Genomic DNA, 576,716 nt, shown 5'->3' with positions numbered 1-576,716 from the left:
GCTATCGACCTCCTGAGATCCCTCACTGTTGGGCAGTCAACCATTCTGAATGCCATCCAGGGTGTCGAGAGGCATTTGCAACAAACAAATGCATACCTGGAGGGCATTCATTCTGGTGTAGCGGCCCAACAGAGAGCATTTCAGGCTCTGGCCTCAGCACTGATGGCAGCCATTGTCACTGTGTCCAGCCTCCCCCCTCCAACTTCCACTACCGAGAACCAATCCCCTCTACCTCACCCTATCCCAAGCACACCTTCAGATCAGCATACACCCAAATCAACACACAAAAGTGGCTCAGGCAAACATAAGCACCACACTTCATCTCACAGGCACTCACACAAGCACCATACCCATGCAAACACACCAACATCCACTGCCTCCACTGTGTCTCCCTCCTCCTCATCATCCACCTCTCTCCCAGTAGCGTCTCCACTCACACCTGCATGCACTAAATCTTCATCCACTACATCTTCATCCACTACATCCATCACCAGCATGCCCATCACAACACACCCCTCACGAGCAGTCACCACCCCCACAACCATGAACCCTGTGTCCTCTCCCAGTGTGTCTGTGACCCCTCCTCCCAAAGTACACAAATGCAAGCACCCACCCAACAGCCATCCACCTCCCAACAGCATCCAGCCCCTGCACCTTCACCCAAACTCAGCAGACATACACCTCCTACAACCACTCCCTCTTCCTCCACTCCCAAACCCTCTCCATCTTCCTGTCCCAGTGTGTCTAAAAACCTTTTCCTGGCAAACTTTGCCCTCTTCCCTACACCTCCCTCCCCCCTCCTTCCCCTCAGGCCAGGGTGTCAAGATCCCAGGCCAGCACCTCAGCCACCAAGTTGGCGTCCGCTGTGGTACCTGCAAGTCCCAGGGGATCAAAGGGGGCACCCATCATGTCTGCCAGTGTGCCACCGACCCTTGCAAAGGACCAACCCATTCCGCCACCTGCCAAGGTGAAGAAGGGGCCAGCATGCAGCACGGCCAAGAAGCACGACCCACCCAGCAAGGCCTCCTATGAAACTGAAGCTGCCAGTGCCAAGGTCCCAGCAGCGTCTGCCAAGGTGGAGAAGGGGAAGAAAACCCAAGACAAGGCACTTCAGGCCTTGGAGCCTCCAGGTGAGGGACTGGTGCCCACCATCAGTACCGACAGCCCCGCAACCTATACCACGGAAAGCACTGCCACCTGCACCCCCGCTGCCACAACAACTGTCAGCAGCATCATCCCCAGTGGGCAGCTGTCCGAGGCTGCAGGAAACGGCCTGGTGTCTCCCTCCACCACTACCAGCACCTGTACCACGGCCAGCACCGGCAGCATCTCTGCCGCAGACACTGCGGCAAGCACCACCACCTGCACCACCATCTGCACTGCCACATGCCCAGCCGGTGCCACTACATCTGTCAGCAGCAGCATCCCCAGTGGGCAGCCCTCTGGGTATGCAGGAGGCGGCCTGGACCCTCCCCCCACCACTTGAAACACCACCACCAGCACTACCAGCAGTTTGCAGCCTTAGTCGCCGCAGGATGGAGTCTGGCTCTGCCTCCATGGAGTATCATGCTACCTGTTCCCTGCACATCTTGTGCCTCAGACACCCAGGTGAGGGAATGGGAACTGCCACACCCCAGGTGCAGCAGCACTGGGCACAAGGCCCCTCCAGAACCAGTGGAGAAATGCATCCACTCACCCTATCCTTGGCAGGATGAAGCAGACTGGGCACAAGGCCCCCTCCAGAACCAGTGGAGATATGCATCTACTATCACTTTCCTTGGCAGGATGAAGCAGACTGGGCACAAGGCTCCCTCCAGAACCAGTGGAGAAATGCATCCACTCACCCTATCCTTGGCAGGATGAAGCAGACTGGGCACAAGGCCCCCTCCAGAACCAGTGGAGATATGCATCCACTATCACTTTCCTTGGCAGGATGAAGCAGACTGGGCACAAGGCCCCCACCAGAACCAGTAGAGAAATGCATCCACTCACCCTATCCTTGGCAGGATGAAGCAGACTGGGCACAAGGCCCCCTCCAGAACCAGTGGAGATATGCATCTACTATCACTTTCCTTGGCAGGATGAAGCAGACTGGGCACAAGGCTCCCTCCAGAACCAGTGGAGAAATGCATCCACTCACCCTATCCTTGGCAGGATGAAGCAGACTGGGCACAAGGCCCCCTCCAGAACCAGTGGAGATATGCATCCACTATCACTTTCCTTGGCAGGATGAAGCAGACTGGGCACAAGGCCCCCTCCAGAATCAGTGGAGATATGCATCCACTATCATTTACCTTGGCAGGATGAAGCAGACTGGGCACAAGGCCCCCTCCAGAACCGGTGGGCAAACCCACCACTTGAGAGACTGTGGATTTGCACTCCCCAGGAGCAAGCAGTGGGCAACCCACCCACTAGAGAGACTGTGGCTTTGCACTCCTCAGGACCAAGCTGTGGGCAAACCACCCACTGGAGAGACTGTGGCTGTGCACTCCCCAGGACCAAGCAGTGGGCAAACCACCCACTTGGGAGACTGTGGCTTTGCACTCCCCATGACCAAGCAGTGGGCAACCCACCCACTGGAGAGACTTGAGATACTGTGGCTTTGCACTCCCCAGGACCAAGCAGTGGGCAAACCACCCACTTGAGAGACTGTGGCTTTGCACTCCCCAGGAGCAAGCAGTGGCCAAACCACCCACTTGAGAGACTGTGGCTTTCAACTCCCCAGGACATTGCTGTGGGCATGTTGCCCCCTCCAGGAGCAGTGGCGTAGTGCCATCTTCCAGCTGAGGTGCCCCCCCATCCACATCCCCCTGAGGTGCCTGTGTGTTTTCGACCTGATGCCCCTGCAGTGTTCTCTCCGTTTTGAGGCAGGAGTCAAGTGTGGGCTTTGCCCATTATTTTTTTGCCCACTGGGCCATAAACATTTGCAAAGGACAGTGAATGGCCTTCTGTACATATTGTACATATTTGTATACTGTTTCTTCCAATCGTTAACTTTATCTGCATATTTCAAAATATCACTATTTGCACTCAATTCCTTTTGTCCTTGCGTTCTTCCAGGGGGTTACGGGGTGTAAATGTACTGTTGCTGCATGTGTTTATGTGTATGGTGTTGTGGATGAGGGTCGGGGTGGGGCTGTTGCGTGTTGCATGTGTGTCACTCTCTTTTTCCTCCCCCCTCCCCTGGTGCTAAGTGCAGTACTCACCATGGTCGCCGCCATCTTTGGCATTCTTCGTGTATTAGCAGATACACCAGCATCGGCAGGACCTGTAGCTCAGGCTCCATGGTGTCCTGGTTCTTCGTTGAGTTTCGAAAGGTGAGTGGTTTCCCTTCAGAATAGTTTCTGCCGTGCCTTTGATGGAGTGGTACCACCCCTGAAAAGCTGGCAGATTGGCGGTTTGTGATAAGGTGAGCGGTACATTGTCTTCCGCATGTCTGTTGGTGGTGACCTCCGCAGTGTTTGTTGCTACTGCCGTGGCGGTCAGAGTGTAAAGGAGCTGTCTATGATGTCGGTTTCCGCAGTGGTCGTGATCCCATTTTTTTTACCGCCGGCCTTTTGGCGGTATTACCACCGCTTTAACACCGACCGCCAGGGTTGTAATGAGGGCCTATATGTCTAACCATCTAAGTTAAGGGGGCTGACATATAGCCAAACCTTGGATGGTTCAACTATGCTCCACCCACATATAAAATGGGTGGGAGAGGACCATAGTCTTGGCCGGGAGAGAACTCTGTTGCTGATGTGAAGGAGTTTCCTCTCTGCCAAGATATAAATCTGGCCCTATTTCACAAACCATAAACCATCCACAATCCTGCTTTCTCTTCTACTACTCGTTGACTAAATGCTTGTTTTTGTAGAGCATTCCCCTGATTTTTCACCAGGTTCAGGCTATAAAATAACCATATACATGCATTCGTTGTTCTATGACAAATGTTAGGTTTGTGTTGGGTTCCTTGCCCACCACCCTATGCCTCGCCTCGGTTACCGAATGTAGGTCTGCCGCTGTTTTAACATATCTTATTATAAAAATGAACCGTCCATCTCAAACCTAACAGTGATTTGACATATGGAGGAAGGAGCAACTTTATGCAGTATGATTACTATTTCTACAGCCAACCGAGACTCTAGCAGGCGCCTTTATTAAAAACGTTTTAAGTGACTTGGTGAAAACTAAGCACATTTCTATTTTTTTCAGAAACCATAAAAATGAAAAGCCATGTGTAAAATTATCCCGCCAAAGGTCAAGAGCCAAAGAACATTAATGATGCAAAAGCTTTGAGCGGAGGCGACATTCTTATGTTATCTTGCTCATTAAAAATACCATTACAGGAATGCCAGGAGTATGGTGCACCTTTCCGTAACCTACACTTCACTCTATTACGGTATTATTATTAGCACTGCGGTTCAAGGAATCAGTTGCTTGATAATTATCCTTTTCTAGAGTAGTTCTAACAATGAAGCATTGCTCATTAAAACATGGAGTGTGTGCTAGAGAACGGACATTGTTCAAATCAATTGTCTTTGGTGGTAAAATCATGTTTTCATTTCATGAATTCCTTAGTCCCTTGTCATCTGGTGGTTTGTTGCTTCTCTGGTCCAGGGCATCAGCTTTATTAACACATGGCCTCACAACATAAACATCTTTTATTGCGCCTGTCACTATCATTCCTCATTGCATAGTGCAGTAAACAATAGGCATTGCTTTCTCATAATCTGTTACTATCATACTTGTAAACATTTATTTCATTGTCAAACCTATTATTTTTACATTACACGAACGCTGGCAGTGGACACTTATTTCATAAAGCAACACTCATCTAAAACATTCTAATACTTTCTATTTGTGGAGTCACCTGACGCACTCGTTTTCAGAGTTCAAGTCAATGAGCTGGTTGAAATACGCATAAAGGCACAAATGCTATTTCTATGAAAATGCTTTGAAAACTTACATCTGTTTCCTGCCAGCGCCTTAGGAATAAGCCCAACCCACTTTCCCTGGTAATGGCCAACCATCCTCCCATAGCTAAACTGTCCTCAAGTCAGCTCCTGTGATGGTCTTTCACCTACTGCTCTACTCCAGGGCCATATGCCGCCTACCCACTCCTGTCAGTCTAAATTCCCACCAACTCTGCAACATTAGTTGATCTCTCTTTTTGGCCCAATCATGTGATCCTCTTTGTGCGTATCATTCCACAAGGAACAACATCAGTCCTCCTGCACCAACCCTACTCCTATTACTCCCTGTCTGCTATTTTTCTCTTCATGTTGCCACCAACGGACATTTCTACAGGGTGTACTTATGTTTGTTCTAGCCCCGGCTATTTTCTTTTGACCTATCTGCCTGACCTGCTCTAGTGACCCTCTAGGTGCTCTGAATCTCACCTGCTCCTCTGACCCTCTTTTTTGCTGCCAATCCACCCATTTTGGCCTTATTATGCATTTTTTTCCCAATCCTTCAATCGTCTTTGTGCTTCTCTGTCTGGTCTGGTCCCATGCTCCATTCTAGTCATACCAGACTTGCTCCTGTGGGCACCCTTTTATTTTTCCAAACTTTGCATTTCCCATTTATTAGCCTCACTGTTAGAAATGGGGTCTTTGGTTTGCAGTCAAGTTACCCCCTGTCCAATCAAGGACCCTCACTCTAGTCAGAGTAAAGGAGAATCACCCTGAGTTAACCCCCACTCACCCCCTTGGTAGCTTGGCACAAGAAGACAGGCTTAACTTCAGAGTCTAGGTGTACAGTATTTTTACCAACACACACAGTAACTCAGTGAAAACACTACAAACTGACACGACACAGGCTTAGAAAAATAGGTAATATTTATCTAAACAAAACAAGACCAAAACAACAAAATCCACCAGACACAAGTCACGTTATGAATTAAAAAGCAAAAAGAGTCTTAAATACTTAGAAAACAGTGCTAATGCAGTTAGCATGAAAAAGTACCTGGGTCGCGTCAAAATAACACCGCACGGGCGAGTGTGCATTGGAAAAGACCAGCGATGCGTCAATTTCTCACTCGCAAGCGTGACCGTGCATCGTTCCTCCTCCTGTCGGGTCGGCGCGCGTCATTTTTCAGGCACCACAAGTCCGGTCAGGCTTTGCGTTGTTTTTCCGCACCCAGCGAGGTTTGCGTCAAAAATCCTATCGCAGGGAACCAGGAAAACCGCACTATGTCAGTTGTGACATTATCAGCCTCCGTCAGCGGGTGTTGCGTGTCATTTCTCCAGCTGCATGTGTCAATCTTCCAGCCGCGATGCAGATGGAATGTAGATTTCATCAGCGAAGCCAGTGGCACGTCATTTCTCAGCTGTGTCTCAGAAGGTGCGTCGAAAGTTTCCCCACACCGAGATATGTGTGTAGATTTTCAGCCTTGGTCTGTCAGCTTCACCTTTTAAGGGCCCAAGAACTGGATAGGGCACCACTTGGCAGGCCAGGAGTCTCAGCAGAGAGTCCAGGTGCTGTCAGGGGAAGTCTTTGATGACCCTGAGACTTCAACAGCAGGAGGCGAGCTCAGGACAAGCCCTTGGAGATTTATTTACAAGCAGGAATGCCTAACAAAGTCCAGTCTTTGTCCCCTTGCACAGGCAGAAGCAGCAACTGCAGGATAGCTCCACAAAGCACAGTCACAGACAGGGCAGCACTTCTCCTCACCTCTTCAGCTCTTCCCCTTGGCAGAAGTTCCTCTTGATGTCCAGAAGTGATCTAAGTTTTCAGAGGTTTGGGTGCTCTTCTTATACCCATTTTGGCCTTTGAAGTAGGCCTACTTCAAAGGAAAGTCTCTCTTGTTTGTGAGATCCTGCCTTGCCCAGGCCAGGCCCCAGACACACACCAACGGTTTAGAGACTGCATTGCATGAAGGCAGGCACAGCCCTTTCAGGTGTAAGTGACCACTCCTCCCCTCTCGCCTAGCACAAATGGCTCATCAGGATATGCAGGCTACACCCCAGCTCCCTTTGTGTCACTGTCTAGAGAGAGGTGCAAACAGCCCAACTGTCAAACTAACCCAGACAGGAAATCCACACACAGGCAAAGTCACAGAATGGTTTAGGCAAGAAAATGCCTACTTTTTAAAAGTGTCATTTTCAAACACACAATCTCAAAACCAACTTTATTAAAAGATGTATTTTTAAATTGTGAGTTCAGGGACCCCAAACTCCACATGTCCATCTGCTCCCAAAGGGAATCTACACTTTAAGAATATTTAAAGGTAGCCCCCATATTAACCTATGAGAGAGATAGGCCTTGCAACAGCGAAAAAACTATTTGGCAGTATTTCACTGTCAGGACATATAAAACATATTAGTATATGTACTACCTTAAACGTACCCTGCCCATGGGGCTACCTAGGGCCTACCTTAGGGGTGTCTTACATGTAAGAAAAGGGAAGGTTGAGGCCTGGCAAGTGGGTACACTTGCCAAGTCGACTTGGCAGTTTAAAACTGCACACGCAGACACTGCAGTGGCAGGTCTGAGACATGTTTACAGGGCTACTAATGTGGGTGGCACAACCAGTGCTGCAGGCCCACTAGTAGCATTTGATTTACAGGCCCTGGGCACCTCTAGTGCACTGTACTAGGGACTTACCAGTAAATCAAGTATGCCAATCATGGAAATACAATTACACATATATTTTACATAGGAGCACTTGCACTTTATCACTGGATAGCAGTGGTATAGTGCCCAGAGTAACAGAAACAGCAAAAACATAGTCCAGCACACATCTACAACCTGGGAAACAGAGGCAAAAAGTTAGGGGAGACCACACGAAGGATGCCAAGTCTAACACTTACTAAATGAGAATGCACAACGTGTAAACTATCCTCCCTCTTCTTGTCCACCCCTAATAAAGGCTGCTTGGGGTTTGCAACTTACAATCATAAAGGTTTTTTTTATTGTTGTAAATAACCTTACGCTTACCAGCATACTCAGATTTAGGGCTAAGGCATCTGTTCATTAGAAATAACGTACAAATATCAATAGCAAATTGATTTTTGAGGTTATGGAGGAGGAGTAAAATGTATATTTAGAACTTTCCATATGAAGTTTGCATTACATAAGTAAAAGCTCTTCTGGATTTATGCTTGAATGGGTTTTAATTTCTGCCTCCTGCATATCGAAATAAGTAATTACCATTACAGTCTTTATTACAGTCTTTGTTACAGTCGTTTCATTATATTAAAATCCACTCCTAATAGTAATGGCTGAAGTATGTGAATCATTCTAGTTCAAAATGAATCCAATTTTTTTTAATTCACTTTAGGGCCACAACATTGTGTGATAGGTGGTTTTCGTCCAACCATATTTTAGCTGTTGGAATCTCTCATTTATCCTGTTTACCCATTGTTGTTTGAACCAAATTAAGATCCTATGTTATACTCATATTCATCATTACTCCCCTGTTGTTAGAGCGGGTTGAATTTTTAACTGTGTGTGTTATCCATCTATGTTTTCATAGATGGGTTTGTTTTTACAAAAGGTGTGCTTCTCATAATAAAACTATATCTGGTTTGCTGTTTTGAATAAGACGTTTGTGTGATAGTTTTACTTGCTTTGCCCCAGTTTAATTTCCTCAATGCCTATGATGGAACCCCATTCCTTGGGCCCAGGGGATAGAGTTCCCATTAAACTAGGGTTAGTGCTTGCATTGGATCTAGGGATTATGGTTCTCATTGGATCCAGGGGTAAGAGCTCACAATAAACCTTGGGGTTAGGGTTCTCATTGCACTTGCAGGTTAAGTCTTCCATTGGACCCAAGTCACCTAACAACTAGGGCCTCCCCTCCTATTTAACCTGTGAAAAAGTTTAAAATGTAATGATGTCCCTCGCAGCACAAAAGTGATAGGAATGTTTACATTTTATGAAAGCAAAAGAGTGGAAAAACTAACATAGAAAGCTGCACTGACACGCAATTTAAATGTGCAATTTTTTGTATTTCAGTGTTCGACTTAGTTGCCTTTTGAATTAAATCACACTAGAAGGAGAAGACTGTTGTTAAAATGTAATTTAGACCTTAGACTAACAGTGCACATAGAGACGTTATTGATTGATGAAAGATTAATGAGTTTTAAAATGTGTGCAATGTAAGAAAAATTAATTTCTCTGTTGTACGTAAAGAAATGCCGTAATAAAGCTTTTCCATTTCTGATGAAATAATATTAATGTTGAATTTATAATTATGCATAGTACATGTGTTTTACTAAAACATATTAATTAAATGCATTATTGTGATTTTGTGTTAGCATAAGTGAGGCCTGCAGAGCTTGCATTTTGCAGTCATGTAAACATGTTGGGTTAATATTTTTTCATAATGTGAAGACTTCTTCCAGATTTCGTTCCTGTGAGAAAACCAGGCTGATTGCAGAGGCCCCTTAACATTTTTTGTCTCAATTTTTCACTTTTTCCGGGTGTTTTCCTGACTCTGATGGTGCCCTGGGTACTGATAACTAGTCCCAGGGTCTGTGCTCTGTATAAAATGAGTATGCAATTTAGGCTAATTTTAATTGGCTACATTAACCTACCTATAAGCCCCTGGTATATGGTAGGGCATGTAGCCTTACGGACCCCTGCATAGGTAGTGCACCCATAGGTGCACTGCTGAGGTGCCCAGTGTCATTTTAAAGGCAGGCCTGCCTTGCTGGCAGCTTTTAAACTAAAGTTATATGCAAATTCGACTAAAAGTACTTCAAAATTCTTTATCTACCTTATTTTTACACACATCACCTCTAAGGTGTGCCCTATCTAGGGTTGTGTGCCATGTAACCATAAAGAGGAGGCTTATAAAAATTGTTTTATACGCCCTGGTGAGGTAAAATAGCCAAATTTGTTTTTTCCTCACTGTAGTGAAGGGCCTCCGTAGGCTAAAATGGGGAGACTTTATTTTAATAAACAAAGTCCCCATAAGTGACAGATACCTTGAGTTTGGTATCAAATTAATTGTTCTAATAAACCCCACAACTTGCCATTGTTGGATTTAATATAACTAGTTCAGGTAAAGAGTTTTAAAACTTCCTGAAAGTTGCCATCTTCAGCTCTGTAGTGCCCTTCACTGATTGGCCAGCCTCTGGCAGTCTTGCCTGGCTGCCTTAATGAGGTGTGAAGTGGCCTGGGCTGAACACAAAGGATGTGCCTGGGGGAGGAGATCTGCCTAGCAGATGGTGAAACAGGATGAGGGGAGAACAGCCAAACTGGTCTTCAAAGGCAGGGAAGAACATTTGGAGCAGCTCAATACATCCCTCACTTCCTGCAAACCCAGACAATTCGGTGACCTCTTGATTAGATAAGGAGAGGACAGGAAAGAGGTGTGTTTAGGACTTTTGGCCACACCAGTGGGTGGGCTCAGCCAGATCTAACCTCCAAAGATCACTTTCAGCCATGATGGATTTTTGAAGAATATTGCTCCCTGGGATTGATTTTTGCACACTTCCCAGGAAGTGGTCATCAAAGGGGGAAGGAGCCTGCCTGTGACTGGACAACCAGGACCCCCATGCTTCCTGCCCCAGGAGCAAAAATAAATATGGCAGAGGTGCACCCACACCTCAGATCCCTACAAGGAACAAGGCAAAGAAGAAAAGGACTGCCCTGCTGGACCCCTGACCTGCACCTGGACACTAAACTCTGAAGGACTGCACCAGCTGCACACTTGGGCTTCCGGTGACAAGCCTTTTTTGGCTATTTGGGTAGTTCATGCTGAGGCCCTCATAATTTTTTGTCCACATAAGCTACCCACGCCAAATTTGCTTCCTTTTCATTTAAAATCTTAGGTTTTCTAGAGGTACCCAGAGTTTGTGGGTTCCCCTGGAGGAGACCAAGAAATTAGCCAAAATACAGCTAAAATTTTGTTTTTTTCAGAAAAATTGCAAAAAAGGGCTGCAGAAGAAAGCATGTGTTTTTTCCCCTAAAAATGGCATCAACAAAGGGTTTGCGGAGCTTAAATCACCATCTTGCCAGTTTTCAGGAACAGGCAGAAATTAATCAGAAAACCACATTTATCAACACAATTCTGGCATTTTACTGGACGTACTCAATTTTTACTATTTTTTGTGTGCTTTTAGCCTCCTTCCAGTCAGTGACAGAAATGGGTGTGAAGCCAATGCTGGATCACAGACAGCTAAACAGTTCTGGGAAGTAGACAAAATTCCAAATTTAGCAAGGGTAATTTGTTTAGCCCCTTCAAGGTTTTCCTACAGAAAGTAACAGCTAAAATAAAAAGAAAATATTAAAATTGAGGTGAAAAAAGAGCCATTTCTGTGTAAATTTTCTTCTGTAACTTATTCCAGCTATGACAGAATTTTGAAAGCAATATACCGTTACGTTTGCTGGACTTTTCTTGTTGCGGGGATAAATACGGCTTGTAGGTTAGGTACCCAGAGTCAATAAATGAGCTACGCTGTGCAAAGGGTGTTCATTGTACATCAGGTATACAGCAATTAATTTGGTCAAATATAAAGAGTGAGAAATAGGTTTTAAGGAAACCTTTGTACTTCCAAAATGGGCACAAGATAAGGTGTTGAGAAGCAGTGGTTATTTGCACGTCTCTGGATTCTGGGGTCCCCATACTAGCATGTGAATTACAGGGCATTTCTCAAATAGACTTCTTTCTTACACACTGTCTAACATTTGAAAGGAAAAAATTTAGAAAAGACAAGGGGCAATAACACTTGTTCTTCTATTCTGTGTTCCCCCAAGACTCACAATAAAAATGGTACCTCACTTGTGTGCCCGTGACAGGGAACGCCCCAAAACGCAACATGGACACATCACATTTTTACATTGAAATCTGACGTGGTTTTTGGAAAGTGCTTAGGTGTGGATTTTGGCCTCTAGCTCACCCGGCAACTAGAGAAACTTAGCAAACCTGTGCATTTTTTAAAACTAGACACCTAGGGAGGGGAACCCAGGATGGGGTAACTTGTGGGGCTTCCACCAGGTTCTGTTACACAGAATCATTTGCAAGCCTCAAAATGTGGCAAAAATCACCTTTTCCTCAAATTTCGGTGATGCAAAGTTCTGGAATCTGAGGGGAGTCACAAACTTCCTTCCACCCAGCATTTCTGCGAGTCTCCCAATAAAAATGGTACCTCACTTGTGTGGGTAGGCCTAGTGCCCGCAATAGGAAATGCTCCAAAACACAACATGGACACATCACATTTTCCCAAATAAAACTGACCTGTTTTTTGCAAAGTGCCTAGCTGTCGATTTTGGCCCCTAGCTCAGCCGGCACCTAGAAAAACCTACCAAACCTGTGCATTTTTAAAAACTAGACACCTAAGGGATCACAGGATGGAGTAACTTGTGGTGCTCTCACCAGGTTCTGTTACCCAGAATCATTTGAAAACCTTAACATTTGGCAAACAAAAATTCTCACATTTTGGTGATGGAAAGTTTTGGAATATGAGAGGAGCCACAAATTATCTTCCATCCAGCATTCCCCTAAGTCTCCCAATAAAATGGTACCTCACTTGTGTGGATAGGCTTAGTGCCCGCAACAGGAAATGCCCCAAAACACAACGTGGACACATCACATTTTCCCAAAGAAAACAGACGTTTTTTACAAAGTGCCTAGCTGTGGATTTTGGCCTCTAGCTCAGCTGGCACCTAGGGAATCCTAGCAAACCTATACAATCAGAAAAATAGACACCTAAGGGAATTCAGAATGGGGTGGCATGAGGGGTTCTCACTGAGTTCTGTCACCCAGAATCCTTTGCAAACCTGAAAATGTGGCCAAAAAAACACTTTTTCCTCACATTTTGGTGGTACAAAGTTCTGGAATCTGAGGGGAGCCACAAACTTCCTTCCACCCAGCGTTTCCCCAAGTCTCCCAGTAAAAATTGTACCTCACTTGTGTGGGTAGGCCTAGTCCCCGCAACAGGAACTTCCCCAAAACACAACGTGGACACATCACTTTTTCCCACGGAAAACTGACATGTTTTTTGCAAATTGCCTAGCTATGTATTTTGGCCTCTAGCTCAACTGGCACGGAGGAAACCTACCATACACAGACATTTTTCAAAACTAGACACCTAGGGTAATCCAGAATGGGGTGACTTGTGGGCCTCTCACATGATTCTATTACCCAGAATCCTTTCGAACCTCAAAATATGGCAAAACAAACATTTTTTTCTCACATTTCGGAGATGGAAATTTCTGGGATCTGAGGGGAGCCGCAAACTTCCTTCTACCCAGCATTTCTGCGAGTCTCCCAATAAAAATGGTACCTCACTTGTGTGGGTAGGCCTAGTGCCCGCAATAGGAAATGCTCCAAAACACAACATGGACTATTCACATTTTCCCAAAGAAAACAGATGTTTTTTACAAAGTGCCTAGCTGTGGATTTTTGCCTCTAGCTCAGCTGGCACCTAGGGAAACCTAGCAAACCTGTACAATCAGAAAAATAGACACCTAAGGGAATTCAGAATGGGGTGGCATGAGGGGTTCTCACTGAGTTCTGTCACCCAGAATCCTTTGCAAACCTGAAAATGTGGCCAAAAAAACACTTTTTCCTCACATTTTGGTGGTACAAAGTTCTGGAATCTGAGGGGAGCCACAAACTTCCTTCCACCCAGCGTTTCCCCAAGTCTCCCAGTAAAAATTGTACCTCACTTGTGTGGGTAGGCCTAGTCCCCGCAACAGGAACTTCCCCAAAACACAACGTGGACACATCACTTTTTCCCACGGAAAACGGACATGTTTTTTGCAAATTGCCTAGCTATGTATTTTGGCCTCTAGCTCAACTGGCACGGAGGAAACCTACCATACACAGACATTTTTCAAAACTAGACACCTAGGGTAATCCAGAATGAGGTGACTTGTGGGCCTCTCACATGATTCTATTACCCAGAATCCTTTCGAACCTCAAAATATGGCAAAACAAACATTTTTTTCTCACATCCACAAACTTCCTTCTACCCAGCATTTCTGCGAGTCTCCCAATAAAAATGGTACCTCACTTGTGTGGGTAGGCCTAGTGCCCGCAATAGGAAATGCTCCAAAACACAACATGGACACATCACATTTTCCCAAATAAAACTGACCTGTTTTTTGCAAAGTGCCTAGCTGTCGATTTTGGCCCCTAGCTCAGCCGGCACCTAGAAAAACCTACCAAACCTGTGCATTTTTTAAAACTAGACACCTAAGGGATCACAGGATGGAGTAACTTGTGGTGCTCTCACCAGGTTCTGTTACCCAGAATCATTTGAAAACCTTAACATTTGGCAAACAAAAATTCTCACATTTTGGTGATGGAAAGTTTTGGAATATGAGAGGAGCCACAAATTATCTTCCATCCAGCATTCCCCTAAGTCTCCCAATAAAATGGTACCTCACTTGTGTGGATAGGCTTAGTGCCCGCAACAGGAAATGCCCCAAAACACAACGTGGACACATCACATTTTCCCAAAGAAAACAGACGTTTTTTACAAAGTGCCTAGCTGTGGATTTTGGCCTCTAGCTCAGCTGGCACCTAGGGAATCCTAGCAAACCTATACAATCAGAAAAATAGACACCTAAGGGAATTCAGAATGGGGTGGCATGAGGGGTTCTCACTGAGTTCTGTCACCCAGAATCCTTTGCAAACCTGAAAATGTGGCCAAAAAAAACACTTTTTCCTCACATTTTGGTGGTACAAAGTTCTGGAATCTGAGGGGAGCCACAAACTTCCTTCCACCCAGCGTTTCCCCAAGTCTCCCAGTAAAAATTGTACCTCACTTGTGTGGGTAGGCCTAGTCCCCGCAACAGGAACTTCCCCAAAACACAACGTGGACACATCACTTTTTCCCACGGAAAACTGACATGTTTTTTGCAAATTGCCTAGCTATGTATTTTGGCCTCTAGCTCAACTGGCACGGAGGAAACCTACCATACACAGACATTTTTCAAAACTAGACACCTAGGGTAATCCAGAATGGGGTGACTTGTGGGCCTCTCACATGATTCTATTACCCAGAATCCTTTCGAACCTCAAAATATGGCAAAACAAACATTTTTTTCTCACATTTCGGAGATGGAAATTTCTGGGATCTGAGGGGAGCCGCAAACTTCCTTCTACCCAGCATTTCTGCGAGTCTCCCAATAAAAATGGTACCTCACTTGTGTGGGTAGGCCTAGTGCCCGCAATAGGAAATGCTCCAAAACACAACATGGACTATTCACATTTTCCCAAAGAAAACAGATGTTTTTTACAAAGTGCCTAGCTGTGGATTTTTGCCTCTAGCTCAGCTGGCACCTAGGGAAACCTAGCAAACCTGTACAATCAGAAAAATAGACACCTAAGGGAATTCAGAATGGGGTGGCATGAGGGGTTCTCACTGAGTTCTGTCACCCAGAATCCTTTGCAAACCTGAAAATGTGGCCAAAAAAACACTTTTTCCTCACATTTTGGTGGTACAAAGTTCTGGAATCTGAGGGGAGCCACAAACTTCCTTCCACCCAGCGTTTCCCCAAGTCTCCCAGTAAAAATTGTACCTCACTTGTGTGGGTAGGCCTAGTCCCCGCAACAGGAACTTCCCCAAAACACAACGTGGACACATCACTTTTTCCCACGGAAAACGGACATGTTTTTTGCAAATTGCCTAGCTATGTATTTTGGCCTCTAGCTCAACTGGCACGGAGGAAACCTACCATACACAGACATTTTTCAAAACTAGACACCTAGGGTAATCCAGAATGGGGTGACTTGTGGGCCTCTCACATGATTCTATTACCCAGAATCCTTTCGAACCTCAAAATATGGCAAAACAAACATTTTTTTCTCACATCCACAAACTTCCTTCTACCCAGCATTTCTGCGAGTCTCCCAATAAAAATGGTACCTCACTTGTGTGGGTAGGCCTAGTGCCCGCAATAGGAAATGCTCCAAAACACAACATGGACACATCACATTTTCCCAAATAAAACTGACCTGTTTTTTGCAAAGTGCCTAGCTGTCGATTTTGGCCCCTAGCTCAGCAGGCACCTAGAAAAACCTACCAAACCTGTGCATTTTTTAAAACTAGACACCTAAGGGATCACAGGATGGAGTAACTTGTGGTGCTCTCACCAGGTTCTGTTACCCAGAATCATTTGAAAACCTTAACATTTGGCAAACAAAAATTCTCACATTTTGGTGATGGAAAGTTTTGGAATATGAGAGGAGCCACAAATTATCTTCCATCCAGCATTCCCCTAAGTCTCCCAATAAAATGGTACCTCACTTGTGTGGATAGGCTTAGTGCCCGCAACAGGAAATGCCCCAAAACACAACGTGGACACATCACATTTTCCCAAAGAAAACAGATGTTTTTTACAAAGTGCCTAGCTGTGGATTTTTGCCTCTAGCTCAGCTGGCACCTATGGAAACCTAGCAAACCTGTACAATCAGAAAAATAGACACCTAAGGGAATTCAGAATGGGGTGGCATGAGGGGTTCTCACTGAGTTCTGTCACCCAGAATCCTTTGCAAACCTGAAAATGTGGCCAAAAAAACACTTTTTCCTCACATTTTGGTGGTACAAAGTTCTGGAATCTGAGGGGAGCCACAAACTTCCTTCCACCCACCGTTTCCCCAAGTCTCCCAGTAAAAATTGTACCTCACTTGTGTGGGTAGGCCTAGTCCCCGCAACAGGAACTTCCCCAAAACACAACGTGGACACATCACTTTTTCCCACGGAAAACGGACATGTTTTTTGCAAATTGCCTAGCTATGTATTTTGGCCTCTAGCTCAACTGGCACGGAGGAAACCTACCATACACAGACATTTTTCAAAACTAGACACCTAGGGTAATCCAGAATGGGGTGACTTGTGGGCCTCTCACATGATTCTATTACCCAGAATCCTTTCGAACCTCAAAATATGGCAAAACAAACATTTTTTTCTCACATTTCGGAGATGGAAATTTCTGGGATCTGAGGGGAGCCACAAACTTCCTTCTACCCAGCGTTCCCCCAGGTCTCCCGATAGCAATGGTACCTCACTTGTGTGGATAGGCCTAGTGCCCTCGACAGGAAATGCCCCAAAACACAACATGGACACATCACATTTTCCCAAAGAAAATGGACATGTTTTTTACAAAGTGCCTAGCTGTGGATTTTGGCCTCTAGTTAAGCCAGCACCCAGGGAAACCTAACAAAGGTATACATTTTAGAAAACTAGACACCTAAGGGAATTCAGAATAGGGTGACTTGAGGGGTTCTCACTGAGTTCTGTCACCCAGAATGCTTTGCAAACCTCAAAATGTTGCAAAGAAAGCACTTTCTCCTCACATTTCGGTGCTACAAAGTTCTGGAATCTGAGGGGAGCCACAAAATACCTTCCACTCAGCATTTCCTCAAGTCTCCCAGTAAAAATGGTACCTCACTGGTGTGGGTAGGCCTAGTGCCCACAACAGGAAATGCCCCAAAACACAACATGGACGCATCACATTTTCCCAAAGAAAACGGACATGTATTTTTGCAAAGTGCCTAGCTATGTATTTTGGCCTCTAGCTCAACCGGCACGTAGGAAACCTACCATACACAGACATTTTTCAAAACTAGACACCTAAGGTAATCCAAAATGGGGTGACATGTGGGGCTCTCACCAGGTTCTATTATCCAGAAAGCTTTGCAAACCTTGAAATTTGGCAAAAAAATGCTTTTTCGTCTCATTTCGGTGATGGAAAGTTCTGGAACCTGAGGCGAGCCACAAACTTCCTTCTACCAAGTGTTTCCCCAGGTCTCTCTATAAAAATGGTACCTCACTTGTGTGGGTAGGCCTGGTGCCCGTGACAGGAAATGCCCCAAAACACAACGTGGACACATCAAAATGATCTATTACAAAACGACCTGTTTTTGAAGGAGGGGCACCTGCATTTTTGGTCCCAGGTGTGGCAGTCAGCTAGGGAAACCTACCACACCTAGACATTTTTTGAACTAGACACCCGGGGGAGTCCAGGGAGGTGTTGCTTGTGTGGATCCTCCAATATTTTCTTACACAGACTCCTCTGCAAACCTCAAATTTAACTAACAAAATCACATTTTCAAACTTTTTCTTTACAGGATCACCAGAACTTTTCTACCACCCAATGTTCCCCACGGTCTGTCAATAAAAACTATACCTCACTTAACATTCACATTTTGAATAGAAATGCCCTTCGGTTATGCTAAAAAGACCCCTCACCTAGTTGGTGTCATGCCTCATCATCAGTGTCCCACCCGAGACACCTAGCATGTCACGGGTGTGCTTCGATGCATGATTACAGCAGAGCAGGTTTTTAAAATTTTAAATTTTACACACATATTGGTTGGATTTGGCATGAGGGTGAGTGATGGTTCAATAGATCACATTTTATTAACAAGAGATTTTACAAAAATTAAATGTACTGTTAATAAGTGAAAGGCCAAAAAACTGAACCAATGACTCACAGCTGCCAAGCCATGTCAAGGCACCAACCACTTTACAGTCCATTCACACACCTTTCATACATGACATGCACAAGACCATTCACACGGCCAGCCATGGGCCCAGCACATTACAACACTTACATCAACAGACAGCACCATTCAAGGGTCCATCACTTTCATATGCCCACATGCCTGACACAGCAATCCCGCCTGCTGACGGAGTTTGTGGACTGGCATTTGGCTAGCAGTGTCACTATTTATTCCACCAGCCAAGCAAACACAAAAGCTCTAACTAAATACATGACAGTAATGCCAACCGTGAAACTGAACAAAAAATATAAAAACAATATAGAACAGGTCGTTTACCCTCACAGTAGTTCCTAATAATTATTTTGGGTATGGTAACTTCTGAAACAGCCGGCCACACACAGCCCAGGCTTAGAAGGACAATCGGGGCAGCACATACGAGTCTCCCTCCCGATACCTCTTCGGGCACAGACTCTACATTTCTTAGTGGTAACGTTTTTTTGAGGAGTAGCAGGAATGTGATCAGAAAAGTGGTGATCTTTCATTCTAGCCAGATCCTCTACTACTGCTTCTCTAGGAACTCCTGCCTGTTCCACCACAACAAGGCTGTCTATCACTGACTCCTGAAATTTAACAATGTGTCATCCTTGACTCAGAGGAACAATCCTTGAACACAATAAAATCATTAAAAGTTGCTAAATGGAACAAATATATAGCAACATTTTATACCAAATGTAAGACATACGAAAACAGTGTAAGGTTCCAGCCTCTGATCTACTCTATCGACACCATACATGTGCTTATCATAGTACAAAATGCATGCAGGTTTGCGCACTTTGGCAACCTGTCACAGGGGAAGTACTCTGATCATTCATGGTAGTTAGCATGTAGACATCCCTCCTGTCTGCAAATTGCACAGCTAGCAGCTCATGATTATGCATGGCACTGCACTGTCCTCTCTCAAGAGTTTTACACACAAGCCCCCTTGGATAGCCTTTCCGATTAAAGCGGATTGTGCCACAAGCAACAGTGTCCACCCTGAACAATTGCACTCCAGTGTAGAAGTTATCTATGTACAAATGGTGATATTTGTTAAACAGTGGTCTAGCAAGTTCCCACACAATTTTCTCACTAACTCCAAAAGTGGACAGACAACCCGGGGTATCAATACTGGAATCCCTACCAGTGTAAACCCAGACATTATAAACATATTCTGTACTACTTTCAGACAGCACATACATCTTAATTCTATACCGTGCCCTCTTGCTAGGAATGTACTGCCTAAAAAACAATCGGCCCTTGAACAGTACCAAAGACCCATCTACAGATATTTCTTTCCCTGGAACATAGGCCTCTGAAAAACGATCTACAAAATGATCAAGGACAGACCTAATCTTAAAAGGACTGTCAGAATCAGGGTGATCTCGTGGCAAGGCTAAAGCATTGTCAACAAAATGCAGCATCCAAAGAAGAAGCAAATACCGATTATGGATCATGGTTGCAGGAAATATAGCCATTGCCATCAAGAGACTAGTAGACCAATAAGAAGCCAGTGACGGCTTCCTTATCAACCCCATCAAAAAAGTCAAACCCAAGAACTCTTTCATCTCTTCCAGATTTGTAGGAATCCACTGGGCAGCTCTAGACTGTGGCCTAAGTCTGGCACTGTTGTCCCTCAAATACTGCTCAGCATACAAATTAGTCTGCTCAACAATCTCTTCCAAAAATACATCGTCCATAAACAACTGAAAGAAATTAATAGACAAAAAGTTTTCCATATTGACTCTACACCCCGGGAGACCAGTAAAGGCAGGCAACTCAGGCAGCTCCATATTTGGGGCAACCCAGAGTTCAGGTCTTCCAATGGGAAACCTTTCAGCACCAGGGTGCTGCACTATTGTCACATCAGTGTCCTCCTCTAAAACAGGCCTTCCAAATGCACTGAGAGTGGCTTCCTCATCAGAAGATTCCTCTTGGACAGAAAATTCACAGCCAGAATTTCGCACTTCCTCCTCTGCCTCAGATGCAAAGTCAGTCTCATAATCATGGTCAGAAGATGACTCAAAAAGCATACCAACAACCTGCTGAGCTGTCACCCTGCAGCTAGCCATGATCCTTTCTAAGAAAAGTAACTTGACAAATGCGCCAACAACAACCAACACTGAATAAAATAAGAAATAATCAAAGTGTGGCTTTATTACAAAGAGTTATGTACTCAAAAACTATACCACTCGCTTCCCTGAAAAAGCTAGACTCACTAGCACCTACTCTGCACAGACACAGCAAACCACCAATGATATCCCACTAAAAAGTAAATTAGACATAAGTCAACACAAATATCATTGTGCACAAATCGAAGGACAATTTCACACACAATCCTGCATTCAGTACACCACTTACAAAAATGTGATTCATGCATGGCAACAATACTCATTTGAGGTAAAAAAAAAAAAATTTTTAACCTAAAACATGCAATTGCGCAACCTGCAGGTCAACCACTGCCAAAACCACAGGGAGTCACAGCAAAGGAAGAAAGTTTTGAATTAGAACAAAAAGGAGAAATAAACTGTTATAATCACAAATGCAAATACTTCACCAGTTGACAAACACCCCACCACCAAACATTTAGACATTTTCCCTGGTGTCTAGTAGTTTCTGCCCTCCTCAGGGGCAGATGGGCCTAAAAAAACTAGGCCAATCTGCAAATGTTATGTGCTCCCTTTGGCGGGGCAACCCTTGCCCAAAGGGCTGCTGACCCACACAAAAAAAAACATAAACAAAAACTATCCCTGGCACCTTAGTGGCTTCTGCCCCCAAGGATGGGCCTAAAGAAAATAGGGTAATCCATCCCCAAGGGGCAGAAATGGACAACTGTCAAAGTGGTCCTTCTGGGGGGGCAACCCTTGCCCAAGGAGCCACACCCCACACAAAAACACATAAAACAAAATAATCATTGGTGTCTTCATGGCCTCTGCCCCTTTGGGGACAGATAAGCGTAAAAAGAAATAGGCCGATCTGCCCTCAAGGGGGCAGAAATGGCCATCAGTTGTGTGCCCCCTTTGGGGAGCGATCTTGCCCAAGGGGTCACCCCCCCCACACAAAACATACACACACACAATCCCTGGTGCCCAAGTGGCTTCTGCCCCCCTTGGAAGCAGATGGGCCTACAAAAATAGGATGATCTGTCCCCATGGAGGGGCAGAAAGGGCTGACAGTTCTGTGCCCCCTTTGGGGGTGACCCTTGCCCAAGAGGCTGCCCCACACACCAAAATAAAAACATAAAACAAAATAATCCCTGTTGTCTTTGTGGCTTCTGCCCACCTTGGGGGGAGATGGGCCTAAAATAAAATAGGCCGACTTGCCACCACGGGGGCAGAAATGGCCATCAGTGATTTTCCCCTTGGGGGGGTGACCCTTTCCCAAGGGGTCGCCCCCCACACAAAACACACACACACAAGATCTGTGGTGCCTAAGTGGCATCTGTACCCCTTGGAGGCAGATGGGCCTAAAAAACAATAGGCCGATCTGACCCCAAGGGGAGCAGAAATGGCCAACCTTTCTGTGCCCTCTTTGGAGGGCAGCGCTTGCCCAAGGGGCCGCCCCAACACAAAAAAACTAAGAGAATAAATCCCTGGCATCAATATCGGCCTAAAAATAATAGGCTGATCTGCTCCCAAGGGAAGTGTAAAACATATTGCCCCCTCCAAAGGGGTGCAGCCCTTGCCATAGGGGCCGTTCCCTGTGACATGAAATTGACCCAAAACAAATCCCTGGCGTCTAGTCAGCATTCCTCCTGCAAAAAGACATTGAGGGAAAGGAAAGGCCTTTCCTTTCCCCCGATGCCTCTATCAAAGGAAACCCCCATCCATCCCTCTCCCCGGCCGGAGGAGAAACTTACCTGTTTGCTCCTCGACATGCTGGAAGCAAATGGCTTCCAGCGTGTCCGGCTGCCTCTATTGATGTCAGCGCTGACATCATTAGATGCCCAGAGGAGGGGCTTAGGGTGGTAGGGGAAGCACTTCCCCTGTCATCCCGTCCGACAGGAGGGGGTGGGAGGCACAGGGGGAGCGCTAGCACTCCCCCCCCCCATGGGCCGGTGCAGGACAAGCTGGTCTCGTCCTCGGCACACGCAACACTGGCCAAGGGCAAGACCAGCTCCTCCACGGCAGCCAAGGGGTTAATTTATTGAGACCTAACTGGACCTAAATGGAGGTTGATGGCCTATTGATAGTTGTAGGTACTTACCTGCCCTTACCAATGGTCCACTTTCCAACAGTTCCCATGAGAAGCAAAGTTCTCTTGAAATGGACCCATTTGTTCAAACGTGGAAAGATGTATTCTATTGTCCTTAAAAACATTACACTGCAGGAACATGGACTGAGTTTGTAAACATTTGTTTCAAACCTGTTTGGAGTCACATGGAAGAGAGATGTTCTTATGATAGACCTGGGAAGAAATTGGATTGTTTTAAATAGGATTTGTAATGTTATTTCTCATTGGATGATGTTTATTCACTGTGACATGAACTGATACCTTTGGCAAATCAAAATGTTTTGTGAAGTTTAAATTGTTGATGGACATTCAAGCTTTGCTGAGTCTGAAGCATTCCTGAGCAGTTCCCACAGTTACTAGCAGCTTGCAGAGAGCTCCTGATGCTTGCAGATGCCTCTCTGATTTTTATGTCTTGCTGATGAAGATTCCCTGAACGCTGTACCTTGGAGAGGTATCTTCATCTCTGCCATTGGCCCTTACCCTTGAATGCCCCTTTTAGACTTAGAATTCATTTTATTTCTCCCTTCAGAAGACTCGTGACTGAACTTCTGACATGCTCCCAGTTCCTGTTTTTACTTATCTTTTGTTAAATTCAGCTAGTGACCTGCAGTCTGAGATTATCTTTTTTCAAAATATGCTTGCCCTTTTTATGCTTTTTGTATTTTGCCCGAATGTGTTTCTCCCTACACATCTATTTCCCTGATTTGGTTAGCTCTAGGATTGACCTGTACCCAGCCAAAGATTATTGACTCTGCTAAATTTGAATTGACCCATGATTGTAAATTCTGAGGAACATGTTATATCACTGTCTCAAATATTTGTATTAATGTTTGCTTTATTCTTCTTGAATGCTTAGTTATATTAATGTGAGTTCACCTGAATCTATTTCAACTCCTCTGGCAACCCTTTGTGTTTATGTACCCCTACAACTTATTTTCTTTTGCATTGTCTTCATGACTTTGAGCTTGTGTTTGAAATAAATGTTTAATTTTATTTCTGATTAGAGTTTTCCTTCTGGGGCCACATTGGTCATAGTGTCCAACTTTTTTGGGGTGATGTTGATTCTACTACAATACTTACTGGGTCAAAAGGTCTAACAACGAGCATTTGATTCCTGGAAAGGATGAAAAATGCTGTCACACCTACAACATTTTTATTCACATACCAGTTTTTGTTTTTAGGAAATATACCATCCCCAAGCATCATCTTCAGATCTTTATCACGTAGTCACATGTACAAACGCCTCTTGTAGAAAACTGGATTATTAGTTTTGTGGCCTGCACAAGTAAAAGGTCCACAATTCCCCTTACTGGGAACCAAGCACCCCACTTTAGTGCGTGGCTCTCTCAGTGTAGTGAGGCAGAGCAGTGCAAAGCCTAATCAGGGGAGATGGTGTAGACTAATAATCACCGTTCACTGGCATGCAATAATAACACTTAATAAGTGATTGTCCAGTCAGTAATTTTTCTTCAGAAAAAGGAGAAGTACATTTATTAAACACACACTACTAAATACCATACAGTACTTTACAAATATATACATTGACAGATGGAACATACCATAGATGGCATTGTGTAATCAATGGTGACCCCCGTAGAGGGTTCACCCAAACATATTAAGTGTTTTTTCTCATTATGTTCTGTTATACCCATCTTACTTTTGCATAAGGTATTGTCATTATTGCGATAGTGATGAACCAATAAAACATGTGCAATCATTATGATGACCTAATAACACATTTATCAGGAAAAAACCTTGTATTTGTGTATCCTTTCATGTATTTGACATAAAACTGTAATTGTAAAAAAAATGCTAGAAGGAATCACATTGAAAAGTATTGCATTACAACCATAAAATCAGGCATTAGGCAGGGAATTTCATAGTAGCGGCTCTCCCACTGTGTTAGGGAGAGCCGCGCTTCATGAATTTTCTTTTTCTCTCTTTTTGTAGTGGCCTTGTGCCGTGTTTCTGTTTTCGGGGGGAGGGTGCCCGTTCCCACTCAGGGCCCCCCTGGACAAGTCCCTTGTTGGAGGGTAGCTCGGAGATCCCATCCCTACCTGCCCTCTCCGGCTTCCCGGGCCAGTAGCACTCCCATGTGCTGCCATGAGAGCCGGAAACTGTAGTCTTATCTACCCGCTCCTGCGGGCAGACGTGCACAGTGTGGCTGGCCTCCTCCTCCCCCAAGTTATGGCACGGGAGTTAGGTGACCTAGCCTAATGTGGGAGGGCAGTGGCACTCCCACCTCTCCTTCCTTGTCATGGGGACCAGCAATGGGGTCCCGGGCCTCTTCTGCCTTCTGCAAGGGGATGGTGATGGAGCTCCCCGTCCCTCCATCTTTCTGAGGAAGTCCAACGGTGCTTCCCCACACAGATGAGCACTAAGGGGTACTGGGATGTGGTCCTGGCCCCCTTCAAGCAAGAATCCACCCAGAGGATGAGGTCCCCAGGTGAGAGGGAGGAACGGGAAGGGGGCCCCATGCACTTCCTCTCCCCATCAATAAACCACACAGCCTCTTCACGTCGTCCCCCTGTCCTTGGTGCCACCCTGGGGGAATATCACAGACCAAGCAGCAGAGCTCCATGCACTCCTTAAAGTGAAAGGTCAAAGGTCACCAAACTTCCAGGTACGATATTTCAGGCCCGTTAGGCTGATTTGAATGATGCTGGTTTTACTCCTGGTAGTGAGCTTCATCCACTAGGAGCAGTTGCAGCAACCCTTCTCACCTCTCAAAAGGTGCAGTCCCCAAAAAGCTGGTTTTTTTGGTCCCCTGCACCAGCTATCTTCTTGATCTTGTCTTCTCAGTGCATAAAGGTCCAGGGTTTTCCCCCAACTGGTCCTCAGGGGCTTCAAGGGGGCCAGTCCCACTGGCCCTTAGGGAGACCCACTGTTCCTGGGGTCAACTAGGCAGGGTCTTTGGTCCTGAGTGGGAGTCAAGGGGTTCCTCCTTCCAGTTCCCCATGGCAGTCTGAGGATCCAGCAGCAAAATGTGTAAAAAGTCCACAGGCAAGAGAGAGACTATCCCTTGTGCAAGAGTTTTAAAAGGGGAGAGGAAGGTTCCAGAAGACAGATACCCCTGGCCAATCCTGGGCCACCCCTGTCCCAACCCTTTTGTACAGCATGCTGAGACAGTCCAAAATGGTGTCATCCAGGGGCCACTGTTCACATCAGCTCCTGGGGTCTCAGCTCCACCCCTTGCTGACATCACTGCCAGGGACTTGTATACTAGAATTTCAAAGTGAGTCTCTTGTTGGGTTGCCTCCAGTTGTCTGAGCACTCTCCTTTGTTCTGTGGGCTTGGGCAGGCCCATCCCTGGTACAGTGTGATAGCTGGGTGAGTAATGCAGATCATTCCGCCCCACCCCGTTCCTCCTGATGAGCTGGGAGAAGTACTGCTAATTACTCCTTTTAAGTGGGGTGGCCTTTGTTCCTGCTGCTGGAGAAATGTAATTAACTGGGCACAGCAGAGTGACACAAGGCCAGGGCTCTGATCCTCAGCTGCGCCAGGGAAATATGGAAACTCTAGATGGCCCCTAAGATGTCCAGTTATCATTTTGGAAGTTACATATGTGTTGTTCTTGCACAAATTACACTCAGATTCAAGATTTAAATTGTTTCTGTAGGTCACGCAGAAGTGAAACTGCACTTTAAGGCAGTTTCCACCCTATATTTATGTATAATAGGGTGCTACTATAGATAAAACCATAAGGCACACTGACTTTCCCTATTAGTGTACTCTACCCTCATAAGGCCTATACCAGGTGAATACCTACTCCTGCAAAATCCCCATTGTGCCAGCCGACCTGTGCACGACAGTAGTCTCCCACACTCAGCCCACAAAGGTGCACATGTGTGCACACGTGTTCATGTGTAACCAGGCAAGTGGCCCTTACCCTTGATGCATCGCAGTGGCCTGATTTTAAAAGGCAGATACTGACAGTAAATATGTGCAGTCTGTTTGCCATGAGAATACTGTGGGTGAGACCCACCCACAGTAAAAAGTCCAAAAAAGGGAGATCATAAAAAGCAAAAAATCAATACAGTACAATTAATAATTTCAAATCACAAAAAACAATCAGCGGCTCTTTCTTTTCTGTACAGGTTAACAAACTATAGAATTCCCTCCCATCAAAAATAAGAGCCACTTACAACCTTATGCAATTTAGAATAATGGTTAAGAGCTGATGTTAAGCTCGCACCCATAAAAACCTCAGATTCCATGTTGAAGAAAAGGAAGTTTAATGAAGACAAACCACCACCGGCATGCACCGGGGTGATTTCTGCAACTGCATGAAATACAATGTAACATTCAGCAATCTAAATGAATTCCACAGTACACTGATGCTTAAGATGAGTTAAATAGATAACAGAGAAAAGAGACTATGGACAACTAATGAAAAAAGGATAACAGATCAGGACAGGCTACCCTCCCTATCATATAAAAAAGAAAATCAGAAAGTAGAGAAAAGAGAAGAATCAGTTGGAGGCCACAATAGTACAAGTACCATAAAGCCTATCCACAAGTGAGTTCAGTGTTCCATATAGTCCTGCAACCATGTAGGTTTCCTTTTCAGTCTTTTTCAGTAGGGTGCTTTTGCTGGGAATAATGTAAGGAGTACTGGGTCCAAAAGTATTCCTTGATCATTGTATCTTCACCCCACTACTGCAAACAGGGTCTGTTACACAAAAACTGATATGAAGAATGGGAAAAGGTGTGAGGGTGCACAGAACTGTCCACATCTTGACTCTCGCACTTAGACAACTTGGACATAATCCACTTATCTCTTGTGTCTACAACCACCACATTACTTCTACAATGCAAAAAGGCACATATACTGTGACCAGCCCTTATTCCCTCAGCCAGGTTTCTTCACTGAAACCACATCATTCACCGTCCATATTTCCTTCTGTGCACACTCTAATACTGCAAATATGACTAGTATCTCCACTTGCACACATTCTAATTGGGAACAGCACTGTTCTTCCGACAGCTCAGCCAAGAAGGGCTGAGGATTCCCATTCTGCCTTTCAAGCACAGAAGTGGGGACAACTTAGTCGCAATCTTAGGAGTAATGAGATGCACCCATCAAATTTCTTGTAAGACTTCCTTGAGAGGTGCCCTCAGATCCACAGCTCTCTAAACACAATATTCCACTACTCTATTCATCGTTTTAGTAAGGCCATTTGCTTGAGGTATATAAAGAGTTGTTTGCTGGTGGATATTGGACAAACTTTTCAGGAAATCCTCATTTCCTGTGAAACAAACTAGATTCTACTATCTGTAAAAATATATATGGGCACTCCTTTGCAGGCAAACACACCCCTCAAAAACTCTAGGACAGCTTTCGTGCACACAGTGTTCACAAAGTTGCTGAAAACCCATTTGGATGTGTGATTAAATAATAGGAATACGTATCGTGAAGCAGAAAACAGTAACTAAAATGGGATCATGATATTAAGACCCATCATTAACAACAGTTCCACTAGCACCACCAATGGTGACAGTGGAGCAGAATGAATAGAACAAGCTTTGACATTACCGAACCAAAGCCAATGGTCTCTCACCACATCATCCACTTTCTGATCCACACCTAGCCAGCAATTACCTTCTTTCACTCTAACCTTAGCACATTTCCTGCCAAGGTGTCCTTCATGATACTGGTTCATGATATTTTCCCTCACACCCTCAGTGGAATTACACTGTTCATAATATTCAGAATTCACATGAGAGATGCCTTTCCTTAATCACTAAGGGGCATCTTTAAGAGCCCTTAGCGCCACCGGAGGTTCACTTTCCGTGATGCGCCGGTGTCGTTAAGCACTGCTCCATATCTACAAGGAGGTTTAATGCCACTTTTTTTATGGCGTTATGCCTCCTTGTAAATATGGGCCCCTCTAACTCATTTTTTTGCATCAGATGGGCGTGCAATGGGTCTTGCGACGTTACACCGCAACACCCACTGCGCTTTTGACTCTTTATGGGTTGTTGGAAACCTGAAATAAACCACCAAAAAATAATGCCACACCTGGGGTGGCGTTAACATGACAAAAGGAGGAGGAATGCTTTTATTCCTCCTCATATTTTGCTTTTAATATGTGAGCTGCATTCTGCAGCACACATAGAAGAAGTGAAATGCCATGGATGATTGTTTACGTGCAGGAAGGGACACCTTCCTGCACATAACCAATCATTTAAAATGACGCTTTGGTACTTCTATCTATGCTGCATTTTGCAACACACAGAAAAGTGCCAAATTGCCATTATAGATTGTTTTTGTGCAGGAAAGGAGACCTTCCTGCACATAAACAATCGATCCCCTCAACGCAGGCACCCTTGCACTATGGTGCAAGGATGCCTGCATCGAAGATAGGCAGCTTAATTCAGTGCCAGTGCAAGGGGAAATGCAGCAGTGCACTGAATTCCTTTAAATACGGCACACCTCTGCATTTCTAAAGTGGCACAGCGTGGTGCTACTTGTTTTGGCGCAGAACCGTGCTGCGCCACTTAAACATAAATCTGGGCCTGTCTTTTTGGCCTCTGTGAGGATTTTAGTTTTTCTTTTGGCAGTATCCAAGATAGAGAACATTAGAGTAAAGTTAAGAATTTCCTGAAATATATTCTGTGCACTTTTGAATTTCCTGGTGTAGCTGCCATTGATCAAGTTTAGGGAAAATGTTTTATAGGAGATTCCCTTTGTAGACGTGGGCTTCGGCCTCCACTTGTTCTGTAATTCTAACAATTTATTGTTGGACTGTGTTGACAGGCTTGATTCTCCAAAACAGTTTGGGCATAGATCTGAACTTGATTTACAATTGCAGTTTATTCCATACTACCTAGCCTTTTTTGATATGATGAACCGATTATGAAATTTACTTGGATGAAGAAACTTGGGAGCTCAGTGTATATTAATCTTATTACTATTTGAGGACAAAAATAGGCCTATTTGTTCAGAAATGCAAATACAGCAATTTCCTACAAATACAAAAGAGATTACAGTTGAAAATTATAATAAACCTGAAGAATTAACCTCTTCTGAGGCATGGAAGGAACACAAATGATTAGAGCCCAGTATTCATTAAAGAATCAAGTGACAATATCTCTGCCTCCATAATTGATAAGATACAGAGAGCATTGTAAAGAGGTTTTTTGATTGTGTTGTGGAAGGGCTCCTAAATACAAGGATCAGTCTCTCTGTCACTTTCATCTTTACCCCAAGCTCCTTGACGCCTTCTCCCTGGTATTGTATTCCAGTTATTCGAAATGCATTCAACATTTTCCATAGAAGGGAATGAGGTAGTAGGCCACAGATTTCCATGACCACTATTTAAGCTCTGCTACTTCCACGGGTAATCACTGCATTTTACCCCCTATCAATAGTAGGAAGTTTTACATTTAGATTTTCTTTCTTGTGCCCTACGCTGATAACGTGGTCACTTAAATGTATTTTACGAAGCTTCATGTAAAGCCATTATAGAGCGTGCTCATTTAAGAGGGTCACTTTGTTAGCAGCATTTTACTGGTAGAAGAAACTCCAAGGTTAAACATGTAATCAGTGTTGTGGGGTTGAACCGGTTTAACAATTACCACCACCTTAATGAGAAAAAACTTTATCTCTTGAGAGAAGTGCTTCTGAAGGAGATCCACCAAGTGGAATAGATCTGAACCACACCTACCTTTATGTACTGATCTTCACATCACATTTAAAATGTTGGCATTTCTGGGATAATCAATGCTGGTAGTATTCTCTCTCTTTTGGCCTATCCTAGTTACTTGGTGCTTTACTATGCTTATGAAGCTAATACTGGGCAATTTGAGAGGGATGTCTGAATGTTACTCTCGCTAGACTCTAGACTTCTTGGTGATCAGATCTGAACATATCAGTGTGTATTGATATTTTCACAGCACTAACCTAACTGGGTAGCAATGGACTTTTGTACATTATGAGGAGAGGCATAGGGAGATGATACAAGATTATACACACCAATTTGGGATTTACCTCTTGGATTGCAGAGTTACAACACACACAGTTATGATTGTATTTCACATATTTGCATAATTTTGAGACACATGCATGGAGATGAAGTTATCTGCCCAGAATTACACTGTTTTCAGTCATGTGACGAGGCCAGGATTCAGTCCTAGATTTCTTGGCTTCAGAGTAAGCAGCTTAGCCACTATAATGTTTGCAGAACATAGGCTTTGAAATAAATTGAAGGAAATCCTCAGTAATCCCATATCACCATAGTTTCTATTTTTATTAGACTGCCAGAAGGCAATATTTCATCTTCAATGTCCAAATTACATTCCTTCAGACAGGAGCTGAGGAGACTTCTTCACTTTGATCTCTGTGACTTCATGGTGTTGCCAAAGTAATCTGACAGTCTCTTTTATCCCAACTGTGATATCTGGCCTTTTGCATTAAAGGGCATTTACTTCCTAAGAAATGGTTTTCCTCATTAATCTCTTATTTATGTACACATGGAATACATTTACTGATGGTTTATTCTAATGGGGCCTTGGAAGGATCATATCATTTTCTCCAATTTTGCAGATCAGTTTTAGAAACAGATTTCAGTCTGAGTGGGTGGGAGTCTCAGTCTGGCCAGTATTCAATTGAAGGTAAACGGTCTGAGGTGGAGAAAAATTAGTTTTAAGTACCAAGGGGCATATCTATACTTTTTCACGCAAAAACTGAGCTAACGCAGTTTTGCGTGAAAAAGTATACCACCGGCTAACTCCGGCGGTGTGTCATATTTATGGAATGACGGTAGCCAGCGGTAAGGCCATGCTAGTGACATAAAAAAGACGCTAGCCGTGTGGGGGAGGCGTAGGGAGAACAGAAGACCGTGCGTCAAAGGATGACGCTAGTATGGGCAGAGGCATAAAAAATGCCTCTAACCAGACTAGAGTAATTTTTGTACGTAAACCCACCCACCCATGGACATGACTCCTGTCTTAGTGAAGACAGGAGTCATGCCCACCACCCCAATGGCCATGCCCAGGGGACATATCTCCCCAGGGCATGGCCATTAGGCCCAGTGCCATGTAGGGGGGCCCAAGTGAGGCCCCCCCATGGCACTTTGAAAGAAAAAAAAACAATACTTACCTGTACTGACCTTACTTACCTGGGATGGGGTCCCCCCCCATCCTCTGGCGCCCCTCTGGTGTGGGTGGAGGTGTCCCTGGTGCTAGGGAAGGGCACTTCTGGGCCCATTCAATGGTCTCTGACCATGGAAATAGGCCCAGGGGTCTCCTAACGCCTGCCCTGACCCAGGCTTTCAATAATGGCACAAAGGAAGCTTAGCACCATTATTTAAGGCCCCCTTCCCCCGTGCATCATTTTAGCACAGGGGATAAATATGGCGCTAAGGCCTTATCGTCATTTTTTGAACGGGAACGCCTACCTTGCATCTCATTGATGCAAGGTAGTTTCCCGCAAGCAACAAATTACGTTAATTCCAAAACAACTTTGGCATTAGTTAGGTCTAGTGCCAAAGTATACGTTTTGAGTTAGGTTTGGGCCGAATTTGCGTTAAAAAAAAAAGACTCAAATTCGACACAAAGCAAGTATAAATATGGGCGTAAGAGTCACTGCAGGTTTCTAGGCAATTTACTATCATGTATATGAAAGAGTTAAATGTCCGATTTGTCTCCGCATGGTCAACTTTGCTACTGAAAGATAATCATCTTGAGGATACCAATTCAAATACCTTGGTAGAACTGAGGCAAGGCCACTGTCATTCCTGTGTACCTTAATCTGAAAATGTTCTAGTAGTTTTGCTAGAGGACTGGAATTAAATGAGGTATGTTTTGAAGTTCTACTTAATTCTTTAAATGTTTCAATGCATTTAAAGTTTGACTGAGAGCATGTTCCAGGGCCCAACCCATTATCATTCAAGTCTGTGACTGCCAAGTGAAGTCAAATTAGATAGAATCTAAAATAATTTGTGTTCACAGGCTGAGTGCAAAGGCTGTAGTGAGGTAGTATTATGGGGAAGAGAGGTTGCGGTCTTGATGTGAGGTGTCGCTGAGCTCTCACAAGTTCAACACAATCTGACCCACAAAGGTAAACTGGTTTCTGTGGCAAATCCATACTTCACACTTGCCTCAGAGAAATACATTTATGGTATAAGGTCAACAAATAGACAAACAAAACAGCTATGAAATAAAGAGATTGAAAAGGTCTAAAGCAAAGTCATCTAAAACACCAAAACGTTAATGAGAAATGTCACAAAAAATAAGGTTTAAACTAAATTTAGGGATATATAGCTATAAAAAGTTATTAGGAGAACATAAAGAGGTCCATAATCACTGAAAAAACGTCTTTAATGTTATTCTATGGTAAATGCAAAAGATGCTTGTAAAGTGTTGTCTAGGTAGCTGGCCTGCCACATAGGTATGCTGTGAGGTGGACCTGCAAGTGTATACAACTGTGTCTAAATTGATGGCAGGTGTTACTCAACATTTTTAATTTCAGACATGAAAAATAATCTGAAGGTCAAAGACTTTCATTGTATCATGCCTCAAAGCAATAGCAGGAAAACGTACCAGAAGCTTGAATATGTAGGGTTCCTTTAAAAAAAAAACAGACCAGAAATAAACATGGAGGTTGCACTTTTTTCAAGTACGCTTGACAGGTTGTCCAGTACCTCCAGCCTTAATATTTTTTTTTTACTTCCAAGCATGTGTACAAGCTTACGTAGCACTGCTATCTTTATGAAAATTCCTGAAATTTTGGGCATTTGCTCCACATATTAGTCTACCCTCCCAGTTTCAAATGGGTTCCCACAGCTTGGATTCAAGATTCACAGAACCTGTACAGTTCCAAAAGGCTCTTTGGAATATGTCAAAACATGCAACAGCTTCTTCTATTGCAAGACCTTCTGCACCCTTTCCTAGTTGCAGCAAAGCTCCATCATGGCAAGCTCGCATTCTGGCTGGACATTGACCTCCATTAGATCAAGAAGATACTGGTGCCACCTGTCCTCCAGCTAATTTTATGGCATCAGTTCAAGGCTGAGCTGGAGATGACTCTATTGAGTTTTATGGCAGACAGCTATATAATTCTCAGTGCATCTAGCAGAGAAGTCGTCTTTCTTCTTCCCAGTCTCCTTGGTGTAGTTCAAGCATGGTATGTTAAAAGTTTGTCAGTCAGTTATTGGTATTGAGGACAAGCCAAGCCTCATAAAATCCCAATGATCCCCACTTTTAGTTTTGCATTTAACTGAAGTGCTTTCTTTCTCTTGGAATTGATTTGTGGCTTCAAACCTCCCCTTACACCAAAATTCAATAATGGCAAATCCCATCACATGTTGTGGAGCCTTCTTATGTCTGTCAACTCCATTTGTGCAGCTGCCAGTTCAGCCACTGGTCTTCAATGGAAATCTCCTTCCCTGTGGTACTGCTTTGTCCAAACTTCCTGTACATGCCTAGCCTCACTGAGTCTGAAGAGATCTAAAGGTGGACATTTCTATAGAGACCTATTCAAACACGATATTACATTTAATAGCTTCCATTTTCTCTTCATTACTGCAATGTCAGGTTGTACTGCGGTTGCTAATTTCTGGTCTGTTTTGTTGAACCCTGTTAATTTTGTGTTATGTTGGTATGTTGCTTTGTCCATGAAATTGTTTTATGTTCTGTTTTATACTTTTATATTCAATGGGTTTGCAGCCAAATCATATAAACAAATAAAAAAGACAAACTATCCCTTCCCTCCCCTTGCATTGTTCAGTCCATACTACAGAGGCATATGCATCGATTATGCACCCGAACCCAAAACATCCTGGGGATGTGGGGATTCACATCTGAGATCATCCTTGGGGCCTAGCTCACCAAATAGGAAGAATCTGAACGGCCTTCTGACACCTTGGATGCATTAGGCTCTTGTGATCCAAAGCAAAGTGTCTCAGGATTAGTCCCTGGATCATCATTGAGACCACATTGGTGCTTTGCAGGACATGAGCTAGCTTTTCCATTTTTTTGTATCCCAAGGTTGATTTCACCAGTCATGGATAAACAGTAAAGAAGGGTGCTCCCCTTTGAGACAAGATCACCTGTTTAGCTGCCAGAAGAAACAAGTTGGCCAATGATGGAGACGCTTTTCGTCTCCACATAAGGCATTCACCATCCAATCCAAGACTATACTGTCTGGGTCCTCAGGAATACATATCACCGGTAGACCTCCATCCAAAACATTGGAAAAAGAAGGTAAAACCATAAAAAGTGAGAAATAGTACCCTCCAGGATACATGCCTTCCACCACTGGGCTGATGGCTTGCTATCTATTTTATGGAATTGATGCGGAGTCCAGTGCCATCAAAGGAGAATTTTCCCTGTAGGTTTTCACCCTTGGGTGTGTGAGATAGCCTGTATGTGTTAGGTAGTATTGATTTCCGTTGCTCGCAGAGTGGGATGTGCTTACTTCTCCCCCCCATTTAAATTGAAATCTCCCCATTTCAAGAGCCACTCCATTCAACAGTAGTTTATATATGCTAGAATTAGGTGACTAGCCTCAGGCACTCTTCGAAGCATTTTTGCAAACTGAATTGCAGGTGTAATTGTTGCAGCTTTAATTGGGGGAGAAGGCCTAATGTTCAACTTGCACATCTATAAACATAGATGCCCTCCACAATCCATAGTCAATCTTCATTTAATCAAAGGTATTGATTATCCTTCTATCAAATAAAGCTGATGTATTTATGCACCTCGTTTTTTCCACTGATGGAAGTCATACTATTCCGTCCGGGGCTAAAATTCTGGTGCCCAGTAGTGGTGTGTAGGGTGACGAGAAGCTGGTCAGGCCATATTTCACATCTGTTCCATACAATTGTTGCTCATGTCACTGAGGACTGCTGCATCTTGCTGGGCCTCAACTCTGGTGTCAGCTAAGGGACCTCACAGAGTGGCCTGTTAGTTAGGGAATGGTCTAAATAGCATACATTTTCCTAGGTCTCCACCTTACACCATTCTGAAAGGTTTCACGGGCAGGCTGCCTGAAAATACAACTGAGGGTTCAGGATCCTCAGTCTTGCTGTTTTCTGCCCAATACTTATCCCTAGATTGCCCCCCCTTCCTTTGTTAATTTTGAGCAAATACTCATGAGCTACAATATATATTTATTTGTGATGTCTCTGGAGAGTTATGGCGTGGAAGACAAATAGGATTTTGAGTAGAAGTGATATCTTGACGTTTGCTATCTGCCCAAGCTAGGAAAGTGATTGACTATGCCAGTGCTGCAAGTCATTCTGTATGCTTTTCATCAAGTGTAGAATTGGATTTTAATATTTTAGGGACCAAAGCCATTCATTAGATCCCTAAGTATTGTATAATGGAGGTACTCCAAGCAAAGAGATTCTTTTGTGTAAGTTGGGCCCTCTTTAGACAGACAGACAGACTTGGAGTGCTTCTAACTTCTGCAAGTTCAAATTGTGAACCCAGCCACCATGCCAAAGAACCACATCTCTCTATATAATGATCTGAGGGTACATGATAGGTCCAGTATGATACTAATACATCATCTACATAGAAACCCATATTGAAGTTGTCTGGCCCTATCCTTACTTTCATAAAGTCCATGGTATTGCAGATCATACTTGCTAAATTAAGATAAAGTGGGAAGATAGGTGGCAGCGCTTTCTTGTCCCCCTCTCAAGTCCAACCTTTTGTGAGTCACTGCATTTAACTCAGATCTTTTGTATAGCTCCCTGTATCCTGATGGTGCTATGCTGAGAAAGTCAAAACTTGTAGCCAACTGTGCACACCTGAAAAAAGTCCAGACCACGCTACTGAAAGCCTTCTTGGCATCCAGTGATAGATACATGACACTTTTCTTTTTTTGCCTGACAACATCCATAAAGATGTACCACTTTCTTCATGTTATCCCAACTTGTTGCTGGGGAATGAAGCCTGCTCAGAGTACATGGACCAAATAAGGTAACACATCCATCATGCAGAAGGCTAGAACTTTAACAAAAATGTCACATCTTTGTTGAGCATAGTTATGAGGATGTATGAACTGCGCTCCTCGTGATATTTTCCTGTGTTCAGTAGAATGGATGTATTAACCTTCCTCATCAAGGGGGGGTCACCTCCTCTGTATCAGTAAATATGTTTAAGAGCTCAATGATTAAGCTAATCATGCTTGGCCAGAAAGCCTTTTAAAATGCAGGACTGAAGCCTTCTGGGTCCTTGACTCTGTAACATTTAAGTCCTTTAACTATCTATATAATTTCCTATGCAGTTATCGAGCTTTCAAGTTGGCCTTTTTCATCATTTTCTATAGTCCTGTCCTCTAGATGTTTCTATCAATTCCTCAACATTAGTAGGATCCCTAAAGAATCATTTCTGATAGTACTGCTGGAATATTATAAGTTTATCCTAATCACTGTGTTGTTTACCCCATCAGAGCTACTGTATAGGATTGAATATTCATTTTCCTAAGCTTGGCTGCCAGTAACTTTCCCATCTTTGTTCCTCCCCTCTTAGATATTTTGGTTTAATTTTGACAAGGAATATTCAGCTTTATTCAAGTCTCACCTGACACTTAACAGTCATGAATTTACACCATAACTTTTGTGACAAAAACTTTTTGTGCTGCGAATTTGAGGACCTGGAGTTACTGCCCTTTGATCTGGCCATCTCCAGTATGCAGGTCCCTTGCATGACGGCTGTGAGCACATTCCAGACTGTGGAGATCACACATGTAATTTTGGTGTTAAAGCTAAGAACTCTGAAATTTGGATACAGGTGGCTTTCCTGGTCACCGGATCCCTTGCCTGCTATTCTTTCAAGGACTCTCAAGGTGCGTTCCGTTCCTCACTTCAGGGAGCAGGAAATCAGCTTTATGTTCATAAATTGCCAGAGTCTCATGAAAGGTGTCCAACATATCCACAAGCCTCTGCTTGGATATGCCGCAGGGTTTATGGGTGAGGAGAGGTGTGTGTGTAATCACCTCTGTGGAATGTTGTGACTTCCATACGTCAATCAGGGTTAGCTCCATTAGCCAACTAAAGCCCTCAGCAGGGGTGGCTCCTCCATAAGAAAGGAGGAGTGATGCCCCCCCCATGCAAGCAGCGGCAGCTGCAAACCTTTCCCACAAAAATGATAATAAACTTTGTTTATGCTGTGCTGTGCACTCCCCTTCAACGCGCATATGTGTTTAGCTGGCCGTCTCTGGCTGGCCAAACACACGTGCACAGGGCTCTCTCCAGCACAGTTGCTGGGCTGGAGAGAGCCTGCACAGGCTCCCAGTCTGCCTGGGTGCGCCCTGGCTGGGCACTCCCAGCCAGTCCTGAAGGAGAGGAGCAGCGCAGTGGTGAAGGTGGCAGTGGTGGCACAGGTAAGTGTTTTAAAAAAATATTTTTAATTTAATCCTCCCCTCCCCTCCCCTGCCACGCGCCACCCCACCCCTTCAGCGTCACAAGAGCAACGACTAGCCCTCAGCTGAGACTTTTGCCATTTACCCCAGTTCTGACTTGAGCAGTGTTTTCACTTTAGATATGTCAACACATGCTGTACAATGTTCAGCTAAAAGCACCATATGTCTTTCTAAGAGTCTGCAATATGCAACCAATTATCACTAACTGTAAATGGGAAAAGAACGCTGCTTCAGTTCTTTAACTTATTAAGACATCAGTCACCTTAAAACTGTTGCACAGACTGTGTCTTAAAGCAGCACTTGCAGTGCTCACTTAGTGATATGCCCCAGGGACTCCAATCCCTCCACAACTGGCTGACAAGAGTAGTCATGTGTACAAAGTCAAACACCGATCCAGGAACAATGTCAGCTAGCACAAAGTGGCAAACTTTTTCAGAGAAGGGGACAACTGAGAAGTCTAGGTAATACAATATGTTGTGCTAAGTTAGAAAGGAAAGAATACCAAATACAGAGGTGGCTGGTGTCTGTTGAAAATGGTGAGGCAAACATAGGTTACATTTTTCCCCCAGTATTTACATAGCATGATCTCCATCTCTCACATTATGGGAGTCCTTACCATGAGCACTTGTTACATTTACATGTGCTCATGTTAAGCAATCAATCAATCATCAGTGATTTGTAAAGCATAGTATGGATTGTAGTTTCTTGGTGATGCTGCCATTGAGTGAGTTGCTGTAGTCCATTTTGCTAGTGACAAGTGCGTGGGTGACTGTCTTCCTTGTGTTGGAGGGTATCCACTTGAAAATGTTTTGCAGGAATCGGAGAGTGTGGAAGCATGATGATGAGACGGCATTAACTTGGCGGGTCATGGATAGAGCAGAGTCCAGGATGATGCCCAGATTGCGTACGTGATCCATGGGGGTGGGGAGTTTCCCAGTGCGGTGGGCCACCAGAAGTCATTCCAGGTGGAGGGAGTAGAGCCGATTATGAGGATCTCTGTCTTGTCCAAGTTGAGTTTGAGGCAGCTAGCTTCCATCCAGGTGGCAACTGCTCTCATTCCATTGTGGAAATTTCTCTTGGCCTTTTCAGAGTCCTCGGACAGAGAGAGGATCAGTTGGTTATCATTGGCTTAGGAGACTATGTTTAGCCCATGTTATTTGATGCTTTTGGCAAGAGGGGCCATGTAGATGTTGAAAAGTGTCGGGCTGAGTGAAGATCTTTGGGGCACTCCGCAGCATGTGTCTTTGGGTTCTGACGTGAACAGCAGTAGTCTGACTCTCTGTGTTCTTCCAGTGAGTAAAGACCTGATCTAATCCAGTGCTTTATCTGAGATGCCAGCATTGTGTAGTCTGGTGCAGAGGGTGGAGTGTGAGATGGTATCCCACACAGCAGAGCAGTCGAGGAGGATGGCTGTGCCTCTGTGATCTAGTATGATGTGTATGTCATCAGTGGCTGCTACGAGTGATGCTTCATTGCTGTGGTTGCTTCTGAATCCGGACTGGGATGGGTCCAGTATTTGGTGTCCCGAGGAATTTGGTGAGTTGCTGGTTGACAGCCTTTTCCGTTACTTTGGCTGGGAAAGGGAGCAGAGAGATGGGTCTATAGTTTTTGAGCTCCCTTGGGTTGGCGTTGGGTTTCTTGAGCAGCAGGTTGATTTCAGCGTGTTTCCAGTCCGATGGGAAGGTGGCGGTCTTGAGGGAACCCTAGTTCGGCAGAGCTCCAGTGCTATGGTGGCGCTGGCCAGGTTAACGATATGATGAGGACACAGATCCTAAGGTGCTTCAGAGTGGATGAAGGTCATGAGTCTTTGGGTGTCCTCTTTGGTGATGGGGATCCAGGAGTTCAGGATCTGGTGAGGTGCTGGGTCTGTGGTGGTGGGCGGTGCGGGTGGGTTTTGGTTCCTGAAGCTTCATAAATGTCCTTGATTTTTCAATGAAATAAGGTGGCGAGGTTGTTGCAGAAGTCTTGGGGGGTGGATGAGGTGTGTGTCTCAGGGTTTGTGAACTCTTCAATATTGGCAAAGAGCTTGTTACTGTTGTGAGCGCTGGTGCTGAGGTGTCCGTGAATGGTGGCTTTTTTGGCAGCTCTGATGTTCTAGTGGTGCATGGTGACTGCATTCTTGTAAGCTGTGCGGTCTTTGGTTGATTTGCTGTTCCTCCATTTCCATTCCAGTCATCTGAAGGAGCATTTGGATTCTTGTAGGTCTGCCGTAAATCTTTTAGGTGTTTTGCTCTGTCGGTTTCCTGCTGGTTTCCTTAGGGGGGCTACGTTCTTGGCGCATTCTGAAAGCCATCAGTCTAGATTGTGTGCGACTTCATATGTGTCTGCTGCATCCGGTAGGAAGGAGTAGTTGAGAGCTTTGGTGAGTTGTGCTTCTGTAACTTTGTCCCAGCATCTGCCGAGGGGGTGGGGTCACAGTGGTGTGCAGTGTTCTTAGTGAAGGTAAAGTGGACGCACTTGTGGTCGGTCCAATGGTGTTCAAAGGTGTGAGAGATGGTGATGTCGTTCCCTGCTGAGAAGACAGGGTTGAGAATGTTCCCAGCACTGTGGGTAGTGTCCTTGATGAGTTGTTTGAGGCTGAGTGTTCTGAGGTTGCCCAGGAGGTTTGTGGTTTTGGGGTCATTGTGGGTATCAAGGTGGAAGTTGATGTCGCCGAGTAGGAGGAGGTAAGTGCTCCAAGAAATGGAGTTTGAGCTATGTAAAAACCGGGAGGAGAGGGGAACAATAGATGTGTAGCGGTTGCATGATGCTTCTAATGGCCTTGTGACATTAAAAATGACAATTTTTTTATGTCACAAGGCCATTAAAAGCATGCGTCTGCTGCATATTTTTATTGTTTTTTTCCCAATTTTTTTACGTAGTGCCTCTCATAAATGGGAAGCACTTAACAGGAGCACTACATACATTTAACTCTGTAAATGTAAATAGTGCTCATGTTAAGCGCTCCCATACTGTGAGAAATCTAGTTTGTGCTATGTAATATTGCACCTCAGCCAGTGGAAGCAGTGCTCTCATGCTGTTTACATTAGTTAACAGCATAAGAGCACTGCAAGGATTGATTGGGACAGAGGAACACAGTGCTCCATCGGAGACCGATGGGGCTGTTTGTCTGGTTCCCCATCTCCCAAACGCCGATGACAGGGAAAGCCTGAACTACAAATGTCAGACTGGCTGCAAGCAAAATACCGACCAACGTGACATGCGTAGTTCGATAAACAGCCCCAGCTGGCCATAGCATCTAAACCATGCATCCAGCATTACACCTTCTGTCTGCCAGCATAATGTATGCAGTATTCTTGCTGGAAGGCAGGGGTTCAATGCCCTCTTGCCCTCATAGAGGAACCGCCCCTGAGGGGAGTACTTACTCTGATGTAGTATTATTTATTAACGTTTAACGGTTAGCAGCCATTTCATGGAAGCACTCAATCTTTCTTATCACCAATAAGAATTGGTATGGTGAGCAAAGTAGAGCTTGAGGTAACAAACAGTACTACGAATCAACATGATGCAAACAATTGCAACAAACGTATTGGCTAAAATGTAGCATGTCCGGTTGGGGCCTTTCCGTTGTTTGTTACTATTTGTGATGGTTTACAACCTCCTTGTGCCTTTCGAATTGAAAGCCTTCATTCCAATAACACCAAAATAACGACAGTAAACGAGGGAAACAAAGTGTTACTTCTTTTGAGCTTTTTTAAAGAGTTTTTTTCATTGTAGCACTGTTTTAGTCTTTTAAATTTTTTTGGTTACTAAAAAGTGGAAGGGAAAACCAATAGAATTAAATATACACACGCACTCCATCAAAAATATGGAAATATTTTACAGTCACCCATATTTTCTCCAGTTTAAACCATTCATTCTATCAATACTCAGATCATAATTAACACATTAAACAAAGTGTAATGTGTTTTTCTGGCTTTTTTAATTTTTTTTCATTTTCAGAGTTTTGGCCTCCGAAAAAGAATGGTCCTCATTGAAAAGCTGCTTAATACTGGACAACCTCGCTGCATCCTTACAAGTTCTCCTAAGTGGTCATGTGAAGCTGTTGCTGTCTCTTTGGACTGGAAGCCTAGGACTAGTACCCACACACCACAAGACGTTTCCTAACATTGGTTCTGGTCTATGTAAGTACATCAACCTGGCTTTTGGAGTGTAATGCCAAGGACAACCCCTCTCTCTGTCATACTTTGATTCCTGCTTCAGGATGCCATTCTCTGGAAAATTAGTTGTGCACAGTGACTGGTCAGCACAATGTTTTTCACTCTCTCTGATCTAGAGTACTCTCTGCAGATTACTGTTTCCATTTTCATGACAAAGCTATTCAGGAACTGAAAACTGACTGATGGCAAGGAAGTGAATTGCATTGAAGGGCGTTTCCTCCTTTAAAATGAAAAGAGGCTTAGCCCTTCCCCGGACCCCTAACCTCAATGCTCCATCCGGCCTGGTGTTGTTGGGTCTGAGAATGGCCTTCACTCTTAGCCTTTAACATTTGTCTCCACTGCCATCTCATTCTGGTGATACTCCCCCTGCCCTACCCACAAGAGAGTCCACATCACAAAAATATAGCAGTGCAAGTGCTGATGTAACGCCAATTTCACTTTTGGCCTGACTGTTTTCTAACATAGTTGAAGAGCTGAGGCACCAGTATTTTATCTCCTTAGACAGTGGTAGAGTTGCTTTAGTTTTCAAGGAATGATTTGCTTTATGCTGGTCATGTGGCAACATATTCTGACAATTCTAACATATTTACAGAACAACAGGACACAACACAATTACATAACACAAAGCAAAATAAAACTAGAAATAAGAAATATCAGGACAACTGTCCACCACATCACCATAACAATTAAATGCAGAAGTCAGTCATTACCCCAATAAATCTGCTATCATAATACAGAGAAGAAAGATGTCCGCACCAAGAACTATGTTATTTACCTCTACATTCATATAGTAGTCCAGACTCCAGAAGAATGATGGCCACTTTAGCACCATCCTCTTCTGTCTGATTCAGGATAAACCAGAGTTGTTCTTAGACATCTCCCGATTCATGACAGCAGGAGAGCAGATTCATGTCATCTTCCACCAAACTAGAGTGCTGCCCTCAATGTGATAACCATGAAATCCCCATTACTCCCTGCCTCTGGTCCCAGTTCCCAATTAGCACAGTGATGCTCCACTCCAACAAAATAAAAATCATCCACAAAACAAAAAAAAAGAGAAAATTAAAATCATGTAATTGAAAAAAGAAAATAAAGATCAGTTACAAAAAGTCAAAATAGTGAATACAAATGCTACACTTAGAATATCGTCAGCATTAGAAATATAGCACGACAAGAAATACAGATGAAAGCTAAAAAGATAAAAAGGCGAAACCCAAACTTAGTGGAATAGGCAAAAACGTGCACAAAAAGAACAAGCATTGGCAAATCCAACAGGTCTTGCCTATGCAAGAGCTATTGGCTTTGACACTGTGTTTTGTCATGTTGTACACCAGTGTAGCTGCTGTCCAACACTGCTAACAGTTATTTGCATGGGGTGTCAGAGTAGAGTGGGGGAGAAGAGTGTCGTAGAGTGGATTTGATTGAGTGTCACAAGGTGGAGTGTGGTGGAGTGGGATGGATTCGATTGGAATGGAGTAGGGTGGGCTTGATTGGAGTGGGGTGATTTGGATTGGATTCACTGCTTTGGAGTGGTGTGAACTGGACTGGAGTGGAGTGGATTGGATTGGAGTGGGGTGGACTGAATTGGAGTGGGGTGGGCTGGATGGAATGGATTGGAGTGGGGTGCACTGAACTGGGGTGGGGCGGATTGGGATAGAGTGGGGTGGACTGGAGTAGACTGGGGTGGATTGGGGTAAGTGGAGTGGATTGGGGTGTTGTGGGCTGCAGTGGGATTGACTGGATTGCAGTGGGGTTGGGTGGATTGGCGTGGGGTGTGTTATGTTGAATTAGAGCAGGGTGTATTTGAGCTGGGTGGATGGAAATTGGATGGATTGTGCTGGGTGGGGTGGATTGGATTGGAGTTGGGTGGATTGGATTGGAGTGGGCAGATCAGACTGGAGTGGGTTGGGATAGATGGATTGGATTGGAGTGGGGTGGCCTGAACTGGGATGGGGTGGATTGCACTCAGAATGGGGTGGATTGGAGTAGAGTGCGGTTGATTGAAGTGAGTGTGGTGGATTGGAGTGGGGTATATTGGAGTGTGGTGAAGTGGGGTGGATTGGATTTAAGTGGGGTGAACTGAAATGGCATGGGTGGTGTGGATTGGATTGGGTTGTGGTGGGTTGCAGTTGGATGGACTGGACTGCAGTGGGGTGGGTAGAGTGAGGTGGACTAGATTGGAGTGGGGTGTGTTGGATTGGATTGGGTGGAATGGAATGAAGTGGATTGGAGTGAGGTGGATTGCATTAAGATGGGGTGGGTGGATAGATTGGAGTGGGTGGACTGAACTTGGGTGGGGTGAATTGGGATGGGTGGATCGTAGTGGGGTGGATTGGATTGGCTGGGTGGATGGGATTAGGGTAGAATGAAGTGGAGCGGGGTGGACTGGGATGCAGTTGGGTGGACTGGATTAGGGTAGAGTGGGAGGCTTGGAGAAGATTGGGGTGGATTGGAGTATAGAGGGGTCTATTGGTGTGGGGTGGACTGGAGGAGGTGGATTGGATGGAGTGGGGTGGATTGGACTGGAGCAGCGTGGCAAGGGGTGAATTGAATTAGAGTGGGGTGGACTGGAGTGCGGTGGATCGGAGTGGGGTGGATCAGATTGGGGTGAATCAAATTGGGGTGGATCAGGCTGGGGTGGGGTGGATTGGAGTGAAGTGGATTAGGGTGAAATGGATTTGGTGGGGTGGATTTATTAGAGGTGGATGAATTGGATTGGCTGAGGTGGATTGGATTGTGGTGGGGTGGGGTGGATTGGACTGGACTGGGTTGGGGTGGGTGCGGTGAGGTGCATTGCATTGGATTCGATTCGATTCGATTCGATTCGATTCGATTCGATTGGGGTGGGTGGATTGAAGTGGGGTGGGTGGGGTGAATTGGAGTGGAGGGGAGGGGATTGGGGTGAATTGGATTGGAGTGGGGTGGATTGGAGTGAAGCTGATTGGACCGATGTGAGGTGGATTAAATGGAGAGGAGTTGAGTGATATAGAGTATAGTATAGTGCCCATTTAGAGTAAAATGGCATGCAATTGAAGTTGGCACTACACAGAGCTTTATAGGGCAGACAATTATACCGGACCCAACCAGCGAAATCAAGCTTGCCCTCAATGAATTGTGAAATGGAATCAAAAGTCAGCTTCGCAGTGGTGTTTTAATCTGGCTAGCTAATACAAAACTTTCTAATCTGTGGTATCACATTTTTCGATAATATTCTGTCACAGTTTCAGGCCTCTTGATTTAGCTGCCCTCAAAAGCATTTGCTGATGCATCAAGGGGAACCAATAGCCTTACTGAATCTGTGAATTTATTTTAATGATTGAGTTGGGGAAATTACACCAAGAGTTTTCGGGCAACTTCGGTATTTTCAAGAAACTTGCTAACTGCAACCCTGCCTCAATGAGCATTTTCGGTAAATAGAAAGAACTCAATGCAACATCGACTGCTGTAGCGTGATATAGCCAACCTAAGCATGAAGCCAGATTTAAGCATGTTAGTCTCCCATCTTCAATATGTTAACCGCGATCATAACATTTGAGAAAATAAAGATAAATAAAGGGCGGACTGGCATTTTAATAACCACAACCTATCTCACTATTGATAAGGGAAGATGCTGGCATTTGGTCAAAATGGAAGATGCCTTTTTGAGAGTGGTCATGTAGTTCAATTTCTAAACCTCCGAAAAATCAAGTGTAACAAAGATTCCTAAATACCTCATAGGAAAAGTATCTAAATAATGCTCTTGCATCTCTCTAGGCAATGTTTCAGGAAGACAACGGAACAACAAAGTTTCGGTTTTAGCTCGGTTGATTTTATAACCCTTGATATCTGAAAAGGGCTGGATTTTTTTCTAGAGTGTTTAGAACATTTTGGGGGGTTCCTGCTAAATAAAGCATGATGTAATCTGCAAATAGTTTACATTTTGGGGCACCCTCCAAAGGTGGCACAATTGCCGGGTCGTTTCTGATGGCAGATGCCAAAGATTCCACAAAGAAAAAAGGAACAGCAACATCGGGCATCCCTGGTGTGTGCCCCTTTGTATGGGGATTAAGCCAGTTATCTGCGAATTAATCATAATCTTAGCCTCAGCTTTAGTATATAAATTGTGCAGCAGCCCAATTAGCTTGGCAGGGAAGCCAAAGCGTGATAGAACCGTAAACAGGACCCCCAACTGGACACGATCAGATGCATTTTTGGCGTCCAGCATCATTATAGCAGCTTTAATATTATTAACAGAAAAGTAATGAATAGCTTGAACAAGAAAGTTTGTGTTTCCAGAAATAGATCTTTCTGTCAAGAACCTGTTTTGGTCCCCATTTACCACTGAAGCGGCTGCAGGAGCAATTAGTAATGCCACAATTTTGGCAGAAAGTTTATAGTCTGCGTTGAGCAGACTGATCGGCTGATAGGAGCCTGGGAGCTCAGGTGGCTCATCCTTCTTTAAGAAGCTCACTATAACTGCTTCAGTAGTCTTTTGGAATTTTGTTCACATTAAAAAATTCATCAAACAGGGTAAGCAGAGGATCTACTATTTGAACGGCAAATATCTTGTAAAATTCTGACAGTATACCGTCACTGCCACATGCTTTGGCATTAGGAAGGTTTTTAATGACTTTCAACAGTTCCATAAGTATTAGGATCGACTATACTTTTCTGCAATGCCTATCTACCTAAGACTGGAACTCTAACCAGATTAAGAAATGCATTGAGTAGATCAGGTGGGAGTTTTTTCTATATGAATAGATATTGGCATAATGTTCTAAAAATACTCTGTCTATTTGCTCGCTATCAGTTATTAGGATATGTTGGGCCTGGACCTTTTTGCAGGGTCATCCCCAAACTTTTTCCCTCCTTCCTCCTATTTTTCCTGACCTGTTTTTGTTGACTTTAGAACTCTGAGCACTTTACCACTGCTAACCAGTGCTAAAGTGCACACGCTCTCTGTGTAAATTGTACTGTTGATTGGTTTATCCATGATTGGCATATTTGATTTACTAGTAAGTCCCTAGTAAAGAGCACCAGAGGTGCCCAGGGCCTGGAAATCAAATGCTACTAGAGGGCCTGCAGCACTGGTTGTGCCACCCACATATGTAGCCCTGTACTCATGTCTCAGACCTGCCACTGCAGTGTCTGTGTGGGCAGTTTTAAACTGTAAATTCGACTTGGCAAGTGTACCCACTTGCCAGGCCTAATCCTTCTCTTTTCCTACACGTAAGACACCCCTAAGGTAGGCCCTAGGTAGCCCCATGGGCAGGGTGCAGTGTATGGTTAAGGTAGGACATGTACTAATATGTTTTATATGTCCTGACAGGGAAATACTGCCAAATTTGGTTTTCACTCTTGCAAGGCCTCTCTCTTTCATAGGTTAACCTGGAGGCTGCTTTTAAACATGATTAAAGCATAGATTCGCTTTGGGAGCAGATAGACATGGAGTTTGGGACCTCTGAACTCACAATTTAAAAATACATCTTTTAGTAAAAGTGATTTTGAGATTGTGTGTTTGAAAATGCCACTTTTAGAAACTGGTCATTTTCTTGCTTAAACCATGTTTGTGACTCTGCCTGTTTGTGGATTCCCTGTCTGGGTTAGTTTGACATTTGAGCTGTTTGCACCTCTCTCCAGACAGTGACACAAAGGGGGCTGGGGTGTAGCCTGCATATTCTGATGAGCCATCTGTGCTAGGAGGGAGAGGAGGAGTGGTCACTCGCACCTTAAAGGGCTGTACCTGCCCTCACACAATGCAGACTCCAACCCTCTGGTGTGTGTCTGAGGCCTTGCCTCGGCAAGGCAGGATTTCACAAACAAGAGAGACTTTTCTTTGAAGTAAGCCTACTTCAAAAGCCAAAATGGGTATAAGAAGAGGACCCAAAACCACAGACTTTAGACATTTCTTGGGGTAGACACTGTACCTCACAGACACTTCTGGACAAGAAACCTGCTGGTGAAGAATCCCAGAACCAGACCTGCCAAGAGGAACTGCCTGGCTGCCCAAAGGACTAACTGCGACTGTTTTTCTGAAAGGGACTGCTGCCTTGCTGTTGCCCTGCTGCTCTCTGGTTGTGTTGAGAAGTGCTCTCCAAGGGCTTGGATAGAGCTTGCCTCCTGTTCCCTGAAGTCTTAGGACCAAAAAGACTTCACTCCTGCAACTGGACTCCTTGTGCAGTGAAAATTTGACGCACAGCCTGCTAAAAATGACTCACAGCCTGCCCCGCGGTGAGAAATTCACTGCACGCCAAACCGGAATGACGCAGCCCAACTTCGCAAGAAGAACATCGACACAGCGCCAGCGTAGCGACCGGAACTTCAATAAATGGCCCACCGGATCGATGCACAGCTGACCTGGGATGAAGCAGCCTGAATTCCAGAGAGGAACTAACGCAGCGCCTGCCCTGCAGGAGTAATTTCCAGGCAACACCCACTGGATCGACGCAGCACTTGTGACTTTGCTCCCCAAGCCCAGGATTCCACGCACCATCCCTTAGGCACCAGACAACCCAGCAACCTGAAGAGGAACCAAGTCTGCGCACAGGAAATCGATGCAAAGTCTTCCCCTGCGTGGAAAATACCTACGCAAGCCGGTGTGCGAAGGGACAAAACTGACGCACACCTTCCCGTTTTCCACGCATCGCCTCCTCTGCAGCCCCTTGCAGAGATTTTGAACGCAAACCAAGTACTTTGTGCTTGCAAGAGACCTTTATTGTTTTTAAGAGACAGTTATTTGTTTTTCAAAGACTTAAGACACTTTATATCACTTTTACAGTGATATCTCAACAATTACTTATTGCATTTTAATCGTTTTTGACCTGCATCTTATCAAATAAATATTATATGTTTTGGTAAACACTGTGTGGTGTATTTTTGTGGTGCTATATGGTGTTACTGTATGATTTATTGCACAAATACTTTACACATTGCCTCTTAAGTTAAGCCTGACTGCTCAGTGCCAAGCTACCAGAGGGTGGGCACAACGAGAGCAGTCATATGTAGTCTCTTGTATCAGATTGAAGTCCCATCAAATTAGAACTAGTCCTGTTAAAGGTGATAAAAGATCGTAAAGATCCTGCAAAGTTGTCACCTTATCTTCTATGGGACCATAAAAACTAAATAAATGGATTGTTGTATAGTTAGTTCTTACTAACACTAAGATCCATTGGGCTTTCGGATTCTGCACTACCTACATCACTTTGCCTGTAAACTTTTGAGTGAATAAAATAGCGACCCCAGTAACTGCTGCATTTGCAAATGCAAAAATAGCCTGTGACATATAGTTTGGGGAAGCCGGCTGTTTAACATTAACTTTAAGATGCATTTCTTGAAAAAAATTATTTGCGCCCCTGCAGATCTAAGCCACAGCAAAATAGATCTATGTTTGATTGAATTATTAATGCCATTCACATTGCATGAAATGATCCTATGTTTATTCTCTGTTAAACCTTGATTAATCATACTGATCTTATCACATCTGGCCCCCACTCATTAACCCCAGCATAGAAGTCAAGGGTCCTCGTTGCCAATATTGCCCGACTCTCTTCCTTCCACTGTGTATAAGTGTCTTTTAACCTCGATAGAGCATTAATTATACTGTATAGTATCTCCTGATTATCTTTATTATCCGCTTGCACCTCCCCACCAAGGGCTCCTCGCACCCCCTTCAAACCTCCCACTCTCTTTGCCCCAGAGGCCCTCCTTGCTCAGAACCTCTAGGAGAGCTAGCCACCCACTTCCTCCATGCATTTCCACCAACCTCCACCCCTCACCCCCACCAGCCCCATCCCCTTGATAATGGGGCATTGGCAGGGTGCTAAAGCAGGTCTGTAGAAAAAAGTGAATTGGAGGACGCCCATCTACCAGTCTAGTTTTCCTGGCCAATCTACGAACTGAAAAATGTGTGCATGACCTTTGTGTAGGACTTTTAGTTTCAACTGCTGAACTATTCCTGCAGATGCCCCATAAGTTTTAAAAATGTTGATCATGCCCTTCAGCTCCTTGCAATGTTGTGCCACCATAATAGACCTGTCAGAGAAAACGCTGAATGAGAAATCATCGGCTGTGTAATATACCCTATTTTTGATTGCACAGGATAATATTTGTTCTTTGACCCTAAAATCTCCAAAATTGACTAGAAATTAGGATTTTGGTTTGGTGATACTTTTTGCACTCGAGTGATGGTGAGGTCTGCTGCTTTCGGAGCCATGTTGGGGTAGACATACTTATTTATAAGTTTGGTTACTATTGCTGTAATTGTGGTCCCAGTTCCTCAACCTTCTGGGATACCAATGAACTACAAGTTAATCTGACAAGATCAGTTCTCAAGATCATTGAGTTTGCACTTCAAATCAAGAAAGTTCAAACTGCAGTTTTCAAGATGTTGAGTCCATCTTTAGCTTGAAACCTTCGCAGTCTGAGATTCTTTGGTCCGCCTGGGATACCCAGGCACTTTAAAGCTGCATATTAGGATTAAGTTGAATGAGTTATTCGCCAGTTTCATTATGGGCTTCTTACTGGGAGATCTTCAGATCACAAATTTTGGCCAGTATCTGATGCAGAAGAGTTTTGACTGAAAGTGGGTTTGCCGAAGGTGAGGTTATGTTTTGCTGCATTAGCTCTGAAACCTTAGGGGAAGAGGAGACCCTTGAAAGAACAGTAATTTCTCCATCCTCCTTCTGAACCAGATCTGGAGTATCACTGTTTCTCCCCTCTGCAACTGTGCCTGGTCTTCCCACTGACTGGTCTTCATAAGCCTGTGAGTCCTTCATGTTAGAGTTACTGTTAGTGATGGTATATATGGGATAGAATATTACGACCCTTAATACAGCTTCTCCATCGGCAGGAATGCCATCAGTGGTGGAGCTGTCTGACGCTAGCCACTGCTTGAAGGCCACTACAGTCTGATAATTTATGTCAGTCATCTTTGTCAGTCGCGTTACCTCCATATCTGCAGACAGAAGGTTGGGCTTCTCCTCCTGGAGTCCGCCATATTTCTGAGGCAGACATTGTGGGTTTCCTGTTGACTGTATCCCGCAGTAATGCTGGTATTCTAATTGGGTGGATATTATCTGTCGCAGGTTGTACACCTTCTGATAATTGTACAAACATCCCTGCACTGGCTGAACAGACCAGACTAGCCATGCTTTTTCACCCAAGGAGTAATTTGAGGCTATTTGATGCATTTTGTTCCCGATGTTTAGAGACCTTGGAAGATTTACTGGCAACACAGGCTCACAGCAAAATGTCCCAAGAGAGTCATCCCTGCTTGCTTCTTCTGTCTGTGAGCCGATTCATTGGTACCCGCCGTGAGAGTTTGGATAAGCTAGTTTGGCTAGGCAGGCAAGAGAACGCAGCTCAGGCAACCACAAGCCACATCCACAACTATGCGGACCACCTATGTGGCTTTCCTTGCTTGCCGCTACTTGAAGGAACCCCAATTGGGCCCTCCAGACTGCTTCAGTTATTGCCGTATAGTGGCTGGGATCTTATGCCGGCTACTTATATTCCAAAGACATACTCCTGGGCCATCCTGTTATATGGTTGATTATGAAGGCCCCATCTCTTGTTCCTGTTATTTCTGGGCCTGGGCAGTATTTGGAGTGCTTGCTGTGGGCCCCTTAGACCTTCACAGATTGTGAGACTCAGGGCACGGACACAGATTATGACTTTTTGTAATACTTAACAATTGTCTCTGTCCAGTCAACAGAGCCAATTTAAAACTACAGTGTGTGCTGTGTTTCTCTGTAATACTCATAAAGCCTGTTGCACTCGTCCAAGATACTGAAGTACGCATCATGAATCACCACCTGATCTATCAGCCAGCCATGCTGGGGCACAGTCTTTATTTGCGTGGTACAGCAAGGCGTGTGCGATATGCCTTGATAGCAGGAAATGCCATCGCTACCTTTTGCATCGCTGGAGCTTCTCAAGCGAACCACCTTACTGCTTGCTGTACTTCCAGGGGGGTGTTTGCTGTTCGTTGATGTGCTTTCCACTTTTCAGCTGTATGTGGTGTACCAGCTAATTGGGCCCGGAGGTGTAACATTGCAGCTGCGGCCTCAGAAAGCTTGCATTCACCTAGTAATGGAAAAATATAGCTGGGTCACTATTCCGAAGCTGGATCCAGTTGCTCAGGGGCCCAGCCAATGCTCGTTGCAACTGTTGCTTGCTGCCATCTTGGAGCGCCCTCCGCTTCCTCCGGAGACCAGACCTAGTCACAGGGCATGACGGGAGCACCATTGACCACTGTGAAAGGTTTTCCAGTTTCTGGTTTTCAGTGAGCTGGCAGCTTTGAGCAGCTATGCAGGTCTTTTTATTGTACTTCTTATGATTGTTGCCAATTTAGCTGGTTCCTGCACTGAGCTGTCCAACCTGATATGTTGTTTAAATGTTTTAATGTCCAAAGTACTGTAGGCCTATGGGAGTTCGGGTTAACACTTTGTAAGTTAGTTCTATGGGGTCTACTTTCAATATATAAATTAAGAAATGTACTCACTTTCAGCTCATTTAGAAGGGGTTTGCATACATAAGATGGGCCGTTATTATTTTAGCAGCGTGAGGTTAACATTTTCACGTTGATTGTTGAATACGCAATATGACTAAAATATTAATATTAGAACTTTAAAATCACACTTGACATTTATCACATCTTTCTACGTTATCGTTCAGCTAAATTGAATTTGCAGACACTCAATCCTATCAAGCTGTGCTAAAAACAAACCATCAAACTGCGACTATGAAATGTCAACACCACTTTGTTGCTGAAATGAAGGGATAATAAGATTATATTGCAGCTGGATTCCACAACCATCTATTCCACTAATTTTGATTGTGTTTACCTCCATGCAACAAAAACAGCCTCCATAAAAACAATATAAACAGGGCGGTATTAAGGGATTGGCATTGCAAAATCAGATTATCAAGATGGTTGTTTAATCATTCTCGCTTGTTTTTTAATGCAAACTCCAACAACATACATAGGTGACTGCAAAAGAGTTGTTTTCCAATTAGTTCCCTGACACACCAATTTCATACTTACATCTCCATCAAAACCAACAAAGATTCAGCTGTGCTTCTTACAATGCAAATTACAATAGAGGGAACTCCCACATCTCGTGGCATTTTATATGGTTTTTACTCATATTTATAGAGACAAGCGAGGTGGAATTTTTTAAATAAGGCAAATTGGCACAAAAAGCAGATTGCCCAAAATGTTCGTGCTTTATTTTACCAAGGATGGAGTTCTAAAGCCACGTTCATGATTTCTTGCCTTTTACATTTTGAATATGTTATGTCGATAAACTAGATCCAATCCATTCTTATTCAACAGAATTGAGAAAATGTAAAAGTTTGCTTAGCCTTGAAAACTGAATACAAAAATCAAATGTTAAAGTTTCTTCCAAGTATCATTGCAAGTATTTAATAAACAGTTATCACTGACACAAAGACAGTTCAGCAGCAATAGGCCATCTCAAGTTTGACTGAGAGGGTAAGTCATAGGTGCGAGTTAAGGGAGAAGCCAGAAATTGAAAATACCTACCACTGTGAACCAAAACTCTAATAGCACCAAACGAGAGAAACAAGTGAGACCGACCCCCAGAAGAGTCCCTTGTCTCTTTCATCCATGATTCTATTAATTCTTTCTCTCACACCTCCGTCCACACGCTGATATTGTATTGTATTGTATTGTATTGTATTGTATTGTAATCGTATTTATATAGTGCTTACTACCCCTGACGAGGCGTCGAAGCGCTATATATATATATCCACTATTTTACCTTAACATTCGGTCATCCATTCATTCTTTCATTGTTTAGTCTTTTCCCATTCCCATCGGACATTCCACTCATACATCCGTTCATGTATCATCATCTATGCATGCATCATTCCATCCAGCCACCTATACACCCATCCTTTGACATACCCAACATAGCCACACATCCATACCCTCGGATTTCCTTTTACTCTGCTATCCTTTCACCTGTCCACCTATTTATCCACTCTCTCATTCTTTCATCCACTCATTCATCTACCCATTCATCTACTTATTCATTCATCCACCCAGTCTTCATCCTCCGTATCACACTTCTTATCTTTCTTTCGCTCTTTCTCCCACTCAATATCCCGTTCTCCCGTCCCTTTTTTATCTACCCATATTTTGTCCTTCCTTGCTGCCATGTGTTGTCCTATTGACACTGGTATTATTTAAAGAGTAAATTATGAGCCTTTGTTTGCCTAGCTGCATACATAAAGTCCCATGAAGAGGCTAATCCTAGCTGCAGTCTTTAAAGGCCTATCATATAAACATTTCCAATATTTGCTCAGCAATATAAATAAAATGTGTCCTTAATCCCATATGATTGACACAAAGTCTACGTTCAACACCCCATAGTATGGCAAAGTCTCACATTGGACTGTATTTGAAATGTTAAGCATACCCATTTTATTCGGAATTGATGTATTCATTTGCAACTGAAGGGCATTAAAGAAAGAGTATGGAATCGGTAAAAAGGAGACTGCGGTGAGAAATTATGTGAAATTCACATAAAACTGGTACCTGTGCATGTGATGGGTAAACGTATAGCGGGTTGATGTCAAGATGTCGAAGAAGCGAGTGTGGGGAATTATCTATTATCTGTTAAGCTCTAAAACTATTATTTCCATTCCGGTACCTCCTGTACCTAAATTTAGGCCGAGTCAATACTTACAGGTGTAAAACAATAGTCTGTTTATAAAAATGGTGGCAAATGCTAGCAATGTTTTTATGCCTGAATTATCGATTAGGGCAAAAGTTGTTGAATAATATAGGTAAACATTTTTGTCCAGGTTATTACCCCCATGGTAATAATCTTGTGCTGTTAATGGAGAGCACAGACTGCGAATGAGCATAATTTTTATAATTTCTGATCGGATAATAATTATTACTTTTGCAAAAAAAAAAAAACAGGTGTGTAGGAAACTAGATTGTTATGCTATGAAACGCTAAGAAAAGTTCATGTGGTACACATTGGTTAACACAAAAATATAGTTAAAAAAATAATTTAAAAGTCCCATACCAATTTCGTTAAGAGGCCTTGGAGGACCATCCACGTCCAATTTAGCACACCTATATAAAACCTGTCGGTCACACCAGTCAAAAGAATTGGAGGAGTGGTAGCTAGGGACCCTTTACAGCTGCTTTGTAATGGAATGTCAGGATATTTTTATGGTTTATCCTACTCAACGTTTTATCATTATTATATGTGGGGAGTCAGAATCTTCATTTGGACAACAATGCTGAAAGCATTGTCAAGCATGGCTCTGCGAGGTTAAAAACATTTTCCAAGCGGTGTACTAACTCTAACTTCTGCATCAAAAGCAATTACATGGACACCCTGAAAAATGCAGTCAGTAGGTGGCGCCGTTTTCAGGCAGATGTAGTATCTCTGTTCCTATAGGTGTAATTTTCCAAAATTAGGCAAAGTTCAGTAATCTCTTCCACAGTGCTTGAAAATTCTGCAGATCGTTTGGGGATTATTCATTGACACCAGACCACTGATCCAGGTTGAGGGAAGGTCCTCACAAACCCATCTTTAAGTTCACTGTACAGGAGGCCTTTGGAATCGTGCACTTGGCAAGCATGTTTAAAGAAACATGAGGTGTCAACTGAGAAACTAGGTTTGACCCATACCGGATTTCTGCCATTGAAAATGAAATAAAACTTTTACTAAAACTATATAAAGTTCAGGCAGATTTTGTGATAATTTATAACAGCATAAAATGAGTTTAGATTAACAAATCCGATGTTTCAATTGGTTTTGTGAGAGTTATTTATCTCATTATGTATTTTATTTATTTAGTTTCAATGACTCAAAGTTGGGTCTAAAACATGACGACATTCAAATAGTAGACAGAGACAAACCCTAAAGCCATTACAACTAAAAATCATGACCTTAAAACATCCATCTCTAATCAATAAAGCGAAGCCCAATTTTTACAACCATTTCTAAGGCAGAAATGCACGTTATAAGCACTTTTGAAAATATAAAATGCAAATATAAACAATAACATTCAATAACAAATATATAAAGCTCAAATGTATCACTGAGTAGATACAATTAAAAGTGCAAATTCATCTTCTTTCATTTGCCTTAATGGCTGACATGCATCATCTCTATATGCCAGTCTGGATTGATTCTGGTCCTCTTATGAAGCATTGCGTCCCGCAATCCAGGATTTAAAAATAGAGGCAAGTGGGTCATAGAGTGTCTAGATCAAAGAAACTTCCTGGGCAACAAGTGCAGTTTAGTTTTAATACCAAGCTCCGAAGCGTACACCGAAGTCAAATCATAATATATTTTTTCATATATATATATATATATATATACATATATATATATATATATATATATATATATATATGCTTTTGAAGCATTGGGTTTCTACATAACAATACGAAACAAACTGTGTACCGGTGCTCATAAGTCATGCTACATCTAATGAAATGAAGTTTCAGTTTGTGATAAGTACAGTCTCCAAAATGTTCCTGTAATTGTGTAAAAAGTCCAACATAAACAGCAACACTTGCCTCAGGAAGAGGAAAGGAAAAGCCAGTCCCTCTGTGGCAGGCACTGTTTAGCTGGATGTATTATGGAACAACGTATGCGCCAACCACGCATGCCTGAACAATGTGGTCGGAACAATGACTGTATTTTCTCCACGAATGCCTTTACCACGCATGCCTTTACAATGATTTTTCATTATAAAGGCATGCCTAGTAAAAAAGGCACGTGTGGATTTCGCATGCCACCCCACCCGCCCTATAAACACAACTACCCAACCCCCCACCGCCCTAAAAACACAACTAACCCGACCCCCACCCTAAAAACAACCGTCCCCACATAAAAACTGCCCCATCCATATAAAGAAAATTACCCTGACCCCCCCAACCCCACGCCAAAAATTAAACTACCCCAAAGCCCCTGAACCGTCCCAAAAAAAAACTACCCAACCACCCCTAAAAACTACCCTGATACCCCCACCCACTCACCCTGAACCCTACATCCTACCCCACCCACTGTAAAAAACAACCTACCCCACCCCAAAAATAAAACTACCCCACCCCTAAAAACAAAATTACTCTGACTCCCCACCCACCCCTAAAAACATGACCCCCAACCTGCCCTAAATACAAAATTACATCGACCCCCCCACCCCACCCCTAAAAACCTACCAGCCCTAAATACAAAATTACCCCACCCCCATCCGTAAAAACAGAATTACCCCAACCTCCCCACTCCTACCCTAATAACCATAGTACCCCAACCCCCCACCCTAAAAACAAAACTACTCCAACACTCCACCCTTGTCCCTTAAAAAAAATAACCCAACTAAAACCTACCCCCAACCCTCATACAGCCCCACTTACATGACCGAGTCCTATCCCAACCCCCACCCCACCCCTAAAAACAAAATTGCCCGACCCCCCAACCTGCCCCAGAAAACCCGAACCCCCACCTGCCCTAAATACAAAATTACCCTGACCCCTCACCCCGCCCCTAAAAACCCGTCCCCCACCCACCCTAAAACAAAATTACACCAACCCCCTCCCCCACCCCTAAAAATAAAATGACCCCAAACCCTCACCCCGCTCTAAAAACAAAACTACTCTGAAAACTACCCCCAGCCCCACTTACCTGACCATGTCCTCTCCCAGTGCTAACTCCCTCTTTCTCTGCCTTAACCACCCATGTGCCTTCTTCAGCACATTCGTGGTTAAGACAGAGAAAAAGGGAGTCATTAAAGCAAGCATGGTTCTGCTTGCTTTAACAACATTGTTGTGGTTCTGGTGTTGTTGTTCCGGACGTTTCCTTGTGTAGCCTGCATGCTTGTAGCGGGTGTCGCCTTCCTCGTTCTGCACTGTGGTGTCTGCTTTTCCTGCCACCTACCTCTTGCCACATCTACTCGTAGGCAAGTGCCATTGCAGTTGCCACAGTTCAGGGGAGCACCACCTGACCTGCTTTTCCTGTTGGTTGCCGCATGTGTTACTGACGTTGCCCCATCCCACACTGCAGCTTCAATACAGCTCTCGGTTTTCAGGCAGGCTTCTCTACATGCTTCTGCTGGGCTTCGCGCTCAGGTTAAGGAGAGCAGTTCTGCTTTTCACCTTATGCTTAAGAACAGTATAGATCTAATCCCGGCTAAAATGTGTGACATAATGCCCAGAACATAGGGTATTTGACAAGTCCCCTATGTGCTAACTGCCGCCGATGTCAAGAACGGGGTCACTAACGGAGGGGACAATCAGTAGGACCTAAAGGGTTAAATGTAAGTGATGAAAATATCTCATTAAATATACCTTTAATGAATTTACATCAATCTATTGTTGACAGACATGCTATCACTTGTTTCAATGTTTTGGATGTACCAGTCAGTGGGTACAGTTGTCACAGAGACCAAATTTAGACAACAAAACAAATACCTAACAGCAGTACCACTGTTGCTCATTGATCACAATAAAAGAGAGAATAATTCAGTCTATTTAATAGTCATTTTCATTTTGGGGCAAAGAATGGCTCATTCTCTTTTTCCTCTTCTTAACTAGTTGCAAAAAACACCACTTATATTACACACTAACATAGAATTTGAACTATATAATGGTTAAAAGAGATGTTTTTGCAGAGAGGACTAAGGTGGCTTGGATACAAAAATGTTTGTCTAAATATGCACAGAAAAGCTCAAACATCACCAGGCCTCCACAGATTGTACCTCCCAGAATTTCTCTCCAAGCTGGTGGTATGGTGCCTTCTGATTATGCCACTGTTAGATAAAATCCTGATCAGCCTCAGGATTTTGTACAGAACTTCTTCATGTGCTGGCTCATACCTAGGACACAATAATTCCTAAGTACTTCTATCCTTTTCTTTGGATTGTTCTTCCACAGAACCTCCAGGAGACTCCAGGGACACATAATTCAATATGCAAACTGCTGTGTTTGTCCCTTTCTCTTTGGCCCTTCTCCTAACCTTGATTCCAATGCTAATGGGTGTTACTGCTACGTCCAATCTTGGTCCCATTGCAAGTAGGCTTATCTTGTGCTCCTTCCCATGGACCGCAGAGCAACTTTAACTTTAACCCTCAATCAACACACTCTCCAACATACTTTACCATTGCTACCTCCGACCTGGTTATGCCTTCACAGTCTCTTGATATTGCTCAAGAATAGCTGGTCTCAAGACTTCACAATCCAACCATCACACTGTTACAGAACTTGCGGGTCCTAACTCAAAGTCTCTTAAGATAACAATGGAATTTCAGGATCCTGCAAGACCAGGTGCCCATTTTGGGTGTTTTTCTATACAAGCCATGCCCATGATGCAGCCTGTGGTTGTTTTCCATCCTGTCATTGAGAGAAGACCTATCAGTACTTTCTGCTGCAGTCCAGCCTCCTCCAGCATTGCAGAAGCCTGCTCAAATTGGTGCTCAGTGGCCTTGCTGATATTCTCAATCAGCTTGATATAAAACAAAAAAAACAGACCATAGGTAACTTAATTTGGACCAAGGCATCTGGAAACTGTGGAACAGAACCAAATGATAGTGAACAATTACGTGAATGCATGTTGTTAATTACCCAATATAAAGTATGGCTTTGATCACAATTGGTAGATTGGTAGAATCTCTTTGGGAAGAACCATTCATGACTTTCATTGCTTGGTGTTATTAAGAATAGTGCAACTCAATAAAACAGCACCAAGCAAAGAACCCAGAAATGCCTGGTAAAAAATAATGATTCTTGTGAACTGCATACCATAAAGATAGTTGTGAATGAACAACTAGGACTCTGGTCATCATATTTGAAATTGCTTGACTCAATACAGTAGGATCCAAAGTCAAAAGATCTGTACCTGTCTATTGACCAATGAACAAATTGCAGTAGTGATACATTGTTAATTGTGTTTTCACCACAGAGCAATACATGTTTACAGAGGCAAAACACAGTACAAGACAGTAGCACTTCCTGGTGGATTATCTCCCCCTGCCTTGTCCCCAACATCGTTATCAACGCTGATTATAAGACACGTAAAGTGTTTAACAGGACACCTCAGACAGTAGCCAAACAGAAGCTCCAATGGTCTTAAATTCAATCCCAAATCAGTGTCTCACTGTGGGCAAAAACAGTCATGGTAAGAGCTAATTACATTTCTTCCTTAAGGAAGTGTTCAGCCTATGAATATTGCCTTTTAGGGTCTTTCTGAATCTCTCCAAAAGGAGCTAAAGTAGTGGATGGCTCAGGCCACATCACCATGGAGTTTGCTCTTTGTTCGAAACTCTATCTTTGGGAGAACAAACTCAAGCAAAAATACTCAGGTTAGCAGGGACCACTGCTGGTGCAGTGGACACTCTTAGAGCTATAGCCTCAGAATATTAGGGCTGTCTCTCCTTGGAAAATGACCAACCTGTAATCAAGGTTTCATCCTCTTTCTAAGTCCTCTCTGTTTGGGTTGTCTGGGACATTGTTCCAGGAACAGCACCCATATCTCCAGTGAAAAGCTAATCTGGTCCAACTAGCCAATAAAGTCAACTGAGACAGACCAAACAATCCACTCTGGGTCTGCTTAAACCTTCCACCCATTCACAGGGATCCAGTTAATTTCCTAGCAGCCAGTTGACACATAGGGCAGGGATGACAGCTACAGTGACCACCCGAGCCAAGAAAAACATCACAATAGGATGTAACCAGACCTAACTGTGCACATCTATTATTCAGTGGAATGTGTTTTATATATACTGAAGAGATAGCAATTTCCCTCCCATCTTGCTCATGCTCGCTTCTCTATTTCACTGTAGTCTGGTCATTCAATTAATACAGGAAGCCTAATGCACATACCTTACACTATTGGGAACAGCCTTAGACACAACCTCTCAATCAACTTCCAGTCCAGCAATGGAAACTAGAGAAATAACAGCCTTACTGCCCCGTTTTGTTGAGAATTGCTGTTTGTAAAGCCTACTGCACTCTTCCCTTCCAGGATTGGTACTTATAACTTTGAGCAGGATGTCCACATTTAGGGACAGAAGGGAAGAACTTGGACATGATCTATTCTCACCGAATGAGCCATCGAGTAATAAGGATAGTAATAATTTGGAAGTGGGATTGAAGGGGAAATTCCAAATGTTGGAAAGGCTAAAGAAGCAGGAACTAGCTAGGTTGTGGGATGGGTTCACATTGAAAACATATTTGGATAACCACAGAATCCCAAGGGGATTAAGGATCCTGTTATATCCCCACATTTGAGAACCTTGATGCAGAGTCATTGAAGTAGTGGGAGGATAACTTATGGGGGCGTCTGTGACAATTATGAAGATACTAATTAGACACGCACATGAGAAGGTCACAAAATGACAGGCAGCAATTGAAGCAATTAAGAAAGAGATTGAGAAAAGTTACCAGAAGGAGGTCATTAAAAATAATTATGAGATTCTGGATCAAGTTATTGAAGATCATCAAATATATCTATGGGATAAGAAACTTAAGAACATTAGGAGAGATTAAATAGATTATAAGGAGGGGAGAATATATACATTTAAAAAGAAATGTGACACTATAAACATACAGGGTGAGGGTAAGAGAGGACTGGATGAAGCCTTGGAAATTGTGTCAATAAGCAGTGGCTCTCGTACTTCAGTGGAGAGTATTTCCTCTGGAGGGAGCAGTTTAGGTATCTCTACCCTACAAGGCCAATCGGCCTTTCTGGTTGAGATGGAGAGGTTAAGATTGGGTAACAAACAGCCAAAAAAGGAACCCAAAACTGAGAAGTGTGGGAGGAGCTGGAAGAAAGGCAAAGGTCGTAATAGATTCTGGCATGCGGACACATTCCAAAAAGAACTAGCACCATCTAGAACTATTGAGAAGGGGATGTGTGAAAATAAAATAACATGTAGTGATTTAGGGGTTGTTAAAAGGTGTTAGTGAATCTGTTTTAATTCACCTGTCTGTTAAAATTAAAGAATTACTTTCATATTAATCCCACATGTGGTATGCCTCATGTTGTACACTCCCTCCACTGGAACACACGGTATCTGATCTTTGTGATTTACAATTGCTGCTTTCTATTATGGATGAGGAACCCATTCCTTTAGAGAGGTTGGCAGATGCTTCAGACATTGTGGAGAACTTGAATATCAGTAGTGAACTTAAAGAACGTTTTAAATTTGTCACTTCAGGTACACATCAAACATTGAGCTATTTCAGGAAAGGGCGACAAAAGAAATTTATAAGTTATATGACATGAGGAGAGGGAGCCATTGTGTGGATTACGGAACAATGACTCAATTGTGGTAAGGGAGGCTGACAAAAGTGGAAACGTGGTGGTTATGAATGGGATGGATTTATACAGGAAATTGACAGGCAACAGTCGGATGACAACTGTTATAGATTAATGTTGTATGATCTGATTAAAGTGACCAAACTTATAAATATCAAATTGGGTGACTGGTTGGAGAAATGTTCAATTTTAGATGAGGAATTTACACATCTGACAGTTAAGAACTGCCGGATCCCATGAATATATATATATATATATATATATGTATATATATATATATATATATATATCCTCCCAAAGATTAATAAGGGGGGGGGGCTTCCCTCCTGGTTGACCCATTATTTTACGGGTAGTTTCTCCTACTGAACGAATTTTGCAATATGTAGATAAGTTCAGCCCTTGGTTTGTAATTTACCATTGTACATCCAGGACAGCAAGAATATTTCGAATACATTTGAGGATACCATTTGGTCTGAGGACCTCATGTTTGTAACATTTGATGTTACTAGCCTCTATACTTGTATACAAAGACATCCTGGCATGCAGGCAGTTGAGTCTTTCTGAAGTACTAGAACTGGTGATTGGGCTTGAGCATAATGGCATGATCATTGTGATGATTGATATTATTTTGACAAAGAATGTCATCCTACACAATGGGCGATGGTTCCATCAAATATAAGGGATGGCGATGGGCTCCAGGTTTGCTCCCTTGTATGCCAGCCTTTTCATGGATTGGTGGGAGAGGGAGCATGCCTAGGGTAGGAGTGCCTCCCTCTGCACTGACAATATAGTCTGCTGGAGGAGGTACACTGAAGATGTCATCATGTTTTGGAAGGGATCTACTGAGCAGTTGATTATTTTGATTATCTCAATGATAACCTATACAATGCCAAACTAACCATGACCCATGACAAGGTGGGGATAAACGTTTTGGATCTTAAATTCTGTGCCAGATATGAATGGGTATATAGTAATGGCATCATGGGCCACAAAGACGTGATTGTCGAAAATTAATACTTTTTTTTTTGTATGTAATGATTGTAATATCTGCAAAGGAGGCAGAATTAGGATCACACATTTTTGTTACAATACGGGACACACCCATGATATACGGCACCACATCACGTGTAAAACCAAATTTGTAACATACTGTTCTGCTTTCCTACTCTTATCTCATAACCGAGCTTACAGAACCTCTCTGGAATGCACTTCTGAGTTTAAAGAAGATATTTATTGTTATTATTTCTTTACCGCAAGGTTCTTGAGAGACGAAATTAGTAGATTGGAAGCACACATTCAAAAGTAGTCGCAGCAATGAAAGCAAAATATATCAAAGTACTTCTCAGTTGCAATGTACACAGCAAATATATGTGATTATATTATAGCACAACTTCAAAGCAAAGCATAAAAGTCCAAATTCATCACCGTATGGGCAAGGCTTTAGGGCCTATGTTCAGCTTCGTCTTTCTGGCGTCTGCAAGTTGATGACTCCGGTCAACTGCAAGAAAGAGATTTTCTACCCAAACGGGAGACAGGCAACTGACGTCTCCGTTCCTGTCTGAAGTCAAGCAGATTCCATCTACCCCTGCTGTAGCCCAGAGTCATCCTTAAAAGCAAACTCAGTGTGAGAACCGAAGAAACTTGGAGAGTGGCCAATTCTCCCGAGCTCACTCGTTCTCAGACTGGATTGCGAGGTAAACACAAAATCTACGTGCTCTTATCAGCTAAGGTCTGGTGTGAAAAACACTGCTTGGTCTACCATGTGGAAAAACACAGCTTGGAAAAAACACAGCTCATCTGCAATGTCTCAACTGCAATGTCTAACCCCTCATTAAAGCCAATAGGCAGCTAACCTAAATATCAAATGTAATGTCTCATGCCATGTCAAAGCCAATAGGCAGCTAAACTGAATACAGAATGTAATGGCTAATGCCATGTCAAAGCCAATAGGCAGCTAAACTGAACAAAACATATAATGGGCTACTGGTGAACATTGAGCAACTAATATGCGCAGTGTTGAAACACAAAGTCATTGGTCAAACACAATTAACAACATCACACATACCTTATAGGCTGTGAATGAGACATAGGGGGTCATTCCGACCCTGGCGGTCCATGACCGCCATGGCGGAGGGCGGCGGAAGCACCGCCAACAGGCTGGCGGTGCTTCCTGGGCTATTCTGACCGCGGCGGTAAAGCCGCAGTCAGAAAAGGGGAACCGGCGGTTTCCTGCCGGTTTTCCCCTGGCCCAGGGAATCCGCCATGGCGGCACTGCTTGCAGCACCGCCATGGGGATTCCGACCCCCTTCCCGCCAGCCTGTTTATGGCGGTGTCCACCGCCAGAACCAGGATGGCGGGAACGGGTGCTGTGGGGCCCCTGGGGGCCCCTGCAATGCCCATGCCACTGGCATGGGCAGTGCAGGGGCCCCCTAACAGGGCCCCACAAAGATTTTCACTGTCTGCTTTGCAGACAGTGAAAATCGCAACGGGTGCCACTGCACCCGTCGCACCCCTGCAACTCCGCCGGCTCCATTCGGAGACGACTTCCTCGTTGCAGGGGCTTTCCCGCTGGGCCGGCGGATGGCCTTTTGGCAGTCGCCCGCCGGCCCAGCAGGAAAGTTGGAATGGCCGGTGCGGTCATTCGGCGGTAACCGAATGGCGGGCGGCGACTGCCGCCCGCCGCGGTCAGAATGACCGCCATAATTTATTAATTGAAGCTTTGCATCAAGGAACATATTTGGGCCATCAGAAACGATGATAGGAGGTATTCTCTGACCTCCCATATGGTGGAACGACATGCAGGGAACGAGGAACTGTGGTTCCATGGCATTGAGCATGTCCACTTGACCCCTGGAGATAGGGATAGGGAATTATAATTAAGACGCAATGAGGCGGGATGGATTCGCTGCTTACATAGCACTGAGATGGACCACAATACTGATGATGAGTTTCATTACTTTTTATGATTATAATATATGTGTCCAATAGTGACTTTGATGACAGGTGGCACTATGTAGCATGGATATGGGCCACAATACTGATGATGAGATTGATCAACCTCCCATGATTACATTGCAGGAGGTACTTTTGGTTGTTAAAAGCATGTGACACTAATAATGGGTAATGGCTCACAATGATGACAGATTTGGATATTTGATATTGGTTTATTGAATATGATGATAGGTGTCTGCTACACGATTTCCTTATTAATAGTGGGCACTTGTGGAGACACACCAAGAGGACAAATGGGTGTGTGTTGAAAGGCACCAGGGAAATGGGAACAACTGCGGGTGTGATGATTACTCACATTGTAATTTATCCTCTTGGCGAAGCATCTAAATGGATTTCATAACTGATGAGATCCTTTGGGGATTATGGAATATGGGTTTGTATTATGAATGGTGAGTGGGTGCCCTTGTAAGTGCCACATTTTTTGGTAATGGAGACAATTTTTTGCAGGTATAGAATTCAAATTGCCTTTTGGAATATATGGTGCATTTAAGGAAGTTTCATACTATTAGTGTATTACAATACACAGCTTGGACAGACTTGTCCCTTGGGTAAATATATAGTGAATGATGGTTCAGTGATATCAGCAAAGACATCAGCTTGAGATGGATGTGGAATTAACACAGATCTGTGGGCTATATTTTTTAGTTTGAGAACTGGGACCCTGGGTGCGTGTTGAAATACCTAGAAAGGGAAAGTGAAGTATATCTCACATTATTTGTTATAACAACAGGAGTTCAGTCCTGTCGGGTGAGATAATGACATAATTATTGGATAGGTTGATACCAGTTGTAATATTTTTGGAAAAAGGAGCCCAGGTGATTGGTAATGTGACGATGCTCAAGTACGATTTTAAAACAACTATTCCGGTGCTTTGCAAGAGGACTCATTTGTTATCAAAGGAGTAGTTACCTTTAACCCCCTGGGTGCCCGAAACATGCTGGACTTGCCCTCGGCCACAGTTGCCCGGTGCCGTGGACAAGACCAGCTCTTCCTGCTATGGGCCCTCAGGGGAGCGCTGATGACCTGGCCTACCCCTCCCAGTACGGATCGGAGGAGATATGCAAAAGCATTTCTCCTCTGATCATGTGGAGGGGGCGAGAGAAGCATGAAAGGAGAGGAAAGGCCTTTCCTCTCTTTTCATGTCTCTCTCAGCATTTCTGCTGCCCAATCGCGATGCAATCTGGCAGAAGAAATGCCCAGTAGACACAAGGGAATTTTTCAAATTAATTTAAGTCAATTTTTGCCCCCCCGGGGGCAGATCGGCCTATTATAATTAGGCTGATCTGCCCCCAGGAAGAGCAGAAACCCCTAGATACCAGGGATATTTTTCTTATTTTTATTTTGGGGGGTTTTCTATGTGGGGAGCAAACACCTAGGCAAGGGTCGCTCCGCTGAGGGGCAAATTGTTTTTTATTAGGCCAATCTGCCCCCAAGGTGGGCAGAAACCACTAGACACCAGGAATTTTTCATATATATATATATATATTATACATATATATAGGGAGCAGCCCTTAGGCAAGTGCAGGTATAAAGAGAAAACAGGTGGAGGATGCCACAGCGCTCGCACATCAACACAGGTTTCAGATTAATGTCTTTATGAAGAAAAATACAATTATCGAAGTCCAGTGGGTGCCAACCAGCCGGGCACCTCCCACAAAAGGTGTCCAAAATCGCTGACTGCAGAGTAGTCAGTGATAACATCAAGTAAATGAACAGAAAGCCAGGGCACACCAAAGCAAATTCCGAGTGGTTGATCCAAGTGGTCAATCAATAAGAGTCAGGATCCAAGAAGTCAGTAGCAGCCGGATGTAGGAAGTTGGCTCTTTATGTACTATTTCAAAGTAAGAAATAGCATGCACAGATTCCAAGGGTTCCCCTTAGAGGTAAGATAGTGGCAAAAAGAGATAATTCTAATGCTCTATTTTGTGGTAGTGTGGTCGAGCAGTAGGCTTATCAGAGGGTAGTGTTAAGCATTTGTTGTACACACACAGGCAATAAATAAGGAACACACACTCAATGACAATTCCAGGCCAATAGGTTTTTGTATAGAAAAATATATTTTCTTAGTTTATTTTAAGAACCATAGGTTCAAGATTTACAAGTAATACTTCAAATGAAAGGTATTTCACTTAGGTACTTTAGGAACTTTGAATTAGCAAAATAGCATGTACAGTTTTCACAAAAATGACAATAAGCTATTTTAAAACTAGAGACACTGCAATTTTCAACAGTTCCTGGGGGAGGTAAGTGTTTGTTAGTTTTGCAGGTAAGTAAACCACCTACAGGGTTCAAAGTTGGGTCCAAGGTAGCCCACCGTTGGGGGTTCAGGGCAACCCCAAAGTTACCACACCAGCAACTCAGGGCCGGTCAGGTGCAGAGGTCAAAGTGGTGCTCAAAACACATAGGCTTCAATGGAGAAGGGGGTGCCCCGGTTCCAGTCTGCCAGCAGGTAAGTACCCCCGTCTTCGGAGGGCAGACCGGGGGGTTTTGTAGGGCACCGGGGGGGACACAAGTCAGCACAAAAAGTACACCCTCAGTGGCACGGGGCGGCCAGGTGCAGTGTGCAAACAGGCGTCGGGTTTGCAATACGTTTCAATGGGAGACCCAGGGGTCTCTTCAGCGAAGCAGGCAGGCAAGGGGGGGGCTCCTCGGGGTAGCCACCACCTGGACAAGGGAGAGGGCCACCTGGGGGTCGCTTCTGCACTGGAGGTCGGATCCTTAAGGTCCTGGGGGCTACGGGTGCAGTGTCTTTACCAGGCGTCAGGTTTCTTGAAGCAGGCAGTCGCGGTCAGGGGAGCCTCTGGATTCCCTCTGCAGGTGTCGCTGGGGAGGGGTCAGGGGGGTCAACTCTGGCTACTCACAGGGTTGCAGTCGCCGGGGAGTCCTCAATGTAGTGTTGTTTCCCCGCAGGTCGAGCTGGGGGCGTCGGGTGCAGAGTGCAAAGTCTCACGCTTCCGGCGGGAAACGTGTGGTCTTTAAAAGTTGCTTCTTTGTTGCAAAGTTGCAGTCTTTGTGGAACAGGGCCGCTGTCCTCGCGAGTTTCTTGGTCCTTTTAGATGCAGGGTAGTCCTCTGAGGCTTCAGAGGTCGCTGGACCCTGTGGAACGCGTCGCTGTTGCAGTTTTTTTTTAAGTGGGGTGACAGGCCGGTAGAGCTGGGGCCAAAGCAGTTGGTGTCTCCGTCTTCTCTTCAGGGCTTTCAGGTCAGCAGTCCTTCTTCGTCTTCAGGTTGCAGGAATCTAGTTTACTAGGTTCTGGGTTGCCCCTAAATATTGAATTTAGGGGTGTGTTTAGGTCTGGGAGGGCAGTAGCCAATGGCTACTAGCCCTGAGGGTGGCTACACCCTCTTTGTGCCTCCTCCCTGAGGGGAGGGGGGCACATCCCTATTCCTATTGGGGGAATCCTCCAAAATCAAGATGGAGGATTTCTAAAGGCAGGGGTCACCTCAGCTCAGGACACCTTAGGGGCTGTCCTGACTGGTGGGTGACTCCTCCTTGTTTTTCTCATTATCTCCCCTGGACTTGCCGCCAAAAGTGGGGGCTGTGTCCAGGGGGCGGGCATCTCCACTAGCTTGAGTGCCCTGGGGCATTGTAACACGAAGCCTGAGCCTTTGAGGCTCACTGCTAGGTGTTACAGTTTCTGCAGGGGGGAGGTGTGAAGCACCTCCACCCAGAGCAGGCTTTTGTTTCTGTCCTCAGAGAGCACAAAGGCCCTCACCACATGGGGTCAGAAACTCGTCTCTCAGCAGCAGGCTGGCACAGACCAGTCAGTCCTGCACTGAACAATTGGGTAAAATACAGGGGGCATCTCTAAGATGCCCTCTGTGTGCATTTTGTAATAAATCCAACACTGGCATCAGTGTGGGTTTATTATTCTGAGAGCTTTGATACCAAACTTCCCAGTATTCAGTGTAGCCATTATGGAGCTGTGGAGGTTGTTTTTGACAGCCACCCAGACCATATACTCTTATGGCTACCCTGCACTTACAATGTCTAAGGTTTTGCTTAGACACTTTAGGGGCATAGTGCTCATGCACCTATGCCCTCACCTGTGGTATAGTGCACCCTGCCTTAGGGCTGTGAGGCCTGCTAGAGGGGTGACTTACCTATGCCATAGGCAGTGTGAGGTTAGCATGGCACGCTGAGGGGAGTGCCATGTCGACTTAGTCGTTTTCTCCCCACCAGCACACACAAGCTGGCAAGCAGTGTGTCTGTGCTGAGTGAGGGGTCCCTAGGGTGGCATAAGACATGCTGCAGCCCTTAGAGACCTTCCCTGGCATCAGTGCCCTTGGTACCAGGGGTACCAGTTACAAGGGACTTACCTGGGTGCCAGGGTTGTGCCAATTGTGGAGACAATGGTACATTTTAGGTGAAAGAACACTGGTGCTGGGGCCTGGTTAGCAGGGTCCCAGCACACTTCTCAGTCAAGTCAGCATCAGTATCAGGCAAAAAGTGGGGGGTAATTGCAACAGGGAGCCATTTCCTTACACAAGTCCCCCCCAGCCCACAGGCCAGGAGATTCAGCCAAAGCTGGGAGAGTCTTCCTAGTCTGTCAGGAGAGGAAGAGTAAAGGAAATAGGCTGGTTTGTTGCAGGGCCTACTCTGCCTTACATCCTCCTGTTCAGGTCATTCCCTCTGGGGAACTGACTAACTTCCACAGTGATAGGACCTAGTCTGAATTGCCTTTTGTCTGTGCCTTTAATGTCTTCACCCATTCTCTCTATTTTGGGGTTAGAGGTATCTACCTCTGCTAATCTTGTCTTAGCCAGGGTCACCCCTAGCTTACCCAAAGAGGTTACACAGAGCTGTAGTAACCCCACCATGACCAACAGGGTCAGGGGGCCTAACATACTATTTGGCATGGGGTCAGACCACCATGCCAAGGATAGTGCAGCCATAAAGGCTAACACCCAGCATAGGCCACTGACAGCTGTCAGTGCCCAGAACCACACATTTAGCTCTTCACCTGCAAGGGAAGGAGCTAAGTTACAGGCTTCTTTGCGTTCAGGGTGCCTGTCTGCTGTGTAAGAGTGGGGGGTTACTACATCTTGTAGTAATCACCCTTCTTCCACTCTTTCTTCTGTTAACTGAGGAGCCACCCACTCAGGTTTAACAGTTGCCTGACTAGCCAGGACTTCTTGTGGGTCAGGTAGGACTTTATCAGTGCCATTTTTGGAGTTCTCCCCTACTGGAGCAGAATCTCCTTGGCTTGCTGGAACCTTGGCTAAAGGTTGTCCACCTTTCCTACACTGTTTTATTTTCTTTTTCTTCTGGGGCCTACTTGCAGTTACTGCAGGGGTAGCACCTCCAGAATCCTTGGGAGAGGACTGGCACGGGACCAGGTACTCTCTTGGGCTCTGACTAACCTCTGGGTAGTAATTTCCAAGGAGACAATCAAGGGGGAGGTCTGTACTGACTACCACCCTTCTCCAGCTAAAAGTCCCACCCACTTCTATGGGCACAAAAGCCACAGGCCTATCAGTGACCCTGTCTGGGCTAACTCTTACTCTGGCAGTCTCACCTGGGATGTACTGGTTGGAGAACACCAGCCTGTCATGCACAATAGTGTGACTGGCACAAGTGTCTCTCAGGGCAGTGGCTGGGATTCCATTCACTAGTAGGTGGTGGAAGTGTCAACTTCCCTCTGGAATCTCCAACTCACTTGTTGGGCCCTTTTTCCAGTTGAAGGCTATGAAGACCTCCTCATCTGAGGAGTCGTCCCCAATGGCTACACTGGTCACCCCTGGGATTTTGCTAGGGGGTTTGTTTTTGGAGCAAGAAATGTCCTTGGTGTGGTGCCCTGTCTGTCTACAATTTTGGCACCATACCTTAGTGGCATTCCAGTTCTTACCCTGGTACCCACCTTTGTTTTGGGTTGTGTCTTGGGGCCCACCCACCTGGTCTGGTTTTTGGGGGCCTACAGAGGACTCTTTCTCTTTGTTTCTATTGTCACCCACTTTCTCCTGGGGAGGCTTTGTAACCCCTTTCTTTTGGTCACCCCCAGTGGAAGTTTTGGTTACCCTAGTCTTGACCCAGAGGTCTGCCTTCTTTCCCAAATCTTGAGGAGAAATTGGACCTAGGTCTACCAGATACCGATGCAACTTTTCATTGAAGCAGTTACTTAAAATGTGTTCTTTCATAAACAAATTATAAAGCCCAACATAGTCATGCACTTCATTTCCAGTTACCCAACCATCCAGTGTTTTCACTGAGTAGTCTACAAAATCAACCCAGGTCTAGCTCAAGGATTTTTGAGCCCCACTGAACCTAATCCTGTACTCCTCAGTGGAGAATCCAAAGCCCTCAATCAGGGTAGCCTTCATGAGGTCATAAGATTCTACATCTTTACCAGAGAGTGGTAGGAGTCTATCCCTACACTTTCCAGTGAACATTTCCCAAAGGAGAGCACCACAGTGAGATCTGTTTATTTTTCTGGTTGCACAAGCCCTCTCAAAAGCTGTGAACCATTTGGTGATGTCATCACCATCTTCATATTTTGTTACAATCCCTTTGGGGATTTTTAGGATTTCAGTATTCTCTCTGACCCTATTTAAGTTGCTGCCACCATTGATGGGTCCTAAGCCCATCTCTTGTCTTTCCCTTTCTATGGCTAGGATCTGTTTTTCCAAAGCCAATCTTCTGGCCTTCCTGGCTAACAGGAGGTAATCTTCATTGAGGCTGTCCTCAATGCTTCCAGAGTTGCTGGACTCTCCTGTGAGAGAAGCAGCATCTCTGACTATCACTCTTGGAGTCAGGGTTGGAGGAAACCTGGTCTCCCTATCTAGGACTGGAGGGGGGAATTTCTCCTCCACATCACTAGCTTCCCCCTCTGTGAGGGCATCATCAGAGGGGTTGTTTTTAGTAAACTCTGCCAAGAGCTCCTGGAGCTGTACTTTGGTAGGGTTTGAACCAGTTTTTATCTTTTTTATTTTGCAGAGAGACCTTAACTCTGACATCCTAAGATGCAGGTAAGGGGTGAGGTTGAGTTCCATCACTGCAGTAGACATTATGGGGGTCATAACGACCCTGGCGGTTGACTACCGCCAGGGCCGGGGACCGCGGATGCACCACCAACAGGCTGGCGGTGCATCCATGGGCATTACCGCCGCGGTCAGAAACGGGAAACCGGCGGTGTCCCGCCGGTTTCCCTTCTGCCCTAGGGAATCCTCCATGGCGGCGCTGCAGACAGCGCCGCCATGGGGATTCCGACCCCCTTACCGGCAGCCTGGTTCTGGCGGTTTTGACCGCCAGAACCTGGCTGGCGGTAACGGGTGTCGTGGGGCCCCTGGGGGCCCCTGCAGTGCCCATGCCAATGGCATGGGCACTGCAGGGGCCCCCTAACAGGGCCCCACCAAGATTTTCAGTGTCTGCCAAGCAGACACTGAAAATCGCGACGGGTGCAACTGCACCCGTCGCACCCCTTCCACTCCGCCGGCTCCATTCGGAGCCGGCATCCTCATGGAAGGGGGTTTCCCGCTGGGCTGGCGGGCGGCCTGCTGGCGGTCGCCCGCCAGCCCAGCGGGAAACTCAGAATTACCGCGGCGGTCTTTTGACCGCGCAGTGGTATTCTGACGGCGGGACTTTGGCGGGCGGCCTCCGCCGCCCGCCAAAGTCAGAATTACCCCCTATGTTTCTAAAAGTTGGAATACTTTTTAAGAATCTAAAACTATCCCTAGAACGTAATTCAAACTTTTACAAAACTTTTAAACTCTAAAAGAAATGCTAACAGGGACTAACACAAGGCCCTAGCAGGACTTTTAAAAATTTAGAAAAATAGCTCAAATTTCAAAAATCAGTTTCTAATGACAATTTTTAGAATTTAGTTGTGTGATCAGGTATTGGCTGAGTAGTCCAGCAAATGCAAAGTCTTGTACCCCACCGCTGATCCACCAATGTAGGAAGTTGGCTCTGTATGTACTATTTCAAAGTAAGAAATAGCATGCACAGAGTCCAAGGGTTCCCCTTAGAGGTGAGATAGTGGCAAAAAGAGATAATTCTAATGCTCTATTTTGTGGTAGTGTGGTCGAGCAGTAGGCTTATCAGAGGGTAGTGTTAAGCATTTGTTGTACACACACAGGCAATAAATGAGGAACACACACTCAAAGACAATTCCAGGCCAATAGGTTTTTGTATAGAAAAATATATTTTCTTAGTTTATTTTAAGAACCACAGGTTCAAGATTTACAAGCAATACTTCAAATGAAAGGTATTTCACTTAGGTACTTTATGAACTTTGAATTAACAAAATAGCATGTACAATTTTCACAAAAATGGCAATAAGCTATTTTAAAACTAGACACTGCAATTTTCAACAGTTCCTGGGGGAGGTAAGTGTTTGTTAGTTTTGCAAGTAAGTAAACCACCTACAGGGTTCAAAGTTGGGTCCAAGGTAGCCCACCGTTGGGGGTTCAGGGCAACTCCAAAGTTACCACACCAGCAGCTCAGGTATGGTCAGGTGCAGAGGTCAAAATGGTGCCCAAAACACATAGGCTTCAATGGAGAAGGGGGTGCCCCGGTTCCAGTCTGCCAGCAGGTAAGTACCCCCGTCTTCGGAGGGCAGACCGGGGGGTTTTGTAGGGCACCGGGGGGGACACAAGTCAGCACAAAAAGTACACCCTCAGTGGCACGGGGCGGCCAGGTGCAGAGTGCAAACAGGCGTCAGGTTTGCAATAGGTTTCAATGGGAGACCCAGGGGTCTCTTCAGCGAAGCAGGCAGGCAAGGGGGGGGCTCCTCGGGGTAGCCACCACCTGGACAAGGGAGAGGGCCACCTGGGGGTCGCTTCTGCACTGGAGGTCGGATCCTTAAGATCCTGGGGGCTGCGGGTGCAGTGTCTTTACCAGGCGTCAGGTTTCTTGAAGCAGGCAGTCGCGGTCAGGGGAGCCTCTGGATTCCCTCTGCAGGTGTCGCTGGGCGGGGGGTCAGGGGGATCAACTCTGGCTACTCACAGGGTCGCAGTCGCCGGGGAGTCCTCCCTGTAGTGTTGTTTCCCCGCAGGTCGAGCTGGGGGCGTCGGGTGCAGAGTGCAAAGTCTCACGCTTCCGGTGGGAAACGTGTGGTCTTTAAAAGTTGCTTCTTTGTTGCAAAGATGTTTCTTCTTTGGAGCAGAGCCGCTGTCCTTGGGAGTTCTTGGTCCTTTTAGATGCAGGGTAGTCCTCTGAGGCTTCAGAGGTCGCTGGACCCTGTGGAACGCGTCGCTGTTGCAGTTTTTCTTGAAGTGGGGTGACAGGCCGGTATAGCTGGGGCCAAAGCAGTTGGTGTCTCCATCTTCTCTTTAGGGCTTCAGGTCAGCAGTCCTTCTTCGTCTTCAGGTTGCAGGAATCTAGTTTACTAGGTTCTGGGTTGCCCCTAAATATTGAATTTAGGGGTGTGTTTAGGTCTGGGAGGGCAGTAGCCAATGGCTACTAGCCCTGAGGGTGGCTACACCCTCTTTGTGCCTCCTCCCTGAGGGGAGGGGGGCACATCCCTATTCCTATTGGGGGAATCCTCCAAAATCAAGATGGAGGATTTCTAAAGGCAGGGGTCACCTCAGCTCAGGACACCTTAGGGGCTGTCCTGACTGGTGGGTGACTCCTCCTTGTTTTGCTCATTATCTCCCCTAGACTTGCCACCAAAAGTGGGGGCTGTGTCCAAGGGGCAGGCATCTCCATTAGCTGGAGTGCCCTGGGGCATTGTAACACGAAGCCTGAGCCTTTGAGGCTCACTGCTAGGTGTTACAGTTTCTGCAGGGGGGAGGTGTGAAGCACCTCCACCCAGAGCAGGCTTTTGTTTCTGTCCTCAGAGAGCACAAAGGCCCTCACCACATGGGGTCAGAAACTCGTCTCTGAGCAGCAGGCTGGCACAGACCAGTGAGTCCTGCACTGAACAATTGGGTAAAATACAGGGGGCATCTCTAAGATGCCCTCTGTGTGCATTTTGTAATAAATCCAACACTGGCATCAGTGTGGGTTTATTATTCTGAGAAGTTTGATACCAAACTTCCCAGTATTCAGTGTAGCCAGTATGGAGCTGTGGAGTTCATTTTTGACAGACTCCCAGACCATATACTCTTATGGCTACCCTGCACTTACAATGTCTAAGGTTTTGCTTAGACACTGTAGGGGCATAGTGCTCATGCACCTATGCCCTCACCTGTGGTATAGTGCACCCTGCCTTTGGGCTGTAAGGCCTGCTAGAAGGGTGACTTACCTATGCCATAGGCAGTGTGAGGTTGGCATGGCACGCTGAGGGGAGTGCCATGTCGACTTAGTCGTTTTCTCCCCACAAGCACACACAAGCTGGCAAGCAGTGTGTCTGTGCTGAGTGAGGGGTCCCTAGGGTGGCATAAGACATGCTGCAGCCCTTAGAGACCTTCCCTGGCATCAGGGCCCTTGGTACCAGGGGTACCACTTACAAGGGACTTACCTGGGTGCCAGGGTTGTGCCAGTTGTGGAGACAATGGTGACCCTGTCACCAGGAAGGTCGCTCCCCCCATCTGCCACGCAGCCCCCTGTGGGTTGAACCTCCGTTGCTGCTTTTGCCGCCTGACTACTCGCTCCCTTTTTTTCTGTACCCCTGCGCTTGGCTTCTGTGCCACTTCGTTTTTTCATTCTGTGCCCCTGTGTTTTGCTTTCTGTACCCCTGTGTTCTGTTGTCCCTCTCCCGCCGTCTTTTCCCACCGTTTTTCCCCGGGTTTTCCTGGGTTTTTCCCTCGCCGCTGAGCCCCTGCTGCCCCGCCCCCTTCACTCCCATTGGCCGCCCCGCTCCCACCTCCCAGCTGCTCCTCCCTCTGCCCTCATATGGAGGCCGCGAAACGGTGGTAGAGAGCGACCTTTGACCCTGTCACCAGGCAGGTCGCTCCCCCATCTGCCACGCAGCCCCCTGTGGGTTGAACCACCGTTGCCGCTTTTGCCGCCTGACTACTCGCTCCCTTTTTTTCTGTACCCCTGCGCTTGGCTTCTGTGCCACTTCGTTTTTTCATTCTGTGCCCCTGTGTTTTGTTTCTGTACCCCTGTACTCTGTTGTCCTTCTCCCGCTGTCTTTTCCCGCCGTTTTTTTCCCCGGGTTTTCCCCGGGGTTTTTCCCGGGTTTTTCCCTCGCCGCTGAGCCCCTGCTGCCCCGCCCCCTTCACTCCCATTGGCCGCCCCGTTCCCACCTCCCAGCTGCTCCTCCCTCCCTCTGCCCTCATATGGAGGCCGTGAAGCGGGCGCTCGCAGCGGGCGCACAGCTGGCACGCTGAAGGCGCACCTAAGGCAAGCCCGTCTGCACCCGTCCGCGCCTGGACCGCACCCAGCACCAGAACCCCTGGAACCCGCACCCCCTGCAACGCCAGACTGCACTACGACGCAAGCACCCTCCACGCACTCAACACCAGACGAGACCACCCCTGCTACCGGGCCACCCCGAAATGCACCCAGGGGCCTTTCACCTGCCGGAACTGCAGATTCACCAGCATCCAGCCCTCCACACCACCAGCCAGAGAACCCAACCACCTCCGCTGCATGCTCCTCAACACGCGCTCCGCTCGCAAGCACGCCATCGAACTTTGGGACCTCCTAGACTCCACCGCCCCGACGTCGCCTTCCTGACGGAGACCTGGCTGAACGCCACCTCAGCACCAGACATCGCCATAGCCATCCCACAGGGCTACAAGATCTCCCGCAGAGACCGCACCAACGGAGTGGGAGGAGGAATCGCCATCATCCACAAAGACTCCATCAAAATCTCAACGAACACCGATGACACCCTCACCACCGCCGATCACATGCACTTCCAGATCCACACCGACCCCACAGAGGAACTCTCATCTACAGACCTCCCGGACCCCGCCCACAGTTCAGTGACACCATCGCCGACCTCATCAGCACCCACGCCCTCGCTTCCTCGGACTACATCCTCCTCGGGGACCTGAACTTCCACCTCGAGAACAACAACAACGCCAACTCCACCGCCCTGATCGACAACCTCGCCAACCTCGGACTCAAACAGCTCATAACGACACCTACTCACGCCGCTGGACACAAGCTCGACCCCATCTTCTCCGCAAGCCCCCACGTCTCCTTCAACCACACCATCGAACCACACTGGACCGACCATAGATGCGTCCACTTCACCTTCGGAAAACCCACCACACAGCACCGCACCCAACAGCTACCACGCCGCTGCTGGGGCAAGGTCACCGAGGACCAACTGACTACCCCCTCGCCCTGAGACCACCCACCGACCCAGACACCGCTGCGACCAACCTCACACAGTGGATCAACGACTGCGTCAACACCCTCGCCCCTCTCAAGACCTCTACAACCAACCACACCAACAAGAATGCCGCCTGGTTCACCGAGGACCTCCGGATCTCCAAGCACACCTGTCGGAAGCTGGAGAAGAAATGGCTCCACGACCGAACACCAGACAACCACACAGCCCTCAAGAGCGCCACCCTCAGACACCACCAACTCATCAGGACCGCCAAGAAGACCGCCTTCAAGGACCACCTAGACAACAACGCACACAACACCAAAGAGCTCTTCGGCATCGTGAAAGAACTCTCCAACCCCAGCTCCATCACCAACGACATCCCGCCATCTCAAGACCTGTGCGACTCCCTGGCCACCTTCTTCCACCGCAAGATCACCGACATCCATGACAGCTTCAACCCTGACCCCCCCCGCACCCACCACCGAGTCCACCACCCCTGCGACTACCACTCGCACCAGTCGCCTGACCGTCTGGTCCAGCGTCAGCGACGAAGACACCATCAAAACCATGAACTCCATCCACTCCGGATCCCCATCAGACCCCTGCCCTCACCACGTCTTCAACAAAGCCAGCGCAGCCATCGCGCCCCACCTTTGGAAAATAATCAACTGTTCCTTCGAGACAGCAACTTTCACAGAAAGCTGGAAGCACGCCGAGATTAACGCCCTTCTGAAGAAGCCCAAGGCGGACCTCAAGAACTTCCGGCCCATCTCCCTGCTCCCTTTCCCCGCAAAAGTGACCGAGAAGATTGTCAACAAACAGCTGACCCGCTACCTCGAAGTTAACAACATCCTGGACCCTTCCCAATTCGGTTTTCGCAGTAACCACAGCACCGAGACCGCCCTCAACGACATCCGGACCCTGATGGACAAAGGAGAAACAGCCGCCCTCATCCTGCTGGACCTATCAGCAGCCTTTGACACGGTCTGCCACCGCACCCTATCAGCACGCCTCCATGATGCCGGTATCCAAGAGAAGGATCTGGCCTGGACCACATCCTTCCTCTCTGGCAGAACCCAGAGCGTCCGCCTCCCACCCTTCCGCTCCAAAACCACCGAGATCATCTGCGGCGTCCCACAGGGATCCTCCCTCAGCCCAACACTGTTCAATATCTACATGGCCCCCCTCACCCACGTCGCACGACAACACAACCTCAACGTCATCTCCTACGCTGACGACACCCAACTGATCATATCCCTCACCGAAGATCCCCACACCGCCAAAGCTAACCTCCACCGAGGAATGAAGGCCGTAGCCGACTGGATGAAGGACAGCAGACTGAAGCTGAACTCAGACAAGACGGAGGTCCTCATTCTCGGACCCACCCCATCAGCCTGGGACGACTCTTGGTGACCCACGTCACTAGGCACAGCCCCGGAACCCACGGACCACGCACACAACCTGGGGGTCATCCTTGACTCCACTCTCTCCATGACCAGGCAAGTCAACGCCGTCTCCGCGTCCTGCTTCAACACCCTCCGTATGCTCCGCAGGATCTTCAAATGGATCCCCTTCGACACGAGAAAAACCATTACCCAGGCCCTCATCACCAACAGACTCGACTACGGGAACGCCCTCTACTCAGGAACTACAAAAAAGCTCCTGAGACGACTCCAACGCATCAAGAACACCTCGGCCCGACTCATCCTCGATGTCCCCCGCCGCAGCCACATCACACTCAACCTGAGAGGCCTGCACTGGCTCCCCATCAACAAAAGGATCACCTTCAAGCTCCTGATCCACGCACACAAAGCACTGCACAACACAGGACCCACCTACCTCAACAACCGACTCAGCTTCCACACCCCCACCCGAAGCATCCGCTCAGCCAACCTCGCCCTCGCCACAGTCCCCCGCATCCGAAAAACCACTGGCGGCGGCAGATCCTTCTCCTACCTCGCCGCCAAGACCTGGAACACTCTCCCCACCATCCTACGACAGACCCAGGGCCTGCTGGCCTTCAGAAGACTCCTCAAGGCCTGGCTCTTCGACCAGTAGCACCCCCCTCCCCCAGCGCCTTCAGACCCTCGTGGGTACGCAGCAAGCTTTACAAATGCAGTGATTGATTGATTGATTGATTGATTGATTTTAGGTGAAAGAACACTGGTGCTGGGGCCTGGTTAGCAGGGTCCCAGCACACTTCTCAGTCAAGTCAGCATCAGTATCAGGCAAAAAGTGGGGGGTAATTGCAACAGGGAGCCATTTCCTTACACCGGACATTTATTAATGCGTGCACCGGTGTGGTCAGTATTCAGGTCAATGACCACATGTAAAACAAATAATCCAACACAAACAGCCAACAGCCGACAAGTGTTTAGTCTCCTAGACTTTGTCAAGGCTTCAGAAAATGAGTATAGAGAGTGGAAGTTCCATGAAAAGCGTATTATGATACCGTTCTCCAAATAGATTATTATAAACTGGTAGGATGAAGGAAAAAGCTGGCCATGATAAGCCCGAGTGCAACAAGTGGATCCGTGCACGAGGCGTCGGAAAGCTTTCTGGGTAACAGAACCTGGTGAGAATCCCACAAGTCACCCCATCCTGGATTCCCCTAGGTGTGTAGTTTTCAGAAATGCACAGGCTTCATAGCTTTCCCCAGATGCCGGCTGAGCTAGAGGCTAAAATCCACAGCTAGGCACTTTGCAAAAAACAGCTCTATTTTGTTTGGGAATATGTGATGTGTCCATGATGTGTGTATGGTGCATTTCATGTTGGGGTCACTAGACCTATCCACACAGGTGAGGTTCAATTTTTATCAGGAGACTTGGAGGAACGCTGGGTGGAAGGAAATTTGTGTCTCCTCTCAGATTTCAGAACTTTCTGTCACCGAAATGTGAGGAAAAGGTGTTTTTTTGGCCAGCTTTGAAAGTTGCAAAGGATTCTGAGTAACAGAACCTGTTGGGAGCCCCACAAGTCACCCTATCCTGGATTCCTCTAGGTGTCTAGTTTTAAAAAATGTACAGGTTTGGTAGGTTTCCCTAGGTGCCGGCTCAGCTAGATGCCAAAATCCACAGCTAAGCACTTTGCAAAAAACAGGTCAGATTTCAATGTAAAAATGTGATGTGTCCATGTTGCATTTCCTGTTGCGGCCATTAGTCCTACCCACGCAAGTGAGGTACCATTTTTATCAGGAGACTTGGGGGGAGGGCAGAATAGTAGAACAAGTGTTATTGCCCCTTGTCTTTCTCTACTTTTTATCCTTCTAAATGTAAGACAGTGTGTAAAAAAGAGGTCTATGTGAGAAATGCCGTGTAATTCACATGCTAGTATGGGGACCCCAGAATTCAGAGATGTGCAAATAACCACTGCTTATCAACACCTTGGGGGTCATTCTGACCCTGGCGGTAAAAAGCGCCAGGGCCAACGACCGCGGGAGCACCGCCAACAGGCTGGCGGTGCTCCCATGGGCATTCTGACCGCTGCGGTACAGCCGCGGTCAGAAACGGAAAACCGGCGGTGTACCGCCGGTTTCCTGCTGCCCTGGGGAATCCTCCATGGCGGCGCAGCAAGGGATTCCGAGCCCCATACCGCCATCCTGTTCCTGGCGGTTTTGGCCGCCAGGAAGAGAATGGCGGAATGGGGTGTCGTGGGGCCCCTGCAGTGCCCATGCCAATGGCAAGGGCACTGCAGGGGCCCCCATACCAGGGCCCCACAAAGATTTTCAGTGTCTGCCATGCAGACACTGAAAATCGCGACGGGTGCAACTGCACCCGTCGCACCCCTTCCACTCCGCCGGCTCCATTCGGAGCCGGCATCCTCATGGAAGGGTGTTTCCCGCTGGGCTGGCGGGCGGCCTTCTGGCAGTCGCCCGCCAGCCCAGCGGGAAACCCAGAATACCCGCGGCGGCCTTTTGACCGCTCAGCGGTATTCTGGCAGGCCCCGCCAGGCCGGCGGCTACCGCCGCCGGCCAGGGACAGAATGAGGCCCCTTATCTTGTGCCCATTTTGGAAATTCAAAGGTTTCCTTAAAAAGTTTCAGTCTTTATATTTCACCAAATGAATTGCTGTATACCCGGTATACAATGAAAAGTCCATTCCAAGGTGCAGCTCATTTACTGGCTCTGGGTATCTGAACCTATGAGTCCTATATATCCCTGCAACCAGAGGAGTCCTGCAGACGTAACGGTATATTTCGTTAAAAAATCTGACATCGCAAGAAAAAGTTACAGAGTAATACGTGGAGAAAACTGGCTGTTTTTTTAGCTCAAATTCAATATTTTTTTTATTTCAGCTGTTATTTTCTGTAGGAAAACCTTGTAGGATCTATACAAATGATCACATGCTAAATTCAGAAATGTTTAGCTTTCCAGAATCCAGCATTGGTTTCACACCCATTTCTGTCACTAACTGGAAGGAGGCTAAAAGCAAAAAAAATAGTAAAAATGGGGTATGTCCCAGTAAAATGCCAAAATATAGGCCCATATTTATACTTTTTTAGCGCCGCATATGCGTCATCTTTTGACGCAAAAGCAGTGCAAACTTACAAAATATAATTGTATTTTGAAAGTTTGCACTGCTTTTGCATCAAAAAGTGATGCAAATGCGGCGCACAAAAAGTATAAATATGGGCCATAGTTTTTTGATTCAAGTCTGCCCGTTCCTGATAGCTGGGAAGATGGTGATTTTAGCCCTGCAAACCCTTGGTTTTTCATGGAAAAAACCACAAGCCTTCTTCTGTAGCCCTTTTTTCACATTTTGTTTTTAAAAATGAAATTTTCACTGTATTTTGGCTAATTTCTTGGTCTCCTTCAGGGGAACCCACAAACTCTAGGTACCTCTAGAATCCCTAGGATGCTGGAAAAAAAGGATGCAAATTTGGCGTGGGTAGCTTATGTGAACCAAAAGTTATGAGGACCTAAGCACAAACTGCCCCAAATAGCCAGAAAAAAGGCCTGGCACCTGAGGGGGGAAAGGCCTGGCAGCGAAGGGGTTCAAAGTGAGGTGTTGGAAGTAGAGGTCATGTGACCGTGAGACGTTGCATAAATATGGCAGGTGTTGGTGATTACCTTTTTCAGCTCACCACTCTTCGAAACACGCGGTTGTGAGATTATGGCACTGGGTGATGGGAGGACACATATCACGTTAAGGAAATGGGCAGCGATAGTTGGTTTTGGTGCACACAGTCTTTAATGCCATTTTTCAGATCGGGTTAAGAGCAATTAACATTAAGTGGTGAATAAGATCACTGTGCCAAACCGGATGTAACTGGTGTATGGTGGTTTTGGCATACAGGTATTCAGTGGGAATTCAATGCTGTATCATGGCGACTGCTATATCCTCTAAAGAAGGAGTCACAGTATATGACCCAGTTGAAATAATGGAAATTTGTAGTTATAAGAATGTTCGCCACAGTATTTGACTCTAATTAGTATGTGATATCCTTTTGGAAAATGCATGGAAAGTGATAGTTGTTGTGTGTGGTGCATTATTTTGAAAGGATGTACTGTTTACTTATGGGTGTCCACCGGTGTGGCCTAGTGGACTAACTATGTCTAATAAACACAGCACACCTCTTAAATATATGAATTGGTGGCATATACGGAATACTGAGGAATTGATTTTGTATATTACAAGTGCACGGGCTGTCAGACTGGAGTTTTGATTTATCAGTGGTATGTACAAGTTGTGAAATTGGGTATCACAGGGAAGACAGATTGGGATGGTCACATTTAATTTGGTGAATGTAGTGGGGGAGATCAATCCCACTTGGAGGGAGGACTGATGATATGAACTCTGAACTGGAAGCAATATCAGCAAGGTTACTAATTGCCTGACGTAAATATTAGGTTGGACATAGATGACCATTTGATGCTATTTAGTAGGACCAATGATAACATTCAGTGAGGGTATGTGTATGATAAAAATATGATGGTGTTATAAGATAAGAAAGGAGAAGTGGGATTAAATTCAGTGCCTGAACAATATGGATGAGTGGGTGGTGTTTATTTCACACCCACAGGGTTCCAAGTATGCGATTGTACTATATGTAAATATGTGTTGTTTTTAATTTGGGGGTAGTGATCGTCTCTTCTGTTCTTGTGTGTCTCATTGTCATTATGTGAAATGGTGTGTGTAATATAATGCAGGATATTTTATATTCTGTATATTTTTATTGCAGTCCTGAAGAAGTTCAAATGAAAGGAACAAAACGCGTTGGCTGTGCTGCTTTGTATCCCTGGTGACAATAAATAAGCCTTGAATATACATTTTGGACTTGGACTCAAAATTGAGAGAAATATATTATATGGGTGCAGAAACAGTTACATTTATTAGAAATAACAGCAAGTCTAACTTTCCACACTAGGCCACATCATGCCACCTACCCCAAATGTCCTACCACAAAGGGTTGTGCATTGTGGTGGAGGTGGTGTCTGACTTGAGTCCACACTACAGCCAATCAAAATGTAGGTCCAACATTCAGGAGGTATTAGATGGATTCTTCTCTCCTTGGTACCCTCTTCCTTCTTCTGTATTTGGAGTAGTTTCAGCGCTACTCTAATTTGGTGGTACTTTTGCAAAATCTTTTATATTTGTCTAGTTCCACCATGACCGGTTCTTTTGTGGTAAACAGAATACTCCTGAACAAAATATGTTTAATGAGTTGATTCCAAAGGAAAGATGACATCCTCAGTCCTTTAAGCAACCTCTCCAAAGTCATTGCCAGTGAGTGTTCCTCTTTTAATAGTTACAGGGGGCACAAAATCTCATGTCTTTCTATACTATAACATATCTAAGTACAACCTCTTCAGAAAAGAAGGCTTCCCAGCTATTCTTTTTACTAGACTATGATAGTCTCCATCTTCATTCTGCTGATCACCTGTGTGGTGCAAAGTCACCAGAACACATACTGCCACGCTCTCTATATAGTACAGGAGATGAGAGATGGTGAAAGTTTTCATTCTTAGGTTGTTCTTGCTCCACCTCTTCCTCTTCCACAAGAGATATCAGTATACACAGCTTGGTAAATCATCATGAATAAAACAAAAATCAAACCTGATCCTGCGTCTTCTGTCTTTTTGTGTCTGTGATGGAGGGCTTTTTTTGCTACTCTACTCTCCAGTTGCCTGCTGCGCATCACCATTGACATGCATTGGGAGAAGTGTGGGAATCAGGATCAATGCAGTGGTGATCTTAGCACACCAGAAGATGACATCATTGTCACTTCCACCCCAGTTTCCAACAAGAGGCAGGGCCAAAAAGTATTTGGCCATCACCGACCAGAATACAGGAGTTGTTGTTACTGTCACTTTGGGTACATGATGGCAGTGTCTACCGCTTATACATTGTATCAGCTACCTCTCATCATAATCTCCCTTTCCTGGGGAAGGTGTGGGTTTAGGGCTTGTGAGACAGGACTCTGCCAGACTTAAAATCCCAGAAAAGCACATATTTGCACACCATGTTTATGAGTGGCTACTGCCCCTCTTTTTAGTTATAGATGAAAAGGTGTTCAACTAGCACCTGTCGCCATGTCATGGTGTGCACAAGATGCTGCTATTGTTTCAGGGAGGATATCACACTTCTCACCCCTTGTGACAACCACCTCTCACTACCCCACAACATGACAACTGTGTGCTTCTGTTCTGTGGAGCAGGTATGGCATGATTTCAAGTTCCAGGATACTACAATTATGACCCCTTGTCCTGTCTCCAGCTCACACCTGTACAAAGATAGGGGCACGGCCAAAAGAGGTTAATCCTTTCTGGGCTGTACACAGCACAGTTGTGGGACTGGTTCAGCCAAGGTTGGCTGGGATTAATTTAAGCATTCCATTGATCACTTTTTTTTGTATACTTAGTGTGATGCTGTTAAGTGTGGTGGGTATATCCAGATGTAGGTCTTGTGTACATTGTGCCACTGGAATCAAGCTATACCTGAATGATGAGCCCAAACAAGGTCAAAACTGATGATGTGTTGCTTATGTTCTGATTCAGGGAGGACTTAGCCTAGCAGTTTGGAGTGGACTGTTCCCACTGGAGCGGGGTTCAACACTGATTTGCATATGCCTGGGTCCAAACTGAGATGGCATGGTGTGTTAAATAATGAAGTACTGGGATATAATCCCAAGTAATTACCAGTGGCTGAGATTAATTCAAGCATTCCATCCATTACTTTTTTGTATTCATAGGTGTGGCACCGTAAGTGGGGCAGGGACGGCCAGACTTGGGTCCCTTGAACATTGTGCCACTGGAACCAAGCTTCACCCAGCTGATTAGCCCTAATAAGGTCAAAACTGAACCTGGGTTGCTTGTCTAGTTAGGCACTTTGCACTGGACTGTTCCCACTGGAGCAGGATCAAGATTGACTTGCATATGGCTTGGTCCAAACAGAGATATCATGGTGTTCAAAATAACAATGGGCTGGGATGTGGCCCTGAGTAATTACCAGTGGCTGACATTGATTCAAGCATTACACCCATCACTTTTTTGGATACTTTAGCATGATGTCCTAGCTGGGATAAGCATGCCCAAACATGGTGCCCATGCACACTGTCTTACTGGAACCAAGCAATACCTGGCTGATGAGCCCTAAGAAGAGTATACTTGTATTACTGTTCATGGAGGAACTGGCATGGCAGTTTTGGTTGGACTGTTCCCACAAAAGCAGGGACAACCCTGATTTGCATGTGGCAGGGTCCAACCTGAGGTGACATAGTGTGCAAAATAATGATGGATTGGAATGCTGCCCCAAAAAATTACCAATGGATGAGATGAATGCAAGTATTCAATTGATCACTTTTTATGGACTTCAAGGTAACTGGAGCTAAAATTGTTAAATCACCATCTCATAGTAAGGGAGCCAAACCCTAAATGCTCTTAAAATCAATCGACTCGGTCTGAATGAATCCTCCCCTTTAGCAGAAGTACAACCTGTTCTGCTTTGGTACTAGATTTTAAAATCTAGGAGAGTGAATTGTTCACTAAGGGAAACAGATTCAATGTCGATTGCACTGAGAAAATTAGTCAAGAAATTGAATAGGAGAAGGAAATATCTAAAGTGGTCTCAGAAATAAAAGCTTTAAAAATGCTGCTATGCTTGTCAAGTCGTGAAACAGAAGTGGGGGTAAATTCGACTGGTCCCTTGTATTGTGTGCAATGTAATTATTGTAAAGGAACTGGCCTTTATACAGATGTGGCTATAGACGGATGGGATGGAATGTTACAGGCACCCAAAGAGCATGGCCTCTAGATTTTCATGTATTGTTTTAGATAGGCACAAGGTGAATGATGTGGTATCAAAATGTATGCGACTAAAGGAGACGGTAGGATTAAAGATTGATTTGGTAGCTACTGGAGGAAGTGGGAGATCGATGATATTTATGAATTGAAAACAGAAATATGTAGTAGCTCAAATCATCTGAAAGTTACTGGAAATGGTAAGTAGTCCAGAAGAAGGGCTTCGCAGTACCTTCAGAAAATCAATGAAAGTAGAACTCATCAACCAAATATAAACAAGGTAGATTTTTGCAACAGATGGTAGGTATGACACTATTTAATAAGGAAAGATGCCCTAGCTATCGAAGTGCCTAATTGGATCACTACTCACTTAATAAGGAATAATAAAATTCTGGAGGTGCTGAGAATAACATGGGTAGGATATACAAAGAGGTCAGCAAAGGAAGATTGCATTATGATTAATATGAAGGGTGCAACATGAGTGGGACATATTCTTGGTTGGCAAAAAAGACTCATAGGAAAACCACAACCATAAAAAGCGATGCCATTATAAAGTTTATGGAGAGCATTTTCATCCTTCGCAGGAATCAATGCCTTTCGAGGTGGATGAATCTTTAGACCCTGTGGCAGGGTGTGGTAGAACCATTAACACAATTTCAATACAAACCAATTGAATTACACACCTTGGCCAATGGGCCACAGAAGGAAAACTCCAGTCAAGAATAGAGTTAAGGGATTTATTACAAACTCAAGCTCAAAGTCATGTAGACAATTCACAAGAGCAGGTTATAAAAGTACATAATCTTCAAAGGTTGCCCAAGGCAACAAAATAAGTACAAGCTAATTAACATTAACAAAAGTAAGCATTCAAGAAGGGCAATTTATATCACCAGCAAAAATGAGAAATCACCAATCAATTTAATTTAGCAGAGACATAGTTTAGCTGGGCACAGGATAACCCAGTTGGTCAAATCAGGGAAATACATGTGTAGGGTGGAACACATGCGGGCAAAATGCAAAAAGCACAAAAAGGGCGGAAATAGTTTGGAAAAAGATAATCTCATACTGCAAGCTACTAAGGTTAACAAAAGATAGGTAAAAAGAGAAAGCATCAGCATGTCAGAAGCTCAATCAAGAGTCTTCTGAAGGGGATTGGAACAAAGATTTCTGAGTCAAGAAATGGCATCTCAAAGAGACAAAGGCAGTGAGGAAGGTACCTCTCCAAGGAACACAGCATTCAGGAATCAGGAAAGGGGCTCAGCAACTCATCTTTGGGCATCTGGATCTGTTGGGAATCTGGAAAGCATCTGACAGCATCTGACCGAAGTACAACTAGTCATCAATATATCAAAGTTCATAAAGCATTCTGATTCTCCAAAGGTATGAGCCCAATTTACATTGAAGGGGCACCATCCAAAAGAAATCAATCAAAAGACTCCAATGTAAAACATCAACATCTTTTCCCAAGTCTGTCATGGGAACATATTCTATATATGTGACTTCCAAACAGCTTTGAAACTTTTATATAATTTGTTAGTCCATGGCTGAGGGTGTTGCAGTCTCAAAGCACTATTACACTTTCTCTCTATGTCTAAACAATAGGGACCTATTACCAAAGCTAGTCTTCTCATGGGAACAAAGTCTGAAAGAAAGCTCAAGTTAAGGAATAAATCAGCTTTTATTGCACAGTCATGAATTACATGCTTGGCAGGCCTCACTTAGGCTAACGCAAGGGAAATACAGCAAGACATTTAATTAATACATTTCGATAAAATACGGTTAATATGCAAACTTATGAACTCAGCATTAATAATTCTTCATTAATATGTGTGTCACATCTCACTTTAAATGGGGAAAACTCTGTTAAGGCGTTTCATTAGATATCATAGGGAACTACATTTCTTTCATTTTTTTGCATGCATATTTAATTCGATAATCATTAGAAATTCAATATTGTTTCAATACATTCTATTAGTCTAGAGTGTAAATTATATCAGAATATCAGTTTATTCCTTCTTACATCCGATTTAATTCAAATACCACCTAGGTCAAACTCTACAGAATAAACAAATGCACACTATTAACATACATCAGTGCAATTTCTACATTCAAACCATTAGTGTCTTGTTTAACATAAGGCATAAACTGTCACATTTTGATGACTTTTGTGATGACAGGGATACTACAAAATTTTGGACTACATCAATCCCCGCTTTGATGGTGAATTAAGCCATCACAAAGTACTTCCACTCTCATTTTCAATGAGGCAGGTCAAAATTTCATAGGTTTATTCCAGGTAAGGTCTTCTGAAATCCTCTAACTGCTTGATGTTACTGTAATACATAAGTCTTCTAGTCTCCATTTCAATCTCCTCTCTTTTCTGTCTGCTCTTTACTCTTTTTTCCTTTAGCTTCTTCTATAATTTGTGAAAACCAACTGGAACTAGGGGACACAAAACCACGACCAATAATGGTCTCACAGTGGTTCTCAATATAACTCTTCCTACATTTCCAAACCACCTTCCAATGGCTGAAAAGCCACTAACTATTGCTTCCCATGCAGCTGTTGCTGTTAATCCTTTGTAGTCCTATTTCAGGTCAGTCATGTTTGCAATGTACTTTCTTATCTCCTTACTATTGTCAGGTATGTAAGTGCAACATTGTTGCACATTTAACATTTGGCAAACTCTGCCTTTTTTGTGTGTCTAATGGAAGTCGATTCTGAAAAACCATTTCTGTGCCCATTAACAATATGGCAACTGTAGTGTCTGTAGATAACTTATCTACGATTGTTGACAACTTTCTTTTCTTAGTATCATTCAAGATAACACCTGCTAATGGAATTATGGTACCAAATATATCTCTGACAATCTCTGAAGCACTAGCTCCTCTTTTGACTCTGGAGTTTGATTGCTCACTCCATACTGGATCGTTAAAATGGTTCACATGATAAATCTTTGGAAAAACTTGTCCCAGGTAACATGTACCATGCCAGCCTTTCAGCAGCTAGTAATAGGCATTCTTTCCACATATGAAATAAACAGCTTGTATGGCAGGGTCTTGGCTATTTAACATGAAAGTCCTAACCCTCTTAAACAAAAAATGCACGTCTACATTCACTAGGTCCTACAAAATGTGTGTCAGTCTTTGATCTCAGTCTATATATACATAACTTCCCTACCTGTTGCCAATCTGTAGCCAGGAATCCTTGAGATCAAGCTACTGAGGCCCAGATATATACTCTGTTTGCGCTGAATTAGCTTCATTTTTTTTTCTGCTAATTCAGCGCAAACCTAACTCCATATTTATATTTTGATGCTAAACTAGTCTAAAGTCAAAATATTGGAGTTAAAGTCCTTTTTTGCTAGAGGGAAACTACCTTCCGTCAATGAGATGTAAAGTAGGCATTCCCGGGCAAAAGATGACTCTAAGGCCCCAGCGTCTTGTTTATCCTCCCAAGCAAAAATGCTGCACGGGAGGAGGCAGGTCTATATAATGGCGCTAAGCTTGCTTAGTGCCATTATTTAATGCCTGGGTCAGGGCAGGCGGTAGGGGACCTGTGGGCTTATTTCCATGGTGGGACACAGGTGCCCACCCCAGGGACACCCACACCAGAGGGACAGCGGAGGATGAGAGACCCCATTCTAGGTAAGTAGAGATAAGTAGAAGTAAGTATTTGGTTTAATACTTAAAAGTGCCATTGGGGACCCTGAAATGGGGCCACTACATGGCACTGGTTGCAATGGCCATGCCCACGGGACCCTTGTCCCCTGTGCTGGCACTGGGATGGTGGGCATGACTCCTGTCTTTTCTAACATAGGAGTCATGTGGTATGGTAAATTTTGCATTGAGAAAGGACGCTAGGCTAGTCAGAGACTTTTTTATTACTCTAACCAGCCTAATGTCATTTTTCAGTGCAAAACCCCATACCCCCATACCACCACCCCCACCCCCACCTGGCTTATGTCATTTTCCTTGATGTTAGCCCAATCTTAGCGCCGGCTTGCACCATTCCTTAAATATGGCACCCAGTTTGCACTCTGGAACAGCGATAGCGCAGTTTTGCGTGAAAAAGTTTAAATATGGGCCTGAATGTGTTGCATCTTTTTCCCAATTCTACACAACTATTCCCTTTTAAATTTTAGCTTTCATTGCTATTCTGCTCTCTTTCACTTGTCCAATGGCTAAAATTCAGGTCAAAGTGTTCTTGTGAGCATAAACTGTACCACATATTAATGTAGACTCAAAGAATCCTCTTAGAATGTCAATGTTCTTTGTCCTTGCAATGTTACTCAAGTGTTTCATGGTGGGGACAATAGAAAACACCAGGTCATAATTAGAGTAGAAGTATTAATAATACTCATGCTCATAAAACAGCGTTAATATCAAACAACAAGAAATTTCATAGGTTAGGGGCAAACTATAATATGTGATTCTCTCACTTACTGATGATACATAGACATTTCTAGCTTCCATTGTGTCAGCATATTCGTAAAGAAGTTTGTAATACACATTTGCTGATAAATCACCTATGGGACCATTAGTGAGTAAATATTTCTCATCATTGTAAAGTGGATACTGATCTGCAATGGGATTTGCTCAATGTGGGACAAATGTGCTTGCAATCTTTTCTAAGTCATTTGCTGTAGGCAAACTCTAACCAATGAGCAATAACATAATCATGATAACTATCACTATTGCTAAACCTATGCATATATATTTACATTTACTAATTCTATTGAGATTCAACTCCATGAGGTCTCTAATTACACACCAAAAGTCTGAATCCAACAACAAAAATAAAAAAAAGTTAGCTCTATATGCAAATGTTCAAAAGCTTCCACTAAAAGTTCATATGTTTCTAATAAAAGCACAGTTTGTAATTACTGATAATCACTTCCAAAATGTAATGTCTTCGTTCATCAAGCGGCAATGAGATTTCAAAGTTCACCTCCCACGCAATTTCGAACTCAAGAATATTGAACTGGACTTGAATTATTAGCACAAAAGGTGACAAATTCCCGCTACCAGTCATTGGCAGCAAAGTATGTCCATCCAGGTGCTAAGTACTTTCGGCTTGGCACTCTTTTTCTTCTAGATCTTCTGTTTACTCAGCTCTCAGCATCACTGTCACCTTGACTTGACTTTTCAATTTGTTCAGCAATAGTTAAAGGCACTTGTAAGAGTCATAAGGTGACATAGCTTTAGGTGAAATCTAAGGAAGACATTTCCTAAGATATCTCTAAATGCTCTGTTGTTCTGAGGTGGTCTGGAAATTAACGGAAATGCCCAAGAAGAGATGAGTGTAGGCATGTGTAGGTGAGCAGTAAACCTGCAGTAACTCACACTCTCAGGGCCCTCTCTGAGCATTGCTTGTCTACATAATGACCGATAGTGTGCATCCTGTATTTCTCGGATGATTGCTTGACGATTCCATTTTTGTTGGGGTAGATGATTTTTAAAGGACTGTGGAAGCATTCTCTCATAAACCAAGTTTCACTGATGAACAGTAGGTCCAGTTTAAAGTCTGAAACCAGACTAGTAATTTTCAATTACGTTTTGTTCATCAGACAAGCTTCTATGAGGAGGTAGTTCAGCTGACTTTGTATTATGCTATGGAAAAGAAATTGGTGCTGAGTTGTGAATGACAAAGGGATGGTAGATGAAGAGGAGCAGAGAATAGAGGTGGGGGAAGTAGAAAGTTGTTTGAGAGAAGAAACAGAAATTGTCAAGATGATAACTTTGGCAGGATTCCATGGAACCTCATCTTACTCAAATTACACTTAATGCTGATCGACAAACACCCTGTGGTTTTTGCACACAACAAACCTATCATATCACTCCTACTGTCCAGATGCCACCTTAATAACTGAAAAATGTTGACCTGGCACTATAAATGTCCTAATGTCCTGTATCTCTTGTCACTACAGTAACCAACATACTAGCAGGCCCAACAAAAAATATGTCAGGGTTGCTGACCAACTATGCCTTGCGTGCTCCTGCCACAAACAAACATTTTCTACTTAAATCTCCTCTCCAGCCTCATCCTACTCTCAACAGCCAAGGCTGTCATCTTTATCAGAGTTTATTACCCAGTGTCAAAATGTGTCCATAACACTGTAGAATCTCTGACCTCAGTGTGACAACCTCAACTATCTACTTCAATATCATCTCTCTTGGTGACATCAATATAGCAGTTGAAACAACAACTAAGGTCATAGCGTAAGTATTAGACCTGTCAGCCTTAGGGTGGTCTTCCCCTAAACCTTTTGCCTTCACTTCCCTGTTTTACTGAATAAGTTTTTGGTGGCATTAGGACTCTGTGCACTTTAACTCTGCTAACCAGTGCTAAAGTGCTCGTGCTCATTCCCTAAAACATAATACAATTGGCTTACACCAGACTGGCATACTTAATTTACTTATAAGTTCCTAGTAAAGTGGTTTACCGTATACCCAGGGGCTGTTAAAAAAATGCTATTGGCAGGCCTTCAGCACTTATTGTGCCACCCACTTAAGTAGGCCCCTAAAAAATGTCCCTGGTCTGCAATTGCAGCCTTTATGCAATTTCTAACTGCCAATTCAACTTGGCAAAATAAGCCCGCTGCCAAGCCCTAAACTCCCCGTTAGATACATATAGGTCACACCTAAGGTAGGCATTAGGTAGCTCAAAGGTCAGGGTGCATTGTAATTAAAAGGCTAGACATGTACTTTTAAGTTTTGCATGTCCTGGTAATGAAAAACTCCTAAATTAGTGTTCCTCTACTGTGAGGGCTACCTCTCACATAGGATAACATTGGTTTGCATTATTACATTTAAGTGCTAGCTTTTGACTGAGAACAGGTAAAGATTTCATGTTTGGTGTTTTAAAAATTGTAATTTCAAATCCTCTTTAATGGTAAAGTTGGATTTTAAGTTACAATTGTGAAAATGCCACTTTCAGAAATTTGGCATTTTCCTGCCCTAACCATTTGGTGCCTGCAGCTTGTTTCTAGACCACGTGACTGGGTGAAGGAGGTAGTTAGACTTTGTTTATTCCTACTAGACAGGCACACAATAGGAACGGGTATCCCTAAATAGACCATCACTGGCAGGCTGGGGGGCACAGCAGGTCACAGCCCCACTTGCAAAAATAATAGACGATACCCTGCTATCACAGAAAGGACTTGTCAACCCTGCATTGTTCATGCAGCAAGCATGGAGGTAAGGCAAGTAAGGCACTTCAAAGCACTTCAAATGGAACTCTCTAAACACTTCTCCTACTTCAAAGGAGCCACCACGTGTAAAAATGGACCCTCAAACCTGCTCTTTAGTTAACTTTTTTTACCTGCAGAAGGACTCTCAGAGAAATCCCTTCTGCTGTGGCCTGCTGTGTACTTCAGAGGACTGCTTTGCTGCACCTGGAGGGTCTGCTCTCCTGCCTGAAGCCTGCCTTGTTTCCTCAAAGGCCAGCTCTGCTGCTTGAGCCCTGTTCCACTGATTGAACCCAGCACTACGAGAGTGACTCTAAGGGCTAGTTGCTTGGTCTCCTGATCAGAGCTACAAGGACAGAAAAGGCTCCAACCATTTTGAACCCGCAACTGGACCCAGCCTGAATGAGTCCTAACCCCTCAAGTGGCTGGTGACTCACCAGTTCTGGACTTTTGGTGGTAGTGTCTAAGGTGCCCAGATATCCATAATAAAAAACTTGGGAACACTTTTGGCTAAAAAACTGATCTGAGAGCTGAGAGGAGCATAAAGATATCGGTGGCTGAAACTACCCCTTCCAGAGGTTATACAAAGACCTACACCTGGCCTTCATGAGTTTTTATCCCCAGAATAAGAAGTAACGGTAAGGGCCCTTTGAATACTGGGTTCTTTTCTATGTGGCTATACCTGATGCCGGAGACAAGTCTGGTCAGATTGACCTCTGGCTCTGAGCAGGTAGTTTATCTGAGAGGGAGCCACGAAGAGGTAGGGGCAGTGGTAGAGGACTCAGAAGGCACCTAGGAGCAGTGCAGTTCTATGTATTTTGGGGGAAACATTGTATGCTCACCCCATGATGTTGGAAGGGGTCAGGTGAGGGCTCAACTGTGCCAATGTCTGCAGCTCCCTGCTATATTCTGACAGCAGTTTTACTGGGCACAGATACTCACCTGGTACAATTGGGTCAAATGTTTCATAACACAGTTCTATCCAGATGCGGAAATGCCAGGCCACTTGTAGTGTCGCATAGACTCTCATTATTCTATTGAGACTACTGGATTTGAGCAGCAGAATCACCTGTGGTGTGGGGGGACTGAGTCTAACCCACTACAGGAGACACATGTCGGCCTAATCCAGGATTTTCTCCCGCTAACTAGCAGTGCCTCATCTCCACTCAAGAGCAGGGATGATTGGGCAGCTGAGCGCATGACACAATTGACTCCTCAGGGAAATCGTGGTCACTCAGATCGCATCCGTTTCTCTCAGGTACATAAGTCTCACGTATACAAGGACAGTCAGAGGCAGTATATGTTTCAATAAGGTTTCAATGAAGCAACTGCATCTTAGATATAAAGCATGTACTGCAATAACCAGGATGATAAAGCATGACAGGATTAGAATTGTGACAAGGAGAGTGAAGCATAAAAATAACACTACCATATTGTCACTAAAATCAGTAAAATAATTCCTACCTAGGCTATGTTAGAGCACAGCATGTTAAGCTCTAGTTCTGCCCTTCAGGTTCCCTCTGGAAGACATCAAATATGAATTTCAATTTTTACAACAAAGATTTCACAGTCAAAAACCAAACCGGAATAAAAACTTTAGATGACAATGTCAAATGCACAGGATATTTGTATCACATAAGTAGTTCCACCTTTTGAGCCCACTCCCTCTCATACAATTACATAACTTTCAAGTCTCAATAATTTTTGATGAGTTATTTTTTCCGTTTACTGTTAATCTATTCTTATTGTTGCTACACTGAAATACAACATAACATGAAAACCGTTTCCAAGAGGCCGTCCCCCTATTTGGATTCTGTATTAAAGCTTCAATTAAAAATGAAAATGGGTAAATAAAAGTAAAAACATAAAACACGAAAATTGGACAGCTGTGCTCATCATACATTGAGTAGAAATACGTTAGACGTCATAGTTAAAACACACAGGGTCAAATTTACTAACAGGTTGCACTGGTACTACCACAACGCAAAGAAGTGCTTCCATCTGATTTCAAGCGCAAAAAGCGTTAGGCTCTGGAAAGGTAAAATTTTCACCGCGCAAAAACTGATTTCTACTATTTTGTATCAAGGGGGTGTTACTGGGTCAGGCTGACGCAAACACCCACATTTTGATGCAATGTCCAATCTATAAAGATAGCCTGATTAGACTGTACATTAAAAGCTAACCTATACTTGACTCACGCAGAAACAAGGGGAAATGTGTTCATTTCTAAAAAAAAAAAAAAAAAAGACACCTCTCATTTGTACTGCAGTGTGCGGCATACAACAAATGCACGGTAACTTCCAGGGTTGTACGTCTTGCAAAGTGGACTGTGTGAGCTCCAGCGCAGTGGATGACACCAGCAACAAGTCACTGTTTATCAACATGGCGCTGCATTGTGATGTCTCCATTTTGTACGGTAGCATGGCAGATTTGCTGTGCTGTGCTGTATTGCATAAACAAATTAACCTGGGGTCTAATATTATCTCAATTTCTCTAATGCTTAGTACCACATCTTCAACGTCCATTTCATGTTTGACTTTTTACTTTCAGTAATCAGCCCTATAAACTATCCGATATACAATGATGAAGGGAAAACAAGTAGCACTGATGGACTGGGAGACATGACATCACGAGGTGGGATAGGCTGTGGAGGCAAACAAGATATGCCTCCAATCCAGGAGAAGCGAACGCTGCATAGATTTCAAGGGTGTTCAGTTAGTATCTCTCAGAGTGACTTTATCTGACCTATCAACTCCTACACATTCAGAGAGATCAGAAGTGATAATCACCTGTGGGACATAACCAGGTGGAAAGTGGCAGGAAGCCTCTGGGGGCGCATGAGTGTACGGTGCTGCTCTGAGTAGGCACTAGAAGTAGGAGGAGAAAAATGCAGAGCATGGGGTGCACCAAGATGGGCCGCTTGGTATTGGGTTTAGGATGGAATGGGTCCAGGTCCCGATGTACCTGCTCTTGGGACACAATTGGGAGATCTTGTCATAGGACAGGAAGAGTCAGGCAAGGTGGAAGGCAGGTCAGGTCATGGAGCAGCTGTTTGAAGCAAGGAAAATAACATGTTGCTTTTCTTTCTTCTGTTCTATTTTTCTAGCTTACTGTGAAAAGCAGAAAGCAGTTCATTTTTTTGCACTCATTGGATTAGTATATAAAATAGTTATAATCTTTCTACACATTCCGAGCTATTGTAGCTTGTTTATTTTTTTACTCGCTTGTATTGAGCTGTCTCTTTTTACAGCAACTAATGGGTTTTTGATGTGTTTAATTTTGCACTAGAGGTTCTATTTTTATTTGTCTATGCAAATATGCTCTCTTTCACATGAAAAAGCTGTGCGCCAAGAGTTTAAGTGGGTTGTGGAAAAAGTGATGGTGTGACTATGTATTATATGTGATAGAGTATCCCCTTGCGTACATGATAAGGATATTGCAAGCCACCGTAGAGTTCCATAACCTTATAAAGGAACTTGGGGCCATATTTATACTTTTTGACGCACAACTGCGCCAACGCAGTTGTGTGTCAAAAATTTTAACGCCAGCTAATGCCATTCCAAAGCGCCATGCGGGCGCCTTATTTATGGAATGACGTTAGCCGGCGGAGCTGACTGGTGTGCATAAAAAAAAATGACCCACACCAGGCAGCGCCGGCGTAGGGGAAAATGGAGCTTGGGCGTCAAAAAATGGGGCAAGTCGGTCTGAGGCAAAAAATCTGCCTCAACCCGATTTGCGCCATTTATTTTGACTCCCACCCTCCATTGACATGACTCCTGTCTTAGCAAAGACAGGAGTCATGCCCCCTTGCCCAATGGCCATGCCCAGGGGACTTCTGTCCCCTGGGCATGGTCATTGGGCATAGTGGCATGTAGGGGGGCACAAATCAGGCCCCCCTATGCCACAAAAAAAAAAAAAAATTACTTACCTGAACTTACCTTAAGTTCCCTGGGATGGGTCCCTCCATCCTTGGGTGTCCTCCTGGGGTGGGCAAGGGTGGCAGGGGGTGTCCCTGGGGGCATGGGAGGGCACCTCTGGGCTCCTTCCGAGCCCACAGGTCCCTTAACGCCTGCCCTGACCAGGCGCTAAAAAATGAAGCAAAAGCGGCTGGATGTCATTTTTTTTGACCCGCCCACTCCCGTGCGCCATTTTTGCACGGGAGTTTAAATAAGGCGCACATGCCTTGGAGTCATTTTTTAGACGGGAACGCCTACCTTGCATATCATTAACGCAAGGTAGGTGTCCACGCTAAAAAATGACGCTAACTCCAAGATCTTTGGCGCTAGACGGGTCTAACGCCAAAGTATAAATATGGAGTTAGCTTTGCGTCGGATTTGCGTAAAAGAAAACGACGCAATTCCGGCGCAAACAGAGTATAAATATGCCCCTTGGCTTCTATATGGTTATGGAACTTCTCTGTGACTTGAAATAGCCTAATGATATACGACAAAGGGTACTTTATCCCTTATATAATGAGCACTAATTTGATATGCCTTACATGCACAGTGCACTTTAATGTGTCTGGTAAATTTTATATATAAAGTGTGATGTTTATAGCCAATGCATTTTATGTACTGAGCACTTTAAAAAAATAATATTTAGCATTGTTGGTGAGTTACAATTGTGGACTGAGATTCATCAGCAGTGCTGGGAGATTACATCATTGGCCATGTGAATTTTCCTATGATAAATGCGGAGTAATTGGCGCACGTAGGTTACTTTTGAAGGCTCACATACACTGTAGATTTGGAGCAATTATATGTATAAAAGTTTCAGTGGTTAATATAAGTATAGGCTACTGTTTCGAGGTCGAGTCTATTTAAAGGACTGAGAGCTACACAGTTTGTAATATTGAAATGTTGAGTGTTTTTTTTATAAGTAGAGTAAGTTAAGTGATTTTCTCATCAGTGCAATTGTAATTGTAGAAAATTAGGTTGAAGTACTAGGAAAACATTTTTTTAAATACAAATTGTGGCTATGTTTGCACATTTTAGTTTGAGTAGGGAGTAGGGTGACATTCTAGATGTTTGGATGGAAATGATGACATTACATTGTGTTTTATAGGTTGTGGGGTTCACACGTCTTTTATGGTCCAGTTGAAGGCAAAGCCACTGAAACGTATCAACCACGTTTTGTGTTTGGTGAATAAGTAAAGGAGCTATCATGCCCACGGTGCTGCCTATTTTTCTGATATGTGTGTGTGTGTAACATATTTATATATATGTGTGTGTGTGTGTGTGTGTGTGTGTGTGTGTGTGTGTGTGTGTGTGTATAAATTAACCAGCTTATTTTAAAATGTAGGTAACATTTCATGTAAACATTCTAGTATATTTGACACTTATATTACAAATAAAATTGATTAAACAGCTTTTATTGATATGTACTCATTATCAAAAATAAAAATGCTACTTTGTTTTTAAAATAAATTATAACGCAAATATTTAGGGCCTGATTTAACAGAAAATGAAGGAGCACGACTCTGCGCCCAATTTGGTAGCGTCACGCACTATCATTTTCAAAACGTAGGGATGCGCCGTATTTACTAGAATACTGTGCACCCCTGTGTTTTCTTCCCCCTGTGTCGGCGCTAAATTTGCTGCTGTGTGCCAGTGTAGCAACCCTTGCACCATAGTGCAAGGATGGCTTTGTTGAGGGGGAGATTGTTTTTGTGCAGGAAGGAACGCCTTCCTGCACAAAAACAATCTTTAATTGTGAATTTACTCTTTCTATGTATGCTGCAGAATGCAGCACATATAGAAAGAGCAAAAAATGATGCCCCATGCTAGCGTTAGATTTTGGCGCTGCCTCAGGTTTACGAAAACCTGTAAATCCGAGACAGCATCACAATGCAATGGGTGTTGCTGTGACACGCCCACAGCAACTCTCGCTGCACACTCCTTCCACGCAAAGCGTTGCGTGTGAAGGGGACTCATTTACAAGGTGGCGTTAAGGCAGGGCATTGTGCAACCGGAGCGCCAATAAAAGTGACGCTCCGGTGGCGCTAGTGGCTCTTGAAAATGCTCCTTAATTATTCAACATTTATTTTGAGGAGGTAATATGTTGTAACCCCTTATTATATCAGTTTGGGGTTAAAGAAAATTATCTAACTAGTTTTGCAATTATATTTTACAACAAAATATTGTTAATATAAACAAAAAACTGATAACCATGGGCTCGTTTACGAGGGAGCAGTGAGAAGCACAGATCCTTTTCTGGTCACGTGACACTCAAACGGGGGTAAACGGACATTGGGCGCGACGGGCTAGCAGACCAAGCTGACCAAGTGGGTTGCCGAACTTAAAAGTAAGAAGAGTCAACAGCTGCCAAAAGATGTTGGAATAAATAACTCTTGCCATGATTAGTTAAACAACCCCTTTTCGGTAGTCCTTCTCAAGAGTTTAACGCCCTAAACAGCCCAAAAAGAAATCATCATCTATTCAGGCTATAAAAGAATGTTCACTTTCTGCTGCACATTAGAGTGCATATGCTTTCCGTTTCCATTTTTGTTCACTTTCTTTAACGTTGAAACTGTTCTTTTCTTAAAATCCAGCTCTTCTGTATAAATGCTAAATAACTAAATCGTATCCTCAATGTGGTGCAGCATTGCCATCTAGTGGTCAAATGACTTTTAGCATTGTAATCGAAAGTGGGTAGGAATATATGTTAAAACAGATAATTTAAAAACAGCTTTTAACAACATAATGTAACATTTTAGTAGAAAATAAACAAGATGGAGGCATATGTTTAGGTACAAAAAAGTAACATTTCATAACGCTAGCTTTACACTTTTCGTATACTCATCGAATCGAGATATTAGCGCCAAATCATGACTTGGTAAAAACCACACACATGTAACATGAGATGAATTATGTTTATATGTATATTATTTGTATGTTATTGAAAATTAAGTCAAAAGACAACAGAGCGGTACACAGTGTAAAAGGCAAGAATAAAGACAACTATTGATCGGAGAGGTGGCTGGTTTCTAGGAGCAGATGTGTACTTCATTGCATTGTTAAGTAGTGTTCTTCAGTTCTTCTCTAAATTGCAGCAGCGTTGTGACAGCCATTATGAATGCAGGGATCTTGATCAATGTCCTCGGTGTATAAAGAGAAAACCACTGTTACCTGTTTCCCCTTATTTACACTTCTTTGTCTCCCGTCTGACGTGGCACCGCTGCTAATTTGCTGAGCACCCCTAGAAACGGTGAGCATGTCGGCCAGATAGGTGAGGTCATTATGCCTCTGTAAGTGATGAAGCTGTTTTTAAAGATGGTGAGGGCTGGCATAGGGGAGCAGTGGAGTTTCATCAGGCTGGAGATGAATTTATCATATTTCTTCAGGCACTGAATAATGTGCTGAAACATGATTGATTAACTGATACTATGTTAAGATATGAGAAAGTATTATTGTTTCGAAATTAATAAAATGTTATATATTCTTTAGAGAATTTCCTTGTAAAAGGGGTTCCCATAGAATAAAGAGAGTGGTCGTGGAACTCAAGGGCAACACTTTCCCCTTGGGGACCATTTGCATCTGATACTGAAGGCAAGTAACTTGTTCATATGATGGATACATTTATCAGTGGATTCCTCACCTTTTGAATAGAATCCCCAAGCAGACCCACACTCGAAGAGGGGTGCCTGTCTACCTACTTCTAAAATTCTTGCAAGACAGACCAGGCAATGTGGCCGTCCCTCCTCACCTTGGAGTCCAAGCAGTAATGCTTCACAAAGGTATGGCGGGAGGTCCAAGTTGCCACCTTACAAATGTCATGGACACCCCTAGCCAAAGCAGAGGTGGAAGACTAGCTGTGGTGGAATGAGCTCTGATACCTTCTGGGGACTTCTTGTTAGCCATGGCATAGCAGATCTTAATGCAAAGGATGATCCATCTCAACAGTGTCTTCTTGTGGATTGCCTTTCCTTTCATCTTGCCAATGTACCCCACAAAGAGCAGATCATCAAGTCTGAACTCTTGTGCTCTATGTAAACGCTGACCACTCTCTTTGGGTCCAAGCAATGAAGCTTTTCCTCCTCCTTAGAAGGATGGGGAGGCGGATGAAAAGTAGGAAGGGTGATAGACTGGCTCAAGTGGAAGGGTGTAACCACTTTTGGCAGGAAAGCAGCTCTCGTTCTTAAAACTAGCTTATCCGCGTAGAAAGTTGTGAAAGGAGGCTTAACATTAAGGGCCTGCAATCGCTGAACCCCCTAGCAGACATTATTGCCACTATGAAAACTGTCTTAAAAGTGAGTAACCTCAAAGGTCAACTATGTAAAGGTTCAAATGGAGAACCCATTAAAAAAGTAACAACTAAATTAAGATTCTACTGAGGCGTTATAAATGGAGTGGGAGGATATCTATTAGTAAGTCAGTTAATAAACCTTAACTCTATAGGGGGCTTAACCAGGGAGTGTTGGACGGGCAAACATAGGAAAGCTGAAGGGGCAGACAAATATCCCTTAACTGTTGCAAATGCACAACCTGGCTGCACCACGGAAAGCACAAAACGTAAAGTATCAAATAAATGGGCTTTTAGGGGGGTAATAGAATTTTATTCGCTCAACTTTATAAATTTAACCCATCTGCCAGCATACACTGACTTGGTGGAGTGTCGCCTGGCTAATAAGATAACATCCACCACGTCAAGGGAGAGAGAAAAAAGAACTCAGGCCCAGTTTAATCTCCAGGAATGTAGGTGCAGGCTCTGGTGGTGGGGGTGTAGAACCTGCCCTTGCGACTGCGAGAGGAGGTCTTCCCTGTGAGGTAGGCGGAGTGAAGGGCACAGTGAAGGTTGAAGGAGGTCTGTGTACCACACCCTTCTTGGCCAATCTGGGGCTATTAATATGAGCTGGGCCTGGTCTTGGCGAATCCTCATTAGAGCCTGAGGAATCAAGGGTATGGGTGTAAATGCATAGAGGAACGGGGAGCCCCAGTCCAATTGAAATGCGTCCCCAGTGCTCCCCGTACCTGATACTGGAGGCTGCGAAACGATGGGCGTTCTCATGAGTGGCAACCAGGTCTATCTGAGGAGTCCCCATAGCCAGAAGATGGAGACACCACTCATGATCGTCTGAAAACTGTAGGCTGAGACTGTCTGCACATATGTTCAGGACTCCTGCCAAGTGATTTGCTATGATGCAAATCTGATGGTCCTGAACCCAGGATCAGAGTCATAGAACCTTTCTGCACAGAAGGTATGACCCTACACCTTCCTGTTTTTTATGTACCACATTGCAGTAGTATTGTTTGTCAAGACTTGCACTGACTGACCACAAAGGTAAGGGAGGAAGGCCTTGAGAGCCAGATGTATTGCCCGCAGCTCCAACCGATTGATATGTAACAACTGTACCTCTGGAGACCAAATTCCCTTGAACTCCTGATCCCCCAGATGTGCTCCCCAACATAGAGTGGAGGCATCTGTTATTACTGTGGCCACTGAAGGTGGAGGACAAAATTACTTTCCCTGAGATAGACTGCCATCCACACTTCACCATCGAAGATCCACTGCAGTGTCTCTGGAGAGTCTGACTGACTCTCTGAGCTCTTGGTTGTGCTGAAACCACTGCCTGTGGAGGCGCCACTGAAGGGCCCATATGTGCTGGTGTGCATGGGTGACCAATAGAATGTTGGAAGCATTCAGACCAAGTAGGCATAAGACCTTTAGGATTGGAACCGTTGCTCCATTCTGAATTAACGGAATCATAGCCTGAATTTCTTCAATCCTCTGCAGATTAGGTTAGGCACGATTCACTGTAGGGTCCAGTACTGTCCTTATAAATAGGGTGAACTGAGAGGGCTCCAGGTGAGTCTTGGGCACATTTACTGAAAAGTCCAGGTTGTAAAACAGAGTTGTCAAGTGAAGATAATACAACACCAAATCTGGAGACTTGGCTTTGAACAGTCAATCATCCAGGTAAGAGAATACCAGTATTCACCACCGACTGAGATGTGCTACAACCACTGCCATCATCTTCGTGAAGACTTGAGGTGCAGAAGTAAGACCAAACGAAAGGACCGCAAACTGATAATTTGCGACCCCACCATGAAACAGAGATACTTCCTGTGTGTTTGCAGAATGGGGATGTGAAAATATGCATCCTGCAAACCGATTGAAACCATCCAGTCTTTCTTGTCCAGCGCAAAAAGCACCTGTGAAGAGTCAGCATTTTGAATTTTTCCTGCTTAAGGAACTAATTGAAACTCCTGATATCTAGTATTGGATGCAAATAACCATCCTTTTTGGGGATCAGAAAGTAGCTCCAGTAACATTCCTGACCCCGTTCCTGTTCTGGAATAAACTCCACTGCACTCTTCAAGAGTAGTGTTTGGACCTCCTGCTGAAGCAAAAGGAGATGTTCTTCAGAGCAAAAACTTTGTTGAGGAGGTAATGGAGAGGAAACCCCGGGGAGGGGAGGGCATATATATTTTCTACAATACTCAATACCCACAGGTCCAATGTTATGGACCTCCACGGTGGTAGAAAATTAATTATCCTACCACCCACTGGTAAAACATGCTCCAAGATGGTAGAACTAGGGCTGCTTTCTTGTAATATATGCCGGGGAGGAAGAGGAGGAGGAAAGCTGATGGGAGGCTCCTCGCCGTCTCCCTTTGCCACGCCCTCTGTAGGACTTGTGAAGAGGGTTTGTTGACTGTTGCTACTAGAACTATTGTCTGCCATGAAAGAACTAGTTCCAGCTAAGATCCCCGGAATTTACAAAATAATCTGTAGTCCTTAGACTAGGATTGAAGGCCTAAAGACCTCACTGCTACCTTGCTGTTCTTGAATCTCTCCAAGGCAGAATCAGCTGTGGCGCCAAACAGTCTTGCACCACCAAAAGGCAAATCCATTAGAGTGGCTTGCACATCAGGCAGAAATCCAGATCCTCTCAACCGGACATGCCTTCTTGTAGCAACTGAGGTTCCCATCATGCTAGCCACTGAATCAGCCGTATCCATGCCACACTAGATGACTTGTCTCCTCGCCGACTGGCTATCATTCAAAGCTCTTCAAAGTGCCCTTGTACATCCGCAGGCAGTTTTGGAACTCAGCCCTGGAATACTCCATCAGGGCATAAAGATAGCGGCCCAAAAACACATGGCATTGGCAGATTTCAAAGCCATACTCCCCAGAGGAAAAACCTTCTTTGCTGACTGCTCCATTATCTTCAACTTCCTGTCAGATGGAGATGTCGGTAAACACCTTGGAGTCGATTTTGAAGAACAGGAAGCTTGCACCACCAAGCTTCCAGGTGTTGGATGATTGCTTAAAAACAGAGGATCCTTTGGTGCAGTCTTGGACCTTCTGCCAATGGAACAAGACACTGCCGGAGTAGACAAGGGCTTCTGCCAAATATCTAACACAGGTTCAGTCCAAGCCTCAATAAAGCGTAAAAGTGGTTCTGACACCAAAGTAGCATAATGAAGGGCCTCTGTCAGTAAATTAGGCTTAAGTTCATGCCTTAAAAGTATCTAAAACTGTAGGCATTCTAAAGAAATACCATGAAACTTCCATGTCTTTTTCTTGTGGATAGGTATTCATCCTTTTCTGTAGGGGAACTTTTGAAGAATCGTGTCATGATTGAAAAAATAATATTCAAATTGTTCTTTTCTATAACATTAATTAAGAAAAATACTACTTGTAATTGCATATGATAGTGGGATATGGTGATAACGTCACTTCTTCCACAGCTGCAGAAGCAAAGTGTGCACATATGTATCAATCCTTAGTATCTAAAGCTGATTTAGTCTTATATTAATCTAGAATAAATATTAGTTGAAAACTCGTCTTTTAAAAAACCTACAAATCTACAATGAAGCTTCAATTTAATCTCATCTATTGTGTGGGCAGGTGTTGTTGATGCCGCTGTGGCTGTAGGTATCGCTAGCTCAGGTGTCAAACGAATTCTGGGACTAGAAGAGTTATAATTACTGATAGTACAACTACCAATGTAACACCTACAATGATATTACATCTATCCTTGGTAAGGAAACGTGTTTATTTACAGTCAGATCTAGAGTAGAATATAGCATAAGGCAGATTCATTATTTTTTATTATCTTCTACTTGTGCAAACAAGCAAAACGTTTGAAGTTTGGATTGCTGTTATTTAATTCATCTTATATACAATAATGTTCGTGAGTCATCCCTAACCCTACTCCACCTTCTTCTAAATGTGTTATCCCTATTCTTCTGCTGCAATCTTGTCCATAGGGTATCTTCCTAATTCTTTTTATTTTTTTCCATAAACTCTATACTGTCAGTTTCATTTATTGCAGTCTTTTTATTTTGCAGCTTTACACACAGTTTATCATTTGTCACTGAAGTTAATTTCAGTTTCAGGTTCACTATTCAGTGATTATAAAGTTCTTAATTGTAGTATCTATTTCAAATTTCTTAGTTAAGTCAATGCTGTTCAGTGTGGCATATTATGAAGGTTCAAATGCTTCTGATCTCAGTTCATTAAAATCTTGCTTTGATGCATTTGGCATGTTGTCTCAGTAGTATATCCATTCAGGTTCAGAATACCTACAACAAGGCACTCTTGCTCATTTGGATCTCCTTGGTGGCTGTAGATATTCTTTTTTGCTTACACCACTGGATTCTGTCTCTTCGATGATGGTCTGTGGTATAAGTTTAACTCACACACATGATTTCAATTGCCTCTCAACAGTTGGCCATTTAAAGCTCCATGGAGCCCTTTTTCCTCTCACACTTGTTCCTTCACCTGGATTATTTGCTTGCTCTTGTGATTGTTCATCAGTTTCTTTCTTTATCCTGAGTACTCAAATCTTCTTCAGAGGGTGCTTCCACACCACTTTGCGATATTTCAGGAACTGTACTGGTGTGAGATTTTACTGTTCTTCACCCCCCTCTGATCCTTATTGGTGTGCTGTCACAGGTACTCTAACTCTCTGAGTGTGAGATAGATGCACCCAGTTAGGTATATCAGCACACTTAAAAGCAGTGTTTGTGATCAGGATGACTTGATAGGGGACTTTCCAAATTGGCTCCAAGCAAGATTTTTGCACCTGTTTCTTTAACAAAATCCCATCTCTGGGACTAAAGTCATGCTCTGCTCCTGATGTGGATTGGCAGTGGCAGCTCCAACCTCATGAGAAACAGAATAAACCACATCAGCTAATCCTTTGAAATAATCGAGTATCATGTCATCTGTGATGGTCACAAGTATATTTGCAGGACCCATGAGGATTTCATGAAGCGATACACTTGTTTTGTTTTTAGGGGTGCTTCGAAGACTCATCCGAACCAATGGTAAAGCAGCTGGCCATTTAAGTGAAGTGGATACACAAATTTTGGCCAGTCAGGACTTTAGCGTATCATTCGACTGCTCCACTATTCCCGAAGCCTCGGAGGACAGCTACAGTGTAATCTCTGTTCCACTTTAAGAGCCACACACAGCATTCTAAGGACCTTACTATTAAAATGGGTCCCTTTGTCTGACTCCAGGAAAACCGGGATTCCAAACCTCGGCTTGAGTTCACACACTAGCAGTTTAGCTACAGTGAGACTGTCATTTCTCTGAGTTGGGTAGGCTTCCACCCATTGAGAGAAAATGCACACTATAACCAGGACATACCCTAGTCTATGTTAAACATGCATCCCAACAAAGTCCAACTGCATTCTATTAAAGGATCCTCCTGGTCTCCCTACATGACTTATGGTTACTGGTGTGTTTTTTCCTAAAGTCATCTGCTGTTACACATCTATGGCATATTTCTTCTGCTAGAACTGTGAGTCAGGTACTGAAACAATTTTGCCTAAACAACCTAACCTTTGCATCTCTCCCAAGGTATGCAGGACCATGGACATGTTGTTTCATAGGAAACAATTTATCTGGCAGCACTGGTCTTCCATCATATTTGGTTTGCATTTTTAGCACATCCTTCTCTGATCAACCTTGCCGTTCTGCTTCTGAAACTTAATCCTGCAAACCTTTGATCTCTTCCCAAGTATCAGACACTTACTACATAGAAAAAAAGTGTCCTCATCAGATTCATTTGATTATTCCCTGTTAAATGGGCATACCACATGTGCATTATACTGTGCAACTTCATCAAAATTTCTATTCCAAACTGTGACACAATCGTTGCCACTTCAGTGAACTGTGCATTTAACCACTGCAATCCCTTGCGATAATTGCAAAGCACCCAGCATTACTCTCACGTATACAACATTCCAAATGGAGAAAGCTGATGAGGTCATGAATCCCCTCTGTCACCATAACAGTCCAAAGTCATGAACCACGCCAAAGGCATATTGACTATCTGTAAATATAGTCACACTCACTTGTGCTGAAATACAACAGGCTCTCATGAAGGCAATCAATTCTGCCACTTTTTGCAGAGGTAACACCTCAAAGCCAGGAGGCTTCCACCAGTTCTTGAATTGTGCAAAAAGCATAGGCTGCTCTCAGGGTTCCCTCATTGTTTCTTAGACATGAGCCGTTCATAAAAATTACATAGTCAAGCTCATGAAGAAGTTCATCCTCATGTCTTGGTGCATAAATATGCAACATCTAGGCAGTCATGTACAATTTCATCCACATCAATTTCGGGCACTGGTAATAAAGTATCTGGATTTAATGGTTGGGATCTCTTTAGAACAACATTCTCTGCTGCAAGTATTTGTTCACATATAGTCTGCTGTTTGTCAGATATGTGGTTTTGTACGGGTGAGCACAATTTCAACTGACTGAGGGACAATGACTATAAGAGGATGTCTCATCACTATGCTCTCAAATCTTTCAAAACTAACACCAACTGTTGCAACTATTTCAAGGCAGCTAGGCAGTCCTGTGACAACAGATTTGAATGTAGTTGAAAAAAATGCCACAGGTCTTACTGAGTCTCCATGCAACTGAGTGAGCACTGAGAGAGTGCAGTGCTCTGACTCACTGCAAAACAATAAAAACATGTTATTGTAATCAGGCATTCCTAGTGCTGGGTGTAGGAAAGTACCATCTTTCTTGGCATGTTACCCCCAATTTCTACCTGTTTGTCAGTGTGTTTTTACTGTCTCACTGGGATCCTGCTAGTCAGGACCTCAGTGCTCATAGTTTGTGGCCTATATGTGTTGTCAGTATGCTTGACTGTGTCACTGGAGTTCTGCTAACCAGAACCCCAGTGCTTATGCTCTCTCTGTGTACCAAATTTGTCAATATTGTTTAGTGATTCCAGATTCCAATCCTGATTGGCACACTGGACCCCCCCCCCTTATAAGTCCCTAGTATATGGTACCTAGGTACCCAGGATATTAGGGTTCCAGGAGACCCTTATGGGCTGCAGCATTTCTTTTGCCACCCATAAGGAGCTCATACAAACCTTTTTTCAGGACTGCCACTTCAGCCTGAGTGAAATAGTGCACACACTATTCCACAGCCAATTTTCACTGTACCAGGTAACTTATAAGTCACCTATATAGCTTTACTGAAGGCTAGGTGCAAAGTTACTGTGTTTGAGGGCACCCTTTCACTAGCAAAGGTGCCCCCACATTGTCCAGGGCCAATTCCCCAGACTTCGTGAGTGCGGGGACACCATTATAAGCGTGCACTACATATATGTCAACACATATATGTAGCTTCACAATGGTACCTCCGAATATGGCCATGTGAAGTGTCTAAGATTGTGGAATTAAACCCACAATCCAAATCTGGTATTAGAGGCCAATTCCATGCACCGTGGGGTCTCAGGTTGAGCAGCTCAATCCCAGGAAGGCAGCACAAAGAATTTCCTTTAGGAGAGGGGTGTTACACTCACTCCTATTGGAAATTGTTGTTACTGGGCAAAGGAAAGGGGGGTGACCACTTCCCTGTCCATCACCACCCCAGAGCTCCTCCAGAGTGTCCATGGCGTTAGCCATCTTGGATTCCAAGGTGTGGGGACCCTCTTGAGACCTCTGAGTGGTCAGTGTCAGCAGGTGACGTCAGAGATCACTCCTGATAGGTGCATACCTGTGTAGGTGGCCAATCCCCCTCGCAGGGCTATTTCCTCAGATTCGGGTTGCAGGATTCCTCCAGTACTCCTCTGCATCATCTGCTTCAGCCTCTGACCATCGGATCAACCACAGACTTCTCCAGGAACTGCTGTAATTGCAACAAAGTGTCCAGGAAGACTCCTGTGACCTGCAAATTCAGCTCCAGCCAGCAATTGCAAGAGTTTCCAGGTGTGCATGCTCTGAGGACTGCCTGTCTTCACCCTATACCAGAAGAACCAAAGGAATCTCCCATGGAGTGACGGAGTCACCTCCCTGCTTCAGTAGGCATCTCTCTATGACAATAACCAGTACCCTGGGAATCCTCTCCTGCCGACGAGCATGATCCCTGGAACACAGGTGGTGGACCGAAGTGACCCAGACTGTCCAAAGGTCCAGCTGTCCAAATTTGGTGGAGGTAAGAACTTGCATCCCCGTGCAGCGACAGTACCCCTGTGCACCACGTCTTCTCCAGCTCCTTGGGCTTCTGTGCACTTCTTCCAAAAGTTCTTCATGCACAGAGTAGTCCAGGTCCCCAGCACTCCATCCTGTGATGCACAGGTCTCTGAGTTGTTCTCTGGCAGCGTGGGATCCTCCAGAGTAGTGCTGCAATTACCACACTTTAGATCTCCTTTGTCCCCGTGTTCTGGGACTCCCGTGGGTGCTGCCTGGTCTTCTGAGGGCTCTCTGAAGTGCTGAGAGCCTTCTCCGTCTCCTCAGTCCACATTAAGACCCCTACATCCCTCCTGGGTCAGGGCAGCTCCTCTCTGAGGCAACATGCATACTTGCGTGAACCAAGGCTTGTTGGTGGAATCCAGCGACACAAACAGCCTGCATCCAACAACTCAACGTGGGGCATCTCTTGCACCAAGCAGGAACTCGCAGCTATCTTCTTTGGTGCGCTTCTGTACTTTTCTTCCAACCAGAGAATCCACTTTTCCACCTTCTTCCAGGTGGGCAGGGACTCCTGTTCTTCCTGGACTCTTCTTCGACTTCTGGACTTGGTCTCATCTCACCACCGGTTGTCAGGTCCAGGAATACACCGCTGGTTGCTTGCAGTCTTGCTTGGTTCTTGCATAATTCTTCATCACAACTTGTAGTGTGTCCTGAGGAAATTGCTGTACTTTCCTCCTGCTTTCCTGGGATCTGGGGTGGGGTACTTTACCTACCTTTGGTGTTTTCCCACACTCCCAGCACTCCTCTGCACACTGCACTTGCCTAGTGGGGGAACTTGACATTCACATCCCACTATTTTAGTAAATGGTTTGTGTTGCCTCTAGGCCCATTGCAATCTATTGCATTTTCTACTATTTGCACTATTCTATGACTGTTTACTTACCTGATTTTGGGTACTAGTGTACATATTGTGTATAATACTTAGCTCCACTAGGAGTATTGCCTCTAAGATATTTTTGGCTTTGTGTCAGTAAAATAAAGTATCTTTATTTTTGGTAACACTGAGTATTGTCTTTTATTTTGTATAAGTACTGTGTGACTATTGTGGTATTGCAAGAGCTTTGCATGTCTTCTAGTTCAGCCTTGGCTGCTCTGCTACAGCTATCCCTAGACAGCCTAAGCTGCTAGGCACTGCATACATTTCACTACTAAGTAATAACTGGACCTGGTATAAGGTGTAAGTATCTTAGGTATCCACTACAAACCAGGCCAGCCTCCTACACTGGGCACGACAGAGACTTTCTCTCACCTCTAGGAAAGCTTTCAAGAAATCATTGTGCAGTGGAAGCATATCAGGCATATCTTTGTTTGTCATCCTCAGTAAAGGCATGGCCACTAAGGAAAAGTTTGGTATCCACTGTTTTCAGTAGCCAACCATTCCCAGGAATATTCTGATTTCTCTCTGAGTTTTTTGGTGGATTCATTTTCAGAAGTCTCAACTCCTTCCTGCAACACCTTTCTCATTCTCTTCTCAATGATATGCCCCAAATGTAATGTACGACCTCTTTTTGACAGTATTGTAGTTTACTTAGAGAGACATTTTGTCCATTCTCAGCTAAGTGGTTCAATAGGCATCTGCAAAGTCTCAAGGTTCTTTTCCAAGGTCTGATTAAAGATTGACAGACTTTCCGTATACACTTGTGGAACGTGGCACCATGACAAAACTCTATCTATAAATACAAATGAGAACAGAAATCAACTGTCCTCGTGTGGCAGTATAGAGAAGAAAGCCTGACAAAAATCCACAATGGTCAACCACTTGAAGTGCAGGAAATTTGAAAAAGTATTGCTGCTTGATTTGGTGACTTTGTGAAGATCCTGTACAATTCTATATTTCTCATTGGTTTCTGCAAAGCCATAATAGGAGATTTGCAGGGACTTTCTACAATTTCCTTAAAAATCCCTTGTTTTAGCATGTTTTCAATCACCGTTGTTATTCCAGCCACTGTCTCTGGTGTTAGAATATAAGGTGGAATTCCTGGGAAAACTGGGTTTGGTTTTACTGTGATTCAGACTGGTTCTACACCTTTGATCAGTCCAATGTCTTTTTCCAAAAAAATCCATACTTCTGGTTTTACTGTATCTCTCAAGTCAGGATGCAAATGCTCTGCCATTCTCATAGGATATAATCCTACAGCTGTTCCTTGTTGGGCCATTTTAAATTCAGCATCTTCGTCATGTGTTTTACATTCAACACCATATAGTGTTCAGTAAATAGTGCAATTTAATTTGCACAAAAGATCCCTTGCTAACAGATTTACAGGACTAAAATCACATACACAAATTGGTGATGTTCCTCAAATTAACCTATTTTTACATCACTTTCTTTGAAACAGGATTTGTTATTTGCGTATTGTTATAAATGGGGTCTCTAGTTGGCAGGGGCATACAGCCTTGTCCAAGTAGGGACCGAAATCCTAGTCAGGGTAAGTCACACAAAATCCAAATAATCCTGTGCCAACCCTCTGGTATCTTGGCACTGAGCACTCAGGCTTAACTTAGAAAGTATTTGTGCAATAAATCATGCAGTAACACAGTGAAAACACCAGAAAAATACATCACACAGGTTTAGAAAAATAGATAATATTTATCTGAATAAAATAAGGTCAAAATGACAAAGATTCAATAAGCGCAAGTTGAAATATCACTTTTGCAAGTTTTAAAACAGTCTTAAATTTTAGAAATAAACAGTTGTCTCTTAGTTACACAAAGTACCTGGTTTGCATCAAAAATAAGAAGCACGGAGGCCACAGAGGAGGAGATGCGTAGAAAAATAAGGTGTGCGTTGGATTTTCTGACATGGCACAGACGTTTCATCATTTATTTCCATGCTGTAAGGGGCTGCGTCATTTTTCGGCATGCATTCTTGGTTCCTTACTGTGATGCGGGGATCTTTTTGACGCCCAGGGACGATGCGAGAAAATCTTTGACACAATGGAAGAAGGCAGAGGCGTTGCATCAATCCGGTAGGTAATGCGTCAAATTTTCTGTCGCAAGGCAGGCGCTGCATCAAATTTCCACTCAGGTTGCGTCATTCTGGTTCGGCTGTGCAGTGATTTCTCAGTTGCAAAGCAGGCTTGCGTCATTTCCGGCAGGCCGTGCGTCATTTCCAGCAGGCCATCCATTGATTTTCGGCGCACAAGAAGTTGCCTGAAGAGATAAAGGTGGTCATTTAGACATTGGCTGTAGAAGCTGCCATACCGCCGGGGTGACAGCCGCCAAAAGACCACCACCGTGGCTACCATCCGTCGGCCAGACTATGAGCACTGCCGGACTTCCGCCACAAGAATGGCGGAAATCAGGCAGTGATTAGACTGGCGGATGGTGGTAAGCTGGCGCTGCTACCACCAGCACCTCCACGCCAGTTGAATGCCGCCAGCTGTATCATGCCGTACCTGTGATACGGCCTGGCGGTGTTCAGCTGGTGGGACGGTGGTGGTGGTAGCAGCGCCCCTTCCCGTTCCCTGCCGGGCGACCTCACTGGAGCAGGTAAGGTGATCATCCCACAGGAGGGGTGGGAGGGTGAGGGGCGTGTTCTGCATGTGTGTATGTCTGTAAGAATGTGTATGAATGCGTGTATGCCAGTGTGTGTATGAATGCGTATATGGATGAGTGTAAGTTAATGGGTGTATGCGTGCTGCATGTCTGTGTGCGTGTATGGGGGATTGTGTAGATGAATTGGAGGGGGTGGGGAGCTTAGTTCATGTATGGGGTTGGGGGGCTGAGTTTGGATGGAGGGGGTAGGGGTGACAGGTGAGTGTTGGTGGTGGGGGGTGTATCTGAATGTTGGGGTGGGGGCTTAGTGTGTGTATGGGGGTCGGGGATGTATCTGAATGTCGAGGGTGGAGGGTGACAGGTGAGTGTTGGGGGTGGGGGAGCTGCCTACCGGTGACAGAGGAGGAATTCCCTGTCACCGGTAGGGCCTACAGCCATGATTTTCGTGGCGTTGCCAACACCACGGAAAACATGGCGGTAGGCAAACAATACTCTCCTGATTTCCAAAACTCCAGCAGGCCTCCAAATACTGATCCATAAGTTTGTGGCATTTTGTGACACCAGCGGCTTGATCATTAACCAATCAAAAACAAAGTTCATGACCATCAGCTCCCATAGGTCTTTCAGAAGCCCCAATCTGCTACAGGGGCTATTTCTAGAGAGAGTTAATGAAATTAACTACATAGGAATAACCCTAACTGAAAACATGTCCTGGACTCAGCAGGTTTAAAAAAGTGCACTAAAACTAACCCATCATGCTGCTCCAATCTCAAGACTTTATAAATCTTCCACAGCCAAGCATATTTCACATGCAATAAAAATATACAGAGCTAAATCCGGAAGGCAGCACATTACATGGGGCTAAAATTTGTATCTTAGCACCTATGGTTGAGCTGAAAGTAGCAGAGAATAACTTCTCGAGAGTCTTATGTAGTTTCCCCAAAAGCACTACTCTATTGCCACTATTTAGAGATATGAGGCCTGCACCCATTATTCCCAAAAGGCTCAGTTAAGGTATTTGCTCTGTTGGTGCAGATTGAAGTATACCCCAGCAATACACGACTAGTATCAGGCTTTTAAAGAATTAATTAAAACAGGCAAATCATGCAAAATTAGATGGACAGGCTCAGTGAAAGATATGCTAATAGTACCTCTACATCTTACTAGAGAGTCCCCAAAAGAGGCATATTGGACCTGGAAGTGTGATCAGGACATAAGGAAAGCAAACCATGTTTCCCTTTCCAGCGTCTTTTTAGAGCACAAACCACACATCGAATGTAAGCCTTTCCTTGACTTTATTCTTATTCCCCACGCCAAACAGTTATATCTTAAGTTTTGCTATTGTACTTTACCACTCCTTTCCTTTTGCTCCAAATGGGAAGCTAATATTGCCAAAGGAGTTGTGTGTCTGGTATGCATGCGGGCAGAGGAAGCTTTGTTCCATTGTATTTTCTTCAGGAAAAGTTGGATCGTTCTGATCTGCAGACAGTTGGAGTGCAGACAACATCTCCCAATACTAAGGTTGCTAAGTTCTGAAACATGCAAGCCTGATGTCTGCCCTGCAGCCAAATACCTACACTGGAGTTGGTCCACCAGAATAAAGGCAGTGAAATAGAACTTAGTGCAGATGAGCACCATTTGTTTTTTCTGGTCCACTGCCACCTCTTTCTTTAGTCAATGGCTATATGTTATTTTATTATAAGAACTCTAGACATGTTTTACTATTGTTTTTCTTAACTTTTGGCTCTTTTATGGCTATTGTATCTTTTGTAACCCACATGAATGATTAATTGTTTTACTATCGTCTTACATAATTGCATGTGTTGTTTTCACCTGATTTACACATTTGGAAGACCATTACATGTATTTCTTGTGATCTGATTTACTGTTTAATGTACTTTTATGGTTGTTAAAACCAAATAAAGCTTTGATGATGATAACTAGCAGTAGCTCCATTATCTAGTTGTGGCCTAAAGCTCCCCACTAAGGAAACACTCATATATGGGCCACATTGTATTTTCCTACCAATACGGTTAATTTATCATGTGTGACAGCTGCACTCCTTGTGATTTCTTTACTCAAATATATCAGTTTGTTTTCCTGATAAGATTTGTTTAATGTGAAATATCTAAACATCCTCTACTAATCTCTTCTATTTTCATCTTCAGTTTTGGGACATTTAAGGACCTCTCTCTTTCATGACTAGAAGATGGTCTCTCCCATCCTTTTTTTCTGAGGTTTCTTCAAAGCATGGGGAGTATCACATCATCAAATAGTCCTGCCTCTCCCTGTGCAATTGGTGTCATAAAGACAATTCTCCTCCCTTTTCTCAAAGATTTAACATTTCGCAGTGGCGTCCAGGCAACAATCTGTGAATTCTGTGATATCGGGGTGAACCCTGTCTCTGCTACTCCTGCCACTGCACCTAAAACAGAAGAAGTTAGATTCTGTAAGCTATTTATCAGTGCAGTAGCTACAAGGATCCCTAAAGGTTTGAAAAGGAGGAGTCATAATAGAAGCTGTAACTCCTGGAGCTAATACCGTAGGGGCTGCTTCAGCAGGTGCTGTTACAGTTGGAATTGGTCTATCTGAATTGTATTTGAGTCAATAGGGACTGTAGCCTCTGTAGCACTAGTGTTTGTAGCACTATCTGTATTGGTTTAGAAGCTACATATGGCGGTGGGCATGAGAACTATAAATCACCTAAAATGTAATCTCCTGAATCACTATCATTGTCTGTTTTTCTTGGAGCTTCTGCATCATCATTTTCCTGTATTTGCTTCTTTTTAGACTTTAATAGTTATAGCTGGATGCATTCTAGTTCCCTCAACTCTCTTTTTCTTAATTCTCTCTTAAATGTTCAATAACTTTTAAATCAAAAGTACTGTGAGAAATTTAAATGGTCCTTCATTTTCAGTGATTCTACAACCCTAGGCAAGCACAATCCTTCCTCTAAACATACACGCGCATACACGCAAATGAAATCTTGACCAGGAGGAAATCACCCTAACTGATGTAGCTTCCCCTTTGCGCAATGGGCTCCACTAACACCAATCAATGTTAGTATACTCACAACAAATCACTGAAATGCCTATCTCAATTGTGCAGTTAATGGCACCTCCCGAATCTGCACCACAAACCTTAGCAGACAATTAACAACTTCATTTTTCAACTATCAACTTACTTCTCTATCCAGGGATCTTAGACTGCTTTGAGTCTGATAACAACTTCATTTGCTCCAAATTCAAACTTAGACACCATCACTTCTAAAAACACAAACACACAACTGCAACACACTGACAAAATCTCAAGAAAAACAATTGTGATGCATGACACTACTGACAATCACACCTCCACCATTGCAACCACCTTTAAAACAGCAACTCGTCAGTCTTCAAATTCAGGTTTTCGGCTTAAAGGGCATGGGCAATTCTGAACTGGGGGTAATGAGTACAAATCCTCTCTCTCATAACATAAACCATGACACAAACCATCCACTTGATAGAGCAGGATTTTCTATATCTCATTCTTATGGTATAATCATTAACAAACCCTGCCACTAGACGCATGGACCTTTGTATGGCGACAGAGAGTAATAAGAATGATTATCAGCATAAAAACATAATCAATTTGTAAATCTGATTCAGTCAATAAAGAGTGGGAGTTAAAGGATTTTGTTTTTAAATCTTTTAGTTCTCCATTTTATTAACATTTTATTAATCTTTAAGTCTCATCATTAGAAGGTAATGTAATCTTTGAATCAATATTTGATTATGAAGTAAAAGAAACCATTAATCGGAATTGCAGTCAATACTTCAATAGTACAATAAGCATGTTCGATAAAGAAAGAAATCTAATCTAAATTAAGTTTTTCAGAGAAGGTGGCAGTTCAGATACCCATAAAGAGTTCTGATGAGAAAAATCAAAATATAACATTAAGCTTTTGAATAATAAGCTGGAAAGTATTCTCAGCTCACAATAAGCAGGAATAAGGATATAGACTAAACCTCTCATATAGAAAAGTCTCAACTCTGAAGCTAGTCTCTAGGTAGAATGTCGAGGAAAGGAGTCCTAGGATCTATCGGGTTTCTAAGATCTGTCTAGGAGCACATCTGAATATAAACACAAATGTTCTATATTGCAACATTATTTTCTTTCTTTTTCGTGATGACCAGTAGGGTTTCAGTACACTCCTGGAAACAGGTTCTTTCCCCATTTTTTCACGAGAGCATAATAGTCTTTAAGACATTTTCACTGAATGTTGTAACAATGTTCTCTATCAGTCCAGTCTACTTTCTCATGACTCACTCTTCCTGCTGTTTTTTTCCTCCCATGGGAAACTTTACTATGAGATGTCTATTCAGTAAGTATCAGTAGTTTTCTGAAATAGCAACATCTACAGCAAAGAAAAGAAAAAGATCTTGCACAACTATTCAATGAGAAAAACAGGCCTTTCAGTGCTAATGCATTATTTTTCAGTTAACATAGCATTATCAGAGCCAGATGGCAGATCACTTTTAGAGAAGCTCCATGCCCGAGGGCTGGGGAATCCACAGTAATCCTGTGAATTTGGCGCACCTCCCCAGCAGCCACCCAGGAGAGGTGTAAACGTAGTGCTGGGGCACGTACATTCACCCTCCATGCTAAAAGGGAGAGCAATTTGCAGCTGGCAGCCTTGTGACAGGCCTTGCTTGGCATCTCGCGGACTGAGCACAGCCGGGGACAGCGACACTGGGGTGGACTGAGTGTCAAGATGCTCCTGACGGTGAGCATTGGAGCCCTCCTGGGGTCATAGGCCCAGGTGACACTGGCAACTGTGTGTGGGAGTGCCCACTCTGGGCCCAAGGATTGGCATAATGAAGCCTGGAAGAGCACCCTTCCCACATGAGGCCTGCATTGACAGAGGAAGATCAGTGGTGAGGCCTGACCCGGGGTCAATCTGCTCACCTTTGCAGCCCCGATTGTGACTTGAGGCTCTCTACCCTTGCCCATCGCTACAACTTCTTACCCGCCAGTTGGGGCTGGGCAGTAGCCAGCCGGGGAAGTTGCTACCTACGGAGGGCCACACTCGGCACCTTACCACACTTGGGGACTACAACACTTGAGCGGACCTGGTGATGTGTGGTGAACAGTGGAGTCCTCCTGGGGCTGCAGGCCCAGCAATTACTGGCGACTGAGGGGATACCTGAGCCGGTCGGAAGGGTGGCATAGCAGAGCCTAGAAGAGCACCCCCCACCCCGAGGTCTTCATCAGCACAGGATAACCAGCGGAGTGACCTGAACAGATGCTGCACTGCTCTCTTCATGGCCCCCGACTGCAACACGAGGTTCTCTCGCTCTTGCCCATTATTGCCACTTCATGCCTTCCGGTCCAACATGGGCAGTTTGCCAGCCGGACAAAGTTAGTTGACGGCAGTTGTTGGCCCTTTCCAGAGCCCAGCCAACGTATGCTTTGGGGAGCGGTCCGGGCCAGCAGCAAGTGGTGACACCGGTGCCGCACAGCATGATGATACCCTCCTCCCCACAGCCATCACAGACAAGGAAGTTGGGCAGAGCATTATAAGCAGGGGCCACACTGTGAGCATCCCTACGGACCTCAGCAAAGACACACGTTCTTCCACTGTAGGAAGTTGGCTCTGTATATACTATCTCAAAGTGAGAGATGGTTTGCACAGAGTCCAAGGGTTCCCCTTAGAGGTTGATAGTGGCAAAAGAAGATAATACTAATGCTCTATTTTGTGGTAGTAGGCTTATCAGAGGGTAGTGTTAAGCATTTGTTGTACACACACAGACAATAAATGAGAACACACACTCAAAGACTTAACTCCAGGTCAATAGGTTTTTATATAGGAAAATATATTTTCTTAATTTATTTTTAGAACCACAAGATTAAAATTTTAGGTACGTACATAAATTGTAAGGTACTTCACACAGGTAAGTATGGAACTTTGATTTAAAACAGTAGTACCCACAGTGTTTGTTAAGATGGCAATAAGCAATTTTAAAAGTGGACACTGCATAAATCAACAGTTCCTGGGGGAAGTAAGTATCGTTAGTTTCTCACGTTAGTAAAGCACTTACAAGTTCAGTCTTCTGGGCATAGGCAGCCCATGCTGGGGGTTCAAGGCAACCCCAAAGCCACAGCACCAGCAACACAGGGCCGGTCAGGTGCAGAGGTCAAAGGAGGGCCCAAACAACATAGGCACTTATGGAGAACAAGGGTGCTCCGCTCCCAGTCTACTAGAAGGTAAGTACCTGCATCCTCATGGGAGCAGACCAGGGGAGTTTTGTAGAGCACTGGGGGGGGGGGGACACAAAACACACCCTCAGCGGCACAAAGGCTGCCGGGTGCAGTGTGCAAAGTAGGTGTCAGGTTTGCTGTAGAAAACAATGGAGGGGCCCGAGGGTCACTCTGGCGATGTAGGCAGGGCACAGGGGGTTTCTTGGGCCAGCCACCAACTGCGCTAGGATGAGGGCCGCCTGCTGGTCACTCCTGCACTGGTAGGTGGGTCCTCTCAGTCCTGGGGGCTGCAGGTGCAGTGCTTGGTCCAGGCGTCAGGTTCCTTTGTTACCAGGCAGTTGCGGTCAGGGGGAGCCTCTGGATCCTCTCTACAGGCGTCGCTGTGGGGGTGCATGGAGGTCGACTCAGGGTGTCCACATCGTTGGAGTCACCTGGGAGTCCTCTCTGCAGTGTTGGTTGTCCTGGACTCGAGCCGGGGGCATCGGGTGCAGAGCGGGAAGACTCACGCTTCTGGCGGGAAGTTAGAGTCTCTTTAAAGTTTCTTGTTTTGTTGTTGTTTCTCGACAGAGCCGCTGTCCTCAGGAGGTTCTTGGTGCTTTAGGTGCAGATCAGTCCTCTGAGTCCTCAGAGGTCATTGGTTCCCCTGGATGCGTCGCTGTGTAGGTTCTTTGAGTCTGGAGACAGGCCGGTAGGGCTGGGGCCAAGTCAGTTGTCTCTGTCAAAACTGCGGGGCTTTCAGGTCAGCAGTCCTTCTTCTTTCTTCAGGTTGCAGGAATCTGATGTCCTTGGTTCAGGGTCGCCCCTAAATACACAATTATGGGGTGTGTTTTCATCTGGGGGGCAGTAGCCAATGGCTTCTGTCCTTGAGGTTGGCTACACCCTCTTTGTGCCTCCTCCCTGTGGGGAGGGGAGCACATCCTTAATCCTATTGGGGGGAATCCTCCAAAGTAAAACCTTAGGGGCTGTACTGGTTGGAGGGTGACTCCTTGTTTTTCTTATTATCTCCTCCGGACTGGCCGCCAAAAGTGGGGGCTGTGTCCGGGGGGCGGGTTATCTCCACTAGCTGCAGTGCCCTGGGGCATTGTAACACGAAGCCTGAGCCTTTGAGGCTCACTGCTAGGTGTTACAGTTCCTACAGATGGGAGGTGTGAAGCGCCTCCACCCAGTGCAGGCTTTGTTTCTGGCCTCAAAGAGCACAAAGGCTCTTACCCCATGGGGTCAGAAACTCGTCTCAGTGGCAGGCTGGCACAGACCAGTCAGTCTTGCACTGAAGGACTGGGTAAAATAAAGGGGGCATCTCTAAGATGCCCTCCGTGTGCATTTTTTAATAAATCCAGCACTGGCATCAGTGTGGGTTTATTATTCTGAGAAGTTTGATACCAAACGTTCAGTGTAGCCATTATGGAACTGTGGAGTTCGTTTTGACAAACTCCCAGACCATATACTTAATATGGCCACACTGTACTTACAATGTATAAGAATAGATTTAGACACTGTAGGGGAATATTGCTCATGCAGCTATGCCTCTCATCTGTGGTATAGTGCAACCTGCCTTCGGGCTTTAAGGCCTGCTAGAAGGGTGAGTTACATATGCCACAGGCAGTATTTTGGGTGTATGGCATCCTGAAGGGGATGCCATGTCGACTTTGCCTTTTTCTCCCCACCAACAGACACAATCTGCAATGGCAGTGTGCATGTGTAAGGTGAGGGGCTGTGAGTAAGTAGTCTCTTTCTAGCATGGTTACCCCCCACTTTTGGTCAGTTTGTGAGTGTATGTCAGTGTGTTTTTACTGTGTCACTGGGATCCTGATAGCCAGGACCCCAGTGCTAATAGATAAAAACCTATATGTCAGTATGTTTTGCCTGTCTCACTGGGATCCTGCTAGCCGGGACCCCAGTGCTCATAGTTTGTGGCCTAATGTGTATGCCTGTGTAGTGCCTGTGTCACTGAGGCTCTGCTAATCAGAACCTCAGTGCTTATGCTCTATCTGCTTTTAAATTTGTCACTGTAGGCCACTGACTTCATTTACCAATTTCAATTGGCACACTGCCCCCCCTCCCCTTATAAGTTCCTAGTATATGGTACCTAGGTGCCCAGGGCATTGGGGTTCCAGTAGATCCATATGGGCTGCAGCATTTCTTTTGCCACCCATAGGGAGCTCAGACGAACTCTTGCACAGGCCTGCCATTGCAGCCTGCGTGAAATAACGAACACATTATTTCACAGCCATTTTCACTGCACTTAAGTAACTTATAAGTCACCTATATGTCTAACCTTCACTTGCTGAGGGTTAAGTGCACTAGCAAAGGTGCCCCTACATAGTTCAAGGACATTTCCCTGGACTTTGTGAGTGCGGGGACGCCATTACACGAGTGCACTACATATAGGTCAATACCTATATGTAGCTTCACAATGGTAACTCCGAATATGGCCATGTAACATGTCTAAGATCATGGAATTGTCCCCCCCATTCCAAATGTGGTTTTGGGGAGCCAATTCCATGCATTCTGGGGGTTCCACCATGGATCCCCAATACTGCCAAACCAGCTCTCTGAGTCTTGCACTGCCGCTACAGCTGCTGCCACCTCACAGACAGGGTTCTGCCCTCCTGGGGTCTGGGCAGCCCAGTCCCAGGAAGGCAGAACAAAGCATTTCCTCTGAGAGCAGGGTGTTACACCCTCTCCCTTTGGAAATAGGTGCTACAGGCTGGGGTGGGGTAGCCTCCCCCAGCCTCTGGAAATGCTTTGAAGGGCACAGATGGTGCCCTCCTAGCATAAACCAGTCCACACCGGTTCAGGGACCCTTTCTTCCCTGCTCTGGCGGGAAACTGGATAAAGGAAAGGGATGTGACCACTCCCCTGTCCATCACCAACCCAGGGGTGGTGCCCAGAGCTCCTCCAGTGTGTCCCAGACTTCGGCCATCTTGCTTTGCAAGGTGTGGGGGCACTCTGGAGGGCTCTGAGTGCCAGTGCCAGTGCCAGCAGGTGGCATCAGAGATCCCTCCTGATAGGTTCTTAGCTGACAAGGTAGCCAATCCCCCTCTCAGGGCTCTTTAGGGTCTATTTTGTTTCAAGTTTCCTTCAGGAATCCTCTGCAACATCTTCAGACTCTTCTGACCTCGGATCAACCGCAGCCTGCTCCAAGAAACGCTGTAACTGCAACAAAGTGTCTACAAGAGACACTTTTCTTCAGCAACCTCAGCTCCAAGTCAGCAACTGCAACAGTTTACATGGTGTGCATGCTCTGGGGACTCCTTGTCTTCATTCTGCACCAGAAGGACAAAAGAAATCTCCCATAGAGTGATGGAGTCACTCCCCTGCTCCAAGCAGGCACCTTCCAAGGCAACGGCCAGTACCCTGGGACTCCTAAGGAGACAGAGGGTGGACATCATCGACATAGACTGTCCTTGGTTCCGGCTGACGCACTTTGGAGGAGTTATGACCTTGCCTTCCCCGAGAATGACTGTACCCCTGTGTATTGTGTCTTCTTCTCCTCCAGAGGCCTCTGTGCACTCTTTGCAAAATTCCTTAATGCACAGCCTGGCCCAGGTCCCCAGCACTCCACCCTGTGACGCTGAACTTGCTGATTTGTTCTACGGTGGCGTGGGACCTTCTTTTGTTGTGCTGCAACCACTGTGTTTTGCTCCTCCTTTGAACCCAGATCCTGCAGCATCTGGGGGTGCTGGCTGGCATCCCGAGGGCTCTCTAAAGTGCTGAGAGACCCCTCTTCCTCCTCACACAGAGCTGAGGACCCCAGGTCCCTCCTGGATCCATCCAGCGTCATTTTGATGAAAAATGCACGTTTGCCGTAGCCAAGACATGTTGGCGCCTTGCAACGCGAAATCTCATCTGCAACGATCCTCACGCCATACGACATCTTTTGCATCATGCAGGAACCCGCTGGCATCTTCCTAGGGTGCATTTCTGCAGTCTTTCACTAAGTGGGGACTCTTCTTTTGCACCCTCTTCTGGGTTGGCAGGGGCTCCTGTCCTTCCTGGAACTTCTTTCGACTTCTGGACTTGGTCCCCTTCCTTTGCAGGACTTCAGGTCCAATAATCCAGCAGTTGTTCTTAGCAGACCTGGTTGGCTGCTGCAAAATCCCAAACACAAGGTGTAGTGTGTCCTAACGAAACTTTCAGTACTTTACTCTTGCTTTTCTGGGCTCTGGGGTGGAATAATGTACTTACCTTTACTGTATTCTTACTTTCCCAGCGATTCTACACATACTACACTTGTCTAGGGGGGAGTTCGTGATTCACATTCCACTTTTTTAGTATATGGTTTGTGTTGTCCCTAGACCTATTTTCTACCATTGCATTCTATGGGATTTCCATTGTTCTCTGACTATTTACTTGTCTAATTTTGGTGTGTAGTGTATATATTGTGTATAATACTTAGCTCCAGAAGGAGTATTGTCTCTAAGATATTTTTGGTACTGTGTCACCCAAATAAATACCTTTATTTTTGGTAACACTGAGTATTGTCTTTGTGTATAAGTACTGTGTAACTATAAGTGGGATTGCATGAGCTTTGCATGTCTCCTAGTTCAGCCTAAGCTGCTCTGCTATAGCTACCTCTATCAGCCTAAGCTGCTAGAACACTACTACTTCACTAATAAGGGATAAATGGACCTGGTATAAGGTGTATGTACCCAAGGTACCCACCACAAACCAGGCCAGCCTCCTACAGGTGCCCCTTAGGGTGGCACATCACATGCTGCAGCCCTTAGGGACCTTCCCTGGTCACAAGGCCCTTGGTACCACTGGTACCTTTTACAAGGGACTTATCTGTGTGCCAGGGGTGTGCCAATTGTGGAAACAATGGTACATTTTTAGTGAAAGAACACTGGTGCTGGGGCCTGGTTAGCAGGGTCCCAGCACACTTCTTAGTCAAATCAGCATCAATATCAGGCAAAAAGTGGGGGGGTAACTGCAACAGGGAGCCATTTTCCTACATCCACCCTGCAGACTCCTTCTGCCTTTCCCCTGTGGGTTCTGGCCAGGGCATCAGGGGACATGAATTCACAGCAGGTACCCGGCCAGTGAAGCTTTCAGAGGAGGTCCCATGTGCCCACAGGCATGGTGTAGGCAAGGGACCCTTGACAGACCCTCAGGGAGACCTGCTACTTGTGTGTAAACAGTTTACATCTCCATGATGTCCAGTTGAGAGGCACCTACCCACCCACTCCCTCACTCAACGTTGCCAGGGCTTATGGCATGGAGGCCTGGATCAGGGGGGCCATGGACTATGCTGGGGGGGGCCCTGCATCACAACACCACTGATGCATGGGACGCTGCTGGACAACCAAGACATACAAGACACTCCAGTGAGTTCTTTTCAGAGCATAACAGTGCCTCTTCTTGCCTGGGGAACTTCCCCCACAAACCATTGCCCTCTAGCAGGTTGGGGCAGGACCTTCACAGTGCCCTGGGATCATACTTTACCTCCTCACCTCTTCAACACATGGGTGCTGTAGTTGGCTATGGGGCGCCAAAAACAGATGAGGGTACCCTTCAGGGCACCATCCATTGGCTCGACAGACCGACAGATCACAACCAATCACACTTAGAGCAGGCCCCAAAAGCCCTGGGTAAGCTGGATGGCATCCTGCAAGACATTGCCACTTTCAGAAAGCCTATGGAGATGAAAATCGAGGAACTGCACATGCTGAACTTGGCCTGCTCTGTGATGACAAGTGGAGGCTGGCCTCTAGGATAACGGACACAGAAGGCATGTCTCAGCTGGAAGTACAAAGGAAGTGCACCCCTGATCTCACTGAAGACCTCTAAAAGCTTGAAGATCATGCAGAAGATGCAGAAAGACAGACACACCACAATAACATTCAGGTAGCAGGGTTCCTGGAGGGTTCCAAAGACTCCAACAACATGATAACCTTCCTGGATCCAGTCCTAGAGCCCAGCTTTGGAGCTATCCCCTTACTTCTCCTTTGAACAGGCCAATTAGGTCCCCGCACAGCACCCACCAACAAGCGTGTTGCCTTGCTCAGTCGTAGCCGGCTCCTTCACTCTAAAGATAGAGACACAATCCTACATGTAGCTCGATGGGTGGGCCCATTGAAAAATTGAGAACAGCAGAGTGTCCATATTCCTGGACTTCACTATTGCCATCCAAATAAATTTCCTATCCTTACATGGAGTGAAATGCTGACTTCAAGACACGCATCTCCAATATTTACTGCTGTCCCAGCAAAACTCAAAGTTATACAGAACCAGCTCACTTATTTCTTCACAGACCCCTCTTCTGCCTGGGACTGGACAGAACATTAGGCAGACCTAAGCACCTCCTCCCCATTGAGGCCGGAGTGAAGCCCAAGACCCAACTGCGGCAGAATCCTAGATCCAAAGACTCACCTAGTTATCAGAGAGTGTCCTCCAAGCAACAGTTACAAGAGGAGTCAGTAGTCGGCCATCGCAATTGCCTTGTTGTTTTGCCAACATGTGCTACCTTTGGACGCAGATGTCACTTCCATCACTAGCGGTGACCATTTTGAAGTCAACGTGCCCCCTCTCCAGGGTCTGCAGAAGGCCCATAAGTTACCCAGCAGACATCCAATGATATACTTTAGCACCCATATCACTGCGGATGCCCAGTGTCTGTGCATGCCTCCTCTGTTTCAGGGCGCCCTGCAGTGATTCACTTCTCTAGTTATGGGCAATGAACCCTGTAGCTCCAGTAGACACTGCTGATTCTTAAACTTGACCTTGCTGGATGCTGCCTCTGTTGGTGTACCCAGGTGGCCTGGCGCCAGACCCTCATTGCTCCTGGATCCCAAGTTGCCCCTACAGGGTATCCCCCACCTCTTGAACTTTTCCTTCAGATACTTTTGTTTGCCTTGCCAGGAGATGCTGTCTCCACTCCCCCATCCACAATGATTACGTCATGTCTCAGTCAGGGCGAGGAGCCTGTTGCTGCCAGCTCTGATCACTCTTTGGGCTTTGCCATGTTGTTCCAGCAATTTTACAGCATGAGCAACCACCACCATACCTTATACACCCAATAAGTATTGAGAGGATAGGCAGTCGACCCAGGGAGCCCATCTGTACTCTTGCCTGACACATCTCTAACAGATGGCATGTAGCCCTCAGACATAGGCCCTCATTCTGAGTTTGGCAGGCGCTGGTGGATTACAACCGCTGAGGCCTCGAAGTGCCAGCGGTCCAACCGTGGTTCTTTCGCCATGGTCATAATGTTGCGGTCGGACCGCCGCTTTGGCGGCGGTCTGACCGTCATCGTCATCCTGGTGGTCTGGTGACCGCCAAGGTCATAATTAGGCCCATAGTTCCTAGCCCTTAACATCAGGGGCATGCACACAGCATGCCACCACTATTCTATATATCATTAGCTTAAATCACAACACGTGCATGTGTTTCCTGCAGGAAAAGCACCTTACCAACATAGAACTCCAGCGTCTGCAAAAGCGATGGCAGGGATCAATCTATGACACAACATATTTTGCTTACGCTCTAGGAGCCTTAATATGGGTTCCCCCTGCACACACTTTCAGCCCCTCACTACTGTAACAGACTGTTATGGCAGATATGCTTTCGCAGAAGGATGCCTTGATGATATCCAGGTACTCCTTAGAAACATATGCCCACAATACAGATCAGTCCTGCTTTTGGGCCTCTTTATCTGGGGTCCCAGCACAATAACCAGACATCTCCAGGATACTGGGTTGGGACTATAACAATATGTTGGATGTCCACCTTGACAGGTCCCATCTGTCACACCCACACATCTTCATTCTGTGGAATTTTCACACTGGGGTAGGCATTGGTCCTTGCTGGATGCCTTGAGGGCTCACCATCCCATCCTCAAGCAGTACTTGCATTACTCAGCTCCCCATGATTTAAATTCCTGCATTGATCATTTCCTCTGCTCCGCCACTATCCTCCTGCAGCTCAAACATTCGGACTACTTAGCACACATTAAAGACGTGGACTGGAGTACCCCACCCACCCCAGTCACCACCTGCCTGCTCCCCTGAGAAATACTCAACTACCCCAGTTTCAGGTAACTCAACTCGAACACATTAGCCACTATTTTACAAAACAAACCATGCCACAGCCACCACACATGCCACGGAATGTGATACCTTCAAAGTTGTCACATGGGGGTGTGCATCCAAAACGTAGTGGGAGTGCACCTGGACCTTGGGAGGGACTTGACCCAGACAGAGTCAGCCCTGATGGAGCTGGAATACCATATCCCACATGAAACAGAAGTCCAAGCGACCCTTGACAAAACCAAAACTATACATGCTGCCCTCCTGGAGTGCCTTCACTGCTATAACTTTGGGGCATATACAGCCCGGGTGCACTCCATGGGCGATAAACCAGGCTGCCTCCTGGTGTGGTTGGCACACCAGGAGGTCACCACACCCTCAATCATGGAAATTGTCCTGTGCCTTCCCCTGCACACACAGCACAGTATCCTCCAGGCCTTCTATGCCATTTACTCTGACTTATATCGGGTATGACCAGCAGTGCGCCCAACAGCAGTGAGCTCATTCATAGTGAGCGCCCCCTCCCTAGTATTTCAGTGTTTGATCGTAAAGAACTACACACTCCCATTTCAGTGGCCAAGGTGAAGAAAGCCATCCATGACCTGGCCCTTAATAAGCCTCTCGGCATGGATGTTCTGCCCATTGAGCACTACGACTGTTCTTCAGCCCAATTAGCCCCAAAATTCAAAGATATGTTCAATGAGACACTTGAAACATGGACATTATGCCTCTCACTTAGGGTATCCTGCATAACCTCCATATTAAAACCTGGGAGTGACACCACACATTTATCATCCTATCACCCCATAGCTATTTTTGGGGCTAATTATAGGATCTTGCAGAAAGTACTTGTGGACTGATTCATTCAAGTGCTGCCCAGCATTGTCCACCGGACAAAAACGGGGTTGTCAATGGTCATCGAACCGCCAATAACCTCAGACGTTTCTTCCATGTGAGGCAGTTCCAACATACCACAGCCTTGATCCTTGACCTGGAGAAGGCATTTGGCACAATGTCAATACCTCTTACAGATCCTTGCTAAGATAGGCATTGGAGAGTGGATGCTTGTGTACATGAAGTTGCTCTTAACCAGCCCAGGGTCTCGTTTACACATTGGTTGCTTAATCTCTGCTCCCTTCCAGATTGGCCAGGGTACACGCCAGGGCTGTCGCCTCTTCCCTGTCTTTTTTGCCATTGCTTTGGAACCCCTCACCATCAGCCTCAGGGTGAAGGGTTCACACTAATGAATTCCGGTAGGGGGAAGGATCCATGCGGTATTACTATCTGACGATGATGTGTTTATATACTTCCCCAACATCAGTGTTGGCACTACACTCCTAGAGTTTGAGGGAGCTGCCAGCCTACAGGTCAACTGGACAAAGTCATGTTTTCCCCCTTCGCTGGGACAAGCCTCTTCCAGACATAAGGTTGGGTGGCACCATCCTCAACTGGGCTGGGAAAAAGACAATACCTAGGAATCCAGCTCTAGCATTTGCAGGCTGACCTTTACGAGGGAACCCTGAGATGGGCACTCCCCTCCCTTAAATCCCAGACCCAGTTCAGGAAGCTCCAACTAGTAGCTCTTACAAGAAACATTGCCCTTTCTAAATATATAGTCCTCCACCACCTTTAATATTAATTTGTGTACGTCCTGATCTTCCCACCTAGGGCATTCTTCCATGAACTAGATGTCATGCTGGGGGGTGATAAGTGCCATTGAACAGCCCTCAATAAACTTCAAATACCGGTAGGACAGGGTGGACTGGTGTTAGACCTGACAGCCTTAGGGTGGTCACCCCCCAACATTTTGCCTGCCTGCCTCCCTCCACTTTTCTGACACTGTTTTTGCTAGTTTTAGGACTCTGAGCACTTTACCACTGCTAACCAGTGCTTAAGTGCATATGCTCTCTCCATACAAACATGGTAACATTGGTTTATACCCAAATGGCATATCTGATTTACTTGTAAGTCCCTAGTAAAGTGCACTACATGTGCCCAGGACATGTAAATTGAATGCTACTAGTGAGCCTGCAGCACTGGTTGTGCCCCCCCTCAAGTAGCCCCTTAACCATGTCTCAGGCTTGAAAATTGCAAGGCCTGTGTGTGCAGTTTCTCTGCCACTTCGACTTGGCATTTAAAAGTACTTGCCAAGCCTTAAACTCCCCTTTTTCTACATATACGTCATCCCTAAGGTTGGCCCTGGGTAACCCATAGGGCAGGGTGCTATGTAGTTAAACGACAGGACATGTACATGTGTGGTTTGTATGTCCTGGTAGTGGAAAACTCCTAAATTGGTTTTCCACTACTGTGAGGCCTACTCCTTTCATAGTGGAGCATTAGGACTACCCTCATATACTTTTTGAGTGGTAGATTCTAATTAGAAAGGGGTAAACAGGTCGTACTTAGTATGGCCAGAATGGTAACAAAAAAAAACCCTTATTGGTCAGGTTGGATTTTATATTGCTATTTTAGAAATGCCACATTTAGAAAGTGAGCATTTCTCTGCACTTAAAATACATCTGTGCCTTACAGCCTGTCTCCAATCCATGTCTGGGCTGGGTTGGTTGACAGCTCCCTTGTGCATTCCACCCAGACAGCCACAAACACAGGACACTCAGACACTTCTGGTTCTGAACCTGCAACCTGTCAAGAGGAACTTCCTGGCTGGCCAAGGGACTCATCTGGACTGCTTTGCTGTGAAGGACTGCTGCCCTGCTGCACTCCAACTTTGCTGAGAAGTGCTCTCCAAGGGCTTGGATGTAGCTTGTCTCCTGTTTTCTGAAGTCTCAGAGCCAAAAAGACTTCATCTCGTCAAGGAAACTCCTTGTATGCCAAAAATGGATGCACAGCCTACCCTGTGACAAGAAAATCGCTGCACAGCCAAACCGGAACGACACAGCTTAACTTCCCGAGCGAAGATCGACGCAGCACCTAAGCTGCGACCGGAAATTCAATGCAGTGCCCTACTGGATCAATGCACAGCCGAGCTGGAACGATGCAGCCCGACTTCCTGAGTGAAGAATCGACACAGCTCCTGCTGTATGACAGAAAATTTGGCTTTGTCCCCCACGCCCAGGATTTCCATGCATCATCCCTGGGTGTCAACAAGATCCCCGCATTGCAGTGAGGAACCAAGACTTTGTGCCGGAAATCAACGCAAAGCCCCTAGCAGCGTGGAAAGAAACAACGCATCGCCTGTGCCGTGCAAGAAATTCCGACACACACCCTATTTTTCCACACATCTCCTTCTCTGTGGTCTCTGTGCGTGTAATTTTTGCTGCCCAGGTACTTTGTGCTCACAAGAGACAACTGTTGATTTCTAAGAATTAAGACTCTTCTCAATCCTGCAAAAGTGATATTTTAACTTGTGCTTATTGAATCTTTATCGTTTTGACCTTAATTTAACCAGATAAATATCCTATATTTTTCTAAACCTGTGTGGTGTATTTTTGTGGTTTTCTCAATGTGTTAATGTATGACTTATTGCACAAATACTTTACACATTGCCTTCTAAGTTCCTGACTGCTCAGTGCCAGGCTACTAGAGGGTGGACACAGGATAATTTGGAGTGTGTGTGACTTACCCTGACTAGGACTGTGGTCCGTATTTGGACAAGGGTGTATACCTCTGTTAAATAGAGACCCCATTTCTAACAATGGGGTTCCCCTCATTTGAATTTTATTATTTTGCAGCGCAGCTCATGTGGGTGTCACACTGGCTGGCAGGAGATGACTTATATAAAACTGTCATAGACAAGGGTCCTCTGCCAGCTCTTACTACCCTCCATCAAACTCCACTGTTCCTAGTCAGCCCATTATTGGGTGGCCTACAAGTGTCTAGCCTGGGTGTTCCAGCTGATGCACCACATCCTACCATAGGCCCCCAAGATCCACTACAAGGGCTGCCTCCATTCCCAGGTGCTTTCGCAACGGAAGATCTGACTCACTGGCACAACAGATCAATCAAAACACTGGGAAAACTGTCCCAAGACCAAAACCTGATGAAGGCCATGGCATCCCCCCGGGCCAATTCCTTCTATGCAGCCGCACAGACTGTGGTGAACAGTGGACAAGGAGTCCTACACACATGCAGTCGTCCATACACTGAACACTATGGACATCAGGCATCATCTGATCACAAAGCAATCAGAGAACATACTGGGGTCTCTCTGACACCGCTACAACGAAAATAGGAGGTGACTGTTAAACGATTCAGAATGGGCACAATCACTTGAATCACCTCAAGTCATTTCTCACAATGCCTAATTTAACTGCATCCAATACACAGTCATACACAGGACATATTTGACCGCGACAAATCTAAACTGCATATTCCCCACTGCCATCCTCACAAGCTCTAGATGCCACTCTTGCACCGCAGACCTCTGGGTACATGCTGTGGTAGTGTCCCACTTTAGCTACATATTAGCAAGTAGTCCATGACGACCCTGGAATCTGTCATATAATTCACACACCTCAGAGGCGACGTCTCTAAGGTTCTCTAAGCTAGAGATAAAACATATAGTTTGGGCCCACTTTGAAAATCTGGCACTACTGCTTGCTAAGTGACTTACGACCCTGCACTGGAGGGCTTCCCAGCCACTGATCCCAATAAAATGGCAGATAGCTCTTCTCCGATAGTGAGAAGCCAAAAGCGCACATCTGCATCACGAGGAGGCCCGCCATCTCTGCAAATGGCCAATAGTGGAAGCGTGGGACACTATGCTCATGCAATTCCATGAGGAGATGCAGGAAGCGGACACTTACTCTACACCACCGGGATGCCAGGTCATGATCCCCCTCACCCCCCACCACAACTATTACACTACTTTGACCTGCAGCTCCCTTCCCCTGCCGCGTAGCTGCCCTGGAATCATCCTGTGCATGGTCCCTAATGCCAATTCTTATTTAGTTCTACCGTGCAACACCCCCTGATATCCTACCATCTGCTACCAAACCCTGCAACACTATGTGCGCATATACTTGCACTGGTATGTAACTTCACCCCTACCTCATGATTAGTGCTCAAGAGGAACCAACACTTGATGATGATACATTGGAACACCATTCTACTCTAAACACGCGGCACTGTCCAGTCAACATATGTTTTTCTCCTCCCAGCATGGGTCCGCCTATGACTCTATCCCTAATCCGACTTTGCCCTGTAACCCTCAGGAGGCTTGTCCTAAAACTGATACATCGATGATGCCCAATAAAGAATGTGATGTATACATTATGATGTCTTTGTCCTGTCATGTTGTAGTGTTATGGAAAAACACTTCAATAAAGAGTTTGAAATAAAAATATGGCATCGTTAGGCTAACTTTAAGTTAATATTTCTTCTTCATTCTACAGGCCTAGAACATTTAAGTATGCTTACCTACTAAACAGTTAACATTTAGCATATGTCTATTTCCTAACAAGCTTTGCACATCACTTTAATAAAGTATTTTGTGAGCAAGTAAATTCGCTGCAGCTTTTCTGGTGGCTCACTTAAAAGTTAAATAGTTCAATTGGATTTAGCTAATTTTGCACAATGTTTTAGTGTCAGAGCACATTCACTGGGAGACTGAGTGGCAGTCTCATAGTGTCCAGAATTAAAATGCTAATAAAGTTTTAAAAAATGCAACCACTCAAAAAGACGTGCTTTGTAACAGTCATTAAGTGGTGAAAAGAAAACAGCGATCATTAATGGCTCTCAGCAGATAGGTTTGGTTTCCCAAGCCACCTGTAACTTTTGGGGCGCCCTGCAGATAGTTCTTAAAGGATGGTCCAGCTATTGGACTGCCCAAAAAGTTTCACTCACTTATATTTGCAGCACTTACACCACATACATTCACCGTGCATTATCGCTTGACACACAAGGTAGATTATTTAAAAATGGGAGGAATCAAGACTGCTAGTCTTATGGAGTGTGCCACTCACATCAGGAACCCCTGGGAACATGAGTAATCCAGAATGCTAGTCAATAATTGTACCATCTATTTCAAAATGACATTTGTTTGTTACTCATTGTTTTTCCACAACGAACTATGTGAAAGGATTATAAACTTATATTGCAATTTGCCCTGTTGACAACAAAGCACTTCTCCAGGAATGGTGAAGTTCTACCTTACCAGTGGTTTGGGTCGATCACAAACTCCAAGAAGAGTAAAACGTAAGCAAAGGCAGAGCTGGAGATTCAACAATGGAGTGCTTTGTAACATTTGTACGGTGTAGGTGATGCTGTCAATCTCACTAATTGAAGGCCAGACGGGTACTATGAGACTAGGTGGTGATAACGCGTCCAGCCCTTCTAAATTACCTGAACCTGGACACGCTGGAGGTCAGTGAACCTTTCAGCCGAGTTGGGCTCTCCTCATCCTCGAATAGTCGGGTCACTTAAATCAATAATCAATAACTATTGTAACCGATATCCAATACTTAATTAATAGATCGAAATAACACATTAGGAATCAATAACAGTTGGTATTTCGACGCACCATGACCTTTCAGTCATGAATAACCACACCAGTTTATTAAAAGTTAGTGAGTTTATTTCCCTATATTAACAAAGCTAGCACAATGTATATAAGTCTCAAAACCAAATGATATATGTATACGAACATTACTAGCTGTCCATACCGGCGGAAGAAACGCAATCTACGCAAAATCTGTATTATAATGCATTCAGTTATAGCAATGCAAATCACTAATATAAGTAACTGAATTTGACTAATTTCATACATCGGTCAGCATAACAAGATTTCAATTTAGCATGGTTCATCAGATAAAAACCCTCAACTAACCTCTGATTAGCATTGGCATGTGGGGCTTCATGCAAAACGAATTTAGTCAACACAAATTTAGAAAACTTCTAGCTTGGGCCCTATCAAAATAGCAGTTGGTACCTAAAAGGAAAAAAAACACAATGCATAATACAATTATCCTTTCATAATTACCAATTACAATCAGCATTCAAGAAAGTCTTCGTCCTTCAGGTACCGGTTCGATTAGCATGGGGCAGATTTCAAAGGGACAGAGTTAAGGGCAAGTTTCCTTGCAGCAGCAAGGAGAATGGGGCAAAGTTACTGCATGGGCAAGACGGGGCAATTTAAAGTTAAAGTCTCTAGGGTGAGAATTCTCAAAGTCTCTTTCTCTGTGATAGAGAAAAGGGCATCAAGATGTCATCTAAGATGACGTCTGGCATTTGGCTTCAAAGATGGCATCAAGGAAAATGGCTGACTTCTCTTTGTCCAGTGGGTTTAAGTAAGAAACATTCCAAATTCTGCAGGGTCTTCCATTGGAGGGTTCATAGGATGGCTGCTTCAATTTGACCAATGGAAAATGTCTTTCTCCTAGTACTCATTTATGCATACATTGTCCTTGGAGCCTTGGAACACAAGTTGCAACACAGTTTGCCAATTATTTCGATATCAGTACTCTTTTTGTCCGCACCTGCAGAGACTGACCTTGCTTCAAAGGGGATGAAACTTGCCTACCACGAAACCTTGAAGATAAGTATGTTAGTCATCCCTACTGGAAAAATACAACTTTAAAGTAAAATATTAATTTTATTAGTTCAAGGAAAAGCCACACAGTTAGAATTTGAGATCAGCAACTAGGCCAAAGCCTCTACTAAATTTAAGCTAAGCACAAACAGTTTCAATAAAAAATCATTGCACACATTTGCAATTATGACGGATTACTACAAATTTCAATTCTTCATGATTAATAAAGCTCGTTTATAATATTGGCGAACAACTCCGAGGGCACAATTACCCTCGTACATTATTTTCTTTACTAAAATCACACTACATTATACGATTTTGGTTACATGATATGTGAATATATGTTGGTCCTCCTTTTTCTGCGTCATCAGTGGACATCCATACATTTTGTGACAGCTTTGTAGAAGGGAAAGCTTTCCTTACCATATTGCCTTGTTCAAATGAGGATATTACTGATATCCATTAGTAAGTCACTCTTACAAGTGACTGGGTACAGCAGTCCCCTGGTGTATGATATTTCTGGGTAATGCCTGCCTTCCACTGTGAAGGTGAGCAAATGATTACATTCTTCACTGAGAGCCACTGTAGTTCACTGCACCCCTTTTTTTAAGTCTACAGGAAAGCCTAACCATGACAATTTGCGTGTATTGGTAAATAGGATATTTGCAATTGTACAGCATGCCATGAAACGGGAAAAATATACAGGCTTAACAATTCGTATTAAACGGTGGTGCAACAACATGCGTGGTGCTTTTTAGTTCTGAGGACTGGGGGAACATCGTGTGGGCCGCAAACTGGCCCAGGTACCCTGAGGTGTAAGAGAGGGAGGCAGTTTGTTTAGACATCTGGCCCCTAAAGTATGGAACTCTCTTCCTCTCCATTTATGTCCGTGTCCTACGCTGTTCTAGCAGCTTCAATCCCTATGGCTGTTGAGGTTTTTGTTGGGTGTGGGGGTAACTCATGTAATTTGTTGTAGTGAAATTACACAGAATTACCACAAAATTATGCAAGAAGAGGAATTATGGCATTTAGAGCTATTTTCTTAGAGCAAAAAATAAACCCTTGCATCCAAAATGGATGTGAAGATGAATTTAGCACTAAGAAATACCGCCAAATGCAACAGAACACAAATAGCACCGCAATTGTTTCCCAAACTAATTCTCAGCACTTAGCACTATTATTTTAGTCCAAAATGGATGCAAGGATGTATGAATTTTGTGCTAGGAAAATCGCACTAAATGAAAAAAACAACACAAATAGCAGTACCAGAAGCTGCTTGCACTCGCTATTTTTCTTGTTTCTGTGCTTATTTTAACCCAAATTACTCTTAATTACGCGAGCAGGCATAATTATTGGTAAATCTGTGTCAAAAAGCAACACTGAATTACCTAAATTACTGCAATTAGTTTAGTGTCCTTAAATTGACAAAAGAGGCCTATGTTTTGTTCTGTTGCCAGTGCTGGAAAATCCCTACGTAGTTAGCCATGCACTATGCAAACTAATAAAATAGAAATAGAGTCTGCGTATAGAACAATGATCATTCTTCATGTCGCCTTTTTATTGTAATCAGGTATGTCCACTTGAAACTCTACCGGAAGAACATAAGAGCACTCTTCCAGTTGTATAAGGCCATCGTTACAATTTGCGTAGCTTATTGGCTAATGTAAAAGTTAATATGGCCAAAGGAGAAGAGTCTTTCAAAATAGAGGTTCACAAGCAGAGGTAGCACGAATCATACATTCAGGGGCAATACAATTACCCCCTTATATCATATCTGCTTTGTCCAGACACAAGTGCCACTTGTGTCATTATTCCACCTCCTCCAAAATGTGTAAAAATGATCATGAGTAGTATAAAGTATATGCCATACTGACTGTAATCAAAATGCATTAGAGGAGTACTCCATTGCCTTGTAGATTTAGGTATGGCATATGCCAGAGGAACACTCATGAGAACATCTTTCACGTGTGTATGCTTCTAGATGAGTGTGAGCGCTGCAACTATATGGAACCACACCTGCGGGGACTCTGTATTGGCGCTATATAGTGCATTGCTATTACCCATGGCGCGGGATGCGCACAAGCCATGCCCAGGCAAAGCCCAGGCCAAGGGTGGGCCCATCCTGCACCAGTCAGTGCCTGACAGAGGCTGGGCTCGGCCACCCCTTGTTCGTTTGCTACCTGACTTTAACCATGGGTAAGCGTAAATCATCCAGCAATCCTGATAATGTTAAAACCATGGTCCTCCGAGCCTGTGCTTCCATTATGTCTTATCTTACATCCACCAGCCCCGAGAAGAAAACAGTAGAGGGGGACAGTATTGCTATTAACTTTGACCAACCTAATACAGCTGGGTGCCTATTCAGTCCAAGACTGAATTATTATCCAGAGGGAAGCTTTGCCGCTCAAGTTATTTCTGGGCAAAAAATAAGCAAGAGGATGAGAGATGTCTTAGCATTCTAAAGGACCAGCACATAGTGGGATTACAAGAGACCTGGGAAACTGCGAATATGTTTTATGTGGACAGGTTTATGGGTTATTTTGAACCAGCTATACCCTCACAGTCAAGTAGGGTCAAGAGGGGTTTACAAACCCTCATTTCTTTACAAATCTTAGGCACCCAACAGAAACTTGACACAGGCTCTAGTAATATGCTGGCGGTCCAGACTATATTTAAAAATAATCCTAACTTACCTATTGTTAATTTTTATAATTCCTTCGAGAGGGTCCATCCAAATGAGCACTTGAAAAACTTAAAATCCTTTCTAGATTCATTTAGGGAGAATCAGAATACCCCTTATTCTGTAATTTTGTTTGGTGATTTTAAACTGCATTTATGCCAGAGGGGTTATTGTTCAAATACCTATTTTGAGCATATACAGCATGGCACTTTGCTTGAGGACATTATTTCAGATTTTAATCTTCATCAAGCTAGGGTAGATAGGTAGGGGGATACTATTCCCTCCTTTACTGGCAGGGTTTCGAATACCACTATTGATTATATTTTTATTTCTGCTTTTCTGGTTCAGTTTGTGCTGTCCTGTGTGACTAAGTGGTATCATTGTAGTTATCATAACTCACTATTTCTTGTTATGGGACGGGGTGAAGGGGAGGTGGTTGATCCCCCAGAAGGCCCTAGTAATGCTGATATTTCTTCCCAGAATCAGGCACGTAGACTGAAATGGAGAAAGGTTGTGCCCGACCAATTTCTTAAAGATTTATTCAATGAGTGTATAGAGGATCCCTTTTATTTAGATGACACCACTAATGAGGAAGTCCTATTAAATGATTGTCGTAGGGTATCCAACAGGTTGCTAATAGTTTATTGAGAACTGCTGGGAAAGTCAAGGATTGGGTGGAGAGATTGCTTGACCATAAGTGTACCGTGGCCCACCAGACATTATTAAAAGCCTTAAAACATATCCCTCAGATAAGGCTAATATAACAAGATGCAGGAAATCTTACAAATTAACCTTTAGAAGCACGAAAAAAAGAAGCCTGGAACGATTTATTGCATACGGATGTATTGAGGGATAGTGCCCAGTTTTGGGAGATTGTTAATCGGCCATTTTTTGGGGGGACTTCCAATAGTGTAATTGATTGTACTATACCACCAGACACCTGGGTAGCACACTTTAGGTGTATTTATGGTGCACCTGTAGAAGCAGGCACTCCTACCATTTCAGCTTTTACTGGTGGAAATTATGACCTGAGATTTACTGAAGATAACGTTTTTGAGGCTATCTTAACTATGTCAAATATTAAAGCACCTGACCCTGACAGTGTCACTGCTTTTATAAATCTAATCCCCCTCTTTGGTCCAAAATGTTACCAAATTGTAGCAGCTATCATAATTGGTCTGCCATCGAACTAGTCAAGGTCCATTAATATCAAAGTTTTTAAGGAAGGGGCAAGATCAGATCCACGATGCTATAGGCCAATATCTCTCACTGACTCTTCAGTTAAAGTTTTAGGTAGAGTGATACTTACCAGGATGTCTGAGTGGTGATAGCAACATAATGTTATTTCCAACCTTCAATATGGTTTCAGGTCAGGGACAGGTACCATAGACCAGTGCCACAATCTACAACTGTTAGTTGATAAATACACTGTAGCAAAAAATGTTTCATTGCATTTGGCATTTATGGATCTTACAGCAGCATTTGAACGGGTCAATAGGTCCAATAACATTGTGAATTTTTTACATGATCTCCACAGGGACATTTCTGCCATCGTGAGATATAATCATGAAGGGAATCTTTCCTCAACTATAAAGGTGTATAAGGGTGTCAGACAGGGGTATTTACTGGCCCCACTTTTATTCACACTATATATAACAAATTGGGACCAGTTTTAGGTACAGCCTGTAGTGATATTCCTTGAGTGGGTAGCCAGTTAATACCGGCGCTCCTATATGTGGGTGACGCAGTGTTATTAACGAGGACAGCCACAGGGCTCCAATGATTGCTTAATTCTTTTATTGATTTTATGACCTCACTCTGCCTTAATACTCATTTTGATAAATCACACAAAATGACAAGGGCTCAGAGGACCAGAAACCAGAAAACTCATTATGGAGAGGGCATTGAAATGACAAGGGTATTTACCTTCTCGTACCTGGGTGTTCTGTTTGAAGACAGGGGTACTTGGGCACCGCAAAAAAGTGCAAAAATAAATTCTTTAGCAAGAGCCGCAGTAGCAGTTCTGGAGTTTACAAAAAGGCTTGGGTCAAACCAGTCCAAACTATACTGAAAGTTTCTTTGCCAAAATGTATTTTTATTGCTTGTTACAGGGCTTTCATCTGGGGTTATAAGGATTCGAGAGATCTTCAAATAGTGGAGAAAAAATTATTCGGTCCCCAAAACAGTACCTTCCTTTATTGTGCACGAGGAACTAGGGATGGGACATACTGAAGGTTTGGGGGCTTTAGCCCCATTATTGTGTTGGACCAGAATGTGGCACAACCTTAAAGTGGAACTGAATCTGACCATAGCCAAAGATTCTTTATCCTTGGAGAGGGATACTGATATTCCTTGGCTCCGCTATATAAATTGTGTTTCTATATATCTATATCTATATATATGTATGTATATATATATATATATATATATATATAGTATATTGTGTGTACTTTTATGGTTTTTATTAACCAAATAAAGTATTCTGACTGACTGCATGTGAGCACTTCATGTAATATAGTACTAGAAACCTAAAGCAGTTTGTTACATTGTCAAAGGCTCTTCGGGGTGAGGGGAATACTGCTAGGAAACCGCCATCCTGCTTACCAGCTGAAATCACAGAAAACAGGACTCCCTTGCCCTGCCTGGTATCTGGGGCAATATAAAACAGGACTCTCTCTTCCTGCCTTTCACTTAGCACCACACAGAACACTATGGGCCATATTTATGACACAGTTTGCGTCACATTTGCAACACACCACGTGGTACAGGTGCAAAGTGAGGTTTATGAAGTCAAGCAAGGCCACCTTGTGTGGCCCCGAGTGGCTTTATAAATCTCCAGTAATGCATTGTAGCCCAAACCATTGCGTTGCATTACTCTGAGCCAGGGAGGTGTTTTCATGGGTGTTCCCACGCAACATCCATGGATTTAGATGCATTCCCAGATTTACCAGAAGTTGCAGACCTGGAAATGCATTAAAAACCTACAGCTCACCAGGTGAGGTTTAACAAGGATAAACAACTTTATTTCTCCTCGTTGTTTCCTCTTTCTTTGTGTGCTGCAGAAAGCAGAATGAGGAAAAAGCTTTTCGGGATTGTTTTTACGCAGGAAGGTGCCACTTCCTGCACAAAACAATCCTGCATAGTAATTAGTCTAGCCATGTAGCAAGCAAGTCCACTAAGAATATAATCTGTATGACAAATGTATAACAAGATACTTTCCACTTCAGAAAATTTCTTGTCAACAATTTTCCACAGTTCTAAATCGGGAAAGGCTGAGACTTGATATATACCTTATGTATCCTGAATTTTGAGAGAAGTATAACAACAACTTGCAAGAAAGTGATTTGATTCTAAAACGAATAATTTCTGCAAAGTTTCAAGAGTGAGAAGAATCACAGTTCCTTTAACGAAGACAAGTTCAAATTTGTCAAGAAATTTGAGAGAATCGTCTTTTCTGAAGTTACAAAGTAATGACATCCAATTGCAAAGTGAAAAGTCCGTTAATAAAACTTGTTAAATGCATTTATGTTTTGACGTTCATGCTGTTGTTTCAGAAAAATAAATATATAATAATAAGAGTTACTTTAGAAGCCAGAAATTTTTTTAAAAGAACAAGTCTTTCTGAGCGAGATTGCATCCAACCCAGAGGTACGAGTGAGTGGAGATACAGAGTGAAACTTTGATCTGAAGAGAATGCACAACTTGGATTTTTGTCGTCATTATTTCCAGGATGCCACTTACTTGGTGCAAGTTGATCATATGCAACTTGCACCAAATGAATCCATAAAATAGCTTCCCCTATTTTGTCACCCATTCTTCTAAACTGCCGCCATGATGTAATATTTACAATCCAGAGGCAGTGGTCAAAGAAAGACGGAGTGGAAATTCACTTTACTCCAGCAGGACAATGGCTCAAGCTCAAGGTTAAGGCTTGTGCGTTAGAATAGACGACGTGCTTGGTTGCCACTTTTCTCTTCCTGGCACTGGCGAAGCTGACAAGGTGCTGATAATCCTCTTTGTCCTGTTTTGTCAGTGGATGGAGTAAGACAACGCACAGGTTCTAGTCTGTGCAGTCGCTCCTCCGGCTTGATGGAATGAGATGGAGGGAAGGAAGCTGGAAGAGTGATGGACTTGAGAAAGCCAGATTTCACTTTGGAATGAAAGATGGACAAGTCAGGAGAACCACTACTTCCGGGTAGAAGAGTGTATATGGTGGTCTGGCCATTAACCTTACATGCTTAAGTAATAACCACTGAGAACTCGGTTTACAGGGTCAGAAGACAACATGGGGCAACTTTGCATCAGCTTGAATAGGAATGTCATAAGGAGCACTAATGAAAGATTCGAATCCCACTGAGAAAAAATAAAAGAATGAAAGGAAACAAAGAAAGCAAAATGTCAAAAAAAAAAACGAAAAAAAAAAAAAAACTGCCATTGATGGCGACTTAAACAGAGAAGTCTGTTTAGGGAAGAGACATAGGCCCTGGCGGTCAGTGTTAAAGTGGCGGCAATACCGCCAACAGGCCGGCGGTAAAAAGAAAAATGGAATCACGACCACGGCGGAAACCGCCAACACAGACAGCCACTTTAACACTCTGACTGCCACGGCGGTAGCAACAAACACCGCAGCGGTAACCGCCAACAGACAGGCGGAAGTCAATGTACCGCCCACCACATTACAACCCGCTCATCCGCTAGCTTTTCCGGGGCGGTACCAACACCATCAAAAGCACAGCAGAAACAGTACACAGATGGGGAACCACTCACCTTCCAACATACAACGAAGAACCAGAACGCCATGGTGCCCGAACTACAGGTGTTACCGATGTTGGTGTATCTTCTCATCTACCAGTAGCATGAATGGCGGTGGCAACAACTATGGTGAGTACTGCACCTAGCACACAGGGGAGGGGTGAGGAAAAAGAGAGTGACACACACACGCAACATGCAACACCCCCACCCCTAACGCCATACATACAAATACATGCATCACCATTACATATACACCCCGTAACCCTCTGAAAGAACGCAAGGACAAAAGGAATTGAGTCAAATGAGTGTCATATTAGAAATAGTCAGATATACGTTACAAATTCAAAAACAGTATTTACAATATAAACAATATGTACATAAGGCGGTACATTGTCCACTCAAAATGTCCGTGGGCCACTGGGCCAAAACTCATAGGCCAAGCCCACATTTGACTCCTGCCTCAATACAGAGAGAACACTGCAGGGGCATCAGGTTAAAAACACGCAGGCACCTCAGAGGGATAGGGAAGGAAGGGGGGGAGGGGGAGTACCTTATCCGGAAGATGGGACACCGTCACTGCTCCTGGAGAGGGCTCCATGCCCACAGCGATGTCTTGGGGAGTGCAAGGCCACAGTCTTTCAAGTTGGTGGTTTGCCCACTGCTTGCTCCTGGGGAGAGCAAAGCCACAGTCTCAAGTCTCTCAAGTGGGTGGGTTGCCCACTGCTTGGTCCTGGGGAGAGCAAGGCCAGTCTCTCAAGTCTCTCAAGTGGGTGGTTTGCCCACTGCTTGCTCCTGGGGAGAGCAAAGCCACAGTCTCAAGTCTCTCAAGTGGGTGGTTTACTCACTGCTTGCTCCTGGGGAGTGCAAAGCCACAGTGTCCCAAGTCGATGCCTTTCTCCACTGGTTCTGGAGGGGGCTTTGTGCCCAGTGTGCTTCATCCTGCCAAGGATAGGGTGAGTGGATGCCTTTCTCCACTGGTTCTGGAGGGGGCTTGGTGTGCCCAGTATGCTTCATCCTGCCAAGGATAGGGTGAGTGGATGCCTTTCTCCACATGTTCTGGAGGGAGCTTGGTGCCCAGTGTGCTTCATCTTGCCAAGGATAGGGTGAGTGGATGCCTTTCTCCACTGGTTCTGGAAGGGGCACTGTGCCCAGTGATGCAACACTTGGGGAGCGGCAGTTCACAGTCCCTCACCTGGGTGTCTGAGCTATGAGATTTGCAGTGACCACGATGCATGATGTTCCATGGAGGCAGGGCTAGAGTCCATTTGGTGGCAGCTGCGTCTGCACTGTGGTGGTAGTGCCAGTGCTGCTGGGGGTGCTGCCAGCGGTGGAGGGAGTTTCCAGCCCCTCTCCTGCAGCCTCGGATGGCTACCCTCTGGGGCTGCTGCTGCTGCTGGCAGTGGTGCTACTGTCAGCAGTGCATGTGGCAGGGCTTGCGGCCGGGCCAGCGGCGGGGCTAGCAGCAGTGCAGGTGCCGGTGCTGCCACTGGTAGGGGGTGGGGGGGGGGAGTCTCCAGCCCTTCTCCTGCAGCCTCGGACGGCTGCCCACTGGAGCTGCTGCTGCTGACAGTAGTCGTGCTTGCGACGGTTCAGGTGGCAGTGCTTGCTGCGGTGCTAGCGGTGGGGCTGCTGGCGGTGGTGGGCGCGGTGCAGGTGGCGGTTGTACTGGTAGCCACCAGGCATTTACCTGCAGCCTCGGACGGCTGAAGTCCCTTGCCTGGTGTTTTGTGCCCCTTACTCACCTTGGCAGATGGTGGTGTCACCTTGAGTCTGGCAGCTGGAGTCTTTGAAGTGGCCTTGCTGGGTGGTTGTAGCTCCTTCCCCTTGCTGGATGCTGTCCCCTTCTTCACCTTGCCTGGTGGCGGAATGGATTTTGCCTTGGCAGGGGTTGGTGGCACACTGGCTGGGCGGACGGTGCCCCCCTTTGATCCTCTAACAGCTGCAGGCACCACAGCGGACGTGGACTTGGTGGCTTAGGTGCTGGGCTGGGCCCGAGGGGAAGGATGGGGGGGAAGGGGTTGGGAAGAGGTCAATGTTTGCAAGGAAAATCTTCTTAGGGACACTGGGGCGAGAAGATGGAGAAGGTCTGGGAGAGGAGGAAAGAGGGAGTGGTTGTAGGAGGTGTCTGTCTGCTGAGTTTGAGTGCAGGTGCATGGGCTGGAAGCTGTTGTGAGGTGGCTGGCTGTTGGGTGGGTGGGTGCTTGCGTTTGTCAGTGACCCCTCCTCCCAGAGTACACACAGTGGGAGAGGACACAGGGGAAGTGTGCAAGGATGTGGGGGTGGTGCCTGCCAGTGCGGGGTGTGTAGTGATGGGCGTGCTGGTGATGGAGGTAGTGGATGAGGATGTAGTGCATGCAGGTGTGAGTGGAGACGCTACTGGGAGGGAGGTGGACGAGGAGGAGGAGGACACAGTGGAGGCAGTGGATGTTGGTGTGTCTGCATGGGGATGGTGCTTGTGTGAGTGCCTGTGAGATGAAGTGTGGTGCTTGTGTTTGCCTGAGCCACTTTTGTGTGTTGATTTGGGTGAATGCTGGTCTGAAGGTGTGCCTGGGATAGGCTGGGGTTGAGGGGATTTGGACTGGGTAGAGGAAGTTGGAGGGGGGAGGCAGGATACAGGGACAATGGCTGCCATCAGTGCGGAGGCCAGAGCCTGAAATGCTCTCTGTTGGGCCGCCACACCAGAGTGAATGCCCTCCAGGTATGCATTTGTTTGTTGCAAATGCCTCTCGACACCGTGGTTGGCATTCAGAATGGTTGACTGCCCAACATTGAGGGATCTCAGGAGGTCAACAGCCTCCTCACTGAGGGCAGCATGGCTGACTGGGGCAGGGACTGAGGTGCCTGGGGTGAAGGAGATGCCCACCCTCATGGGTGGGCAGGCATGGGAAACATGCTGAGGGGCTGCAGGGAGGGCAGTGCTGGTAGGGGGGGTGGCAGATGTACCTGTTGTTGGGGTGGGCACAGAGGTGTCCGCCACCACCAGGGAGCTCCCATCGGAGGAGTCGCTGTCTCTGGTGTCCCCTCCAGTCCCCGTCGTGGTGCTCCCCTCGTCCTTTGTCCCACTGGTGCCCTCACAGTCGGTGGATTCGGCCTCCAGGCCCATGTGGGATGCAGGTCCCTCCGTTGTCGGTGCCTCTGCTCCTCCGTCAGATGATGCTCAAGGACAGGGTGACAAAACAAAAAGGGGGGAGAGACAGAGGATACACTTGGTCAAGGCCAGCAACAACACTACAGTTGGCGTACACAACTCACAGGGAACAGCCCTATGCACTATTCCATGCACTACCAGTTACAATGCCAGTCACCATTCCATGGTGTACAATGCCTAACGCCATCAGCTGCAACCTGAAACAAACAGGGCCCTGACCATTAATAGATGCCCACTAACACTATTGGGGTTGGAGTGTTTCAGAGCCTGCCCAACAAGGGACCTACCCTGATATGTTTGCCCTGGCCTGGGGGCACCCACAGTCCACATCCCCACACAGGTAAAAGCTTAACGCGTGCAAAGTACTGAATCAGAATTTGTACTCACCCCCTTGTGGCTGCTGTGATGCCCTCAAGCGCCCATCCAACTCCAGATAGGCCACCGCACCACATAACGTCACAGTCGGCGTACATCGCTATTGGCTCCTGGAACCCATAGGGCCCAATGATAACCAATGCTAAGATGTTGCACGGCGGTCATCTACCGCAACTGCACACAACGCCAGCGGAATTACCTAATTTCCACTTGTCCCTCCTCACAGGTCAGGCAGCCGCCATTTCAGGGGGGCACAGGCCATGGCACCTAACTGCATCACAGCAGACTTTGGCACAGTAACTGACTCTCGGATTCACATACTGGGTCTGTAAAGGAAGAAATGCATCATTATTGCAATTGATGTGTGATTATGACCCTCTGCTCAATGTTTTCCTCCCTAGGCCTCAATCGCTGAGGATGAATATGAGATGGAGACATCCTCCTGTGTACAGATGCCTGGTAGACCTTACGACAATGCAGGACAGACACATTATAGTAACATACAGACTTGATCAGGCCACAATCCAAGAAATGTGTGCCCAATTGGAGCCAGACCTGATGTCAGCTCTCCGCCAGCCCACAGGTTTCCCCCCCTCTAGTGCAGGTCCTGTCAGTGCTCCATTTCCTGGCAAGTGGTTCCTTCCAAACAACAGTGGCCATGGCACCAGCAGGGATCTAACAGCCAATGTTCTCCAATGTGTTGACAGGAGTGTTGTCAGCCCTGCTTATACACATGCACAGGTACATTGTATTACTCCAGATGGAGGATCTGGCCACAGTGAAAGCTGACTTTTATGCCCTGGGACATATCCCCAACATCATTGGTGCCATAGATGGTACACATGTAGCATTTGTGTCCCCCGGAGAAATGAACAAGTCTTCAGGAATAGAAAAATATATCACTCTATGAATGTGCAAATGGTGTGTTTGGCGGACCAGTACATCTCACATGTGAATGCCAAGTATCCTGGCTCTGTGTATGACACCTTTATCTTGAGCAATAGCAGCATCCCATTTGTGATGGGTCAACTCCAGAGGCACCGGGTGTGGCTAGTAGGTGAGCCCAAGGTCCCCACCCAGTATATGTTGGTGTATGGGTATGGGGTTGTCCCTAAGGGCTAGTGTGTGTCTAACAGTTGTCCCTCGATAATTGCAGGTGACTCTGGTTACCCCAACCTCTCATGGCTACTGACCCCAGTGAGGAATGCCAGGACAAGGGCAGAGGAACGTTACAATGAGGCACATGGGCGAACAAGGAGGATAATTGAGAGGACCTTCGGCCTCCTGAAGGCCAGGTTCCGGTGCCTCCATCTGACAGGTGGATCCCTGTACTACTCACCCAAGAAGGTGTGCCAGATCATCGTTGCATGTTGCACAACCTGGCCTTGAGACGCCAGGTGCCCTTTTTGCAGGAGGATGAGCCTGGAGATGGTCTTGTAGCAACGGTGGAGCCTGTGGACAGTGAGGAAGAGGAGGCAGAGGAAGACGATGTGGGCAACAGAAGTGATATCATACAGCAGTACTTCCAGTGACACACAGGTAAGACACTATAACTTAATTTTACTTTTAAGTTTTGTGCTGGACATTGTACATGGCAGCCTGATTTCCCTATGTCTATGGCCACTTACTGTACCCTTTGGCATCTCTGTTTTCAGATCTCTGTGGCCCACTCTGGCTTCTGGTATGTTTACTGCTGCCCACTAAAGGTCATAGCAATGGATATATAACTGTTCATATGACTTGTAATGTTTTCAGAATGTTGTACTAATACATATTTCAATCATTTGACATACTCAAGATTTGTATTTGTTCCAAGTGTGTTTATTTAAGTGCTACTACGTGGAGGGGGATGTGCAATGGGCTGGGGTGATGGTGGTGGAAGGTCCAGGGTAGAGTCCAGTCTCTTGGTATCACAGGTGCATTGTCCAATGGGACATAAGAAGGGGAGTAATGGCAGTTCCAGGTGGACAGGGTAACAGAGTGGGACAGAAAGGTGACAATCAGGAGAGTCTTATTTCTTGTAGGGGTCTTGGCAATGTTCTCTGGCTTCTGTCTGGATTGCAGGGATCGTTTGCAGGGTGGTTCTCTTTCTGCAGGGGGTGGGGTGCTGGTGGCCTGTTGGTCCTGCGGCAGTCCTCCAGTCCACTAGCACCGGAGGAGGTGGAGGGCTGTTCTTCAGTGTGGCTAGTCTCAGGGGGCCGTTACTGTGCCACTGCCTCCCTCATGGTGTTGACCATGTCAGCCAGCACCCCTGCAATGGTGACCAGGATGGTGTAGATGTTTTTTAGGTCCTCCCTGATCCCCAGGTACTGTCCCTCCTGCAGCCGCTGGGTCTCCTGCAACTTGTACAGTATCTGGCCCATCGTCTCCTGGGAATGGTGGTATTTTCCCAGAATGTTGGTGAGTGCCTCCTGGAGAGTCGGTTCCCTGGGCCTGTCCTCCCCCTGTCGCACAGCAGTCCTCCCTGCTTCCCTGTGCCTATGTCCCCTGAACCGTGTGCCCACTGCCACTGAATCCAGGTCCCTGATCGTCCTGTGTTTGTGAGGTTGCCTGGGGTCCTTGTAGTGGTGGACACACTGCTGACTGACGTGTCCTGGGGACAGTGGCATGGGCCCGCTGGGTGGGTGCTGTGCTGGTGTTTCCAGAGGGGGGAGGGTCTGTGGTGGGTTGGGACTGTGGCAAGGTAACCGACTGTCCAGAGGTCCCTGATGGGCCAGGTTGGTCATCACTGTTGGCCTCCTCTGGGGGGGACTGGATGTTGCTGGCAACTTCTCTCCGGTGACGTTTTGTAGGGTTCCTGTGGGGATGAAAATGCATTGTTAATGTATCTGCATGTGCCATCTTGTGCATGGGTATGTTTCCTTGTATGGTTTTGAGTGCCCTGTCAGCTTTGCCTTGTGTGCGTGGTCATTTTGTGGGCTAGGTGATTCTCTCTAATGGGCATGCTGTGGTGATGGGTGGGTTGTGATAGTGGGGTATATGTGAGGTGGTGGAGTGATGGGGGTGAGGGTATGGGTAGGAGTTTGTGATGGCATGCAGGTAGGGAGGGGGATATAATAGTAAAGATATGACTTACCAGAGTCCAGTCCTCCTGCTATTCCTGCAAGGCCTTCAGGTTGCATTACTGCCAATACTTGCTCCTCCCACATTGTTAGTTGTGGGGGAGGAGGAGGGGGTCCATCGCCAGTCCTCTGTACCGCTACCTGGTGTCTTGCAACCACGGAACGCACCTTCCACCGTAGATCGTTCCACCTCTTCCTGATGTCATCCCTTTTTCTGGGGTGCTGTCCCACGGCGTTGACCCTGTCCACGATTCTCCGCCATAGCTCCATCTTCCTAGAAATGGACGTCTGCTTCACCTGTGATCCAAATAGCTGTGGCTCTACCCGGATTATTTTCTCCACCATGACCCTTAGCTCCTCCTCTGAAAACCTGGGGTGAAAAACAGTCAGGGTGTTCAAGATACCCCACCCCAAGACCCTGAAAAGTAGGAGTAAAGTGCACCTACTACCCCAAAAGGACACAATAGTCGTGATAGGGGGATTCTGCAAGAACCACAAACACCAGCAAAGCACTGAAGACGGATTCCTGGACCTGAGGACCTGCAAGGCAAGGGGGCCAAGTCCAAGAGTTGCAATAGTGTCCAGGGGAGGCAGGAGCCCAGGAAACCCCGGATGAAGGTGCAAAGAAGCTGCCTCCAGAGGGAAGAAACTTAGGATTCTGCAACAACGAAGAGAGCTAGGAACTTCTGGTTTGGTTGGAAAATGTCCCACAGCGTGCTGAAGGTTGCAGAAGTGTTCCCACACAGAAATACCGCAAACAAGCCTTGCTAGCTGCAAGGGTCGCGGAAGAGGTTTTTGGGTGCTGCTGGGGACCAGGAAGGACCAGGATGTCACCCCTTGGAGGAGACAGAGGGGGCGCTCAGCAACTCAGAGAGCCCCCACAGAAGCAGGCAGCACCCGCAGAAGTACCCAAACAGGCACTTCGAAGATTTGTGAACCGGAGCTGGCTCAGAGTCACAAAGTAGGATCCCACGACGCCAAAGGCCAGTGCAGAGGGTTGAGCATTGCAGGACAGAGTGCTGGGGACCCAGGCTAGGCTGTTCACAAAGGAATCCTTGGAGGAGTGCACAGGAGCCAGAGCAGCTGCAAATCACGCAGTACACAGGTTTGCAGTCTAGCGTGGGGAGGCAAGGACTTACCTCCACCAAACTTGGACTGAAGGATCACTGGACTGTGGGAGTCACTTGGATAGAGTTCCTGTGATCCAGGGACCACGCTCATCAGGATGAGAGAGTACCCAGAGGACCAGTGATGCAGTCTTTTGGTGCCTGCGTTAGCAGGGGGAAGAGTCCGTCGACCCACGGGAGATTTCTTCTTGGCTTCCAGTGCAGGGTGAAGACAGGTGACCCCCAGAGCATGCACCATCAGGAAACAGTTGAGAAAGCCGGCAGGATGAGGCGCTACAATATTGCTAGTAGTCATCTTGCTACTTTGTTGTGGTTTTGCAGGCGTCCTGGAGCAGTCAGCGGTCAATCCTTGGCAGAAGTCGAAGAGGGAAGTGCAGAGGAACTCTGGTGAGCTCTTGCATTCGTTATCTGAAGAATTCCCCAGAGGAGAGACACTAAATAGCCAGAAAAGGAGGTTTGGCTACCAAGAAAGGAGGATTGGCTACCAAGAAAGGTAAGAGCCTATCAGAGGGGGTCTCTGACGTCACCTGGTGGCACTGGCCACTCAGAGCAGTCGAGTGTGCCCCCAACACCTGTTTCCAAGATGGCAGAGGTCTGGGACACACTGGAGGAGCTCTGGGCCCCTCCCCTGGGAGGTACTGGTCAGGGGAGTGGTCACTCCCCTTTCTTGTGTCCAGTTTCGCGCCAGAGCAGGGCTGGGGGATCCCTGAACCGGTGTAGACTGGCTTATGCAGAGATGGGCACCATCTGTGCCCATCAAAGGATTTCCAGAGGCTGGGGGAGGCTACTCCTCCCCAGCCCTTCACACCTATTTCCAAAGGGAGAGGATGTAACACCCTCTCTCAGAGGAAACCCTTTGTTCTGCCTTCCTGGGCCAGGGCTGCCTGGACTCCAGGAGGGCAGAATCCTGTCTGAGGGTTGGCAGCAGCAGCAGCTGCAGTGGAAACCCTGGAAAGGCAGTTTGGCAGTACCCGGGTTCTGTGCTAGAGACCCGGGGGATCATGGAATTGTCACCCCCAATACCAGAATGGTATTGGGGGTGACAATTCCATGATCTTAGACATGGTACATGGCCATGTTCGGAGTTACCATTGTGACGCTATACATAGGTAGTGACCTATGTATAGTGCACGTGTGTAATGGTGTCCCCGCACTCACAAAGTCCGGGGAATTTGCCCTGAACGATGTGGGGGCACCTTGGCTAGTGCCAGGGTGCCCACACACTAAGTAACTTGGCACCCAACCTTCACTAAGTGAGGGTTAGACATGTAGGTGACTTATAAGTTACTTATGTGCAGTGAAAAATAGCTGTGAAATAACGTGGACGTTATTTCACTCAGGCTGCAGTGGCAGGCCTGTGTAAGAATTGTCTGAGCTCCCTATGGGTGGCAAAAGAAATGCTGCAGCCCATAGGGATCTCCTGGAACCCCAATACCCTGGGTACGTAAGTACCATATCCAAGGGATTTATATGGGTGTACCAGTGTGCCAATTAGAATTAGTAAATTTAGTCACTAGCCTGCAGTGACAAATTTAGAAAGCAGAGAGAGCATAAACACTGAGGTTTTGGTTAGCAGAGCCTCAGTGATACAGTTAGGCACCACACACGGAACACATACAGGGCACATACTATGAAGCACAGCTAGCAAGGCTTGTTTGTTGTCTTTCTGCGTGGAAACAACTCTTCATCCTCCAGCACACCATGGGACATCTTCTGACCAAAGGAGAAGTTCCTGGCACCTTCCGTTGTTGCAGAATCTTCAGCTTCTTCCACCCAGAGGCAGCCCTTTTGCACCTTCATCCGGGGTTTAGTGGGCTCCTGCCTCCCCTGGACACTTGCGTGACTCTTGGACTTGGTCCCCTTCCTTTGCAGGTCCTCAGGTCCAGGATTCCATCTTCAGTGCTTTGCAGGCAGTTGTTGTCTTTGCAGAATCCCCTATCTTGACTTTACTGTCTTTCTGGGGTAGTAGGGTAACTTTACTCCTACTTTTCAGGGTCTTGGGGTAGGGTATCTTGGACACCCTTAGTGTTTTCTTACACTCCCAGTAACTCTACACACTACACACTACACTAGGCCTGGGGTCCATTTGTGGTTCACATTCCACTTTTGGAGTATATGGTTTGTGTTGCCCCTAGGCCTATTGTCTCCTATTGCATTCTATTGTGTTCGCACTACTTTTCTAAGTGTTTTACTTACCTGATTTTGGTTTGTGTGTATATTTTGCGTATTTTACTTACCTCCTAAGGGAGTATATCCTCTGAGATACTTTTGGCATATGGTCACTAAAATAAAGTACCTTTATTTTTAGTAAGTCTGAGTATTGTGTTTCTTATGATATAGTGCTATATGATACAAGTGGTATAGTAGGAGATTTGCATGTCTCCTAGTTCAGCCTAAGCTGCTCTGCTATAGCTACCTCTATCAGCCTAAGCTGCTAGAACACTACTAATAAGGGATAACTGGACCTGGCACAAGGTGTAAGTACCATTGGTATCCCACTATAAGCCAGCTCAGCCTCCTACAGTAAGTGGGCCAGTAGGCCTCAACTCCAGTGATCCAAATAAAAAGGTGTGGTCTCAATCATCGATTCACATAACATGTGATACTGCCACCAATGCTTCATATGGTAAACCCATGAAGCTGGAAGTAGCCCATTGTAAACATAAAACTATTTAGAGTGAAGTGCGTTTCGTAATACTGAATCACAAGGCTTTAGCATGGTAATAATGAATGTTACATATGAACAAACAAGTTACTTTTGGTAACGCCTTGTCTGGTAGAGACATATTATAGTTGCATATTCCTTACCTTAGAATTTCCCCTAGGCGTCAGTCTGGGTCCAGAGATTTTTCTCAAGCTGTAATCCTGGCTTTGGGTCAGTTGTTGGCGTCATGCCAACGAGTATCACGTTTTAATGCAGAGAATAACACATCTGGAGATAGTTCTCTTTCTGCGCTACCCGACCTTTCTTTGCACCCACATAACCCACGAAGAGTTGATCATCCACCCAGTACTCTTTGGTACGAACAAGGTAGAAAGCCGACTCTTTTTTTGGGCCCAGTCGGTGGAGTCTCTCCTCTTCCTTAGAAGGATGTGGGGGCATGTAAAAAGTAGGCAAGGTGACAGATTGACCTACATGAAGGGGTGGGACCACTTGTGGTAAAATTAAATCCCTGGTACGAAGCACCACCCTGTTAGTATGGATGGAAATGAAGGGTGGCTTCAAGAAAAGGGCCTGCAGATCCCTCACCCTGTAGGCAGAAGTGATAGCCACAACAAAAGCTGTTTTTAGAGCGAGAAGCCTGAGCAGACACTTACGAAGTGGCTCGAAAGGAGCACACATCAGAAAAGTAAGACTCATGTTCAAATTCCATTGGGGCATTATGAACAGGGAAGGAGATAACATATGGGTATGACTCTTGAGGAAGCTACCAACAATAGGAGATTTAAACAAGGAGGGTTGGGGTCAGGTAACTTCAGGAAAGCAGAGATAGCAGACAGGTAACCCTTGTGAATGCCCAAAGTAGAGCCCTCCTGGGCTAGAGAAAGAATAAAGAAGAGGACCTCAGATAGAGGGGCAGACAGAGGGTCAACAGACTTGTCTGTACACCATGCCACAAATTTGTTCCAACCACTGGCACATACGGTTTTGGTGGAGGGACGTCTGGCTGCCAAGATAATGTTAGAGACTTCAGGAGGAAGGTCAAAAGCTGTCAACTGCCACCACTCAATCATCATGCAAGAAGGTAGAGGCTGGACAGGCTCAGGAGGAGAACTGCCCCCACTGTTTCTGTGACAGATGATCCTCCCAAAGGGGCAGTCTGATCAGAGGATCGATGACCATGCTCAATAGCTTGGGATACCATACTCTTTGAGCCCAGTCCAGAGCTACAAGAATTACCTGTGCCCAGTCATTGTTGATCTTCTTGAGAACTCTGAGAAGAAGTGGAATTGGCAGAAAAGAGGCCGGAGTTCCACTCGAGACGAACAGCATTGCAGAGCGGGCGCCACCTTGGAAACTCCAACATGCAAAATAGCTGACATTATGCGTTCTCTGCAGAGGCTAACCGATCTAATCAAAGCTCTCCCCACTGCTGAAAGAGACCTTGCGCAATCCTCCAGCTGGAGATGCCTTTAGTGATCAAGGCATGGACGGCTAAGTTTGTCTGCTCAGCATTCAGCGACTCCCCCAGATGTTGTACCACCAGGAAAATGCCCTGATGTTCCAGCCATGTCCAGAGGTGCAGAGCCTCTTGACAAAGAGTCTACGACCCCAACCCACCCCGCTTGTTGCAGTACAAGGCAGTGGTGTTGTCTGTGAACACCTGCAACACTTTCCCTTTGAGAGGGGGAAGGAATGATTTCAATGTTAGCCTGATCACCCTGAGCTCTAAAAGAATGATATGGAGCCCGGACTCCACCAGAGACCAAGCACGTCTGATCTCACCTCTCCAATGTGGCCACCCCATTTCAGGAGTGACCCATATGTTACTACTGTCAGATCTGGTTAGGGAATGGGGAGGGATCTGCCTCTGACCCAATTGCAGTTCAGAAGCCACCACTGCAGAGCTTGCACAGTTCCCTCCGAGATCTGGACCACGTTGGAGAGATCCCCCTAATGCTGCACCCACTGAAACTTCAGGTCCCACTGCACAGCCTGCATATGCCATCTCAAATGTGTCACCAGCAGGAGGCCATGAGGCCCAGCAGCCTCAGAGTGAGTGTCACCGAAATCCAGTATAGAAGATAGAAGATGAAAAATCCGTATCATCGTCTGGATATCCTGGACTTGCCACTCGGAAGGACAGGCCAAAAACTACACTGTGTCCAGAACAGCTCAGATGAAAGGGAGCATCTGGGAAGGAGTCAGGTGTGACTTTGGCGCATTTATAGTGAACTCCAGCGAATGCAGGTTTGCCATAGTCTTAAGGTGGGAGATGACAGTCTGGGGGTTGCTCGTCTTCAACAGCCAGTCATCGAGATAGGGGAAGAAGGAAACCCCTGGCCTGCGCAGATGAGCTGTGACCACTGCCATCACTTTGGTGAACACCCGAGGTGCACTGGTAAGGCCAAAGGGGAGCACTGTAGATTGAAAATGCTTGTGGCCTACTGTAGGAAACTGGCACATGTTGCAGTTGCCCCCCCCCCCAACTTTTGACTGGTATTGATGCTGACTTGACAGAGTGCGCTGGGAACCTCCTAACCAGGCCCCAGCACCAGTGTTCTTTCCCTAAAAATGTACAATCGTTTCCACAGTTAGCACAGCTCTGGCACACAGATAAGTCCCTTGTAAAAGCTACCAGTTGTACAAAGAGCCCTGCAGCATGTTTTATGCCACCCTAAGGGACACCTCACCAAACACATGCACACTGCCATTCCAGACTGTGTGTGTTGGCGGGGAGAAAAATGCCACTTGACATGGCATTACCCTGAGGGTGCTATGCTCACAAAGTACTGCCTGTGGCATAGGTAAGTCACCCCTCTAGCAGGCCTTACAGCCCTAAGGCAGGGTGCACTATAACACAGGTGAGGGAATATTTGCATGAGTAATATGCCCCTACAGTGTCTAAGTCCATTCTTAGACATTGTAAGTGCAGTGTGCGATTTTAAATATATGGTCTGGGAGTTTGACATTTTGAACTCCAATGCTCCATAATGGCTTCATTGAATACTAGGAAGTTTGGTATCAAACTTCTCGGCACAATAAACCCCCACTGATGCCAGTCCGGGATTTAGTAAAAAAAATGCGCACTGAGAGCATCTTAGAGATACCCCATGTATTGTACCCAATCCTCTCGAGTAGGACTCTTCCTCTAATGGAAGTTATGAGAATAAAGATTATCCCCTTGCTGGCCTACGGCCCAGAAACTTTGGTGGGCAAGTGCTCGTGCCTACTCAATAGGCTGGTCAATAAAATCTACAAGAGAGTTTATCATGTCCCACGACTGGCTTCACCTACGCAGGTACGGTTGGAATTTGGGCTTCTGGATTTGGTGGCAGTCGGTGCTGGTGCTTTTTTGAAGCTTTGTTATAAATTGTGCCAGGTCACAGACGGTCACTTGGAGGCAGTTCTGTGGCAAGAAATTAGTGAGTTGAAATCAAAGTGTACTTATTCTAATTTCTTGGTTTAATGCAAACAGCATCTAGCTGCTGATGACCTTTGGGCAAGTAACCCCTCCTACCCTCTGTTTAAACTAGACATTAAAAAGGCTCACTCAATTGTATTCCTATCATTCCTTATTGTGCCCTCCCTGTTCAACAGAAGCATGCCTGGGCAGTAATTGAATCCTTCAAGTCAGGCATGTCGACTAGTTTCATCTCTTGACCCTATGGGTTTTGGTTGAAAAAGGCCTTCATGGCCTTAAGGATGGGAGATTGGGGTTTTTAAAAACATCTGCCCCAATGTCAGCTATCTCCTGAGGACGGGACGATATGTAGAGGCTGTAGCAATGCGGATGAAACCATTGATCATGTGTTTGCCTGTGTTCTGCTAGATTCCTGCTTTGGAACACATGGAATGAACTGGGAATCCGCTCCTGTCAACAGGTTATCATTCAGTCTTTGGACCCAGGCAACCCAACATTAAATGTGTTTTTGACTAAATTCATTAAAATTTCACAATCTAAATTCAATGGCACTGCGAGCAATGAGCAGGTGTAATCAGAATCCTTTCAGTTTTTGCCATATTGCCTGTTACTGGTTAGGTTGAGGAGCTCTAATGGCATATGTTGATGTTTAGTGCAATTACTTCTTAATGCACCATGAACTTTAGAGCTGTGCCCATGCACTTTGTCTCTGTGTACTATGTGGGGTTCTGGGTTTGGTGGATTTAGTTATGTGACCCCCAGTGTTTTATTTTTATATTGCAGGATGTTTTACATTTTTAGACTGGATTGTCTTTTTTAATATGTTATGTGGTCTAATCATGGTGTGTTTTTAGCATGAATTTAGTCTCTCAGGGTATTTATTCTTGACTGTTTTTTTTCTTTTTGCTTCTTTTTTTGTATTGGATTTTATTATCTGTACAATAAATTATTAAATTCGAAATTTGAGTAGGACTGACTGGTCTGTGCTAGCCTGCCACTAGCAAACAAGTTTCTGACCCCATGGGGTGAGGCCCTTTGTGCTCTCGGAAAGCCAGAAACAAAGCTTGCTCTGGGTGGAGGTGCTTCACACCTCTCCCCTGCAGGAACTGTAACAGACTCGTGTTACAGTGCCCCAGGGCACTCCAGCTATTAAGATGCCCGCCCCGCAGACAAAGCCCCATTTTTGGCTGCAAGTTCGGCGGAAAACTTTAGAAAAACAGGGAGTGACTACTTCAGCTGGAACCACCCCCAAGGTGTCCAGAGCTGAAGTAACCCCTCTCCCTGTAGAATCTTCCATCTTGGTTTGGAGGACAGGGACCAAAACGGATAGGAATGTGCCCCGTCGCCAAAGGTAGTGGACACAAGGAGGGTGTAGCTACCCTCAGGGACAGTAGCCATCGGCAGCTGCCCTCTGTCCCTTGTAACGCCCCTAAATCTTGTATCTAGGGGCTTCCCTGAACCAGCTCACCAGATTTCTGGTGACCTGACAAGAAGCAGAAGGACTGGTTAGCTGAAAACCCCAGCAGAGAAGAAGGAAGATGACAACTGCTTTGTCCCCAGCCCTACTGGCCTGTCTCCTGCTTCAAAGAACCTGCAAAAGAACAGTGACGCATGCAACTGGACCAGTGACTTCTGCCAAACTCCAGAGGACTGCCCTGCACCCAAAAGGACAAGAACTCCTGTGGACAGCAACCCTGTCCAAGAAGAAACAGCAGCTAAGGACTCCCACCTCACTCTGAATAGGCGAGTTCTAACCACTCTGCACCCAACACCTACGGCCCCTGTCCAGGTGGCCCAACCAGCTAGAGAGGATCCCCAGGCGGTGCTGAGCTAGTGCACACCCTGGGTTGACCTCTCCACCCCTCCACTATGATGCCTGTAGAGGGAATCCCGAGGACCCCCGCCTAAGGACACACTGCATCCGCAGCCCCCAGGCCTTGGAGAACCCGACCTCCGGTGCAGCAAGTTCAACAGGCAGCCCTCCTCCCTTTCCAGCCTGCAGTCTACCCGAGATGACCCCCTGGAACTCACCTGCAGCCTCCGAGTGACTCTTAGGTACCCTCATAGACCAGCATTGGGAGCCAGACGTCCTGTTTGCACCTTGCACCTGGCTGCCCCAGTGTCGCTGAGGGTGTGTGTTTGGTGCCTACTTGTGCCCCCTTCCCCCCCAGTGCTCCTCTAACCCCCCCGGTCAGCCCTCTGAGCCTGATTCAGAGTACGCACTGTCTCCATAGAAGCCCACATTAAATGTGCCCATCTTTGACCTCTGCACCCAGCCGGCCCCGTATTGCTGGTGGTGGGTGTTTGGGATTAACTTTAACCCCGACCCGTGGACTTTCTAAAACCCAGAGACTGAAACTAAGTTTTGTATTTACCTGTAAAACTATCTAACTTTTCTTCCCCCAGGAACTGTTTCTGAAAATTACAGTGTCCATTTTAAAACAGATTATTGCCAATATTTCAAGAATTGTATTACTTATCGATTTTAAACAAAGTACTGTTGATATATAGTGTGAAATATGAATTGTTTGAGGTACTTACCTGCAACTTGAATCTTGTGGTTCTAAAAATAAATTAAGAAAATATATTTTTGCTATATAAAAACCATTGGTCTGGAGTTCTCATTGAGTGTGTGCTTCTTCTATTGTCTGTGTGTGTACAACGAATGCATTGCACTACCGTCTGATAAGCCTAACTGCTCGACCACATTACAACAAAAGAGAGCATTAGTATTATTTACTTTAACCTCTGTTAAGCCTCTGGGGAACCCCTGGACTCTATGCACACTATATCTCATTTTGATATAGTATATACAGAACCAGCTTCCTACACCTACCATGAACGCAAGTAATGTCTGTGGGCAGGCAGGACAGGAATATGAGAATATGCGTCCTGCAAGTCCAACACTACCATCTAGTCTCCTGGGTCCAGAGCAGAAAGGACCTGAGCCAGAGTGAACACTTTCAACTTCTCCTTCCTGAAGGAGGAGACTGAGGGACCGAAGGTCTAGCTGTAACCTCCTTGGTGAGAAGTGCCAGGTGATCATCCATCATCCGATCTTAGGACGGTGGCTCGAATGGTAGGGCGTAGCCCCATCCAGACTATGTGCAAAATCCACCTGTTTGAAGTGATGGATTGCCAGCGGGGCAGGTGATGGCAAATCCTGTCTCCAACTGGTCCCTGATGGGAACTGTCAAACTAGGAAGAATTGGAGGCTGCAGAGGGAGGGGTGGTGGACTAGGCAGACTGCTAGCCACCTGATCCATGAGGACATTGGATCCCACATCCCCAGCCACACAGAGGCTAGGGGCAACATGGTGGGCATGGTGGTTTGGGGGAAAGGGACATTGGTGGGTGCCCTTTCCGTAGCCAATAAAGGGGCAAAAATCAGACTGAGGGGGGTAAGGTGCATCTGCGAGGCCTTAGGGCCTGGCCATAGTCCAAGGACACCTTAAAGCAATCAAGAGCAGAGTCTGCTTTGTCTCCGAAGAGACGGCTGCCATCAAAGGGCACGTCCATAAAGGGCATGACCATAAAAGTGGATTGGACATCCCCCGAAAAGCCAGACGTCTTCAACCAAGTGTGGCACTTCAAGGCCACTGTTGATGCAACAGATCTTCCCAAAGAGGAGGCTAGCGATATGTTGGCAGAACTAATAAAATATAGACAATTAAGACAATATGTACTATAGCCGTGAGGCACTAAAGACACAACTACCACTCGGACACCTACCCAAAATAAGCAACTGCCATTAGGCCAGAGACTATAAATGTAGTAATGGAGCATTACCAGAGTAAATGAAGTTGAATTCTGTTTTTGATTACCTAGGAAGGCCTATTACCTAGAAGAAAAGTCACTTACTGTTGGTTAATATTTTTCTGGTGAATACTCCATCCACAGATTCCTCACCTTCTAAATATCACTAGGAGCTTAATTGGATCCAGAAAAAAAAACTTGCAATAACTCCTCTGCACCAGTTGGTGGTGCTGGGTACATCTCATAGCCAGATTGGAAACTGGTGTGGCATCATGGACCCATATAGCTCCACCCAGGCACTGAGGTCAGTTCCTCATCTATTTTTGTCAGAGACCTTTGAAGCGGAGACAAGAATGTTATCAGATCAGTGTGGTTGTGTGGAAACTGGAGGGTATTCAAGTGAGTGTCAAAGAGGTTACTCCACAGGATGAAGATGTCTTTCACCACCTTTGGTTGGAGGCATCACTCATGGTCAGCAAGATGATGTCAACTCAGGATGTCAGCTCTGATGTTCGGAGACCCTGACAGATGGTTACCGGAAACCGGAAAAGAAAATGAGTTACATGCTTCCTTGAATGCTGACATACAGTATCGTAGTTGGGATATCTGCCACATCATAGCTCAACTGCCTTGGATCTTCTGGGGAGGAGGGAAAGCTCACAATTAAATTAGGACCAGTACTGCTCCTATGAGCAGCTCTGCAAGTATGCTGTGGTGTTTACGTGGTGCGACACCAGCAGCAGCAAGCCTGCCTTGAGCAGCCAATCATAAAGGTATAGGTACATTGGGATCGCCAACCTTAACATATATCTGGCAACCACCATCGCCACCTTGGCAAGGACCTGAGGTGCTGATGTCAGTTCAAACTGAGTGCTGTGAACTCTCAGTGGATGGAACCCAACAGAATTTGCTTTATGTTGTTTTTTTAAGGGGGAACATAAGCAGTTTTCCTGATGTTTTTGGGGAGGAAAAGGGTTGCCGGGCCTGTCTAAACATAGGCTTGCTACTGTCTCTTTATTGCCTAAGAAATTGATTAGGCTATTGGCTGGACTGTGGGGCTAGCCCTGATGAAAAGGAAGCCTCTGGAATAGTCTTCAGGTACTGCCTATGAAAGTCATGGGCTAGAGAGGCCTCGGCCAAAGATTGGGCAGTTGCTCTTTTGGGGCTTTAAACAGTCCTTGAAAGGGAATTACAATTAGGATAGCTTGGACATTGCATGAAAAGTCAAGTATGTCTACATAGTGCACTAAAGGACCCCATGATCCTGAGCCCAAAAACGTGTGCAAGCCTGACCTAAAGTTCTGAAGGGAGGCATCTTGGTTGTCCCCGCACACATCTGCAAAGTTGCCCTTCGGATGTTCAGGCAGGCTTGGAAGCAGCAGGGTGCCACTTCCCACAGCACATGTATTCCTGACAAAGAACCATGTGCCATTTATATATCTCAGGGCCAGGCTTCTGACTGAAAATGTCTTTGTCCATTGCTTCTAGCTTTTTTGACTCACTATCGGGCATGCAGTGGGAAAGTATCCTGGATTTAGCGTGAGAAGATGGTGTCTGGCCTAAAGCACCAGCCAGTCTGCCTGTTTACTGCCAGGACATACATAGAAGTGTGCCATGCTGCATTGACAGGCTCCATGAGAGCATCACTAAAAGGAAGGAGTTGTTCATTTGCCAACAAACTAATTCAAGAATCTCAGCTAAAATGATTGATTTGGTTTCCATAGCTGGAGGTGGCAGTTCCAGCACCTCTGCCTCCTTCCTAAAGACTGAATTGAAAGAAGCAATCTCTGAGTGTGATGGTCTCAAAGAAAATTCCATAACCATGTCCAGTGATGTGGAATTGGCTGCCTTGCTGCTATCCTCCTCATGAGGAACTATCTGAGGAATTTGGAACAGATCAAATTCTGATCTGAACAGATTGTCCATTGTCAGTTAGTATTCTTCACGCTGTGCAGGGCCAGGCTAGATACTTTGTCTGTACCTGGCTCTTCTGGTGCCTTCTGAACTCAATTAGAACTGATTGAGACTGAAAAGACTAGTGCAGAGTAGGAACCGGAGGTGATGGCAGAGGTAGGGTAAGGACTACCGGTATTAGCTGTGAGTACAGGGGAGGCTCTCGGCGGGACTGCCGGGGTGCTTTTTGGTACGACATTGTGGCAACAGAAATCACACCACAGTATTCCAGTTGAGGGCCCAAGAATCCATGGGGCTCACAGTTTCACCTAAGGGTACTGCAGTGTGTCATCATATCATGTGGGAACTGTACTGGGTCAGCACCTGGAGCTGTAAATTCTAGATAATCCAGGAAGTATGACAACATTTGTGCCGGCAGTGGCGCTGGGACTGATTTTGGCAATGGGCCAAGGACCAGCATAGAAGTTGGATCTAGGCCCTGGGTCACAGCTAGCAGTGGGGCCAGTAGAGGCTCTTCTTGCGTGATGTCCACCAGCTCTGTGTCACAGAACACCACTGTAGGTATGGAGCACTGAGGGATCCTACATCTTGAGCAGAAGTTCAACACGTTCAAAAGAAGAAAGTATTCAGCACCAGGAGACTGGGTGCCACCCAGACTAATGGTCCAGTTGAAGAATAGCAAGCGAACAGTAGCTGTTCGAGACCGTGTAGGGGAAATAACAATAGCCCACCTGCAGATTAGGTCAATCCTGAAGTCTGGTCACCGTAAATTATAATCAGTGCTTCTGTTGAGGAGGACGTTATCAGGGGAGCTTTTCCTTCTATAATCCCACAACCACTTGAGGACGAGTTCACCATCAAATGGGCATTTTCGAAGGATCCAGCACTCTACAAAATTGGCTGGGATAAGCATTCATGAAAAATTACAAGCAATAATTGGATTTACGAACTTTGGGCAAACATATTTTATACATTATGCAGAGAAAGTAAAACCCTTGTACTAGCTGTTTAAACCTGAAAGAGGACTAGAACGAGGAACACACTCAAGCCCTTAAAGACAGGACATTCATATATAATGTACAGTTAAGATTAGACTCCACCAGTGGAATATAAATCACATTTATATTCTGCAGCAGAAGACTAAAAATTATTGTGGTAATGCACCGATGATCTCCAGAGGCTGCCACTAAAGCAGGTATACAGAACGCTTGTGCTTTACATGTGTGCTAGGTGCAAAAGCTGTGAGTCAAGCCAGTTTGGATGTACATTATGAATATGAGCAAACATTAGTAACACCAGAATTCCTCCAATATCAGCAATTCTCAAAACATTCTCCTTAAAACTATTCAGTGAATATTGTGATTTTTTAAACATGGTTCGGGAAGCCGCGCAAGAAATGTTTGAGTGTTCAGGATTCAAAATGAAACACATACATGCGAGACCCTCAGGTGACTGATCTGCCCAACTTACAGAATTAAGGGGGTTATTCTAACTTTGGAGGAGTGTTAATCCGTCCCAAAAGTGACGGTAAAGTGACGGATATACCACCAGCCGTATTACGAGTTCCATAGGATATAATGGACTCGTAATACGGCTGGTGGTAAATCCGTCACTTTTCCGTCACTTTTGGGACGGATTAACACCTCCTCCAAAATTAGAATAACCCCCTAAGTCCCTCCTCCAAACGTTTGCAGAGGCTAATGTTTCAAATAATATTATCGAAGCCTTCATTTTGTGTTCAAGTGTATACGGAAGATTTAAAAAAAAATAGGAATGCAATTCTTACAAAGACCAAAGATAGAACGCATTAAGAGATAGAGAGCTGTGGGCATGGATTGATGGCTTACAAATACAGCTTCTGTAGGTGGACGTTCAGCACATGCTGGTCCGCAAGATTAAAGGAATGAGCTCTAATGACAATTCTGACGCGGATCAAGATGCAAAATGTGCTGTGCGGATGTGCAAAGTAGCAGTTGGTACCCGGCTGCAAACTAAGATGAATCCAAAAATATTCTCAGCATTCTAATCGTCAGACAAACAAGACGTCTCGCCTCACCTTCCGGCTTCCAGGAGAAGTACAAATGCTTCCTGGGACAGACCAATAATTAAATACAAATACTGGTGGTCGTAGAGTCTGCCACACGATTTATTTAGGCGTAGCCACAGCACTAAATCATGTCTTGCTGTATTTTGGCTGGTTACCAAATGTCATAAAACTGACGGTAAAGGAGAAGCCTGTGCCAGTACTAGTAACATGGGTGGTAATCTTACCTCTGTTACTAGGGTAAATAAATAAGTGTTGGGTGTCCATAGAATCGATGAAACCGTATCATGTGGACGATACCCAGCAGCTGACCAGGGTTGCTTCCAAAGTTACTGTGAACTGTTCTATTGACAGTAACATCGCACAAAGTATCAAAACTATCACTACCCATTCTAAATGAAGAGCAATCAGGTCCGAGCACACAATACTGAAAATGTAGTCGCAACACCATTACCGTCACTGGCATTAAGTTTAGAATTTACTGGCAAATTACTAGCTCCAAGTAATAGAGTCACGTTTCTGATTTACATTTGTGAGACTTTAACTGTCAATAATTTATCTGCAGAAAGGCCAAAAATATAGGTTTGAAATAACCCCAGTCCAGAATAAAGAAGATGGATAGAATTTGACATAATATGGAAGTGCCCCTGGCTGAATAATTTTGATATTGGTCTGATTTCTGATTTGGATAAAGGTGTTCTTAGTAAAGATCGTGCGTGGTGACTATGTTCCGGAAACTGAGGATACCACCTAACAACAAAGACGTTGAGTACGTAGGAAGGATTGGGCAGTCAACTAGGATTTTGAGGTAACCCTACAGCCACTCCACTGCAAGATGGTGTCTGTAAAGAAGGGCTTAATGAAACAAATCCTGGATCCAGAAAAGACTGTTTAAGAGCTACACGTCTTCTGTTTGAACCTAGAAGACATCTTCTCTCCATGGGCATTCACCAGGGAGTGAGATGGGAACACTATAAAAAAACACTTGCTTTCAGATCTAAAGTTCCACACTTCCATGTATTATACAGAGCCTCGTCGCACTATGAATAACTACAGATTTACGCAGTTATGCTGTATGATTTTTACATGTATCCAGTAACAGCATAACAGTGTTGCTTTACTTTCAGTGAGAGCACTCTGCTGTGCAAATCTGGAAGAGTAAATCAGAATTTCTTGCATACACCAGACCTTCCTCAAAATACAGTTTTGACCCTGACACTTATTAATGTTGATATTGGAAAAGCCGATGTCGATGCGCAACATGGTACATTCATATATAAGAACAAAATCGCATCACTACTACCGAATTTGCACATCATCAACTCTCCATCAACCCCAACACAAAAATACATGGCCAGGCAGAATCTGAGACCTATGCCTGAGGTTACTGACAGACAGGTAACAGGTGGGGTAGCACGTAGCTGGCAGACAAACGTGTGAACAGGAAACTCAGATCAATTACACAACACCACAATGGTCCCAGGAGATTGGCCCCAATCAAACAGACATGGCCTAGGGGTGCGCGCATTCCCAAAGTACCACAAAGTCAGATGCAGCATGAATTTAGGAACACAGAGCCAATCAGAACACAGCACCCTCAATATACAGCAATCACGCACCCCTGAGGCTGGATATCTGGACACGCTACCCATTGGCTCACCTAATGTCAAAGCCCACCTGCATTTGTTATCAGGACCTAATTTATGACTCCAAGACAACTGCTCACATTTTTTACCCAAAAAGGAATGTTGTAATTGTTTTATGGCAGCCTGAAAAATGTATAAAACACTGCTCAGATCAATTGTACTTTGAGACAGTCCTCAAACCCCGTTTCTGTAACTGTTCTCCTGGCCCGTAGTGTTTAATTAAACCAACTGTTAGCTAACCTCCGCAGGAGACCAGATGCCTCTGATCTATGCCTCTCTCATGTAGCAGCCCCATCCCAGAAGTGACGCATGTATCACCACTGTCGGATCTGGTTGGGGAAGGGAGAGAGCTCTGACTCAATCAAGGTTCAAGAGCCACGATTGCAGATCTTGCGCAGTTCCCTCTGAGATCTGGACCATGTCATGGAAATTCCCCTGATGCTGTGTCCACTGGAACTTCAAGTCCCACTGTAGAGCCCACAAATGCCATCTGGCATGTGTCACCAGCATAATGCAGGAGGCCATGTGGACCAGCAGCCTCAAAGTCATTCTAACCGAAATTCAGGATAGAGTCTGGAACATCAGGATATGCGCAAAACTGCACTGTGTCCAGAATAGCTCAAATGAAAAGGAGCGCTTGAAAGAGTCAGGTCTGGCTTTGGCACGTTTATAGTGAACCCCAGTAAATGCAGTAATACGTTGTAGTCTGGAGGTGGGAGACGACAGCTTGGGGTGAGCCCACCTTCAACAGCCAGTCATTGAGGTAGGGGGAAGACAAACTCCTGACCTGCACAGATGAGCTGCAACCACCTCCATCACTTTTGTGAACACACAAAGGGCGCTGGTGAGGCCAAAGGGGAGCACAGTAAACTGTAAATGCTTGTGGCCTACTGTGAATAGCAAGTAATGTCTGTGGGCAGGCAAGACGGGAGTAATGAAATATGCATCCTGCAAGTCCAACGTTACCATCCAGTCTCCAGGGTCCAGGGCAAATAGTACCTGAGCCAGAGTGAGCATTTTGAACTACTCCTTCTTAAGAAAGAGATTGAGGGACCGGAGGTCAAAGATAGGGCAGAGACCCTTATCCTTTTTAGGCACCCAAAAGTAGCGGTAATACCAACAACGACCTACATCTGGCCCAGGGACTCTGTCTATGGCTCCCTTGGCCAAGAGAGCTATAACCTTCCCGCAGAGAAGCACAAAGTAATCCTGCGTTATCCAATCGTAGGATGGTGGCATGGATGGAGGGGTAGTCTCGAAGAGGCGACATAGTCCCTTTGGACTTTTTGCAAAATCTACCTGATGCGATGGAATGCCAGCAGGGGCAGGTGATGGCGAATCCTGCCTGGTCCATGATGGGGAAGCATCAGACTAGGAAGGTTTGGAGGCTGCAGTGAGAGGGGCGGTGGACTGGGCAAACTGTTGGCCCCTTGATCCACGAGGATGTTGGATCCCACATCCCCGGCCACACAGAGGCTGGGCAGCATGCGTGGGACAGTAGCTGGAGGGAAAGGGATGTGGGTGGGTTCCCCCTTCCATAGCAACGAAAGGGGCAAAAAGCAAATTGAGCGAGGGACAGCTGCGACGCCCAAGGACCTGGCCATACCCAGAGACTCCTTAAAGCGCTCGAGCGCAGAGTCTGCTTTGTCTCTGAAGAGACAGATGTCTTCAAAGGGCATGTCCATAAGAGTAGACTGGACATCGCCCGAAAATCCAGACATCCTTAACCAAGTGTGGCATCTCAAGGACAGTCGTTGCAAACGATTTACCTAGTGAGTCGGTTGTATCCAGTCCACATCGTATTGTGAACTTCGCTGTAGCTCACCCATCAGCAACAGCTTTGGAACGAATGGCCCGGGCCTCCCCTGGGACCTGTGGCAGCACCTGCGGAACTGTGTCCCATAAAGTATGGGTGTAATAACCCAAAAGGGATGCAGTGTTCACAGACCGCAATGACAGACTGGGAATAGAAAACATTCTCTTCCTAAGCTGTTCCAGTCTCTTGGATTCCCTATCCAGAGGTGCAGAAGGGAATGCACCTGGGGATGTGGAGGCTTGGATAACCAAGCTCTCAGGGGTTAGGTGTTCCGTCAGGAACACTGGGTCATTAGGCGCTTGTCTATGGCGATGGGCGATTGTCCTACTAACAGGAGCCCCTGTGCTGTTTATGGACCAAGTCCCCAGCAGGACATCAGTGATGGCCTTCATTAAAGGGCAAAAGGGGTTCAGAAGAGGAAGCCCCGGGCTGAAGCACCTCAGTCAGGAGGTCATTCCTGACGTCCACAGAAGACAGCTTGAGGTCCAGGAGCTCTGCCGCTCTTCTCACTACCAAGGAATAGGAAGCTCCCTCCCCCATAGCTATGATGGGGGAAAAAGCATGCCAGCATCAGGGGAAGTGTCTAGATCACTGGCGTCACCCAGGTCTGCACACCAGTCCATAGGTTCTTCAAGTTGGTATTCTGAAGGGTCCAGTGACCCCTCTTAATGCTTACGATACCCAACCCATAAGAATAAGGGTCATGATCCGTGGTCTCGTATAACTCACAGAGTTGGGCATGGGTGGCTCCGGCTCCCAGAAACTCGAGGAGGCGCGGAGCCGACCCAGAAGCAGGCTCTGCGGATGGAGGCCTAGAGTGACGATGCTCCTTTTCCTGTGTCATGTCAGCCAACCGATGGGATAAAGTTGAAGAACGCTTGCTCTTCTTCAACTTCTTATGCTTACCCGAACATCCTGAGGACTTGGAGTGGGACGATGAAGAGTGGGGGCTCCGTGGCCGGTCTTGAGACCTTCCTCTCGACCAGGAGTGATGGGGAGCAGAGCGATGGGCCGCATGTAGCTTTAGTGATAGCTCCTTCAAAGCTTTCGGATTCATGGCCCGGCACTCAGAGTGTGACTTCGGGAAGTGGTCGTGTTCCAAACAGCAGACACACAATGCGGATCCGTCACAGATATCATCCGATGACGGGAGTCGCAGGGCTTGAACCCGGTCTTCTCTTACAACATCTCAATGCACCAAAACTGTCAAAGAAGGCTCTGACAAAAGTCCAGTCAAAAAAAATACAGTAGTGGAGGCTCTTCTCTGTATCTGCGCATAAGCTGGCGCAGAAAGAAAAGAACCAACGTGAGTGTGCGACCTCTATAGATCCATGACGTCATATCGGGCACGCATGATGCCAACAACAGACACTGAGCTGACTAATGCCACCTAACAGCATGCAGTGGTACTGCTCGAGAAAAATCTACGGATCCAGACTTACACTTGGGGGAAATTCTAAGGTAAGGAATCTGCAAATAGAAGTCTCTATCAGATAATCCTCTGTAATGGTAAAGTTGGATTTTAAGTTACAGTTTTGAAAATGCCGCTTTTAGAAAGTATGCATTTTTCTGCCCTATCCATTTAGTGCCTGCAGCCTCTTCCAGGGGTCACATGACTGGGTGTAGTTGGCAGTTATTGTTTATTCCTCCTTTGTTTAGGCTGTGCTCTACCTTAACAAATTAGACTTGTCATCCCTGCATTGTTCATGCAGCCAGCTTGGAACCAGGATATGTTGCCGGAACCGGAATGACGCAGCGCGACTTCGCAAGGAAAAGATCGACGCAGCGCCTGTGTTGCAACCGGAACTTTGACGCATGGCCCACCGGATCAACACACAGCCAACCCGGGACGACACAGCCCGACTTCCAGAGGGGAAAACCGACGCAGTGCCTGCTGTGTGGGAGAAAATTCCACGCAACGCCCACCGGGTCGACGCAGCGCTTGTGACTTCACTCCGCAAGCTCAGGATTCCATGCACAGACCCGGGGTGTCTGAAAACCCCGCAACCCGAAGAGGATCCACAACCAAGCGCTGGAAATTGGCGCACAGCCGTCCCTGCATGGAAACTAAACAACGCATCGCCGTGTGCGGCCTAAGAAATCGACGCACACCCCTTTGTATACACGCTTCTCCTCCTCTGCAGCCCTTTGCGGATATTTTTCATGCAAACCAGATACTTTGTGCTTGAAAGAGACTTTGTTTGCTTTAAAAAGACTTAAGACACTTGATATCACTTTTCAGTGATATCTCTATATTTACTGATTGTACCTTTGATTCTATTGACCTGCAAATATCCAGATAAATATTATATATTTTTCTAAACACTGTGTGGTGTATTTTTGTGGTGCTATATTGTGTTATTGTATGATTTATTGCACAAATACTTTACACATTGCCTTCTATGTTAAGCCTGACCGCTCAGTGCCAAGCTACCAGAGGGTAGGCACAGGATAATCTGGATTGTATGTGACTTACCCTGACTAGAGTGAGGGTTCTTGCTTGGACAGGGAGTAACCTGACTGCCAACCAAAGACCAATTTCTAACATATTTTCACTGTTACAGTTTGTGTGATGAATAGAGACTTCACATTGCCTCTAAGTTACAACTGTCTGCTTTTATGCAAGCTACCAGAGGGTTAAGCACACGTTAATTTAGTGACTTTTGTGATTTACCCAGATGGGGGTAGTGACTGTTACTTGAGCAGGGTTAACACATATTCAACCAACAAACTCATTTCTTACATATGACATTTGCCTTTAAGATGGTGAAGGACAAGTTAGCTATAAACATGAGCAAGAGCAATATATAGCAATATTTTCATTGCAATCTTCTCTACAGGAGTCAAAATGAAACAGTACTTTGGAAGCTTATTAGGGATGAACATTATGAATTGAATGAACACAAAATGTTAAGTAAATGTGACTTGAGGTAGGGTTCAGGCCATGTACAACCTCCAAAACGTTGCTAACAAAAATAAATTTGTACACAAGTTTTATCAATCTCAAATTTGCCTTTGACTGAATCTCAAGAAATCTACTTTGGGCAAAACTCTCTACACGGTCTATCCATGCAGATTATTTCGCTATCACCCAGAGTCAGTTTTACAGCTTCTATGTACATTTTGTACTTACATGGTTCCAATATTCAGCTCAACTGCAGGTTTATTAGATTTTCAACCACAGTAAAAAAAAAAAAAAAAAAAATCAAACAAGGATATTCTACAAGAATAAACTTTAATGTATTTTACATTTTACTTATTTCTGTTTTCTGGGAGATGCTGAAGGGTAGCATTCCAAATGCTAACCTGATGACAGCATAAGATGTGCAACTGAACTATTCGTTGCTTTACAGTAAAAGATTAGTAATCTAACAAACCCATAGAAGTTGGATAGCAACATTAGGGTAAGGAACAGACTAATAAGTTAGGGATGTGTGATGAAAAATGATGGGGGCTTATCTAACATTCGCTCTGATCTGTATATTACCTGCTGAGTCTTACATAGTAATTTTGATCTTTATTATACACATGATTTACAGGCATAGTCTGCTAAATAAATAATGATAGTGAAAGACCAACCATTTTGTGTGTACTAATTTTGGGTCCGAGGTTTCATTTATAAAAGATAAGAAATCCTCTGACAGGTTTGACTGACTCTGAACACTCACCATCTTAGAGAGCGTAACTCACTAGTGCATATCCTTTTAGGGTTACGGAAATCTACAGAATGCGACAACAATAATATTAGGGTGAGCACAACACAGAAGACACTTTGTTCGGGACTGTGGAATAAAGATGTATGCATGGCTACCCTATTATTGTAAAGATCACTTCTATTACTTACTTTGGTCTATGTGGGAGGTGTTTCTCCCACATGGATCAAAGTTCCTGCACCGTGCTGTGGGCCAGATGTGTGTGCCAGTCTAGCAAGGAGCCGTGACCAAACATAGTAATTTGACACTGCGGAGGGCAGAAGGCAAAACCCACCAAAGACTGGAGGAGCACATTCTCCAAATTTAGGATAACAGCACTGAAAAGCAACACCCATACTGTGGGGTTCCCTTGATGATGGAGTTGCTCCTTCCTTAAACACCACTGCAAGACTTTCATTCACCATCTGGTGTGTGGCACCAGCAGGATGCATGAAGCTATCAGACCTGACAGGCTTAGGACTTTCAGAACCGAGACCGGTGTCAAAGTAGGAAACGTTGGAATCCTCTTGTGCATATCTGCTATTCTCTATGAAAGAAAAACAATCTATTATGCTTTGTCTTAAGTATGGGTGCAACATGGCCTTGGGTGTTAGTCATGAACCAAAGTCATGAAAAGATTCATGGTGCCCTGAAGATGTTTTGTGAAAAGCACAACAGACCTTGATTTCACCAACCAAACATCCAAACACATAACTTCTGACTTTTGCAACAAATCAGTTACCACATCTTTCATCTTGATAAATACTCCTGGAGGAATCATCAATCTAAGCAGCAGAACAATCAGCTGGTTATACTGAGAACCCAACATGAACATCAGGTACAGCCTTTGGTCAGCAAGGATCAGCAAATGTAAGCAGGTGTCCTGGAGGTGCCGATTGAGGGCCAGAAAGACCTAGCTCAGGAACCAAATGAAAAGGTTGAGTAGGTGTATGTCCAGGTCAGTATGTAAAATTCCAATGCCTCTTTATTCCATTGGTACCACCTCTGTGGCCCCTGTATCCAACAGGGCCTGAACTTCTGTCGCAGAGTATGTCCCCGTGGAAGAAGGGCAGTCTAGAGGTGAGGGTAGATAGGCTAGAGCCTTGTCTTTCAAATCATATGGATGACCCAGCGATCACTGTGTATAAATGAGACCATCCCTTTAAAAATCTGGTGGTGCACAAGAGAGGCCAATGAGGACGATTTTAAGGTAGCGGTGACCAGAGCAGCTGGTGAAGATGGCATTCCCTAGATCCACCCTGTCCCGAAAGGAGCGTATATTTGGTTGGGAATTACAATCAGCTACAAGGGCTGGCACTGCCGAAACTGTTGAACCAGGAAGTAGCCAACAAACTTCCTGCACTGCAAACCTAGATGAAGCGATTGCACAGCTGGACCGCAACTTTAAAAGTACTCTAAGGGGGAATCAGCCTTCTCATCAAAAGCTCGCTCCCTACTGAAGTAAATGCCTACGAAGTTGCTGGGACATCTCACAAGAAGCCTGTGGAATGCATAAAAGTGTGAATATGGAGTATGATGCACATCCCTATGGATTGTCTCAGTGGAATCCAGGTCACACTTCAGAATTTGCTTGGAAACTATTGCTGACTCGATCAAAAAAGGCTTTTTCGAGTGGTCAGGTAAACTAGAAGGTATGTGGTGTCTGCAGTGTGAAAGGCAAGACAGTGAGAAGCAAAGATTTCATCCTAGAGTACTGACTCTTAGATGTATGGCCAAGGGAAGCCGTAGTAAAGATGTTGGAGTTTAGTTTTATAGAGGATGCTTAGACCAATAGTCTTCACAGAGCAATCTATGGACTGCCGGGCCCAAGAACAGTGTCGCTCAAGTACACAGAATGCGGTCTAAAATCACATAACTCAAAGGCAGTAGAGGCTCTAAGACTGCAGTAGCGGAGCGCATAATTTCCATCACATTTCCATTACATCTGGCCCCAGCAGTAGCCAATATCAATTTGAGGTGTTCTGCTGCTTTTCATATCACCATAGTGAATGGACAGATTTCTTCTGAAAGAGGTCTACAGCTGTAAAGGATGTTACCCTCTGGAGATGCACCCTAATCACTATAATTTTCTAAAATGCAGGAAATAAGCCAACACTTGTTGTAAGAGGCAAGGACATTATCCAAATCATCATTCGCTTAGTGGTCATAATTTTTGTTGGACATAATTCAAGGGCCATAGTCAAGCAAAAAAATAATCTTCCATGAGGGCAAATCTTTAGAAGATGATGTTTGAGACATGCCCAAACATTTTATTTGGCCGCTTGGTTAAAGTTCATCGACTTCAAGAATTTCTTATATGGTGTATAACCGAAAAGGGTAGGTGCTGTAGTGGGCATATGCTTCATCAGAAGAGGTACCAACACCTCAACCTGTGGAAAAACATTGAGAATCAAAGCCCCAAACCCACAGGAGCAAGATCTCTTGTGGGAAGTGGCCTAAAGGGTACTTGAGTATCCAGCATGGTGTGCAGATAGGCCTTGACCTTTGCAGGGTTCGCCAATGGAGTCAAAACATTTGGATCAGTTTTTTTATTTCTGAAATCGGCTAGGAGAAATAGCTCAGCATCAGGGAACGGAGTTGACGCTCTAAATGGTCTTGACAGCAGGACCATTTCCTCAAGAAAGAAGATGGTATCTCCTTTCTATTGCGGCTTTGAGCTAGTTTTGTGTAATATATATATATATTTTTTTTTTTAAAGCGCATCCCACATTGTAGGGGACTTACCTGAAGTAGAAGAGGAATGTTTAGGTTTATTCCTTCGGGTCTTGCCAAACAATAGGTTGGCCTCCCACTCGCTGAAATCCTATGGGTGCATCAATGAACAGGAATTGTAGGCTGTGACATGTTTGGAGCTGCGACAGTACCGACATGTACTGGGGATGTGACAAGGACATCTTCTTTCATCATTTACAACAGGGTTTAAATACTGAAACTTTAGCTAGAGATATTTACCCTAACTGCTGTCAAAAGCGGAGGAATTTTGTCAGTATAGTAAAGAGAAGCGCTCTGGACCTAGGTTGCATAGAATAGCATTATTTTATGTAGCGCTTGCATTCACGTTCTTGTCGCTTTATTCCACTGTTAATAACATTTGTCACTTATTATTGTACCTTCTACAGAAGGATGAAAAAACTGAGACCTGTGCCCTGTAGTGTCTCCCTGGTGTGTGCAGCAGGTACATTGGCAGTTAGCCACTGTTGTTAATTATTTTCAGGCATCACAGAGATGTGGTGTGCTTCATGAGCAGAGGTCTCGTGCACATGAGCTGTCATTTGTGAAACATCTTTTACAAATGTTGCTGTAAGCTTAGTGTATAGCACCATGGAGTCGGTCAGTAGACCTAAAGGAAGTGCCGAAGAAAATCAAAGGACCCCTCACAGAGAACGACATCCTGTAGCAGCCCTGCTTCTGCTTTTTCCTTTAAAATAACAGGCACGGGGACTGCCCAAAGCTTTCCCGAGCAGCTCGGAGCGCTACTGCACGTTATATCAATATTACAAACAGCTTATTTGCAATTGTAAGTAGGAGGTATTATGGGAAAATATAATACAACTGGAAGCTTGTAGCCTGTCATGACAATGTAGCTGCATGGCATTTGGATTTTTACTTATAAGGTTGAACTACAGAAGTTTCCCTGCATAAATCTATACCTTCTATGCTATGCCAAATATTATTACATCTATAATTAAAGCAAAGAATTTTGGGAGTATCATTCATTGCGGATAGTAATCCACGCTTTCCATGCCTGGACTGTAGCACATACAGTGATAGGCCCTTTAGTCAGGGCAACTGAAATTATTTGGCATTGGAGGACTACATTGTGAGGCAGTGGTGTCAATTATGTGGCAAGTAAATAATTCTACTTATTTTGTGTTTCACTCTGTGTCCACATCTTGGCCTATAGAAGGTCTTTTTTTATTAAGAAACAACCTTGTAGAACACCATTTTACATTATCGGTGTGTAATGTAAAAGACACTGTGAGATTCATGACAACTGATTTTAATAAGAGAAATAAAATGTTATGGAGTTTTGTACTGTGAGTGCCCGCTTGCAGTAACTGTGTGTTTAAGAGCATTATCATTTGCACGAACAATGAAGCACAACGTTTTTATGACAAAACATGCATTTTTGCCTCGCATTTCAACAAAGTTCTAATGAAGTTAGCAGAGCAGCCTGAGAAGATTAATGGTCTCAATAAAGGAGATAAGCAATGCTCTGTGTGTGATGTCACAAGTGCTGGCACAGAGGGGCCCTGGAGAGAGAGAGAGACTCTCTATGATGCAATGCAAGAGCATATGGTGTTTATTCCAGCACTGGAATAAAGCCAAAACAAATGTGAGTGACATGGAAGGAGGTGGGAGAAATGGAATGCTGCAATAAACGCACACATGCACAGTGAAAAGGGACCACCAAAGAAATGTAAAAAAAAGGAAAAAAAAAAAAAGTCTGTCACAGCAACAGATAAAGAAACCAAAGTGGAACATCACAGTAGTAGGTCATTGCTCTGAAACAGAAAAAGGAGGAAGAAAAAGGCAGAATTGACCACTAGCGAGCAAGAATTTTTAAATGACACTGCAACCAACAAATGAAATTGCTTTCATCCACAGTATAAGTATACTTAAGTATACACCAGGTCGAATAATAACGCTCGACCTAAAAAAAATACATTTTGACTGGAAATGAAGCTTAAGCATTCATAGAGATAAAACTCCAGTTTATTTACCAAATAAATATTACTACTACCGGAGTATTAATAACATGTTAGACTAAAAAAAGTTTGTAACTGACACAAACTGCATTATATTCAAAATGAATCAGAAAACATTTAAAGAAATTATGAATACCTTTCATTGGTAGGTGCAGAGACAATTATTAAATGTAAACCGCATGCGCTGTTTGCAAATACCACAAAATCAGGAAATTATTTTTATTTGTCAATTTATTATGAACCATGAAGCTTATCAACTTAAGAACCAACAGCATTTTACAAAACGTTGGTTATTTTGTTCAAGGCATAACATGTCTCAAAATAGATATCTTGGTAAAAAAAAAACTTTTCTATCAATACATAATCCTTTATAAAAAGTTGTATATACCTCTTTCTGTCATGAACCTGGTTACATTTATAAATACAAGATTTACACAGCACCCCGTCAGGAAAACTGATGTTCCTATCAAATATCTACAGATATTTCTTACATATAAAACACTTAAAGCAGTACTCTGTTAAGTTTTTTTTTTTTGCTGGCCTAGTTACTTGTCAGCAATATACAAAGAAATGACAGATCAGAATAAAATAATCTGGATTTTAAATTAACAGGACACTTTCTAAGACAATGAGCTCATAAAGTATCTTGTTTTTATTGTTGGCTATCTTAATTTGTAAAAAAAAAAAAAAAAAAAAAAAAGAAAATGAAATGCACTGTCTGATATGAAGGATATATATGATTTACTATAAATGTTCAGTAAATAGGAATTAAGGCAGGGTGCAAATAAGGAGATAACCTGATTTGTATGGCAGTAAAGAAACCAAGAAATATAAGAATTTGATAAACAGGCCGAGAAACCTGAATGCAAACTTAATTTGTAGCCATGTAACTAGTTTCTGTAAATTAGGAATGTACTTAATGAAAGGAAACCTGGAAGGATAAAAACGTATTTAGCCTGAGGCCCCAGTTGAACAGAGCCGAAAAACGATGCTCTGAATGCCCTTGAACTGTGCACCACTTCAGGCCAGACTGATGCGTGCTGACCTTCATTTGCAGTTGACATTTTTCATAATTCATCTGATCAGCCAATGCACTAGTACATGGAGACGAGTAAAAAATACTAGGTGCTTTATTTGGGATTGATATCTGTTAATCGTTATCAGAAATAATAGGATGACCTGAGCAAAGTTCCATCCCATGCGCTGTCTCTCCCATGACAAAACAACCCCCAGTAAATCACAAGTTCATTGAGAGCACAATGGAAAGGAAGATAGGAAGAAAGGTAAACCTCGAAATTTGAAACTGGTAATACGACTACAAAAAATCGCGTTGTCTATGGTACCTTGTGAATTGTAACCCTCTCCTTCAGCCGTGGCATGATCAGGTACAAAATGGAACATCAAGGTTTAGGGGTAACAGTTATGAATGTATTTCAAAGAAATACAAGCCTCAAACCTTTAAAACTATTTTCATGTACCGACACGAAAAGAAGCCCGAGCTAACAAGAATTTAATAAGCTCTGCCTTGGTCTCCACACAAGGTGCACTAGTTGTCTCTCCTCCGCCTGTGAGCTTTGGTACATTCTGTGGGCTCGGCCACTGGTCTCAGGCTAGCAGATGCTATTACAGTCCTCTTTTGAAACTACAAGTCCTCATACACTGCTGTCCTGCAGAAGTGGCTCTATGTCCTCGTCACTGCTTCGCTCTGGAATGGTGCCTGACGTGTTGCTGGTGCTATTGCTGTGCTTTCTGGTCGTGCTGCTTTTGGACGAATGTGAGTGGTTCCCATGTTCTGGGATAAATAAGGCCACCAGGAAAGCCAGAAGAACTAAGCATGCCCCGAACAGGAAAGGAGGACCGGGGATAATAGAACGCTGCAAAAGAAATAGGAAATCAGTAACAAGGGTAAAAACAAGCATGGAGAAGTTACAAGTAGTTTTCCAGAGCTGGCTGATACTATTAGACACATTAGGGCAAGAAATGTTTGCTTGATTATCTGGTGCTATTAGTTTGAGCCTAATACATAAATTTAAACAACACCAAGAACACACTAACAAAAAACAAACTTATAATTCATAATGAATAAAAAATACGCTGTCAGCAGGTTGCAGTCATAAATTGTCACCATTTGCATCTACCCTTACCGCAGCTACTCACCTCCAAAATGGATAATTGTTTATGATGAAAACATAATTACTCTACGTTGTGTTTTTGAGCCTATTGTGCCATGAGTCATAGACCTACCTACACAAGCGAGGTATGGTTTTTATTGGGAGAAGCGTGAGAACACATAAAGGTAGAACATTTGTTATTATCAATTACAATGAAATATTGTTAAAAGCTGCAGTTTGGTCGGTGGCTATGCGTATCTCCTGCTTTTGGACAACCAACAACCAATATATAATCCTGCAACCAGCTGGGTTTAATGGACAAAATGGTATATTACTTTTATAAATTGACCATCAGGGCAAGAAATTACTGAGGAAAATGTGGGCAGCCTGGATACCTTTTCTAGAAAAACAAATTATTTAGTAACCCAGGCACTGGAAAAAAAGGTTCACCACTCGGTGGGAGGGCTGCAGGGGATGAGGAGCCTCAGGAGCTAAGGAGCTTGAGATGTCACAACTGGAATATAATATATGGCATACAGTAACCCCTGCGGTACATTATAAGACATCACTATTTTTGAAAGTCACTGAGGAGCTCCATGACCTTACAGAGGAACAAAGTCAAAGGTACTGGAACTCCAAGGTGACCTGCAATAGCCTTATCATGTACAACAAGGGGTACCTAATCCATCATAATACATGGTAACACCATCACCTTTCTCACAAACCACTTAAATCCTTGATATATAACTCTTTCACATAAAATAGAGCACGTTTGCAAACATTAAGAATTAAAATAGAACCTCTTTTGCAAAATGAAACACATCAAAACAGTGACATATTTGTTGCATGATACTAGAATAAATTTATTACAAGTCAGAATAAAAAAAGGTGTTGTTGCTCAGAATGTGTAGCAATATGCAGAACTATTCTACCTATTCTATAATTACCTAAGCTGCATACAAATAAACATGTTGCCATAAATATCTCCTTTCCCGTTATCACTGTACAGCTAGTAAGAGCAGAAGAAAAGAAAGAAAAGCAGTTTCCTTTTTGTACTATATATACAGCTGCTTTAATTATGATGCATGACTTGCCCTGACTTTCCTCTTGGCTGCTGGCAGTAGCAGCAGGACTTGTGACATCAGAACTCAACTGTAATACATTTCTACAGTTGAACTCTGACATTATTTGTTTATAATCGTTGACTGGGTGCATCACAAGTCACCGACTATAAAGAAATTAGAGACAAGCTTGTATACAGGGATTGCAGAATGCCATGTTTTATAAAGAGATTAAAGACCGTTTTTATATTGGAATTGTTAACTTCCACTACGATATTATATTTTGTTTTATTATTTTATGTTATAATAGATTATGAACGGGATAAAGTACTCCCTGCTGTACAGCACAGGGATATTTCAAGTCACCGAGGAGTTTTGCGACCAACTAGAGGAACGAGGCCGAAGGCAGAGTTCCTTTGTAAATCATAGAACTCAGGAGAGATTAGCAATATTCTTCTAAAGTATGCCAGGGCTACTTTATTCCTTATAATGAATTCTTACACCACCTCCCCGCATACAAACTGTTTAAATTCTTGGTGCATTGCTACTTCATATGAAAGGGAGCGATGTTTGCAAAGGTGAAGCATTTTACATAAAAACGACTGCAAAATTAAAAGCATTTAAATATCTGTAAAAAAAAAAAAAAAGATATGAGTTCAGTTTAATACGTTATTACATTTGAACGGCTATCACGTTTCTCTAGTACAGGCAATTAGGTGGCGTCACTAGTGGTCTGTCATAAGGATTTTAGAGACAAGCTTTCATACAAACATTTGCAGGATTCTGTGTATTATACCGTATATCTGGTGGATTTGAGATGAGACTTGCTCATGTTGTGGAGTGAGCCCATGTTGCTTAAGAGCTCCAAAAACCTCTGATAAAACGGTCTGAACAATTAAAACATATTTTCAGAATACGCCAATGCTTAACTGAATTACTTTTACAATCTGCATCAAACATATCTCACTAAACAGTGTAGACCCAGAGAAAAGTTAGCAGTGTCCAGGACTGTTCATCCTTCAGAGAAACATCTTCACATATTGACCTAAAAGTGATGGGATCTTGATTTGCGGTTCAAAATAGATTGGAATCAGGCACTAGTTACAAAGAACTACATAATCCAAACAAGAAAAAGTTAGTTACCTGTAATCGTAGCTCTAGTAGGACTTTTCTTAGAGGCTAAGCACTTTAATAATCCAGCTTGTATACCTATTTTTTTTTTTTTTTTACATATGTACGAAACTGCCACCTCCTGTGCGATTCCCCTCCACCCAATTTTGTAACATGAACTCTGTGCATGTTACCCTTTTTAAACATGGGTGAATTGGCTCACCCCTAATTGGCATATTTATCTCTCCAGTAAGTTCATAGTACATGGTGCAAAAATACACCAGTGTCATGGAATTAAATGTTACTAGTTGACTGCAGAACCTATTGTGCCATCCACTAAACTGGCAGGGAAAACAAGGCTTCAGGCCTACTCTGTGCCGCCTGACTGTAAGAGCCTAAAACCTGTTGTTTAACATGTCAAAATAACCTCCTTTTAAATATTAAGTCACCCATAAGTACACCTTGCTCCACAAGGCAAGGTGCTTGCCTGACATTTAAACGTGGAATGTGTGTGACATTAAACTTGTCAGTGACTAGGCCCAAAAACTAATTTCACTGGCAGGGTTGTGGCTGGATCCCAGAAAATGTCAAAGTACAAATTCTAAACTTTACTCTCCAACTTTGGATGGGAACTGGTTAGAAAAATTATTCAAAGACTATTTTAAATATTTAGTTACATTGAAATGCAATGGTAAAGCCAGAGTTTTAATAAATATTTAGGGGAAAAACTTTACAAAAGTTATCTTTTACCTGCCTGAACTACCAGTAGACTAATACAGCCTTACAGCCCACCACAGTGGACTATACTGGCCATTAAATGTCCGCTCCAGTGTTAAAGGCCCAAGCCTATAATTGAGGGCGTAATGTTCTTAGAAATAAAACAAATACCTCACAATTGAAATCCCCTCAGGACCAGTGAGGCAGCTGTTCACAGCCATTGCTTTGAGACAAACATTGTAATGTTGGATCTTCGGGTTTTTACCAGCCATTAGAAGCCCAGAGCACTCCATTGTCTTCCATGGAGCTCCCAACAATCCAATGTTCTAATATAGCCTTAGAACCCGCCGTAGCGGGCTCTACCGGCTATTAAAGGCCCGCTCCCCGCGTTAAATGCCCGAGTCGAAGGCGAGGGCATTTAACAAGGGAGAGGGACTTTAATAGCCAGTAGAGCCCGCTACGGCGGGTTCTAAGGCTATTAGAACATTCTGCCACTCAGGGCAGAATGTCCTATTAAAAAAAAAATGTTCACGGAGCCTGAGGGGATTAAAATCCCCTCGGGCTCCGTGAGGCTTTGTTCACAGCTGTTGCTGTGAACAAAGCAAACATTGGAATGTTGGCGCTGTGGGCTTTTACCGGCCAGTAAAAGCCCGCAGCACTCCATTTTTTTCATTGGACCTACCAACATTCCAATGTTCTAATTGGCATTAGCTTTCTGACAGACGGTCTTTTGGTGCTTGATTTTAATGAGGTGTGAAAACTGTTTCCTGAGCAGAGACAGTAGCCTGGGTGTGGAGAGGTGTGTTTCTCCACTTGCAGGAAGGGCAGTAGGGGAGTACTCTGGAACTTCATTGACTTGCAAGGTAGCACAGTGCGGGATACCTTTTTACAAGTAAAAGTAAACTGAAACCTGGGTGCTAGCTAGCCTTTCTCCTTCAAACCCACAATAGCCAGGCTTGGTACAAACCGAGCAGGAGGGACGCTGCCCACAGAACCAGTCTGCAGTGCACACAGGAGAATGGACTGCTAAGATTTCCTGAACACATCTCTGGAAGAGCTTGCAGGCTCTACATAAGGGAGGAAGGGCTTCCTCATCTTAGATTTTAGGAGTCTGGTGTACTCTGGGGATGCTTACAGTACAGCTAACAGGAACTGCTGAAAAAGTGGAGATCAGGTCTGAAGGACTGGAACTGCCATTTCCTGTACCCAGGACAAAGAAGTGAATTCCAAGGGTCAGAGAGCTAACCTTATGTGTGGCTACAGGGACACCACAAGCTGAAGAACCACTTTTTTCTATATATGTCCACTTGCCCAGTCACAACTGGACCTGCAATGGACCTTGTGAGAGGCCTCTGCTATATCAGACCTGGAGTCCTAAGGGCCCTGTGGAATCTAGGAGCCTTAGAAGATCAGCGGAGAAAAGGACTTACCTCTGCAAAATTTCAGCATTTCTGACTTCAAGAACCAACCAACAGAATCAATCTGGGGCAAGCAAAACTTTGTCGGGCTGAAGAAACAGGTTTGTACCGCTTGGAGCATCTCTGCAGCAGCAAATCCATTTCAGTGGGCCCTTGTCGAAAAGGTATCTGACCCAGAGGAGCCCTTTTCAGATAAAACCAGCAGCCTTGACCCACTAAAGAAATCCAAGCTCCATTAACAAGACTTTATCACTATATCACAAGCTACAAATCTTGACCAGGAGAATGTAGCAAAAGTATCCAGCCGAAGCAAAGACGTCACTGGTGGTAAATTTTGACTTTCCTTGCTCTCAGTTTTCCCGTCAAAATCATGGGCTGCAGCAGGACCTCGCTCAATGCCTATTTAACTTCAGTGAGACCCTCCTCAATACAGCCTGCTGCCTTGTATAGCTGAAAGATTCTGAGTTACATCTGCAGACTAGGTCAACAAGTAAATACTTTACCAGGCCATCCCACTTTGCGTATCTGACCTCGGGATCTATCACAATCAGCCTAAGTCCCAGTCTACCTGCACCACTGACTATGACTGACGCTTAGCACTTTTTGGCAGTATTTTTCATTAAAACCTTCGACGTATTTGATTTTTTTTTGTTTTGGTGTCATTTTGTTTATGAAATTATACTCTTTGTCTAATTTGTTTTGAGATTTTCACTGTTTAGTATTTTGACTTTATTACTGCTTTGGCAACCACCCACCTCAAATAATAATCCACTTTCTTACATATACCAAAACAGGCACAGTAAAACAAACATGCAAAAAAATTAAAAAATAAACACAAACCGCAGCCACGCACAGTTTGCACTACACGGTTCAGCGCTTTTTAACAGTTTGCAGTTAGAAGAAATACATCTTCTAACTCTGCATAATGCTCACAAAAATCTAAAAATCAGCATACAGTAACACTGTGAGCAGGTTGTTCCCTATATCTTTGAAATTTTTCTTTATATTGGAGGTCACTGAAATAGGCTATCAAGTTAGGCAGTGTTCACATGTGGAAAATATATTTAGAAAACAAAATGGAAACTTGTAAAAGGAGATAGATGCTGCAGACACTCATGTGAAATGTGTTGAATGTCTTTTCGTTCCTTAAATATGCAGCCAAATACATTTAAAATAACAGTGCAACTTAAAAATCAGCCATGCTGATTTTATGTAAAAGAAAAATATGAAGAAAATTAGGGTAATTTCAGACAGGAAGAAATGTCACTTCTGTATCTCATACAGTCATAACATGGCTTAAGTTTCTGAGGACTAAGGCATCCCCACTCTTTTCTTATTATCCACCCACCCTCCTCACCCAAGTCTGTGTGAGGAGAATGGAATGCTTAGAAGGTAAATGAGAATCATCCAATGGAGAACTATGATTGCAAGTAAAGTAACATAGAATGAGCCAGTCTCTTCAAATCGCGGAAGAAAGACTAAAGGATGGTAAAGGCATTATAAAAGTTTTTATAACACATTTGTTAAAGATAAATCACACTTATATCGCTGTTCTGGAGTCTGAGTCAGTGAAGTGTTAACTGGTGAATATATGAACTCTCTTCTTTGGACCAAGGCGGTGGAGTTTCTCCTCCTCACGAGAAGGATGTGGGGGGTGGATAAAAAGTAGGCAAGGTGATGGATTGGCCTACATGAAAGGGCATGACCACTTTAGGGAGGAAAGAGACCCTAGTATGAAGCACCTCTTTGTCAGGATTGACAGAGATGAAGGGTGACTTCAAAGAAAGAGCTTGTAGCTCACTCACTATTCGTACAGAGATGATGGCCACAAGGAAGGCTGTTTTTAATGTGAGGAGCTGAAGAGGACAATTATGAAGAGGCTCGAAAGGATCACACATGAGGAGAGTAAATACCACGCTCAAAACCCACTGGGGCGTTATGAATGGGGTAGGCAGGAACATGTGGGTAAGACATTTAAGGAATCACGCTACAATGGGAGATTTAAACATGGGGGTTGATCAGGAAGTGTGAGGAAAGCAGAGATTGCAGACAGATAATCCTTAAGGGTGCCCAAAGCAGAGCCCTGCTGGGCAAGAGAGAGAATAAACAGGAGTACCTCAGAGGCGCAGGAAGGGGATCAACGGTTTTGTTGGTACACCATGCCACAAATGTATGCGACAGGCGTATACCGTTTTAGTGGAGGGACGACTGGCTGCCAAGATATCACAGACTTCAGGCGGAAGGTCAAAAGCTGTCAACTGCCGCCATTCGAACTCCACGCAAGAAGACGGAGATGGGACAGGTTTTAATGGAGAACCCTCCCCTGCTGCTGGACAGACGATTCTCCCGAAGAGGCAGTCTGAGCGGAGGATCGATGGCAATACTCAGAAGCTCGGGATACCACACTTTCCGCGCCCAGTCCGGAGCCACAAGAATTACTTGGGCCTGGTCATTCTTGATCTTCTTCAGAATTCTGGGTAGAAGTAGTGTTGGAGGAAAGGTGTACAGGAGGCCTGAGTTCCACTCAAGACAAAAGGCGTTGGCGAGCGAGTGCCACCTTGGAAACGTCAACACGCAAAACTGCTGCCATTGCGCATTCTCTGTGCAGGCAAACAGATCTAACCAAGGCTCTCCCCACTGTTGAGAGACCTTGCGCCACCTCCAGACTGAGACTGCATTCGTGATCGACCATGCATTGATGGTTGAGTTTGTCTGCTCTGGCATTCAGAGAGCCCACCAGATGTTGAACCACCAGGGAAATGCCATGATGTTCCAGCCATTTCCAGAGAAGCAGGGTCTCTTGACAAAGGGTTTGCGACCCCACCCGCCCTGATTTTTGCAGTACCACATGGCGGTGATGTTGTGAACACCTGAGGAATGCTTTTAATGCAAGCCTGATCACCCTGAGCTCAAAAAAGTTGACGTGCAGCCCCGACTCTTCTGGAGACCAAATGTCTCTGATCTCCACCTCTCCAATGTGGCCACCCCATCCCAGGAGTGACGCATCTGTTACCACTGTCTGATCTGGTTGGGGAAGGGAGAGGTATCTGCCTCTGACCCAATCTCGGTTCATTAACCACCACTGCAGATCTTTCACAGTTCCCACCGAAATCTAGACCATGTCAGAGAGTTTCCCTGGATGCTGCACCCACTGAAACATCAGGTCCCACTGCAGAGCCCGCATATACCATCTGCAGTGTGACTAGCAGGAGGCCATGAGGTACAAGCAGCCCCAGAGTCATTCTGACCAAAAACAGAGGCTGAAACATCAGTATCATAGCCTGAATATCCTAGGACTCACTGCTCTGGAGGTTAAGCATGAAACTGCACTATGTCCAGAACAGCTTTTATGGAAGAGAGCATCTGAGAGGGAGTCAGCTGTGACTTCAGCATGTATATAGTGAACCCCAGGGAATGCAGGAGGTCTGCCGTAGTCTCGAGGTGGGAGACAGTAGCCTGGGGCGAGTCAGCCTTCAACAGCCAGTCGTCGACGTAGGGGAAGGCTGAAACCCCAGCCAGTGCAGATGAGCTGCAACCACCTCCATCACATTCGCAAAAACCAGGGGGATGCTGGTAACGCCAAAGGGGAACACAGTGAACTGAAAGTGATTGTGACCTACCACTAACTGCAAGTAATGTCTGTGGGCAGGCAGGACAGGAAAATGAAAATAGGCGTCCTGCAAGTCCAACACTACCATCCAGTCTCCAGGGTCTAGGGCAGAAAGGACCCAAGTTAGATTGAGCATTTTGAACTTCTCCTTCATGACGAAGAGATTGAGGGTCCATGTCCTTTTTGGGCACCGGAAAGTAGCGGGAACTACAACCACAACCTATTTCTGGCACGGGGACCCACTCTATGGCTCCCTTGGCCAAGAGAACCATAACCTTCTCGCAGAGAAGTGTCAAGTGATCCTATGTCATCCAAATGTAGGATGGTGGCATGGCAGGCGGGGTATTCTCGGATTGGAGGGAGTAGCTTGTTCGGACGATTTGCAAAACTCACCTCTCCATCGTGATGGATTCCCAGTGGAGCAGGTGATGACAAATCCTGGCAGGAACTGGTCTGTGATGGAGCAACAGACTAGGAAGGATTGGAGGCTGTAGCAATGGCAAGGGGGGGTGGACTGGGCCAACCGCCGGCACCCTGATCCACAGAGATGTTGGATCCTGTGCCCTCAGCCATGGAGAGGCTAGGCAACATGAGTGGCATGGTGGCTGGAGGGAAATGAACACGGTTGGGTGCTCCTCCCACAGCCACGAAAGAGGTGAAAAGCAGACTTGTGGGGTGGTGGTGGGGGCAAGGAGCAGCTGTGAGGCCAACGGGCCCAGTCCGGGCCTTCTTAAAAGCGCTGAGTCCGCTTTGTCTCTGAAGAGACAGGTGCCATCGAACGGCATGTCCATATACTATTGCTGGACATCCCCTGAAAAGTCAGACACCCTTAACCAAGGGTGACACTGAAGGGCCACTGCTGACGCAACAGATCTGCATAGTAAGTCAATGGTGTCCAGTCCACATCGAATCATGAACTTGGCTGCCTCTCCCCCGTTAGCAACAGCTTGGGAGATAATGGCCAAAGCCTCCTTTGGGAACCATATCCCATAAAGTATGGATGGAGCGGCCCAAAAGGCATGCAATGTTCAAGAACCGCAATGCCAGACTGGAGGAAGAGAATTTTTTTTTCCTAAGTTGGTCCAGTCTTTTTAAATCCTTGTCCAGGGGTGCGGAAGAGAATGCGCCAGAAGAGGAAGAAGTGGCAAAGCTCCCAGGCGTAGGGTGTTGGGTCAGGAATTTAGGGTCATTAGGCACAGGCCTAAGGTGACAAGATTGTCCTGTTGAGAGGCGCTCCTGTGCTGGGTTTAGACCATGTCCTCACTGAAGGGCAATAGGGGTTTTGATGTGGAAGCCCCTGGCTAAACCACCTCAGTCAGTAGGTTAGTCCTGATCACCACTGAAGGCAGCGCGAGGCCCAGGACCTCAGCCGTCTGTCGCACCAAAATCGAGTAGGAGGCTCCCTCCTCCATAGCCACGGTAGGGGAAAAAGCATGCCAGAGTTGGACTGCAACTCACTGGCTTTACCAAATTCCTGAGCCCAGTCCATAGAAGGATCTTCAAACAAACTGGTATTCCAGAGGGTCTAGCGACCCCTTCATATTCCCCCCATACCCATACCCATATCCTTATATATAAGGGTCAGGATCCAACCTGGGATATGATGACCCCGTCAAAGCTGGAATCAGTGCGGAGCAATGTCGTTCTGCCTCGGGCTCGGAGTCGGGAATAAGAATGGGATCCACATGCATTATGGGCCCTACCGATGTCGGAAGATCCGACTTCTGCACCCACGCTTTGGAAGGTCGCAATGGCATGACCGGCGTCAGGTTGGATCCAGTAACGGATCCTGGGGAGCCCTCTGGAGCTCAGGTTGAGCCCGCCTGCACTGAACCCTAGGGGGCCCTCTGCGACCCTACTGGGCCCGAGGGCATCACAGGAGGGTGGGTCTGCTCAAAAAGGAGGTGCATGGCCTCATAAAACTGAGTGGGAAGGGGTCCCGGAAACTCAGGGAGGCGCAGAGCAGACCCAGAAGCAGGCTCTTAGAATAGAGACCTAGAAGGACGATGCTCCTCTCGCCTCGCATCAGCTGAGCTACAGGATGAATTCGGAGAAGGCTTGTTCTTCTTTGACTTCTTGTGATCCAAATGTCCCGAGGACTCAGAGTGGGCTGAGGATGAGTGGTGATGGCTCCGCAAATAGTCTTGTGAACTTCCTCTTGAGCGAGACTGGGAGCGATGCTGAGCCAACCGCCAAGCCGCTATAAACTTTAGGGATGGCTCCCTTAAAGCCTTCGGGTTCATGGCCTGACAGTCGGAGCATTACTTCAGGTCATGGTCGCTCTCCAGACACCACAAGCACATGAGGTGCGGATTCATCACCAACATCATGCTGTGACAGGAGTCACACAGCTTGAATTCGGTCTTGCGGGAAGACGTCTTGGTGCACCAAGAAGTTGAAAAGTTCGACAAAAGGGTCAAAATGTCAGTCAAAAAGGGACTGAGGGCAGCTCTTTTCCAGATCTGCACGTAGGTAGGCGTGGAAAGAAAATAACGGACATCAGTATGCCAGGGTGGCACCTATGTACGACTGCAACATCATCACAGCGGCCACGACGCCAACGACGAACGCGGAGTCGACCAATTCCACCTAGCACCACGCAAGGGTACTGCTTGAAGAAAAGTCCTAGATCCAGCCTGACGCCTGGGGGAAATTCTAAGATAAGGAATCTGCAACTAGAAGTCTCTGTCAGATATATTTTTTATTGAACAATTAACTTAATAATTCTCAGAATATTTCTATTGTGAGATCTTCAATGCAACGATGGAGAATTCCACATACTAATAGTAAATTTACAGTTGTAAATCCAGTTGTAGGAGGCGCCATCCCGATACGCAGAGGTAGACTTATGCAATTCTACACATAAATGTAAATCTGCACTCAGAAAACTTGAATAGCAGCATAGTGTAGTGACATCTCAGTGTAGTAGTAAATATGCAAACTAGTAGATATACATGTGTATATTGACCTTTTTGAATAAACCTCAGAGCCTGTGAATCACTAACTCTTTTGGCAAATGTTATGGCCAACACGAAAGTCATTCATCCAAAATAAGAATGATAAGAACTCCTCACAGGGAAAGAAACAAATTAGGATCTCATGCCAGAACCACCAAAGTCAGAAGGAAACAGTTTTCCAAGCGTTTCAGAACACTATCCCTAACATCAACTTAAACTTTAAACATTAAACTTAAAAACAGGGCCATGTTCAAGTAAAAAACAGAAAGGGAAACAGTTGCCAAATAATCATTAACTGTACCTGTATCACGATATTTGTGAACTAACAAAACTACAAACTGAAGAATGGTAAGAATCTGTGCAAATGTTGAATAACATTACAACAACACCAACACATTAAAGTCCTCCTATGTAAGTACACTGTCCTACTGGAAGACTGTCTGTAAGTTAGTAACATCTCTAAGAATTTATCTGGAAGATCATAGGAGGCAAGCAATAACCTCTCTAGTTTCAGACTCTTGGGTGTGTCCAGATTGGGGTGGAACAGCCTGCTTTCAAGACAGATCTGCAGTAGATCCAAATTCAATGGATTCCTGGCGCAAGCTAGTGCAATCAAAAGAATTTAAGACTTCCACAAGTGTATCAGATTCAGAAACATCAATATCAATGGGCAAAGAAGAATAACAATGCTATAAAGACATGAATGAAATAAAAACACCAGGGGCAACCTCATGAAACTTCAGGGTGCAAAGAAGACTACATTTCATGTTGTTACTACTAGAAAACAGATCAAAAGATCTAGGCGAATTGCCTATGAAGCTACTATTAGTGGTTTACAGAACCCAGCTTCTCAGAAGTTACCATAAGATTATCTGTGTCGACCAGATTGTGATGCAGATAGCTGAATTTTCTGGTCAGTGGCACAATCCCAAATATACACAGCTTCCCTGTGTATCTGTAGCAACCCCACACAACCCTGCCTGTTCAGAGAGAACATTGCATTTGGGTTGTACATTAGGATCCGGATCATCACAGTGTGCACCAGTGGCAGAAAAGCCTTTAGAAAAAATTCTATCACTCAAAGACAGAAGACTGAGATGCAGGCTTGATTCATCCCTGGATCAAGGGCCATTTATTGACAGATCACACCCTCTGAAGATGTGCATGTGTAGCAAATTACCTCAGATGAAGCACAGATCTGAACGGATAACCATAACCCACTGCTATATGGGAGTTATTTGCACACCAACCCAGAGACTGATAGATGACAATGATGTGTAACACCATTATTCAGACAGCCAAAATATTGATTCCACTGCATCCTTAGACAGGACCACAATGGTCTTATTTAAAGACAAGCCAAAGGAATGAGGAAAATTCAAAACACTATATGACCGAACAGATGAAACTCAGCCCTGGCAAGGCAAGCTACTGTTGATAACATCTGAAATTAGTGACCACTTGAGAAATGTCAGCAGATCTGTTCCAACAAGGGAAAGCTTTGAGCTGATTAGTATCCATAATTGGCCCCTGACTAGTACATCATGGAATGTGGTAATATCAGTCAGTGTAGATTCTCAATTTTGAATCCAGTGGTGAGATAGGTGCATATGAAGTTAGCATCTCATAGTACTGTTCAGTGCAAAGACCAAGCAAAGCACCCCAGTTTGATGAGGTAGGAGACAAGAAAACATTTTCTCATGCAAAGTGAATGAGGCTTTTGGATTTTTTGGGCGGAGCCGCCCTCTTTAGCTGTGGATAGGAGTGTCCATTTTCTAATTCATATAATGATTCACAGTACTCCTTCATTTTACTATCAACAATATTAATAATAATAATAATAATAATACTAATAATATTAATAATAATAATATTAAAAATAACAATAATAATAATGAAAATAATACAAAAGGCATTAATTAGTCAAAAGACTAGAATCAAATAATGCATATTGTAAACGCCTACTCACTGCATCACCAGGATCCTGCATGGCAGTAGTTTTTTCTGTATTCAGGGCCAGAGGTGGGTCATTGAGCTCCACATGGAAAAGGAAGAATACAAATCCATACAAAGCAGGCCCAAGACCATTACACAATCCTCGAATTCCTGTAACAATTCCCTGGGCAACACCTTTGGGGAAGAAAAAACACACAAAGCAAATCAAGCATTATCATATGAGAAATGTTTGCAGGTTACAAAAATCTGTTATATAACAACAGATTTTTACAGTAACAAAATTAACTTATAAGGCCAGTCTAGGGCTCTCATGCATGTTTTCCCTGATGACATAGGGAAGGATGAAGCACTCAACTTTATTAATGATGGCTTTGATGTATATGTCTTATCTGCAGAGATCTGACTTTTCTAACTGTGTTCCACCTTAATGGAGCAAGAACACTGAGGTATCTGAGTGGTTGGTAAGAACTTGCACCAGATTAGAATGATAATTACCAGGGTAAATAACATACTTTGAGTGGATAAGGTTTAATTTCCTTATACTCATTCTTGAAGGAAGTCCTAATACACTGCAAGGAGGGTACTCTGATTTCTTTACAGAAAAATGTTACTAAAATAAAACTGCTGATATTCTACTGCCTTAGTATCTAAATAACAACAAGATTTTAGAAACAATGCAGAAAGAACCAAGACATTCTGCAGTCAAATATATGTTGTGAAGGATGGACCATGTCCAGATTAGATGAGCTTCATGGGACAGCAGGTGAGATCTGGTGCTACGTTGCTTATGTAGTGCACTGTTATATTATCTGTTCGTACAAGCACTGAGGACTTTCGGATCCAAGGGAGGAAGGCTTAAAGAGCAAGATGTACTGTCCTTAGATCAAGTAGATTGAAGTGAAGGCTCCAATGGGAAGGTGGCCATTTGCCGTGGATCAGGAGATCCTGGAGGCAAGCTCCCCACCTGTACAGGGAAGCATCTGTTGTAATCACTAATGGTGAGGCTTGAGTTCATAACGGTAGGCCAATTGACAGATTTTTCGGTTGTGTCCACCAGGTGAGCGATTTGACCATGGGTGGAGTGACCTGCATGATGTTGTCGAAGGTTTCTGTAGAGTGTGTCCATGTAGTGTCAAATGCTTCTTGGAGCAGACGCATGTTCAGACGAAAATATGGTATTAGATGATTGAAGGAAGATGTCATACCCAGGAGAGATTTCTAAAGGTGAACGGAAAGTGTCTTTTTTGTACAAACTTTGCCAAAGTCCACAGCTTCCATTGCCTCTCCGTTGTGGGGCATGCTCTGCTTAGTGTTGTGTCCAGCATGGCTCCTAGAAACGTTAACCATTGCAACGGCTGAAGAACTGATTTGTCTGTACTGAGAGAGAGGACTAATTTGTTGAATTAGTGTATGCATGCCAAGGTAGATACCCTTGTGGACTGACTGGAAGGAGCCCTGACCAACCAGTCATCAAAATAGGGAGATAGGGGAAGACTTGATGTTGTTGCTGTCTAAGGAAGGCTGCTACGGGTGCTAGGCATTTTGAAAAAATTGGGGGAGGGGGAGAGGCCGTGTGACAGGTTCATGGTAGCCGGCAGCCACTATCAGTTCCGAGAGTTACCCTTCTGAGAAATTTCCTACGTTTAACATGGATGGGGACATGGAAATATGCATCTTGAAGGTCTAGGGATGACTTGTAGTCTCCTCTGTTGAGAAGCTGCAATATAGCTTGCTATGTAACCATGCAGAATGAATGTTTTTGAAGTATTTGTTGAGGTTTCTTAAATCCAAAATTGGTCTTCACTGCTTTGACTTCTTGCGGATCAAGCAGAAACAGGAGAAGAAACCTTTTCTTCTCTGAGATAAGGTAACTCTCTCTCTAGCATCCTTCTTGAGCATAGTTTTGACTTCCCACTTGAAAAGGAACAGATTTTTTGGATGGAAGGTTGAGGTGGGGTGGGGTGGGAGGAGGTGGCTGAATGAATTCCAATGTTTCCAAACCGAACCAGATTTAGAACCCATTGATCGGTTTTTTGATTCCAGCTCTGCAGATGGTTGGTTATTCTCCCCGATTGGAAAAGGAGAGAAATAGGCGATGCCTGAAAGAAGTCATCATCTATGGTTAGTGCCCTTGCCTTGTCATCCAGAATTTCCTGTGGGAGGAGGTCTGGCATAGGGTCCTGAAGGTGGAGGACGCTGCTGGTATTGGGACCTAAATTTTTGGTTAGTGGAGGAATATGTGGGATAGCAGTATTGTTGCTATCCTTCTCTATAAAACAGTTGCCCTCTTCCTCGAGTGCCACGAAAGGGCAGCTTTTTGTATTGTAAGGTCCCTAACGACTTGACCATATCTGTGTCCGTTTTTATTGCCTGCAGCACATCATCAACGTGTTTCCCAAACAAAGCTTCTCCATCATAAGGTAAGCCCAATATTTTGGTCTGAACCTCCGGCCTGAAAGTAGTACCTTTAAGCCAGCCTTGAGGGCGTAACACCGCTGGCCCAGCCAGCTGCCTGAATCCTGTGGTCGCAATGCCCATAGCACAATCGATAATCTCTGACTGTGCGCTCAGGATCTAGCAAAAACTTCTTAGCTTCCCCCTTGAGATCGTCCTGAAGCTTATCCAGAAACGGGGCAATATTGGACCAAATCTGCTGTTCCTGTAAGCCAAGTAGAGCTAGGGAATTTGCTGCTCTCACTGAGCACCAACATGGCTGAAAAACGCTTCCCGATGTTGTCGAAATGCCTACCCTCTTTGTCTGGAGGCACCGATAATGGTGTGGAGGGATTCCTGGATCTTCTTTGTGCCACCAGTGAAATGACGGAGTCTGCTTTGCAGTGACCAGTTAGGCAGGCTGGTGCGTTCTCCGGACCTTGTATTTTTTATTGAGTCCTGGAAAAACTGATGCAACTAATGTTGGATTGCGCATAACACTTAGGCCCTCATCCCAAATGCAATCGATAATGGGCAGGGCCCTGACAGTTTTGCAAAAAGGTTCCTTGAAATCATAAATTAAAGTCTTTGTTTTGCAGGCACAGGCAACTCGAAATGTGTTTCTGTAAGTCCAATACATGTGCTGATGGAAGACATACCATATCTTCTTGGTATTGTTGAGGGTGATGGCAGTGCTCCTGAGGTGCATAATACTCTTGTTCATAGTAGTCACCCTCATCCAAGTTGTCCTGGCATTTCACATGAAGCTCTGAAGGGCTACATGTTGCACCAAACAGCCTATCATCTTCAGAGTCTTCATCTTGTAAGAGATGAGAAGGCAGCAGTAAAGGAACCTTACTTAGAAATGTGAGCCAGCTTGAGGCTTTTTTGACTTAGTCTCTGCTTTACTACAAGCTTTTCAATGGCCGTCATCGAGGTTGTGGACAAGGTAATCGACAATGGCAGTCTTAGCGTTGTTGACTGCTTCAGTCTCATCTTAGACTAGGGTGTCATTGTTGATGGTGGTGTCCTTGTCGACGGGAGCGGAGGAAGATGCCGCCATCAACACTGTAAAAGTCTTGGTGGAAGAGGCAGCTGATGCTGCTGTGACAGTCCTTGTCGTCAGCTGAGTCACTGATGCAGATTTTCCCCATCGACTGAGATTCTATCGATGAGCCATGCGTCGGAGCAGAAGAAGGCTTCTTGAATGTGTGCTTCATCTAAGGTGGAGGTGTTTGGGGGCTCAGAAGTCGATTTATGAAGTACTCTGGAAGAGGAACTTGACTCTTTTGTTCCCCCTTTCATTCTAAGAGAAGGTCACTTTTACGAGGTAACTTGGATGGGCTGCGGTGTTTTTAAGGGACCTTAGAGGTCTTCTTGGATGCCTTTTTTGGTGTTTCATGAGAGGAATGAGTTGCAGGATTATCCCCAACTCTCTTTAGAGGCGCCTTGGAGGAAGACATAGATGAAGATTCACTCTCCTCCTGAGAGACAGGATTTTCTCTGGTTTTGAGCTTTTGCAGCCATAGAATAAGTCGCCCTTCACAGTCTTTCAAATGTTTGGAGGATAATGTGTGACATACCTTGCAGTCTTTAGTCTTCGGTGCAGGATAAAGACAATATATGCAGTCCTAATGAGGGTTATCAATGTGCAGCCTCTTCTTTTTGCAAGTGCCACACGATTTGAAGAGCCCCTGGTTAGGTGTGTCTGATATGTTAAACGTCAGTTTGAGACACCTAAACCACTGATACACAGTAGTCTACAGTAGATCTGTGACATTTTGAAGTGAGAAAGTCTGTAGAATATGATTCTGAAGATTGCTGACAGGAAAAACGGAGCAGAGCTCTGGGGAGACTCCCTAGCATGATGTGCGATAGAAAATCTAAGGGACTGGAGCGTCTCTCAGGAGGATTCTACAAGGTGGTGTCACCTGATTGGTTGACTCTTAAATTTAGTTCTTTTTAACTAATGACTAGGATATGTTACTAAGCAGACAGGCCTAATGCCTCTATGTTCTACATCTATGATCACATTACTTTGCTAAGGTAACTAAGACTCCCAACTCGACAACGGAGAATGATTCAAGCGTGTGAACCTTGCAGGTATATTACTTTCGCTGCTCAACAAACTATGATGAAAGGTGTTTATCTCATCTATCAGAGATTCTCTAGCCAAAGGCAAACCTGATGAGGTAGTTGAATATTTTCTGATGAAAAATGATGACGAAGAAAAAGATAAAGCTGTCATAAGAATACAGGAGTTTTGAGAAGAGTGGGATCTATGCAGATAAACGCCCCCATTATGACTTTGGCGGTCTTTTTGCAAGACTGCCAAAGTCACGGGCGCCAGAAGACCCCCAGTGCTGGCGGTCATCTGCCCACCATATTATGAGTGTGTATGCGTGTGTGTATGAGAGTATGAATGTTGGAGTGAGTATGAGTGTTAAGGTGAATGCAAGTGTGAGTGTTGTGGTGAATGCGAGTATGAGTGTTGTGGTGAATGCGAGTATGTGTGTTGTGGCGAATGCGAGTATGTGTGTTGTGGCGAATGCGAGTACGAGTGTTGTGGCGAATGAGAGTACGAGTGTTGTGGCGAATGAGAGTACGAGTGTTGTGCCGAATAAGAGTACGAGTGTTGTGGCGAATGCGAGTACGAGTGTTGTGGCGAATGCGAGTACGAGTGTTGTGGCGAATGCGAGTACGAGTGTTGTGGCGAATGCGAGTACAAGTGTTGTGGCGAATGCGAGTACAAGTGTTGTGGCGAATGCGAGTACAAGTGTTGTGGCGAATGCGAGTACAAGTGTTGTGGCGAATGCGAGTACAAGTGTTGTGGCGAATGCGAGTACAAGTGTTGTGGCGAATGCGAGTACAAGTGTTGTGGCGAATGCGAGTACAAGTGTTGTGGCGAATGCGAGTACAAGTGTTGTGGCGAATGCGAGTACAAGTGTTGTGGCGAATGCGAGTACAAGTGTTGTGGCGAATGCGAGTACAAGTGTTGTGGCGAATGCGAGTACAAGTGTTGTGGCGAATGCGAGTACAAGTGTTGTGGCGAATGCGAGTACAAGTGTTGTGGCGAATGCGAGTACAAGTGTTGTGGCGAATGCGAGTACAAGTGTTGTGGCGAATGCGAGTACAAGTGTTGTGGCGAATGCGAGTACAAGTGTTGTGGCGAATGCGAGTACAAGTGTTGTGGCGAATGCGAGTACGAGTGTTGTGGTTAATGCGAGTACGAGTGTTGTGGTTAATGCGAGTACGAGTGTTGTGGTTAATGTGAGTACGAGTGTTGTGGTTAATGTGAGTACGAGTGTTGTGGTTAATGTGAGTACGAGTGTTGTGGTTAATATGTGAGTGAATGCGTGTATGTCAGTGTTGGTGAATGTGTATGTGGGGCGCGCGTGTTGGTGTCTATGTGCATGTATGCGGGGAGAGGAGGTGGGGGGCCCTGTACCTGGAAGGGGGGTGGGCGGTGGGGGTATTGTGCTTTCTTGGGTGGGGTTGGGAGGGGAATTTCCTGTCACCTGTAGCCTTTCCACCAGGGTTTTCGTGGCAGTGCTACTACTGCAGAAACCCTGGTGGAAAGGCGGCTCCCAATACCGCCGGCGGTCTTCTATGGACTGACGTGTTGGAGAGGCTCATCTACGGCCCAGTGGCTCCAATCGCCCTGGTGGTATGAACGGAGATGTAGCAGGCTGGCAGAGGCCAACCTGTCACACTCATAATGTAGCGGTCTTCACTACCAGGCTGTTGCCGGTGATACCGTCATCGTGGCCCTGGCAGTCAGTATCCCGCAAGGTTCATAATGAGAGTCAAAGTCTACTGGGAGTACCATGACCTATGGAAGTATGATCTTTTGCAAGAATGTTTCCTTGATGATGAATAATGTGAGTTGTGCCTAAGAGGAAAGCTGGAGGAACCTGCTGGAACAGTGTGGACAAGTAGAACAGCAAGGCCACTATAGGAGGGTCTGGAAATGGAGACAGTAGAGGAATCACTATCTGCAGAGGTGTATTCTCCTGAGAGGTACTTCTCTAATAGCACAGGTCTCTCCTGGCTTCCTTCTCTGTTATAGTCGGCTTTTTCTCAGTGTTCTCGACACTAGGAATATGCTGGGCTTATCCTCTTGAACAGACTCTTCTACTTCAGGGCCAGACTCCATCTTTCTCTCTCTCTTCCAGCAGGCACGCAGGCCTCTAGGCATTAGGCAAACCTTTGTCTCCTGCAGCAGGAAGTGCACACTTCAGGTGATGCCCCCTCACCTCTGGGAGGCTGGCTGTTAAAAAAAACACCAGCCTGGTCACACAGCAACTCTTTGAATACTCTGCAGAGCTCTTTTCCTCAATCAGTACAAACACAGAAGTGGAACAAACTGGGATGGTTTAAATCTAAGATTTATAAACATTCTACTTGCAGAGGATGTGGTGTCCACTGTCCAAGGAATCAGAACTGGTTTGGTTGGGTCTTTTCAGAAATGTCATTTTCTGGCTGTTCAGACACAGCTTTTGTGCAAGGTGATAGCTCTTAAATCATGCAGTAATGAGGCTAGCTCCAAGTAGGAGTATTCAAAACAAAGGCAAAATGATGTGTGATCTCTGCACCTGCTGTCATCAGTTTTCCTGAAGCAACAATTATGGGCAGAGAAAAGTACAGGCCCTTCCTAAATCATTATCACAGTCAACAACAGAAACTGCAGTCCCACTGAACACCCCTACCACCTACCAAATGGCAGTGCTCAGGAGACCTAATCAGCTGCTCTTTACTTACAAGGCATAAAAATAGATATGTCCTTTACAATGGTTTAAGGGGAAAAATATAAATGCAGCATCTGCAGCAATACAGTCCTAGCCTTCACCCTGTCTCTCTACCAATTCCTACTCTGATAATCTGGTTATGTATGTCACCAGAGGCACCACCCTTCGTTCCTGATGCTTTCTCTAAACACATAGCAAAATGTAGGGTACAGGCCTTTTATAGCATACTTCAAATCTGACACTTAATATCCTGCTACTGAAATCCAGACATACACATTCACAATTAATTTCTATAAAAAGAACACAAGCTCAATAGGAGATCATACAACTATGCCACTATTAAGAATTAATTTAAATGGTTCTTTAAATATCTCTAACACCTTTTCACAGTTTGATGTTCCACAAGTGGCAAAGTTATGTATGACAGATAGGCAGTGTTTTAAGAATTTAAAACAAACAGCATTTCTAAATATGAAACATCCAGATCCGGAGAGGAATGAAACCAGGAAATCTAAAAATGTGACTGGCATACTGTTCCTTAACAGGGTACGTATGGTCTTTCAAGCATGTCAGAGTTCCAAAATATTGTTTTTTCTTACATATTTCATACTCCCTTGTGACTAAAGTAACTAGTTTACAAAGACCTGAATAAAAGGACGTTATGCCTGAGCGGACAAAAGCGTGTACACGTATGGCACACAGAAGCACTTTTTTCGCCAGATATCATGTTTGTAGGGGAGCTTTCAGGGTCCCCTGTTAGTTATATGACCTCACCTTACCTTCTCTCTGTTTCTACCAGCGCTTTCTGTTTTACGAAACATCTATAAAAAATAATTATATAACATTTGGAAACATTAAGGTAGTCACAGGGAACTACACATAGGGAGAAAATGCTAAGAGATTAGAATATGAGAACAATGTAACTCACCTTGTTGATCAGGCTCAGCATTTCGAGAAACTAGAGCACTGACAGCTGGGAAAGTAATGCTTGACATGGAAGCTACTGCTCCTGCCGCCCACATCATCCTATTAGCAAAAAAGCAAAATTTTTAGCTCTTCCTTAATATCAACACAGAAAAATTAATCCTGAATATACTAAAGAGCGCCTGAAAATTCACATATTTTAGACTGAAACAGCTGCAAATCTCTCCATCCCAACAAACATAAAATAAGGGTAGAGATCTGTTGTCGCATCATTACCTCCCATAGCTGCACTCCTAATTGTATGGAAACTAATTTTTAGGTATGGCTTTACAGCGCAGCAGTCTACAAGACAGAATGTTAATAATTCCGACATGTACAGCGGGCTGTAGTTCTGCCCAGAGGAGACGTTTTCTCTCTTCCTGCTAATGACAGGTTTGTGTATCATTGCACCTGCTAGAAAGTGTTTCCACTTCAATTCTAGGAGCTAATTTGCTCCTGAAAAATATTCTCAACCACCACTTATTATGTCTATGCCTTCTAAATACAGGGCTTTTTTTTTTTTGCTACCGCCCTGCCCCCAGCATTTACATAGTCAATAGTTCTGGCTTAATGTGTACTTGTGCATGCCTGTGTTTGCATGGGTTAGCATATTAAAGCCCTAACTAATGACTTTGCCAATGCTTGTTTCCCCCAGAATGTTAGCACACAGTCGACGACAAACTTCATATTTCTTTCTGTGCTGGATTGTTCCATTTTAGTAATGCAGTTATTGCTGGTGAACTATTTTGCGCAACCTCTCTGCACTTATTTCCTACTAGAATCATCAATAGTGTTAATAGCTGATAGAGAAGTAACTTTCACAAAAGATATCCTTCTGAGTAACATAAGAAATACATTTATCATGTATAAACAAACTGATTGATTTATTATCTACAGATATCCTTTAAAATGAAGATGCCCGTGTCAGATTGTGGGAGAGGAATTGCATAGCAGTCAGATGAATTGTTCTACTTCTCTGCTCCCACCAGAAAAAAACTGCAGATCCTGTTCTGGATTATCTACTTTTACCGAAGACAATCTGTCGAGTTAATGTGTGGTGAGTAACAACCTACACAGAGGGCAACATTTTACACAGCGTACATAAACTCAGAAGAGTTCTCTACAACGCTACATCCCAGTGGATTATATACGTGTACGAATGTTTTCTTTCTTCTAATTATCTGCAGTTACGTTTTTAATTAATTTAAGCTCAACAATTTTCAATTGTTTAAGTTATCCGGCAACAGAAGAACGTAAACTGAACACTGGAGTTAAATACTCCTAGCCAACTTCATTTGAGACCTTCCTCACCTGTAGTTCTGACAAAAACTGTCACTAAACATTTAAATCAGTTATATCTCAAACAGCCGAATATTTGCTACCCTAAGGAAAAAGAAAATGACTGGAAGGGTCGGTTGGTGATCTGCTTAAAATTAACATGTTCTCACCAGCAGGTTGAAACTGAAGTAAAGCACACAAATCAGTCATGATGGGGTTTATAAATTGTGGTACATATATTTTCTCACCTTCATTTAATTTAAATAACAAATGTTATCACCTCACCTGAAAGGAGATTAGGAAAAAATACAGACTGTATTACCTTGTTGCCTTCTATTTACAGAGTTAATGCCTATTTACTGTGCGTTTGGTCAACATTCTCCTAGAACAAACGGTAAGTGTTTACACTCCAATACAAGGACAAGCTTTACAATTACTAATAGTGCGACCTCTTTCGCGATCCATGAAGGGAAGCTAAAAATGCATATTTACGCCAATGAAGCGTTTATTACCTTGCTCAAGAGAGCAAAGATCTGCTGAACTGGGTTATCAAATTATGTATCTGTCGCAATGCAGTAGAAACCTAAATCGTACTAGATGTTCCTGGTGTAGATATATGGTGCAAAACCTGGACCACCCTGTTTCAGGTGGTACTACACCTCTTCTTGCCTAAGCACCACCCCTAGAGTATGTTACGACAATGGTCTAGGGATATTCCTTTCTGCCATTTTATCCTCAAGATCTGAGCATAACTTATCTGAGTGTCGAACGCAAATGATGAGAAATCTGCAGTGATGGAAAATATGGGGCCAGAACCATGAAGGGAACTAATCTGAGCAGGTTGGCATACAATACTGAAGGACAAAAATAGATTAAGCAGTAGAGTCAGTTGTTTATTTCGCAGTTCTGTTCAGAATCAATTAGGAGGACATGTGTAGCCCCTACTACCTTAATTTGATAACTGCCAGGATCCATCAGGTTTACCATGACCAAATTCCTGGGGTGATGCAATGTTCATGAATGTGGCACACTATTTCCTGCAAGACATACTATCATGTATGCTTTGTCTGGTGTTTAGAACGGGACTGATTCCAATTAACTCTTTAAAAAAGTGTTTGAACTGATTTACTCAAAATTAAACATTGCTTCACCAACATGACATCCTCCCAAAAATACTAATCTTAGCTAATTCTTGGCCGCCAGGATGGGAAAATATTATTTTCTTGTAATTCCAGTTTTCCATTGTGTCCATCTACTATGAACTCATAAACCAGAAATATGTCGGCCTATGTGTGAAATTCTGGAACACGTTGCCTAAGATAAAGTCGTCTTTCCAAAATGATTTTATTTTCAAACGTATGCTATCTGAAAGGTGAGAAATGTGACACTTCTACACCGGCTGAAAAATCCATTGTTTCGTTCATTTCTACAAAGAAAAATAGGAAATGGAAACTCAACTGAAGACGTGAAGCTCCAAGTGTGTGTGCTGGAAAGCAGTAGTGTTAGGTAGCGGGGTTATGGTGGTTTATACTTTTGCAGATATTTATCTAGACTGGTCCAAAGTTTCTTGGAGCCACGGCGTGAACATGTTTTGACACATTTAGGCCCTCATTACAACCGTGGCGGTAAATGCCGCCTACCGCCGTGCTGACAGCCACCAACATACCGTGCCCGCAGCAGTATTCCGCTGCGGGTATTATGACCCACACTGAGAATTACATCACAACACAGGCACCCACACAAGTCAGCCAGCCCAAAGGTCAGTGATAAACTGGCAATAGCCAAACCCACACCATTACGCCAACAGGAATACGCCCACAGTATCACGACCCACGAATCACCGCAGTGGTCTTGCAATCGTGGTAAACCATTCGCAGTATATACCGCAGCGCTCAAAATAAACACACATTTACAAAGCACCACCAGATTGGACAATTCAAACTACACACACCTGACACACATACACACACCACACCCACACACTCACACCACTATAAAACACACACCCACATTGCCCACAACCTTTTCAATGAAAAAAAAAAGATTGCCAACACAGAGAGACACAAGCCAGGAGCACCCACTCAATCAGAGCCACAGAACACCATCACCCATACACCATCCATGCACATCACAGCATACACTGCAACACATCACCCCACACATCACCTCACACATATCACACACACCACATCCATGGCACCCCAAAGACACCCCAGGTTTTCTGAGGAGGAGCTAAGGGTCATGGTGGAGGAAATCATCCGGGAAGAGCCACGGCTATTCGGATCACAGGTGCAGCTGACGTCAACTGCAAGGAAGATGGAGCTATGGCGGAGAATCGTGGACAGGGTAAACCCCGTGGGACAGCACCCAAGAACCAGGGATGACATCAGGAAGAGGTGGAACAACCTAAGGGGAAAGGTGTGATCCGTGGTAGCAAGACACCAGATTGCTGTACAGAGGACTAGGGGTGGACCCCTACCTCCTCCACCACAACTAACAACATGGGAGGAGCAAGTCTTGGCAATTATGCATCCTGAGGGCCTCGCAGGAGTAGCAGGAGGACTGGACTATGGTAAGTCAAATCTTTACTACTTTATCCCCTCCACCCTACTTGCATGCCAACACAAACTCCTACCCCCTACCCTCACACCCATCACTCCAACACCTCACATATACCCCATTATCACACCCACCCACCCATCCCAATACCAAGCCCTGCATGCAACACCAAAGCATGGACCACCCAACACAGACCTGCATGGACACCCATCACCACATGCCCAGTAGAGAGACTCACCCAGCCCACAAAAGCACCACTCACACAAGGCCAAGCTGACAGGGAAATCACAACCATACAGGGAAACACACTCATGCACAAGATAGCACACACAGATACATTAACGCTGCATATGCATCCCTACAGGACCCATACTCAATGTCACCGGAGAGGAGGTGCCAGCTACATCCAGTCCCCACCTGAAGAGGCCTACAGTGATGACAGCAGCTCTGCACGCCTGGATCAGGATGACCAAACTGGCCCATCAGGGACCTCTGGACCGTCAGGTACCCTGCCACAGTTCCAACCTACCACAGACCCTCCCCCCTCAGGAAACACAAGCACAGCACCCACCCAGCAGGCCCATGCTACTGTCCCCAGGACACGTCAATCAGCAGTGTGTCCACCACTACAGGGACCGTAGGCAACCCCCACAAACACTGGACGATCAGGGACCTGGGGTCAGTGGCAGTGGCCACACGGTTCAGGGGACAGAGGCACAGGACAACAGGGAAGCTGGGAGGACTGCTGTGCGACAGGGGGAGGACAGGCCCAGGGAACCCACTCTCCACGAGGCACTCTCCAACAACCTGGGACCATACCACCATTCCCAGGAGACGATGGACCAGATACTGGCCAAGTTGCAGGAGAATGTCTGTAATGTGCTGTATATCTTTTTTAATGTTTGTAATGTTTTGTACATTTTTGTGTTAATTTTTTGACGTCCATATTATGAAATGTTTATCGAATAATCACTGCTTACCTTTGGTATTAAAATGATTGAAATAAATATGGGAAAGAAATAGCCCCTAAAAATCAGGATTGACCACTGATCTTTTGAAATTCATGATTGGATTTATCCCTTCCTGCTATCTTTTGTGTTTGTTATATTGTTTGACCCTAGGCAGGTTAGGGTTACAGGGTATCCTCTTTGCTCTCATACCTGCACCGCGGGCAGCACCACCAGCAACCCGGCCGCAAGCACCGCCACCTGCACCGCCGCTGCCACCACTATTGTCAGCAGCAGCATCCCCAGTGGGCAGCCTTCCGAGGCTGCAGGAGAAGGGCTGGGGCCTACCTCCACCACTGGCAGCACCTGCCCCACAGCTTGCACCGCCAACAGCCCTTCTGCAGGCACCGCCGCAAGCACAGCTGACAGTAGGACCACTACCAGCGCCAGCAGCCCCAGTAGGCAGTCGTCCGAAGCTGAAGGAGACGGGCTGGAGCCTCCCACCACCACTGGCAGCACCACCACCAGCACCACCACCAGCACCGGCACTACCACCAGTGTGCAGCCTTAGGCGCCGCAGGATGGAGTCTAGCCCTGCCTCCATGGACTATCATGCAACCTGGTCCCTGCAAATCTCGTGCCTCAAACACCCATGTGAGGAGGGAATGTGAACTGCCACACCCCAAGTGCTGCATCACTCGGCACAAGGCCCCCTCCAGAACGAGTGGAGATATGCATCCACTCAGCCCCTCCTTGACAGGATGAAGCACACTGGGCACCAAGCCCCCTCCAGAACCAGTGGAGAAAGGCATCCACTCACCCTATCCTTGGCAGGATGAAGCACACTGGTCACCAAGCCCCCTCCAGAACCAGTGGAGAAAGGCATCCACTCACCATATCCTTGCCAGGATGAAGCACACTGAGCACCAAGCCCCCTCCAGAACCAGTGGAAGAAGCCATCCACTTGAGACTGTGGCCTTGCACTCCCCAGGAGCAAGCAATGGGCAAACCACCCACTTGAGAGACTGTGGCTTTGCACTCCCAAGGACCAAACAGTGGTCAGACCACCCACTTGAGAGACTGGCTTTGCACTCCCCAGGACCAAGCAGTGGGCAAACCACCCACTTGAGAGACTGTGGCCTTGCACTCCCCAGGACATCGCTGTGGGTCTGCAGCCCCCTCGAGGAGCAGTGGCGTTATTCCATCTTCTGGCTGAGATGCCCCCCCCTTCCTCGTCCCCCTGAGGTGCCTGTGTGTTTTCGACCTGATGCCCCTGCAGTGTTCTCTCCGTATTGAGGCAGGAGTCAAGTGTGGGCTTGGCCTATGAGTTTTGGCCCAGTGGCCCACGGATATTTTGAGTGGACAATGTATAGCCTTATGTACATATTGTATTGAAAATGTCACTTACCCAGTGTACATCTGTTCGTGGCATCAGTCGCAGTAGATTCGCATGTTCTGCAATAGCTCGCCATCTGGTGTTGGGCCGGAGTGTTACAAGTTGTTTTTCTTCGAAGAAGTCTTTCGAGTCACGGGACCGAGTGACTCCTCCTTTTGTCTCCATTGCGCATGGGCGTCGACTCCATCTTCGATTGTTTTGCCCCGCAGAGGGTGAGGTAGGAGTTGAATTGTAGTAATAGTGCCCATGCAATGGAGTGACTAAGTATGCACCTATTTAAGGTTGAGATGACACATATATAAATAATTGAAGGTAACTTCCAAACTGCTACAGGCTCCCGGGGAGGCGGGTGGGCACATGCGAATCTACTGCGACTGATGCCACGAACAGATGTACACTGGGTAAGTGACATTTTCAGTTCGATGGCATCTGTCGCTGTAGATACGCATGTTCTGCATAGACTAGTAAGCAGTTATTTCCCCAAAAGCGGTGGATCAGCCTGTAGGAGTGGAAGTAGTCTGAAATAATGTTCTTAATACAGCTTGACCTACTGTGGCTTGTTGTGCGGATAACACGTCTACACAGTAGTGCTTGGTGAATGTGTGAGGCGTAGACCATGTGGCTGCCTTACATATTTCTTGCATTGGGATGTTTCCTAGAAAGGCCATGGTAGCACCTTTCTTTCTGGTTGAGTGTGCCCTTGGTGTAATGGGCAGCTGTCGTATAGCTTTAAGGTAGCAGATTTGGATGCATTTAACTATCCATCTGGCTATACCTTGTTTTGAAATTGGGTTTCCTGCATGAGGTTTTTGAAATGCAATAAAGAGTTGTTTAGTTTTTCTGATGTTTTTTGTCCTGTCAATGTAATACATCAATGCTCTTTTGACATCTAATGTATGTAGTGCCCTTTCAGCTACGGTATCTGGCTGTGGAAAGAACACTGGAAGTTCCACTGTTTGATTTAGATGGAACGGTGAAATAACTTTTGGCAAAAATTTAGGATTGGTCCTTAGGACGACTTTATTTTTGTGTAGTTGTATAAAAGGTTCCTGTATTGTAAACGCCTGAATCTCGCTTACTCTTCTTAGGGAAGTAATGGCGATGAGAAAAGCCACCTTCCAGGTAAGGAACTGTATGTCGCAGGAGTGCATGGGTTCAAAAGGTGGACCCATAAGTCTAGTTAGGACAACATTTAGGTTCCATGAAGGAACAGGTAGTGTTCTTGGTGGTATAATTCTCCTAAGGCCCTCCATGAATGCTTTAATGACTGGTATCTTATATAGGGAAGTTGAATAGGTAGTCTGCAGGTATGCAGATATTGCTGCAAGGTGTATTTTAATGGAAGAGAAAGCTAGGTTAGATTTTTGTAAGTGAAGCAAGTAACCCACTACATGTTCTGGAGTTGTGTGTAATGGTTGTATTTGATTAATATGGCAGTAGCAAACAAACCTCTTCCATTTACTTGCATAGCAGTGCCTGGTGGATGGCCTTCTGGCTTGTTTTATGACTTCCATACATTCTTGGGTAAGTTGTAAGTGCCCGAATTCTAGGATTTCAGGAGCCAGATTGCTAGATTCAGCGATGCTGGATCTGGGTGTCTGATCTTTTGGTTGTGCTGTGTCAACAGATCTGGCCTGTTGGGCAATTTGATGCAGGGTACCACTGATAGGTCTAGCAGCGTTGTGTACCAGGGTTGCCTTGCCCAAGTTGGTGCTATCAATATGAGTTTGAGTTTGCTTTGACTGAGTTTGTTTACCAGGTAAGGAAGGAGAGGGAGAGGAGGAAAAGCGTAAGCAAATATCCCTGACCAGTTCATCCATAGGGCATTGCCTTGGGATTGTTTGTGTGGGTATCTGGATGCGAAGTTTTGGCATTTTGCGTTCTCCCTTGTCGCAAACAAGTCTATCTGAGGTGTTCCCCAGAGTTTGAAATAAGTGTTCAGAATTTGGGGGTGAATTTCCCATTCGTGGACCTGTTGATGATCTCGAGAGAGATTGTCTGCGAGTTGATTTTGGATCCCTGGTATAAACTGTGCTATTAGGCGAATTTGGTTGTGAATTGCCCAATGCCAAATTTTTTGTGCTAGCAGGCTTAACTGCGTGGAGTGCGTCCCCCCCTGCTTGTTTAGATAATACATTGTTGTCATGTTGTCTGTTTTGACGAGAATGTATTTGTGAACTATTATTGGTTGGAAAGCTTTTAGTGCTTGAAAAACTGCTAGAAGTTCTAGGTGATTGATATGCAGTTTTGTTTGATGTACGTTCCATTGTCCTTGTATGCTGTGTTGATCGAGGTGTGCTCCCCACCCTGTCATGGAAGCATCTGTTGTTATTACGTATTGTGGCACTGGGTCTTGGAAAGGCCGCCCCTTGTTTAAATTTATGTTGTTCCACCACAGAAGCGAGAGGTAAGTTTGGCGGTCTATTAACACCAGATCTAGAAGGTGACCCTGTGCTTGAGACCACTGTGATGCTAGGCATTGTTGTAAGGGCCTCATGTGCAGTCTTGCGTTTGGGACAATGGCTATGCATGAAGACATCATGCCTAGGAGTTGTAATACCATCTTTGCCTGTATCTTTTGTGTTGGATACATGCGTTGTATGATGGTGTTGAAATTCAGAATTCTTTGTGGACTTGGAGTGGCTACTCCCTTTGATGTGTCTATTATGGCTCCTAGGTATTGTTGTACCTTGCGCGGCAGAATGTTGGATTTTGTAAAGTTGACGGTGAACCCGAGTTTGAAGAGGGTTTGTATGATCTGATTTGTGTGATTTGAGCACTGTATGAACGAATGGGCCTTGATTAGCCAGTCGTCCAAATATGGGAACACATGTATTTGCTGCCTTCTTATGTGTGCAGCGACTACCGCTAGACATTTGGTAAAGACTCTTGGTGCGGTTGCTAATCCGAAAGGCAGTACCTTGAATTGGTAATGTATTCCTTTGAATACAAACCTTAGGTATTTCCTGTGCGATGGGTGTATTGGTATATGGAAATAAGCATCCTTGAGGTCTAAAGTTGCCATGTAGTTGTGTAGTTTTAGCAATGGCAATACTTCTTGTAGTGTGACCATGTGGAAGTGGTCTGATTTGATGAAAGTGTTCACTACTCTGAGGTCTAGGATTGGTCTCAGTGTTTTGTCCTTCTTTGGTATCAGAAAGTACAGTGAGTAAACTCCTGTGTTTATTTGTGTGTTTGGCACTAATTCGATGGCATTCTTTTGCAATAGTGCCTGCACTTCTATCTCCAGGAGATTGGAATGGTGTGTTGTTAAATTTTGTGCTTTTGGTGGTATGTTTGGAGGGAATTGTAGAAATTCTATGCAATAACCATGTTGGATAATTGCTAGAACCCAAGTGTCTGTAGTGATTTTCTCCCATGCTTTGTAATAATGACCTATTCTTCCCCCCACTGGTGTTGTGTGGAGGGGGTGAGTGACATGTGAGTCACTGTTTAGTAGTAGGGGTTTTGGGGCTTTGAAATCTTCCTCTATTTCTAGGGAATTGCCCTCCTCTATATTGTCCCCGAAAACCTCCTCTATACTGTCCGTGGTAACTGGACGGTGTGGCTTGTGAGGTGCTGGCTTGTGTGCTTTGACCCCGAAACCCCCCTCGAAAGGGCGTTTTACGGAATGTGCTGTAATTCCCTCTGCTCTGCGGGGAGTAGAGTGCGCCCATGGCTTTGGCAGTGTCCGTATCTTTTTTGAGTTTCTCAATGGCTGTGTCCACTTCTGGACCGAACAGTTCTTTTTCATTAAAAGGCATATTGAGAACTGCTTGTTGAATCTCTGGTTTAAATCCAGACGTTCGGAGCCATGCATGCCTTCTGATAGTTACAGATGTATTAATTGTCCGTGCAGCTGTATCTGCAGCGTCCATGGAGGAGCGTATCTGGTTGTTGGAGATGGTCTGTCCCTCCTCAACCACTTGTTTTGCCCTATTTTGTAAGTCCTTGGGCAGATGTTCAATGAGATGTTGCATCTCGTCCCAGTGGGCTCTGTCATAGCGCGCAAGTAGTGCCTGGGAGTTCGCGATGCGCCACTGGTTTGCAGCTTGTGCTGCGACTCTTTTACCAGCTGCATCGAACTTGCGGCTTTCTTGATCTGGGGGTGGTGCATCTCCAGATGTGTGAGAGTTGGCCCTTTTCCTAGCTGCTCCTACAACGACAGAGTCTGGTGGCAGCTGTGTAGTGATGAAAACCAGGTCCGTAGGAGGCGCCTTATACTTTTTTTCCACCCTTGGTGTGATTGCCCTACTTTTGACCGGCTCCTTAAAGATGTCTTTTGCGTGCCGGAGCATACCAGGGAGCATAGGCAGGCTTTGGTATGAGCTGTGGGTGGAGGAGAGTGTGTTGAATAAGAAATCATCCTCGACCTGTTCTGAGTGGAGGATTACGTTGTGAAATTGTGCTGCTCTAGCCACCACTTGAGAGTACGCGGTGCTGTCTTCTGGTGGAGATGGCTTTGTAGGGTATGCCTCCGGACTGTTATCTGACACTGGGGCGTCGTATAGGTCCCATGCGTCCTGATCTTGGTCACCCTGGCTCATGGTGGTGTGAGCTGGGGAGTGTGATGGAGTTTGTGCTGGTGAAACGTTAATCACGGGCGGAGGAGAGGGTGGTGGGGTAACTCTTTTCACCACTTTTGGTTGTGGTGTTTGTTCCGTCTGGAACTCCAACCTTCTCTTTCTCCTAATGGGGGGAAGGGTGCTTATTTTTCCTGTCCCCTGCTGAATGAAGATACGCTTTTGCGTATGGTCCACATCAGTTGCTTGTAGCTCTTCCTCTAACCTATGCTTCTGCATTTGGGAGGTTAGCGAGTGCTCTTCTGTATAAGAGCCTGAAGCTGGGTCGCTTGCAGTTTGTTTCGGCATCGAAACTTTGTCTGCGTGTTTTTTCGGCTCCGAGGTGACTTTTTTCCTTTTCGGGGCCGAAACCTCTCGGCGTCGATCTGTTTCGGTGCCGCTGTCTCGGCGTCGAGCCGTGTCCACACCGGCATCTCGGTGTCGAGGCTTGTCTCCAGCACTTTCTCGGTCCCGAGAAGGCTGCGTGCCGGTGTCTCGACCGGAGTCGGACGATCTCGGCACTGTTTGGGCCTTTTTCGGTGCCGACGGTCGGTCACCGAATTTATGGGTCGAGCCATGGCCTGGTGGCAGTGGCGTCCCCTGGGCCTTGTAAATGTTCCTCTGAGTGGATTTCGACGTCTTACTCACGGTTTGTGTATCGTCGAATCCTTCGGAGTCTGAGTCTTGGATCGAGAAGGTACCTTCCTCTTCCTGTTCCTCGAACTCCCGTTGGGCTGTCGGTGCGGACGCCATCTGAAGTCTTCTGGCTCGACGGTCTCGGAGTGTTTTTCGGGACCGGAACGCACGACAGGCCTCGCAGGTGTCTTCGCTGTGCTCAGGTGACAGGCACAGGTTGCAGACCAAGTGTTGGTCTGTGTAGGGGTATTTATTGTGGCATTTGGGGCAGAAACGGAACGGGGTCCGTTCCATCGGCGTTCTTCAGCACGCGGTCGGGCCGACCAGGCCCCGACGGAGGATCGAAAAACTACCCCGAAGGGCACCGGAGCTCTTCGATCTTCGATGCGGTGTGGAATCTAAGTACGCCGATCCCGAACGCAACAATACCGACGAAAATCTTCCGAAATTAGCTAATTTTCCGTTCCGAAACTCGGAGCGACAGGAACACGTCCGAACCCGATGGCGGAAAAAAAACAATCGAAGATGGAGTCGACGCCCATGCGCAATGGAGACAAAAGGAGGAGTCACTCGGTCCCGTGACTCGAAAGACTTCTTCGAAGAAAAACAACTTGTAACACTCCGGCCCAACACCAGATGGCGAGCTATTGCAGAACATGCGTATCTACAGCGACAGATGCCATCGAACATATTGTAACTACTGTTTTTGAATTTGTAACGTGCATATGACTATTTCTAATATGACACTCATTTGACTCAATTCCTTTTTCCTTGCGTTCTTCCAGGGGATTACGGGGTGTAAATGTAAGGTTGCTGCATGTGTTTGTTTGTGTGGTGTTGGTAGTGGGGCTGGGGATGTTGTGTGTGTGTGTGTGTGTGTGTATGTCACTCTCTTTTTCCTCCACCCTCCCCTGTGTACTAGGTGCAATACTTATCGTGGTCGTCGCTGCCGTCTTTGGTATTCCTGGTAGATGAGGAGGTAGACCAGCATGGGCAGGACCTCTAACTCGGGCTCCATGGCGTCCTGGCTCTTCGTTGAGTGTCGAGAGGTGAGTGGTTTCCCTTCCAAACACTGTTTTAGCTGTGCTTTTGATGGTGTTGGTACGGCCCCGGAAACGTTGGCAGAATGGCGGGTTTGTGATGGGGTGGGCGGTACATTGTCATGCGCCTGGCTGTTGGCAGTGAACGCCACGGTGTTTGTTGCTACCGCTGTGGCGGTCAGAGTGTTAAAGTGGCTGTCTGTATTGCCGATTTCAGCGGTGGTCGTGATCCCATTTTTTTATTTATTACCGCCAGTTTAACACTGACAGCCAGGGTTGTAATGAGGGCCTTAGTGTTGTCAGCGCTCCTGGTGTAGCATAGGAGTTCCCACCATTTTTTAGAGGAGATAGTGGTTTTGGATTTGCACTCTGAGAGGATAGTTTTAATATCAAAGGTAAGTAGATGGTCACTAAGTTGTAAGTTGTGTCTGGCACATATTATGGGGGAGAGCAGGACAAAGCCTAGAACAGTTGTCAGGAGAAAAAGGGTAAGGTGAAAGTTGGTTGTTTTCTGGATTACATTTGTGATATTTCCCCACAGAAGAGACGCATGTTTGCACGTGAGTAACGTGTTCCAGATTGCCTGGTGTTTCCTCACATCCCCAGCATGTGTTACGATTCGACTAGGCCTTTTTGGGAAGTTTTGTGCCGCTTGGTAGGCGTCCAGAGCAGTTGGTGGACGGACCAGAAACAGGTGTGTGTGAGGGTCGGAGATATTTTCTACAACAATGTGATTTAAGATGTTTTGCCAGAAGATTTCCTTTGAGGTGTGGGTGAAGGGAGGGATCTGGGAGGACCTTTTTTCCTGCATTTGGTTACATAGCGCAATCCTGGGTGGTTCAATGAGTTTGTATATTTTGGATGCTGAGTGACCCATTTTCCTGATGGCATGTTTTAGTTTCAGAAAGTTAAATAAGTCTGTTTTTGTAGTGTAAATCTGACTTTAATCAAAGAAAAGGGTAGTGGATTGTTGGTTGGGCCCAAATCTGCAATTGTGTTTTATTTTTTAACCATTTTTATTGATTTTTGACATAAAATAACAAGTATCATATAATTTGTCACTTCAATTAACAACATTTACTTATACTCTCCATTACATGGAGGCTAGGCCTTGCGGCTGGAGCCAATGGTTCATTAACAGCATGAAATAACAAATACAAACTACAGATTACAAGACAGTCATATGAGGAACAGTACTATGATAAGGTAAGTGTTGGAGATAGGGAACACACTGCACGGGTATCAATGCAGATAAGCCATATTGTACAGTCCTTCCTGTCAGTCCACCATCCCTCTCCCGGCCTGGGTATCATGATCACTGTCAGCAGGGTGGAAGGTAATTCTTGCAGAAGGGTGTCCCAAGATGCTGCTAGGGATGACTTTTCACAACCCTCGGACCTCTGCGGCACAGTGCAAGAGACTCAGCCCAGCCTCATTTCAAGGTTGCTGTTCCACAATGCTGCACGGTTGGGATAGTCCTCGCTTTCCAATGCATTGCTATAGAGCACTTGGCTATGAGTAATCCCAGATCAATAAAGCTATTCACGGCTTTTTGGGTTTTCCATTTTTTGTACAGGCCTAGCAGAACCCATCTATGGGGAGTATGTAATCGCACCCTGTTGTCTCGGAAAGTGTGTCTCTAACCTCTCTCCATCCTGATTAATACTACTAGACAACTCCAGAATATGTGGGCCATAACAGAGTTGGGTGCCCTGCATTTAGGGCAGCGAGTGGAAGAACCATACAATTTGTGCTGAATTACAGGGTTGTGAGAGGCTCTATGTAGAATATTGTGCTGAATGTACTGAACTTTGGAATTTTGTGAATGTTTGCACAGGTATTGTAGTGCCCTGTCCCACTCCCTCCCCAAGTCTCTTTCCCAGCATCTCTGGGATCGCAGGAATTATATGCAATGCTATAGCTAATCATGTGATGAGCCAGCGACCATTACCCATTATGTGGAGGGTGTGCACCAACGGGTGTTCTGGTTCTGCATCTGTTATATGACAGATAGCCCAAGTCAGCTATTAGTGTCCCATACGCTAAGAAGTGCCCTACCGGGAGATCATGTTTCTCTTGTGATTGAGCAAACTGCAGTAGTGCACCACCATGGAAAAGGTCACCATGGTTTCCACTCCTGCCTCAGTCCATGCTCTAACTCTCTCTCGCCCAATGTGTACACAAAGTTGTGATGGTGTCAAGTCAGATTTCTGGTAAGCAGGGTGTGGTTGTACGATGGAATCACACATGCCTTAAGAACGCGGTCTCTGTTGTATTTACCATGCATGCCTTTACAACGAATTTCATGTAAAGGCATGTTTTGTAAAGGAACATGCGTGGTAAATTGGTCCCCACCCTGCTCCCTCATACGTAGTATCATACTCTGCAATCCACCCCGCACCAGCCCTTAAAACTGTACTGCCCAGAAAACTACCCCAACCCCCCCATCTCCCACTCTAAAACCTACCCCATCCTGTCCTAAAAATTACCCGTCCCCATACACTAAAACCTACCCAGCCCTGTCCTAAAAGCTACCTGGACCCCACTCTGAGCCCTAAAACTAACCACGCGATGTCCTAAAAACTACCCCGACCTGAACCTCCAAACCTATCCCGCTCTGTCTTAAAAACTAGCCCGACACTCCCCATCCTGAACCCTAAAACCTACCCCGCTCTGAACCCTAAAACCTACTCCGACCCCTCCACCACCGAGCCCTAAAAGTAACCTTGCCATGTCCTAAAAACTACCCTGCCCCACCTGCCCTGAACTCTTAATCCTACCTCCACTCTGTCCTATAAACTCCCCGACCACCCCACCCTGAACCCTAAAACCTACCACGTTGTGTCCTATAAACTACCCCGACCTCCCGTCCTGACCCCTAAATCCTACCACACTGTCCTAAAAACTACCCTGACCCACCCACCCTGAACCCTTAAACCTACGCCCACCCTGTCCTAAAAACTACCCGACTACCCCACCCTGAACCCTAAATCTAACTCCACCCTGTCGTAAAAAAATACCCAACCGCCTCGCCCCCGCCCTGAAACATACCCCGTCCTGTCCTAAAAACTACCCTGACCCCGCCCTGAGCTCTAAAACCTACCCTGTCCTGTCCTAAAAACTACCCAAACCTGCTGCCCCGCCCCCTAAACCTTGCCCTGTTGTAAAAACTACCCAACCCCGCCCTGAACCATAAAACCTACCCCACCCTGTCGTAAAAACTACCCTGACCCCCACGTCCTGAGCCCTAAAACCTAATCCGCCCTGCCATAAAAACTACCTGACCCTGCCCCCGATAAGCCTGGCCCCAGCTCCACTCACCTCTCTCTCCTCTGCTCTCTACTCCTTCTTGTCCCACCCCTAGACAGCTAGACCGCTCTCTCTACCTTCACCACGCATATGCGTAGTAGAGACATGCGTGCTAAACGCATATGAAAGGTAATGGCAGTGTGGTAAATGCATTGCATTGACCGCGTTGTAAGTGATGTTTCCCAAGTGCCCTATCAGGAGATCATGTTTCTCTTGTAATCGGGCAAACGGCTGCAGTGCACCATTATGGAAAAGGTCATCAGTATTATTCCCTCCTGCCTCAGCCCATGCTCTAACTCTCTCTTGCCCAATGTGTAAGCAGAAAGTCACGATGGTGTCTAGTCGTATTTTCAGTGAGTATGGTATGGTGCCTTTCATAAGGCGTAAGCCATGCTTGTAGCTGTTGTGCGCCACACACATCAACTTCTTAACCCCACTGGGGAGTTGCACCTGTGGGGCAGTGCTGTGCCAATTATTGCTCTGGCTTTAGTTATGGCATTGGACCCATTTCCTGTTTGCTGTCCCGCTAGCCATCATGCCAGCCATTGCAATTGTGTCGCCAAATGATAGTGTTCGAAGTTTGGCACCACTCAGCCTTCATTGTCTGATGGTAGCTGTAGTTTACGTAACAATACTGGTCCCCTGTCTTTGTTCCAAATTAAGTTACCAAGAGGCGCATGTAGGGCATGGAAGGTGGATCTCGGGATGTGGACAGGAAGATTATGAAAGAAATACAGTAGCCGAGGTAACATCACCATTTTGGCAAGGGCTACTCGCCCTGGGACTGTCAGTGGCAATGTTCCCCAGAACTGCATTTGGGTACAGAGGGAAGAGATAGCACATGTGAGGTTACCATCTACTAGATCTTGTGTGTCATGATAAATTTGGATGCCAAGACAGTGAAAGGAGAGAGGATGTGGGGTCGATTTGTATTGACTGTGGTGGGCAATCATGTGGGAGGGGGAATACACATGACAGCCCAGTTAACAGCTAGTGCCGAGGCCATGTGAAAGTCTGACCGGATCTGTGCAATTTCTGTGATCCCTTTGCAGATGTTGCAAACATATGAGTATTTCGTCTGCATACAGTGATACTGCATGCAGTTCTTCATTCAATGGGATCCCCCAGCACTCGCCTCATCGGAGCGGCCTCTAGCCTTATGGCTCAATTGCCAGAGGAAACAGGAACGAGGAGCAAGGGTTCCCTAGCTCACCGGAAAAGGCTGCGATATGAGGCGTCCTATATTTACAGGGGCTGGGGGTTCAGTGTAGAAAAGAGACAGATGAGCCTCTGAAACGATCCAGACAAAAGGAATCTGGCCAATGTAGTGAGTAAGTAGTTCCACTCTACAGTATCAATTTTTTTTCAAGATCTAATACAAGGCAGACCACATATGACCAGCAAGATGGGGCAACCTTCATCACCCTATGTAGCCGCCGGATGTTATGTGTGGAGGATCTCCCAGGAATAAAGCTATTTTGGTCCTAATGTATCAACTGAGGCAGATGCTCTAGTAACTGAGTAGCTACAATTTTACTGAGTATCTTATTGTCCGTTCCTAACTTTAAAAGCGGAAGGTAAGGTGTTGCTTTTAGTGGGTCTCTTTTCAACTTGGGTAAGGACACAAGCAGGGACTCACGAAGAGATGTTGGGAGATGACCCTCCTCAAGAGCAGTCCAAAATAGCTCCAGTAGTTTCGGGGCCAGAACAGTTTTGGAGACTTAAAAAAACTCGACAGGAAGCCCGTCGAGTCCTGGGGTTTGCTGGGTAGCGGCACCTCTGATGACTTTCTTAACCTCCTGGATGGTAAGCGGGGTGTTCAGTTCTCTCTCCAAGGGTTAGAGGCGCAGGAGCTCGATATCTCTAAATAAGTCATCAATATAGGGCTGTGTCTGCATGGGTGGGAATCATATAGGTTCCAGCAATGTGTAGTTAAGGTTGAGTGCATGTCCGATTTGGTAGTTAGCATACATGGCGGTGGGTCCCTGAGCATAGCGATGGGTTTGGGAGTTGCGTTGCAGAGGAGCCATACTAGCAATCAGCTTCACTTGTCAGTCTTGGATTGTGTTAATACCTTTCTGAGCCTAATGTTCCCAGAATGGTGCAGTGTTAAGTATTTTAATGAGTCTATTATATCAGAGGGATCATAAAGCTGACTTGTGCATTTTATTCTCTAGGGTCTTATCTAAGTATTTCAGGGTGTGAATCGTACTATTAGTTATGGGGAGAGAGTGAGCAATGTTCGGGATGTAAGAGGTGTCTAACTTCAAGAGGGAGTCAAGAGGTAGAGGGTGTAACAGATCTATTTCTATATGCACCCATTGTGGAGGTCGAAGGTCGTCCCCGCAGAACCACCATGAGCCTTGTGCGGCAGGTAAACAATTTGGTATTTAGCAAAGTCTGGTAAATTCAGGACCACTTTCTCCCTGTTTAGCTTACGTTTTTCTAGGGATATATGCATCTTTTTATCGTTCCCAATGAATTTGTTTGCTGTGAATCGATTTGAGGAGGGCTTTTATGATAACTAAATGGAGCATACTTGTTAGAAAGTTAACTGGCGGGGCACTTATCATTTTGATGGTTTCTGTTGTTCCCCACCATGATATTTGTTTAGGAGACCATCCCTGGAGACGTTCTTTGATTTTAGTGTCTTCTTTTCGCTCATTGAGAGGGAATCATTTAGAATATTTGTGAACCAGACGCCCAGTTATTTGTTTGCTATTTTATTGTCATTTTAGACCTAATTGTCCTAGAACAGCGAAGGAGCAGTGCACAATTCCAATCACACTTCCACCGGAGCCACAGCACTGAATGTGCTTTAACACATAGTAGATGATGCACTAATAATGCTAGATCAAAACAAAACCTGCCTTCTAATCCTCCTAGACCCCTTGTCCACTCTTGACATGATTCAACCTCTCCTAGACTTACTGGAACATAGAATGGGGCTATCAGGGCCAGTACTAAATTGGTTCACCTTGTTTCTCACCAACAGGACCCTAAGAATCGAGGTTAATCAGTCCCTGCCCAATCTCACACTGCTCACACTAGGAGACCCACATTGATTGACGGTCTCTTCTGCTCTATTCAAACGGTTCATGGAGCCTTTAACTGAAATTCTGAAAGTATCCAACATTCACTATCACATGTACGCTGACGACACCCAACTGTATCCGACAATCTCTGCGCCCAAAGATATCCAGTTTCTCAAAATAACTCTACTAAAAACTCAAAACTGGCTGACATGCAACCAACTCAAACTAAAAACTCTCCAAATGGAATTCCTCTTAATTGCCCCAACCAATCAGTCACCAGATATCGGAGAATGGATTAAGCGACTAACAGCCTTTAACTACTTACCTCCGATTATAGATTTTATGAGATCACTAGGAATAACACCAGACAATAACTTGAACATGCAGGAGCACATCAGTACTGTTACCAAAGGAGCTAACTTCGAAATGAGCATCCTAAGAAAAGTAAAACCCTTCCTCCCCTCCTAGATGACTTCAAATCAGCAGTTCAAGCCCTAGCGATTTCCAGATTGGACTATGGAAGTGCAATCCCCTGTGGCCCACCTAGATCTAAGTTGGCTCCACTAAGGGAATCTCTTAACTCTGCTCCAAGGTTCATCACAGGATTTAAAAGATACAACCATGTCACTCCCGACCTGCAATCCCTAAACTGGCTCCCATACGAAGCAAGGATTCATTTAAAAATTGCCTGCATGACCAATAAAGCCCTACACTTAAACACCCCGAAGTACCTAGCACAAAACCTGAGGCTATCAGGTGGCTGCAGATCCCCTAGAAGCACCAGCACCTTATTGCTGAACCCACAGAAAAATGGTATAAAAAGAAAATATAGAGCAGAGCCTTCTCGGGCATTGCTCCAAGAATTTTGAACTCCTTGCCCCTTGAAATCAGACATCCCCTCAAACTGCAGCATTTAAAAAGGAAGTTAAATTGCTACTGTCAAACAAATTCCTGCTCTTGAGTTCACAAACTCTACTCCCTAGCCCGCAATTGGGCTCAATGCCTACACCCATGCAAAATCCTCACATAGTATGTGTTTATTATTGATTTGGCGGCCTGGTCCTTGTAGTTGTCACTTTCCTTTTCCCGGGAAATACCCCATCCTGTACAGTTTTAAATTATGTTGTTTGTTTTTACCTGTAAAGCTCTGGGATACCCTCAAGGGTCATGTTTGCGCTATATAAATCTTTATAACTAAATAAATCAAATCCATTCAGGGGAAATACTTCCTTTTCTCTTTAAGGAGCATTCCGAAACCTCATAATATTTGAAGGTCTCTAGGAGGAAGTGTGGGATGGTGTGTTCCGTATCCTCAGTGAAAAAAATACATTGTATGAATCCGCAGCTGCAATTTCCCTGCCTGACAGGAACAGAACAGCTTTGACACTGGGACTGTCTCTTAAGGTTTGTAAAAGAGGTTCTACAGTATAACAAGGAGAAATAGCAAGGTAGATGAAGGGCAGCCTTGCTTGGTTCCCTGTATGAACTGGAAGCGTGTGAGAGGAGGCCATTAACTCTGATCTTAGCAAAAGGTTGACTATGTAGCACCATAGGCATGCAAATTAAGTCAGGGTCTAATGATATTATTGTAGGATTGTGTGTAAAAATGGCCATATGACCTTGCTGAAGGCCTTTTCAGCCATGGGCTATGGTGGCTGTGGAGTTGGAGTTTTTCTGCTCTTTCTATTATATGACAGAAAAGCCTTATGTTGTTCGCTGAAAGCCTTCCTTTAAGGAAGCCGCTTTGTGAGGGGTGGGTAATTTTCCCAATTATTTTTTAAAGTCTGGATGCAAGGTTTCTTGCCTATAATTTGCAATCAATATTCATGGGTCAGATTGGTCGGCTGTGCTTAACCTCTAGATGGTCTTTCCCTTCCTTCAGCATGACTATGGTTGCATTAGTTGCCATGTCCGACAAGGAACCGTTCAAAACAAATTGTTCAAAGAGAGATTTGAGAGGGGTTAGAGATAGTGTCAGCAAAGGTTTTATAGAATCGGCTAGTAAACCAGTCTGGTCCTGGGGCATTACAGAGTTTTCTGTTATTTCTATCAGTCTCCCTAGAAATGGATCGAGCTATTTGAGATAATCCTCCATGGAGGTTTTCTTGCTTGAATTACATAGGGAGGAGTAGAAGTCATGGAAATCTTCCAATTTCTCATGAGTGGAGATGCATGCGTCGTCATTTTTATTCCTTATGACCTGTATGCTGGATATGGCTTTGGTGTATTTTAGACAGTTTGCTAAAGCATTCCCAATTTGTTTTTAAGCACGTTTTTTTTCCACTTTACTGATCTCTACCCACTTCTGGGATTTCTCACTTAGGATAATGTTATATTCATATAGGAGCTTACACAATATAGGTAGTGATTCCAATACCTTAGTCTGCCTGAGTGTGTGTCCCATCTTTTTAATGTCAGGTTCTAACTTATGCAGTTTTCATTTGTAGATTTGTTTTCGGCTGAAATTAAGCTCATGATGGATCTGCGCAGATTGGCCTTCAACGTGTCCCACCTCTTTACTGGGGAGGTGTCATCAGCTTTGTTATCAGCTAAGAAATATTTGATATCCTGTCAGATCTTAATTTCTGTCATGAGCTCATCAAGCAAGGTGTCACTGAACTTATGTTGTTTAGGGACCTGGTGGTTATCTCCAATTTCCACCTAAAGTGTGATGCAGACGTGATCGGAAAAGAGTATTGGTTCCATTGTGGGTGAGTGCATAGTGGAACTAGAGATTTATTGGTATCTGCAATCCATTTTGCACTGATCTTGGAGCTCATTTTCGAGTTTAATCTGCTCTAATGCAGTAATATAATGTAACCCTTTGCAGTGTCAATAGTCTAGTATCCTCTTCCTTTTAACAGGGTGATTGAGACCCTTAGAATTTAGTGACAGTATTTTAAGGTTCTGGTTTGTGGATGTCATGGGTCTGATTGTTTAGTTGGTGAGTTTGAGGATGTCTCATAGTAACTGTAGGACAGCTGTGTTGGGGTGATTACTGGGTGTGACGTGTGTTTGACTTCTGAGCTAAGGAGGTCACACAGTCACCTCTTCAGCTGATGTGCTTACAGTATCAGGGTTTATTCCTAGACATTCTGTTGGAATATAACTCACAGAATAACGATTTGTAGGTTGAGGGGCGGGAAAAGGGAAGGCACACTAGGGAGAGAAGGGGAGGAGGGCAAAAAGAAAACAATACAAAAGTAATCCAAAACCCCTAGAACAAAAATCTGCCCGAGGCGATGTGAGCATCTGCCTCCCCACCCAATAGTATATTAGTGAATAGCGCCCTGAATTGGTGGAATAAGAACCAACATTTAATCTTGGTTATGTTAAAGCTTCAATAGTTTAACATTGAGCACAAATTCAGATTTCTATGTTATATGTCATAGATGAACTATAAGATGCATGGTACATGCCTAGAGTCTGTGATGGTAAGTGGGCATCATGGTGGTTGGCATGGGTTGTTGATTAGTAGGTGAGGTGGTTGAGTGTCTCCAGAAGTGTTTGTGTGGAATGATAAGTGCACACGATAATCTGGAAATATCCTCTCATCACCCTCTAAGCGATATGCGAGTGAGGGTATGGTAAGGTAAGGTAAGGTGCACCCTAAGGAAAATAATAGCTTTGTACTCTATGCAGTGGTGTGATAATAGGAGTCATTAAAAGAATGGTTATAACTGTGCAATGTAAGTAGTTTAAATCGCACTAGGTGGAGAGATCATAGTATGTGATAGTGTGGCTAATCACATAGTATGTGATGGTGTGATCATTATGAGTATTGTAATTTGTGTGCAGATTAAAAAAGAGTAACATTATTCAAAATCAGAGAATGCAGTAGGAAAAATGATATACTATGCTTCATCATTTCAGGTCAAACATAGAGCCATAATGTTATGGCTTCCCTTATATGTGGCGTAGTGAGGTGAGATAGTCACTTAAAGCGGAGGGCTCAGATCACAGATTTTCCCATGCGGGTGAGTCTCAATTTTGCAAAGCCCGCAAAGGAGAACAGCTTAGCAATGTCTCTTAGCGACTGTATGAGGGCATAAAAGGCTTTCCTTTTGGTTACCGTATGTTTCGAGTAATCTTGGGCAATGCTGAATTTGGCCCCATTCCATTATATGGATTGTAGTTCCCTCACTTGTGTAAGAATCATTTTTGTGTGGTGTTAGCATAGTGGTCTGAAGATCATTGGTCTTGGAAATATGGATGGGTTTGTTGTTATGCTTGGTTGTTTCTTGGATGGGATTCTGTGTGCTCTTTCAATCGAAGTCCGATGTCGAAATTGATGTTTAAGACCTTAGTTATCCAGCTTTACAGGAATTCAGTACATGAGTTTGCATTGCGCTCAAAGTTTTCGGGTACTCCAAAGATTCTTATGTTCCCTCTGTGATTCCAGTCTTCCAACTCGCTAATTTCCTTAGTGATGGAATTCTGACTCACATGTCTAAGGATTGTTTTTTAAGAGATGAGCTTGTGCCCTCTAGATCGTTTATTCTGCTTTCGGCCATTGTGATTTTAGATGTGAGGTCTCATGTTGTTCCTAATCTCATTGATTCCGTTTCTCATCACTTCTGTGATGGATTTTGTTTCTTCAACCAGGTCATGGAGTGGCCTGAGACATTGGAGGATCAGGTCCTTATTGCTGCTGAGTCTGCTTCAGACGTGGCAGGTGACTCAGGTACTGATCGGATTTGGAGCATTTCAGGATTGACTTGGCTTCTTTCGAAAATCTGGGTTCTTCACCATCTTTATGTTTAGAGTTGGGCATCTCAGTGTTGTTTACTTGTGTTAATATATATAGATCTTATGGGATAGTTTGGTTGAAGTTAGGAGTTCGCAGAAGGTGGTTGGCACCCAAGCATCCAAGGCTCTAAATTAAGAGGTAGTTTGTATGTTGCTTGGGGGTTGTATGTTGTACGTGAGCCGTTTACTGCCTGTATATGGCCTGTGGTGTGTAGCACTTGTCCAGTGTAACTTACTTGCAGAGTATATCCCACACAACCTCAGCACAAGGTAGTACTTCCAAGAAGAGAAACGATTTGGGCTAGTTAGGCATCTGTATGCACAGGGAAAAGTTCTCAGATCACCTAAGAGGTGAGAGAGTCTTGAGCTGGAGTACACTTAAGTAGTGGAGAGATTGTTTGTTGTTTGATTGAGATTGTTATTTGCTGCTTGTTGTTGTTACTTTTAATGGTATCTCGTTGTTTGTCTCATTTATCTCTGGTAATTAGGCTCATTTATCTCCAGTTATTAGGCAACGGTACATGCAGACATGGGTTTAAAAGAGCACAAACCTTTTTCAGACTGGTGCAACACCAATGTCGCCATTTTGCAGATGTCTCAATTTTGCCTTTGATGTTTATGAAGGCTCCGTTGTGAAAGCAGGTGTCTGTGAACTGTCCCATTGAAGGTTGACACCAGATAAACAATGTTGTTATAGTTATTTGGGAGTTGTATTCTTCATTGCTGTACGTAGTTGACAGCAGGCAGTTGGCCGTCAGAGACAAGCCTTTGTAATCAACTAAACCCTGCAGCGAGTTGAGATCATGCTTGATTGCCCACTCCGCTTGCTGAGACACTGCACCTTACTTGGAGCATGGATTTACGGCCACAGGTAAGCATCTTGACAGTGCAAGGAGTTTGTGGTGGGTGCCCACTGACCTTCAGTGGTGTCTCTGCACTGCAACTGTCACAGGCTAGGCGGGCCGGGCGAGGGGCACTGCCCCAGTGTGTGTTGGTTCTTGGAGTGGGGACCCCATAGTGATGGTGGTATTGTTGGCAGTGTTGCAATGGGGTGCCCACTCAGTCACTCGGACTGCTTATGGTGGGGTGTATGGCAGAGACCATGTTGTGCAGAGTCCTCCTGGTGTCCGGCTAGCGGCAAGTTCCAATCTAAGCTAGCATGTGTAGGAGGCTGGACTGGCTTGTAGTGAGTACCAAGGGGTACTTGCACCTTGCACCAGGCCCAGTTATCCCTTATTAGTGTATAGGGTGTCTAGCAGCTTAGGCTGATAGATAATGGTAGCTTAGCAAAGCAGCTCAGGCCGAACTAGGAGACGTGTGAAGCTACTACAGTACCACCTAGTGTCATATGCACAATATCATAAGAAAACACAATACACAGTTATACTAAAAATAAAGGTACTTTATTTTTATGACAATATGCCAAAGTATCTTAGAGTGTACCCTCAGTGAGAGGATAGGAAATATACACAAGATATATATACACAATAGCAAAAATATGCAGTATAGTCTTAGAAAACAGTGCAAACAAAGTATAGTTACAATAGGATGCAATGGGGAAACATAGGGATAGGGGCAACACAAACCATATACTCCAAAAGTGGAATGTGAACCACGAATGGACCCCAAACCTATGTGACCTTGTAGAGGGTCGCTGGGACTATCAGAAAATAGTGAGAGTTAGAAAAATAACCCTCCCCAAGACCCTGAAAAGTGAGTGCAAAGTGCACCAAAGTTCCCCTAAGGACAAAATAGTCGTGTTAGAGGGAAAATGCAAGGAAAACACAAATCAGCAATGCAACAACGATGGATTCCTGACTGAGGGTACCTGTGGAACAAGGGGACCAAGTCCAAAAGTCACAAGCAGCTCGGAGATGGGCAGATGCCCAAGAAATGCCAGCGGTTGGTGCAAAGAAGCTCTTACTAGGCTGAAGAACTGTGAATACTGCAGGAACGACAAGGGCTAGAGACTTCCCCTTTGGAGGATGGATCCCCCACGCCTTGGAGAGTCGTGCAGAAGTGTTTTCCCGCCGGATGGACGCCAACAAGCCTTGCTACACGCAAATCGTGCGTTTGGCATTTTTGGACGCTGCTGGGGCCCAGGAGGGACCAGGAGGTCGCAAATTGGACCTGCAGAGAGAGGGGACGTCGAGCAAGACAAAGAGCCCTCACTGAAGCAGGTAGCACCCGGAGAAGTGCCAGAAACAGGCACTACGAGGATGCGTGAAACGGTGCTCGCCGAAGTTGCACAAAGGAGTCCCACGTCGCCGGAGACCAACTTAGAAAGTCGTGCAATGCAGGTTAGAGTGCCGTGGACCCAGGCTTGGCTGTGCACGAAGGATTTCCGCCGGAAGTGCACAGGGGCCGGAGAAGCTTGCAAAGTCGCGGTTCCCAGCAATGCAGCCCAGCGAGGTGAGGCAAGGACTTACCTCCACCAAACTTGGGCTGAAGAGTCACTGGACTGTGGGGGTCACTTGGACGGTGTCGCTGGATTCGAGGGACCTCGCTCGTCGTGCTGAGAGGAGACCCAAGGGACCGGAAATGCAGCTTTTTGGTGCCTGCGGTTGCAGGGGGAAGATTCCGTCGACCCACGGGAGATTTCTTCGGAGCTTCTGGTGCAGAGAGGAGGCAGACTACCCCCACAGCATGCACAAGCAGGAAAACAGTCGAGAAGGCGGCAGGATCAGCGTTACAGAGTTGCAGTAGTCGTCTTTGCTACTATGTTGCAGGTTTGCAGGCTTCCAGCGCGGTCAGCGGTCGATTCCTTATCAGAAGGTGAAGAGGGAGATGCAGAGGAACTCGGCTGAGCTCATGCATTCGTTATCTAAAGTTTCCCCAGAGACAGAGACCCTAAATAGCCAGAAAAGAGGGTTTGGCTACCTAGGAGAGAGGAAAGGCTACTAACACCTGAAGGAGCCTATCAGCAGGAGTCTCTGACGTCACCTGGTGGCACTGGCCACTCAGAGCAGTCCAGTGTGCCAGCAGCACCTCTGTTTCCAAGATGGCAGAGGTCTGGAGCACACTGGAGGAGCTCTGGACACCTCCCAGGGGAGGTGCAGGTCAGGGGAGTGCTCACTCCCCTTTCCTTTGTCCAGTTTCGCGCCAGAGCAGGGGCTAAGGGGTCCCTGAACCGGTGTAGACTGGCTTATGCAGAATTGGGCACATCTGTGCCCAACAAAGCATTTCCAGAGGCTGGGGGAGGCTACTCCTCCCCTGCCTTCACACCATTTTCCAAAGGGAGAGGGTGTCACACCCTCTCTCAGAGGAAGTTCTTTGTTCTGCCATCCTGGGCCAGGCCTGGCTGGACCCCAGGAGGGCAGCTGCCTGTCTGAGGGGTTGGCAGCAGCAGCAGCTGCAGTGAAACCCCAGGAAGGGCAGTTTGGCAGTACCAGGGTCTGTGCTACAGACCACTGGGATCATGGGATTGTGCCAACTATGCCAGGATGGTATAGAGGGGGCAATTCCATGATCATAGACATGTTACATGGCCATATTCAGAGTTACCATGGTGAAGCTACATATAGGTAGTGACCTATATGTAGTGCACGCGTGTAATGGTGTCCCCGCACTCACAAAGTTCAGGGAATTGGCTCTGAACAATGTGGGGGCACCTTGGCTAGTGCCAGGGTGCCCTCACACTAAGTAACTTTGCACCTAACCTTTACCAGGTAAAGGTTAGACATATAGGTGACTTATAAGTTACTTAAGCGCAGTGTAAAATGGCTGTGAAATACCGTGGACGTTATTTCACTCAGGCTGCAGTGGCAGGCCTGTGTAAGAATTGTCAGAGCTCCCTATGGGTGGCAAAAGAAATGCTGCAGCCCATAGGGGTCTCCTGGAACCCCAATACCCTGGGTACCTCAGTACCATATACTAGGGAATTATAAGGGTATTCCAGTAAGCCAATGTAAATTGGTAAAAATGGTCACTAGCCTGTTAGTGACAATTTGAAAGTAATGAGAGAGCATAACCACTGAGGTTCTGGTTAGCAGAGCCTCAGTGAGACAGTTAGGCACCACACAGGGAACATATACATGCACACCTATGAGCACTGGGGCCCTGTGTGACAGGGTCCCAGTGACACATACATATAGGCCACAAACCTATGAGCACTGGGGTCCTGACTAGCAGGATCCCAGTGACACATAACAACCATACTGAAAACATGGTGTTTTCACTATGAGCACTGAGGCCTGTCTATCAGGATCCCAGTGAGACAGTGAAAACAGTGACAAACACCCTGACATACACTCACAAACAGGCCAAAAGTGGGGGTAACAAGGCTAGAAAGAGGCTACCTTCTCACACAACCCCCCCCCAAACGAAGGACAATAAGGCTAACCTTGGCCAGTTGAGACTTTATTGTCTAAGTGGTGATAAGTAGAGAGTAGCTCTGCAATAGACTGGTTACTCCCTTTATCATCCACTATATGGTTACTTCCCTGTGGGGATGTAAACCACCCTGTTTGAAGTTTTTTAGCTAACCAACAATGTGAAGATGTATTTTCAGAGTTTCTATCAGTAAGTTTTAGTTTAGAGCAGTGGGAATTATCCACTGAACCTATTTGTAATGATGGAAATGCCAGACAGGGATGCTGTCTCAGTAAAGCCATAGCTGGGCAAAAACTTTGTCCATTTGGCTGGAAGAGAGAACAGGGATGTTGTTTCTCTTGAGTTGGAGCAGGGCAGGGATGCTGTCCTATGAGCTCCACACTAGGGCAGGGATGCTGTCCTAAGTGTTGTGAGGTAGTGCAGGGTTTATGCACTAAAGTTTCTCTGGGAGGGTTGGAGGGATGCTCCATGTTAACTAAAATGGTGCTGTTTTTCTCACCAATGTTAGTTATCCCACAGAGAGGTACTTCCACCTCAGGGAGTACAGTTTTGCCAACTGATGATTCCCTTGGAACAGGTGCCACCCCAGGAGAGGTTTCTCCCACCACAGGAATGGTATCCTGAATGGTAGGGTGGTTAGGGGATACTGTGATACCCTTTTTACCTGTTGATGGAGAGGGATCCTGAGTTTTCAGGCCTTCTCTCCTTTGCTTTTTCATTTCACTTGAAATGAGAGGGAACAATTCCTCAGGGATGCCCAGCATGGCTGCATGGGCATAAAACTCTACATCAGCCCAACCTGAGGCCTCTAGGTCATTACCTAAGAGACAGTCTACAGGTAAGCTAGGTGATACCACCACCTGCTTAGGGCCAGTAACTCCACCCCAACTAAACTGAATTATAGCTAAGGGAAGAAACTTAGTGGAGTTATGGACATCAATAATTTTATACTGTTGTCCAATGATGTGTTGATCAGGGTGCACTAGGTTGTCAGTCACCAAAGTGAAACTGGCACCTGTGTCCCTGTAGGCCAAGGCCTCAACACCATTTATTGAAACTGTCTGCCTGTACTTATCCATTGTAAGGGGACAAGCAGCCAGTGTGGCAAGGCCAATGCCACTAGGTGTGACAGAAACTGTCTTGGGACTGATGACATCAGTTTCCACTATGGACCCATAAGTGAACCCAACTACACCCTTTGCTTGACTGTTGCCAGCAGTCCCACCACTAGTACCACTACTGCTAGGGGCACTAGAGCTTGATGTATTAGTGGTGGTAGGCTCAGGGGGTTTACCTGGACAGGACTTATCCCCTGGCCTATGGCCTCTGTTTTTACACACAAAGCACCAAGGCTTTTTAATGTGTGCAGGTTGGGAAGAAGAGGAAGAATTTGTTTTATCCCCACCCTCTGAAGAGTGTTTAAGATTTGAAGTGGGATCTTTGGTTTTACCCTTATCCCCATGCTTATCTTGAGATTTTTCACCATCTTTCTTCTTATTGCCATCTTTGTCACCTCCTGTATGAACTTTTCTGTTCACCCTTGTTCTGACCCATTTGTCTGCCTTCTTTCCCAATTCTTGGGGAGAGGTCAGATCAGAGTCTACCAGGTACTGGTGCAACAAATAAGACACACAATTATTAAGTATATGCTCTCTCAGGATTGTGTTATACAGGCTTTCATAATCAGTAACTTTACTGCCATGTAACCACCCCTCCAAGGCCTTCACTGAATGGTCAATGAAATCAACCCAGTCTTGTGAAGACTCCTTTTTGGTCTCTCTGAACTTTATCCTGTACTGTTCAGTGGTTAAGCCATAACCATCCAGGAGTGCATTCTTAAGAACTGTAAAATTATTGGCATCACTTTCTTTCACAGTAAGGAGTCTATCCCTACCCTTTCCACTAAATGATAGCCATAGGATAGCAGCCCACTGCCTTTGAGGGACATCCTGTACAACACAGGCCCTTTCAAGTGCAGCAAACCACTTGTTAATGTCATCCCCCTCCTTATAAGGGGGAACTATCTTGTGCAGATTCCTGGAATCATGCTCTTTTGCAGGATGACTATGGGGAATACTGCTGCTGCCACCATGGGTATCTAAACCCAACTTCTGTCTTTCCCTCTCTATTTCTAAAGACTGTCTATCCAAATCCAGCTGTTGCTTCTTGAGCTTCAGTCTGGTTTGTTCCACTCTCAATCTATTGAGCTCCCTTTCTAACAATCTGTCATCAGGGTGGGTGGGAGGGACATTTCTAGATACAGAGGTATGATGGGAATGAACAGAAGGAGACCTGTCCCTTACAGAGGGCACCCTAACAGCTTGGCTACCAGCATAATGTGAGAGCACACCATCAGTATGGTGTGATTCAACCTCTGTACCAACTATGCTAGACTGTCTAGTAATGGGCAGGCTGAGAAGTTTCTTTCCTGAACCTTTTCCTGGGGGAGTCCCTGGATCAGATTGAGAACCATTAGCTACTTTTTCTACAGATTGGGCACTTATGGCCTTATCCTGTACTCTAAGCATATTAATTAACAGTTCTAAGGAAGGATTCTTCCCTACACTCAAACCTCTCTCTATGCAGAGACTCCTTGCTCCTTTCCAGCTAAGGTGATCATATGCAAGTTTGGACAGTTCAACTTTTTGGCCTGTGCCAGACATTTTTAGAGAGAGTTAAAGTGATAGACAAAGAGAAAAAAGTTTTCAGAACTTTTTGGAAAGACAGAAAAAACTTTTTAAACTTTTAAGAACTTTTTGTAAGTTTAGAAGTACTTTTCAGCACTTAGAAAAGAGTGAAAAGAGGAAATGCAAAACTTTTTGGCTATGTGTATATACACTGACCTTGTTTTGTATATTTTTCTCTTATGAAAAGTACAATGACAAGAGTGGTAAGTAGTCTCAAGCACTTATCCCACCGCTGCACAACCAATGTAGGAGGCTGGACTGGCTTGTAGTGAGTACCAAGGGGTACTTGCACCTTGCACCAGGCCCAGTTATCCCTTATTAGTGTATAGGGTGTCTAGCAGCTTAGGCTGATAGATAATGGTAGCTTAGCAAAGCAGCTCAGGCTGAACTAGGAGACGTGTGAAGCTACTACAGTACCACCTAGTGTCATATGCACAATATCATAAGAAAACACAATACACAGTTATACTAAAAATAAAGGTACTTTATTTTTATGACAATATGCCAAAGTATCTTAGAGTGTACCCTCAGTGAGAGGATAGGAAATATACACAAGATATATATACACAATAGCAAAAATATGCAGTATAGTCTTAGAAAACAGTGCAAACAAAGTATAGTTACAATAGGATGCAATGGGGAAACATAGGGATAGGGGCAACACAAACCATATACTCCAAAAGTGGAATGTGAACCACGAATGGACCCCAAACCTATGTGACCTTGTAGAGGGTCGCTGGGACTATCAGAAAATAGTGAGAGTTAGAAAAATAACCCTCCCCAAGACCCTGAAAAGTGAGTGCAAAGTGCACCAAAGTTCCCCTAAGGACAAAATAGTCGTGTTAGAGGGAAAATGCAAGGAAAACACAAATCAGCAATGCAACAACGATGGATTCCTGACTGAGGGTACCTGTGGAACAAGGGGACCAAGTCCAAAAGTCACAAGCAGCTCGGAGATGGGCAGATGCCCAAGAAATGCCAGCGGTTGGTGCAAAGAAGCTCTTACTAGGCTGAAGAACTGTGAATACTGCAGGAACGACAAGGGCTAGAGACTTCCCCTTTGGAGGATGGATCCCCCACGCCTTGGAGAGTCGTGCAGAAGTGTTTTCCCGCCGGATGGACGCCAACAAGCCTTGCTACACGCAAATCGTGCGTTTGGCATTTTTGGACGCTGCTGGGGCCCAGGAGGGACCAGGAGGTCGCAAATTGGACCTGCAGAGAGAGGGGACGTCGAGCAAGACAAAGAGCCCTCACTGAAGCAGGTAGCACCCGGAGAAGTGCCAGAAACAGGCACTACGAGGATGCGTGAAACGGTGCTCGCCGAAGTTGCACAAAGGAGTCCCACGTCGCCGGAGACCAACTTAGAAAGTCGTGCAATGCAGGTTAGAGTGCCGTGGACCCAGGCTTGGCTGTGCACGAAGGATTTCCGCCGGAAGTGCACAGGGGCCGGAGAAGCTTGCAAAGTCGCGGTTCCCAGCAATGCAGCCCAGCGAGGTGAGGCAAGGACTTACCTCCACCAAACTTGGGCTGAAGAGTCACTGGACTGTGGGGGTCACTTGGACGGTGTCGCTGGATTCGAGGGACCTCGCTCGTCGTGCTGAGAGGAGACCCAAGGGACCGGAAATGCAGCTTTTTGGTGCCTGCGGTTGCAGGGGGAAGATTCCGTCGACCCACGGGAGATTTCTTCGGAGCTTCTGGTGCAGAGAGGAGGCAGACTACCCCCACAGCATGCACAAGCAGGAAAACAGTCGAGAAGGCGGCAGGATCAGCGTTACAGAGTTGCAGTAGTCGTCTTTGCTACTATGTTGCAGGTTTGCAGGCTTCCAGCGCGGTCAGCGGTCGATTCCTTATCAGAAGGTGAAGAGGGAGATGCAGAGGAACTCGGCTGAGCTCATGCATTCGTTATCTAAAGTTTCCCCAGAGACAGAGACCCTAAATAGCCAGAAAAGAGGGTTTGGCTACCTAGGAGAGAGGAAAGGCTACTAACACCTGAAGGAGCCTATCAGCAGGAGTCTCTGACGTCACCTGGTGGCACTGGCCACTCAGAGCAGTCCAGTGTGCCAGCAGCACCTCTGTTTCCAAGATGGCAGAGGTCTGGAGCACACTGGAGGAGCTCTGGACACCTCCCAGGGGAGGTGCAGGTCAGGGGAGTGCTCACTCCCCTTTCCTTTGTCCAGTTTCGCGCCAGAGCAGGGGCTAAGGGGTCCCTGAACCGGTGTAGACTGGCTTATGCAGAATTGGGCACATCTGTGCCCAACAAAGCATTTCCAGAGGCTGGGGGAGGCTACTCCTCCCCTGCCTTCACACCATTTTCCAAAGGGAGAGGGTGTCACACCCTCTCTCAGAGGAAGTTCTTTGTTCTGCCATCCTGGGCCAGGCCTGGCTGGACCCCAGGAGGGCAGCTGCCTGTCTGAGGGGTTGGCAGCAGCAGCAGCTGCAGTGAAACCCCAGGAAGGGCAGTTTGGCAGTACCAGGGTCTGTGCTACAGACCACTGGGATCATGGGATTGTGCCAACTATGCCAGGATGGTATAGAGGGGGCAATTCCATGATCATAGACATGTTACATGGCCATATTCAGAGTTACCATGGTGAAGCTACATATAGGTAGTGACCTATATGTAGTGCACGCGTGTAATGGTGTCCCCGCACTCACAAAGTTCAGGGAATTGGCTCTGAACAATGTGGGGGCACCTTGGCTAGTGCCAGGGTGCCCTCACACTAAGTAACTTTGCACCTAACCTTTACCAGGTAAAGGTTAGACATATAGGTGACTTATAAGTTACTTAAGCGCAGTGTAAAATGGCTGTGAAATACCGTGGACGTTATTTCACTCAGGCTGCAGTGGCAGGCCTGTGTAAGAATTGTCAGAGCTCCCTATGGGTGGCAAAAGAAATGCTGCAGCCCATAGGGGTCTCCTGAAACCCCAATACCCTGGGTACCTCAGTACCATATACTAGGGAATTATAAGGGTATTCCAGTAAGCCAATGTAAATTGGTAAAAATGGTCACTAGCCTGTTAGTGACAATTTGAAAGTAATGAGAGAGCATAACCACTGAGGTTCTGGTTAGCAGAGCCTCAGTGAGACAGTTAGGCACCACACAGGGAACATATACATGCACACCTATGAGCACTGGGGCCCTGTGTGACAGGGTCCCAGTGACACATACATATAGGCCACAAACCTATGAGCACTGGGGTCCTGACTAGCAGGATCCCAGTGACACATAACAACCATACTGAAAACATGGTGTTTTCACTATGAGCACTGAGGCCTGTCTATCAGGATCCCAGTGAGACAGTGAAAACAGTGACAAACACCCTGACATACACTCACAAACAGGCCAAAAGTGGGGGTAACAAGGCTAGAAAGAGGCTACCTTCTCACAGCATGGCATATCAACCTCTAAAAATTATACCAAGCTGCTCCCTGGGCGACTCTTTTCAGGATGATTGCGTACAGTCAGGGGTCGGCATACTGGGGGTGCTTCAATCTCTAGTGTGTTTGTGTGCCGAGATGAAGTTCAGAGCTTAGGAAGACAACTTGCTTGGGCACTGGCCACGCCGCCCCAAGTGTTGGCCTGTCTTGAGACAGCAGTTTTACCCGAGGCAACAACAACACAAGATCATGCCAATGCCCAGATGTCTGTGCCTCCTATGATGCTATACACTCCTGCAATAGGTGCATATGTAGGTATACACTGGGAATCATTTCACATTCTCACTGTCAGAGACAGACATCCCTCTATGAAAGGAGTGTACTTTCTCTGCTGTGCGGCAGGCGTAAGCCAAATAAGGGTCGAGTGCTGTGGATCTGCAGAGAATGCAGATATTTTTTCGTCACTCATAGTGACTTTCTAATGTCTGTCTGTGGGAAAGACATTGCTAAGCTACTTTCCCCTTTACCAGACAGTCATCAGTTTATGCGAACAACAAAAAACGTGGCAGCGCAAGTGAGCCGCCATGACTGAAAGTCATTTGGTAAAAAGGCATGAAGACGCTTTTATGCCAAGGGGTAAAACTTAGAACTGATAATGCTTTGAATCTGCCAATAACTGCAGGTACTTACAATGACTTAGAAGTATTGGAATATGTGTGACAAGAGGAGTCCTTCAGAGGAAGAGGAGTGCTGCCAGGAAGCTACTTTTCTGCAACAGTGTAATGACTTCCTGCAAAGTAGTCACTTTGAAGCAGATTTTCTGCAGATAGATACTGCGTATTCCCAGATATACTATGGAAAACAGAGCCCCATCTTTTTATGGTATGGGGAAATACATGGAACATACTCCCTTACCCCTTTTTGATGTACTGGTACTACCTCTATTGCTCCATTGCTCCATTGCTGAGTAATAAGTGAATCTCTATCTCGTCCAGCCCTAGCGCAATGTGGTTTTTGGTGGGGATATCTAGGGGTAATAGTCTGACATACTGAAGTAGCCCTGCTGTACTGTACACAACATATATCTGTCCATTGCCACTGCTTTCCATTGTTAAGGGTAATCACTCAGTCTTCCCCAGACAACTGTACTTGAGATCGGGTGGTATGTGGACTGAGTCACTGTATTGAGGCAATGAAGGCTCCAAACCTTCTCTTCAAAATGCTTGGGGCTATGCTTTTTAATGTTACTGGCCTTGTGGCTTAAGTGGTGTGGATATGACTATTTGTTTTGGGTCAGGCTGCATCAAGTGGCCTGTCTGCACTGAAAAGAGAGGGGCTGTTGCAGTGCACCCACTGATTTAGCTGTAGCCTTGCAATTATTTTCTCTAGTGACCTATCAACATGAGAGCCAAACAGATGAGACTCATCGAAAGACAAGTCCAGAAAACACAGTTGTACTTCTTTCTGGGAAGAAACAGGACATATGGAAACATGGTTAGCCATGCAAAATAAGGGTGGCCCTAATTTGCCACAAGGCAGTGACAGCCATTATTGCCATGCAGAAGATGCTAGCACTGCAAATTATATGGCTTTTGTTAGCAATCTCTTCTCTCTTTCAGTACTTTTCTGGGGGTGTTGAAGAAACTCTTATCTCTTCCTTCTAGAAGATGGTAGGGGTGGAAAGCCGTACAAGACTTGAGCTCTACTCCATACAAAATGTGTGTCTGTGTGAGAGCTGCTTTGGAAACTCCAGCACACAAAAGTGCTGATATTGCTTGTTCTCAGCATTGGCGAACAAGACTAACCAAGGCTCTCCCCCCTACTGAAAGAGACACCATTCGTGATCCGCTGAGTTTATCTGCTCTGGCATTCAGAGAGCCCGGCAGGTATTGAACCACAAGTTAAAAGCCCTGACATTCCAGCCATGTCCAGAGGCACAGTGCCTCTTAACTAGGTGTCCATGACCCCACCCCACCCTGTATGATGCAATACCTCATGGTGGGGGTATTATCTGGGAACACCTGGCCTAGTCCTCCCTTGATGGAGGGTAGAAAGATTTGCCCAGAGCTCCAGTAGTTTGATGTGGAGTCTGGATTCTGCTGGAGACCAGAATCCTCTGATCTCCACCTCTCCTAGGTGGCTACCCATCCTAGGAGTGACTCATCTGTCACTAATAACAGTTCTGGTTGGGGAAGGGAGCGGTGTCTCCAGCTGACCCAATCGCGGTCCGCTAACCACCACTGCAGATGTTTTGCAGTTCTCTCAGAGACCCAGACCATGTTGCAGAGAGTCCCATGATTCTGCGCCCACTGGAATTTTAGGTTCCATTGCAGAGCCCATATATGCCAACGGCATGTGCCAGAAGCACGATGCAGGGGGCCATATGGCCCAGCAGCCTCAGAGTAAGTCTCACTGAAACCCAGGATAGAGACTGAAGAATCGGTATTATAGCCAGGATATCCTGGACTTGCCGCTCAGGAGGATAAGCCAGAAACTGCACTGTGTGCAGAACAGTTCCAATGAAAGGGAGTGTCAGAGAGCATCAGGTGTGGATTCCACACGTTGATAGTGAATCCCAGCGAATGCAGAAGGTCTGGAGTAGTTTACAGGGGGGACACAACTTGGGGGAGCCCACCTTCAGCCAGTCAGTCAGTCCTCGGCCACGCAGAGGCTCAAGATCTTGCACGTGGTGGTGGTAGAGTGTACAAAGATGAGGTTGGAAGTCCCTTCCATGGCCATGAAAGGAGCAAAAGGTGGACTGGTGTTGGCGGGTACCATGGAAAGGGCTGAAGGACCAAGTAGTTCTACTATCCTTAAAGAGCTCTAGGGCTGAGCCTGCCCTGTTTCTAAAGAGGAGGGAGCCATCAAAGGGCATGTCCATAAGCGAGGCTTAGACATTCCCTGTTGCATGAGGAAACTGGGGTCCTCTGGCACGCAAGAGGATGGCAGGAGGAAAATGTCCAGTTCCCAGGAGACCTTGTGCAGGGCTTGGACCAGGCCCCCAGAAGGATGTCAGTAAGGCTTCATTAAATGGGAGAAGCGTTTCTGAGGGGGTACGTTCTGGCTGAAGCACCTCTGTCAAGACCCTAGTCTTGACTGCCACTGAGGGCAGACTAAGGCCCAGAAACACAGCTGCCTTTCTCAACACCATAGCAAAAGAGGCTCCCTTCCTCCGTAGCCACAATAGGAGGAGAGACCATGCCAGTATCTGGGGAGGTGTCCAGTCCACTGGTGTCCACTAAATCCTCACACCAGTCCTTGTCAGGGTCTAGTGGCTGGCATTCTTCGGAGCCCAGTATCCCTTCCCAAATTTTCCTCAAGTCCTCACACATAAGAATAAGGCTCAGGTTCTGCCCTGGAGGGCATGATTCCAGTGGGTGCTGGAGTTAGCATCAGGGATGAGAATGGGATGGCATCGAGAGAACCAACATCAGGCCCGTTGTCAGGAAAGGTTGAGGTGGTATGACCGGCGCTGGTCTGGATCCATTCGTGGATCCAAGGGGGCCTGTCGGCATGGGGCCAGTAAGAGCCCCTCCCAAATCAGCAGGGTCTGAAAGGGCTCCTATGGGGACAGACCGCTCAAATATGAGATGCATGACCTCATAAATTTCTCGGAGCTAGGCTTCCGGAAACTCAGGGGGGGGCATGGTGACTGCATAGGCACAGGCTCAACTACAAGACCAGTCTTCCAGTTACGACTTTCTCTTGTCTCGACGGATGACTTCTATGGACGGGACAAAGTTGAAGACCTCTTCAACTTCTTACTCTGTTATTTCTTGTGGGACTTACCGGAGGACTAATTCGACGAAGATCGTGACTCTGCGCACTTTCTCTCGACCGGGATTCAAGGCCATTGCGGCATTGTATGTCAAATGGCAAGGAGCTTGAGGGATCGCTCCATCAAGACCTTGGGGTGCGTTTTGGGCATGTTCAAGACACCACAGGCAAAGAAGGTGCAGGTCTGCCACTGAAATTTGCCATTGACAGGAGCCGCAGGGCTTGAAGCCAGCCTTCCTTGTGGACATCCCTGCCACACCAGGAGCTAAATCTCGAAAAAGAACTTTGGCAAAAGTAGAGAAAAGGTCAGTCAAAAATTCCGGGGGGGTGAGTGGGGCAGCCTCTCCGGATCTGCGCTGGCTGGCAGGGAAAGAAAATAACTGATGTCAGCGTGCTGAGGTGGTGCCTACACCGCACGCGTCACTTCTGGTATGGACGGCACCACACGAAGCTGAACGACGCCACCTACCAGTGCGCAGGGGTATTGCTCACGAAAAGTTTCCAGAACCAGTCTGATGCCTGGGGATAACTCCAAGGTATCTGTATCTAAAAGTTTCTGTCAGTTAGGGTACTGCTGTCAAGGTTCATCCTTGTCTGGCTCTACCACTTCCTTTATTAAAAAAAATAAAAAATAAAAAAATAATAAAAACCTTCACCGGATCATTCAGATCCAAACAACTAGACCTATTGCACTACTACCTTATGTATTCACACTTACTGAGAAAACTATCTCTTCACGACTTCAACGTTTGTCATCACTGTTTACTGGCTCAACAGCCAGAATTTACACCCAGCAGAAGTAATAAGCTACTGGTTACCTCTACTATAGATGTACTATAAATGATGGTGAATGAGGTCAACAAAGGAGTCCTAATACTCTTGAACATCTCCGCTGCCTTCAACACCATCAACCATGCTATCCTACTACATTGCTTTTCTTCCCTAGCAACTGGAGGCACTCTTCTACTGTGGCTATCATCTTTTCTCACCTGAAGATGCCAAACAATTCAGCTAGGCCAAAATAGTTCTACGGATAAAATCCTGCTATGGGGAATACCACAGTAAAATATAATCCCTCCACTGCTATTTAATCTTTACTTATCCCCCACTAGCCATCCTAGTGCAGATATTTAAGTTGGCAATCTCCTTTCATGCTGGCAACATTCAACTTGTCTGTCAACCACTTTACAACTCCTCTGAGCCTCCACCAGATCTCTCATTAGTTGTTGAAACAACCCTAAACTGGATGCAGGCCAACTTTCTGAAATGTAATCCAGGTAAAACATATATTCAGTCCATTTATAATAAATTCATTTGATGGGATCATTAACTTTGGCTGCTACATTAGGCCCACGTCTTGAACCAGTGCTCTTAGCAATCAATCTTGTAATCACATTGGACTTGAAAAGAATTATGCACTACTATTCTATTTTAAAGAAAAAGTGGTTGCATATTGGGCCCTGACTTTTTGTGAATGAAATAATATTTCCAGAACATACCTCAGCATAAATAGGACGATTTGCAAAATACCAAATTGCAGCAGTTCCCAGAATGACCTGCCCAATAGACAGGTTGTCAATTGTTAACCCGTTGTGATTGTATGCAATTACAGGTATGGTAGCCTGCAAGTGGCAGCAGACCACCATCCCTATGAATTCATTTAAAAAAGGAAAACTTTTTTTTTTTTTTGTTTTTTTTAAAGGTGGACAGTATTCATTAAAAGGTATCAGTGCTGCTCTAAAAAAAAAAAAAAAAAAAAAAACCTTCATGTGGAGTAGGTTGTCAAGTGGTCCAGTCTATGGGAGACTGTTAACATGATATTGAAAGTGAAAGCAGGCCCCAAGTTGACGTTTGTGATTCAGTTACCACCCCAACTTGGGGGCTGGTAACTCAATGGTTTGCAGTTGTAATTACGGGTGTAAAACATAGAAACATTCTGTTTCAAACTGGGAATATTAGTGGGCTGCCCCTTTTACGACCCTCTCTTATTTGCAATTCAGAAAGGATTGGAAAAGTCCATTAAGGACTTTTGTACATAAAGAAAAGCCCTTTTGCAGTCCCAAGCCTGTGGTTTTATCACAGGGTTTACTACTAAAAAAGTGCTTTGTACATGAGGCCCTATGTTCTCTTTGGAACTTCAGTTACCCGCTGTAATCAAATCTTGCATTTTCATTCTAGAAAAAGTTTTTTACTCTTTTTATCTTTTTTCTACAGAATGACAGTTGGCAATGATTTCATTCAGTCTCAGGTGGATAGCGGCAATGCTGCCTATCTTGGCGTACCTAAGAAAATGTAAACTGTCCTAAGAAACTTCGGAACGCCATAGGCTAGTATTCAACTTCAAGAAATTTAAGCAGATAACCCCACAACACATGCAGCTGCACTAGCTGTCTTCAAATCAACACATCCAGATCAAGATTACTTTCATAACGCATGCAGCTTTCTATTGAGTTTCTTCTTTTTTATTGCAAAAGATGTAAAAATATGATTTTCTTTGCCCTGTAATTTCGTCCTCCTTGTCCTAAGGATGGGTTAAAGAGAGTGGTTGGTAGATCCTTCCAGGTTATATGCCCTTCTCTCTAGAATCATCTGCCACTACCAATATGAACAGAAACCAACTACTCAGGTTCTGTAAACTTCTCAAAACATAGCTTTACCGACCATGATGAATTAACTGACCTAGCAGCACATACTTTTGACATATCAGCGCCAAGAGCCGCTGGATATAACTTACAGAGCACTTTACAGATACCGTACCATAAATACCAACCATATATCCCGTGTATTATCAGGGGAAGGGGCAAGCTGACTGCCTGCTTGACTCAGATTCTCCAAATCTTACTTAAGTGAATGTGGTGGAGCTGTAGGACAGTATGGGTCACTTTATTCTTGTGGTGCGGGGTCCTATGAAGTAGAGCTGTCCGTATACATATGGAAAATGATATTGCCGTATATCAGTGGGAAAGGCATCCTCAAATGTTCTTATTAATAAGTACGCTACTGGAAATAGTGGTAAATTCTGAGATGAAGGATTGTTTGATATGCGTAGGTCTGTGAGCCTAATCACATGCTTCTAAATCTTTCCTGTGTCAGGATCAATGTAAACATATTTTTGTTAAAATAACTGATATATTGTGATGTGTATGGGTTGAACAATCATCCAAAATAGGTCTCAGCTATTCAGAGACAAACTTTTGAGGCTGGTCTTCCTTTGATGTTGAAGGTATTTCACGAGACCAAACATTTGGGTGTGTTTCAGACGACCTTGGGTAGCCTCGGGTGACTGGAGCTGAGATCTGGCGTACATCTACTCACCCACTGTTGAACGTGATGTGTTTTTGAAGAGTCTCTCCTTGGATGGCACTATTTTTGCTCCCCAGGTTAATTTCTATGCCAGCACATAATTGTGCTCAGACCCCTTTCATCTCAGCATTATGTCTCCTCATCCTGGTAGCATAAATGTCTTTGTTAGCATCAATATCTTCATTAACCCTTAAAGCTAGCTCATTCGGTCATTTCAACACACTGGAGGTATCATAACCTTAGAACTCTGTTTCGACCTCGAGAAAGGACAAGGTTATGAGTTGTCAGGCATTGACTCCACAGCTCTACATTTCTGCAGCTTTGCTGAAGTCATATATTTTTTATATTTTCCTGTACTGCAGCGGACCATAAAATCCAAAGTTTCCAATTGAAGTTAAGCTTTGAGATAGCAGAAAAAAATAATTCATGCTGGAATCTGTCTGCTGATTCATTTTGGTTTTCTGTTACCTGCTCATTAGTTACTCGGGAAACCAGCACCTAATTCTTAAAGTAAACCAGTTGTAAAATTTCAAATTCAACAGTCGGCAGGGTAGCGCAAAGCATATGATCTACAACACATCCTAAAAAAACACTGCAACAAAGACAGTCTTCATGGACTTGGAAACTGCTATTTCCTGATCAAACGAGATGTATGTACTTCCTATCCAACTCCCCTGCAGTCAGCACTGGGGGTCCACGAAGCCTTCTTAGGGGGTCCAAGACTGCTTAGAAAATTTTAAAATATTAACAGATTTTGTCCACAGCTTTCAGTAATGACTCAGTCGGGGGAGGGGTCCCCCGATTACAATAATCTTTCAATGGGGTCCCCTGGGTTCCAGTAATGATAAAGTGGGGGTCCACAGAAGTTAAAAGGTTGGGAACCACTGGTCTGTTGGACTGAAAGCAATACGCATTTTCAATTAATATTATGGGGTGGCTGCTATCCCAATCAAATAAGTAAAATCAGCCGTATTATCTGTTGTTCACTGCCATGATCTGAAATAGACTTGTGAAAAGATGCTCATCAACTTGATTGGTTCCCTTAAATATTCAAGTGTTTCACTCATTCCGACAGACTAGATGGTCTGACCCCAACTGTTTGAAAATATAAGCAGGATTCAGATGTGGCAAAGAAAAAATGGTTGTTGATTATAGGGAAGGAAAAACGGTGACTGAAGAATCACGTGGCTGAGCACCGAAAAGTACTGCTAAGAGAACCGCCATCTAAAAAGGGGAGGCATACACAAGACCAGAGTGTTACTGCCCATACAGACACTACGTCTGCACTGAAATGAATATCGTTTTCTCCCTGCACTCTCTCCCCACCTCCTCTGCAAAAGAGATCCCGGAGATCCCCTCCTGAGCGACAATGTCATCACAGGAAGGTGGGAATTGCTTAAGAAGCATCTGGTGCACCTGCTAAATTCTGGCAAACCGTCCTAGGTACTCACAATTGCCCTGCTGACTGCCTTTTCCCTTTGTGATCCCAGAAAATTGTGGCGCCTTGCATGCTAAAGATTGCTGTTGCCTAGCAGAAGTCAGATTATTTTCGGTTTGTGTAGAACTGCTGTGCCCTGGAACTGCTGCATTTATACTGAGGGCCTGAATTTAAAGAAGACGGGCCAGCTAATGGTGCAACCAAAACATTACAATGTAGAAATCTTTGTCTTCAGAGTGGAAGTCACAAAAAAGTGAACAAAAAAGGAAGTTATTGCTTTACTTATTAAAAAGAAGCAAATCAGTAGTATTGCCGCTTGTAAACACATATTTACATTGTACAAACTTTTACCTGTTGGAAACTAAAAATATTTTTAAAAACTCAAAAATGTTTTCCTACTGCGGGACAAAATAATTATTTCTCATAATCTGTACAACTGTAGTTGTCGTGTGCTTACCAATGCTGGGATCCAAACCCGTACCAGGCCAGCTGGAGCATTTGAAACCCGAGGCCGAGGAGGACAGTGTTCTTGCTCCCAATCGATCTCATCAGGATACTGAGAAACACAGTCTGCAAAAGCAGGAACGATGGGAAATCATTTTAAACTGGAAGAATCATAGCCAGGTAAAACTTCAATGACTTAACACTTGCTGCATTAAGTATTTATTGCGTCGGTTTCTGAAAACTACATCTTTAAACCAAATTATAATGTGCAGAACATTTTGAATTTGAGCTAAGATAAACTACGTAAGTCAAAGGCACTCAGTGGGGCTGGGCTACAAGTATAAGTCTGGTAGCATGCTCGTGTCCCGCTCGTTCACCGTGATTAACAGGCTCCGCAATTTGTCAGTTGCTGCAGGACCAGGGATGTCTCTGTCCATGCGCGATTCCTGTCCGCCAATGATCACTGGCCCCCTCATGTTGTGGAGCAATCACAGGCACGCCACTGCTTTGCTTAATTTTGTGCCTCACAGCACGGCGTAGTCAAGCTTTCAGATTTGCATATATGAGAACAGAAGCATAATCGGTACAGACAAACGCCAATCACGGATTAACAACGGTATTAAACCATTCGCCATTTAGCTTGACTGCCTTACACATAGTTTTTGTGAGTCATAAATTTCCACCACCTGGGCGGAGGGAATCGGCTGCAGCAAGTACTTCAATAGGCCTATGCATCTAAAGAGGAAGATCTTTTGAATGCAGTAGCAACTCAGGAACAGGTGTCAACAAGGAAAAAAAAAATCCTATTATTTCCATGCATGAAAAAAAAAAAACCTTCGAGTGAACCCCAAACTTAATTCCAAGGTCTCTTATAATAACCGCTCATTACATACTTCCTTTTCCCCATGTTTTGTATGATGTCACTCTAAGTCCAATGTAGGAGGATGAGAATATATAAGATACACTAGTTAATTATGTTGCCTGCACCAAGATAGCGCCACCCCAGTTAGAATGATTAAATGGCTTAGCCAAAGGTGAAGTGCAAAGGGAAAACACTTTACCAACAAATAGCAATCTACCCGGGTATAGGAACAAAATATAAGAGATAAGGAGAAGAAGAAAGAAAAAGAAAATTGTCACTTGTGTATCCCGTGCATGGTAGCTCCTAGGATATTCCTAAAGTTGGTATCCCACCAGGGGCTAGAAGCAGGTTCCGAAGTTTTCCAAAGAAGCCACCGTCTGACCCAAGAAGGACAATGGTTCTTTTATCTTCTCAAGTCCAATTAATATTCTCTTTATTTCCTTTGTGACCGGGGACCCTCAAAAAGCAGATGAAACAGGGGGGGGCCAGCCCAGCCTCTTACTGGCGATGACGGGCCCGCCCTTGGCCCAGGCGCCGCCCGCGGCCGTTCTGCGAAGTGGGAGTGCTCCCTGCCGTTTATGGGAGCCGCCCGTAGATTGCAGCCAGTCAGGCGCGACCCGCGGTGTGGGCGTGCGCAAGGAAGCAGGAAGGGGCTCCTCCCAGCCCCAGCAACAGCAATTCAGGTCCCGTGAAGCGGGAGTGCTCCATGCCGTTTATGGGAGCCTCCCGTATATTGCAGCCAGTCTGGCGCGACCCGCGGTGTGGGCGTGCGCAAGAAAGCAGGAAGGGGCTCCTCCCAGCCCCAGCAACAGCAGTTCAGTTCCCGCGAAGCGGGAGTGCTCGCTGCAGTTTATGGCAGGCTCATTACATATTTAGCACTGCCCTGGACAAAGATCACTGGCCGCTTTGCAGCTGCTTAAGCTCTGCTCCCTCCTACAGCTTTTTGCCTCCGTTTTTAATTTGGAAGAATTGGTGCCTGGAGATATGAAAGCAATACGATTAGTTGTAGATAACGTTAAATTCAAATGGATATTTATTATCCAATTATCAGAAGTACTGTATAGCAGAAGAAGAGGAACTGAGATATGCAGGACTGATTATGTCTAATGAAATAGGTATTAGCAATGGTCACAACAGCCATTTTGCTCAGAACCGTCTAAATGGTTTAAAAACAATCTTAAAAATATTTGGAAGAGGCATCTAGAGAACACACTTAAATAGTGCTTATATTTCCCTCCTAATAAAAGCTTTTGGCAAGGAATATTGGAAAAGGAACATTTTATTTAACTTAAAAATTAATTAACAAATTATGAATTAATTTAGTTCACTCGCGAAGATGTAAGAACTATTGGGAATCATTCCTAAAGAAGAAAGGGACCTAGGGTAGGTGGGCATAGTAGATGGATTCACTGCTTATCCATCAACAGGTTGCTTCAGGAGCTGATCTGGGACAGCCACCTTACCTGGGTGTCTCTGCTCACGCTCCAAAGACTGTCCTCCAGGGGCGGTCTTAGCGTTCTAAAGTTAGAGTTCTATTACTTTGCAGTACAGCTACCGTAAGTCGCTAGCTGGCTAGTGGGGTTTCATCTGGCTAAGCTGGGAGACGTTGGTACTCTCTGCAGAAAATGGGGACTGCTGGCCATGTTACTGTGGGTAAAGCTGACTCCACCCTGTTGGCTGCAGCTTCTTCACACAGCACTCAGGTGCATGCGGTAGAGGTGAGGGGGGGTTTGCCACCATGTGGGGCCAGTTCCCCTCTATGCCTCTGCAATACCACAGGTAGGGTTCCCCACAGCCAGGGGAGGCTATTTTACAACCGGACGGCTGAATGCTTGGACAAAGGCAGGTGGCTTAATAAGAGCCCAAATTGTGAATTATGGGGTGGTGACATTAGTAGTGCGGCAGATGTACAGGTGCTGAAACCGGAACCCCCATTCATGAACTCCTACACTCTTTTAGCCTTTGGCCGAGGTACTCACCTGATCTCCTGGCTATATAAAAGGACACTTTCCATGAGGACTGATGACCTACCAACCTTGCAGGACAAGGGCTTTCCCAGAGAAGGGATGGGACCACATCCTAGAGCACTTAGTTTACTCATAACAAAAGATTTAATTCACACAATTTCACGACTTGCACTGTATGTTTCTTACACCACATAGATTGAACCTTATGCTCCACACCACCGAACTGAGATGCCCCAGTTGTGCTCTGATTGATGCAGACTTCCTCCATCTAGTATAGAAAAGCCCAGTTGTAGGGCGCTTCTGGATGCAGGTCACAATGGACGTGGATCATACTATAGGCCATCACCAGCTCTGGATAGCCAAGATATGTCTTCTTGGCCTGTTATAGAAGACGACCAGAGTAAAAAACAGGTAACAGACTCCTGGACTTGGCCCTGGGGACAGCCTGCAGACATACTGCACACCACTGGAAGGGTACCCATTCCCCCGCATAACTAATGGCGAAAAGAGGTAGAAACTTGAGACATGGCAGAAGGTGTAGCATTATGGGCTGAAGAGTATAGGGGGATAGGTAGGTGACCACTTTCAGATCTGTGGATGGAGATGGTAGTCAACATTCAGGTCCGTGACCCTTTAACTGAGACAGGCTTGAGGGATGAAGTGATGTAGACACGCACATATCACACTGTGAATTCCCTGCACACCTTGGTCTCCCCACTGCCGCCGCCCTTTTTACTCCTTGCCTCCTGTCCCCCTCTTCACCTATCCCACTACTAGAGGGAGTTAAAACTTTACTACATTTGACAAAGGCACTCATTTCCATCACTTTTATCACTGAGCACCCATTTTTCTTCACTTTCTCTTTAGTCACTTGTTCCAGTGCATGTTTATTTTTCTTTATGTAGTAAGAGGTCACAAAAAAGAGGGCTAGATGTCGCTTTTGACAAATTCTGCAATACTGGAAACATATGTGCATAAGCTCTGCTATCTTGCAACGGACTGAGAGACACTTACTAATGTGGAAGCAATTACCAATTATTTATTGCAACCAGTGTGTTAAGATGCTGTAAGGACTATACTAGGAATATAGTCTGTACTATCATGGTACTATACTTAGAAATATAGGCCCTCATTATGACTTGGCGGTCTAAAGCCGCTGGCAGTCTTCCACCCACCATATCACGGGTACTGCAGGATTTCCACCACGCTTTAGGTGGAAATCCAGCAGTAGTCGTGCTGGTGGACAGAGGTGCACTGGCCGTTCCACCACTGGCCCTGCCCCGCCAGGAGGACACCGCCCACCATATCAAGGGCCATAATACAGCCTGGCAGTGTCCTGCTGGTGGGGCTCTGCTGGTGGTGGAAGCGCCCCTTGCCGTTCCCTGCTGGACGACCTTCTCCATGCAACAGGTCCGACAGGGGACAGAGGTGGGAGGGTGGAGGGTGTTGTGTGTGCAAGTGTATAAGTGTGTGGCGTCTGCGTGTGTGCATGAATGTGTGAATGCGTGGTTGTATGCGTATCTGAATGTTGAAGTGAGTGTGTGTCTGCATGTAAGTCTGTATGCGTGTGAGTATGCATGTTTGGATGGGTGTGAGTACGCATGCTTGAATGTTGTGAATGCATGTATGGATGCATGTGAGTGGATGCGTGTATGTAAGTGTAGGTGAATGGGTTTATGTTTGTGGGTGTCTGTGTGCATGTATGCGGGGAGGTAGGCGCTGTGGCTGAAGGAGGGTGGGCGGAGGGGCGGTCTAGTGCTTGCTGGGGGTTGGGGGAGGGAGCCAGGGAGCCAGGGAGCCAGGGAGCCATTTACCGGACACAGGGAAGAAATTCCCTGTCACCGGTAGCCTTTCCACCATGGTTTTCGTGGTGGTGCTACCACCGCGGAAACCATGGTGGAAAGCGGCTCCTAATAACGCCGGGGGTCTTCAGTGGACCGCCCGGTCGGAGATGATCATGTCCGGCCTGGCGCTTCGACCACCACAGCAGTATGAGTGGAGATATGGCAGGTTGGAAGAGGCCAATCAGCCACACTCAATGTTGCGGTCTGCACCGCCAGCCTGTTGGTGATGGGGCCGCCATATTTACCCTGGCGCTCAAAAGAACGCCAGGGTCAAAATGACCCCCATAGTCTGTGACTGTTTGGATGGTATGGGTGTAATTAAATTATTTTATTATAACATTGCATTAAAATATAGCGCTATTATTAAGAAAAATAAAAAATAGCCAAAGTGAACATTTGGACTTTGATGGAGGGAGTTAGAGAAACTATAGATATGCATCACTGGAATGGTAGACAAACAAATATACTGATTCACTGTTTGGGGCTGTAGATTCAAAATAAATGGACTGCAAGGATTATTCCTATGCTACAGATCCTTAAAAAAAAAAAATAATAATAATTAGATAAGTTGGGAGCTATAATAAAATTGCCCAGATCTAGCTGATCCCCTGGTTGCAAATGTCTACCAAACAAGGTAATTAAATCAGATTTGTTAGCACGAGCACACACTTACTTACCCCATTCTTTATGTAGTGAAATGGCGATTATTCTTAAAACTTGGGATGGTTCAATTACCAAATCAATGAATAAGTGGGTTAATGGAAGGAATACCAGCTCAACGTACACCTTTGCGTGATTCTTCAGCAAAACATTTTAGAGAAACTAAACACGGCAGGAATTAGAAGACTGGGTGAGTTAATGCGCCGTAATTAAAATTGGCTATATAGCTCAAGGAAAATGACGGTGCCAGGTTTATCCGCTTTGCATATATTTGTTTTGACCAGTATAGCACAAAATTCTACAGTGGAGGCTAATGTATATGTGTTTTGCCGACTGTTGTGCTGCTTTTGATACACAGATTTTTTTTGTCTTTGGACAAAAATAGAGGGCCTGTACATTTCATAAGGCCTTCTGGCTGTTGCTCAAATCTTTTAAAAGGATACTTGGATCAAGATACATAAGGGTGAAAGAGGCCAGTTTACTGACATTAGTACTGTTAATTGTTTGAAACAAGGGTGGGTCTTGAACTTTTGCTTTTTTTTTTATCCAACCACCTTAAGAATCTGGCTGCAGCAGGAGTTGTCCAGATGAAAGAAAGAAAATGGCATGTTAATGTTCTGTATGCAGATGATTCAATTATAAAAATTACACACCAGGCAGCCTGTAGTGCCATCTTAATAACCTAGCTGAAAACTGCTGTTTGAATAAGCTTGTTATCAACTCTCATAAACCTCAAATAATATAATTGCCAGTCAGAAATTGAATTATGTTTGGTGGTTAAAATATAGTAAACTGACTAGGGTAGAGACTTATAAATATTTAGGGAATTTGTTTCTAAATTTCATGTGGTCTTTAATTCCCACTTAGCGAATGTCTTTGCTAAGACTCTTATGCTATAACTTGCTTAGTTCTCTTTAACAGTATGAATGGAGGCCTATTATTTGGATCTCTGATTAAAGCATTTTTACAACTGATTGTACCTACATTATTAAATGGAACGCCAGCCGTTACCCTAGAAGAGGCAACAGACTTTTTAAGCATATAAAGCAAGTGTCTAAGAAAGGCATTATCAATGCCTCAGGCAGCAGGTTTATCGGCGCTCAGCATGGAGATGAGAATGACGAAAATAAGTTACTTAACTGTAACTGTAGTTCTCCAGTATTGGAATTTTTCATAGATTTACATGCTCAAATCCTTCCCCGTCGTTGAGATGGGTGCCTCCGGTAACATATAATAGCAATGCAAAGCTAAATTGTGCAACCTATTATAGTCTATTAAAAAAAGAGACCGAACCTATCAGCCAATACTACCATCTAGAACACTCCTGAGAGAAGCTCCAGTCCCTCAGATTTACCATAGCACAAATGCTGCTCCTTAAAATAGGAGGGAAAGGTGAACTTCCCCGAGGAGGTGGGTGGGTCGCATGTGAAACTATGAAAGGCTCCAATACTGGAGAATGAAAAATTTCCTAGGTAACGTAACAGAAAGATTCAATTCTATTAAGGACTGGGAGTTGAGGTTTAGGGTATCCTTTCTTCACCTTATTGAATAGCAGCCATTTCACAACTTCACCAATATAAACTACAGTTCCCATGAAACAACAGGACTAATTAAAGAAAAACAATAACAGCCAATGGTAGATGCGATCAATGGAATAATAAATTATCTCCGAACAGTCCAGAATGTAGTCCATCATCTGTGTCCCCTCTGACTCTTTCATCACGCGAGACAAGCCATTGATTCGTTCTCACAAATCCTGTCAACCCATTTCTGTTTCTACAAAGAGTGGAAAATTTTAGCAGACCACTGTGGTTAAAGATAGCAACCTGTGGAAAAACAGGCGTTATGTCCGCCAAACATCAGGGTGATGATGAATTCTCACAGTGACTACAATGAAAACTAATAAATCCAGTGAGTACTAGTCAAGGGAACGGTTCTTTATATCAAGATTGACAGGGTGGGATAATCCTCGCTTCCGAGTCCTTAACAGAATTGAAACTTTCTGTTAAGTTAGCTAGGAAATTTTTCATTCTATGTCCGGACCGTTTGGTCTGTTTGAGGTGGGCAAAGGCGTCATGGTCAACCCCTGCGCTGCGGCAGAGCTTCCCCGGGGTTGAGTCATCTGGAGGTGGCTGGGAATATCCAGGGATAAGGGGTTCACCATAGGGGCCAGGGTGGACCAACAAACGTTGCGCTCTTGTGAACAATCTGTTGGGAGAGTCGTTTCTCCAAGGGTCCCATGGTATCAGACACAGCCCTATAAGCTAGACGCATCCACGTCAGCATAGAATTCATCTTCCCACGGCAGGGGTTCCAGAGGACCACACTCTCCCCTGTGGGACAGTCACTTCCATCTAATGATCTCAGGCAAAGCCCCCAAAGAAAAAACAATGTGCAACAATCTAGTGCTAGCTGACAGGCCACAATATATTGCAAGGTCTGATGTGGCCCGCTATGTATAGGGCGAAATCACAGGGCAGAGCCCAGCTTCCAGAAAGAGGGAAGTATTCCCTGTATATTATATGGGCAATGTCCTGGTACCCGGGTGGCTGAGTGTCAGGCAAGTTATGGTGTAGGCAAAACCTCACTTTCAGGGGGTCTAGTCCCAGGACACTTCACCTCTGTTGCACAGGTTATATGGGGTCCGCCTGGGAGTGTGTCCCACGAGGCAAGCACAGCCCATTTCCGGCAATTTTACCGACCCAGTGCTAGGGGAGAGGATTTCTAACACTGACCCCATGTTAGAGCGGGGGAGTCAGGAGTATTTATTCTGGGCCCAGTCAGGCGCTACAGACCTCACTAGTATGTGGCGCACCTCTCCAGGCAGGAGGCTCCACAGCTGTCAGCACGCAGGTTCGTGCCGCAGCAGAATGAACACGCACCACCTAGCATTGGGAGGGCCACACAGCAGCTGAAGCAGCACCACAGTAAGTCGGCCACAAATGAGTGAGATCATTCCAGCGGCCGGATGGTACCAACAAATAAGAGCACAAACAAACCAAACATGCAATTAGCAATAAACAGCTTGTGACAGTAATAAAGGAGAAAGTGTGACTTATCTCGGCTGCAAACAGCGAGGAAAGAGGCAGAGGTGAGATGATGCACTACATTCTGGACTGTTTAGAGCTGAATGGTTATTCCATGGATTACTTCTACCATTGGATGTTATTATATTTCTTTACTTATTCCCAATGTTTCATGGGAACAGTAGTTTATATTGGTGAAATTGTGAAATGGATTTTATTCAATAATGTGAAGAAAGTACAGCATAATCCTCGCCTCCGGTCCTGGCATACAAATACAGTTACAGGTATGTAACTTATTTTCTTATTCCAGTATTAGAACTTTCATAGTTGCACATGCTTGAATCAGAGTAGAAAGTAGTAATAAGAGCACATTGCCCTATGAGATGTATTGCATACCACTCATGTCAACTATCATATAGGGAAAATTCAACTGAAACATATTATTTAATACAGAACTCTGTATTTAAATCATAAAATGTGGTTATACATATGTGTGGTTATACATATGAAAACATTCCCATAGAAGAAAATATACTATATCCTTAAGTAATATGCAAACTAGAAAGAACGGTGGTGGGAAGTAAAAGGGTGGCTCACCTTTACCAAAAGGTAAAGGTGAGGGTACTCTTCCAGGAAGCTGCTCTACAAATGTCCTGGAGTGGTAAACCAGCAAACAGAGCAGAGGACATTGATAATGATCTTGTGGAGTGGGCATGAACCGAAGTCTGTAGTGGTTTTCCTGCTGCCTGGTGACAATAGCTTATCGCAGCAGCTATCCATCTAGCTATGCTCTGTTTGGAAAGGGGTTGCCCTTTCCTTGGTGCGCTATATGCCACAAATAGTTGGTTAGACAAATGGAAAGACTTTGTTCTGTCTATGTAGAATTTGATACATCGCTTGATGTCCAAAGAATGAAGAGCCTTTTTGGCCGGTGTTGAAGGATTTGGAAAGAAAGTCTTTAGGATCATAGGTTCACTGAGATGGAAGTCTGAAGGGGCCTTGGGAATAAACTTTGGATTTGTATGAAGAATTACTCTGTCTTCTCTAAAATGTAGGAAGGGTACCTGAATAGCCGAGAGCCTGGATTCTGCTAACACACCAGGCTGATGTTAGTGCCACCACAAGAGCAACATTCCAAGACAGGTACTTTATCTCTGCTCCGTTAGTAGGCTCAAAAGGGTGTTTCATGAGCTGTGATAGTACCATGTTTAGATGCCAAGATGAAGTTGGAGGTCTGAATGGAGAGAAAAACCTAAATAGGCCTTGAGAAACTACTTCATAAGACTGGAAGACCATATTGAGGGAGATCTGGATGATCTTCTGAACTAAGATTTATCAACTAGATGAACTCTGATGGATACATGAGCCAAACCTGAGCCTACCAAATGATAAGTATGGCAAAATCTGTTCCGGTGATGAGGATAGTGGATGTATGCGTTCCTGTTGGAACCATAAGTAAAATCTTTTCCATTTGTGAGAATAGGTTTTGCTCGTCCTGTCCACTTTAGCCTTGGAAAGTAACTCTCTACATTCAGGTGCGATGTTCAGATGGGAGAATTCATTGTGTTCAAGAGCCAGGCTGATAAGTGGAGGGATAGAGGATCCGAGTGCAGGACCTGGCCATTGCTCATTGTCAGAAAATGAGGAGACACTGTCAGCGAGATGTGAGGTTTCTCTGTAAACAAGTGTTGGCGAGGCCACCTTGGGGCTATTAAAGTTTCATCTAAGCTCAGATTTCATTGTTGTCAGTAACCTTGGAATCAGGGGAATAGGCGGAAAGGTGTAAGCAAAGATTCTGAACCATGCCATTTACTATTCTGAACCATGCCATCAAAAACCCATTCTCCAAAGATTCCGGATGGTGATGCCAGGTTGCAAAGCACCAGCATTTGGTGTCCTGAGAATTTGCAAAGAGGTCTACGTTGGGTTTTCCCTACTGCAAGAATATATTGTTAGTTGTGTCCAGATTCAATTCTCATTCATGGCACAAGTATCTTAGTCTGCGTAGGATGCCCACTATCTCGTTTTGGTTTCCTGGGACATGTTCTGCACTTAGGTGCACTACATTTCGGATAGACCATTTTCAGATGTCTTGCGACTCTTGAGAGAGCGCAAGTGAGCTCGTAACTCCTTATTTGTTTATGTAGTGCATCACTGTAATGTTGTCCATTTGCATGAGAACCACAGAGCTTTTTATCCTGGGAAGGAAAGCCTACAAAGCTAGATGTACTGCCTTGAGCTCTAGCAGGTTGATGTGACAGCTCTTATGCAGTTTCTGCCATTTGCCACTGTCTTGTAAGTCTTGATGGCATGCTCCCTATTCCTCCAGGGAAGCATCTGTGGTAATGACCAAAGGAGAGGGTTGAGCAAGGAATGAAAGGCCGAATGACAGATGAGTTTGCAGTGTCCACCAAGATGGAGCTTGTATCATAGTTGGAGTGACTTTGATGATGGCGTCAAATAAGCCTGTTGATTGCTTCCACTGGAGATCCAATGCTTCCTGAAGGGATCGCATTCAAAGTCGACAGTACGAAACCAGAGAGATGCAAGAAAACATCATTCCCAAGAGGGACTTGTATAGGTATACTGAAAGACTCTTTTCTGAACCACCTTTGCCAGTGACATTAGTTTGAATTGCCTCCCTAACGTGGGGCAAGCCTTGTTATTCATAGTGCTGAGGGTTGCTCCAAGAAAGGTTACAGGCCTTGGAAGCTGAATATGTGATTTGGTCAGATTCAGGATGAGGCCCAGCTCACTGAACAGGGTTACGCAGGCTTTGATAGATTCCTGTGCTGATTGTTTGGATTCCGCTTTTATCAGCCAATCGTCTAAATACGTGAATACTTGATGTCTTTGTTTCCATAGAAAAGTCACTACAGTTGGTAGGCATTTCGTGAACATTCTTGGCGCTGATTTCAGACCGAAAGGAAGAGTACTGAATTGGAAGTGCCTCCTGGCTATTGTGAACCTCAGGAATCTTCTGTTCCTGTTCTGAGAAAGGAACGTGAGTAGAACCCCTTTCCCTGTTGCATGTTTCTATCGCTTCATTCTGCAACACGGTGTTGATTTCCAATTTGAGTAGATGAAGGTGTTTGGGAATGGAAATGAGCCGTGAGGATTAATGGTGGAATTGGAGTGAACTCTAGTGTATGTCTAAATAGAACAAGGTTGGGGACCCGTCGGTCCAATGTTATCTCCTGCCATTTTTCGATGAACTGGGATATCCTTCCTCCTATTTTCTATGGTGGGGAGAGATGAGCAGCCGGGGCCTCAGCCAGGTAATTAGCAACAAGTAGGTTCTTTCCTTGACGTGTTGATCACCAGAGGCGTGGGTTTGTTATATATCACTTGAGGTCGTGTTCTTTGGGACCAAAACTGTTGAGAGGTAGAGGTGTAGGAGGGATATCTGTATTGTTGGAAGCCTCCTCTGTATGAAGGTATTCCTCTTCCTCTAGCTCCACGAAAGGGCAACTTCTTGAATTGTAAAGTTTCCAATGATCTGTGCCAGTTTATAATGAATGAAGCGCCTCATCTACATGTTTACAGCAAAGTGCCTTTCCTAAAGGGAAGATCCAGAATTGTATTTTGTACTTCTATTCTAAAGGAAATAGCTTTAAGACAGCCTTGTCTCCTGTTTGGATACTGAGTACAGCAGATCCTGCCAGCAGTCTAAAGGAAGTGGTGGTGATGTCCATAGGGCAGTCTATGACTTCCATTGAAGTGCGTTCTCCTTCATGCAGGATCTTTTTTGCCTATGCCTTAGCCTCTTCTGGGAGCTGGTCTATGTATGGGGCGATGTCAGCCCATTACTTATCGATGGTACCTGCCCAAGTCAGCTAGAGAATTTGTTGCTCGAACTGTTAATGACGACATTCAGGAAAACTGCTTCCTAATGTTATCGAGGCATTTTCCTTCTTTGTCCAGCAGTGCCGAAATTGGGGTGGATGGATTTTTAGCTCTTCTTTGGGCTGCCTACGTGATCACAGAATCAGGCTTTGGCTGACCAGTCAGACAAGACGGACCATCCTCCAGTGTATTGCATTTTTTATCAAGATGTGGAAGAACTGCTATCACAGAAGCCGGATTTTATATAAGTTCAGGCCCTCTTCCCAGATATAATTTACGATGGGCATGGATCTTACACTTTTCTGGAAAACAGTTTGTCTGTTTGGTAGGCATGGGGAGAGCAAATCTCTTAGCTGCCCTTTCAAGGAGATTGTGAAAACCCATGATGTCCTCAGATGTCTAGTCTACTGGAGTAGGTGATGGAGAATCTGGTGCAAGTGTAAGATATTCATCCCATTCTGTATTTGCTTCACGCTTATTCTCCTTTGTCCCTTTCCTCATCTGAGGTGTCTGGATTATGCAGAAGGGCTGTGCGTCTAATGGAGGTTGGCAATGACTCAGGTCTCTGTGCTGGCGTGGATGGAGGAGGAACCGAAGACATGGAAATAGCAGTTGTTTGTTGTGGAGGTGGTGCTTCTGATGGAAAACACTTTCAGTAATCTGAAAACATTACCTGTAGGTCCAAGATAAGAGATTCAGGCAAACAAACTATTTGCTCTGCTCTTGGTATGGCTGTTGGTACTAAGTATGAGAGGTGTAGTAATCCTTTTCATATTCCTCCTCTAATGTTTATTCTTCTTCTTGGCACTTAATGTGTAATACTGAGGGACTATGTGCAGTCCCAAAGGGTCCCTCTTCATCAGAGTCTTTTTCATCTAGAAGATGAGCTGGTAAAAGAGTGTCACCATGCTGGGAGAGGTGTGCTCTGGAGTCATAGTCTTCAATTTTTGTTTAGGAATTGTGTTTGTCAACAGAGACACTGAGGTCGTTGATGGGTAAGTGATTTTTATTTGGAGTGTAGTTTGCTGATGCGGTTATCAGCAAAGATATGGTTGTCGACGATGGAGCCGCCGATGAGAAGCTTGACCTAAGTTTCACCGTCGACGGTCTAGTCATGGACACCATCAAAGTGGACGCCGTCGACGAGAAAGAAGAGGCAGTAGACAACATGGTAACTGTGGTTGTCATCGAGGATGCTGACTTATATGTTCAGTCGATTACTTTTTTCAACAAAAGTGGAATACTCGTTGACGAACTGTCAGCAGGAGCTGAGGAGGTTTCTTAAAAGAATGACTGATCCTTGTTGGAGGTGTAGGTGGTCCAGAAGATGACTTAGAAGCCTTTTTTGAAGAGGTAGCCATTTCCCTTGCCTCCCTTTTTGAAGAGGAGGTTTTACCTTGCTGAGGAGAATGTTGAAGGGCTGCAACCTTTTTAAGACCCATGAGTAGTCTTTTTTTAAGGCTTTTCTGGGCTGCTCAGAGGAAGTTTTTGAATGAGATGATCTTTCTCTCGTGTGATCTCTTAGAAGACCAAGAAGAGTCCTCCATGTCGGAGTCCGAAACAGGGTCATCCCTTTTGATGCCACACTAGAAACCTTCCCTCTCTTTCCTTCAACTCTTTTGTTGAAAAGGTACAACATACCATACAACTCCTTGGCAGAATAATCAGGATAGAGGCAATAAATGCAGTCCTTATGTGGGTCTTCTGAATGAAGCCTCTTCTTTCCACAGGTACTGAAGGCCCAGAAGAGACTTTTCTTCTCCTTGTCTGACATGGTGGAAAAATGGTCAGCACAGAAAAAGCCTTGCGATAACCAAAATAAAAGTTTTCCAGTCGAAATAGCATATACAAGTATCCAAACAGGAGAGAAAACTGTGCAGAGCTCAGTGGAGACTCCCTAGCATGTTGTGTAGTAGAAAATCTGAGGTACTGGAGCTTCTCTCAGGAGTGTTCTAGGGGGTAGTGCAGCCTGATTGGCAGATAGATAGGGTTGGCCTCTTTTTTTAAATAGACTATAATAGGTTGCACAATAGAAGGACCCAAGGCCTTCATATTTTATGGATATCTATATATTTAAGTTTTGCATTGCTATTATATGTTACCAGGGTCTCCTATCTCTAATGAAGTAATCCCATACATATAGAAGCTGAGATTTTAAAAGTTAAGTTCCAAATAGGACTGACCAGAGAAGAAATCAGTTACTTACTTTTAACTTAAGTTCTCCGACATGGATATCTTTTATATATTCACATGCTTGATTCATTCCCAGTGACAAGGCTGGGAATCCCCAGCACATTAAAATAGCAGCATACAAGGTAAGGGGGCCATAGGCCTGGAGTAACAGTGTGCATTTAGTAGCGCATCCACCTCATTAAATGCTTGAATCAGCGTAGCAAGCAGTTTACATTATAGGTTTTGTTTATGACTCGCTGCAGATGCATCAGACACACAGAACTCCCCTACCTGCGCAGCTGCAGGAGTGTAACGCTGGCCACAGTCACACACAACAGCTGCTTGACCGTTTGCAGTGAATCGAAGATCTGAGGAGCCACAGGCCACGACCTAGAGGTCTTTTACCACCCGCTCCTCGCCGGAGGTCCCCCTCTTCGGCCGCTGCCATTGGTCAACCACGCCTGCTAACCTCGCCACCAGACTCACCACCACCAAGCTGAGAGTGCTGGGATGAGGTAAAGTCCAGCAAAGTTGCAGCACAGAAAGGCGCTTTACCGAAGGGTTGAGGGCCACGGTGAGCAGAGGCGGTCTGCCTAGTTGCTGGTGCGGCTGTCACACCCTGCAGCCTTCCCCTGCCTTCTTCTTTTCACACTCCTACTTTCAGCGGACCAAACAGCGGATTACAGCAATGGTCAACTGTGTGCAACTCAACGGCCTCAATAGGTCGACAGGCCTATAGGTGGCTGATAAATCTTCTCCTACATCTTTGTGACTGTATTTGATCCCCAACTACAACTTGCAAATATCTATAAAATTGGCAAACAAGGGGGAAATTAAAGGCAAAAAAAGCAAAGTCTGATCAATTATGTTTGATAAACAATTACGCAACAAACCCAGAAGATATTAAGCCACTAGAGGTGTGGCCCACTGTGGCCATGGATAGTGTACCCGGGGAGATCTTAGGACTGCCAACGCACTTAATCCTAAGCACAGGGAAACAAGAGTTGGTCATGGCTAGGCCACTGGTCACAACTAAGCACAATGACATTGATGCTGGCGCTGAAGTGGATGATGACCTGACCAATTATGACCCCATTATGGATGAGAAAAAGCATTCTCAAAGAATGCTATTGGAATCAACACATATTAAAAAGCTTGGAACCAAAAAAGGCCGCTACAGACCGCTACAGACCGCCTCCAAAATCAGCACTATTGATTCAATCACTTTTTAGTACTATGGTTCCTGGACAAATAAATACTATAACAAACTATTACAGTCATGTCAACTCGTCAGATCTCTACACCTGGGTTACCAAGTCCCATACACCTAAGCGGCCCTCGGGCTAGCACCAGATGTACAAGGAGCAGAAGATTTTCCTGTAAAGTTCCAAAGTACATCAAGCCTAGAAGCAAATACTAGTAAACGCAAAAACAGACCAGATATTACTAGAAATACCGTCAGAAATTTCACCCCAACCTAAATTTGGCTTTGATAGGAAAGGAAATAAATCTTGGGAGACTATTGGATTCACTACAGAAATCATACAGCCGCACGCCTAACTCTTGATAAATTAAACTCGCAGATTCGCATATTGATCCAGATGTCACTGAAAAATACACTAAAATGCATAAAACCGGCATCCACAGAAGTGTCACCAGTGCAGAAGTTATTTAGTCCAACTCCAATGATTAAAAAAGAATCCTTCAATCTTGACATCTAGTGCTTGAACTCATACCTTTCGTCAAATAAGGAGGCCCTAGCACAGGACCATTCAGGTCGTAATGGGGTTGATTAACAACTGGAAAGCATAATTTTCAATGATTTTGATCTGAGACAGGTGACCAACCTCTGGATCAAGTAACAAATGAGTATTTTTCACACCAACTCATACTAAGTATCCTAAAGGTTATGTAAAACCTTGGAAATAATGGCAGATGTGTCCTCAAAGCTTGATGTCCAACTAGAACTTACCATGCAATTCACAACTTCCATAGTGACAATCGACTGTACGATGGCTGCAGTTGCAAAAGTCGTAAAGGAAAATATAAATACATATTTCAACCAAGGGGTATTAGAAAACCAAGGTTGTACCCCCTTGCTGGAAAAACTGCTGCACGTCCCAAAGTTTTTAAATAACATTATATAGGACCGCAGGCAAAATCTGTCAATCAATCGAGCTATTGGTAAAAAATTAGCACATACAAGACCAACAACAGCCTCCAAGGAAGCAATACCTACGCATCAGGCTTTGGCTCAGCTAAAACATCACTCTAGAACAGGAAATTCAATTGAAGAACTAGGAAATCCCCATATTTTCATGACTGAGTCATTATCTATTCCCAATAAAAAGGTTCAAAGGAAACAGAAAATGCTGAATGCAGAAGTACACGGGAATAAATCAAATATAGGTGCTGCAAAAAGATCAAAGCTTTTTTCCATTCCCTTAACTACCTACAACACAACCTCTGCAAATATCTTCAAACTGTTACCCAACCTTCTGAAGAACTAAAGGCTCAAGAACCACAAAGAGTCACAAAGCTCATTAAAGTAACCACAGAGGACCAAACTGAAGCTTTCGCAAATCAAAATCCAAAGCTATTGTGCAGCAAAGCATGCACTCTTAATTCACATATAAACCGAATGCCACTTCGGTACCAGTTGATTCAACCATCCACGCTGGAAATCAGAAGCAGTGAAAAAATACCATTTGTTGAGGTCACAAAGTAGTCACCTTGCATTGAGGGCGAATAGCATGAATCGGACTCAAATCATGAAACTGATTCGAATTAAACTGTTCGAATAAGTCCCTTAAACCAAATAAGTGAAACCCAACCCCAACATGGAGCAACAGAAATGCCCCCTTGGCATGGTTACCCCCTGACTTTTTGCCTTTTGTTGATGCCAGTTATAACTGAAAGTGTGCTGGGACCCTGCTAACCAGGCCCCAGCACCAGTGTTCTTTCCAAAACTGTACCTTTGTTTCCACAATTGGCACAGCCCTGGCCCCCAGATAAGTCCCTTGTAAATGGTACCCCTGGTACTAAGGGTCCTGATGCCAAGGAGGGTCTCTAGGGGCTGCAGCATGTCTTATGCCACCCTCAGGACCTCTCACTCAGCACTGCCTCACAGCTTGTGTGTGCTGGTGGGGAGCAAATGACTAAGTCGACATGGCACTACCCTCAGAGTGCCATGCCCATCTCACATTGCGTGTGGCATAGGTAAGTCACCCCTCTAGCAGGCCTTACAGCCCTAAGGCAGGGTGCACTATACCACATGTAAAGGCATATGTGCATGAGCACTATGCCCCTACAGTGTCTACTCAAAACCTTAGACATTGTAAGTGCAGGGTAGCCATAAATCGTATATGGTATGGGAGTTTGGCAAACACGAACTCCACAGTTCCATAATGGCTACACTGAAATCTGGGAAGTTTGGTATCAAACTTCTCAGCACAATAAATTCACACTGATGTCAGTGTGCAATTTGTTGTAAAATGCACCCAGAGGGCATCTTAGAGATGCCCCCGAATACCAGTCCAACTCCTAGTGCTAAGCTGACCAGTTTCTGCCAGCCTGCCACAACCAGACGAGTTGCTGGCCTCATGGGAAGAGTGCCTTTTTCACTCTGTGGCCAGGAACAAAGCCTGTACTGGGTGAAGGTGCTTCTCACCTCCCCCTGCAGGAACTGTAACACCTGGCGGTGAGCCTCAGAGGCTCATGCCTTTTGTTACTGCAGCCCCAGGGCATCCCGGCTAATGGAGATACCCGCCCCTCCGGCCACTGCCCCCACTTTTGGCGGCAAGGATGGAGGAGATAATGAGAAATTCAAGGAGGAGTCACCCACCAGTCAGGACAGCCCCTTAGGTGTCCTGGGCTGAGGTGACCCCTGCCTTTAGAAATCCTCCATCTTGAGATTGGAGGATTCCCCCAATAGCCACCCTCCAGGACAGTAGCCTAGACCTAAACACCCCCCTAAATTTAGTATTTAGGGGCACCCAAGAACCCAGGAAATCAGATTCCTGCAACCTGAAACAAGAAGGACTGCTGACCTGAAAGCCCTGCAGAGATGATGGAGACAACAACTGCTTTGGCCCCAGCCCTACCGGCCTGTCTCCTGACTCAAAGAACCTGCACAGCGACGCATCAGACAGGGGCCAACAACTTCTGAAGCCTCAGAGGACTGCCCTCCGAGAAGACTCCCTTGTGCCCCCACAGCGACGCATGCAGAGAGAATTGCGACTGCCTGTAACAAGGAACCCGACGCCGGGACCAAGCACAGCACCCGCAGCCCCCAGGACCAGAGGGAACCGAACTTCAGTGCAGGAGTGACCATCATGCGACCCTCTGCCTAGCCCAGTTGGTGGATGGCCCAAGAAGCTCCCCTGTGCCCTGCCTGCACCGCTAGAGTGACCCCCGGGTCCCTCCTTTGATTTCTATCACAAACCCGACGGCCCCTGTGCCGCTGAGGGTGTGTTTTGTGTGCCTACTGGTGTCCCCCCCCGTGCTCTACAAAACCCCCCTGGTCTGCCCTCCGAAGACGCAGGTACTTACCTGTAGGCAGATTGGAACCGGAGCACCACTGTTCTTCATAGGCGCCTATGTGTTCTGGGCCCTTCTTTGACCTCTGCACCTGACCGGCCCTGTGTTGCTGGTGCGGTAACTTTCGGGTTGCCTAGAACCCCCAACGGTGGTGCTGCCTATGCCCAGGAACTTGAAAGTGCCTTACTTACCTGAAAAACTAACCATTACTTACCTCCCCCAGGAACTGTTGATTTTTGCACTGTGTCCACTTTTAAAATAGCTTATTGCCATCTTAACAAAAACTGTGTATGTTACAGCTCTGATTCAAACTTCCTAACTTACCTATGTGGAGCACCTAGCACTTTATGTATTTACTTCAAATCTTGAACTTGTGGTTCTAAAAATAAATTAAGAAAATATACTTTTCTATATAAAAACTATTGGCCTGGAGTTAAGTCTGACTGTGTGCTCCTCATTTATTGCCTCTGTGTGTACAACAAATGCTTAACACTGACCTCTGATAAGCCTACTGCTCGACCACACTACCCCCAAAATAGAGCATTAGAATTATCTAATTTTGCCACTATCTTACCTCTAAGGAGAACCCCTGGACTCTGGGCACACTATCTCTTACTTTGAGATAGTATATACAGAGTCAACTTCCTACAACCGGGACTCCCATCTTGACGACGGGGAATGATTCAAGCATGTGAATCTATGAAAGTTCCAATACTGGAGTAAAAGATAGTGACTGATTTGAGGTGCACTTGAAAGTTGATAACCCTGATTGCAACACATGTTGTTGCACTGTCCTGTCCCCCAGTGTGCCGCCTGCATGTAAATGAATGTCTGCATGAGTGTTGGTATGTGTACACCTGAGTGCACGTAGGAGTGTTTAATAATTGAAACCTGAGTGTGCATATACCATATATATATATATATATATGTGTGTGTATATATGTATGTATGGGTTTCTGTATGTTTGTTGGTAAGCACAAACAGGAGTGTTTGAAGATGTGTCTGTTGGTGTGTGTGTGTGGGCATTTGGGTAAGCATGTATGTTTGTTCTCTTTTTATGTATGGGTGCTCAATGCTGACCCACCATGATTGAGGATGCACCATGCTCAACTTGCTCCCCCTCCTATGTGCTCTACGATTATAATACCATTTTTATGTTGGTGAAGTATACTGGTGTTTGTTAATCTAGATAGTAGGAAACATTTGTAGTCCTACATGTATGGGCCTACCATTTGATTTTGAAAATCTGGTCATTGTACACCAGTTTCTTGGGCGTGGAAAGTGCTTCTGAGGGATGACCAGACACACCTGGAGAGGTGGAACAACTTGCCACAATCCACTTCTATCTATCTGGTAAATGTCTGTGCTGCAAAGATGCTATGCAACCATCTGGTGACTTATTCCTGTCTGGGATCATCCCAATTTTTAGTCCAGGAAGGATGGAAGGGGAACCTCTCCCAAACTTGCTCCTAAGTTCAAGAGCCCACAGTTTGTGAGTTTTATTTAGATAAGGAGTGAAGTTCCACTGAGTTTTCAAACACTGAGTCCTTAAACTATAAACCACTCAACAACATGGATCAAAGGGAGTGGTCTGTCATTATGAAAGAGGTGGGGAACGACACCCAATCTCCACAGGGAAGTCATTTACAAATGGTAACTCCATCTCCAAATTCCCTTCAAGCCACCCTACAGACTAAAGAGGTTGTTAGTTGCTGATTCAAGAGACGCCTGAAACTACAGGCAAAGTCCATCTTCACACCCCGCATATGGACACTCATCCATAGTCAAGGCACAGAGGTGCTGACTGGTCCATTAGAGCAAATTCTGATTTCTTTTCCTAAGAACCCACAACACAATGAAAAATAACCATCATTATTCTCACTCAGAGTATTTTTTGAGCATTTTGTAATACTAGATAGATCACACTTTAACAGAGCGTTAAATTAAAAAGAACTTCTCTACACTTGTGTGCAAGAGCAGGATCATAAAGCACTGATTGATGTACAATGTCCATTCGTTATACCGTTTTTGCACACAGTGAAGTGTAATATTTCATATTATTAAAGCCAAAAAAAAAGAAAAAAAACGTACCTGAGCCAATATAGAAAGAATTCCTATCACGGCTATGAATGCAGCAATAGTAGTAGGATTAAAATTAATGACCTGCAATAAAGAAAATCCAACTTTACTAGATTTAATATACGCACAGGACAACAAATTATATTCATCATAAACAGATATTAAAACACCAATTTATATTTACAGGAGCATCTGGGGAATGAATACATTCTTTTTTCAGAAGTCATTAACATAACTCATTCTCACTATAACGTCTCAGCACTATTTTGACAATACCGTATATAAATCAGTATCAATATAGGCCATTTCTCATTTGTTTTGAAGCCTGTGTTATAAGAGATGCTTCACGCTACTCTATTACAAATTACAATGCCATTCAACTTGAAGAGATTTTACACTCTAAGCATGAGAAAAGGATTGTTTGTGCAGGATGCTCTCTAAATCGACATCTATGTCTATTCCATGTTTACATGCCGATTTAATATTATAAAAAGCTCCAGTGTGTTATTTTTACCATTCTCCAGATATTATAATCAAACAACCAATACTTTGTTACCTCACTAACAAGGAAATGTAATTGTTCCAGTTCAGCTTAGATAAATTGACATGCCGAATGGGATATTGAGCAACGTAACGGGTCGGTATGGGTCAGTAAGAATGGCCTTTTTAAGGTATAATGGTTCATTAAACAAGACGACTGAGGTCATTTAACAAAAGAGGCATCAATTGTTCTTTTGGGAGCGGAGGAAACAAATGAGAAATACATCATTACAGGAAGGGCACTGTAACTTCACATAAAATACTCTAATTTTGCTGAGGCTAGGAGAGTATTTGCCACTATCCTTGTCATAAAGCAGGCAGTCAGCGTAATAACACATACTTCTCTGTAAGGCAGTTATGTTTCTCACTATAGTAACTCCTGAACGTGGTGTGCCAGGTGGATGGGAAACTCTACTGACAGTGGAAGGGAGCATTTACTACAGCAAAACAATCTGAAAAGCATGAGGGCATCCATTCCCAAAGATCTCTTCAGGATTGGGCATGCATCAGATATGTTTCTACAGAAGACAGTGAGTAAGTGGCCAATCCCAGATCCAGGTTTCTTCCTGAAGTCCCCCATTCAGGTGCATTAGTTCAACTTCTCTTCTAATACAACAGAGTTAGGGGAGTGAGGGGTAGAGAAAAGCAAATTTCAGGATTAGGAATTCAAGAGTCATTAGTAACAGCTATAAGAATCTGTTCTACTTGACTTACACAAGATTGTCAATTACAACAGACCCATACGCCATGAGGGCAGATAGCTTTGTATGCTATGATCAGCAACGAATATGTATGTTGACATTTCCCTAGCCAACTGAGCTCCAGCTTTGAAACTGATGTTCAAATTATAGTTCTTAAAAGGGGGCAATGTATGAAATTCACAAAATCTCAAAGTAGACGTAACTGCTGAAATAATAAAAACTTGCAAGAATTATAAAAACTTGAAGGGGCTCAAAAGGAAGAATGCTAGCACTAAATTTACAGCTCATTCCAACACTATAAAAGGAGTGAGATGTAATATATTTTTTACCTCACTGGTGCGTGTGTTGGCCAATGGGCGACACATGCACACCGTCCCTGGTGCGCCCCCCCAGGGAACAAAATTGTTAAAATTATGTAATTTAAAAAAAGAAAAAAGAAAAATGGTGGGTTCAGCCCTCCTGACACAGGCCGCCCCCCCTGGGTGTGGGGTGGGGTGGGGGTGGGTGGGGTGGTGGGGGTCCCCAGTCCCCTCCGACAATAGGCAGTGGCTAGCCTGTAGGAGATGGAGTAGTTAGAAATAGTGTTTTAAGCACTGCCTGTCAAACATTTGCTTGCTGGTGAGATAACACATCCACACAGTAGTGTTTAGTAAATGTGTGTGGTGTAGACCATGTTGCTGCTTTACATATATCTGCCATTGGTATATTTCCTAAGAATGCCATTGAAGCTACTTTCTTTCTAGTGGAATGTGCTTTAGGAGTTACTAGTAACTGTCTTTCAGCTTTAAGATAGCAAGTTTGAATACACTTTACTATCCATCTGGCTACTCCCTGGTTTGAAATAGGATAACCGTTGTGAGGCTGTTGAAATGCCACAAAGAGTTGCTTAGATTTTCTGAAATTGTTTGTTCTGCCTATATAGTACATGAGAGCTCTTTTAACATCAAGGGTATGAAGAGCTCTTTCAGCAACTGAATCTGCCTGTGGAAAGAAGACTGGCAATTCCACTGACTGATTGATATGAAAAGGTGAAACCACTTTTGGTAGGAATTTTGGGTCTGTCCTAAGGATTATTTTGTCCTTGTGAATTTGAAAGAAAGGCTCTTCTAAAGTGAATGCTTGAATTTCACTAACTCTTCTTAAGAAAGTAATTTCTACTAGGAAGGTAACCTTCCATGACAAAAACTGGAGAGGGCAAAAATACATGGGTTCAAATGGTGGACCCATAAGTCATGTGAGTACAATGTTAAGATTCCAGGCAGGAGCTGGTTGGAGCTCTAGGTGGAATAATCCTTTTAAGACCTTCCATAAAAGCCTTTATAACAGGAATCCTAAACAGGGAAGTATGTTGTCCGTTTTGGAGTTCAGCAGCTATTGCTGTTAAAAGGATTTTAAAAGAGGAGTATGCAGGATTTGCTTTTTGTAAGTGTAGCAAATAACAGACAATATCCTGTACTGAAGCTTTAAGTGAGTTAATGTTTTTGGGCTGACAACAGTAGAGAAAATGTGTCCATTTAGCTACAAAACACTGTCTAGCTGTAGGTCTGTGTGCTTCCTTTAGAATATCCATACATTCAGATGGAAGCAGTAAGTAGACAAATTCTATGACTTCAGGACCCAAATTACCAGTTTGAGTATACTGGTTTTTGGATGCCTGATTTGACCTTTGTTTTGAGTCAATAGGTCTGGTCTGTCTTGTAGTTTGAGATGTGGTACTACAGACAGATCCAACAGTGTTGTGTACCAATGTTGATGTGCCCACGTGGGAGCTATGAGTATCATGGTGAGGGTGTTCTGACTGATCTTCTTGGTGAGAAATGGAATTAGAGGGAGAGGTGAAAAAGCAAAAGGAAATATCCCAGATCAATTGATCCTTAGAGCATTGCCCTTGGATTGAGGGTGTGGGTACCTGGATCCAAAGTTTCGGCATTTTGCATTTTTGCTTGTGGCAAAGAGGTCTATGTCTGGGGTTCCTCACATTTGGAAGTATTGTTAAATAACCTGTGGGTGAATCTCCCATTTGTGTACTCGTTGCTGCGTCCTGCTTAAGAGGTCCACTAGTTGATTGTGTATCCCTGGAATATATTCTGCTAGCAGTTGAATGTGATTGTGAATTGTCCATTTCCAAATTGTTTGTGCCAAAAGGGTCAACTGAGAGGAGTGTGTCCCCCCCATACATTGTGGACATGTTGTCTGCCTTTATTAACACTGCCTTGTGTGAGAAACGTTTTGAGTGCTAGGAACACTGCTAGTAATTCCAAGTGGTTTATGTGATATGTTTGTTGGATTGAGTCCCATTCCCCTTGTATAGTGAGGTTGTTGAGATGAGCTCCCCAGCCTATTATTGATGCATCTGTTGTGGTTATGGTCTGTGACACAGGGTCCTCAAAGGGCCGCCCCTTTAAAAAGTTGGTGTGATTCCACCATTGCAGAAAGTAATAAGTTTGGCAGTCCAACAACACTAGATCCTGAATGTGACCCTGTGTCTGAGACCATTGTTGAGAAAGACAATGTTGTAGTGGTCTCATGTGAAGGCATGCATTAGGTACTATTGCTATACATGAGGCCATCATTCCCAATAGTTTCATAACCAACATTACTGTATAAGTGTGGTTGTATTGTAGTTGAGATATGAGACTGTGAAATGCTTGAATCCTCACTGGGTTTGGGTGTGCTAATCCTAATTGAGTGTTCTGAATTGTTCCTAGATACGGTTGTATCTGTGCTGGTTGCAGGGGAGTTTTTTGATAATTGATTGTGAATCATAGCTTGTGTAGGGTGTCCACTGTATACTGTGTATGCTGTTGACAGATTTGAATTGTACTGGCTTTTATGAGCCAGTCGCCCAGATACGGGAAGACATGTATGTGTTGTCTTCTGAGGAATGCTGCAACTATCGCGAAGCATTTGGTAAATACCCTTGGTGCTGTAGTTACTCCGAATGGTAGTACTTTGAACTGGTAGTGCTTTCCTGCTAAAGCAAATCTTAGATATTTTCGATGTGCTGGATGAATGGGAATGTGGAAATAAGCATCTTTTAGATCTAATGCTGTCATGTAATCTTGTTTCTGTAGTAGGGGAATGATGTCTTGTAGAGTGACCATGTGAAAATGTTCTCAGAGAATGTACTGATTGAGAGGTCTGAGATCTATGACTGGTCTGAGAGTACCATCTTTCTTTGATGTGAGGAAGTATAGTGAATACACTCCAGACCCTTGTTGGGATATAGGTACCATCTTAGTGATTGTATCTCTTGTGTTAATAAATTGAGATGTTCCAGAGTAAGTTTATGTGAACGAGGGGGAATGTTTGGTGGAGTAGAGATGAGTTCTAGGCAATAACCATGTTGGATAATTGACAGAACCCATTGATCTGTAGTAATGCTGTGCCATTGTGGGTAAAAATGTTCCAGTCTTCTTCCCACAGGAGATGTATGCTCTATGGGGATGTGTAAGAAGTCACTGCTTTGTTGAGGTGGAAGAACCTCTTGGCGTGGTTGGTTTACCTTTTCCTCTATAATTATTTCCTCTGTAAGACCCGCCAAAGGAGCCTGTATTGTAGAAGTGTGGCCCTTGATTTTGTTGGGATGTGGATGGTTCTGTGGTTGATTATTTGAAACCACCTTTAAATTGTGGCCTACGAAGAGTTCCCCGCGTATGTGTAGTGTATAACGCACCCATAGCTTTAGCAGTTTCAGAGACCTTTTTGACCTTATCTATTGTGGTATCAACCTCTGGCCCAAATAAATGTTGTTTATTGAAGGGCATTTAATACTGCCTGTTGTATTTCAGGGTTAAAACCTGAAGCCCTTACCCATGCATGTCTTCTAAAGAGGATGCTGGTGTTGATACCCCTTGCCGCTGTATCCGCTGCATCTATAGCAGATCTGATTTGGTTATTGGAAATAGCCTACCCTTCCGCTACTATTTGTTGTGAACTTTTTTAATGTTCTGGTGGAAGGTACTGTAACAAGTCTTCAATTTGGTTCGAATGAGCCCTAGCATACCTTCCTAGGAGTGCTTGAGAGTTTGCAATCCTCCAATGGTTAGCAGCTCTTTTACCTGCTGCATTAAATTGGCGACTTTCCTTGTCTGGGTGAGGAGCATCCCTAGTAGATTGGATACTGGCCAGCTTTCTTGCTGCACTGACCACTATAGAGTCAGGCGGCTGTTGTGTTCTAATAAAAACTGGATCCAAGGGTTCAGGTTTATATTGCTTATCCACCCTGGGTGTAATGATTCTGGATTTTACAGATTCTTTACAAACGTCCTCTGCCTTTTTAAGCATGCCTGGGAGCATAGGGAGACACTGATACTCTTTATGATCAGACTTAAAGTATCAAATAAAAAATAATCCTCAAAGGGATCTGTATGTAGTTGTACATTATGATACGCACCTGCTCTGGCTATAACCTGATTGTAGGCAGTGGTATCTTAGGGGGGGATGGCCTTGCAGGATATATATCAGGATCATTGGGAAGAATGGGATCTGTGTCATATATGTCCCATGGACCTATATCCTCTTGGGTATGGTACAAATCATCCCTATGTGGTGAAACAGGGGATTGTGCAGTAACAAGCATATTTACCACCAACAGTTTCAGCTCCGAAAGCTTGGATACTGAATGCTTGTGTCGAGCCAAGAATGTCGGCTCTGAAAGCGGTGATACTTTTTTCGGCTCCGAGGTAAAAAGTCTCAGATTTTCGGATGGATACCAAAACAGATGTGGGAAGCTGTTTGCTCGGTGCTGAATGCACTTTGGTCCTTTGTTTCGGTGCCAAACCCGAGGGTTGGTCATCTGACAGTATTTTTCGGGTCCGACCATGACTGACAGGCAGTGGAGGACCGAAGACCAGTGCAGAAGTCTTTTTAATTGTCTTTGGGTGATGGGAAGGGGCTGATGTACTCATGTACTGTGCCGGTGGGACGGACATCGGAATTTCGATCCGAATCGGAGTATGCGATGGAGACTTGCATGGCGTGCTAATTCTTCTTGTGTGTGTTCATTCTGAAGATGTCTGGCTTATGTTCTGATGACCTGGATGCCATCTCCATTCGACGCGCTCTTCGATCCTTAAGAGACTTTTTGGAGCGATCGATCGGCAAGCTTCACAGATCTCTTCTCTGTGACCCAGAGAGAGAGACAGAGATTGCACACCAAGTGCTGATCGGTGTATGGAAATTTGGCGTGACACAGAGTGCAAAAGCGAAATGGAGTCTGTTCCATCAGCCTGACATTGTTCGACTACAAAGCGTCAAAGTAGGCCCAAAAAGGGCAAGGCCGTCCAAAAGGGCGTGTACTAGACCCTGATGATTACAATTGGATTGACTATGAGATTGGAAAACTCAATCGAAAATATACCGATGTTTATAGAGAAGAAGAGAGAAATTCAGATTGTAGGAGGAGTCACTCGATCTCCTGACTTGAAAACCTTCTTCGAAGAAAAACAACTTGTAACACTTCGAGCCCAACACTAGATGTAGGGCTTATGCAAAGCATGTGTATCTACACCTACACATGCCATCAAACATTATATGGAAAATGTCACTTACGCAGTGTACATCTGTTCGTGGCATGTTGCGCTGCAGATTCACATGCTGTGCACTGTTCCTGCCCTCTAGTGTTGGGCTCGGAGTGTTACAAGTTGTTTTTCTTCGAAGAAGTCTTTTCGAGTCACGGGAACGAGTGACTCCTTCCTTTCGGCTCCACTACGCATGGGCGTCAACTCCATCTTAGATTGTTTTCCCCGCAGAGGGTGAGGTAGGAGTTGTTAAAGTAAGGATACTAGAGGTGCCCATGCAATGGAGTAAATGTGTATGTACATATAGTATTAAAGTCAAAATTATTTACATATTTACAATTTTAATGCAACTAAAACGGCTACAGGCTCCCGGGGAGGTGGGAGGGCGCATGTGAATCTGCAGTGCAACATGCCACGAACAGATGTACACTGGGTAAGTGACATTTTCCGTTCGATGACATGTGTAGCTGCAGATACACATGCTGTGCATAGACTACAAAGCAGTAATCCCCCCAAAAGCAGTGGTTAGCCTGTAGGAGTTGAAGTTGTCTGAAATAATGTTCTTAGTACAGCCTGTCCTACTGTGGCTTGTTGTGCTGCTAACACATCTACACAGTAATGCTTAGTAAATGTAAGAGGCATCGACCAAGTGGCTGCCTTACAAATCTCTGTCATTGGTATATTACCAAGAAAAGCCATTGTGGCGCCTTTTTTCCTAGTGGAGTGTGCCCTTGGAGTAATTCTCTTTTAGCTTTTTGATAACAGGTTTGTATGCTTTTGACTATCCATCTGGCAATGCCCTGTTTGGATATAGGGTTACCTGCATGTGGTTTTTGGAAAGCTTCGAACAATTGTTTTGTTTTACAAAATTGTTTTGTTCTGTCAATGTAATACATTAGCGCTCTTTTTATATCTAACGTATGTAATGCCCTCTCTGCTACTGAGTCTGGCTGTGGGAAGAAGACTGGGAGTTCTACCGTTTGGTTTAGATGAAACGGTGATATGACTTTTGGTAAGAATTGTGGATTTGTACGGAGAACCACCTTATGTTTAAGTATTTGTATAAAGGGTTCTTGAATAGTAAACGCCTGTATTTCTCTAACTCTTCTAAGTGAAGTGATGGCTATTAGAAAGGCTACTTTCCAAGTTAAAAATTGGATTTGACAAGAATGCATGGGTTCAAATGGTGGGCCCATGAGTCGTGTTAATACAATATTAAGATTCCCCGAAGGCACTGGTGGTGTCCTTGGGGGTATGATTCTTTTTAGTCCTTCCATAAAGGCTTTAATAACCGGGAATCTAAAAAGCGATTTTGTATGCTTTGCAGATAAGCAGATATTGCAGTGAGATGTATTTTAATGGAAGAGAAGGCTAGATTGGACTTTTGTAAGTGTTGTAAATAACTTACAATGTTTTGTGTGGAGGCGTAATCTGATTAGCCTGGCAGTAACAAACAAATATTTTCCATTTGTTAGCTTAACAATGTCTGGTTGTGGGTTTTCTTGCTTGCTTAATGACCTCCATACATTCTTTAGAAAGGTTTAGATATCCAAATTCTAAGACTTAAGGAGCCAGATTGCTAGGTTGAGCGATGCTGTATTCGGGTGTCTGATCTGTTGTTTGTGTTGTGTTAACAGATCTGGTCTGTTTGGTAGTTTGATGTGAGGTACCACAGATCGGTCCAACAATGTGGTGTACCACGGCTGGTGAGCCCACGTTGGTGCTATAAGTATTAGTTTGAGTTTGTTTTGACTCAGTTTGTTGACCAGATAAGGAATGAGCCGGAGAGGAGGAAAAGCGTAAGCAAATATCTCTGACCAGCTGATCCATAGAGCATTGCCCTTGGACTGAGGGTGTGGGTAACTGGACGCGAAGTTTTGGCATTTTGCGTTTTGTTTTGTTGCAAATAGATCTATGTTTGTTGTCCCCCAGCGGTAGAAGTGATCCTGTAGAATCTGGGGATGTATTTCCCATTCGTGAGTTTGCTGTTGGTCTCGACTGAGATTTGCGGCCAACTGATTTTGAATGCCTGGTATGTATTGTGCTATTAGACGAATGTTGTTGTGAATTGCCCATTGACAAATTTTTTGTGCTAAGAGACACAGCTTTGACAAGTATATTGTCTGTCTTGACAAGAATGTGTCTGTGGGCTAGAAGTGGCTGAAACGCTTTTAATGCTAGAAATACCGCTAGCAGTTCCAAGTGATTTATGTGAAGTAGTTTTTGTTGATTGTCCCATTGACCTTGTATGCTGTGATTGTTGAGGTGTGCTCCCCACCCAATCATGGAAGCGTCTGTTGTGATAATGGCGTGAGGCACTGGGTCTTGAAAAGGCCGCCCTTTGTTTAAATTTACAGGGTTCCACCATTGAAGCGAAGAGTGTGTTTGGCGGTCTATCAACACTAGATCTTGGAGTTGACCCTGTGCCTCCGTCCATTGTTTTGCTAGGCACTGCCGTAAGGGCCGCATGTGTAGCCTTGCGTTTGGGACAATAGCTATGCATGAGGACATCATGCCTAGTAGTTTCATCACAAACCTTACCGTTTATTGTTGGTTTGGTTGTATGCTTGATGTTATATTTTGAAACGACTGAACTCTTTGTGGACTTGGAGTGTCAATTGCTCTTTGTGTATTGAGTGTTGCTCCCAAGTATTGTTGTATTTGGGATGGTTGTAGATGTGATTTTGGGTAATTTATAGAAAACCCTAGTTTGTGTAGAGTACCTATGACGTATTGCGTGTGAAATTGACATTCTTGCTGAGTGTTGGCTTTTATTATCCAATCGTCTAGATATGGGAATACGTGCAAGTGCTGTCTCCTTATATGAGCTGCTACTATGGCTAGGCATTTTGTAAATACTCTGGGGGCTGTTGTTTTTCCGAACGGTAGCACTTTGAATTGATAATGTTTGTTTTGTATTACAAACCTGAGGTATTTCCTGTGAGATGGATGGATGGGTATGTGAAAATATGCATCCATGAGATCCAGTGTTGTCATGTATTCCCCTTTTTTTAGTAAGGGAACTACACCCTGAAGTGTTACCATGTGGAAATGATCTGATTTGATGAAGAGATTCAGTGTTCTGAGATCTAAGATAGGCCTTAGCGTTTTGTCTTTCTTTGGGATAAGGAAATACAGGGAGTAAACGCCTGTTCCTTTCTGGTGATAGGGTACTAGCTCTATGGCTTGTTTTTGTAGCAGTGCTTGGACCTCTATTTGTAATACGTCTAAGTGTTGTGGAGACAATCTGTGCGGTCTTGGTGGAACATCTGGAGGGAATGTTGTGAATTCTATGCAATAACCATGTTGGATAATTGATAGGACCCACGTGTCTGTGGTAATGTGTGTCCAATTGTGATTGTATTTGGTTAGCCTCCCCCCCACTGGTGATAAGTGTTGGGGAAGAGTGACATTGAAGTCACTGTTTGCTTGGGCTTGGTTTGGAGGGCTGGAATTTCCCTCTTCCTCTTGGGAATTGTCCTCGGTAGGAACCACAAAAACCCCCTCTCTGGTTCTGCGACTGGTAGGTGGGTTTTGTTTGGGAAGTGGATGGTTCTGGTGTCTTGTCTAAACCCTCCCCTAAACTGTGGTTTTCTAAATGTTCCTCTGTATTGTGAGGAGTAGAGCGTGCCCATGGCTTTGGCCGTGTCCGTGTCTTTTTTCACCTTCTTGATTGCGGTTATCTACTTCCGGCCCAAACAACTGATGTTGATTAAACAGCATATTCAGTACCGCCTGTTGTATTTCTGGTTTAAATCCAGAACTTCGCAGCCATGCATGCCTTCGAATTGTTACAGCTGTGTTTATTGTCCGTGCTGCTGTATCTGCAGAGTCCAGGGCAGACTGTATTTGGTTGTTTGATATGGCCTGTCCCTCTTCAACCACTTGTTGGGCACGTTTTTGGTGTTCCTTGGGCAAATGCTGGATGATGTCTTGCATTTCGTCCCAGTGTGCCCTGTCGTATCGTGCAAGTAGGGCTTGTGAGTTTGCAATTCGCCATTGATTGGCTGCTTGCGATGCCACTCTTTTCCCCGCTGCGTCAAATTTTCGACTCTCTTTATCAGGGGGTGGGGCATCCCCTGATGATTGTGAATTCGCTCTTTTTCTTGCAGCCCCCACAAACACTGAGTCTGTAGGGAGCTGTTAAGTAATAAACACTGGGTCTGACGGGGGCGGTTTATATTTCTTTTTGACCCTTGGCGTGATGGCCCTCCCTTTTACAGGCTCCTGGAAGACCTGTTGTGCGTGTTTGAGCATGCCCAGTAGCATTGGTAAAGTTTGGTAGGATGCGTGAGTGGATGCCAGAGTGTTGAACAGGAAGTCATCCTCCACCGGTTCAGAGTGCATTGTTACGTTGTGGAACGTAGCTGCCCTGGCTAGTACTTGCTTATATGCTGTACTGTCCTCTGGTGGTGAAGGCTTGGTCGGATAACACTCTGGGCTGTTGTCCGATATAGGTGGGTCGTATAGATCCCAGGGATCCGCATCATCTTGAGTCATCCCAATATGTGTGGGTGACTGTGCCATCGGTGTACCCACTGGCGACAAGTGTGATGATTGCAGTGGGGATAGCTGTGGTGAGAACTGTGGTGGTGGTGACTTGTCTCTAACCACTTTGGCTTTCGGTTTCATCTCAGTCTCTTGAAAAGCTAGTTTTCTTTTCGATTTGAGTGGAGGGATGGTTTGTATCTTCCCTGTGTCCTTCTGGATTTCTAACCTTTGTTGTGTTTGGTCATGTTCTTCTAAATCCAAATCTTGCTCAAATCTGTGCTTTTCTTTGAGCTGCATAGAAAGCCCTTGCTCCTCAGTGTAGGAAGAGCGTTTCGGCTCCAAAGCCGTTTTTTTTCGGTACCGAAATTCCCAAAGAAATTGTCTTTTTCGGTTCCGATGAGCTCTTTCAAGGCTTGCCCGACTCGATAACTCAATGCTGACTTTTTTCGGTGCCGGATTCTCGACCGGAGTCGGAAGTCTTCGGCAAAACCGATGTTATTTGGTCACCTTCTTTTCTGTGGGTTCAGCCATGGCCTGCTGGCAGTGGCGTCACCGTGGCCTTGAGTTTTTTGGTGTGACCCTGGGTGTGGGACGGGGCAGGTGTACTCACTGTTTGCCGCGCCGTCGAGGGTCGATCACCGTCGGTTTCATCAGAGTCCGTTTCTTGGATGGAAATTCTCTCTTCCTCCTCAACGTCGAGATGTTGTTTCGGCTTCAACGCCATTTGTAGTCGTCTTGCGCGTCGATCCCTTAAGGTCTTCTTGGATCGAAACGCTCGACAAGCTTCACAAGTATCCTCTCTGTGTTCGGGCGAAAAACACAGGTTACAGACCCGGTGCTGGTCTGTTTAAGGATACTCGGCGTGAAACTTAGGACAGAAACGGAAGGGGGTCCGGTCCATTAGTCTTGGACGACGGGTGTGGTCGGGCCGACCAGACCTTGATGAAGAGCGGAAACGGTCTTGATGTCGGTGCCGATACGCTAAAGCTAAACCGGTATTAAACGAGAACAATACCAACAAATGTTCGATCCTTTTCTAACTTTCCGGATTCGAAATACGAAGCGAAGAAGAACACGTCCGAACCCGATGGTGGAAAGAAAACAATCTAAGATGGAAGCACAGAAACAACATATACACATACATACATATATATATATATATATATATATATACACATGTGTATATATATATATATATATATATATATATATATACACACACACAAACACAGATGAATACACACACATATGCACATACAATACATAATTAGAACCATGGGTAAAATATACTTAGTCAAACAGGTTTAAAGAGTAAAGAAACTATACATAACTAGAAATATACACAATCTGAAAAAAATATTTATCAACATAGGCATATGTAGTTCATGATTGTTTAAATATGGTGGTTATGAAGGAAAGAGCCAACTCTTCAGTAGTTTTCTGAAGACAAGAAACTTATCTGTGGCTCTTATAGTTGGGGGTAATGAATTCCATATGTGTATCTGCAGCTACACATGCCATCAAACACATATATATATATATATATATAAATATATAAATATATATATATATAAATATATATATATATATATATATATAAATATATATATATATATATTTTTTTTTTTTCTAGAGCTAGATTACATATAGAGAAAGAGATATCTGACTTTTGTCTATTGGCAGTTTTGACACCATAAAGTAGCGCATATGGTTTATATGCCTGCTGCAAAGGACAGATATGTATTTAGCTTAGTGGATTAGTAAAGCCAGGCGTTACCTGCGCTTTAAAACAAATTAAATATATATGCGAGGGGAGCTATGGAGAAATGAGGGGTACTTTTGCTGGGTGGCAGTGAGGGAACTTGAGGAGGAGGTTATGGGAATGAGAGCACCAAAAATCATTGTCTCACAGGGTGCCATCAGCGCTAAAGGCTGTGATGATGGGTATGCGGTAAGGTGAAGTAAGTGTGTCTTTTTTGTTTTTTTCAGTGTCTCCAGAGAATCTGCTGATTCAGAGAAGAAGCAAAGGTAAGGTGACTTGACATTTACTGCTGTGCGCACACACACACATGCAATTTTGTGACCCTATCTGCCTTCTACGTAGGCTACTGCTTTGGAAGGACAGTTTAGCCAATAGTGGAGATAGGGTCTCGTTGGATGACTGCTGCTGAAGCCGTAAATCGGGTTATGGCAGACAGCTCTGAGGCAGGATCAAAGACTGAGACAGCATGTGAGGGAGAGGACAATGAGGCAGAACCTGGGAGTGATTCTTTCCAGTCTGCAGAGTCCCATCTGATGACACCTCTCCGAGTGATTCTGAGGGAGACAATGAGGACAGTCGTGCTGTCCCTTCGCAAGCACAGTCTGTGCAGCGGGACAAAAGCTGGTCAGCCCAACTCAGACACCAGGTGCGTGCGTTGGCAAGCACAGAGTGCTCTCTTGGCAGCCCCTTGATTTAGTTCAGCCCCAAATGCCACCTTTTACTGGTGACGCTGGATGTAAAGTTGATACGGCCAACTTTTTGCTAGCCAACTACGTCCATCTCTTTTTGGATGTTGTCTTTCTTCAGTAAATTGTGCAAAAAACAAATCTGCGTGCAGAAGAATGTCTGAGGGATCATGGAGGCACTCTTGGACCCAGTTATAGGGTACGTCAGTGGATTCCCACTTGTCTGGCAACGTTTAAGATATTTTTGGGCCTTACGCTCAAAATGGGATTAGTGCAGAAAACCCCTTGCAGTCCTATTGGACAACTCACACGGTCTGGGTAACCCCCATCTCCGCACCGTACATGAGCAGAGATAGTTTTTTGCTATTTCAGCGCATGCTTCATTTGAATGACAATGCTGCATTGCCCCTGGACCATCCAGACCATGACATGTTGTTAAAAAATCGGCCTGTTGTGGAACATTTGTCTGCCAGGTTTCCAGAGATCTATACTCCTGGAAAGAATACAGCAGTTGATGAGTACATGATCCTTTACAAAGGGTGGCTGCTGTTCAGGCAGTACATTGCAAGCAAGAGTTCACTATGGCATCAAGCTGTACATGCTGTGTGAGATCTCTTCTGGCTATGTGTACAGCTTGAGAGTATATACAGGGAAGGACTCCACCCTAAACCCTGTAGGTTGCTCTCGCGTGTTAGACGGTCAAAGGGAAGATTGTATGGGAACTTGTCCAGTCACTCCTTCACAAAGGTTATAACCTTTATGTGGACAATTTCTATACAGGAGTAGATCTGTTCAGTGAGCTCTACAAAGCTGGCCCTGTGGACTGCAGTTCAGTTCATTATAATTGCAAACGATTCCCGCAGGAGCTTGTTTGCAAGAAGCTTCAGAAATCAGTGAGTATTGTGTTGCATTCCAATTAACTTCTTGTAGTCAAGTTCTCGAATAGGCGTAATGTATACATGCTACAATTCATGATGAGAGCACTTCCCCAATCACAGTTTGGGGTCAGATGGCTGAAGTCCACAAGCCCACCTGTATACTTGATTACGATAAGTACATGGGCAGAGCGGACAAGAACTACCAGCTTCTTTAATCATACAACGTGTGTGGTAAAACTCGCTCTTGGTACAAGAAACTGTTTACCCACCTGATCCAGATGGCAACATAAAATACGTATGTTGTTTATCGTCAGACAACCACAGGAAGACTCATGACTTTCCTTGACTTCCTCTTGTCTGCCTTTGAAAGCCTCACTGCTGTTACAGAAGCAGCAGCCTCCAATTCATATGTTCTAGAGGATGAGGCAAGGCTGCAGGAGAGACACTTTGCTGATCGCATTCCGAATAAAAAACCCAAAAAGGATCGCCCCTTTCGTCGCTGTAAAGTGTGCTCGAAGCTTGGAAAGCGGTATTACTGTTCTCAGTGCCCATCTCAGCCAGGCCTCTGTGTCCCTACTTGCTTTACGTTGTATCATACTAAAGCAAAGTTCTGGGAAATCGACTGAGGTGGAGCTGCCTTTCGGTAAACCTTTCAGTGGCTGTGCATGGATAGCGAACGCCCATGGGCTACTGCTTCGTTAGGCAAGCAGCCACATAATTTTACTTCATCTACTTCAGAAAATCATGGTCTTCTTTATGGCCTGCTCGACACTCATATCCACCGTCAGAACGTGGCAGGTGTTCTGTTCGATTAACGTGCAATATAATTCCCACACTGCACATACTAGTGGACAGAACATATGCCACATTGCCACAGAGTACCCTGTGTGGCAAAATGTTAAAGGCATCACTGAATTTTGAAGTATTTGTTAGGGGACTTATGTATGCCACACAAGGACCACCATGATTGCCAACGAGAACCAGAGTAAATGTAATAAGTCAAACAAATGTCCTGTCGGACATACTCACCAACTTTTCTACTTGTTTGAAAGTGTGCAAACTCGATTTGTAGCTTCATGTTCAAAGCAAAGGTAGAAGTGTTTGTGAATAAGTCCCATAGGATATTTGTTTGACTTTTTACTTTAGAGACCTTAGGATGTATTCACCATCATGTCTGCCTTAGTTTCACAGTAGATATGCTCACTCAGTTTGAGGAATAGGCCTCCCACACACCCCCAACTTGCATCCACAAACTGGAAGGAGTTGGATTTGGCACAGTAAAAGATGTTTTCTTGAGCTTCAAGTAGCTAATGTAGATAGGCATTAGTATAGGTTCACTTGGCAATTACACAGGAGTAGTCAAGACTCTGATGAGGAAAGACACATGAATGGGTAAGAAAAGCTTATGGTAAGTGTGCTTTCACAGGGATATTGCACAAGTACAAGGCAGATAGTAAAGGTAGTACAGATGCACATCACCTAAGGATTCAAACCCATTGGTGCCACCCTGGCACTGAAGGGCAGTGACACACATGGGTCAGTGTTTGACATGTTCACCCTCCATCAGAACTTAGTATATGTTCAATTTGCTGTATGATAAGTGCATTACAGTCACAGCACTGCACATAATGGTGGCTGGGACATGCTACGTTCAAGGACTACCCTCTGTGCCAAACACTAACCCTTCTTCATAGTTTTTGACATTCTGATTAGGGAACTAAGCGAAAATTACCCAGCATGTCTGCCTTAGTTTCAAAGGTAGATATGCTCGCTTAGTTTGAGGAATAGGCCTCCCATGGCATACTCGGACACCCCCAACTTGCTTCCATAAACTGGAAAGAGTTGGATTTAGCATAGTGAGTGAGCTAAAGGTGCATGAAAAACATGTCTTCCTGAGCCTCAGGTGGCTGTCATGGGAATCATTAGTAAAGGTTCCTTATGCATGGCTTCTGTAATTTTCAGGAAGAAGGAGGCGGTTACTTGACCGGTGGTAAATTTCAGTCTAATGTATTCCATCATGTGGCGTATGACTGTGATGGGCCCTTGTCTGGCAGCGGTAAGTTGATGTGAGTGCAGTGTTGGATTGAGCCCGTGGCCACTGGTGTGAAAGTGTTGTTTGTTGTGCGTAAATGACTTGTGAATGGACCGTAAAGCGGTTGGTGCCTTGAAGTGGTTTTATGGCTCACCTTCAGGAGGCTTGGTTTCAATATTCAGATACTTATTCATGCTTTGAAATTTCTGGAGATGCTAAAACCAACAAGTGTGAGTGGTGGATCACCTTTAACATACTAGTACCAGGGGAGTCAAAGGGTGCAGGACTTGCATGGCTCTTACCAGTTTTCTTTCGCCCAGAAACCCCTTGAAATCACAAACTTTGCTTAAAAAAACACATCTTCCTGAAGTCCTGGAATATGCAGGCAGCCACAAATTTTCTACCACCCAGCGTTCCACTAAGTCTCCAGAAAAAAACGTTGCCTCACTTTAGTGGGTGGGCAATTGACCACGACAGGGAAGTGCCCAAAACGGATTGTGGATACATCAAAATTACCTACCAGAAAACAAACCTGGTTTTCTAAGACAGTCACCTGTGCCTTTGGTCCTGTGCTCGGTGGCCATATAGGGAAACCTACCAAACTCCGACATTTCTGAAAACTAGACACCCAGGGCAGTCCACTAAAGTGTGGAGTGTTTGGATTCCACAAACTCTCCTTATCCAGAATACCCTGAAAAATAGAAACGTTTAATAAAAACAAACTTTTTCCTTGCATTAAACTACAGGATTGTGCAGAGCTCCACAAAATTCCTACCACCCAGTGTTCCCCAACTTGTCCTGATAAAAACACAACCCTACATGAGTGTGCCTGTGCCTAGTGCTCGCATCAGGAATGAATCACTCCAGGGTCAACAGTAACCCTCATGCAAGGACTATAATTGACCCTTGTGTGATCCATTCCTCTCACGGGCACTAGGCCCAGGCACACAACTGGGGTAGCATTTTTATCAGGACAAGTTGGGGAATGCTAGGTGGTAAGATGTTTGTGGGTCCATGCATATTTCTGTACTTTACTTCACATAACTGCAAGGAAAAATACTGTTTTTATTCAACGTTTCACCTTTGCAGGGTATTTTGGGTAAAAACAACTTTGGGGAATTCACACAAGCCACACTACCGTGGACTACCCTGGGTGTCTGTTTTTGTTTTAAAGAAATGTCTGGGTTTGGTAGGTTTCCCTAACTCCCAGGACTAATTAGTACACTCACCTTAGTTAGCATTATTGCCACAGTACATTTTGGGCATTTCCCGTCGCGGGCACTAGAGACCGACACACACAGAGACACACACGTGTTACCATTTGTATCAGGAGACTTGGGGGAATGCTGGGTGGAAGGACGCTTGTGGCTACCCTCAGATTCCAGAACTTTGCAGTACAGAAATGAGAGGAAAAAGTGTTTTTTAGCCAAATTTAGACGTTTGCAAAGGATTCTGGGTGACAGAACTCAGTGAGAGCCCCACAATTGACCCCATCCTGGATTCCCCTGGATGTCTAATTTTCTAAAACGTACAGGCTTGGTAGGTTTCCCTAGGTGCCCGCTGAGCTAGATGCTAAAATCCACAGCTAGGCACTTTGCAAACAACAGATATGTTTTCTTTGGAAAAATACAATCTGTCCACGTTTTGTTTTGGGGCATTTCCTGTCGGGGGACACAAAAAAGGTACAATTTTTTTTTTCTTTTTAATCGGGGGACTTGAGAGAACATAATAGAAGAACACGTGTCATTGCCAATTGTCTTTCTCTACATTTTGCCTTCCAACCTTTTATCTGTATTTTGGCTAATTTGTTAGCCTCCTCCAGGGGAACACACAAAGTCTGGGTACCTTTACAATCCCCAACCAGACTGTTGGAAAAAAAAGAATGCAAATTTTGCGTGGGTAGCTTATGTGGACAAATAGGTACGGGGGGCCTAAGCGCAGACTACCCCAAATAGCCAAAAAAGAGCTTACCACTTATGGGGTGAGGGGTGAGGTGGGGCCCAGCGCAGCAGCTAAGTGGTTAAAGCCTTTCGGAATTTTAACAAAGAAAAGTAATTTTACTAACAAAACCCCAATCAGGCAAATTATTGCATATACAAAATGCAATTAGGTAATCCTTCATCCCTCTGGGAGATGGGACGCATGTGATATCCTTATATACCAACGACATGCTGCTTTACATAAAGGACAAGCGTACCATTCCTGACAAGATAAACTCAATCCTGACCCATTCTCAACCATCTCTGGTCTGCAGGTAAATTGGACAAAGTCCTGACTCTTCCCCCTCCCTTCCTGGTGTCCCCGACCCATGCTCCAAGAAAGGACGCAGTTGGACTGGCAACAACACACATTAAGATACTTGGGGAACAGTGTTTACCATTCCAAAACTTAACTTTCTAACAGCAATGTCACTCGATCTGAAACATCTATGCGTGCACAGATGGGCTTCTGGTGCACGTTGCCACTGACGGTAGTGGGAATGCTGGCTCTGCTAGAGATGGTGGTCTTGCCACACCACCTGTATTATTTTTTTTAACTAATCTTCCCATCTACATCCCTGTGACATTCTTCCACGTGCTTGACCAACAGGTTTTCAAATTCATCTGGAAGAAATCATGATGTAGGATGGCATTGGCAAAGCTCTGCTCGCCCACAGAGAAGGGGGTTTAGCCACCCTGCATTTCGAGTGGTACTACCTTGCTGCTCATGTTCAATGGATAGTCAAGTGGCTGGCGGGTTGACAACTGTCTGACACAGTCAAATCCTCTTTTAGCTGGAGCTTGCCTGGCATTTTACCCTTGTTTCACCCTTGCACAGAAACGCATGTACCTGGCTCTCTATTACTCAGGGTCACAAATCGAAGCTTTCATAGATGCCTACGTATCACTAACCATGTGATTCCTTATGCACCAGGGCTTCCCCTGCTGGGCACACCTAGGATTACAAGACCAACATCAGCAGATGACCTGACAACGTGGCACACAGCAGGCCTACATACATTGTGGGGGGATCTATAAAGGAAAGGTACATTGGTACTGTATGCCATGTTAATGGAGGAGGATGGCTTACCCCTGTGGTAATTTCTACTTCACAACTCACTCCGTGGCCATGAAAGGGCGACAATTGTGTGACATGACCACTGACCGGCCTGTATACTTCCCGATCTAATATCTGCACATGATTGGTAGGGGCAGACCCCTCATACGCTGGTTCGCCGATTCACTCAGCCCACGCTGCTCTGCAGCTTCTCCCTCTGCGTCAACGCTGGGAGGCAGACTTAGCTCGCCCTTGCACTGACAAGAAATGGCCTACTTTATTGGAAGACCCATGAAACATACCGCAAAATGCCTGTACACTTATAGGTCCAGCATCACTTCCAACTTATTTTCCACCAGTGAGCACCCGGACTTACACAGGTGGAAAATAGGTCTTCTGGGCTTGATTCGTAAGAGCAAGAAATATACAGTGACCTCCTGCATCCTAGATCTGGGTTTTATATGACTATACAACGCATTACCTGTAGATGGAAGTCCCCGGAGCTCCTAGCGGTCACGGCCTGAATGCACTTGATGCTCAACTGGGCACAGGCAGAAAGTGCAGCCCTGCACAGAAAAGACACACTTGGTCTATAAAAGTACCCCAATGCTACTTATTGGGACACTATTTCAATCGATTGACAGTCTATTCACTCACCTACCACAGGCAGTAATCCTGCCACAATACCAGGGACACAGGATACGCAGACAGGAACTGTAAAATGAGGCTGCTTATCATGCTCATTACGACACCCCGCCTCCGTATACATTCTTGCTGGGGTTACTAGTGGTACATATGCCACATGGCATCTATCGGGGATGGCGGTGGCAGGGGAATCAACTGTGGGGTCTGTCACGATGTTTTGTATGGTTTTTATTGTTCTATGTTTATCGAAACGTGTGAATCTGTTCTTATTGTTTGCTAAGCTTCCACGGATTCTCTGCCTTTCTTACTCATCATTGCAGGGTTGTCATACATACGTCCTATTAATTGTACACTCACACACGCATGTATATATATATATATATATATATATATATATATATATATATATCCTTGCCATATGTCTTAGTCTGAAGTCAAGCTCTAGTAATTCTCTTTTTGTTTGAATGTACTGGAATATACTTGCCAATATGCTTTCACCATATTTTTGATATTACGCGATTACCATCCTAATTTATAATGATGGTATGCCGTCATGTACTCGTGTGTTCTGGCTCATCTGTCCCCTGCTATGCAATTGTGTTGTATAATGGGAAAAACCTCAATAAACGAATTCAAACAAAGAAAAAAGAAAGGCCATTCTCTGATAATGAAAGTGTAACTTGAGGAATATGAACAGTCTGAGCAACCAACACCTGAATAAGTGTGGAGCGGCACCAAGCTGCTAAAATCTTACATCTGCTAGAATATCTGGTCCTAGGAGAGGGGAAACTTGCAGCCAAAAAATACTTTCAACAATTCTTCAGGAAAACTATAAGAAAAACTACAAGAAGAAAATAGCCAGTCTGTCAGGTGCTTCTCTGAGATGGAATGAAAAAGTGCCATTCCCCTAACTAAGAATGTTTAAACTTCTTTGGAACTGGAACAGGAGCCTGCAATTGAAGAGTAACACATCCAGATACTAAGGCAACCTGGCCCAAACCTTTGCAATAAGAAGAGTAGGCACTTATTAATGCTGAGTCATCTGTACCACTTTCTGAAACAGATTATGATGAAGGGTGCAACTGGGAGGAAATGTTCAGACCCTCCCCTAATGAGTTGACCACTGGAACTTTTATAGACTAAAACTCACTGCACTTTCTGTTTCTGCTCATGGTAAACAGATCCAGATCGGGAATGTCTTAACAATGAAAAAGATGGCCTACTACTCCCAAACAAATTCTATTTGAGATTTTAGCAGAATATAGTGCTGAGGGAATTCCCCACCCATACTTCATCCCTGCATAATAAGCTGCTGATAGCCCAATTCTCCTATGACCGAGACCCACATTTGAAATGTCTTCTTGCAGAGATGGGCAGACCCTACACCATGTTGCTTGATAAAACTAAACATTGCAAGAGTGGTAAATTGATATCTGAAATTGGATCCTGTGCATCTTAGATAAAAACACAGAGCCAGCTTGATCGCTCTCAGTTCTAGACCATTCATGTGGGATGTCTACCCCAGCATAGTATGATTCCAACTCACAGGCAAGGCTGCTAAACAAACACCCCTCCAAACTAAGAAAAGATACGTCTGTCACTGTTAACTAATACTGAAGCAGTCTTGAGGGGATAATCCATATCTGTAGTTGACTGGTCCAACCACCACCTCAGACTATTAATCATCTGAGGTACGAAAAATGAAGACTTGCAGGTTGCCATAATTCACATTTTATTGACCTTTCAAGCACCTCTGAAGTGGAAACATGATGATTTGTGATGAAAGGATTAGAAAAAATGATGGGGACATCAACCTAAGCAGGTGCAACATCAACTTAGCACTCTGTCAACCGGTCTGGTGAATATTCTCAACAATCGGAGAAATACCCAACACGCTCAGTGGTGGAAACACTTTGAGGAAAGATTTGTCTAAGATTGCCACTATGAAAAAAAAGTGCAGAAAGGGAAAAATATGTGACCTCTTGACATTTACAGAAAATCACAGCTTGTGCAAGAGCACAACTGTATTGGACAGACTCCACAGCCAGTCATTTAAGTAGGGAGAGGTTGTACGTTTTTTACAGATTTAGTTTTTGTTTCTGTGTCATTTCTTTCCTACATTCCCGACTTTGGGATACCAGTGAGTAATTTCAATGATCACACCCAGAGTGTACCTCAATTCATTGGTCTCCATTGACTCAAAATTCTAGTTTTTGTACATCTGGGGCAATGAAGCTGATAAGTGGGGGTAGGAGGTTTAGGTGGTCTCAGGTTATACCTGATTACTTCTATAAGTCTCTGTCCTCCGGTTGTAAAAAGGAGTTGGCTATCTGCACGTCAAAAAAATAAGTTACTTACCTGTAACTGTAGTTCTCCAGTATTGGAAGCTTTCATAGATTCACATGCTTGAATACTTCCCGTCGTCAAGATGGGAGCCCCTGGTGTAATACATAAAGATATGCTTATATGTATACCTACATTAGATGCATTAGGCATTTAGCTTAGTAACTTATCACAGTCATTTTGTAAAAAGACCCAAACTCAAAGCTCAAACAATCAGGCTGCACCACCCTCAAGAAGCCTCCTGTGAGCAACTGCCTTCCCTCAGATATTCCGAGTATAAGTGATGTTAAGAAACACTGAGAAAAGAGAAGATGAGCTCCTCACAGGAGGTGGGTGGGCTGCATGGGAATCTATGAAAGCTTCTAATACTGGAGAACTACAGTTACAGATAAGTAAATTATTTCATACTCCAGTAATAGAACTTTCATAGATTCACATGCTTGAATAAGAATAGCTAGCAGTGACTAGGACATTTTCTGTATTTGTAAGAACAACATTCTACCATATATGAGATAGCATCAGCATTTAGATAACTTTATGTCTGATACATAAATATATAATTTATATATGAGAGAGAGATATATACAAGCAAACCCATTATTATACAGAAAACTTGGAACCAAACAGTAGGAGCGGATGGCTGGAATAGAGAAATGGCTCACCTTCACTGGAACAAGTGCCTAAGGACTGCCTGTCCAACCGCTGCATCCCGAAGCGTTTCAGCATCTAAGCAATAGTGCCTTGTGAAAGCATGTGCCGTTCTTCACGTTGCCGCTTGTCAGATGTCTCGTAGGGATACGCCTGAGTACAATGTACAAGAGGTGGAAACTGCTGTAGTGGAATGTGCATGCACTCTTGTGCCCAAAGGTCGACCAGCCTTTCGATTGTAAAAGGCTATTGTGCTGGAAATCCACTTGGAAAGGGTCTGTTTAGTAACTGGATGTCCTTTTCTGGGTACACTGAAGGCTATGAAGCGCTGGCTCGATTTCCTGATTGACTTCGTTCTGTGTAAGTAGAATTAGAGACACCGTTTCAAGTCAAAAGAATGGAGAGATCTTTCTGCTCCAGTTTGCTGATGTGGAAAGAAGGACTAAGGTACTACTGGCTCATTAATATGAAAGTTCGATGGTACTTTGGGGATAAATTTAGGGTTGGTACGTAGGATAACTCTATTCTCTCTGTACTGTAAAAAAGGCACTCTGATTGTAAATGCTTGTATTTCGCTGACTCTGCAAGCAGATGTTAGATCTAAGAGGAGCACTACTTTCCATGTGCGGTATCTGAGGTCCACTTTATGGATGGTCTCAAATGGTTCTTTCATGAGCTGGCCCAAGACTGTATTAAGTTGCCAAGCTGGAGGAGGTACCTTAACTGAAGGTAAAGACCGAAAAAGACCCTTCATAAACTGTTTTAGAAGTCTATGAGACCAGAGGGATGGCTCGTTAGATACTCTCCTGTATCTAAAAATGGCTGCCAAGTGAACCTTGATGGACGCATGGGCAAGACCTGAGCACGCTAGATGAAGTAGGTAAGCTAAGATTTGTTCCGGAGTGGAAGAAAGAGGGTGTATGTTCTTGGAGATACACCACAAGCAGAAGCGTTTTCACTTTAATTGGTATGTCTTACTTGTGCTATTTGCATGCGCTTTAGCCAGGATGTCCTTACAGTCATTAGGAATGTCTAATTGGCCAAACTCATTGAATTCAGGAGCCATGCAAATAGGTTGAAAGACCTGGGATCCAGGTGTCTCACCTGGCCTTGATTGATGGTTAGCAACTCCGGTATCGGTGTTATCCTGAAGGGTGGACACGACGATAGCAGCAGTAGCTTCGTGTACCAAGGTTGACACGACCAGGATGGAGCAAACAGGAGTATTTGACTGGATTCTGATATGATTTTGCTGATTTCTCGTGGGAGGAGAGGAATCCGAGGAAAAGCGTAAGCAAAATCCCGGACCATGCTATCAAAAAGGCATTTCCCCACGATCCTAGTCGGTGATGCCAACTAGCATAAATCGGCATTTGGCGTTCTGAGATGTCGCAAACAAGTCCAGATTTGTATTTCCCCACCTGAGGAATATTCTGCTGAGCGTTTCCTGGTTCAATTCCCATTCTTAGGGAGATGTGTCTAGCCTGCTCAGTGAATCCGCAGTGGTGTTGCCCGCTCCTGGGAGATGCTCAGCTTTTATGTGCACTGAGTGATGAAAGCACCAGCTTCAAATGGTCTGTGCTTCTTTGAATAGTAGATGTGACAGAGTCCCTACTTGCTTGTTTATGTAGTGCATGGTAGTCGTATTGTCTGTTCAGAAAAGCACTGAAGAGCCCTGAATTCTTGGAATGCCAGATACACTTCTTTGAGCTCGAGGCGGTTGATGTGAAGAGTGGTGTGAGATCCTGCAGACATGCACCCCATCCTACAATTGATGCGTCCATCGTTATAGTTAGTAAAGTGATCTGGGTTAAGAAGCATAGGCCTCTGGAAATGTTCACAGGTGTTATCCACCAATCAAGGGAGGCTGCCATACGTGGAGTTACATGTTCTAAGTCCTCGAAGGAGCCTTGTGTCTGCTTCCATTGCTCGTCGAGCTCCTCTTGGAGTGGACGCATATGAAGACAACAGTGGGGAATAAGATTTATGCAAGATGACATCATCCCCAGCAATGACTTGTAGTATCGAACTGATAGAGACATTTTTGCTGAATTAGTCTTGCTAGCTTGACCAACTTGTGCTGTCTGTCCACTGCTGGATAAGCCTTGGTTTGGACTGTATCCAGTATGGCACCCAGAAAGACTATCCTTGTGGTTGGCTGAAGCTGGGACTTTTCCTGGTTGAGAATGAGGCCCAATTATTTGAAAGCCTAAGGTTACTTTGAGAGACACCAGACTGGATGTCAGAAGCCTTTATTAACCAGTCGTCCAGGTATGGGCAAATTTGATGTCGCTTGCGTCTTAGATATGCTGCAACAGGGGCTAGACACTTGGTAAAACTCTGGGGAGCGGATTTGAGCCCAAAAGGGAGGACCTTGAATTGAAAGTGCCTGCTGGCTACCATAAATCTTAGAAACTGCCTGTATTTTGGGTGGATGGGTATGTGGAAGTAGGCGTCTCGCAGGTCTAGGAAGATCCGCTCTGTTGAGAAGCTGCAAGATGTCTTTCAATGTTACCATGAGGAATTACTTTTTTCAGATACTTGCTCAGCTCCCTTAGATCCAGTATGGGTCTCCATAGACAAGATTTTTTTCGGATTAGGAAGAAGCGAGAATAGAAACCCTTTCCTCTTTAGGAATGGGGTACAACTTCTATTACTCCTTTGCTTAACATCACCTCCGTTTCTATGTGGAGAAGATGGAGATGTCTTTGAGGTACTTTGGAGGGAGGTGTCCATGGGGGCATACCTATAAATTCTAGGTGACCGAATCGTATTACGTCTAGGCCCCACTTGTCGTTCATTATTTGACACCAACAATGAAGGTGGTGTTTTAGTGAGGAAGGAGAGGCAGCCGGCAGTTTGAGGTTGTCATTGCCAGCGGGAGGGTTCTTTGGCTTGCCTCCCAGACTTTCCTCTGTGAGGAGGTTTGATATAAGCCGCTGTAGGTGGTTGTCTCTGGTGATATTGGGGTCTGGTAGGTTGGAAGTTATAGGAATAAGCTGGGTACCTGTATTGCTGGTATCCTCCATGAAAGGAAGACTGTCCTCTGCCTCTGACACCCTGAAAGGGTATTTTCTTATATTGTAGGGAGCCCAACGATTTGGCAGTATCTGTGTCTACTTTGATCGTCTGGAGGGCGTCGTCAACATGTTTGCCAAAAAGGCCTTCCCCATCATAAGGAAGGTCCAAAATCTTCGTTTGGACTTCTGGTCCAAAGTTAGTTGCGTTAAGCCATCCCTGGCGCTGTAACACTGCTGATCCAGCCAGAAGCCTAAATCCCATAGCAGCAATATCTAGCGCGCAGTCTATTATCTCTGAAGACAAGCGCTGTCCCTCTAGAAGACTTTTCCTAGCTTCTGCTTTATTAGCTTCCGGAAGCTCGTCCAAGGAGTGAGCGATGTCCAACCTTAGTTGCCTATCGTACCTGCCAAGGAGCGCTAAGGAGTTTGCTGCACGCACTACAATGGAAGACATGGAGGAGAATCGTTTCCCAATGTTATCAAGGCGCCTACCTTCCTTATCCAAAGGCGCGGTCAGAGGTGCAGAAGGGTTCTAGAACGTCTTTGTGCAACCTGCAAAATTACAGAATCTGGCTTTGGATTACTTGATAGGCAGGCAGGAGCGTCATCCATTGCTTTGTACTTTTTATCCAGCTTAGGCAAGACCACTGGCACAGTAGCAGGGTTGCGCATTATTTTCAAGCTCTGATTCCACACATGGTCTATTATGTGCATAGCCCTGATGACTTTCCTATGAGGGTCTTTAAAGTTATACAAGAAACAATCTTGCTGGGTTGTAATTCAAAGTGTGTGGCAGCTTTCTCCAATAGATTCTGGAATGTGCCAATATATCTTCTGGAGGGGGCTCGACAGAAGTTGGCTCCGGAGAGTCAGGTGTCGGCAATATATAGTCATCCCACTCATCCCGCATCGTAAGTACTTCCCCTTCTTCCGCTTCATCATCCAACAAAGCATGGATTTGTGGATGCTGCGGAGAAACATGTTGAGTGGCAGATTGTACCTGCAGATGTATTGACTGTGGAGTACTTGGTACTGAAACCACTGGCCTGGGAATGACGGTAGGCTGCGGACGGAAGCGTTCCTTATAATCTGCTAGCATGGCTTGCAGGTCAGATACCAGACTGTAGGGCAGACATACCAGTTCCTGCTGCTGTTGTTGAGGAATAGGGTCATAGTAGTGTTGGTCATAATACGAGTCATCGTCAGAATATTCCTTGCATTTCACATGTAACTGGGATGGACTTCTAGCCACTCCATATACTTCATCATCATCATCTGAGTCATCATCATCCAAAAGGCGTGATGATAAAAGCCTTGACACCTTACTTGGGGATGTTATGGATGGCGTTGGGTGAGTCTTGGATATCTTTGCAAGTTGCGTATGCTCCATCGATGGGTGAAGAGGCAACAAAGATGGTCTTTGCCATTTTGTAGGCATTAGCTTCATCGTCGACAAAGAAGCATCGCTGTTGTTGACGGTGGCATCTACGAGAAGGTAGCCGTCGGCAGAGGCGCCATCGGCGGGAGCATCGATGACAAGAATGCCGTCGAAGAGAGCATCATCAACGAGGGCGTCGTCGGAGGTATCGTCGCCGTGCCGTCGCCGTGAGGTCTATACACAAGACCGTCGACTGGAGGGTCGTAGATGCCAAATAGATTCCTGGCGACTAGATGGGTCGCCCCCTCGACGAGGATCCTGAGGCCACCGCCATCAACACTGAAATAGTGGCTACTGATGTCACTGATGAGAAAGTCGTCGTCGAGAACGCAGTCCAAGATGGTGCCACCGACGGCTTGGATCCTGGCTTCTTGAATTTATGTTTTATTTTAAGAGGTGGCATTGGGGGCTCAGAAGGAGTTTTCTTTTTGGGCTTTATGAGGGAGCCTGGCCCTCTCTGCATGCCAGACTGCATTTTCTTTGTAGGGCTGTGAATTTTTGAAGAGCCCTCTGATTACTTTTTTTGGAGCCTTTGTAGGAGGTTCCTGAATATCTGATCCTTCATATTGCCTCTTAACAGGTGTCTTAGTGAGAGAGACAGAAAATAGGCACTGTCCTCGTCAGAGGCTGGATGGTCGGATTTACCTTTTTGAAGCCACAAAAGAAGATGACCCTCTATGTCCTTCAAAGTCTTTGTAGAAATTCTTCTACTAATCCTGCAGTCTTTGGTCTTGTGATTTGGGTATAAGCAGTATATGCAGTCATCATGTGGGTCATCCACATAAAATCGTTTTTTCAGATAGGTTGCACAGGATCTAAAGAACAAGTTACTTACCTTTGGTAACGCTTTTTCTGGTGGATACACTAGCTACTTGTTGATCCTCCCCATGCGCCAGCATTCAACGGAAATCTTCTTCCCAGCTCTCCACGTCTACAAGGACGTCACAACTGCATGGCTCCGCACGCGACTCCGTCTAACGTCACCGTGGCAATTAGAGGTCCTCGCCGGCATGCTAACGTCAGTTTCACCATTTTTTACGTGCCTTTGAGGCGAAAAGGTGAAAACCAACATCACAATAGCTCAAATAAATACATACATATAACCATACTGATGTAACATAATTACATCAATTATTTATATAGAAATTAATCAAAACATAAATACAATTGTAATACAAAAGTGTTCGTATGACCACACATGCCGCGGGGAGACCAGTGGGACTGTGAGGAATCCACAGGTAGCTAGTGTATCCACCAGAAAAAGCATTACCGAAGGTAAGTAACTTGTTCTTCTGATGGATACAGCTACCTGTGGATTTCTCACCTTATGAATAGAGTCCCAAAGCACTACCGCACTCGGAGGTGGGTGCCTGACTAGTCATACCAAGAAATACTGCAACACAGAACGAGCAAAGTGGCCATCCCTTCTAACCTCCAAATCCAAGCAGTAGTGCTTCGCAAAAGTATGAAGGGAAGCCCAAGTTGCCGCTTTACAAATATCTACCACTGGCACACCCCTAGCCAAAGCTGAAGTGGCAGCCTTAGCCCAGGTAGAATGAGCTCTAATACCCTCAGGAGGAATCTTCCTTGCTAACGAATAACAGATCTTAATGCAAAGAATGACCCACCTGGATATGGTTCTTTTATGGACAGCTCTGCCTTTCATATTTCCTACATATCCAACAAAAAGTTGGTCATCCAGCCGAAAGTCCTTTGTCCTCTCAATATAGAAACTGAGAGCCCTTCTGGGGTTGAAGTGATGGAATCGTTCTTCCTCTTTTGAAGGATAAGGAGGGTAGAAAGATGAAGGGGTAATGGACTGCCCCATTTGGAAAGGAGTGACAACTTTAGGAAGGAAAGCTGCCCTGGTTTTCAGCAACACTTTGTCAGCAAAGAATGATGTAAAGGGAGGTTTGACACTAAGGGCCTGAAACTCACTCACACACCTAGAAGACGTAATAGCTATAAGGAAAACTGTCTTAAGGACCAATAATCTTAAAGGACAAGAATGCATGGGTTCAAACGGTGAACCCATTAAAAAAGTTAAAACCAGATTTAAATCCCACTGAGGCATAAGAAATGGAGTGGGAGGAAATGTATTTGTTAAACCTTTCAAGAACCTAACAACAATAGGTGATTTGAACAAGGAAGGTGGATCCGGAAGGCAAATAAAAGTTGACAGTGCTGACAAATAACCTTTGACAGTCGCAACTGCACAACCCTTCTTTTTTTTTTTTTTAAATCGGTTTATTAAACATAACATTCAGATACCAGTACATTGGCTGTTTACAATTTATCGAATTATTTACTTGTATAAACAATCTTGCATGGCCTTGTTGCATATTAACTGGTATGAAAGAGAGAGAAAAAAAATCAAATTATAAACAAACATAAGATATTGCTAACAGAGCAGGAAGAAAGGAAACATACAGCTTAAATACTGTGCGACAACTACTTGCCGAATAACAATGCAGCTAAGCACGATCAGTGTCATTTATAATATGTGCTACCTCAAGCCGAGGTAGGGAGGGGTTAGAGGAAGGAATGCAGCTAATATATGTAAGTGTGTGGAGTGCGAAGGACAGAGGTGGAGGCAAGGATTATGTTTTGTGGGGTTCAGCGGGATGCTGAGCCTAATTGGCATTGATCGAACTGGGTTTGACCTGCGTGAAGTCTTGTACGCAGTGGAACCAGCCAGGTTTGTTAGGTTAATACTATGAGGATTAGGATGAGAGTGTCAGCAATGTCTATAATTGAGATTGAGGCAGTTCAAATATCCTGCTGATCGTATCCACCTTGCTGTAAGATTTATGTATGGTGCACTATTCACGGGGGGTGCAAGTCATCACGCGCTTCTATTGCCACCACAAAGGTATTCCAGGCTTCAGGGCCCACTTCAATGAGACCCTTACGTTGCAATAGGTTGAGTGTCTGCGCCTCGGCCTGTGAGCGACTATGTAGGTCGCGCAGCCAAACCGAGTGGGATGGAACTTGTGGAGCCTTCCAATGTGTTGCGATCAGACGTTTGAAAGCAACAAACGCTAAGTCTATGAATCTGTGTGCCTGTTTATCTCCCTTGGTGCGGTGACGTATGCCCAATAGACAGGACTCTGGTGTGGGGGATAATGCAAGGGATGAAATGTCTGCTGTAACGTTTGTAACTCGGTGCCAGGCTGAATTTATTGAATGACAGCTCCAAACCATATGGTAAAAGTCGGCTGCCGGGGTAGCACATCTTGGGCACGACGGAGTTGTGTTCGGGTATATTCTTAGGATGCGGGCTGGGGATAAATAAGCATGGTGAATATAATTGAATTGGGTGTAGCGTAAACGAGGGTTTCGGGATATTGATTTGATCGTTGCAAGAGCTGCGATCCAGGTTTTTTGTGGTAATGGCGTAGGGAGGACCATGTCCCAGCGTGCTTTAGCGTGCGGCAGGGTAGTGCAAACTGCTGCTAACAGTATTTTGTATATTTTAGTTATGGTGCCCTTTGCGCTACCTATTGTAAGGATAGTGGTGAGCAATGGGGACTCAGGGGGTATATTATTGCCGAGGCCCCAGATCTTGTTTAGCAGCCGCTTAATGGCGCTGTATGTCAAAAAGGCCCCTTTGTGCATCACCCCGGCAGACACCAGTTCCGTAAAGGAGTACAGCGCGGAATGGGAGTATAGATCGCCTACCTTCAGTGTATTTATGTCCCGTGTGTTATGATGTATTGAAATAATTTGGGTGCCCGGCAATTGAAACAGCGGTATCAAGGGTGAATAAGGGGGAGAGGGGGACTTGCCATGGACATATCTATTCCAGCAAAAGCGAGCGGCTTCCATCAGTATGTGTTTCGAGGGTAGGGAGTGAGGGGTAGATAACAATGTGAGCAGCAGCCCCTTGGGGGCTATGCACGACCGCAGCAGCACGCCCTCAGCGGAAGGGGCATCCCGCAGCCATCCAGCCAGCCACGACAATTGAGCCGCCGCGTAGTATCTTTCAAGGTTAGGCATGCCCAGCCCGCCCATTTCCTGCGAATGTTGTGTTATGGTCAGCGCTACTCTACGTCTGTCTTTGCCCCAGAGTAGGTCGGTTAATATTGAGTGTAATTTGCTAAAGAAGGAGCGTGGTAGGCACACTGGCAGGGCAGTAAAGTAATATAGGAACCTCTGGAGGATAAGCATCTTGGCTATTGCTACCCGGCCCAACGGGGATAAGGGGAGTGAACTCCAGAATGGTATCGAGCTGCGAGTGGATCTCACTACCCTGTCAATGTTGCCCTCTTTTAGATCTATAATAGAGTGGTAGATCTGCACCCCGAGGTACTTAATGGTTGTATATGACCACAGTAGTTTGTATTGTGGAAGTGTTGTATGTGCGTCAGTCGGAATGAAGATAAGAGGGAAAATACTGGATTTGGACCAGTTGACGTGAAGTCCAGAGGCGAGGGCAAAAGAGTCTAGAAATTTCAGCACCTCTGACATGGAAGCAGAATGATTACGCAGATAAATCAGGGCATCATCTGCATACAGAGATATGATATGATAGGTGTTAGATTCCGGGATGCCCCACACATGGGCGAAACTGCGTAGTTTGATTGCCAGTGGCTCCATAGCAATGGCAAACAACAAGGGGGACAATGGGCAACCCTGTCTGGTGCCTCTACTTATGGAAAATGCTTCGGAGATAATGCAACCATTTTTTACACGTGCTGTGGGCTTAGAGTACAACGTCTTGATCCAGTTTATGAAGCCTGGTCCGAAGCCGAACACCCTGAGCGTGCAAATAAGATAATTCCAGCTTAGTGTGTCAAACGCTTTTTCAATATCTAGGGAAAGGGCGACCGCTTCGGTGTTTGTATTGTTATGCATTATATGAATCAGTCTCCTAATATTTAGGAAGGTGCTCCTGCCGGGAATAAAGCCGGACTGGTCTTGATGTATCAGACTCGGTAGGTAGGGGAGGAGCCTATTCGCTAATATTTTCCCTAGTAATTTGCAGTCTGTATTTAGGAGGGAGAGCGGTCTGTATGATTTAACGTCAAGGGGGTCACGACCAGCTTTTGGAAGGACCACTATTAAAGCTTCGCGCATAGAGTCTGGCATTTGCAAATTATGGTACGCCTCATTAAACACTTCCACGAGCGGGGGCAGGAGATGACTCGCATGAGAGTTAAAATATTCCACCGGAAGTCCATCCGAACCGGGAGTTTTGCTGCGCGCCATTTGTGCCAAAGCTGAGCGCAGTTCTTCAACGGTAATGGGGCCATCCAAAATATGAGTGTTATCGAGGATAAGTTGGTTTTGAGAGACAGGTTGTAGTATATCAGTTAGGTGTGATTCCGGTGGAGGGGGAGGGGACGTATAAAGTGTACGATAATATATGTAAAAGGCTTCATTGATGCCAGACTGGGTGTTAACGATAGTGTCGGGGTTTAAGCGTAACGCGCCGATAGGCGTTGGCTGCGAGGGCTGTCGAGTCAGCCAGGCTAATAGTCTACCGGATCTGTCTCCTTCAGCGTGCTGTCTTGTTATATAATGTCTGTAGTCATGTTTGCCTAGCCTAGTATCTACTTCGTTATGGGCGGCCCTCAGCGAATTCAGGGTTGTTAGCATGGACTCGTCCCTGACAGCCGCAGCCTCCGCATTGCGGATTTTTACCTCTAGTGTTTTTAGCTCCTTAGTGAGTACTTTCCTCACCCCTACCGTGGCTGCAAGGCAGTGTCCCCGTATCACCACTTTATGGGCATCCCACTCTATAGATCGGGATGATGACGAGTTTTTATTCAGCAGGAAATAATCAGCTAATTTTTTAGCCATATCTGTTTGAAAGGGGGGATCTAAAAGGACTTCCGGCTGTAAGCGCCACGTTGGTATACGAGTGTGCATGTGTCCCCAAGCTATTGTTACACATAAAGGATTATGATCTGATATAGTGCGCGCTAAATATTCAGATCCGCACACCTTCTGAATCACTGTTGCAGATACAAAGACCATATCTATTCTGGTATACAACTTATGTACAGGGGAATAATAAGAGTATTCCCGTTGGGCGGGATGGGCCGTCCTCCATACTTCCCCCAGGCCGTTGTTTAAAGCCCAACTTGCTAGTGCTTGAGAGGCACGATTGGAAGGAGCTGAGGTAAGCGGGGGGAACGAGCGGTCCATTTGAGTGTCTAAGACATTGTTAAAATCTCCTCCCCAAACGCATTCCAACGTAGGGTCGTTAAGGTTGCCGGTTGAAAGTGTAGATAGGAAATCACGTTGGTCTGCATTTGGGGAGTACAGTGCAACTAGAGCTAAAGGGGATCCATCTAGTATGCCCTCAACTATCACGTGGCGACCATTTGAGTCACATTGTGTGCGAGACACGGTGAATGGAACCCCGGGGGCGATCCAAATCGCTACCCCGCGGGCAAATGATGAAGAAGTTGTGCCGAGCAATTGCCCCTTCCATTTTGAGCGTGTGTTTTCTAGCGTAGTTTTAGAGAGATGTGTTTCTTGCAATAATGCTATATGTATCTGATGTCTCTTGAGAAAGGCATAAACCCTCTGTCGCTTCCGTGGAGTTGCCATGCCTCTAATATTCCATGTGAGCACCTTGTATTTTGCTATTCCCTGATGCGTTTGAGTGGCCATGATATTTTTGTGGTTTTCGTATGTCCAAGGGAATGAGTGTCTGCTGACCATGACATAAAAACATTATGACGCGCACACACTAAGATTAGGTAACTTATTTCTGCGACACTGCAGGCTGTAATCCTATTGCTATGATAATCATGACATGTACATTTGCTGCTGCATTTGCAAGTAATTAACATGTGATAAAACCAACGACTAAATAAAAGGGTGCAGTCTAAAACAACACACAATAACAACTGAATTGAAAAATAGAAATCAATTCCAGCAATTGCTGGCATGAGAGAATGGTCCATATGGAGCAGGGGGGTGTCGAAAAACATGGATACAGAGTCTAAGGTTTACCCTGCCCTGTTCGCTTGTGGTGAAGGGTGTGCCACCCGGGGGCACAATCGGATCACGCGGCGTAGCAGGTAGATGCCGATGGCGCTCGGAAGGAGGTGTAATAGCATTGTGATGTTGTCCCCGATTTGTAAGAACCGGTAGGGCCCAGCTGCTTAACAGATATCATCGGCTGTGCGTGGTGTGAGGGTAGGGCCACGTGTGGATTCAGCTGAGTCAGAGTTTGCGTCTTGTTCCCGCTCAGCGTCCGCTTGTATAGAGGAGGCAGTAGGTGACGCGTTAACAAATCTGGATGTGGCACGCAGGAGACGGGAGCGTTCAGTTTGCGCCTGTTCAGGCGAGGGCCTCGCGCCTTGTTTTTTGCGCTGTCTACGACCCGGCGTGGCTCCCAGATCATTTGTATCTAACGGATCGGCTAGCCCCTTGGCATGTAGCCAGGTCCAGGCATCCTCTGGAGAAGTAAAAAAGAGTGTACGAGTGTCATCCTGTATCCGAAGTCTGGCAGGGAACAACAGCGCGTACTTAATATCATGTTTACGGAGACACGTCTTAACATGGTAGAAAGAGTTGCGTTTCTTCTGCACTTCTGCTGTAAAATCTGGGTAGGCTGTAATCACACCATCTTCGAAGCTTACCGGACCAGATTTGCGGAATAGCTGTAGGATAAGATCTCTGTCACGATAATTGAGGAGTCTTACTATAAGCGGGCGTGGTTGCAAGCCAGGAGGAGGAGGCCTGGCGGGGATCCTGTGTGCTCTTTCGACAGAAAAAAACTTCGGGATGTTATCCTTCAGGATAGTATCAGTAAGCCATTTCTCTATAAATAGTTCAGCACTGAGGCCCTCGGCACGCTCGGGAAATCCCACCATGCGGATATTGTTGCGACGGGATCTACCCTCTGCATCCTCAGCTCTGCGTTTTAAAGAGTCCACCTCTGATGATAAGTGAACTAGTTGCGATTGGAGATCTTTCATCGAGCGGGGGAGGGCCACAGTATCCCTTTCAAGTTCAGATACCCTATCAGCTAGTGCGTGTTGGTCAGTGCGAAGTATGTTAAGATCTTCTGTTACCGAACCTATTTTAGCTTCTAGAGTAGTTTTAGTGTCTAGAATAGCTTGTAGTATCTTTTAAAATTGTGATGTGTGTGATTGTAGGGTCAATTCCAGCTTCTGAAGTGCCACTTGTGTGGTGGCATAGGGCTCTGAGGAGGATGAGGTGGTGTGTTCCATTTTGCCCAGCGGTGCACGTGGGGTTTTTGGTTTGACCATTTGGCAAGTACAGGAGCTCTTAGGCGTTAACGTGCTGAGAGAACGCGAAGCAGTGTGTGCGATCTAGTCAAGTGTCCTGCCAGTACAACCTAGACGTTGAGGAGGGGCAAGGCCAGGATCTAACAAGGCTTTAGATAGATAGGGACCTGGTACTTTTGCTATCCCTTGTGACCCTTAATAATGATAGTGCTGATATAACTTTATAAAACTGGTGGGATAGGGAGCAATACGCTGTGCATTATGACGGAAGTTGCAGCAGCACATGGTAACTAGTGACCCGAGAGGGATGATTCATGCGTGTGCGCCCTACCACACGATAACTGTCAACAATAAGCACTCCCCTTGTAGTCGGCCAGGTCCGTTATATGTTTTCCCCCACTCCCAGATAGCTGACTCCCTAATACCTCGATCTCCTAGAGGTGGAGCCCGGGCCAGTGCAGGACAAGGATCCGTACAGTAAAGGCTGCGGCTGTGGCCCCCTGCGCTGGTGTAGTAATCCGCATTGAATCAGTGCATTTAGTTGGCCACAATTAGTCATCCAGCGTGGCCTGCGACACTGGAGACGGTTAGTTTGTGTGCCTGTTTTCGCGGGCTGCTACGTGCTGGGAGCAGGGATGCCACAGGTCGATGCCGCCACACAGCAACAACGCAGAGTGAGTTTTCGGGGTGCACGCCGTGATGTGACGCGCAATAGCGCAGCGCCACCCACTCGCCAGTGGGCCTTTTATGACAGAATTAGGCGCTACTATTTACAAAGGATGCAGAGGTGTTGAGCATTGGCCGCCGTTTGATGGGCTTGTTGATGCAATGGCCTAATCAGTAGCCGGAGCGCGGGGCGCCATGTAGCTATGGGTGAGCGGAGGAAGCCAGGACACAGTCATCCACACCTGTTGCTCGCCTCGGTAGTTATGGTGCGGGGGGGCCTACCTCGACAGGCGCAGTGCATGGACTCCAGCCGGCGCCGTTCTTGCAAGATGTTCATCACGGGCCGGCGCGCCACAGCAGCACATAGTTCTGTGTAGAGTTCCCGCTGGCGCCCTCCATGCATGCGGCGCGATCCTCAGGCCACATCAACAGGAGGCGTGTCTTGTGCGGTCCGACCTCCAGGTCGGCCGCGGAACGGTGTCTTGACGCATATCAGCCAGAAAGCCACAGTACGGGGAGTCCCATTCACTGGGCTTAAAACAGGTAAGCCTGCTGCGGCAAGGCTTACCTCGATAAGATGGCGCCGTGTCTAAGGTAGCCTGGACGGCACCGCCCCTCCGGAATGCTCGTGGCCAGATAGCGCACCCCGACGCCTCTCACCACCAGGTGAAAACTAAGGTGCTGTGTTGCTTCAGCAGAACGCAAATCCGCGTTCTGAGATCGGGTCGCGAGTAACTCAGAGTTGCGCTCGCCGCGAGCGCGTTGACCGCAGCACATCCACGGCCTCAACCCGGCCGAACAGCAGCCATACGACAATAACGCGTCTTCAGTCGCGTTCAACGATGCTGCCCCCGGGCAGCCCCCTTAACGGCAGTCGGACCCACTCTGGGGGGGGCCTCGAGCGCCTCCGACAGGATGCTTTACCGGGCCAGGGATCGGAGCTGTAGTTTATGCTGCCGCTCCGGTCGCCATCTTGGCCACGCCCCCACTGCACAACCCTTCTGTGCTAATGTTAAAGCAAACAACAGAACTTCAGACAGATGGGCTCTCAAGGGATCAATTTGTTTCTATCCACACCAGCCCAGAAATTTTGCCCACCTGCCGGCATAAACCGTCTTAGTGGAGTGTCGCCTGGCCAATAAATAACATCCACTACCTCTGGTGGAAGAGAGAAAGTACTCAGATTGCCCCGTTTAATCTCCAAGCATGTAGGTGCAGGCCCTGGAGGTGGGGTGTAGAACCTGCCCCTGCGACTGCGAGAGGAAGTCTGCCCTGAGAGGGAGACGGAGCGGAGGGCACAGTGAGAGCTGGAGAAGGTCCGTGCCACACACCCTTCTCAGCCAATTCGGTGCTATTACAATGATTTGAGCCCGATCTTGGTGAATATTCCTCAGAACCCAAGGAATCAAGGGTATTGGGAGGGGGGTGGGGCGCGTAAAGCAACTGGTCGCACCAAGACATCTGAAACACATCCCCCAAAAGCTTCTTGCACCGGATACTGGAGGCTGCAGAACGACAGGCAGTGCATGCTCTCCGAGACGCCACTCGTGATCGGCTGAGAAATGCCGACTGAGCCTGTCCGCACGTACCTTGAGAACTCCGGCCAGATGATTTGCTACCAAGCAAATCTGATGGTCCTGAGCCCAGGACCAGAGCCGTAGAGCCTCTCTGCAGAGAAGGTACGACCTCAGTCCTCCCTGCTTGTTAATGTACCACATCGCAGTAGTATTGTCCATCAAGACTTGAACTGACTGACCGCAAAGGGATGGGAGGAAGGCCTTGAGAGCCAGACGTATCACCCGCAATTCTAACAGATTGATATGAAAAGTCTGTTCCACTGGAGACCAAAGCCCTTTGATTTCCAGGTCCCCCAGATGAGCTCCCCACCCTAGGGTGGAAGCATCCGTCATGACCGTAGCCACCGGAGGCGGTAGTGAAAACAGCCTTCCTTGGGAAAGATTGCCGTCCACAGCCCACCATCGTAGATCCGCTGCAGCGTCTCTGGAGAACGATATGGACTACTCGAGATCCCCTTTGTGTTGAAACCACTGCCTGAGGAGGCACCACTGAAGAGCCCTCATGTGCCAGCATGCTAGAGTGACCAACAGAATGCAAGAAGCGAACAGACCGAGCAGGAGCAGGACCTTGAGGACAGGAACAACCGCTCCATTTTGAAACATTGGAATCAACGCCTGAATGTCCTGGATCCGCTGAGGTGGAGGATAGGCCCGATTCAATGTTATATCCAGTACTGCCCCTAAGAACAGGAGGCACTGAGAAGGCTCCAGGTGAGACTTGGGCACGTTTATCGAAAAGCCCAGGCTGAACAATAACTGAGTTGTCATTTGCAAGTGATGCAGCACGAGCTCTGGTGACGTGGCTTTGGTTAACCAATCGTCCAGGTAAAGGAATACCGATATTCCCTTCCTCCTGAGACTTGTTGCAACCACCGCCATCACCTTCGTGAAGACTCGAGGTGCTGAAGTGAGACCAAATGGAAGGACTTCAAACTGGTAGTGTTGTGACCCCACCACAAACCGGAGATACTTCCAGTGCGACTTGAGAATAGGGATATGAAAGTAAGCATCCTGCAAGTCGACAGACACCATCCAATCCTCTTTTTTCAACGCCAGAAGGACCTGTGCTAGAGTCAGCTTCTTGAATTTCTCCTGCTTGAGTAACCAATTCAAAATCCTCAGATCCAGAATAGGTCTCAATCGACCATCCTTCTTGGGGATCAGGAATTATCTTGAATAACAACCCGACCCATTTCCTGTTCTGGAACCAACTCCACCGTGCCTTTTGATAACAGGATTTGAACCTCCTGCTACAACAATATGAGATAATCTTCTGAACAAAACGAAGGACGGGGAGGGGTAAACTCCTGAAAAGGAAGAGCATATCCTTTCCTCACAATATTTAGAACCCAGGAGTCTGATGTGATTAACTCCCACTCGCAGGGAAAAAGATGTAACCTTCCCCCTACAGGAGAAGTGTGACTCAAAAGGGGTAGAAAACTAGGGCTGCTTCCCTTGTTGTTGTCCCCCAGAGGAAGAGGATGATGCAGGGTGCTGCTGGGTGGCCCCTCTTGTCCGAACACTCCCCACCCTCTAAAGGATCTATATGGGGGGGCTGGCAGGCTGTTGGACTGTGGACTGTGGTCTCCCACGATAAACGGCTCCAAGCCCAAACCCCCTGAACCTCCGAAAGTACCTGAAAGGGATAGTAGTGGAAGCTTGCAGACCCACAGACTTCACTGTGGCCCTACTGTCCTTGAAGCGCTCTAAGGCAGAGTCAGCTTTGGCTCCAAACAGCTTTTCTCCGTCAAAAGGCAGGTCCAATAGAGTGGTCTGGACATCTGTAGAAAAGCCAAAATACCTCAACCACGCATGCCGCCTGGTAGCGATTGAGGTACCCAGCGCCCTAGCCAATGAGTCTGTAGAATCCAGACCAGACTGGATAATCTGCATAGCCGCAGCTTCAGCATCTGAGTGGAGCTCACCAAACCATCCCTGCATATCCTGCGGTAAGTCTGGAACTACAGCTTAAGCTGCATCCATCAGGTCATGTACATATCTCCCTAACACAGAAGTAGAATTTGTCACTATCAGGGCCATACTGCAGGATGAAAAAGTCTTCTTGGCTGACTTCTCCATCCTCTTGGACTCTCGGTCCAAAGGAATAACAGGGAAGGAGCCTGGTGCAGAACGTGCCGAACATGAGGCCTGGACTACTAAACTCTCCGGAGTTGGATGCTTTGATAAAAATCCCGGATCTCGAATCCCGAGCTGATCCCATCGGCGCCATGGACACCTGAAGTTCCGTCATCGGCGGCGACTGTGTATGAGGCGACATTACCGGCGCCGCAGGCCTATAAGGCAATGTAATCAGCGCTATAGGCCTATGAGGCGAAATTATCGGCGCTGAACCGGCACCCTCAGCTGGATAAAAAGGCATGAACGACGCCGACTCATAAGGGGCCCGGGAGCCCAATGAGAATGCCAAAGGGCCCGTGGGACCAGACGGTTCACCAGCAGCGGCCATACCATTGAACATGTTGAACATGGCATTCAAAAATGCCGCCAGATACGCTCCCAGGGCACGGAAGGCAGGATACCGCTGATCTTCCTGCGGCACTTGCGCCGGCTGGGCCTCAGAATCCTGCACCCCAGGCGAAAAGTGAGTGCTCTCTTGGGGTGCAACCACCTCGAAGACCAATGGTGCTGGAGAAGCCTGAGGGCTTGAAGGCTGTGGAGTCACCGTAGGACTAACTTCTCATGTCGCACAATGCCGTCTAGATGGAGACCTGGATCGTGAACGACCTCTAGCCAAACGACGCCGAGAGTCATGTCGGTGCCGCTTCTGCAAAGACGATCTGCGATGACTTCTGTGCCCTTTCTTCACCTTAGCCAGAAAGAGTTTGGCTTCTCTCTCCTTCAGCACCTTCGGATTCATGCTTTGGCAAGACACACACTCGTCCACGTCATGCTCCGATCTTAGGCACCAGAGGCAGTCATCGTGAGGTTCCGTAACCGACATGCGATCCCCGCACTCTGACAAGATTTAAACCCCGACTTTCTAGGAGGAGACATTGTAACCAGAGACAAAAAGGACACCTTCAAAACAGTAACTAGAGCTAGGAGAAAACTGTTTGCGTCAAAGGCACGGAAAAAAGGGAACTGGCGTCAGCACGTCGGATGGGACCTCTTATTGCCACTGTGACGTCAGACGGAGTCACGTGCGGAACCCTGCAATTGTGACGTCCTCGTCGACGTGGAGAGCTGGGAAGAAGATTTTCCGGTGAATGCTGGTGCACTGGGAGAATTCATAAGGTGAAGAATCCACAGGTAGATGTAACCTCCAGAAAAGTCCCTTTTTTTGGTGTCTGACATGGCAGCCAGTTTGAAGCACCAGAAGAAGAGATATACATTCCTAAGTCCTAGGGAATAAGGTTCTGGGAGAAAATTTGAGCAGAGCTCAAAAGGAGATTCCTCAGCACGAAGTGCGGTGGAAAATCTGAGGGAAGGCAGTTGCTCACAGGAGCCTTCTAAAGGGTAGTGCAGCCTGGTTGGTTGAGCTTTGAGTTTGGGTCTTTTTTACACGACTGTGATATTTAACTAAGCTAAAGACCTAATGCATGTAATGTAGGTATACATATAAGCATATCTTTTGTATTACACAGGGGGACTCCCATATCGACGATGGAGAAGTATTCAAGCATGTGAATCTATGAAAGTTCCGATACTGGAGTAACATAAGTAATCCATGTGATATTTTGGACGCCTTTACAGAGATTTCTAATGCTGTATCTAGCTTATTAGAAGTACCTGCATCTGGAAAGCACAATAAGTCATCTAGATGGTTTGATTCAGGTTGTTCTAGAGCTTTGAGGGATCTTAAGAAAGGTCTAAGTAGTAAGCCCAGGGATCACACTCTAGTCAGGACTTGCCATAACTCGTATAAACAGGAGCTGGCCATACGTAAAACCACATAAGGGAGGAGGCCTGAATTGACTTGACAAAAGCGAGTACCCTGAAATGTAGCTCAAAATTTTGGGGCATTAATAATGGTTCTCTTTTTGGCCCGGAGGTGGCTGTATCCACAGAGGCACATATCACTGAAGATTCATGGGTGGCTTACTTTGAGGAAATCTACAACTTAGCCCCTGCTGAATCTGGGGACAGGGAGAGTGACACTGAAGGAAGCGCCTTTCTGACATTTTCTCCTGAAGTAGAGAAGGGCATTATGGGTTCATTAAAAAATAAAGCCCCAGGACGGGACAGAGTTCCGCCAGACCTTTATGTTAATGATGTTGGGGCTTGGGCCCCTATCTTGACAGCTCTTATCAACGCTGCGGTGAGAGCAGGTCCCCACAATCATGGGATTTGTCCATTATTGTGTCCATTTTTTAAAAAGGGAATAGAGATAGTTCTCATTGCTATAGGCCTATCTCCATACTCAACTCAACAGTAAAGGTCGTGGGACGTATTCTTTTGGACAGGCTCTCTAAATGGGCCAAGTAAAATAAAGTGTTATCCGTAGTTCAGTGTGGTCTCCAGGCAGGCAGGTCTACTGTAGAATAGTGTCTGAACAGTGTCTGAACCTGTACCTGGTCTTAGGAAAATATACAGTTGCACACCCCAGCTCTATACACTTAGATTTTATGGAACACCCAGTTGCATGAGACAGGTTAAATCGGTCAAAATTTGGGCAGCACCTACTGAACATGGGAGTGGGTCGGGACATAGTTTTGTTTCTAAGAAACCTTCACAGAGATACGGAGGCTTCAGTCCAATTTTCTAAAGATCTACAGTGCTCATGCTGCTTTAGTTTCAAAACAGGAGTACGAAAGAGTTGAATTTTGGCCCCTTTTCTGTTTAATTTGTATGTTAATATTCTAGAGAAGGCCCTGACTGATGTAAAAGCTGCTTGTCCACAAGTGGGGTCCTGCAGCCTACCTGTGCTACTATTTGCGGATGACGCAGTTCTTATAGCAAAAAACGCAAAGGGCCTGCAGTCCCTGTTAACTAATTTGCTAATTTTATCTTTGAGTTAACAAGAAGAAATCTTTTGTGATGGCAGATGGCCCACGCGCCACTAAATCGACAAGTTTAACTTAGGACCTTGCATCCTTCCCAAAACTAAGTTTTACTCTTACCTTGGGATGTTGTTTGATTCGGTATTAAGTTGGCACTCTCCAATTAATTTAAAAAAGGAGCACTTTATAGGTGCAAATGCTGCAGTTTTTTTGCTTTGCCTCTAGACTGGGCAGTAGACGAACTGGCGCCCTCCTGCAAATTTACATTGCCAAGTGCATCTCTAAAGTGACGTACAGGAGTGAAATTTGAGGAATGTTAATCAGGCTGAGCTGTAATCTGTGGAAAATATGTTTTTGGGGCTGCCCTTGTGTGTCCCTCTAGGCACCCCCATCTTCGCAGAACACGAGGAACTAGGAGTAGGTGACTAATGGATATCCTGGCACTCCGTTCTCTCGCCCTTTGGCTAAATATTTGACTAAGGCCTAGCATCAAACTGAGCAAAGAGATTCCAAAAGATTGTTTGGCTCTTGAACGTGCTCTGCAAATACCTTGGCTTAAGTACATCCGGGTCTCCTTTCAGATCTTGAGAAGGGGAGACCTATTTAGTACACCACAGGGGACACTAAAGCAGATCTTAAATGGGTGAAAGAACACTTTTTAGGCAGAGGCTCAAGAAAAGAGAAAGGCTTGCATTACCAAAGCCCTATGCATGTTGTAATTTTATGTTAAAATCTGGTGTTAATGACAGAATCATAGCTTTTTGTTGTTAAAAGTAGATATGATCACTCCCTGCTAACCAGGTTTCAATTTGATTTATTGCCTTTCTTGTTGGCTTATCCTGGGGCAGACCAGGGACCTCAAGCTCACACCTTGTGGATGTGACAATAGATCCCTGCAGGATTCCCTGCTTTTCACTATGTTTTGCAGTTTTTATGAAATGCCCCGGAAGTCATATATTGTACCCACCCTGAGAAAGGCAAAGTACCCTTATATTAGGGCTTATGCTAAAGGAGGTTCACGAGGTCGAGCCACCTGTATTGCATTATAAGTAGTTGTCTAGGTTCTTTTAACCTGAGTAAATTGGATCTTCCCAGTTATGTGTCAATTTTTGCTGACAGCCAGCTATGCTCTGAGCTCAGCTTTCCAAAGCTGTAAAGCTACTTGGCTTTAAAAAGAGAAGCTTCCTTTTCCACATGCTGGTGGTCAGTTTCAATTATGAAGAGTAATATGGAGAACAGGACACAAGAGCACACAATATTAACCAAAAACGTCTTGTGAAAGAAGAACCTCAGGCCTAGGCAGAAAACACATTTGAAAGATGCACAAGTACTTTTAAAAGACCATATAATGGTTAACAAAATTATGATGGTTTAAGAGGAAAAAAACAAAACTACTTGAGTCATGGTACTCTACACCTCAAAAGCAAACGTGTTTCGCAAAGGTTCTCAAGTACATCCAAGGCCAAACGAGTAAACAACTTAAGGTCAAACACTTTTTCGAAATGGCGATTCAGCCATGACACCAAAGACAGACCTGCCAGCAAGGCTGCACTCAGATGCTATCACCAGCAAATAAAAGGCTGTTTTGCTTCACTAATGACCGGGCTGTAAAACTCATGCACTGACAAAAATCTCTTAAATGCACTTCTGAGTCCAAAGAAGACCTTTATTATTTCACTGCGCAAGGTTCCTAAAAGGAGATTAGCATGCTAAAAATGGTCACAGCAATTAAATGAAAACATGTACAAATGATTCTCCACTGCAATATACACAGCAAATATATGTATCTATATTATAATGGAAAGCAAATAATGAATTAAAAAATATGCATCACCATGAGGTAAGGGCACAATGCTTCATCTCCTTCCTATTCAGCATCAGATTGCCAGATCCCAGAATCGATCGAGGAGAGGGAGAGATCAATTATCCTCACTGGAAGGATGACACTCCACCGTCCTGGATATGCCTAAGATCTGCAGACAATCTCTGTCCCCGTTCCACCTGGTCTCAGCCTCTTATACTTTGAAAAAACAAGAGTGGAAAAGTCTAGAACCTCCCTCTCCCTGCAGAAGTTTATTTAGTCATAAAAGGCTGATTGCTTTAGGCCAGCTTTGAAAATAACACATCAGGACTTGGCCACAATCCCAAGGTGCCAATTCAAAACAAGACCATTCCCTGCCGTCTTAGTACATTCTTATCAGCCTAAGCCCTTGGTGGGAAAGAACACAAAAAATAAAAACATGTGCACATTGTACAATGTGAAAAACTACTTACAGCTTTTAACGTGGCTGTGACTAATGCTAAAATAAAGTCAACAGGCAAAATAAATCTGGTGGTCAGTAATGTGACAGTGTACTGCTAGGCTAAGTGCAACATGAAGTCAGTGGTCAAAACTCACATGTCATTACAAAGGCACCAAGAAAAAAGCAAAGGAAGCTTCAACAGCTGCAAAGAGATTTTCTCAATCATTAAGGATTTCACCTTGCCCTTAGCCACTACCAACATTGCTGCCTCCCAACATCTCTGCGGCAACATATCCAACTTCCTCCAAAGCAAAATCACGAATATCCACAGCAACTCTGCACACCAACCCAACCCCAGAAAACTTGTTGCTCACATACTCACTACCAACCAAGACGACCACGTGACCGAATTGACAACCCTCACCATAAACGACACAGCAGCAATTATTCAGACCATCTTCTTAGGGGTCCCAACGGACCTTTGCCCCCACTGAATTTACTACCTGTGAATATCACCAATCAGCACCATCCAGACCCACATCATCAACACCTCCATCATGTTTGCCATTTTTCAAAATGAATGGAAACTGGCAGAAATCAATGCCCTCCTCAAGTGGCTCACAGCTGACCCAAATAAACTGAGCAACTTCCAACCCATCTCTCTGCCCCCTATCCTGCCAAAATGATTGAGAAAGCCATCAGCAAGCAATTCACAACCCCCCTCAAACTTCACCATCTACTAGACAACACTCAATCAGGATTAGAAAAGACACATAGCACTGAAACAACACTCATTGCGGCCACAGACATTTGAATTATCCTGGACCAAAAAGAAACAGCAGCCTTGATCCTGCTCAAGCTGTCTGCGGCCTTCGACACTGTCTCCCATAACACCCTACGAGATTGGCATCCAAGGATCTGTTCTCAAATGATCTGTTACTCTCTTATGGAAAGAACCCAGAAGGTCAGGCTGACACCCTTCACATCAGAGTCCAAGAGGCTGATATGCAGTGCCCCACAGGGATCATATCTCAGCCCAACACTTTCAATATATACATGACACCGCTCATCAACATCATCTGATCACAAGACATCACCGCCATCTCCTATGCCAATGACACCCAACTCATCCTTTCCCTGACAGACAAGACAACTACCACCAGGACTAACTTTACCAACTGTGTGACCATGGTAGCAGACAAGATGTGAACCAACTGCCTAAAACTCAACTCCGAAAAGACAGAAGTACTGGTCTTTGACAACAAGACCTCCCCAGGGGACTCCACCTGGTGGCGGTAGGAGCTAGGGCCCACATCCACAGACCATGGAAAAAATCCAGGGATCATCCTAGACCAGTGGTTCCCAACCTTTTGACTTCTGTGGACGCCCACTTTGTAATTACTGGAACCCCCACAGAATTATTATTGGAATCTGGGGACCCCCCACTCAACCATTACTGAAAGCTGGACACCTAATCTAATAATATTATTTAATTTTCTAAGCAGATGCGGACACCCGGGGAGGCTTGGTGGACCCCCAGAGGTCCCCAGACCACAGGGTGGGAACCACTGTCCTAGATGACAAGCTCAATATGACGACTAAAGTCAATGCCGTGTTAACTTCCTGCTTCCACATCCTACATATGCTTCAACAGATTTTCAAATGGTTGCCTTAGAACACCAGACTGACCGTCAGGCAAGTACTCCTCACCAGCAGGCTGGACTAAAGAAACACTATCTATGCCAGAATTTCCAAACAACTCCTACAAAGACTCCAGACCACCCAGGACAACACTGCAAGACTCAGGCTCGACCTCCCATGCTGCAACCACATCACAGCACACATCAAAAAGCTTCACTGGCTCCCCAATCACAACCATAGCCAATTCAAACTTCTCGCACACAATTACAAAGCTCTACAACACAGGACCAGAATACTTGAACAGCCGCATACAGTTTCACCAATGCATTAGACACCTACACTCTGCCTCACTTGCACACATTCCCCCGCATCTACAAAAGCAAAACTGGAGGTCTTTCATTCTGCTACACCACACCCAAGACATGGAAGATGCCCCTCAACACAACAGAGGCTCTTTGAATAAGCACCTTGGGGACCACACTTCTACACACCTGTCCAAGCACCTAGACACATTCTCTGGTGATTAGTGTGGTACAGAAATCATTATAACGTAACATCCCTCACTGCCCAATAAAAGGAAAATTATTTATGGGCAAAAGCCGCAGCACGTGGGTTTTCAAACCGGATGACATTAGAAAACAATACAAAAGCTGAGTATTTCAGACTCTGTAAGAATGTGTTAAGTTCGGAATGTGGGGTTGTTGAAGCCACATCTTCAGGACGTTTTTTCTTGAACTTTGTTTTTTAATAATTGCATCTATTTTCCCAGCAGGTAACAGTGCCCTTTAGTATTTTCAGTTAACGCAATTTAAAACAGGTTTTATTAAGGCATACACCGGTAATAGAATGATGCTAATGACAGAAAACACAACCCATAAGTTATTGAAGCACCAGTTACATTACACTAGGTCAAATTCATTTTTGGGAGATCATAATAGTACAGTTAAGGACACTAAAGACTTTATACAGACCAAGCAAACATGGGAATGTTGACTTTAATGTTACTCACCTGTTTCAAATAGAGAAAAAAACTTGAATACTGGCCAGCCTCCGGCAAGTAGGAAAGGAACACTGTGATACAGATCAGAAGAACCGTTGAATCTTTCCCAACCTTTCTTAAAGACTGATGAATGAATGATAGAAAAATCTTAAGTTAGCACATTAAACAGGCATAACAAAATAATGTGAACAAAAGCTCAACAAATAAACTTTGTAAAGATTCTTGTAATCTTAGTCACAGCAGAGCTCTTTGAAAGTGAAGGTAATGGCTGCACTCTAAATGATGTGGTCACTTCTGAAATATCCAAAGCGGAATAAAGGCATATGCATCTCCTCTTGCGCCCTGCCACATTATAACAGACTACACATTTAGAAAGATACATATTTAGAAAATGTTGAGTTAGCTATTTTTTAGGTCTCTCTTACAGACAACATTTAGTTGTCTGGTGTTGACAGACCTCTTGTGGCCCATACTTAAGTTTACAGTGGGCTGAGAGCCAGCTCATTGCTTACCAATAGTTTGCTTTCTTGCTGCTCATTTGCTAGCTACATATTCTATTGTTTTCCTTTCTATTCTTGTGTTTCTTCCATCCTAAAGCTTCTTTACCATTCTTTTAACTGAATACTGTCAATACTTCTACTGCTCATATGGAGAACTACATTTCTTCAGCACGCTATAAGTGCATATGTTCTCTTGCTCTCTCACTTTTGAGCTGGTTCCCCCCTACAATACTACTCCACATGTTCCTTGTCAGTCTCTTCTCGCCCATACCAAACTCGTCTACTGCCTCCCTCACTCTTTCACAATACACTAGGTCACAGTGGAAAAAAAACTAATTTTTTTTACTTCAGCGGATATCACTACAGAGCCCACCTAGTCTAATTGAGCCGGTGAACCATTATTTAAAAAAGAATCAAGAAATGCATGGCAAATGTTTTATGGTTCCATAAGACCATAAAACATCACATCAGATCATTATTGATCTTACACGATTCAATCAATTAACGAATAAATCAATCACTGGATTTATATAGCACAGCTAATCACAGGGCGAGGGGGGTGGGCAGATCTTCAGTGCCCTTCAGAATTCCAGAAGAGAGGAGGAGGTCCATAGCTACAGGGGCAGGTTGTTCCAAGTCTTGGCTGCCAGGTATGGTAAGGAGCGTCCTCCACTTCTACTGAGGTGAATACGGGGTGTAGGTGAGAGAAAGTGAAGCGGAGCACAGATGTCTTGAGGGGTGGTGGAAGCGGAGGCTTCGGTTGATGTAGGCAGGTCCCTGGTTGTGCAGTGCCTTGTATGCATGGATCAGTATCTTGAATTGATATCTTCTCTCTATGGAGAGCATTGGAGTCTTTTGAAGTGGGGGTGACGGCTGTTCACTCGGGAAGGTCCAGGATGAGTCAGGATGTAGACTTGGTTGGCTGCTGCAAAATCCCCAAAACGAGGTGTAATGTATCCTAAGGAAACTTGCAGTACTTTACTCCTGCTTTTCTGTGCTCTGGGGTGGGGTAATTTACTTACCTTTACTGTATTCTTACTCTCCCAGCGATTCTGCACACAATACACTTGTCGAGGGGGGGAATTTGTGATTCACATTACACTTTCTTAGTATATGGTTGGTGTTGCCCCAGGCCCATTTTCTCCCATTACATTCTATAGGATTTCCTACTGTTTGCATTGTTCTATGACTATTTACTTGTCTAATTTTGGTGTCTAGTGTATATATTGTGTATAATACTTACCTCCAGAAGGAGTATTGCCTCTAAGATATTTTTGGTACTGTGTCACCCAAATAAATGCCTTTATTTTTGGTAACACTGAGTATTGTATTTACTTGTGTATAAGTACTGTGTAACTATAGTGGTATTGCAGGAGCTTTGCATGTCTCCTAGTTCAGCCTAAGCTGCTCTGCTATAGCTAGCTCTATCAGCCTAAGCTGCTAGAACACTACTACATTTCACGAATAAGGGATAACTTGACCTGGTTTAAGGTGTAAGTACCCAAGGTAACCACTACAAACCAGCCAGCCTCCTACTGTTGGGTGTCGTCTGAGTAGGATATGTTCATGAGCCCAGAGGGGTATGACTATGTTGACCAGTGGTGTCATGTAGATGTTGAAGAGGGTGATGCTGAGGGACGATCCTTGGGGGACGCCACTGATGAGGTCTTTGGGTTTGGAGATGAGGGTGCCAGTGAACCTTTTGAGCTCTCCCGGTGAGGAACAACCTAATCTGCCAATACCCTGCAGTTAGATAAAAAGTGCTTAGATACTTGGCAGAAGCTAGTGTATCTATGAGCTCATCTGCCCTGGGTATAGGTTGAGCATCTGTCTTGGTTACTTGGTTGAGCCCTCTATAATCAACACAAAACCTCATCTCTCTTTTTCCATCTTTACTGTGAGGTTTTGGGACAAGCACAACTGGGCTAGCCAGTGGCTTTCTGAAGGCTCAATCACCCCTAAGTCTAACATTTTCTGCACCTCTTGTTTAATGCAGTCTCTGACATGGTCAGGCTGCCTATATATCTTACTCTTCACAGGTAAACTGTCTCCAGTATTGATAGTGTGTTCACACCAAGTAGTAGTACCAGGTAGCAGTGCAAAGAGTTCAGAAAACTGACTTAAAAGATTAATACAGTTGTCTTTCTGTGCAGCAGTCAGACAATCTGCTTAAACCACTCCCTCGACTAAGCCATCAGCTTCAGTGGTGGAGAAGAGATCAGGGAGAGGGTCACTCTCTTCTTCCTGTCCCTCATCAGTAGCCATGAGCAGGGTGAGATCAGCCCTGTCATAGTAGGGTTTTAGGCAGTTGACACGGATCACCCTAAGGGGACTCCTGGCAGTGCCCAGGTCTACCAAATAGGTAACCTCACCCTTCTTTTCAACAATGAGATGGGGTCCACTCCATTTGTCTTGGAGTGCTCTTGGGGCCACAGGCTCCAATACCCACACCTTCTGTCTAGGTGGTACTGAGTCAGGACAGCCCTCTGGTCATGTCATTGCTTTTGCAGCTCCTGGCTGGCCTGGAGGTTTTTACTGGCCTTCTTCATGTACTCAGCCATGCTGGATCTTAGGCCAAGTAAATAGTCCACAATGTCCTGTTTAGGAGCTTTTAAAGGTTGTTCCCAACCCTCCTTAACAAGAGCAAGGGGACCTCTCACAGGGTGCCAAAAGAGGCGTTCAAAGGGGCTGAAGCCCACTCCTTTTCGGGGTACCTCCCTGTAAGCAAAAAGGAGGCAAGGTAACAGGACATCCCATCTCCTTCTGAGTTTTTCCAGGGAATCCCATTAGCATACCTTTGGTTTTATTAAACCTCTCATCCAGACCATTTGTTTGTGGATGGTAAGGAGTTGTGAACTTGTAAGTTACACCACACTCCTTCCACATTGCTTTGAGGTATGCAGACATGAAGTTACTGCCTCTGTCTGACACCACTTCCTTAGGGAAACCCACTTTGGAAAAGATTCCCAGGAGGGCCTTTGCCACAGCAGGAGCTGTAGTGGTCCTTAAGGGGATAGCTTCAGGGTACGTAGTGTTCCACTACCACAAGAATGAATCTATTGCCTGAAGCTGTTGGAGGGTCAAGGGGGCCAACTATGTCAACCCCTACCAGTTCAAAAGGCACCCCAACCACTGGAAGTGAAATTAAGCGGGCCTTTGGAGTGCCACCAGTCTTGCCACTGGCTTGGCAGGTCACACAAAAGTGACAAAACTCTTTAGTGTCCTCTGACATATGAGGCCAGTGAAACAGGGGGACAAGTCTCTCCCAAGTTTTCATCTGGCCCAAATGCCCAGCCAAAGCAACGTCATGTGCCAAGGTTAGAAGAAACTCTCTGTACTGCAAGGGAATAACCAATCTCTTGGCAGCTCCAGGTTTAGGGTGCCTTGACACAGTGTACTGGAGGTTGTCTTCCCAATACATCTTATGGCTATCACTGACAACCCCATTCTGCTGCTTGACAGCTTGCTGTCTTAAACCCTCTAGTGTGGGAAAGGTCTGCTGTGCCACACTCAGCTCTTCCCTAGCAGGCCCCCCTGCACCCAAAAGCTCAGCAGTGTCTGCTGCCAGCTCCTCTGTTGTAGGTTCTGCACAGGGAGAGGATTCCTCTTCCTCAAAAGGGGAATCTTCTGGAGAGGGAGGGATAGTGGGCAAGGATTTACCCTTTCTACACCTAGCTTTTACAAGCACTTGGTCCATTGTTCCAGGATCCAAGTTTCCCTGTCCTTTTTGCTTCTTGGCCTGAGCCCTTTTCAAAGCAAAAATATGCCCAGGAATGCCCAGCATTGCTGCATGAGCCTCCAAACTCCACTTCTGCCCAAGCTGATGTTTCCAAATCATTGCCTAGTAAGCAATCTACAGGTAATTCAGTGGCTACCACAACTTTCTTTGGACCAGTAACCTACCCCCCCCCCCCACCCACCTGAGATTCACAACAGCCATGGGGTGGCTAAGAGTGTTGTTGTGAGCATCAGTCACTTGGTACTGCTGACCAAGTAGGTGTTGATCAGGGTGAACCAGTTTCTCTATCACCATAGTTATGTGTCCCTGTAGGCCTCGACCTCAACACCGGTGATTAGAGGTAGTTGCCTGTACTTACCCATATTAAGGGGACAAGCAACCAAGGTGGCAAAGTCAATGCCACCATCAGAGACTAAAACAGCCTCTGTGGTCTCCCTAACAAGACCAACCCCAACTACACTGCCAATAGTGAGCCCAGCTACACCCTTGGATTGGCTATTTGTTGTAGACTTCCCACCACCACTATTACTAGGGGCACTAGAGGTTGCAGTTAGGGTTGTGGTGGTGGGAGGTTTTGGTGTTTTTCTTTGGACAAGTGGAATCACTTGCCCAATGGCCTTAACTTTACATAAATAACACCAAGGCTTTTTCTGATTGTTAGAAGAGGATTTTGACCCACCACCCCCAGAGGATTTTTGTGGGCCTGATGAAGACTCAGAATGTTTTTGATCTTTGTCCCCACCCTTGTCAGAAGACTTATCCTTCTTCTTGCCGTCCTTGTCACTCACTGTATGAACTTTTCTGTTCACTCTTGTTCTGACCCATTTGTCTGCCTTCTTTCCCAATTCTCGGGGACAGGTCAGATCTGAGTCTACCAAGTACTGGTGCAACAAATCAGACACACAATTGTTAAGAATATGCTCTCTCAGGATTAGATTATACAGGCTTTCATAGTCAGTCACCTTATTGCCATGTAACCAACCCTCCAAGGCCTTCACTGAACAGTCAACAAAATCTGTCCAGTCTTGAGAGGACTCTTTTCTGGTGTCTCTGAACTTAATCCTGTACTGTTCAGTGGTTAAGCCAAATCCATCCAAGAGTGCATCCTTCAAAACTTTGTAATTATTGGCATCACTTTCTCTGACAGTAAGGAGCCTATCCCTACCCTTTCCAGTGAAAGATAGTCACACGATAGCAGCCCACTGCCTTTGAAGGACCAAATGTACCATACAGGCCCTCTCAAGTGCAGCAAACCACTTGGGAATGTCATCCCCCTCCTTGTAAGGGGGAACTATCTAATGCAGGTTTCTGGAATTTTGCTCTCTAACATGATTACTATCTGAAACACTGCTGCTGCTGCTGCCATGGGGAACTAACCCCATTCTCTGTCTTTCCCTCTCTATATCTAGGGATTCCCTGTCTAAGGCCAGCTGCTGCTGTTTACGCTTCAGTCTGGTCTCTTCCAACCTCAGCTTTCTGAGTTCCCTTTCCATTAAGTTATCCTCAGGGTGGGAGGCTTGGGAATGTCTGGATACAGAGGAAATGTGGGAATTGGCAGAGAGAGACTTGTATCTAACTGGCTGGACCCTAGTAAACTGGCCGTTAGGAGTGAAAGCTGCCCTACTAATGTGGGAACCTCTCCCACTACCAGTGTCACTAGGAGGTCTGCTAAAGGGCAGGTCTTTGTAAGAACCCTCCCCAATCTCTTCAGGGGACTCCTCTGAGTCTGACTGGGTACCTTCCCTCCTACCTCCTCTTCCTGAGATGGGCCAGACTGGTTCTGGTCACTTTCTATGAGCAGGTTAAAGAGAAATTCTTTTGTAGGATTCTTACCAATGCTTAAACCTCTTTCTAGGCAGAGACCCCTCAAACATTGATAGTTTAAACTCTCATAGGGTGCTTGAACAATTTTGGGAGTGGGCTCTACTGTAGACATGATAGAAAAGGTTTAAGACAGAGAGAGAAAAAGTTTTAGAACTTTTGAAAGCACAGAGAAAACACTTTTTCAAACTTTTTGAAAACTTTTTAAAGTTTTCAGAACTTTTCAGAAACTTAGTAGAAAGTTTTAGAGCAGAACAGTAGGCTGTTTTGGTTCAATGTACATATATTGAAATATTTGGTATATGTTTCTCTTATGAAAAGCACCAAATGACAAAGTGGTAAAGCAGATACAAGTACTTATCCCACCGCTGCACCACCAATGTAGGAGGCTGGCCTGGCTTATAGTGGGTACCTTGTGGTACTTACACCTTGTGCCAGGTCCAGTTATCCCTTATTAGTAGATTAGAGGTGTTCTAGCAGCTTAGGCGGAACTAGGAAACATGCAAAGCTCCTACTATACAACTTATATCATATAGCACTATATCACAAGAAAACACAATACTCAGAGTTACTAAAAATAAAGGTACTTTATTTTAGTGACAATATGCAAAAAGTGTCTCAGAGGATACACTCCCTTAGGAGGTAAGTAATATACACAAATTATATGTACACAAACCAAAATCAGGTAAGTAACAGTTAGAAAAGTAGTGCAAACAATGTAGAATCACAATAGATTACGGTCTGGCGTGGGGAGGCAAGGACTTACCTCCACCAAATATGGACAGAAGGGCCACTGGACTGTGGGAGACACTTGGACCCAGCTCCTGTGTTCCAGGGACCACGCTCGTCAGGATAAGAGAGGACACAGAGGACCGCTGATGCAGAAGTTTGGTGCCTGCGTTAGCAGGGGGAAGGTTCCGTCGACCCACTGGAGATTTCTTCTTGGCTTCCAGTGCAGGGTGAAGGCAGACAGCCCTCAGAGCATGCACCACCAGGAAGCAGTTGAGAAATCCGGCAGGATGAGGCGCTACAATGTTGCTGGTAGTCGTCTTGCTACTTTGTTGGGGTTTTGCAGGCGTCCTGGAGCAGTCAGCGGTCGATCCTTGGCAGAAGTCGAAGAGGGAAGTGCAGAGGAACTCTGGTGAGCTCTTGCATTCGTTATCTGAGGAATAGCCCAGAGGAGAGACCCTAAAAAGCCCACAGAGGAGGATTGGCTACTGACAAAGGTAAGCACCTATCAGGAGGGGTCTCTGACGTCACCTGCTGGCACTGGCCACTCAGAGCTGTCCATTGTGCCCCAACACCTCTGCATCCAAGATGGCAGAGGTCTGGGACACACTGGAGGAGCTCTGGGCCCCTCCCCTGGGAGGTGCTGGTCAGGGGAGTGGTCACTCCCCTTTCCTTTGACCAGTTTCGTGCCAGGGAAGGACTGGGGGATCCCTGAACCAGTGTAGACTGGATTATGCAGAGAGGGCACCATGTGTGCCCATCAAAGCATTTCCAGAGGCTGGGGAGGCTACTCCTACCCAGCCCTTCACACCTATTTCCAAAGGGAGAGGGTGTAACATCCTCTGTCAGAGGAAATTCTTTGTTCTGCCTTCCTGGGACCGGGCTACCCGGTATATTATGCAAGAATATATTATCCAAAGGAAGTTAATAGATTCTGAAGCGTTCTTTGCAGTGATCTGCACCACAGTCTTGCTCAGTGCAGTTTGGTGTATTAGCAACACGAAACATCACTGAGTGGAAGTTCGGAGGTGGACACAAGTTTGAAGGCAGCACAGATATCCTGCTAATAAGTGTGAAGACCTGAGGTGGCCCAAACTGGGGAGAGGGTCCCTCTCAGGCATGGTTTTGCAAGACAAGCAATTCTGGTAGCTAGACGTATGCCTAGATGTATGTTTATAAGTCTTAGAACGTGGCCTGCAAAAATAACTGACTCTCCCTGATAAATGGAAGCAGTGTTTATGTGTTCAGAGGTAATTAGTCATGCAGTATAAGCACCGAAACAGCCCATCCATACCTGACATTCTGCCAACACATTGGGAGAACTACTAAAGGAGCATGTTACAGCGAAGACAGAAGAAAATTTGTATTTAATCCTCAAAGAAAGGCTTGAGGAAAAAACATTTGATTGTGAAAGTGAAAAAACAGCAGTAGGGGTGGACACAAAAAACAGCGGAGTGAATAAGTGCCTCCTTCTGAGTCAAAAAATGTACAAAGTAATAAGTCGGGGAAAAAAATAACATTAGTGAAATGGTTGCTCTGAGACTGACCTGTCCAACTCACAACTCTGCTCACTGGAGACACACAAGTTAACAGAGTACAAAAAGGTAAGCATCACCAGCTGCTTTATCACTTTTTCTAATTTCATAAAATTATTTTTTTCAAAAGTAATAGCAAGGAAGAGAAAAACGCGTTTTGTTTCCATTGTTTGAAAAATCCAGTCTGAAAGCCAGGCGATATTCTAGGGACATGAATATAGAGTGGAAGTGAAGTGGGGAAAGGTGGGTGGGGGAGTAACAGGAATTTTCTTTGTAAACATTTAAACTGCACAGGACAACAGATGCGAGTGTAGTCATTGATGTTCTAAAGCACTGCATCTTATGGTATGAAATTCAACAAATAGATTTGGTACCAATAGGAATAAATAGGATTTGAGACGTTCCTTACCGCAAAGGGGTCTGCTTGCTCCCACGAAATAGGCGCACCCCAAGAAGCAGGCCGTATCTTCTCAGGAAGAGATTCTGGAACTGCAAGCAATATGAAGCAGATGTCCAACAAAGCTACAACGGTTGCCACAAGTACCACCATGCTGTTACCATAGCTTTCAGAAAGATAAGCTCCTATCGCAGGACTAGTTACCAAACTAGCTGCAAACGTTGCAGACACCTTTGAGAAAACAAGTGATTAAAGGTTATATGCATTATTTTTTTAAATAAGACTTCAAATTGCAGTATATCAAAATATGCAGAACTACAAAAAGAAATGTAAAGATAGTGCGATCCTTATAAAAAAATAAGTGAGAAGTCTATATATATGAGCAAGTTGAGTTTATTCCTTTTTCATACATTTTAAAAACAATGCGGAAAAGGCATCACATCATAGAAAAACATTTCCCCTTCCCACGCCCCTAAAAATATCCAGCAAAAGCAGTTCTCATATGGTTTCAAAAGAGACACACATTTCTGAAAGAGATGTATAGCGTTGCACCATTGCTAAAAGTGTTCCACAGATGCAAGTTTGATAATGCTGTGGGTGGAGGTTCCGTTTTTTTTTTTTCAATAAGCTGCAAGAGTCAGTATGGCAGCTGCCAGGCAATGGAAAAATATAGTTCGGAAGCTTCTGTTCGACTCTTCAGAGCAGAGGGCCTTAGACAAACGCTAATGGAGAGAACGTCCGCCTGGAGAGGGTATCCCAATATAGTTTTCATAGTTTTCATTGCAGCTAGGACTTTAACCCAACAAATCTTAATTAACTAACACTCTTACCAAATTGTTGAAGGTATTTTTCCTTAGTCCTGAGCCTCTCCAGCATAAGCAGTTTGTGGGTGGGTACAATTTGTGTAATATGATAGGTACATTTACCAGTCAAGTGTATCCCACTGAGAGTCAGTTATATCTTTCACAATAAAAGATGTCCATTGTGATTGGTACGAGTGAAGCTGTGGTGACATGGCTTGTAAACAAATGCTGTGTGATGTGCTGATTCAGCCTCTGGAATCCACCACTGTTTGTACACATTTCTCTAAATCTCTAATAGACGCTTCTTTCATAGGTTGATGCAAGACCCAATGCCCGTTGTTTTCCTCCAAACTGAATTTTTGCTTACAGGCTTCTAGGCTCCTGAAAAGAGTTGATTTATTACTTGACAAAAGGCCCAGGCCATAAATGCTTGATCAAAATGGACAGGGGTCTGGGAGAAGGGAGAGAGATTTATCCAGTTTGCTTATAAACTATATCGCACACCAATAAGGTGATTCTCATAGGGGTGCTTAAGTAGGCGTCAACTGGTCTGTCTACTTTTGGCTTCCATATGAGATCCCAAATTGCTCAGTCAACTATCATCTGATCTGTGGGCATCCAGTGTTTATCTGGGGCTCTGAGGGACCAATCATCGATGAATCAGCGTTAGGCTGCCCAGTAATATAATACGTATTCTGGAAGATCCAAGTCACCTTTTAGTTTAGGAAGCCCCAATATCTTGAATTAGAGCCACTCTCTGGGCCTGATTATGAGTTCCTGACAGGGAGGTTGCCGCCAGGGTGGCTACCTCCCCGCAAGGCCCATTAGGAGTTTCCCGCTAGGTGAGCAGGCAGAAACCTGAGTTTCCATCCGCTGACCTAGCGAGAAACACCCCACAGCATTGTCTCTGGCTCGTAGTTGAGCTGGCGGCATTGCTGATGAGCACATGGTGCACCAGCATCCTCGCAATGTTCACTGTCTGCAAAGCAGACAGAGTACATTGCAAGGGTGATGGCCGGGATGGCGCCCTGCACTTTTCGGGGGCCTCCTCGCACCTGTTCTCTGCCCGTCTTTTCATGGCGGGCAGAGAATGAGGTTGTAATCCCCAGGGCAGCCCTGACGGATTAGGACCACCACCTACCACCAGACCGCCGGAATCCCTGATCCTGGTAGAGCTGGTGGTGCCCCCCATGGTCCTACCACCAGAGTTGTAATATGACGCTCGGACCACTGCACTTGGGGCGGTCCAACCGCCATCCACGTAATGAGGGCCTCTGTGCTTCAAGCAGATTAACCGCAGTAGTAAAGTTCTACATTCAGAGAAGAATTCTTAGGGTACCAAGACAGGAAGAGTCTGGATCAGATATAAACATCCAGGGACTACATACATTTTAAAAGTAATAATTCTGCCCAGCCAACGCAAGAAAAGTGGAGACCATCTCCTGAAATCCTAGTGTAAAGCCTGCAGAATTTGTGGATTATTAGCCTTAAACAAATATATGGGGTGAACAAAGATGTAGTTCCCTAAATATTTAATGTGTCTGTCTGCTGAAAAGGGTGTGTGAAGTTATTCTAGTTGCCTCTCCAACGGGCAATGTCAAATTTAGGATCTCCGATTTACTAATTTTTATTTTAAAGTTGGGTTCAAGCTGCTTCAGAGAGGCAATTGGAGAGGTCAATTACAGGAAAGCATCACTGGTTAACAATGTTATTGTTAAAAGGGGTGCCCTGTGTCTGCTCTAATCTTTGCCACAAATGGTTTGATTCTCAATGCAAAGACCAGTGGGGACCGTAAGAACGCCTGTTTCGTGCCTCTGCTGAGCTAAACAAAATGAGTATCTCCCATAGACCTGCACTCTAGGCATTGTGCAATGATATCTCACACCATCAGCATTTTAATGAAGGATGGGTTAAATCCAAAGCTCTGTAACGGCTTCAACAGAACTGTCTAGTCAAATCGATGAAAGGCTTTCTCCACATCTAGACACACTGGAATAACTAGGATTGCCTTTCTTCTCGCCTTCTCAAATAAGTGAACTATTTCTATAAATATTGTCAAGTCTTTGCCTTCCCTTAATGAAGCCAGACTAATCGGGGTGGATCAATGTTGGCAGAAGGTGCTCCAATCTGGGTGCTGGAGTGTTTATATAGAGCTTTGCATCTAGGTTTAAAAGAGTGAATAGGCCGTATATTGCATTGTGTCTTTCCCCAGTTTTAAGATGAAGGAAAAACATGCCTTGGCAATGGGATGAGTGGCACCACCCTGCTATATGATAAACGTTAAAGAGGTGTGTCAAATACGAGACTAGGGTACCAGAAGAAGTTTTATAAAAATTAGAGGTGAAGCCATAGGAACTCGATCCTTATGAAGTTTAAATGTTTTAATGGCGGCCACAACTTTTTCCTCAAATATAGGTGTCTCAAGGCAGTCTCTTTGGTCAGGTGTTATTTGCAGAAATGTATTTATTTGCTCATGTTTAACTTGCAGTGCCTCCCTAGGAGTATCTGGCATGCGGAGATTTCAGTAGATGATTTAGAGTCCCAATTTGATAATTGACCCGAGGCCTGACTAATATCTCCAATTTAACTGCATTCCCATTCTTCCCATAACTGTCTAGCTAAATGTGTACTAACATTGTTGCCATGAACATTAGATGCACTTTTAAGTATCAAAATGTTGAGCTCTGCCTTACTGGTCGTAATAGTATGGCGATTCCCATTCAAACACATGACCCTTCTGCAGTTTTCTAGAGGGCTTCTCTAGGCTCCCTTGCCACTTTGGCCTATTTCTGCTCTAGTAGTGAGCGTTCCATCCACCTCAATTTTCTAATATTAGCTACAGCGCCAATGCAATGGCCTCTAATACCAGCCTTAGTAACAGCCTTAAACCCATCCCCTGGGTAGGTCCAGCCCACCTTTGCTGGTGGATTATTAAGGAAGCCGTCAGTCATGTATTTCCTTATCTCGAGGCATGTCTCATTCTATCTAGCTTTGGTACCAGACTGGCAATAGCCTGCTAGGATTAATTTTCCAGTAACAAAGTCTTCTAGCACATTAATAAAAGCAACAAGAAAGACAGCCTGCTTAACAATGGGGCATAAATTGTAGCAATAGTTACGGGTCTGCCCTGTAAAGAGCCAGATACCATCACCAATCTACCTTCCCCTTCTGTCTCATGTGCCATCAGTTTGAAGTCTATTGACTTATGGAAAAATAGTGCCAACCCATTGTGTTTGGTAGAGCCTGAGAAGCAAAAGAAAGAGGGGTAGGGTTCATGTTTAAGAGGAAGTTCCGCTAGTTTACTAATGTGTGTCTGCAGCAGAGCTACAGAGCCCCCCCACTACATTTGCTCCCATGGGATAATCCTCTTATTAGGGCACCTGACACCTTTTGTACTTAAGAACAATGTAAGTGCTGTTAGATGGCACACATTTTGACAGCATTAGCAGAATGGACACAAGAGTGCATGTTACTTTGAAGATATGATGCCCTTTAAAAGGCATTCAAGTCTCTCCCCCTCAACTTAATTACAACACCAGTCAGCAGAGGAAGTACTCACCGAAAACACTGAGGGCAAGGTGGATGATAACCAACTGCGGCACAGGGGCCATAGAGAGACGGGGGCAACAGAAGAGGACCCCAGGACCTTAAAGCATTCCAAGATCACTGATTACTTTCTGCAGCTGGATGAGGAGGAAGTGGGGCACACTCCCTACTTTTCTGGCTCTGTCATGGAGCAGTCTCCGGCCTTGGGCCAATGTATGAGCCTGAGTTTCAAGAGGGAAGTTTTATGGAGTTGGGGTAAAAAACAGTGCATTTCGAGGAGGATCGCTACTCACTGTTACTCCTGGCTCAAAACCAGCTTTCCAGCGATAGTGGTATCCACTGCCCATTTTGTCTGAAACAAAAAAGCAGGGCAGCAGGTATCTTCAGTTCTGCAAGGTGTAGTGGGCTGGTCATCCAGTATAAGCAATCACGTGGATTGAAACAAGAAATCCCTGGGGCACCATGTGACAAAGCATGGCACCCTGAGTATTTGCGCTTGGAATCTGGGGGGCCTCGCTCAGAAAACTGAAGAACCTTCGCTGGCAGAATATTACAACAAATTCAACATCATAGCTGTACAAAAGACATAGGCACAATCCAGCATTTTCTTAATTGTGTTCATTGGATTCAACAGGTTGGAAAGTAAAAGCAGCATCTATGGAAGAGCAAAAGGTAGGCTGACGACCTATGTGACATCTAAACTTACTGCAAAGATCACGGAGCTTGATATTAACAAGCCATGGTTACTGGTGCTTCACCTGGAAGAATAGGAGAAGCAGTAGACATGCCTGCGTGTTCTGGTCAACATCTATCTTAACCAGAGGGGAAAAAGAGCAACAGTATGCAAACTGATCAATCTGCTCCTGGAGTGGAAAGGTGATCCACGGATGGTGAATCTGGTACCCACCGGTGACTTCCAACTGAACCTCTTCCAAGATACAAACGGGGATGATGAAGTGTTACATGCCCTGTCCACCTTAAGGTATCCCCACATGGAAGACAAGACAAACTTGGGAAAAAGCTTGCGCGGACCTCTGACCCAGCTGGGATGATGATGTTAAATGGTCACCTCCCCGGGGACATTCCACCATCCTGGACAAGGTGCTCTGACATGACGACTTCCCACCTCAACTACACAATAGTAAGCGCCGGCTTATTCGGTAGGGTAATCCATTTTAAAATTGACTGGCGATCGGAGAGTGACCATCATCCATAAAACATCTGGCTTAGTGCCAATACACCGGCACTGGGTTGTGCCCGGAAAGTGCAGACAAAAGCATATACCGAGAACCTAAAACACTTCAAATGGAGCCCACATGATATTAAAGATCTGCCAAGTGAGGCAGTGGAAATCCTGAAAGCGGCTTCAGCCAGTGAGCAGAACTCAATAAAGACCTGGGAACGCCTTTCGGAATGTTTAGCAGCAAGGTACCCGGTCCCTACATTGCATAGCGGCACAAGTATTCTCTATAAAAGCAATATCATTTGGCTCAAAGCAATCGGCCTCTTTAAATCACTGGATTAATAAAACCCTCTGACAGCTGAGGCGTGCACCACAGAGCCCTCCATTGCTAAAGTGCCTTTGACACGGGCGTAGTGGACTAAAAAGAGGCCTGGCTATACAAGGAGAAATTTGAAGCGCTTTGGGACTAGCTTCTTTACTCCTCAAAACAAAATGATCATAGGAATTTCTGGAAGCTTATAAACGAGCTTGACAAGGGCCCCAGAGTGGCAAACAACACTAATATAAGCTAGGAAGAATGGGTGAACTTCCTAAGAGAGCACTATAAGGGAAGCACGGATACAGTCTCTCCCCTGGGACCTCATTTAGGATTACCTGACATGACATATACTGGAATCCTAGAATATCTAACTGCGGCGCTGATAAAAATGATTGAGAATTAATGTACCAATTGTGTCCTCTAGCCCCAGTGGAATACCACCAGCCCTCTTGAAAGAAAACATTACGATCTGGGCAGGCTTACTGACCCTGATGTTTATTCACATATTGACAAAGGTGGGAGAGCTGCGTTGCCAAACAACTATCAAATGATAGCTAGATGTGGATCTTAAATACTTTTTAATTTTACTCCTGCAGGATCTTTTGGTGTGGGTGAAGGAGGTCAGAAGGATACCGTTGAGCCAAATGGGGTTCACAAAGAAGCAAGGGAGACTTTCCAACTAGAGAACGCAGTCCCAAACCAGCAAAGCACACAGTGGTGCCATGAGCTGTGGCTTAGCAGAATAAGTTCTGAATACTTGCAGAAAACATGGCCAGAAAACACACCCTTTGTACACAAAGACTATTGGCATGGCTGGAGAAACGCGATCCAAAAGGAGGAGGCATGTTACGAATTCGGGATAGTATAGGAAAATACAGCGAGTCAGTAGACGACATAGCGGAGGCCTACAGGTCCTATTATGAGACTCTCTAAACAACCTCCACTGAGGTAACGTCGGAGGACTGTGACGAGTTCCTCAGGGACATTCAAGTCCAAACCCTATCAGACACCGATAGAGACACACTAGCGAGTTACTGAAATTATAGAAGCCTTGAAGTCCCTACAAATCGGGAAGACACTGGGCCTCTACGGCCTACCTGTCAAAATTGACAAGGGAATGGCAACCAAGGTGTCCAAACACCAATTGGCCATGTACTGAAATGCCCTGGGAGAGGTGGAACGCCCAATGGACCAGAGAATGGCGACGTTCGCAAAGAAAAATAAACCACTTTCGGAATGCTCCTCTTATCACCCCATTTCAGTCCTAAATGTGGAGGCCAAGGTGCTGACAAAGGCACCAGCACTCTGACTACATAAAGTGATCACGACAGTGATACAGCCTGATCAATACGGGTTTATGCCTCACAGAGGGATATGTCTGAATTAACGAACAATGGCGTACTACACTTAACAGGCATAGCCGACCGAGCACCAGCCGTAGTGCTGTCAATGGATGCACAAATGGCATTTGACAGCATTTAGTAGGACTTTTTCTTCGTCACTTTCAGACGCTTTGGTTTTAGCCCCAAGTTCTACGCTTGGCTCCACCTGTTATATATGAATCCGCCAGCTCTAGAACCCCTGGCAGCATGGGTGCGGATGGACCCACTTTTTGGGGGCATACAGGGAGGTCATGACAGGGAAGAGTGGATCTCCCTGTACGTGGACGATTTCCTTCAGTACCTTACTAACCCCTCCTATCTACTGACAGAGTTCTACAGATTTCCCATATCTTTGGGGATCACCCCGGCTACAGTATAAGGTGGGACACATCATGTCTGTTCCCCTTGGAGGGAGGGGTGCTGCTATTGCAGAAAGCGTTATCACTTACCATACAGCCAAAAGGCTTCACCTACTTAGGGATCCGTATAACTAGAGATGTTCAGAAATTCCTAAACAAGAATCTATACACAAACCTACACAGGCTCCATTGTGACGGTGGCCACTGGCGAAAATTCACTAATCGCTAATCACTAGCACTAATAGGCAGAGCTGCACTATATAAAAAGATGGCCCTACCCCGGTTCCCTATTCCTCATTCGTTCTTCCAAAAAGTGGACCAGGAAGTCCAACTTTTGCTGTGGGATTGAGGGCCAGCCAGGATAGCACTGATTAAACTACAAAGAGGAGTGTATGACAGGGGTCTGGCAATCCTAGATGTCCTTAAATATTATTGGGCCTCCCAACTGGTGGTGATAAACAATTGGGTCTACATGGACCATCATGAGCCGGCAATGCGAGTGGAAAGGGAGGCAATGGGAACCAGCGGCTACCTTCCCGTACTATATTAAAAAAAAAACTACGACCAGTACTGCTGGTCCATACTCAAACTGTTGTTGATATATGGCAGGCGGCCACACGCTTCCAATGATGGATGGGTAAAATGACAAAGACTCCCGCTCTGGGACAGCGATTTACTGTCCAAAGTTGGAGGACTGAAGGGACTCTCAAAGTGGGAACTTATAGGAATTGAAAGGCTGGAGGTTATCTGAAGTGGGGAGGGACCCCGGACCACTGAGGAACTGCCAGTAGAGTTCCAGCTCACAGACACACAACACTATCAATGTCGGCAGGTAACACATGCCCTTAGAGTACACATTTCCCACAGGGTTCACACATAGAGGAGTCCTCACCCCTAGATAAGACTTTTACTAGACCCTATTAGAGAAACGGCCACCTCACCAATATATTTAAAAAAACACTGATAATGCTGCAGAGGTTCTAGGACAACTTAGGGCTAAGTGGGAGGCATATGTGAGACATATGGAGGACAAAGAATGGGGGGGTGAGGCATTACGAGGCCCCAGAGAAATAGCCATTTGAGCAGGGTTCAGACTGATTCAATTACGTATCCTGCACCAGGCGTTCTTCTCCTAGACCCTACTTCATAAGATAGGGCGGTCCCCTACAGGGGCCTGCATACGAGGTTGTGGACATGAGGGCACATTCTACACACATTGCGGACTTGTCCAAAAATCCAACCCTACTGAACGGGAGTCACAAGACTGACAAATAACGGGTGACATAATTACCAATCACTTTAGATGCCAAGTGGCTACTGCCCAACATGAAGGGTGAAAGCACAAGGCCCAAATATGTGGCAATTTGGCTGTCGATTGGGGTCACAGTAGTCAAAAGAAATATCGCAAAGACGTGGGGGTGGCACAACCACCACCAACTCAAGGGTGGCTCAAAGACACGGACTGGTGGCGAAGTGCCTAAAAATAATATATCAAGGCAGGGGAACCATGAAAAAAAATGGGAGAAGATCTTGGAACAGTGAGGCACTCATCAAATGACTGAAAAGGCATCTGGCTAATAACTAAATAGCCAAAGAAAGATGTATAATAATACATGGTGAAAATGTTCATGAATGTGTTTCAGATCATGGGAGGGACGGAGTAGGCGCACTGTCTAAGAAAATGAGCCGGCAATGTATACCCTTGAGGCAAAAATGTCATATATGTGTAGTGTGACCACTGAACGTAACTCTACGATGTTTTGAAAAAAGTTAAATAAAAAGATACTCTATAAAAAAAAAAACCTCTGTGACAACCTATCCAACTTCTTCCACATTCGCAAAGATCTACAATAACTTTTCACACCAACACAACCCCAGAAAACTGCTATACTACCAACCATCAACCAAGGTGGCCACCTACCCGAATAGACCACCCTCACCGCAACAATACAGTGGCAATCATGCAGACCATCATAGGCCCCAACAGACCCATGCTACCACCACATCTACAACCTGGGAACATCACGTCTCAGTACCACCGTGGATGGATGGAAACTTGCAGAAACCAACGCTCTCCTCAAAAAACCCACAGTCGATCCAAATCAACTAAGCAACTTCCGACCCATCTCCTTACTTCCCTATACAGCCAGTGATTGAGAAGGTCATCAATAAGCAAGTCACAACCCACCTCAAACTTCACCATGTACTAGACAACACTCAATCAGGATTCAGAAAGAACCACAGCACACATCGCAGCCACTGATGACATTCGATTCATCCTGAACTAAGAAGAAACAGCAGCCCTAATCCTGCTCGACCACTTTGAGGCCTTCGACACGGTCTCCTATAACACCACCATCAGAAGACTCCACGAGATTTGCATACAAGGATCTGCTCTCAAATGGATTTGTTCCTTCCTCACAGGAAGAACTCAAAGAGTCAGGATGCCACCTTTCACATCAGAGACCAAGAAAATGATATGCGTAGTTCCACAGGGATCATCCCTCAGCCCCACCCTTTTCAAGATATACATGACAACGCTCACCAAAATCATCTTTTCACAAGACATCACCGTCATCTCGTACGCTGATGACACCCAACTCATCCTCTCCCTGATGGGCAAACAACAACCGCCACAACCAGCTTCACTAACTGCATGACCATGGTAGCGGACTGGATGCGAACCAACTGCCTGCCAACAAGACGCAAGTACAGGTCTTCAGCAACAAGACCTCCCTATGGGACTCCACCTAATGGCCGCTTCCTCATCCTATGAAAAATCTTCAAATGGTTGCCTCAGAACACCTGACAGACTATCACCAGCAGGATGGACTATGGCAAAGCTCTCTACGCTATTACATATGTAATATGTGTTTCAAAGTGTATCGCTAGCTACATATTACACTCATGCGGCTCTACTCCTAAATGGGTGTGGCTAATTTGCAAAACTTATTCTTAGTGACACTTTATTTTTTCACAATCCCCGTGACTTCAGTTGATGTATGGCAGAACCCCCAATCTGAAATGTTTTCCAGCACCACTGGAGTGGGATGCTTGTCTTAGCATGGTGTAACTCTTTTCAGACACGTGTTGAGGTCCTAGTCTATTTTCTTGGCCTTTACAAACATTTTTATGAGCTCAACATGTCCTAAGGTATTAACTGCTTTTCCTGGCCTTTGCAAAGATTTTTTAGGAGCTCAAAATCAGCTGAGATATTCTACTCCACTTGTATTTGCCCAACATAAAGAAGGCAGTAATAAAACAGAATGAGAAGTGGAAAGGAGAGAAAAGTGATGGAGAGGACGACCACAAAGAAGGGGACAAAGAAAAGGAGGAATGAGGAGTGTGGGGGGGGGGGGGGGGGGTGTAAATAAAAAAATAAAATAAAGTAATCAGCATGAAATAAATGTTAAAAGAAACGAGAGGAGAAACTGTGTGTCAATGATTCGGTGTGAATATTGATAGGGGACGAAAGGAACGAGAAACGGTTATAACATTAGCTAGAAGGTGCAAGTCAAACGATTCCTGTCAAATGATCAATGGAATGTACCTACTGTTGATTTATATGTACAGCATCCAGTTCAGTGGTTACAATTCTAGTGAGATAGTTCCGCAAATTGTTGCCCCCTGCGCTGATACACATTTAAACTGAAGGTTACATTTGCTTATCTCAGAAACCTGCAAAATGCACCTTTTGCAGAGATATTCTTGTAATCCTGTAGGCAACCAAGTTTGATCTCAAGAAAAAAGCTCAGTGAGTTAATGTCCCATACACATTGTGTGTAATGTACTAGCCACAGGTTCCAATCACAGTGACAGATAAGTGGGTTAAAGTACGTACTTCAATGATTTATGTGTAATCGTTGGTTTACAATTTCAAAAGGTGATGGCAGAGTTCCCTCACAGTAGTGCACAGAGTAGAACTATTAGACAGAGTAGAACTGTTAAAGAAAACCTAAACAATTGTGAACACTTAAGAACCAATGTCACTGCCAAAACACCCCCATTTCTCACTGATGCCCATCAAACTCCCACTACCTGTTAAGCATTTGGAAAATGGTATTTTTACTTTAACATTGTGTAAAAAATATTTATTTAATTTTGATTTGCAGTTTTCACAAAACTAATAAAAATACTAGTTGTGTGTGCCACCCGACCACTAACTTGGGGAATGGGAGGCACTAGTAAATTTCTTTCCATTACTAGTAGATTTCAGTATCATTTTCCCTTAGGCAAGTATATCTTCCACATGCCTGCTGAACCCATGCTGTGAAAGGCTAACATATTGCTTTCACTGAAATAAATATATGAAATCGGAGCCCTCCTCTGAACTGCTCTCTTTCCTGAACCTGAACAGTGTGAACATATTCTTCAAGCTCCCAAGAATTGCTTGCTAGCTTGCTTTACAAGGAAAACATGCATTAGTGTACGATTTGAATTCAATAAAGGAAACCTTGTAAGCTACCCTAGCGGTAACTAACCGACATTTACATAAGCAGTTTATGTCCTGTACTTACCATTGGTAGCTGTAATGCAGTATACAATTTAGGAAATCAATACTTGAAAGGTAATTTCACCATTACAAAATCATTGATACAGATGCAAAATTACTTAACAGGTAACAAATACATCAGGTGAATAACCTGGCAATTGGCACCACACAATATGACTAGGGGTGTGTGTAAAGTTCCGCTACACAAGAGGAATCCGCAGAGTTTTGCCCACTCTGCACTCCAGAGCTCTGGCAGAACTCCACCACACACCATTAAGTTGACAAGCAAGAATCTGCATTCCCTAGCATGATTTTCAGGCTCTATAACACGTCCTAGTGAGATTTCTCAACATGGTTAGTCGTGTCAGGTTGTGACTGTTTGTGATGAGAAAGCTATCGCTCGAGTAGAAAATCTACTCAAGCAGCAGAAAAAAGCAGCGCCCTCTTGCGCTGGCTGTGTTGCCATTCGTGCTGATTTTACAGTGCGAAAAGAAGCTCCCGGCACAAAAAAAATCAGTGCGAACAGCACGACAAGCGCGATTTCGCCCGCTCGAAGAACTCTATGTTATCTCTGAGTTTTTCTGTAACTCCGCAGAATGCCACTAAGTGAAACCCTGCGAGTTCCACCCAGCCCTAAATATATAAATTTCAAACAATCTGTCACATACCGGACCTTAAAAATGCAGAAAGCATACATTTAGATAAACTTTTCATCACATTAACACTAAAGTAATGTCCCACACGTCAAAGCAGCATTATGAATTCTCAATAAAAGTAAATTGGCATATAAATCCATTGTCAGGATTATTTGTTAATATTGTTAGAAACAGTGCCAAACAGATCAAAACAAATGTTAAACAAGTACATGTACTCGACCCGTGAGAGTCTTAATGTGCATTACACGACTGACTACCAAGACCAAAAGCATGTATAGATGTATCTGATGTGAACAAGAAAGGTGTACTTGGTGGGCGATAGTGCAGTGAGGGCCCTAACTGTGAAGAATTGATACCACAGAGTGGAAAAACCCTAGGAAAAACACTAGGCAGCACAAGCGATTACGATGAATGAAGTAAGGTATCAGGGGGGCTTTAACAAGTCCCTGGGTCATTCATTTGTGGCCGTTTCGGCTGAACCCAACACTGAGCATGTGTTGAATATGTAAAGCGAGTCTGTGACACTTCAGTCTGTAATTAAGTTGTCTACTTATAATTGCCAAAAACATGGATGGTAATTAATGTTTTTGATTGAGTAACGTGTAGTTCTTTCAATATAAACAAGCAATAGCAAGGCTAATAGGTCTTATTTGCATTTTTCATTACTGACTAAGGGCCTGATTTAGAGTTTTGAGGACGGGTGACTCAGTCACAAACGAGACTGATATCCCATCTGCCGTATTACAATTCCCACAGGATATTATGGGATAGTAATGCGGTGCAAGGGATATCCACCACATTTGGGACGGAGTAACCCATCCGCCAAATACTAAATCAGGCCCTAAACCATATGGTGCAGTGAATTTCATAAAATGGATTTATAAAATAAAAAAATGTAATGCGGGATGACAGTGTATTACTGACATGTAAAAAAGACTCTCATGAATCGCAATGCAAGCATTCCCTACTAGGTGGAAAGACATACCAAACAGCCACCAGAATTAGGTGAGAGACAAATACTCTACTAGGAAGAGCTAACGTCCACTATGTCAAGCCTAACCTAAAAAAAGCATTTGCAATGCAATAAGTCTCACATTTGAGAGAGTTAGAGCTACTGGCGCTGTAAATGCATAATTGGACTTTTCTTGGCACATAAATTGGTCAACCCTGCCTCATAATTTGGTCTTTTCTAAGCACATATTTCCAGTAGCCCTGCCTATAACTAAAGCACTTTACTTTCTTCCTCTATCTGCAGCAAAAATTGAAAATGTTGCCATTTAGCATCCTGATTTAAGTCTGTCATGCTAATTCCAATAGAATACCATTTTCCCCACCCCATCATCAGAGTTGCTAGCTGGCCAACACAATTCCCAAAAAACGAGACACAAGACCGCCACGGAGGAGTAACAAGAGAGATAAACTAAAAGGGTCACCCAAACATATCAAGAGTGTCCAAAGAGTCATAGTGTAATAAGGATGTTACGTTGGCCTGAATCATGGTCGTAATTGCAATAAGGAGAGATTAAAAAAACATATACAATCATCATGTAACCCAATAAAACCCTTTATCATAAATAAACAGCTTCTAGAGGACGCCACAACAAAGATAGCATTCGGAATAAACATGGTCATGTAACCATACAGTCAGCCCCTAGAAGGCATAACCACATGAAAACAGAATGGCAGAAAGTGATACAGTATAACCATATGTTTAGCCCCTAGAGCGTAGAGTATATTACACATTTAAAGGCCTACTAAAATATTAGAAACAAGGCCCTTAAAACAAAAACTACTCCCAGTTGTAAAACAAAAGTTCCAGCCACGAGAGAGCTTAACAAGACACTGAATGGTGGGAGGGGTCATTATTTTGGGATCCACACTAATCTAGTGTGGCGACCCAGATATGATCTAGACAGAAAGAGCACGTTGTGGTTAACATTCTGAAGGTGGTCCCTTTGTCCTAGGACCACCACAGGGTGAGTTATGAGCAAAAATGTTTTGTAAAAGGAATGCTTTGCAAAGCATTATGGGGCGAGTTTCCTGAGTGCAGTGAATATTGTAGTATTGGCTCTCCCATTGTGCAACGAGAGCCACTTTGAGGATTTCTGTGTTTTTTTCTATTGGAACAGCTACACTTTGTATATTTTTCAACTGCTAAATATGGGAAGAAATTAGGAATGGGGTTGCAAATTTAAATGACTCTGATTCAGTAACAATGTGACATAACGGGTGCTTATACAAAGTGCTCCAATACATCCGATCAAGTTTGCGCTTCAAACTGCCATGGTCGCCATGGAGAGCAAAGTGGAGAGACAAAAGAAAAGTTTTAATGACTGATTCGGTAACAGTGAGACGTAAGTGGTACTCATGCAAAGCGCTCCAATACCTCTGATCGAGGTCGCGCTGCATGAAACTTCAAAGCGCCATAAACGTCATGGAGCGCGAAGGAGAGAGACAAAAGAAAAAAGTAGTGCACACACACTAAAATATATGGCCGATCGTGCAATAAACCATGTAACAGGGTCTGTCGGCAAGGCAGTAACAAAGTAGCCTCAAGGCGGAACAAATATAAAGCATTTACCTAGTAAGTCAAGGGAATATTGAAAGGCACGCCCAGGAAAAAATGAAAGTGATGGGTGTGAGATGGGTGTGGTTAAAACCCACAGAATATATTACAACAGGTCGGGAAGAGCAGCTCTTGCGCGCTGCTAGGCTCAACCTAAAAACTAATAACATTTGTTCAAAGAAGAAAAACATAAGTGTATATATGGACAAATGTTTATGGTAAATAAATCACTAGCCATCTATGCAAATTACACTCACAGTGTGATGTACAACAGAGAAGAAAAGCAATTAAATGCAAGGTGGTTACAGACCACATTTTCAGAATCACAAGTGATACACAGCAATTCTATAGAGATGAGAATCAAGGGGCACACTAACTGGGTCTAGAATGGTGATTTTAGGGGTTGCAAAGCTTTTGGTGTAAAACGAGAGGATGAAGTCGAAGCAGGCAGGGAATTGTGGGGGAAAGAAGTGGCAACACAGGAGGAAGGGGTAGAGGAGAGCAACTGTAGGGCGCAACTAGAAGGAAGTGTAGGTAAGAAGCAAACTAACTGTAGCACCTCAGCATCCATGTTGCGAGTAGGGATACACCTTTGTTGTACAATCACAGGATGAAGAAGGGGCAGACAGGGAAGAAAGAGAAGATAACAAGAATATACAAGAACAGTCAACAGCATGAGATGGAGGATCAGTACTCCACTGGGCCAAGCCAAGTTATGATTAACAATGTCTTAAGCCAATGGCTGAAAGAGGGTAATCAAAAAAGTAGAGACAATGTAAACCCAAAGTCCACTCCAAATATACTAGAAACAACGGGTCTGGTTGGCAGCTGAGGTCTCAAAACCCAGACCTAAAAAAAAGGAAAACACATAACAATCCTAATATGGGATATGGAGTCCTTTCTACCAAAATGCAGACATGAAAGAGATTCAGTGTTCTTGGGATCTTCTCTGGCGAGGAGGAAAAAGAGTACTTATTATGTCGGCTTAGGTAAGGCAGGGTGGGTGCTGCTGGGTAGACTCGTTTTTGGGTGGATTCAATGTTTTGTGAAAAAATACGTTTTTTTCTTATTGGAAGTTCGTTTAAATGGGTGGACAGGTTTTTAATGTGTTTAAAAAGTGTTGAGGGTCTAGCTGGATCAGAGGTACTTAAGCTAAAGGTTATTGTGAGATGAGAATGTGGCTGTTTTGCTGCTGCCTTCGAGACTGATCATGTTACATGTATTATTGCCTGATCGGGCATGTGCGTAAGTGTGGCAGAATGTTGTACCTCTTCCTTGCTTTTTGGCATCTTGCTGTTTCTTCGAGATGTCTGAGGGGTCTCTTATTTTTTATTTTTTTTGCAGTTTTATGTAGCGCGAACTTGGCACAAAGGTATTGGAGGGCTTTATTGTTAAAAAAGTTTTTATGCAGGGTGAAGTCGATACAAATGCATTACAGCACTTTGCATGAACACTGGTTACATTACACAAGAACACATTCATTTTTGGGTGCATTAACCAGCTGACTTGAGTAGAGCTTAACACTAGGCAGTAGAACGTGCTCTTGATCACCTCCAGAGGGTCACCAACTAAGAACATAGGTTAGTTATAGGCAAGAAGATGGCAAAAGGTGTTGTCTCCAAATGGTGGAAAAGGAGTTGTGACTCCAGACCCAAGCACTTCACGGCCTCAAGCTTGATAGCAGTAAACATCTAGATTTTGGTTGTAAAGTGGACCTCTTCAAATAGAGTTCAGTTAGTAGAGGCAGCCATTTTCCTAACCCTGTAGCACAAATAAGCTTACACAAGGGCGCCACAGTGAGAGGAGCAGTATCATAGGGCACAAAAGTGGGAAAACTCCATCACTTCCACCTCTCAGAATTCACTGGTGTCATGGCTTTGACAAACCCCTCACAGCTACATCAACCTTGCAGATGCCACTTCCGTATGTGCTGTCTAAAATAGCGCTCAAATAGCACTGCTTCCTGTTTGAAGAGGCCCCAACTTCGAACACCCCCACACAGTAGCTGTCACAGGCGCTGAAGGCTTCCCCATCACCCTTTGGACTCCTGAGTATAATGATCATTGTTTGTCACAGTCCAGTAATGTTTAACCTGCTCTCCCCTGTTCCAACCACAGGCTTCACATAACCACTCCACTAAGTTGCCATGCATCATTTGTTGTAAACTCTATGCATTATTTCTGATTGCCGTGGTTACCAAGTACATGAAAAATCAATGTCAGGAAAATATCTTTCTGACGCTATCAAGTGGCCCTTTTCTCACTCCTGCTTCTACTGTTGCTCCTGCTTCTACTGAACTCCTGGTGTTCCTCTCAGTACTTTACCATGCCTCCCCGTGTCTATTGGAATATAAGTGTTTTTGTTTATATGGGTACACACTCTAAGGACTAAATCTCAAAGTAAATCCTGGACGGTAACAGTAAAGGATCCATGGGCAGGAGATGTTTTAAACAGGAGAAATGTTGTTTCACAAACTGTGGCTATTAGGACCAGACTCTGCTTGTACTTATGTAACCTAAATGTGTCATTGTGACTTAAGTCTTTTTTGTATAAGACAACAAAGAAAGACTACAAATAGACGCTATGACGAGTCCAGATTTGTCACTGACACAACACTAATAGGTTATTATAATACGGCTCATACAGGGACACAGTGTAAAGACCCTAGACAATTGAAAGAGTGTATCTAAAGTGGGTTTTTTACATAATTGCATCATACATTTTTTTCACATTATACATATTTGAAATTTGAGGTCCCGGCATTTAAGTGAAGGTAGCCTGAATATAGGCCAAGGTAGGCCCCAGGCTTAATGTGTCCTCAGCAAAGATCTGCATGGCAGCAAGAATTAAATGTTTGGTTCCCAGAGGGGCTAGCTTGGCCTTTCATCTCCCAGGGTTAGAGCACCTGAGCCTTTGAATGATATATCACACCATCACTGCATGGAAGAGATTGGCCATCACTGAGCCCAGACCACCACTAACCCAGTTAGTGAGAACTTTCAGGACCCAGCGTAAGGGGTGCCACAGCTTCAGATTACGCCATACAGAAGACAAAAGTGTGCAAAACAAACACTGGGAAGATAATATATTTGTTTTATCTTGTGTCTGTCTCTTGGTCCTTTCTTGTCCTGGAGTAATGTCTTGTCATGATTGTGTGTGTGTGATGTCATGTGGTTCCTCAGGATTTTGTATGTCAGCTGGAAATAGAAGAAGCTACTCAGGTAATGAGGTGATAAAATCATGCCGCTGGTGGGACAATGCCACATACATGACTGATCGCCTACCTGCTGTACTGATTTACATGGTATTAAATGCTTCAAGGCGTGTATTTGCCTGCCTCATGTGCTCTACATCTGTGTCTTCTCTTCAGATTACCTATTAACATGGCTACTGGAATTATGCAGCAAATGGCAAGCAAAAGTATGTGGCAGAGGTGCCTGAATTAGGAGCTAGAAAGTACAAATTATGCTGCTTAATGCTGCACATTCTGTCACAACATTATTTTGCTGTTTTTTCATGTAACACACATTAATACTGTCAGAGCAAAGCTTTCTCCTTGTTAGTAACCGTTTAAAACATGACCGCAAGAGTCGGCAACTAAAAAGTGACCAGATGACCTCTGCAAAGGAACTGCCTCTCTGTAGAATATGCCAGAGTCACAGAACTGAATCATTCCAGTGGCCCATCCTCTTACTAACATGCACCAAGAGGAGACACGACATGCTTAATGTGGGCTACATAAATGATTGTTATAATTTTATTATGATTGCATTAGTTTGTGATGGCCTTCTGAAAAGGAATGCATCTTTACGACTGCGCTACATATACATAATGCAGTCTATGTTTGAAACATAGGAGTTCATATTTTCTCTAAGGTAATACATGATTCCTATTTACGACTTGTGAGGCAGTGCGAATTTGTAGCTGGTGCAACATCTATTTTTGTTTACAGACTTGGACACATCTGCTCAAGCATCATCACAACAATGATCTGTTTAGGAGCAGCGGATCACGGCATCTTCAAAACACATAAATATTCCTGTTGTGACCAGACTATTTCTGGACATGTTCTTTGACTTTAAGATAGGTCAGAGCTGACTCACTGCATGAGAGGGACATGACTATCTTAGCTCAATCTCATTGTGTGTTCTACGACTACACACCAGAAGTACACTCATGCTGTATGCTTTATATTTGTTTCAATTGGTGATGCACAAGTTCCCCCTCAGATGGTATATGGTCTAAACAAGCCCTGTGGTGTAAGAAAGGTGCTTTATGAAGTCACCTAATGGTTAGGTGAAATTATTACCAATTTACCTTAAAAAACTATATGGGGACTGCACCATTGGCACAGTTATATTTTGCCCGAGGAGCTGAAAACTGCAATGCTCATTGGCCAAGCTTTTCCAACAGAACGTCCTTTTAATGGCTGGGCCAAATTAATTTTCACATGGTTTGTCCCAGTCTGTAGTAGAACAGAAATGATGGAGCGGCAAGTGCATCCCCATGTCTCAGAATATTGTATTAAATTTTACAATTCACACAGAGCTGCTTGCCAGCTGGAAAAGGTCTGTACGATTTCTCATTTACGGCTGTGCCATATAACCAAAAGGTGTCAAAACCAGAAAGGGATCCAAACATCAGCGTGATATAACACAAGGCACCATCACTGTGGTATCCAGTGCCATGACAGTGACGTGGACGGCAGCTACTCTTGACTGGATCAATGTCCACATCCTGGTCTCCAGGTATATTTTGAATGCAAACCTTTTCCCAGCACCTAATTGGGCACAATGAGATTTACTTGTCAAATTATTTCCTGGGAAGCAGGAGGTTGAGCTTATGTGCCCCATGCACTCATTGTCTGATTCTCAGTCATTTGTATGTATAGGTTCAACTTACTGTGTTCCACAGTGGAGATGCCATTGGGAGTTTTTGCAGACTGACAAATGTATGAATTAGTTCCTACTCACAAACATTCTCAGCCCGGAAAAGTTTAGATACTAAGGGGTTCATTACGAACTCTGCGGGAATACCCGCCGAGTTTTGCGCTGACGGTCAACAGAAGACTGCCAGCGCCAGAACCCCCCACCGGCCACATAAAGAACATCCAGCTGGGCTGTCAGGCGGAAACTGGGTTTCCGCCAGCTGGATGCAGGGCCGGAACATTGACGCCAGCTCCATTTTGAGACAGCGGCAATGTAGCAGTGTGGCGGGTGCAGCAGCACCCGTCGTGCATTTCACTACCCGTAAATCGGGCAGAGCTTTCGGCAAATAAGATCACGAAGATCAGGCAAAAGCTATGCAAGACTATCAAAGGAACAGACCTTGATGAGGTAAACAGCCCAAGTGGTAGGACTTTCTTCATCCATTCAGGCAATTTTTCTGGGCCCACTCCTCTACAGGGCCCTTCAGCATATGAAAGGTCATCACTTGCGAAAAGGTCCGACATACATGGAAAGAGTTCCATTAGCGGAGGATGCCAAAGAAGACACAAAACGGTGGCTAACGCGCATGGAAGAGTGGAATTGGAGAGCAATCTTTAGTTCCAACCCAGACATGGTTACAAAATCGGACGTTAGCAGAAGTGGCTAAGGTGCAAGTTGCACAGTCAGGAAATGCTCTGCTCAAGAACAACAGGTACATATCAGGTGTCTCGAACTCCTAGCAGGTTCGGTTGCAGTGCATTACTGGACCAAAGTGTGCAGAGGAGTGTGCTACTGAAGAAAGACAATGTCTCAGTGGTGCAGTTAATCAACCACCTCAGAACGTGATCGGAAGCCATATCGGAGTTGGCCAAGAGCTTCTGGCACTTCTGCCTGGACAACAACATCGCAGTCATTGCAGAACACCTTCCTGACAAGGCAAATGAAGTGACAGGCTGGAATTCCAGACACCTCCAGGCAGAAGCTTAGCTTTGGGGGTTGTTTGGGATGTTACATACTTCTAATATATGTATTTTCTGATAAATACTAGTGCTTTCAGTCCGGTATGGTAAAATGTCTGCTGGATTTCACCTTGGATTTTTGCATACACACAGATTAAAAACAAATACACTCTCTCGGTTTTGAAAGTCCTCAAAGAAGTTGAGAATCAACAATATATTGTTTTCTCTCACTTAGTACTTTTGCCAATCCACATTTCTCTCCCTTTCCACTGCCCCTTAAGTCCCTCTTATGCTCGCTGTTTGTTGTATAATGTATTTTAAGATTATATGCCAGCCTGACTGTTGGAAAATCAGAAGCTCTCACCCCTTCAATCTTACTGATCAAACTACGCCCCTGCCTCTAGGACATGAGCCTGTGGAAATTGAATCAGACAATCTTCAAATCCTCAAAAAAAAGACAGGCCCCACCTCTGTGGAATTATTTGGGTCAAGATCGAATCCCCAACTGGAGAGGCTCTTCAGCTGGAGAAGAGACTCCCAAGCGGTGGTGACGGACACTTTCCTCAAAGATCAGAGTTTTGAGGGGGAATATGCCTTCCCCTGTTCCGAATGATCACAAGACATTTATGTGAGGAGAAAGACTGCAGAATTGATAGTGACAACACCAAATTGGAGGTCTCAAGTCTGTTCTCCAATTCTGATGGAACTTTCTTGGGGTTTTATAATCCTTACCCCCCCCCCCTCCCCACCCCCCTCCACTCCCCACCCCCACCCCCACCCCCACCCCCAGGGTAACCCACATCACCTAGTGTTGAGCAGACAACTATATCTCATGGCGGGGAGGATTATAGGTAATTATAGAAAATCCTAGATCTTATGCAAGAAGCATAATGTCTCTTATAGAACGCACGTGCAGATAGAACAACTAAGACTGCCTGGTCTTATTGGCTAGGCTGGTGTCTCCAGAGGGACGTGGATCCAGTTGTTCAGATACTGATTTTCTTGTCATCTTTGGTGACAAAGGGCTTGGACTACAGATCTGTGAACATTTTACAGTCAGCCATTTCAGCGGGACACACTCCAATAGAGGAGTCTCCAGTAGGGGGGACATCTGCTAATACAGAAACTGTTAAAGGGCACACGCCTGTCTCTTCCTCCAGAACCAACATACTCAGTCTTTTGGAACGTGAACAATGTTCTTAATCTGTTTTTGTAATGGAAAAGCAATAAATATATTTTTCTGAAAGAAATTTCAGGTAAGTTGGTCATGTTGCTGTGCCTCATATCCTTAAAAGAGTACCCGATGTCAAAGCACAGGATATCACAGGTAAAGTGTTCCCCCCCGATGGAGTTACATTCCATGTGTCTAAATGTACAAAATGTAATTCAAGGTTGATTTCCTATCCAGCGTTTAATGACCATCCCAAACTATGTGTGGCAAGATACATTAAAGCATATGAAGATCTGACTGAGAAGCTTCGACCCTTTGGAGAATACCAACACCTCACGGAACCCCAAAAACCATTCCATGTGGTCTCTTCCCCTACCATAGCGAGATGGGTTAGATGGGTAATGCAAGAAGCTGGCATTTCCAGGTATGAAGCACATTCCACTAGAGGTGCTACGACCTCGAAAGCTTTTGCTCTAGGGGCTAGACTGGAGGACATTCTGAATTCTGAATGCTCACCAGTGGTCCACAGATTATACCTTTACAAGCTTTTACTTTAAACCGGTAGTTGAGATGGCATTTCTAGTAGTCAATAAGCTTGAACAAGCATAATCCTCACCTTTAGTCCGTACACAGAATGCAAAATTTTCTATCCTTCATTATTGAAATTTTCAAATCTATTAAGGACTCTGAGGCAAGGAGTATCCCACCCAGTAATCAACTGTTCAGCCCCACCCAAACTTTTGGACGACAGGATGTTAACTGGCAAGAGACGTATGGACAGTGAGTAAAGTTTGATATTGGTTTCATCAATGATAATGCAAAGGTTTCATGGTATTTAAGATTTAAAATGAACGATTGCAACAGGGAATCGTAAAGTGTTATAATGGTTATGGTACCTTAAGAGAACAGTCTCACTTAAGCTATTCTCTATGGGAAGTGAGGTTTACAAACAGTATTAACATGCATGAGGGACTGGACCTTTGCTGCACAAAGAAAGAGGGTGCATGATAACAAAGGAAGGACTATTATTGTACTCAAAGTATTCCCAATGGTTTATGGTTTTCTTCTTCCTTACCCTACGTTTGATGGGAAAGGTAGTGTCTGTTAAATAAGGCTGCTGTGGAAAAGCAAAGAAAGAAAACATTATCCTCACTTCAGAGTCCTTACTAGAATTGAAACTTCCCACTGTGAAAGCTAGGAAATTTAGCAATGTCCTCCTTGAGCACCACACCTTTAAGCGAGCCACCTTTTTAGATAATAAATAGCACAGTTCTGTTTCAATTGTACTCACTTAAACATACAATTCTTTACATGAATGGTACACATTTTTTTAAACCCTGTCTCATGGAGGGTGCAATTGCTGTTCAAGTAATATAACTGCCAACATATGAAAAATACTGCTTGCTTTAAAATACTTACCAGTCCATATGCAGTGCTCCGCTCATGCTCTTGTGTAATGTCAGCTACATATGCAAATATTACAGAAAATGTTACCGAAAATATCCCAGAAACAGAAATCATAGCAAAATACCACCTGAAAAGCAAGGAGAAGACATTACTTACAAAATAGTTAGTTGCTGATATGCCATACTTACAAGTTATTGTAAACAATATTTTACAGGTGAGATTAAGGCGGTCTAGTGATTAGAGCCTTGACACCAAACAACAGGGCTGAATGGAGGGCTGCACTTTTGACTGTTTGGGCTAAAGCTGGGAATGCAAGTGAAGCAAGCACTTCAAACACACTAAAAGGTTCAACAAATAATACAGAATACTTTGGACATGCATCACTGACAAATTAAGTTCCAGTTGATGATAGTTCGCAAGCAGCTATCCTGCACATGTGACACATGAGGCGTGACACTTAGGTAAGCAACTGACTTCCCAAGGAAATAAGTGCTAAGATCATTCCTCCAAGACACTCAAAGAAAAAGTCTGAAGCTTCAAAGCAGACAGTATAATAGGGGTGGGATCTACGGTTCATGACTACATCATACAGTCATTCAAAGCATCCCCAATCATGTCAGTTGACCAACCATGTGCATAAACTAAGTGTATAATCTGTGGCCTACGGTCAGCTCTAACCCAGATGTGGATTTGAAGGGGTTATCAAAGAATTTGCAGCTGGTTTTAATGCGTCGCTCTAGTCACAACCTTACTATTATAGCTTAGTGACCATCCATCTCACATTGTGTGCTTCTAATATCATTATCCTTTTCACGCTCTTCTGTTTTTTTTAATAAAAGGTTTGGGTAAATTGATAATTTGCTTCTTTAATCCTAGAGTTTACCTGATTCCTGGCAGAAATCAACAGATTTATGTTGTCCCTGAAACACAAAAATCCTGACCATGATCAAAAATGGCTAGGCAACGGGGCCAGCCAGTCTCTGGCCCAGTTACCTAGCTCTCTGGACTACAGCAACTATTATGTCCCTAAGAGCAGTGCTATTAGGGAACAGTTCTCATAAAATGGTCTACGAGTTGAGAACTCTGTTATGTCATCCGGCCATCATTTCGATTTTGTTCATCCCTCTGATGCTTCGATTACCCTCCTCTTCAACCGTGAGGCTCTGTGCTCCAAGTGAGCAGTCTGATAGTTTTTTTTTTTTTTTTCTTCGTAACTGCTCACCCTGCGAAGCATATTCTGGGAGTGAGGGAAAGTATGGAAAATAAACGACCAAAAAATTACCACCTGTGGTGTTGGGCTATTTGTTTTTTTTCCACCAAAAACAGTCACACTTCGCTAGTTTGTTTTTTGGATAAGAAAAAACGTTTTTTTTAAAAACTTAAGAGTCCTTTGCCCATGAGGGACACACACTAAACTTTTAAATGGCTATGAACGCAGTGACTGGGGTTCAGCCAAACCCATAAAGTATACTGCAGAACTGGCAGTGAACTTGATATTTGTCAAGCAGAGTAATGGCAGGGAGGCAGACGTAAATTTCTCCAAATCCTAACTGCATTTACTCTGTCTGCCAGCTTCTAAATCAGGCCCATTATATATACACTGACTTTGGAACGGATGTTTTAATGTTTATTATTTATTTTTTCAAGCAAAACACAAGCTACCTTCTCAACCTCAATCACATTTGCACATAAAAAGGATGATGTTGCCTTTATCCTGACTTGTCACTCGTAGTGCTCCAGCTCTTTTCTATTGTTAGCCTGGGGTAGCCCTACAACCTGTCTTGTACGACATCTGAATGAAGCAATCAAACGTCAAACGTTCTATCCTGAACAGTGCCAACCGGCGAAGCATGCAGTGCAGCCTGAGACTATTGCTTTGATGCCAGCAGGAAGCCCAGTGATCGATTACTTTATCAATTGTGTGACACAGAGGTGAGGCTCTGTTTTTCCCTATGCGAAGGTGGACCCGTGGGTTCAAAAAGAGCTGTTCAGCTCCATAGTGGTAGCTGGTGCTGTTGTTCCATCGCATGGACAGTTCTTGTCTGCTTTTTCATTGTGGAGTTAATCGGATACATGTTGAGACTACAACACTGTTAGCTCACAGAGCTTAACGCTGTGTATCTCTACAATGAAAACAAAGAAAGACTAATCCTACCTGCATCCCTCAGATGCCCATTCGTGATTGTCTATCATCCTATATGCTTTTTTTCTGATGCATTGGGTGGATGCAGCTGCAGTGAAGGCAAAGATGGGTGTTTTAGAGTACTCAGGGTCTGTCAGGGCATTTTCATCAAAATTATCCCTGTTTAGATTGTAATCAATGGATGCATTTATTTCATTTATAGATCAGCATGAGCTAATTATCACACTATGGTAGATTCTTGTAAAGCAGAATATGGCCGATTCCTCCTTACAAAAAGCAGGGACTTCCCACTCGAGCCCTGGGAAGAAAATTATTAATCACTGCCACCCAGGGTTTGAACCCCCAAAGTGGTAGGGTTGGGCACAATAAACCGACTATACACCAGAGAACACAAAGTACATTACGAAAGGCAAAACAGAAGACTTCCCACATGACCTCCAATGATACCTTCCATCTCATGAAAGACATTTTTAAAAAGACAAAAGCTATTCAAATATATCCCTTTTGGGGATACTACTACTGGAATTAAGCACAATTATGGTGCTTACCCCATTCCAAAACCTCCCCCTCCTGCACAATAGGCAAGGGTTAACCGGGGACGCTGGGGTTTTTTCAAACCATTCAGGGGTTCCAAATAGGGTTTTATGTGAATCTGATACCATATGAATGGTCAAAAACTCCTTGGAGACCTCAAGAGATGTTATTACACCTTCCCCAACTGTTCCTGCACAATTGGCAAGGGTTAACAGGGAAGGGGTTGGGTTGCAACCTGTTCAGGGCTTCCAAATAGAATTTTATGTGATTATGTAAAAATAACAATGAACAAGACTCCTTACCGATCTAAAAGTTAAGGCCTTACTGGATAAAAGAGCAGTGATATCTGCAAACCTCCATCAAGGGGATTAGTAAGCAATTTACTCCTGGTAGAGAAAGAAGACAAGGGCCACCGTCCGGTCATCAAGCTCCATGGATTGCATGATTGATGTACTGCCATTTCAGGGTGGGATTCAACTACTCGAGAGATATTTTACTGTTGAACGATTGGAGAGCAAGATAGGATTTGAAGGATGGCTGTCTATGTCATCTTCGATTGCATAGGATACTTCTTCTGTTCATCTGAAACATGTAAGTTTACAAGTTTGTGGATCTTACGCTCAAGCCTTTATTCAGCCCATGTGTGCTTCAGTGAAGTACAGAAACCAGCAATAGAGGCCTTGCGATCTTAGGGTATCCTAAGGATTGTATACCTAGATGATGTTCTTCTAATGTATCAGTTGCCAAAAAGGCTAATGGAGGATTTTCAGAGGACAATCTCGCTGTTAGAAATGATAGGCTCTGTCAGCAATAATGACAAAATCAGGGATAATTTTGACTCACAGAATCACTTTCCTCAGCTTTGTGGCGGATCCCATTGGGGAAAAACTGAACCTTCCTCAGAAGTAGATGGTGAATATCAGGAAAGAGCTAAAGATACCTTTTTAAGGAGAGAACATTTCTCTGAGACACCAGGCCATTCGGTTGGCTCTGTGGCCACTTCAATTCTGGGCCCTCTACATTACTGAGCCCTCCAGAGACTCAAAGTGGCTCATCTCAGAATGGGCTAGACTGGATATTTAGTGGTGGGTAGACTGTATGGAGGTGGCCTGAAATGTCACAGCAATTTTCGGCTATTCTCCAGATCTTGTGATATAGTCAGACGCAGGTCAACTGAGGTAGGGCTATTGCTACTGGATGTCAGTGGTCAGATCAATAATTGAATGACCACATCAACGGTCTGGTGCTCCCAGCAAGGTCCTTCTCAGTGAAATGCATAACTAAGGGCAAGGTTTTGTGCTCGGTACTGCTGAAAATTGACAACATATCTGCCTGTACAATACATCAATATGCTAGGAAGGAAAATGTCCTAAGCACTAGTGAAAAATGTACAAAGATTTTTTACTCTTCTGTTAAGTCAAATTAATATCTTGGTCAGCGGAATAACTTCCAACAAGGCACAATTGAGTGTCAAACTGTACTCCTGGTTCCTGAGGGATTCTGGTGCATGGCAACTAGAGATGGAAGTGTTTCAGCTTGTGACAAGCAGATAGGGGGCCCTTGAGAGTTGTACTACTTTGCATCCAAATTGCATCTCTAGCTACCAAGACTCTACAGTTTGAGGGCAGAACAGATGGCGGAGGCTAGGAATGCTGTCCCTGAGGAATGGAAAGGAACTCACAATTATGCATTGCCTCAATTTTCCATAACTACAAGACTGTCAGCTCTGGTGGCGAGTCAAGAAGCGGAAGTGATCCTAGTGACACTGCATTGTAGAGTGCACACTTGGTTTCCAGTTCTTGTGGAACTTCCTTGCAACTCTCCAATTCTTCTTCTCCCCATCGTCCAAAGAACTTGAAGGAGGTTCAAGACAAATTCCACAAGTTAATGCTACTGAGGTCTCTTGTCTAACTGCATGAAGGATTACAGGGGGCATTGAAAAAAGCTGGGAACATAGTACAGATTATATCAAGAGACCTTAGTCCAAATCAACAGTTAAAAGATATTGACTGGCATGGAAAAGATGGTCCCATTGGTGCATGGGATGGAATTTGGATCCTTAGGGGACTAAATTTGTCAACATATTGAACTTCCTTTCTTGAAATGGCAAGTAAAGGTTTGGTGTGCAGAACTATCTGCCTGTAGATAGACAATTTCAGCTAGTCACTTGCCGATTGATGTGATTCCCAAGATTTTCAGCTAAGTTAGCCATTTCTCGTTTCACGCAAGAGAGTCTCTGATGTTTAAGTCATGGACATTACAGCCAGAATGAACTCTTCAGATGGAGTAAACTTCACTATTTGTACAAGAACTAATTTCAGTACTAGAGTAGTAACCTATATGGCCTTTCAGAATTCTCCACAGCTTTGCATAGTAAGAAATCTTGAAGCTTATAAAGAGTTGTCAGAAAAATTCAGATCTCCAGGTTCACACCAACTCACATGCATTCGAAAACCTTTGGTCTGGTCCCTTCTCCAACTACTGACAGATGGGTACGATGGATCAGAATTGAAACAGGTAGCTCGACTGAATATATTTGAAGTAAGCAGACTGGTCCATAAGGTTCTACCTTTAAAAAGTTTCTATCCCTCTCCAGTTCCATTTTGTTGTGCCAGAACATGTGGACAGGGACCCATTTCTTACACACTACGCAAATTACCTAATAGGTACAGAGACCTGACAATTGTGCCCTTTTAATTTTACTAATGTGATTATCTCCACCTTCTAAATATATTACTATCTCCACCTTCTACATCGCTAGGCTTAGGTAGTTTATGGTTTGGTTTAAGCAATGGGCATCTTGCTATTGGCTATTAACAGCAGCAGGACTACTTAACCTCCGTTTCTCATCCATGGGCTGCATGCCTGTGCACTTTTAGGTTTTCCTGTAATCCACGGACTTGAGTGCAGAATGATGGTGCACCGATCCGTTAAGAGACTTTGAACAACCTGTGTCTTGGTCAGTGGGTACAGTACTGAGCATCTTTTCTGCCAGTGTGCTTTCAAGCTTCTCCTCCTCTCCCTTGGAGACCACACTCACTTAAACAAGTGGGTAATGTAACCTTAGGGAAGGTGAATGAACTTAGTGGCAAGGCTGCTTGATTTCCCTAGTACCAGCTTCCAGTCCCAACACAAGATGGCAGGCATGCTGGGAATGGAATAAAGGATGTAAAGGTAGGACAGACTATTGCTGCTGGCACGATACAATATTACTCCTATGAAGCAACATGATTTACGGTAAACTTTCTAATCAACTACTAAAGAAAATGGTGCATCCGGTACATTAAAGATAAACAGAGTTGAGCTAAACACATGCTAAATTCTACGAAATACACACTGTACAGAGACATATTTCATTTAGGGTTTAATTTCATTAATACTTATGTGTTGCTTCACGACAGACTTTTGAACCTTTTACTATTGTTTCTCTACTGCCACATCGTAAAAGATTAATAGTAATAGAATGTGAGGTAAAACAAGAGCTCGTTTTTGTCTGCCTCGACTCTTAACTAGTCACAAGACAAACATGGTCTGCAGGTCTTACCAAGGATTTATCGTCATTAGCGGGATTGGGAAACACGTGAAGAAAACTGTAACGAGAAGAAAGGACTTTCTTCCCCACACGTCAGACAGGGCACCTATTAACGGGGCACTCATGAAAGATAAAAAGCCCTATGGAGAAAAAAACACGGTTGTAATATTTAAACATGCACACAAACAGGAATGCATTTGTCTTAAAAGTAGTGAGAAGTTTTAATTCTCCGCAGTTGTCACTTTCATTTTTAAAACTGGGATAGATAGACAGATAGACAGACAGACCTCAGAGTTATAAGAAACACTTCTTGCCTGGTGAACTTTGAAGCCTGACGCTTGTTAACACATAGCATTAAAAATATATATATTTTTGGACCCAATAGCACATACAGTCTGTGGCAAATGTGCTCGTACACATGAACTAAATAAAAAAATGTTTTTTTAAATAAGACAATACCAATGTGCATGTTTATTTTAAGAAGCAAAGCGAAATCTTTTAAACATTTACGTACATATGGTCTGGCACATGTCCCTCTACTGACAAGTGGAACTATCTCTGTTGACAGCTGCTGCTATGCTGTCCCTAAACTTGCAAATAGTATGCAGGAGCGGCTGAACACTCATCCATGGCCTGCAGAATGAAAGACCACATTGGTATGATACTTTTTTATCCATCATCATCAGATGATTAAAAAGCTAGCCAGGGATTGTGGATATCTGTTGAGCCGTTGCTAAAATTCTACATTCACTACTACGCTGTCAAAAATAATTTTCCTGAAATTAGGAGTTAAAAAAAGGTACATTTTTAAACTATCTTCTAATCTTTCCAAAATGGATGAATGGATGTAGGTTTGTTTAGGTCTTGAAGTGTAGGAGAGGTTTAGGGACAGCATGCCCTATAATTATGTCATGAGGGTATTTGAGTACCGATTATTATCTGAATTTCATTAGCGTCAGGTTTTCATCTTTTTAGTGACACCATTTTCTCTTTAAAACTAGGCATCTAGTGGAATCCAGAGACTGGTTTCTTGCCTTCTTTGCACGTCTTTCCTATCCATAACTTATTCTGTTTCTCCTTCATTTGCATCAGTGGTGCTTTCTCTCCACTTGTGTACCGTAAAGATTGCATAGTGTCTTTTTTTAGTTCTTGACAAAGACTGCAAATTTGCTTTTTCTTGCAATACATTTTGATACCTTTCAGGGGCTGAGAGGCTGGTCATTCCTTACCACTGGTTGGCTTCATTGTCACTTTCATTAGCTTGCTTCTTATTTGTCAGCTTCCATAGTTTTCCTTCTTCTTCGTGTGTTGGTCCCTCCTCTGTAGCATGGATGTATTACTTTATCCTTTGACTGCATGCTTTCTCAGGCACTATTGTCTTCTTTTCTTTATGTTGATATACTTTACAATACTGAGTTTTTCAGCTGTCTCCCTTGTGTACTTATCCCCCCTCTGTGTTCGTTCCCAATCCCTCTTGCCCAGCCTCCATTGTCCGTGTGCTTAGTTTCCCCAGATCCTCCCTCCGTTGTCAGTGTGCTTCGCTGCAACACTCCGATCATTACATTATCTGTGTCCTTGCCCCAGCCCTTTCCCACCCACTCTCCACTGCCCTTGTGCTTCCTCATCGGATGTCGCTTGTCCTCTCCCCCCATCCACGTCACTCTCCTCTCACCCTCCTTCCATGTTTTCTCACTCCCCAACCCACTACCTTTTTTGCTGGGAAAAAAAAGGAACAGTTGAGAGGCTTGAGGGGAGAATCAATAAAGAGGGAAGGAGCTCAGGAAAGAAGAACATGGATTGGGGAGACAAGGGGGCGAACAGGGAAGAGGTGGTGGGGGAATCACTGCAAAGACATTTTAAAAAAAAATGTAATGCTGTCAGCGTTAATGCAGTGAAAAAAAAAAAAATAGACTTGTGTCCAGCATGTCTCAAAACGATGCCAAACACAACAGCTCTATAGCAATCACAGAGCAGACCTACTGGCTTGGTCAATTTTTGTTTTATTGAGTTATCAAACTCATGTGAAATCATATTACGAAAATGTAATACTATTTACTACAAAGTCTATGGCATGTGGGTCTGAATCATTACAGTCACTTTTAGTCGTTGCTGTCAACAACAGCATGGCAAGGTTTACAAATTAACAGTACAGAGTTGAGAGTACAAGACATACACCATTTATTTTTTAACAAGGAGATCAGAGGTGCATCAAAAAGGAGAGAAGAAAGAGAACACGGATAGAAAGGGTTAAAAAGAGGCTTGGGAAATTACATATAACGATAACGACCAGGTGACAAAGACAAGAAAGAGTTCATCCTGTCTATGCAGGACTTACAAAGTACACTTTTAAGTCATTAATACATCCTTCTGCGGAGAAGACGTGATGCTGTAAGAATTCATTTTTAAACCATGTTTCAGTAACGCTTTAGTCAAGGCATTAAGTGGAAAACGTTTCTAAAGAAAATTTATAAAGAATGCATTTTGGCCTGCTCGTGATTCAGTCTGTATCTTCAATGGAAATACAATCAAAAGCACTAAAGTCAAAAAGCCCCCCGCATAAAAAATGCGAACGTTTGTTATCAATGTAGCTTCTACATGACTATAAACGTAGGCCACCACTAAAACTTTTTGCATTTCAGCTGCATGATGAATGCTGATTTGCGTTGCAATCAATAGTGAAGCCTTAATTTGTACCCCGTGAACTCAATCTAAAACAAATATGAGTTAGTCCGAGATGATAATGATGACCCCTTACACGTTTCTCAACATCCAAAGCCATGGCATACTTTGGGAGCAGGGGAAGTCTACATCTAGCGTGACTCGAAAGCAGCATAACGAGGAGAATGTACCAAGTGTGACTTAAGGTTATACATACTTTAAATAAAGAGTTTTCGAAAGAATGCAAAATACTTTCAAAGTTTATTATGTAAGATAATTATGGAGCTGGATGGACCGGTAGGTAGGAGCCAAAATCTAAACAATGTATTCCCTACATACAGACCCTTTTGCGTATAGACCAGGTGCACAGTTTCCATAGACAACATTGCTAGTCAGTGGTGTGAGAGGATAGAAGTTCTCCACCTAGGACTTCAAATATTTGTTTGATGTGGTGGATGAATTGATATCATAATAGAACCATTTAGTAATATCATGAATGTCAACAACAGCTAACCCATTGGTAATTCAACTGAGAATATCATAGCTGAACTCATAAAATATGTCACTAATGAATTTAGGTGAGATGTCATCAGTTATGTCATTTGTGGATTCACGAAATGTATAAGTTGGGCAAGAATTAAGTATTGCGTAGCATAACCTAAAAGGTAAATTTCAGCGTTTTCTTTAGGATTTGCTTAGAAAAATATCATACCTTCACTTTAACTGTTTTCCTTTAATGAGAAAGAAAGGGAAGGGTAAAGCGAGCACAAGAGAGAGTGAGGGTATGTGGTATAAAAAGCAGTGGTATAAAATCCTTTATTTCACAGGGGTGATGTCACATCTGTAAAACAGTTTTCATATTTTGCAGAACGTATGTCACTCAAATGAGATAAAGATTTAATCCAATAGAAGACCTAATCTAGCACTGATTTCATTCATTCCCAGAAGTTAACTGGCCTCTACGCATTTTGCTTCTAAAATTTCACATTGTGAAGATATAATGAAGAATAACTTTCTGCTAATCACGGGCTATTAAAATAATGGAATTAGCTGTTTATCTACTGTTTTCAATAAACACTTCTCAGTTTGGAAAAAAAAACATTTTTCAGGCTAACCGCCCCAAAATAAACATCTAACATAAAAAACGTATAACCTGTATTATAGTGCTATTTAGCCATTACAGGGTTCTGGTGAAGTGCACACCTTTAGCCTCAAGATTTACGTCACAAGAACCCTGTCAAAGCCATTTAGAGCACTACTACTACACATACCCATTAAGTAACCTCTTTCTTTCTTGCTCTGCATATTAATTTAATTGTATCCACATCAGTGAAAAATGTGGCTAATTAACTTTTGGCATTCAGCAACTATATTAGTAAACACATAGTCACACATTTATTACTATAGTGCAAATATCAAATTTGAGTTTATTACCACAGTACAGCAATATTGATACGAGAAAAACACATTTACTGCCTTACAGATTACATGTAACAATTAAGTTACACAGGGAAACAACTCTAATAGTCACGATATCCCATCAGTGTGATTTTATCTTGCTGCACAGACATGGAGAGCCGGATTACAACCTTGGCAGACGGGATAACTCTGTCACAAACGGGAGGGATATCCCGTCCACCATATTTCAAGTTCCATGGGCTACATTGGAACTTGTAATATGGCGGGCGGGATATCGTTCACGTTTGTGACCGAGTAATCCCCTCCTCAAGGTCACAATTAAGCCCTCAACCTCTTACCTCTTTGATTTTGTTAAATACCTTTTATTAAAACAAGTATGCATGAAGAACTGTCATGGAAGAAACCACACAAGCAAATTCACAGTGTCTTATACTATTTGTTACCACTGTTGATGGAGTGGAGGGGCATTCATAACGGCTCAATGGAGACGGAGACACGCGCACACACACGCGCGCGCACACACACACAAACACGCGTGCGCACACGCAAACGCACACGCACACACACAGATTAGCTTGTTCGTGGAAAGTTTTGACGTGACCTGTCAAGGGAGGTATGAGGAAAAAAAAGAGGGATCCCGAAACTCAAAATCCCCATGCATTTTCCCCAAAATTCTTTAGATAAGGGTACAGCAAAAAGTGTTCAACGGAATTACACCAAATGTGCTAGGAAGCTAGATCTTGGTGCAGACTGTGCCTTTTGTGATGTGATTTAAATCCATTCATAAAAAATATAGCTATCTTAATAGTTGGGTTAGAGGGACTCATTCAAGAAAAATACATATGGCCCTGGGGTATGGGGTCTTCATGGCCTAATGAGGCTCAGGGAGGGGGTCATGCAGTCCTTCTCATTCTCACCTTTATATTTTAAAAAAACCATAAGGCACTGTGGCCAACTGGGGGTTGGCTTTCCGTATGGTAATAAAATATGACTATGTTAAAAAAAAAAAAAACTAGAAATTCACTGAAAAAACTTTAGCTGTGATAAAAATATCTGCTTTGTCACAAAAAAGTAGAAATTCACTGAAAAAAGTCATATGATATGTCATGAGTGGTGTCATAAATGATGTCACAAGAACGTGTCACGAGTGATGTAATATGTGAGGTAATAAGCTGTGCATGGCAGAGGCGCAAATTATAGTTATCTTTGCTAATTATAACTGGTGAATTTCTGTGCTTTTTTTTGTTCAAAACGTTAATGTTGTCACGGACGTATTCACCTAAGTATAACGCTACTTTTACCTTTGTTTTTTTCAGTGAATATATATATATATATATATACATATATATATATATACACTACAGTTACCTTAGTGCGCAAGTGATAGTTACTTGAAAGAACTAACTATAACTGCTGAATTTCTATGGTTTTGTGAAAGTAAATTCCGAACCTAACTTTCTATTTTTTTTAATTCTGTTTCCTAACTAACTATAACATCCCTGTAACCTTTGTTTTTCAGTGAAAAAATAAAATAACATTATATATAAAATTATATATATATATATATATATATATATATATATATATATATATATATATATATATATATATATATATATATGAATAACTTATTGGCAGTTACCAGTAGGTAGTTATAGTTAGGACCATGGGACATTTTCCAAAAATAAGTGTATCAGTGATTCTTGTAGCGCATGGTAAGTTTCAGGGTGATCTGTCAAGCACAGGCCGTGAAAAAGGAGAGGCGGGGAGGTTAAAAAAAAAAAAGTGTGTGTCCCATGTTAATTTCCATAGGGGTTTTGAACACGACTACAGTCCGAACTGCTGGATGGAATTACACCAAATTTGGCAGAAAGCTAGATTTTGTTCCGCAGACGGTGTTTTTTGTTATTTGGTGTAAATTTGTTCAGTAATTTGAGATAGTAAAGGAAAAAGAAATTTGTATATCTGAGCAGGGCATAATCGCAGATGTCATGGTGGTGACAGTAAGTGATGGCACCTGCCTTGGGACTAATATACATAATAGCACCCCACTGAAATTTATTGTCGTGAACAGCAGGGTTTGAGGGACACAAAAAGGAGAACGTATAAAGGGCGATAACAAATTTCATTTACAATATAAATCATTTGTTGATGGTACATGCTACTTTTAGGAATTGTGGTGTGTTCTAAGATGATTTTGTGTTCTAAGATGATTTTACCCTGTGGGTTTTTCATGAATCATGTTTGAGAGAGAAGTGTTTTCTCATGATTTTCCCATAGAGGTTATGGAAGATGCTAAATGCGAGCATATCTTCTGTAAATTCAAACTATCTTTTTCAGCCATATGAGAATGAAGTCTGACATTTTCAGAAAAACGTACTTCCAACAGGAGCAGCCTGTCAGGTGATTCCCCTGCTGTTCTACTGTAGTCTCCCAGAGCATTCTAAAGAACAATTCGAGAGCTAACAGTCTTACTTATGACAGAAGTGTGGCACACCTGAAGCTATCTTGATTGAATCAAAATGGTAACACTGGTAAAACTCAAAACATTTAATTTAGAAAGGAACAAAATGAGGGGGTTCCTTTTGCCATAGAAATTATGGTTAGTGCTGAGGAAAGAAAAATGAGTACATTTTAAGTGAGTCCTCAAATATCTTTCTCTTCTATTTCATCAAAAACAATCTGACATGCGGACTGAAACATGCAAACTGTCAGTTAACTTCCTGGTGATCAGCAGCTTACAGTGTTCTAATGAGTAACTAGAGTGCTAACATTCTGAAAAGTGTGGCACTTCTAAATGCCATCTTGATGGGATCGAAGTGGAAAACTGAAAGCATTCTCTACTGAGAACACTGCAGTAAATAAGGAAAGTATGGAGCCGGTTCCTGCATCCAACCTCCCCCATCGTACACTGAGATGGGCATCTTACTTAACGTACAAATAAAACTAGAAAAAACTAGAAATTCACTCAAAAAACAAAAGGTTACAGGGACGTTATAGTTAGGTAACAAAATTTTTTTAAAAACTTTGAAATTCATTAAAAAAAAAAAAAAACAAAGGTTACAAGGAAGTTATAGGTACAGATTTTACGCATACAAAACCATAAGAAGAATCAGCTGTTAAATTTGGAGTTATTCAAGTGACTGTAACTCGTGCCCTAAGGTAATTATAATTAGCGCCTTCACCATGCACTGCTAAATACCCGAGTTATTACATCACTCATGACCTTATCTTTCACATCATTGATAATATCACTGAAACATTTGAAGTAACATTAATGATAGAAAACTGCGCATGGCAAGGGCGCAAGTTATAGTTATCTTAGAGCACAAGTTATAGTTACTTGAAATAACTAACTATAATCGCTGAATTTCAATGGCTCTGCATGTAAAATCTGAACCTGGGGTGTGGCCAAGCAAGATGGCCAGTGGGACGTGCTTCTAGGAACCCCACCACCACGGCCTTATCTGGCAGAATCCTGCAGTGTCTGCCCTCTATGAGGGCCCCTCCAGGCGGGGACCAGAGTGCTACTCCACCTGAGATGGGGGGTTGGGAGCTGCACGGACAGGCAGTGACGGGCGACAGGCTGGAACCTCGTGGAGGCTGGTGGTCGACCAGCCTGGTGAAGTCTGCAGAGCAGTCCCATCTGCCCATTCTTCCTCAGAGGAGGTAGTGGGAGTGACCGGTGTTCATCTCCGGAGGGGGGGGCCTTCATGCCTCTGGAACAGTTGAGAACACAGGGAGCGCACTGATGATCAGGCCTGCAGGGGGGACCTGAAGGAGATCCTAAGGGTCCAGTGGAAGAGGATCTTGCACTCCCACCCATCCACCGTTCTTGGTGGGCCCTTGCGCTGGGGGAGTGGGCGGCCCAAGTGCGGGCTGCACTGTGGTTGCTGGTGCCACGGCCCATCGCAGTTCTCAGGCAGCAGGTGGTGGCGGCTCCTGGGCCGGTCAGTGGTCTGAGTTTTCGGGCCTCTCGCAATATGGTCCTGGCGGACTTTGGCCTGTGGCATGAGCTGAAAGCCCTACCCTCTCCCTCTTTCTCTCCTCTTTCTGATACCCGTCCCATACTGGGATGTGAGGGGTGTGCTGTGAATTCCTGGCTCTTTGGCGCTTCCATTGGAATTTGCTGTAGGTGCGGCCCCCCGCACATTGTTGACTTCTGCATGGCATGCTGACCCTGGTCTGCCTCTACTGCTGCGTGGAGAGGTATGGTGTACCTTTCAACTCTGTGTGGTCTACCTGGCTCTGTGGGGAGTGGTGACTCTACATCCTCCTTTCTTCTTCTGATGTGTGCAGTGATGGGACGACATAAGCAGGCAGCTCCTTTGCAAGGGAACAGTATGGAACACCACTCCCACCCTGCTCCCTCAGAGGCAGACGGGACAGGGTGGGCTGAGAAATGAACAGATCATGCCTGCATCCTCAGAGGAGCCATCCTGTGCTGAACTTCTTGCAGCACTTAAGGGCTCGAGGGTAGCCCTGGAAGGGAAAATAGAGACAATGACAATGGATGTGAATCTTCTCCAGGAAGACCACAGGAAGGGATCTGATAAGGTCAGGGTGGCGGAGGGCTCCATTGTGGAGTTACAGACGAAGGTCACCACCCTGTGAAAGCAGTTGGCACAGCTCACCTCCAAATCAGGAGCCCCCGAGGCAAGGCTGGAGGATGCTGAGGGCAGGTCATGACATAATAATGTCCGCCTCCTTGGGTTTCCAGACAGTGCCGAGGGGTCTACTGTGAAGGTCTTTGTGGAGCAATGGATCAGAGATGTGCTGGCCCTGTGGGGTTATCAATCAATCAATGTTTGTTAAGTGCAACTACTCACCCGTGAGGGTCTCAAGGCGCTGGGGGAGGATGGAAGACAGGGGGTAGGGGAGACGTGGAGCATCCATCAGGGCTGTGGTTCTTCAACTATCCATGTCTTCAAATAGCCACATCTTCAGCTTCTTGGTGGAGGGGTGTGGTCTGAGCATCCCCCTGTTCTTGTTTTTCTGATGCGGGGTACTTTAGTGAGAGAGAGAGCTGGGCTCAGGGTAGGGTCCTCTGGGGTACGTGGAAACTGAGGTCGCCTGTTCAGGTAGGCTGGTCTGGTGTCATGTAGGGCCTTGTGTGCGTGGATGAGGATCTTGAAGATGATTCTTTTGTCTATGGGGAGCCAGTGTGGTGTGCATAGGTGCTTGGAGATGTGACAGTGTCTGAGTAGGTTGAGGACCAGTCTGGCAGCGGCATTCTGGATGTTCTGTAGCTTGCTGCGAGTTTCTTGTTGATTCCGGCGTAGAGCATGTTGCGGAAGCAGGTGGATGCGACTGCGTTGATTTGGAGGGGCATGTTAAGTTTGGAGTCCAGGATGATTCCGAGGTTGCGGGCTTGGTTTGTGGGGGTTATTCACCATATTCAAAACAGATCGTGAGAATAGGGCGCTGGTCATTCCTCGACCCAGATCGCCTCCATGGGCCATTATTGTTCGCATTCTGAATTATAGGGTTCGGGACTGTATCCCGTGGGCTGCCGGGGAAACTGACAATGCTGTATTTGAAAACCATATCATTTCCATATCTCCAGACTACACCAACAAGGCGCAGACCTCAAGGAAGGGCTTTCTGGAGGAGAAGGCTAAGCTTTGTTCCATGAATGTGCGATATATGTTATTATAGTCATTGAGCTTGAAGGTCATCTCTTTAAGCAGGCCCCACTTTTTTGATCATCCTGAAAAGGTTTGGAGGGGACTTGAAATGTAGGACAAACCCTCGCCGGGTGTTTCAAGTCGGGCCCGCTCCGATTCTGGGCAGGTGGGTGGTTTTGGTAGTTCCAACTGGAGACAATGCAACAAGAACCGGGCAGACACCTCACAGAGTCACGTGGGGGGTGACCACAACAGAATTGAAATTCAACAGGATGATACGATGATGGTGGTCCTCCCCAGTTCGTTGTTGGCCCCCGATGGACCAACCCAGGTGCTTGGCCTGGGAGTGGGGTCAGCGTCAGATGCCAGCTAACTCTCCCCTTCATAGAACTGCGTCTTAACTCATACCCTATGGAACATGCTGTTATGGTGGACGTATTTTGCTTAAGTAGTACAGGGTATCTCATTAACTTGGAGGCGTTATGGTTGGCACTTGCAGGCGAGGTGGGGCACATTGCCCCCCGCATCATTAAGGTATCACGTTGTAGGGAGTGGTGCTGGTTTTCTCTGGGGTATTGGTGGTACAAACATGGTACACTTGGCTTACAGAGTGAGGGGGGGGCTACCTCCACAATTGCTGTAGGCTTCAGTTTCCAGGGGGTTTGGGGTTAGGCTGTTTGTCCTAGCAGCACATATACGTATGGATTTACAGTTTCTTTGTTTTTCTTGTTCTACTGTTTATCCAGGGTGGGAAGGGGGGTTGGGATTTGGTCATTTTGTGCATGCTTTTATATTTTTGATGGTTATTCTGGCAGTACAAACTCTTATGTGAGATATGGGGGAGATTGTAAGGCAGCTTTTCTCACTCATGTGGGGTATGGTGGTGGGCGACTGGCAGCTGGGGGGGGGGGTGCACTGTGATTTGATGGTTCAACAGGTGAATATAGTTACCTGGAATATCAGGGAACCACTCGATGCAGGGTTCATTCATTCCTGCAGCAGCATAAGAACCAAATATCCTGTTTACAGGAAACGCATATGATGGATGATGAGTCTCAGAAACTTGCTAAGAAGGGGCAAGGTCAATTGTTTTTCGCATCCTTTTCCTCTTATGCCAGAGGAGTGGCGATATGGGTGGCCCCACTTGTTCCCTTCAAGAATACCTATAGCGAGGTTGATGTCAGGGGGCAATATATAATCCTACAGGGTACACTGAATGGTGAGCCCCTCATAATTCTTAACACTTATGCACCCAACATTGTTGATTGCTCCTTTTATGACAATGTTCCTGAGATGCTGGAGACTGGTGTGCTTCCCCCATTTTTTGGGGCTGGGGACTACAATTGCATATTGGATGGAGATAGAGACCATCATCCCCCAAAACAGAGCACCAAGCCTTTGATGGTGAGATCTCTTACAGCAGTTATGCATAATCTAGGGTTATGGGATGGATGGAGGGGGTTGCACCCGGAGAGTATGGATTACACATGTCATTCAGAGGCGCATCACATATATAGCCACTTAGACCGATTTCTACGGGGTGGTTTGGACTGCACGCAAGTGATGATAGTAACGAACTTGCATGGTTCCTCTCTGATCATGCACCAGTGTGGCTGCATCTGGGATATGGGGGGGGGGCGTCGGTCAGGAGAGTGACACGCGGCTGGCACATGCCTCCTGACAGACACTGTGTCTTGTGAGACATTGGCCACCACAATAACAAATTATTTGGATATTAAGTGGGGTACCATGCCAACCAGGGGCAATGAGTGGGAGGCAATGAAAGCTGTTGTGAGAGGAGTATGTATAGGCACCACGTGTGGTGTTCGTAGACAAATGGAACATGATCTCAAGAAATGGGAGGGGCAATTGGCAGATGGACAACGTCATGAATCCCTTACGAGAGAAGCACAAATAGAACACCTTTGCTTACACAGGGAAGTAAGTAGAAAATGGGGGGGGCACTGGATAAGCTAACACTTAGATCTTACTGTCTGAGACTGCACAGGGAGGGGGATAAAGCCAGTAGGTTGCTGACAAGGATCCTGAAACAAAAAGTGGAATAGCCCCCTATTTTGCATACTAGGAACTCGTTGGGCGTTCTGGTCACCAACAAAGGGGATATCTTAAATGTGTTGGCAGAGCATCCGCAAATGGTGTCCCGGGCTGGCCCTTCTGGTGTCTGACAAGTCTATACAGGGGTTTTTGCAACACTTTCAGCTTCCGCAGTTGAATCCGGGAGCACACGGGAGAATTCGATATCGTTATCACTGTGGAGGAGGTGGGTGAGTCAGTTGCGGCATTACCCAAATCCAAGGCTCCTGGGGCAGGAGGGGTGGAGGTGGTTTGGATCTCCTGTTGAGCTCTTTCAGACATACTCCTCCCTCCTTCAAGAGAAATAACTGGTAGTGTACGAGGAAGCACGTGTGTGGGGTACTTTGCCAGAGTCGATGCAGCAGGGTTTTGGCTGTCTCATGCTCAAGTCTGGGGGTGATTTGAGTGACCCCTCTACCTACCAGCCGCTCACAATGTTGAGCAGTAATGTCAAAATTATTTGTAAGATGTTAACTACTAGGCTGAGTGGAGTTGTTCGGGGGTTGGTTTATGAAGACCAATGTGGATTTATATCGGCTTGAAGCACGAACTTTAACTTACATCGTTTGGTACATGTTCTAAATGAAACCATGGACATGGCAAAAGAATTGGCATTAGTATCATTGGACCTTGAAAAGGCCTACAACACTGTTGAATGGTGCTACCCCATGGCTGGACTGCGGGGAATGGGGTTTGGCCCCAAATTCTGTGCCTGGGTTCGCCCACTTTATACTGAAACCATAGTACGAGTTTGGGCGGGTGGGAGAGCTCTTGGATTCTTGGGTGGTTAGTACCACACAGGGGTATTCCCTTTCACTGCTCTTCTTTGCCTTAGCAGAGGAGCTATTAGCCTTGTTGTTGCATGGCAAGCTGGACCCTTCGAGGATACAGGTGGGTCTTGCCACTCACATCATCCCTGTATATGCTGATAATGTGCTGGTGTACCTTCAGTGACCGGGTGACTCTGTTCCTCTATTGCTGCGGCTGTTGAGGGAGTTTGGGGCCGTCCCTGGCTTGTGAATGAATTTACATAAGTGACTCCTGTTTCCGCTGGGTATGCTTCGTGGTAGGCCGTTGGATGATTTGCCTGCAGTGGGCCTCCTTGGGAATTAGAGAGCTTTCGGCACTCGGGCATTTGGATTATCCACAACGCAGCGGCCCATGAGATGCTCATCATGGATAGAGTTGTGTCGAGCCTGGAGTGCTCGGTTTTGTTTTAGAACAGGCTGCCACTCTCTGTGATGGGTAGAGCAGCTATTGCTAAGATAGTGTTTCTCCTGCACTGTCTATATCTGGTACAAAACCTGTTGTTTCCATTGGCCCCCCCGGTTATTCACTCGACTGGATAGTTTGCAGATTTTTCTCATTTGGGCTGGGCGTCGCAGTATGGTGTCCCTGGCCATGCTGCAGAGGGATTTGGAGGATGGTGGGTTAGCTATCCCCAATACCCGGCTATATTACTATGCTGCACACTTGCAGCATACTGCCAAGTGGCTGGCTGAGTCGGACACAAGGGAAAAGCAGCTTTTTGAGGGCATGTTGGGCACAGACACCTTAACACAATTTCTGATGAGAGGTGACCATTCAGAGAAAGATATACTTTACCTGGTTTATAATACTGCACAGATCTGGGAAGAGGCTGTTTAGAAAGTGCTTCATTGTGCCCTGTTTGACAGGGAATTGAAGGTGTGGGGCCAAGCTCCCTTTCACGATACTGACAATCACATGTTTATGGACAGCTGCAGAGTGGGAGGGGGAAGTGTCTCGTTGCGGGGGATTTATTCCCTAATGAGGTGTTCTTATCCTTTCAGTAGGCACAGGACACTTTTGGTTGGGCCCGGGACAATTCTTGCAATATGCAAAGCTGGAAAGTGTTGCACGAGAGGTTTGGTGAGACTTCATGCCCACCCGGCCGTCCTCTAAGGTGCTGAATGGGCTGATAAATTTGGAGGGGGGGCAGTGTTGGGAAACACTTAAGCACCCTATTTTAAAGGGCTCTTCGTGAAGAAATCCCTGGTATAACCTATGCAGCGCGGCGGGCTCAGGATTGGGAATTGGGGGAACCAGTAGCGGATGTCGACTGGACTAGGGTGTTGTCGTTAGTGCACACTGTCTCATGTAATAATAGATTAAAGCTCCTACACTTTAATTTTGTGCATCACATTTAAGTCACACCTTCTCATAGTAACAAGACTGACCCAGCTTGGGGAGGGGGGGAGATAATTGTACTCACTATGGTGAAAGAGGTGACTCCTTCCTAGCATGGTCCTGTGGGGAAGTAGAACTGTTCTGTCGGGAGGTGGTTGCCCAGATTTTGGAGGCCAGGGCCTGTAAATCAAATGCTACTATTGGGTCTGCAGCACTGGTTGTTCCACCCACATAAGTAGCCCTGTAAACATGGCTCAGACCTGCCACTGCAATGTCTGTGTGTGCAGTTGTAAACTGCCAATTCGACTTGGCAAGTGTACCCACTTGCTAGACCTAAACCTTCACTTTCACTACATGTCAGGCACCCCTAGGGTAGGCCCTAGGTAGCCCCAGGGGCAGGGTGCAGTGTATGTTTAAGGTAGGACATATATTAGTGTGTTTTATATGGCCTAACAGTGAAACACTGCCAAATTCAGTTTTCACTGTGCAAGGCCTATCTCTCTGATAGGTTAACATGGGGGCTGTCTTGAAATATCCTTAAAGCGCAGACTTCATTTGAGAGCAGATAAACATGTGGAGTTTAGGGTCTCTGAACTTACAATATAAAAATACATCTTTTATTGAAGTTGGTTTTTAAATTGTCTGTTTGAAAATGCCACTTTTAGAAAGTAGCCATTTTTTGCTCAAACCACTCTAACTCTGCCTGTTTGTGGATTCCCCGTCTGGGTCAGTTTGACAGTTGGGCTGTTCACACCTCTTCTCTAGACAGTGTCACAAAAGGGGGCAGGGTGGAGCCTGCATATCCTGATAAGCTATCTGAGCTAGAGGAGAGGGAGGAGTGGTCGTTCGCACATGAAAGGACTGTGCCTGCCCTCACACAATGCAGTCTCCGACCCCCTGGTGTGTGTCTGGGGCCTGGCCTGGACAAGGAAGGATCTGCGAACACTTGAGACTTTGCTTTGAAGTTTGTCAACTTCAAAGGCAGAACAGGGTATAAGAAGACCCAAAACCCCAGACTTTTAGAATCTTTCTGGAATCACGAGCAACCTCTGCCAAGAAGAAGAGCTGAAGAGCTGGAGTAGGAGTACTGTCCCTTTGCTGTGCTGCTTTGCTGGACTGGCCTCCAGTTACTGTTTCTGCCTTAAAAGAGTGCAAAGGATTAACTTTGCTGCGTGTCCTGCTTGAGAAAGTTCTCCAAGGGCTTGGAGTGGAGCTTGCCTCTTGTTTGAAGTCTTTGGTGTCCTGAGACTTCGGTTTCCTCGGATCTGCAGCACTGGGAACTGTGGGTTTTGTGCTCTTCAAGAGCAGACACCACCGCGACACCGCCGGCGCTAGCCTGCACCGTGACCTGCCGACACCGCACGGAGTTGCATTGCCCCCGCTTCGCACCACGACCTGGTCTAACTGACGACATCATCAGACAACTTCACCGAGCCGCTGCTCACACTGCAATCTGTGTGCCCCACACTATGGCATCGCCTGCTCACACTGCAGCCTGGGCCTCCCAGACAACAACGCTCCTGCTGACACTGGCGCCACTGCCTGCACCATAGCCTGTGGACACTGTTTGTGAGGGCACAAAGCACCGTCCCATCCCGCACCACACCCCGGTCCACCGACACCAGCATCATCAACTCCAGTTTCATCACCAGACATCCCTGCCTGCTCTGTGTCCTGTGGACACCGCTTATGAGGGTCACAAAGCACCATCTCGTCCCGTACCGCTGGCTTGGGCCTACCGACAGCACTTCCCAACGATGACGACGCAGCCTGCACCATGACCTGTGGACACCGCATGTTGCCCCACCCCGCTTCACACCGCAGCCCTGGTCTCACAGACGCCGTTGGACGCTGTCACCGAGCCGCTGCCTGCACTGTGTCCTGTCGCATCGTCTGGCTTCGTACCGCAGTCCCAACGCCATCAATGCCACTGCACCCGACCTCATCAGTCCGGCGTTCGATCTGCAAAGTGTGTGACTTGAAGGGCCCAACAACTCCTGCACCGACTATGGAACAGACACTGCGACGCAGCTCTCCGGAGCACACCGCAAGGATCACAGCTCCCTACAATTCCAAGATACCATTTGCGGGTCTTCCTGACACCGCAGCTGGCCCGCAAAGCAGTGGCCAGCCTGAATTGTTGGTTTTGATCCTCATGACGCCGTGATAACCCCAGGTGGAGCTATTGACTTCAAAGAACTGTATTTTTGAGTAAATCTTATATTATTAATATTTTTATTACTGTATGTTGGATTTTTATCATATTTGGTCTTGTTTTAAATAGATAACTATTGGCTATTTTTCTAAAACTGGTTTGGTATCCTTTTGTTGTGTTTTCACTGTGTTACTGTGTGTTATGTGCAAATGCTTTACACATTGCTACTGAGATAAGCCTAACTGCTTGTGCTAAGCTACCAAGGGGGTGAGCAGGGGTTATCTGAGCGAGTAGCTCCCTTATCCTGACTGGAGTGAGGGTCCCTACTTGGGCAGGGTGCAAACCGGCTGCCAACTAGAGGCCCCATTTCTATCATATAAATTGGCACAGCTGGCTTTAGCATTGACTAAACGTAGGGTGGCCATAGGCTGCATGAGCTTTAGGAACCCTTCGGTAGAATACTGAAATACGGGATCTTCTGGAGCGGGGAGTAGCAGAAGAACAACATATGACGTTAACACATATGGATGAGGGTTCACCTACTGATCTGATGGCATGGGGACAATTGTTGAGCGATTAACTGATGCTGGTGTGTCAAGCTCTGAGACGAGTACTGAGGCTGAAGATGAACAGATGGGTCAACTTATGAGTACAATTATTATGGCGACCAATTGTGTTGATTTCAAAATTCTGGTATGCACAGACTGTGATTTGGTTACATTATGGGAACCACTATAATGCTACTCTTGATAAGCAAATGTCGATATATGCTTCTGTCTGTGTAAGTATCTCTTCTCAGAGGTTATCTGGGGGGTCTGGCATGTTTTGCACTGCACTATTTTTATTTGGTTTTATTTGTATAAACTCAATAAAGAGTTCATAAAAATAAATTCTGAACCTAACTATAATACATGCACACACATATATATATATATATATATATATATATATATACACACACCCACACACACATATAGATTACCTACTGCCGGCCGTGCCCTAAGGTAACTATAACTCGCACCCTTACCATGCACCGTTACTTACTCTATATAGTACATCACTCATAACATCTTCTATGACATCATTGATAATATCACTGCAACATTTCTTGTAAAATTATTGATGTAGAAACTGTGCATGGCAGGTGCACAAGATATAGTTATTTTAAGGCACAAGTTACATTTACTTGAGATAACTAACTACAATTGCCGAAATTCTATGTATGTGTGTGTATATATGTGTGTATATATATATATATATATATTAGCAATTGTAGTTAGAACACACACACACACACACACACACACACACACACACCCCAGTGGTAGTCACCCTGGGTAGTTATAGTTAGGTCAGCTTTTCCAGAGGAAATGCATTTTTTGTGATGCAATAACTTTGGCACCGTTTGATGAATCTCCACATAACTCTCCCAAAAAAGAGCTCTCCAAAAAAATAAATACATCTCTTTTTGGCCTAGTCTGTGCATGAAATGCTTCAGGGTGATCGGTCACAAGGGAGCAGAGAAAAAATGAGTGTCCCAAAACACAAAAATCCCCTTGCATTTTTTACAGACTTCTTTAAGCAGGGCTACAGCAAATACTGCTGAACGGAATTGCATAAAAATTGCCAGGAAGCTCGATCTTGGCACACACATTGTGCCTTTTGTGATCTGGTGTAAACCTATTCAGGTTTTTGAGAAATTAAGGTTTAAAAATATTTGTACATCTGGACGGTTGGTTCAGGAAGAGGCTCAACAGTTTCTTGCTGGAGCGCCAGTTTAAAAATGGAGCATTTTGATTGCCCAGTGAGTTTTTTTTCCCTTGGGCCAATTTGCTCCCATGGGAGTCAGACTTTGTGGGAGCGAGTGCTCTGATTGCATGACAGCCACATCAAAAAAAAATTGTTGGCATCCATTACAGGACTTGGGGACATACTCCTCTGTCTGAAAGTTGCAAATTAAAAGAAATATAAGGGGGTAATGTAGGGACACCCTGACTCTACTAGGCTCCGTGGTGGGGACCCAGAGGGACAATAAATAGCTAATCCCTTCCATGCAAGAACAATGCTGACTCCCGCAGCATGCAGGGAGCTGGTTGGGGCTGGGGCTGCTGAGGCCCTGGGGCTTTCTCCATTGCCCCCAAACAGTGTATGGTGGACGTCATGGGTAGGCACCAGGACACCCACCTGTTATAAGGAGGGTCCTCGTGGGATGGGGTCTCTGGGCCAGAAAGGCTCAGTGAGGGGGGCTGTATGGCATCACCTCCACTTGACTAAAACACAGTCCTGGGGGATCGTGTCCCCAGGGCCTTTTTAAGGCTCAAGGAGAGGTGCAACGCAGCCCCCTCCCCCTTTAAAAAAAAATTGTTCCTGGGGCATGAGGTCCCCTATGTCTAATAAGGTTCCTGTTTCATTTACATAAGGCCTAGGGTGGGAGGTGGGGGGGGGGGGGGGGCACCCTCCCCTTTAAAAATTACTATGTGGGAGATGTGGTCCCTGTTCCTAGTATGGCTCAGTGAGGGGCCACAAGGCCCCCCTCCCCTATTGAAGGTGTGAGGTTGGCAGCCTGCTGAGGGTTAGGCCATAAAGCCTGGTGGAAGGCCAGGCCCTGTAATCAAACCCCACTCCCCCCGCTCATGGCCAAAGGCTGTGTGCAGCACTGGGTTGGCTTCCTGTGGAGAGTTGGAAGCATGGCCAGGCTGCAACAAAGGCCCTGTGGCTAACCCCACGCATGAACCAAGGCTGTGTGCAGCATGGGGTTGGCTGCCTCCGGGTGGCTGCCCGAGGGGAGTTAGATGCAATATCTGACAGAAAAGCAGGAGTTGGACGCAGAGCATGGCTGAAAGCCAGGCCCAGCGGCCAACCACCATGCTGCATGCATAAAAGGCCACATGCGGGGTGATGTTCGTTGCCTGCAAGGTTGGGGGGGACGTGGGTAGGGGGGCAGAGGGGGTGGAAGGGGAAGGCTGCCTCTGGGTAGGTTGCAACAGCAGCCAGGCCCTGTGGCCAACCCCCTGTTGAGCACGCACCACCACATCTCCGGGACTAATGTTTAATGAAATGCGGGGCGAACCCCCAGCAACCCCGGGGACCATCACCTCCCTGGGGCTATTTGAAACATTGGACAGCAGGCCGCACTGTCCCCGTTGTAAAGCCAATAATGACCCTGGTGACCACCACCCCTCAGGGCTGGCTCCTGCTATGTCCCAGTGTGCCCACCCCGGAACATAGCTATTTGCTCTGACTTGGCAGGAGTTCTAACAGTCCCTGCCAAAGCAACCACTCCCCTTGCAGCAAACAAGAGCTGTCAAACAGACAGGGAAACAGAGGCAACAATTGCTCTCATAGACAGGGAGCTGCATGCTGAGCAGCTTCCTGTCTGTGACAGCAATGCCGACTCCCACAGAAGGTGGGGAGCTGGCTGTAACACCAGAGGCCTTCAGGCCCCCCGCCGTCCCCAACATTGTGACTGGGTGCCGGGGGGGCCACACAGGTGACATGGCTGGGCCCATGGGGATGGGGTCCCTGTAGATGAGACTGGCCTGGGGAGGGGGGAGGAGGGGCACACCACCCCAAAAATAAAATAAATAAAAAAATGTTTAGGCCTGGTGCAGGGGGATGGGCTCCCCAGGGCTGTGAACGGCCCGGGAGGTGGGGGGCCACTTGGCCCTCTCTCAAACAAAACAAATTGTTTAGGACAGGCCCCAAGCAATGGGCTCCCTTGAGATGACTGTCCTGGGGAGGGGGGGGTGTTGCACGCACACCCTCCCCCTAAAAAATCTAATTAAACATTTAGGCTGGGCCCAGCGGGATTGTGACCCCAAAGCCCAAGGAGGCCCCCCAAACCCCAGGAAAAAAAAATGTTTAACACTGAGCTGGGGTCCCCGGGCCGAATTCAGCTCTGCAGCCAACCCCTGCTGTGCACAGCCTAAGGCACAGGGTTGGGTGATTATAGTGGTAGGATGGAGGGCCTGGCCAAAGGCAGTGTATGCCAGTGGTTGGATTAACATATAGTAATGAAATTTACTTTGCGTTAAAAAAACTTAGAAATTCACTTTCAAAAAACAAAGATTACGTTCTACTTAGGCTCACATTTTAAACATACCAAACCACACAAATTCACCTGATTAAAGTTATTTCAAGTAACTATAACTTGTGGCCTAAAGTAACTATAACTCTCTCCTTTGCCATGCACTGCTAATTACCCCACAAATTAGAGCAGTGATGAGAAATCTGATAACATAATATCTAAGTAATTTTAGCAGTCAAATTTTTGATGAAAAAATGTGCATGGCGGGGGAGCGAGTTATCGCTACCTTGGGGTATGAGCTATAGTTACTTGTGAGAACTCTAACAGGTGAATTTCTATGGTTTGGTCATGGCGGGAGGAAGGAGCTTGGCCAGACACTCCATATACCCAGCCTCCTCCATCTGCAAGGCTCCAAGAGGGGGGAATGGCAGGACCAAAGCAGATTCAGGGGTTTCTTCCCCTCCAGGGGACCCCTCTGCCAATGTGGATCCAGAGGAGAATTAAGAGGTGGCAACAACGGGGGCATCTCTCATGGTCTGTTTTACCTCACAGAACTAGGGGTAGGTTAGCAGGTTTTGTATACAACTAGCAGACACTGATATTACATGCACAGTCCTCCAGAAAATACAGTGTTTCTGGACCAAATTCCATAGCTCCCCTGTCCAAACCTCTTCCCCTCATTTTTTCTGGACAAGCACCATTACTGGTAGATACAGAAATATCAGCTCTTCAGATCCAGGGGACCATAACTTCACGACCATCCACCCAAATGGTTTCCTAAGCAATGTGTGGTAAAGATAAATGGGGTTTAGTGGCTAGTAATAAACCCCAGGGAGATCAACAAGTGCCTGGTGTTATGCCAATTCTAGATGAACTGAAAGACGCGTATCTTACAATCCCAGTGTACCTGCCTCATAGGCAATTCCTTCTGCTCCTATGGTGTCATCAGGCATTCTAGTTCACAACCGTTCCTTTTGGGCTATCCTCAGCATCACAGTGCTTTACCAAAGTCCTGAACCCGGAAATAGAGTACCTTAGGGCAAGAGGGATGCACCTAATTGTATATTTTGACGACCTCTTCCTCATAGATTAATGCCTGAGGAGATTGTCAGAACATCTCCAGACAACAGTGGACCTGCTGGAGACTCAGGGCTTTATCGTCAAAGCTGCAAAGTCAGTTCGGGTACTAAAACAGAATCTCATATTTCTGGGGTTTGTGGTGAACTCAATCCAGAACACCCTGAGCCTTTCTTCTAAGAACACATTCCGAGAACCTCGAACTAAGTCATGGTGACTGGCACTCTCACCACTTTCAAGGCGTTAGTATGTAGAAGCTGGACAGCACAGAACTCCAAATGATTGCGAACCAATGGGGTTCGTTCACAGTGGATCTGTTTGCATCGTGCCAGGACTATTAACTTGAGAGATACTTCAGTTGGAGGCCGGATCCCAATGCAGCAGCAACACATGCCTTCCTCCAAAACTGGACGTTGGAGAGGGGATAAGCCTTTTATTTCTCCATGGTAATGCGACTCTGTGCAAGCCCAGAGACCACAGGTGGACTTGATGGTGGTGACCCTAAAATAGAGATCCTAGGTTTGGTATCCAGGTCTGATGGAACTTTCTTGAGACTCTCCAATCTGTCTACCCTTCTTTCTGGATTCTCTTTGGAACCAGTCCAGGAATCCTCATTACCTAGTTCTGGAGGGCACACTGCAACTCGTTGTGTGGAGGATTACAGGGAACGATGGAAAGTACAAGTCTATTCGAGACAGCTACAGACCAACCCTAGAGCATGAACCAATGGGACAATCAAATGATATAAGTCGGCATGGCTGAGAGGGATGGGAAGTTTAAGCAGAGGGATAAGGGTCCCGAGGGGACGGAGGTCTTCAACTTCTTAGTCTCTTTGCCTCGGGGGACAGGGCATATTATTCAGCGATCTCATTGGATCATAGGAGTACGCCCTGGCGGGGAACATCCTTTGGTTAGGAAATTTCTTAAGAGCATTCATCTGTGTCTTCCACAAGAACGGAGGTATTTGGACTTGTTGGATTTCAATAAGGTACTTCATCTTTTTGTCTCACGACCAAATATTAAGTACTATCCAGGAAAGAAGTATTAGTAAAGCTTGCTACGGTGTTGTGCCTTGTGTCCTGCCGACACTTCTCAGACGTCAGGACCTTGGATAAAACAGGTTGAGTACTCACCTCACACATCTCGATGAATGAAATGTAATTCATGCATTGTGTCTTACCCTTCCTTTCAGGATGCACCTAGATTATGTGCGTAAGAAGTATTAAAGCATGTCGGGGGAAAGACAACTTCTCATTTCCATACCAAAGTCCACAGGGCAGTGCCATTCCACACAATTGGCAGGTAGGTGAGAAGGGCAAGCAGAAGGCCAGAATAGACACAAAGATTTAGGGAGACAGGAGTCTGATGGCATCTAAGGCATTTTCCCTCGGTGTGCTTTTTGAGGACACCTTCAATGCAGCTCACTAGTCTTTGGATTCCACCTTTAAGAAGTTTTACTTTAAACCAGTCGCAAATGTAACTACCTTGGGTACTTATTAAGCTTTAAATTTAAACAAGCATAATCCTTGCCTTCTGTCTTGACACAGAATGAAAACTTTCCTAGCCCTTGTAACACAAAGTTTAAATTCTATTAATGGCTCTAAGGTGAGGATTACCTCAACCACTGGCAGAAAACCCCTAGCCTGTCTTGGGGAGGGAGGGAGGAAGGGGGGTGGGGGCTACAAAGGACAAATTAAGAATTCATGTTTTCAGAATGTGCCTGACATTTTAGGCCTCATTACGAGGCTGGTGGTCTTAAGATTGCCAGCCTTGCGATGGCGTACCGACTGCCACATTTTCCAAGGTGGAGCCGCCACCGTCAAACTGCCGACATTGCCAGGCTACAGCCAGCCTGCAGCCTGGCGGTCCCGGCAATTGTAATCCACCAGGGCAACGCTGCAAGCAATGTTGCCCTGGGGATTATGAGTCTCCATCCGCCAGCCTTTGGCATGCACAGCCCCTTTGTGCATTTCACTGCCCGAATTACAGGTAGTGAAATGTGTGATGGGTGCTGTCGTACCCGACACATCAAAATAGCTGCCGGCTCAATTACAAGCCGGCATCAATGTTGTGGTGAATGTTCTGGTGGGAAAGCGGGCAAAAACGCTGTTTTCGCCCAATGGCCCAGTGGAACATTCCTAACATGGCGGGCAAAAGACCTCCATTACTGGCGGTCTTTTGCCTGCAGCGGCTTCGAAGGTCCTGTGAAAGGACCGCCAAAGTTGTAATAAGGCCCTACGTCTGTATTTTGATGCCTTCATTTTTTGTACATATGTGGTGATGGTTCCATGCCCATGTCACAATGGAGAACGTGTATTATATTTTTCCTTCCAAAAGGGTATAGAAAGAGTCATTAGTCTCCTCTCTACACAGGAAATGAATCCTCCAAACAAGGATAAAGAAGTGACTGACTCTCACTCCGGTTGCATAAGGAGGTGCCCGACATTAGTTACTGTTGCAGGAAGAAAGAGGAAACAGGAGTGTTGACAAGGGAATTTGAAGGAGATCCCTCTATGCTGACTGGATGTGCTTCCCGAGTCTCCAAGGGAGGTGAAGTTCTGTTAATGTTTCTTTGAAATTGGTGATGGAAATAAATTGTGAAGTAAGAAAGCATAATCCTCGCCACAGAGTACTTAATAGAACAGAAACTTTCTGTTATGATAGCCGGAATGTTTTCATTATACAGTGAGATAATGGCGAGAAATATTCTAACACAACCTGTTCAGCGAGTAAAATAACTTGCATAATTTCACAAAAATTCAATTGGGTCGTGAAGCTATGCTAAAAGCTGAAAGAGTTAAGCAACAGACTAATTAAAATCTTTTAAACTGAATATGTCTAATAGCCCTTCAGAGCGACTTAAGCAATCGTGCTTTGAGGCTTCTGATCTGATGGCTTATAATTCAAGATTCTCAGTGTCACCATTTTAGTTTTGGCTGGAAAAATAAACTTGTGTTTGGCTAGCTTGGCACAGACAACTACCAGGGACAAAAAGAGCCCTAATAAAAGCTCTGGGTTATAATGTCTATTACTGAATATATGTCTTGGGGTGCCTTTACTTGGATGTTCATTTTTGCAGCTCCTTTTAGCAAGACATTTTGAAAGGTTATATATTCTGTTATTGAAGGTTGGCAAAGAAGCTTCTTGCTAGCAAAATTGGAATACAAGGTAAATAAGAGTCAGAAAAGTGGTGTCTTGAAGACAGAACTATGGAAGATGTTTATATACCCTTTCTATCATTTTGGTGTAGATTGTGGAGAAGCATGAGGCCGGAAAGCTGAAAGAATCAGTAAAGAAAGCTATGGTTATACAGGCATTTTCCTGATGGGTGACACTGATGTACTCTTCTGCACCATGATTGGTCTTGGGGAATGTTCAAATATGAATGAGGCACTTGAAAAGGATCCTCTGCTGGGGTCACGATCCTTGGCATTACTGGTGATGAAACAAAATACCGGAGCCTGAAATGAATGGTACCCAGATGAAGTTTTGGAGATGCAAGAAGCAGATGTTTTGATATCGATCTCCTTGCCTCAATTTAAATCTTGACAGTCTTTAAGGTGTGCCCTAAACTGTAGGTCTATGTTGTCTCTTAAAAATCTCGAAGTGAAGGTCAATAGAGAAGGCCTTGACATCAATGGTACTGACATCGGGCAGGTCATAATTGTAGATTTACCTGAAGGCACCTTTTGTTTCTATGTCAAACTCACTAAACTTGCTTTTAACGGTAAATGTGGTGTGTTAGATCAGAACCATGTTTAAACATCAAAAAGTGCTGTTGGATATGGTTGTGTGGCTGAAGCGATGGTGTTTTTGCCTTTCTCGCTCTGGATATCCCTCTTTGAGAGTCCTTTTGAGGGAAGTGCACAAATGCAGTGCCTCTTAGACATGTTTTTGCCTCTTCTTCCTTTTCTCCTCCACTTTGAAGGTCCTCCAATGTTCCCATGAGGCAAATCCCTTCTCAATCCTCCAATGTTCTATTTTTCTTTTTTTTTTTTCCACAACATTCTTTTTACCAAATATGTGGAGGACAGACATACCACACATACAAAATAAGAGCGAGAGGCAGCCTTCTTCTTCCTACAGGAGGGCCACTTCACAAATAAAGAAGGCATTTCCGAAGAAAAATAAAATCCCATGCGGTGGAAACAGAAGTGGAAATCTTCACAGATGCTTCAAACGTTGAATGAAGGTGAGGAAATGTGAAATCTGAAGAGTAAAGCTCAAAATATGGGGTGTGAATGAACACCCCTGATGGGTTTTAAAATCTTCTCAATACAAGCCAGAAAAATAACAGACTGCGTGGTAAACTGGAAGTACAGTTCATGTTGGGAAAATGAAAGCTGAGGCTCCTTAAAGAAGCAGTGTATGTTTTTTAACCGTATGCACTACTGACCCGGCAGGCACAAGCTGTTTTCATTTTTCTCTTCTGTAATGTAAGGGTTTACAGTTTCCTACTGCCAATGGGCACATTTATTTTTAATTTTAGCTAGGTGCTGTGATTTAGTCTATTTTTTTTAATGTCTTATTCAGTAACAGTGGATTTGTTGTTTTATTTTTACTATGAGTGTGAAACAGAAGTATTACAGGGTCCTCACAAGCTGCCATGATTAACCATCATTGAGGATCCTATGATGAAGTAAGCCATATTAGATTTGGTCTGGAAAAAATGTTAATGCGATAGTCCTTCTGTAAAGGCAGTTAAAGCATAGCTAGGAAAATAGTATCCAAGATAGCAAGTAGGTGGAAGTTACAAACTGCAGATAAAGCCTGCTTGGCATTAATATGGCTGTTAATAGAGGCCAAATTTCTACCAGAGCATCTTAAAAGGTGAGCCTTCTAAGGTCTTAATATAACAATTGTCCCATGGGACTCATTCAAAAGTGGTCCCTTCTTATCTTTCTTAGAGGGAACCCAGAGTTAATCAGACCTATTCATTAGATCAAAATTAATTACAAAGAAAACAAAACACAGGACTGATATAGATTGCATTTTGTAATGTTTTGACTCCAAGTCTAACAATCAACAAAATAGGTGATCATAGTGCAGGTGACGCAGTGCTCCAATGGTAATTATATATACTAAGAACACAGACAAAAGACACTCTACAATTCCCCATGGTTGCATGCATTGATTGAAAAACATCATAACAGGGTTTGCATATGTCAGTGTGGAATCCCTTGAAGTTAAATTACACATAACAACCAAGAGGGAGAGTGTCTTCTGCACTATGATTATTTATTTAGTGGGGAGGAGGGTGGAGCGTAGACGAGGACTAAACTACTGCTGCAGGAATGGGAGGTCTAAGGTCTAGCCACTGTAAAGTCTTCTGAGGTCTTAGTTGTATGTTTTTTTTAGAAAGTTTCAAATGAGATTTAAAAATAATCCCAATGTGATCCCCTATACTTGAGTGGCAATCACAAAGAAGAATGGCATTTCACTTCAGGACAGGTGTGGCAACACCATGATCTGTAGCCAAGATTCTGTGACATGGCAAGATGTCTCATGTTTTCAGAAAACCCGGACCTTCTCTTCTGGCATTCAGAAACTCTAAAGTTCACATGACTATCGTTCAATCTTCCTGAGTGAAAGCTCATCTGGAAACCCATCAGGCAGTGAAAACATGGCACCAAGGAAAGCTAATTTCCACTGACAAGACAACAATTGTAAGAATACTACAACATAAGAAACAGCAAATGTACAAAGGGAGTCTCTTAACCATAGATGACCATCTAGAAATGTCCTATCTACTTTTCTGGTTTAATAAACTGCACTCAACCAACATAAAAACAATAGAGATCGTGTGCTGGTTGAAGAAGCAACAAGGATAACATATCAAGACACTCTGCTGGCACTATTTTATGTAACATGGAGATCTTATCCACTTCTGCATGGTACCTGCACCACATCGTAATGAGGCTAACTGTTTTCTTGCAAAGTTTTCACACTAACAATACAATATTCTCAGTGAAAATTAAATATAGTGAGATAAAGTAACCATACTCACTATTAAAACTATATTCAACATAACATATCAAGGTAGCACTTAAGGGTTTCATATTGACCTACCATGAACACCTTAAATTCACCAATAGCTTTATCTTGCACCTATATCTAGCGAATTACAATATAACTTGCCTTACACTTTATAAAAAAGGCATGCCTTTCCCACCATCTGAGTTTGCGCCAATCTACGCTATTGTTCACTGATCTTGTGATGTCTTCAGTAGGAATCTCTACTTTCTTTCACTGAAGACATCACAAGTTCAGCAGCAATGGGCTTCCACTTTTGAAGCTACAAAAATCAAGTATAATCACACCCAGGACCGATGGATCACTGAGCATTTGAAACCCAGAGCTAAGGAGAGATGGACACCTCGCCAGAGCCAGGAAGAGGCGGACACCGTGTCAGTCAGGAAGAGGTGGGCAAAAGGCCTAGAAAAAAAGAGAAGAAAAGACAAAGGCATTAATTCCGTTATGCGCTGATTCGTACAGCAGGAGCTGCAAAACCCAAGTTAGCAGTTACTTATTTACTGAAATGAACCCTGAAATCAGTTCATATTACCCTACCCCACTTCTTATGGGGGAAATTCGACAGTATGAAAACGGGCACATTGAGCTAGTCAAAATTAGATTCTCCTTGCAAATTGATACACGCTCGTCCATATTTTGTGAGATCTAAAATGTTACAACTAAAATACAGCTTGAAATACGACTGTAAACACAACGTCTCAAACGGTATCTAGAAATAAATGAGGTGAAAAAATAATATAAATTAAAAGCCATTCGAGGGGTGGTAAACCAGGATGCTGGGCTGCCGGTCTTAGCGTAATAATGCGAATGAATAGAACATTACCTTCATCTCAAATACAGGAGCTGCAGGAAACGTCAAATTGTTCTGCCCACAACATAATTTACTGAAACTCCGTAATGCTGCTATTCTCCAAAGTCATGTTTTTACAGTATTTTGAATTGTTTACCTTTTCCTAGCTGTGACAAGGCATACTTCCAATTTAATGTGCTTAAGGCGAATTATGTCTCTTCTTTGACAAAAGAACAGCAGGGATTCAGGGGGTTGGAGAGAAGTAAGGTGGGGGCGGCAAGGGGAGAAGGATTTTTTCCCCCTTTTTTTATTTAAATACCTATGAGGGGCTCAACTGAAGCAGTTTCTCGTCCAGAGTACAAAATCGCAATAATTAGAAGACAATTTTCAGTAGCCAGGCCCGTTTTGCCTCCTCATTTGTGCTGTGTTTAGAAGTACTTGTTAAATACTCCTGTAAAGAGAATATCCCGAAATCCTAAATAGTTGAATTCGACTTGCAGAAGAGCAGCCTCGGAATACAATAATGCTAATAACTACTGAAATTCAAAAAGGTGCGTATGGTTGACATTAGAAAAATGTATTATATTACATTATATTTGCATTATACTACAAATGTCTAAAGCAAAACAATGATGTCAAACACATCTGACTAAAATCACTCAAAGAACATATAGATCGGTTTTAGCACTTCAAATTATAACATCGCTATTAATTACTGGAAAAAAATCCAGAAAACATACGATAATTTTTTTTTTAAAAACACACGATATGATGTTATATGTGGAAACAAGGAAATACATAACCATTCAACTCAATCCGTACATTTTTATATATTTTAATATATTCATTCTACGAACACACTATCAACCAAACTGTATAGTGATACACAAACTTCCCGGTCGTTTTAGAGAAAACTTGCAGCTTACAGAAGTCTAAGGCTTACTCCACAGAATGTGTGATTTTCAATGGTTTAACAGAATCCCCCCAAATGCCGCTAAAAATGTGCTATTTTTCATTTTTAGAAAATATTTCAAAGAATAGACATATGGCAAGTATCTCCGGTCGATGTCCTTTTTTAAACGCCAATTTACAAACGACAGAAATTCCATGGGATGGGTCTACTTTTACTCTTCACCTAGCTGGGACAAATACACAACGCTTTTAACACACCAAAAGGTGAAAAGAATTGGTAACATGTTTAGTATACACCTGCACATTATCATACATGGTTATCAAAGGTGAATATATATTTAATGTACGAGAGTGATTAATTCGTATATATATATATATATATATATATATATATATATATATGGGAAATGTCACTTAGCTAGTGTACATCTGTTCGTGGCATGTTGCGCTGCAGATTCACATGCTGTGCACTGTTCCTGCCATCTAGTGTTGGGCTCGGAGTGTTACAAGTTGTTTTTCTTCGAAGAAGTCTTTTTGAGTCACGGGACCGAGTGACTCCTCCCTTTCGGCTCCATTGCGCATGGGCATCAACTCCCTCTTAGATTGTTTTCCCCGCATAGGGTGGGGTAGGAGCTGGTAAAGTAAAGATATTAAAGATGCCCATGCAATGGAGTAGATATGTATGAACATAGTCATAGTGTGTAGTAAAGGAATATTATTTACATATATACAATTTACATGCAACTAAAACGGCTACAGGCTCCCGGGGAGGTGGGAGGGCGCATATGAATCTGCAGCGCAACATGCCACAAACAGATGTACACTGGGTAAGTGACATTTTCCGTTCGATGGCATGTGTAGCTGCAGATACACATGCTGTGCATATACTACAAAGCAGTAATCATCCCAAAAGCGGTGGTCAGCCTGTAGGAGTTGAAGTTGTTTGAAATAATGTTCTTAATACAGCCTGACCTACTGTGGCTTGTTGTGTTGCTAACACATCTACAGTAATGCTTAGTAAATGTGTGAGGTGTAGACCAGGTGGCTGCCTTACAAATCTCTGTCATTGGTATATTAATTAAAAAAAAAAAAAAAACATTGTGCCACCTTTCTTTCTAGTGGAGTGTGCCCTTGGTGTAATGGGTAATTCTCTTTTAGCTTTAAGGTAACAAGTCTGAATGCATTTCACTATCCATCTGGCTATGCCTTGTTTGGATATAGGGTTACCTGCATGGGGTTTTTGGAAAGCTATGAACAATTCTTTTGTTTTACGAAATGCTTTTGTTCTATGTAATACATTAGCGCTCTTTTTATGTCTAATGTATGCAGTGCCCTTTCAGCTACTGAGTCTGGTTGTGGAAAGAAGACTGGGAGTTCAACTGTTTGGTTTAGATGAAACAGTGAAATGACTTTTGGTAAAAAAAAAATTGGATTTGTACGGAGAACCACTTTATGTTTGTGTATTTGTACAAAGGGTTCTTGGACAGTAAACGCCTGTATTTCGCTAACTCTTCGTAGTGAAGTGATAGCTATTAGAAAGGCTACTTTCCAAGTCAAGAATTGGATTTGACAAGAATGCATGGGTTCAAATGGTGGCCCCATGAGTCGTGTAAATACAATATTAAGATTCCACGAAGGTACTGGTGGTGTCCTTGGAGGTATGATTCTTTTTAGTCCCTCCAAAAAGGCTTTAATAACTGGGATTCTAAAAAGCGATTTTGTATGTTTAATCTGCAGATAAGCAGATATTGCAGTGAGATGGATTTTTATGGAAGAAAAAGCCAAATTTGATTTTTTTAAGTGTAGTAAATAACTTACAATGTTTTGTATGGAGGCGTCTAGCGGTGTAATTTGATTTGCCTGGCAGTAGAAAACAAATCTTTTCCATTTATTAGCACAACAATGCCTTGTTGTCGGTTTTCTTGCTTGTTTAATGACCTCCATACACTCATTTGAAAGGTTTAGATATCCAAATTCTGAGACTTCAGGAATCAGATTGCTAGGTTGAGCGATGCTGGATATGGGTGTCTGATCTGTTGTTTGTGTTGTGTTAACAGATCTTGTCTGTTCGGTAGTTTGATGTGCGGTACTACCGAGAAGTCCAACAGTGTGGTGTACCACGGTTGGCGAGCCCACGTTGGTGCTATGAGTATTAGTTTGAGTTTGTTTTGACTCAGTTTGTTGACCAGGAAAGGAATGAGCGGGAGAGGGGGAAAAGCGTAAGCAAATATCCCTGATCAGCTGATCCATAGAGCATTGCCCTTGGACTGAGGGTGTGGGTACCTGGACGCAAAGTTTTGGCATTTTGTGTTTGTTGCAAACAGATCTATGTTTGGTGTCCTCCAGTGGTAGAAGTAATCTTGTAGTATCTGGAGATGTATTTCCCACTCGTGTGTTTGCTGGTGATCTCGACTGAGATTGTCGGCTAACTGATTTTGAATACCTGGTATATATTGTGCTATCAGGCGAATGTTGTTGTGAATTGCCCAATGCCAATTTTTTTGTGCTAGGAGACACAGTTGTGACGAGTGTGTCCCCCCTTGTTTGTTTAGATAATACATTGTTGTCATATTGGCTGTCTTGACAAGACTGTGTTTGTGGACTAGAAGGGGCTGAAAGGCTTTCAGTGCCAGAAAGACTGCTAGCAGTTCTAAGTGATTTATGTGAAGTTGTTTTTGTTGACTGTCCCATTGGCCTTGTATGCTGTGATTGTTGAGGTGTGCTCCCCATCCAATCATGGAGGCGTCTGTTGTGATAATGGCATGAGGCACTGGGTCTTGAAAAGGCCGCCCTTTGTTTAAATTTACAGGGTTCCACCATTGAAGGGAAGAGTGTGTTTGGTGGTCTATCAACACTAGATTTTGGAATTGACCCTGTGCCTGCGTCCATTGTGTTGCTAGGCACTGTTGTAAGGGCCGCATATGTAGTCTTGCGTTTGGGACAATAGCTCTGCATGAGGACATCATGCCTAGTAGTTTCATTACAAACTTGACCGTGTATTGTTGGTTTGGCTGTATGCTTGATCTTATACTTTGAAACGATTTAACTCTTTGTGGACTTGGAGTGGCGATTGCTTTTTGTGTGTTGAGTGTTGCTCCCAAGTATTGCTGTATTTGGGATGGTTGTAAATGCGATTTTTGGTAATTTATAGAAAACCCTAGTTTGTGTAGAGTATCTATAACATATTGCGTGTGAATTTGACATTGTTGTTGAGTGTTGGCTTTTATTAGCCAATCGTCTAGATACGGGAATACGTGCATGTGATGTCTCCTTATATGAGCTGCTTTTACAGCTAGGCATTTTGTAAATACCCTGGGTGCTGTTGTTATTCCGAATGGCAACACTTTGAATTGGTAATGTTTCCCTTGTATTACAAACCTGAGGTATTTCCTGTGAGATGGATGAATGGGTATGTGAAAATACGCATCTTTTAGATCCAGAGTTGCCATGTATTCTTTTTGTTTTAGTAGGGGAACCACGTCCTGTAGTGTTACCATGTGGAAATTACCTGATTTGATGAAGAGATTTAACGTTCTGAGATCTAGAATAGGCCTTAACGTTTTGTTTTTCTTTGGGATAAAGAAATACAGGGAGTAAACCCCTGTTCCTTTCTGGTGATAGGTACCAGTTCTATGGCTTGTTTTGCTAGTAGTGCTTGGACCTCTATTTGTAATAGGTCTAAGTGTTGTATTGACATTTTGTGCGTTCTTGGGGGAACATCTGGAGGGAATCTTGTGAACTCTATGCAGTAACCATGTTGGATAATTGATAGAACCCATGTGTCCGTGGTAATGTGTGTCCAATTGTTGTGGTATTTTGTTAATCTCCCCCCCACCGGTGAAATGTGTTGGGGAAGTGTGACATTGAAGTCACTGCTTGCTGCTAGGGGTTTGCTTGGCAGGCTGAAATTTCCCTCTTCCTCTTGGGAACTGTCCTCTGTAGGAACCACAAAACCCCCCTCTCTGGTACTGGGCCTGGTAAGTTGGTTTTGTTTGGGAAGTGGATGGTTCTGAGGGTTGGTGTCTAAACCCTCCCCTAAACTGTGGTTTCCTAAATGTTCCCCTGTATTGAGAGGAGTAGAGCGCGCCATTGGCTTTGGCCGTGTCTGTGTCCTTTTTTATTTTTTCTATTGCGGTGTCCACCTCCGGCCCGAATAGTTGATGTTGATTGAACAGCATGTTCAATACTGCCTGCTGTATCTATGGTTTAAAGCCAGAACTTCGCAGCCATGCATGCCTTCTAATTGTGACTGCTGTATTGGCAGTCTGTGCCGCTGTATCAGCACAGTCTAGTGCAGAACGGATCTGGTTGTTTGATATGGCCTCTCCTTCTTCCACCACTTGTTGGGCACGTTTTTGATGTTCTTTGGGCAGATGTTGGATGATGTCTTGCACCTCGTCCCAATGTGGTCTGTCGTAGCGGGCAAGGAGGGCTTGTGAGTTGGCAATACGCCATTGATTGGCCACTTGCGATGCCACTCTTTTCCCTGCAGCGTCGAACTTACGGCTTTCCTTGTCAGGGGGTGGCGCATCCCCAGATGACTGTGAATTTGCCCGTTTTCTCGCAGCCCCCACTACCACTGAGTCCGGAGGGAGCTGTTGTGTAATAAACACAGGGTCAGACAGGGGCGGTTTATATTTTTTCTCGACCCTTGGCGTGATGGCTCTCCCTTTTACTGGTTCCTGGAAAACCTGTTGTGCATGTTTAAGCATGCCCGGTAACATTGGCAGGCTTTGGTACGATGCATGTGGGGATGACAGAGTGTTAAACAGAAAGTCATCCTCCACTGGTTCCGAGTGCATTGTTACATTGTGAAATGTTGCTGCTCTGGCCAGTACCTGCGTGTAGGACGTGCTGTCCTCTGGAGGTAAAGGTTTTGTTGGATAACACTCTGGACTGTTGTCCGAAACTGGTGGGTCGTATAGATCCCAGGGGTCCGCATCGTCCTGTGTCATTCCAGTATGTGTTGGTGATTGTGCCATTGGTGTACCCACTGGTGACAACTGCGGTGATTGGAGTGGTGACATTTGTGGTGAGAAATGTGGTGGTGGTGACTTTTCTCTAACCACCTTGGCTTTTGGTTGTTCAGTGTCCTGAAAAGTCAGCTTTCTTTTGAACTTGAGTGTAGGGATGGTTTGTATTTTCCCTGTGTCTTTCTGGATTTGTAGACTTAGCTGAGTTTGGTCAAGCTCTTCCAAATCCAGTTCCTGCTCGAATCTGTGCCTTTCTTTGAGCTATAGAGAGAGCCCTTGCTCTTCTGTGTAGGAAGTATTTTTCGGCTCCAAAGCCGGTTTCTTTGGTACCGAAACCCCGATGGAAACTGTCGGTCTCGGTTCCAAGAGGCTTTTTCGAGGTTTGCTCGACTCGAGCACTCGATGCAGACTCTTTTCTGTGCCGCTTTCTCGACCTGAGTCGGAAGTCTTCTGCAATATTTTGGCCTTCTTCGGTGCGATGTTACTTGGTCACCGTCTTTTCTGTGGGTTGAGCCATGGCCTTCCGGCAGTGGCGTCCCCGAGGCCTTGTGTTTTTTTATCTGACCTTGGGTGTGGGATGGGGCAGGTGTACTCACATTTTGCGCTGCCGTTGATGGTCGATCCCCGGAGTCATCCGAGTCCGAACCCTGAATCGAAATTCTCATTTCTTCTTCCTCGACATCGAGGTGTTGTGTCCGCTTCGACGCCATCTGTAACCGTCTTGCGCAGAGATCTCTTAAGGTCTTCTTGGATCGAAAAGCTTTGCAGGCCTCACAAGTATCCTCTCTGTGTTCGGGTGATAAACACAAAATACAGACCCGATGCTGGTCTGTATAAGGATACTTGGCGTGACACTTCGGACAGAAACAGAAGGGGGTCCGGTCCATGAGCTTCGACGACGGGTGTGGTTGGGCCGACCAGGCCTTGGTTAACTGCGGAAGCCCCAAAGGGCCGTCGAAGCGGTCTTGTTGTCGGTGCCGATGTGATGATACTAAACCGGACCCGAACGCAAACAATACCGACAGATTTCGATGATTTCCAAAGTTTTCCCGATTCGAATTAACGAGCGAAGAGGAACACGTCCGAGCACGATGGCGGAAAGAAAACAATCTAAGATGGAGTCGACGCCCATGCGCAATGGAGCCGAAAGGGAGGAGTCACTCGGTCCCGTGACTCGAAAAGACTTCTTCGAAGAAAAACAACTTGTAACACTCCAAGCCCAACACTAGATGGCAGGAACAGTGCACAGCATGTGTATCTGCAGCTACACATGCCATCGAACATATATATATATATATATATATATCAGACACATTGTATGTGCCTGTAAAAAAAAAAAAATGAATGTTACACTTTTCCATATGTTTCTATATATATATATATGGTAGAATGAATATATAATAGCATAAACGGTCTCAGTTGCCGTTTTAGAAAATGCCCTTTATAATTTTAACAGTTTACGCTAAATGTTATCATCAATATGATGCTTTATCATAGGCTTTAAAAATCTTTAATAGCTAAGGCAATTCAGGGATGAAGTTGTTTGACTCTGCAATGGGTCTTCATTGTGCTTATATTATTCATAAATAATATAACAGTTGCTTTATTCTTCTGCCTGCCCACAAACCTCAAAATAAAAAATAAAAAATGGCGGCAAGCATGGCATTACATATCAGACAGCATTCTAATCTTTAAATGATACTGCTCTGTACATTACAAACGACTGAAGCCATTCAAACTCACTGAATGTTTTCCAAAACGTTCAACTACATAAAATGTACTCTACACTCAGCCACAGTGTTCCACCCTAAAAGACTGAAGTATGCCTATCAAAATGATCAACACTAACAAGAAAGTAATGCAAATATTTGTTAGAACAATTACATCTGTTAAACAAAATCATGGTTACAGATAAAAGGCTTTATAACATTTATTTCTGTCTAAAGTTAAACCTGACATCTTAAAGGCAATGACGATTAATAATCTATTGTGACCTCCACAGACACCACTACATCTCAACATGACCGGATCCACTACTCGGGTGCGAACATCCTGTTTCATTTATTAAACTATCCCGGAGCGTAACTCAGGGACCCCATCCTACTTAGAAGTTTTGTTGACCTCTACAGGTAACTATACATTTCTATACACTTACTTCTGAAAATGATTAACTTTGGGCCTGATTTAGATATTGTCAGAGGGTTGCGCCATCACAAAAGTGATGGATATCCTGTCCATCAAAATCAATATCCCACTGAATATAATGGGATTTAGATTTTAGAGGACAGGATATCCATCACCGGGGTAACCCCTCCAACAATATCTAAATCAGGCCCTTAGCGTCTTGACATTTCTCTGGAGAACCCACATGAAGGGGCCATACATCACTTAAAAGAAAACGATGGAGGTCCAGAGCAACCAGGGCCTCAGGTATTAGGTATGTATGTAGAGACCATTTGTTTCTCCATGTATACCTCAACACAGTTATCAGAGTTGCAAAAAAAATGTGCAATACCACAATGAACTAACATCTTTACAGACAAATATATGTATAATAGAAACATAATGTTCAAAATGTATAATTTACACAATTCTCAACGAGTATGACAATATAATAACAAAACCATGGAGCATGGGTTTGCACAATAAATTGCACATGTGAAATTCTAATGTTTGTGAATTCTAATGTTCAAAAAAGCCCTGAACACCAATGCAGTGACATTTAGGTGAAGCAAGGTTTGTGAACCACGGCTATTTGTAATAGGGATACGGAAATAAAGGGAGAATACCACTTTCCCACCAAAACTGCTTACTTTGCAGCAAGACTGTAGCATTTACTGTTCCCAACCCTAAAGTTAATACATTTCTAAACTAGAAAAGAAACAACCCAAAGCAGGCAAATGGGTTAACTCTAGGTTAGCACTTGCAATCAACAGGGATTGGATGAGGGGGGCTCAGCTAGGATGGAAACATAAAAACAAACGCATTTTGGACCCCAACAACTGTTGTCATCCCAGCAGGAAAATCAGGATATGAAAATTGTCATAAAGGTCTCTTACTTGTCTAGCCAACCAGGTGCTAGATCACAACAAATAGCAGGATCAGTTTGGATACGTAAATAAGAAAATAAATGGCACGGAGAGAAGACATGGAATCGTCTGGCAAAAGCAATATAAAAAGGAATAGGAATTAATTATGTCATTTTACATATCAGGAGTGATGTTGTATGTGCGGTCATAACCACTGCATGATGGGGGAGTAAATGAGTTATGGTTAGTTTGCCTAACCATACCGGAAGAATCTGTGGTCTTAAGGTTTTTAAACCATAAATGTACCATAATTGTACTTCAGCTGTATCTTTTCAGAGAGGTTTCTTTTTTTAATACAAGTTAAGGGCTTATAAAGTAAGATAACCATAACTGTACTTCTTCGTTTTTTTAGTTAATTTCTGGTATTGGGTTGATCATATACAAAAACCAACTGCTTGTGACAGCTATCTTACTATTTACAAGCAAACTGACCAAACCTTTGGGCATGCACAATGGGGGCTAGCTGCAGACTGTGGCACAAGGCAATGAAATGCCCTGTGCCCAAACCACCGCAAGTAGACCAACCCCACAGTGCACGGCCTCTGACCATGTGCAGGCAGAGATGGTTTAGGGACGGCCACAGCTCCTGGCCTCCATCCCTGCACCAAACCTCCTGCAGGCAGAGCTAACCTCTAGTGCACATAAGTTTAATTCATTCTTTTTTTTTTTTTAGGTTCTTAAGCCAAGCCTTTAAAATGGGTTTGTAACTTTTATCATAATCTTTAACTTTTTAAATGTTTATTTTCCAACATATGATTTTAACTTTTTGTGTAACTTTGTATAACTTTCTTTTAATTTCCTGTAATGTAATTTTTACACAAGAATGGTAAAACACAGTCCAAAAATAAAGAGATTTTTTCCTCAAGTACATAATTTTTTGTACTTAGTGCAGTAGATTGCAAACATCTTAGGCTACGATCATACTCTTTCTTTCTTGTTCTTGAAAGACTTCAGTGGGCACTGTTTCTTCCACTTTTCTGCGTACTTAGTTGACAGAAAAACTTACAGAAACAAGATGCAAGCATAGGGCAACTCCCCAGAACTCTAAATCTTATAACAGAATGACACAAAAGACACATAACAATACAGTTAGGAGACAGTGGATTACAATGGTTTTCATTACATATTGCAGGTGGCCCTCAAGCCCTAAAACAAACACGATGTTTCCACTAGAGCACCAAGAAAAAATATAAGGAATGTTTTATGCTAATGACGTTTTTCATCTTACTCTAACTGAGCTGTAATGTGCTTTGAATACATCTAGTCAGTGCTAAAAAAAAAAAAAAAAAAAAAAAAAAAAAACTTTTTTTTTTTTTTTACTGCTGCTAAAACCAGTCATGATATTTAGGAGAAAGCAAAAAAACAAGACATTTTGGATGGAACTAGATAACTGTTGCCTCAAACATATTTTTCTAGTACTGGTATTTGGAGGTAACCTTTGCCAGCAACTTCTTATTTAGCAATCATATTGAATCAATCATAGAACAAGCCAAGATGAAGGGATAATTGTATAGAAGTATAGAGTACAAATCATTGAAGATGTTGCAGGAAATCTGAATTAGAAAATGTGATTTTTGCTCATTATATGTATGCAAAGTACTATCACGGAGAAATATATGTGAAATATTTTCTTTAGAAATAGCCACCTGGAAAAGGTGGCTGAGGTTAACATCACAAAACTACAGACCGAAGCACTGAGGTTAGCATTTGGTATGACAAGCATTGTGCATAAATATTACAAAAGAGTACTGCTACTCTGGTGTCAAATTAATATAGAATGTGAGGACACAGGTAGGTTTATAGGTAAACTTCGGGAGCGCGACCAAGGGTAGGTGGAAGTGCCGTCTGCCAGTCCTCACGAATAGTGTGTTATGTGGACCTGGTCTATGGTCCGCGTGATCCCATGAAGCCCGGTCTCAATGCGGGAGGGGCGACGAATAGGAACGACATACTGGGTCATAATGGACTAGTGTAAGTGACTGACGACACTAAACCTCTTTTTTTGACTGTCAGTTGTTATAGGCAAGAGCCAATTGAGTTTGTAGTTGGATAAGTATTATAATTTTTTTCACTAGGTCCTGAAGAAGCGTCATTGGATCCTTTTGGACCGCATAGACGCAAAACATGTCGACCCGATCTTGAGGTGGGTCTTGTAGTTTCTTGACCACCCTGTTATGTGTGATACAGTTAGAGAGTGGTCGAACATTACTTCGATTTCACTCTCCTGGTAATTGTTTTAACCTTGGCCTGTACCCCGCATTAATAAAGATAGTTCCTAGTGAGGGTTCGGAGCCAATTTTGTTCCTCGTTTTCTTTTTGCACTCTCCTCTTTCCCTCTCTCCCTACTTACTTTCGGGAAAGTGTGGCATCATCAAAAAGAACTCCGGTAAAGAGCCCCCCGTAGGGTGGTGCCCGTCAGACATTGCAGCGCCGGTCTGACGAGGAGCTTGCCCGATGATGAAGCATGACACCCATTTGGGTGTGTGAGGACTCTTGCTCCTACTAAATAGGACCCCCTAGTACTCACCCTGTTCTCTTCTTGCTCTTTAGGAACAGTGTATTACATTATTAGTAACTGTCATTTGAGGGTATACACTGGACCTTAAATCCTCCGAATCCCCTTATTTTTTGATAGGTTTATAGGTAAACCATAACTAGAAAAACGCACAAATAGATCATTTTAATAAACATATTATTAACTCAAACCCTAAACATGAAGTTCACTAGTCAGATAAGAGTTCAAGAAGTAAACAAAATGTAGTAAAAACTGTCAAACAGTTTTGTTCAATCATATCAGGAAGATAATATTGGCTGCAATCAGGAGGAGGCAGTAAATTAAGACTACACCAACTCCAAATTATGGCCATAAGAAATTGTCACTATGTAATTCAGGACATCAAACTCTGATTTAAAATCGGATATATGTTGTTCAAAACTGAGACATTTAAAAAAACTATGGTATTACTTGTTTTTAAAAATCTGAAATTTCAGGGAATATGTGACTTGTTAATATATCTAATTAAATGTGGAAATATGAAATTGTGTTTTAAGCTAGGGAAATTTTAATAGTGTTTGAAAAACTGATGAAATATAGCACATACTTACAAGGAGGTTTTTAATTCTATAAATATGTTTGGTTTTAAAATGTTTGTATTGCCAATATTGGCAGAAACCCAAACTTAATAAATTAACTTGAAACGTAAAGAGGCCCTATACTAGCTCCACTGGTCAAATGATCTAGCTCAATTAATACATAGATGTGTTATTATAAAATAAAGCTTACTTCTTTTTAGTATTTGGTCCATGTAAGGCTCAAAGGAAAGGAAAATGTTAAGCATAGAGGATATAAGTGAAGTTTTCTTCATGTTTCAGAGCAGACAAGATAGTCTTTAATACAAAACTCAGTGCAAGGAAGTCTTAAGAGGGTTTTCATGCACACTGCTCTCTATCGGATAGAGTTATGGAGTTGTTTACAGATGGAGAAGGGAACTTCCTCAGCAGCCTTTAAGAGGAAATATTTGGCTCCACTTTGTTGTTGTGTAACAGATAGGATGTAGTGTCAACAGGCTTTCATCATTTGTAAATATAAATAAATAAAATAAATATACATGTTTAGTTCAGAAACAATTCATGAAGCTGCACAGCAAAACTCTAAAAAAAGAAAAATAAATCTAACAAGAAGCTAAGAAGGAACCAATCTATATGCAATACCTTTAGCCACATATGAATATACGATGGAATCTCCAAGATATGAAGCAGCTTTATGAATGACTATGGCTTGTTTTAAAGTGGTAGAATTGGCAGAATGTAAATGCTGTACCAGGACCAAGGCTGCAAATTGTACATATAACAAGCACAGCTAAAGCCGATAGGTCTGCTGACCTTTTAAAATGGAAATGCTTCTTTACTATTTTGTATGTGTGATTTTGCAAATCTACCAGTAGGTAACTATCTGAATAAATCCTAAGGCACACACTAATTCTTCCATCCATACACTCACTTATCAATTTCTTGGTTAATTCTAACATCCACTCTCTCACCCATCTACACAACCACAACATTTCCAACTAACACTTTCAGATATAAAAGAATCATGGACATGTTCAGTGTGAAGTGAAATGTGCTGGGAAATTGTTGATGTGGGACACACTGGGGAAACAATTACTACAAGTCCTATAAGGAGGTGTTAATAGAAGAGGTGCTGGAAGGGATTACCATCCTGTATTAGCATCAGAGTTTTTTGGCAGATACAGTGATGGTGTCTAAGAATATGGGAGGCAAAAACACCATAATATTATCCCTTCAAATAACAGTTTATCGTAACACACTCTGTGCCCAAGGGACAGGTGGTGAAATATTACTTTGCCTAGCTTGGTAATAATCTGTAAACTTGCCCAGTCCTGTGTACTAACACATTTTCAAAAAGACTACTACAAGAGGGGTTACTTCACTTCTCTCTTCAAGCAAGTTTGATAGCACAGAGAACATCACTGCAGGGTGTGAGCACCCTGTGTCAGGAGCTAGGATTGCAGCAGCATCAATAATGGAGCTTCTGTCACCATTTTTCCCGTTTCCTGGATGTTTATAGAATGAAGCGTGCACAGGCATATAGGTGTATGATCTGGAGGGGGCAGCCTATCTAAGTAATTAAATGACCAACCTGTGACACGAAGATTGCAGATACAATCATCCAAGAGCATTTAACAGTTTTATTGAAATAATGCTGTTGAAAATATACGAAAAGTGTCATAGCCTGTTTCATGTAAGTCTGAATTATTGGTTGTAAAATGAAGAAATTCAGGTTTGCTGGTAATATTTTGAACCACTATCTCCCAATACTAGTTATTTATTTTCAAAACAAAACTAAAGATTGCTGAACAGTTTTTAACTTTTTTTTGTTGGCCTACAAATGCATATGAAACAGCTCACTGGGTCAGACACCTGCAAAGTTCTAGCCACGGATTGGTGTCCGAGTGGGAGACACACGTTTTAGAAAGATGTGACAGATTAAAACATTTAAAGAGGTCTGTCTAAGAACAAACACTAAACCAGGAGGAGCAGTGGGAGGTATTCTCCAATGTAGATCACAGAAAGTGTGACAGTGGCGTGGATGTAGATTCAATGTGGGGCGGGGGAGGAACAACTACACCCATCAGAAAAACTGACCAAGTACTGCTGATAAGGTGTCAAGCTCCAAGACAGGAGTGTTGCAGTAGCAGTGGCAGTCACCCTCTGTGTGTGGGGACATCCTGTTAGCACTTAGTTATAGGAAGAAATGTCAGGCCTGAGCTGTACCTGCCACTGCTCCACTGTCACTTTGTGTGGGTGCACTTTACACATTCCCTAGTAAGATGCTGGCTGATCAGTGACTCAGCATAAGACAAATGCAGTGTCTCAACAGCCTCAATGCACGACTAATGAAGCAAAATGCGTTCCATTACAAACACTAAATGGATGCCCTGGAAGCTGAACCCAATTGAGAATGAAAGAATAGATGGAGATTGACCTAATGCCAATGCTATGTTGTCAAGTGGGTTCACACAGTAGTCAAACTAACCTATATGAACAGAAGGCAATCTGAAAGCCTTTTTGATTATTATTAATTTGTTGTGAGAAAACATCATGCTGGTGAGACATCTGAAACTGTCTTTAGACTTGACCCAAAAAAGCATAGGATCTTCATACATTCAACACTGCAAAAGACGGTGAATGGGAGGACAGCATTCTCATTATATCAGACACCACTTCAACTACAGCACCATCAGGGTTTCCTCAAGAAAGTAAAATCTTTAAAGACAATATCACCATCATGCTGGGAATCCAGACAGTGATCGTTCACGAAGAAAAGGCAAAAGACAACTGCAGATCAGCTTACCTTAACACCTTGAATGAGGCCATTCATTAGAAAAGTATGTTGAGGAAAGGTTTCATGCAAAACCTAAAAAAGAAAAATAGGTTATACGCATGAAAACAGTAATCATAATGTGTCAGCCACCAAGAACTTTTTACACAGCACCTAGGTATGCCTTTATTTTTCCTCTAGTGTCTGACAGAAGAAGATATCAGGAGACTAGTTACTAAGAGGCATGATTCTTATGGTTGAGTGTCATGCCTCTCCAGCATCACTATACCAAACACATGAACGTACTGTACAACTGTACAAAGAGAATGAGGAAGTCATAGCAAAAATTAACAATCCTCCATATATTAGGTCGACTCATGGTTAAATTCATGAAGACAAATATGAACATCAGAAAACAGAGCTACTTGAAGTACATGCACTAACTTAGCGAATGCAAAGCAAAGAACAACGCAGAACACAAAGCAGTGGTTAATTAATATGTGGTTCCATGTTTTTAAAACACCCGAATCTTGAAAATGAGTGGGGGGGGAATTGCAAGGCCTGTAGGGTTGGGAGCAGTGAATCGCTGCACCCAGTTTCATGTGGCCTTCAATCCCCAAAAAACCACAGACAACAGAACGGACCTGTAGAGCCACAGCTTCACTCAAACAGCAATTACTAGCTTTTCCTTAGACTGAGCTCTTTAAATGCACTTGGTCAGGGTAGAGGCAGTTGAAAAAGAAAAAAAAAGAAAAAAAGACTTCTCGCATTTGCATCAGGATGTACCACTATACTAGGCAAATGTGCCTTTACATTTTGAGTATGCCAACTTTGTGCAGACTCCTTATGTTGGCAGCTTGTAGAAGAGTATGAGAGCGGTGCACTTAAATACTGAGGAACTCTTTTGCCCTTCACTAAAGAAAGACAAAGAAAATAGTTACTCTTCCAGGCTAAAGCACTAGATGTTTAAACTAAAACATGAAGATATTTTCTTTTATGACAATCAATGCAGACTGTTGGATCTCGTTCAGAGGTGGTATTGGGGAGTTGAGGCTACTGGGCCTCAACTGTTGGATGTGAAGTAATTTCTCACTTGTGACAAGGGGCCTGTCCTACTATGACTCTACAAACTGGGCCAAGTAAAACTCTTTCTGTACTTGGCTATCAGGGTAGTAAGGGATGGACACTCACAGGCTTCTCAGGGAAGTAGTGTCGGAGTGCTTAAACTCAAAGCTCGACTGACAGACACAAAGTTAATTTTTCTTTCAAGTGCCTAAGCTGGTGTTTTTAAGAAAGATAGTACTTTTAATTCCAGAATAGTACTGAATATTACACACTTCAATGAACACACACTAGTCAGTGAGTCTGGGAGCTAGCTCAAGTATGCGCGACAGCCACCTCGCACCCCCTGTTCCTTCCCAGGCGATCTTCCTGGGTTCTGGGTGTCCTATAGGCTGTAGAAGTAAACAGGAGGAATGTGAATCAGACTCAGGTGCAGCTTTGGTGACATACAGTTCAAATATTTGTTCACTCAATCTCATCTCATTCTCTGGGTGGTAAGGCTCACACAAGCGCAGCTGTTCTCCTGTACATTCGAAAGAGTCACAAAAAATTGAAAAATACTTATTTAGGTTCACTGAAGCCAAGTGTGGGCCACATTCAGCAATGTGTCTGCCCAGTCTCCTCTTCAGAGGTCACAGAAAAGGGTCCTGTGCAGATGAGGTTGAGGATGTGGCTGTGGTAGTCTTGACAGTGAGGTTCCACGTAGCAGGTGCATCCCACAAGTTTGGTCATTGGTAGTCCTGAAGGGTCGCAGTCCTGACTGGACTGCAGGCAGATGCAGTCCATTGAGTCCTCAGCAGTCAGCTGCAAACCCCGTCCAAACCTAATGTATTCAGCAGATGTAGCTCTGACTGGGCATTCTGTGTCACACAATTGCAGCCCCGACCAGGACTTTGCAATGCTGCATTTATGATGGTGCTGTTTACACCATGAACAAGAGTGACAGTCTGGTGAACCAAAATACACCCAGAGTCCTTCCAGATCGCTTGTTCAGTCTCTTCCTTCCTGGTTACCACATAGCTAACATGGATGAGCTGGACCATGCATTTCCTTGTTGACAGTCTCTCCTTTTGCCTAGCCAGACAGGCTTCTTACTTACACTCAGCAGGACGCCAGGAGTATAGGCACTTCAGGGCAGGTACACAGCTGTTACAGCAGGGAATCCAAACGTCAGGTTATCTTCGATCACCTTTAGGAGACTGGAAGTCAAGCAGACACTAGTCATGGTTGCACAGCAGTCCATTAAGTACTCAATATAGTACTCCCTTCTTTTCTCATAAAGGACATAGAACTGAAAAAAGTGGGGTGTTTAGGTTATTACTTTTATACACAGCATATGACTCCATGAATCCACTATCTCAAACTATGGAATTGGCTTGGGGTAGTTCTTTGTTCAAGTGGTCTTTGTTCTCCAGAAACAGTCTTTGTGTAGTGTGATATTTCTCGAAGCAGGCAGCGATACGGCTGTCTCCATCCTGGAGCACCCATAACAGAGAGACAAAAGCAATGTTAGGTTTCAGCACCTGGTGTCATTAGCCCAAGTGAAGGAGTAATCAAGGAAAGACAAAAGGGCAGGACTCGCTTAGAGACTTCCTTGTCTTTTACAACAGAGTTTGCAGTTCCACTTCTCTCCCATACCATCCACCAAAAGGCAATGCTCAGAAAAACTAAGCACCACCACCTTCTTAACAGAAAGCTTCACAGACTTTCTGAAGGCAGTCCGGTATATATTACTCCCTTTAGTATCTGGGTCTTCTCCCTCCAGATACATTCATGCAAACAGTACACTTCCACTGTCTGGGAGAACTATTCTCATCCTGAATCTTGTGCTAGGCAAGTCAGAGATATCCAAATCAGATCCTAGTGACCTCCATTACACTCACGCACACACCATGCATTCATTATACTTTCTACACATACAAACAAGCTTAACATACACAGGGGATGTCTCCGCAAGGGTTTGACCGTGTATATAGAAGTGGAACTTTACACAGGTGTAGGTCTCAACCGGAGAGACTCAAATAAAAGGTCTTATCACACCATCAGTTCCCTAAACCACAGTGTACTGCAGCCACCGCTCCATGACAAGGACAGAAGACAGCTATCAGTACTGACGGCACACATGGGGTGTCCCTCTATGGCACAGTACAGATTCAGAACCTCTCTAATTAGAGACAAGCAGAGGCCTTTGCACACAAACAGATTAGTGCAACGTCAGGGTCAAAATATTAGGTCAGTATATCATGTATAGACAGGCGGGGGGCACCGAGTGCAGAGAAACATGCCTGCTTACCATGTAAAGGATATTCCTGTCCCAACATCAATATATGCACATTCAGGAACAGACGTACATCAAAGGTCTAGTTTCAGGAGCACATACATGAATCCATTTATTGAGACCTGCCACCTCTTCCTGTAAGAATGGCAGAGCTCTATAACACAATGCTGTATCTTGAAAAATAATAAGCTGGTAACTGAAGTCCTTCAAAACAGACACTTAAATTTACCACAAGTCTGCATGAAACTAAAACAGAACCTCCAACAAGCTAAGAAGTTACATAATAACATAAAAGTAAGGGAAAGCACCATGGGAGGTGGAGGCCTAGATACCCAAGCTCTCAGGGGTGAGGTGTTGTGTAAGGAAACTTGGGTCACCAAGGGCAGAGTGATTGTGGCGGGTAGTTGTCATTTTCACAGGAGCCCCTGTGCTGGGTTTAGATCAGGTACCCAAAAAGACATCTGTGAGGGATTCATTGAAGGGAAGAAGGGGTTCAGAGGATGAAGCTCCAGGTTGAAGCACATCCGTCAGGAGGTTAGTCCTGACTGCCACCTAAGGCAACCCAAGGTCCAGGACCTCAGCTGCTCTTTATACCACCATAGAATAGGAAGCTCCCTCCTCCATAGCCATGGCTCTGTGCCTGAGCTGGCAATGAGGATGGGGACAGCACCATCCACACCTGTGAAGGCTGAGGTGGTATGACCAACGCCGTCCCGCATCCAAGCATAGATCCATGGGTGCCCCTCAGAGCCAAAGCTGCTGGCGCAGAACCCAAAGGGGCCCCTTCCAACTCTGCGGTGCCCAAAGGCACGCCAACAATGTTGGACTGCCCAAAAAAGAAGCGCATGGCCTAACAGAACTCTTAGTTGAGCATGGGTCTCTCCGGCTCCCGGAAACTTAGGGAAGAGCAGTGTCGTCCCAGACGCAGTTTCCGCAGAGGGAGGCCGTGAACGATGATGCTCCTGCTCCCTTGTCTCTTCCACTAACTGATGAGGTGAAGTGGAAGAACGTTTCCCTTTCTTCAACTTGTTCTTGTGCCTCAACTTACCTGATCGTCCCAAGTACTTGGAGTGGGACGATGACAATGGAGGACTCTGCGACTGCTCCCAGGGTTGTCCTCTTGAACGGGACCTCGACTTGCACAGAGACAAGCGTTTGGCTGCCATCAGCTTCAGGGACCACTCCCTCAAAGCCTTTGGATGCATAGCCCGATACTCTGAGCATGTCTTCGGGTCATGGTTGCGCTTCAAACACCAAAGGCACAAGAGGTGAGGATCTGTCACGGACATTACCTGATAACAGGAGTTAGCAACTCGAAAAACCTTTGATAAAAAGTCGAAAAAGGTCAGTCAAAACATGAATGAGGGGTAGCTTTCGTCGGATTAGCGCTGGCTGGTGCAGAAAGAAAGGAAGCGCCAGGGTGGCGCCTATATAGGATCTGTGATGTCATTTCTGGGTGTATGACGCAAAGTTTTGACAGTTTTCTGTGTGATGAACAAGTCTATGTGAGGTGTTCCCCGGAGAAAGAGGCCTGACGTTGCTGTGAGGTGGAAGGTTCAGAGGATGTGGTTGATTGGTAGCCACCCTTTTACACTGCTAGCTTGAGTATGTAGAGCACCCATTGCTTTACCTGTATCTGTGTAATTTGTCGAGGGTGGAGTCAACCTATGGACCAAATAGGTGCTCCCCATCAAAAGGTATATAACGACAGCTTGCTGCACCTCTGGCTTGGAACCAGAAAACCTTAATCAAGCATGTCTTCTAAAGAGGATACTGGTGTTAAACCCTTATGGGTCTGAGTCTACAGCATCTAATGCTCATCTAGACCTTCAGAAACAATTTGCTGTGCACGCTTACAGTTTACTTCTGGGAGATGTTAAAGAAGGTCTTTAATTTCATCCCAGTGCCCTATCATATCTTGCAATGGTTGGCCACTTGCACAGTTATCCTTTTTCCCACTGCGTCAAGTTACCTGCTTTTTGTTTCCTGGAGGAGGCGAATCTTCGGTAGCCTGACAATTTGCTCCTTTCCTGGCTGTGGTAGCGACAATGGAATGTGGCAGGACTTGTAATCGGATGAGAGTCAGATGGAGGTGTTTTATATTTCTTATCAACCCGTGGCTTAATTATACAGGAGCGCAGATGCTCTTTGAAAATGTCTCAGACATGTCGAAGCAATCCTGGAAACACAGGGAGAAATGTTATGTCCCTAAGTCTTAAGGTGAGGGCATCAAATCGAAAGACGTGTTCTATTGGATCCTTATGCAATTGTACATTGTGATAGGCAGCAGCCTTGACTATAAATTGATGATACCTGTGGTGCCTCTGGGAGGGGAGGAGTGGGCAGGGTAAAGATATGAGTCTGTATCAATAATAGGATCAGTGTTGTAGGAATCCCAAGGGTGTGGGTCTGGGTCTTGTAGAGCACCCCTAATTCTCCTCTATTATATACAGTTGTAACCTGTGGTGTGCAATCCTCTTCAATGGGAGAATTAGGTGAATGAGGAGCAGAGTGAGATGGAGAAGAGGAAGGAGGTGGCGGCAGAGCTGGAAGAGGAGCTGCTGCTGCAGAAGTAGAAACCTTATCGTTATGTGGCTTCTTAGGTAGAGGTGAGGTATCGAGAACCTCCTCAAATGAGAACTTCTTTTTGACAAGAGTGGTAGGAGAAGCCACAATTCTGCCTGTATCTTTTTCAATATGAATTTTGTGCTGCTTAGCGTCCATAGTCTTTAGAATTGGTTCAATTGGAGACAGAGAAGCAAATGAATTAGCAGAGTCTGTAGGTTCAGCTGTTTTCGGTACCGACATTTTTTACCCCAAAGGGATGGATATGGTACTACCACTCGGTGCTGAAGTTGTTGGTTGCGAAGCTTTCAATGGTTTCACTTAGACTGAAACAATAGAGGTTGATAGAGAAGACCCAGCCACAGTATTTCCAGATTTCGGTGCCTGAGGGCTGGGCAGCCGAATCAAGCTTCCATGACCGACCATGGCCCGAGAGCAGTGGTGGTCCAGCAGCCTCTATCATGGCTTGTTTTTTTTTCTTTTTTAACAGTCTTTGTGGATGGAGATGGGGCAGTTTATTTACTCATGGATTGTGCTGAGGTGATGTGCTCTTGTCTTGAGTGCGCTACTAGCAGCCTGTGAGCTCTTAGGTCCCGAAGTGTTTTCTTGGATCGAAACGATTGGCACACGTTCCAGGTGGCCTCGTTGTGGTCTGGGGAAAGGCAGAGGTTACACACTTGATAGTGGTTCATGTGTGGAAATCTGGAGTGTCACCGAGGGCAGAACCTGAATGGCATCCGTTCAATCAGGGTTTCATATTCGTCCATGCCACATGGAGATAGGTCTGGAGTCAGGCTAGGGCCCCCCCCCGAAGGGTACACGGTTGAAGTTTGACCTAACTTGATCGAGATTATGTTAAAGAAATGTGATCAAAGTGCAGTACTGTCGATAGAAAGTAAAGACAGAAAGAGTCTTGAACCGGAGCGAGTGAATACTGTGTGAGGAGAAACACGTCTGAACCTGATGGTGGAGAAAAAACAATCTAACAAAAAACTCGATGCCCATATGTGCATTATCACGGAGAATGAGGAGCCACTCAAATCCGTGATTAGAAAACACTTCTTGAAGAAAAACAAGTTGCAGCACTCCAAGCCCAACACTAGATGGCAAGATAACGGACAGCATGCGTATCTACAGCCACACATGCCATCAAACAAGATAATCTCCTATTTTGTTGGATAAATATAAATTGTTGATTGAACATTTGAAGGCTAAAAGGCCACAGAAAGAAATACACTGGTCAAAGATTATGATGGTGACACAGGAGCCTAAAGAATCAGTGCACGCATATTCTGAAGATTAATGCAAATATATGGACAGTACAGTGGAGTCGAGAAGACAAAGAAAGGTGTTAGCGGATTCTTTCAGCTTTCATTTTAGGATTGTGTCCAGAGATCATTTCCCATATTCAGTGTGTGATATGTTGACAAGCAAGATCTCTCACTAACACTTTGAAGTATGCCAATTATTGTACTGATTGTTTTATGTTAAGCAGAGAAAGATTAAGGTGGAAAAAGCTTATGATAGCTAAATTAAAGTATTTTTAGAAAGGTGGCAGGTAAGTTTTACCATTGCAGAGTTGTGATTTTCAATTTACGCAAAAGGGAAGGGAAATGTTACTTACCTTATAAGCATCCGTTTGTGGCACACAGTGCTATAGATTCTCATGCTGTGCATACCCCTGCCATCTAGTGTTGGGGCCAGCTGTGTCGGTCAGAGACACGGCCACAAGCGTCCAGGGAGGAGGTTGGACGCAAGTGAATCTATAGCACCACATACCACAAACAGATGCTTACATGGTATGTAATATTATCCGTTCGAGGCATGTGTGGCTGTAGTTATACATCTGTGCATGGACTATAAAGAGGTCCTCCCATAAAGCGTATTGCAGTAGATTGTAGGAGTGTATGAAGAACTGTCGGGCCAACATTAGCCTGCTGGTGGACGAGGACATCTACAAAGTAATATTTTTTTAAGGTGTGTGCTGTGAACCAGGCAACTACTTTGCATATACAAGCTATTGGTATGTTTCTCAGGAAGGCCATAAAAGCTCCTTTCATCTGAGTAGAGAGTGCTCTAGGAGGAATGGGTAGAATCCTCTTTGCTTTACAATAGCATGTCTGGATGCATTTAACTATCTATCTTGGAATACCCGACTTGGATACAGCCTTTCCTTTATGGGGTTCGAAGAAAGCAACAAAAAAGTTTGTGTTTTTTTAAAATGGTTTGGTTCTATTAGCATAGTACAAAAGGGCTTATTTTGCGTTCCAGGTAGGGAGAGCCCGTTCTGCAAATTAATCATGTTGCGGGAGAAAAGACAGGTAGGTGAATAGACTGATTAAGGTGGAAGTAAGCGACCACCTTGGGTAGGAAATTGGGGTTGTTGCAGAAGACAACCCTATCTGTATGTATTTGGAAGAAGGGTTCTTTCAGGGTTATTGCCTGAAGCTCATTGACACGCCTGAGTGAGGTGCTAGCAAATAGAAATGTCACCTTATAAGAGAGGAACTTTAAGGAGGTAGGAGTGAAGGGGATCAAAAGGCGGTCCCATGACTGTGGGAACCCCTATTTGTGGAACTAATGGAGCAGGACTTACAACTGGAGTTACAATTTGTGGACTTGTTGCTGCATCCTGCTGAGGTCGCCCATCCCCAGAAGGTACTTCACTAATAAACTAATTTTGTGGTGGCGAGTTCAACACCAAATGCTCTGGGACAGCCGCGACAGCTGTGGAAAGCCCCTCACCCCACCATGAACGTAATACATGGCTGTAATATTGTCAGTCCGAACAAGAACAATTCTCCAATCAAGCAATACTAGATGAATGGCTAGACGTTCCAGGTAGTTGATGTGGACGCTGTGGTACTTGATGGCCCTGTATAGTCAGATCCTGTAAGTGTGTGCCCGACCCCATAAGAGACACCCATTGTAACAAACCTCTGCGGAACTGTGTCAAGGAAAGGCCACCCCAACAACAGGCTGTTGGTGTGCCCCCACTGTAGAGAGCAATGAGTTTGGCAACCAATCAACACTAGATTACCCGATGACCCTCTGCCTGAGACCGCTGTTCCACTAAACATTCATGCAACGAACGCATGTGAAGCTTGGCATGAGGTGCTATAGCACTGCATAAAGCCATCACTCCTAGGAAGCACACAACTGAATTTTGAGGAGTTGATGGTAAACTGTAAGCAATCTATTGTGTTCTGTTTGTCACACTCCTAGTGGTTGACAGTTTTGATAAGCCAATCATCCAGATGAGGCAAAACGTGGACACCCTGTTTGTACAGGTGTGTAGCCACCACCGCAGGCATTTGGTAAACACCCAAGAAGTGGTAATGACTTTGAACTGGAAATGTCTTCCGCTGACCACAAATCTGAGATACTGACGATGAGCCGGATGTATTGGTATGTGGCAACAGCTATCCTTTAGGTTGAACATGGTCATAAGGTCGCCTTGCTGGAGAAGCTGAATGACATCCTGAAGGGTCACTGTGTGAAAATGCTCTGATAGGATGTATTTGTTTAGGGGTCTGAGGGAGCCATCTTTTTTGGTGATTAGGAAGTGCAGTGAGTACGCTCCCATAGTGTCAAATAAGTCATCACACGACCTCCTCCCCCCCCATACCCAGCCAATGCCAGGGTGTGGAGACACCTGAGGTATGATGTCAAGGGAGGAATCCTGGAGAAGCTGGCAGGGAGGCTGAAGGCTGAGGAACAGGATGAGGTGATGGTGGTGCATGGGGTAAGTGCCCTTTGGTTGAAGGCTGCTTGGGATGAATGTGATGTTGAGGATGAGGGGGGGTTCTGTACTCACTGACTTCTGAGCTGGCTGAAGGTCCTGAATCTCCAAGTCAGAGCCAGAATCTCCAAGGAAGAAATCCTATTGATCTACGGCCAACATTTGTGGGTGTTATTCCCCCTCGACGTCTTCAGGACTGAAGAGATGTGGGGTGGCTTCTCTGCCCCTACACATCTCAAGTCGACAAGTGCAACAGTTGCGAAGAGTCTTTTTGGAGCGGAAGGAGAGCCAAGTGTCACAGGCAGCCTCATTGTGTTCCGGTGACAGGCACAGACTGCGAACTGATGGAGGCAAGTCTGGGGATATTTCGTGTCAGCGAGGACAATATTGAAATGGTATCCGTTCCATCACTGTCGAGGCACGATGGAAAGACAGGAGTAGGCCCTGACGGGCAAGGCACAGGAGGGGCAGCGGTTGACCCAGGCCCTGGTCCAGGAAAGTAATAAGACGTCAATCGAAGACTGAAAGTAAGGGAGACACGATCAAAGTATAATACCGTCAGAGGGAAGGGACCGTGTGAACCAAAAAGAGTACTGTAACAATGCAGACCCGCATCACAGAAGCTCACGTCCGAACCAGATGACAGAAACAAAATAATCTAACAATGGAGTTGATGACCAAGCACATTATTGCCAAGAGGAGAAGTCACAGTACCTCGTGACTCCTAAGACTTCTTTGAAGAAAAACAACTTGAACAAATGGAAAGGAAGATTAATCAAATAGCACAGAATGGGTCAGTAGCACCAGACATGCTAGCCTCAATGCAGAATAAAAGGATTTCAATAGAAACTTGCATTTAGTATCAACAATGAAGTATAACATACAGAATTAATAAACTGCAGGACTTTCAACAAAATTGTGGTGTCTAGCAAATCCGCTCAGTGATGAGCAATAATTTACCTCAGATTGCATCCACACTTTGTGTTCCTACTGGAGTGAGTGAAATGCAGGCACAATGACAGTGCTGGGGGGCAGGGTGGAATTGCATGTTTGGTGCTGTCCTAGAGGTAAACCAGATTGGCCCATGTGTAGATGGTGAGGTGAATGGCCATCCAGTATTGTTTTTGACTGCTGCAGGTAGTACCCACTTCACGGTTAGACTGATGGAGATCCCCAACTTACCCCTCATGGTAAATTAAATCCCAGTTGTAGGCATTAGTGACAAGCAGGTCCCTAATAAGCTGTCAGCAAATGCTCCTGTAAAATATGGGATCTATAGAAAACGATCACAAGTTCAGAATTGGTACTAAGAGTCCAGTTAATTTGTTGGGTAGTGGCCTTTTGTGTTAGATGAGTTGCTTAATTTATTGTACACTGAATGGTGTGGCAATCCAGATGCAGGGTGAAGATGTATACTGCAGGTTAAAATCATGAGACTAGAGAATGAGAATCGTTTCCAGTTCACAAAAAAATATGGATTCCTTTATGACACAGTGAAAGAGGAGGTTTGGGATTTTACAGAAAGATAAGTAAGAGTGCAGAACCAGTACAGATCAACGTGAAACCTGAGGCAGGGTGTTCTCGTACTCCTCAGTATAAGCTTACTCATCAAACAGAGGAGGGAATGGCACTTGCCCTTATAAAATGATTAAGCAAGCCATTTTAAAAGAACTACTTGGATGTTCTTGCAACTGTCCGATCATCTGATTTAAAAGAAAAATTAGCAGAAGGTGAAAAATAGAGAAAAGCCTTCACATAGTGTTGCCCTATGTTGTGGCATTGTGTCAATTTCTGTTGTCATTTTGTTGTAAATCCTTGCTGATGCGTTCATTAACATAGACTTAAGTCAATCTTTTTTTTTTTCATGAGGGCTGTCAGTATCTCTCCGTGATCAGATTTTTTAAATGAGTAATGGTCATGTGCTGAATCCACAGCAGTATTTGGAGAGCCCATCGAAATTCTCTTAAAATTCTGAAGAAAGATCTAGAGTCTCCCCAACTTCACAGTAACTCAGTCCTGGTGCAGTATACTGACGACCTGATAGAACAAAAGAGGGTAGCAGGTTTAATTAAGTTGCATCACTGAATCACCTTGCAGAGCATGTGCATAAAATGACCATGACAAAATTGCAATACTGTGAGAAAGAAGTTGTTTATTTGGGTCAAACCTAAGAAAGGAGGGAGGAAGGTGTCTGCAGGATGCACCTCTGTGAGGATGTTTTGGGGAATGGTTGGCCACTGTTGTCAGTGAATTTCAACCTTCTTCCCTAATAGCAGCGCCTTTATATGGGCTTACTTTCAGTGATGCAAGTGATCTTGTGCCCTGAGACAAATTAAAGCATTAATTTCAGGGCTGGACTGGGGAACCAATGGCAGCCCTGGCAAAATGCTCAGCCCAGCCCAGCCTCTTCATAGCCTTACTTTTTCGATCTTTGGTTTCACCCATCTGTTGTTTCTTTTTGTCTTTTTTTCCTCTCTCTCATCTGCTTATTCCCACTGCCCTTTCTCTCTCACAGTCTAAGATCCTGCCTTGCCTGATGCAGTCAACCTTAAAGAACTGGGAGAAGTGATACAGGTGCCAGCAGTGCTTTCTAAACCAGCCTCCAATGGCTCCAGACAACAGGGAAAATGCATGATGGTATTGTAGGCCAGTTCGGCTCTGATGAATGCCTTCCTGCAGCTCTCTGCCATTCTCTCTGTACTGCAGTCCCTCTTGGAAGGCCTAATTACAAAATTATTTTTATTTATTCTGCCATGAGAGAAAATATACGTTCAGTACTTACTCAGCAACAAGGATGAGCTAAGCGGTCTGTGGTATACTTTGCAGCTACATTAGATCCTGTGGCCACCGCACTTCTGGGCTTGAGGAGCATTGTTGCTATCCATCTTGCAATTCAGCAGACTGGGGCGATTGTGATGAGTTATAAAATTATTTTGTTTGGCCCTCAATCAGTTGAGATTAGTACCCAAATTAAAGTATGAGCAGACCATCCTTGGGCTGATATTTTAATCAAATGGAAAGATTCCAATGATTGAGACAGTGACTGTGATAATGATTGTGCCAACATAACAATTTTGTTACAAACTAAGACCAGACATTCAAAATGTACCATTAAAACTTGCTGATTTGTTTTTGTAAGTAAATGGTTCTTGTCTGAGAGACCATCAAGGAATTTTGAGAATAGAATATGTAGTTTGCACAGTAACATACATTGTTGAAACATCTGCACAATAAGAAGAATAGCAATTATGGGAGTATGCTGCATAACCAATGTGTTGTGTGTTACAATCTACACATAAAACCAATATGGTTTTGAAGTGGTCCGTGATTTTGGCTAGGTATGGTCACAGAGGAGTTTTCTGCACATCCTCTGGCACTCCAATTGGAAATGGGCCAAGAATTTTAGACTTCTTGAATGTGCGTCAGTTACCAAAGAAAGTTTTGGATGTAAGATGTGCAGAACAGAACAGTGGAAATGACATGGTTACACTTGGACACAGCAATGTTGATAGCGCTGCAAAATACTGCGCTCCTATGTCCTAAACATTAGAAGAAGATGGAGAATGTAATTCTGAATAAGAAAATGTGAATGGTTTCTTGGCTACAACAGTGAAAACAGTGGAAGTGGTGACAATTGTAGAATGATGTGCCAAACGATGAAAAGAAAATATGGTTTGCAGCAGATGAAAGCGGCATATGAAGGTCATCCGATAGTAGATTTGTTTTACCAAATTGTTATTTTAAGTCCAATGACTAAATGTTTCCATGGTCCAACTCATGTGATGTCATGGTGTCCACAATTACAAGAAATGCTAGTTTAGTCCTTATTTTAGAACTGCAGCTAAAGATGTTTGCCAAGGTTGTGTTACTTGTCAACAAATGAATATAGGCAAAAAGACTGCTGTGACTTAAAGTCATATTGGTCAGTCTGACGGTCTGTCAACTGCATTTCAAATTATGTTAAAATGCTTATGTGTTATATTCTGGGCATTTGTTGCCTTTTCTCTATGGAGGCATGTCCTAGTAAGTGATGCGATCCACTGACCTTAGCCAAGTGCGTGTGGAGGGATTTGATCCCTAGATTCGGTCTGACAACTTCTTTAGAATCGGATGAGAGAATGGACATTAAGAGTGAGCAAATGAAAATTCTGTGCTCAGCACTGAAAGCTGATCAGACATTTCACTGCTGTTATCGAACAGAAGCATCCGGATTTGTTGAAAGTGTCAATGGTACTCTCAAATCAAAGATTTCTCAAATATTCAACCCAACATCCCTGAAATGGATAGGCACTTTGCCTTTAGCTCTAATGAGTATAAGAAATACCTCTAATAAAGTGACAGACCTCTCCCCTCCAGAAATCCTTAGGGGGAGAATAATGAGAGTTCCTGGTTTTTCTTCTGTTGCACTTGTATTGTACTACTGATAGGGTTTGCCTGATGTGGTATACAATACCCCTCAACAGGGGAAGTCGAACACACCATCATCAAGTGAGGAGCCATGCTATGACGTGATATCAGGAGACTAGATGAAGTCATGGAGAAGCATGTGAGGAAAAGCAGTCTAGATATAAGGTGGCATGGATCCCACCAAATCATCCTTGAGACAACTATTGCTGTGAAAGGGCCAGGCTTGCCACAGTGGATCTACTCACATTAAGAGTGAAAACTGCAGATGACATGGTGACATCAATCTCTAATCCACTGTAACAAACTAGAGTTTACTACTTGGAAGGGAAAGTGAGGGAGGAGAAAATCAAGGAGCAGACACACAGTGCACAAACAACAGCAAACAGAGCAATGTCAGTCAGCAAGAATGCAGACAAACGCTTTAGTTGCAAAAATCCCCAGAGACGATCAAGCTGTCCCAATCGAATACTGCCTAGATCAACTGGCAAGTGAAGATGAAGTTGATAAGCAGGTCTGAAGATGAGAGATGGTTTTGCTTGATAGTATGAGTGGGCTGTAAAAAGTCACAAAAGAAAGTTGCAAAGTCAAAGAGGCTGAAGAAGAGGCAGAGCAAGAAACATAACATTCAGTGTTAGATTCAAGTGACAGAGTCAGAAGAAAAACAAGAATACGAGTACCAAGCAAAAAGTATTTGCCACTTGGCTAGATCTAACTCGCTAAGATTGTGCCAGTTCATTTTTGAAGAACCACTGTGAACTTGTGAAAGGAAGCTGGAGAAATGAATGCTGACAGATTTTTGATGGAGAACTGAACACTGATTTTTTGGGTTTTGAAATTTTTCATTCTTTACTTTGCCTTATTAAGCCTGTAAGAGATGGTAAGTTTTCTTGAGCAGAGTGTCTGATATTTTGTAAATTTTTTTAGTTTAGATTCTATGTCAGGACCTGAGGCAAAGATTAGGCATTATCACTTTATTACACAGCATCCTTCACAATAACAGAAAAAACTTCCTTACCCAGAAACCTCAGGAAGGAATAGGAGAGACCAACCAATCAGTAATCAGAGTCAATAACAAAGTCAATCCTTGATGTTTATGCCCCCCCTTTCTTCGCTGTTCTGCAGCCACGACAGTTAAGTGCTCTCCCTGCTCTGCATGTACGCACACAGTATTGAACACAGTGTGTCTAATTAGTGGCAATAATAATCCCCCTTTTTTTTTCTCTTTCTTTCAGGAGCTCACGGTATCATAAGTCACAGTTCCTCACGCGGCCCGCTTCTTAATTCTGGGGCCATAAGAGTGGTTTCTGCTTGTAGCCACTAGAGGCTGCTCTATCAATCACAGAAACGCTACTCTCGCTCTGCGGTGGTTGCACACCAAATTCCCACTATTCCAAAGGCATTCTGATCGCTAACGTCACAGAGCCAAAGCTTTTGCCCCAAAGACAGCCTGCAAAAGGTCTGTAAAGAAGGGTCTTCTCTCCCTTCTATAATTAAAGTGCTTTGCGGTGACCGTAACGTCTGTTGAGGTAGGTTAGTGCTGGGTTCTTAACCACAGGGGAAGATGTACATTTTGTTCTAAAGGTACCACAGGGACACCGGCCCAGGCTGCTACCCCTCAAGCGAATTCAGGGTGTTGTTCCCACCTTTGACTCTCACTACCTGCTATGTCTCCCCGCGCCACATTGGTCATCATGCAGGCAGTAAATAGCGCCTATGTGGAGAAAGAATCCTTCTCATTTCTCCTGCTGGACAACGAATTCTGTGAGGCCATGGATGCCTCAATCCAGCATGCACTCTGCTCAACTCTAGTGCCTCTTAATCAGTTGGCGCAAGCATACTATGAGCCCCTCGGGCCTCAGGGGAACACCTGCCCCAGCGCTTGGCTCCTAAGCGACCCTTTCAGCAGGTGGTGGACAAATAAGCTTTTAATACCTCTAACCCACAGTCTGCGGATGCAGACCCCTCTCCATTTACCTCTGGAGACTCTTGACCCATCAGGGGATGACAAGGACTCACAAGCTGAGTCAGATGTTGAGCCAGGCACCTTCTGGTGGTGGCAATTATTGGAGGAGGTCAAGATGTCTGGGCCTGCTCACGGGGCGGTCGTGTCTGGATAAACAACTCAATGTCATGGGATCTCTGTACAAGATTTTTGATAAGGCAGAAGATGTGAAGCAGTCAGTGTCCTCATTATCTCCGGAGGTCCTGTCCAGTTGGGCATAGCGTGCAGTAGTCTTTCTGGGCAGTGCAAACTGCGCTCTATCAGAAGAAGGGCGCTGCTTGTTCCTAATCAAAGTCGACCTCATGTTATGCAACATGATGACACCTGAGGCAGAGCCCAAATGCTCAGGGTGGTCTGTTTGGCATGCCTGTTATTAAACAGCTGAGCAGGTTCGTCATCATCTTTTATTCACTAGACAAGGTGCAGACCTTTATAAAAAGATTTTCTCCACTAAGGTTTTCAGGGTGCGGACATGGCAGGGGGTGCTCGTCCAGCTGCTTCCTTACCAATGCTCCCCTGAGAGGCCAAGGCTCCCGCTCGGGACAGAATTAAGAGCAAGCCAAATATAGAGGCTTCTATCCTTCCAGGAGCTTCTAGCGTAACTGTGGTGCTAGAAAAGGTGGGGGAGGTGCCCATGGATCTACCCAAGGTGAGGACTCTCCTTTCTTCCCAACTAAGAGTGGGATGACATTTGGCTCTGTTCCTCAACAACTGAAAGGTCTTGAGGGATGATGCTTGGGTACTGCAGACAGTTCAAGGGTTGCAGATAGATTTCATGGGGTCTCCAGTGCAGGCTTCCTAACCTCTGTATTCTTCCCAAGAAGATTCAGCACTCAGAAACCAAGAAATCAAGGAATTGTTACGCACAGGGGCAATTGTTTCTACAGTTTTACAGGCAAACAAGTTCTTGAACAATACAGCCAAACAAGTTCTTGAACAATCTGTTCCTAGTAGGGAAATGGGACAGCGGCCAGCACCCAATCACAAGTCTCCGGGAGTTCAATGAGTGGTTGGTCTACCGGCATTTCCAGATGGAGGTCTTCCACCTGTTGTGCGACCTCCTACACCAGGGGACTGGTTGGTGAGATTGGACCTCAAGGACGTGTACCGGTCAGTCCCCATCTTTCCTCCACATTGCCGATTTCAGTAATTCATGTGGTGCCATCGAGTATTTGAGATCCAGACTCTATCATTAGGCCTGTCTTCTGCACCGTGGTGTTTTACCAAAGTACTCAAACCAGTGGTGGAACGCTTTCGCAGCTGAGGCTTGCGGATGATCATTTATCTAGACGATATTCTCTTGATGCACCAGATTCCCTGGACGCTGGCAACACAACTCCAGACAGCGGAAGACCTTTTGGAGCGACTGGGCTTTGTGATAAACTAAAAGAAATCTTTGACGAATACCAGAAATGTCATTTTTGCTGGGATCTACAGAGATTCCAAGGAGTCTCCCCTGGCCTGCCATCCAAAATGATGGTGAAGATCCGACACAAACTCAGGAAAACTCCTTCAGGTCAATTCACGTTCCTTCTGCAGTTGGCCAGTCTATTGAGCCTACTGGTGTTGTCCATCCAGGTAATCTTTCTGGGCCCCCTTCATTGGCTGAAAGTGCTCAACTTGCACCGAAGCTTGAAGCACTAAGAGTTGGTAACGGTTGTCAGAGGACGCTCTGGAAGAGATGAGATGGTGGCAGTCCCATATAAAATCGCGGAACGGAAGAGCGATCTTCAGTTCCAGTCCAGACATCGTAATACAGTACGATGCCAGCAAGACAGGCTGGGGGCCCTGATGTGGAAGTGTTTCCAAAGGCAGAAAGTGGTCTTCCGAAGAACAGAGTATGCACATCAACTGCATGGAGTTACTAGCAGAGTCGTTTGTAGTCTGCTGATGGACAAAGAAGGAAAGTTGTTTTGTGGTGCTAATGAAGGACACCATTTTGCAGTCCGCTATACCAACCACCTGGGGGGGTCCTACAGCCAAGATTCCAGCAGAACTGGCAAATAAGATCTGGCAGTATTGCCTGGATCAGATTTCAATGAGAGCGGAATATCCCCTGGGAACCTCCAACGAGCTGGCCGATTGGCACTCCAGGCACCTCTGAGATCTCTGCGCATAAAAGCTGCATCTGGGGGATTTTCGGTTGGATAACAAATTTTGGGACGGTTCTCCGCAGACTTGTTTGCCTCCTGGATGGATCATGGGGTGGACAATTTCTTCAGATGGAGGCTGCACCCGCAGGACATGGGGCAGAGGCCTTACTCCAGGACTGGAGTCTGGAGAAGGGGTATGCCTTCCCTTGGTTTATCATGCTCATGAGACTGTCAACACACATTCAGAGGTAGAAGGCGGATTTGGTGGTGATCATGCCCTTCTGGATGGCTCAAGTATGGTTTCCAGTGATTACTGAACTTCCTTGGGATTCTCCAATCCATCTACCCACATTCCTGATCTTCTTCTAGACGATCTTGGGAATCCCCACCATATAATCCTGGAATGGTCGCTCAGCTGAAGGAAAAGAAGTGTGATTATAAAGTACCTATTAATGAATTCAACAGGATTACGTATGCTATCTTGCTGAATGCGTATTTGGCAATAATAAATGTCTTAAATTATTACGTTTGCATGAACATGCCTGTTTCTGTTTCAGAGGGATGACCTACAATCAACTGCTGTTCCTAAATGCGTTGTCCTGCTGCATATCAACATTTGTTCTTCGTAATCAAGGTTACCTTGAAATTAACAATGCAGATGTAGACCTTCTATTAAAAAAACTAACGAACGAATTTAGGTTCTATTGTAGAAAATGTAAGGGTAATTACACCTGTAAGCGCTACTAAATGAATGAAAAGAGCAAAGTGTGTGTGAGCTGAGTGATGTTAAATTGAACTCTATCCGTCAAAATTAGTAGAACTTTGGATAAGGTGAGATGGAATGTGTTGCAGATTCAGGGTGAAGAAAGATTCAAATGTTCAAAGAAACATCCTAGACTTAGAACTGAGCAAGAATGAAAAGGAGTTGGGTATATGAATAGTGAGAAACCTGATAGTTTGACCCATATAAACAGTTGGCGAGAGTGAATGTAGTAATAACTGTGTAGTCGAGGGTGAATTTTTAAAGGAAGAAGAACGTATATGTAGAGGTAATTATTATGTTTGCAGTAAAATGGCTTATTTTTACCTACTACAAAAGTGGATAGGGAGTTGCTATTTTGCTTTTGTATTTCCTGAAGTGTACCATGTGAATGGAATAAGTGGTTATGGGCTCAAAAGAGTGAAACTTGTTTTTGGCATGTGCTTATGGGTATTTTAGGCTGTGGTGATTCCTCCTTTTGGTATTGCTTTGAATAATCTGAAGATTTAAAAGTTGTCGACTTTGGCTGATCAAATTTAAACTAATATTGCAGGTAAACCGTTGGAAATGGCCCTTTCTGCAGGGCTATCCCCAAACTTTTTGCCTTCTTCCTCTTATTTATTTTGGTCTGTTTTTGCTGGTTTATTGTCTCTGCGCACCTTACCACTGCTAATCCATGCTAAAGTGCAAGTGCTCCCTACAGAAATTGTACTGTTGATTAGTTTATCCATGATTGGCATATTTGATTTACTGGTAAGTCCCTAGTAAAGTGCACTAGAGGTGCTCAGGGCCTGTAAATCAAAAGCTACTAGTGGGCCTGCAGCACTGGTTGTGCCACCCACATTAGTAGCCCTGTAAACATGACTCAGACCTGCCATTGCAGAGTCTGTGTGTGCAATTTTAAACTGCCAATTCCACTTTCAAGTGTACCCACTTGCCAGGCCTCAATCTTCCCTTTTACTACATGTAAGGCACCCCTACGTAAGGCCCTAGGTAGCCCCAGGGGCAGGGTACAGTGCATGTTTAAGGTAGGACATATATTAGTGTGATTTATATGCCCTAACAGTGAAATACTGCCAAATTTGGTTTTCACTGTGCAAGGCCTATCTCATAGGTTAACATGGGGGCTGCCTTTAAATATCCTTATAGCGCAGATTCTCTTTGAGAGCATATAAAAATTTGGAGTTTAGGGTCTCTGAGCTCACAATTTAAAAATACATCTTTTAGTGAAGTTGGTTTTTAGTTTGAAAATGCCACTTCTAGAAAGTAGGCATTGTCTTGCTTAATCCATTCTGTGACTCTGCCTGTTTGTGGATTCCCCGTCTGGGTGAGTTTGACAGTTGGGTTATTCACACCTCTCCTCTAGACAGTGGCACAAAGGGAGCTGGGGTGTAGCCTGCATATCTTGATTAGCCATCTGTGCTGGAGGGGAGGAGTGGTCACTCACGCCTGAAAGGACTGTGCCTGAGTGTCTGGGGCCTGGCCTGGACAAGGAAGGATCTTGCAAACACTTGAGACTTTGCTTTGAAGTTTGCCAACTTCAAAGGCAGAACTTGATATAAGAAGAAGACCCAAAACCCCAGACTTCAAGAAACTTTATGGAATCAAGAGGAACCTCTGCCCGGGAAAAGAGCTGAAGGAGGAGTACTGTCCCTTTGCTGTGTTGCTGGACTGGCATGCAGTTGCAGCTTCTGCCTGAAAAGAGTGCAAAGGGTGAACTTTGCTGTGTCTCCTGCTTGAGAATATTCTCCAAGGGCTTGGAGTAGAGCTTGTCTCCTGTTGGAAGTCCCAGGGACACCAAAGACTTCAGTTTCCTTGACCTGCAGCACTGGGAACTGTGTGTTTTGTGCTGCTCAATGGGAGAAACCAACGCAACGCCGGCAACGACGCCGCTGACCTGCACCGTGACCTGCTGAGGCCACACGGAGTCGCATTGCCCCGCTTCGCACTGCGACCTTGGTCTCACCGACGCCATCATCGGACGACTTCACCGAGCCGCTGCTCGCACCGACCTGTGTGCCCCGCACTCTGGCATCTCCTGCTCACACCGCAGCCTGGGCATCCCTGACGCCGCCACTCCTGCTGACACCGGCGCCGCTGCCCACACCATGGCCTGTGGACACTGCTCATGAGGTACACGAAGCACCGTCCCATCCAGCACTCCAGCCCCGGTCCACCGAAGCCAGCACCATCGACGCCTGTGTCTTCACCAAGCATCCTGCGGGCAGCGTGGCCTGTGGAAACCGCTCGAGAGGGTCACAAATCACCATCCTGCACCGCTAGCTTGGGTCTACCGACAACAGCGCTTCTACAACCACAATGCGCTATCTGCACCGTGACCTACAGACACCGCACGTCGCACCGCCCCGCTTCACACCGCAGCCCTGGTCTCACCAACACCGCTGGACGCCGTCACCAAGCAGCTGCCTGCAGCGCGACCTGTGGGCACCGCACATCGTATTGTCCCACTTCGCACCGCAGCCCCGACCCCCATCCACGCCAGCACACCTGACTTCGTCAGCCTAGAGTTCAATCTGCAACGCGTGTGACCTCAAGGGCCCAACGACTCCTGCACCGACTCTGAAACCGACACCGCGACGTCAGTGACGCCGCTCTCCGGAGTTCACCGCAAGGATCACAACGCCCTGCAAATCCAAGGTACTGTTTGAGGGTCTCCCCAACACCATAGCTGGCCGGCAACGCCGCAGCCTGCCTGAACTGTTGGTTGTGTTGATCACGATGCCGTGATAGCCCCAGGTGGAGCTATCGACTTCAAGGAACTGTATTTTTGAGTAAATCTTGCAGAATTCATATTTTTATTACTGTATGTTGGATTTTTATCGTATTTGGTCTTGTTTTATACAGATAATATTGGCTATTTTTCTAAAACTGGTGTGGTGTCAGTTTGTAGTGTTTTCACTTATTACCGAGTGTTATATGCAAATGCTTTACACATTGCTTCTGAGATAAACCGGACTGCTTGTGCCAAGCTACCAAGGGGGTGAGCAGGGGTTATCTGAGCGGGTATCTCCCTTATCCTGATTAGAGTGAGGGTCCCTATTTGGACAGGGCGCAAACCAACTGCCAACTAGAGACCCCATTTCTAACAGGAACTAAACAAGATTAACAAAGAAATAATTGCTTTGCACATTATGATCTTGTAAAACAGATTGCCGTTGGATATTCTTCTTGAAAAAGAAGGCAGTGTGTTGAAATTGAGGCAATGGTGTGCGTTTGTTCTTGAAAATAGTGGGCTTATTAATTAATGCATTAATATTATTACTAATGTTGCGCATGAGGCTAAAGTTCTTGAAGAGATTGGTGCATGGGAAATGGTTGATTCATGGTTTAGTGTGATTTGAGATGGAATTTCAAAGGTTAGAAAATGGTTTGATGATTTTGGTGATAGTTTCTTAAAGAGTGTATTAACACCACTAACTATAATCATATTGTTGATAATAGGTTTAATAATTAAGTTCTTAACAGCAACCTTTTTGTGCAGAAAGATTTAATTGAAGGAATGACAACTAGTAAGAAAAATAAAAGGAGAGAATGCAAGATTGAAGACATCAAGTTCAGTTTCTGAGATTAAAGAATTCAAAACGGAAAAGGCAACCTGTAGTTTATAAAATGGTTTTGTAATGTGGTTTTGTGATGATGATTGTCATCAGAGGCAGGAGATGTGGAAGTAGTCCCCAACTAAAATTGCACTTTAATTCTACAGAAATGCAAATACAATGTTTTCACTGTGTTTAAAACATCAGATTATGCTTTCCTAAATAGGCCTAGTCTTGTTTTCAAAACTTTAAAATGCGTGGGAGGTGTGGTGTCTAAGGTAGCCTTTTCCTGCAAGTGCGGATAAGCCTCGAATGTAATCATTATTATGATAATTGTACGAAATTCAGTCTTGCTTCCACTGTAACAATTTATAAATATGTTATTTTCGGTTCATGTTGTTCCTGGAGAAGAGGTATTTACAAATGTAAACAACTGAAGACACATCCTCTCGCCGGACCAAGGTATTTACATTTTTTAATGTACTTTTGATTTCTGGTGTGAAAGGCTTCAGAAAATGGGGCTAATGAGAAGGAAATAAGCAAAACCACTTACTGTGAGCATGGGTGTTGTCAGGAGGCCCCAGGCAAAGAACTCCAGGAAGATGACAACTACTGCATGATACACGCTTGGCCGTCCAATTCCTTGCGGCTAAGGAGAGAGTAAGAATAAATGGAGGTAAAAATTAAAAAAGTGAAAATGACTGTTTTTTGCACCACACCCAATGGATCATGTCAATAGTATAATGTTTCTGGGACTAAAAGTATATAGTTTTTGGGTGTCTAGGACAACCATTATTAATGCAGTACCTACAAACAATTTCGTTAAAATAGCTGCTAAAAATAAGTCCAAATTAGAAATAATTCATCCAGTTTTCTAGAAGTAAGTGTAATACCAAGTGTATGAGTCACAGACAAACCCTTCGGAAATAAATACTACAAATATTCCCCTGTAAACACTGAAGAACTTTGAAATTGGCCACTTAGGACTAATTTCATGCACTCTCCCTTAATACAACACAATCTATGCTTCCCTGCTTTATAGATCGTTAGTGGGTTTATGGCGCAAGAGAGGGAAACAACTGGCCTATTTCAATCGTTTTCAGAGTTTACACTGTAAATTGAACACAATGGGCCTGATTACAACTTTGGAGGAGGTGTTAATCTGTCCCAAAGGTGACGGTAAAGTGACGGATTTACCACCAGCCGTATTACGAGTCCTTTATATCCTGTGGAACTCGTAATACGGCTGGTGGTATATCCGTCACATTTGGGACGAATTAACACCGCCTCCAAAGTTGTAATCAGGCCCAATATCTTTTGAAGTAGGTCCCGCCCATAAATTTCTGGTTGCTGTGGTATGCTTTGTAATCATCTTTAAAATGCATTTTCTTGTATTTTTTTCTTGACATCATTGATTTATTCTTAAATTCTTTAACAATTATTTTGGTTTGACCATCAGCTTTGGAAATATTTGAGAACCACTTCTCGACTATTTAAAATTCACAAGCTTTGGTTCATATATCTGGGCTCATGGATTATCAAATCTGTTGCTTCATCTTGTCGTCTACCCCAAGGTTGAGGTGTGGCTGCTTTCCTCCTCAATCAGTCCCTGGAAATATTTTCGAAGAACGAGATTGACAAGAACGACCAGGTTCTTCAACCATACAATATGTGTCGTAAAACTTGTACTAAGTACAAGAAACTGTTTACTAACCTGATCCAGATGGTAACATACAATGGGTATGTTGTTTATTGTTAGACAATCACAAGAAGACTCATGTGTTTCCTTGACTTCCAGTTGTCTGTGTTTGAAAGCCTCACTGCTGCCATAGAAGCAGCAGCCTCCACTTCATATGTTCTGGAGGATGTGGCAAGGCTGCAGGAGTGACACTTTGCTGATTGCATTCCTAAAACACCCAAAAAGGATTGTCTAAGTTGTCGCTGTAAAGTGTGCTAGAAGCATGGAAGCAGCAGGACAGTTGTTATTGCTGTCCCCGGTGCCCATCTCAGCCAGGTCTCTGTTTCCCTACTTGCTTTACACTGTATCATACTAAAGCAAAATTCTGGGAAATCGACTGAGGAGGAGCTGCCATTGGGTAAAACTTTCAGTGGCTGTGCATGCATACCGAACGTCCATGGGCCACTACTTCATTAGGGAAGCAGCCACAGAATTTTACTTCATCTACTTCAGAAAATCATGGACTTCTTTATGGATTGGTGGACCCCTTTATCCGCCGTCATATCATGGTAGGTGTTCTGTTTGATTAACGTGCATTATAGTCCCCATACTGCACAAGGCAGTGGACAGAACATGGGCCATATTGCCACGGAGTATCCTGTGTGGCAAAATGTTAAAGGCATGACTGAATTTTGAAGTGCTTGTTAGGCAACTTATGTATGCTAAACAAGGACCACCCTGATTGCCAACGAGAACCAGAGTGTCAAAAGTCAAACAAATACCCTGTGGGACATATTCACCAAAATTTGTACTTGTTTGAAAGTGTGCCAACTCAATTTGTAGCTTCACCTTCAAAGCAAAATTAGAAGTGTTGGTGAATGAGTCCTACAGTATATTTGGTTGGCTTTCTACTTTAGAGACCTTAGGTAGTATTCACCACCATGTCTGCCTTAGTTTCAAAGGTAGCTATGCTCGCTCAGTTCGTCGAAAAGACCTCGAACAGCATACTCGGACACCCCCAACTTGCCTCCACAAACTGGAAGGAGTTAGATTTAGCAGAGTAATTATGCTGATGGCGCGTTAAAGGCATGATTTCTTGAGCTTCAAGCAGCTAATGGCGGAAGGCAGTAGTATAGGTTCATTTAGCAATTATACAGGATTAGTCAGGACTCTGATGAGGACAGAGACATGAACTGGTAAGAAAAGTATATGGTAGGTGTGCTTTCTCAGGGATATTGCGCAAGTATAAAACAGACAGTAAAGGTAGTACAGATGCACATCATTTACACCTATGGATTCATACCCACTGGTGTCATGATGGCACTGAAGGACAATAACATGTATGGGTCATGTATGGGTCAGTGTCTGACCTTCTTGCCATGTTCGACCTCGGTCAGAATTTAGTAGATGTCCAAGTTGCTATATCATAAGTGCATTACAATCACAGCACTGCACATAACAGTGGCTAGGACGTTCTAACAGACTACCCCGAGTGCCAAACACTACCCTTCGTCATACCTTATGATGTTCTCTTTAGCGAACTTCACGAAAATTCCCCAACATGTCTGCCCTAGTTTTAAAGTTAGATATGCTCGCTCAGTTCGAGGCATATACCTCACAATGCATGCTCTGAAATCACCAACTTGCATCCACAAACTAGAAGGAGTTAGATTTAGCATAGTGAGGGCGCTAAAGGTGCATGAAAAACATGCCTCCCTGAGCCTCAATGTGGATGTCATGGGAGCCATTAGTAAAGGTCCCTTACGCATGCTTTCGGTAATGTTCAGGAAGTAGGAGTCGGTTACCTGACAGGTGGCAAAATGTAGTCAAACTTATTCTTTCCTTTGGCATGTGAATGTGATAGGCCTTGTATGGCACCGGTAAGTTGATGTGAGTGCAGTGATTGGTTGGATTTGGCCCATGTCCGCCGGTACGAAACTGTTGTGCATGAATGGGGTGTGAATGGACCATAAAGCGGTTGGTGCCATGAAGTGGCTTTATGGCTCACCTTCAGAGGCTTGCTTTCAATATCCAGATACTTTGATAAGACTTTCATGCTTTAAAACCATAATTTCTAGAGGTCCTAAAACCAACCAGTGGGAATAGTGGATTAAACTTCAACATATTAGTATCAGGGGAGTCCAAGGGTGAAGGACTTGCGTGGCTCTCACCAGTTTTTCTTCACCCAGAATACCCTTGAAATCTCAACCTTTGCTTAAAAACACATTTTCCTTGCATTCCCATGAGGGAAAGTCCTGCAATCTGCAAGCAGCTACAAATTTCCTACCACCCAGCGTTCCCCTAAGTCTGCAGAGAAAAATATGGCCTCACTTGTGTGGGTGGGTAGGTGACCATGACAGGGAAGGGCCCAAAACGTATTGTGGAGACATCAAAATCACCTATCACAAAACAGCTTGGTTTTGTAAGACAGCCACCTGTGTCTTTGGGCCTGGGCTCTGTGGCCATATAGGGAAACGTACCAAACACAGAAATTTCTGAAAAGTAGACACGCAGGGCAGTCCATGGAGGTGTGGCGTGTGGGGATTCCACTAAATTTTCTTATCCAGAATACCCTACAAAGGTGAAAGGTTAATTAAAAAAAACAATGTTTACTTGCTTTTCTGTCATGTAAATAGGAATGTGCAGGGAGCCACATAATTCCTACCACCCAGTGTTTCCCCACTTGTCCTGATAAAACACAACCCCACTTGTGTGCCTATGCCTAGTGCCCGCGTCATGAGTGGATCACTCCAGGACCAACAGTAGCCCTCATGCAAGGACCACCATCGATCCTGGTGTGATCCACTCCTATCACGGGCACTAGGCCAGACACACCAGTGGGGAAGTACTTTTCTCAGGACAAGTTGGGGAACACTAGGTGGTAAGATGTTTGTGGATCCATGCATATTCCTGTAGTTTATTTAGGAAAAATAGTGTTGTTATTAAATGTTTCCCCTTTGCAGGGTATTCTGGGTAAAATAACTTTGGGGAATCCACACAAGCCACACCTCCTTGCCAAAATCCACAGCTAAGCACTTTTAAAAAATCATGTTGGTTTTTATTGGAAAAATGTGATGTGTCTACCTTGCGTTTTGGGGCGTTCCCTGTTCCCGGCACTAGGCCTACCTATACAAGTGAAGCACCATTTTTAGCATTTTTTTAAATAAGTGCTGTAAGACATATGTTTACAATTTTAAGGAAGAGGGATGGAAACGGCTGTACATTTCAGACATTTGTTTAGGTTAGAAGGACTGTGATATATTTTTAAAAATGTGATCAGGCAGTAATCTTCCAAACTTGCAAAAAACTGCGACCGCAGTGTGCAAAACCTTGGTTATACGGAGAAGAAAATATCTATTTAAATGATCTCACACTAACAAGCTGTACAGATTTTGTAACTGCACAAGTAATGACTGGGATTGAGACATCAGTAGTGCTGTATGCAAGTGGTCTTGGCTGTTCATTCAATGAGATACTGGAGCTGCGGAATACTGTTACTGGGACCGTAGAAGCAGTCTTCTTTTATTATTTTATTTGAAGGTTTTCCAAATCAACAAAATCAAAATCCATCAGCAAAAGTCACCCGAACATACAGAAGCATTTGCCCACAGTACATTGCCATTCCCGCAACATCAGACCCAAACTATTCTTTAAATAAATTAATATTACAGAGTAGGATGTTTTACAAAGGTATGGTTAGAGCTGTCTAAACTAAACTGGAGATCTCTAAACCATTTAACAGAATAGCATTTTCTGCTTAGTGAACTGTGGTGTCACACTCTCCACATTATGTTGCAGGTGATAGGTTGTTAGTGGGTCCCATATGCCCCTATGTTTGAAATCGGTAGGCCTCAAATCCTTGTAGATAACCAATTGTTATAGTATATGACATTTATTAGCCAGTTTTTCATTTTGGGGAAGAGCAGGAGGGGGTTGTTTGGTGGGCCTCGACCCCAATGAATCGCCAAGTAATAACAATGAGCTGGTGTAATTTCTCACCCTAGGGTGTGGAGGGTTTTCTTTTACACAGTAGGGTTATGAGTGGAGACCAGAACTGTGAATCTGACCATAGTACAAAGAGCCTTTTAGGCCAAGAGCCAGGACCCCACATTTAGGCCATTGGCACCACTGGGGGAATGGGTTCTAACATGATTTTCTTGCAAGGTATTGAAGATGGAAAATATGTGATAGCTAGTCATCACTCTTTGCCTTTTGCCCGATAGCATTAGATTAGCAACCATAGCATGAATAAAATAATGGCTGTCATATTTTTAAAAAACATCATACGAATGCATCATAATATGTGGAAAAAAAATTAATTCCACCAGATTAGTTAAATTCAATAGAATTTGAAAATAATTATAATTATTAATTGTAATAATAACAATATATTCCTTAAAATAATAACAATAAAACTTCAATGTATTGCTCATTTATGGATTTGGACTATATGCATAATTTTCACTTACACTTTCAAATAATAATACATAGGCAATGTATGTCATGAGTGAACATAAACATAAATTCAGCATTCACATTCGTCGTCATCTTCTGAATAGGTGTCATCATTCTCTGCGTCTGATTTTCCCTGGCGGGAAGTCTGCACGTCAGTGCACTTAAGGTCATTTAGATAGCGGATACATATTGGCAGATTGCAGTTCCTAATGCAGTTGCAAGCTAGTAGATCTAACACAGCCTGAGGTGCTGGCTGCCCCTCCATCCAGTCCACAACCAGGTACTCTTCTCACTCGTGTTTTTTCAACTTGCACCCTCTCCCAATTGGACTAGGTGTCTGTGATTCATGCAGAAGCCATCTCTTGCTTATAGCAGCTTGATAATTTGCACGTTCTGCATGTTTCTTCAGACAGTCCCTGCAAAGTAGAAGTTGATGACTGTCTATCTCACTCTCCTTTGCGCAGAATAGGTCATATCTCAAGGCACTCATTTGATGAACCGAAGATTTTGGTGAAAACAGTAAGCAGGAGAATTGCTCCAATTTGTCCATTAGTTCTTCAGAGACATCCCATTTGTCTCCAAACTGCAAAAATGTTTCCTGTATATGTCTGTTGGTAGACATGATTTTGAATGCATTTACTTTTACTTTTCCCGTAAATGTGCTAACTGTGTCACTTCCAGTAAACGTATGGAGACAAATCATAGCTCAACAAACATTTTCACCAAGAGTTAAAGCTATTTTCCCAATTTTAAGGGCTCGCATTCTGATTTTAGTACCATATTTCAGAAACAATATAGAAATGATTCAGTCATGGAATCTGTTGGACCCGGCCCTTTTTTTGCAGGGTCATCCCCAAACATTTTGCATCCTTCCTCCTATTTTTTTCTGACCTAATTTTGTTGGCTTTAGGACGCTGGGCACTTTACCACTGCTAACAAGTTCTAAAGTGCATATACTCTCTGTCTAAATTGTGATTATGATCCCGGGTTGGCATATTTGATTTACTATTAAGTCCCTAGTAAAGTGCACAAGAGGAGACCAGGGCCTATAAATCAAATGCTATAGTGGTCCTGCAGTGCTGATTGTGCCATCCACATGAGTAGCCCTATAAATATGTCTCAGACGTGCCACTGCAGAGTCTGTGCAGTTGTGCACTGCCAATTCGACCTGGCAAGTGTGCCCACTTGCCAGGCCCAATCCTTCACTTTTACTACATGTAGGCCACTCCTAAAGTAGGCCCTAGGTAGCCCCATGGGCAAGGTGCAGTGTATTTAAAAGGTAGGCCACGCACTGATGTGTTTTACATGTCCTGGTAGTGAAATACTGCCAGATTCTGTTTGCACTATTGCAAGGCCTAACTCTCCCATGGGTTAACATGGGGATTGCCTTTAAATCTCTTTAAGTGCAGGTTCCCACTGGGAGCAGATAGAGACGTCCAGTTTGGGGCCTCTGAACTCACAATTTAAAAATACATCTTTTAGTGAAGTTTATTTTTTTAGACTAAGTTTGAAAATGCCACTTATAGGAAGTGTTGTTTTTTTTATTTTACTTAACCATTCTGTGCTTCTGCCTGGCTACTGAACACACATCTGGGTCAGACTAACAGTTGGGCTGATTGTGAATTCCCTCTAGACAGTGACACAAAGCTAGCTGAGGTGTGTCCTGCATTTTCCGATGAGCCTTCCTGAGCTAGAACGGGAAGGAGGAGCTGACACCTGCAGTTGAAAGGGCTGTGCCTGTCCTCTTACAATACAATCTCCAACCCCCTAAAGTGTGTGTGGGGCAGGGCAAGGAAGAGGCATTGTATTATTCACTACAAAGACTTCCCTTTGAAGTTTGTGGACTTCAAAGGTAGAAAGGGGGATAAGTAGTGGACCCAAAACCCCAGATTTTTAGATTACTTTTGGATCAAGAGGAACCTCTGCCAAGGACAAGAGCTTAATGCTTCAGGAGGACCTGCCTCTCTGCCTGTCTCGGGCCACCAAATACTTCATATGTCAGCACCTGGGCTCTCTTGCTGAGACCCCTACCCTGCCAATTGATGCCACATCCAGTCCCTGAGCCCTTGAAAGATGAAGCTGGTGAACCCAACGTGAAAATTCATGTATTGGAGCCGAGTGGCAGAAAAATCACTGCAACGGCTGGCAAATCGACATCACCAGTTCAGCGCGGATTCACTTTACTGTGCATCTGGATTTTCCACACATCGTCCCCGGGTGTCAAAATCTTCAACATCACCTCACGGACCCGAGGCTGCTTGTCCGGAAATCAATGCAACCCTTCCCTGCGAGGAAAGAATCAACTTATTCCTTATCCGGCAGAGAAAGAATTGACGCACAACCTCACTTACGAGTAAGGAATCAATGCATTGCTTGCTTTTCCGATGCATGCTTGCCCATGCTACTTTATTTTTGATGCACACTGGGTACTTTGTGCTAAAACAATGGATCCATTGATTTCTATCACTTGAGACTCTTTTTACTTTTAAAAATGTGTATCTGTTGATATGTATTTTGGACTTTTGTTGTTTTTATCATGTGATTTAGATAAATATTGGCTATTTTTCAAAACTGGTGTGGAGTCCTTTTGTGGTGTTCTCACTGTTACTGTGTGTGTTGGTACAATTACTTTACATATTGCCTCTGAGATAAGCCTGACTGCTTATGCCAAGCTACTAAGGGGGTAAGCTGGGGTTATCTTAGCTGCGTGACTACCTTACCCCAACTAGAGTGAGGGTCTCTACTTGGACAAGATGTACACTGACTGCCAACTAGAGAACCCATTTCTAACAGAATCCCAAACACATAATAAACACATCTGTGTCACCTGAGCTTATCATTATTGCCTCACAACTTTCATGAGCAGTGTGTGCAACATGCAGCAACAAATGACCATCTGCTTCTTCGTGTCTACTGTTATCAGGCACTTCGTAGCTCCCTTCAGATGTGATTTTGTAGCATTTATCTTCACAGTTCGCTAAGTGTTTTATTCTCAAGTTTTCCAAAATACTCTGGTTTCCTCCATTCGTTAACAAAAAAAAAAATCAATCGGAGCTGTTTTATTCCTTACGTGGCTTAGGAATTTCCTCCACTGTCTAACAATCTGGGAAGTTGACATGCTCTGTAACTGGTGCCTGAGTTATTCACCTCTGATTGTCCTTTTGCTGTTCTTAATAGACGTCTCATTGTACTTATCAAACACAACATTGATTCTTTGACTCCTATTTCCTTCTAGCAAAACCATGGACAAGACAGACATAGCCACCTCACCAAAGTTTGATTCATCTCCTTTTACCCTCTGAACAAGAACCATACCATCACATCAATCAGCGTGGCTGAATTTTCAGGTATTTCCTCAGCAGGGGTAACGTTTTTCGGCAATTATGTTGATAAAACAGCTTTGTTTGTCTTTTGCAACAGACCTTCTGGAGTTGCTAAAGCACACAGTAAAGGTCCTAAGGGATGAGAGAGTATGTCAGCAATTTGAAGGATCTGATTCTGTGCTGTCACAATGATTCGACCAAATAGTACTTAGTCTGCTTTCATGATGATTGTCCTGCCATTGTTGTTCACTGCCTTCTTCTTTGGCATGTTAGTGAAGGTTTTTAGTTTATTTATTTTCATTGGGTCATGAAACTTCTTAATAAGTGGATTATTCTCAAGTTGCTCAAGTTTGAAGTCTGTATGGCACTGTTCACCTATTTCATGAGTGTTCATTATGTCAGATACTAAGTCTTGAGATGCCTTTTTTGCTGTTGGGAGACTAATGAGATCATGTGGCCCAACAAATGGGTTTATCCAGCTTTGAACTAGACTAAGAGCTCTCGTAACAGTATCTTCGCCTTTTTCAATTCGTGACTTATGTAGGTCTGCGTATGATCTGATCTATCGTTACAAACCATTTCCCTCATCTGACCCAAAAAAGCGCTTCTGTGTTCAGGCAACATATCATATCTTTTCAGAGCACCCGCCATGAGGATGAACCTTGCCATACCACCTGAGTCTGTGTGTCTTTGTTGACTGTTACTTCCATTGCTTGATCAACCGAAATTCTTCATTTCAGCACAGTATACAAGAAGATATCTAGCATAGTTCATCCTGTCATTTGCAAAAAAACATCATGGGATCATAGAGCGTATGGCGGCAAGATGTTTATGCCAATTTAATTCTCGAGCAGCACATAGCAAAGCCAGCAAGACATTTTCAACAATATCCACATACGACATCCAAAATGCAGAGAGATCTCCATTGTCATGGTGAAGATATTCCAGGAATACATCCCAAAGCGGTTTTACTTCGGCAAAAGCAGCAATCTGCAAGAGGTCATTTAACCTCTGTTTGTATAGGTCTTTTGCACAGTCATCAACATCATCAATGAAGGAATAGACTACCTGAATGTTCACTTTCTTATTCTTCGCCACCGAAGGGATGAATTCCAGCCAAGCCAGTCTTAACATAGCTTCATACACGCACTTGTCTACTCAAACTGAACGATTTTACATACGACCTTCCAGTACTGATATCGATCCTTCTCCTAGCATGTCTACTTTAATGCAAAGGTCACGAAGGCCAGCGTCTCAAAAGCGTTTTCCAAGAATGGACATGACAGTACAAATGGTGTGAAAGGTGTCCATTCGAAGAATTATTCTGACGTACATTGCTTTATGCTTCCACATGATCTCAGTGGCTTTCGCGTAGAGAGCTTGATCCATGACTACTACAATTTTTGCAAATGCAGCTATTCCCTTATCAGCTCTGTTTCAAAATTTCAGAAACAGTTGTCAACTCAATTGAGGGCAATAATGGAGGGCAAGAAACCAACAGAATTCTGAGATACACTAACTAGGTCTCTAGTACTTATGTTAAATCCTACCCAAGTTGGTATTATTTGTGCGAGGCCCGCCGTATTGTAACAACCCAGATTATATTCTTTTTTTGTGCAAGTTTCAATTGGGCAATACATAACGGTATGACTTCGGTACTTGTCATCAATAGCTGAAGCCCAACTCACTCACCAGAAACATACATGAACAATTCTTCTGTATTTGTGGCAGCTAATGTCTTTGCTTTTGTTTCCCAATGCTTTGGAGAGGAGCTTTAAAAGGCTGTGGTCCAAACAACTTTGCCTGCACAGATATACTGTTGACTCTATAAGTTGTCCCCTTACCAGAAAGAGTCTCTTCCAGCATATCAATATCATCCCGACTGAGTTAGTGAAGGCATGAGGCTGAATGTACAATTTGCTCATTTAAGCTAGCAGCTAGCTTCTGAAGACACAAGGCGGTATCATTTTCTTCAAGTTGTGAGTATGAAATCCCATGAACAAGTCTGTTTAGAGTGTAAATGATTTCAACATTGCCTGTCAGCGTTTTTACGGTGTAGGGGGCAACAATTGCGTGGGAGGTTTCTGCTGGCCGTTTATGACTGCATATATAATGTCCTGACTGAATGATTGCATGCCTTTAGGAAGGCTTTGTGTTTTATGGAACATCAGGCAGAAGTCCTAATAGGAACCGTTTAAGGAAATCAGGCACTGTAAGTTAATCTTAATCAATGTCTGATCGATGATATGGCCATGGTGTTGATGTTAAGTATGTTTTAATCATTATTCTTATGTGCAATGATGATTTACCAATGATCTTGGGAATGTCTGTTGCCTTAACCTTTAGAACTGATAATTCTCTTTTCAAACTCTGGTTTTCTCTTATAACATCGTGTAGCATTACACTATCAGTTTGGGCCAATCATTTTCCTTGGTTGTCTGGGAATGTGTGGAGGCTGTCACAAAACTCGAAGTCCAATTTTTTATAATATGCTTTTTGGTTGATTCGTCTATTCCCAGTGTCCCTCCGCGTGTCATGATGGTTTCAAGCCTTCCAGTGAGAGTCGTCACACATATTACATCTTTGTTAGGAATAATCACAGTTCTAATGTATTGAAATAGTTCATCATAGGCTTCATCTCTCATAGTTTTGTAGTGATCATCGGTCTGAATGCTAGATGCATGATTTTCCTCCTTTGCTTGAACCGCTGTATGATTCCTATAACAAGGTGCTTGCTGATGTCCCTACTACATATTGTAACACAACCGGAGAGTTAAGGGAGATAAGAAACATGTATTTGGTGGGAATCAGCCCATACTAGCTCCCAATTTCTAAAAATAGTCAACACTGAAAAGTATGAGGTTCACCAATGATATGGAGCTACAATCACGAGAGATTATCCGTGGGCTCCTGGACCTCGCTGGGTGTAGAAAACGGGCGGTGTGGGTGCTGTGTAGGGTGAGTGAAGGAAGGGGGTATTTCCTTTACGGACTAGGTGGTCTCACACACTATATAGTGTCATGCTTCATCATTTGACCACCTAGCCCCACCCAGGTAGGACAGTGCCACCTGGGCGGACTCAACCTCACCGTTAGAAGAACGGGAGGGAGTGCGTAAATATTTTTTTATCTGGAGATAATGGGATCCAGCTAAGCTAAGGGAATATAAAAACACCTAGGCAGTTACCTGTGTGTGATATACACTTTACATAGTGGTGTCTGCTAGTGTATTTATAAACAAGGACGGGACACCTCGGTGAGAATGAGGACTCACTGGGTTGCCTATCAAAAAAACGTCTGACATGTTTCTGCCCTCTACTATGAGCCATGGAAGGTCTGGGGGCATCCTTCAGGGTCTAGGATCCATAAACATCATGCAGAGTGCAGATAGATAAACCTCCCCTAATACAGGGAGGGGGGGGGAGAAGAAGAAATTAGAACAATTGAGAGGGCCTACCTGTAGCAAGGAACTACCTCGCGGAGGCCCTAATCTCTAAGGCTACGGGCCTCAGATTCCAGGAGTGGGAGTGTCCCCTTATAGTCACACTTACGTCAAAGGAGGCGCTCGCTGTGCGCCTAGACTGACCCCAGGTAACTGCACTCATGGTATATGGCCTTTGCATCAGTGCAGAATTATGGCTTTCATGCATGCACAGGAATCTGCAGAAGACGACCAGTAATCCATACTCCTAGAAAATATTTGTGTACTTTATTTTAGCATGAGAAAATATGCATGTTTAGATTTGTTCAAACAAAATTCTATTGAGCGTTTACAAGTTCACTTTCCTTCCAACCACTTTTTCTCAACCCTGGAAGAACTTCTACTTCTGCCCATATCAGGAGTAAATTTCCAATCTTACTCAGTATGAGAAGAGATTGCGAAAAACCTAAAAACATGAAGGTTAGTAGGTTTGAACAGACTCAAGGGCATCGAGACCCTGGAACTATTGATTACTGCTTCCTCCAGCTCCAGTATGTAGATCTGCGGAAAGGTGAGTAAATAAGGAAATTGCTAGGATTGAAGCACTAGTATAGTATTAGCCCTGGCATAATCAGAGAGCCTATTATCAGAGCTCTTGTATAATGAGATGGGTGCCATAATTTGTCACGCACTACACGGCACCAAAGGGACAAGTAGATTTTTTTTTTACTGGACAAGTAGATTTATGAAGCAACTTGTCCCATGGACAAGTAGATATTTTATTCAATTCCACACCCCTATCCACTTTCTGGCTGCTGAAAAACACTTCTGTCTAGAGACTTCTGTCTCTAGGTTTATTGGGAAAACAGTGATTACCCCTAGCTGGATTTTAGTGTTAGATTTGGGAGGATACTACAATTACCATAGTACACTCCGCACACGCACACCCGGCCTTTTAAGCCCAAGTTTCAAGTAGCTGAAGACTTCTGCCATCTTCACAACACTCCTCGACCTGTCGAAGTACAGAGAAGACTGAACCTTTTGTCACAGACCCGGAAAGAACCTAGAAACTGGACATACTCTCCCTTTTTTACACAGGACAAAGAAGCAAACTCTAATAGTCACAAGACTGATCTCCTGTTTAAGCTACTAGGACACAAGAAGCTACAAGACATCTTTTCCTGCAACTGCCCCGAAGCAACTGGACCTGGACTGGACCATGCCATTTGGCCTCCGCCTCATATCCTGTAAGTCTAAGTGCTTCCCTTGAGGTTCAGGGCGCTATAGAAATGTACTCCTTTGCTGGATTGCAAATTAAAGGACTAAAGTCAGAATGTAAAATGTTTGAGCAGGACGTACATGGTAGGTGTATCCTGCCTGTGTTCCATTGCTGTCAGCGTCAAATTGAACCTAGGTCTCAGATTATGGTTACCATTAACTATCACTGGCAATGTCTTTGTTGACATTCCTATTTAAAACTTAAGTCATGTCTTCTGTTCCCCTTACTGGATTTTTGTTAATTACATTTTAATGTATTTTTTTCTAATTTGGGTTGAAATGTGTATTGTTTTGCATTTCGATATTGTTACTGTTTTGATACTGCATTAATACATCATACATTGCTTAAGCCTGTCTGCTCTCTGCACAGCTACCAGCGATGGTGGGTTTGGGGGAGGTAGGGGGTTTGAGGGTGAGCGCAGTTTAATTTAGCGACATTGAGAGTTCACCCTGACAAGGACTGTGATGATTCCTTGAGTGGGTAGTCACCCTTCGCAAATTAATCTAATTTCTTACAGCCCAGAAACTACTTCAGATATCCAGCATTCATGACTCTAAAGCAAGTAAGCAGATGTGTCAGGAACGTTTGAATTTGTTTCTGGCATTGGCTGTATCATGCAGTGTAAATGGAAAGCGTTATTTATTGTAATCTGCAGTCAATTGCATGCCACTTGAAATTGCGTTCACTATCTGAAAATACCACTTCCAGATTATATCACGGACACAAAACTTTAACATATCTGAATTCTAAAAAACCTGCATCCAGAGGACACCAAAACAGACTACTTTATGGTCACAGTACTGCTGTGACGTACATATTTATTTAACAACTAACAGGTGTTTTACAAATTCACCTGGCAAACTAGTTTAGAGACATAATAAGAACACTTCTTGGTAAAGTGCAGCATTTGCGAGTTTTTGACGGCAGAATAGAGAGAGATAACAGCTCCCGTTGACATTTTAGGGCTAAAAAATACTTCACAAATATGATGAACGTAGTGATTAATGGTGTTATAGAAAAAGTAGAGCCTAAAAAGGGTAATTCCAAACGTGATGTACCTTGTTTTTGAAATCATTAAAAGCTGGGCATATATCTGTTACATACATCTTCAGCAAACATTCTCGCTAAATATAAAACTATTAGCTTCTCGCTTAATCCTTTGTCATGTGCAAAGGACGGAAATTAACAAATGGTTCAAAGTCTAAAAACACGTCTGGGCTAGAAAGAGTGCGCAAGGTTTACGTGAATTTAGTTTTTCTGCTATGCTCTATTTAACAACCATACGCTTACGTTATTGTACACACCGTACCCGACCTCCTATTTGTACACGGTCACTAGCCCGATAGAGAGAAGGCCCAACAGAGCTGACGCAGCATCAACAAGCAGCAATACATTCTAGGTCAAGGCATTCCTTAGTGGAGTCTCAATGCACATTACTCTGTCCTCAGGGGCAGCTCCGCACTGCGCTAACAAGAGAAACATAACACGCGTTTTTCTCCAAGGACTGCTCCACCAGCCGTGTTCTGAAAGAACTCAATAGCACACCGAGATCCATCGCTTTGTTGGGATAAATTGCAATAAACAAATATCTAACTGAGCACATCCATGCATTGTAGCATAGCATCATACTTGGTACAAAACCACGTTGATTTAAAGCAACTTTCTTTGCTGCAAGCTGTTTAAGACCGGCCATTCCCCTTTCAAAAACAGTGAGAATGCTTATCCCTGTATTGTGGGAGAATAGGGCTTTACGTATGTGGTCATCTACTAGAAACATTGATGCACAGACTAGTTCGCACTTTCTGATGTTACTATAGCTTATGACTAGCGAAATACGTGGTTGGAAATCTATAAACCACTAGTTTGGAGACCAACGGGGTTACAAGAACACCAGATGAGGAGGAGGACGATGGTGATGATGAAGGTTTTTACTGTAGTAAGTGATAGGGATTCAGATGATATGAAAGATGAACATAAGTTTATTAAGGGAAAAGACGAGTATCAGAACGTTGAAAGAATGGAAGAAATTTGTGCAGCTTACCAAAGGCACAATGAAGATGGCTCCAGTGTTTAGAGACCAGGTAATAAAAAGCATAGCAACCTAAATTGGAGCAACAAGTCCTGGGACCACCATTTGGTGGAGCACAGCGCAGTAGAGGGATCGAGAACGATAGTAAGGAAGATAAAAGGGGCTAGTAGTGTGAATGGCACAAGACCACAAACAGTATGTTAAAAAAAAAGTGTTTGCAGACAGGAAGCCACTAAAGTAGGGCTAAAAGACGAGGTAGGGAAGCGGGAAGAAAGGCTGAAGATGGGACTGGCAGCCGAGTTTTGTACAATTTGGAGTTGGAAGATCAGGGAGCCCAAGAAAGAGTGAATTACCATATCGAGCTCCAAACAAAGACCAACTCAGTCTCCCTGAGGTTAAGGAGGAGAAATAATATTGTTTTACGCAGAAGACTTACGAAGAAGCAGTTTGCAAAGTTTTGAGTGATGGGCGCATACGAGAGGGAAGAGTTGAAAACAACAGAGTTTATGAACAGTGAAGGAATAGTAGTGGGGCCAATATGGAAGGGCCAGAGAGACTGAGAGCTGCGAACAATCAGAATCTCAGTTGGTAGTCATCCACTTTTCAACTCCTGAGAGACAAAGTTGGAATCTGCCACTGGTAAACTGAGGATTACCAATCGGTCTGTATAACATTTGTATGGACAAGCCTAATACCAAATGATATGATAATACCAGAGCAGAATCATAGAAGTTGAACAGAGCACAGCTCAATAAAAAGCCCGGCTGGTGGCTGAAAACCACTGGAAAGAGGTTTAGTTTTAGAGTGGGAAAAGAAGATGATGTACAGCTTGAATATAATAAGAAATTGGGGACTAAAGCCAGGCAGCAGCTTGGTTCTGTACATCATACTGGGAACGTCAAGGTAGGAGACTAGACTGTGTATTTGTATTAAGTATTACTGCATCTTGGCACAGATTCTTTTGAATGTTTCTGTAATAGGTCTTCCCATTAGCCAATTTAACTTAAGATGCAAACCCCCAATAGCTTTAACAAAAAGCTAGTTAAATAGGTTTTACTTCGCAATTTCTTGAGGATTTATGTAACATTCATCCGTGATGGTGAGGCAGAAGTGGTGACAACACATCTGCATTGTAATGAAGGTTAGTAAGATAATTAAGGTTTTTGATTGTACTGGATAGAACAGAAAGATGTAGCAAACTGTGTGCGTGCTTAATTTCCTCTGCAACCAGGTCGACACCAATACCGTCACAGGCTGAAATTAATCATTCCATTTTTTTTATTCAAAAAGAAGTGTGGTGGAGAAACAATATGTCACATTTTCTTTGCAATGAATAGCAAATGTAACACATGCAGAAGATTTACTGAATCCCACATAAGCCTCAATATGTTAAAAAATATATTAAATTTGAGTGATGTGAATTCTTCAAGATTAAGAGGAACAGAAATAAGTACCATTTGATATGATGGGACTGGAATATCCCCTTCATGCTAAAGTGGCATGTTCCCCATGGCCAGAGTACCTACTACAGCTGAAACTGGCATCCTGATGGTGTACTTCACCCTCCAAATCAAACAATTTATCAGGTGAACCCGTTCTGTGATCTGGAGGGGTGCACAAAACATGCCCTAATTGTGAGACTATCAGTACTGATTACCACAAGATGGGACTATGTCTAGAGTGGCATTGTGGATGAAAAACAATGAACTGGAATGGGGCGTTCAACAATTGCCAGTGGCTGAGATTAATTCAAGCATTCCATTCATTACCTACTTGGGCTTTGAGCCAACGGTACACTACATTCTGCATAGAACAACTTCCACGGTCTATCTGAATTTTGCTTTTGTTGTACTAATTAGTTCAGTTACACCAATTGACTTTATTGCGACCAGTCTTGCAAAAGTGTATGATTCAAACATTATACACATACCTGTTTGGATGTTGCTCAATTTGAATTCTTCTAGGAGAAACAGTGTTTTGGTATCTTTAGATACCCAGGTTCACCTCTGGTATAGAGGGTATCTGTTGGGAATTGGGATACTGGGTGATGGGGCTGAAAACCTACTAAAAAAGCAGCCATAATTCTAGTCAGGATGAAACACAAACAAACCCCAAACTGACCTGTGCTCAACCCTCTGGTAGCTTGGCATCCTGCAGTCAAGCTTAACTCAGAGGCAATGTGTAAAGTAATTATGCAGCACTTCAAACAGTAGTTAAGTGAGAACACAAAACAAGAAAAATCCCACAGCATTTAGAAAAATAAAGTTAACTTAATAAACTATGTGACAATAAAACAACAAAAATCCTAACAGTAACATTAGAGATATGCAATTTTAAATATTTAAGTTAAAACAGCCCATTGTAGTTATCTGTACACGACAGACTGGGAGGAAGTCACAAGTTCAGGCCGACTGCTATGGAGCATGGGTTCAATATAGGGACCAAGTTAGGCCTGCTGAACAAAGTACCTTAAATCCAGTTTGGAGAGCGTAGCAAGATCCAGCATGGAGGATGTGTTGCGCAGCAACCGTTTTGATGGGCTGCGGTAGGCGTTGCGAAGTCCTGCGTCTGAGATGCACTGCACAGTAGTGATTCTGATGAAGCAGTCGACTGGGCTTGTGATGTGAATTCTTGCATAGTCATTGAGGATGCCAACGATGAGGGCTTGTGATGCAAAGTGTAGCTATGGGGATAAGTCGTGCAGCGGTGTTTCCAAGAAGCTGTGGGCTGTGATGCAAAGTCTTTTGTTGGGGATGCATCTTGCATCAGCAGTTTCAATGTAGGGCTGCAAACAGATGCATCCCGCTGCATTTGGTCTGTGCAAGAAACCACAGCTGGGCTGGCACACCACCTTCAGGCCTGCTTCCAATGTTTCAGGACTGGGATGGCACCACTGGGAGGATAGAAATCACAGCAGGCGGAGTTAAGGTACTTGGAGCCTTTTCTGTTTCTGAGGTGCTGATCAGGAGGACAGCCATCTAGCCCTTTGAGTCACTCCTGTATTCCTGGGTGAAGATGCAAATCCCAGTCCTCACTCAGCTAGTGAGGTAGAAGAGCAGCCCTTCTTGCGGAGCAGTTCTTCTGAGTGTTCCACAAGTCTAGAAGTGTACTGAAGAGCTGGGTCTGAAGGTCCCAATATGAAGGTTCTGGAGGTTTCCACCTCCAGAGTTGCTTGGAATTTTCTGTCTTCCTGTCCTGGCCCCAGCTTGCCTGGAGGCACAATAGACTAGTGTCAAACACTTTGGGAGTGTGCTCAGGCTGTGGCTTTGTGATGATCAAGTGTGGTAAGCGACAGCCAGCCCACCCCCCCCACACACATCACCCCCCTCCACGTCAGAGATGGCCGATCCTGCCAACAGCTATTCCCTCTTTGTCTCAATGGCTGGGTGCAACACACAAAGGCCAGTTGACAGCAACACCTAGTCACATGACCCAGGATACAGGCATCAAACAGTTAGGACAAAAATGCCAAGTTTTTAATAGTGGCACTTTCAGAATTCTAACTTAAAATCTAACTTTACAATTAAAGGGGAATTTAAATTATAATTCTTTAGACACCAAAATTGCCATCCCTATATGCAGACGATTGAAAGATATTACTTATTAAATGTAATAAGGTCACCCAATGTTATCCTACAGGAAAGGAAGCACTGGCAGTAGTAAAAAAACGAATTTAAGAGTTTTTCACTATGGGGACATGTAAACTTAAATGTACATGTCCCACTTTTCGAATACACTGCATTCTACCCTATGGGCTATTTAGTGCCTACCTTAGGAAAGACTTATATGGATTGAAAAGAAAGTTTTAGGCCTGGCAAAAGGTTCATTTTGTCAGGTTGAAAATGCAGTTTAAAACTGCCTACATGGTCTGCCATGGAAGGCCTGAGTCTTGTTTACAGGCCTACTTAAGTAGGTGGCACATAAGTGCTGCAGACCCACTAGCAGCATTTAATTTACAGGACCATGGTGCATGTAGTGCCACTTTACTAAGGACTTACCACTAAATTAAATGAGCCAATTAGATATAAGATAATGTTACCATGTGAAAAGGAAGGAATACAAGTATGTTATTCTTAAAGGAGAGAGCGCAAGTATGTTAGCCCTGGTTAGCAGTAGTAAAGTGCACAGATCCTAAAGTCAGCAAAAACACAGCGGATGGAAGGCAAAACAATGGAGAAAAACCACTCCAATGATGACAGGTAAAGCAGTATCCAGTTTTGATCAAATACATGTTACTTCAATGACTGACTGCTAGACTATACTGAACTGAAGTGAATCAAATCCAACGTGTACCCCAAAAGTTATCATGCTATGGAGATACTGGCGGTTGGTGGCTGCTGACACACACTGAAGTGGCACAGGTATTTTTAAATTTGCACTTAAGAAAAGTGTGAATCAACATTTTTGAAAAAATCTGTGCAGTCTTTCATACATGTTGATCCCTCACTTCACTATGAGGGAGTGTTGTGCTATTCACGGCTGTACCATATTGTTAGAATCCATTTTGAATTGCTTCGTTCCTTTTACACGTGTAAGTTTGAGCTTTTGTTGTCTCTGAACGCACTGTCTATCACATATGTTATCTTATGTATATTTGTTTAAGTAAAATAAGCCTGGTTCCACGCCATAGGCTTGCAGCTGGTTTCTTTCCCTAACTGGGGCACTGTACTCATTATAATTGTGTGTTCAAATAACTAACTGACCTCGGCTGTGGTATTTTGGGGAGGGAAAGGCTGATATCTATACCTTTGAACCACGTAATCCTTTGAAGGGTCTCAAGAATGTGGGGAGTCAGGCAGCTGCAGAGGGGAGGCAAGGACAAAGCTGGGAATGGAACCGGTGTGTGGAAACTGATTAACTCCTTAAAATATCTGTATGACGTATATCATTATTTACACATTTTATGTATCCTTTGATGTATGAGTATAAATATCACTGTTAAACGCTTTATGCTAGCACACTTTACTTCGGGCCTGGGATGCCAGTGGTAAACCTGTCCTCTTTGCTGCAGCAAAAATAAACAGACCTTTGGTCATTGATTTTTCACTCCGGCTCTCCGTGTCAAAAACTCCTTTGTAAATGCATTTGTAAGTATCTGCAAATATGTGACATTGACAATTTGGCGCCCGAACAGGGACCTTCCAGTGGATATCTTCAGTAGCTCTGTCAAGAGACGTGCTGCCAGTGGGGGGACGCCGTTCCGGAGGTGTAGATTTCAGGGGCCCCTGCACAAAGACTTAGTTTCAAAAGCAGCTGCATCTTATCCACCGGGCAGGCCTCTCCCCGCTTTCTCATGATGTCCCAGCGAAGTCCCTGAAAACATCGGTTTTTATCTTGACTGATTAGTCTGACACGGGCGGCCGGAGAGAAATCCAGGAAAAAGCAGATAGTCAGGTAAGACTGTTCCTCGCTGGCTACTTGTCTGCTTTAACTTGCATTTGAGAGAATAATTGTTTTTGGATAACTTATCATTTTTGGGAATGATTAGTTCTTGGTAAATTTGCATTTGTACAAGGTACCATTTGACAATTTGTATTACACGTGTTTTTCTTGTTCGAGTAATTTGCCCAGGCCTGGAGCAATTTGTAAGTTGGTAAATATTTGAAAAAGGTTTTTTTTTTTTCTTCTTTGGTGCACATTTGAAAAAAGGTTTTCTTTGGTGCATGTTACATTTTGAAATTTGGTGTGTGTTGTCTTTTGAAAATTTAAAAGGTTAGATATGGGAAATAAGAAATGTTGGCAAGGGTTATGTCTTTGTTTTCGCCGAAATCATGTGCCACGTTTAGATAAAAAGCAACCGATCCCAAAAGAGGGAACACCAGGGTGGGACATGTTAAAGGATTATGGTTTAGAGAATAATTTGTATAATGGTATATGGCGCAGGTATACTAGACATTGTCCTGACCTCCAGTGGCCAGAGGATGGGTCTTTTGATTTAAAGAAACTAACCTACCTACAGGAATGTTTGTTTCATAAAAAGGCTAGACAACATATGTTTGAGGTATACAGAAAATGGGAAATGGAGGCCAATAAAAGAAAAATTCAATCAGATAAGCTGATAGAGAGGGAAAACAGGAGAACCATCATGCAGAAGGCCGCCCTTTATCACCAGTCCCAAACCCAGAAAGGGATTGAATCTGAAGATAGAGTCCATAGGGCCCAGGTGGAGGGAAGTTATGTATCAAAGCCAACAGAAACCAAACATGCATTAGAGGAAGATGAGGTAATGCTACAGCTATTAGATAATAGCCCTACTGCACCTCCACCTTACACACCCCCTGCAGTAGCCCAACCTATTATGGGGGCACAGCAACAGCAGCAAGGGCAAGGGCACAATTTGGGAAATCCAGGTGCACCACTACAGCAGCATGTGCCACAACCACCACAGCCTCTAGCCCAAGCTACCCCAATAGCCCAAGTCCTAATCTCTCCGCCACCTGCCCCACCACTACCAGCCAGCACTGCAAGGTTACCAATAAGGTCCCCTGCCCCTAATACCCCAAATGGACAACGCCGGCAGTGCACAGCCACACACTCACTTTCACCCATATGGAGCACACCTATTAAGTCGATTTCGCCCCCTAGTACCCGCTCCACTATTGGGGATCGGGAAAAACGGGTTATCAAGAATCAGTCAGAGAACTGGATGTCACATCCTATTTACACCCACACCGATATTATGGACACAATACAACAGATGTCACATTTTGGACAGCAATTAGCACTACAGTATATGATTGAAAAATTGGAGAGGGATTGGAAGTCTTGTATTACAGATTCTACACCTCTCCCTTATGAACAAGAATTATACCAATTATGGCGGGACAGTGTGGCTTGTATTCTTGATAGTAACAGCATAAATGAGGGAGTACGCATTTGTGTCATAGCCAGGGAAGATGTTCTCCGTATATATAACAAGGGGTACCCAATGAGGGAAGTGCACCCTGATATGCCCACTGCAGCTGCAGCAGCAGCTGCCGCCGGACGACCAGCTCCCGTGCCGGTGGCCCAATTTGTCCATATACCATGGAAAAGGGAGGAGGTAATGGCTATAAAGAAAGACTTGCCAGACCCTCGAAAGAATCCAGCTGGATTCTATCGGGACCTTAGAATTGCCATTTCCACCACAACTATGACACTCAAAGACATTGACTATTTTTTTGGTGTTTTATTGGGTCCTGAAGTTTGGCATAAAATTAGAAGAGTAGATGATGCACCTACTTTGGGAAATACATGGGGGGGTTTAGAAGCACGAGAAGCATAAAGGGCACCAGGAACCCTGCCGCATCAGGATATTTTAGATTTACCTAACCGGATATTGACTAAGTTAGAAACTGTTATACCTCTTCAGACTGTGGATTGGGGAAAACTTGCCACTTATAAACAGAAAATAGGTGAAGATGTCCCAGATTATTTTACTAGAATTGAACAAGCTTTCATAGATTTTAGCGGTCAAGACCTCGCCACCGTAACAGGTGTCACACTATTTGTAGAACGCTTTGTTAATGGCCTTCTACCTGAAATATCACAAAAATTAAAAGCAACAGAGAGTTCGTGGATGACGAAGGGACAGGCAGAGATTTTACAGATGGCACAATACTATGAGAGCAGGTACAAGGAAGAATTAGAAAAGAATGAGAAGTCAGTAAAAGAATTGAAGAAAAAGGTATTATTACAGCAGGCATACCCCCAGCGGGATACAACCCCTCAGCAAAGGGGTGGCCCACCAAGGGGACGGGGAAGGGGTCGAGGCCGAGGTGCATCTGCACCACCCCAAGACCGCCGATTAAATATCAACCAATGTGCCTACTGTAAGCAGGATGGACATTGGCGTGATACTTGCCCATTACTGGAAGGAAGACAAAGTATGTCACTTCATAGAGGGAACGTGGCAGGTAATGCACGAGGACGAGGAAGAGGTAGAACTGATCAGAATTCGCAGAATGAGAATCAGGTCCCGCGTAACACTAATATTTTTGACAATGCATTTGAACGACAATATTATGCTGATGATTTCTTTTCTGAATCCTACAATTATTAGGACAGCCACAGACAGGGCCAGGGGCGAGTAAGTATTCCTGTAGATCAGAATGGTCCCTACATTGATGTAAAAATCGAAGGAGAGGGCCATAAGTTTCTTCTAGATACTGGTGCCACCAGAACATCTATTGCACATTCTGCAGTCCCCGGGGCTCCCCTGTCTGGGCTTCATACCACATCAATTGGGATTTCTGGAATCCCCGTGGTGAGCCCCATCTCAACACCTATGAGAGTAACTGTAGGCCCATTTACAGTACACACGCCACTCTCTTTAACATCAGGTTGCAATGAAAACTTGTTTGCATTAGATTTGTTAAAGAAATTAAATGCAGTTATTCACTGTTCAATGGATGGTGTCTATGTAACTATGGATAGTGTTTCCCCAACTCGGTGCATGTTCTCACAGGAATACGACTTACCCCCAGAGCTAAAGGAAATAGACCCTCGCTTATGGGCCAAAGGCAAGAATGATGTAGGCATTATGGATATCGACCCTATTGTAATAAAAATCAAACCAGGTGCCCGGTTACCTCGTGTTCCTCAATACAAATTACCTAAATCAAGCGAAAAAGGGCTCAAGGCAGTCATATCTGATCTTGTGCATGCAGGTGTCATAAAGGAAATAGTGAGCAGCCCATGTAACAGTCCAATCCTTCCTGTTGTAAAGAAACAAAATGATGCTAATAGATTAGATGGTGAGCAATCAGTTACTGATAACACAGTATATCGATTAGTTATTGATCTCCGAGAAATTAATAAAATAGTAATTCCCCAGTTTCCCGTGGTCCCAGACATGAATAGTCTTTTCACCATGATTCCACCCTCTGCGTGTTTTTTCACCGTAATCGATTTGAAGAATGCTTTCTTCAGCATTCCAATTGCCGAAGAATCTCAATATTTGTTTAGCTTCGCGATCTTTGGTAGATCATTCGCGATGACAAGAATTCCTCAGGGATTTGTTGAGTCCCCGAGCATATAGTCAATGCCTTAAACGTCAATTAGACCAATTCAATCCACCTTCAGGCTCTGCATTGTTGCAGTACATTGATGATATTTTAATTGCCTCAGATTCCATGACACAATGTAAGACTGATACTGTTGCATTATTACATCATTTAGCACCTCTGGGCCATAAGGTGTCCCTTCCAAAATTGCAGTATTGTAGAGAGGAGGTCACCTATCTAGGACACCTCCTCTCTAAGGAGGGAAGGAGATTACATCCAGACAGAATTAAACTGGTTCATACAATGACTGCACCACGCACCCCTTCTGAAGTCCGAGCATTTTTGGGATTTACATCCTTTTGCAGACAGTGGATTCCAAATTTTTCACTTATAGCAAAACCATTGACTGCTCTGACACTTTCAGATGTGCCCTCTCCTGTACCTTGGACTGACAAATGTGAGGAGGCTTTTCAAGATTTAAAAAAGGCGATGTGCTCTGCTCCTGTATTGGGTAATCCGGATTACAGCAAACCATTTGTTTTATTTGTGCATGAAAAGCATGGCTGTACATTGTCTGTTTTGACACAGGATCAAGGTGGGAGACAACGCCCTTGTGCATACTTCTCTTCCACCTTGGACACTGTGGCGCAAGCTTTGCCTACTTGTCTTAGAGGAGTGGCTTCTGCAGCAGCTGCGGTGAAACAAAGTGAAGGGTTTGTTGGTGGCAATCCGCTCACTGTGATGGTTCCTCATGCCGTTGATATTTTGTTAAACAAGACACAGACGCAGCACCTCACCAGTGCTCGTCTAACGGGTTACGAATTAACATTGTTCAGTCCAAATATTACTTTAAAGCGGTGCAATGTCTTGAACCCAGCTACGTTACTACCCCTCCCTCAGGACAATGTGGAATTTGATCATAATTGCATTTTTGCCACTGAGGAAGAAACCAAGGGACGGGTAGACTTAACAGACACTCCCCTATCTGACCCACAGGGAGAGCTGTTTGTAGATGGGTCTTGCTTCAAGTTACCAGATGGTACGACCACTGCAGCCTATGCCGTCACCACAGTCAAAACAGTGGTTGAATCTCATAGAATCCCGCAAAATTCGGCACAGGCTGCAGAATTAATTGCCCTCACCAGAGCTTGTGAAATAAGTGAACATCTTAGTGTTAACATCTACACTGATAGCCAATATGCGTTTGGAGTAGCTCATAATTTTGGGCGACTCTGGGCGAATAGAGGCTTTATCACGTCACATGGCACTACCATTCAGCATGGCAACTTGATTGTGACACTTTTGACTGCTCTCAGCCTGCCCCGTCAGGTCGCAATCATTAAGTGTAGTGCCCACAAAAAAATTACTGATGATATAGGACGAGGAAATGCTTTTGCAGATGCTACAGCGAAAGCAACAGCACGAGCACCATTTGACAATGCATATGTTGAGAGTAGCATCAAGGGAGAGCCCCAGAACGAAGTACTAGAAAATACCATGCAGTGTGTGAGAGATATTCAAGCAGAAGCAACAGCAGAGGAAAGGGAACAGTGGGAGAAGAACGGTAGACTAGACAGTGAGGGTTGTTACACAGATGACACAGACAGAAGAAGATGGATGTTACCTAATAGTTATGTACACGCTATGGTTACTATGGCCCACAGTCCTGCACACATCAGTGCCCAAGGCATCAAGACAACTTTGGACCATGTTTGGAGTAATCCTCTGATATCCAAAGCTGCTAATAACCTGGTTAAAAGTTGTATGGTGTGTGCAGTGCACAATGCAGGAAAAGGGACCCCTACGCCCCCTGGCCACTTTGCCCCTCCTGATCTCCCCTTTGAAGCTATACAGATGGATTTTATCCACATGGAACCGTGTAACAAACTGAAATACGTGTTAGTGGTAGTATGCATGTTTTCAAAATGGATAGAGGCCTACCCATTAAAAGACAATGGTGCCCTCTCTACCGCCAAAATATTACTAAAAGAATATTTTCCTAGATACGCATTGCCACGATTAGTCTGGAGTGACAATGGCAGTCATTTTTCTAATGAGGTAATGGAGAAGGTCTGTAACGCCCTTAACATCAAACATCGATTTCATGCTGCAAATCACCCACAATCAGCGGGCCTTGTAGAAAGGTATAATTACACCTTGAAGAGCAAAATAGCTAAGATTTGTGCTGAGACCAACTTAAAATGGCCAGATGCTTTGCCCCTAGCATTAATGTCCATCAGGATGACTGCCAGTAGCAAGTCACGATTATCCCCCCTATGAAGTTGTCATGGGGAGGCCAGCCAATATCTGGGGGGTACCACGACCAAAGAAGCTTTCTGAAGTGCAATATCCTTTGTTTGTAGATTACTGTAAACAATTGACTAAAGATTTGCGTTTGATCCACCAACAGGTCAAGGCCAGCCTACCGACTCCTCTTGAAGGCCCTGGTCACCCTTTTAAGCCCGGGGATTGGCTTATGACAAAGAATTTTCAAAGAACCAACAGTCTTCAGCCCAGGTGGCGGGGGCCAGCCCAGGTACTGCTTGCAACACAGACAGCGGTGAAAGTGGAAGGAAGGAAAAACTGGCTACATGCTAGCCATTGTAAGCGTGCACCAATTCCACTACAAAGTACTATAACAGCAGAATTACCATTGTCTCCTGATTACAGAGAAGTAGGGAGACAGGAAACACATCCACAGGTTTCAAGTGCTACTTCTGCTCCTGAGGTGACACAGCAGCCCAGTGACGAAGAGTTACTGTTTGAAGATCAACAAACTCATCGATACAACCTGCGTCCTCGCCCATCTAAATGAACAGAATTTTGAAGGTGCGTAAGGTGGTGACCCCTACGAAAAGCTACATTTACATCACCCTGATAGCTCCTAGCTTGGAATTGCAAACTGAGGTCTTTTCTGAATGGCCAAGGAATCCTTTGCTCAGCAGAATACGGCACGCCTGCCTTCATGAAATACAGTTCCCCGCTTTCACCGCCACCGGCATTTCCGATGCCATTGATGTACCAGCATTAAAACGAGCTATCCTCACTGTTGTTACGCACACTTTGGGCGACGAGGTTGTAAATGACTGTGATGACTAAATTTTCAGCATGAACAGGAACACGGGTGACTAGCCTGTGCAACGACACCAGAATATTGGTTAGAACAATTGTCTCAACGAGAAAACAAGCATAGTGGGATGCAGCTTGTGCAACGCTATTATCTGTGTTAAAAGCAGTGGGTAAATGGAGTTAACAGTTCTGTGACTGGCGAGAAAAAACCAAGTACCAGTTCTACGGAAGCGGCCAGCCATTAGGGTTGGTGCGGTTTGTAGTCCCAGCGGTAAAAAAAAAAAAAAAAAGGTGCCCTTTTCTGTTTAATACCCAAGCACATCACTGATCTGGTTGAAAATTGCTGGCCTCCGCCCTCATTTTTGCTGAGACACTGAACGAAACTGACAAACTATACTGAAGACGAACTTTGAAGTATCGCGACTTACTCACTGGGAGTTGAGACTCACCAGGAGTTAAAACTTGAAAAGGAGAAGATAAGGGACCTAGGATCAAGCCAACATCTATTGTCCTGTATTTGAAAAAAACTTGTTCATGGACCAACCAGTGCAGCCTAACTGCTAGAGTGGAAAGCACGGCGGTGCTGAACCCTAGTGGGTGTGAACATTGAAGGAAAATTTACTTATCTGTATCTATACGTATATGATTATTAGTATAGTGATATCAATATTTTGCATTTACATATTTGGTAATTGTGTGGGTATATTTTTGAACACGCGTAGGCGGTTGAGACGAGTAAAACGGTATCATAGAAAGGTTGTAGGACCAAGGAGGAGAGCACAATAAAATTATGAAAATATATCCATTTGGCAGGACAAATATCCCTCTAGAGAATAGGGAAGAGTGGCCTTATAACTATTTCTACAAAACAACAATGAAGTACCTAGTGACCCTTATGTTAATATGTATAATGTCCAGTGGTGTTGCATCATTGTTGCAAAATCCTACCTTACATCCATTGATAAAGGTTCATGGAAAGTTAGCTGAGACATTAAGTCTCACTGACTGCTGGATTTGCCGGCACTTGTCTAGACACCCTGAGGATCCTATAGGCCTTTATGAAGTACCAGTATCACCAAGCGAATATGAAAGAGGGGAAGTGTGTCTTGTACCAAATACCACTTGGAGATGTGACCAACAAGAATATCAATGGTACCCTAGGTGTGCGGTGCTCCCTAATACCCAGGCAGAATACAAGCTCTCCCCGATGCCTGGAGAGAATGCCACACTTAAAATGTTTCCCATATGTTTTGGTACCTATTTTTATGGGCAAAACCCAGAGGCAAAATACATGGGAAAGATCCCTCCTGAACAGTGTGTTTATACTTTGTTATTTGATATAAAAACAGGGAATTGGGATCTTGAAGGAGAGGAGAAAATAGACAGAAATTGGACAGCGTTAATTAATGGGACTCATCAAAATTACACTGTAAATTATTGGAACCTGACTGTGGGAGAAAATGAGATTCTGGTAGATCCAGAAGGATTGTTATATGATCCCTCCAGAGAACAAGATAGAAATGGGAAAAATTCACCTGTAATATTATCCCGGGTTTTCCTTGGCCCCCTCTGGACGGCTAGATGTTCATATGTTGCACCCTGGGCAAATGTATCATTGTTAAATACAATCTGGGAGGATTACAAGTATTGCAATAATTCTGAGCATGACACCCCAGAGGGTGTAGGATTGCCCCGAATAAAATACAGCATTATAAATTCACAAATCCAGGGAGGCATGTACTTCGTATGTGGAAGAACTGCATATAAAGTACTACCTCTAAACTGGGAAGGGATATGTTCACTGGCATATTTGGCACCCAACATTACTGTGATATCAAATATATCATCTTCCCAGCCCCTTAACATGGGGAGTTTTGCACATAGGTACAAACGAGGGACACCCATACTGGAGGAGCGAAAGAACTGGGTATTTCAAGTGCTACATGTTCTTATTCCAGGATTTGGAATTTTCGATTTACAACTGGCAATGATGAATATGTCAGCTGAATTAGCCATTGCATTTAATGCCACCAGGGAGGCCATAGGAAGTGTACAGATAGAGATAAACTCTGCAGCCCAATTGGCGATACAAAATCGGCTTGCCCTAGACTTGATTACAGTACAACAAGGAGGAGTATGTGTTTTAATCCAACATCAGTACCAGCAAAAGTGCTGTTATTTTGTCAACAAGTCATCAGAGATAGAATTGGATATTGGGAAAATAAAAGAAGCAGTACAGGTATTTGAAAAGGGGGGCCAATATGAAGGAGGCGATTTGAGTTTATCATGGTTATGGTCTTAGTTTGGGGGGTGGGGCTGGTTGTTTAAAGACATACTTTTTATAATAATAGCTATTGTATTAAGTTGTTTATTAGTACAGTGCTTACCTGCTCTCTGTTCCTGTTTAAAATTGTGTAAACTTCCGCCAGTGAAAATACTAGAAACCAATCGAGCTATGATGCAGAGAGAAGAGATAAATTCCCTAATGGCTATTGACCCCACTATCCTCACTACAGATACTGGTTGCTCATACCCATCGGTTGTTTATGTCCCCATGAATGCAAATTTCAAGGAAGTAGGAGTAAAATTCAACATATATGAGGAAATTTAGAACTATTCAAACGTTGATTATGTTCAGAAGAAAAAAAACTCAAAAAGGGTCGATTGTTAGAATCCATTTTGAATTGCTTCGTTCCTTTTACACGTGTAAGTTTGAGCTTTTGTTGTCTCTGAACGCACTGTCTATCACATATGTTATCTTATGTATATTTGTTTAAGTAAAATAAGCCTGGTTCCACGCCATAGGCTTGCAGCTGGTTTCTTTCCCTAACTGGGCACTGTACTCATTATAATTGTGTGTTCAAATAACTAACTGACCTCGGCTGTGGTATTTTGGGGAGGGAAAGGCTGATATCTATACCTTTGAACCACGTAATCGTTTGAAGGGTCTCAAGAATGTGGGGAGTCAGGCAGCTGCAGAGGGGAGGCAAGGACAAAGCTGGGAATGGAACCGGTGTGTGGAAACTGATTAACTCCTTAAAATATCTGTATGACGTATATCATTATTTACACATTTTATGTATCCTTTGATGTATGAGTATAAATATCACTGTTAAACGCTTTATGCTAGCACACTTTACTTCGGGCCTGGGATGCCAGTGGTAAACCTGTCCTCTTTGCTGCAGCAAAAATAAACAGACCTTTGGTCATTGATTTTTCACTCCGGCTCTCCGTGTCAAAAACTCCTTTGTAAATGCATTTGTAAGTATCTGCAAATATGTGACATTGACAATATAAATGGTGGTCCGTATGGACATTCTAGTTTTGCTCTATTTGCTATAGCCACTAGTGCCTACATCTTTGAAACTCTGCAGCAGTGCCACTGTTACCTTGCTTCCAGATAAAATATACATTCCATTGCTCATAGATCTGCCTGAAAAAAAAAAATTACAAAATATTGCGCAAGTGCCTGAGCACCTTTACTCTCAGATTTTCCTAGAAACAGCTTACTCCTGCTCAGGATGTTTTGAAGATATGGGGTTAAATACACATTCCTCTGGCCAACCGTCATCTTTTCATTTATGTTGAAGTGTGAATATTTATTTAAAAAAATAACCCTTGGAGAAATAAGAGATATATCATGTGAAAAACATATCCCTTGGACCATTTGGTGACATATACAACAGCCCACCACTTTTGTTAAAATGCCAGGTCAAATACCAATCAGAGACTATACTTAAGGGTTATGAACAAGGCAAACCCTGCAAAAAAGCCCACCTCATTAGTCACCCATAATAATGAAATGGCACACATGACTATGTTTTTAGGTCAAGCGCACAAGCCCTCTGACATGTTGTAATCAATCTGTGGGCTTTTAACCCTTTTGCTGCCAGGCCTTTTACCCCCCCTGTGCCAAGCTTTTTTTTGGCTATTTGGGGCAGTTCGCGCTTAGGCCTTCATAACATTTTCTCCACATAAGCTACCCATGCCAAATTTGCGTCCTTTTTTTCCAACATCATAGGGATTCTAGAAGTACCCAAACTTTGTGGGTTTCCCTGAAGGAGACCAAGAAATTAGCCAAAATACAGCGAAAATGACTTTTTTTTTTTTTTTTAAATGGGAAAAAAGGGCTGCAGAAGCAGGCTTGTGGTTTTTTTCCCTGAAAATGGCATCAACGAAGGGTTTGCGGTGCTAAAATCACCATCTTCCCAGCTTTCACAAACAGGCAGACTTGAATTAGAAAACCCCATTTTTCAACACAATTTTAGCATTATAATAAGACATACCCCATTTTCACTTTTTTTTTGTGCTTTCAGACTCCTTTGTTAGTGACAGAAATGGGTTGAAACAAAAGCTGGAAGCCAGAAAGCTAAACATTTCTTAAAAGTAGACAAAATTCGGAATTCAGCAAGGTGTAATTTGTGTAGATCCTACAAGTGTTTCCCACAGAAAATAACAGCTGAAATAAAAGAATATTGAAATTGAGGTAAAAAAAATAAAAAATTTGCAATTTTTCTCAACATTTTACGCTAACTTTTTCCTGCAATGTCAGATTTTTTAAAGCAATATACTGTTACGTCTGCTGGACTCTTCTGATTGCGAGGATATGTAGGACTTGTAGGTTCATCAAGAACCCTTGGTACCCAGAGCCAATAAATGAGCTGCATCTTGCAATGGGTTTTCATGCTATACCGGGTATACAGCAATTCATTTGCTGAAACATAAAAAGTGAAAAATAGGCATGAAGAAAACCTTTGTATTTCCAAAATGGGCACAAGATAAGGTGTTGAGAAGCAGTGGTTATTTGCACATCTTTGAATTCTGGGGTGCCCATACTAGCAGGTGAAATACAGGACATTAATCAAATAGATGTCTTTTTTACACACTGTCTTACATTTGGAAAGAAAAAATGTAGAGAGAGAGACAAGGGCAAAAACACTTGTTTCGCTATTCCGTGTTCCTCCAAGCCTCCCGATACAAATTGTACCTCACTTGCGTGGGTAGGCCTAATGCTCGCGACAGGAAGCACAACACGGACACATCACATTTTTACACTGAAATCTGACATGTTTTTTACAAAGTGCCTAGTTGTAGATTTTGGCTCAGCCGGAACCTAGGGAAACCTACCAAACCTGTGCATTTTTTTTTAAAACAAGACATCTAGGAGAATCCAAGATGGGGTGACTTCTGGGGCTCACACCAGGTTCTGTTATTCAGATTCCTTTGCAAACGTCAAAATTCGGCCCAAAAAAAATAAAAACACTTTTTCCTCGCATTTCGGTGACAGAAAGCTCTGGAATCCGACAGAAGCCACAATTTTCCTTCCACCCCCAGTGTTCCTCAAAGTCTCCCGATAAAAATGGTACCTCACTGGTGTAGGTAGGCTTAGCGCCCGCTACAGGAAATACCCCAAAACATTATGTAGACACATCAAAATAATCAAATACAAAACTGTTTTTGTGGGGGGTACCTGCGTTTTTTTGGTCCTGGGCTCAGCAGTCATATAGGGAAACCTACCAAACCTAGACTCTTCTGAACACTAGACACCCAGGGAAGTCCAGGGAGGTGTGATCCCCTAATGTTTTCTTATCCAGACTCCTCAGCAAACCTCAAATTGGGCTTAAAAAAAAAACAACATTTTCCCACATTTCTGTGTGGGATCACCGCACCGGGACAAATTTACTACCACCCAACGTTCCCCTCAGTCTCCCGGTAAAAATTATACCTCACTTGTGTAGGTGGGCCAAGTGCTTGTGACAGGGAAGAGCCAATAACATGTTGAAATTGAGGGGGAACCAAAGCGGGTCCAAAAGGGCAGTTTGAAAAAAAACATTTTTAGGTCGACAAGTACAGCAGAATTTTTAATCGGTATAGATGAGAATGCTGGGTGGTAGGAATTTTGTGTTTTCCTGCAGATTCTGGAAGGTTCCATCAAAAAATGTGTGATTTCCTGCAAAGTTGGAGGTTTGCAGGGCATTGTGGGTAAGAAAATGGTGCGGGGTGCATGTGAAGTACACCACCCGGGAATCACTCAGATGTTTAGTTTTCAGATGCGTCTAGGTCTTGTGGATTTTTCTACATGGCAGTGTCCCAAAGTCCAAAAAGTGCAGCCCTCACCATTCCAAGTGGGGCGATTTTGAGAGTTAGCCAAGCTCTCATGGCCCAAATGTAAAACCAAAACCCACAATAATCAAATGTCCTCTTGCTTGCCGTGGGATAAGATGTTTTAGTGTGTGGGGGGAGAGCTGAAAGACTGTTACCCCTTCAGTTGTGGTGGGGGCATAACCAGGCCCATACAGGTTGGTAGCCACCACCCCACTATTTTTTTTATTTTTTTTTATTCCCTGGCATCTAGTAGACTTTCTGCACCCCCGGGATGTGGATCAGGGGTAATTGCCCCATCTGCCCACTGGTGGGCAGAACAACTTTGGCCCCATCTATTTGGGGTGGGAGTATGGCCATACCCTCACCTTCTTATTTTGAAACAAAATCTTCCCTGGTCTCTGGTGGGCTTTCTGCCCCCCTTGGGGGCAGATGGGCCTTCCAAAAATAGGCCCATCTGCCAGAAAGGGGGGCAGATATGGTCAACAATACTGAGTACTGAGTACTGTGCCCCAATGGGGAACGACCCTTGCCCAAGGGGCTGCTCCCGCCAACAAAACACACACATAAACACACACTAATCCTGGTGCTTAAGTGGTTTCTGCCCTCCCTCCCCCGGGGACAGATCGACCTAATAAAAATAGGCCTATCTGCCCCCAACTGGGGCAGAAATGGCCTACATACAATTTGCCCCCTAGGGAAGCAACCCTTGCCCAAGGGGTCGCTCCCCTTATGCCAATTTCCGTTTACAATAAAATCCCTGGTGTCTAGTGGGCATTTCAGCAGCCAGATCGCTTCACGATCTGGCTTCTGAAATGCTCTGAGACTTCAAAGGGAAGGAAATTCCTTTCCGTCCCTTTGAAGCCTCTCAGGCCCCCATCACATGATCGGAAGAGAAATGCTTTGGATTTTTCTTCTGATTTCCAGCGCGATGGGAGGTGGCCTCTGAGCTCATGTGCTCGGACGTAATGGTTACGTCCTCAGCACAGGAGCACTGTGCCGGTGGACGTAACCATTACATCCCTGGCACAGAAGGGGTTAACACCGCCCACTGCACGTCCATCACTGTCACTCGTTAATGAGCTTGCCTTCCAAAAATCCTCCCTCTATGGGGCAGTTTTGTTACCACTTTGGCCATCTACCGTTACATAGATAAAGGCACGTTTGCCAATACGTTTGACTGCAAGCAAACTTCTTTTTTCTTTTGTCTCTCCTTGGCGCTCATGTTCATGGCGGCCGTGGCACTTTGAATCGGTTTGCTTATGTCAACTGTTTTACTTTTCATTTTCAAATTATGTGGCAAGGAAAGTCCAGTTATGAATTTACAACGCTAATAGTTCTAACTCTCGCAAACGCGAGACCCATTGCATTGAAAATGCTTGTTCTAAAATGGACACTGTTCAAAAGGAGATTTTTATGGCAATATGTTTATGTTTTGGATGCTATAGATCATTATTACAGGGAGTATAGAGTTCTGCTGCCTATTCCTAGACATTCTGAGCTACAGCAGGTTTTACACGCGACTCCCATTAAACGGAATCCAATATATTTTTTGCAACAAATTATTAACTGCAGTTTTGCGAGTTTTATTTTGCACTACACATTTCAGGATTATTCTTCATGTATGAAACCATACAATCTCATATCAAAGAGCAAGGCAAGGACCTAAATGGTTTGTGGAAGTGTCTTGGTATGTCCATGTGTATAAGGAGTAAATTACATCCCGACACTTGTTAGGAGGATATTCCAAGTCACCACACAGCCCCATAAGCTTATAAAGGAACCCTGCCTTCAGGCTCGTTCCTCTATATATTCATGGAACTCCTCGGTGACTTGCATTATCGCTGTAATGTACGGTGGGGGTTCTTTATACCACACATAATTTCTGGTTGCAAACACAGCTAGTTCAAAAGTGAGGTCTGGGTGTTCTATTTTTAAGGTGCATGTTCAGGTTCCCAGTCCTCTTTCTTTGTAACAAGCTAAAGAAAAAAACATTCAAGTGGACATAAACTTTAAAGAGGGTCAGCGACATGTGGAGCATGTACTGAAATGCATACTAGGCGGGTTTGGTTAGCGGGATCTGCCATCTGATTCTTTGTTCCTATACAATTGTGTTTTTCCCCACAAGTTACGCCAAACGTTATCTTTAAGGCTTTTCAGTTTCATTTCTCAATTACCTAAAATTTCCAGGATGCAAGTACATGTGGCCGCTTGCCAATGTGACCTCCGTGTATGACAATCACATGAGGAACTTAGCTTTGTGGAAATCGGACAAGAGTAAAAATAACCATTTGCCCGACTTGCAGCGCTTTCCATTGGTTACTAGCAGATGACCTAAAAACACGTGTAACAGATCATTTATAAAGGAGGCGTTTAAAAAAAAAACACTGATTAATGAACATTCGCTCAGAGCCACGCGGAATCCTTTGATACACCAGAGCCCTAATTCTTTCAAAACGCGAGGTTTACTGAATAAAAAAAAATGATGGCACGCACTTCTACTCCACACATGTGAGGGGTTAAAAACGATAATCCATGGATGGGAGGCAATGAAATCCGATAGTGCAGCTCTCCTTCACTTTTCAGAGTTCCACGCAAGATTCGGTTAAATCTCAACACTTACGTTTAGCAAAATTAACTTTTCTCTATTTATTCACGCTGGATTTTCAGTTTATCACATACGTTATCAATGCGTTTTGAGAGTTCGTACAGTGTATCACGACCAGGAAGTAACCGGAATCAACTGTTTAAGTTTTTTTTTTTTAAAACTTAACACTAATAGCGAGACTGCGGAGACTGTATTTGACAAAATGATGGCATGCCTGCAGACAAAGGCATTATATATTTCTATGAACACATTCGATGTAACTACAGTTAGAGTTTTCCTTGAAGTGCGCCCGAGGCATATTTAGGTAAACTGCCTACAAGCAGTTTCAGTCATCCACAGCGTAAATACATTTCAGTCGCACGAATAAGAACCTCGAAGGTGAGGGTTGTTCCTGTCGACACCCGACAGCGAACAGCAAACAGCATACGAGATACCTTTTATTTTCATATAACTGAGTAGCAGACAATTCCAGCCATTAAGACTGAGTTTACTTTTATGATTTAAGAAACCTCAGAAGGAACACCTTCTCCTCCTCCAAGAATTTAAGTCACATTCTGCACCCAGACCTATTACTATGTTCTTCAAGTCTGCATGCCTTCCTAAACCTGCAATAAAGCACTAACAGTCAGAATTCTATTAATACAGAAAAAGCAAACGGAAAAAAACACTTGGATTATATTTCTGCATTAGATTAATAAACCACTGCTCTACAGTGGAGGTGCTGAAAGTGCTTTACATACAAGTATTTATATGGTCATTTTGTAAAGTTTGGGGCTTCATATGGAGTAGAAGAGGAAGAGAAAATGGGTTGTGTGAAGAAGAGATCGGAGTATGCGGAAGGCTTATGAAGGGAAAAGAGCACTGATTGGACATGGACTGCGAAAGAAGCACACGCATCAGAAAACTGAAACACAGTTCTGAGTGTTTCCTGGCACAGAAGTTGTTAAGTTGGTCTCCAAGACAACTGAAAATGAGTAAAGTTTAAGTTCTTAAAGATTTTGCACCTTCTTTTGGAGCCACAATGATCTGCGAATACAAAATCAAAACTATGCTTTCATTACTGTGCAGCAACCGATCAGAGGAAAAGGTTACTTACCTGCAAATCAGAGCTCTTCAGAAGAGTATTCATTAAGTAATAACTGGTGGAAATTACCACATTTTGTGTGGTACTCCCCCAGATTTGTAACTTTACTAACCCTATTTTTTTTGTACTGAACCCGTTTTTGGTGGCATTATTCCTGCTAACCAGTGGCAAAGTGTTTGTGTTCTTTCTTCCAAGCAATGTAAAATTGGTATACATCTAACTGGCACATTAATGTACTTGTCCGTCCCTAGTAAATAGTACTTCATGTACCAAGGGCCTACAAATTAAATGCTACAAGTGGGCTTAAACACTCATTAAAGTAGCACTGTAAATAATTTCTCAGGCCTGCCACTGCAGCCTGTAACGCAGTTTTAAAATAACATTTCGACCTGGCAAAATAACCCTTTTGAAAGGCCTACACCTTCCTTTTTAATTCATATCTGGCCCATATTCAGGTAGGCCCTAGAGGCTCACACCCTTTGGTGCATGATATTTAAAAATGTATAAAATGTGTACTTACATTTTGCATGTCCTGGAAGCTGAAATCTCCCTAAGTTGTTTTTCACTGCAGCAAGGCTAGCTCTTTCATAGACCAAAACTGGGTTACTTTAGTTCGTACGTGATAACTTCAAGGTGGGAGCAAATATCGAAACACATCTTCCACTATTTCAATTGTAATAGAAACCTCTAATGGTAAATTCGTATTTTAAAATACTATTCGAAAAAAGGCACTTTTAGGAAGATGGCATTTTTCTTCCTAAACCAAATGTGCCTTTTTGTCAGTGTCCCATGTCACATGACTGTTATTGGCTCTCCTGTGGTGTAATGTGTATTCCTTCAAGAGAGAATGCAGAAGGTTTTCCTCTCCTGAGCAGGTTGCCTGAGAGAAGGACTCAGCCGTTCTTGAGCTTCAGAGTTTAGGCTGAGGGTAGTAGCCACCCCCTTCCTGACTTCTAAAGATGCCTGCCGGGTCACTCGCAAATGCAGCCCACATCTGGGCATGTCTGCGCTGTGTCCCCCTAGACAGACTGGAGCCAAACACAGGGAAATTTGAAGAAATGAGCAGAACCAGTTAGGGTTAGACAAAGGTGGTGACCTCAAACACGGAATGGCACTAGGTATACAAGCAGCACCCTCAAAACCTCTTATCAGAACACTCCTGGACCTATGGAAGATTCAGAAGATTTCCCTGCTGCCTGAAGAAGGAAGACTGGACCTGTTTGCCTTGATCCCAGAACCCCAAAAGTGACGCCAAGAGTCAGTTGGCTGACCTCCTGTTTGGGCTACAGGGACACAACAAGCTTCCAGGGGCCTACCCTGCAACTCCCAAGATGACCAGTGCCAACCGCTGCTGGCCACTGCTAGAGAGAGGCCTGACCCCCAAGAGGTGACTCCCAGGTCTTGGACCCTTAGTAGGTGTTATACTGTTCCACCTCCAAAACTGCAAGAATTGGACCCCAGGTGAAAATTCGGATGTTCTGGGCACTTTGCGTCGAAAAGAACTGTCTCTGCTCTCCTTGTGAATGAGATTGGACTTCACCAAGGACATTTTGCGGCCTGTATCCGACTGCTCAAGTGGCCTTGCCAGACACAGAACCAGGGCTTTCACTACCTGGAGCTTTTCTCCTGGACAACAACTGCCCTTGTCTCCATCAGCACAAAGCTCTGATCACCAACCAGCGCTCCACATTGACAGCAGCTGTACCGTCAATGCGAAGTTCTGACTGAGGCCTGACACTTCAGCAACCCACAATTGACGAGCACCTCTCCCGATCCAGCTTTCAGAAAAATCCAAACAACCATCAAGAAGTGGTTCTTGCATCAAGATGGACTGAAAGTTATAAGGTAAACTTTCAACATAGGACGAACCTGGTTCTTTTGAGCTCTATCACAGTCGGTTGGAACTTTTGACTTGGACTGTGTCCAGCATTAGTAGATAACTAGGACTGAGGCTCTGTGCTACGTGGCATTATTTTTACATAAGATTTAAAAAATTCATAACTTTGGTTCTCCTTACTGGATTTTTGTCATTTTAATGGCATTTTATTTATTAAAATGTACTGTTGGTACAGGACTATTTTGACGAGAGAGCACAAGACTCAGCCTTCTAACTACAGGCTGATAGCATACAAGCTTACAGTCACTTGTGATCACATCTATTGTCTCTCATAATTTTCTGGGCACTTTCGAACAAAATATAACAGTGCTACACCATGGCATGCAATGCAGCACCTCGCTTCTACAGTCACCTATGAACATTTCTAGACACCCCATGTTAACAGTTTGTTTAACTGGGAAAAGGTATGAGGGGAAAGCAAAAAATAGTTAATTTCCACAGTAAACAGGTGTTTGAATGCAGACAAAAGTAGTTGGTTAATTGCAACCTGATCATGGGAGTGTTAAAGTATTCCCTGCACCCCCACACAGAATAGAGCCTGTTTATGTGGCTACCCAGAAAGCACTGAACAGACAGAGGAAACTAATGGATGTTGACAGTTGTACACCTTAAAGACTAGAAACAACAGTTTTAGGCTCAGATTTGTATTTTACGTTCCCTTAACCGCAACAGTAAACATCTAAACACAAGAAAAACACCAAACTTGATTTCCTTCATAGACAGAATGCTACTCAACAGAAGTGGAAGAATCCTAAAAAGATGACCAGTCCCACTGGACTAAAAGTGTTAGCAAGGATATAGCTATCATAGTTAAACCAACTGCTTGAATCAAAATCCCAGTCCTCGAGCCAATAGTCAGCATAGCCAGAGATTGGCCCTGCATTTACGAGTAATAGTTTTACAGTTCATGGAGGAAACAGAAGGCATCATTATAATAACTTATTTTTACATAGCAGTTTGTACAACACATCCCTATTCTAAACACCTTTAATAGCAAATGTCACTTTTAACCCACTTTTAATGACACCCAATTCCTCCTTTCCTGATTCAAAAGAGGACAGCTTAGACATCAGATGCCAGTACTATGGGTTCCAAAACAGACAGGAAAGACTTGCCTCCACTGCATGTTCTGTGGCCTTTCCGTGGTTGTCCATTGCCTGCCACCCAGGAACACATAACACCAGTTTAAAAACAATGCACAATAAATAAGCACTGGCAAAGCCAAAAGGTCTTGCCTATGTAACTTCAGCAATGTGTTTTAGTCATGAAGTACATCAGCGTGGCTGCTGTTCAGTATGCTTAAAGTTAGTGGAATGGAATGGGATGGGGTGGGTAGAGTTGACTAGATTGGGGTGGGTAGAAGAGTAGACTGTAGTGAAGTAGATTAACGTGGAGTAGAGTGGGGTAGACTAGAACTGCGTGGAGTAGGGTGGGGTAGATTGGACTGGGGAGGATCGGGGTGAATGCAGCAGATTGGAGTGCAGTGGGGGAGATTTGAGTGTGATCGAGTGGACTGAAGAGGGAATTGAAGTGAGAATTGGAGGGGGAGCAAGTGGAGTGAAATGGAGAATAGAGTGGGGTAGACTGGAGTGGGGTACATTAGGTTAGAGTGGAGTGGACTACATTGGAGTGTGGTAGACTGGGGTGGAAGGGGTAGACTGGGGTGAAGTGGGGTGGACCAGGATGGATTGGGGTAGATTGGAGTGAACTGGAGTTGAGTATATTAGGGTCAAATGAAGTGAGATAAATTGGGATAGCTTGTGGTAGACTGGAGTGGAATGGGGTGGACTGGGGTAGGCCGAAGTGGAGTGGAGTAGATTGCAATCGACTGGGTTAGATTAAGTGGAGTAGATTTGAGTGGAGTTGGGTAGATTGTGGGATTAGAGTGGGGTAGAATGGGGTAGATTGTTGGATTGAAGTGGGGTGGATTGTTGGATTGAAGTGGGGTAGATTGGGATGGAGTGGGTGGACTGGAGTAGGGTGGAGTAGATTTGAATTGGGTGGATTGGGGTAAACTGGGTTTGAGTGGTGAAGACTAGGGAAGAGTGGTGTAGACTGGGGAAGAGTGGTGTGGATTCTGGTAGAGTGGAGTAGAGTGTGGTAGTTTGTGGTAGATTGAGTGGGGTTGAGATTAGAATAGAGTGGGGTAGATTATATTGGAGAAGGGTAGATCGGAATAGAATGGGGAAGACTGGAGTGGAGCTGATTGGGGTGGGTGGGGTGCGGTATATTAGGGTGGGACGGGGAGACTGGGGTGGACTGGAGTGGGGCAAATTACAGTGAAAGGGAGTGGGGTAGACTGGAGAGGAGTAGAGTAGATTGAAGTAGAGTTTTAGATCTGAGTATAATAGAGTGGGGTAGATTGTAGTGAAGTGGAGTGGGTTACACTTGAGTAGAGTAGTGTAGACTGGAGAGGGGTAGATTAGAGTAAAGTGTGGTAAGTGGTGTGAAGTGGAAAGGTGCTGAGTGGAAAGGTTTAGAGTGGAGGATTGTAGAGTAGCGTACAGTTGAATGGAGTGGTGTAGAGTGGAGTGGCATGCCATAGAGTGGAGTGTCATAATATGGAGTCACATGTCAAAGTGGAATGGAGTTACAGAATGGTGAGGCATGGCATAGAGTGGAGGGTCACAGAGTGAAGTATGCATGGTGTGGAACCGCACTGCCATTATAGACACATTTTCAATTGAAATAACAATTACATTTACACAGACATACAATGTTACTGTTAACAAACTATAATGTGTGAAAATGTCCTCACCTAGTGTATTGATGTGTTTTGATCGTATTCAAATATTTGTTTCCAAAACACTTGAGAATTATAGACCAGGATTAGCAAGGCCTCTATCTCACAAGGCTCCATAGACGACTGCCTAAAAAGTGGTCATGTTACCCTGCTATTAAAGAAACCAAACTCCGACAAGTCTGATCCTAGCGACTACCGGCTAATCTCCAACATCCCAACTTTTAGCCACGCTCTTGGAAAACAAATGTCTGCATGAACAACTCTGCAATCACACTGAGCAATTCCAGCTCCTCGACCAATGCCAGTCTGGTTTCAGGCCGGGTCACAGTAGGGTCAAGCTCTGGTCCCCATTGCCGATTAAAATCTACATTTACTTGATCAGAATGAATCTTGCTTATTAATCCAGCTTCATCTATCAGCTGCATTTGACATGGTCAAACGTGAATTTCAAGAACCTCCAAGAATGCAGGATGGGATTCTCCGGTACACTGTTAAAATGATTCTCCCATTCCTAAACAAAAGATCTGAAAGAATTTTGATTAACCACGCTCTATCAAACCAGGTTCCAGTCATAACTGGCAACCCCCAAGGATCAACTCTTCTCCCCCCCCCCATCGTATTCAACCTGTACAAAGAAAAGCCTATCCAAAACCCTCAAACTCTTCAACGTCTCCTACCATATGTATGCTGATGATAATCACCTTTACATGAAAACTGTCTCACCCGAAGATATCAGCATCCTCAAAAATAATCCTCCACAAACACAACATTGGCTGACTTGTAACCACCTCAAACTTAACACAAACACAACTGAATTCCTCTTAATCTCACCACCCAATATCACTCCTAATATCCGAGAATGGCTCCCACATCTTGCAGCCTTGAACTGTACCTCACACATCATCGACTCAGCAAAATCCTTAGGAATAATTTTGGACAATAATCATTCTATGCAGGACCACATCAGTGCCTTTACCAGAAAGGCCAATCATCAAAAGCAAGCATTAAGGAAACTAATATCTTTCCTTCCCATTGCAGCTCTCAAGACAGCGGTTGAAAAACGTGTGATCTCCAAACTAGACTACAGCAGTGCTACCTTCGTGGGCCTGCTGAAAATAAAACTAGCACCTTTGAAAGCTACTTTGAGAGTGGAAGCTCGGCGCATCACAAGCTAAAAAAAAGAATAAAAAAATAAGATGCTATCACTCAAATCACTGATCTCACTACCGTATGAAGTGATTATCCATCTCAAAATTGCTCGCATAACTCACAAAGCTTTTCACCACAACACTCCATCTTACCTGGCACAGAAACTGAGTCTATCTTGCAGGAATAGAACTTCTTGAAGCACAAGATCCCCATATTGAAGCCCCACAAATTCGACAAAAAGAGAACCTACAAGCAAGCCTTCTCCAGAGTTGCCCCAAAAATCTGGAACTATCTTCCTCTTGATACCAGGTCCAAACCCTCAACAACCCTCTTCAAAAAAGAAGTAAAAAAAACCTACTATTGAACAGATTCCCTCCCCATTGCTGTAGTAACCTAATCAATCTTACCTCTGAGAGTCTATTTGCTCATGTTTACATTTTCTTTATTATATTCCATGCTTGCCATAGTTTCTATTATTTCTGTGACCGTTACCAATTGGGATCTTTTGCTCATCGTTCGTCTTATAACCACCTACATTTATACTGTTGTACGATGCCTAGATACCCAAAAGGGTTTTGCTCACGCGATTCCCTCCAAACGTCTATGTGCTCCTATTTGCATATTCTTTGTTATTTTCTATGTTTGCCACAGTAACTATTATTTCCATGACCAATACCAAATTTAGACCTACGCGGATCTCTCATAACTACCTATCTGTGTACCGTTGTACAGCGCTCCAATACCTATATTGCACTGTATAAAACTCTATAGATAAAAAAATAAAATACAAATAATCAATGTGAGTTACAAACCACAAAGTCAATGGTCAGCAATGGCCGGAATACATTCCAAGGGAAGCTTTCAGAATGTCCACAAGCAGTCGTTAGTAAGTCAGACGGCTACGCTAATGGTAATGCTCGTAGATCTTTCGGCGGCATTTGATACCGTTGATCACGCTATCTTGCTTGAGAGGCTGGTAATGAACGCCATCAGAGACCATGCTCTTCTATGACTTAAATCCTTTATTAGCAATCGTATACAGACTGTTTTTCTTCTGCCTTTACCTCCGCAGCAAAACCTTTAGACTGCAGAGTTCCACAAGGTTCAGTGTTTACATGTCTCCTTTGGCTAAAATTGTCAGTGAAAGTTCTATCAAATGTAGATGATACTCTACTCCTCCTGGCTCTTTGGAAAATGTTCCATCTTCTTTGAGTTCCTTCAAGACTTGTCTTAAATCTTTCACGAATGAGATGAATGCCAGCTTTCTAAAGCTTAACCCACATAAGACAGAGGTTCTTTTCTTTGGAGTTAAGTCCCTTCCTGACTTTAAACTCTGGTGGCCATTTGAGATGTCCCGTTTGCCATCATGTGGGAAGGAACTTGAAATTTGATTCTAAGCTCACCTTCAAGATTCAGAATAAAGTAATATCTTCCTCTTGTTTCTTTCACTCGGAGATCCCTGAGAAGGATGCTCCACCTACCTTATTCCTTTCGAACATTGTAAAACAATTGTCCATGCAACTTTGAAGCTGGACTATTGTAACAGCTTATACTTCAGGCTCCCGGCTTTTCTCATTCAGTGTCTCCAAACCATCCAGAATGCTGCTGCCCGGTTGATAGGTAAACTTCCACTCAGGGTCTCAGTGTCAAGCTATTTACCTAAACTGCACTGGACCCAGTTTAAGGCCCTTACCCTAGCTTTAAGAGTTTTCAATCAAAAGGGTCCTCTCTATCTTAGGCACCACTTTAAGTATTCTTCTCAGGTGCGCTCATTGAAATGCAACAATCTTAACTTGTTCCAAATATCTTGCATATTTAAAGCCAGAAGGGGAGGCAAATCCTTTGCCTTTTTGGCTACCATGTTGTGGAATGCGCTTCCACTTGCTTTAAAAAGCTGTCCTCTTGAAACAGCCTTTAGAAATAATCTGAAAATGCTTCTTTTTTATATATGGCCGTTTTCTAGACTTCATGTAGTGACCTCTTCAGCTGCTGCAGGGACACCACCTCGAGGTAGCTGTGCGATTTATAAATGTATTGTATTGTATGCTGTCTGGTAGGCTTTGACATAAAAAAAGACCAGATGCTTTTCATTCAGGAAACCAGACAAAAATATAGATTGATGGGGTCCTCAACACCCACTATCCTGTGGCTACGGCCTGGCTTCTTATCAACCCACTTTCTAAACAAATGAAATTGAGGACATTACCCAAGTAACGACTGTGAGCGAATTTGGACATTGCTCTGTGGGCTCTTCTAATATTACAATAACCACCTTCAAAGAAGACGATTGTCGCTATCCATCCTCAAGCTATGGAGTATTTCCTCCTTCTCTCTTTATTTCTTCTCCCTCTCTCCCTTAATCCTCTCCTATGGACGATCTATAAATCAACAATGCTGAAAACTCTCTCTAGCTAATCTGTCTTGTGCTGTCATAAAATTACACAATTATATAACACTCAATAAATCTTAAGCATTATACTTTTGTATTGGTTGTACCATAATCTTTACATTCTTCCTAAAATACTTTCAATAATTTCTTTTAAAACAAAAAATTGGGCCACTATCATCTTTAGACAGCCATTTAAAATACTTATTTTAAAATTTGGCTTTTCTACATGAATGTTGTATATATTTGCAAATACTTTTAAAAAGTGCGTTGGGCGATACTATACAGTGCTTTAAACTATTAAGTGGGATACACTGACGGAGAGGGCTTTCACATTTATTATTTATCTAACCTCCTTTCCGAAATACTCACCTTTTGCCGTATTTCTCACCATATATGAGTTAGGATTCACTACTTCCCAAGTAGAAACAATCCGCACTATCTTGCTGCTCGTACCCCAGTCAAGGCACAGGTTGTACATGAAGGCTACCTCACAGTACACTAGTAACCTTCTCATACGGGAGACTTCCAATCTTTTAGATGAGGTTGTTCTATGAAGGCCTTCCATTCAGAGAGCTGTTTACACAGTCTTGCAGCATCCGCCTGTACTGCTCCTGGTTTGAAGCAACTGTATATCAGTGGGGAAGACATTGCACATCTTGTGCAGTCTATCTTGATTATAGTTATTTTGTAATACCAACAATTGGTGTTTACTCAACAGGTCCTTATTCTCAGACCACCGAGTCCAATTTTGTTGCATTCACTTTAGTGCAGAACTTTATTTCTAAAATCTACAGGTCCAAGTATACTCTTATGGTAAGCACAATAACCACTATATTGAGCATATGGTCTTCATGACAATCTACTAAAGACTAAGCCATGTCTGTGTTTTGTTGCAATTTTTGATGTGCCCATCATGTCATACCCATCAGATCTCTTCATTTGCATTATCTTTTTACCCTTTTGCACATAGGTTCCCACATTAAATTTGTCTTCATGAGGCCTCGGCATTTCAAAAGGGGTCAAAACAATGTCAACAACATCTGCCACTCTCGGACTGAACTAAATTCCGTCTAAGATTATTTACAAATAGCATTGTTGAACTAATAGATATAAGTTGTGTGTCTTTTATATATACTCATTGTATATGACTGTCGCATTTTTCCAGCTTTTGTGTGATTTCTGGCAACACTAAGCACGATTCCACTGTCCTGCGCCAAGCCTTATGAACAAAAACATTGAATAGTTCTTTTGTCTTTAAAGACAAATAAAGTATTGCTTTTGGATTGTTTAAGCTAGCCTTTTTTCTCTTTCATTCCACGTGTTGAATTCAGCTATTAAATCAACTAATAATCATCTACTATTAATTTAGTCCTTAGTGAAACTAGGTTTCTTGCACAAATTTAAACCAGTGTCCCCAATGATGAAAAACACAAGAGCAAACCCATTTTAAGGCCATGTTCCAATCATGGCCTCGCCAACCGTTCCATTTTGGGATTCTGAGGAAATCACAATACATTAACCGCTTAAGTGCGGGCGTTGGCCACTGGCCGACGCCCACACTACCTCCCTGGTGCGGGTCACGACCAGTGGCCGACACCAGGGAGGGAGTTAATAAATCTTTGGGTGCGTTGCACCCGAGGATTATTTTTAATTTTTTATCCCTGGGAGACACAGAAGCTCTTCCATGTCTCCCCCTGCCCCCCACCCGCCCCTTTCTGACGTCTGTTGATTTCCCCATCGGAGAAGGAAGCAGCCTTGCGGCCGCTTCCTGCTCCAATGGGGAAAACGGCCACAAACGGCCTTCCCCATGTTCAGGAAGGCCTCGTAAGAAAGGGGAGAGTCTCCCCTTTCTTACGAGGCCTTCTGAAAGTGTTTCCTAGTCCCCGATCGCGGCTGTGCCCAGGAAACACCACTAGACACCAGGGATTTCACTGGGGGAGGGGGGGGTCGGCCCCCTTGAAAACGGGTCGGTCCGTTCACCCACCCTCCCCCCCCCCCCCCCCCCCCCCAGTGCATTATTATTTTTTTATTTTTTTAAAGGTAAGTGCCCACCCCCCCCCCAAAAGAAAAAAAATATATATATAATAATATGGACAGGAGATCGCCCGTGGGCAGGGCGACCCCCTGTGGGGCAATATTTTTTGTAGTTGTTGTAGGGTTTCCCTGGGGGCCATTCGGGCCCCCAAGGAAACCTTACGACAACTAAAAAAAAAAAATGGATCTATATATAGATGTAGATGTAGATAGATAGATATATATATATATATATATATATATCTCAACACTGAACTTGCGGTTGCCGGTGTGCTGCCAAATCGCTGGTGGTGCAAGGTAAAGCGCTACCGCCATTGCGCTTTAAACACAAACACTTCATTTCTCTCTCTCCAGAGAAACGCCTGCACTCGAACTGGGATGAAATGTGATTTATTCAATCATGCAGCAATATGCCATAGTGATACCCATTGAATCTTTTCACAAAAGTATCTCCAATTCAGAACGCGTTTCGGCTGATCACACAGCCTTTGTCAACTGAAAAACGCTGTGCTTAATATTAATTATTAGCACGTGAGTTAATTAAAACCAAAATGTTCGAGTGCAGGCGTTTCTCTGGAGAGAGAGAAATGAAGTGTTTTTATATATATATATATATATATATATATATATATATATATATATAGATCACTTTTGTCAATATGTGTGTGGTTTCCCTGGGGGCTGCGATCGGCCCCCAGGGAAAACCAGACCCACATATAGAAGTGACATATATATATATATATATCTATATATATATATATATATATAGATATACCACCAGTTGTCTTGCAGTTGCAGCTTGCGTCTTCAAAGCAATGCACATACTTCAACTGACGCTTTTCAACTGTAGCTTTTAGGCAGCAATAAAAAAGTCAAGTAAATATTGTGATTATGTTTCTGCTACAAAAGGGTCAGACTTGTCTAGTGGCAGTTTTAGTGCCATAAAGAATCGCAGAAGGTTTATATGCCTACTGCAAAGAGCAAATCTGTATTTTATGTAAATAGCTGAGTACATTAGTAAAGTCAGCCATTACCTGCGCTATAATACAAATGAAATGTATGTGCGGGTGGAGGGCGGCTATGGAGAGATGAAGGGCACTTTTTCCTCGGTGGTAATGAGGGAATCCGAGGATGAGGGAGTGGGAGCACCAATAATGATTGTTGGACTGGGCGCAGGAGGTGCTAAAGACTGACTAATGGTATGTGACAAGGTGTTTTTTGAGTGTCTTGAAAGAACGTGCCGATTGAGGGAAGAAGCGTAGGTAAGGTGGCCTCTACTGTTGCGTATCTCACACATACCATCGAGTTTGTGACTGTCTACGAAGGCTAGTGTTTTAGAGCAACAGTTTAGCCAATAGCAGAGATGGCATCTTGATGGATGACTGCTGCCGTCACTCGGGTTATAGAGGACAGCTCTGACATAGGATCAGAGACTGAGACATCAGATACTGAGACAGCATCTGAGGGATAGGACAATGGCGCAGACTCTGGGAGTGATTTTTTAAGTCGGAGGAGTCCCATTCGATAACTCCTCTTCCAGTACATTATGAGGGAGGTGATGAGGACAGTCCTGCTGTCCCTTCACAAGCAGTCTTGCAACTGGGTAATAGTGGGTTAGCCCAAGAGAGCAGGTGAATGCGGCTGCAAGCAGAGAGAGAGAGAGAGTGCTCTCTTGGGAGCTCCCCAATTTAGTTCAGCCCCAAATTCCACCGCCCAAATCGTATTGTGGAGACATCAAAATTACCTATCGCAAAACAATCTGGTTTTGTAAGGCAGGCACCTGTGTTTTTGATCCTGGGTTCGGCGGCCATATAGAGAAACACACTAAACCCAAACATTTCTGGAAACTAGACATTCGGGGAGTCCACAGAGGTGTGACTTGTGTGGATTCCCCAAAGTTTTCTTACCCAGAATACCCTGCAAAGCTGAAATGTTGAATACAAAACTCTATTTTTCTCGCATTTCTGTCACACAAACTACAGGAATATGCCGGGATCCACAAAATTCCTACCATCCAGTGATTCCTCACCTGTCCTGATAAAAAACACTACCCCACTTGAGTGCCTACACCTACTGCCTGCGTCAGGAATGGATCACCCCCCAGGGTCAACAGCTGCCTCATGTAAAGACCAACATTGACTGTTGTGTGATCTATTCCTGTCGCGGGCACCAGGCCTACCCACACAAGTGAGGTACCATTTTTATCGGGGAGACTTGGGGGAATGCTGGGTGGAAGGAAATTTGTGGCTCCTCTCAGATTCTAGAACTTTTTGTCACCGAAATGAGAGGAAAATTTGTGGCTCCTCTCAGATTCTAGAACTTTTTGTCACCGAAATGAGAGGAAAATTTGTGGCTCCTCTCAGATTCTAGAACTTTTTGTCACCGAAATGAGAGGAAAAAGTGTTTTTTGGGACAAATTTTGATGTTTCTAAAGGATTCTGGGTAACAGAACCTGGTCAGAGCCCCACAAGTCACCCCATCTTAGATTCCCCTGGGTTTCTAGTTTTAAAAAAATGCACTGGTTTGCTAGGTTTCCCCATGTGCCGGCTGAGCTAGAGGCCAAAATCCACAGGTAGGCACTGTTTTCTATGAAAAAATGTGATGTGTCCACGTTGTGTTTTGGGGCGTTTCCTGTCGCGGGCGCTAGGCCTACCCACACAAGTGAGGTATCATTTTTAATCGGGAGACTTGGGGGGAACGCTGGGTGGAAGGAAATGTGTGGCTTCTCTCAGATTCCAGAACTTTCTGTCACCGAAATGTGAGGAAAATGTGTTTTTTTAGCCACATTTTGAGGTTTGCAAAGGATTCTGGGTAACAGAACCTGGTCAGAGCCCCACAAGTCACCCCATCTTGGATTCCCCTAGGTCTCTAGTTTTCAAAAATGCACAGGTTTGGTAGGTTTCCCTAGGTGCCCCGGCTGAGCTAGAGGCCAAAATCTACAGGTAGGCACTTTGCAAAAAAACAGCTCTGTTTTCTGTCAAAAAATGGGATGTATCCACGTTGTGTTTTGGGGCATTTCCTGTCCGCGGGCGCTAGGCCTACCCACACAAGTGAGGTATCATTTTTATCGGGAGACTTGGGGGAACATAGAATAGCAAAACAAGTGTTATTGCCCCTTATCTTTCTCTACATTTTTTCCTTCCAAATATAAGAGAGTGTGTAAAAAAGACGTCTATTTGAGAAATGCCCTGCAATTCACATGCTAGTATGGGCACCCCAGAATTCAGAGATGTGCAAATAACCACTGCTCCTCAAAACCTTATCTTGAGCCCATTTTGGAAATGCAAAGTTTTTCTTGATACCTATTTTTCACTCTTCATATTTCAGCAAATGAATTGTTGTATACCCAGTATAGAATGAAACCAACTGCAGGGTGCAGCTCATTTATTGGCTCTGGGAACCTAGGGTTCTTGATGAACCTACAAGCCCTTTATATCCCCGCAACCAGAAGAGTTCAGCAGACATAACGGTATATTGCTTTAAAAAATCTGACATCACAGGAAAAAGTTACAGAGTAAAACATAAAGAAAAATGGCTGTTGTTTTCAGCTCAATTTCAATATTTGTTTATTTCAGCTGTTATTTTCTGTAGGAAAACCTTGTAGGATCTACATCTTGCTGAATTCAGAATTTTTGTCTAGTTTTCAGAAATATTTAGCTTTCCGGATCCCGCATTGGTTTCACACCCATTCCTGTCACTAACTGGAAGGAGGCTGAAAGCACCAAAAAAAAGTAAAAATGGGGTATGTCCCAGTAAAATGCCAATTTGTGTTGAAAAATGTGGTTTTCTGATTCAAGTCTGCCCGTTCCTGAAAGGTGGGAAGATGGTGATTTTAGCACCAGAAACCCTTTGTTGATGCCATTTTCAGGGAAAAAACCACAAGCCTTCTTCAGCAGCCCTTTTTTTCCCATTTATTTTGAAAAAACTGATTTTTCACTGTATTTTGGCTAATTTCTTGGTCTCCTCCAGGGGAAACCACAAACTCTGGGTACCATTAAAATCCAAAGGATGTTGGAAAAAAAAGGACGCAAATTTGGCGTGGATAGCTTATGTGGACAAAATGTTATGAAGGCCTAAGCACGAACTGCCCCAAATAGCCAAAAAAGGGTCTCAGCACTGGGGGGGGGGGGGGGGGGGGGGGGGGGGGGGGGGGACGGACCCTGAACGGCCCAGCAGCTAAGGGGTTAAACATACTTCCCAAAATTATCAACATTTGTAATGCTGACAAATCAGTTAACCATCACACTTATGAGCTACATAAAATAATTAATGTCAGTGGTTCCATTTGATAGTGACAGGTGCTTTCAGCTGGCCAAAACAACATGAATGGGGATTTGTTAAATTTAGAAACTGGTACAAAAACGACAATACTATACATCTAAAATATGCTGTTCGGTGTTGGAATGGCTGGAGCAAACTTAGGCAATGATTCATGAATTCTCTCAGCCCAATGAGTGGGCGATAAACGCATTTCTAGCAGTGCCTTACTTAGAACGCTATCAGTAGAGACAATTGTTAGCCAAACATCAAATATATATTAGTTTTTAGTCAATACCAGAGTTTCCAGTAAAGGAAAGGTTGGCTGCTTATCCAGCTTGGTCCCAGAAAGAAATTATAATATTGCCCTTCTATTTCCAAATGTTGCCAGCTGTGCCAGCCACTAGTCATTGCACACATCAAGATCCAAGTGAGCTGAACTTTTCATCGAAATTCTTTACCTCTATAGAAAGGCCACTTATGGGAGTTGTCAAAATCCATTAGCCCTACATTGTAACTGCTTTTATGACATTCTTAAATGGTGAGAAATTAGGCTATGCCTCAGTGGCAATAGGTTTTTATTCAGTGACTTGCATGATTTCATCCTAGACACTATGCCACATCGACCTGCGCTAAATAGCCTGCAAAATATTCCTTAGTTTCATAGTCAATGACAGATATGCAGCCCAAGAATCGTCACTCGGAGAAAACTTTTAAAATAAGGGACCACATATCTAGAAGCCCATGCTATTGGAGCATCTGGGAATCCTAAAAATAGCATACCTAGTGCACCAATGCAGGGGTCAACATCTTTATTCAAAATATGCTGTGTCCCTGTAAATATTTGTTTACGCACAAAATTTATTTAGAAATAGTTGATATAACACCATCAAATACTTAGTGAAGCCAGGCCCCTAAAATTCAGGAATGATAAGTGCCTGAGGATAAGAGGTTTAATGACGCTGTGTAGTCAATCTCTACAGATGATTATAAGCTTTGTACTAGCTCCAAAGTAAGATCTTGCAAACAAGAGTCCACATGGGCATTGCACAGAGGACAGAAGAAGAGGGAAGAGAACTTGTCTTTCCCCATCACTAGAGTGAACTGGACTGCTGGTGTTACACCAGCCTCCAGCCTGATGGCATCCCCCAAGTTGATCTTGGGTAAACGAGACACATAGCTTCACAAGAGCGTTTCAGGCCAGGTTGCTGCCAGCAAAAATCCGCATATGGCTACAAGACTCACCTCATGGTGGTCGTCCCACGTGCATGATTTCACGCACTCTCGATCTTCTCCCTGAGGGGAAGGAGGGTTGGGAAAGACACCTTCAAAGTCTCCATAATGTTTTACCTGTTTCTTGCCCAGTATGCTCTAGGACGGATTTCTGGAATATATCATACCCTTTCTAAGATGGCCACCTTACCATTAGTCGTTATGAGGTGATTCCAAATCCAATATGTATAAGCTCTGTTCCGTTGAGGTATTTCCTGTCTTTAAGGTATAAAAGTCAGCTGGTCCATTGCTCCTTACATTGCAACACTTCTTACTCTCTGTTGGTGTGTTTCCTTTCTCCTGATCATTTTTAGGATTTTGTGGTCCTTTAGCCATATAGTTCCAGCTCCCGCCATTCCTGTATATCCTAAAGTCTACTGCTCACTGGAGTCCAGCTTCCTTTACCTAGATTTCTACTGTTACCTGGAGCCTTGCTGTCAAATAAGATGATTTTTGGTTTCAGACGTTTTCGTCCATCCAGGGTTCTTTCTGGAAAGCTCCATCTGCTTAGGCGCTTTACTGGGTCTGTAGCATCATGGCTACTGAAACGCTCACCTTTATCTCTGGAAGTCCAAGACTATGATGACCTGGGCTTCAAACCTCCCAGCAGTCAAAGTGGCTTCTCACTAGGCATTGGGCTCATGACATAACAGCTGGAGCCTAAACACCAAAAGACTTTGGGGCTCAAGGGAAGGGCTGCAAAAGAACCTTTCAAAAGGTGGTGTGTTTGCTGTTCTGTTCTCATCAGTAAGATCCTGCAACACTGAGGTGATGGTGCTGTGGTATTACTCAGTTACAAAACATGGTGATCAAATCAAAAATGTATTTGCCATACAATTTTCTTATGAAAAACATAAACCACATAATCTATGTATTTCACAAAGGCAGAACATTCACTGACAATAATTAATTGCACAATGTCATCTATTATTACATATTATGAATGGAGGGTACCACCGAAATTCACAACAAATGTCAGAATATCCAAATATGTTTCTCCAGTGCAGCTTTTATTGGTTTCAATATGCCAAACGGAAACCAGCCAACGCGTTTCGTTCACCATCTGTGAACCCCATCAGGGCTGAAAGATAGACATACATAGTGTACAGAATTGTTTTTATACATCATATACATGACACCAAATTCAAATTTAAGTTAAAACACCCGCATTTAATACCTCCATACTTTAAACAAAAAAGGGAAAAAAATAATTGAAAAAATTATAACAGCAAAAATATTTTACCCATTTGTCTCATTACAATATAAAATACTTACAACTAGATAAATAACCAAATAATGTATCTATGGGTCCCCTATGAGTCGCTCATTCCGTATATGTACAACATTCAAAATCTAGATGCAAATTAATGACTGTTATACTAATTGTGAGAGACAATACTCTGATATCATAACACATTAATATTCTTTTGGTAACAAATACTGGGGAAGGATCTAAAATGATAGAGATTATATAATCTAGATAAATGGGATGATACCAAAAAATCCATTGCTTCCTCATGGTAATGGGGCCTCGTCAATCCGTTTTAAAACCCTTGTGCCAGCATGAAACATTAACAATTACAAGCACTGCTCCACAACACATTCTAGCAAGGACGCCTTCACACTGCCTAATATCAGTACTACAAATCAAATATATTCATAATTAACTTTTACAACAAAGCTGATAACTAATGGAAAGGTGCATAGTAAACCACACTTTCCCATTGAATGAAAATGCTGACTTGATTATGTAAGAGTGTGAGACTCGTCTAGTGGAAAACACTCAGAGACGTTCTTGTATATCATGCAATAAGTAATACAATTTAACAGGGAATTCCTAAAAGAGTGGAACAGTGAGGTCACATGGTCAAAGTCATTTAAGGTAGCACACACATCACTACACCGTTAGGACTTTACACAGATCGCAGGACAGTATTCTACTATACATTGATCTAATTCCAACATATTCGAAGTCAATTTTTACTGAAAGGCTGACATCTAGTGGAAAAGTGTACCATAAACCTCATTTCCCTTTAAATCAAGACAATAGTTTGCTAGTGCTAGTATAATGCAAATAAACACGGAATATTGAAACTAATAAAAGCTGCACTGGAGCAACATACTTGGATGTTCTGACATTTGTTGTGAATTTCGTTGGTGCCCCACCATTCATAATATGTGAACATTGGACCCACTTGGTCGCGCCTTTGGAGCAGCACTTCGGTTGGGAGTACAACATAAAGACACAGTGGACAAGGGGGAGGTGCGGTTCCTTTTGGCTCGCGGTTCCAGTTGTACAGTTTGTACAATTTCATCTATTATATCAGAAGCTAAGCTTTTCATAGATGGGAACCAATCTGCCCATATACTCTTCCCAGTTCTATTTCATTAGGTGCTACCGGCCAAAACTGAACAAAAAAGCAATGGCAAAGCCAAAAGGATTGGCTTTGGCTAGTCTGCAACCAGCTCTTTGTCTTTTCCACCTTCAGCTATCCTCAATGACAATAGGATCCTAGAACTTAGAATGGCGTATTGGTACTTTCTGCAACACAGGACATAATTTTCTGTTTCAGCTTCATGAGGTATAGAATCCAGGGTATGTGAGGTTTCCAAAGTTGATATCCTCAGCATGAATTTGACAGATGCATGCATGCACAAGGCTTTTCCCTCTTTAAAATCGTGCAGAATGTAATTAGACCCCCGGGTGAAAACATGTTCTGGAGATGAACTGACTTTCATCCACAGGTTATAAGGTACTTGATAACGTTTATATTGCTGTATCACTTTTGATACTCTGTTGGCGGTCTCCAAACGCTCTTTTGTGCAGGTTCCTACATTGGAATTTGTTTTAATCAATTTCTTAGTAAATTGCTATTCTGAAATTTTTTGGTCTGATCAGATTCTCTTTGCACATGTTATTTTGCAGCTTTCCCCCAAAGATCCACCGGTATTCACATGCTTCTATAGGTGGTCCTGAAGAAGGTAGACAGACAATCTTTTTATTCCACCGACAAGTGTTGACTGGTTTAGCGAGAAATCTTAGCCCGCAACACAACAACGGTTTAAACCTGGAGACTTTCTTTCCCGTTTAAATCTGCAGTGTATGTGATGAATGGCTGGGAAGGTTATGAATGGTATATGAGAGAGAATGAATGTCTTTGTGTGAGTGAAGGAGTGAGTGGCAGTGTGACATTGGGGTGAAGAGAAAGGCAGATTTGCCGAATGCAATCAAATATGTATTGTTTTCAATGTAAAAAACATTAGTGATTCTTTGTTTGCTAACGTGTTTTAAGAAAAGGAATATGATGTAAATAATTTCCATCTATAATTCATGTTATGTATGGCCCAACCAAATCTTCTGCCTCTGCTTCTGGCTGCAATACAGGGGAAAAGGAGCAATGGGTGTATCATACTTAATACGATCTATCCTTGCACTCCCAAATGCTAACAAGCATTTGAAATGCAACAGGTCTCGCGTTTGCTCATGTTAGAGCTGATAGCGTTGTAAACTCCTAACCCGACTTTTCACCTATCGGCAAAAGTGCATTTATGTACGTAACCCGAAAAAGTGCAATTAACTATGTAAAGCGCTCGACTTCTGCCAAGCGAAATCGCGCTAGTAAATTAGAGAAAAAGTAGTCCACGAGCCGGACAGAAAACAGCAGGCCTCGCATGTTTTCTGTACTTGGTCGATGCGCTCGAGGAGGGCTAGCCACCGGAAAAGGAATGACGTATGCATGCTTTCGACTACTGAAAGCAAGCAGATTTTATTAGGCAAGCCCACGAACCAATGAAAAACACTGACGTGACGTCAAGAGGGCTCCGAGCCCTTCTTTAAACACTAAAGCGTCTTGTGGCGAAACGCATGCGCGAGCGCCTGCAACGCAGGCTCGACCCTAAAAACACTAAAGAGTCTCGCTGCGATACGCATGCGCGAGCGCATGCAACACAGGCTCGACCCTAAAAAGGGCTTCCAAAGGAAGCAATACATAATATAATTAGCCACAGCCATTGCAAAACTCATTTATAAAGCGCAAGTCACTAGCAAACAGTAAATCTCATAGCAAACCTACTATAAGTTAGAAGATAAGTAAGACTTTATTTCATGAAATATCTGTAAATATCAGAATAGGCTGTGGGGTGCTCAGTGCTCCAAGTGATTACACAAAAGTGTTTAAGTGAAAACACAAGTGTAAATACAAAGAAGTGGGGGTGACCAGGACATTTAGTTTATACAGCAGTAGTGTAATGTGGAAGATCATATGAGAACATCACATCAAATAGGTCTCCAGTCTGCGATTCTATTTGGGGTACACGACACTTAGGTGGTCATTCCGCCACAGTGGCTGTCTCACTGTCGACAGGCCGGTGGTGAAGAAAGAGTTTGGAGGTTTGGCCTGTGCCAAACCGCCACTTTTCCATACTTACTGCCAGGATGGTCGGACCGGCGGGCCAGAAATAAGCATCTCCGACCCGGTGGTCCACCAAATACCACCAGCAGTATCATGATCCCTGGAGGAAAGGCTACCTGCAACAGGAATTTGCATTCCTGTCACCGGTAGACGACTCCCCACACCCCCCGTAATCTAACCAAGAGCTCCCCTTCCCCCATTCCTTACAACATTGCCACCCCCACCTCCCCGAACCCCCCCAGTAACATCCCCTATCCCCCTGCTCCCAGTAGTGATCCCCAATCCCTGTACTTACCCCCACCCCTGCATACACGCATGCACCCACACACACCCTGCCACTCACAACACCCTTACACTCATGCACACACAAAACACACAACAACCCCAATCCATACACACATACACACGCATAACACTCACAAGCATACACACTCCATCCCCCACCCCCTCCTTTCAACATACATACACACACAACCCCCACCCCTGTCTACATACATGCACAAACACACCCCGACCCAGCATTCACATTCACCCACACATCGCCATCACATTTACACACAGACACACATGCACAAACACTCCCGTCTCCCCATTCATGACACACACACTCACACACATCCATTCACACACCCCACCCCTCTCCCCTTGCGGACACTTACCTCTTCCGACGAGGTGCTCCTCTCTGAGGGGACAGGACCCGGCGCTGCCACCGCCTGCAGCACCCAGTCATCAGGACACCACCAGGCCTATACAGGTCGTAATACAATGGGCGGAGTCTGTTTGGTAGGGTGGGGCCAATGTAGAACCGCCTCTGCACCTCCAACCGCCAGCACGACTACTGGAGGATATCCACCCTAATTGTGCCGAAAATCCTCCAGTATTTGTAATCTGCTGGTAGGAAAACCATAAGCACTGGCGGTTTTCTAGCGCCTGCGGCTTCGGCGGTCTGAAGAAAAGACCGCTGAAGCCAGAATGAGCACCTCAGTCCAGCACTTCAAAACTTCTTTCAACATTGTGTGCAAGGATAGCCTTGTATGCAGACTCAAGTTTACAAAACAGACAAAGGAAGCCCAACTTTAAATCCACTCTCTTCCAGTTGTTCTTGTTATATTTTTTCTTCCTGATTTCACATTCTACAATTCTCCTATCATTTAACATCAGGCTCATTATGTTTTACAGGTCTAGCCAATATGTGTTTCACATGGCATCTTGCTTTTTCAAGACTTGGATGTAGGCCGTACTATTTATTTCACCTTTAACGGCTCTGGTAAGTCGGTAACGCTATCAAAGTGCGTGGTTATGCTAGACAGAGACAAAACAGTGTTGGAAGCACCATGAAAAATATTTTAAACTGCTTTGGTCTCAGACAGATCTGAGAGTGAAGGGGCACTGCAAGCAGTCACTGTCCGCAGGCTCGTCTCAGTTCATATGATCACCCTCTTCTTCATGTGGCACTCTGTTGGATCCTAAAATGTTGAATTCCTCTTGCTCCTTTGCTGCCTTCCAGACTCAATACCTTGGCCTTATTATGAGCTCAGCATACTGTAAAGATGAACAGATGCCTTATTGAGCTCAAGTATTGGTTTACTCATCCCCAGGAACAACTGAATGCGCTATTGCAACCACCAACGTAGGAGGAAGCTGCTGCCGTGAACACCGTCCTTTCTCTCCCCGCAACTGTCTCCAGTTTCATCCTTTATCACCATTCTGTGCCCCACCTTCCATAATAAACACTGAGGAAACACAGTACAAGTTTACCACATTACCACATACCCCCCTTTATACAGAAGCAATAACTGAACAAAACTAAACAGAAAAGTAAAAGACAATCTTAAATATAATCTACTCACTTAATATAACACATTCCTTCAAATATTTCATGTGAATGTACAGATACAGCCATCAAAACGTTTACTCTGATAGTTTGATTGTATATTACAGTTTGTGTGTTATTTTGTAGACCATTTGAGATGATACAATCCTTTTTTACCTCCAATACATCTGGCATGGCAATATTATTTCCTTTCTTTGCACTTGTCATCTTATCAACCTCATCCATCCAATCCTAATTACATTCTTTTCTTTGGCCTCCATCCTTACATTTCACCAATCTGCTTAAGTGCCAAACTTCTCTATCGCTCAGCAACGCTGAATTACAAAATAATTTGTCCAATTTAAAAAGGTTCAGTAAATGTACTTTCCCCTTTAAGCCCTTTCCTCTCCTTTCTCACTTTCACCCAGCCTCCCATCTCAAATGGAACCAATTTCACACCATGTTTTTTGTCATAATATTGTTAATAAGCTTATTTAGCCAATTCCAATTTTCCTTTGACAATCCCTGGAGACCATACAGCCAATTTGACCACAGGTATCCATGCCACATCCTTGGCCAATGGGGTTACGCCCTTGTTAATACAAAATGACTTTTTCTGTGGTTAGATTAGGAGTAATTCTGTAAACCCACATTTTGAACACTTCCAATTCATACCATCGCTATTGGCTAATTGAATGGATCCCTTAATAGCTATGTTAAAGCATTCTACAAGACCACTGCCTTCAGGATGATATACTGATGCCTACCATTCCTATCCACAAACATTTTAAATGTATCCAACACAAATTGTGGACCATTATCAGAAATTAAACATTTGGGTAATCCTTCTTTCAGAAAAACTTTAGTCAAAAAAAATGTATTACCCTTTCACTATCAGCCTTTCCTACAATATCAATTCCTGGCTATTTGGTCCATCATCACTATAATATATTTTTTCTGCCATTTCAATTTCTATAGGACCCATTATATTATATATGTTCCATTTGTTTCCCCAAGGCTTATCAGGACATGCTACTGGTGACAACAGTGGGCCAAACATCTTTAGTAGTTTATCTGAGCTGATACATTCTACACCTTATTTGTCCAACTTTTCATTATCTCCGTCCAAATCCAGCCAGCAGTACATACTTTTAATTCTTTGTTTTGATTTAGAAATACCTAAATGCCCTTCATGATGATTTTTTACATATTTTTTTTTAATCATGGGTGGTACAAACTTCCCACACCTCAATAAGCAGCTTTTCTCTTCACTCAATTCATTTGGAACTACCCAAAATGCATGCGTCTCTTCATTCAACTTCGTTTTCTCAAGACATCCATTGTTTACATTATCGAGAACTTGTAGTGAACATCTATCTTTTCTCAGGTGTTCTTTCCATTTCTCCTTGTTGATACCGCCTGGCCCTTCATCAAAAATACCTGCTACACATCCATCATCTTAATATTGTACACTACTGCCAACAGAAGCCAGATACTCTATTATTAACCCATGGTATATGCTGTATGTCATTAAAATCCAGAAGCTTTATGGACATACCAGCTAACCGTGGGGATGATCTCTGCAATCCTGTGGTAGCAAAATCTTTAATTAAAGGTCTATTACACGTTTTCAATAAAACTTTGCAGCCTTTTACATACTGACAGAAATGCGTTAGAGACCAAATGCAAGCCAATGTCTTACTTTCTATTGCTGTATATCTTTCTTCTGCACTTGACAAGGATTGTAAGGCAATAACTACTACCCATTCATTTCCCTTTGCATCTGGGACAATACAGCTCCCAGTCATTTCTTGCCTGCATCTGGAGTGATCAGAAATTTTGCATTTTAGATCAAGGTCCTTCAGGAATGGTACTATACAAATGGCATTATATGGATCAGCAAATTCCCTTTGACATCCCATTGACCAGGAAAATTCGAATCCATTTTGGAGTAAATTTCTGATGTGAAATGTTTTCTCAGAGAAATTTGGTACACATTTTAAGTAAAACTCAACTAATCATAAGAATGCCCTCACATCATCTTTACTTGACGGCGAAGGAGCATTACAAACGGCATTTACAAATGTTTAGGTTTCATCCCTTGTGTATTGATGGTATGGCCTAATAAATTACCACTTTTTGGTAAACTTATACTTTTCAAAAATTCTACAGTAAGTTCACTGTTTCCAATATTCCCATGACTGGTCATGTGCCTCTCCTGATTTGCCCATAATGAGTATCCTGTCCTGAAAAAACAGCACGTTCTCTATACCTTCAAATTTGAAACTCATCAGCCTCTGGAACATGGCAGCTGAGCATGCCAAACTGAAAGGTAATCTAAGGAATTGAAAACACCAAATGGGAGTAATAAACACTGTCAATTTCCTACATTCCAGGTGCAATTGTACTTTATGATATGTGAATTTTAAATCTAGTTGAAAACCAGTGTACAGCTTTCGTATTGGCAAACATCTCATTAATCCTAGACAGAGGAAATTAATCTACTAATATATTTTGATTCAATTCCCTAAGATCCATGAATAATCTGACTTTACCATTAGACCATCCAACTGCAACTAATGGAGACACCCATTCTTCAGATTCCACCTGTTCAATTATATCATTTTACGCTATGTTTATCCATTCCTGGATCACCTTTTCTAAAATGTAAAATGTCTAACCTTGTGTATAGTAGGTTTAGCTTGGGCGTTCTAATTCGATCTTATGAGTGAAATTTTTAAACAACCCAACTTTCCCTGAGAACACTCTAGGAAATTCTTCCACTTTTGCTTGGTCAATCTCTTGCTCAGTTTGAACAGACAAAACAGGTTCTGCATTACTGGGATTTAGCTTTATCCCTAACTCTCCCTGATCATACCATCCAAGCACTGATGGACCTTTTTCCAAAGCGTATAATTTGCAAATGGCTTTCCTACCTTAACATTTGAATTCTGATGTCCTGAACCCATTAAATTAATACTCTCCCCAATATATGTTGTGGCCTTAACGTCAGGCTTCTCAAATCTGTTGCCTAACACTTCGACAAACAACTCATTCCATACTTCCTGACTGACAATCATAAACGGAGATCCGGAATCCGCAACAACTTCCACCAAAACACCATCAATAGCTACTCTGCATATGGGGTTTTTTCCCCCCCTAACTTTATGTTCAATACTGAAAACACTGTATTCAATACAAAATACGCTACTGGGATCAGCATCTGAATCGTTATACCCCCCCCCCCTCAAATGGTTGGAATCAAAATTGATTTCTTCTTGTATTAAATTCATATCCTTCTTCTTCTTGTATACACCTGTGTATTGCCCTACAATTTGCCAATATGCCAAATGGAAAATTTTTGGTTCCTTGCAGGACACTTTTTATAATGAGCTAAGTGCTCTGCACTCCCACACCTGTAACATTTCCCGGAATCCTCCTCAACTTTATATTTGTGTCATATTTGCCAATGCTTTGTGTAGATCTTGTGGAGTAATTACTCTTACCGTTTTTGTGGCTTTAATGTTCCTAGCATGCTTACTTTCAACCGGAGTCTGCTGTCTTTCACTACAGCTTTAGTGAAACTTCCAGTAGGTTTCACTTTCTTTACTAATCCTACTACCTCTTTCAATGGGGCGTCCCCATCCACGCACCATTTGCCCTGTATATTAGGTTTACTATCATGCATTATGATCTGATCTCTAATGAGTTCTTCCTGCAATACAGCAAACCTACATATTTAACCTAGGTGGTTGAGTGCTGCAACATACTCCCTCCACATTTTCATATTTTCTTGTTTACGTTAAACAACAGTGTATCTCTCAACTGACACAAACTACTGGAGAAAAATATGCATCTACATCTTCTAAAGCATGTGTTAACACATCACCCACGCCTTCCTGCCTGGTTTTTTTTTCAAGTTGGTTATATACTTTTAACCCACTGAGATCCAGACCATGCATTCCTTCTGTTTTTTCAGGGGTCGGTTTTTCTTCTTCAAAAGTTTTAATATAGTTACAAAAATATTCGTTCCAGTCTTGCCAATGCATAGGTGATTCCCTTTGGCCAGCAAAAATCCTTGCGAGGTCGATAGATTTAAAGAATTTAAAATGCACATGTTTACATTAGTTTTAGATTATGCAAGCTTGTGCTGAAGTTGCTTGCAGATACTAATCTGAGTTCTGATGAGCTCCTTGAAGAAATGGTTTTCTGTACTGAATAAAGTAATTCTGCTGAGAATATCTCCAAAAAATGCCTCTTTACTCGGCACTCAAATGTCAAACAAATTGAAACAGAAATCTCTGCAGTAGTCAAAATGTGATGAAAATTGCATACCCTGCCCTGCAGTATATGAAAATATAACCCAACTCCTTTTGTAAGATTTGTGTCATCGACATTAAAATGTTGTTAATAAATAAAATGGTGTGCGCATCACTGTTGATTAACAAAAGCCTAATTGTCAAAAATGTAGAGCGCAATGACTTTTAAACAAACTTTTTAAATGAATGTCTTACGGGGAGGTATGCTCATCAGTGTTTATGTACACACAGATCTAACACCCTTATCGCAGAACCTTCGACTTGCTTTAATTACTTTTGAGGAAGGTGTGCGCATCACCGTGTGTGCAAATGGAGGGTATGCACTTCAGTGAGAAGCGTCTGCCGACTTCTACGATTCTCTCCCTAGTGCTTGAAACACACTGAAATCGATCTAAAAATACTCCCAAAAAGACAGCACACACGGCGAGAAGTTGTCACTTTCAATGCTACTCAAACAGATCTGCGTATTGACATCACTGGACCGCAATGCGTAACAAACGCGTCACTCTGCACGTAATCACTCGATGGTACTCTGGGCCTCGCAGAGGCGGCACGAGCCAGGCAGTTGTTTCTATCAAATAAAAGTGTAACATTCACTAAGTGGCTATAAGATACTGTAAAGCCTTTCACCTTGCCAAAACCACAGTACTTACAGATTGCCTATAATAATACAGCTAGTGTAAATGTCTACCGTAAGATTATGGCAGGGTTAGTAGTATTTTATTGTGCTGGTGCTGACTGGTGTAGTTTTCTTTGCCAGAGAGGTTTCCTGCTTGATTTTGATCCTCGTCTCCCTTTGTGAAGATGAACGGATGCCTTAGTGAGATCAATTAAAGGTCTATTCAGCCCCAGGCACAACTTAATGCACTACAGCAACCACCAAAGCCACAGGAAGTTGCTGCCGTCTCCGGAATCACCATTCTATGCCCCACATTAATTGATAAACACTGAGGAAATACGGTACAAGTTTACCCCATTACCACACATGCCACCAGAAAACCCATGCCCGCTGACTAAAAATCTGTGTTCTCTTAACAAGAGCAGTTAAATTGTGCACACTGTTAATTTTAACAGCTCACTAACAGAGGAAACTGCACCTTTTGCAAAAGGGGGGTCGACGTAATATGAAGAAAGAATACCTGCATCTAGAATTTGAATTAATTTTTTATCATGCATGATTAATTCAAACCATTACAAGTACTGACAATTCATACAGAAATGGCTAAAAATTATATAAAATCAATTATCAATTCAATAATATATTGATGCTGCAACGAGGCTAAAACAAGAATACAAAATATACTATAAGTTTTAAAACTGGTATAAAAAACATGTAAAAGGCCCCTTTACAGACGTAATCGAAACAGTTTTGCACTCAACAGCAGGGGCTTTAGCTTTTCTACAAAACCACAAACAGGCAAACCGACAAGATAAATCTTTGCCATGTGGATCAACCTAAGTACTGACAAGGCATCCTATATATGTCAGCTAATTTTTCAAGGTAAGTTGTAAAGAATAGAAACAGTTTCAGGCCGGCTATCCCTTTGTTGTCCAGCTGTCAGATGTCTCCTGGCTTGGTACAAAGATTGTTGGGGCGCTGTGGGCGAGTTGACTACGATGTTTCTTAAAATGCACTTTTCGTTTATGGGTCCTATTGTTGCAACCAATATGGTCACTTGGGTGTCCACGCTATGTGCACCCCAATTTTGTTTGCACCCAAGAATTTAACCAGCTGAACATTCAGTATGGTATTCTTAGGATTCAGGGCCTCAATAATGGTGTGTTTACATAACCAGCTTCCTACATTATTAAACTGCCTGCGCAGAAAGGCCTTCTTTCCTTCAATAAGGCAGGACAAATGCAGACAATGTGAACTGTTTCACTTTGATTCACGCAAAGTCTGCATGTATTTCCTTCACGCATTCTCAGCCACTTAGGCATGTATTACAGCATGGGAAGATCCCAGAACCGTAGTTCCATGAACTTGTCCTTCTTGAAATTTGAGAAGGTGCTTGCTAGATAAGCCTGGGGGTTTTGTTCACTATAAGAGTTTATTACTAACCAGGCATGAGATCGCCTGGCCAGTATGGTTTTCACATCAGGCAGGATGGCAGAAACTTTTGACTTTTCTTGATGGCCTTTCTCAAAACAGATTGTGAAACGTGAGATTCCAAATCTCTCTTGCTGACAATACATCTAGGTCCTCCTCTAAATAAAGCCCATGAGCCAACTTACTGCCTTTGGTGTTAATTTCTCTCTAAGATAGGACGTCTAGGCTGTCTTTTTTTGGCGGCTCGCAGCTTAAGGAAGAATAGCTGTATCTCTCAGGTGTAGCAATGACCCATTTGTAAAACCTGTCTTTCCAGTTCAAGCATTTGAAAAATCAGCTATGGGCCAAATTTACCAGTTCTCGAAGATGAACAATGACTTGGACTCTCCAGATAGAGACCTGGAAAAGGACTCAATTTGATTCTGGTCAATGTACTGTACAAACAGAGAAGATTATGACATTGAACGTCCATTAACAAACGTTAAAATAAATAGTCATTTTTAAAACCACTGGTGACAGAGCCACCCTCCCCGCCATTCTCATATGCACCCATCGATAGCTCTTGTAGTGTCTTACATGGCTCATTATGGTCACACCTTTCCTTTAATGTTTGTTTATGCCTCCTGCATCAATAATCCATTCAATCGTTTTGATTTGCCTTCAGTGGACATGCAAATTATACCTGAATCTCTTCATTTTAAGGAGCTAGCCCCCGATGTGATGAGTTCAATATTTTGGCCAAATACACTGATGCAGAGAAAATTACAACCACTCACATAGTGTTGCAGTTAGACTTCTCAAAAGTATCTCCAACTGACACAGATAAAAATGTTTATTGAGCTGCTCACAAAAATAGTTGTAATGACTGGCAGACAAACAGATCCAACAAAATAACTGTAGTCTGAGTTGGTTTGAGCCAGCCTTGTAGTGATGCCACAATTTAGCCTAAGGCAGATGCAAGATCAATTCTTGCTAAGACACACGCCTCTGGAATAACCTGCAGTTTTTAGCTTGAATATGCAACCGCTTTGACCTGTTGTAAGTATTGTGCCTTTTAACCACGATCATCACTTTCACTCGGTTCATGGGCTTGCTTTTAAAAAAAAATCAATTGTTATCATTGGTAAATACTTTAGGTATGTCCCTCCTTGGGGCGGTTTTATTACCACCTTGCAGACTGCTCCTGTTACATGGATAATTGCACGATACGTGTGACTGTGAGCGATCTTTTTCCTTTTGCGTCTCTCCTTCGCCCTCATGCTTAAGGAGCTTTGAATCAGCTTGCTTATGTCAACTGTTTTACTTTTTATTTCAATTTATGTGGCAGGAAAAGTCCTGATAGGAATTTACAACACTAATAGGTCTAAATCGAGCAAATGAGAGTTTTTTCTGACTTCCTGCACAACCTTTGCTTGGAAAATAATTTAAAACCTGGCAGCACAACATGAAGACTGTCGTGTAAGCTGCCACATCTCTAGCGCCACGAGGCGCTTGTTGATAAAAGATACCACGTACAAAAATCATAACACTCAATCGTTTTGGACCTCAGTTTGTGATGAGAATCTCAAAACGTATTTATACTACGCAAGCCTGCTATGCATACTGTCTTCTGTTCTGACAAAGATAAACAAATGAAATCTGACACCTGCGGTAATCTTTTGCTTTGCACATGTAATGTAGTTAAAACAGTGCGTCCATAGCAATGGCTCCGACGTCTAAAACGTGTCCCTTTCCTTGCTGGATGCACATGGCAGACTCTTTTTGGACAGTGTGGACAAGCTGATTGACTCAAATCGACAACATTCCCTTCAGGGAGGGAAGATGAAGGTCCACGGCCTGTGCTACTTCAAGGCCTCTCTGCTTCGACAAGGATCATCCCCCTCTCCTCTGACACACGCCCTGCCCCAAGCACATTCCTTACACATGACCCCCAAGCACATTCCTTAAACATTGAAATAGTGGGCAACTATCCATAACAACTGTACTTTTTAGTTTTGAACCTAAAATAATCCAAAAGCTTTCATAGATTATAATAAAAGACAACAAACCGTCGGTGTAAAACGGCGAAGTGGGCAGAATGTTGCTACCAATCTTCCACATTTTACAGGAAACAAAGATGGTGGTTTTTCGTGTTCTTATTTCGCAGAACTATAAGTTAGGGTATGTTGTAAATCACAGGAGATCAAATAAGTGTTGCACATATATACTGTAAGCATTAGCTAAGCAGTGTATATATTTTCTTCATGTTACCGTTGTATGTACATTTTAAATAGTACATATTTTAAGACATGGAAACTGTTATGAAAAGAAACACATTCATTACAAGCAAATGTATATGTCAGAAAAAAAGCTGTGTGTGAAACACGAACTCCAAGGTGTTTTCTTAACACTTATGGTTAAAACGGAAGGACAAGTACAGCCAATTCAATGTAAACCACCCCTCACACTGTGCGCAACTGAAAATGAGAAAAAGGCTCTTCCTCTAATCTGCAATATTCAATACTAAGAAACCAAAACTTAGACAGAAAACAGAAGTCATTCTAAAATGCCGAGAAGAAAATCTATACATGGAAGCCTTAATCTCGAAAGGGGTATTGCGTAAGAGTATGTGGGTGGAGAGAAGCTGCTTTGTTACTTGTGTTAAAAAAAACGTTGTAATTCGGGTACATCGTACAGCATCGCTAACGCAATGGCTCTTTAACGCAATGGCTCGTTAACTTAAATACAGAAAAAATAATTGCTATTTTTAGAAAGTAGTCAATGCCGTGTTTATCAAGTTCATAAATGGTCGATTCTTGGCTAATCTACTGCCTTCTATAAATCCAACTTGGAACACATATAGACATGCTATGCATTTTTCCAGCATCTGTATTCTCGGTTTCCACCTTGGTGCTTTCGGAATGCAGGTGCTCTTTCTTCATAGTACTGGCATCTCTCGACCGAAGTCGTCGTGTTTTTTTTTTTTTTTTTTTTTTTTTAACAGTGAAGATCGTTATTACTTTCAAGACCACATAGTATTAAACATTGTATAACTTAGAGGCAAGTGGTGTACGAAGGGTATCGGTAAATGTTAGCACAGTCATGTAGCCTGACTGGACGAGAGGAGACTAGGGAAGGAAATAATGTTCAGAAAAGGAAGAGAATGCAAAAGATCACGTCAAGAACGATGCAGGATGATTGATGGCCAACGTGGCAAAGCCATATGGACATGGACCCCCCCCAAGAAAAAAAATAGGAACCGTATGGCCACAGTAGGAATGAATGGCAGGTAGGGGAGGGTGTCCCCTGGATAGCCGTGTTGTATGATGCCCTCAAATCTTCGAGTTAAGGCCTGGATTTAGGGTCAGGGGTGGTGAGGAACAGCCAAATGCACGCACACAGCAGCATAAGGCACACAGGGGCCACAACCGAAGCAGCAGCGCAGAAGTAAAACTGCAAGGATAAACACCACCCCCCCTTACAATATCCTGGACCACTGCTCTGCCACCCCAATGAGTCCTAGAGTAGCACTTGAAGTAGTAGTCTGTAAACAAATCAGCAACTTCGACCCATACCCCACACGCATGCTCCTCAGTGTGGACGGAAACAGGGTGCTGGTATCACCATCACGTTCTTCTACATGCAGTTCCTTACATCATTCACCAGTCCTGCACGGATGCCACTGGCAACGAGCCTCAAGAAGATCAACGTTCAAAGCACAGTGCCTACCCAGGAAAAAGGCAACCCTATCTTCAAACAAAATTTAAATTGTACAAATATAACATTTTCTCCAATTAGAGCTACCCCTTCGGATCGTCATACTGTGTTGCAATAAAGAACCCACAGGAAAATCTTCTCTTTCCAAAAAAACTTTTGGAACACCACCAGCCAAGAGCTGCTGCATCTAAAACAATTTCAAGATTGTGAGACAGGTGAAAACCTCAAAGCCAGCCACTCTCAATTGACTACCCCAACACCAAGGAACTTAATAAAAATCCAGTAGATAATAACTGCTGGTGAATACAGCCGTTAGCCAACCTTTACGCAAAACGAGGTTATCACCACAGGTCACCTAAACCACTTCTGGCCAGCTTCTTTGTTAAGAAACCCAGGGAGTCTCATTTATGCTTGCAACCAAGATGCGCCGCAGTATACACAGCCATCCCTTTTTAGCACAGATATTAAGACATGAGATGGACTAACCTCAGTATGGTTCTATGGGCCAGTATCATATCCCAGTCCACCAAAACTAACCACCATACCGCAATGTAGCAGAATACAAAGTAGGCATACAACAGAAAGAAAGGTCACACGATGCTGTCCAACAGAGGGCTCTAACTCAGTCTGACACTGCAAGTCGCGCTAGCCATATACTCTGATTTCCACTTATCTCTCATCCAAGTTGGTCATATAGAACTGTAACACAGTCTGTTTAGGGAGATATTTGACAATTTTCCCCCTCTTTCTGATACCACTCCAACCTCCTAACCTTGTTGCATGGTCACCATTAATGCAGCAACCAATACTGAAGCAGGGCAGGAATATCTCTTACAATAAGAGTAAATTCCACAAAGGAAGCTGCAGACCAGACTAACACGACTGGCATATCTAAAATAAAAACATAAGCCACGTTTCTATTCCTCACACTTCTGTCACTCACCAAACTACTAAAGGTTGCATCCCATATCACAATACTCGCACTTCGGTGGTCATCATCCACTACACAGAAACGTTAGCCACATACGATTAAAACGAAGATGACACTCTCCCAATCATGCACCTTGCACAGTGTAACATGCTACCTGGGCTGAACATCTCACATAGGAATAGTAAACACTGCATAAATACTACAATACAAACTACCTAGCCATTCGTAGGTCGGAGCTGCTGCCAGCATTCAGGAGAGGTTCACTGATAACTTCTTGACACACTCCTGTTTGGCTAGTATGTGCTATACAGATGCCATATACATCCATACATATGCCAAGCAGCACAGTGTGATTCGAAATTAAGGTCCTAATGACCTATCATTTTACATCCCACTTCGTGCGTGATATACGATCCCTACACCAGCATCCCTTAGAACTAGCAATGTGGTGCATTCAAGGATTTTATGGGGAGGCCTCAACTTTGATATACATATTTGATAAAATTTAATATGTAGGACAGATCTATGTTGTCTCGGAATTTGTTTATCCCGCATCAGTCAAGTTCAAAGATGTGCTGTAAGGATTCTGCTCACCCCTCTTCTTTGAAATTTAAGTTGCCATCCCTGAGTGGACTATGACCAATCCAAATGTGGTGTTTAAGTTTGGACTTAGAGTATTTAACAAGTGTTTTGGTAAAACAGTGGTTTATTACAAACAATACAAAAAGAGGCTGGGAACAGATGCGACTGGATGTTGACAGAATGCTAAAGAAAATGAGAATCAGAGAGGAAGTGAAGAGGGGGGAGGGACAGTGTGATTAAAGCCGTTATAGATGAAAAAGTGGATGAGAAGGGTGACATGGGAAACACACTTGAAAAGAGAGCAACAGCGTAAGTCGAGTATCAAGGAGGCAGATGAAAGGACAGCAACCGAACTATGAACAGAACTGAAGGGCGGATAAAAGTGACAAAATTTTAGGTAGAGCTCGAGGATGTCGCCAACTGTAGTAGTAACAGCGCGTCAGTAAAGTGAAAGAAATTCACCACCGTAAAATTGGAAATGTTGCGGTGTGCAGAATAGATCCCTGAAAAGGTTGGAACAACAATGAGGACACAAGAACATATTTATTGGAAAGCAAAGTCTGACCGAGCAGAAAGGGCCTAAATATTGAATTTAAGTCAGGCGCTCCAAGGATGGAAACAGAGGTAATGTGCTAAGAAGAGAGCTAGCAAAAGCGATGGTTAATTATCAATATATACATAAAGGGAAGGATGAGGGGGGTATAAAAACAGGAGATTGGGGAAGAAGAGTAATTCGGGTATCGAGGATGAGGAAATAAATGTAAAAAAAAAAAAAATCACCATGACTGTACTTAGAGATAAGGTAATCCATACAGTATCCATTATCAAAAACTGGGTAAAACGTAAAAGAGCAAAACCAGCCCAAAATTAGCGAACAGCAGTAGTTGCAGTGTGTTTGTCTAAGGACTAAACTGGGGTATGGGGCGTTCGGAGCGTGATAATGTACCCGGGAAAAGTGTGACTTGGGGCGAGGGTAGATTCAGGAATGGGAAATGGGCAAACGTATAAAAACTGCTAAGAATGACTGCGGCTCCTGGCCTCAGCTTTGGAGGCTCCATTTAACGGAATCGTAGTCCAAAAGGACCCCGAACGTAGGTAAAACATGGACAGATGTCGCTACTTGCACAAACGCTCTCAATACATCTGTGCCAAACCACCATCGTCCTCAGTATTCACACCTGCTCCATCACCTGCACTCACCGCGCCAGCCTCTTTCATGATGATCCTCTTCACAAGCATGATGCGGTCCCCGGGGCTGCGCCGCTTCTTGTCGGGGCTCATGCTACCTCCATGTTGCGGGTGGGCCGGGCTGCTGCTGCTGGTGTTGATGGTGGGGAGAGGGGACCCGAGTCTGACAGAGGGCGGCGCACCTTCTACCGTCCCGGGCTCTGGTCCACTGCCGACAGGCACACCGTTCCCCTGTCCCGCTTCCTCTCCCCGGCGCAGAGCGGCGGCTCCCCGGGAAGAGGCCGGCAGCGCTCGCGGCTCGGTGGCGGGATCCAGAGTGTTAGCGGCCCGGCCGCGCGCAGCCTTCCGCCCAGCGACCAACCTCCTCCTCCTCCGCCTGCAGCCTCGAGACACCTGGAACCGCCAAGCCTAAACACAGCGCCTTCTCAGCTTCTGACACCGGCAGGACTGACACACCGCCGGAACTACGTCACCATTCGCCCTGACTGACAGCTATCACCCTAGCAACGCTTGGAAAGAGCAGAAGAGGAAGTGGCGAAACGAGCAGGGAAAACAGAGGAGGGACAAAAATAGAAGCGGGACAATAGCTAGAGAAAGAGGAGACTTCAGGAAGGACAACTTAGTGTACACATTGAAATATCAACATTTTGCGACCGTCTTTGAAAATATCCTTTTTGATGGAGCACAAATATAATTTTAGTAAACTTGAATACATGTATAAGTTTATTTATTTTGTGCAATGTTCAAGTGTTAGAACATCGATGCAGAGCAATGACCATTTCTGCATTTCTATATTTACAAAATGTTGATCCGTGGAACAACGCGGTAGGAGTGTTTGATAATTTTACAAGCATCGCTATATGACACCCACAAGCCAGTCATTAACCACGAGGTAGCATACGTGCCACTAGACCCGATTCAAGAGGGAGGCTCCCGATTTTTGAAGCCTAAAATTGCTTTATTAAACTGTCTCATGCCTGAAATTGCATTTGTTTCAGTTGAAGTCAATGGGGGAAATACGTTCTCCCGATTATATTTTTTTTAAATCTCCAACTTTCCTCTTCTAAGATGTTAACATGTAGTAATCACAAGACAGGAAACAACACAGGAATGTTAATACTCACCCCTCCCACCATCAGCTGGGGGCTACTAGCATTCTGTCAGCGCTTCCGGTTTGGTTGCTTGTGGTGGCGCGCCTTGTCCTTAGTAAGTAAACTTACAAGGGGACATGTAAGGTCGATGAATGTTTTGGATCGCATATGGTGTCCTAGTCAAGTATAGCGAGTAAAGAGACAGTTACAACAAATCAATCCAATCAACTTAAAAATACCATGAACTATTCTAATCAGAAAAACCACCATCACTCATATGAAAGTTAGTTCTGTTTATTCCCTATTAGTTACAACTCTAATAATAAACCTTTATTCAACATTATCTTGATTTCCAATTTTTATTATCAACATGAGCAATGAATTCTCAGCAACTTTATTAATATGCAACCAACGTTAAACAAAGCATAGCAATTCATCAGCAATCAAACAATTCAGCAAAATAAGTCAGTCACCCTAAGTCACCCTTGTCAGCCTACCTATCTCCAAATTAGCATCAGCATGTGGGTCTTCATGCAAAAAACAATTGAATCAAAATCATTAATTTGGAAAAAATCTATCTAAAAGAGAAAAACATTTAAAACAGTGCAGTCGGTACCTAGAAAGAAAAAACATTAATTAGTCAGTCAGGTTATAGCTACCTATCCAAGATAGATCAGCAACGAGTCAGTCTTCGGCTCCAGGTCATCAGTCATCAATAAGACTCAGACTCACAGGAAGCAAGCCCAAGTTTCAGCACTTCGGACAGCGTCTCCTGACGTCATCAACTTTCGCCTCTCCGTTCTGATTCTTCCCCTCATGTCATGACTTTTTATTAGGGTCTCTCAGTCCGTCCCACAATTTGCCCATTGGTCAACCTTATCTGGGGTTATGACTCTTTTCTCCAGTTCCAGTCTGCAGCATCTCATCGCGTCTCCAGGTTTATGCAAGCAAGGCCCAGTGCCGACTAGGCCTCTGATATAGCTAAGTTAAGGATATGAAGCATCATAACATAAATTTATATCTCTCATTATAACACATTAGTACAATTATTAAACATTTTCACATTATTTTAGTACTGTTAACACAGATGGTGACCACTCCCCATGGGCACATTTTGCACATTACACGTTATTTTCAATTACTGTTAATTAAATGTAAAATTTTCTCATTAGTCATTATACGCAACTCATTAGCATATTCTCATATTATCATATATGCTGCAACAGTCCCTCCTCTGATGACTAAATATGTCATCACACCCTTCCTTATCAAACATTAAAAATTACTTTCAGTTACATTCTGATTTCTTCTGTTTTCATTTTCCCTATAGATTCGTCTTCTAGGTGGTTCTTCCCTCCTCTGATTCTTCTTGGCTCTTTTTAATTGAATTTTGTGCCATAATTTGCATGCCCCCCCCATAATCCTAATATAATAAAGATCACAATTAATATTCCTAAAACGATTTTCCACAATATCCCGCCCCAAATTTGACTAAACCAATTTCCTAGCGTCGCAAATCCCTTTCCCACTTTTTCCCAAACTCCTGGTTCTTTCAACTCTTTTAAATCTTTACTTGCATTAGCTAAATTAGTAAACAATTCTTTTACTTCTTTCTCATTTGCAGGGATATAAGAACAGCAGTGCTTTTTGTTAATCATTTTGCAGACTCCTCCGTCTTTCGCTAAAATTATGCCTAAAGCAAGCCTGTTTTGAAGCGTCATAGCTCTATCCGCAGCTAACCCAGTGTTTAGTAATAATATAGCTCCTGTAAAATTAGTTAACATAATATCTACTATAGTTGACAACTTTTGTATCTTTTTTGCATTTAATATAACTCCTACTGAAGGAATTACTGCTCCAAAAAATATCCCCTACTATTGCAGAGGCTGTTTCTCTTCTTTGTCTCATTCAGTGTAACTCAGTCATTTTCGGTATCTTTTTCAAATCATCTATTTGATAGATTTTAGGGAATACTATTCCCAAATAACATGTCCCATACCATCCCTTAGGGAGTCGGTAATAAGCATTAAGTCCACAAATGTAATAGATTCCAGGAATCACAGGGTCAGCACCATTTAGCATGAACGTCCATTTACTCTGAAACAAGAACACATGCCTACATTCACTTGTTCCCACAAATAAAGTGTCAGTGCGTGATTTTGGCCTATATATACAAAGCTTCCCTACGTGTAATGCATCTAAAGCTAGCTTACCTTGTGTTTTAATAGCAGTGTAAGCATAATCATTTTTATAAGTCCTTTTCTCTAACCCTTATTCACATTTTTCTTTTAATGCTTTTCTCCTATCGTCAGTATGCCCAATAAAACTCTTTTCCATGGGAGGTAATAAGCAAGTCAAATTATTACCATGCGCATAAGCTGAACCAAATGTTAGTGTAGGCTCAAAGAATCCTCTAACTAATACTATATCATGTTCTTTAGCTATCTTACTTAAGTATCTAATTATAGGAACGAAAGAAAATACTAAATCATAGTTAGAATAAAAATACTGTATAAACTCTTGATTATAAAAGCGTGTTAGTAACAGACTGCAAGTTATGCCATATGTCAGTGGTAGACTATGATAAGTAACCCTTTCTTCCACCGAGGAAGGTATTTGTGTACACACAAGACAATCCTTTGCATCCATCGTTTCCACATACTCACTCAATAAACGATAAAAGACATTAGAAGACAACTCTCCATTTGCGTTAGTATAATCATGCAAATATTGCTCATCTTATTTAAACCTCTCGATAGCTGTTAGTGTATTAGTCTTGTGTACAGATGTTTCTCTCACTTCTTTCATCTCGTGAATTGACATTCCCACAATCATTATCACAAACAATATTCCACACACAATCACCATTCCTACACTCAAATATCTACAATACCTAATGTGCCTTATGTTATTATCTAAATTAGCCATGATCTATAAAGAATCAGAAAGCAGAATTTTCAACTCCTACTTAATATGCAATTCAAAAATCAAAAAATCAAAACTATCTTTCTTTCTTCACACTTCCAATTTCGCACAAGACCCCTTCTTCCTTTGTCAAAATCGGTTAGCAGCAGGTCAGTTCCAGGTTTTAAGTGTCATATCAGGTTATCAATGTCTTATCCGATAACTCATTTCAAACTTTTTTCTTTATTCAACAATACAGTCTGTCTTTTCTTTTTCTCCAGGTTGCGTCAAAATACTGATTCGGAACTTCTCTGTCAAAACAAAAGGACATAAACTCGTTCTGCCAGTCACTTGTTGTGGCGTATGCCCACTCTGGTCCTGCATATTTTCGACTTGCCACTCTTTTTCTTTTCAACCTCCTTTCCCCTGTTAGTTCTCCATCACTCAGTTCATCTTTCCTGGTGGTATCTTGTTCTTTCTCGATTGTTTCATTTATTACCAAGTCCTTTTTCTTGCTGATTTGAGATTCAGGCCAATTATCCCCTTTTCTTACACCTTCTGTCAGCAATCTCTTTAAGATAGGACTTTTCTCCTTGACTTTGTCTGAAGTGTCCTCTCTTGATGGGCCTGCAATGGGTTCAGGAGGAGTCAGATCACTTTTGCTTTGACCTGGCTCAACTCTTTTTCCCCTCAGGCTCTGGCACTGAGTGTCCTTGTTTTTCAGTCCCCTTTGTTTGCGTTAGCACTTCTCCTGTACATGGATCTCGTAACGTCTTCTCTGTATTTTCTGCACGCTTTACCTCTTCATTTTCCACACCCTTGTCTCTTACTGGGGTGATCGATCCTTCTTCTGTCAGTTCTGGATCCACTTCCAGCTCAACTTGCTCTGGCTCTGGTTCAGGCAGAATTATTCGTTTCCCTGCTGCTGGTGTTCTCAGCAACACTTCTTCATGATCCTGAGGACTCACCACCTTTTTCGTATGGCATGCATGTATCCAATTTGGCGAATCCTGCACACTTTCCAGCTGTGGTAGTCATCAACACCACTTGGTATGGACCTCTCCAACGCGGTTCTAGGCAGGTTTTTCGCACATGCTTTTTGATAACGACTCAGTCTCCGGCTCTCAAGTTGTGACCTGGATCATGGATAGGTGGCAGAGTAACAGCTTGTACCCGGTGAGAAAAAGATCGAACCACACCAGCTAGACCTTTACAGTAGTCTAACACCATATCATCTGTGATATTGACAAGAGTATTGGCTGGTATTGCTGGTAGTCTCATTGCTCTTCCCATGAGAATCTCGTGTGGGGATAAACCTGTCTTCCTGTCAGGTACATTTCTCATTGACATTAACACTAAAGGCAATGCATCTGGCCATTTCAAATTTGTGTCTGCGCACTTTTTGGCAATTCTTGATTTCAGGGTACCATTCATTTGTTCGACCAATCCTGATGCTTCTGGACGATAGCTGCAATGTAGCTTCTGTTCAATATTCAGTGCTGCACATAACAGTTTGATCACTTCGTAATTGAAGTGCGTTCCCCTATCTGATTCTAAAGAGATCGGAAATCTGAACCTTGGTATCAGCTCTCTAAGCAATAACTTTGCAACTGTGAGACTGTCATTTCTGTGTGTGGGGTATGCTTCAATCCAATGACTAAACACACACACAATCACCAACACGTACTTCAGTCCACCACATGCAGGCATCTCAATGAAATCCAATTGCATTCTGCTGAATGGTCCTCCTGTTCTTCCAATGTGGCTCAAATTTACCACTGTCCCTTTTCCCACATTCAACTGCTGGCAAATCACACACCTATGGCACACTGTGTAGGAGGCTGGACTGGCTTGTAGTGAGTACCAAGGGGTACTTGCACCTTGCACCAGGCCCAGTTATCCCTTATTAGTGTATAGGGTGTCTAGCAGCTTAGGCCGATAGATAATGGTAGCTTAGCAGAGCAGCTTAGGCTGAACTAGGAGACGTGTGAAGCTACTACAGTACCACCTAGTGTCATATGCACAATATCATAAGAAAACACAATACACAGTTATACTAAAAATAAAGGTACTTTATTTTTATGACAATATGCCAAAGTATCTTAGAGTGTACCCTCAGTGAGAGGATAGGAAATATACACAAGATATATATACACAATAGCAAAAATATGCAGTATAGTCTTAGAAAACAGTGCAAACAATGTATAGTTACAATAGGATGCAATGGGGAAACATAGGGATAGGGGCAACACAAACCATATACTCCAGAAGTGGAATGCGAACCACGAATGGACCCCAAACCTATGTGACCTTGTAGAGGGTCGCTGGGACTATTAGAAAATAGTGAGAGTTAGCAAAATAACCCTCCCCAAGACCCTGAAAAGTGAGTGCAAAGTGCACTAAAGTTCCCCTAAGGACAAAATAGTCGTGTTAGAGGGAGAATGCAAGGAAAACACAAATTAGCAATGCAACAACGATGGATTCCTGTCTGAGGGTACCTGTGGAACAAGGGGACCAAGTCCAAAAGTCACAAGCAGCTCGGAGATGGGCAGATGCCCAAGAAATGCCAGCGGTTGGTGCAAAGAAGCTCTTACTAGGCTGAAGAACTGTGAATACTGCAGGAACGACAAGGGCTAGAGACTTCCCCTTTGGAGGATGGATCCCCCACGCCTTGGAGAGTCGTGCAGAAGTGTTTTCCCGCCGGATGGACGCCAACAAGCCTTGCTACACGCAAATCGTGCGTTTGGCGTTTTTGGACGCTGCTGGGGCCCAGGAGGGACCAGGAGGTCGCAAATTGGACCTGCAGAGAGAGGGGACGTCGAGCAAGACAAAGAGCCCTCACTGAAGCAGGTAGCACCCGGAGAAGTGCCAGAAACAGGCACTACGAGGATGCGTGAAACGGTGCTCGCCGAAGTTGCACAAAGGAGTCCCACGTCGCCGGAGACCAACTTAGAAAGTCGTGCAATGCAGGTTAGAGTGCCGTGGACCCAGGCTTGGCTGTGCACGAAGGATTTCCGCCGGAAGTGCACAGGGGCCGGAGTAGCTTGCAAAGTCGCGGTTCCCAGCAATGCAGCCCAGCGAGGTGAGGCAAGGACTTACCTCCACCAAACTTGGGCTGAAGAGTCACTGGACTGTGGGGGTCACTTGGACAGCGTCGCTGGATTCGAGGGACCTCGCTCGTCGTGCTGAGAGGAGACCCAAGGGACCGGTGATGCAGCTTTTTGGTTCCTGCGGTTGCAGGGGGAAGATTCCGTCGACCCACAGGAGATTTCTTCGGAGCTTCTGGTGCAGAGAGGAGGCAGGCTACCCCCACAGCATGCACAAGCAGGAAAACAGTCGAGAAGGCGGCAGGATCAGCGTTACAGAGTTGCAGTAGTCGTCTTTGCTACTATGTTGCAGGTTTGCAGGCTTCCAGCGCGGTCAGCGGTCGTTTCCTTATCAGAAGGTGAAGAGGGAGATGCAGAGGAACTCGGCTGAGCTCATGCATTCGTTATCTAAAGTTTCCCCAGAGACAGAGACCCTAAATAGCCAGAAAAGAGGGTTTGGCTACCTAGGAGAGAGGGAAGGCTACTAACACCTGAAGGAGCCTATCACAAGGAGTCTCTGACGTCACCTGGTGGCACTGGCCACTCAGAGCAGTCCAGTGTGCCAGCAGCACCTCTGTTTCCAAGATGGCAGAGGTCTGGAGCACACTGGAGGAGCTCTGGGCACCTCCCAGGGGAGGTGCAGGTCAGGGGAGTGGTCACTCCCCTTTCCTTTGTCCAGTTTCGCGCCAGAGCAGGGGCTAAGGGGTCCCTGAACCGGTGTAGACTGGCTTATGCAGAATTGGGCACATCTGTGCCCAACAAAGCATTTCCAGAGGCTGGGGGAGGCTACTCCTCCCCTGCCTTCACACCATTTTCCAAAGGGAGAGGGTGTCACACCCTCTCTCAGAGGAAGTTCTTTGTTCTGCCATCCTGGGCCAGGCCTGGCTGGACCCCAGGAGGGCAGATGCCTGTCTGAGGGGTTGGCAGCAGCAGCAGCTGCAGTGAAACCCCAGGAAGGGCAGTTTGGCAGAACCAGGGTCTGTGCTACAGACCACTGGGATCATGGAATTGTACCAACAATGCCAGGATGGCATAGAGGGGGCAATTCCATGATCATAGACATGTTACATGGCCATATTCGGAGTTACCATGGTGAAGCTACATATAGGTAGTGACCTATATGTAGTGCACGCGTGTAATGGTGTCCCCGCACTCACAAAGTTCAGGGAATTGGCTCTGAACAATGTGGGGGCACCTTGGCTAGTGCCAGGGTGCCCTCACACTAAGTAACTTTGCACCTAACCTTTACCAGGTAAAGGTTAGACATATAGGTGACTTATAAGTTACTTAAGTGCAGTGTAAAATGGCTGTGAAATAACGTGGACGTTATTTCACTCAGGCTGCAGTGGCAGGCCTGTGTAAGAATTGTCAGAGCTCCCTATGGGTGGCAAAAGAAATGCTGCAGCCCATAGGGATCTCCTGGAACCCCAATACCCTGGGTACCTCAGTACCATATACTAGGGAATTATAAGGGTGTTCCAGTAAGCCAATGTAAATTGGTAAAAATGGTCACTAGCCTGTTAGTGACAATTTGAAAGTAATGAGAGAGCATAACCACTGAGGTTCTGGTTAGCAGAGCCTCAGTGAGACAGTTAGGCACCACACAGGGAACATATACATGCACACCTATGAGCACTGGGGCCCTGTGTGACAGGGTCCCAGTGACACATACATATAGGCCACAAACCTATGAGCACTGGGGTCCTGACCAGCAGGATCCTAGTGACACATAACAAACATACTGAAACCATAGTGTTTTCACTATGAGCACTGAGGCCTGGCTATCAGGATCCCAGTGAGACAGTGAAAACAGTGACAAACACCCTGACATACACTCACAAACAGGCCAAAAGTGGGGGTAACAAGGCTAGAAAGAGGCTACCTTCTCACACAACCCCCCCCCAAACGAAGGACAATAAGGCTAACCTTGGCCAGTTGAGACTTTATTGTCTAAGTGGTGATAAGTAGAGAGTAGCTCTGCAATAGACTGGTTACTCCCTTTATCATCCACTATATGGTTACTTCCCTGTGGGGATGTAAACCACCCTGTTTGAAGTTTTTTAGCTAAGCAACAATGTGAAGATGTATTTTCAGAGTTTCTATCAGTAAGTTTTAGTTTAGAGCAGTGGGAATTGTCCACTGAACCTATTTGTAGTGATGGAAATGCCAGACAGGGATGCTGTCTCAGAAAAGCCATAGCTGGGCAAAAACTTTGTCCATATGGCTGGAAGAGAGAACAGGGATGCTGTTTCTCTTGGGTTGGAGCAGGACAGGGATGCTGTCCTATCAGCTCCACACTAGGGCAGGGATGCTGTCCTAAGTGTTGTGAGGCAGTGCAGAGTTTCTGCACTAAAGTTTCTCTGGGAGGGTTGGAGGGATGCTCCATGTTAACTAAAATGGTGCTCTTTTTCTCACCAATGTTAGTTATCCCACAGAGAGGTACTTCCACCTCAGGGAGTCCAGCTTTGCCAGCTGATGATTCCCTTGGAACAGGTGCCACCCCAGGAGAGGTTTCTCCCACCACAGGAATAGTATCCTGAATGGTAGGGTGGTTAGGGGATACTGTGATACCCTTTTTACCTGTTGATGGAGAGGGATCCTGAGTTTTCAGGCCTTCTCTCCTTTGCTTTTTCATTTCACTTGAAATGAGAGGGAACAATTCCTCAGGGATGCCCAGCATGGCTGCATGGGCATAAAACTCTACATCAGCCCAACCTGAGGCCTCTAGGTCATTACCTAAGAGACAGTCTACAGGTAAGCTAGGTGATACCACCACCTGCTTAGGCCCAGTAACTCCACCCCAACTAAACTGAATTATAGCTAAGGGAAGAAACTTAGTGGAGTTATGGACATCAATAATCTTATACTGTTGTCCAATGATGTGTTGTTCAGGAGGCACTAGGTTTTCAGTCACCAAAGTGAAACTGGCACCTGTGTCCCTGTAGGCCAAGGCCTCAACACCATTTATTGAAACTGTCTGCCTGTACTTATCCATTGTAAGGGGACAAGCAGCCAGTGTGGCAAGGCCAATGCCACTAGGTGTGACAGAAACTGTCTTGGGACTGATGACATCAGTTTTCACTATGGACCCATAAGTGAACCCAACTACACCCTTTGCTTGACTGTTGCCAGCAGTCCCACCACTAGTACCACTACTGCTAGGGGCACTAGAGCTTGATGTATTAGTGGTGGTAGGCTCAGGGGGTTTACCTGGACAGGACTTATCCCCTGGCCTATGGCCTCTATTTTTACACACAAAGCACCAAGGCTTTTTAATGTGTGCAGGTTGGGAAGAAGAGGAAGAATTTGTTTTATCCCCACCCTCTGAAGAGTGTTTAAGATTTGAAGTGGGATCTTTGGTTTTACCCTTATTCCCATGCTTATCTTGAGATTTTTCACCATCTTTCTTCTTATTGCCATCTTTGTCACCCCCTGTATGAACTTTTCTGTTCACCCTTGTTCTGACCCATTTGTCTGCCTTCTTTCCCAATTCTTGGGGAGAGGTCAGATCAGAGTCTACCAGGTACTGGTGCAACAAATCAGACACACAATTATTAAGTATATGCTCTCTCAGGATTGTGTTATACAGGCTTTCATAATCAGTAACTTTACTGCCATGTAACCACCCCTCCAAGGCCTTCACTGAATGGTCAATGAAATCAACCCAGTCTTGTGAAGACTCCTTTTTGGTCTCTCTGAACTTTATCCTGTACTGTTCAGTGGTTAAGCCATAACCATCCAGGAGTGCATTCTTAAGAACTGTAAAATTATTGGCATCATTTTCTTTCACAGTAAGGAGCCTATCCCTACCTTTTCCACTAAATGATAGCCATAGGATAGCAGCCCACTGCTTTTGAGGGACATCCTGTACAGCACAGGCCCTCTCAAGTGCAGCAAACCACTTGTTAATGTCATCCCCCTCCTTATAAGGGGGAACTATCTTGTGCAGATTCCTGGAATCATGCTCTTTTGCAGGATGACTATGGGGAATACTGCTGCTGCCACCATGGGTATCTAAACCCAACTTCTGTCTTTCCCTCTCTATTTCTAAAGACTGTCTATCCAAATCCAGCTGTTGCTTCTTGAGCTTCAGTCTGGTTTGTTCCACTCTCAATCTATTGAGCTCCCTTTCTAACAATCTGTCATCAGGGTGGGTGGGAGGGACATTTCTAGATACAGAGGTATGATGGGAATGAACAGAAGGAGACCTGTCCCTTACAGAGGGCACCCTAACAGCTTGGCTAACAGTATAATGTGAGAGCACACCATCAGTATGGTGTGATTCAACCTCTGTACCAACTATGCTAGACTGTCTAGTAATGGGCAGGCTGAGAAGTTTCTTTCCTGAATCTTTTCCTGGGGGAGTCCCTGGATCAGATTGAGAACCATTAGCTACTTTTTCACCAGATTGGGCACTTATGGCCTTATCCTGTACTCTAAGCATGTTAATTAACAGTTCTAAGGAAGGATTCTTCCCTACACTCAAATCTCTCTATGCAGAGACTCCTTGCTCCTTTCCAGCTAAGGTGATCATATGCAAGTTTGGACAGTTCAACATTTTTTCCTGTGCCAGACATTTTTTAGAGAGAGTTAAAGTGATAGAAAAAGAGAAAAAAGTTTTCAGAACTTTTTGGAAAGACAGAAAAAACTTTTTAAACTTTTAAGAACTTTTTGAAAGTTTACAAGTACTTTTCAGCACTTAGAAAAGAGTGAAAAGAGGAAATGCAAAACATTTTGGCTATGTGTATATACACTGACCTTGTTTTGTATATTTTTCTCTTATGAAAAGTACAATGACAAGAGTGGTAAGTAGTCTCAAAGCACTTATCCCACCGCTGCACAACCAATGTAGGAGGCTGGACTGGCTTGTAGTGAGTACCAAGGGGTACTTGCACCTTGCACCAGGCCCAGTTATCCCTTATTAGTGTATAGGGTGTCTAGCAGCTTAGGCCGATAGATAATGGTAGCTTAGCAGAGCAGCTTAGGCTGAACTAGGAGACGTGTGAAGCTACTACAGTACCACCTAGTGTCATATGCACAATATCATAAGAAAACACAATACACAGTTATACTAAAAATAAAGGTACTTTATTTTTATGACAATATGCCAAAGTATCTTAGAGTGTACCCTCAGTGAGAGGATAGGAAATATACACAAGATATATATACACAATAGCAAAAATATGCAGTATAGTCTTAGAAAACAGTGCAAACAATGTATAGTTACAATAGGATGCAATGGGGAAACATAGGGATAGGGGCAACACAAACCATATACTCCAGAAGTGGAATGCGAACCACGAATGGACCCCAAACCTATGTGACCTTGTAGAGGGTCGCTGGGACTATTAGAAAATAGTGAGAGTTAGCAAAATAACCCTCCCCAAGACCCTGAAAAGTGAGTGCAAAGTGCACTAAAGTTCCCCTAAGGACAAAATAGTCGTGTTAGAGGGAGAATGCAAGGAAAACACAAATTAGCAATGCAACAACGATGGATTCCTGTCTGAGGGTACCTGTGGAACAAGGGGACCAAGTCCAAAAGTCACAAGCAGCTCGGAGATGGGCAGATGCCCAAGAAATGCCAGCGGTTGGTGCAAAGAAGCTCTTACTAGGCTGAAGAACTGTGAATACTGCAGGAACGACAAGGGCTAGAGACTTCCCCTTTGGAGGATGGATCCCCCACGCCTTGGAGAGTCGTGCAGAAGTGTTTTTCCGCCGGATGGACGCCAACAAGCCTTGCTACACGCAAATCGTGCGTTTGGCGTTTTTGGACGCTGCTGGGGCCCAGGAGGGACCAGGAGGTCGCAAATTGGACCTGCAGAGAGAGGGGACGTCGAGCAAGACAAAGAGCCCTCACTGAAGCAGGTAGCACCCGGAGAAGGGCCAGAAACAGGCACTACGAGGATGCGTGAAACGGTGCTCGCCGAAGTTGCACAAAGGAGTCCCACGTCGCCGGAGACCAACTTAGAAAGTCGTGCAATGCAGGTTAGAGTGCCGTGGACCCAGGCTTGGCTGTGCACGAAGGATTTCCGCTGGAAGTGCACAGGGGCCGGAGTAGCTTGCAAAGTCGCGGTTCCCAGCAATGCAGCCCAGCGAGGTGAGGCAAGGACTTACCTCCACCAAACTTGGGCTGAAGAGTCACTGGACTGTGGGGGTCACTTGGACAGCGTCGCTGGATTCGAGGGACCTCGCTCGTCGTGCTGAGAGGAGACCCAAGGGACCGGTGATGCAGCTTTTTGGTGCCTGCGGTTGCAGGGGGAAGATTCCGTCGACCCACAGGAGATTTCTTCGGAGCTTCTGGTGCAGAGAGGAGGCAGGCTACCCCCACAGCATGCACAAGCAGGAAAACAGTCGAGAAGGCGGCAGGATCAGCGTTACAGAGTTGCAGTAGTCGTCTTTGCTACTATGTTGCAGGTTTGCAGGCTTCCAGCGCGGTCAGCGGTCGTTTCCTTATCAGAAGGTGAAGAGGGAGATGCAGAGGAACTCAGCTGAGCTCATGCATTCGTTATCTAAAGTTTCCCCAGAGACAGAGACCCTAAATAGCCAGAAAAGAGGGTTTGGCTACCTAGGAGAGAGGGAAGGCTACTAACACCTGAAGGAGCCTATCACAAGGAGTCTCTGACGTCACCTGGTGGCACTGGCCACTCAGAGCAGTCCAGTGTGCCAGCAGCACCTCTGTTTCCAAGATGGCAGAGGTCTGGAGCACACTGGAGGAGCTCTGGGCACCTCCCAGGGGAGGTGCAGGTCAGGGGAGTGGTCACTCCCCTTTCCTTTGTCCAGTTTCGCGCCAGAGCAGGGGCTAAGGGGTCCCTGAACCGGTGTAGACTGGCTTATGCAGAATTGGGCACATCTGTGCCCAACAAAGCATTTCCAGAGGCTGGGGGAGGCTACTCCTCCCCTGCCTTCACACCATTTTCCAAAGGGAGAGGGTGTCACACCCTCTCTCAGAGGAAGTTCTTTGTTCTGCCATCCTGGGCCAGGCCTGGCTGGACCCCAGGAGGGCAGATGCCTGTCTGAGGGGTTGGCAGCAGCAGCAGCTGCAGTGAAACCCCAGGAAGGGCAGTTTGGCAGAACCAGGGTCTGTGCTACAGACCACTGGGATCATGGAATTGTACCAACAATGCCAGGATGGCATAGAGGGGGCAATTCCATGATCATAGACATGTTACATGGCCATATTCGGAGTTACCATGGTGAAGCTACATATAGGTAGTGACCTATATGTAGTGCACGCGTGTAATGGTGTCCCCGCACTCACAAAGTTCAGGGAATTGGCTCTGAACAATGTGGGGGCACCTTGGCTAGTGCCAGGGTGCCCTCACACTAAGTAACTTTGCACCTAACCTTTACCAGGTAAAGGTTAGACATATAGGTGACTTATACGTTACTTAAGTGCAGTGTAAAATGGCTGTGAAATAACGTGGACGTTATTTCACTCAGGCTGCAGTGGCAGGCCTGTGTAAGAATTGTCAGAGCTCCCTATGGGTGGCAAAAGAAATGCTGCAGCCCATAGGGATCTCCTGGAACCCCAATACCCTGGGTACCTCAGTACCATATACTAGGGAATTATAAGGGTGTTCCAGTAAGCCAATGTAAATTGGTAAAAATGGTCACTAGCCTGTTAGTGACAATTTGAAAGTAATGAGAGAGCATAACCACTGAGGTTCTGGTTAGCAGAGCCTCAGTGAGACAGTTAGGCACCACACAGGGAACATATACATGCACACCTATGAGCACTGGGGCCCTGTGTGACAGGGTCCCAGTGACACATACATATAGGCCACAAACCTATGAGCACTGGGGTCCTGACCAGCAGGATCCCAGTGACACATAACAAACATACTGAAACCATAGTGTTTTCACTATGAGCACTGAGGCCTGGCTATCAGGATCCCAGTGAGACAGTGAAAACAGTGACAAACACCCTGACATACACTCACAAACAGGCCAAAAGTGGGGGTAACAAGGCTAGAAAGAGGCTACCTTCTCACACACTGCCTCAGCTGCTTGTCTAAATTTCGGATTAAATTAATCAACCTTGAACAACCTAATCATGGCATCCCTTCCAATGTGGGCCTGACCATGGTAATACCGAGCCATCAGACAACAGACAATTCGGTAGCACCATCTGGCCCTCCTCAGATACCCATATTTCATATGGTCTCTGCATACACTTCAACTTTGTCCACAGCTTTTTCTCTTCCTCGTCCGCATTTTCTTGCAAAGTTTTCAATTACTCTAGGGTGTCAATTACCTTCAGAGCGAAATTTGCACAACTGGTCTCTTCTTCTTGCATTAGTTCCCACTTATCCTTTTATGATATACAGTTCAGGGCACAAAACCTTGCTACCTGATCTGCATAACCATTTCCTAAGGAAATGTAGTCTGGAGTTTTCTGTTGTGCACTGCATTTTACTACAGCAATTTCCTCAGGTAACTGTATTGCGTACAACAACTCTTTTATTCTGTCACCATTTCGTACTGGGGTTCCACTGGAGGTCACCAAATCATGAACAATCCCAAATCCGTATTGGCTATCTGTGTATATTGTCACTCTCAGCCTGGTAGAGACATAACATGCTCTAGTGAGAGCCACCAATTCTACCACTTGTGCTGAATATACACCAGGGAGCCAAGATGCTTCTAGGGTCCCTGTAATTGTACACACAGCATATCCTGCTCTCAATGTACCTGTCCCATCTCTAAGGCATGAACCATGAACAAAAACAATTTGATCATTTTCTTCCAGTCAAGTGTCTCTAATATCAGGTCTAGGCTTTGTACGGAGATCTGTAACTTCAAGACAATCATGCTCTATGTCTTCCTCTTTTTCAACTTCAACAGTATCACTTGGCAGTAATGTTGCTGGATTCAACACTGTACATCTTTTCAAAGTAACATTTGGAGCTCCCAATATACTCGTCTCATACCTTGTTAGTCGAGCCCCCTTCAAATGTTATGTTTTTGTTCTTGTCAGCAAAATTTAAACTAAATGTGGCACCATTACCGTCACTGGGTATCCCATGACTACCCCTTCACATTGGGAAAGACTTTGACCAACTGCGGCTACTGCTCGCAGACAACCTGGTAAAGCTGCTGCAACCGGGTCCAAGGTAGCTGAAAAATAGGCTACTGTATCACTTGGCAGTAATGTGTGAAATAAGCACATCCATGGACCTGTGTCAAGACAGACAAAGAACATGCATCACATTCATGACAAAACAGTGTGAAAGGCTTTGTGTAATCAGGCATTCCCAACACTGGAGCTCTGCACAAACTCTCTCTTAATTCAGTGAAGGCCCTCATTTGATCTTCGTCGAGAGTGATTGGGTCTGTAACTCCCTTGTGTGTCAATTGTTGTAAAGGTTTGGCAATCTCAGCAAAATTCGGGATCCATTGTCTACAGTATCCTACCATTCCTAAAAATATGCGTACATCCTTCTGGGAAGTCGGCGGATTTCTCTGCAAAATCATTGTAATTCTCTCTCGGGAGATTCTTCTCAACCCTTTCTCAATCTGATGACCCAAGTATTTGACAGACTTCTGACAATACTGCAATTTTGCAGGTGATTAAGTAAGACAATTGAATCATGTTTACACTCGTCCCTTGTTCTGGACGCAATCAATAAATCATCAATGTACTGTACAAGAGTCGACTGGCAAGGTAATTCCAATGACTCCAAATTATTTTTCAAAATCTGGTTAAACAAGGATGGTGACTCTGTGTGCCCTTATGGAAGCCTACACCAGTTGTAGATTTTATCTAGGAATTTGAAACTGAAAATAAACTGACTATCCTCGTGAAGTGGTACTGAAAAGAAAGCTTGTGACAGATCGACTACTGTGAACCAACAGTATCACTGCGGGATTGGGCACAATCGGGCAACACTTAACCACCATGTCATTCACCTTTCGCAAATCCTGCACAATACGTACTTTCCCACAGGGCTTTTTCAATCCCATTATCGGTGAATTACATGGACTGCTCAGCACTTCCTTCAAAACACCCTCCTTCAAGAAATCCCCAATTATTGGTGCCACCTTCATCAACACATTCTGTGGCATATTGTACTGTGGAAGTTTTGGAAACTCAACATTCGGCTTCAAAGCGATTTTAATTGGCTCCACATCCTTGATCAAACCCACTTCTTTCCCTATCAAATCCCAAACCTTCTCCTTCACTGTTCCCTGTAAATCTGCATGCAATTCCTACAAAGTGAACACTGGGAAAACCTCAATCAAGGGATATTCTTCAAATGCTCCATTAAGAACCATGGCTGATGCTTGCTCTTCCTCATCATCACTGTTTGTCTGGACTTCTATTCCTGCATCTGTACAATTTATGGAACAATTGGTCTTGCATAATAAGTCTCTGCCTAACAAGGATACTGGACTTGAGTGGCACACTACAAATCTATGCAGTCCTGTATAGTTCCCAATTTCAATCTGTACTGGTTCCGTGATAGGATTCGTTAATTGCCTATTCTCTACTCCCAAAACCTGCATTGTTCTTTCGGAAAGGGGCAACTCTGGTACTTCTATACCCCTTACTGTGGAGCGTGTGGCTCCTGTGTCGACCAAAAATGACACTTTATGTCCCATTACCTTTCCCTTCACAAAAGGCCCTCTCTGATCTACTTCTAGGGACGCAGCAAGAATACAGGCTCCTTCATCTCTCCTTCATCTGAACTGTCACTCATCCATTCATCGTTTATTTCATCCTCACTGTGAAATGGGAATTGGTGTACTGTATTGTTACTGTTATCTGATCTCTGACCATTGACCTGCTGAGTAAGCATAACTCGTTGCTGCTCCATCGGGGCTTGAGGTACTTGCATTTGCTGTCTAGGCACCATAGAAGTCTGCTGCTGTACCGGTGCTCAAGGAGTAAATTGTGCTTGTGGCACCTGCATCTGTTGAACTGGTAAAAAGTTCTGACCTCGAGTTTGAACATTCGGGACTTGGCCCCTCACTCTGGGGACTCTCACCGTTTGTACTGTACTGACATCACCTTGCTGAATCATTCCTTCCTGCACCATTAACCGGCACTCCCGCTTCCAGTGTCCTACGTTTCTGCACAGGTGACATGGCAACATTGTTTTCATCCCCTGCATGTCATTCTGAACAACCACTGTATTCAGATCCGGACCTCGCATCACATCCATACCACGTCCTCTACCCCTCACTTGAGGCTGAAACGCAATAGCTCTCTATTGCGGCGGCATCAGCGGCACTAAAGCTCCTTGCACTCCTGATTGTGCTGCCTTAATCTGCATCACCATCGCTTTTTCCTTCAACTTCTTTTGCTTTAGTTCAATCTCATCATTACAATATTTTGCATACTGCAACACCTCATTAATCGGCTTTGCCTGCCAACAAATCAAATGATTCTTAATCATCTGCCCTACTTCAGGTCTCAACCATTCAACGAATCTAAACACGAAATGCAACATGTCCTTTGGTTCAACTGCTTCTTTGCCTCTGTACTCCTTGAAAGCCTTTAGCAGTCTTTCATAATAGGTATGTATTGACTCTTTGGTTTCCTGAACCATCCTGTCAATTCTCTGCCAATCAATGTTTTTTGGAGAAATCCTAGTTTTCAAAAACTCAGTCACCTTGTAATAATTTTTCACTACCTCAGGCGACGGTTCACCTGTAATTTTGTGCCTCTCAGGTTCACTCGTTGGCCAATCTACTGCTCTTTTGCACTCAACCCATAAGTCAGCTGGTACAACTATCTCAAACAAAGTGTTTAGATCTTCCCACAAACATTTGGAGAGTTTCACAAACCTCTCAGTCTGTTGGTACCATTCAACTGGCTTTTCTCTCAATTTAGGATAATCATTAGTAATAGACAGTATGTCACTTCGATGCCAAGGAACATGAACAAACTGTCCTGGAATTTCCCACATCGGTAACATCTTGACTGCTTCTCCCTTTTCTACTCCCTCTGTTTCCCCTTCTGAATCTCATTTTCGTTTATCTTTTCTTTTCGCCCGTCTGCCTTTCCACTTCTCTAATGCTCCCCACATCTGCGCACTCTGCAGCAAATCTTTCAAATGTGCCTTCATTCCGGCTGAACTCATGTGTTCAAAATCCTTTGCTTCAAACTCTAATCTGTAGCTTTGTCTCAAATGTTTAGTTGTCTTAAGATCCATGTCATGTTTTTCTGCTACTTCTGCTAATTTCTGGTGTATTTTTCCCACTTCATTTGTAATCCTCAGACACAAATACCTCAGCTCTTCTTCAGTATAGGATTCTAACCTGTTTAATCCCATTGTTCCCTCAACCAATTCTTTTGCCTCAATATTTAGTCCTACCCGATTCAGTTGCACTTTCCCTTTGAGACACCTTGCGAAGAACTTAAACTGTCCAGCCAACCAGTTAACTGCTGTGCTGTCAATCCTTGTAATTAAATGTTATTCGCACTAACCACTGGCAACTGTTGTACCCCTGTCCCCACTGCTTGTGGTGTCAAAAGTCTCATACTCTGATTCGCATCTGGTAATGCCACTAGAGGACTAAATCCCACAGGAATTTCAAACTCACTCGAACAAATACTTGAGGATGCTGTCATTGGTGCTGTGTCTCCCGCTCCCCTTTTCCCTAAGTTCTGTGATATCTCAGTTTGTCCCCCTGCTTCTGATTTCTTCTGAGCATATAAGATTACCGTTGGACAAGCAGTAATCAGTAGTGATATTGCATCTGGAGCTGTACTAGAGCCTGCGTTTTGTGTAAGTGGTACTCCCATTGCCTGATTCCTAACCGGTGCGAGATCCACTGATGCCCCAGTTAACTGACTAGGCGTTGGCATATTCTGTATCTGTGCTGGCGGCAGTAACATTGGTGTTGGGTCTGTCTGAACTAATATTGGCTGCGGATGCGCCTGCTCCCTCGATACCAAAATATTTGAAACAGTCTCAAGAGTTGGTACATTCGGGTAAATCACTGGTGCTAAAGGTGTAGGTACCTACACTTGAGCTTCCACTCTCATTCCTGCAACTGGTGTACTCTACACTACCCCTGGTATCTGTCCTCCTTCTGTTTGTACAGCACCCATGGCTCCCTGGGATGTTCCAGGAGGAGCAGGAGGGGCTGTAGCAATATTCCCTGGACCCCCTGCATAAATTGTCATAGGTGAAGGTCAATCCCTCAGCAACTGCGAAATGTAATCTTCTACATCAGAATCGTCATCGTCTACATAAGACTTTTTCCCTTTTCTTTTCTCCTCATTCTCCCTTTCCTTGTTATCATCTCCCTTGTCTGAATCGTCACCCTCCGTGAGTGCATGGAATATCTTAATCTCCTTCATATTTGCCATTCTCCATCTTTTTTGTTCCCAATCCCACCTAGCTTCGGCTAGTGGTTTCTCAATCTTCTTTATCCTTCTATTGATCTTTAGCTCGTGCTGCTGTCTGGCCACTAGCTCCCAAACTGCTAAAGCCTTGAACTGTGGTGGTCTCGGTAACGGTCTCATGTCATACAATGATAATCGCAACTGGTCTAGAACCCTTAAATTAAACGTTCCATGCTCTGGAAATGCTAAGGTTCCTTGATTCTTAGTCAATGCGCTCCATTGCTTTAACAAAAGACAAGAAGCTATGCCCTTTTCTGTCATTACGAGATGTGCTGAACTATCCTCCGGGGGGGGTTGGTTCCCCCACTGAAGCCTTAATGTAAGATTCACCCTTGATCGCACTCCTAAAAGCCTTGAAAAACTTCATTTTGCCTGTTTTATGTATTACATTTCAATAAGTGAAATGACTTTTACTCCCAAGATTCCCTTCACCCGTACGCTCAACCAATTGCCTCTCACGGACGGCTGCCAATCCGGTTGCGGCTATTCTCAGTAACCGACCTATCCCAGCGCGGCACACACTGACGTCACACTAACACACAGCGGCTGACAAAGTCTTGCGGCTTCGCCCTCCTCAACTCAAATTCATTCAATCAATCAATCAATCAAAGGATTTATAGAGTGCACTACTCACCCGTTAGGGTCTCAAGGTGCTGGGGGGGGGGCTACTGGTCGTAAAGCCATGTTTTGAGGTGTTTTCTGAATGTCAAGAGGTCTTGGGTCTGGCGAAGGTGGAGCGGTATGGAGTTCCAGGTCTTGGCGGCTAGGTGAGAGAAGGATCTTCCTCCGGCGGTGGTGCGGCGGACAGAGGCGAGGGCGAGGTTGGCGGAGCGAAGATTGCAGGTGGGGGTGTGGAAGGCGAGTCTGTCGTTGAGGTAGGCTGGACCTGTGTTTTGGAGGGCTTTGGGTGCGTGAATGAGGAGTTAGAAGGTGATCCTCTTTGATACCGGTAGCCAGTGTAGGTCTACGAGGTGGGGGGAGATGTGGTTGCGGCGTGGGACGTCAAGAATGAGGCGGGCGGAAGCGTTCTGGATTCTTTGCAGCTTTGTTTGAAGTTTGGCTGTTGCTCCTGCATTTCTGTAGTCCAATTGGCTGCTGACCAGTGCGTGGGTGACAGTTTTCCTGGTTTCGATGGGAATTCACTTGGAGATTTTGCGGAGCATGCGGAGAGTGTTGTAGCAGGAGGAGGAGATGGCGTTGACCTGCTGAGCCATGCTGAGTGTGGAGTCCAAGATGAAACCCAGGTTGGGTGCGTGGGTGGTGGGTGAGGGTGCAGATCCTAGGGAGGTGGGCCACTAGGAGTCGTTCCATGCTGAGGGGTTGGTGCCAAAGATGAGGATTTCTGTCTTGTCTGTGTTTAACTTGAGGTGGCTTTATTCCATCCAGCTGGCAATGGCGTGAAGTCCATTGTGGAGGTTGTTCTTTGCAGTTGTAGGGCCTTTCGTGAGGGAGAGGATGAGCTGAGTGTCATCTGCGTAGGAAACTATGTTGATGTGGTGGGTTCGTGCGAAGTTGGCGAGGGGAGCCATGTAAACGTTGAAGAGCGTGGGGCTGAGCGATGATCTTTGGGGGACGCCACAGATGCTTCTGGAGGCTTCTGACAGGAACGGTGGGAGTCGGACTCTCTGGGTTCTGCCTGTGAGAAATTACGAGATCCAGTCGAGTGCCTTGTCGCCGATTCCAGCGTTGTGGAGGCGTGTGCGGAGAGTGTAATGACATACCGTGTCGAAGGCTGCGGAGAGGTCCAGGAGGATGAGTGCTACTGTTTCTCCTTCGTCGAACAAGGTCCTGATGTCGTCTGTGGTAGCAATGAGTGCGGTCTCGGTGCTGTGGTTTTTGCGGAATCCGGATTGGGAGGTGTTGAGTGCCTTGCTGTCTTCCAGGAACCGGGATAATTGGCTGTTCACAATTTTTTCGATGACCTTGGCTGGGAAGGTGAGGAGGGAGATCGGCCGGTAGTTCTTGGGGTCGTCTGGGTCTGCCTTTGTCTTCTTCAGCAGTGCGTTGACCTCTGCGTGCTTCCATCTTTCTGGGAAGGTGGCTGAATCAAAGGAGCTGTTGATGGTGTCGCAGAGGTGGGGGGTGATGATGATGTTTGCTTTATTGAAGATATGGTGTGGGCAGGGGTCCAATGCTGATCCGGAGTGGATGGAGGCCATGGTGTTGGCGGTGTCTTCTATGTTGACGTGGGTCCAGGTGTGGAGGAGGTGGGTGTTGCTTGGGGCGTTGAATTCGTGGGTGTTTGTAGTCAGCTGGTGGGTCTGGGGGTTGAAGCTGTTGGGGATTTCTTCTATCTTTCTATGGAAGTGGGTTGCAAGTGAGTTGCAAAAACCTTTTGTGGTGGCAGGGGTTCTTTGGAGCAGGTCCTGGGAGTGGAGAGCTCTTTGATGATGCCGAAGAGCTCTTTGCTGTTGTGGGCGTTGGTGTCAATGCAGTTTTTGAAGTGGGTCCTTTTGGTGGTGCGGATCAGTTGGTGATGTTTGCGTATGGCATCCTTGAAAGCAATGTGGTTGGAGTTGGTAGGTTCAAGCTGCCAGGTTTTTTCCATTCTGCGACATAGCCGTTTGGATTCCTGTAGGTCTGGGGTGAACCAGCTGGCCTTGATTCTGGGGGGGGGGGGTTGGGATTTTTTTAAGCGGTGCAAGGGTGTTGGAGCAGTCTTCTATCCAGCGATACAGGTTGGTGGTGGCTGTGTTGGGGTCCAGGGTCGAAGGGGGTGGGGCCCGGGCGAGAGTGGAAATCAGTTGATCTGTTGATATTTTGCTCCAGTTGCGTAGGGGGGGTTGTGTGTGGTGGTGGTGAGTGACTGGTTTCTGGTAGGAGAAGTGGATGCAGCGGTGGTCTGTCCAGCTGAGTTCAGTGGTGTGGCTGAAGGAGACGTGGTTGCTGGCTGAGAAGATGGGATCGAGTGTGTGACCTGCTGAGTGGGTGGGTGAAGTGACAAGTTGCTTGAGACCGAGGATGGCAAGGTTGTCGATTAGGTTGGTGGTGTTGATTTCGCTGTTATTTTCTAGGTGGAAGTTCAGGTCGCCGAGGAGGATGTAGTCCGTTGAGGCGAGGGCTTGGGGGCTGATGTCGTCGGCGATGTCGTCGCAGAACTGCGGTCTGGGGCCTGGGGGTCTGTAGACCAGTGTTCCTCTGAGGGTGTTGTTGGCGTTGATGTGGATTTTGAAGTGGAGGTGCTCGGCGGATTTGATGGTGTCGTGGGAGTTGGTGAAGACTCTTATGGTGTTTTTGTGGACTATTGCGATTCCTCCTCCTGGTCTGTTGCTGCAGTCTCTTCTGGTGATCTTGTAGTTTTCTGGTATGGCTATGTCTGGTACCGAGGCCGAATTCATCCAGGTTTCGGTGAGGAATGCGAAGTCGGGCGAGTGTGTGGTCAGTAGGTCCCAGAGTTCAACTGCATGTTTGTGGACGGAGCGAGTGTTAAGCAGGATGCATCTTAGGCGGCTGTCTATGGCTTTGAGTTGGAGTTTGGAGGTTAGGTTGCAGTTGAAATTGCAGGCTTTGAAGGAGAAGGGTCCTTTGGTGCGTGTCGGTGTGGACTGGAAGCAGATAGAGTAGCGTCCTGGATTGAGGGCGTGGAGTTTGTTGGCAGTGTAGTGGTGATTGGTGGCGCGGGGCATGTTGGCCAGGGGGTTTGGCGCTGGACGCAGTCTTGGCGCGGACGGGCGTAGATGGGCTTGCCTTTGGCGCGCCAGCGGCATGTCCACGCTGCGGCCGGCATAAGAGGGGAGGTGGGAGGGAGTGGCAGCTGGGAGGAGGGAGGGAACCTCCAATGGGAGTGCGGGGGGGACGGGGCAGCAAGCTACAAAGCGGGAAAAGGCAACGGAGACAAGGAGGAGGGAGGGGGTCGGGGCCGCGGGGACGCAGCAGCAAAATCCTTCAGGGAAAATACCAAAATGGCACCCGTACCGGGAACAGTGAAGAGGAGGAAGCGACCTGCCTGCAAGAATGCAGGGTCAGAGGTCGCTTCTATCCCGCTCTGTGGCCGGCATAAGAAGGGAGGTGGGAGGGAGTGGCAGCTGGGAGGAAGGAGGGAACCTCCAATGGGAGTGCGGGAGGCGGGGCAGCAAGCTACAAAGCGGGAAAAGGCAACGGAGACAAGGAGGAGTGAGGGGGCGGGGCCGCGGGGACGCAGCGGCGAAATCCTTCAGGGAAAACACCAAAATGTCACACGTACCAGGAGCAGTGAAGAGGAAGAAGCGACCTGCCTGCAAGAATGCAGGGTCAATGGTCGCTTCTATCCCCGCGCTGCGGCCGGCATAAGAGGGGAGGTGGGAGGGAGTGGCAGCTAGGAGGAGAGAGGGAACCTCCAATGGTAGTGCGGGGGGGCAGGGCAGCAAGCTACAAAGTGGGAAAAGGTTACGGAGATGAGGAGGAGGGAGGGGGTGGGGACGCAGCTGCAAAATCCTTCAGGGAAAACACCAAAATGGCACACGTATCGGGAGCAGTGAAGAGGAGGATGCGACCTGCCTGCAAGAATGCAGGGTCAGAAGTCGCTTTTATCCCCGCGCTGCATCCAGCATAAGAGGGGAGGTGGGAGGGATTGGCAGCTGGGAGGGGGGTACGAACCTCCAATGGGAGTGCGTGGGACGGGGAAGCTACAAAGCGGGAAAAGGCAAAAGAGATGAGGAGGAGGGACGGGGTGGGGGTCATAACAACCTCAGCGGTCTTTTAACAAGACCGCTGAGGGACCTGAGGGACCGCCGTGCGGAAGACCGCCAGTAGTTGCGGTTTGCCGCTCGGCGTATTATGACTGTTGGTTGCCCTCCGTCGTTTTTCCGACGGAGAGCCGCCAACAGCCATACTGACGGGCGGCGGGGAAGTGGAAGTTGCTCCACCTCCACCACCACGCCAACAGAACACCGCCCAGCGAATCATGTCCTGTGATTCGGCGCGGCGGTGTTCTGTTGGTGGTGTGGTGTCGGCGGAGCTGCCCCCATGGCTCCCATTCCCTCCCGGAGGATCGACGGAACAGGTAAGTATATCGTCCGTTAGGGGAGTGGGGGTGGGGGGGTGTTGTGTGTTGTGTGGGTGCATGGGGGTGTGCGTCTGTGTATGTAGAGGGGGTGTGTGAGTGCGTGTATGCTTGCGGGTGTGTTGCGTGTTTTGGGAATGAGTGCGTGTATGTCTGTAGGTATGTCTGTATGGATGTGTGCGTGTATGTTTGAATGTGGGTGTGCGTGTCTGACTGTGTGTGTGGATGTTGGCATGTATGTCGGTGTGTGTGCGTGTATGTGTGTTGGTGGTGCCTGCATGCGTGTCGGGTGTGTATGTGTAAGGTAATGTCGGGGTGGGGAGGGGGGTCCTGACACCTTTGGGGGGTGGCAGGGGTGGTGGGGGGGTAGGGGAGGGAGTCAGGGTGGGGGCAGGGGGTTGGGGAGACCCCTATCAGTGCCAGGGAAGGAATTCCCTGGCACTGATAGTGCTTACCGCCATGGATTTCATGGCAGTTCCTACCGCTGGAAATCCACGGCGGTAAGCCGGGTCAAAATACCGGCGGCGGTATTGTCACGCCCGCCGGGCTGGAGACCCAGGTCTCCAGCCCAGTGGTCGTCTCCGCCCTGGCGGGCGGAACGGAGAAGCGGCGGATGACCGCCATGGTCATAATACTCAAAAAAAGACCGCCAGCCTGTTGGCGGTCTTACCGCCGCTTTAACACCGTCCGCCAGGGTTGTAATGACCCCCCAAAATGGCACACGTACCGGGAGCAGTGAAGAGGAGGAAACGACCTGCCTGCATTCGACTAATGCAATTATTGTGAGCGTCTTCACCACATAATAACTAAAACAAATCCGCTGGTTTACTACAGGAAGGGACACAATCGCTTCAGGGACCTTACAGATTTTCACTAAAAGGCACTCTCTGGGACCTTAGCTATTCCTCTTTCTCAGTCCCCCACGTTAGCAAGTAAAATTCGACCCGCAAACTTTACTCTCAACTGATCTTTGGGTCTGTCCTGGTGCACATAGGACTCGCCAAATCTCTGTCGGAGCTTCTTCTATTCAACGTTCATTCATTCGTTCATTGTTGACCAAGCCCGATCAACCTACTAAACCAGACAGATTACAACATATACCCAAGTGTCTCCTACACTTGTCAATATACTCCGGAGTCTTAGAGCACGCAGGGTCTGTACATCACCAACAACCACGTGGATAATTTGTTTTTAGCACAAAGCGCCACACACATATGAAGTTCGACGACTTCCCTATTCGTACACCATCTAGGAGTACGCACACTCCTACTTACTCTAAACTGGAGTACACAAACTCCCTACTGTTTACCTCACATACATCACAATTCACCTGCGGTCTGCTTAAGCTTAGGCAAGCGCAATTCTACTGCTCTCATACTATCTCAAATACGCCGGGAACATACCCAACCTTACTCACGGGATCCAGGATCTGGGAAAGTCATTTCTGGGCTTAAGGGAACATCACCTTTGCTACTATTATCAATTCAGAAAAACAAAATCCAAACCTCATGAAATCAAAACAACTATATTCAATTTTAAAACTACCACCATAACCTTTACTCGTTACTTAACTAGTTCCCTAAGGAAACTAACCATCAAGCTGCTACCAAAAACTGGTAGCACGCCTTGTCCTTAATAAGTAAACTTACAAGGGGACGCGTATAGGTCGATGAATCTTTTGGATCGCGTAGGGTGTCCTAGTCAAGTATAGCGAGTAAAGAGACAGTTACAACAAATCAATCCAATCAACTTAAAATACCATGAACTAATCTAATCAGAAAAACCACCATCACTCATATGAAAGTTAGTTCTGTTTATTCCCTATTAGTTACAACTCTAATCATAAAACTTTATTCAACATTATCTTGATTTCCAATTTTTATTATCAACATGATCAATGAATTCTCAGCAACTTTATTAATATGCAACCAACGTTAAACAAAGCATAGCAATTCATCAGCAATCGAACAATTCAGCAATATAATTCAGTCAGTTTAAGTCACCCTAAGTCACCCTTGTCAGCCTACCTATCTCCAAATTAGCATCAGAATGTGGGTCTTCATGCGAAAAACAAAAAATCTATCTAAAAGAGAAAAACATTTAAAACAAAACAGTGCAGTTGGTACCTAGAAAGAAAAAACATTAATTAGTCAGTCAGGTTATAGCTACCTATCCAAGATAGATCAGCAACAAGTCAGTCTTCGTCTCCAGGTCATCAGTCATCAATAAGACTCGGTCTTACAGGAAGCAAGCCCAAGTTTCAGCACTTTGGACAGCGTCTCCTGACGTCACCAACTTTCGCCTCCCCGTTCTGATTCTTCCCCTCATGTCATGACTTTTTATTAGGGTCTCTCAGTCCATCCCACAATTTGCCCATTGATCAACCTCATCAGGGGTTATGACTCTAACCTATAAATTTTGTTTACCACTTGTCTACGTTATTTTGAGAGTCAAGTTCCATTAACATGATTGGTCCTTTTGTCTATAAGTACATCATCGTGTTTTGCGGGTAATTAAATTGTTTCTCCCAACTCATAGTCTGTAGCTGTATTGTTCGAATCCTGGGAAAGTACATTTAGCCTACTCTACACATAATTGTATCAATTTGTTCTTATCGTCTCCTGTCCGCTGGTGAGTTTGCCAATTTTTCTAGTGGCGTTTCATGGTGAACTCTGTGCAGTTCAAGGTCTCTTTTCTCCAGTTCCAGTCTGCGGCAGCTCATCGCGTCTCCACGTTTAAGCAAGCAAGGCCCAGTGCCGACTAGGCCTCTTATATAGCTAAGTTAAGGATATGAAGCATCATAACATAAATGTATATCTCTCATTATACCACATTAGTACAATTATTAAACATTTTCACATTATTTTAGTACTGTTAACATAGATGGTGACCACTCCCCGTGGGCACATTTTGCACATTGCACGTTATTTTCAATTACTGTTAATCAAATGTCAAATTTTCTCATTAGTCATTATACGCAACTCATTAGCATATTCTTATATAAGCATATCTGCTGCAACACTTGTCCCATGGAAAGGGACAAGGATGAGGGGTGCTGAGGTGGGAGCCAGGTCCTGCGCTTCAACTTGTAGCAGAGATTCTATGGCAAGGCTGGAGACTTTGGAATAGGCTTCTCTTTCTTTACTGACGTAAAACACAGCAGCCAATCACATAAGATAAAAAAACTTTAAACTGCATTTCCCAAGAGCATAAGCCCCCCATTTGTCCACTCACATAGCATCGCCACTGTATATATGCCTGCGCCAATATCGCCCTTCCACTTTCTTTGCTGCTGCAGCCTGATGTAAGTTTTACAATTTTGTTTATTAAAGCTATGTATGATTGCTTTGGCTAACCCATTGTATTTTGCGGGTGGTGGCGCGCCCGCGTTCCACAGCTCGATTGTGCTCATGGTCATTCTCATATCAGTCTTTTGAGTCTGTGTTGTTTGTAGTTGCCCAGTGGAGCGGGACTGGCAGGTTTTCCTTTCTTGGAGGACTTCATCCTCTTTCTAATTTGGTGATCGTGCATGCGCGTTAAGGCCGAATGGGAAATCCCTTTTGTTTTTCCGATCGGCTTAACGCACGTTCAGACACCGGCTCTGAGAGGTCCCCAGAATGCTTGATGAGGCACAATAACGTTTGAAGACTCTGCCTTGGGTGTAAGCAGGTGCTCCCTTCACTTCCAGAATATAAATCATTTGCTTCCTGTGTGGCTTAGACTATTTACAACACATACAATATCTTACCTGCTTGGGACCACTCCCCCAAACCTCTTCCTCGCCTCATCAACATGCTATAATGGCATACAACACCAATGAGGAGAAAGGCAATCAAAAGGAATACCAAATGGAAGAGCGTCTGGCGAAAGCACTGGGACCCATGTGCAAGATTGTGTGAACTAGGTATTAATTAGAGCCCTCAAGCCATTTACGCAGCATTTGATGATATTTGGCAATAGAGGACTAATGGGAGGCTCCTATCAGGCCAACTTACCTCCTCAATTGCCATTTCATGAATCTGAATCATGTTCAAGATCCTCAGTAGGGTGTTCCTCTACAGCCGATATCTGGGCACAAATGGCTGCCACTGTGCTCAGAGAACATGAGCATAAGGGAACTAACCTCGGGGATTATGTCCACCCCTTATTCAAGAGATACTTCATATAACCCCTCTGTTCAGGCCACAGACTCTGACAAGTCAGAAGATGAATCCCAACCTCTCAAAAAGAAATGCAAAACTCACCACTCCTCTACTGGGGGAGCAGAATCGGTTGGGCACAATTTATTATTTGAACCGGAAAACATTATCCATTCATGATCTACTAAGTGGGTTCCTTGTGCAGAAGTAGCACACTGTGTTGAAGAGAAATCACACAAAACTTTGAGCGCAACGTTGGTAATACTCAGAGATCGGAGTGCCCTCGACCATCACTCCTTGGCAAAGTGGCGGACACGCCAGAACTAGACCCCAATATGGCGACTTTTCTGAGAAAATTCCCTAAATATCCTAAAAAAGACATGAACGCCCCTGGTGCGGGTGTCAGGTCAAACTATTAGGCCTTTCTGGTCCCCTGACTAAAATTCTTGAGCTTGCAGTTCAAGAGAAGGATAATCAAACCCATCTGGATCCTGAGGACATATTGGAATGGGCTCAATGAGCTATATATACGCTTAAAAATGCCAACTGCGCCATGTCTGCGGAATGGCAGATCTAGCAACTAGGGAAGCATGGTCTTTAGCTAATGGCCTATTATTCAGTGACAAGCTTGTGAAGGAGCTTGGTAAGGTCATGGCTACCTTTTCAGCCCTAGACAAGGCTCAGGCTTCGATCAAAAAAGTGTTCAACAATGCCCTTTTTGCCAGGGCCGGGCATAATAGAGGTTGAATGCCAGGGTGAGGTTTCCAGCAGACCTCAAGAGGATTCGCCCCCAGAGCCACAGGTTCCTTATACTCTAATTTCTACCCCACGAGATACAGAGGTGGACGGGGTAGAGCCCACAGAGGAGGATATTGCGGTGGACCCAACTTAGCGTATGCCTATTTTCACAGATAAAACTAATTCCAGAATCTGAGGTCATTCTGGGGGAGAGAATGCAACTGTTTGTAGACAAGTAGGCTTCCATTACACAGGACCCTTGGGTGTTGCAGACAATACAAGGTTTTCACCCAGAGTTTTACTCCTCCCCGAGGCAATTGCTTCCTCCAACTCCCCTCCCTTTTTCCCTAAACAAGAGCAGGTTCATAAACGACGAAGTCGAGGCCCCGATTATAAAAGGGGCCATAGTAGAGACAGTCCCTCAACCCCAAGGTTTTATCAGCACAATATTCTTGGTACAGAAAAAAGGCAGGGGATCTCGCCTCATATTGAATCTGAAACATTTAAATTCTTGGATAATATACCCCTATTTCAAGATAGAAGGTATCCGTTTGCTCAGATATCTTTTTCAGGAAGGGGATTGGATGGTGCGCCTCGACCTAAAGGATGCCTATCTGCCAGTTCCAATTTTCGCTCCCTATTGATGGTTCCTCCAGTTTCAATGGGGTCAGACATATTACGAGTTCACAGCCCTTCTTTTTGGCATGTTCTCGGCCCCTTGGTGTTTCACCAAGTTGCTTTGTCCAGTTGTTCAATACCTCAGGGAAAGTGGGTACAACTGATTATTTATCTCGATGATATTCTGATCTTGAGGAAGAGCACAGGCGTAGTCATGCTTCATCTCTATTGGTCAAATTAGTTGCTTCAGGATCTAGGTTTTGTCATCACCCACAAAAAGACATGTCTGTGCCCTTTACAAACCTTCGAGTTGTTAGGTTTTCAGATAAACTCAATCAAAATCCAACTGAATTACCACTTCCCAAAAGGAATTCTATCAAAAAGGAGTTGAGAAGAGCCCTTATCTCTCCGACCATATCATTGAAGATTTTGGCTCGCCTGGTAGGCCTCCTATCATCGTCTATTCAGGCCATATTTCCGGGGCCCCTACACTATCAGGCTTTTCAACGCCTGAAGATTTTACATCTTCGAGAGAGGTTGGCAGACTCGGAGTATTTTATGCTCTCGGAGGAGCCCAGGACAGAGATTTCCTGTTGGTTGGATCACATGGATGCATGGGACGGCAAACCCATTTTTGCGTCACAACCGGAGGAGATCATAGAATTGGATGCCAACCATTGGGGCATTTGCCATCAGATTCCTATCCTGTTTCACAGCAAAAAGTTGCATCCTCTTGAGCATGGACAACATCTCGGCAGTCTGTTCCATAAATCGCCTAGGAGGGTCAAAGTCCAGATTTCTAGCTGAGATTGTCAAGGACTTTTGATATTATTGCCTGGAAACCCAGAACTCAGTAATGGCATAATATATTCCGGGCAAGTCCAATGTGAAAGCGGACTGGAACTTCAGATTATTTCGCGACTCCAGTGACTGGAGGCCACATCCCAGGATTTTTTGTGCTATCAATCAGCGATGGAGCTCGTGCCTGATAGATCTTTTTTGCATCAAGACTGAATGCTCAGCTCCTGACTTCAGTTGGAGGCCGGATCCTCTAGTGGCGAATTTGGATGCTTTTCTGCAATCATGGTCATCATGGATCCTTTATGCATCCCCTCCATTTTGCATGATACAAAGGGTCTTGGTACAGATCAAACGACACAAAGCGGAGGTGTTGATGGTATCTCCCTGTTGGAAGGCCCAGCCTTGGATTCCGAAGGCGATGACATTATCGTGCGACCTTCCGGCTCCTATCCGATCCTTTCCGACCTTACAATTGGATCCATTGGGTATGCCTCACTTGCTGATTTCACAGGGCCTTCTGTCTCTCACGGTATTTGAGACTTTCAGGAGACGTTGGAAATGTCTGGAATTTTGGAAGGTGCAATGTTCTTCCTCTCACAGTCTTGGGCTCGCTCTACTCACAAACAGTTAGTTGGTGCAGTAAAAGGAATGTGGCTCCTGTGGGGGGTGGAATTCAGGTAATTATGAATTTCCTATCAGAATTGGCCAGTCAAGGTTTAGCTTACAGGACAGTGAATAATTTTACATCGCCCATCTCAGCGGGCCATCGTCATATTGATGGTAAACCAGTTGGGGAACATGCTGTAGTCTGTAGAGTTTTACGAGGCATTTAATTGATACGTCATCCTCAACCTAAATACTCACTGTTATGGAATGTTAATGTGGTCTCAACATTTCTTAGAAATTGGCCTTCTAATGAAGATCTTTCTTGCAAGCTATTATCAGCAAAATTGATCCTCCTGTTATGTTTGCTATCCTGCAGACGGGTCTCGGATGTTAGAGCAATGGCTATTGTAGGTAGAGTATTCACACCTTCTGGGGTGCCTTTTACTATTTCCAAATGTACAAAGTCTGCTTTACGTTGTGTTTCTTATACTGCGTCTCTTCATAATCAGAAATTGTGTGTAGTTAAGTGTTTAAAAGCATATGAGGATTGTACTCAGTGAGCATCAGCGAGATGCAACAGGTCAATTGCTTATTTCTTTGCAGAAACCTTTCCGCCCGGTCTCTTCTGCGACTTTGGCTTGTTGGGTTAAATGGTTGCTTGGGGAAGCTAGTATAGATGGCAGCCTCTTTGGAGCCCATTCTGTGCAGGGAGCTATGGCATCCAAGACCTATTCAGTGGATATACGATAAGAAGATATTATGGCCACAGCAGATTGGTTTTCTGATTCTACTTTTCAAGTATTTTATCACATAGCAATTGTGGATGTTGCAACAAGAGTGGTAGAACAATTTTAAACTAGCATAATCCAAAATTCCCAGTCCTGCCTTAGACTAAAAAAAAAATCTAGCTATCACATCAAGAATTTTAGATTCTATTAAGGACACAAAGGCAAGGATTATCCCACCCATGCAAAGTCATATGTATGTCATATGGTTTAACTTTGATGTGTAATTGCATCAATATGTATGTTCTTCAGTTGTAATTCTTTCTCACCCTGTTTGATATTATGTTGGTGGTTCAATGGTACTATTACAATTTTCTATTCCTTAAATGCTGACAGCAAAGCTGCTTGAAATCAACAAAATTGAGGCTTGAAGTATTGTGTTCCGGTTCCAAGTGGTTCAATCTCCGGCAATGCTGTTCGTCTTTCAGGAGGTCATTTGATTCCCAGAGTGTTTGGACTTCATTCTGGTTGGCTTTGTTATTGTTGGCAAAGAAAGAGGAAGGATGATAAAAATAAGCAGGAAGCTATGGGAACAGGAGGACGGGATCCCCAAGGTGGTTGGGGAAGATGTGCTATTATTATTATTACTGTGCGTTTCATACCAATTTCTTTTACATGTGATGGAGTGCAATCGCTTGTGTGTGGAATCTGTTTTTCGGTTGTAGTTTTTAATGTACTAGAAATCAAGCCGACGTTAACAAGCCAATTTTATGCTTTCTTTCATTTTGAATGTGACATTGCTATATACCACATGACCACCACTGTTGTTGTCTCCGTTGTCTTAATAAAGAATTGTAAGCTTTTACATTGAAAGACTAAAGCTTTCCCAGTCATACTGAACTTGATGTATGTACTATTCTACTATTGTAATTCTGTTATTGTGATGTCTATGTTTACATTTGATTTGCCTCAAGGTCTTTGCAGTTTAAATCATTCAGATGAGGATTCCCTCTTGGCATCAGTTTATGCGAGGATTCCGAGCTGGATGGTCGCTGTGCACCATAGGCATATCTGTGGACTTGAATAAAAGCATATAAACGCTTTTCTGCATGAAGTCTACTTACTGAATATTAGCGGGGACTGCTGAATCTGCCCACAGAAGCATACCAAGCTTTCTGGCACCTCTAGAAATGTACACTTTTTGCCGATCGCTAACTCCTTTAGTGATCCACTGAACCAAGCAATCACTTGGATTCCATGGCATACTCACAGTGTTTCCAGGTGGCCCGCAGAGGATTGTACACATGAATTCAGGTGATTTTGGGCCACCCTGCCCATCCATGCCTTGCTCTCTGACTGTTGCTCTCCTTGCGCTACAGGCATGGGCACAATACGTTAGCCTCACATGTTGCTAGGATGACACACCCACCTGCAACGCCGAACCTTACTTGTGTTGCCAAGATATGCCAGCAACGCAGGTTCTTTCAGTGTCAATTGAGTTTGTTTTTTCCAGATGTTAGAAATGGGTTCTTTGGTTGGCAGTCAATTTACCCCCTGTTCAAGCAGGACCCTCACTCTACTCAGGGCAAAGGAGAAACACACCTGGTTCACCCCTTTTCACCCCCTTGGTAGCTTGTCACAAGCAGGCAGGCTTAACTCAGAAGTAATGTGTAAAGTATTTGTACCAACACACACAGTAATACAGTGAAAACACTACAAAATGGACGCCACACCAATTTAGAAAAATAGGCAATAGTTATCTAAATCAAACAAGACCAAAATGATAAAAATCCAACATACACAAGTTAAAATATGCATTTTCAAAAGAATAAGAGTCTTACTCCATAGAAAACAATGGAAACGATGATTTAGCACAAAGTACCTGGTGTATGTCAAAAATAAAGCTGCACGGGCGAGCAGGTGTTGGAAAAGTCAGCGATGCGTCGATTCCTTCCTCACAAGGGAGGCCGTATGTCGTTTCTTCTCCGGTCGGGTAGGCGATGGCTCAAGGACTACTGAAAAACTCAATTATACCTGGGGTTTACATCTTTGATACCTCATCTTTGATGCTAGCCCTGACCTTGTCAGTCACTCTATAAACCTTGTGTTTAACAGGTGGACTGTCCCCAGTGTCCACATCATGTGTACACAAGTGTGTGACCCCTGGGATCAAGGAGAACAGGGAGGCAAACTGACCCAACACCTGGCGACAGTCCCTCTGTTGTTCTGAGGTCAGGGACGGGGAGAGTTTCACATCCTCCACAGACCCATCCTACTCCTTAGCAGACAGGAAGTCAGGAAGAGGCTCACTCTCTTCCCACACCCCATCATCTGTTGATAGGAGCATTGTCAATTAAGTTTGCTCAAAGTTCGGCTTGAGACGGTTCACATGCAGAACCCTCAAAAGGTTCCTGGGAGTCTGCAAGTTCACCAGGTAGGTAACTTAGCTCTTGCTCTCCGCCACATCAAATAGCCATGTCCACTTGTCCTTGAGTGCCTGAGGCTCCTCTGGCGCCATTACCCACACTTTCTGGCCAGGCTGAAACTCGACCAGAGTGGCATTCTGGTCATATAAGCGTTTCATGTCTTCCTTGCTTGCCTCTAGGTTCTCTTGTGCGAGAGCCCTGAAGCGGGCAGTCTGGTTCCTAAAAGCCAGCATGTAACTGAATACATCCTGGGGGGGGGTTATTGGGGGCTTTTCCAAGCCCTCCTTTACCAGACTCAAAAGTCCCCTGACAGGGTGGCTATACAATAGTTCAAAAGGACTAAATCCAAGGCCTTTTTGAGGCCCTCTGTAGGTGAACAGAAGGCATGGCAAGAGGACGTCCCACTTATGCCTCAATGGCTCTGACAGGCCCATGATCATGCCTTTCAAGGTGCGGTTGAACCTTTCAACCAGACCATTTCTTTGGGGGTGGTAAGGAGTGGTGAACTTATACGTTACCCCACACTCCTTCCACAGAGACTTCATATAAGTAGATATAAAGTTGGTACTCCTATCAGATACCACTTCCTTGGGGAACCCCATGTGGGTAAAACCCCCCCATCAAAGCACGTCCCACCACAGGGGAGGTGATCGAACTCAGAGGAATGGCTTCAGGGTACCAGGTGGCATGATCCACCAAGACCAGGATAAACCTGTTGCCCATGGCTGTCTTGGGATCCAGAGGCCCCACAATGTCAATACTAACCCTTTCAAAGGGGTACTAATCACAGGAAAAGGTTAAAGGGGAGCCTTGCATTTCCCCCCACTCTTGTTACTTGCCTTGCCCAAAATGTCCAGCTAAAGGCACATTATGAGCCAGGCCCAGTAGGAAGGCTCTGAAGCACTAGGGTACCACTAGCACACTGGCTGACCCAGGCTCAGCAACCTTAGGCTCACTGTACAGGAGGCCGTCCTCCCAATAGATCAGGTGTGATCCTGGTTCCTTGCTAGCCACCTGGTCTGCAGCCTGCTGCCGCAAACCTTCCAGAGTAGGGCATGCTCTCTGTGCCTCAGAGAATGCATCCCTGGTGGGCCCCCTTTCCTGCTGCCACTGTGACAGCTCAGGGACCTCCCCAAGCTCATCCGCCTGTTCCCCTGTAGGCTCCGGGGCGTCACCTTCAGGTTCACCCTTCTACCGGACCGCGGGAACTTCTGGGACCGGTTTCCCACGGCCCTTGCCCTTTCTCCTGCTGGCTTACCCCTGGGCCTCTGTTTCAGGCTCCACGGGCTTTTGACCACCCTGGCGGCCTTCCATTGTACGGGTAGACACACACACCCACTCAGGCAGACCCAACATCTCCAAGTGTAACCTGTTTTCCACCTCCTTCCAAGGTGAATCCTCCAGGTCATTGCCAAGCAAACAATCTACAGGCATGTATAATGATATTTGTGTTTTGACCACTGACTCCACGTTGCACCACCTTGCACTTAGCTTATCTGCCCACCGTCACATTAGTGGTCAACAGCTGCAGACTCCATTTTGTGTTCAGTTTAGCCTTAGCTGCACCACCACGTTAAAAGCTGCAAGTGTTTTTCTGTGCACAATATGTTATGAAGCATGTTTTTATTCTACATGTCTGCATGTTCATTCTCATCAAGAGTTAAGGCATACAATGAGGGAGTTAGGCTGATAAGAATGTGCTAGGATGATGTTAATGGCACAGCAGGGAACGGTTTGGTTTGGGGAAGATAACCTTGGGAACCTGGCAAGTTCCAACGTGTTGCTTTCAAAACTGACCTGAAGTAGCCAGCATTTTTTTAACAACTTGCGGTGCGGGAGGGGTTTTCTAGAAATCTCCTCTCTGGCTTGTTTAGGGTATATAAGAGACCAAAGATTGACGATGAAGTGATTCAGAGACCTGTGGCAGGGTCGGGATGCCGATGCCTGTCATCCTTTGCGTGAGGGTAGATCTGTTTTCTCTTCACAGTCGATCTGGGGCAATGACTTTGTGCTGGCAGCAGAAAGATGAAGCAACTGTGCCCTATGGTGAAGATTTTTTTTATTCCTATTATCTGCTCTGCATTGTGTGTGATTATACATATATCTTTATCTTTGCATATATATTTGCTGTTTATAGATTGAAGATTCCTTATACGTGTTTTCATTTCATTATTGCGCACATTTTAAACGTGTACTTTCAGTTGTACTGACCTTCCTTCACAAGCCTCGCAGAGTGATTTAATAAATGTATTTCCTAGACCAAGAGTTGCATACCAGAGATTATTTTCCGGTGTGTGTATATTTTAGCTCGTCAGCAGTGAAGCAAAACAGTATGATTGGACTCACAGCTACTTTCAAGGAACCTGAGAACCCCCCCCGCTTTCAAAGGGAACCTGTACCACTCTGCACAGGCATTCTGATTTGTCCACTGCAACTACTTGGTGAAGTACACAGGGATCTATCTGCTCTTCTGGCACCAGGTGAGTGCTCACTGTAGTCACACTGGCTCCTGTGTCTCTCAGAGTCTCCACCCTCTGTCCATTGATGGTCTGCCATTGCCTGTACTTGTTAGTGTTTTCAGGCACCAGGGTTCTCTGGACCACGTCACTGTCCCCTAGTGAGACAAGGGTCATTTCAGCTGGCTCCCACCTACCTGGAACTAACTCCTCCCCATGCGCTATACTGGACACACCCTGTGACTGAGCACCAGTGGTTGCCGCTGTCCCCTTGGGACATTTGGGATCCCCTCAGATATGACCCACCTGGTCACATGCATAACACTTGTGGGGACCCCCCCTCTGCGGGTTTGCCTTTGGAGAACCATGGCTTCTTCTCACACGGAGGCTGGAAATCCTTACCCTGGGAACTAGGTTGGGGCCCTTTAGAGAACTCCGCCTGTTTACCCCTTTCCCCCCTTTTTTCTGAGAGGGACCATGCCCACCCTTGGCGTGGTCTCCCTCATACAGCTTGTGGACCCTGGTGCCCTTCCTACAGTCCGCTTCCTGCGCAAGCTTTCTGGGGTGAGTCAGCTTGCTGTCAATCCAGGTGCTGGCACAGCTCTGGACAACAAAGACTGTACAAGTGCTCCCAAGCAATTAAATTGTAAAGCCCCTCATATATTGTTACCTTACTGCCAACCATCCAGTGACCTGCAAAAGGCATCTACACACTCCAACCAAGTTTGGGACTCTTTCTTTTTGTAGGACCTAAACTTGTCCTTATACTGCTCAGGGGTCAGACCATACCTTGTGAGTAGGGCGTCCTTCATTATGGTGTATGCGAGTCCCTCAGGATCCCCTAAGGATGTCAGTGTGTCCCTTCCCTCTACCTCAAAGTGCTTCCTCAGACCCGGTTCATATGGAGAGCAGACTCATTCCCCTTGAATCACAAGTATGTGTCATCCTCCCTCTTATAGGCCTTCACTAAGTCTTTAGGAATGTGTACCCTTCTCTCATGCTGCACTGAGGTACTGCTGCCACAATCCCTACTGGCCTGACTCCTCTGGTCCAGCTCCCTCAAGCTGAGCTCATGAGCCAGCAGTAACGTTTTCTCTTAAATGGCCATCTTCCTCCCTTCCATCTCCATTTTGGGCCTTTCCAGTTCCTTCTGGTGACTCATCTCTGCCTGTCTGTCCTGTAACTTCTCGTGAATCAGACCCTTGGATGACACACTGCTACCTGCCCTGGAGATCCTCCCCCCAGGCATAACTGGTCCATCCACCACACCATTGCATATACCCTGCACTTCCTCATCCTCATTCCCCTCCTCTGTGTGCCCCCAACCTCCTTAGCTGTCACCCAGGCCCTCAATGCCTTTTGCAGCTCCTCCTTCCTGGTGGAGCTCTTAATGGGACAGGCAAAATCCTTACAGAACTATTTCAATTGAGCAACTGTGTCCCCAACTCAAAAACAGCTCCAGCTGGTGCATCTCCAGATTGAGACGTGATGGCAAATCAAAAAGTGCAAAGTTTCAAGGCTGAAAAAAGAGTTCCCAATGAGAAGTTCAAGAATCAATAAAAATATCACCAAAAATATGGAAGCAGGAAAAAGTCCAAAGAGAGCAAAAGTAAAAACAAGTAGTATGTGGTCACGTTATGGTCTGCACTGAAAACAGTAGTGTACACTTAATCATGTCAATGTATGTCAAGTACAAATACAAGTCCAATCCTCACAATGGGGTCTTTGGTTGGCAATCAGGTTATCCCCTGCCAAGCATGGACTCTCACTCTAGTCAGGACAAAGGAGAAACACAGCTGGTTAACCCCCACTCACCCCCTCTGTAGCTTGGCACGAGCAGAAAGGCTTATCTCAGAAGCAATGTGTAAAGTATTTGTACCAACGCACACAGTAACACAGTGGAAACACCACAAAAGCACTCAACACAAGTTTAGAATAATAGCCAATATTTATCTGAGTAAAACAAGACCGAAATGACAAAAATCCAACATACACAAGCAAAGATATGAATTTTTTAATTTAAAAAAGAGTCTTTATCCATACAAGTCAATGGATGTGTGGTTTTTACACAAAGTACCTGGTATGCATCAAAAATAAGGCCGCACAGGCGAGCATGCAGTACATTTCCACTGGTGGAATTCATGATAACGTGATAGCCAGATTAACCAGGTTAATATCCAAGTAGCATGAATGACATTTTGTAATTGAGCATGTGGCAGGTGAAAACAATGCCTGGGCAGATTGCCTTTCGTGCATGCCACCACCAGAAACTGATGATGAACATTGGCATGGATGACATTGAATGTGTTGCTTCAATTGAAGATGTAAAAGAGTGCAATGAAATGATAAAGGAGGATGAATGGTTAGACACATGCCAACAGATGATGTTCTGGAGAAGGTCAGGGAATGTGTTGTACAAGGTTGGCCAGAGTGTAGATGCCAAGGTCGCGGGTGAACTATCTATAAACCATGGGTTGGTTCTGGGGCGATTTACATGTTCCTACTGCAAAAATGCAAAATGTAATAATTTCAAAAGCGCATCAAGTTCATATGGGAACAACCAAAACATGTATATGAATAAAACAGCACTTTTGGTGGCCCGCTTTAGAAACACAAGTTAAAATTTTGATTATTAAGTGTCCTGAGTGTTTGTTATCAGAGAAGCACTGGAAGCTAACCATTACACCTTTGCAGCCAGTTCCACACCCTGATGCAGCATGGAAAAAGTTGGAGATTGATTTTTGTGGCCCATACGTTTCACTGTCAGAAAACATGAGGTATGCCGATTTACTGGTTGATTATTTTTCAAAATGGTTGTACTTTTCCTTTGTTGACTCACCCACCACAAGCGCTGCATCAAAATATTTAGAACAAGTATTCTTCATTGAAGGTTCACCAAGAAAAGTAGTTACAGACAATGGTTCCCATTTTGTTTAAAAGCAGAGAAGTGATTTTTTAAACAAACATAATGTTAAACACTTGCGTATTGCTCATTATTCACCATCTTCGAATGGTTTCGTGAAGCCAGGAAACAAGATTAACAAACAGGGTTTACAAACTACTCTTGCATCAGGTATGGATGTGAGGCAAATCCTCAAACTCAAGGGTTAGAAGTACAACACCAACCACATTGTACTACTGAAGTAACAGCTTTTCAGTTATTGAGGGTCAGAAAGGTCCATTCTTCTTTGTTTCCCACTTGGGTAAAAGAACAAGTCGACTTTTGCTGCTAGGGGGCTCACAGGATCCCAGAGACCAAGGATACTCCTGGGGACTTCATGCCCCATCTCCCCCTGCACCAGGAGGCACAGCTGCAAAGTAATGTTTGGAGGGGGTGTGGCCTCTGACATTGTTTTTACAAAGCACACCCTCCTGTCCCGCTGCCCGGGTTACATAAAAAGAAATCGTATCAGCAAGAGACGACTATCTGTCCTCTCAACCCCCTCCTCCCGAGTGTCACCACTGGCTTCTCTGAATGCGTGCTCTGCAGTGAACACTGACATTCTAAGTATATCAGTGGATTCAATTGTTAACAACTCCTTGTCGGCCATTTCACATCTGGTACTTCATATGCCCATAGGGCCCGCATTTGAAATTGAAATTGCTTCACTGGCTTGAGATTACTCCAGAGGAAAGAGATAAATTATGCAACAAATCTAAGCGCCCATGGACAGTGACTAAAAATCTGCAGGAGAATATAAATGACTGAACCATGAACAATATTGACGATTTGCTGGAGAATTTTTATGTGAGACTTGTGGACGATCTAGAAGCGAAACGTAGGCCAATAAATGAACGGTTAACTGCTATAGAAGTTGCTCTTGGGAATTCTAAGCTACCTATGATGTCCCTGGTGACCCCTTTGATAATCCCTACAACTGCTCCACAACCCATGTTGTGCAGCACAGCTGCATCTACCCTGCCAAAGCATGGGGTGCCAAGTGCACCAAAAATGAGCTCTCGAATACAGGCAACGTTCAACATCCTGCACCACTTGGAAGTGATCTGCGGGAGGACAGCCAGTTGCACACGCAGGACAGCAGTAGTACAGTGGGCCAAGAGGGCATGAGAAACAGAGACGGTGGAAGTATTGGTTCTAAATGTCTAGGGAATCGAGTAAATCTAACAGTACTTGATCTCCCACTGAAGCGTGCCTGTTAGAGATGGTAATATCTAATATGCCAGGTCGTCCAAAGAACACTATTGAATCATTCACCTAATTGAAGAACAATGTCTTTCAATAGTTGCATTTGCATGCTAATGTCCTGCACCCAGTGGTTTCTACTATACTTATGGTGCGGAGGGTGGGATGCCTAAGCAATTCCCTGGTGATTGTTAATTTCAGTTCTGCTCCTCTTGTACACCAATTATTTTCCAATTACTATGCTGGTGGCTGTATGTAGTCTGGTATGACCCTTCGCCCACTAAGCTTTTTTTACCCACCTTTATGTACTGAAACTGCGTCTACATTTGCTCAAGTAAAGAGGAGGGTTTAGCCTAGAAATGAAAACAGAGTGGGGCCTATCTTTGAAGAAAGAGAACCACTCCCCCCTGACCAAGATTGACTGACTTAGTCGGGGTGGCTCTTTGAATACCTCAATCCGCTTAGATCATGATCAGTCTATTAAGCAACATAGTCCAACAACTTTTGTACATGTTACTTATGTTCCACCTAGCAAATGTTCCCATTTCCTATTGTAAGAGCCACTAGCTATTAATGCATTTAACTCTGATCCCAAAACAGCTGTCCCTAGTTTGCCGGAAACATGTGATCTAAATGTGACAGGAGAATTACCACCAGTGCTATAGCTGGGTGTAAAAGAACCCAAAATGGGAAAAACTAATTGGCAATCACCAAATATGTATTTTCCAAGAAACATGGGCCATAGATCTGATATATAAAAGTGGTTATAGGAGCTTTTGGATCCCAGCTAGCGGATCAATAGGAGAACGGCCATCGGGTGGTTTGCTTGTATGGGTAAGTGTGTTACTGTCCTGCACTGTAACCAAACTTAAACTAGGATCCAGAGATATCCAAGAGCTAGTTTTTTCTCTAGATAAGGGTGTTTCTATTGTGTTAGTTAACATATACAACAGAAGTGTAAAGAAATGCTGTGAGTCCCCAACACTGCTAGCACCGGACAAGATCCTCATGGGCTTTCTGGGTTCTCACTATATGATTATCAGGGGTCATTACAATGTTACTTATGAGCCTAACACTACAGCACAGGATCTATCTCTCAAAGAAGATCAATTGTGGGGGATCCCAGAGCTGCAATTTCCCCCAGGAAATCTTAATCTAGGGTAGCCCTCCAGGTATTGGATAATACTTTACCTCACAGGTTGCAAGCATGTAAAGGTCGCTTGCTCTCAGTTATAATACCTGTTCCCACATTCAGGCGTAGGTCTTATGTAAGCCACATTTATTATGTTCTCTTGGACATTAGGCTGTAGAAGCATATGGTTGACATGGTGGTAACTGTATGAGATGAAAGTGATCATAAACCCCTAGTACTTCTTGTCAACAAATTGTTAACACTAGTCCCCCTGCCATATTCTGGGAAATATGAACAGCAATTTCAGAAATGTTATATGGGAGGCTGCAAACCATGCCCCTGAGAGTATGTTCAACTTGCATCAGATTCTTGCCATGCGTATGGAGGTCAAGTACAAAAATTGGGGTGACAGCGGAATGGTTCTCGATGAACATATCAAAACTTTTAATAGACTGAGGGATTTTTTTTATATCTAGGCCCAATAGTATAGGCAGACAAAATACTACTAGTGGGGTGGTTTAACAATCTCTGCAGAAAGACCAAAACAATCCACTAAAAGCTATTAAAAAGGTGAACTGTAGAGAGATCAGGACATCTATAACTGCATTTAGGTGGGAAATAAAACAAGCCAAAACAGCTGGGAAAGCAATCTTTGAGTAGATCTGCTGGAAGCTTCTCAGACTAACGAGCAGAGAGGCTTCTGACAGTTAGTTAGCAGTGTTAGTGGGAACTTACAAACTCCTCCTGGTTCTTCAATACTCCGGTGCAAATGGATTGCTCATTTTAGCAATCTTTACTAATGCCCCCATGATACTGACCTTTCCTTAGAAGCAGCAGTTCTCTCCCATATTGGGGACGAGCCCTGTGTTTCACTAGAGTTTTCTCTTAAAGAGACCACTTTAGCTGTTAATGCACTTAAACATGGGAAAACCCAGGTCTGGACAAAGTCTCAAGGGACCTTTACAAATCAGACAATAGTATCTGGATCCCGTACATCAATACTATTACTAATGCAATCACCACTGACACACCGATACCAGCTACATGAGAGGGATCTGATATTGTGCTTATTTTCAAGAAGGGAAACCCAATTGATCCTTCTAAATTTCTCTCTACCAGCCTTCTGGGTAATCACCAGAAGGTTTTCTATAAGCAAATCTTGGACTGGCTAGTATAGTGGATTGATGATAATAACGTATTGTCTATACTTGAAGCAGGGTTTAGAGTTCTAACCAGCTCCATTGTCCAAGTCTTACATTGTATGCAGATTAAGTGGAAAACTGTTGATTAGGGAGGCAAATATATTTTTGTGGCTTTTGTAGATCTCTGCACTGCCTTTGTCCCAAGAGAAAAGTTGTGGTTCACCCTTTGGTGAATGGGGGTTCCGTGCAATCTGTTAAGTATTATAGTATGCCTCCATGAAGGTAACTATGCCAGGATTAGTTATGGCACTAAGGGTGAAATAATGGACCCAGTATTTGTTAGTGAGGGTGTTTGCCTGGGATGCGTCCTAACACCTACACTTTTTCACCTTACACTAATTATGTAGTTATCAACTAGCTGTGCCACCTTCACTTGGTGGGAAAAAAATCCCAGGCCTTTTTTATGCAGATGATGCCCTCTGAAACCTGGTAGATAGTTTTTGTGCTTTCTGCAAAGACTTTGGCCTAGAAGTTAATGTTACCTAAACAAAGCTGATGGAATACACCAAGAGGAGGAAGCTCAATGGAACGGTCACTTTGAGCAATGAGATATTGGAAAGTGTTTCTGTTTGATTACTTAAGAGTCATATAAGTAGACTATGGATTCTTGTTACCCCAGATTACAAAAAGCTCTCATGAGGTAAGCCACAGAGCAGGGGCCATCATTAGGATGAGAAAAATAGGCCCACTTGTTTCCTGTTGCTCCTGCAAGAGAAAGATACAACGTGCAGGCACGGGGAGTGGCACTTTAAGGGGGCATAACTCTGGAGCCATTACAAACTATGTACTTTGAGCACTAAAGAGAATAATTTTCATTAGAGCTATCACAGGGCCGAGAAAATGGATCCCCTTGTTCCCCTTACATTAGATCTTGGGATCCATCTTGTCGCAGAGCTCTCAGCTTTAAGACCGCTGCTTTACAGAGTCTATATTTGGACTACCAATGAACTCCAAGGATACAGCTCTGGCCTTAGCGATGTGATGCGGCTCCAGTTATCTGCTCTGAAAATTGAAAGGCTAAGTAACATGAAAAAAAGAAGAATTGAGTTGGGCCTAAATGAGGTTTGGGTGGACCATGTCTCTACATCACTTAATGCAGGTTTGATGATCAAACACAGGTATTGGGAGAAGACAGGTTCCCAAACTGAACAAGCAAGCTGAGTTTCTCTACTATATCCGTCCAGTGTGAACTCGCACTTCTTTTCTCCAGTTTAGGTATGGAACTTTTCCAATTGCTGCCTTCACTGCATGCTGGGTTTCTTCCATTGATGGGGCTAGAATTATTTTTTTTTAAATTGCCATTCTAATGATGAAACAGAGGAATACCTGCTCTTTTTTTGTCCCAAGTATGCCACGCCTAGGCCCAGGTGGATCGCTCATCTATGAGGGAATTTGACAACTACAAATCGGGTCAACCCTCTAAGGATCTGTAAGAGTGACTCCTCCTATGTGGTAGAGGCAGCAGTCTCAAAATTCCATTTTGCAGCATAGTCAATTAGATAAAAACAGCTTTCCCAACCATAGTGAACTAGGCCATAGAGGTCTATATCATGATGCACCTATAGGATTTTATTTACTTTCCTTTTTTACTGTATTTTTTAATTATTAACTCCTCTTTTGTGTGATACTGCATGATTTTACTGTTTATACTATCTTGATGATGAACCTACATGGTGCAGATTTTATTGATTATTGTATTATATGATGATGAATAACATGTTGCGATATGCCAATAAAATTGAAACTTGAAACAAACTCTCCTTGAGAAACAGGTTGGTAATGATGGTGAATTCATCAAGGAGGGCAATTACAGAGTAATGGCAAAACAGGCAAAAATGAAGTATAATTTTGACAAAAAACATATGTTATACAATAATGATCGATCAGTTGGTGACTTTGTGCTTATCAAAATACCAGGTAAAGTAAAAAAGGGTGAGTCAGTGTTCTCATCTCCCATAAACGTCTGTAGAGTTGGCAAAGGTGCAGTACTATTGGAAAACAAAGGTTGGTGGAATAAAATACGGTTGGTAAAATTGACACAACAATAAGCTATTATCATAAAGAAAAGGAGAGATACTACTGTTCAGTTTGACTGGGCACAATGGGTACAATCTGCAAGTGAGCCTTGTGTTTTTAATGAAGGAGATGATAACATCTTAGAAAGAGAGGCTACTGGTATTGGTGGAAATTCAGCAACAGCAGCAAGAGTTGTAAGGTCAAGATAGGTGAACATTCCACAAAAGTACAAGGATTTTGTCATGCATTAAGCATTACCATTTTTCCAGGTGTATATAGGCTTTTGCATTATTTTCACTGATTGCACACTTTATTGCTTGCGAATAGGTTTTGCAGTACACAATTGTTCCTTACTTTGGTTTTCTTTTTGTTATTTGGGGTGGGTCGATGTAGTATTCTATTATTGTAGTTCTTGTATTGTGATGAATATGTTTACATTTGATTTACCATTAGGTCTTTGCAGTTTAAAACATCCAGATGAGGATTCCCTCTTGGCATCAGTTGATGCGAGGAATCCAAGCTGGATGATCGCTGGGCATCGTAGGCATATCAGTAGACTTGAATAAAACCCCTTAAAATGCTTTTCTGCATGAAGACCACTTACTACAATATACCTAACCAAGGACAAACTGGCTGTCCCTAGCTGTATTTCATTTACTTTGTATCAACTCATGGTACCTGAATAGACTGTGAGAATGAATGAACCTAATGTAATAGTATTATGAGAGAATCTTCAAATGTATTCTATAGTAAAATGTTTCTTCTTGCTTGTTTCCCATTGGTGCACATCCTGGGAACCATGTTCTTGTGTAGCAAATGTATGAAATTCCTTGTCTAAAGTCCTATAAAAGGACCTGTGTTTTCACTGTCAGAAAGACACGTTTTCCCCACCTTAGAAGGTGAATTTATGCTGGATTTTCTATTTAACTTTACTGAGTGCTTTGTACTTATAATTTATGTCCTATTGTGTTAACAAACCTATGGTCTAGATAATGTACTTCTGCTTTATATTCTTTAAATAAACCTTTTAAACTTTAGCCTGTGTTTGTCATTCTTATGCAGAATGGTACAGCTTTATACTAATGTGTAAAATCTAACATAGAGAGACAGGTCAAGTCGGGCAGCACTAAAGTCCATATGTGAACTACACCATTCCTGATCTGAGCCAGTGGCACGCATTGAGCAGGTCAAGGATGACAGATTTGCACATTGACATATCTGATAGCAGAGCTGGTGGCTCTGACTGGATCGGGTCAGCACTAAATGGACCTATTTGGATGAGGTAAATTGACTTTAGAGCCGATTACTGTACCTTCGTGGTTCAGGCTGTTTTGCCCTGAGATTCAAATTGACGCAACCCGACCCTGATTCCTGAAGACAAGTTGGCTGTTGTGGTCACCAATAGAGATTGATGTATCAATAGGGATTTTTCGCAGGCGAAGAATGAATGAGAAGTGAGGCATGAAGCGGTTTATTTTAGGAATTTTAGTCGGAGTGGTGTGGTGAAATCCAGTGAACAGATTTTGAATTCAACTATTTTGTGGGATTAATTCTTAGAACTGTGGGGATGACAGTTATTGTCCTTTTGACTATGTTTTTCAACTTTTGAGAGCAGCAGTGTGTGGATCATCTATGTAAATGGCACGAAGGTGAAGAGAGATTTTTGGAATTGTTGAATTTGTTTTCTCAGGTGAGGTGTACTGTGAAGCACCACCAGTCACACCAAGAGAGGGAGTAACATTACGTTTGGACAAGTGGATTAAAAGAGCCTGGAGGGTCATTTATTCCTTAGTGAACAGTGTGAACGGGAGTGAGCATGCTGAGTACGGAAAACTCTTTCATGTTGATAAAGTATTTCTCAGCTATGCTTTTAACAAGGTCATTGAGTCTTTCCACCCAGTATAAGGGGTAGAGAAACTAGGCATAAAACTCAAACAATTCAATTTCAGGCTCAGATTTATGTAAATGAGCCTCAAAACAAAATAATAAAGATGCAGTCACTATGGGTTTACGAAGGCTTCGGAAAAGATTCAAGCAAACTAACATCAAAAGGAAACAGATGGGAGCACCCTGTCTCACACTCCAGCATGCAGTCAGCCCCATTGCATGATGGTAAATGCAGTAAAAGTTCGTTTTTAGTCCATTAAGTACAGACTACTTATATGGAGTAAAAACTAACTTGTACTGCATTTACCATGATGCAATGGGGCTGACTGCATGAAGCAGGGTGCTCCCATCTGTTTCCTGTTTAAGAAGGCTCCCTTGAGCAGGTGAGTTGACGGGCTCTGGTTGAAGCACCTGCATGCCAGTGAGTGGTGCAGAAACCTGAGAGGTCGTTTGGCAGCATTTTCAGCAACCCCACAGACAAAACTGCTCTCTGCTGATGAAGTGCTAAACCCAGAAACACTTGTCCAGAGATATGCAGCACTAGCTGCACCCTCTAAGGTAAAAAACTACAGACTACTTTATGGAGTAAAAACGAACTTTTACTGCATTTACCATGATGCAATGGGGCTGACTGCATGCTGGAGTGTGAGGCAAGGTGTTCCCATCTGTTTCCTGTTTAAGACGGCTCCCTTGAGCCAGCGAGTTGATGAGCTATGGTTGAAGCACCTGCATGCCAGTGAGTGGTATAGAAACCCGAGAGGACTTTTGGCAGCATTTCCAGCAACCCCACAGACAAAGCTGCTCTCTGCTGATGAAGGGCTAAACCCAGAAACACGTGTCCAGAGATACAGCACTAACTGCACCTGCTAAAGTGAAAAACTACAGACTACTTTATGGAGTAAAAAAAAACGTGTACTGCATTTACCATGATGCAATGGGGCTGACTGCATGCTGGAGTATGAAGCAGGGTGCTCCCATCTGTTTCCTGTTTAAGACGGCTCCCTTGAGCCAGCGAGTTGATGAGCTATGGTTGAAGCACCTGCATGCCAGTGAGTGGTATAGAAACCCGAGAGGACTTTTGGCAGCATTTCCAGCAACCCCACAGACAAAGCTGCTCTCTGCTGATGAAGGGCTAAACCCAGAAACACGTGTCCAGAGATACAGCACTAACTGCACCTGCTAAAGTGAAAAACTACAGACTACTTTATGGAGTAAAAAAAAACTTGTACTGCATTTACCATGATGCAATGGGGCTGACTGCATGCTGGAGTATGAAGCAGGGTGCTCCCATCTGTTTCCTAACATCAAAAGGACTAAACACTCTACAATAGCAATGCAAAACATCAAAAAATTACCTGATTAGTAGAAAACAAGTGCTGTTCGGTTCTTTTAAGCATAAAGGCAGTTTAAAGGTCATCTAGATTAGCTAGCTAGGGAAAGGGTTAACCCTACAGATTAACAAGTCACGTGTTAGCATGTGCTGGGCTAAAACACATGAGGTCAAACGTAAACAGGGAAAACGACAAAAAGAATTTGGAAAAACAACATCCAGGCCAAAATGTGACTAGCCAAAGTTGGCAAAAAGTAGGTGAAATGAAAGGCTTCAGAATTTCAGAAGTTCGGTCAAGAATCTTTTTTTTAGGTCAGGGGTAAAATTCTAAGTCTCAGAAAAGCATTGCAAAAGAATAAGGGTAGGGAGGTCTGTACCTCTCAGCATCCAAGGGGATCCAGAAAAAAAGATGCTGGGGCAAGAGGGGCGAGCAGAGTGCTCAGGTAGGATCTGGAAAAGAAAAATGCAGCTGATCTAAATGAGGAACTGTATATTGAAGTCTAAGGTGACTGATGATCAGCTGCATGACATCAATCAGAAGATTCAACTGTTCAATCAAGTTTAATCGCATGACATGGAACTGCAACATAGGGAAAGATTCCCATTACTGGCATGGGAAAGGCATCCATCCTAGCTCATCCATATGGGTTGAAACTAATTTATATAGTCAATTTCAACAGTTCCTCAATGTACAGGGCTCAAGCTTACTTTCTCAGGCTCACTATGTGTAAAACAATAGAATATCTATTTCCAAGCTAGCATTTCATGGGAACGAAATCTGAAAGAAACATGACTTTAGCAAGAATGACTGAACATTTTTCTACAGTCAGGAAACAAGGCCTTGTAGGCCTCACTTAGGCTAACTAAAATGAATTAAAATAACACATTCATTTAAATCAAACAAGCCACATATAATGTACAAAATGATGAATTCATCATTAATAAGATTTGTCAGTGTTCATGTTACAATAGATTTAGAATTAAATAACCCTGTTAATACATTCCAATAGCTATAGTGCAAAACTGCATTTTCAACACTTGTGTGTAACATTTAAAACATTTCTTCTTAAAAATTCATTATAATTTTAGTGCAAATTATGAATTCATATCAAAAGGAATCACATAGAATTGAATTAAGTGGTTATGCATGAAGTTTTAAGGTTATACCACAACACTTAAAAACACTGCTCTACAGTGAATACACATTAAAATAGGCTTTCAGTGCACCATTTCCCAGTTAATCTAACAGAACTTCAAATAGCATAATGTAAAGATTGTCACATATAGAAGATTATTGTGATATCAAAGTAGCAGTAACATTTCTGCTACATCAAGGTCAGGAGTCTGCTAATGTGTGAGAGCAGGAAGCATTTTGGGTTTTTAGAAAATTCTTTTTAGAAGAAGCAGACAAATGTTGCTGAGAGACTGAACAATTTAAGAGTGCCTGACAGGATATGGGTGATTACGTCATAAGTTGCTGCAGAGTGATTGGCTGGCAGCGGCTGAAGTCGTGCTCTGATAGGGTGACCTTTGACAGAGACTCGCTGGTATTATTAGGCAGATTGTTAATTTAGTAGTACAGAGAGTGAGTGCGATTGTGACGTGGAGTGACTGAGAACTCTGATAAGATGGAAAATCTATTTTTGAAAAAGCAAAAAGACACAGATAAGAAAGAAATATTACCACCAAAGACTCACCAGCTAGGGAAATGACAGTGAAGGCAGAGAAACACCTGTGCATGTGCCTTTGCCAATGCCAAGAATATACAGCCGAAGTTGGGGAATTACAATACTCTTTGAGCGTGACTTTCCATGTACAGAGAATAGAACATTTGAGAAGGAAAATGTACGATTTTAGAGCACAGCCTAGACCCACATAATTTGAGCCCCTTAATCTTTGGGATCAGGTTTCAAATGAAAAGTAAAGAAAGACATTTGCATTAAATGTCCGTGATAAAGCTTATTCTTGGATAAGTGCACCGGACGATGAGGGGCTGAACGGATAGAGGGAGGAAGAGATTGAGATGATAGGAACAATGCAAATCTTTGAGGGGGCTCCAATCCACTCAGCAGCAGAGCTCTGTTTGTCCTGCTCGGGGTTGTGCTGTTCAGCAGAAGAGATGCCTCAGTTCCGCTGAATCCTCAGAGGCCGCTTCCAAGGGTCCAGGTCTGGTGTGGCACCACATGGCAGGGAAGGCTCACAGATGGAAGAGTCCAGGTACAAGTGTACGGTTGTTGAAGCCTTCTGTCCCTGAGGCTCAAGTCAGGAGGACAGCCAACTAGCTTTTGGAGTAACTCTGGGCTCTGGATTTAAGAGAATTCAGAACCTCAGCATCGTGGTCCGGTTAAGAAGCACACTTGTGGTATTGTCTGTGAAAGAGGTTACTTTTTATTTTCCATGTAATTTTTGAATCACCAGTCTAACTACTGCTCTCTACATCTTGTAGAATATAATCACACTAGTGGGGGCTCAACGTTGTAGAAAGCTGAGAGACCGGGACACACTTTTTTGTTCGCATAAATCATCAGCACATAGCATTTTGCCATGCACGAGCACTGCATTTTTTAAAATACATCTGGGTTGTATTTTTGTTTTCATCACAAACGCTGTTTATTAAGCAGCACTAGTTTTACCTTTATGCACCCTTTCTTCAAGGTCTTGGTTGGTGGGCACATGCTTCTTGGAGTTGTGCGTTCTTGACATTTCTGTGGTATTCTGATGCTGCATGAGGCTCTCCGATTGAGGCAATCACAGTGTGACATCTCATGGCTTGTTGGACACCATTTTTCACTTGGATTCACACTTTGCATGCAATATGGTTATCAATAGTCACCTACTAATCCTCTGCATCTGTCTACAAACTGTTCTGAATAGACGTTTTTATGTTTTACATTACAGTTAACCCAGATGAAGGGTTTTCCCAGAATGCATTGGGTTTACTTCATAACTGTCAATTAGCGACACATTTGTAATTGTTAGCTTCTGCTGCTATGAGTTTGGAGAAGTACACTGGACGAAGTTTTGAATATCATCATCACCGTTTTCAAAAAATCAACTGAAGCATTGAAAAACATAATTTTCATTTTGTCTAACTGGTTCACAGTTGTTGATTTTCTATAAATTGTGGTAGCCCGTGGGCATAAAAGGTTGTGCACTCTGGGTCTGGTTGACCTTTTGGTCACCAGCTATTGCAAAAGGTTTATTTTGCCATGTTGAAATGACATTTTAGGATGCACACACAGGTTGCAATGGCAGGCCTGAGACATGTCTCATAAATCGGTGGCACAGTCAGTGCTATAGACCCACTAATGGCATTTAATTTACAGGCTATGGGCACATGTAATACCTCTTTACTAGGAACTTATAGGTAAATTAAATATGCCAATTGGGGTGAGCCAATACCATGTTTTAAGGAGAGAGCACATACACTTTATCTTCGGTTAGCAGTGGTAAAGTGTGCAGTGTTCTATGGCCAACAAAAACAAGGTCAGCAAAAATATGGAAGAGGAAGGCAAAAGGTTTGGGGCCGATTAATCTAACAACCTCACAGGGCAAAAAACAGACTCCACACAGACTTCATGTTCCCCCAAATAAAAACTGAATATGAAGAGATTGTGATTGCTTTCTGAGACTATTACAACATGGTATACCACACAGACCTGGGGCCCGCTCCCCAGCAATTGGAATCGTTCCTGAATATGGCCCCCCCCTAGCAAAACTTTCCACCCTGCAGAGGGAGGCCTTTGAGGTACCCAAGCAACTGGAGGAAATATGATTAGCGATCTCCCAGATAGCCTGTACCAAAACACCTGGTACAGACGGCCTGCCGATAGAGTATTATACTACATACTCAGCACATCTTTTCCAGCGCCTGCTAGAAGTGTTCACAGAAGCACGGACACGTGGTGAGCTTCCTGGCTTTGATTCTAATGCTACCTAAACTAGGACATGATCCTACAGAGGTACGATCTTATAGACCGTTATCTCTCCTTAACAGATTATTGCTAGGGCTCATATGGGGCAAGGATAGACACAGAGCGGCACTCTTGATTCTGCAATGCTCACTTCAGGAAGGGGGCCTAAGCGCACCAAATTTTGAACTCTACTATGCTGCGGAGCAACTGCAATGGCCCTTTCGTTGGCTGAATGCCTCTGCAGACGCAGAGGCTGAAATGGTGAGGGCGCACCTGGGAGCGACCCCCATATATAGTTGCCTCTCGGAAAGGACACAAGTGCAAACCGAGGACAATATACTGAGGAAATCTGCCCACGCCTGCTGGCGTCAATATGTGCAGGTAGGTTGACCCCCCTCCATAATTCCCCCTAATACCGATTGGCCAGATACCGGACGGCACACATTTGACCAAGTCTCATGACCTTACTCCTTGGATGGAAGCAGGGATGGAGGCAGTGGGTGACTACTTTTATAACAGCACTCTAATGTCATTTGAAGACATCATGAAGCTCACCTTCCTAGGCTCAGGACACTTCTTGACATACCACTCTATCCATCGTCTAGTCAAAGCAGTGTGGGGGTCGAGCAACAGGGAACCCCTGCACTCTCTCATTCTTCACACAATGTTCTCAGACTCTGGCTCAAAAAAAGTAACATCAATCCTGTATGGGACATTGTCGGTGACTGATGTCATGCAACCGGAGGCGGGACTCAACAGATGGAACGCAGTTCTCCCGCAATCCATGACACCCAAAACCTGGGCAGTTAGCTCTCCAACCCATAAGGAAAGTGTCCCATAACCCCGATTCCATCATAATTTCACTTCATACATCAAACATACCTATCCCCATACTGTATCAAACCCATGTTTCCTACCTCGACCCCTAGGTGTCCACATTGTGGGACTGATAAAGCAAGTTTTTATCACATGGCGTGGGAATGTCCCTTGTTATTGACTGTTTGGCAGGTAATTGTAGCAGATGTATCTGACAGAACGTACCGCTCATTTGTTCCTACCCCAGAGTCTTGCCTCTTGGGGGTTCGTGCTGGACCCACACAAGACAAATATCTTCACATGTTTGCTGACCTGGCATTTATTATGTACAAAAGACAAATTGCCATGAGATAGAAGGCACCCATGCCACCAGAGATCTCTGGTTGGCGTCATCTGAATTTGAAATGGGCACGAACGGAGGTACGCATATTGAGATCCCTCCATGACAGAGGTCAGTTGTGCACAGGATATGACACATGAGATAAGTTGGTAATGAAACTTTAGGCAAAGAGTGATATTTGCCTGCCGTGAAGAGTTTGACAGCCTGCAAGTGTTCTTGAGTACGTACATCTACCCTACCTCCCGGGCTATCAGAGTACCCACACCAGATGCCCCTAACTACATGTACTCAGATAAGAAGTATAGCGATGACTGGAAGATATTTTTATTTGAAATATAGGGTTATAATGTTCTCCAGTGTAATCAAGAAGTGAATAGTTTGGATTATTTGGGTTCGGTTCAAGTAAAATTATAGCTGTGTGGCTCTCATGTTATCCGTTCATGTAACATGCACATCTGTAATGATAACTGTTATTATGTATGTGATTGATCCCAAGGAGGAACTAGGACCATGAATGATACTGGAATCTCGCTCAAATTATATTGTAAAAGCTGATCTAAGTATGCATATAATGGTCATGTGAAAATTTCCCCTGAATATGATTTTGAATCTATTGCACACCATACCCGACTCTGTAGCTGTTGTAGTTGACAAGGTGAAAATTATTAATTCAGATTTAAAGAAAAAAATGAAGAGATTGTGAAGGATAACATAGCGATGGATTTCTTAGGGCAGTACAGTGAGAGGGAATTACTTTACGTGAGCAAAGGAGTCACAAGAGTGACACGTGATGCAAGTGTGAAAATGTAGAAGGTAGCACATGAATCCGGAGCTAATCTAACACAGAGAAAAAGTTGCAAAGGAATGTTAGGATGATGATGGGCGACAAGGAACTGAAGCTGTTCATATTGAGAGGATTAAAGACGCATGTGAGAAAACTGATCGAAAACATTAGAGATTGGTGTGAGCTGAGGAAATTTAGGGAGCTGCGGTCTAAGAAAGAAAGAGAGAAGGTGAATGGGAAGAAAGAGCATGTAAGATGTGAGGAGGGAGAAGAAGCTGAGGATGCACTATAGAAATTCCCCCTGATAGATGTACAGGGAGGAACATAAATGTACATGTCCCCTGTTACCGAACAGATCTTTTCCACGTCACAAATTCTCTTCCCAGATTGAGGGGAAAATCCTTATAAATGACACACATAGATAGAGCTGATAGTGACCATTTTAAAAGTTTTGTGGAAGGACCTGGATGTGCTATTTGGAGTGGCAGTCTCAAAGGACCTTTAGGCAGAATGCAAGAGAGCTGTTAATCAGCTGACCCAGGACCACCCCAGATAGAGAACACAAATGCACCATCACTATTGGTCAAAACTAAACATGGCTTTGTCATTGCCCACCTTAAACCCAAGGTTCCCCAAAGAAAGATAAATTAGCTCAAGATTTTTCAAACATCCCAAAAGCCCAATGAATTAATGCATGCATACTTTGAGAGGCTAAATCATGTATACAAAGAGCAAAGTGGTCTGAATGACCGTCTTCAAAACAATATGGGAGGCTTCCTGCCTTCTTTGTGTAAGGGCTTCAACTCAAGATTAGCAATCACTTCATGCAAGGTGTGCTCTGCTGGCAAAGCAAACATGTAGACTAAATTCTCCAGTATGTGAAGTATTGCATCAACATCCTAAACGCTAAGCAAAGAGGGCTGAAAGAGAAATTCAGGTTGCACAGATCCAGCTAACACAGCATAGAGGTGTGAGAGTGTTATAATTACCCAGTCCAGGATTAGATATTGACCCCAGAGCTGGATTAAACATAGAGGGAGTCTCTATGTCATATGGAGGGAATGCCAAAGGAATAAAAAGAAGGAAATAAGTTGAGGACATGCACCAGGAAGTAGCATAAGGTCTTTAAAGAAGGTTACTTCTTGTCACATCTGTTACAAGGTCTGTCATTGGAAGCACAAAGTTTGCGATGCAGGAAGAGCTCCCCCCAGTACCCAGACTTCCTAGGGCAACTCCAAAGATCTGGGAACCAGGTTTGTCACCAAATCCTCTTGGGTCCATGCAGATGAAAGGGAGGAATCCCCATTTCCAACCCACCAACAGAGTCCCACACACTCCATTTCCACCCCAGACTTCCCAGATTCCTGTCATGTTTAGGAGTTCCACAGAATTTGAACGGGTAAAATGATGTTGCCCTGGGGGGGGGGGTGGGGGTGGGGGATAGAATGAGTGCATGCTTGGCTCAGTCCTGGAAGTGGATCAGAGTGGCACATATGTAGATGGAGAGAATAATGGGTGGACATCCCATGTCCTTTCTGATAGATACAGGAGCCACTCATTCAGCTGTTAGAACAGTAGATGTCCCGAATCTACCCCTCTTGTGAAAGGAAGTTCAAGTTGTTGGCATTAAAAATTACCAGCATACAAATTAAGTTACTGCCACAGTCCCAGTGAAAACTGGGGACAGCAAGGAATACCATCAGTAGGATGTATGTGACTCGAGTCCTGTAAATTTATTGGGAAGGGACCTGCTTTGTAAACTCAGTTGCATCATATACTGTACACCAGACAGAGTGGGTTTGGAAACCCAAGCAGCAGAAGCTTAGTTCATATTGCAGGCACCTGACCAAAATGTGGGTCTTACTAAAGAAGGCCTACATATTGACCTAAAAGAGACAGTCAAAGAAGACATTTGGGATTTCACAGGAAAGAATATTGGGTTGATTAAGGGTGCCACACTAGGGTGCATGGCCAAGATGGCACCATGATCAGACACTTGGAGCTGGAGCTCTGTGCCTAACTGGGCCCGGTAATTATTATCCTTGTTAGAAATGTGGTCTCTATGTAGCAGTTGGTATACACCCTGTCAATGCAGGGACACTCACTCTAGTCAGGGTAACAGAGCCACACACCTAAGATAACCTCTGCTCACCCCCTTGGTAGCTTGGCACAAGCAGTCAGGCTTATCTCAGAGGCAATATGTAAAGTATTTGTACAACCACACATATTAACACAGTGAAAATACCACAAAAGGACACCACATCAGTTTAGAAAAATAGCCAGTATTTATCTAAATCGAACAAGACCAAAATGACAAAAAGTCCAACATACACAAAAAGAGATATCAATTTTTAAAGTTAAAAAATGGGTCTTAACCAATAGAAATCTATGGATGTGTTGTTTTAGCACAAAGTGCCTGAGATGCATCAAAAATAAACTCGCAGGGGTGGGCGTGTGTCTGAGAAGCATGTGATGCGTTGATTCCTTACTTCCAAGTGAGGCCCTGCATCAATTCTTACCCCGCTGAGTAAGCAATGCGTTGATTCTTTCCTCGCAAGGAAGGGTTGCATCGATTTCTGGGCAGGCAGCCTCAGGTCTGTGCGGTGATGTTGAAGGTTTGACACCCAAGGACAATGCGTTGAAAATCTGGATGCACAGCAGTGATGAATCTGCTCAACTGGCGATGCGTCGTTTTCACCAGCCCTGCGTTGAGTTTTTCAGCCACTGTGCAGGTGCTGTATCAATTTTTCTGCTGCGCCACTCCGGTGCGTGGATTTCAACTTGGGTTCGGCAGCTTTTCCTTTCAAGGCCCTGAGGACTGGATGTAGCACCACTTGACAGAGTAGGGGTCTCAGCAAGAGAGCCCACATGCTGTGAGATGAATCCTTTGATGGCTCTGAGACTTCAGAACAGGGGGCAAGCTCAGTCCAATCACTTGTAGAAGCTTCACAAGCAGGATGTAGAAAGCAAAGTCTAGTCTTTTCACTCCCAGGGTAAAAGCAGCAGCAGCAGGCCAGCACGGCAAAGCAACAGGCAGAGTGGCAGGTCCTCCTCAAGCATCCAGTTCTCTCTGCCAGAGTCTCCTCTTGATCCAGAAGTGTTCTAAAAGTTTAGGGTTTTGGGTTCACTACTTATACCCCTTTCCGCCTTTGAAGGAGGCAAACTTCAAAGCAAAGTCTTGCACCAGACCCTGCCTCTTCCTTGTCCTTGCCCAGACACAGCCCTTTCAAGTGCAGGTGACAGCTCCTCCCTCCCACTCTAGCCCAGGAAGACTCATCAGGAAATGCAGGACACACCTCAGCTCCCTTCGTTTCACTGTCTAGAGGGAATTCACAAACAGCCCAATCGTCAGTCTGACCCAGACGGGGATTCAGCAGCCAAGCAGAGGGATGGAATGGTTAAGCAAGAAAATGGCCACTTTCTAAAAGTGGCAATTTCAAACAGACAATCTAAAAACCAACTTCATTAAAAGATGTATTTTTAAATTGTGAGTTCAGACACCCCAAACTCAATTTTTCTATCTGCTGCCAATGGGACATTACACATTGAAGGTATTTCTAGGCAATCCCCATTTTAACCTATAGGAGAGATTGGTCTTGCAATAGTGAAAAATGAATTTGGCAGTATTTCACTATTAGGACATGTAAAACACACCAGTACATGTCCTATCTTTTAAATAGACTGCACCCTGCCCATAGGGCTACCTTGGGCCTACCTTAGGGGTGACATACATGAGGTGAAAGGGAAGGTTTGGGCCTAGCAAGGGTGTACACTTGCCAGGTTGAACTGACAGTTCAAAACTGTACACACAGACACTGCAGTGGCAGGTCTAAGATATGCTTACAGGGCTACTCATGTGCGTGGTACAGTCAATGTTGCATTTGATTTACAGTCCCTGGGCACCTGTAGTACACTTTACTAGGGACTTACTAATAAATCAGATATGTCAATCATGGAAAAGCCAATTACACATACAGTTTACACAGAGAGCACTTGCACTTTATCACTGGTCTGCAGTGGTAGAGTGTCCAGAGTACCAAAAACCAGTAAAAACTCAGTCCAGCACACAGTCAAAAACACAGGAAGCAGAGGCAAAAGGACAGGGGAAACCACACCAAGGATGCCAGGTCTAACACCGGCCTGAAATTTGCCCAATTTAACTACTTACATCAAACCTACCTAACAATACATCTCCTCCATAAAATGATCCCGGGAGTGTCTCCGGCTTGCCCGTGTTGTGGCAACATAGATGTCACATTTATACATATGGTATGGGAATGCCCTCCATTACTGCGGGTGTGGGCACAGGTGATGGAACAGGTATTGAAGGTGATTGGCATTCAGTTATCAACTGATACATTCCTCTGCCTCCTGGGGTTCACGAAATGCACAAAATACAACAAACACTACCTAAAGATGGTAGACCTGGTGTTAGTCCTCTTTAGGCACTTAGGGCCTGATTACAACTTTGGAGGAGGTGTTAATCCGTCCCAAAAGTGACGGTAAAGTGACGGATATACCACCAGCCGTATTACGAGTCCATTATATCCAATGGAACTCGTAATACGGCTGGTGGTATATCCGTCACATTTGGGACGGATATACCACCTCCTCCAAAGTTGTACTCAGGCCCTTAGTGCCAAATGTTTAAAAGGTTTTTACCCATTCTGTGTCTATGGGAAAATGTGTTCGTACATATGGCTCTTAATTGCTATGGTTTGTAGACCCCACACCCACCTCTGCTCAGATTTTGGCTTCAAGTGAATGTCAAATGAGATCTTGCAGAGGTGAATGCCATGGAGCATGACTGCTGGCTCCAGGAATATGCAGGTGCAGCCACGCTCTGGGACATGTATGTTCTCAAACCATTTGACAAGTTACACAAGCCTCCCCCCAAGGGGCAGATCCCTCCTGCACTGTGCCATGGACATAGTTGAGTGGTAATGGTGGCCACTCATTCGGGCAGGTGTGCATACGTACTGAGTCACCATGAGGCTCCTGTGACCCCGGGATAGAGTCCTTGTGAGGGTGCGCCCCCCCAGCTCCCATCCCTCTGCGTACCCTCAGCGGTGGCCACTGCTGAAACATTAGGTTGGTGCTGAGCTCCTGGTACACCTACCGCAGCTCTCACATGGGCTACCTAGAGGGACTTCAACCAAAGGGTTTCATTAGTTGTTAGTAGGCCCGGGCAAAGAAATCCGCTTCACTGGCAGAGTTTGCTGAATTCGGGCACTTTGTGCTACGCAGAGTAGTGCAGAGTTCCCGAGTTCTGCAATCCAGCTCGGCTTGGAGTTTGTTCGCGTGCCCAAGGTTCGGTTTTGGTGCTCTCTCACTAGAGCAACCATACTCCTCGGCCACTAGCGAGGGCGCTCAAAACTTTGCGTTCGATCATTCTGTTTCCGGCCATACACGCAAGACTTTGAGTTTACTCGCACTGCTTCCGGCCGCCAATGCAGCCAAAACAGTCCTTCTCGCAAGCACCTGGAGTAGATTTTCTACTCCAGATACATCTAAATCTAGTCAAAAAGTGTTTTGTGAGTGGAATTTCTTCTCCAATGGACCCTTCAAGTTGTTTTTTTAGATTGAGAAGCCTTTTTTTTCAAACAGAAAGGAAGTGCTCCAGAGACTCCAACTTCTTGTTCCTGTTCAGCAGGCTCCTTCCAGTGCTTTGTCCATCTCCTGGTCACTTTTCACTTGGATTTCAAGCTGGAAGGATCACTCTCTTTTTCTTTTTGAAAACTAGACACCTAGGGGCATTCAGAATGGTTTGACTTGTGGGGCTCTCGCCAGGTTATGTTACCCAGAATCCTTTGCAAACCTCAAAATTTAGCAAAAAAACACTTTTTCCTCACATTTCGGTGATGGAAAGTTCTGGAATCTCAGGGAAGCCTCAAACTTCCTTCCACCCAGCATTCCCCCACATCTCCCGATAAAAACGGTACCTCACTTGTGTGGGTAGGCCCAGTGCCTGCGACAGGAAATGCCCCAAAACACAACGTGGACACATCACATTTTCCCAAAGAAAACGGACATGTTTTTTCCAAAGTGCCTAGCTGTGGATTTTGGCCTCTAGCTCAGTCAGCACCTTGGGAAACCTAGCAAAACTATAACATTTTGAAAATTAGACACCTAGATGAATTCAGAATGGGGTGACTTTTGGGGCACTCACTGAGTTCTGTTACCCAGAATCCTTTGCAAACCTCACAAATAGGCAAAAAAAACACTTTTTCCTCAAATTTCGGGGCTGCAAAATTCTGGAATCTGAGAGGAGCCACAAATTTCCTTCCACCCAGCGTTTCCCCACATCTCCCGATAAAAATGGTACCTCACTTGTATGGGTAGGCTAGTGCCTGTGAAAGGAATCATACACACAAGGGTCAATGATAGTCCTTGCATGAGGGCTACTGTTAACCCTGGAGTGATCCATTCCTGACGCAGGCACTAGGAACAGGCACACAAGTGGGGTTGTATTTTTATCAGGACAAGTGAAGAAACACTGAGTGGTAGGAATTTTGTGGATCCGTGCACATTCCTGTAGCTTCTGTGATGAAAAAGCATGGAAAAATTGTGTTTTTAATCAAAGTTTCACTTTTGCAGGGTATTCTGAGTAAGAAAACTTAGTGAAATCCAAACATGCCATACTTCTGTGGACTGCCCTGGTTGTTTTCAGAAATGTCTGGGTTTGGTAGGTTTCCCTATATGGCCGCCAAGCCCAGGACGAAATACTCAGGTGACTGCCTTACAAAACCAGGCTGTTTTGTGGTAGGTAATTTTGATGTCTTCACAATCCGTTTTGGGTACTTCCCTGTTGTGGTCACTTGTCCACCCACTAAAGTGAGGCATTGTTTTTCTCTTAGTGGAACGCTGGGTGGTAGAAAATGTGCGGCTGCCTGTAGCCTCCAGGACCTGCCCTCACTGAAATGCGAAGGCAAAAGCATTTTTTAAGCAAAGTTTATGATTTCAAGAGGATTCTGGGCGAAGGAAAAGCTGGTGAGAGCCACACAAGTCCTGCACCCTTGGACTCCCCTGGTACTAGTATGTTAAAGTTAGTCCACCACCCACACTGGTTGATTTTAGCACATCCAGAAATTATGGTTTCAAAGCATGAATACGTATCAAAATAGCTGAATATTGAAACCAAGCCTTCTGAAGGTGGGCCATAAAGCCACATCCAGGCACCAACCTCTTAATAGTCCATTCACACGCCATTCACGCACAACAAACAACCCTTTCGTACCTCCGGCCACGGACCCAATCCAACCAAACACTGCACTCACATTAACTTACCGCTGCCAGACAAGGGCCCATCACTTTCATACGCCACAGGACTGAATAAGTTTGACTACATTTTCATGAACATTACAGAAGCATGCGTAACACACCTTTACTAATGGCTCCCATGACAGCCACCCGAGGCTCAGGAAGACATGTTTTTCATGCACCTTTAGCGCACTCACTATGCTAAATCCAACTCCCTCCAGTTTGTGGATGCATGTTTGAGGTGTCCGAGTATGCTGTACAAAGTGGTTCCTCTAACTGAGTGAGCACATCTACCTTTGAAACTAAGGCAGACATGCTGGGGAATTCTCACGATGTTCCCTAAAGAGAAGGTCATAGGCTATGAAAAAGGGTAGTGTTTGGCACACAGGGGAGACCGTGAGAATGTAACAAATGTCCCAGCCAACTTTATGTGCAGTGCTGTGACTGTAATGCACTTATTATATAGCAAATTGAACATCTACTAAGTTCTGATGGAGGATGAACATGAAAAGCAGGTCAAACACTGACCCATAGGTGTCATTGTCCTTTAGTGCTGGGATGGCACCAATGGGTTTGAAACCATAGGTGTAGATGATGTACATCTGTACTACCTTTACTATCTGCCTTCTACCTGTGCAATATCCCTTTGAAGGCACACCTACCATAAGCTTTCCTTACCCATTCATGTCTCTGTCCTCATCAGAGTTCTGACTAATCCTGTTTAATTGCCAAGTGAACCTATACTAGTTTATGTATGCAAGTTGGGGGTGTCTGAGTATGCCTTGGGAGGCCTATTCCTCGAACTGAGCAGGCATATTTACAGTTGAAACTAAGGCAGACATGCTGGTGAAGAAATCCTAAGGTCTCTAAAGTAAAGTAAAAAGTCAAACAAATATCCTGTGGGACTCATTCACCAACACTTCTACTTTTGCTTTGAAAGTGAAGCTACAAATTGAGTTTGCAAACTTTCAAACAAGTAGAAATAATGGTGAAACAGGCCATAAGGAAGGACATGATGTCCTGAAGCGGATGAAGTAAGCTTCTGTGGCTGTCTACCTAACGGCCCATGGACGATCGCTATCCATGCACAGCCACTGAAAAGATGACCCAATGGCAGCTCCACCTCAGTCGATTTCCCAGAACTTTGCTTTAGTATGATACAACATAGAGCAAGTAGGGACACAGAGGCCTGGTTGAGATTGGCACTGGAGACAGTAATTCAGACTCTCCTGCCGCTTTCTTTGCTTCGAGCACACTTTACAGCGACGACATGGACGATCCTTTTTGGGTGTTTTAGGAATGCGATCAGCCAAGTGTTGCTCCTGCAGCCTTGCCACATCCTCCAGATCATATAAGGTGGAGGCTGCTGCTGCTTCTGTAACAGCAGTGAGGCTTTCAATTACAGACAACTGGATGTCAAGGAAAGTCATGAGTCTTCCTGTGGTTGTCTGACGGTAAACAACGTACGCATTGTATGTTGCCATCTGGATCAGGTGGGTAAACTGTTTCTTGTACCAAATGCGATTTTTACGACACGCATTGTCCACTCCGCCCATGTACTTATTGTAATCAAGTATACAGATGGGCTTGTGGACTTCGGCCATCTGACCACAAACCGCGATGGGAAAGAGCACCCATCATGAATTGTAGTGAGCACATATACATCACGCCTATCCAAGAACTTGACAACGAGCAGTTAGTTGGAATGCAACGCAGTACTCTGGGATTTCTGGAGCTTCTTGGAAACAAGCTGCCGTGGGAATCATTTGCGGTTACAACTAACTATACCGCAGCCCACAGTGCCAGCTTTGTAGAGCTCACTGAACAGCTCTACTCCTTTATAGAAACTGTCCACATAAAGGTTATAACCTTTGTGAAGGAGTAACTGGACAAGTTCCCATACAATCCTACCTGTGACCCCTAACTCCTTCAGGGTTTAGGGTAGAGTCCTTCCCTGTATACACTCTCAAGCTGTACACATCGCCAGAAGAGCTCTCACACAGCATGTACAGCTTTATGCCATAGCGAGCTCTTTTGCTCACAATGTACTGTCTGAACAGCAGCCGTCCTTTGTACAGGATCAAGGACTCATTGACTACTGTATTCTTTCCAGGAGTAAAGATCCTTGGAAACCTGGCAGACAAATGATCTACGAAAGGCCGAATTTTGAACAACCTGTCATGGTCTGGATGGTCCTGGGGCAATGTAGCATTATTGTTATTGAAATGCAGCATGCGCTGCAGTAGCAAAAAACGATCTCTGCTCATGTACGGTGCGAAGATGGGGGTTACCCAAACCGTGCAAGTCGTCCAGTAGGACTTCAAGGTGGGTTTCTGCACTAACCCCATTTTGAGCATAATGCCCCAAAATATTTTCAACTCTGCCAGCGAAGTGGAAGTCAACTAACGGGGTTCTAGAGTGCCTCCATACTCCCTCAGAAATTGATCTGCACGCAAATTTGTGTGCTGCACAATTTCCTGGAGGAAGTCAACATCCAAAGATAGATGGACGTAGTCGACTGGCAAAAAGTTGGCTGTATCGACTTTACATCCAGGGTCACCAGTAAAAGGTGGAATATGGGGCTTAACTAAATCGGAGGGCTGCCAAGAGCGCACTCTCTCTGTACTTGCTGCCACATGCACCTGCTCTCTGGGTTCGGCTAACCTGCTGTTGTTCCGCTGCACAGACTGTGCTTGTGAAGGGACAGCACAACTATCATCATCGGCTCCCTCACAATCACTAGAATGTCGGATGGGACTCCGCCGACTGAAAAATCATTCCCAGATTCTGCCCCATTGTCTCAGTCTCTGATCCTGCCTCAGAGCTCTCTTCCATAACCTGAGGTAGGGCTTGAGCAGCAGTCATCCAACGAGACACCATCTCTGCTCCTGGCTAAACTGTCCATCTAAATTACTAGCCTACGTAGAAGACAGATAGAATCACAAAATTGCTTGTAGGTGTGTGTCAGGTGTCCAATAGTAAATGTCGTCACCTTACCTTTGCTTCTTCTCTGACGCAGCAGATTCTCTGATGACACTGAAAAAAACAAAAAAGACACACTATTACTTCACCTTACCACATACACATCATCACAGCCTTTAACATTTTTCTTTTAAACATTTATTTCTTAACCTGGGGGGTGCGATCGCCCCCCCAGAAGAACCACAACATCTTTTTTTATTTTTTTGTGCCCCCATGGGGGGAAAGCCCTCTTATACGATCCATAGTGCATAGGGGCATTTCCTGCCCATGGATCGCAGCTCAGCTGTAATCCATGGCCAGGAAACGGTGCCAGGAAGGCAACAATGGAAAGGGGAGACTCTCCCCTTTTCATCAATGCCCCCTGGCATTTGGGAATGCCGTTTTGGCCTTTTTTCCCCCACCGGAGTGGGGAGAGGACGCTCACCTGCTCCTATGCTGCTCTGGTAGGGAAAAATGTGATGTCAGCATGCTTTGCGGTGTGCTGACGTCACAGACAGGTGGGGGGGGGACGCAGAAGTTCTTCCACGTCTCCCGGGGTAATAAATAAAATACAACCCTCTGGAGGATCTTTTAACCCCCTCCCTGGTGTCGGCCACTGGTGGTGACCCACACCAGGGAGTAAGTGCAGGCGTCGGTCAGTGGCCAACACCTGCACCAGAGAGGTTAAACTTAATTTAGGGCAGAGATGGCATTGGATTAAATTAAAAATGTTGCCTATTTTTTGCATTTCAGTTTTTTTTTTTACAATAAGTGTATATGTTGTGAGGAAATATTTGATGTCAAAAGAGGAAGTGTGTACTGTTGTTGTAAAATTTGAATAGTTCAGTTAATGTTCGTGTTTCGCTTTGCTGAATTGATGTTAGTGTTTTCTATAGTGTTACCACCATGCAACTGTATGGCCATTGTGTATATGTGTGTGTGTGTGTGTGCTCGTCATCGTCCACCATTTGTCTTTGTTCTCCATGCCATGTGGCCATGGGCTATTTTGTGTAGTCTATGTCTATAGGCTTGCATGTGTTCTTTGTTCTCCATGCTCCTTGTTTGCAGTTGTTGTTTAGCCATGTGGCTGGCGGCCATTTTTTGCATCCAGCCTGTGTGTCATTGCCATAGGCTTGTATGTGTTCTTCTTAGTTCTCCATGCTCCTTGTTGTTGTTGATTGACCATGTCACAGGTAGCCATTTTTTACATGCAGCCAGTGTTCCTTTGCCATAGGCTTGCATGCCTTCTTTATTTGTTCCTCATGCCTATTTGCTCCTTCTTGGTGTTGTTTGGCCATGTGGCTGGTGCCCATTTTGTCCATCCAGCCAGTGTCCCATTGCCATAGGCTTGCATGTGTTATCTGTTTGCCACGCCTCCTTGCTTGTTGTTGTTTGACCACATGGCTGGTGTTGTTTTGTCCATCCATCCAGTGTCCCTTTGCCATAGGCTTGCATGTGTTCTATGTTTGCCTTGCCTCCTTGCTCCTTGTTGTTGTTGTTTGACCATGTGGCTGGTGGCCATTTTGTCCTCCAGTCAGTGTCCCTTTGCCATAGGCTTGCATGTGTTCTTTGTTTGCCATGCCTCCTTGCTCCTTATTGTTGTTTTACAATGTGGCTGGCAGCCATTTTGTGCATCCCGTAAGTGTGTCTTTGCCATATGCCTACATACAAACATCAATAATTATTGATCAGTTGTTTATTTTAAGTTTATATTTTAATTTTTAATTGTCATTTTAATTTTCTTTTTTAATTTTTTATTCTATTATTTTTTAATTCAATTGTTTATTTCATTTTTTATTTTAATTTCTTATTTTAGTTTTTTCATTTTAGTTTTTCATTTTAAATTAAAATTTTGAATTTTGGTTTTTTGATTTCTTCTGTTTTTATTTGAATTATTAATTTAGTATTTTTTATTTTTTAAAATATTTTCTTATCTTTTTTTATTTTTTATTTTATTAAATTCTGCATTTTGCCTGGATACAGCCATCCACATCTATTTCTCCATCTGTTGAAGCCTTTCTGATTCAAGAACAAAAGCCAAAGACTGACTAGCGCTTTGAATATGAAGAAAGGTATTTGAATTAACGTGCCCGTAGACTATTGGCTTGAGAAGCCAAGTCCAAGCAGTCCAAATTAAGGAAGTCATACATTATCTTTTATTCCTACAAACCACAAGGCGTGTTCATGCATCTCATTAAATCTCAATATTAAGATGTGATAATTTCTCAAAAATTTCAGAAGGTGTTACTGTATAAGGTCAAGTAAAATACAGTAAAGAAAATTACAAACATGGCCTTCATGCCTCATATTGCAAGGTGAAATCTTCCACCTGGCCTTGGCAACACGTGCACAGGATGGTACATTTCTTAATACATATTGTTTCAGTTAGGGTGCAACGATATTTCATGATGGCTGTCCTAATAGCAAGCCATGCATCATAATGCGTTCTGAGCAAACAGAACAGAACAGTAACCATTGTTCACCTAGGTCATGAGCTATGCAACAAACTTGCCTTGTTACTATTGGGTATCACAGGACCTAGCAGGCCCAAGATGGATTCCAGATAAAATGCAATTCTACATTTTTCCCTCTGATACTCAATGACAAAATAAACATGTTCCTGCAGCAGGGTTGCCTCCTGGGTGCCATCTTCTTTGGGGCATCTTGTTTTTGGAGATGTTGGTAATATACAGCAGTCTCATCACAGCATCTTTCTAACACCACTCGAATGCAGGTGGGGCCTGCTTGTATCAGCACACACAATGCTATCAGTGCCACTATTCCTATCACTAGGGCCTCTATCAACCAAGATCCCCAATCAGGGAACCACGTGCCTAGCATCTCCCAAATTCCTCTGGGGTCTGTGGAGACCTTCACACTCTTGGCTTCCTTCTGAACCTCCTTTATTTTCCCTCTTACCACTATTATGCGGTATGTATACAAACCAGGCCTGGTGGATCACGTGACATACCCTACCATCCTTTGCTAGGGTGATGTCTAGTGCAATCCTATTTTGAATTACCATAGCCCTCATGTCAGTGAGCTTCTCTGTAATATTCCCTAGGGCAGCTGCTGTGGAGTCCGCCAACTTTTCCACTAGTCCTGCTAATTAGTGTATTTAGGATGTGGAATATACGACCCCAACGGGAGTACCATTACTCCCATAACCGCCATGGCCTTATCTATCCAAGTGGGGGCCTCCTTCTGCATGTTCCCTGTCGGCCATGCTACTTATCTCTGATATACTGGTTACATGGATCATCTGTGGCAAAACTAAGGTGGGATAGCAACTACCATACCATCCAGCTGGTAGTCTGAAATATGCATTCTTCCCACATGTGAAGAAACCCCCCTTAGACCCTGATAAGCTCGCTGATAGTCACTTCGGACCATCCCTTATCTTATCTAAGTTGGTATAGCTGTGGCATTTGCTCGTTCCCACATATATATTAATGTTGTCATCAGTGGCAACTTCCGCAATATTGGGTATGGGGTAACCATCAGCAAGACTGTGGATCGTCAACGCAAGGCACAGGTCTTTATTGACCTCCTTCTTTACAGGTGCACTTCCCTTGGTGTATTTTATGCATCATGGCGCATCCTCTGTCTCACTAGTTTTCAGGTATGGAACACCCACGCTTTCTGCAGTCCTATTACCTGGAATCTGCCAGCCCTTTTTCCCCCATACTCACCCCCAACCAGCCACCTCCCCCACTCCAGTTGATCTAATAGAAACTTATCCTCTGCTTGGGGTGTAAGTTCAGTACATGATTTACCATTTCGGGGCCTGTGCCTGCCGCAGGTGCGCTGGGCATATTTAACAACTTTGTTAAGGCTCTGGTCAATTAACCTATTTACTACTGCAAAGCCTACATATTTACTCAGTGGTACATCAGTATAGTTCATTGTGTCTTGGGAGCGTGTTGGTAAGTGGGTGCACACATAGCAATTTGATACATTTGTCACATCTACATATGTATTTACCATCTGCACAAACGTATTCCCAGCGTATGTTTCCCGGTACTCACTCTAGGGTACCTGTCCCTTTTCTGTCTCTTCACCTATGTTCCCAACTCCTCCTACCCCTGATGTATTGCCATGTTGCTCCTCATTCAATGCACCACTTTCATTGATGTATTTATGCTCATCCAAAAAAGGTATGTATATTTTATCTGCAAACACTATCGGTATAAATGTCACTATTATTCCTGGAACAGGGGTACAGATGGCTGTTAGAACTACAGGCCATTTCCTCTCCTCTTTCTTTTCCTTTGACATTGTCCTTGCCGCTGGTAAGTCAGTGTCGGAGACAGATAAGTGTTCCTGTGTGATTCTTATTGTCTTCTTGGCCGTTACAATTTATTTCAGCAGCTCCAGTTGGTGGACTGGTGGTAATCAATTATTTTTTTCTCTCGGTGGTACCCCGGAATGTGACATCAGAGGTTATCTAGCAAATAAGGCCATTCAGGTACATCTGTAGACAAATCCAGACGTGATCCACTTGCATCCTGTGTTTTTCGAAGGTGTGCAGCATGAGCAGTCCTATGAAGAGTCACTGCAGGACCCGCTTGCACCCCCTGACTTTCAAGGAGGTGCAGCACAAGCAGTCCTGTCAGAGTTCACTAGTCTTGTTCATGGAGAGAAGGTTGTATCTTGGTGGTGGTGGCGGAGCTGTTTGTTGCACCATAGATGGCTGTTGCAGATCTGTTGATCCCGCCGCCTTCTTGGTGTGGAAGCTGTGGGTCCAGGAAGTTAGCCCCTCACACTTGACTGCTGTAGCTGTTGTCAGAAGGACCTGGTAGGGTCCCTCCCACCGGGGCTGTATACAATGTCATCTGGTGTGGGCCTTGACCCACACCCAGTTGCCTGGCTGCAGTCTGTGTTCTGGTGGTGTTTCTGCTTCTGGTAAGGCCTGCAGTACCTGGCGGTAGAGATAACGTAGAATCTCTGTTAGTTTCTTGCAATATTATAACAATAGGTCATCTGCTAGTGGTGCCACAGACATGTGGCCGGGAATATGCCTGGGGTGGCAAAATAGTATTTCATGGGGGCTCAACTTTGTCACTCTGTAAGGGGTGCTTCTCATGGCGAGCAATGCCAATGGCAGTGCATCAATCCAGGAGAGTTCAGTGGCTGCACAGATCTTTCTTATCTTATTCTTAAGTACCCCGTTCTTCCTCTCAACAGCTCCTGCTGCAGGTGAGTGGTATGCACAGTGCAACATCTGGGGTAACCCCCAGCCCTTTGCAGAGCCCCTGAATTACATGAGAAATTAACCCTGGTCCGTTGTCGGAGCTCAGGAGGGTTGGGACACCAAACCGTGGAATAGGCTCTTTCAGCAAGCACTTGGCGACTGTCTGTGCATCACAGTTCTTTGTGGGATAAACTTCTGTCTGTTTGCTAAACATGCACACAATGACCAGAATGTATTTGTGCTTGTGTGTAGGGGCATTTCGATGAAGTCCATTTGCAGGCTCTCAAAGGGTCCATGTGGCGGTGGGAAGTGGCCTGGTGCAGTGGGTGTACCCTTACCTGTGTTGTACTCAGCACAAATAGTGCACTGCTTACACAAATGCTCGGCATACTGGCAAAATCTTGTGCTAAGCCAACATCAGGAAAACAGACGGATCATTCCATCCTGCCCCACTTGCAGGGGGACCATGGAAGAGGCAGGCCATGGAAGGGAGCAACATTGTTGGCAAACATATCCTACCATTTGGGGCTACCCAAACCCCCTCCCTGTTTTGGGTACAACCTCCCCTTTTCCACTCCTCTAACTTCTCCGCCCTGGCCTCTTGCTGAACACATTAGGGGTCCAAATATGTACATTTGTCTTTAGCTAGTGGGGCGAATGTTACCTGCACCATTGCACGCTCACACCCACTTAGGGCTATTCTTCCGGCTTCCCCATCAATGAACGCATTTCCTGTTGAAACATTAGCCCTCATTATGACATTGACGGTAAATCACACTAACCGCCATGCTGACTGCCGCCAACATACCACTGTCATGGCGGATATCTGTTAACCATATTATGACACACACACACCAATCCGTCACTATTCAGCCACACCAAAGGTCAGTGATAAACTGGCGGTATCAAAACCCACACCGTTACGCCAACAGAACTACGCCCATCACATTATGACCCACGAATCACCACGGCGGACATTCAATGGTGGTAAACCATTGGCGGTACATACCGCAGCGGTCAAAATACACACACATATACAAAACAACTTTACATTGGTCAATTTAAATAGCACACACCTGACACCCATACACACACCACACCCACACACCCACCCACACCACTATAAAACACACAACCACATTACCCACAACCCTTTATGACTACAAATAATTGCCAACCGAGAGAAACAGCAAGAGCACTCACACAACCAGAGCCACATATCACTCACACCTATACACCACTCACACACAGCACATCACAAACCCCAACACATTACCCAGCACACCCTCACCTACACACCTTACACAACAACCATGGCACCACAAAGACAACCCCAATTCTTAGAGGAGGAGCTAAGGGTCATGGGGGAGGAAATCATCAGGGTAGAGCCACAGCTATTTGGAGCACAGGTGCAGCAGATATTCATTGCTAGGAAGATGGAGCTATGGCAGAGGATCGTGGACACGGTTAACGCCGTGGGACAGCACCCAAGAACCAGGGATGACATCAGGAGGAGTGGACACAGTGTTGACAGCAACTCTGGTCGCCTGGATCTGTATGACCAACCTGGCCCATCAGGGACCTCTGGACAGTTGGTTACCCAGGCAGAGTCACACACCACCACAGAGCCTCCCCCCTCTGGAAACACCACCACAACACCCACCCAGCGTACCCATACCTCTGTCCCCAGGACACGCCAATCAGCAGTGTGTCCACCTCTACAGGGACCCCAGGGCACACCTCATATCCAAGACAATCAGGAATGTGGGGTCAGTGGCAGTGGGCACACAGTTCCTGGGACAGAGGCACAGGACAACAGGGACACTGGGAGGACTGCTGTGCGCCAGGGGGAGGACAGGCACAGGGAACCAACTCTCCAGGAGGCACTTTCAGAGAGCATACCAACATTCCTAGGATACGCTGAGCCAGATCCTGGACAACGTTCAGGAGAACAGGCGGCTGCAGGAGGGTCAGTACCAGGGGACAAGGGAGGACTTACAGGCCATTAACACCACCCTGGTCTCCATTGCAGGGGTGCTGGCAGACATGGCCAACATCATGAGGGAGGCAGTCTTACAACAGTGGGCCCCTGCCACTAGCCAGACATCTGAACTGCCTTCCACCTCTGCTGCCACTAGTGGACAGGAGGCCCCGCCACAGGGCCAACAGGCCACCAGCACCCCTTCCCCTGCAGAAGGAGAACCACCCTGCAAACACTCCCTGCGATCCAGGCAGAAACCAGAGACTATTGCCAAGACCCCTGCCAGGAAATGAGACTCTCCTGATTGTCGCCCTTGTGTCCCACTCTGTCACCCTGTCTACCTTGAACTGCCATTGCTCCCCTTCCTATGTCCCTATGGACAATGCACCTGTGCTACCAATAGACTGGAACAATACCCTGGACTTTTCTCCATCATCATCCCAGCCCATTGCACTTGCCCCTCTCCTTCTTAGCACTTAAATAAACACAATTTCAAAAAACTACAAGTATGGAGTATGTTAAACTTATTTTAGTATGTACTGGTTTAACCAGGCTCAAACATGGCAGGTCAACTGTACAGTAATGTTCACATAGGAAAGACCTGTAGTTGGCTGCAGTGATCACACCAGGAGCGATAGTGGGGCACCACCATCTGCAAAATGAGTTGCCAAAGGGAACATTGAGTGGGCATAAATGTGGGAAAAACAGCATGACAAAGATAAACCGTAAATTGAAAATGAAATATGAAGTAACACTGTCTTACCTGTGTGTCATTGGAAGTATTGTCGAATCACTGCAGTTCTGTTGTCCTCATCCTCATCCTCTGCCTCCTCATCTTCACTGTCCACCATGTCCACTGCTGCCACACGGCCATCTCCAGCATCCTCCTCCTGCAGAAAAGGCACATGGCATGTCAGGGCCTGGTTGTGCAACATGCAGCATGCCACGATTATCTGGCAGGTGAGTAGCACAGGAATCCACCTGTTAGATGTGGGCACTGAAACCTGGCCTTCAGGAGGCCAAAGGTACGTTCGATAATCCTTCTTGTTCGCCCATGTGCCTCATTTTAATGTTCTTCTGCCCTTGTCCTGGCATTCCTCACAGGGGTCAGTAGCCATGATAGGTTTGGGTAACCAGAGCCACTTGCAAATATCGAGGGACAACATTAAGCCACACACTATCCCATATGGCCCACACAATACTTACACCCCAACATCTACTTGGTGGGAACCAGGGCTTACCTGTTAGCCACACCCTGTGCCTCCGTAGTTGAGCCATCACATTTGGGATGCTGCTATTCCTTAGGATATAGCCATCATGCACCGACCCAGGATACTTAGGTGATGGGAGATGTACTTGTCCGCCACGCACACCATCTGGACATTCATTGAGTGAAAACTCTTTAGTTTTCTGAATACCTGTTCTTTTTGACGGGGGGGACAAATGCAATATGTGTACCATCATTTGCCCCAATGATGTTGGGGATATGTCCCATTGCATAGAAGTCAGCTTTCACTGTGGCCAAATCCTCCACCTGGGGGAAAACAATGTAGCTGGACATGTGTTTAATCAGGGCAGACAACACTCTTGTGAGCACTATAGAGAACATCGGCTGGGACATTCCTACTGCCAAGCGCACTGTCACTTGGAAAGAACCAGTTGCCAAGAAATGGAGCACAGATAGGCCTTGCACAAGAGGGGGGATCCCAGTGGGGTGACGGATAGCAGATTTCAGGTCAGGCTCCAATTGGGGACACAGATCTGTGATTGTGGCCCTATCATGTCTATAGGTGAGGATAATGTGCCTGTCCTCCAGTGTTACTAATTCCACCAGGGGTCTGTACACTGGAGTATGTCTCCATCTCCTATTCATCCGCAGTGGTAGCAATCTATGGGGCAAAAGAGTGAGGAGCCAGTCACAAACTGAACATCATAGCCACAAGTGTACAATGCATGATGTTACATTTCAATGTATAAGTGGCATTTGTCCTGTATGTCCAATTTTGATCTGTGACGCAGTTATTATCGAGGGCCTACCCCCCCCCCCCTGAAATGGCGTCCTCCTGTCCTGTGTGGAGGGACAAGTGGAAGTGAGGTAATTCCGCTGATGTTGTGTGCCGTTGCGGGAGGCGGTCGGGAACCGCCGTGCAACTCCTCATTGGTTATTATTGGGCCCTATGGGGTACATTGGCCAATGGTAATGTACGCCGGCGGTGACGGAATGCACTGCCGCGGACGTGACTGCCATATTCTATCTGATCACTCACTTGCGACCTGCCCTTCAACAGGAGAGGACCTACACTGCATGTGCTGCTGTGACCTGTGTCTTGAACCTACCATGGCTCGTGTGACTGGGGAAAGGGCCCCTGCCTTCACCTCGACGCAGTTGGAGCAACTGGTGGATGTGGTACTACCCCAGTACGGACTGCTGTATGGGCCTCCAGACCAACAGGTGAGTACACTGTGAGCACAATGCATGGGGCATGAACGCCTCGTGTTGGGAGGGGTGGGTGGATGTCCCCTGGGCAGCGTGCAGCTTGTGTGCTGGGCCCTGTGTGTGCAAATGGCGATGTGGAGGGGTATGGTGGGCCATAAGTGTAACAGGCAGGACTGTTTGTCTAAATCTATTTTCCTGTGTGTATTTCCTCTGCAGGTCAGCGCCTATCAAAAGAAGGGTATATGGCGTGCCATCGCCAAGGAGGTGCAGACCCTGGGGGTCTACGGCAGGCAGAGCACCCACTGTCAGAAATGGTGGGAGGACCTGAGATGCTGGGCACGGAAGACAGCGGAGGCCCAGCTGAGGATGGCCTCCCAACGAGGAAGGGGTGCCCGTCGAACCCTGACCCTCCTGATGGCCTGCAAACTGGCGGTGACCTATCCAGAGCTGGATGGGTGCTTGAGGGCATCACAGCAGCCACAAGGGGGTGAGTATTGTTCCCATCATTACAACTTATGCACAGTAGGGGGGTACCCGGGTGGGGGATGTGTGTCAGTGGGTGCCCCTAGGCCAGGCCTGACATTGCAGCATAGGTCCCCTGGTGGCTAGGGTTCTGAAGTGATAATCCTGCTACCTAGCTTGTAGGCATCCACTACTAGTCAGGGCTGTGTGAGTCCCAGGTGTGTTGCAGATGGTGGTATGTGCCCCTCCCCATGCCCTGGTGGCTAGCATTATCACTGGTAGTGCATTGCTATGTGCGTAGGGCTGTTCCCTTTGTGTGAGAGTGCTGTGTATGCCAACGGTGGTGTTGGAGCAGCCACTGACAAAGTGTATCCTTTGTCTCTTCCCCCCCTTTTTGTTTTGTCATCGTGTACTTATGTGCATTAGCATCATCTGGCGGAGGAGCAGAGGCACCGGTGACAGAGGTAGCTGCATCCCACAGGTCCCAGGAGGCAGAGTCCACCGACGGTGAGGGCACCAGTGGGATGGAGGGCGAGGGGAGCACCATGGCGGAGACAGGAGGTGACAGTTCAGACACAGATACCTCCTCCGATGGAAGCTCCCTGGTGCTGATGGATACTTCAGTGACCACCCCAGCTACAGCTGCCACCCCTGTACCAGCACCGCCCTCCCAGCATCCCCTCAGCGAGTTGCCCATGCCCGATCACCTAGGAGGGTGGGCATCTCCTTTGCCCTGCTGCCCTGAGTGAGGAGGCTATTGACCTCCTGAGATCCATCTCTGTAGGGCAGTCAACCATTGTGAATGCCATCCAGGGGCTGGCAGCCCAAATGCAACAGACTAATGCATTTCTGGATGGCACTCACACTGGCTTGGCGGCCCAACAGACCAATCCAGGCTCTGGCCTCCTCTCTGATGGCAGCCATTGTCCCTGTTTCTACTGTTACCCCTCCAACTTCCTCTTTTCAAACCCATTCCCCTCAACCTATCCCAAGCGCACAGGCAGACGAGCATCCACACAAGACAACACACAAGAGTGGCACAGGCAAACACAAGCACCACACATCATCCCACAGGCACTCACACAAAAACCATCCAGATGCAGACATACCAACATCCACTGCCTCCACTGTGTCCCCCTCCTCCTCCTCCTTCTCCACCTCCCTCCCAGTTCCATCTACACCCACACCTGCATGCACTGCACCATCATCCACTACCAGCATCACCACCACACCTAGCAGAACACACCCCTCATTTGTAGATACCACTACAACAGTCATGCACACATCCCCTGTGTCCTCTCCCACTGTGTCTGTCTCCCCCTTCCCAAGGTACACAAACGCAAGCACTCAGACACCCAACAGCTATCCACCTCACAACAACATCCAGCCCATGCACCTGCACCCAAACACAGCAGACAGACACCTCCTACAACCAGTCCCTCTTCCTCCACTCCCAAACCTTCTCCCTCTTCCCACCCAGTGTCCCTAAGAAGCTTTTCCTCTCCACCATTGATCTCTTCCCTACCCCTACCCCTCCCCCTGTCCTTCACGTGTGACCAGGGTGGCAAAAACACAGGCAAGCATCTCAGCCACCCAGTCCACGGGACCACTAGTCTCCACAACCACTCGTGATGGGAAAGGATCCAGGGCACCAGCCAGCCTTAAAGAAAGTATGCCTGCCCCAGCTGCTGACTGGAAGGGCAAGGAGCCATCCCCAGCTGCTTCCCGGAAGGGCAAGGAGCCTGTCCCAAGTGCTGCCAGGAAGGGCAAGGAGCCATCCCCAGCTGCTGCCAGGAAGGGCAAGGGGCCTCCACCAGCAGGCAGGAAGGAGAAGGGGCCTGGTGCAGGGATTCAGTCGGAGCCCCCACCACCAACCATGGTTGTGCAGCCGTCCGAGGCTGCAGGGGATGGGCTAGAGCTTCCCTCCACCACCAGCAGCAGCAGCACTGCCACCACCAGCAGTGGGCAGCCGTCCGAGGCTGCAGGGATGGGCTGGTGCTTGCCCCCACCAATACCAGCAGCAGCACCAACACCAGTGAGCAGCCTTTCAAGGCTGCAGGGGACGGGCTGGAGCCTCCCCCCACCACCACCAGCAGCAACACCAGCACCAGTGAGCAGCCATCTGAGGCTGCAGGAGATGGGCTGGAGCCCCCCCACCACCAGCTGCAGCAGCACCACTACCACCACTGAGCAGCCGTCACCACTGGCAGACAGTCTGTAGTCCTGCCTCCATTGGTTGCTGTGCAGCTTGCCCCCTGCAAAATCTGTGGAAATGACACCCAGCTGAGAGACTGTAACCTTGCAGTCCCCAGGATCAGAAGCACAGGGCACAATGCCCCCTCCAGAACCAGTGAGTAAGCCACCCACTCACCCCATCCTCCCCAGGATCAGAAGCACAGGGCACGATGCCGCCTCCAGAACCAGTTGGGAAGACACCCACTTGTGAGACTGTGGCCTTGCACTCCCCAAGATAAAGAGCAATGGGCATGTTGCCCCCTCCAAAGCATGTGGGCAAGTCACCCACTTGAGAGACTGTGGCCTTGCACTCCCCAGGACCAAGCACAGGGCATGTTGCCCCCTCCAGGACCAGTGGTGTTGTTAAATCTCCCGGCTGAGGTGCCCCCGTCTCCCGTCCCCCTGAGGTGCCTGCCTATTTTCCAACTGATGCCCCTGCAGTGTATTCTTCGTGTTGTTGCAGGTGACAAGTGGGGCCTTGGACTTTGGCCTGTGGCTCTGTGGCTCTGTGGCCCATGGACAATATGGACTGTGCAGTGTCCCTGAACTGTACATATGTATATACTATTAGATTGATTTTTTGTATTTCTACCATATTTATATTATTACACTCACTTTTCATCCATTCCTGTAGACCTTGCATTATTCCTGAGGAGTACGGGGTAGTTATGTTTTATTATTACATCTGATTGTGTGTATGGTGTTGGGGTGGGTGTTGTGCGTGTGTGTGTCACTCTCCTTTTCCTCCCCCCCTCCCTTGTCTACTAGGTGGCTGTACTCACCATGCTCGTCTTCGCTGTCATTGGCGTTCGTGGTGGAGCAGGATGTAGAAGAGCATGGGGAAGATCTGAAGTTCAGGCTCCATGGCGGCGTGGTTGTTCCCTGTGTCTCCCAAGGTGAGTCCTTTCCCTTCAGTGTTCTGTTTCCGCCAGGCTTTTGATGTCGTTGGCACTGCCCCGGAAAAGCTGGCAGATTGGGTTGTCATAATATGGTGGGCGGAACATTGACTTCCACCTGGCTGTAGGTGGCTACCGTCGTGGTGGCTGTTGTTTCCGCCCTGGCAGTTGGTGTGGGAAATTGGCTGTCTATCGGAGTTCGCACCGCCATGGTCATAATTTGGTGGTAGTTACAGCCAGCCTGTTGGCGGTATTACCGCCACTTTATCACCGACTGACAGGGTTGTAATGAGGGCCATAATCTTTGGCAGAGGTATAAGCTTCACACTTGACAATAGCAATCGTTTTCCGTAAAAGCAACGGTTCAGCAACCAGTGATGCATGCTGTATGTGTTGGCCAGCCGAGGTGAGAAATGCCCTCATTGCCCACAACTGGCCAAAGTCATAGGTGACTCCAAATGCATACTGACTGTCGGTGTAAATATTCACTGACTTTCCTTCTGCCAACTTGCAGGCCCTGGTTAGTGCCACTAGTTCTGCTGCCTGGGCACTCTTTACAGTCATCAGCCTTCCCCCTTCTAACAGCCTTTTGGCTTCGCCCACCACATGGGCGCCTGCAGTGTTCCGTTGTTATCCCTAATACACGACCCATCAACAAACAAGGCTCCTTCTGCATCTGGGGGAGGGGTATCTCTGTTATCTGGTCTCACTTTGGTGTGCCTGTCAACTGTCAATATGCAGTCATAGAAAGAGTTGTCTGTTGAGGGGTCATAATGCTCATGCTCAGTTGGCAGCAGACAGGTAGGGTTCAGAGATGTGCATCTTTTAATGATAATATGTAGTGTCAACAATGTTAGTTCGGCCGGGACGGGCATTTGTGAGATGTTAGATCTTTGTTGTTGTCAGTACTGTGTCCGCTGCATGTGGCACATGCAAGATCAAGGTGTGTGCCAGCACTACGCTTTACGACTGCTCTACTGCCAGGGCCGCCAAAGCTACCGACCTCAAACATGGTGGAAGTGCAGCTGCAACAGGGTCTAAAGTGGCAGAATAGTAGGCCTCTGGGCAGCAAAAGGAGCCATGCTTCTGGGCTAGCACTCCCAAGGAGCAGCCCCCTTTCTTGTGGCAGAATAAATGAAAATCTTTACAATAATTTGGGAGACATAGCGCTGGTACTGCACACAGTTCTCTTTTCAGTGTTTGGAAAGCTTTCTCACAGTCTGGGGACCAGGGGACATTGTCTGGCACCTCCTTGTGGGTGAGGTTCTGGAGTGGGTGTGCTATTAGGATAAAATTAGTTATCCAGTGTCTGCAGAAGCCTGCTACACCAAGGAAGGCCCTCACCCCACTCTGAGTGTGTGGTCTAGGGCATTGGGTGATGACAGCTATCCTGTCAGGCAGCAACCTTCCAGTCCCCTGAGAGAGTTCATGGCCTAGGTACCGCACCCTTTGTTGGCAAAACTGTAACTTCTGGGTGGACACCTTGTGGCCTTTTCTCGCTAGGTGGCACAATAGTGCTATGGTGTCTTGGGTGCAAGCTGTCCGAGACAGTGAGACCAACAGCTGATCGTCAATGAACTGTATTAGGGTAGACCCTGCGGGTAGCTGTAGAGATGTCAAATCTGTCCCTAAGGCATTAAAAAAGATGGAAGGGGAGTCACATAACCCTTGTGGTGTTCTTTCCCAAGTTAGCCTCCTGCTTCAAAATGTAAAGGAGAAAAGGTACTGGCAATTTCTATGGAGGGGTACGGAAAACAAGGCATTACTAAGGTCTAGGACTGAGAAGTAGGTGGCAGTTATTGGAAAGCTGGACAAGATGGTGGCTAGGTTTGGGATCCCTGGAAATGACGGGACCACTACCTTGTTCAGTTCACAGAGGTCTTGTGTCTGTACACTGGGGCCCCATCAGGCCCCTTGGATGCCTTCTTCGCTGGGAGGATCAGAGTGTTGCACGGCTGTCCTGTGTTTCTCTCAATACTCCCTCACACAGAATGTCTTGTATTACTGGAGCTATGCCCTCCTCTCCTTCCATTGAAATTTTGTATTGTGGGACCGCGGGAATGGTGTCCTGGGTCGCAATGTTACCTGTACCGGGGGGGTAGTACCCATCCCACATCATTCGCTCCTTGCGCCCAGACCTCACTAGGAGCAAAGTCCTGCAGTTCTGGGGAATTCCTTTGCTTTCCCTTGGGGGCCACATCTCATGAATGCCTGGTATAATAGTCTATTTGAGCAGCAGATGGTGCACTGCAACTTGCATAGCAAGTCCCTTCCCATCAAATTAACAGGGCAGTATCTACTGAACACAAATTGGTGGTCAACAGAGATAGGGCCAACCACTAGCTTCAGGAGCTGTGTCAAATATTCATCAACTGGTTGTCCTGTCATACCCACTGCTATTATCTGTGTTCCCGACAGTGGTGCCTGTGGTATGTCAGATGCCTTCAGCATCAATCTTCTTACACCGGTGTGAACCAAGAAGGGAATAGTCTTACTCAACACGGTCCCCTCCATATACATACCTTCATGATCCACTGGTATTACTGGAGACATAAGATATTCTTTCTTTGTGATGCACCCACAGACGTATGTTTCTGCGGTGGGGGTGGGTGGGTTAGGTGAGTAGCCACCACTGCTATCCTCCTCTCTCATCCAGTGTCCACCATCATTTCTGGGTGGCGGTGGAGGCTGGGGAACCTGTGTTTGGCCCTGACGGGATTGTGTGGTATTGGTGGCACCATCAAATACTTGTCCTTGTATGGTTGGGGAGCACTTTGTGGTTGCCGCTGCTGGCTTCTGCCATTTGGTTTCCTACCTAGAAATGGGCACTCAGCCTTCCAGTGTCCTTGTTGGTTACAATGGAAGCATGTTGTGCGGGGAGGGGGCTAAGAGGATGCTCTCTCATTCTGTCCCCGTCCTCTACCCCTACCTCTACCCTGTCCCCCACTATAAAACTTTTCCTGCGCCATCATCAACTTTACTTTTTCCCTTTTCGTGTTTTCTTCGTCTGCCACCTGTAATTGCGATTGATAGTCTGCACAGTATCTGGCTGTGGCCAGCACAATGTCTATGGGCTCCTGCTGCCAACAGATGAAAGAGGTCTGTGGGTGTGTTTGAATCGGTTGTCGTAGCCCATATACAAACGTGGTAACGAATGCTGGCATTGCCTCACCTAGTCAGTTTTTCATTCTACTGCTCTGCTGGTAGACTTAAAAAAGGTAGTCATAATAGTAGTTGACTCTTTCATTCTTATCCTGCTTTGTATGTATTATTTATGACCAGTCTATGTTATCTTCTGGCACCTTTCCCTTTATATACTCCATCACCATTTTTCTGTTCTGTTTCCGCCAGGCTTTTGATGTCGTTGGCACTGCCCCGGAAAAGCTGGCAGATTGGGTTGTCATAATATGGTGGGCGGAACATTGACTTCCACCTGGCTGTAGGTGGCTACCGTCGTGGTGGCTGTTGTTTCCGCCCTGGCAGTTGGTGTGGGAAATTGGCTGTCTATCGGAGTTCGCACCGCCATGGTTATAATTTGGTGGTAGTTACAGCCAGCCTGTTGGCGGTATTACCGCCACTTTATCACCGACTGACAGGGTTGTAATGAGGGCCATAAGCTTTGGCAGAGGTATAAGCTTCACACTTGACAATAGCAATCGTTTTCCGTAAAAGCAACGGTTCAGCAACCAGTGATGCATGCTGTATGTGTTGGCCAGCCGAGGTGAGAAATGCCCTCATTGCCCACAACTGGCCAAAGTCATGGGTGACTCCAAATGCATACTGACTGTCGGTGTAAATATTCACTGACTTTCCTTCTGCCAACTTGCAGGCCCTGGTTAGTGCCACTAGTTCTGCTGCCTGGGCACTCTTTACAGTCATCAGCCTTCCCCCTCCTAACAGACTTTTGGCTTCGCCCACCACATGGGCGCCTGCAGTGTTCCGTTGTTATCCCTAATACACGACCCATCAACAAACAAGGCTCCTTCTGCATCTGGGGGAGGGGTATCTCTGTTATCTGGTCTCACTTTGGTGTGCCTGTCAACTGTCAATATGCAGTCATAGAAAGACTTGTCTGTTGAGGGGTCATAATGCTCATGCTCAGTTGGCAGCAGACAGGTAGGGTTCAGAGATGTGCATCTTTTAATGATAATATGTAGTGCCAACAATGTTAGTTCGGCCGGGACGGGCATTTGTGAGGTGTTAGATCTTTGTTGTTGTCAGTAATGTGTCCGCTGCATGTGGCACATGCAAGATCAAGGTGTGTGCCAGCACTACGATTTACGACTGCTCTACTGCCAGGGCCGCCAAAGCTACCGACCTCAAACATGGTGGAAGTGCAGCTGCAACAGGGTCTAAAGTGGCAGAATAGTAGGCCTCTGGGCAGCAAAAGGAGCCATGCTTCTGGGCTAGCACTCCCAAGGAGCAGCCCCCTTTCTTGTGGCAGAATAAATGAAAATCTTTACAATAATTTGGGAGACATAGCGCTGGTACTGCACACAGTTCTCTTTTCAGTGTTTGGAAAGCTTTCTCACAGTCTGGGGACCAGGGGACATTGTCTGGCACCTCCTTGTGGGTGAGGTTCTGGAGTGGGTGTGCTATTAGGATGAAATTAGTTATCCAGTGTCTGCAGAAGCCTGCTACACCAAGGAAGGCCCTCACCCCACTCTGAGTGTGTGGTCTAGGGCATTGGGTGATGACAGCTATCCTGTCAGGCAGCAACCTTCCAGTCCCCTGAGAGAGTTCATGGCCTAGGTACCGCACCCTTTGTTGGCAAAACTGTAACTTCTGGGTGGACACCTTGTGGCCTTTTCTCGCTAGGTGGCACAATAGTGCTATGGTGTCTTGGGTGCAAGCTGTCCGAGACAGTGAGACCAACAGCTGATCGTCAATGAACTGTATTAGGGTAGACCCTGCGGGTAGCTGTAGAGATGTCAAATCTGTCCCTCAGGCATTAAAAAAGATGGAAGGGGAGTCACATAACCCTTGTGGTGTTCTTTCCCAAGTTAGCCTCCTGCTTCAAAATGTAAAGGAGAAAAGGTACTGGCAATTTCTATGGAGGGGTACGGAAAACAAGGCATTACTAAGGTCTAGGACTGAGAAGTAGGTGGCAGTTATTGGAAAGCTGGACAAGATGGTGGCTAGGTTTGGGATCCCTGGAAATGGCGGGACCACTACCTTGTTCAGTTCACAGAGGTCTTGTGTCTGTACACTGGGGCCCCATCAGGCCCCTTGGATGCCTTCTTCACTGGGAGGATCAGAGTGTTGCACGGCTGTCCTGTGTTTCTCTCAATACTCCCTCACACAGAATGTCTTGTATTACTGGAGCTATGCCCTCCTCTCCTTCCATTGAAATTTTGTATTGTGGGACCGCGGGAATGGTGTCCTGGGTCGCAATGTTACCTGTACCGGGGGGGTAGTACCCATCCCACATCATTCGCTCCTTGCTCCCAGACCTCACTAGGAGCAAAGTCCTGCAGCTCTGGGGGAATTCCTTTGCTTTCCCTTGGGGGCCACATCTCATGAATGCCTGGTATAATAGTCTATTTGAGCAGCAGATGGTGCACTGCAACTTGCATAGCAAGTCCCTTCCCATCACATTAACAGGGCAGTATCTACTGAACACAAATTGGTGGTCAACAGAGATAGGGCAAACCACTAGCTTCAGGAGCTGTGTCAAATATTCATCAACTGGTTGTCCTGTCATACCCACTGCTATTATCTGTGTTCCCGACAGTGGTGCCTGTGGTATGTCAGATGCCTTCAGCATCAATCTTCTTGCACCGGTGTGAACCAAGAAGGTAATAGTCTTACTCAACACGGTCCCCTCCATATACATACCTTCATGATCCACTGGTATTACTGGAGACATAAGATATTCTTTCTTTGTGATGCACCCACAGACGTATGTTTCTGCGGTGGGGGTGGGTGGGTTAGGTGAGTAGCCACCACTGCTATCCTCCTCTCTCATCCAGTGTCCACCATCATTTCTGGGTGGCGGTGGAGGCTGGGGAACCTGTGTTTGGCCCTGACAGGATTGTGTGGTATTGGTGGCACCTTCAAATACTTGTCCTTGTATGGTTGGGGAGCACTTTGTGGTTGCCGCTGCTGGCTTCTGCCAATTGGTTTCCTACCTAGAAATGGGCACTCAGCCTTCCAGTGTCCTTGTTGGTTACAATGGAAGCATGTTGTGCGGGGAGGGGGCTAAGAGGATGCTCTCTCATTCTGTCCCCGTCCTCTACCCCTACCTCTACCCTGTCCCCCACTATAAAACTTTTCCTGCGCCATCATCAACTTTACTTTTTCCCTTTTCGTGTTTTCTTCGTCTGCCACCTGTAATTGCGATTGATAGTCTGCACAGTATCTGGCTGTGGCCAGCACAATGTCTATGGGCTCCTGCTGCCAACAGATGAAAGAGGTCTGTAGGTGTGTTTGAATCGGTTGTCGTAGCCCATATACAAACGTGGTAACGAATGCTGGCATTGCCTCACCTAGTGAGTTTTTCATTCTACTGCTCTGCTGGTAGACTTAAAAAAGGTAGTCATAATAGGAGTTGACTCTTTCATTCTTATCCTGCTTATTATGTATTATTTTTGACCAGTCTATGTTATCTTCTGGCACCTTTCCCTTTATATACTCCATCACCATTTTTCTGTTCTGTTTCCGCCAGGCTTTTGATGTCGTTGGCACTGCCCCGGAAAAGCTGGCAGATTGGGTTGTCATAATATGGTGGGCGGAACATTGACTTCCACGTGGCTGTAGGTGGCTACCGTCATGGTGGCTGTTGTTTCCGTCCTGGCAGTTGGTGTGGGAAATTGGCTGTCTATCGGAGTTCGCACCGCCATGGTCATAATTTGGTGGTAGTTACAGCCAGCCTGTTGGCGGTATTACCGCCACTTTATCACCGACTGACAGGGTTGTAATGAGGGCCATAAGCTTTGGCAGAGGTATAAGCTTCACACTTGACAATAGCAATCGTTTTCCGTAAAAGCAACGGTTCAGCAACCAGTGATGCATGCTGTATGTGTTGGCCAGCCGAGGTGAGAAATGCCCTCATTGCCCACAACTGGCCAAAGTCATGGGTGACTCCAAATGCATACTGACTGTCGGTGTAAATATTCACTGACTTTCCTTCTGCCAACTTGCAGGCCCTGGTTAGTGCCACTAGTTCTGCTGCCTGGGCACTCTTTACAGTCATCAGCCTTCCCCCTTCTAACAGCCTTTTGGCTTCGCCCACCACATGGGCGCCTGCAGTGTTCCGTTGTTATCCCTAATACACGACCCATCAACAAACAAGGCTCCTTCTGCATCTGGGGGAGGGGTATCTCTGTTATCTGGTCTCACTTTGGTGTGCCTGTCAACTGTCAATATGCAGTCATAGAAAGAGTTGTCTGTTGAGGGGTCATAATGCTCATGCTCAGTTGGCAGCAGACAGGTAGGGTTCAGAGATGTGCATCTTTTAATGATAATATGTAGTGCCAACAATGTTAGTTCGGACGGGACGGGCATTTGTGAGGTGTTAGATCTTTGTTGTTGTCAGTAATGTGTCCGCTGCATGTGGCACATGCAAGATCAAGGTGTGTGCCAGCACTACGCTTTACGACTGCTCTAATGCCAGGGCCGCCAAAGCTACCGACCTCAAACATGGTGGAAGTGCAGCTGCAACAGGGTCTAAAGTGGCAGAATAGTAGGCCTCTGGGCAGCAAAAGGAGCCATGCTTTTGGGCTAGCACTCCCAAGGAGCAGCCCCCTTTCTTGTGGCAGAATAAATGAAAATCTTTACAATAATTTGGGAGACATAGCGCTGGTACTGCACACAGTTCTCTTTTCAGTGTTTGGAAAGCTTTCTCACAGTCTGGGGACCAGGGGACATTGTCTGGCACCTCCTTGTAGGTGAGGTTCTGGAGTGGGTGTGCTATTAGGAAGAAATTAGTTATCCAGTGTCTGCAGAAGCCTGCTACACCAAGGAAGGCCCTCACCCCACTCTGAGTGTGTGGTCTAGGGCATTGGGTGATGACAGCTATCCTGTCAGGCAGCAACCTTCCAGTCCCCTGAGAGAGTTCATGGCCTAGGTACCGCACCCTTTGTTGGCAAAACTGTAATTTCTGGGTGGACACCTTGTGGCCTTTTCTCGCTAGGTGGCACAATAGTGCTATGGTGTCTTGGGTGCAAGCTGTCCGAGACAGTGAGACCAACAGCTGATCGTCAATGAACTGTATTAGGGTAGACCCTCCGGGTAGCTGTAGAGATGCCAAATCTGTCCCTAAGGCATTAAAAAAGATGGAAGGGGAGTCACATAACCCTTGTGGTGTTCTTTCCCAAGTTAGCCTCCTGCTTCAAAATGTAAAATAGAAAAGGTACTGGCAATTTCTATGGAGGGGTACGGAAAACAAGGCATTACTAAGGTCTAGGACTGAGAAGTAGGTGGCAGTTATTGGAAAGCTGGACAAGATGGTGGCTAGGTTTGGGATCCCTGGAAATGACTGGACCACTACCTTGTTCAGTTCACAGAGGTCTTGTGTCTGTACACTGGGGCCCCATCAGGCCCCTTGGATGCCTTCTTCACAGGGAGGATCAGAGTGTTGCACGGCTGTCCTGTGTTTCTCTCAATACTCCCTCACACAGAATGTCTTGTATTACTGGAGCTATGCCCTCCTCTCCTTCCATTGAAATTTTGTATTGTGGGACCGCGGAATGGTGTCCTGGGTCGCAATGTTACCTGTACCGGGGGGTAGTACCCATCCCACATCATCCGCTCCTTGCGCCCAGACCTCACTAGGAGCAAAGTCCTGCAGTTCTGATGGAATTCCTTTGCTTTCCCTTGGGGGCCACATCTCATGAATGCCTGGTATAATAGTCTATTTGAGCAGCAGATGGTGCACTGCAACTTGCATAGCAAGTCCCTTCCCATCAAATTAACAGGGCAGTATCTACTGAACACAAATTGGTGGTCAACAGAGATAGGGCCAACCACTAGCTTCAGGAGCTGTGTCAAATATTCATCAACTGGTTGTCCTGTCATACCCACTGCTATTATCTGTGTTCCCGACAGTGGTGCCTGTGGTATGTCAGATGCCTTCAGCATCAATCTTCTTGCACCGGTGTGAACCAAGAAGGGAATAGTCTTACTCAACACGGTCCCCTCCATGTACATACCTTCATGATCCACTGGTATTACTGGAGACATCAGATATTCTTTCTTTGTGATGCACCCACAGACGTATGTTTCTGCGGTGGGGGTGGGTGGGTTAGGTGAGTAGCCACCACTGCTATCCTCCTCTCTCATCCAGTGTCCACCATCATTTCTGGGTGGCGGTGGAGGCTGGGGAACCTGTGTTTGGCCCTGATGGGATTGTGTGGTATTGGTGGCACCATCAAATACTTGTCCTTGTATGGTTGGGGAGCACTTTGTGGT

General features: G+C 44.6%; 1 protein-coding gene across 1 annotated transcript; it reads right to left on the bottom strand.

Moving 5' to 3' along the window:
• Positions 1 to 176,832: 176,832 nt before the first annotated feature.
• Positions 176,833 to 488,873, bottom strand: LOC138287259 (hippocampus abundant transcript-like protein 1). The gene is made up of 12 exons (XM_069227623.1): positions 488,399 to 488,873; positions 416,177 to 416,272; positions 393,191 to 393,253; positions 350,326 to 350,453; positions 344,117 to 344,231; positions 320,346 to 320,564; positions 311,622 to 311,735; positions 263,582 to 263,653; positions 242,588 to 242,700; positions 199,669 to 199,766; positions 191,573 to 191,733; positions 176,833 to 178,493 (listed from the first exon to the last, which is right to left on the bottom strand). The coding sequence occupies exons 1-12, from the start codon at positions 488,477 to 488,479 to the stop codon at positions 178,272 to 178,274; spliced, it is 1,482 nt and encodes a 493-aa protein (XP_069083724.1). The 5' UTR covers positions 488,480 to 488,873; the 3' UTR covers positions 176,833 to 178,271.
• Between the last annotated feature and the right edge of the window lie 87,843 nt (positions 488,874 to 576,716).

Source organism: Pleurodeles waltl, chromosome 1_1 (assembly GCF_031143425.1).
Source record: "Pleurodeles waltl isolate 20211129_DDA chromosome 1_1, aPleWal1.hap1.20221129, whole genome shotgun sequence".
Classification (NCBI taxonomy): domain Eukaryota; kingdom Metazoa; phylum Chordata; class Amphibia; order Caudata; family Salamandridae; genus Pleurodeles; species Pleurodeles waltl.
Note: the sequence above shows the minus strand (reverse complement) of the source record. Positions and strands in the feature narration are given on the sequence as shown.

What these genes read in the sequence shown, in the direction of transcription:
- LOC138287259 (XM_069227623.1), bottom strand. Translation starts at nt 488,479, where the DNA reads ATGAGCCCCGACAAGAAGCGGCGCAGCCCCGGGGACCGCATCATGCTT. An exon ending in TGACAACACCCATGCTCACA is followed by an intron (nt 393,254 to 416,176) that starts GTAAGTGGTTTT and finishes TTTCTTTTTTAG; the next exon opens with GTTTTGCATGAAACCTTTCC. An exon ending in GGGTTTGGATCCCAGCATTG is followed by an intron (nt 199,767 to 242,587) that starts GTAAGCACACGA and finishes TTTTGCTAATAG; the next exon opens with GATGATGTGGGCGGCAGGAG.